Below are 576,716 nucleotides of genomic sequence, written 5' to 3' on the forward strand. Positions count from 1 at the left end.
AACTGATATTAATTGATTGCAGCTGCAGTCATGAAGGATTTTGGTCCTCCAGTGCAAGTGTTACTAATTAAGGTCTAAAATATGCCCACAGCTAATGTTTTGCAGCTGCACTTAGAAAAGAATTTAGCCACTCTGGCAATTTTTAATTAAGCTTTAACCAGTCTGGCTAGTTCACATGTAGGCCAGTCGGCATGGAGGAACACTTCCTTTTCAAGATTCCTATTATTTCTTGGAGTATTCCAGAAGAGTAGTATTATCCTGGGCTATGAACCTGCATAGCATTAAGCACTAGGACCCTGGTTTCAAGGAATTCTCTCAAATTTCTTGCTAAGTCACAGTAACAATGAATCAACGGCCAACTTTCTGATAGGATCAAATATATATATATGTTTTTTAATATATTTTACCTTTTGGAGCTCTCTGCCTATTTCTTGCCTCCAGCTTCACAGCACAGATGGTCACATTTACCATATACACAGTGGTCCTGTGAGAGCATCTGTCAGGCTGAAGGATCGGCAGCACTGGTATCTTGTCTCCAACTATGTCCAGAAGTTGATGCCTGGGAAAGAGTTTAAGCATAAGTTTTTTCCTGTTTTCTGCATACTTCTATTTAGCAGGTATCTTTTCAGTTAAGCTGCTTAGTCTCCCAACCCTGTGGATGATCTTTCCCCCAGTGACTTAAGCCAAATATTCACAAGCAGCTACTCCAAGTGCAATGCCACCCTCTCCTCAAAGGAGGCCTGCCTACAGCTCAGCCACAGTGGCTTTTGTGAAGTACACGACTTCATATTTGGAAGTGAAGTTTACTGGTGGGTTTCACACAATGACTACTTGGGCAATTTTTTTCTTTTGCATAGTCAAAATGGGAAGTTACAAACACCACAACTGTTTTAAGGAGGACAGCCTGTGCTTTGAAACAGATGTACTACACATCCATAAGGCCTTCAAATGCACACTATTTTCTCACAACTTCAAGAAATTCATTCAACATGAGCAATTCATGCCCTCCTTGAAGAAAAAAAGCACAGAGACTGTCCAGCTCATAAAGTGTTTTAACAGTACATCATCACGTGGGTGACACAAATATAGTCAATAAAATCTAGGACATATTCTTAATGCAGCAAGTATTTATGCCAGCCCATAACCAGCCTGGTTGAAAAGAAAAGCATAGTTAAAAATACTAACTGCCCCTTGCGGGCCTCCTTGCAGGAAACACATGCTGGAAAATGAATATACATTCACTGCAGGAAGAGTATGAGTCAGGACCCAGCTCCCAGAGGGAAGCACCACAGAACTCTGCAGTGGCATGTCTCCCTGGCGTGGCATCTGAGCCACAGGGCAATGTGTAACTGGAAACTTGCATGATGTATGACAGCTCATCTGCTGGCATGCAGATTATTCAGGAGGTCTTTGCTAGCCTTGCATTTCACCTTAACAGCCATCCCTGCAGGGGAAGGTCTGCAGCTTGCAATTTGCAGCTATAAAGGCGAAGAAGGATTTGCCAAGTCTCCCAAAACTGAACTAAAGACACTGGCTACTGCTTGGAACCATGAGGAATACATGAGCTAGACTAGTGAGTCCTCAGCACAGCTCCCTGTTACTCTTTTAGTCCCACTAATGCATAGACCAAGGAATAAGTGAAGACTAAGTGAGAATGAGTAAGGCTGGGACAAGACTTTAAGTGCAACACCACCTTCCTTCCACAAGGCCCAAAAGCAGAGCTTAAAAAAAGAAAGCTTATATATGTGTAATACCTTAAATATTCCCTTGGGTGTGGCATTGAGGAAGCTGGAATTGCAGGCTCATTCCCACCGCTACAGCATTTCCTAAGTGGCCCAGTCGGACAGGTACCAGCAAAGTCAGCTGCTCACATTTAGTGCTGCAGGTTTCTTTTTGAGACACCAGCTGGCTGGATCACGGCTGCACATACCTTTACCTTCACACCAGCTAAGAGGAGCAAAAAGATAGCAGAGGTTAGCAAACCAAGAAAGATGAGGAACTAGGGCTGTGCTAAAAGTGATGCAAACAACTTTGGATCTAATATAAGCACTGCAGTTTGCACACATTTTTGGCGGGCATTTCTTCTTGCAAAGGCAACATCTGTGGGGGGTGTTGTTTTTTTTTTACGATAACATTCTCATTTCAATCATCGATTTGCTTACATTAAACATTGGAACATGCCAACAGATGATACCTTCACTTATGAAATTAATTTAAAAGCAAAGGACAGTATTCTGTAATTACAGCTAATTTCCCATCCAGAAGTTTGGACCTTGTTACTCTGAACGCAATTTAGGGTGGCAGCAATCTGCAAGCTTCTTGCTGCCCAACTTGAAGCCTTGCTGAAACATACTGAAATGTGCTGAATTTCGCTGACTGTCAGACTGTGATCCCAGCTGGTGTTACAGCCTCATGCTTGGGAACCACCCATACTTCCTCCCTCAAAGTTTCTTATCTATTCAGAAAGATATGGAAAAAGTCAGCAAGAGCTGCTGGATGTTGAGCAGAATACATCAGCCTTCTCTGAGTGCCCAAGCTAAACATGGAAATGTCACCCATTAAGCAGACAGCATTTGCTTCTGGAAGAAATTGCAGGCTATCCCTCAACGACCATCCCTGGACGCATCAGCACCAGACATCTGAATTGCATATTTTTAAAGCTATGGAGTTAACCGCAATTTTTTGGTAAAACTCCAGAAGACCAGAAATATTTTCCTCTTGTTTAAAATTAAGATTCTACCGAGTGCTCACCCAGTCTTCACTTAACACTGAGACAGCAAAAATATTTTTTTCAGTTGCCATATTATTTTTTAGGAGCACATAATCAGAACTGGCATGTTCTGCTATACCTGCATTTTTCTTGTGCTGTCAGTTTCTGTCCCATCAGAAGAAAATACTCAACCTCAGCTAGCATACATCACTACATTCACACACAGCATAGGAGAAGTACAAGCTAAAAACTGTATAAAAGCTAAGAAACCACATGGAAAGCTATTCAGCCAGAAATGATAAAATACGTGTCTATCTAGAAATACATTTAATACCAAACTCAGAGGTTTGTGTCATGGATGAAAAGAATCTGCAAAAACCCACATTTGTAGGTACACATCTGGGTAAGTCATCACCTCAGAGAAAAAGTACTGCATTAGTTAGTGATGATTCCAGTGGCTAACTGGACTATCAAAAAAAATTAAAAAAAAAAAAAAAAAGGCACATGAAACTATTGCAAGAACATTAAAGCCAACTAATCAGTTAATTACTGGCTGCTCTGGTGCAAATGCAGAGGCACTCCTCAGTGCTTCCAGGTACAGCAAGGAAACAGTGACACACACACAGCTCCCAGCTGGTACAGGTGGATGTGACTCTGATAAAAGCAAAGAGCTCTGCTGGTTCAAGCCAAGTGAGTCTCTCTCGTCCCACCGCAGATAGGGCATTAGGGTAGATTAATACAAAAAAAAATATTCCCTGTGTCCTTTTCCACCTAAAACCTGCAGTTGAAAGCTTCAGGCATTAAGTGCAGAAACAAAGGAAGTAATAAAGCAAAAATTTTGCTCTGTGAAAGGTCAGCTGTTGCATGACTCTGGTCTCACCTTAGTGCCTTTTCCTGAAGTCCGCAACGTTCACACACTATGTATAAGGATGGATGCAGCAAAGGAATAGGGAAGAAAAAAAACAGCGTGTATGGCTGGTTTCAACGATAGGGAGAGAGCAACAAGAATTACCTGTGATACCTGCAAGGCATGCATTTAACTGCACTTACCTCTACAAGTGGACACAGATCCTGGGGAAAAAAAAAAAATAATCCACTAAGCTTCTATAATGGCATGAGGTAGAAAAGGGCACTGGTGTCCTACAGCAAGAAATGCTGACGGTCTTCCCAAACAATGACAGTGGCAGCACTCCTCCATGCCTGCCTATGTTTTTCCTTTTTCTCACTTCTCCCTACAGCAGAAAAAGAACAGGAAAAAAGGAAAAAAAAAAAAAAAAGAGAGACATCAAAGCTTCCTGCATTATTCACTTCCCATTTCTCAACAGTGCATTTACCAAAAAGGGAAAAGAGGAAGGTGGCACCCTGCTGGAGACAGGACTCTGGCACTTGCCAACGGTCACTGTCACATGCGGATCCTTTTTATCAAAATGGCAAGTCTCAGTTCAACAAACAGTATGCTAACTTTAGATACATCCTATTGTTTCTAGCAATGTCATATCATTTCAAATAGATCCCTTGCTGTCTAGATTCCCAACCTATAAAAGCTATACCTGCTATTTCTTTGGCTCCTTGTTCTGTCACACCAGATACCACACTTAATGGTCAAAGTGACAGACTCTCAGCTGTAGTAAGAGCCGCCTTCAGTTGGCGGCAATTTGGTTATTTTATTCTCTATTAATATCTATATATAGATAGATAGATAGAGAGAGAGAGAGAGAGAATTTGTAACCTTTTTAAAAACAAACAAACAACAAAAAAACGCATTTCCTGCTATCAGCTGGTAGCCTCTCATCCACAGCACATTTTCCAAGCTCTGGATCAAAAAACATACTCTAAAAATATAAAAAAACTAGAAAACCTGTTTTAACAATGAGTATGTTTACAGTCAGGTAATATGCAATTGGCCAATTATTTTCCAAAAGCACTGTCAGAATGGGAAAAAAATAACAAGAATGTCTAAATGGAAGAGCTCATGAATGCCTCTGAAACAAAGTGAGAGTCCTTAAAGGATGCACAACTGCATCTTCTTAACTGAATCAAAAAGAAGGAAGCTGGAGGAAAACACAAGTTTCTTTTAAATGTTTCTCGTTTTGTCCTGTAAGACAGCAGAAAATGTGCTAAATCAACTGCTCTGGCAACTGCCAGATAATGCTTTGATAAAGCATGCTAGATTTCATGATGTAACCTTCGGTTTGAATTTTTTTATTTTTCATTAATCATAACATCCTCAGAGCTGAAATCATTTCGGTGATAAGCTGGAAGATAATACGAAGATGCACATACCGCACTGCGGTGAGTAATTTCCATATGCTCTTTCCCAAATGTCTTGTGGCTGTTCGTATCCCAGGTCTAAGGATCTCCTGCAGCTGGAATTCACTTGCAGGCTGAGCAGGCACCATCAGGGAGCATGAAGCAGGAGTACCCAAGACTGCTGTTTTCTTTGAGCCAGCACTTCAGCTGCAGCCTTGCATATGAACACATAGCCTGAAAGAAAAGCAGATTTGTAGACAGGGTGCTGCAGGGTCTCTGCAATGCTTCCATATTGAACATAAGTGAAGAAGAGGTGAGCAGGACTGTAAGTAACATACCAGCTGCTGTCCCTATTAGCAGAGGAAAAGCAAAGCCTCTTAATGCTTCATCCAGCATCTCTGTGGTGCTATCAGTGCACAGTCCTTTGTAGCTGCCCATGGAAGTAGCAAAGGTTTTGTTTCTCCTAGTAGCACCTCCCACCCCCAATATCCCCAAACCCATACACACGAGCTTACTGCTTATACTACATACTATATTCAACATACATATAAAACATATATCCACATGTAGAGGTGTAACTAGGATGAAGGGCTGTAATGTGGAAATACCTTATTTTAGACTGAGATAGGCCACGGTGAGATTCAGTAGCAAAGAGTTACAGAGTATTTTAAATGTATCCCAACATCATTGTTTGGAGGCAGGAGATAACAACTCTTGCACGTACGTAAGTACATTTCCTCACACTTTGTTATCTGGCATTGTACATTTTTCTTACTCCCTCTCCAGCTGAAGTTTACTAAATATCCCATTTTACCAGTGGGGAAATTCTCCCCATCCAAGTTGCAGATATGTGCTCAAGGACAGGCAGCAGAGGAGGCAGGAATGGCACAGAGGCTCTGCCAGGCTACAGCAGACAGCAAGGACCAAACTCCTGCACTGCTTCTGGAGACTGCTTTCAGAGATACCACCATGCAGCCTGCTGCAACGAAACACAGCCTCAAGAGCACAGCAAGAGGCACCCTTCTGTGTGTCCTGGGGTTTGGGTCTCAGATAAAAAAAAGTTGCAGTCAGTTGAGCTAAAAATCAAAGACAGAAGTTGGGAGAGCCAGAGGTGACGTGGCCAGTGGCACAGTTTGAGGAGCAGATGGCCACTGCTCAGCCTCCCACATGGTGCCAAGTGCACTGACTTTGAAGGACATGGGAATGGCACCAGAGGATGTTTTTCCAGTGGAAATATCAAAGTTATTTCAAAACAGATACCCCTGTGGAGCATACTCTATCCTTCCCAGAGCCTCCCTCTGCAGGCGGCAGAGCCAGCCACCCAGTCACCATTGGAAATGGGAGAGCTGCACATCCTGTCTGTCCTCCTTTTCTAACATGGCTGTCTGGAGCCACAGGCTGGCACAAAGCCTTATCAAATCCCCCACGTTGTATAACATCCCCTCTGCCATGTTTCTTGCCTAACAAATTGTGAAGGAAATCAGTAATTAATATCTCAGAGGCAGTGGAAGACACCCTCTTCCCATGCCTGCTGCTGCATGTCTCCGTGAACTCCACTAAACTCCAGTGCAGCAAGTCCAGGTTTAGCCGTGCAACTCTTTTTTTTTTTTTTTTTTTTTAATAGAAGCTTCTGGAAGTCACTAAAAATAAATTTGTTTGGGTTTTCAGACCTAATCCAAACACATTTTTGTTGTCTTTCAAGATGGCACTTCCCCCTTGTCCCTACTTGACAACAGATTTTTCAGTCATTAAGAATGCTCTGCATGCACAGAAATATCTCGGGCTATTTTTCCCATAATCAAAAGAAAACAAATCCCAGAGCAGCCCTGGCAGGCCGCTTCCGGCCAGCTCTGCTGCCCCCCCAGAGACCCATCATACTGCTGCTGACTTCAGAGGGCAAACAAGAAAGTTTGCTTTCAGTATAAAATTAGACACTAAAATGAACCGACTTTTTTTCTTCCCAAAAACCAAACTCTTGCCCAACTACTTTTCCATTAAACATATTCCAAGGCAGTAATTTAGATGTGTATGAGTGGCTTGGATTGTATCAGCCAGTATTTATGTTTTTCCCCACTCCCCTCCTGAGTTTTGATGCATTCCTGGCCAACGCTAGAGGTTCACACCACACGGCAGCCACTCCGAAGTTGTTGTGATAGAGCTCAAACCCCACTGTCAGCTACCAGGATGCCCTCCGCTACTGCCTGCTTGTTTTCACATGCTTTGTCCAACAAGGCCTCTCGATTATAAAGAATAGGCATTTTGAAGAAACAGCAAAGTTACCTCTCTCATTATTTTCCTTTAAGACCCTACCTAACACCCTCACCTGCTGTGATGTCTGCAAGAGCTCTGCCAATCAGGCTTGGTAGTGCTCAGTGGCTACCACCTGTACCCATCCATTATTCCATCTGAAATCACAACAGTCAACTTCTGAGGGCAAAAAGCTTTCTTTGTTTGTTTAAAATAAATGATTTAAATGATTAATGATTAAAAATTATTATATTAATGATTTTTTGAAAAAGATTAAAATCATTTAAATGATTAAAAATGATTACATATTTGCAACTGTACAATTACAAGAGTAAAAACCACCAAAATCTTTGCTACTGCCAAAATCTCCTTGACCTCACATAATGGCACTTTTGCTACAGGAAGAACTTCTCTACCAATGTGTGACACTGACATGTAAACATCTATCAAAGCCACCCCTAGCAGCAGTAGTGTACCTGCTGGAGATTTACACTGTTAGGTATAAATTATAGAAATTCACAAGCAGTTCACAATGACTTACCCAACTAGTCTTTTGCTTTCCCTGCCCAGTAGAGATAACGTTGGTTAGAAAATTGCTGGCCACTACCTGAAGTGTTGCTGAAAACTTCTGAAACAACAAAGGTAAGCACGAAACAAGGCTGCAAAGCAGTACCACTTGAACATTTATGCAGAGTTACAAAAAACATTTGGGAGTCCAAACCAACGCTTTGCTACCCACGTACAGCACCTAGCACAATGGAGACCAGGCACAGCTATGCCTTACAACAACTTCATCCTCTCCAAGCTTGGTCCACCAGCAAGTCCTTCAGCAAAGCCTAGAGCAGCTCTGCTACCAACTTGAGGATCACCAGAAGTCAGGGACCTACCGAAATCGTAGGTGCAGAGACCACTGGGAGCTCCAAAGGGCCTCCAAGCAACAAGATCATTTGGAAAGCTCAGGACCAGATATTTTACTTACATTTTAATCACACACACTCACTCACCCCCTTCAGTGCTCAAATCCAATCCTTTAAGCAAAAAGCAGCAGCCACACCAGCCAACCACAGCAATCCCAGCCCAGTCCCTGGACTGGATCAGCTTCTTTGATAGGCTCCATACTTACCTTGACTCCACAGAGAGGAAGGTGTCTGCAGCCACTGATTGATCAGTTCATAAAAAGAAAATGTTCTCGTTCTTTGATATTCCATCGTTAAAGAAAAGACACCCACACAACCTATTGAAGGTGTGTGAAAAAGCAGAAGTTTATGCTTTTGTCCATTCCCCAGCTTACTAAATATTTCTGTACAGGATGCTGCAGAACTCCATACAGCCACCTAGTGCTGAAAAAAATTTCACGTTCCCACTTCTGCGACCATTCTCTGCAGTCCCATAAATACTTGGGACTAAGCGTCCGGAACAAAAGCCAAGTCTCTGCAAAAGTCAAGACTGCACACTTCCACTTATGGGCAGCAGCAAGTCTGAGAACAAAACAGCTGATGAACTGTGCACACAGGAAATGCATTTTTATCCTAATAAATTAAGATTAAGAAGGACACCCTACAAAAGACATGGCTAGTGACCATGGATTCACCAGTGGTCATTATTTGTGGCATCTCTCCTCTATGATGCTGGCCTATGCTGAGTAGCAAGTAAATCTGGGTATTTTAAAGGCATCTGAGCTGCCCATCCCACTGCAGGTCCTCAAACCTCCTGCTCTGCAGCCATGTTGCTCTCTCCCCTTCCTAACAGGGCGCCTCCAAGATTTGCTTCAGTCAAATCCTTCCTACTTCTCAGCTACTCCTTGCCATCACAGGACCAAGTGCCTGTCCTCATATCTAGTCATGGCTATAAAATACCTGTGGTGTGCTTCCTCCACATCACGTGCTCCTATCCTCACATGGCCTTGGCCTTTTCCCATGTGCTGGCACATTGTGCAGCCATGCAATGGAGCAGATCAGGGAATTTATTTGGGTTAACATTAAACCAACAAAGAAAAAAAAAAAAAAAACAGGTTGCATTCAGCCAGATCAATTACCTGATCCAGCTCACCACCTAGGGGCTCCGATGCCTGTGCAGGAGAGCGGGGACAGCACTGGTGCAAGCTGGTGGCCTGATGCATTCAGTAAATGACAGCCCAAGACATCACCTCTGCTTCATCCCCGGCCAGAAACAGCAAATGGAAGCCTGAAATATGCCCCGTAACACTTCCATTGGGGCATAAACCTAGTTAAAAACAGGTTAGTCACCTAACACTTTTCTTTAAAACCATTATTTTTCTGTAGCTTTCAGACTGGATGCCCAGAAGGTTGCAGTTAACCACTTTCACGAAGTGCCCAGTTTGGATGTCAGTATGGAATATTCATATTTATTGTTATATTTTTTTTCCTCCTTAGAATTAAAAAATATATTGCCATGCAGCTAGCTAACCAGGTCTTGGATTTTATTGCTTGTTCTCTTGCTTATAAAGGAAACTTGAAACAAATTAAAATTATTCTGGCCTCGAACTAAAGGTCAGCGTTGTGGGGAAAGATGACTTGTTTGGAATTCAGTCAGGAAGTTTAATACAAATAATCCAGCTTGAAGTTCTGTGAGAACAAGTCCCAGCCAAAAAAAAAAAAAAAAAAAAGTGCTGATAGAACTAATTTAAGTACTAAATCTCTCCTTTCCAAGCATTTTTTCCACTGATAAACCCAGAGGCTTTTGAAGCTGCCATGGGAACAACTTTTTAGTTGAGGTGTGAAAGAGATACTATTTGTACCTTCTGAGATAAAGCTGGGCCTTTGTCAGAAGACTTGAACGGGAACGAGCAAGGGAAGGGATAAAGGTATTGCTGTAAGTTGCCATGCAGATGGACCACGCTGTACAGAGACTCCATTACCTGTTATAAAACATCAGCCTTTTTTTCAGCATAAAGGTTCATGCCAGAAAAAAGGGAGAGCAGCTGATACAATCCAACTGTTGACTTGCACATAAAACAACTAACTTGTTATTAAAGGAATGTCATGCAGGTGTACTGATGCCTTCTGTATTTATAAAGCAATATTTCCTTCTCTGAGACTCGATCCCAAATTCCATTTGGAAGTGTTCACAACATAGAGAAAGTAGAGAACGTCTTTAAGATATTCTATTCCCACTAGAAACAGATAATAAAAAACAGATATGAGAAAGAGTAAGAAAGAGTAGATGCTCCACCTTTACATCACTGCCAGCTTTGAAAGGATGTCTTCACAAAGAATGGGAGAGAACGCATTTGTTTTTTTAGGGTGTGTGCATGTATGTAAATACATATGAACTTGCATCGTTTAATAAAGCCTACACGGACACAACAGACTGGGAGATACCTCCCTTAACACTGGGAATAAGAGTATAAATTCTTGATTCCTCCCAGGTTTATACCTGCGTGCTTGCTCTGACTGAAGCCAGAGGGACTATAAAAGCTTCTGCATCCAAAGATTTAAACCCAGACTTAACCACTCTGTTTTTTTCTGGCTGACCAAAAAGCTTCACCAAGAAACAAAAAATCTTTCAACCCTACCTTGTTGTTTCAAAGCATTCATTTCCACCAGCAACTGGCTACTTACATCAAACAAGTTGTACTTGGGACTAAAAAAGGGTCAAGACCAAACACCCTGAAATGTTTTCATAACAGTTAAATAATACAGCAAATTCAGAGTGACACAGTCCAGGATGAAATTGTCCTGTAATAAGACAGGACCATGTATTGACCAAAAAGCCTATACAGGTCTTAAGAGAATTTTTGGGCATTTCCAGAGCTGCTGAACTAGAATAATAATTAATCTCTTTGAAAATCTGTAAGTAAGCTTTAAATTCTGTTTCTGTACCTGAATCTAAAAGGACAACTAGCCAAATACTACTACTGGGAAAAAAAAAAAAATAAAATCACTCTTTACATTTGATGGACAAATATTTTAATAATTTTGCAGGGAAATTTGCCATGGTCTATCTTTCACCACCAAACATATACTTTGTGGATGTTGGAGCAGTGTTATTAGCACAATTCAACAGTCTTTCAAAAGAGGTTCCTGCTGTGTTACCTGCACGCTCTATTTCAACCCTTCCTGTACGATTGCAACTCACTGCTGCCCTCTTTACTCCAGTATCAGTTCCAGTGCCTGATAAAAACAGCACCAGGAGACCTCTTCCCACTCAGTGATTCAAATTAAGTATTTGTCCTCTCTTCACAACAAAAGTAACCTGGAGAAAGTTCTATGTTTCATTCAGAAAAAAAGAAAAAAAAGTCCCAGTAATTCTGGGGGGTGGGTAAGAAAAAAAAAAAAAAAAAAAAAAAAAGCGCTACTGACTCCCCAAGTGTTCACTTTCAACAAATAACAAGACGTTTTGCCACCCAAGATGTTATAACCAGACCTTAAAACGTGGCTGTTTCCATTTGCCTTTAATGAAACATCAGCAAAAGTATCTATAGGCTCTCTCCTTCTGTATGTCTCTGGGAGGCAGGTGCAGATTTGAGGAAGGTTCACAAAACAGACTCAGATGTGACCAATTTCTAAATTCCCAGGCAACTATCCGGAGAAAGCTTACTGCTGCCAAAAATGTGCACTTTGGAACGTTGTGGAATGTTTTCTGTGTTTACAGTAATGGTTTCACTTCAATCGGTCCTCATGATAAAGGATCAGACGCATTTCAGAGAAATATTAAGCATTATGGTGCTTAAATGACAGTGTGGTGTCAGTGCTCTCGCTCCAGCTGGCTAACAGAGAGAGGCACCCGCAAGTGTTCTCCCAGAGGAACTGCAGCATTTTCCTGATGCATTTTAGAGGTTATTTCAGGGAGGAAAAACCCAATTTTCCATTTCCCAGATAAAGTTACATAATAAAGCACAGCCACCAACAAGCCAGCTCTGCCTTGAATAGAAGAGACAGTTCATAAACGTCTTTTGGAAGGAAAGCTCTCCTGAACTGCGTTCATGGAAAAATTTACTACAAGCCACATTTCAGGTCATGCTTTCCTGGTGTTCATATATATTTAAAGCATAATCCACCAGGAGGTAAATAAATGTGTCTGGGTGAGGAACCTAACCAACTGCTGGAAGGGTGAGTACCTCCCTCTGAGCGACCAACTCTTAGCAGGAACGGGATACAAGAGGAGTTGCTTATCCCCCCTCTAGTTTCAGTTCAGACAAAATCCAACAGATTTTTTTTTTCCCCCTATAGTATAGAAAGAAGAAGTAACGACCTCATCAATTGCCTCATATCCTCAGATTCCTATCGAAATTTTACAGCTTGGTTCTGAACCAAAAGCTTAAATGAAACTGTAACAAAGGAATTGGTATAACATAGCCGATAATAACGTAGCACGAGAACACACACATTTCTTGAACGACTCCTGCCTCACAGTGTCAGGGGGCAGGAATATTCCTTTCAGTGAATAGAACCAAATTTTTGGTCAAAGAACAAGCCCAAACGTTGATTTCTTTCAGTCAGTACAGATTTAGTCTCTGATGACTGTGTCAAGCATCAGCTTTGTACTAGCAATACAGAAATATTAATTTAATTCATGATCAACTTACTCTTTGCCAGATAACTTTCTTGGTATCTTTTTTTTTCAGTTTGTCTTGTTTCTCAAACCAGCAAAAATGAAAGGATTCACAAGTGTCATTTTTAATGCTGAACATTAAAGACAAATGTTCCTTTTGGCCAAAACCAAAGAAGTTCCTACAACTCTGCTCTTCACTGGTAATAGAGTCAGACAGTCCATTACTTATTCTGTTTCATGATTTAGTCTACATAAAGTACTGAAAAATAAGAAACAGCAATGTTAACCCAAAAAGCAAGTTTCATCCCAAACCTCTGTTTATATATGCAATGCCAGCAAAGCCCTTTGGCATGACTGCAGCATAGCAGCCACCCAAATTTTGTACTCTAAAGGGAGATAAGCTTTTCCAACATACCTGTCAAGCTTCAGCCAAATTTACAAAAAAGAATACCTACATTTCTGCTTGTATTACACATTTGCATGTGTATAATACACACGAGACAGAACAGCATTATCAGAGATGTCTTAAATGTCACCTTATTGCTCAAAGACAACAAAATAGATGTCATGAACAACCAGATCACCATTTCTGAGCACCGAAGCCTGATACTCATCCTATGAGCAGCAGAAGTTGGAAAAGCAATGGTATTTGGAAAAAGCAGATGACCAGCAGATTTTCAGGCTCGTACTGGCCCACCAAGCAATGGTGGCAAACCAGACAGCCCTCTGCCTTGGCGTCTGCTATTTATAAGTTGTTATATCAAAAAGCCAGTCCCATGGTGGAGTACTACTATGAGAAACAAGCATAGGCATGAATTAATGTGTTAGCACTTCGAGATTCCCTTTATGCTTGTCAAACTCTCCTTATTCACTGACTGAGGGTGAAGCTGCCTGTACAAACAGCAGCTCTGCGCAGCACTGTCTCCCTCCCAGTACTGCTGCCTCCTGTTAAAGAGCAACGTGACAGCAGTGACACAGAACAGCTGCCCCCAGAAAGTTTACTCTCGTGGGCCTGTGAGCGCCTACCATCTGCAGCTCCCTGCACAATGTCACATCTACCTTTCATGCTGCTCAGGGCTTTTAAAAGTCTCCAGAGCAGCAGTGGTGGCATGCAAGGGGGAAACAGTAATCCTCCTACCTCCAGATTACTTTAGCAGTTTTGAGGGATTTTTTTTGCCATCTTGGAGGACTAAAATAGGTCAGAAGGCATGTTTTTCCAAATTATTTACAAAGTCTTTTCGTGGTTATGAGTGATTCATATGGCTCCTGAGGAGTAAAAAATAAATAAATAAAAACCCACAGCCCAAGAAACACTCTCCTCTCCATGTTCATTTTTTGCTATACCCTCAAGCTCTGGAACGGTACAATGGAGGGAAAAGGAATTCAAGTGTATACATAAAGGTCTATATAGCTACAGCTTAAATATATGAAAATGTAACCCACAAGAAAACTGGCTGCATGCTCAAGAAGCCAGTAGCATACAAAAAGATTTCATTTGCAGAGCTGGACTCTAGATGGATGAGGTTGTAAGAGCTTTAAGAATTTGTGCTCAGGTGCACGCCTACTTTTTTTCCTAAATATTTTGTTATGCATTTTGCCACACACTCAAGCCAAAGCAAGCAGCCTTGTGCTGGCCAGAAACATATTTCTGCAAAAGCGAGGTGGGCCAACATGACCTTCGTGTCTGCTGTCTGCCACAGGAAGCTTGCTTGCACCTCTCCCAGCACATCTGGCCGCCCTCAGCAGGACCTAAGCCCTACAACTGTGCCCGTGACAGTGACATGCCATACAGGGGCCAGGTGGGAGCCACTGCTGCTTGCGCACCTGACTATTCCTGAAGTTCCCTGCCAGCAACAGTCACTGTCTGCTCATTTACAGGGATCTCCCCACCATAGTCCTTCTCTTCCCTTCAGCCATTTGCATGTTGCCTCCCTGTGGACAACCGCTGGCCTCACTGGCAGTCACTAATGACAAACTGTTTCCACGCTGGAGAGCCCCTCTGTCCATACACAAACCTTTGCTGACCTGAACTGTGAATTTGCCACTTGCTTTCTTTGCTTGTAGGGCAGTGATAAGACAGAACTTACACTGTATTACAAATACACTGCATTCACCCATATTTGTAACTGGAAAAATCTTTTTAGAGCAGAAGCATAGCAGTTAATTTCAACTACATGAATAGCTTCTTGGAGAAGCTACATCTTTACATTTCCCACTGTAAAACCCAAAGATTTACTGGAATCCAGGCAGCATTAATGCTACTGTGTCTGCAGACTAGCCAGGTAACATGAAAGGCACTCCCCTCATGAACAAAGCGAAACAGATGTAACTTAGGCAGAGTGATCTGCTCTCGTTAGGGATGAGAATGGATATGAATCCCTCCGTCCAAGGCACCTCAATGAAAGCTGTGCAAAGCTGTGCTGTTGGACCTTTACACTTTAATTGTGTGCAGATCTTCTGAAGTCCTTGCTAATGTGCATGGAGCTCAGTGTAAAGCCTATAAAGGTCCTTTAAACTGTCTTTATCTGTAGCTTCAGAACAATAAGTAGTTTCTGCACATGAACTTCCAAGGTACCTCCAGACTGACCAGCTCACATGAGGTGGGACAGGCAACATTATGGATCAGAATGGATGCAAGAATGAATCTTAACCTACTAATCTGTGGCCTTGGGCCAGTGGCAGTACCACACACTTCTTTAAGGACTATCCAGATAATTCAGGAAAGTAATGGTGCTATCATCAGCAGAGAACTGAATCTCTCAGGTACAGCATCATTTGTAATTGAACTAGAATTCGTTTTAAGAAGCTGAATAGGCAAATGGTTTATGAACCATCACATGGTTACACTGGGAAAGAGAACATATGGCCCATAGTTACACACACCCCAAAAAGCACTGCAGCTCCGCAAGTAAGCGTATAGAAATCATATAAGTAGTAGCAATTCATAGGAATGAAGCTAAGCGTTATATGAAGAGAAATACAAACTCTTTCTCTTAGAAGACCTCTCCTACTGTCGCAGGACATTTTGCCAAGGCTTGCACACATACCAAAAAGACTTCTCCACAGTTTGATAATGGCTACGTACAAGCTGACACCAAACCTCAGAGCTAGAGAGGGTCAAGAGATTGACAAAAGGACTGAGAGCTGCATTTTGAAACCTGAGCCTTTCTCTAATTGCGCAAAACAAGTTTCCAAAGCTGAGATTTCTAAAATAAGTACGGCTCAAAGCACACAGAGACATTTGTTTCCAAGTCTTTTTGTGGATACCATGGATGTCTAGCCTTCTAACATATTTTAAAGTTTTGAAGGGAGACAGTGCCATACAGCAGAGCGGGTTCCCGACAGCTGAACAGATAGCTCATTTGTGCCTCACTCTGCCTGGAGTGAGGGTGCAAGCACAACACATAACGCTTCTGCTTCTGCCTTCTCTCACTGTCTTTCTTTGAGCAACTTGCTTAATCCTAAGAAACCTATCCACTGAGCTGAAATAGTAGTATCCATCTGCCAGTATCACAAGAAATAATTTGTTTACGTCTGTGTGCTGTTTTGACTCTGTGGTGATGGACACTAGAGAAACGTTTAGAAACAGATGTCTGTGGAGGGGGAAAAAAAACACACCTGCGAATGTGTAAACATGTAATATTTAATACTTTTATAAAACCAACCCTGTATAGCAGAGACCTTCTAGTTAGTAAACATAAAAGATGGTTTCTGAACAAACTGAACTACAACACAAAGTCTGTGTGACTTTTCCTTACAGAATTCAAACACAAGGTCTATACTTTCCACAACAGTATCAAAGCAACGCTTGTGAGACAACCAAGAGGACATTTTGTCCTGGACATCTCTTCCTGAAAACATACCTCTTAAAAGAAGAAAGTCAGTCGAGGTGACATAAGGACTGTACTTTAGCAAGCCTCAAAGTTTCTGTGAAGATTAACCAAAGTCAAGATCTCCTTCCCCATTAGCAGAGACCCTCAAACAGCATATGTGAGAATCACACAGCAGATAGTTAAGGAGGAGGGATTTCCAGTATGTCAACACAATTTTAATGTTATTAGGAAATGTTAGAAGCAAGACTCACAGGAAATTTCTGTACACAGCAAAGCCTTGATCCGTATTTCCACAGGGTGGTGGCTTTAGGCACCACCATACTCCTGCTGCTCCATTCCTAAATACCAGGATTCAGAAAGCAGTGTCTTGCGGAAGTCAAATGACACTACCGTTACCTGCAAGCTGTCCCTTCACTACCAGCAAAGCATAATGTCACCCCACTTACATCCTTAATCAAGGCTTCAAAACTGGCTGGGTAATAAGTGCATTTACTCTAACTTACAAGTAAGGTACAACTTCAGGCTACTAGAAGTGATTCATCTCAGTGAACCAAAAAATAAGCAAATAGTAAGGGAGTGCCTGGGGCGAACACTTCTGGGCTGCTTATCTGGGACAGTTTTTAGCTACAGTTAGTTGTTGGTACATTTTTGTTATAATTCCACAACACTGTTTTCCTCAATTAAGGACAGCTGACAAAGTCTTTCAAGGCACAGTTGAGACAAACCACAAATTTATCTTCTGTACAAAATTTGTTGCTATTATTTAACATCTATTTTCCTTATTGTCTGTCTTGCATTAATTCTTGTCCCTTCCATAGCTTCAGGTTCAGTCTATTGGAAAACCGTTAGCACAATAATCCCTATCTCACTCATTTCCCAGCAAGGAGGAAAAACATTTCTTCCTTGAAGTTTCCAGTGGCAGTTACTGGAAGGATTACATGGCTTGCAGGAAAGAAGTACGCTTGCACACAGGCAGAAGAACAACCAAGACTACTCCAGCCAGTAGTTCCCGAAGAGCAGGTGAGCAGCATTTACTCCTACTGAGATCACTCTCAAAACTCTCAAAGCCATCTCTAGATCTACTGATCAGTTCAACTCAACCCTAACCAGAATAAATCAAGGACAGAAAGCCTCTTCTGTGGCAACTACAAAGGTCTTTATCTCGTTGTTTGTTTGTTTTCTTTTTCTCTGATGCCACAGCACATGGAACACAAGTCCTACAGAGTACAGATATTCTGGCACAGATCCTCTCCACAAACAGGAATGGCCATCACAATGCACAAAACAGCAGATGCTGGGGACTTCACTGAGAGGTGAGATCCCCATGTTCAAATCTGATCTTGCCAAACTTCAGTGACCTGGAGTGAAAAATCTCTGCTTTGACTCAGACATTGCATGTACTTGGTTTCTCATATCCCAAGTGCAAGCAATCTTTTTTCTGCTAGTGCTTCTTCCCCTATCTCACTTGTCCCAGGCATGTTCTGGCACAGTAATACATTTCAATTAGATTTTGTTCAGCCAAGAAATGCCTGACAATCTCTAATCTTAGCATTTATCTGCTCTCCTTATTCCCTGTGGTTGTCCTGTGTGAGAAGTTATTGTCTTGAAAACAAAAGCACAGAGCAGAATATTTATGACACTTACGAGACTAGCAAATTCATGAGTTGCTGAACATGGGGAATCACTAGATAAAATCCACAATGCACAAAGCAAATCCACAAAATGCACAAGCAAAGTTTGTGCAAAAATCTTTGTTTTAATGCTGGGAAGAGCCTTTTACCATGGAACTCATCATGAACTAATGGTAACCTCTGAACCAGTGCAGCAGGTATATTTTCTGCACAAAGGGACACTACCAGACACAGACTCACTGTGCCTTCGACACTGTTGATACTTTTTTATCCATGCAAATAAGTACATTGTGTTAAAAATAATAATAACACATTCTCTCCATATTTTCCTAAAGTGTACCTTCTTATGAGCAAATTACTACCTTGCATAAAAACCAGGTGAAACTTTAAGTCTTTTATCCAACTTTCACGTTTACATGACCATTTTCAGGTACTGATATGCCTCCGCTGAAACACTGAAATCACCAAAATTCAAATAGTAGGAAAAAAAAAAATACTACATCTGGTAAACAGAGAAACATAACAAGTGGTTACATTTACTGCAGAAGAGTTTGGATATAAGTCTCCCAAACAGCAAAACGTGAAAACACCTTGCATTCAAAGTACAGCTGTTTTGCTTTTCAGTAAGAAATAGACTTTTAAAGCTAAAATCCTGTTAAACATGTAGGGAAAGGTTTGGCAAGACAGATTGTTTTCCATCATTAGATGAAATTTTGAAAGCTGTTTCCTAGCACAACATTTCATTGCACATGTTTTGGACACTTTCATCTGACTCTCAAGTCAACTGAGATCACTGCTTGCATCTCTTATGGTTAAAAGAGAAATAGCAGATTTCTGAACATAAAAATAGCTCTCCTTTCCAGAACAAAACCAGGGTTTCAGAGGGAAAAAAAAGTGCTAAAATAGTTCACAAGAGTGGATGCTTTTTTCTTTTTTTTCCCCCAAAGAAATAAATCCTTCATATATTTACACTTGCACAGTGGTTTAATTAAATGTCAAAAATCTCCCTTAAATAAATAAATAAAAATAATAGCTTCTAGAACATTAAAAAACCCACTCTCGATGTTTAAGTGTTCAGTGGGAAGACTCGCAATACCCACTACCTAAGTTAATTTCTACAAACCTACAGGTAGGACTTTATGGTTCACTGCATTCATTCAAGGACAGTATTCTCTTCCCTGAGGACATACTGACTACTGATGCGTCACAAAAAGAAGAGGACACAGCACGTTTACACTGCAACATAATGGACGTTCATACATCAGTGCATTCCTTGCCCAGCATTGAGTTATTTGGGACAATTCTATAGAGAAAGCCACTGTGTCCCTTAGAAGTTCATTGACTCCCACCACAAAACACATCTCATCTTGGAAATGAATCCTGTCTCTGAGAGGAATTGAGTGGCCACAGACTGCTTTGTTGGATTGGAAATCAACAGCAGAGCAGGTAACTCTAATGAAGGGCTCTATCTAATTCCTATTAGAAACAACTACAACAACAACAACCTCGTAAGTACACTGTGTTTGTACTGCTTCAAGGCATGAAGGAAATAAGCTGCTCTTCCAGGGCCAGGAGCCCTCCTGTGTAGAGGTGAAAGCAGCAGTTACTTCCTCACTGACATCCAGGACACTACACGGGATCGCCACCTGTCCTGGGGGTGGCTTTAACCACAAAACCCATCTGAGTAACTCCTAAGTAACAAATTTGCTCAGAGCTTTCAGCAAAGCAATAGAGAGTGCTTGAAATACATTCCCTGCTCAGTGCAAAAAGAATACAGTCATCATCAAAAAAAAAAAAAGTTGAATGAGTTTATCAGAAACTTCCCTAGGATCACGGATAATCATCTCAAGTTCAAAACTGCAATTTTCCTGGATCTACTGTATTTTCTAGAAGTTATGCCCTATTACAAAATTAGAAAGAAAAGGTAACAGAAACTCAGCTGGTCCAGAGAAAGCAACGACGGAGAAACACTTCCCAGTAATTATTTAATTCCTTTCACATCTTAGGGTATTTTTACCAGCTTTTCTAGTACAGGTTTTAAAGGTTTTTGGTTCAGATCACAGGACATGCAAAGTCTGCACTGTCCAAGCAAGAGCTGCATTCGAGTTACCAGGGCACTTCAGACAGTGACATTTCTTGCTGTTTTGCAGAACAGGCTGTTCAAGCTCTCCCCTTTGGAAGAAAATACATAGGGAACAGTATCACTAGTAGTTGGAAGACATGGATACTTCTTAAGACTTCAAGCAACACATCAACAATAGAGAATACTTCACACAGAGGAATAATTCACAGGTTTTCTGCCAGATGCAGCTGTACTGGATATTACCAAACTGCACAGGGAGATTCAGCTGAATTGTGAAGGGCCATGAAGTTAGGGCTAAAACTCTAGAGGAAACGCATGATGCTTCAAGGTGCCTCCAGCCAGTGCATGTTATGTGGTAAGCAAAGTGGGATTCTTTGCCCAGAATTTGGATGAGATGAGGAAAGTAAAGAAGAAAAGAAACTGGAGACAATGATTCTCTGCCTGATACTGGGGAATCATCACTGTGGGTGTAGATGGCACTGTGTCACAGCCTGCCTTTTCTCAAAGGACAGCACTTGGGTCAGTTTTTAAAGAAGACCAAGTAACTGGAGCTTTCTTCAACTAAAGACCCTCTTCGTCCAGAAAATGAAGTACAAAAAGTCTTATAGTTCTCTCTAGAGATCAGTTCTAGGAGAAGTGCAGCCCAAACCATCCATCTCTGGACAAGCACCACAAGCTCATTCCTATTTTTATAGGTCTTTTTCTATGAGATGTTACAAGGGCTACATGCTGCCAAATCAATGGAGGAGGAGGCGCCCTGTTCCTGGGCTACATGACTCAGGCTGCTGAGAACGGCTCACCACACCCCGTGCTCTTCTGGCTGTGAAACACATCTACTCAGATGGGAAGAGTGTTTCAGTGACACCTCATTCTGCTGGCACGCTGCACACAGAATTAACAACAACAACAGGAGTGGGACATTTCTCAGCGGTTTACAAAACAAACAGGGTAACGAAAAAAAAAAAAAACACCAACGCACAAATCTATGACTAATGCGATAAAGTGAAAAAGAAATCACACAAACATCTCTGTTTCCATGACAAGGTTTATATATAGCAAAATGGTAAACAGAAAGATCTGTTGTGTTCAAAGTGGATCACACTGACAGTGGAAAGACAGCTTTAGTTTACAGTATTCTAATATAAATAAAACCTGTTTCTAGCCATATTGATACACTATTGATAATCTGCAGTTAATGTTTATCTGTCTATATCTCCAAGATGCTAGTTCAGAGAGGTGTATGATGTCTGATATTCACCTTTATGATAACTGAAGGTGATGAAGGGGGTTGAATTCTGACAGCTTTCAGTACCAAAGTCACTTGAAGGAGCTAGGAGGGAAATAACAGAGCACTCATAGCCTCCTCGTCCACCACATGTGCTTTTCCAGATATCAAGGCTAATAGCCACCAGAAAGCAGATTTTAAGGCAACTCTTCATACACTGGGGTTCATGACACCAGGTACGGCCGTACAATCACAGAGGGCTTGTTTGAGCCTAACAGAAATCCAGTTAAAGCTAGTATTTTTGCAAGTAGTTGTGTTCATGCTGAACTACAGCTCAAAGAGTAGAATTGCAGTCAGAAGTTTGGGAGCTTCTTGGGAAAACAATGATGGCATCATTCCCATTTGGTACTAGATATGACTTCAGCATTCAGAATTGAAAATGTGTCAAATGAAACAAACACTTACTCAATACCTACCAAAAGCATACAGGTGTTAGTCACTACATCCTAATGCATTGAAAAATACTCCAAACATAAGCCACAACCGTTAAAAAAATGAGAGAAAGAAAGTTGATTAAAGTATTTGCTATCAGTGATCCACCCAACTTTATGAAAAACGAAAGATAACCGTATCTGTAATCTATTTGTAGACATCAAAGATTTATCAGCAAAGCAATATGATTCATAGCTAACTTGGTAGATTTGTTGAGAGGGCATGGAGGGCAAGAAGATTAAGACAAAAGAGATTATGTTATTTTTCAGCTTTAGTCAGACGGTAGCAGACTATTTCAAACAGTAATGAAGAAAATGAGACTTAAATGCACCTTGCAATATTTATGAACAGCTGGGCCCAAATACCTTTCCTTATGCAAACTGGTATGTGAGTATGTAAATCAGCACTCATACAAACAGATCTCCATGTGCACAGCCATTTCCCCATGGAAGTTGCTTATTTCTTCAGCCAAACCTGCTTCAATTCAAATCTATAGTACAATTTCTAATGACTTAAGATGAAGCAGGAATAGAAATCTGACCTCTGCAAAAAACATTCTCAACGTTGCTTGCTTTATTTTACATCAGACCTACGTATGGGACTGTCCATCAGCTTGAAGATTGTTCAGCAATTGAAATAGATTTATGGGAAGCCATTTCTCCGATCTTTCCTCAACACATGTTCAGAAAAGCATTCACAAGTGGTTATTCCCTCTAGATTGTACTCTGACTTACATTTCTGGTGCACCCAAAGGCCCTAGAAGCTTTACCAAGAGATTCAGAAAACAGAGAGTCCTTTGCATTTGGGATGCATTCAGATTTTATTCCAGAGAACAGACTGTTATGTTCTTATCATAAGAAACATCAGATATTATACTTTTATAAGAAGTTTGACAGAATTCTGGTACGTCAAACATACTGAAGCCTAAAAACCTAAAATCTATTTATTAATCACAGCTAGCTTTGCTTAGGCTCTGTACACTGATACCAGCTTGTTTCTTTAGTTCTTTATTTCTTTACGTACATAATATTTTTTCTTTATTTTTTTCCATCTACCAACATGGTTTTATTGGTAGCTAAAAGGCATCCAGGAAAAGTGATCTGTAAAACACAACAATGCAGTATGTTTCCCATGGCTACTCAAGTTATTAAAAGGTTAGTTCAAGTCTGCAGGCAGTGAAATCATACCACCATTATCATCGCCTTGTGGGAGCAATAATTCTGGGTGGTCTGTAACACTACAACTCCTGGCCTCCTAGATAGTATGACGATATTGTCAAGAAGAGCCTATCTAGGAGCGTAACTAGGCTGAGACTTTTTGACCTCATAGATAAATAGGTTTTGTTGAAAGCCGTTCTATTATTTTTCAGATTAGCTTGGACTTGCATTTGCTTCATTCTCTATTGTGGGGGTGGGGAGAGAGAAGGGCCTTGAGATATCCAATAAATGTTTATCCAGCTGCAGTAGCTTGATTCTTAAAGTATAACTGTCAACATCTCCACTCCCTCATGCAAATCTAAATTTGTAAACAATCCTAATAATTCCTCCTCACTGTTGTTCGTTTTAGTTTTACATTCCTGACTGAACAGCTACAGTACTTGAAGCAAGGAAAGCAAAGCTAGTGAAACCAGTACTGTCTGTGGCAGAAAAAAATGTTGTACTAAAACCAGGGGCTCCCAGAACAGACTGTTCAATGCTAATTTTAAATCTTAAAAAAATAGTTCCAGTTTGACATCAGAGTGGGCTATTTTTTCATATTTTTTAAATAATAAAGAGCAACTGTGTTGCTTTTTTTTCAGATGTTTGGTTCAACTCCCATTCCCTTGTGTAAATGGCCTTAGGACATTTAGGATTTTTTTTGAAAGCTATGTAAGAATTCCACTTTGCATGCACTTTCCTACCACCATACTTCACGAAATAAAATGTCTTTATCTCATTTGTCCATAGTTTCTTTTTGCCTAGCTATAGCATCCCTGAACAGAAGGTAAGTCAGCCTAATTAGGAAGGAGATCCACTAAGTTCTCTGTATCACGAACAAGTGGAATGTTACATTTTTCCCCCTTCTTCATTAATAATTAAATAATAAGGCACGGTACTGGGCCATCACTGAAGACATTTTATTCCAGGCACAGTGAAGAGCACTTTCCAGCACTTACGTAGCTTCAGCAAAGGCCTGATCTTGCAAGTATTTATACACTGGCTTAATGGGGAATAGCTGAGATTAAATTAATGAGCCTAATGAACTGCCAAGACTAGTCTTGCACATAAACATTTGTAGCACTAGGGACTAATAGAATTGTCTCTATAATTTTGAGGCTATTTCAATATAGTATTTTAGAGATCTTTTTAAGATGTTAAAACAAATAATTCTCTGAGCAGCAAAATAAAGCATTATTTCTCACAGTTTATATCTCACGATTGAAGTCCTTAGAGGATTCTGTAACGAACACAGCTTTTCCCTCAGAAAAAGTCTAAGTCCCTTTCCACTTTTTCTGCAGGTATTTTCAGATCACTTTAAGACAACAGGACCTTTGATATCTCTGTCTCTCTCAAATTTGGTTAGAAGTTGGCCCAAAAATTCAGAGGTTATAAGGGGACTCATAAAGCAATGGCATAGACCCTGTTTCTAGCATGATTTCTTTAGAAAAAGACTGAAGACAACAAAGAAGTCTAAACAAAAAAAAACAAACAAAAAAAAAAAAAAAAAAAAAAAACAAAAAAAAAAACTGTTACACCTTATTGAACCCACAGTTGTAAAAGACACGTCTAGTTTGTATATATTGATTTGGCAGGTTATATGCTAAAAAGAACGCCTTAGCAGAAGGAGCTGGCCAAAACTTAACTCTGCACTTTCTATTTACAGTTTTGGTTCTCAGCTTTGACACAGCCTTTATATTGCTTTCTAAATGCAAAGGTTTAACTACACATTTCCTCACCCTCAGTCAGCTTGCCAGCAATTGAAAGGAGTGCCACACACAACACCAGAACTTTGGTATTTCTCCATATTTCATGCATTTGCATTAAGAGCTCTAACGTGGGTCAGGCTATCTTCAGTTCCTGCTGGTAGGTGGAAACCTGAAATACAGATTCCCGTCCTTATTTTCTCTATTACTTCCTTCTCTCTTCTAAGGTGTGCTAACAAGGCACTTTTTTTTTTTTTTTTTTTTTTTTTTTTAGAGACACCACCACCACCGCCTTTTTATCATAGCCAAAAGCTTTCCACACTTCTCTGGAGAAAATATTTTGGTCAGTTGGCTTATAAGTAGTTACCTAATGCTATCTCTAGAGCCTTGAAGGTCCTAAGCTTTCAGGTGGTCTTGAGTACCTCTTCCCATCATATATTCAACAAAATCTTAAGGCCTTGGGTTGTTCAACAGGCTGGTATTCCCCAGACCTGTCAGCTAAAGCTGCACAATCTTAATGGTAAATACCATATTAACAAAGATGCCAGAACTAGCTCATGTTGCTCTTGATGGTCAAGTCTCTTTGTTCCTTTGGAAACGACTATGGACATTCCCTGGACACTGAAACTCAGTCTGGATTCTCTAGATTCAGAGAACCAAGGAATTAGAAATAAGTCTCCTGGGAAGCAGAGAAGAGGTATTATATCCTGCTCCCAGACTCAGTAAGTCATCCTTCAGCAATATTAATGGTGGAATGTGATATGAAAAAGATTCACCTCAACCTACCAGGTAACATTACTCATGTCTGCATGACCCTAACAAGGACAGCATGCACGGCTGAGGGTCAGCTTGGTACACAGATGTTGCCCTTGTGATCTGACCCCCTTTCCATTTGCAGTGGGAAGCCCCACAGAGCAGCTGCTGAAGGGCTCCACAAGAGAGGATGATATTACAGCGTCACTACTTCTCCAATTCCAGGCCTTTCAGAAAAGAATCTGAAGCCGATCCATTTCCCCAGTCATAGGTTCCTCAAGTTTGGACCATTCATTCTGCCACATAACATTTGACTTTCCATTTCTTGTCCCTGAATTTCCTTATTTTCAATACAAACAAGGAGAATTGAAATGAGTTCCACTGCATGAAGCTTCCATATGTTTATCCTATCACTTCTTTGTACTTAATTGATCAGCCTTAATTTTCCATCAATATTTGTCACTAACAAGCTGGCAAAACTCACTCATAAAAATGACTTAAATAGTGTGCCATAAGACCAATCAATGATGCTTACAACACAGGCTTTGGTCATACTGTGTAAATGCAGAATAGTGCATACAGCTTTATAAGAAGGCATTAAAAAGGCAGAGTCTTGAAATGCAGATTAAGCACATGATCATTTTGAGACCCTCTTTAGCAAGCTTTGGGTGCCGTCACTACAGCTCGTCCCCCATATCTCCTTGAGCAGCAATATCTTCAAAGAATTCCATCAAGGCAGCGAGCCGTGACCTCCATTTCCTGACTCTGTGTCAGCCCGCTGTAATCAAGCTGAGCTTTTCTGAGTAGTCTTCCATTTGATCTCTGAAAAAAAAAAAAAATGTTTTCTAGGACTTTCCCTCTAACGGATGTCAATCTCAGAGTGCCGGTGCATATGGGTGCTTTCCCAGTTGGAGAAAGGTTGTTGCACCAGCATGGGTGAAGCTGCAGGGAGCTTCTCCGAACTCAACAACCTCGGCAAAAAATTTTCCAAAGCTACTCCATTTTCCTCCTCGTGTACCTTCCTGCTCATGGGCAGGGCTGGATATTGCCCGTACACCGAGAGGAAAGAAGGACTTGGCCCCTGCCTCAAGTTACTTGGAGCAAGTGCCTGGCGCCGAGCAGGGTTAATGAAATGAGAGGGGAACAGCAGCAAGCTAATAAATCTCCATGAGCCTGAATGTGTGTCCTGGTCTGTATCCCATTAGTGACTGCTTATTTAAAAAAATAAATAAAACTAACATATCTAAGTGACACCTGGACTCCAGCCAGTTCTCATTTTCTACCTCTAAAGCCCAATTCCTCAGTCAAACAAATACTCATATATGAGAGAAATCCAAAATAAGAGCTGTAGATCTTTGGAAAAACTAATCCCGGTTTCCAAAAAATAATTCTTACAAAGACAGGTGCTTCTTTTAAAAGCATCTTTATTATGCTTATTGTCAAAGCTGCATGAAATCTAAGTTTTTATATATTTTTCAAAGAAAATCTTGATGTCCGTTTTCAGTATGAAACAAAATAAAGACTTAACATTCTTTATTAAGTTGTTAATGTTCATTGTTAAGTTCTGGGTGAAATTTGGGGATTTCAGTGTTGCATTAGGATTTTGTTGTAGTGCTAAATGTCACTAGTACAGCATAACTCATATTACTTTACAGCATTTAAAATAATTATTTTATTTTTTTAGGTACTGAGGTTAGACATTGTTATTTTGTGAAATACTCCTGTAGTTTGGGAACTTGGATAATTTCTATGAAAAATGTAAACATTAACTCTTGTAGACTTGGTAATAACTTTGATTTGTTTGCTTTTGTACTAGTTTTGATTTAAAATAATTATGAAGTCTGGTGCATTAGGGCAGAATCTGATATGACAACACTAAGCATTTTTCTTAAAAAGCAGTGTAAAAGAAAGTTCAATAACAGATCGAGGTGTTCTGAACAATAATTAGTGTTTCTGAAGTTATATTCCACAGAAGAAAAAGCTTATTTAATTTCCTAGACTATTTTGCTAATATATAAGCTTATTAATGGATGAAAATTTAAGAAGAGATTACAGATTTCAAAGTGTTTTTTTTTTTTTTTTCTAGTTAGGAATAGGTAAGTCAGATATATCCCATATGCAAAGTAAATTTGTAGTGTCAGAGATAGACAAAGGTTTCTGAAGATCAGTGAGAATGCTCAATGTGGGCATAGCTGAGTTCCCCACCTTCAAGTTCTGATTATTTCTGAAAGCTTTTAAAGCAACCGAGTTGCCCTTCCCCACTGCATCATTCAGAGACCACATCAGAGCCATAGATTACTTTCATCTTTCCTAACAGCCACTGAACACAGAACATCACATCATTCTACTTCAGAGACAGATCTAGCCTTAGCTTATGCAGCTGTGTGTGATAATGCAATTAAAAGCCCAACACCTTATGCACTAAATGAAGAACCAGTGGGGCTAGTGTCAGCTCCAGTTGCCTCTGACCCCTTACACAACCAGATGACCCACTGGAGGTGAATTCAAGTTACTCCAGAGCAAGGATCGAACTACTCTGATCCACAGCGAGGGCACCGACCTATCCCTGCATCCCCTTTCTGTCCCAGGAGGGTGTAATGTATGAGTTCCAGCCCACCTGAAAACTTGCCAAGCAGTAGTTGTTCAGCCTGATCAAGGAACACAGCACATCACAGCGCAACAGGCAAACTGGAACATCTATTTATTGAAGTAAGCCATAGAACAGAGGAGATTTTGTTCACTTGCTTAATGTGAAGTGTCACAGTGGCCTCGAGACTGAGCTATTTAAAAACAAACAAACAGTCCACTGGACTTCAACTAATAATTCTAAAGAGGAGATTCAGACAGAGGGATGAAGACCATTTAGGTGCGATTACCTCTTTTCCCCTCTGCTGCTCTGTCTATGGAGAATTAAGCAAGGGGAACAGAGGGATGAAGAAAAAAGAACGAGTCAGGGTACAGTATCACTGCAAATTTTTCATGTAAGTTCTCACCAAACAACTCGACCACAATGCTCGTTATACTAAAAGTATGTACTTGCCACAAACCAAAGAAAAGCTGCATGGCTATGTTTGTCCCTTGGAAAAAAAAAAAAAAAAAAAAAAAAAAAAAAGATTGCTTCTTTTGCCCTACAAAGTTTTGCCCTTATACCTTCCCTTGCCTTTATTTTCATTATAATCTTTGTCTTCCTGCAATGTCTGAGATTTCTTTTTAAGCTTTCAATTACTCCCCAATATCCATTGTCCCAACTCTCTACACTTCTCCTGCTTTACATGCAACCCATGTCCTGCAAGCATGTGAGGAGGCCAAATACCAGGCATCTTGGCACAAGCTAGTACTTTACACCTATTCACAAAGAGAAAACATTCCTCTTTTCTTAAGGAAGAAGAAAAAATAAAAAGGGGGAGCATAGCTCCACTGAGTACTCATAGCAAAGGGATGAAGTAATGTTTACACTCAGCCTTTCTAAAATATGTCTAGTCCTTTAATAATGACCCGCCAAAGCCGAAAATTAAGAGCGATAAGGTGAATCTACTATTATTAATTATTATGCATACTACAGTAATTTCCTGAGGTCCTGCAAGTGTCTCCATCACATTAGCTGCTTTACATCCACAAAACCAGAGGGACTTTGCTCCAGGGCTCTCTGAGCTTGCCAAGACCGCAGCAATTCCAGGGCTTCCTCCGGAGCAAGTTGCAGCCAGAGCTACTCGCAGACCCTGCAGGCCAGTAGCCCCTCAGCTGTGACTCCCAGCAGTTGAGTCCCTTGAGATTTCCACAGCCAAGTCACAGCCTGGCACTGGTGGGAACTTCACCCATGCTGGGCCCAGGACCACAGGCAGAAGTGCTGTACAGCAGCACCTGAGTCTCTGAAAGTCCTCCAAGCTTAGTCCCAGCCCCAAACCCCCAGAGCTGCCAGGGGAAAAGCAGAGGAGACAACAGAGAGAACGGGGGCAGCCTTTGGGAAAGGGTCTCCAGCAGGGAAGGTCAGATGGGCAACAGTGGCTGCGAGCCAACCAGGAGGGGGTGATGGCAAACAGAGCAAGAGCAGTTTTAATTGCAGGTAAGGCTCAAATCTTAAAAGAAGTTAGGAGACTCTACATGTGAATGTAGCTGTTGGGTGCAAATATCCTCCTTCAGCCACTGACTCGAATCCATGCCCTGTAGGTGAGCAGAGCAACACAGGTCCCCCACAGCTGCCACTGCTCCAGACAGCAGGCAGGCACGCAGCACAAGGAGGGTGGGGAGCTCAGCCCGAGCACCAAGCAGGACTGGGGGGCTATTCTGACAGGCCTCGTTCTGGCATACAATGTGGAATCTTTAATTCCTCTTTCCTACTCAGCAAAATAAGCTGGTGTGAGCAACAACCCAGAATCACAGCAGAGGAAGATCTTTGACCCGAAGTGTGAGTTTATTTACTGTCATTGTACCCTTTTATTTCAGAATTGCTTCTTAGAACCAGTTACCTGCCATCAATTGACAAGCTCCATTTAAGGGACAGTAAGCACTATGCCATTCCTCAAGATGTAACTGATTATTTTTGGACTTATACCAAATTCATCTTACTATCTTAACATTTTACTGTGCTTGTTCAAATCAGATGCTTAGCACACACAAGCCTGGTTGAGGCCACAAAATGTAAACCACAGGCAGATCAGTACAGGCCACTATCAGAGAGAGCTCTGTGCCCCCCTGCTCTCTTCCCACAGGCACGGGCACTGTTAGCTCATTGACGTGCACAGCTGTCTGAGGATGATGTGCTCCAGACATGACTGAAAGCAATCTATTTCTTAGTTAGGAAACCTGCAGTAGCAATATTTACCAGAGCCTTTTTTTTTTTTTTTTTTTTTTTCTCAATTCTGAACTTTCAAGCCACTTTCAATCAACAAAAAGAAAGTATCACGTACTCTTCTTGTCTAAGAGAAAGTAGATCCAGACTCTTGTCTGAAGAACTCATAATATAATCATCACTTACGTAACTCATTTTTATTTTTTAATGTCACCAGAATGCACAATGGTTACCTTTTTGAGATAAAGCACCATCCATGATCACAGAACAATACAACTTATATTGATCATTAAAAAAATAAAGGCAATAACCCATCAGGATAATGCATCTTCATATATTTCCACAAGTCCATCCTCCCAGGAAAACTTGTCTATTTTCATGGACACTCTGACTGACAGCAAGGTATTCTCAACAGAGCCAAAAAGCACCCAGGATCCACCAGCTGTTGCTAAAATGTGCCCAGATTGCTATTGCCCTGCTGGGGCAGCAAGAGCTGTGCCCAGGGAGAAATCTGGAGCTAAGGGCAAAGCAAGGCATCCAGGGAACTCCGCAGCAAGCAACACAGTCCTACAGCCCCTGAGCAAGCAGAGCAGGTCCAGTGGCATTAACTGGGGTCAGCCACAGCCCCACACTCACCAGACAAGTTCTCAATGATGGAGCAGGTCCAAGGTAGTCAGGGAGGCAAGGTCAGGGTCATAAGAGCACACAACCAAGGACTGGCACATGTGCAGTGTAGCTCAAACCAGGATCTGAGCTTAAATACAGCTCCTGAACAAAGGGAGAAAGCCCCCAGCAACGCTTCTCACAGGTTTTTCCACAGCACCCTGGTGTGAGGTTACACAGCTGTACCCCATCAGAGCTGGAACTGATCACAGCCAGGGGATGGGGAAGAGGCTGCAGCCCCTGCTGGCTTGCTCAGCACCTGACACCCACCTCCGTGAGCAGAGCAGCAAGCTCATAGCCGTGCAGCCTTCCCATCACCTCTCCATCTGGGCTCCTCAATCAACTTTTTCTGTGTCACATAGACTTTCAATGTGAAAATGTATTATGCAGGATAGTTTCCCCCCCCCCACCTACTGACTGATTTTTTGAAAGCAGAGTGACTGGTGCAACAAATATAAACGTGAGTTTACCAATTACACAGAAGGATTCTTATCCCTATACTTTAAGTTAAGTACATACTTATGTGATGGCAGATTTGTCAAAGCAAGAATTAGGCAATTCACGCATACTGTGGGGAAATACAAATTGGAATAGCTACTCACACTTATAAAAATAAAGACAGCATTAAGATGTAAAGATGGAAGGCATACCTTTAAGATCAGTGGGATTAGAACAATAAAAAAAACAAACAACCCCCCCAAATCTAACACCCATGTTTACAACTCAAATGCATTTTGTTGTATACTAGCCATTCACAAGGGCCTATGCTCCACAAACACATTTGAGAAAGCTTCCAGTTACACACTTGATTTCTGGAAAACAAACAAACAAACCAAAAACCAGCACCACAACCATAATCTCAAACATCTATCGGCAGAAAAACAGCAAGGAGAACAAGCTGGGATTTTACTGTTGGGTCAGGGTAACTCAGCAAAGGAAGGTGTCTCCTCTCCCAGGCAGACACTTGCACAGCTGCAAACGAGCAAGGCAATACTCAGGTGATGCAAAATAGCAAAAACAAAGGCACAGAGGCAGGCCTGGTGCCTCCATTTGCCCTTGGCAGCAAACTGAAATTTGAAACATGCTACTTGGAAGAAATTTCTGCTTACTCTTATTTTCTAGGATTGAAGGAGGTTTTTTGTTCAAAGAACATGGACTTTGTTCAAACCTGACATTTCTGCAAAGCTGTATATTGTTGTAGTCTTGAAAAGAAATAGTTTAAAAGGTTAAAAGAAGAAATTCCTCATCAACTGGGATTTATTATGTTGTTGTTTTGTGTTGTGTTTTTTTTATATTTATTGTGTGAATAAATAGATAGTCTCATGATAGACTCGTGGCTATGAGAACTGAATAATTAATATAAATAATGCAAGTAACTGTATACAAAGCATACTGCTCCATGACAGAGATCAGTACTGAATATTCAGACAGACATCTGTAGACCCATTTCAAATTATGTTCTCCTTAACGTTTTTGTACCACTGCTCCCCCCTCTACCAGCTCTGTATCATCCAACTGGAAGTCAGTTGGGCACACTAACATAGTGATTTAATGTCTGTAGTAGATGTGGTGTCACAGTTACAACAGCTGACAAAAAACTCTCCTCACTAAGCCTTTCCTCAGGATAAAACAGGGATCCTTAAACTCCCATATTACCATGCCTCACAGAACTTCTCTGCAACTAACCAAAGTCTTGATTTCAGTAAGAGTTTTGGCTCTTTTGATTATGCATGTGAACAAGAGAGCCTACCAAGATTTTAGGGACAGAATGTAATGAATTCCCTAGGGCAATTTCAATACACTTCAAGCACTGGTGATGTAAGTTCTCTCTCAAACTAAACTTTTATAATTGCAGCTAGCCAGATAAGGATCAGACAGAAAGCCTTACTGCTGTTTCTGCTCTGTGAGGTATCAGGCTCTATGGAGGTTTGGAACTGCCATTGTTTAAGCACAGCAATCCCAAAATGTCAAAGCAAGCAATCATGAAATACCTCCTCCCAAAACAAGACCCATTCCTAGCAGTTTTCCTGTATAGAAGCAATGATGAACAAAATGTCTTAGAATACATGCAGCTTACCTTGATTAAAAGACATACTGCTTGTTTGTTTTAAAATCAACCTATCTTGTATTGGTTTACAAGCAAAACAATCTGTATCAGCAAGTGTTTTTATTACTAAAACTGTGTCTGCAGTCTGGCTTTTGCTTGCATAGAGACTTCCTCAGAGAGAACAATAAAAGCCTTCAACAATCACCACTGAGGGAGGGAGAACACAAATTGTTGCATATTATAGAAATGTCCATTCTTTAATCATACAATTCAATATACAAAGCAGGCCATATTTTAAAATGCTACAGAATTGTGCAGGCCAAAAATAGAAAGCTAAATTGATCACACCTGAAATTCTTTATGTTGATGTATAGTCACCTTTCAGCTGATGATGGTAAATACCATCAACATCTGCTGTGTCAAGAGCTGGCAGACTGAAAAAAACAGAACAATATAAGCTTCACACTAACCCTAAAAACAAAAATTTACTATCTAATCTTTGCCATTTTACTCCTCAGAAAGATTTCTAATGTGAGCAAGGTGGCATGATGAACATATTACTGCACATTGTACATTAAAGAGCATTTGTCATCTGGGGAAGGAGCATTTTTGTTTGTTTAAATAGAAGCACTTCACTTTAGTAAAACATTTTCGGAAAAATAAGGAATATGTGAATTCTAATAAAAAGCTTTGGTCCAAGGAATATAGTAAAGATGGTCTTATGAAAATAAAGATATATTGAGATCATAAACAACAATTTGCTTCTTCTAAAAGTTGATTCTGTAGGAAGGCTGGATGTCCTTGTGTGTATGGCAAAAAGAAACTCATTGGAAAAAAAAATAACATAACCAAACACATATTTACACTGTAATTACAAAAAAAAAAAAAAAAAAAGATTTTAAGAACTGTTACCCAACATAATGTTTTTTTTTTCCTTCCTTCCAAAAGAGTAAATCAAAATAATTTTTGGAAGAACTTGGCCTTGTGCTTCCAGGTGCTGCATAAACAAATACAGCTTAAAAAAAATCCATAGGTCCCTGCCAGATATTGAGTATATATTGTCGACAGATGGTTTTGATGAAGCCATACCCAGTCTCTACACACTGCACTTACATGCTCAGGACCAGCCTGGCTCCTAATAGTTTTTTTTTATCCTCAAAGTATAAAAGATCTTCTATATTCTTTTTGTACACAAGGAAAAGAACAGGTAAATAAGATGTTCAAAGCCACAGGGGAAGCGAACTAATGTCCCACCTGGCACTGCTGGCCCACTTTCCCACATAGAAACATCTCAGCATCATCATGGCCACCATTTATTATAGCTATCTCATTTGTCACTGCTAACCTCGCAGAGCATGATTTCTAACCACTCAGCATGAATTAACCATTCCATTAAAGTTGCAGGTCCAGCACTCCCTCATATAGGAGCACCCATCTTGATACATATGCTCTGCTGTCAATTTCCTTTAGTAAAGACCACCTAGCTCTCCTGGTACAGCACTAACAGGAGCAGAGCCCCCAGGCATCCTCAGAAGAGAAACACTGTAAAGTGAGTTTTGCAGCGTGACTCTCATCAAGCAAGCCAAAGCTTCTACTGAGCTTCTACTCAGCAATCCATGAAAGCTCATTTGTGGTAGACAGCAAGACAGGCTTGACTTAAACATGAATGTGCGCTTTATACCTATCACAAGGAGTAAGTGTATTGTTGTTACTGTTCCCTCAAGCACTTTTGAAGATGCAGTCTGTTTATGCTTTCTATGGAAAGATAAGTTTCTTTAGAGCTCCCTCTATTGTGAAATAGAAGAAAAATAAATTTTAATTCTGAGAGCAATTAACCCAAGGGATGATTGTTTTTATATACTGGAGAAAGGCAAGATTAAAGAAAAAATAATGCAAAAGAAAGAGTTCAATTAAATCATCTAAGGGGTTATTAATCACAAGTGAATATGTAATTTTTGTGTAGAGAGAGAGAGAGATGAAGCTAAACTCTGGGGGATTTGTTTGTTTTTTTTTTAATTTTAAGCTTGGAAATTTTAGCAGAGAAGTCAGAAAAAAAATACTTCAGCAACTATTCAAACTACCCTCTTTCCATAGTTTAAAAAAAAAAAAAAAAAAAAAAAGTGAGCAAACAAACAAAACACCACCACTTTCCTTCACCTTTTCTCAGTGGTAGACCGATCATACTGGGATAAGCTCATTTCTGGTATTCCATTAATTTCAGTGGGATCACAGTAGGGATAAATATAAGCCAGTGTTTGACCAGGATGGCTAATTCAGCTGCACATTTTGAGTAAAATGTTAACAAAGTCCTGTGAACACTACAAATATGAATAATGAGGATATTGAAGCAGACAACAGCATACAGCCAACCAGAACAGCATGACAAAACCTGAGTGCTGGTAGTAACTGATGAGATATTTTAAAAGAATCACAAGATACCCAATTCCATACTAAAGGCAACAGAACACAGACGTCACCTGGAATGTGAAAGTAGCTAGAGCATACCGAGCAGTAGAGCATACAAAAAACTCTACTAGACTGGAAATGGTTTACTGTGTTATATACACTGGTGTACGTGACATTTTTAAGTCTAGAAGAAAAAAATCATTTTATGTGTATTTATACAGTACATGGAGATCGACCATTTTGCTCATTCAAGCCTACTTTCTGTAGCAGTATGTTTAAGTTTTCCAGTCACGTAAGGAAACCCAGCTCAACAGTACTCAGCTCTTCTCCTTCTGCTTGTTAGGTAGACTCGTGCACCACAGTCACACATTCCTCATCCAAAACACTGTCTTTCACCCATTTTCTCGACAGAAAAAAGACCAGGAGTATCACTACCTTTCCTATAAGTAGGACAAGGGACAGACACACTTCCATTTTACAGTTGCTAAATTAAAAGCTACTAATTCATATCTATTCCCAGAAGGAAAAGGAAATGCTTTCTTTGACCAACAGCTTTCTAGGCTGGCCGAGGTCTGGCAACAGTTCTTACCCCATTCTGGTATCCCCAAAGTAATGCAAGAGTATTTTCAAGAGGGAAATAATTAGCACAGCAGAGTGCACAGTGAAAATAGGCATTCAGGTGCAGTATGGTTTTAATCAGGAATCCAAAGACATCACATAGCAAGAGTAACTCCTCCACAGCCCCCTGCTGAATCAAGTTATAGAGCCATGCATGTTTGCAAGGGTGTAAACAAGCCAGCTAAATCTTTACTCCAAAAGCAGTTCACACATCAGTTTCCACCAGTGCAGTGAAATTTTGATGCTGCTGCATCACTGTGGGTGACGTATTTCAATGCACTTCTGTAAATTCAGGTGAAAGAAAGACACGGGAAACGAGGTGAATGCAAACATTGCAGAGAGAACTGAGATTTTTTTTTTCTTTTGCCTTGGAAGAGACACAAATAGCTGAAGGCTGGAGGTCACTTAAGCCCCCCAGCAAGTCTTTGTAATAATGGACAGCAGTCTCCAGGTCTGCAGGTGATAAGCTATCTTTTTTTTCAGAAATATTCCATATACCTCCTGCTGAGCTTTTCTGGTATTCAAGGCACAGATCAATACTCGGTGTTTTCACTGTGCTTGAGGTGCTATTGTTCTTTGTATTTGAAAACAGAGTAACTGTTCAGATGTTTTTAAAGGTAGCTAGGGCAGCTTCAGAAGGAATGTGAAGCAGAAAAAAATATTAAAACAAGTAAAAAATAAATCTTCCATTTCAAGTGGTCCCAAAAGTTTTATACGAAATCCAAAAAACAATATAATATTTCTTGGGCAACACACAACAATTGTCAAAAGGCCACAACTGGAAGAAACTGTTACTTTTAGTGAACTTTATACTAAAAATTGGAATACTCAAATGAAGCCAGAACAAAAATTATAAACTAGTATGTGTGTCTTCAGACAGCATTATTAGAATAGTACTTTTATAAATTAAAAAAAATAAACAAAAACATAAGTATTAGGCTTACATACTTAACACATTACAGCTAGTGGACTTTGGGAAATCCTATCACTTTTGAATGAATGAAGACTAAGCCATGTGCCTGAGGTGTGTTTGGGTGGAGTAGAGAAGGCAGAAGATCAATCATATTTACCCATGAGATAAGAAACTCAAAATAATTGCCAGTTCCAGAGGACTTTTTCTCAACAAACAAACAACAACAACAAAAACAGTTAATAGCTTGATTGCTTACTTTCTGAAATACCTATGTTGCCTGAAGAGGTTTAAATTTACAAAACTTAATTTTATCTATATTTGTTGTGTTGGCTTTTTTTGCCTTTGTTCAGCCACTCAGCCCTGAGCTGCATCACTCCAGAATAAGAAGCTGACAATGGAGATCAGGCATTTATTTGGTGCAACCCTCGTTATTTAAAGGGAACATAACCAAACCTTGCTCCTCTGAACATACCAGGTATTAATAAAAACAAACACCTGCTTACCTTACAAATCTCAAGTCTACCTTTCTGGTCAGGCCTATGGCTCAAGAAATCCTGCCTCTCTGCTTCTGCTTGTCCCATGTTTCCTACCTTGTCTTCACCTGTGGTGCACTCACTCTGACAGCTGCAGCTTGTCAGTCCCCCACCCCTGTATGCTTACAGCTGTTTCCAGAGAAATTCTCCAACAACCTGTAGGGAGACTTCAGCTTAACTTGTTGCCTTCACATCTCCATGGCTTTCTGCTGTGGCTGTAGGAAAGGCTTTTCATTTATTTTCTGCTTGGTATGAAAAGAAAGTGTTTGCTCTGCCTACCAGCATTAATGAGGCCTATGGTTGCTCATATATTGAAGAGCTGTAGCTGCTATAGTCATAAGGATACAAGGACGGAGAGTTAAACTAGCTGCAAATAAATGGAATCCACAAAGTGCCTGTAGGCTAATTGCACCCATTGCTATTCCCAAGCAGCACTTCAGAAATACAACTACCTGCCAGCCTGCTCAAGGCTCTTTGTTACCATATTCCAAGCTACATTTTATTATTTTGCTAGTGGCAAAAGCAACTGCATTTTCATTAATATAGTCAGAATCCACTCTGTTGACAAATAATACCACAAAACAAGACCAGCAAGGGGTTCTGCCCATCCCAGACCAGTCATCAAACGATGCTATACCATCTGGCTTTCTGCAGACAAAAGTGACACCAAAAATGCTTCTGTTTCAAGTGTCACTAAAGCCACAACCTTGGCAATCAGTAGCCACCACTCAGCCTCACAGCCTGACATGGCATTTATTCTCTTGAGGTCTCTTGTGCACTGAAGGCGATCAGTGAGCAGAAGTACAGCACAGTATTGCTCACTCCGTATTCATCAGTCCTCCGCTCTTCCCGGGGCATTGAGAAGATTTATATTCTCATCAGTATGCTAATTATACACAGAAAAGACAGGCTGAGTGACCTGGCTGGGGAAAAACACTTTGCCTGTCTGTTAAGGACCTCAAATACCACCTATGCCAAAGGTACACAACAGCTCATTACAAGTGCTGGGAGATCAGTAGTGAAACAGTGGATTTGAGCAATCCTAAGCACCTAACAAAAGAGGTTATATCTCGCCAGGCCAAGGCAGGCACAGCGCTTGTGCTAGACTGCTTTTCTTGGCCTTATCCTATTTGTGAGGCCTGGAAATGGGTCAGCCTTGCAGAGAGTAAGTCTTCCTCCTCTTCCTACTGTTTGGATGGTAAATAGAGCCTAAGCCCTTCCTGCAAGAAACAACAGTTTTAGTGATGCAGCTGGTAATGAGCTGGAAGATTTTAAGGGTGAAATGGAACCAGAGGAACTGGCTTTCAGCAACTGTGCAGCTGCAGCAGTGACAGCAACTGCCACTAACTTGACTGGAGTTCAGCTTATGCATTTCCCTCTGATGTATATTTTGACCTTTTAGGAAAAGGAAAAATGGATGCCTTTTTCCTGAAGTAGCAAACATTAGGTATAGCCAAGGCGTTCATGCTCTTTATGGTATTAAACATCTTTGATGCACAGGGTTAGGCAAAATCAGGGAAACTTTTCATTCAAATCAGATTGTTAAGGAATATGACTGTAATTGTTTTATCTTCTTGCATAGTGTAATGCAGAGTTGACTTTCCAGATAATCTAGGAATGTCACTTAACAAGTTCCATATTAATGCTAGTATCTAGGAGCATGATGAAGCTCTTAGTCACTTCAGATCTCTTCCAGTGGGACATGGCAGTTTTCAGCTTTTGATCTTTTCCATAAGATTAGTAGTTTTAACTTCGTTATAGAGTGTGTTTTGCAAGCTGTGGTTTGTAGAAGCATACAGAGTGATGTTGTGAAGATCATTCTGGACTTCCCAGACATAACTACAACATGGTAGCAGTAAGCAAGACTTAATGATTGATTCCTTCTAATCTTACAGTTCTACCTGCATGAGGAGAACAGAATTGTCATGTTCACTGTGATAGCACGTCCTCCAGAGGTTTTGAGCAAGCTGCCTAATTTCTGCCCTATGTTTCTACATCCAGTCAGGTCAGGAGGAAATGGAGCTACTTTACTTCACAACATAGATGGATCAGCCAACACTAGTAAAGCTCCTCAGATGGTACATGTTGGGTAATGAAGATACAGGCAAAGAATTTGAATCTCCTAAAGGGAGTTTCCTTTGCAGCACTGTGAGAAACACAAAGAAATTCTGTTTTGACTAGTTAATTGAGTAAACATTCCATCCAGCCCTAAAATATGCTTGCTATGCTTTTTCTGTTGTTTTTTTTTATTATTTTTTTTTTAGTGGGGAGTGGGAATGTATTACCCCTTAGCATGTTCAAGTCTCCACCAGTCTGAAGAGCAACTGTCAGTTCCAGCACCCTGGGGCTCACCTGCTGCTCCCCCACTCCTGTCGGGTTGGACTTCTTTAAGCAGTTGACAAATAATTTGTATTGGTTGTAGCAAATCATTTCAAGCACTAGGAAAGGGAAGACTTTTTATTCACCACCAGATCGGTTGTGCTGCCCATTCCCCCAGCCAGGCCTCCCCCCTGACTGTTTTCTGTTAGTGTCATTTATCACACGTCGTCAGCCCTGCCTTCACTCGCCTGCCTCTCCCTGAAATTCTGGCTCAGAGCACGTTTCCACCGGGTGCTGCTTCATCTGTGCCAGACTGCCCTTCTGCCCTGCTCTATACAAAATGCAAGTCTCTCCCATCACTGTCATCGCCTCAGAAATCTTCCCTCATCTCCCTGATGCTCTGATTTCTCCCCCTCTCCTTGCTGCGCTTTTGCATTACACACATGGCCCCCCCCATCTGCTCCCTGGCCTGGCCCCCAGCCTGCACCCCCGGCCCCCCTCCCCACTGCACGGCATCCCAATAGAAATGCCAGGCCTGGGCCACATGGCCAGGGTCTCTCTGTTTTCTGTACTGTACACTTGACATGTTTGCAGCCTGATGCAAAGCTCATTCAGCCAGCAGAAAGAGTTCCTTCGACTTTAATGGATTTCAAATGAAGACTTCAGACTATGCCTCCACAGCAGCACAGAAATAACGACAGTGTTGTATAGAGATACCAAGCCAGCTTTAAACTAATTAGGTTGGATCCCAATAACCATCTAATCATAGAAACAGGGAGCTCAATACTGGGTAATTTACCCTAATGAGACTGTAAGCTTGTCAAAGGAGAAAGCCTGTGTTTGCTTTAGTCCAGTTCCAATTCAACATCATAAGGCCGCTGCCTTTTAAGAAACAACTAGTACTTTTTAAAATCAATATAATCTCTCCTTTTGTAGTAATGCAGCTATACAGAGTAGATGTCTAAAAATACTGAATATTTTGCTGTCAATTTTCTCCTCTCTCTTCTGCCCTTTTACACACTAAATGTTGCCTATAACTACAAAAACAACATTGTACAAAAAGACAGGAAATGAAGGGTACAACAGAATGTGATTTATCAATCAACTTATTAGGGGAAAAAAAGCAATAAATCCTTCAGTCCCCAGTACACACAGAAACACCTATATCTTCCTTGTAAAGAATGTAAATGTTGGTAAGCATTATTTTATCCTTTCAAAACGCACAAGTGGTATACAGGACTCTCCAGCCAGAAGAACAAGTTTTCCCTTGGAAGCCAGAGATAATAACACCCACAATCTTCAGTCACAGGAAAACACGCTAAATTCCATACAAAAAGAAAAGCATGTTGAATGGACAAATTCTGTAATGTTTCCCGTATTTCAGTACGTACTCCAAATTCCAGGTATGCAAAACCTGCAGCATAGAAAATAACATTTGGAAGTGAAGCCTAACTTATTGTTGCATATCATTTTCTGAAATTTTTCCCATTTGGAGTTTAAGAAGAGATTGATTCTGCTTTAAGTCCATGCACAAACATCATTGTCATGTTCATTCTGCCACAACTGTCCAAAACAAGTACCCACATTTTTGAAAGGAGACACCTGACTCGTAGTGCTTTACATTCAGCAGCCACCACTTAAGTCAAAGGTATCTCTGTACTCTTGAAAACCAGCCAACATAAGCAGTAACCTAAATATGGATTTGCGGGTCTAACTTCGAGTTTCCCACTTTGAAATGCTTGATTTGCAAAGTACTCTTGAAATCGAATACCATATGTTCATCACACATGCCTTAATTCCTGAAAGCAAAGCAGAAGGTGGCGGTGCAGCATTAGGAAAGCATATGAGCATCTTCTGTAAGATTCTGTCAGGCCTGAGAAGATTAGCACCTATGCCTGCAAAAATCAGATCTTTTCTGAAATAACAGGGTATGGGCAAAGGCATACATACACAGCAGTGTGCTGACAGAAGCTGGAGAGCTTTCGACTGGCATTGTCCTGTTTGAGTTACCCCAAACCCTTTGGTGCATTCCCCAAATTGCTTCCTTTTGTGCAGTCAAGGGAAAGCTCTAAACAGAGTATTTATTTTTTGTAAGTGTTCAGAAGAGAAAGTTCAGCCTCTAGCTAGGCTGTAAATAAGTTCCTTCTCATCCCCAAAACACAGAGGAGCTTGTAAGCAACTGCTGGGAAAAGTGCCATCCTTGCCCCCGTTTCTCAAGGTTGGACCTGCAACAGGTTTCTGTTGGTTTTGGAGCTCCTGCTAGTTAGGCTGCAGCTTCTCCAATGGGTGAGAACAAAAACAGGAAAAGCAGAATAGAGGGTGCGTTTAAGAAATTCCTACTAAAACAGCGGTTGTAGGACACCAAGTCCTGTCATGTCCCATGTCCCCAGCAAACCCTGCACAATTTTTACGTGCTGGCATGGATCAAGGCAGTGAGGCTTGCCCAAACAGCAGAGGCCAAATTCAGAGTTGCTTAGCCTTGTCCCCCTCACATCTTTTCAGAGGGGTTTGTAGTAGACTTTTTGATCAGAATGCATCTAATGCTAATACCAGGCGTGGTGTTCATACAATGAAGAGAAATGTCTGATTCATTTGTAGAATATGCACTGTTTACTCCAGTATTTCTAGTCTCCCTGAGCAAGTATTCTCTACTATAACTTTGTTTCTACTGTGTTTGGGATATTCTTGTATTTTGTGTCTTTTCTGGTGCAAACAACAGATATGACAGATCTAAAGTCTTAAAAGATATAGGTAGGAGTTGTCACAGTTACTTTTTAACTATAAAGAACTCAAATGTTTCATAATTCTGTTTTCCATTTTCAATCAGTAGTTTTATTTACAATTTTCTGGAGAAAACTTAAAATGTTTCAGCAAGCTTAACCTAGAGACTGCAATCCTCTGTTTTGTCAGAGCTCTGTATTTTACAGAATTGAGACTTGCAACTAAATTTCAAATCCCATACAGTGCACTTATGTATTTTTAAAATACAGAAATATCTGCCAAAATGTAAGATAAAATATTTTCTATAAACCTGAATCATCCTTCAAGGCTTTAATAAAGTTAATGATTATATATCTTCATAATTAACATATTAGTCGGTGTGCCTCATTTCACCTAACGTTAATGTTTTACTTTTGAGGGAGAAGTGTAAGAATGCCAAAATATGTAACTGATTTGCTAACTACTGGGATTTTTCCAGTCACAGAAACATGAGGTATTAGAGATCAGTTTCAAATTGCAGATAATTACATCAAATACAGCTAATAAGAGAGGTAAATAAATGCAGATAAGGAAAAAAGTGTATATAATAGTGATTAAAAAAAAAAAGATAAAAGGAAATAGATCACCACTGGAGAGATCAGCTGCATTATTCCTAGAGTTAAAATGTAGTCAGTTGGCTGGTGGACAAGGCAAAGTATTTTACAGATCTGACAAATCATGACCGATGTACTTCCAACTCTGAGTGAATCCCAGCAAATGCAGTCCTTGACCATGCCACTGATTTGCCCAATCAAACCATTACGGACACAAATAAATACATTTAATCTAGTGGGCTCCACACCAACCAAAAGTTCCATCTTTATGGGTGAGATTGCAGGATCAACAACAAGAAAACAAAGTTTTAGTGTTGCTAATGTCAGTGTTCTTTTTGCAATGACAGGCTTAGTAAAAATTAAGTTACGTAGCTTAATAAATACAATTGGGAAGGGCATGAATTCCATGCATTTAACAGTCTGCTTCTACAAAAACACAAAAGGTGCTTCAAAACAAGGAATATGAGTCATCTCTGTTGCCAACACTAAAATGGTAATATCTATTGTCCTTGTAAAACCTGCATTTATACACCAGTGGCATTACAGCACTGTTTGTAGTGTAGAGTTAATACTGGGGCTTAAAGGCACTTTGAAATATATTGACACTTGAAGTGAGATAAACACCTGATTGAGAGAGAAAAGACAAGAGGATGAAAGCAGTGAGTGCACAGCATGCCTCCAGAATGAATTCAAACTGTGGGGAAAAAATAAAATTCAGCCAATCCTCCTGAAAGGTATTCACGTCTCCCCCACCTACAGCTTGGAATTTTGCGCATTACCTCACATTTTGTACTTATAATCTTAAATTTGGTATGACACAGGGCTCTTTGCCTGCTTTATGGCTGAATTATCAGTGTGGTAGAAGTGCAAGAGCACAGCCTCCCTGCTGCCTCTTCTGTGGTGGCCCAGGTGGCACCTGCAGAGAGGAGCAGGCGCAGCTGCAATCCCTTCTCCAGCTATCCTGCCTACATCCAAAGCTCAAATTAACACCTGGGCTCCTACTGGAAAGCAGAGCTGTCCAGTGCCTCCCATGGCCATCCCACACTTTCTTAACATTGGAGAAAAAAAAAAAAAAAAAAAAAAAAAAAAGAATAAAAGAAAGCTACCTCCTTACCTCCCCAGTAAATGTTGCCAGAGTTTGGAAAATAACACGCTTCTTTTCTCTTCTATCTTGAATACTACAGATTAAACTGCTGAAAGATTAATATGGAGTACAATCCTCAATCCATGAGCAAAACATAGAACAGATGGCACAGAATACAACACTGAAATTTAATACTTCTGAATTGAAAGCTAAATTTTATTTCATTTACATTTTTATATATTCATATTCAACTCCAAAATCAGAGTTCTTTCATGTAGATTTTCCCAACCAAATTTTTCAGAGTTTTATGAAATTCTGTAAAATCAGTTCCAGAATTTTTACTTTGTACCCCAAAGCAAGTTGGGGTTGCAACTTCTTCAGGGACAGACTTGCATAGTGTTGCCCTTCTGCATCTGTTATCCTACTGCCTATTAGCTTGCTTCATAGATTCAGCAAAGAAAAATAAGATGAATGAGATCTGTATTTGAGCAGCTAGTGGGCACCCCAATTTTTTTCAGGAAGGAATAATATTACAAAGTCAATCTTGGAGTGCTGAAAGACCCAAAGTTTGACCTTGGTGCTATGAAATATTTTGCCTTTAGAAAAGGCAGGCCTGCTGAAAAGATATAGAAACATAGCTGATTTCTAGAGTCAGGATTCAACGTAATTTTTCTTAAGCTGCTTTCTCCAAACTCTAGCTCAGATAATATTCTTTCCTGCCAGATTCCCTTTTCAGTTTGGATTAGTTTCTAGTCCAGCACTGTTTCAGTCCTAGACACCATGGTATGCTGTTAAACAAATGCTTCGTCTTACAGGTTGCTGTACTTCAGTTAATATTAAATGCCTCTCATTTTTTTTTTCCCACAAATCACTGTGGGTGGCAAATTCACCTGCAAATCGAAGCTGATAACAACACTTTATCATACCCCAGTCGTTTCTTCAGTTTCTTATGTCATTTGGGATGAAGATTATTACTTACAATGATGAAGATTTTTAAAAGAGAGATGGTAACGGGTGCTGAAGTTGGTGATTGTAGAGTGAATGCTTTACAATTTCAGAAGCCACCAAAAAACTTACCTAGAGACATTACAGACATACCACAAGGTGAGGCACATCTACACAAAGCTTTAGGGCACTGCTGCAAACCACATGGTAAAACTTAAACTTTACTAAGTCCTGCTTTCCTTGAAAACCCTATAGATTCTCAGATCTGATGTTTCCCATTAGTGTTCAAAATTTCCCTCCAGCAGAAGGGAACGAGGAAGGCCCCAGCGAGCAGGAGGGAGCCTCCCACTGCTGGAACAGGATTTAAGATTCAGCATTACCACCTAGTGGACAGAGTGCTCCTACTGCATTTCTACTCCAGCCCTCTGATCTCCCTCCACACGCGACATTCTAACGTTTCCCTTTATTGATGTACTAATCAACTTGTAAACTGCTGTATCTGGATCTTGATCATAATTAGTTGTTCTTAATATGCTACCACTGAAGGCCCACACCCAGTGAACCACAAAAACACTCATTAATGCTTCAAGCACGAGTCTGGATAAATTAAACCTCCCAAAATTATTCAGTCTCAGCTTGACATTTTCTGTCATTTTCCAACCGTTCTAATGCTTTCCACTTTATACTAAAAAACTTAGCATTTCACAACTCTGAAAATTCCCGATCTAGACTCTTCATATTATAAACATATTAAGGACACTGTTAACACACTCTGGTTCAAAAAGGAAAAAAAAAAAAAAAAAAAAAAAAAAAAAAGCGCTCTGTTAAATTTAAAACTACATGAAACCTAAAGAGAAGCAAAGAGTCCAAAGTAAAGCATCACAGACTAACAGACTAGACTGCAAAGCTATTTAGGTACCAGACTCCTGCTGATTTAGGAACCAACATACCTTGTAGACTAAAGCTGATTTACGATTTCCTCAGGGAATTCTGTGTTTCATCACTGAAATTTCTGTTACCATAACACTTGGTCAACATCCCCATTCCCCTGCTTTGCACCTCTCTCTGAATGGTTAATCTTCATTCTGCAAAGTCCATTAAAGGACTCTCTTTTATTCTTTTTCCCTTCGTACTGTTTGACTGCCTCAAGTAACTTGAATTTCTGCTACATTCCAGTCTTATCAGGCTCTTGCAATACCTGTAAATTTATGGCTTTACATGTAATAAAAATTACACAAATTTAACTAAATCAATTTACAACTCCAGATTTGCCTGTTTAGGACATGGCTTATTTTTTTCTTGCACTTTTGTAATTCAGGAATATCTGTCCAGCTGGTCCCATTAGTATCCTCACAACTTCAGTAGAATTTAGATGTGTCTGCCCACTGCTCAGATGGCCAAACAACCTATCTTTCTGCTACTCAATCAGTACACCTTTTTCCAGCCACCATCTACCCTTCTCCAGTGATGGTAGCTTTTATTGTAGAACAGTGGCTCCATGAAACATCTAAAGTTTAGGCACAAACTCAGTGTTTTTACTGGGCGGATAAATCTCAGAATGACCTGCCACTTCTAAATCTGAATGCTTAGAGAAGCACGTTAGTGTATATTTGCCATCTAAAGCCACGTCTAGCATGGGACTCAACAGAGGCTAAGTTGTTACAGAGGTAGATGCCTCTAGGAGAGGTGCCATTACAATGACCACACTTTGAGCATTTGAGGAGCATTCACTTTTGTCTTCCCCCTTTCTGAACACTGCATATATCTGATTTAGAAGTCATTTTAATTAGAGCGCACTGGACATGAAAAATAGCAGACTGGCAACCCAGGAGGCTCCACAGAATGTGATCAAATAAAGAAAATGGGACTACGTTCCAAATCAAATCATGTTGTCTTCTTCCCATATGCCATTCTCAGCTGTTGGCTTAATAGCACTGCATGCCCAAGGTCAGCTCTACTGAAAATGAATCCTGACTGCATCATAAAATTGGCTCCAAAACAGCAGCCCTTCATACAATCTGCCATGCTGCTTTTAATCAGGAACCCTAGATAATGCATGTGTACAAGCAGCAAACAACAGTACAGTATGTGAAGTTTTGGCTTACAGCCATGTGCACCAGGAAAGAGAAGCTCTGTTCAGCAGCAGCACAGTGAAAAGGAACATTTTTCCTGACTTGTGCACATTAGTTCCACCCAGTACTAACATGCCTTTGAGGCTCACAAACTTTCCTCACTTTCCTAAATGTGAGCTAACCTCTTCCTTCGTTTTTCTTTGCCTCACTAATTTAGGCACCTTCACTTTACTGAATACTTTCCTTTGGGTTTGTAGAGTGATCACTCAGTTACATTAACTGACTGCACGACAAAAATTACAAAATGCAATAAAAATACATTTCTCTAAATATTTTAATAAAATGTGATTATTACCCGTATTGCAGTAACAAGCTAGGTGCTGAGCAGAGCTTTTTCTGCTAGGGACATACCAAAACTTGCAATTTCAATTTAACATGACTGGATAAAAAAAGACACTTTTTTTAAGCAATTTTTAAGCAATAATTATCTAATCACTGGAGTGCCATAATCTGCATTAGGACAGCAGAAACCCCTGGTGCAAAAAGAGGAACCGTGCATGTCCTTGTGCAGAACAGAAAGCTAATGCTACTAGCCCTTGTGTTTGTAGAACAAAACAAGCATTTTTGTTTGGGCCCAACCCTGCATCTTTACCTTCAAAAGTCCTTTCAGGCAGAGGAGGTTTCGTGTTAACAGAGAAAAAGTCACACAAGCCTCTCAAAAATTTGTTCCTTTCACCTGTGGAGACATATGAGGAGATCAAGCTCTGTACAACTGTAAAATCACCCACCATGTAGGGAAAAAAAAAAAAAGGCTTGTTTTCTCGAACTGTCTTCAAGCACTCAAATTAGTTTCTAGCTATATCATGCAGAAGGGTGATTTCTTATTAGAAGATTACTATGCATCCACCACGATCTACAAACTGAAGATCACAAGGAGGCCAGTGAGCAGAGTGCCCTGGTTAGCAGTGTCACGTTATTCTCTCAGGGTTCTAAACTCTATCCAATTAGCAGCTCTGTATCAATAAAATTGCATCCAAACTAAACAACATCCATTAATTTCATTGTCCTGCTTTAATTATGGTGGTACAACCTGTGAGCACACATGGCCTTAGCATACATAAAGAAAACACATATCCTCAGAGGGACAGTGGGGTAAGATTTAATTCCCTTAAAGTCAGTGAAAAGACACTGGGGATGACTGAGGCGCAGTACTTCTGATAATGAGTACTCCTGTAGCCAAAACCCTTTGCAAGCCAATTAATTACCTCCATACCCTGCTGATGCATTCCAAATTTTATTTTTATTTCAAAATCAAAGCTAAATAACTAGAAAAATCATGTGGCTGAGCCAAACTGTGACTTTATGGGTTTTAATTTTTGAGATTAAAGCAAAGTACAAAGACACACCCAGTCAGCAAAGTCTGGAGACAATAAGATGTAAAGCAATCCTCCTTCTGACCTCACATTAACACAGAAATCACCCTACAGCATGCAAGTGTCAGCCAACAACGGCACCTACTTATTTCCTGTCAGCTTGTCCCTTTGATCTAACCTGATCCTTCTTCACTTTATTAAAAACGTTCTAATCTTTTGTCTTTGATCTCCCTGTAGGATTCTTCAAAGAGCTTCAAATTAGCAAACATGCAAACAACAAAAAAATGTACTCTGTATCTGCTTGAAACAATGATGTGGGGAGCTGTTTCCTTCCTCAACACAGAAGTTTAACAAGGGGCAGCATTTTAAAACCAAAAGATGCCATAGTTATCTGTTGTTTATTGGCGTTAGGGTGGATGACAGAGTCCAAGCTTTTTTTTTTTGCCTTTTTTTTTTTTTTTTTTTTTTACTGAGGGGTGGTTTGCTCTGAAGGTGTAACAAGGCAGCCCAGCAGGGGTAGCAAAAAAGCCATGTGCATACTTCATTCAGCATGCCAGATGAAAGGATTATGTCACATTCAAGAGCAACAAAGAGCTCTGTTTAAGTTTGTACCAGGCTGGAACTGTGGGGCAGCCGTTAAAGACCACCAAGGTTTTAAATAAAATCGGACACTTTTAAGTTTCCTCTAGCTTTCCTTGCGGTAAATCCACCCAATATGAAGGGAATGTCGGTATCTCCCAGGAGGAAGATCTCTGAGGGTTTAAAGAGGAAAGAAAGTTTGATGTACTTATATATATGTGTGTGTGTGTGTGTGTGTATACGCAACTCCAACCAGTATACATGTATATATATATATATACACTGATGTATACTATTTTCAGTAAAGGTATCCCCAAGTTTGAGGACATCACCAACATTATTTTGTTCCAGCAAACATTGCTTCTCTACCACAGTTGATTAGCTAGCGTCATTCCTCTCCTTTAACTTTAATTTTGTTCCAAAGGTACATATTCCAAATAAAATCGGTGCTTTTTATTATTAAATACTGCTTACCTCTGAAGAGATCTATGAAACCAAGTTAGATGTACACACTACGTTTTAGGTTCCCTCACGTGTCTGCCTCAGCATGGAGGCTTGCTCTTAACTTCCACTTATAGAGAAGCATATCTGTAGCCAGGCTGAAATAGTCCAAAATTGTTGCAAAATACATGTCTCGAGAATTGCCTCCTGACTGCAGTTAATAATCCAACAACCAGATCAATGTCTGTTTACGTCAATATGACATTTTCACTTGTATTTGACCACCTAGTTTTGAACGGTGAGATAAGAGGCCTTCTCAGTAAAATCTCAATCCCATGCAAATAGAATTAAAGGGCATTATTAAGCTGGTATACATGCATATTGGCCAGTAGTCCTCTACCATTATACCATGCTCCCCACTTTAACATTAAAATGGATGAAGACTCGATACCTTTTATATTTTTTTTCTTGTCATTCTGAAATTTACTACTATTATGGGCAGCAGCTATATAACCTGTGAATTAAACATGGCTTAGACGATAGATCATCGTAACTCTTCCAACTCCAAATAGTGTTAGAAGGCTAGTGAAGATCAGAACTGATATGGTTATTGATGGAGAGTTATGGAGAACTCCAGTGAGCCTCCATATGAGGCCTTGTACTGTCTCTTCTAATACTGCTTTTCTTAAGTAGTTCATGAACCACTGCTGCTAGATCACAGACTATCCAGCCAGGGAGCCATGCCAACAGCCCTTTAGTTGTCTATTTTAATATATATAATGGATTTAGGAAATAAAGCAAATGTTAAAAAGACCTATCAGATAATTTATTAGAGAAAAAAGCAATGCTGCATAGAGATTTGTCTGTATAATTAAACAATGTTATGGCTACAAATGCATTTCTTGAAAAGCCTGGAGAGACAGTCCTGAAGTGCAAGCCACCTAAGTTAATGTCACAGAATACAATTTAAAAATAAGTTAGACCAATTATAAATGGAAGTCTTTGTGAAAAGTTATGCTCTTGATTTAAATTTCCAACTCCTACTAAAAAACATATTGTGAAACTTTAATGCTCTAGACTTCATAACTCTGTTGTATACTGTACATATCTACTTAACAATGTTCTCTCCAAAATCCATTTCCTTTCAAGAAAAAAATAGCAGCAGAACTTGCTAGACCAGAATACTTCAAGGAGTATACAAATTTAAGCACTTTCATTGTCATGTTCTTCCAGGCAATATGAACAAATGAGGAAAAATAATTTTTTTACTTGACTAATCTATATAGAATCATGGCTCACCTGCTGAAGCCCTGACACTGCAGATCGGCAAGTGCTTTTTCTTCTTGTAGAACAGCAATAGATTTAATTTGGGTTTTCAATGCAGCCTGGGAAATTTTACTCATCTTACCTTTCTTCAAGCAGTTCAAGCTCAAACCATTATGATCATTGAGCCTGCAGAAACTCTGCATTTAGTGCTGGATAGTTTGGAAATTAGAACAACCCAACAGATCAGGTAATTGCAAATTGGACCAAAGGGGATCACTTATCAATTATAATAAAATGTTCTTCAAACAAAAGTGCAGGTATCTTCGTTGTAATCATAGCGTACAGGCTCAGTCTTTTTAAACCAAATAATAATACAAACATTCTTTGTTTACTCTGGTTCTCACGCAGCCTATAACAAGTGCACATCCAGTAGGAATACAAGATGAAATTCACATGATTCTCTTTAAAAATATTAAATTATCTTAAGTAATTTCCTTCTCAAGAACTCTTTAAATACATTCATAGATCAATTTTTACTGTGAACATTATTATTATGTAATTGATGTACCATGTTTAACACTTACAGTACAATTGTACATACATACATGTATATCATTGACTTACCTGCCTACACTGACGCACTCCCATACTGTGTTTTCCTGAACCTTCAAGAGAAACGTATTTTGTGGCTAACACACTGGGCTGAGGATCAGAAGATCTTGTTGCAGCTCAAAGGACTGATGAGTTTCTGCTTACTTTAGGCATAGTACTTCCTTTCTAGATAGCTGTCAAAAATATATACAACAAAATATTCTCTTTTCCTCACATTTTCTGTCGCAGTGTAATTCTACGTTCTCCAGAAGAAAAAATATTTCTGTGTTTCTTGGCCCATCTAGTAACTTTTATTCTCTCCTGCAGCATAAATAATGATAATGCTGTCTCATCAGGACACTCAGCCACATCCCTTAGTTTCCCAGTCAGAAATGACCAGATTAGGCCTTTTCATTATGCAAATGCTATTCATGAAGAACTCTTGGGGTTTTATTCATGCCTAGCTTGGTATTGCACAAAATTTAAACTAATTCACTGGAGCTCTAGTAGCAGAAACAGCATCTGAAACTTCTTGTGTCTTTTTTCCTTCAACATGAGGTTTATCATGGCTGGAGAGGACCAGCAGTGCTGGGTCAGTGCAGGTGCCCAGCATGGCCACAATCCCACCTCCAGCAGTGGTGGTAAGGACATACATGGGGAAAAATGAGGAGGGTGCAAGCCTATGGTACCTTTCTTGGCTCTTACTCTTCAACTCTTGTAACTTAAAGCGAATTCCTGAACCATGTGTGGTTTATATGCATTTAGTAATCCTCAAATTACCTTTTCAAACAGTGATCTGTCCAGTGACTCCTCCTGCTTTTTTTTTTTTTTTTTTTTAAACTTCAACATCTTCCAGATACTTCAGGAATCTCTGCAAGTCTACTAATTAGTAAAAAAAAATTAAAAAAATAAAAAAATAAAAAATTTTTGCTGTGAATCTGCCTCCTGCCTGCCCCACATGAGGTCTCCAAAGTTCTGGGGATTGTGCCCCCTTCTCTAGGTGTTTTTGGGTTGTTGTCCGACCCTGCTCCCACCCAGCTGTCAAGGCGCTCTCCTCATGGCTCCCATCCGGGCTGGTGCCTGCCTCCCTCAGCCAGGGTTACAGCACAGCAACGCTTACAAGTTACCTCAATGGTGTTGGTTTTAGCACCTGCCATTTTTTGTGGAAGAGGGGCTTCAAGCTAAGCATTTGTGCATTTAAAAGGAAAACATTCAGTGAGCAGACTGCCTCACAGACTTGTACACATACAGGGTTTGCCAGGCAGCCAGTCACCCTCACAACCGTTTCATCTCCAAAATGCAGCCAGAGTCTGTTCCCTTGCATTTATTTGTACCTGTGACTGTGCCCTCTGCCCTGCTGAGGGGAGAACTGCCATCAAAGCTGCGTCACTGCCTTTATCCTACGGTTGGCTGTGGACATCAGGGATTATGTCAGGCAGCAGTCGTTTTCACGCTCCACGAACTCTGATTATCAGGTAATAATTCTGGTATCCAGCTTGATTCACCGGCAAGTCACGGCTAAGAACTCCTCCTGAGCGTTTTACTCGGTCGGTAATTTCACCGCCGGTCAGCAAACAGCGCAGAGAGAGGAGAGCCCGCCCAGCCGGGCCCTCGGGGCTCGCCATTTCCTCACAGGAGCGCCCGCCGCCAGGTGGCGCCGCGAGCCCGCCTTGCACGCGCCCGCCTTGCACGCGCCCGCCTTGCACGCGCCCGCCTTGCACGCGCCCGCCTTGCACGCGCCCGCCTTGCACGCGCCCGCCTTGCACGCGCCCGCCTTGCACGCGCCCGCCTTGCACGCGCCCCTTTTTCTGCAAATACATCTGACAGTTACGAGTTGAGTCCTGTCTGCTACCTCAGAGCCTGCGGAGGTGCTGTTTCTGCAGCCATCTTCACGTCCTCCCACAATAAAGAGCTGTTTCACAAGCCTGAAGTCACCACTGCTGGAGTATTGTTTTATTACACACAAACAGTACGACAGTCTTTTTGCTCTTCTGCTTTGTGTTATGAGGTAAAATTTCTGGGGGTAGAAGTCTACAGGAGTAACAGATAACGTAAGCCGCCCCGCAATACCACTAGGATCATGCAGGATGTCACTTCACACATACCTCTTAACAAAGTGTGAGGAGCTGAGATGCAGGAACTGTTACAGAGCTAAAGGAAAGTTTTAAAAGCTTTTGTGAAAATATTTTAACTCCCTCTGGTGGGCTACTTGTGGCAGTGCTTTGTAATGGTGATCCAAGAACATAGCACCACTGTACTGTTCACAGTATGAATGTAAAGTTCCAATCTAAGCAGACATTGTTAACCTTATGAAGGAGTTCTTGGTGTGTCTTATCAGTAATAACAAGGCTGCTGATGCTGCCAATTCATTGACTGGCAGCAAACATGCGCAGTAGGAGTTGCATGCTCAGACTTTCTTGTCACTGTATGAGCACAACAGTTATCTTATTTCTCCCTTCCATGCTTGTGTCTTACCTTTATTAGAGGTGTTTGGAACAACAGCCACAGCATGCTACTCTACTAACAGAGAGGAGTAAGAGGGGTAGAGAATTAGAGGATAAGCAACTCATTCACAAGCAGTCACATTGTTCTCTAGTCAGACTTCTGTTAGAGTGATGGAGATTTAAGACTGAAATAGAGTTAAGACTGAAATAAACCATCACTTGAAGGTACCAAAAATACATTGCTGCAAGTAATGCCAATCTTCAGCTTCACATAGTTTTCCAAACTTTCCAGAGCTCAATACATCACTGTCAGTCCAGGAATATTCCTGCTTTTTGAACAGCTGTCTGTGCAGAGCTTTCATGGCTTCTGGACAAAATCAATACAGACCTACCAAGAGTGGCAAACTTTACATAATAGTATTAAAACATCTGCATCTTGCTCAGACACATTAACATAAAACCTGAAAAAATTTATAGCCATAGATTACTCTATTCTTTGAACATACTTCTAGCTTATAGCAGACCCAGTCCAAGGCAATGACATGCCCAACAAGCTGGTGCACTTGACTTTAGAGAACCTTACACACAATAAGAAAAATGTTACTGGGTCTGTGTTTTAAAGATACAGAAAAGTGAAGAAGGTTTACTCATCCATCATATCTTTTATTTCCTAATATCATGTGATCATCTTTAAGGAAGTTGACGGATAAGAAGTGATGAACATACCAGCTGCACTTTACAGATCAACAACCACAAAAATAGAAAGCAACTATACAATCTCTGGGTTTCACAACTAGTTTTCATTGGTAACACTTGACGCAACAGGATTAACTGCAACAAGTGAAGAAGCTACGTCGGTAAAGTGCTATTTTTGTTAAAAGTGGCTAAAAAAGCACAACTACAACAGACTTAAGTATTCGGTCGTTAGATTGTCGATGTCCTCAGAATCTTTCACTTCAGGCTCTGTGTTTTTTGATGAAATTGATGAGCCCATTTGTTGAGCTATCATGAGATGTCACTGGAGCATCTGACTCCAGTTCAGGCTCAATTTTCTTGGCAAGTTGTTTTCCAAGCTCAACTCTGCATTTAAAGAAGTATGAGAACAAAAAAAGCAGTATTAGTACTAATTTAAGGTATGTTAAGAATAGGTGCCAGTAAAAAGTAACATGACAGTTAACATTATGGCTGACCAAATTAGTCATTGTAGTGTCATTCACAAACTGGGATTCTCACAAGTACAACTGCCTAGCTGAACAAACAGCTCAATTTACACAAGATCTCTAACGAGAAAGCTTTGTTTTATGTACTCTTTCTGCACTGTAACTCCCTTTCAGTACTCATTTATGCTATGCAGCCTGCTGCAGAGCAGAAGGCATTCAGCATGCTCCTGATTCACCATTAAATACAGTATCAATCAAAACACTGACTTGCAGCACCACGACAATGAATAAAAACAGCCAAGCTCTGGGACTGAAAGCTTTCTTCAGCACTACAGAGGGCTACCCAGACACAAACCACCAAGAGATATATTCCAACAGCTGCAAGAAACTAAACTGGTTCTACAGCATATTCTGCTTGCCCTCCCCACATTCCAGATTTAGGTTTGGATTCCATTCTAGATTTTCATGTGCTACAGAAAGAGCTGTATTTGTATCCCACTCGTTTTTCAGATTTTATAGCAGATAGTTACAGCTTTAATCAGACAGTCTTCCATTTCCAGTTTCTGCTTCACTGTTTTAGGTAAAAAAAACAAACTGCTGTGGTAACATAGCTCTAACAATATATTCAGAAGATCTCTCATTCAGTTTTTATGAAGGGAGCTTAGTGTAAATTAGTATTCTAAGCCTTCATAGAAAACATGGTCTTTGAAATAACCCCTGCTGTGACACAGGCAGGTTTCACCTAAAAAAAAGTTACCCTTTTCCCAGCTCTTTCTTGGGAAAGTTTTCCACACAATATGTTCTACAGTTAATCACTACAGATTAAAGATAATTATTATCTCCTGAAAAAGTCTTCTATTTTTAAAGAAACTAAAGTAACAAACTCCTTATTAAGCAGCTGCTTTATACATGGAGCTCTACCACAAGTGTAGGCAGAGGTGCAGCCTGCATTAGGCTAGGGACTCCTATGCAAGATTGGCAGATGCCTTCATGTAGCTCCAGCACAAGAAAAATTCAGGTGGTTAGTCTTAACTAGCAGGTATCACTCAGCTGCCTACCACGTGTTTCTGGAGATGCTTTCACCCCCCCCCCATTACAAGGTAAATTCTCCCCTTATACTTGTCAAAGCACGCATTCAGCCTGATTGACTATGTTCTCATTATTACAGTGCTGAGCCTGCTCAGCTATCTTTTCTGCATTCAGTTTGTTGGTTTTTATACTGAAAAAGCAAAGGTCCACTAGCTGGAGTTGTATGTAGGGTCATTATGCATGGCTGAAGATACATAGTGGATAGGATACATGGTGGTTTATTCTCAGAATATCTGGTTCCTAATTAAAACTATCCCATAATCATTTAAGTATTCCACTATTTTTCATTGTCTTCTCTAAATCATGACACATTAAGGTAAACCACAGTTGGTAAGTATACCAGAAACAGATCAAGGAGACTTACCCCCACTGGTCATAGCTGTTAATATCCCAGACAACACCCTGAACAAATATCTTGTGTTCATACATGGCTAAAACAGGAAAATAAATTATTTATCAATAAGCTTCATCATAAAGTCTTACTAAGCATTCACAGTTGAAAGGTCTTTTACTTACCGATGATTGCTCCCAAAGTGAATGGGTTGAGTTTTGTAAACATGATGGAGTTGGTTGGGCGATTGCCTTCAAAGACCTTTGAAAAACAAGAGGTACATTGTAGTATAGTGCATACTAACAGGTTTCTGATGCAAGTTGCACGTTTTCCTGACAGCCCACATTCGATTATTTGTATTAGCAGCAAAACAGTAATCCTGAAAGCTTTAAAGGCTAACAGTTTCAACCATATAATTTTCTGTAAAAATTCTGTATTATTTTTGTAGCCTATTACAAACAATGGCAAAACATTATCTCCAAGCACTGCTACTCCCACCATGGCCATGTGAAGTTGTGAAACAAAGCTGTGGCAATGAACACACAACTCTACCTGAAATGCCTCAAAAACCTTCAGATCATTATACTTAATGGTAGTGCCATTTACAGACTGCTCCACTGTACCTGGCAAGGTAGAGCCTTTAATAAATATGACTCTCACTGTTGTCAAGACAATAGCACTTAATAGCCACCGGAGGGCACTGCTGCCATTAACAAGAGCCATCAAGCAGCATACCAAGGCAGCGCCCTCACAACAGCAATACTACTAATCAGATGAAAACTGGCAAATTACAGAGCCTGATTACCTTGTGGGGAAGAAGCTTCTCCAGAGCATCCCCACTCAGTCCTGCTGCTTGCAGTTCCTTACGAGCTTCATCAGCAGTCTTTCCTTTCATCAAGGCCTCAGTCTGAGCAAGGAAGTTGGCCAAAAGGATCTAGCAGGTAGAAGACAAACAACTACTTCATTAGCTCAAAAAAAAAAAATACTCAGTGCCTGCAAGCAGACTGAGAAGTCTTATTTTTAGCACTGAATATGGCAATAAATTATGCTATACCTTTGTGTATAATGCCTGCTATTGCTTTTTACCTTGGAGTGGCGAGACACTTGATTACTACTTAATAGTGTGTGCATCCAAAAACATACAGGATTGCTCTGAGAAGTCTTGCCCATTAGAACTGACAAACCTAGTAAGATCAAAGGAGCTGGGATTTCATGTCCCTTTCAACCAGTGTCTATTCCACACCATAGTATTAACATAGAATGCCAGCTGCTTTTCCACCAAGAATAGTCAAAGTTGGACAATATGTACTCTATCAATGAAAGTTCTCACAGTACACCACACAGCAATCCCTACCAATACAGAAGTTTAGTTTTCCTATTCCTTGACTAATATTAACATGCAAGTTGATGGGTATTTTTTATCCTACTAGTTTTACTGAAGATAAACATTTATGCTCCCTACAAACCATAAAATGGTCTCTCCTACACTATCATTGTTTAAAGACCATACTTGTCTGACAGAAGAAAATTGCTGGTACACAATGCAACAAGAAAATATGGGTGTCCTGATAAAGAACTCATTACCTTGTGATGCAAACCGTTTCTGACTGGATGCTGAGTCTGGACTGGGATCAGAAAGTCACAGGGAATCATGCGAGTCCCTGCAAGAAGAGTCACATTAATAGCCTTACAACATTAAAGATAAAAGAAAAAACACCTTATTCTCGTCCCACTTAGAGTTATTGGAAGAGTTAGCCACTTTAACAATTTAAAAAAAATTACATGAACTAGAGGAAGTGACTATACGGTTCAGTTTCAATTCTAGTTGACGCTCCTTATTGTAGATGTGAGACCTGCATCTGTAGCCTTGTAAAGGCACAAATTAAGGGCACTACAGTCATGTCACACTAGCCTAGACTAGAGCCCAGCCTCTAGATCAGTGTCAACTTAGCACCCCTGCAGCTTTATGGTCAGAATTTAACTCCAAAACGGCGGATTGTAAGGTAAAGTCCTAGTTTACCTTGATGAATGAGCTGGTAAAAAGCATGCTGCCCATTGGTGCCTGGCTCTCCCCACACAATAGGGCCAGTACTGTAGTCCACACGAGAACCTTTCTTGGTAATGTACTTGCCATTAGACTCCATGTCACCCTAAAAGGGAAGAGTAGTTATAATTTTTCTTGCAGAACCATCACTATCAGTACAAAGTTCCATATATATTTCAACTCTATTAAGTGCTGCTTTTTTATAGAAATTCCATAAATGCCAGGGTTACAGCTGCTTAATTTATGGGCGCAAACTTAACTGAGATCTGAGGGAATAAGGAACAAATCTCTAAATTAATCAAACAAATAAGACAAGAGCAATCTTGGCACCGTTATTTGTTCTTGATTACATCAATTTACATGATTACAGTTATAACCTAAAAACATATGTCCTGGATCTAGATCCAGGACAAAAGCACACTTACATCGTTGCTTCTTGAAATCTTCTACTCTGGTTGGGTCTTACCTGCTGGAAGTAGGCAGCAAAGCGGTGCATGTATTGGTCATAGGGCAGAAGTGCATGGGTTTCACATCCGAAGCAGTTTATATACCAGACCCCCAGCATTGCCAACAGAACAGGCACATTCTTCTCCAGTGGAGCCGTATGGAAGTGGTTATCCTTTTTAACAAATGAAAAAATTAGTTCTCAAATTAATTGTCACCCCTCCCAAATCCTAAGTGTTTTTGTGTTTTTTTTTTAAGCTGCTGTTTTAACCTAGAGACGTCCCCAAGACAGTCATTTTAGAAGCACTGAGAAAGCATCGGGAGATGAACTTTAGAAACCAGTCTGCCTTCATTTATCTTATCAACTTAAGAGAAGCAAATCTGAAATAGGCATCCCACACTCACCATCCAGTGGGCTCCAGCAAGCAGACTCTCAAAGTTGTCAAAACCTAACAATGAAAAAAAAAGTCAATTTACATTTACTATTGTAACTTAAACTTGATTTTTCTGGTAGAGAATTTTCCTTTACGCAGAAAGGCTCCCAACCACTAATTGAGTTTAAAATTGTACTTTAACTTCTCCCGGAGTTTACATCCCATAGGACAGATATTAGTTATGATTAAAGCTTGGACTTCAGAGCAAGCCCAATTTCATGGAACATACTTCAAAACTTTTGCCTAAACTCCCTATTCAGGCAAAATGAGCAACTGGAAGGAAAACAAAGACATTAAAGCCAGAATTGGTATTATTAAAGGCTACGCAATTTTCTTGCTTATTAACCACACTGGGCAAAGCTTCCCCAAAAATCAGGACAAGGCTACTAAAGCAGGAATTTCTGCATTGGTCTAAGGATAAACTGTAGTAAAGGTTGTTTTGAAAGGTTCTCCTAGAAAATTCACCTGATTTTGTTTGCTCTATTAATAGGGGATTTAATCATCATTTATTTTCACGGAGTTTTTAAACTAATGCCATCCTTTCGCACGAAACCATTAATCCTGATTGTCATACAGAAAAACAGGAGATTGAAGTGAAGTATCTGGCAGTCAAAGCAGAAGCTCTAACTATGGTCAGAAGCCAGCTCTGGCAGATAAAGGATCAAAGGACAAGCAGTGGAGATAGCCAACACAAGATCTAACAGCAGAGTTAGACAGTTTACTGTAGACGAAACAGTGTCTGACTGAAGTTTATTTTGCTGTTCAAATTGGTTTTTCCACACAACTGCTATTCATATCATTCTAAGAACACCATAACCAATGTTTTTCTTCTAACATCAGTCTATGGTAATTCTATCTTTTATTTAGAAAATATGTAACTTTATGGTTCAAGACTAACTATTGGAAATGATTGATGAGGGAACAAATGCAAGACTGCTGAACAGCATGTTCACCAAGAAACAGTTCCTAGAGCTCTTTCACATCCACTGTGTGCTCTCCACATGCATTTGAGACCTGCAGAGATGCCCATGGTGCCCCTGTAGCAGTACAGATAGGTGGGGATCAATTTAGAGGGTCTTTATCTTTGTTCCAAAAAGAATTACAAATAGAAACAGCACTCGTATGCCATCAGGCTTCATAATCTAGGAGAATAAGTACTGGTGCTTATGATGTGATAGAAGGGATTTTTTTTTTATGCTAAACAACTCAAGCAGAATTGGAGATAAGATTTGACACACAGAAGTTACATAACTCAATACTCTACTCTTAAGTAGTTGATGCATGTCAGTTGTAAAAATCTAGTTTTCAAGACTGATGTGACTTTACATAAGCCAAGCACTTTTGGCAATGCAAGCAAATAGATGTAATTTGACTACTTGTACCTACATGAGTAACTTTGCAAACTACATTTATAGTACTGAAGCTTTGACATTTCCATCACATTTGATTTTAGCAGAAGCTCAGAGAAGAAGTTGGGTAAAACAATATTTGTCCCAAAACTGATCCACAATCCAGTATTGTTAAAATATTCCACAGATATACTCCCAAAATAGGTTCTTATTAATGTATCACGGGAATACATACCAATATGCAGGGCAATGGAGAGACCAATGGCTGACCACAGAGAATAGCGACCACCAACCCACTGAAAAAAAGATTAGTTGAGACAATAGAAGTGTAAAGGTTTTAAATTTAAGCTTATCTAAACTATTAGGAAATAGCAGCATGCGTTTAGACTATTTTCAGCAAAAGATTATTTTTGGGGGCAATTCACTACAAATCACATGGCATGGCCAAGGGGACCTGTACCTTACAGTAGCCCCAAAAAATCCTTAAGTATGCATTTCTTTAAGGAGTTGAAGTTTTCCATCTGGTCTAGAGGCTATGATTTATATAACATCTGTTGAAATAGCTCTCTTGATAATGACTGCAGTTCATTCTCAAATACTAGATTCACAGCTTGTGTTAATTGCTTTCCTAGTACTGATCTGTAAGAGAAGCCTGAGTCAGCAAGATCGTAACATTACGTAGGAAAAGGTAACGCTCTAGTTAAGTTCTAAATGGTAGCTTTCAAGTGTAGTTTGTCAGGCAGAGTCAATGCGACAGAAACCAGCCTGTTTCTGATTTTAAGTAGGTAAGTAGAAAGGCCAAGGCTAAATGCACTACTTAAAATATGCATCTGCTATAAAACATCAAGTTAGACTCCAGTTTCTGATGTTTGACCTTTACAGACGTAGGTTATATACAGTAGACCCCAACAGTCAAATGTCACAGCTTATAATAACTACTTACATAGAGGAATAAGCTAAGACTTCTATCTCCTATTACCCAGCAGATGATTAGTCAGCCAAGAATACAGAAGGCTCTTCTTCAGACCTTCATCTACAGCAGGATTTGAATTGAATGGACAAGATACAAGACTGCTTTACTTGCCTGTCACACTCAGTTTACTTTTAGGCATAATTTTTCAAATGTTTCAGTACTGAGAATACAGCTACTATTTTTTTTAGTTTTGTTTTGGTTATTATTTAGTTTGCTGACATCTAATTAACACTTTCTGAAATAAATTCTAATGGTTAGCATCTACTGCACAACATTAGACATTTACTTACATCCCAAAATTCAAACATGTTCTCAGGGTCAATTCCAAAGTCTTTAACTTTAGGCTAGAATTAAAAAAAAAAAAAAAAAAAACATGGAAGAGAAGACAAACATTGTTAAAAACCTTGATGTCTAGCAAATAAAAAGCACAGGTTTTACGCCTATTAAATACACAATTGCCCAATTACACCTATTTTAAGAATACATAGCATCCATCAGAAAATACACTATACTTTTATTTCCAAATATCACTATTGCCATTAAGCAGTCTTGAATTCAATGACATAACTCATTCTATCAGAGTGACAGTATAGTTAGGAGTTGAACTGATACTGTTTACATTCAACATGCCCAGAATATTACAACGGAGCTTCACACCTGTTTACCTGGCAGCCTCGATTGTTGCTGGGTCTTCTATTGCTGGGCCTTTTTTAATTGCTGCAGCTCCCCCCTCCTTCTATTTTGGGTGAAATACCGCATCAAGGTACATTATGCTTATCGTATGCAAGAAATTATTCACAAACTATTTGCATCACTTCAGCACTTATCTTAGTATTTTGATTAACATTTATTTATAGAATTGCATTCACACACACTTAAACAATAACAGGTACCCTTCATTAATAACAGGATAGGTATATTACAAGCACAACATCTTGATTTCAGATTTATAAAGCTCCAGCAGAAAACACATCTATAACGGTGCTTTGGAAGGATTCATTTTATGTTCTGTAGAACATATATGCATCCGTTCAATAGGAAAGCTAATTATTAGTATACAAATAATGGCATCTTAAAGGCTTCCTTACAGGAAGGTACAGTAAGACCATCTTCAAAGTACATAGAAGAAAATTTAAATAAAGTTCTTATACTTACACCATTGGTAGACAAGGCAACAAAGTGCTTGGCCACAGCTGAAGGCTTAATAAAAATGAACAATGTCAGATCTAGAATTCTAATTGTTTTTGTTATAAATGATAGCAAATCAGGTTTATTTTTAAACAAAATATTGTTGACTATCATTAGTTATTTGCATGTTTATCAACTTGAAATCAACTTAATCACATACAGTGTAAGATTTGGCAGAATGCCTATCTGAAGATAATGTTCTGACAATATTTTCATGAAGGCCTCCCTCTGGAGGTAGTCACTACTTTGAGCAGCACTCAGTTTCCTTAAGAGTACGTTACCATTTTGGTATATCACTAATACCATTTTTGGGCAGATGGAGTTTGTTGTGCAAGTGTTGCCCTTCCTGCTACAGTAGCAAGATCAGGACAACTGCAACTACTGATAAATCTAAAGCTACAGATTTAGACTTGGGTCTTTTGTTAAGTGTTCAGGCAAAGATGAATTGTCTTTAACTAATGTAATGGGAGACTTCAATGCCCTGCTCTCGAATTAAGTACAGTTACCCTCACTGGAACATGTTAAAGACTACATTAACCACCTGAGCAGGCAGTATTGCTTTTCTTACAAGAAATTGAACAGAATAAGCCAAAAGCAAGGCTTCTGTTCATAGCACAACCATCTGCTACAGAAATCTTATTTTACTGCTTTTATCTTATTTTACTGCTTCAACCATAACTTCATTGCTAGTTTTGAAAGACTTTCCAAGAACTGAAAGGTAATGACATGTAGAGACTATATTCTTTCTGTGTCAGTGGTTCCACCAAACCATTAGCTAGCTCTAAGGCAGATGCAACTGTGTATTACTTTAGAGGCAGGATTTGAGGGAAAACCAACCATAACCACTGTCTATAATGGAAAACTTGTTTTGTTACTTTGTTCAGACATAGCAGCCTGTATCATGATGCACTTCAGTGTTGTGCACAGCATTTGCTGTGCTACACAGCTTATGCTTGGGCAGCTATTGGCCCCGATCCAAAGCATGCTTAAAATGACTGGGGAGAAACTGCACAATGAAAATCTGTTGCATTCTGTTACGTAATCTAAGCACATTAGACTTACATCATTAGCAGCATGTAGGAACCACTCTTTGGCCGTTTCTGCATTGGTGATCGTTTCTTGGGTGGTGAAAGTCTGTACATCAGAAAACAGAGAAGTATAAGACACTGTACTTCAAATTGAAACAAGTTCAGGCTGCTAAAACATTTTTTCAGATAACCAGATCAGAGTAATTCTAGAGGTTCGTAAGACAGCTGCTACCACATTTCAGAAAAAAACTAGTAAGCTTACCAATCCAAGTCAGCAGTTTGCTGGAATTGGAGTAGTTACTCCCTGTTTCCTTCCCACCTCCAAACTGTTACACAAAACCTTGAGACTGAAGTTATTTTCCCTGTACTTCTACTAAATATGAAGTTATATCACTCAATTAGGAAGTAGCTAATTGAGCTTCAAAACAGGACAACCCAGCTGGACTGTCCTCTTGTGCTTTTATTCCTTCTTTTCCATGCAACACCACTCATTTTTGCTAAGACTCTGCAAAAACTATTTTGCTGATTAGAGAAAATATCTTCCTGCTTCATGAAGTGTGCAAAGAAGTTCAGTCATGCAGTTCTGCAAAGATCTACAACCATTCTGATTTACTCAACCATCAAAATTCTGCTTTAAGGGGGAACACTACATTCAACCTACTCTCATCCATCTCCAGAAGTATTTCATTATGAAACAAGCCTGTTAGGGAAAACAAAAAAATACCATTCATCTTCTTCCAAATAAATCCAATTATCTAACTACAGCTTGGCAAATAGAAACTGAAGTGTTACTCTTTCAATCTTGCAGTCTTCTGAGCCTTTGAACCATGATGCTTGACCTCAATTATTCAAAATGACCATTAGTATTACTTTGCAAAGCTTACTTATTATTCCAGAAGTTGCTCAGCTACAGTATTGCCAAAATAAGATAATGAGCACCACAGTAGAGCATGGTCAGCATTACACACATGTTCATTTATTGCAGATTCTGTCATCAACAGTAAAAAGGTCCTACTGTGCTTTACAAATGAAGGCAATCCACATTATGTAATGATGAATTCTGTCTTCAGTTTCCTCTGATAAGGCAGAAGCCAGTATGTTCTAGTCAGCATACCTCAGAGGAATTTGGCTACTAGCAATTAAGTTTATGAAGTTATAAAATAAGCTTGCTAACAAGGTGAGATTTACAAAGGTAGCTATTAAGTCCATATTCAGAAATAAAGTGCCGTCTTAAAAACAGGTGAAGGTAGGCTGCTGGTAGTTTAAGTAAAGAAGCTTAATATTTATAATGTTCAAGGCACTCAGCCTTCAAGTTAGAGAATGAGCTTTTGCTACTACCCTGAAACAGAATGAAGATTCCCTAACTACACTGATGTGAAACATCAATGCAAAAAAACACTATTGACACTGTCCTTCATAAGCAATATGAAAAGACCAGAAGTAAAAGTAAGGAATGAGATGAGTTCTTGAATTTCCAAGAAATATAAAAATGGGATCACACATTCCACCCACGAAGTACAGTAACAAAACTTGTTAATAATTTAAATTTGTGTTGGCTAAGAAATGCCCAAAACAACATCAAATTGCTCGTGTATTACTTCTCAAGAATAAGTCATTTTCTGTGCTTGACTTCTAGATCCTTAAACATTTCAGTAGCAATATACACTTGTATTGCAAGTTTAGGATTAATCAGAACAGATTTTCTGTTTGTTTTTTGAACTAGTGTACACTAGAAGTCCTTAATCTAGAACTTCCTGTGGACTGAAGTCTTGACTGAATCTTTGACCACTTGAAGTATGTCACACCAGTGACCTTATTAGACATACCTTTGATGCAATGATGAAGAGTGTAGTGTCCGGTTTAAGCTCAGCCAGGGTTTTGGCTATATGAGTACCATCAATGTTAGACACAAACCAAACACGTGGGCCTCCCTTGGAATATGGTTTCAGGGCTTCAGTTACCATCAGAGGCCCCTGAAGAAAACCAACAGTTAGGTTTTATCTTCATTGCAGACATGTACACACAGATGTAAAATGTACAGAAGTCAGCTGCTTACCAAGTCAGAGCCACCAATCCCGATATTGACCACATCAGTAATAGTCTTCCCAGTGTAACCTTTCCATTCACCACCACGGACTCTCTGGCAGGAAAAGAAACCAAGTATTTTATGCTATGTATATGCTGAAGTTAATAACTCTAGCCCTGGAAGTAGGCTGTATTTTCAAGCGCTACTGCAGAGCATCTCCAAAAAAATATAATAATAATAATAAAAGTTTCTAGACCTTAAAGCCAATACTCAAAACTACCTTGCTGGGTAGACACTTCGTTAATGCTTACTTCTTTAAGTGTTAGAAATTTAATGCACATATTTAAAACAAACGGCAAAAATCAGTTTAGTCTTCTTACATGTGGGCTGCTAAAGCATTTGCAACAGGTGAACATAAGGACAATAGAAGTCAAGCTAGACATGAAAGAGTCTTAGGCATTGAATTATTTGCACAAGACATTTAAACAGATGCCTACATTAAAGATGTACAGAACCAATAAACATTAATGATATTTGAAGATTACTGTATTTAACTAGGGAACAAAAAGCTTTGTGTTGTTGAAACAGTAGAATCATAAATGTATCTGACCTAAAGACAGTGGATCTTTAAAAAAAACTACTTAAGCAGACCACAGTCAAATTAAAAGTGAGCTGGGAACTTCTTCCCTCTCTCCTTCTGATTTTACAAGAATTTTAAGAAGCAGTTTCTATGTGAGAGTCAAGTAGTAAGAAAGACGTTAAGAAGAAATAAAGCCATATTTGAATGGGGTACCTCATGTTTTACAAGACTTCAAACTTCTGAAATAAATACTACTGAAGGAGTAAGATCTGGAGAGCCCATTAAAGAAAAGCCCACCTGCAAACTGACATGCAAGAAAGTCACGCTTAAAACAGCTCTAACTCCATGCTTGAGCCAGTACTGTTATAAACCTAACTCAACAAGTGGAGAATAGCTTGTGTGAACCAGTCTATAATCAGTGCTTCACAACATGCCTGTGAGAGAACCTGGTTGACTATAATACAAACATGAAAGGTTATAGTGATATACTATACCTGGCAGAAGTGTTTCATTTTGTCCAACACTTTGTTTACTTCTGGAACAACATCTTTCCCATCCACAAGTATTGGCACATTGGAACGATTTCTCAGAGCGATATGAAGCACAGCTCGGTTCTAAAACAAGAGGAAGAAGGAAAAACATGAGTTATTTGTGACTTGCACTTCACCCAGAAAGTAGTACAATCTTAAGAGCTGTTAATAATCCTTCAGATTAACTGGAACTGCTTTCAACTGCTGTCTGCTGTTAAACAAAAATTTTCTAAATTTTGGTAGACAGTAAAGACTGCCCCCATAACGAGTGGTCAGATATGTGCTACTTTATACACTGTCTTTGCACCATATTAGCCTACAAGTTCTAACTCATCAGGACAAACACCTGGCAGTATCATGCTTGGGTGAACTACAAATAATTTCCACCTAAGAACAAACTGAGCAGTCAATGCCTGCAGCATTAAACACAGACAAGTCTTAAATATTTAGGACATGGCTAAAAAGTTTTCCAAATCTGAACAAGAGTAGTAGACAAGTCAGTTCTTGCTATTAAGCAGCTTCCTTCTGTCTTACTGCTCTACATTTATTCTATTAACACTGTTTGACAGCATTCTGTTTAACTTCTCATGGCCATTTCATACTGTCCACATGCTCCAGAGTCCATTCAACTTCATTTTCTATCTTGCATTAATAGAAAATGGATTAAACCAAATCTCATTCCAGGTCTTATTACTGTAAATGAGAAGCAGGCCAATAATGAAAGATTAGTCATCATGAAGGTAACTGCTAAATAAAGTTGCCATGTTGAGACTATATGGAAGTTGGGAGCTAGCAGCAGAAGCCAAACACACCAGACAGTTTAATATTGTGTTCAAGTGCTATCAAGGAAGAGTATATTCCTTTAAAAGGACTTCAACCATTATATTTGATCTTAGGTTAAAAAAAAAGAAGAATAACTCCATAACATACGATCAGAGATAGGCTAACCTTGTAATAATCTGTGTTACAAGAGGCTATTGAAAAGCAGTATCTGAAAACCAGAACCAGACAGATGTTAAACTTACCCACATTTCCCCCTGCTCCCTTTTTTCCCCCCCTCACTGTCTAAAACTGTGTATTGAAGGCATTAATATAAGAGGAAAAGAAATGATTCTCCAGTGAAGCTTCCTGGTTTAGTCTGTTCATTCCTACAAACATGTAGTATTTACAAGCAACACAACATTCAGCCACTGAGTGATTTTTAAGTGAACTGCTTATGCAAGAACTAAATCAGTTAACCAAATCAGAGCAAATATTGATTTCTGCAAATTTACCTCAAATGTACTTAAATATTTAAGGTAGACCAGTAAACCATGTTACACTGATTTTCCAGTTTTCAACCTACTTTAAATTTAAAAAAATAAGGTGCAACTGGTTCCTTTGTATGTTCTAGAGACGATTTAACTATCATTACAACCCTCAAATCTACACAGAGGAATATACTCAGTCTTACCAAAATACATGGCTAGTTTTTCAAGATGGCTTATACTCTCTACTACAAGAAGTGCCCAAAGATAAGTAGCATCAACAATCCAAAGCAGAAAGTCTTACACAACCCTTGCTAACACATTATATGCAGATTACTAAGCTTTATGAACACTCGTTAGGCAAAAGCTGCTAAGGCATACATGGAATGAAATACTCTGCTCTATGCCCTTTTCAAGACTTAACTCATCTTCCTCTCTACAGAAGAGTGCAGAAGAGAAAGGAAAAAATACACCACCAACTCATCTAAAAACAATTTTTGTGGGAGACGAGACTGAATAGCTTTATTCACATTTTCTTCTTTGCAAGAGAGCTTAGAATTTCTTATGTAAGGAATCAAACGAGTTAAAACCACATTCAGCATTTCAGAGTAGCAATTAGAGTTTTTCAAAACTTCTCTTACAGAGATGCATTAACATCCATAAAATAAGCACAACTGAAAGGTAAGAACTATATACAGAAATAGCCTTACCTCAGTGAAGTTGATCTTCTCTCCACTGAACATTCGCTCTCTGGCACTTTCCACACCCCTTGACTTTGCCTGAGAAATGTAAAAATAGATTTCTCTTAAAAATAGTAAGTCAACATGTACTACAAAGGTCCAGCTACACTAAGGAGAGTACGCAGTTAGCACAAGAGAGCAAACTAAAAATTAGATGAAAAACACACCATAAACTAGTTTTAAAATGTATAGAAGTTCATGCTTATTTTATAGGAAGTATTTTTATTCCCTTAAAAAATGCTACATGGTACCATGTACTAAAAGATCAAGATGTAGTGAGTAGTCTTTATTACTCAGTTTCATCTTGACAGACTGCTAAAGAAATAATTTATATTCCTTTGCAGCTTAGGGGTTTTTTTGTTTGTTTGTTTTTAAACAGAATAGCAGCAAAAGTAGTTTCAATTCAGCTGTTTTTGGAAGCTTTAAAAAAAAAATCTATTCCATCTTAGCCTTTGGCTGAACCAATAGTTAAGAAAGGGTTGTAATTATGGACACCACGCTAAACTGAAGTTAATGACACAAGCTTCTTAAAATACATTCAAGTGCAAATGAATCTCAAAACTAAGACTACGTGACACGAAACAATGTATTTCCATTTGAGGTTTAAAAAATATCAGCTTCTCTTTCAACTTGGTATTCATCTCTTATTTCACTGCAAATCTCAATAATGGTCCCATATGCCAGCTGGTTTGTCACAGACATGTCTTGACAGACAAATCAGAGCTCAAGAGAGATCTGGGAATTAAAAATGGCTCTGCTCCTTGTGGCCAAAGGAAAATGCAAGACTTAAAACAATGCCTTACTAGGCTTGAAACCAAGTGACCTTGAACTTTGATCATCTCTTGAATTGAGAGTTAAATGTGTATAATGATAGAATGAGTTACAGTTTAAAGTTAACTTCTATAACACTGAACTAATAAAACAAAGTTTTCTTTAGTTACCAGTTCCACCAGCATTTTCATTACTTCTTCTGTAACAAGGTTCTTCGAATAATCCAGTAAGATATCCCCATGATCAGTATTCAGAGTCAAGCTGCCAAAACAAATAAGTTGCTTAATTAAACCTTCTTAGAAAGTTTTAAGCAAGACAATGACAACTCTACAAATAGTAAGTAATTAGAAACCTAGTTAGGCTAAGTTAATATAGACAACCTGAGGGACTAATGGGCCTCCACAAATTTTATAAAACTATTTACTAGGTAGTATACCATTTTAACTTGACTACTGTTTTCAAAAAGCTCAATTGTAGTGTTCATTTTCTGCTTGTGAAAGTCCAAATACAAATACAAGTATATTTAATGCACAGCCACATGATCACGTTCCACTTTCAACTGAGCCACTAGCAGTCTCTAGCAACTATTTTTTCCTATTAAATCATAGGTACAAAGCTATGACCATCTTTTGCAGCGAAGAAAATTATACTGTCTTCCTACAGTTCATTTTAGCAAATTTAGCCTTTTTTTTTATATGTCAGCCCAAACAAAACTCATTTACAAGTCTATACAACTTCATGTACAGAAATACTGTCAAGTAAGATGCAGAATTACTTCCTATTTGTGCACTGCATAGTCTCACTTTGCTTACCTGTTGTATTTACTAGCCTTGTATCAAAATGCAAATTTCTACAGTTGCTCTATTGTCTTATACAGCAGTTTTACACCCATTTCTCCTTTGCACTAATTAACAACCTAACATACACATTTACTTTAAATTCAAGAGTCAGTCCTGTAAGTCTTTCAGTAGACTTTATTAAGTCTACTGTACAAGTGCCTTCATTATAAGTTACTGTCATGTTTGCTCCACATGCTCAAGCCACAGGAAATTGCATGCATCTAAATTCAGTGTTTCCGTGTTGCTCATTATCTGCCCTGCCTCTAGTTTCTCAATATTTGGCCACAAATATTATTACTTGTTTTTTACTGCAAAGATATACTATGGACTTGGCAGGGATGAAACATAGCATTGTTGCTATCCTAAACAGATATAACATGACAGATAATGCAAAATTGGAAGAATGGGACTGAACCTGCCACAACAGTAATGACCAGCAAGGTCTAAACACTTTGGTGGTTTCAATTTTTGGGAAAAAAAGACAGTTCAAGACCAGAAAACTGGTTTTAAAACAGAAGCAACTAAATAAGGAAAGATGTGTAACTTCAAGCACAGGCTAAAGAGAACATTTATCAAAAAACAAGGCAAGCAAGGGAAAACAGTATTAATACTGTTAATCATCCTTTTCTTCAGGAGGGTGCAAGAAGCAATCCTGAAACCCCAACCACATAGTGTAAGAATACCTGGAACATAACTAGCTAAGAAAAAGACTTACCTCTCACCTACCAAACTTGCTCTTTATTGATAGAGTACAGAAAAGGAATAAATCCTGCAAGTCTATTTAAAATTACATGGGGTATGTTTACAGATAGGACTAGGTTTTCAACACTTCATTAAGGGCACTGCAAGACCATTATGATGAGATCTCTCTCTCTCTCTCTCTATATATATATATATATACATATCTCATGATAATGATGATTCTTCAGTACTACAGCTTAATCATAGAAAGATAGCCTTAGTGTTCTTCATGAAGATAAAATCCTTAAAATCTTCTCTTTTTGAGATATTTTATTTTTACTTTTTTGATTTTTACTTACGTAAATAAAAATCCAACCTCACTAGACTCAGATATACCCCATGAATTTCTGGCTGGATTCAAATCACCACTGAGTTGAAGAAACTGCAGGAAGATGGCATTGCAAGACACCATAAAAAAAAAAAAAGAGCAATGGCTAACAGTGAATACAAGAGATCTGATTTCTCATTTCCCACACGTGAGGTACAACACAAGCATAGAGCCTAACCCCATCCTGAACCCTTACTCCAAGGGTTCCACCCCTTCTTTAAGCAGAAGCACAGGAACGTGCAGCTCAATTGCATTCTGCTACAGTACCCATTCTGCAATGCGGCATCCAGCAGTAGCACTACCCAGGTGGAACAGAGGACTTGTCACGTAAGCCACATCCACACTTAAGTGATGCAGCCTTTCAAAGTGAAGTGAAAGGCCCACTGTTCCTACCAGACTGTATATTTGGGCAGCAGATAAATTCAAAAACATGCTGTACATACTTGACCCTGCTCCAAACCAGGAGAAGAGGCTATGCAAGTTTTCATCAATGGAGACAAGACAGGAGAAAAGTCTTCTATCCATACTCAGTAAGCCACAGCCGGTGAGCAAAAGGTTCTTACAGTAAGATTTAATAGATACTTAGTCTCTGAGGTATTCAGATTAAAAACTGATTCTAAAATTTCTACAGCACAAGTGTCACGAAGCTCTTTTAGTTAAATGTATTTTTTTCCTTAGAAGAGAATCAATGATTTTATGATAATACCCAAGAGATCTGAAGCATCTTCATGAAGAGGATTTTCACATGAGGGAAGAGGTGCAAGATAAGCAGAGGACCTTGTGGCCAAACCTCTGGGACTGGCTTTCAACATGTTAACTACAAGCCAGAGCCGCCGGATGGTGGCAAAGTGGTAATCACTGAGGAGTACAAAAGCTGATTTATCAAACTAAACCTGGCTGTCAGTTTTGCCTATTTGGGTATGACAGAATTCTTGGGGTAGTCAATAATGTTGGTTTATCAGGAAACAGGACAAAAATCATGAAGAGAAATGTCATTAATACAGATTAATGAATCTTGAACAACTCAATCATTTCCTGTCCTTACAGTTTGCACAAGAGAACGTTAAGACAAGCAGCTACTTGAAGTGGGTACCCTCAGTAAAGAGCATTCCACAAGAAAAATACCAATTAGATAAACACATTCTGGGAGACACACAACTTCCAGCACAGAGAAAACATGCCACACATGAGTATATGTGCTTGAAACATGAGTTGCCAAATACCTTATCCTCATTTAACGGTGCACAGCAATGGTCAGTGTAACTCCCTTAGTCTATTACATATTCACAAGAACTTAAATACAAACTATTTGAAACTGAGCTCACATTTTACAGTTAAAGTAGCTTGCATAATAAAGTGACAGCCACTAAGACTAATATTCAGTGCTATTCTCAATAGTAGCACTTACTCGAGCCATTCAGGAAGAGTCTTGTACAAAGCACCTCAGTTACACTTTTGGATTTACTCAGTCTGCTTCAACTTTCCTTTGTTACAAGGATGTTAACAAATTCAGTCTTTTGAAATGTACTGGAGATAAGGAAGCTCGCAACCAGAACCTTTTTTCTGCTAGAGACAGGAAATTTAGCTTAGAGATAGCAATATGGTTTTTACAGTTAACAAAGGTTCTGTTTGAAGAGCCAGATGAAGTTCATGCTTCAAAAACTGAGCATACCTCTCACGTCAATGCAAAATGAAGCTAGCTGTTGTATGCTGGTATACAGAACTTCGTATGTGATGTTGCACTACCATTCAGGTAGTATCAAATGAGTTCAACAGGAGAAAAGTCACTTTACCAGTGAGAACTTTGACACATGCAACAGGAAAGATAGATCTTTCTTGAAGAAGTTGGCCATGTGTATATTACCCAGGCTCACTGTAAAACTCAAATCAGTGATGTACCTACACACTAATGGACCTTCCAGATTGCTGGTGGCGCCCAGCAGCATAACCACACGTGACTTCTCAGCAGTCTCCTGAGCACAGGAGACAGCAGCCCAGTTTTATGGGATGAGAACATTGCACATTATCACGCTGTTTCCACGTCTTACTTCCTTCTCTAGAAAAAAGCCCTTGCAACGTGTCTGCTGCAGTACGTGTAGCAGGGGAGGGCTGAACGCCCCACACGCGCCACTGCGGGGCAGGGGCCGACAGGTGGGGGCACAGGGGCGGCCGGGGGCGCTGCTCTTATCGCGGGGCCAGGCATCTTATCGCGGGGAGAGTCAGCTCCTCATGACTAAGCAGGCGGCAGGCCCCAGAATGCCGCTGTGCCGCCGCAGCCCGGCGCTGTGCCGCCCGGCACGTCCCAGCCGCAAGGAGGAGTCAAGGACGAGCACACGCGGGGCCGCCGTGCCCAGGGCTGCCGGGGGGGCTCCCCCCTGCCCGGGGGGGCCGCTGCTCGCCCTCCTGCCCGCCCGGCACCGCCGGGAGGCCCCGAGCGTTGAGGCTCGGCCTCGGCCGCCTTCCCCGGGGCGCTCGAGGCGAGGCGAGCAGCGGCAGGCGTGTGGGGGTTTATGGGGGTGCCTCCTGCCGGCGGGCCCTCTGCCAGCCCCGAGGCTCCCCAGCCTCACCTGAACTTCTGGAAACGCTCCTTGTCGCCCTCGAAGAGCTGCCGCAGGACGAGCTTGGAGGCGTTCGCCTTGTGCCACTCGAGCAGCTTCTTGAAATGGGGGTCGGCGGACAGCGCCATGTTAGCGGCCGGGCAGTGCTGAAGCGGCTCACGCTGGGGCGCGGAAGCGAGCAGGGCGAGCGGGGATGGGGCGGCCGCCCCCGGTTTTATAGCAGCGAAGCTCGGCCTCCTGCCCGCGGCTCCGCCCCGCCACCAGCCTCCTTCCCTTCGGCGGGATGAGCTCCCTCACGGCCGGGAGAGGCGCTCGCTGAGGGGTGGCGGCGTGTGGGGGCCGCGGGGATCCCCGTTCCGAGCCCCCCCAAGATGCTGCGCAACGCACTGCCCCCACCCCGGGGCACCTGCGTGAGGCAGCGGGGGCCGGTGGGCTCGGTGCCGGTGTGCTGGGAAGGGACCGGGCTGGAAATGCTCCGGCTTCCAGGCTGCCGCCGCCAAGGGCCGCGTCGAGCCCGGTCCCCCCAGCCCCACTGAGGGGTGTGGGGCGCTGCTCGCACCGGGGGCTCGGCGCCAGCCCCGAAACCGGCCTTAGGCGTGGAAATCCCCGAGGAGCTGAGAGCAGCATCTCCAGCTCGCTGCCTCGGATGGCCCCTGCACGCTGTGCTGGGTGCTGGGGCTTTGGCTCCGGCAGCCTTGGCCTCCCCCAGGCCCTTACATAAGGAGCTCGGCGGCTGGGCCCTGGGTGCCCGCCTGGCTCTGGGGCGCGGCCGCCGCCTTCTCAAGGCAGGCCGGGGCAGGCGGGCGAGCAGCTGCTCGGTTCTTCAAGGAAAAAAACGGGCTGTTCTGGGCACAGAGCAAACCCTGCTGAAACAGGGGCGTGTGTCGGCTTCTGGGGATTATGCGCTTGAGGCTTAGGTGGATAAATCCTCGTGAAGTCATATTTTAAGCACCTAAGCCCCTTTATGGATCTGGGCCTAAATCAGCCACAGAACGTGAATTTGACTCAGATCACTAAAATCACAGCCAAGCCCTAAGCAACAGAATCTACATCATTTTCCTTACTGAAAATCCCCAAACATTCCTAATTGAACCTAGTTATGTTACCAAATGCATACTTCAGTGACAATAAACTGTACAACAAACATCCTGCTTTACCTCACAGCACTCTTTCTAAGGTTTGTTTGTTTTTCAAACAAAAGTGTTTAACAAGCCAAAGAATTTTTTTTCTTCAGCATAATAAATCTTAAACACTTACAAAGTTTTCATTTCTTTGGCAGTTTTGGTGGTCACTTACCCCTGCCTGTCACAGGTTTGTGCAACTTCTCCAAGGCAACGTGGGTTCAGCAGTGCTGCCTAACCATCCATCAGTGACTCCTGCATGCTTTCATGTAAGGAAGGAAAAATAAAACAATTGGACTGTGAAGGTGATTCCACGAAGAAGCACACAAGTGGCCAGTAAGTGTTTAAGAAGCCACTTCGATCATCATGCAGATTGCCATGCTAACTTTATAAATTTTCCTTCCTTTTTGAGGTCTTTAGGATAAAAACCTCAGCAAAACTAGACTCACATTCATAGTCAGGCTATAACCCAGGATATAAAGTTCTTTGGCCTAACAAATACTTTCTATTTGTCATGGGGAGAGAATAAGTACATTTAAATATGTTAGCTTTACTGATGGAGTTTCACAGTCAGTTATTAAATATTCCTGACTCACCTGTATGATTTTTCACAAATCAGGGCTAATGCGATTTCATTAGTCTCACCACATCCCCACCAAATCCAGTGATCCCTTACATACATACGTTTTCATCAGTTTCTCTTCTGCTATCAACAGTAGTTACCCCACTTTCATTGTTCTCAGAGCACGCTTCAGGTCTTTTTTTACTGATTAGTCTCAAAGTGAAGGTCTGCCACTTGTACAAATTTACATTCACTTCTCTTGCAGGTCCTCCCAGCTATCCTGTTGTTTTCTTAAACACAGGTGACGTCTCAATTTTGCTTCTACTTTTCCTCTTTTATCATTTTCCATTTGGCAATTTCCCTATCCTGCCTTTCACTGTAGAACTCTGGCAATATCTAAGTTGCAATCCTCTTCTTGAAATTCAGAATTTCATTGCATCTTGATATTTGACCAGCTAAAATGTCTTCCTGTTTCCTTTATTAATTTTTCACTCATTACTGTAGCTCTCTTTTTTTTCTCACCTCACTGTTCCACCTCCTTTGCAACCTACCCAACCACAGCACAGCTCTGTAGCTTCCTACTGCTCTGATCATGTAACAATCTTGAATTGCATCATTGTTCTTTTCTTTTTCATACGAAATTTGAATCCCACGTCCTTACACAGCACAACTGCCCAACTGTACCTCAGTCCATTATTCAACACAGCTCTATTCAATTTTGTTTCCCCCTCCCCGTCTTTTTTATTATGTTCCTTGCATAATTTGAATTGTCTCCAAATCTTTGAGATATTAAATCTTCAAGATCTGCAAGTTCATCTGACCCAAACCCAAAGTCAGAAGGATTTTGTTTGCTTCACATCCCAAATCTGCAAGCATTCTCCTCAAGCTTAATTTTATCCGTGCAAGAATGTATAGGCTCAGGTAATCAATAAGGACATACTAATTCTGGTTCACAGTATGGACCACAACATCACTGTCTTGCTGCCAATTCCACTCCCTAAAATGCTAATTTTGTTACAATTTTTAATTATCTGCCATTTATACTTTCTTGCACATCCTTCTCTGCTGCCAGTACCTTCTTACTTCCTATCATCTTTTGCTAGGCTACAGGATATACAGTCATAGAATCATAGAATCATAGAATATCCTGAGTTGGAAGGGACCCTTAAGGATCATCAAGTCCAACTCTTGACATCGCACAGGTCTACCCAAAAGTTCAGACCATGTGCCTAAGTTCACAGTCCAATCTCTTCTTAAATTCAGACAGGCTCGGTGCAGTGACCACTTCCCTGGGGAGCCTGTTCCAGTGTGCAGTCCTTAGAAAGTTCTAGAGTTCAAACTACTCCTGCAGAAAACTATGCAAATTTTATGACATACAAAAAAGATATCCAGGTCAAGGTCCTAATTTTAATCTCTCAAGTCTACAGGATAAGGTTTGTAGCTCTTTCAGGAGTTGCTTCTCTCCTGAAGCTGTGCAACAGCTGAACACTACAGGGACAGTGAGGCCTTGTCTACATTGAAAAGATCAATTCATTTCATTGTAGGAAGTAGAAGGAGAATTTGGACCTGGGAGGTTCAGCAGCTGAGACAGCTGTTTCTTTGACAGCTGCTAGCTGTCATACCAATTTCCCTTAAGATTAATTTTAAGGCAGTTCTAATGTAGATGGAAGCCATGATGCAGAACAAAGACAAAGCCTTAGATTAATGGAAGACAGATAGGGTGAACACGGTGATGCTTCTTCTTTTGCAAAGTATCCAGCTGAAACATATTCCCATTCCAGAAAGGCCAAAGGCTATCATAGCGAGGGATGACACCCTTCAGGGTTGAGAAAGGGCATTTTAGTAAAGGATATTCTGTAATTGATGGAGATCAATTTTCTGACCTATGGGGTACAATGGTGGATTTACCATTTTACAAATGCCAGCCTCCATTAAGAACAGCTGCACAATGACCTACTTAGAAAAAAAGACAAGTGAAAATTCCATTTTGCAAGACAGCTGCATAGAAATTAATATTTCCAAATGAATGTGTAGAGCCTAAATACTACTGCCTCAGGCACTTATGCCAGAAAGGTTAAGTGGCACGTTTAATAGATAATCTCTATGATTAATTTATCAGAAAGAACCAAGTGGCTAATTTCCTCTAATTGAAATTTTCCGTCATGATAGAAATTTTTCAGATATAAATCCACTTCCAGTTAAATCCATCGTACTAACTCACTTGATTAAATGAAAGCAAACAAAACTACAATCTTGAATCCAGCTTTTGTTTTCTGCTAAGGAAACAAAATATTTCTGCAGTGGCAGAGAAAGTAGTAGATTCTTCCGATGATGCTGAGATTAGAGCAAGTTTCAGGAAAAAAAAACAACAACATAGCAATCTGAGGTCAATGTGCTAACTCTGAAACATTTGAGCTGATCATCTACATCTACACTTTTAAGTACTTCTACTAACTTTAAGTGCCCTGAGTTTTTAAGAATGGGAAGTTTTGCAGGGAGAGGTAATCTTTTTAGCTCAGACTGTGGTAATCAGATGCAACTCTTTTTCATGTTTGGCACAGCAAGTGCTAACTTCATGCTAAGGACAGACAGGAAGAAATTGCTCTGAGTTTAACATTGCTAGGTTAACCAGTCAAACATTTTGAGGGATAAAAGGCTACCAGCATCTGTGACAATAGAAGAAACTGGCAATGTGAGAAATAATACAGATCGTAGAACAGAGAAGTGCAGTTACACATTTCCTTTGGGCCATAAGGCAGTACATGTGTGGAAAGCTTCCATGTATTGTAAAATCAATGTCTCCATTATAACCATATATATATATTTCTGCTCTGACACTTTTATTTATCTTGTCTTTTCAGAATACTTTTTAAGTCTTTCTTGATGCTCAGGACAACGATCACAGGTGGTGATTACTTTGTTTAAAACTCCTGCCGCTAACTCTTTCTGCTTTATTACTTGACTATGGGAATTAATTCCAGCATAATTCCAGCAGTAAGTGGTTGTAGTAATTGTACCCTTCATATAACCTTCATAAGGACTTTTGGTTCATTGGATAACACACACAGTTTTGGAATGTGCATGTTGAGGAAACATTAATGGCTCTTGTGCAGAGCTGTCAGATCTTGAATCCACTGTGCAGGTGTTTGGCACTTCTGAAACCCAGCTTGACATTGCTAAAAGAGTGAACCACTCCGTGGTTTTCTAAGGATTTCCTAATAAGTCACTGGGACTAACTCACACTCCTAATTCCACATCCTGCACCATATCTTCTGTACTAAAAAGAGTTGCCATTGATCATAGTTATGATATGCAAGCACTTGGCTATAAAATTAAACTGCATTTTTAATATTCTTCAAATCTGATTTAGGTTTAGCAGGTTTTAAAACACATGCAGAGAAATTTTGCAAGTTGCTGTCCCTTCTCTTCCCCCTCAGAGGGGCTGGCGCACGTGTGCAGAATTCTTTGCTATTCCAGCTACAGCCCGGCCTCGTCTTCACCAGCTATGCCCCAGGGAGTAACTTCAGACGTGGAAGAGGGACTGAAAAGCTGGGCCGGCTGCAGCCCCCTGTCACCCCCGGCAATGCAGCAGGACAGGGCAAATGCCCTGCGAGGGAAACACAGCCAGTCGGAAGAAGAAAACAGTAATAAAGCACAGCAGCTCTGCGGGGAACCATTCAAGGTTCTACGGTAGTTCTGCAGCTTTGCTAACCAGTTACCAACAGATGGCAGTACGGCACTGGTTATTCGGCATCTGAATACAGTTCGGTATTAGAATACATCTCATGTGGGCCAAAACCCCAGTAACATAGGCGTCCTAAGAACATCAGTTGTACTATGTTGGGAAAAATCTTCCAGTGCTGTTAGAGACATGGTCTGTAACAGAAGTCTTTTCTAAAAGTTTCTTATTGTTACAGATAGCTTTCATCTACCAGAAAGGGAGCCAGAATATAAATGAGCATTAAGCCACCACATTGGAATTTCTTGGCATTTTAAATGAGGTGACAGCAATAGAGGTGAAAATACAGGTAGGAAGTGGGCTTGTTTTCTCAGAAATACAAAAATTGTTAAAATGAGAGATTCTTTTATACTAGGAATGGTAATATTTTGAAGAAAAATTAGTTTTGTTCACACGGAAGCAGGGCCTACTGAGTGTTAAAATGGATTGCTGATAATAACCAGTTTCTTTGGTTAGTTCCACTGTTTTATCACCCCTATATATTAATGGACTATATTACAGGTAGTAATTTGGTAAAACAGTATTAAGTCAGGAAAGGTTCCATTTTGAAAGAGATTAAGCAGCTGTATAGTAAGAACATACATGTTAGTGTGTACACATACATCCGTATATACATGCATGCATACACACAAATTGTATTAAACATGCTCTCCTATTAAAAGTGGACACTGTACTAGAGACTTGAAGAACAGTGAATGTCATATAAAGAGTATGGTAAGAAGGAAAATTAGAAACCAGTAGGGTTTTCCTTTTATCTAGCAATTTGCTTACATTATTTTATTTTTAGATTATTTATTGTTTATAATAATTGTAATTATAAAATATTTTTAATTATTCGTATTTATTTTTGGTTAAATTATTTCATTATTTACAGAGAACTTCAAAAGGCCTATATAGACACCATCACATGGGCAGTCTGATAGCAAGCAAAACTGTAGTTGGTAACTACAAAGTATTATGCTATGGGAGGGAAGAAGAGCAGTTATGTGCTTCACAGCTTTCTAAAATATTGTATCAGCTTAGAAAACAGACTGAGGTCATGTTTAGCTGTGGCTGACATCCTGCTTTGGCTGCGACTGAAGCTGTTCATAGGCTCTCCCACTACTTTTTGGGCTAACCTGGTGGAAGATCCATGGCGATGAATGCCACCGAAGTAGTAAACATCTCTGTCAACAACTACTAGGGAACACATATGGGAAAGAATCCCAGTCTCATCCTTTCTGAAGAGCTTAACCTTTCCATGCTTCAGTTATCAACTCACAAAATGACTGTAATGCTAACACTGTACATGAATGGTAACTAGTTAATTAACATTTCTTAAAGTCCTGAAACCCTAGATTAATAGTGCTCTGGAGTATAAAGACATAATATTATTTCATTGAGCATTTGTCATTTAAAAAGTCCAATGCCTAAAGCTTTAATCAAACTCTGTTAAGATGAGAGTAATTTTCATTCTTGTCACATTTGCATCTTTTGTCTCTACTACGATGCATGGACAGTTCAACTACATATTTCTTTTGAGAGGAGCACAGGCACTACTATTTATATAATCAGGAATACCAGACCCAATAGTAGAATTCTACACTTGAGAGAGGTTTATAATTGTTTTAAGAGTTATTTTTAGAAGGTATGTTTCCTAAATTTACAAACCGTGATCCGTATTACTTCTATTTGCACAGAAAATGTTCTCCTCTTCAGTTAGCTATAGTTTTGCTCAAGCTACCAAGTCATGGTGTCTCTAGAATGGCTAAGACTATTATTTTTAGTTATATAAAGTAATTATTGGTTACCAAATTTACACCTTTTTGGTAGCAGAGGAATACATTCATCTTTGATACAATTCTTCTATAGGCATTTGGAGATTAAGAAGACAGGAAAATAATTTATAATCTGCCATCATGTTACATCAAATACTACAGAAGGCAAGGGTATTATTTTGAATAATGAGTGAAGGACAAAAACTACTCAGTAATGTCCACTGCTATAGAAATCAGAGCTTTTTATGGTGGTCAGGAATACTTATTCAGATAATACAGCATCACCTCAGATGTGCATGTGTGACTTGAGGCTAAAATTTCATAGTCAGCTCACAACTGTGCCATAAACATTAATATAGGAACACAACTGAAAATGCCAAGATGCCAATGGCAATAAAATCAGGTGCCATGCAGTGGCATTTTCAAGCTGCAGATGACACTATGGAGCATCAGACTGCTTACTGGGACACCAATTTAGCGTCCCTACAGAAATCCTTCTCTTTTCCAAAAGGTAACACATATTTCAACATCAGAAGTTTGTTATTCAGGCCTTTTCATCTGGCTCAGCACACACTCACTGCACGTACAACGCAGGCAACAGCAAGGTCTGAGGCAGTGGGTGTGGAGGGACTGCCCCTTTCAGAAGCAGCCAAAAATTTCTCCTGGATCAGAAAGATTGCATAACGATGGCCTCCAATAACACAGGTTCCAGTGACTACACAAAAGTAGCTCTGAGAGCCTGTATTCTTATGGCTTATTCTGGGAAGCTAACTTTATGCAGAAAGCTTTTCCTGCTTTTTTTTGTGTAATCAATACTGACGGGTAAATTCCTTCTGACATATTTTTAGACATTAAATACAAATTTAACCCAGTGTCTTGCAATTCAGTGTTTCTTTCCCTTTACAAGCAAAGAAGCTGAAATAAGATTTTTACTCTGAAAGTGACTGGAAGAACAGCAATGGTGCCTGCTCTGATTTTTATATTACATTCAGTTTAAAATTTCTGTAAAGATCTATTTATTTACTAGTCGTCAGCCTTGCCCACTTACTATAAAAGGTTATTATGGCTGACTTGAATATGAAAATTAAAAGAAATTCAGGAAGCACAATTAATAATTCTGCTAATGATGCAATGACCAGGAAGCTTACTCTTTCTTAACTGCATTAGTGGTGTAACACTAATGAGACTAGGTAGTAGAAAAAAAAATGAGATTTTTTCTCATGTGGAAGGATGGTAAATTAAATTAAATACATAAAGTAACTGCATGATAAATTATGTATATTTTGTCTATATTTCTGTCTATATTCATGGTAAAAGCACTTGCCTAGTTCAGACAGGAAATCATTGTGAAAGCCTGGACGTGGGGCTGTGATCCAGCCATCTTTGTCTCCTGTTTTCATAATGTGAGCCAATCAGTTAGGTCAAATATCACTCCACTGAAAACAATGGGAAATTCATTTTGATGATAGTGAAATTACGTTGGCTCCCATAACTTTTTCAGGTAATTGTTATATTTGTGCTATGTTATATTTGCATTAATTACATATTATTATAATTATGTGTAATTATATACATTTTACATAGTGTACTTATTTTGCACATATACTATAAAGAGGAAATGTCTTAAGATGAAGTATGTGGAGAAAAAGCTAGTTACTGCCAGGTAAAAAGTACTTTTCACAACGGAAATGGTTTAATACAGTCATTTAAGTTACTTAGGTTTCTAGCAAAATACATTTCCTACAGTCACGGGGTCTGATCTCAGTCCCATTAAGTTTAACACAAAGATCGCTCATCTTAAAAGCAACAGAACCATGCTCTTGGAATATTTCTTTCAAATAGGCTTACTACTCTTAACTGTTCACTGTTGCTGCACTGAATAGCATACACATCGGAGGATTAAGGCTTTTGCAGTATCAAAAAGGAGGTGGCTTTCAGTTACACTATCTCGGTTATGTGCCTATTAATTCAAAGTTCTAGCAAATTCCCTGTGTAGGATTTTTAGATTGCCAAGAGAGTCCCTAATGGGAAGCGCAGACGACTTTAAAGTACCATTCACATGTAGTAATTCTTGGCAGCTGACCCACTAAAGCAGAGTTTTGAGACTTGTGCTTTGCACTATCATTTCTGCTACTAGTTTCCTTCCTCCCCTCTCAGTGGGACTCCTGTCGGGAATGTAACACACAGCACTGGAGTAAGCAGTGATGTGCCAGCCTGCGTCTGCTACAAAGCGGCCTAAAAATAAAACCCAATTGGACAATGCCATTTGGTGTACAGCAGTAAACGTTCCAGTAATGTAAACCAGACTGTCAGCAAAGATAAATGATTGTTCAGCTGCATGCCAAACAAATCTCAGGATCTTAAAAAAAAAAAAAAAGAAAAAAAAAAGAAGAAAAAAAAGAAGAAAACCCCCCAATTCTTTGATATTCATTTATAAGCTTAATCTCTTGAGATTTATTATTATTGCAATTTAATGAATAATCACATCAGTGAAATCATAACAAGCATCTCATAAAAATTTTGTTTAAAATTACTAATATTAATATTTTAATAAATTAGCCCGTTTTGCAGCTTGTTTCAGTTCAAGGAAGTTTTCTGGTAATGTAGATTTTGTTTCATAAAATGCCTACCCATCAAGTGACATTTTCTCCTGTGCATATCAGAAGAGCTCAATTGTTTTGCCAGCATCTCTCTTTAAAATCTCAGTTCTGTAGACTGACTTTTTCAAAACCAGTGTACAGGCTGATGTTGTTCTTTCTACTGATTCCATTTGAAATACATTTTTTTTTTCTTCCCTTTGTGTATATGAGATTCCTTGAAAAAAGCCTATGGTCGCACGGAGTGCACAAGTAACTGATGCAAGTATTTTCAGGTTCTTCAACTACAGATACAACTTTGTACCTCATCTTTCAAGCTACTTTACAATTTTGCAGAGGAAAACTCAAAAAAAAATCACATCCCTATTGAATAAGATTCTAAGGATATTTACCGTTCTTAATTCTTTATTCATAATTCTTTGGCCTTGAAACAAATGCCAACATTCATGTTATTGTAAAACACGAGGAGAATTAAATGCCTAATGGAATCACATTAACTGCAGGTCTCAGGCCTTTAAAGAGATCAATAAATGGATCTCACAGCAAGATCAGCTCCATGATTTTTAAAATCATTAATTAAAAACATGACAAAGGCTAACGTGCTTTAGACATCTTCTGTTATTGCTACTATGTTTATGCCCCGAAACCCCAAAATTACATGTATACCATTGTGCAGCTGGAGAACTGAGCTTTACAAAGATTTCTGTTTATGTATTTTCAGACAAATGATTACACACTCTAAAAAACATAGGGTATAAAACCACTACAGATTGAACTTCATTCTTATTATGTACTATGCTGTTTTGCCAGTCCTGCATGTACAAAAACCATGAGAGAACATCACAAAGTATTACGAGTTTGATTTTCTTAGGAAACCACCATTCCTAAAATTTGGAGACTAAAAACCATCAGCTGCATGCAACTTGCAATCAGAAGTCCAAAATTAGCAACTCTGAAGTCTGTCAATGTATCATTTGCTCCATTTGAGGAGAAAAACAGAACTCCTGTCAAGGAAAAATTTAATCCCCAAATCCTACTCTTCTGAAACCATCACTGGGGTCACCCTGTGTACACAGTAAAGAGTATGCTTGTTGGCACAGAGGTCAGTGAAGTTCACGTGTTTGTGGGCAATTATTCCAGGAAATAGCAAATCATATTACCTCAAAAACTATACAGATTATTTATTCTCTAAAAGCAATACTCAACAGAATGGATGGAAAGGAAGGTAGATGTACATACACACTGTACATTTTAATTTAAGAACACAGTAACATAAATTTTTAATTACTTTTATGATTACTATCTGATACAGTCTCTAAGACAGGACAGAATTGTCTCCAAAGGCCTAGAGAAAAGAAAACATTTAGATCTGCATTGCTTCCCCAACTCATAATGCTGTTTACAAGCCCCGATGCTACTGCAGTTTATTTACCACCTTCTTCTATTTTTAGCATTGGTATGGTGAAAAACAAATTACAAGTCTCTGTATTTTTATCACATCAATCTTTATAAAAGCACGTAATTTATTTATTTCTTGCAGTATCTGTGGTGACAACTGAAGCTAGACAAATCAGTGTGTGTATTTATTCATATATGTATGCATTTCATGCTATGTTTTAATGGTGTCTGAGCTGGACAAAAACTGATTACAGCTAATGTTAGTGAAATATAAAAAATTATAGGCTTATCATTCCGATATCCTTATTTCATATCAAGACAGCATGTATTTACCTTACTTAGAGAAAGCTAAGCATAAGCTACTTTGTTGTGATAAATTCACGACAGGTTCCCCCACTAATTAGTTTTATTTCCTATGTGGCTGTGCAGTACAATATCTTTTCTTCTCCTTTAAATCTAAACTGAGTATCTGTCAACTACATCACCATGCAGTATTCTCTGTATCCTATTATTTCCTACTTGTCTTCCAACTCCTGGAATTAAAAAGGTCCTTGAGACCTTTGCGCTGACAGTCAATACCAGTATCAAAGTCTAGTTTTGAAAGATCTATATAATAGCAGTCCCCCACTCTCACTCCTGGAATTCCAAAAGAAAACTAACATATGCAAAATCCAACAACAGAAAACAACTGATGTATAGTATGTGCGTGGCCTACACATCATTTTACTACTCTGTCTTTCAATAACCATTGTTTTGAAGTTCTGTGCCTGAAAGTATATGAAGTATATGTATTTGGGTTATAGTATCTTGATTTGTCAGTGTGAAATTCACAAAAAGTGCACCTGTAGGTACTGTTTATCTGCTGCTTTGAATTATTCAGCAGTGCTCACACAAGGCTGAAACGTTTCTTCCCCTCAAACCTCAGCAGGCAGTTGCTGCCACAGGGCTGTTGTCTCATGGTGCCTCATGCCGACGCAAATGACTTAAACAAGAGTTGCATACGTGCAGTTCCTGTGAGACTGAGGTTTTGTTTCCTGCCTCTTAGACCAGCAACAACTGTGATCTGATAGTCTAGCCTTTTAGCTGGTATGCTAGCTTTACATGGTAACTTTTTACATCATCTTTTACAGTACTGCAATTGATGAGATGTCATGCAAAGAGCAGAGAACCACAGCTACCAATTTCAAAACAATACACACAATTTATACTAATGACAGATGAATCAGGACCTTTGGAGCCAAATCACAGGAGAGAGGTTTGTACATGCCTCGACCTAGAAGTTGAGATAGGGGATGCAGAGAGCACCTTTAAATAGACCACTCAGACATAAAGGGCATCGACCTGCCTTAGACGATGAAGATCTTTGAAGATGATGAAGGATCTTTGAAGATGATAAAGGATCTAGAAGTACTGAGGGATGCCAGAGAAATAACTTCTGGTAGCCCTTAAACTTCAAGCATATGAATACCCAAAAAAGATGTTTCTTGGCTGTGAAAAAGACAGCAGTAGAGTGAACCATAAACACTGTGAGACCTGCTCCTGGGTGCCTGGCATGTGTCCAGCAGCGCAGGATATTTGCATCTAATAACATACCCAGCTGTGCGCCCTTTTGGCTAAGAAAGTTTAAAAAACAAACATAAGTAAAAAACCACTGGGCGCTGTATTGCTAGCTTCATCTTAGTGATAAGCAGAGTGAACTCCTCAAGCCTGATGTCAAATTTACCAAGGAGAACCAGATCCAGGTGGTGGACCACAATGAAAACAAACCAAATACACTCTTGGCTGCTGTTACAGAGTAAGTGTGAAAGTGCTAGAAGCTGACTAAATAAATCAAGAACCTGAAACCTGCCGCGGAGGTCAGCTACGCTGGCTTTCCTGTTGGAGCCAGAGGAAAGTGGTACTGAGCCAACCAGGCATTGCTAACTCACTGGCCCCGTGGAACACAGACAAGACTGCGTTGCCAAGTTTTAGTAAATAAGTCCTGCTCTCCTCTGTCAACATCTTCTCAAGCACAGGACAGACAGGTGGCCAAAGACTACCTCATAGATATCTCACGTTTCATGATGTCACCAGGAAACCTGGACTGCTCTGGACAGGACACCTAAAAGAGGCTCTGTATTGAGGGGTTTATCAATAATCATTTACAAAGAAAGCTTTGATAGTCTCGTATTTCATTGCTCCTGAGAAATGCCTTCCTTTAAGTGGATTACCTACAGCACAATCCCACGCAGGGCCTTTGGTTATTTCTGCCATTAATGAAGAAACTCTAGAGAAAAGACTAATCAATTCAAGTGTCGTGCCTGCATCAGAACACAGCTTTTATCAACTACAGGTTTCCCTGTGTTAGCAAGTAATTTAGCAAAGTTTCGACCATGAGATACTGGCTTGCAAGTTCCTCTGTTATTTTTCTGTTCAACCTACTTTCATAATTCCATGTTCTACATTACGAAATAACTCCTTATTTGGCAGTTTTCCACAACACAACGTAATCTGTATAGGCAAAAGGTGGCAGCAGTACCACTAAGGCAGTTGAAATTAAGTTGCCTTTGTTACAGTACCCTGACAGACATTAAGGCAATGTACTAACTAAAGCTTTCAGTCCCCTCTGCTGCAGGAACTACCATATGGAAATTCTTCAATACTACCATTTAGGCTTCCTTCCAGACCACTTCAAACATTTATAAATATTTATAAACATATATAAAACATTTTGCGTATTTATATAAAAATAATTTTAAATAAATCATCCAAGATTCACCATTCATCTGGTAATACGTTTCATATAAACCATTAAAATAAGAATTATATCCAATGTAAAACACTTTCTAAAAAAGTCAAGTTCTGTTATCTGAGACATACATAACACCTTACTAAAATCAGTTACACAAGGTCAAGAAAAGAAAACATAATTTGGCAGCTAGTCACTGATTTCAAACATTTAATAGAAGGGATTCTATTTTTCTATACCTGTTTATAAATGTTGCTCCAGAATTCATTCTAAATTTTGTTTTACTCCTTTTAAATCGTGCTTAGACTCAATTACATGAGGAACCCTAAATACCCTATTAATAAATTGGGCCAGTCACACACAATTACATTTTATTCCTGCTCACAATCTTACCATAGAATATACTTGGATGACATATTAATTTCTTGGTAAAAAAGACAGTCTAATTCTCATCACACATTTAGACCATATCTGTTTTCTAACAGTCTTCTAAGATCTAGTATTATAAAATGTTGTCAACAACAGTTCTTTGTACCTCGCAGTCTCTCAGCGTCTCCATACTTGTGGCATACTTTGCAAAGTTCTGAGCCAACTGCTAACGGCTAATTAATTCATAATCATTTGATACTCATCAGAATAAATTTATTTAAAATACAAAACTTCTACAGTATTTAGATGGTCATGCAAACTATTTTACCACAGCTGGTTGAGACGTACATTTTTGTGGTTTTGCAAGCTGACTCCTTTTTGTGAAAGTTTTCAAGAAAACAAGCAAAATGAGATCCCAGACATCTGAATCATCAGACTTCAAAAAAATTATACATGTTTAAGTAGTTGACTTCCTGAAGCAAAAATGTGAAATGCCAATGACTATTTCATGCACGTAGTTGGGAGTGCTCCATTCCTGTACCCATCTAGCTTATTGCAACAGACAAAGAATTTATCTCAGGGTCTAGTCCTCCATTTCAGCACAACTGGAAGACAGTTTTTGAAGCAGAACAGCAACTTAAAAACAAACACATCTTCTCCTTCATCTCAGGATTAGGGACAGTGACCTTAAAAATATCTGAAATTCTTCCAGTGCCTGTAAACAAAAAGGGACTGCTGGCCCTCATGACCATGTGTCACTTACAAAACATTCTTATTTGTTGGCTACTTTTTGGAAAGGTTATTTGCTGTCAATCAAGTGACAAGTTCTGCTTATAATAATGGTGATGACATCAGACCTGCAGAAGAGAAGATTAGTATGGGGTGTCTAAATATATAAACTAGAAGGTCATGGGATATGTCCAACGTCAATTGAAGTCAATGGCTTCCATTCAGTTCAATCAGAACTGGACTGATACATGTAAAATAAGAGATTCTTTTGTATATATATTTATTTTCCCTGTAGCCGGTGTCATTGGCTTGCAGCCTAGGATTTTTTAAGGTGACCTGGATCTTTTATTTGTCTGAGAAGAAAAGGTGATTGTCCCTATTTTTATTTTTAGGTAGCCATATATAGTCAGTCATGTTCACTCTTTCCAAAGTGGGACTTGCCCTGTGGAAGTAACAGGCAAGAATTTTTCCAGACAACAGCCTGGGGGCTCTAACCACGGATTCCTTTTGCCATTTGGTAGTGTTTACAAAGAAGCTGGGCAAGAGGCCAATTCTCATTTTAAGCCTCAGGTTGGACACAATGGTTGGTCAATGTACTGAGGAGTATAAAGCATAGGTCAGCAGCTTTCCTGTTAGGCAGCAAATAACTAAATTTCATTTGTCTGAAATAGGATTTTAGTTGTCCAGGGCTGCAGGACAAAAGGACTGTTCTCACCCTGACAGCTGGAATGGATGATTTGTGAAATGTATTTTTAGAAGTCTTATTTGCCTACGTGTATGCCTGCATTGTCAAACACTCAGACAGCAAGAGCAAGTCAGGCTCTGAGCTGTGAGAACTGTAACATACTGTACAAACTGTATAATATATTTAGGTCTAAAAGTGCATTTTCATTACTTCTCATCCTCCAATTGCAAATATACGGTCCAAATATTGATGCAACACCATTGCTGTTCTTCCTATACTTTGATGTACAATCACAATTTTCACAGTAGTTAGTAACCACAAAGGGAAAATCACTGTTGACACAATAGAACATTAGTGATCAAGCCTGCTTTCCAAAATCACCCTGGTTTTCCCCACATTTCCTTTTCCTATACATATCTCTATCTGATTAACAGAAACAACAATCCCTTGTAAATTAGCTTCTACCCTTAACAAGACAACCTGCTCCTGAGGGATTCTATTACTAACATTCATCCTCCTAATCTTATCCCACACCTTGCTGATACGCATATCCTTATTAACATTTGCACACTGGCTATTGTGCCAGTGTTGCTTTTTTTCTGAGCTAATGATTTCTTCCTCTACAGCCCCTGAGATCAGGTTGCACTCATAATACATTTCAAAGCTGGTTTCCTCTCTCACCAAATAGCATTGTTACTTTTTTTGTTTATGCAGTGCACCGGTTTCCTTCCCTTCCTATTCAATGGAGGTCTTGGAAAGCACATATTTTGTATATACATATGTAACATTGATAGGAAAATCACAAATATAATTGAGTACATCTATTGTGTGCAGATCTACATAGGACTTTACTAAATAGTTAATCATACTATCATCTTTCAAAACAATTAGAATTCACAGAATCAAAAATTAGAATATTCAGTATAAATATAGCATAGCAAGCATTTAGGAAAACAAATTAATCATCATGTCACACTATGTATTTCTTAGTCCTTAGGAGTTTCCTCTTCCTTTTGCATTGGTTATGTACTTCTACTGAATTGAATGTTTTCATACTCTATTCATATGAAGAAGTGTGAACTTTGTATTTATTTCTCAGTCTGTCTTAAATTCCTACCATCTGGTTAAGAAATATTAGCTTTAAGGCTAGGATTCTTATCAGTCTTCTGTGCATTTATGCTCTTAATCTATAAACTTCATCTGTAATAGTTTTCAAATGAAATGTCTGACCTTTAAAGATGGTTAAGTGTTAAAAGTTGCTAAATACCATTGTAAAAAAAAAAGAAAAGATAATAACATGTAAATAAATCCTGTGAATTAAAATAGAAAATATGCTTATTAAAAATTGTTTCAACACCACTGACAAAATCAAATTCTGTGCAGAGCCACTGAATTCTGTGCAGAGCCACAATTAATTCACTAGGGTAACAAAATACAGAGCAGATTTGGACACCTACTGCTGGTATAAAAGAACATTTGAGCATTGTATTGAACTGTAAGGTCTGCAGAATAAATTTCTGCTTGTGAATACAGTATGTTTTCGTCAGCAGAGCTTGTGTAGTTTGGGGAACTGTTTGTCAAACTGTATCTATAGCACTACCAAGTAAAAAGGACTGGTGGATAGCCATCACCGAGTTCAGTATTTTTATTCCAATATTTGGAATATTTTGTATTCCATCGCTTGCCAGCTATTCATCAGGGCAGGACTGTTGTGATCCTGTGAGCACCGTATTACAATCTTCACATGACCAAAAACTGCAAGGTACGTGGCTTCGATATCAGAAGGGAAAGAAAATTCCCAGAACAGTTCATAGGTGGGAAACATCAATAGCTCAACAGGGATTACAGATTTCTTTTTGGACACACCTGGACTGGATGAGCAAGAAAAGTCAAGAATGAGTGGTAATGTTTGCCTCAATAACTCCTGCTGGTTTTCTTTTTCCTACAAGAGTCTCCAAGGCTGCTCTGTGTTGGCTACGTGGCGCAACCTCAGTGCAAGAGCAACACTTGAGCTCCTGGAGAGCTGCTTGCAGCTAAAAGGCTCCAGAATGGCCACTCAGCTTCTCAAGGATAGAAACTACAGGTGTACCTAAAAACATGCGTGCTTGTCTGTCTTTCCCTTCTTTCTTCTAATAAACAAAACAAAACCAAAAAACAGGAGGTATTTTCGGTCTTTCTTTGGATTATTTTAAGATGCAGCCACAGATTCTGGCCTGGAAGGAAGGAAAATACATTGCAGTATTTTTTCTCTTTCCCTTCTTTTTCAGTTATTTATACTTTGTCAAAAACTTGTTCAAACCCCATCTGAGTCTTTATCTCTTTTTTTTTTTTTTTTTAAATCAATGTTCACTTACCATTTAGCTAGTTAAAAGCGGAAAAAGGTACCTTTTCCAGCCCCTTATTGCACTCTCAGAATAAAAAGAATGCTCCAGCACCCGTCTCTGTTGAAGGAGCCAACAATATGACAGCCTTCTGTTGCCTTGCTTGCTTTCCAAGTATTTCCCAGGTATCTCTTAATTTGAGGACTAAATTTACCAGGAAGAGACAAGCTTAGTAGACATGCAAGAATCAGAAAAGTTCGGGGGCAACACATTGATGAGAAGCCCAGTCTGCCAGTAACCATCTGTTACAGAGAAGGAAACAAAGCCACAGATTGCTCCTAGGCAGCTTCCCACAGACACTGTTTGAGGACTATTCCTAGCTTGTGGCTAGAAGGTGTCCAATAAATTGTCAATTTTACTTCTTCCCACAGCGTTTTCTGATTAGCAGCACAAAAAATGGAAGAAGTTAGTTATTTTCACTTTATTAGTATCATATTCTAGTGTTTTGTTGCTTTTTTTTTTTTAATATAGAGCCAGATGATCAGAGGCTCAGTCGTGTAAACAAAGTTTTTGCTTCTTTATATTCCAAGAACTTTTAACTATTTTCTCACTATTACATATGACCTTATTTTCTAACTTCTACCAACTATTTCTATATGTTATTAACTTATTGTTCCATTTCAAATGTAAGGTTCTAAATAAACCTCAGAAATAAACAATAACTACCTTCTTCTAAGAACAACAGGATTAACAGGATTTGGAAATAGGATTTGAAAATACATTGAATTGCACAGCAAACCTTTCTGTATACAGTCTTCATTAAGAATGAGGAATAATAATAAACTGGTTCAAATTCACACAGCAAAGCCATCACGTACCAGGCCTGTTTTGGTTGGGGCAATTTGTAAGGCTGGCAGCACCATGATAATTATGCCCAAGGGGACTGATTTCAGATAACTTTGTGAGCATTTTACCCAATCCCCAAATAAAGGTTTAACAGTGGTGAACCCCATAGTATCCCTGGCTAGTGACTTTAGACAGAAGAGGAATACAGTACTTTGCAGGTGCTGCTGGCGATCTCTGTCACTGATCATTCCCTCATGGAAGGACGCACTGCACCTGACCATGAAACGACAAGACGGGAAACCTCGTTACTTGAGGTAAATATAAAATATGGACTGATTTTTATTATTTCCCCTCGCCCCTCGTCCTCCGCTCTGAAGTAACGGCCTGCCCGTCCCTCACCCTCCCCATTTACCCCCCAGCAGCCGGGGCCGGGTCCCCTCACACGACAGGAGGCAGCCGGGGCCTGCCCCACACCTCGGGGGAGCTCGGGGTGCGTGTGCTCGTGTGGAAGGAGCGGGGCCGAGCTCCTCAGCACCGCCCCGCCGGGACAAGGCCCCGCACCTCCCCGCTCACCCCTCCTCAGCTCCCTGAGGCGCCGCGCCCCCCCCTCAGCCCTCAGCCGCCCGCCCCGCTCCCGCCTTCCCCTTCCCGCTGTCAGTCGCGGCTCCGCCCGCCCCCGGCCGGTCCCTGCCCGCCTCCTTCCCTCCCCCGGCGGCCGGCGGAGGAGCCGCCGTTTCCGGAGTACACAGAGCGGCGCTGGCCGGGCGGCGGCGGCGGCTGTCGCGGGCAGGTGAGTGAGCGAGCGCCGCCGCCATGCCCCCGCTCCCCGCCGCCCTGCCTCAGCCCGCCCGCGGCTCCGCAGCCCGCGGGGCCCTGGCGGTGCGAGGCACCGGGCTGGCGTGGCCGGCGGTACCGCCGCTCTCCTCGGCTCTCCCGGGTGCCGAGGCGGGCAGCGGGCGCTCTGGGGCCGGGAGGAGCCCCCCGGCGGCTCGGCGGGAGGGCGGCGGTGCCCCGAGGCGCGGCCCGGGGGCTGTCGCCGCGCACCCTCGGCAGCGCCGGCCCGGCCCCGCTGTGGCGGCGGGGGCAGGCTCGGCACGGCTCGGCACGGGGCGGTGGCGAGGCTGCGGCCGCGTCCCCTTCTCCCCTTCCCTCCGCCGTGACCCGAGTGCGGGCAGCCCGGCGGGGCCTGCTCCTTGCGGGCGTTGCTGCGCCCCTTGGTGGCGAGCTGTGGCCGCCCGCCGCTCCCTCCGGCCTGCTCCGGCCCCGCGGCGAGCGACGGAGACCCCGCGGCGGGGACCTCGCCTCAGGGCGGCGCGGCTCTGCCCGGCCGCCTCCCGCCTCAGGGCCCGGCCGGGCTCCGGGGGCTGCCCCCGGGAGGTGCCCCCCGCAGGGGCCTGGCGCTGGGCTCCCCAAGCCCCCGGCCCGCAGCGGTGTCTCCGTGCTGCCGCCCGCGCTCGGCTTTCACCTGACGCCTGCTTCCAGCGCTATTCAGTGTTATTTTTAGTCCCTCGTGTCCATACTGCGGGCTGAGGAGGGAAACTCTCGTTTTGGGGTGTAGCTGGAAACTTTGCTGGTATACCTTTGCTTTGCTCTGCTGGAGACAGGGCCTGTAGGGTTTTATCCCTGAGTGACGAGGAGCAGGTATAAATTCGTCAGGTGGAGGGATGTTACCTCAGTAATTTGAAAGATTTTGAGAGACCTCTTCTGATTTTGTTTCAGGTGGAATTGCAAGCCTAGTTACAGGTACGAGTCAGCCATTATTATTAGTTCTCCAGAGGAACAGATGTCTGGGTGTCATGGTGAAGAGGGCGGCGTACATCAGCCCTCTGTAGTGGCAATAAGTGCCCGGCTCCTCGCAGCCGGTCAGCCTGGGGCTTCAGAGGCACGTGTAGCTGGCAGGAGGTGCGGGTTTGGTTCCCAAAATGGCACTGAGCCTTGTAACAGCCAGCGTGGCTGTTGGATAATCTCAAATCCAGAGGCCGGGGAAAAGGTCAGCACTGTTTTTAAGGCTGTTGTTGCTTGTATGCTCAGCCCGACACCATCTTGGGGTGCTGTTGAGGTGCTGTTGCTGCTTTCCGTGGGTGACAGACGGCTGAAGCTCCTGCAATCTGCTCCCCTTCCCTCATCTCTCTGAGGTATGTGGCATGTGTCGTGGAGCTCCCAGCCACATGAAGGTTTCAGTATGCAGCTCATGGGATCAGGAGCCCTGGCCGATCGTGGCGTGCACTCAGGTGCTATTTGTGTATCTTGTACATCAACATGATTTTGCACTTGGCTGGAGCCTTTTCCTAGGCAGTGTTTCTACAGAAGACCCTTATTCTGGAGACAATTGCTATTCTTCTAAATCTAGAACTTGCACAAGGTTTTTGCTTGTTTTTCTTTCTCTCCTAGAAGGAAGGCCTTTCTCTTTTAACTATTACAGTTGTGAAGAAGGTGTGTTTTGGGTCAACATAAGCGTTTCTGCTGCTTCATGTCACCTTTGAGGTGTGAGGAACTGGGCTGGAAGCAACGCGGAGCTGCTCCTTCATGTGCGTCTTGTGGTGTTGCTTCTTAGGTCAGCGTAAGGCATAAATCCTTCTGTTAGCGTTTTTCATTCTGAATCAGGAGTTACTCAGAGGTGTTAGGAAACTAGAAATACTGCATACGGGGAATATTTTTGAGACTAAAGTCTCTTCTGAGACTCTGAAATGTGGTTAACAATTGATCCTTCATACAAAACAATGAAAATAATCTGCTGAAAATCTTTAAGAGAATAGTCTGAGTTTCTTCCACCTCTTAGGTACACTTGTATTTGATCACTTGAATCTTTTTTTCTGTGTTTTTTCCTTCTGCCTCCAAACTGAGAGCGCTTTTCCCCCCACCTCTTCCCAAAATGTATTATTTTTCATGACCTCCTCTTCCCCTGCATACAAATGACTGCCAGGCTTTCTTTGCAGGAAAACAACTGTATTTTTACTGTCCTGTGAGGTATAAGTAAGCTTCCTTTTATATCCTGTATTGAGTGTAGTTTTAAGTGCTGCTGCTTGCCTCTCATTACTCAAAACAGGGTTGTGTGAAGAGAAATTGTGCCGCTGCTTTTGTTTATATAGTAGTGCTGTAATAGGAAAAGACTTGTTCTTGGTACAGTGAATGCTGGTACACCAGAGATCCTGCTAATGATAGTGATTAATAGGTGCTGCTCAAAATAGCTATCACTGTTGATATGACTAATTGTACCGTATGAAAAGAACTCCTTTATTCCCACTAATCTCAAGGTGTTTCTAGAGTTCTAGAGAAATGCCTGATCCATGCAGACGAATAAATGCCCAGTGAAATGCAGAATTTAGAGTGAAGTGTGGCAATTCTTCAACAGCTTGCTGCTGTGCTGACAAAACACTTGGGGCTGAAAATGAAGAATATCTTCTTGTGGTTACTGTAGGTAGATAGAATATTATTACTGGAATTGGATGCTAGCCAGAGCAACACCCTACATGTTACGAACAATGCCAGGGTATTGTTTGTAGCTATAGAAAGGGTTTTATATCATACATGAAAGATGACATTTCCAGCAGCATGGGTAACCTCATCACAAAAACAGTGTGCTGAGGCTGGTTCACAGGGCAGCTGATTCTGCTAGGCTCGACAAAATCAACATTATAATCGCACCAGTCCTCCTAGAGCTTGGTGATATGTCTCAATTAGTGTTTTTTGACCTTCATTGGCCTTTGGGTAACAACAATTTATTAGTAACATGCTGTAGGCAATCTTGTGCTCTCCAGGCAAAATTGTATTCTGGGACATTTAGATTTTGTACATCTTGTGGCTGAAAGCAACTCTGGAAGCTTATTCGGGGACCACAGATCTAAACCACAGAAGGTACTGTCTCTCGGTATCTGCAGAATCTGAAGCTCTGCCTGGTAGGATGAAAAAATGTTTTGAAAGCTAAGTGGAATTTGTTAAAGATGTGTTCCAAACTCACTGAGATGCTAGTATTAATGTTTTGTCGTGCCTTTTTGGCTTTGTGTGGGTTTCTTGTCTTCTGTTGTTGGTATACATAAAGGATAATTTTATAGTAGGAGGAATTTAGTCCCTTCTGCCCCCAAAGAAGCTATTAGGTTTCTTTTTCAAATTAAGTTGTGGGAGAGCGGAGCAAGAGGCATTAATATTACTAATATTACTTTGCACTTTAATTGCTGAATTTGTCTGATATGATTCCAGTGTTCTGGTGTTCTGTGAATGTATCGTTTTGGTCAAATCCTTGAATTTTGCCAAAAACATGACATTGGTGAGATGTTTCACTGATGGTACGAGACAAGAATTATTTTGGGAACTTTGGTGGTCTTGAAATACCAATCTTGCCTTAGTCAGCTGTAATTGGTGAGGATTAGTATATTGTTTTCTTAAAAATAAATGTAGGGAGCTTACTCTGCATGGTTCTATTAAGCTCATCAACTTTGCACGAGGCAAACTGACTTCCAGCGACCTGAGTTAGAGCAGCCTTAGAGTACGAGGGGAAGAGTGGGTGTGAGGGGAAACAGCAGAGCAGAGATTCTAGAAATGCAGGTTTAGCTTGGAAGAATGAAAAAGGGCTGAAAAGGGGAACGCAAAGTATTCCAGGTGGTGCTGAGGGAATGTTGAGGTGGCTGTGAGTAAAGATTAGTAGGGTGTGCATGAGGTGGGAGTAGCTGGGGCTGGTGGAGCATGTTCGGAAGTTTTTAGCAAGTCAGACATTCTGTCTGTGGTATTGCCTGCTGTTGGTGGTCCGTTGGCTTCAGGCTAATGATAACATACAAGAGCTTATTGGCGCAAGCACCTATTACAAATTTTATTAAAACAATGAAAGTTTTAAGCGGGGTATTCCAGGCCTTTTCTTTGAAGAACCATTTTCACAAAGGAAATAAATACTCTCCCTTTGAAGGAAAGCCATTATAAGAGAACATGATAACACCAGTAAATATTTTTTGTACTTCTAAAATATAAAACAGCTTCTTGCTGTAAAGTAGCTGCCCCCCATTTTTTAAATTAAAAGTTATCTTGTGTGTTTTCACTGGTAGGCTTACATCAGAGAAAGTAATTCCTTAGGAAACATCTTTAAAATGCCTCCTTAAATTGTGACTACTTTCCAATTATGGTTTTCAGTAAAATTCTCTCCTTGGGATGACTGAACATATTTTCTGTTTTAGGCTAGCTCTTTTCATTGTCTTGCAAGACGGCTGTATTCCTTCTTTGTGGTCTTGTGTTTCTTGCTTTTCTATTAGTTTTCTGCTTTCTCAAGTGGTTAGGCTTTTTTAGTAAATATGACTTTGTAATGTTCTATCTAGTTGTCTTTCAGTGGGGTACTTGTCAGAAGTTAATGTTTATTGGTAGGCATTTCTGTACAATAGCATTGCAAAAGACAGATTATTTGGAAAATTTCAACAGGAAAATTCCTCTACTACCCCGTCAGCCACCTCATCTCAGGCTTTTGTTCTTTCCTGACTTATGCGTTGGCTAGGAAGTTAGGGGGGAACATGTTAACTGATTGTTTAATAACAGTATTGAAGGTGTGATTCCTGTTTAGTTGTGCACTCAAAGCTGACATTTAAATGGAGTTGTCTGATTACAGAAAATTCCTCATAGGCTTCTGTGCGACATATGCTGGTGCAATCTGGGGATGGAACAAAAGTCCTGAATGTCAACAATTTCTGAATGTTAGGGGAAGTTTGTTTCCCTTGTTAGGAATAATATTTACCTTTGACCCTTTAATGCTTTATTCCGACATGCTTTTGGGGACTTTTGAAAGCACCGTATGGAGTGTGTTGTAGAGGAGAGTGTGGGAGAAGAGCAGAAAGGTGGGAATGTTATGGACCCCTTGTTTCACCAAAGCCATACCTAGTGTGTGATTCATGCTTTTGTTACTATGGGAGAGTAATCTAGCAATGAAATTTATCTTTAATTCTTTCAGAACCAACTGGTTTTAGTTTCTCAAGTAGATTACCTCACTGTGATAACTTGGTGTGTTTGCAAGTTTCTGGATAGTATTAGGAATTCCTCAGGATTTACTGGGGTGAAATTACACCCTTTCAAGCATGTCTGCGTGCTCTGTTTGATACCAAGATGTTTGAAGCAATGTTCTAGGTATTTTCCCTGTTTATGAAAGTTGAATTTCCTGCTCTTCTGTAAAGATTATAGAACTTGGCTGATTATGCCTTAGAAGAACAATTTGAGTTCAAGCACAAGAGCTTCCCTAGAGAAAGATAAAGCACCTGAACGTCTACAGCTTACGTTCCAGAAAAATCTGGAGATCTTTTTAAGTGTTTCTTCCAAAGAGTGTAAGTACAAGGTAATATTTTAAAATGTTCCTTAAAAATACTTGAAGCTTTTAATCTCATCCTGAAGATGCTAGAAATTCTTCTTGTGTAGCCTAGCCATATTACAGAAATGCTGAAAAACAATGAAAGCTGTAGTGACCAGGAGGGACAGACACAAAAACAACTCCTGTTGTTGTCAAAAGACTTTCATTGTCTCTGCACCCTCAAAACTCGTGAAGAAGACTGAAGATCACAGGGGAAATATTACCATGGGTAAATGCAATTCTGTGCTGAAAGAATCAAGGAATGTGATCTTTCTGTTAAGTATTTCAAAATTTTTCTCAGAATGCTATTTGCAAGTCTTGCACCAGATGGTATTTTGTAGAAGGAGGAAGAATACAAGGAGGAAGAGACTGTAGAACTGGAAGAATGAAATTTTTAGGTAGTCTGTATTTTTCTGCATGCATCTTGTCAGGTAACTTCAACGTGGAATGGTTTTATCACCTCCAAACGTTCAGATGAAACTATGTATGTCACATGAACATAAAAACAAATGCAGCTTTTTGTCTTTTGCTGAAAGCACTTGTGATTAATTAAAAAAAAAAAAACAAAACAGTGAGGATTTTGAGACAGGAATATATTGATTTATTTATTTGGAGCAAAGCACAGCTGTATTTATTGCCTATTGTTGAGTGGTCTGCAGTTCTTTGTCCAAGCAGGAGTTAAGGCCAGATAGTATAGAACAGCGTTAACTAAACCTGTGCAAATATGTTGTACAGAATCCAACTTCATCAGTGCACGTTTCGCAGCTCTGGAAAAACTGTATTTAGCCTCTTACTAAGGATATAGTTAGGTATTTATATTCATTTGGCTGAACGACACAGTTTGCAAATATTTGCATAACAAGGTAATAAGTTCTACGCTTTTTCCAACGTGAAATGACCATTTACAAGCAGATGATGTAGCGGAGAGCTTTAACGTGGTGCCAAAAATAGATCTAAAGCTAAATACATGTGTGTCATTTAGAAAAGCTAAAAACTTTAATTTGATCAAGACCAAGCAAATAAGAAAATGTATAGTGATAAGAATTTTGCTTTCCTGAGCCCAGTTCTGAGCAGTGCAAATGAAATGATCAAGCCCGCCAGGTTGCCGCTGTTGTTGGCAGGAAAGTAGAGGTTTGCGTAGATACTCGTACATTCTTCACCTACAGAGAGCAAACTGACGTACTTTGCTAACTCACAGTGGAATACAAATAAACTGTGCTGGGCAGCAACTGGTATAGATACACAAGTTATGATACAAGCCAAGTTAAAATTTTGGTAGTATAATAACCTGTACTTCTGTTTAACTACTTTTGAAGACAAGCTGCTGAAGTTTTTATATAGAAAAGCAGGGCTACATTAGCTAAAAATAAAATTTCCTGAAATAATGCAAGTAAAAGCAGACTTTTATTTCTATGGCTTCTTTTTCTTAAGAGACTTCCATGCTAATAAAAATTGCATGAGGTGCTGGGAGGAAATGCCAGTTATTAGGACAAAATGCTGGAAAAAGAACACATATACCATTATTGGGAATGTGCTTGGTTCTGTATTAAACTGTAGAAAGATTCCTTGCCCAGAGAGCTTCCAATTTTTGTGTATGTCTTGTGTTGCTTTTCGGAAGAGAAAATGAAACCTTTTCTCATTAGCAGTCCCATTAAATCTCATAATAAACCTTTTTTCTCTAAATGTTGCAACAAGCTACAGGACAGATTGTGATGTCAAATTCAGCACTTTGACCTTACTTCAAGACCAAAGAGGAATGAGTGTCGTAAAGTTTGAGACAAGTTATTGCAAAATAAGCTAAGCAGTTATCAGACTTCATATAAAATTGCAATTATTTGACCATGAATTTAATGTGGGTTTGTTGAAGTTCTTCTTAGCAAGTGCTTTCTGCGGTTATCAACTCTAATTTAAAATACATTTATCTTTCATATAATATTTGGTCTTAAGACTTAGGTCATGGGACAGAATGTGAGGTAGTTTGGCAGTCTTCAGTCAAGTGCACTTCTTGGTTTATCCACGTGGAAACGTGGTGCAGCTGACCTGTGCTATTTTGAAATTAATCCGATGCTTGCTTTTGTGGTTAGAAAAGATTCTGCTCTGGTTAAGAGAAATCTATTGCTCTGCAGATGTTGCTGGATGTGAGATCTCTTGAAAACCACTAATGATACATGTTTTGTTTTTATATAGGAATGTTACATTTTTGTGGTGATGGATTGGTATGATAGAATAAATCTGTAGTTGACGCACAAGATTAAGTGAGATGTTTTGGGGAAAAGTGCATTTTCTTCCTTTGAAGACACACCAGGAAGCGTCTTTTCTTTTTCCATTTTAGTTTCTGGAACACTTAAGTTATTGTGACGTTTGATTAGAATTGTCTGATAGTCAGGCAAAAGAAAACAAACTGATTTGCCCCTTAATTGTGTTTCCCCTGAATGTGTGCTGAAAGACTTGAGCATCTCTTCTACTCTTACCTTCTCTTGCCTTTCACCATATTGCAGTGACCCTGGTTTTAGTTGAGGGCTGCAGCGATCTCTTCTGAATCAGGTGCTGTCTTTCAAGCATCAGGAGATGTTCTTATCACTGAATCTCTAATGCTTTTTAGGTTGGTGCTGATCAGATGGCAGAGTTACTACATTAAAACCTTTCATGGTGTCTTTGATTCTGAATGCTTTTCAGAAGAGCATGCTTTAACCAGACATGCCCTTGGACTGAACACTTGGTGTGTGGATGGGCTTGCACGCACCAGAGTTGAGGGTTGAATAGCTACTCTGGTTATAAAGTACAATGTAGTAAGTTTAAATGGTTCTTAAACACCTGTACAGGGATTATTACCTATCCAATGCATTGATTTTTTTTGGACAATTTAGAGTGCTTTTAAACTAAATTTCTCAAGTCAGCTTCTAAGGGAGTGTCTGTAATTAGCTGTTGGTCTATCTAGGATTGCCTGTCCTTACCCTCTTATTTATTTTGTGTTTTAAAGTGTGTTTCCCCATCCTTTGCACTTTGCAGGATTACTGATGGAAAATGTCTGCCTAGGCTGCCTTCCCTTGTGTTTCATATATTTTGCTTCATGTTCCTCCTGAAAGGTCTTAGTGTCCCTCAATTTTTTGTGCATTATGACATTTATATACGCTTACTGATAATATGACTGATAAAATTTAACTTGACATTAAGTTGTGGGTTTTTTTCTGAGATAGTTAACAATTCTTACTGACAATTTCTTAAGCTTGCAGTTCAGCAAGTGGATGCTCTTCTCTGTCTGATGTAGTGTGTTGCTTCCTGAAGCAGAAGAAAATTATGTATTTCATTTAGTCACTTTCTGCTTAAAACTTGAATTTGTCTTTTGTTCCAGAATTTTTAGCACAGATGAAGCAGTTTCTTTTTCAAAACATTTTTGTTGCTTCAGGGAAGGAATACATTCTCTTCTTTGCATATGCTATTTGATATATTCTGTTCAGGAGCACAAGTTGTTTGTCTCTACTGTGTTGGTTGTTTTTCATTGCACATTAATTTTTGTATCAGAAAAAGCAAGGTAAGTGTAGTTTAAGAAATATTCTTCACTACCTAACTGTGGTCCCTTCTCTTTTAACTTAAGATTTTGTAAGTGATATGCTCCTCAGCATGACAAGCAGAGACAGGAAGGTATGCTGTATTTTGATCCACTTATACAGTATGTTGAAGAGGAACATATGTGAATGTGGGGCATCGTGTGTGCTTTACCTTCCTTTGTTAAACGTGTTTCTCTAAAAGGAATCCTAAGTGAGCAAAGTTACACTGGCAGGATTTGCAACAGTGGACTTAGAGTGAATATTGTGCAACTAGATATGTGTGAATACTGGTTATAATGCTTGGTGAAAAAACCTGGTTGTGCCTTAAAGCACTGTTTACTTAGTGAACTTCCTATCCCCTGAGTAGCTGTCTCTAAAGGTTTGTGTTGTTAGGGAGTGGCATTTTTTTCTTTTCCTTTTGCATCACACCGTTGACTTAAGACCTGTAATTCACTGCCTTCGTTTACCTTACACTGTCATAGGCAAATCTCATTCTGCCCCAAAGACAGCGTTCTGAGAATGTCTTGCCCAAAATAGGGACAGAAGTCTACATAAGCAGAGTCTATACGTTTCAATTTCAGAGGCAAAGAAATGCCAACAGAATAATCTGAAAGATGAAAAACAGTCGATGGAAGCATTTTCTGTTCCAGACAGAGAACAATATGTTGGCTGTAAGGGGAGATACAAATGCATTTTGTAAGTGGCTGTGCTGTTTGAAATTATGGTATGCATATAAGAACTCAAGCAGCAGAATGCCTTGCTAATAGCATTTGAGACACCATAAATAGTTGAAGCTAATTTTGATCATCGTATTCATACACTGTAAAGAAGACCATCAGTTTCACTGCCGAGCCTGCAATCATCTCATTTTCTAATGCCACTGAACCCAGTCACTATACTTTTTCTCCTGGTGATTTTTTCATTTTGTAGTTATTTTTCCCGTTTTCTACTTTAATTCCCATTGAAAATGCTCCTGTTTGTATGCATTGCACAGTGAGGATTGGAATGCTAGCTGAAGGAGGCAGAGAGAAGTCTGCCGTGTTGAAAATGTGAAAGATTCCTGTTGTTCTAAACTCGGTTTGGCTTAAACTCCCCTGCTGCACAGAAATACGAGTAGTAGTTGAAGGTAAAAATGCCTTGATGTATAAAATATTACTTTGAAGCTAGTCCCAGTTCTGACTTCAGTGTAGAGTATTCCTAATAAAATAGTTGATAAAGGCAAAAAGTGGTATGGCCTGCCCCAGCCACGTAATGTTACGGGGCACTATGAAGAAAGGTCGTTTTCCTTATTTTTAAAATGGAAATTTTGAGAAAATGATTTTTTGAAATTGTTTTTTAGTGAAAGAGCACATAGCTGGTATGTGCCTATTACATGATGTATTGTTAGGTGTAAGCAGGATGTATTTGTTGTGAATAAGAACTTGTGAATAAAATGAAATATTAATACCTTGATGAGCAGTACGAATACCTTTCTAATACTGTGTTTTTGAAATCTTCATGTAGGAAAAAGAAATTAAAAATAGGACCAATGCTGTTGACTTTTGAGCAAAAATAAGATTTTTAGTGTTTAAAATTGACGGGTAACTACAGTCTTTGTAATACAGTAGACAGGGAAAAGCAGTTTCTTAGGAAAAGATGGAAAAAAATCCGTCTAGTATGCCTGCATTTGTTTATCATAGTGTTCTCTGGGAGATTGTTACAGATACGTGTTGTGAGCTTATGCAGAATACAGAATTGTAATTGCCTGATAGAATAACTCTAGAAATAGAGCAAGATCCTTACAGAGAGCCTTGGAAGGAAGGCATAGCGGTAGCAGTAATAACACAATTTTGTTTTGTTTTTCTCCATATGATGCTTTGGAGACAGGAATGGATAGAAATCCTTCCCACAGAAATGTGTTAGCTGTTCTGTTTGATTGTGAGGAGCAATTTACACTTTCTTCTACCATCAGTAACTCTGGAGCAGGCTATACACAAGTTCGGTTTTCTGTCAGTTTGCAAAAAGGGGAAAAATGTGGAAGATATATTATCTGTAAATGGAGAACATAGTTAAGAAAAATAGAGAAAACATAAGCCTTATTTAGTTGTTAGCTCTACCAGCTTCTTTGCAAACAACTAATTGTTCCATGGGGGACTATTACTGTGCTGTTTATCTTAAAGCAGATATAAGGTGAACTTTTTACCCAAGTAATAATTCCACTCGTCTTCTCCTGGGACATGTGTGGAACGAGTCATTATTTTTATTTTTATCTCTTAACTCTGTTGCAGGTTAGACAGAAGGGAGAGGTCCTTTAGCAATGGAAGAACTTGGGCAGAAGTGACTACTCTAGCAGACCGTGTTTGCCTTTTTTCTTCTGCCAAAAGCCCATCTCCCTGTGTTAGGAAGGTTAAATATTTAAACACGTTAAACAAAAAATGTTTTTAGGGACAGGGGAAAGAAAGCAGGGTATGTACAAGACTAGTTTTAGGAACTGTAAGAATTGCATGGGTTGTAGTTGGAAATAATTTCCCATTTCTCACAGAATGGACACCATCTAAATATTCAAGAATTTATTGGTTTTTAGCTACCAAATTAAATTTGTTGAGGAAAAGTTGGAAGGGAAATACTTTAATGAACTGTTTGGCCCAGTCTCGATTACTGAATAATAGAGGAATGCTTACCTTTTGGAATAGGCAGTTGTTTTTTTTCATGGGCTTACTCAGTCTTTGCTTAGCCTGTTGGCTCTACTTTTTAACAGTTTTTCTGCATTTTGCGGAAATAGAAATACAACACTTTGTAAAAGATCCACAGTGCCTCAAAGCAACCTTCCTCAGGGCTTAGAGCTGATCTAAGAGCATCTTGGTATACGTTTCTGAGAGCAAGATAAAGGACATCTGTGACATCTGTGTCCCATGCTTCCTGAAAGCACCATGATGAGTTTGCATGGTGTGGGGAGATGGGAACTGCCATGGTGCATAATGTTGATCATGGACTAGTAATGGGATGATGAGTGGTGTCCAAAGTCAGCCTGGCTGAGCTGTATGTAGCTACTGTGTCAATGCTCCACTGCGGTTGGAAGAACTTGAAAATAAAGAATATGTCTTAGACGAGATCTGTGTTGAAATACAAAATCCCTGGCTGTGATTCCTGAGTGGTGTTGATTGCAGTGCAGTGTCTAGCTGCTTGCAGGAAGGTGGGTTTCAAGCAGGCTGCAGGCTCACCTGGTGAGGAAGCTCTGTGTGCACTGAATCAGATGTGAATCAAACATTTTCACAACACAGTTTGTGGTAGGTGGCATGCTTTATGACAAAGAATACTCTTACGTGACAAAAACCACCTATGCTATGTTCCTGGAAGTTTAAGAAAGGTGGGGGTAGAAACACTTAAGAAAAAGTAAAGACTTTCTTAATATTAGACTCAATGAGGATTTTGGAATTATTTCTGTAATTCTTATTACTGAAAGCAGAGACTGCAGGGAAACCATTTATAAAATATTTACATCTGACAAGCAAATTATATTAGTTCTTTAATTTCATATTTTATGGAGACCACAGTAATAAAACATTTAATGAATTTAAGATTTTGAAACAGTTATTTGGATTGTTGGGTAGTCATAGTGTGATACTCTTTTTCCATTTGAATAACAGTATGCTTTTTGAAAACATACTGGCAAATAGTTTCCTAGTGGTATGATGAATTTTTGTGGCCATCATTCATTGACATGAGAATTTCAGTGATTTTTTTTTTTTTTGAGAGGTTTTTAACCCTCATTTTAGGATGGGGGAGAGAGGATAAGCTTTCCATCATTGAACCTTAAGACTCAGTGAAATTACTGTCAGAAATATCTTCTTAAAACATTGTTTTTTTGCGAAGGGAAGGGCAGTCTTGACTTGTAACATCGTCAACATAAATGAGAATTTCTTTATTTTTAGTACAGATAGTATTGTTGTTTTTCTCCAGTTGCCACCTAGGAATGAATTTCACTTTGGGCTGCTTTGGATTGTGCTGCTCCTATTGGCATGCTAACTTCATGGTATAAACTGATAAGTTATAAGTTGATGAGATGACTGACTGGAAAACAATAAATATAAAATATTTAAGTCAGTTTCTAAATCTAGCTCTGCTGCCCTAAGAGATTCTTGCACTTGTTTTTCTCTAGTCTAATTTATGTTCACTTATCTGCTTTTATTCTTAATTGCTAGAGGCTGTCCTCCCACTTGCACAGTTCAGTTTCTGTGGAACTACCAATAAATTCAAATGATGCCCTGCTGAGAATAGGATGGAGGCTGAAGGAGGAGTGGGAGAGAGAAAGTAGAACATACTAATGGCATTTATTAGAACTGCCTGTGCAGACTAATGCAAAATAAACTGTATTTATTGTAAAACATGCTGATAGAATATATAAATTTAACAAAGTTTGTTGTAGTGCTTCATGTCTTAGTCCAAAGATTGTTCCTTCTTTCCTAATCTTGCTTACGTAGCCAAGTTGTCTGAACAACTGATTATGTCCGAAATATACTTCAGAAAAAAAAAATTTTGAACTTCTAATGACAATTTGTTTGCTCTTATAATTCTAGTCTAACTAATCTTCTAATTATACAAAGGAAAATGATACCAATATAGTTAGTCTTGTTTTGAAAGGCTATCTGTTAGTTTGCTGTAAGCATTATCAATATTTTGCTATGTGGTTCATTGGAATTTACCATTTCTTTTTTTTCTTCCACTTTGTGCGTAAGCAAAGGCAATCACTCATGCCTAGTGACCAAAGCTGGCCTTCTCTGCGGAGTAAGCGCAGCCAACTGAGCAGTGATAGGCATTCCCGCTGCTTTCTGAGATGTGTTTTCTAGGACTGAAACAGATTATTTTGGGGTAGGTGGAAGAGCGTTAGCACGTGGCCGATGAAAATGCAGACACGTACTTGTAACTGTGCAGCTCTGTTGAGGGCCTGACCTTGTCAGACTGCAACCTCCGGGCTTGGGATGCCTCCTGGCAACTTTTTTTTGGCACTTTGGAGACAGAAAAATATTTTTTGATTCTTCAGGGAGTTGTACTGTATCAAAGTGCTTCTGTAGGAGAATTTGTACATGGCGGGATGTTTCACCCTAGCAACTGTTAAATTAAATATTGATAAAAGTATGGAAGGGAGTTATGAATAGTGCTAACTAATTAGAAGTACAAATTTAGACCCTAATCATTGTGGTCTGGATAGACATTTGATCCAGTAGGCTCTTCTGATTTTAATATATTTTGTGTAGGAAATGTTGAAGAATCAATGGTCAACTCTTACATTTTGTTGTTGTCCAAAAAAAAATAAAAAAAAAAATTGCAGGTTTAAGCAAAATCCATCTAACAAGTAAATGGTGTTAGATGAGAAGTCTTCCTTTCTAATAAAACCCTGCAGTTTTTAAGACTTAGCATCTGCAAATATTCTCTAAGTCACTCTAATTGCTGTAAGTTTATGCTTCACTTTGCAGACTGCCCTGAAATGCATTTCTGTTGTATTTTAAGGTCTTTATCTAAACCTTCCAACAAATAAAGCTGTTTCATTGCACTGCAGTACTGGCAGTGGCATTGAAAACTTCTTTTTCAGAGGAGACTCTTAAACCTATAATACAAAAATACTGTGTGTTTCTAATTCTAATGCCCTTAAAAATGATGTAAAATTGTCCTGACCAGAAGCATATGGTTGTAGGTTCTGACGTAGTCTGTGCGCTATCATGACTATAGGAAACAGTCTGCAACGCAGAGGATATTTAATTTAAAAAATTGGGATAAGGGTCGTGAATTGTATGCTAGAAATAGAAAATAAGATTAGAGGTTATGTTTCAGGCATGGAGCCGTCTCTGGGGGGGGAGCAGAACAAGGTTACTTCAAGGTTTGGAGCCTGCTTGGGGGGTGGGGAGAAGGCAGGAAATCCAGCAGGGCTAAAAAGGGTGCCTGGGGGAGTTGTTGTAATAGATTACGTAAAACTTGCCACGTATCTCCTGGGTGCTTGGTGCTGTGCATGGTGACTTTCTCCTTACCATTGCTTGCTCCTGCTCCATCAGGCACAGGCAGCTCGTGGTGCCACTGGGGTGGCTCTGCCTGGGCCGTCTGCACGCCCTCTGCACAAACAGCCCCAGTGGCGAAGAGGTTGCTTTTTCTAAATGTAATACTTGGGAAATGTGTTTGAAAGGGGTCTGGCTGGAGCGCTAATAGATGCACCAGCTCATATTGAAACACTGCTTGAATGTGTTTGGCATCTTTGCCATGTGTTATGGCTGGCAGAGCGTTGCTGTGTCACAATTTCTGCAGCAGAAAGCCCTTTGCCAACGTAAGCTGCTGGGGAGGAGCGTTAGTTGGCTAAACTCATCTAAATTTGTAAGCCTAGTTTCATGTTTGACCATTATTTTTAAATATAGTTGGTGCAGCAGTAGATAGGTGAATTTTTTCAATGTTTCTTTCCAGTCTTCATTTATGAACAAGAATCAGCTCTGTTAGTGAATATTGAAATCCAGCGGTAGATGTGCTTTGTTAGTGAAGTTAGGATCTCCCACTGCTGTGTGAGGGGGGGTTTGCTGCACCAGTGGTACTAGGAGCTTCAGAGGGAACAGGACATGTCAGTTTTCAGAAGGATCTAATAAAGTTGAAGTGATCAGGTTTGCTTATGGATGTTTCTCTGGTTCCTAGTCAATAGATCACGTTCATTTGTTTTATGGGTTAAAACATTACATGTATTTTTCTTCCAAGATGTATTACACCAGCATAAATCTCCCATTGTACCCTCTGCCGGGAGAGATTTCTTGCACAACTCAGTGCAGAAATTTTGGCACATAGTAACCCGGTGACAAATTATGCAGATGGATGGGAGCTTAGCTGTTTGTGTAAAACTGTCAGTACTTCTACTTTCAGGACATGCTAAGCTGGTCCGACAGTGCTTTATATGTTGTAAATTAGGTCAGATAATTATTTAACAATTGATAACTTAATTTGGAGGGTTGTTTGGGGAGTAACTTTAACCCAAGAACAATGGATTTTTTTTTTTAAAGAGAAAATGGCATTGCATCAAATCACAGCAGAATTTATCTGAACGTCAGTGTGTCTGTTGTATGCCTTTCCCTGCCATAGCCTTGATGTAGTAGCTTAAAGCTGGAAGCAGGCAGAGCTGCGTGTGCTGCTGAGACGTGCCGGTGGAATTCCATGTATGCGTTTGTTAGCAAATTGCTGTTGTGTTAAGTTATTTATATTCTTTAGTAGCATCTACACTAAGTTTAGAAAGTGAGATTTATTTTCCAAATGTGTAAATTTATTTCTGTTGATAGAAATAAATAAACCTCATTGCTGAGTGTAAACTGTTTTAAAGAAGCAGAACAGTAGTTTGCTAAAATATTAACTTTTGTTTTGTTTTTAATACAAAGAAAGTAGATGTAATCAAGGTGGTCTTCCTGGGAACGTAAATGCAAAACCCAAACATCTAAGTGCCTAAGAAACCAGAAATTTCTCACAGCTTTATCAGTATAAGGAGGGGATGGAGACGTAAGACTACACTAACAGTCCTCAGCCTTCAGTCCGCAGCTTTTTGATTTTTAATTTGACCTGTGGCCTGTTTTGACATTTACCTTGTGTGGATAAAAGGCAACAAATTATTCCATGAACTGAAATGGAAAGCAGGATTACTGAAGCAGCTAATAGATGGCACTAGATGCTGCAGTCTGAAAAGATTTAAGCTGTTGCCATTGTAATAAACATGGGGTGGTACCTGCTGGAACCACAGGCTTGCTTAAGAAGGGCAGGAGGAGAATCCTTTTGTCTCTGGTGCTTAACTTCTGTTTGAACCAGTGTTAATAAGACTTGCAGAAGATTGAGCAATTCAGGGAATGTTTTTTTTAAGTTGTCTGCTGTAAAGCAGGCAGAACTAGCTAAGTGCTAAGCCAAGATGTAGCTGTATTTTTCCCCGTTTGGTTTCTATTAGAGATTTAGAAACTGGAGGGTGCTCCTGCAGTTCATCTTGTAACTAATTGTGTTTTGACCCCAACTATGCAGGATGAATTAGTGCTATTTTAAGTCTCATCTATTTTTAATTAAGACTTATAAATTCTGGTCTTAATGAGAAGGAGAAAGCTGTGCTGAAGACATTTAAGCAATTTTTTTTTTGAAGAAAGGTTATGAAGTATGCATGCTGCCGTTTTGAGTTTTCTAATCTTTATGATCTCAAATTACTTGTCACCACTGTTCCTTCATCAGCTGCAGAAATTACTTCTACATAATTTAATGTATAAAAATGTAAATTTCTTAGAAACAAATCATTCTGACAGCTTCCAAAAGTCTCCTGTTACAAAGATCTAGTTCAAGAATGATTTTAGAACTGAAGTTGAAACTATTAAGCTACTACGTGATTTACAGTATTATTATTTGATGCATTTGGAGTATTATGTACACACTGATGTTTGGTTTTGTTTTAGGAGAGAGGCTGCAATGCACACTGGATTGCTCTGGTTTATTCATATCCTGTGACAGTGAATCAGATATTGCTGTCTATATACAGACTGAATTGCCAGCCAACTTCGGGCCCAAATATGGTAAACATAATTATGTTCATTTGCTATAAAAATACATTCTCCTTAGTTTAACATTTTCATGATTACAGTTTTCTGATAATTCCATAATTTTCAACATGAGAGGGATCTGAAAGGCCTAATCATCATGTCCCTCTCTTCAGTATAGACTACAGTTTGTTTTCCTGGGCAAAACTCCAGCTGTTCACTGATGAATCTGCTGCTACTCAAATACAGTAAGCTTATAAAGCATTTGGAAAGTCAGAGCACAGGAGCTGTAGTACAGAGACATGAATCTCTGTTAGCTACATGGTAAAAATGCTCATGGTTGCAACTGTCACGAGACAGTAAGTGTATGCGCTGATGTCAGTGTTTCTGATATGATGTACTCCTGTTTTCTATTTCTGGAGATGCAATTCATATTTCAGAATGCTTAATGACTTTCAAGTAGGAAATTTCAATGAATGAGTTGGGTGAGGAGGAAAGCAAACATTAAAATAGATAAAGCCTCTAATGTGTGCTGAAGAGAACAAATATAAGTAAATGTTGGATTAGTCTTAAGTATCAGTCACAAGGAAATAGTATGGTAATATACTTATTAATATGAAAAAGAGAAGTTTGCATGTGGAAACAGTTGCTCATAGTAGCCATTGCATTAGTTAAGTGGATGAGGATCAGTATATTTAATGAAAACACATTTGCAGGTTTTTTTTTTTTTGATGTAGTCTAGCATCAAGAGAATGTTGTAGCTACATTCTGTAGCAAGCATTGAGAATTTAGAAGCAGCATAATAATTTGGGAAAGGAAAGATGGTTGGTGTTGAGTTACTCCAAACGTTTTGAAAGGTTTCATCATGCTCACTACAAACAGGCACAGAAAAAAAATCAGAAATCTTAAAGGCTTCACAGGATTTTCTGTACATAATCTGTCTCATACTTCCAGTACTCACAAATGTGTTGCTTGTGGAAGAGCTTTAAAATGGAGCTTTATTTTTTTATAGACAATTTATAATTTTCATTGCCTGGAAACATTGCTTTTGTCTAGCACTACTAAAATCATACTGTGTTCTGAGTTTGGGTTTTCTGTTTAAAGGAGCATAGCATCAAAAACTCAGTTAAAACAGCCTTGAATTTTGGTTTAGGAATATTTATTTCAGTGAAAAAAATCAAATGTGTATGCTGCTGAGTGTGAGTGCTGTGGCATTTATGATGTATAGTATCTGTTTTGGCTGGAAGCCTTGTCTAAAAATTAACAGAAGTATTTTCTGATTGCGAAATCAGCTGTTTCAGAGCAGTTTATGTAGGATGTCATTGTGATATGATGCTTTTGATAATCGCTAGGTTGTAGCAAGTAAGAAGTACAAAAACGGCCACATTGATTCAGACTTCAGAATTGATCTAATTCAGCCTTGTTTAACCCCCATGGTGGTTATAAATGGATACTTAGGGAAAGGCAAGAAAAGGGTAAACTTGTGGCCTATACCCATTTAAAACTGTCTTCAGTGATTTGCTGCATCCAGGGTTCCTTGAGCCTGTAGTTGTCTGTTACTAAGCCAGAGGAAAGAAGGAAGGATCCAGAAACAAGAACAGCATTTTAAATTTGAAGTGTGGGTAAAATGTGAATTTGTAGGGTTATAACTGTTTTCCAGCTTTCCCAGCGCACACACACACTCCTTTGCTAATAACTTGTAAGACTTAATCTTTTGACTCTTATATTCTGCATCAGGCTGACATTTTAGCAAAAGCAGTTTTAACACTGAGATCAGGCTAGAGCCTGTCACTTTCTGTGTGAGGCTAGGAATGTTTTTCCCACGTACAAGTTGATAAATTTATCCATAGTCAATCTCATCTCTTATTTTAGTCCCTCGCTCCGGTAAAGTTCTACCATTCTTTGTGTATATATTTAGTAGCGTATGTAGTATGTCATGCTTTAACACTGTAGTATTTGACTTGGGCTCTTACTTCCACTCGTCTTTTCAAGTCTTGTTAAAGATATAACTTGTTGGGGGCAATGAAAACTTCCCGAGAGGAATCTGATTTTGAAAGAAGAGCCGTGGATGGTAGTGTTTATAGAGTGCCTTTCCATTATTTCTGTAAGCGCTTTGCCAAAGGGTGGGAGTCATTGCTATTTTTATGGGTGCATAATCTTTTTATGAAGTATTTGGAACCATGATCAAATCGTTTTAAAACAGCAGAAATAAAGCTCTACACTGAGCCCTCTTCAATTGCTTGATCTTCGCTGACTCAGCAGTAGCTAAACTTTTCAAAGCAATTTGCAAAAAAAAAAAAAAGTAATTGTTAGAGATTTCAGAGATTTAGGCAAGGAAAAAATTTAGTTGAAATTTTTAGCATACATTTAACAACATGTACTAAAAGCTTCTCTTCCCATTTGATGATACTGAAAAATACATCTGGCATTTGTTTATACAGGAAAACTGTAATTCATGATTTAACAAGGTACTTGAGTATGTGAGAGATACCGCTGACTTTACTGCAACTAATCATATGCTGTTGTCCATTGCTGAATTGAGCCCAAAGATTAAACTGCTTCCAGGTTTGAAATGTCTATGATGAGACTGCAGGATTGTGCATGTTTCTGCTGTTCTTCGTCGTGTTCCCTCTTCTAAGTAAAAGCTGGCCTTCTGCAGAAGCATGGGAAACCTTGATTTTGTACTTACCTGAGAACTAAAAACCAATTATATTCCGTTTTCCTAATACTTGTTTGTACTGTCACATTTTGACTAAGAAATACATCAATGGCTTCTGGTGTAGTTCAGAAAGGCTTTAAGTGCGTCTACGGGAGTGCGACATGCTGGGTGGGTTTAGGAGGAAAGACCTTTGCAGAGGGCAGGGGCAAGTTATCTGAAATGGCCATAACTGGGCCAGGACGCAAAGGCCTTGCCAACTCGTAGTGCTGTTCACATGTTGTTTAACTGAATGAAATTTTCTGAAGTTCAGCCCTTTCTTCCTGCCTTCCCTTCAGCGGGAGGGGAAGTCTGTGGCTGAAATACGTCATGTATAGGAATAGACATTAACTTATTCTCAGAGTTGTCTAGAAATTGTCTACTTCCCTTCTCTTCCTTGAAACTACAGCATTCGGTACTTCACTCCGGTTTGAAGAAGAGCGTATTTGTTCAGATGACGGGCTGCAAGTGGCTTGCTTTCAGAGAGAGCAGGCTTCTCTTCGCAAACACTCCTGTAGGTAGTAGCAAGAACTTTGTAGACAACACATTCTGAGAGGCAGAGCTCTGATTTTTTTTTTTTCATGGTCCCATGAATCTTTTTGTTTGTTTTTGTCTTAACGTGTTCTACAGCTCAGCAAGAGCACAAATACTTGTGGCAGATGTGCACCCTTTTGGGAGAAGAGAGAAATGGGTTCTGAGTCTCTGGTGGCAATCACGTTGGATGTGAATTTCTCATGCTTTGTGCAAATGCTTTGTTAATGTCCATTCTTGATATGGTAGCTTATCTTCTTTTCCTTCTCTTCTGTATGAACAGTTGTCTTTAAAAAGAGAACTGGTCCTGTTTTCAAAACAGATAAGGTAAGCGCCTATTGCCAAGGGAGGATTGAAACAGTGATCCTGATCTGACAGAGGCATCTATTTTTGACATTCAGGGAGGCACCAAAGTCTGAAAGAAGGTTTGGTTTAACACATTCCTTTCACCAGATTTTCCTTTTGCTGTCATATCTTACCGCTGAGATTGGAGTTAGTGCCATTCTGTGGTAGGTGTTTTACTTCAAACAAAATGTAAGAAGCTGCCTGACACAGTCTAGGCTCTGCCCTGGAAAAATCCAGTCAGGATACTGATAACTCTGAATTTGGTTTAGAGATATCACCTTGCACATATATTTCAAAGGAAGTGTAGCTATATGCCTCAGGACTATGGATCCTTTTCTGGAGGATTGTTGGAAGTGAGGTGGTGTGGTGCTGAGCAGTCAACACTCAGTCCTTAACTAGCTCTGAAAACTTGTTTTTCTTCAGCTTTCTCTCGTTCTTTTTGTTTCCGAGTGATTTTTATGACAAAGTCTTTGGTGATTTGTTTCTTTGGTGCAGGGGATGGGGCTGTATCTGTCTTTGCTTGTCATTCAGGATGTGTAGCATACTTGTGCTTCTAGAGGATTTTCCAGTACACGGGCAAAACCTACAAGTTGGCACTAATAAGCTAATAGACTTGTTTTAAGGAGGGTCATCTTGAAAAGGAAAGAAGACCTAGACAAGACGTAATAAATCAGTTGAGACCTGCCTATAAATGTTAGGTGGATACTTGATGGATGAAATTTGTCTTTGATGAACTAATAAAGTGAAGTTGATGGAGCCTCCCAGTTAAATCTAACAAATCTCCATGCTTCTGTTTGTAATAGCTTCACAACTAAATTAGGAAATTAGTTACTGTATTAAAAAATTGGTCTGTTTAGATTTATATGAAACTAAGCAGAATGCTCAGTTACAGTCTGGTTAAACTGAGGCAAACTACTTAATCCCTGTGGAGTGTGTGCTGTGAGTTACCATCCCCAACTGGTGTGGGGGGAGAGTGGGTCAGAGCATCTGGTGAGCTGGTTTTAGGAAAGGTAGACCCTACAAGGAGGATGTTTCCGACAGGAGCTTTATGGGTTCACTAAGGATTGGCATGTCTACTTCTTGTTATTTTTTTTTTTTTTTTCCTCCAACTGTTCTGGGCAAGCAGCCAAGAAGGAATCCCAACAAGCAATTTGAGCTAACAGAACTAAGATGATATTGGTTTAATAGTCTATCGATGTCTGTCTTCCCCTTTCTCCTCAAACAGGAGACTTAAAAATTCAAGAGGTGCCACAGCAGTCCACCCCATTAAAAAAAGCTGTCAGCCTTGAAAAGAGAGGTTGGTTTTCCTTTTTGGCTTTGTAGCCTAAATACTGAGCTACCAGTGCGGGCATCCTCTCCCTGCTGGGGGGCCATGGGCTTCTCTGGTGCCTGTGGCCTGGCAGCTGCCTGGAGCAAGGCCCTTAGAAACTGTGAGCCCCATTTGCCCCGATGGTGAAGATGATGCTTGTCAACCCTTGTAAAAGCATTTGCATGCTTTCAGTATTTATGATGGGTTGGTAAGAAATTACAGGTGCAGAATAAGTGAGTTGATGTCAGACAGATTAATGGGTATTTTCCACCAGTCGGCATTATTTGGAGATTGCTATTCTTGTTTAATTTTTGGAACGTAGTTCTAGCTCTTAAATTATCCTGAAAAGTTTAAAAAAACAATCCAGAACAAAAACAACCCACAAAGAACACTCTTATGAATTTCTTCCAGAAGTATAAGCTATGCTATTAATCAAGTGCTGGCTAGTCCTGATAAAGCTGGTATCTTCTGTCTTCCCAAAACGCACTGTGCTGTGTTTCCTCAACATCCTCGAAAGATGATTTTTGAGGGGTATTTCTGTGATTGGTTTGTGCCAATATAAAATCATGCCCCTTTCTTTTGTTGGTTTTTGGAGATCCTGCAATAATGCAGCATATTGAAGCTGCTTGCTGGCCCCACTGAAAATGGTCCTTGTGTCTGAACCTCAGGAACTGGGCTGAGGTGGGGATGGGGATGTGCTTACCTGCAGATGGTCTCCAATTTTCACCCTTGGTGAATAGGAGCAGCTATGGGCTTTGCAGATCAGAAATAAAGGCAGCATGAGAAGATAATATGAAGAGAAGCTTGCCGTTTCTGTTAAACTTCCCTGTGTGTGGACACGGTGGCATGCAGAAGTGTCCAGCAGGTCAGTCTGTCCCACTGCTGCTGGAGGCTGAAGGGATTCAGTAGCTTTGTAGGAATAATCAGCATGTGTTAGCTCTGATCAGAACTGCATCTAAACCAGATTAGCTTCTTTCTTACTAAAAGTGTGAAAGTTGTTATTGCTTGATTTCAAAAAAAAAAAAAAAAAAGCCTCAAAGAAAAAAACAAAAAAACAATAACAACAAAACCACCAAAACCACATTTCCTCAGCTGAGAAAGTGAAATAGTTGTTTGAAATCTTGAGCAACTGTAAATGACCTTATGAAAAATGCTGCATTCCTACCAGGGAGGTTAGATTAAAATGTATATAATATAAAAAGTATTTTTGTCACCCTTCATATATAACTATTAGTATATGAGAAGTAGCTTCTTGTTGTGGTAACTTGTTACTATGTTTATCAGGTTCCGCAAGCTAATTCTATGGTTTTTGTGTCACAGATTTGTTATTGCTATGTTTATGTAAGATTTCTTCAAAAAACATATAATTTAGAATTTTCCGGCAATATGTAGACTTTTGTTTTTAACTTATGTTTTCAATTGCATGACAATCCCTGTAATGTAGCTTAATTCTATGCTGTTTCTTTTTATGGATGGATTGAATGTTATACAGTTGTTGAGAAACTTCTGCATATTCTCGTTGTCATTGATATGGCAACTTTAAATAGATGTAGCATATTAATTGAGAGTGAAGTTGAAGGCAGAATTGAGTTTCTCAGTTTATGAAATTTGTTGATGAATTCTGTTATTACTTGTTTTTCTCTGGCTTGTGGATTTCAATTTCTAGTGCTTTTAGGTGGATCTGTTTTGTAGATGCTAAACATGCTCTGTTGCTGTGAACGTAATCTGTCTTTAGTTTGGGATAGTTTAAAATGAATCAACTCCCAGTTAAAATGGGTAAGCCTTCTATACCAATATATACTTCTAACTGTATATGAACAACATTTTGACCTTGATTACATAAAGGAAGGCATACAACTTTCTGAGTTGTGGTATGCTAACTCTTTGAGACTTCTATGCTTGATTTCTGAGTATCTGTTTTCTGCAAAATGAAACACAAACTTCGCAGTTGCATTTTGGACAGATAACATGCTACTCTTCTATTGCCAGAATGAAATCCTTTGAATTTTTTTTCTGATACAGCATGATCTGGATTGACGCAAAGTTCAAATTGTTAAAATGTGGAGTCTCCACTCTTAGTCCATGAGCCAAGAGCAGCGGTGGAGCCGCAGCACTGGGGAGGGAGGGGGGAGCGTGGGAACGGTCGTCTCTTCACTTTTTCAGGAAAAGATACAAAAGGAAGAGTGTTTACTTTATACATAGCATGTTGGAGTCTCATTATAGAATGTGTAATACTTGTAGTGTTACCCACATGCCTAGTGTCTGGACAAGACCTGTCACTGTTCTCTCTTTAAAGAAACGTGTATCTTCTTAGATGCTAGGGACATAAGCTGTCTGCTGTAAGCTTCTGTGTTGGTTTTATTACAAGTGATTTTTGAAGCCTATGAGATGTTGAAGAGTTGAATATGTTCTTACAGATTTGTCTGTGAAAGTGTCTGTTAGTAAAACAGTGATCAATTGTCTTTGTTCATGGCTGTAGGAAATGTGAAAACACCACCTTTTCTATTCATTTCACTTATGTTTCTAGGGTGTAGCAGGATTTTGTATGAGTTAAATATTGGACTGTTACCAATTCAGTACCTTAGTTTGATCCTGAAAGGCTCAATATGAAGAACCAAAGCATAGTGCATCTCTAATGCCTAATTCAGGGCTGTGTAGCTCAAACTCCTCCTTAATTAGTTTTTCCTACTTTTGGCATTAACACTTCAATGTTTCATGATCATTTCTTAATTTCTTCTGCACTGTGGAATTCATGTCTACTTAGGGAAAATAATCACCAGTTTATTTACACAATGCGTATAGATTAACTCTTTTGTTCTGTCTATGCTTTTATGCAATCAAGAAAAATGATTTTTCTACTGTAAGGCACTGACACTTTTAAAGTAAGAATCCGTTTTAATGGACTTACTGCACTTCAGTGCACTCAATGTGAATATTGAGAGAAGTGTAAAGTTAGTTATTAGGAAATAAAGTAATCAGCTTAAAGTACTTTAATAAGGGATGTCGAAATGTGTATGGGAACGTCTGCCGTGTTTTATCTGTTCCTCATGTTTTAAAAAGTGGGAATGTGGAAGAATATTTGCTCTAGATCTCAGAAGCAGAACCATCTGCAGCAGCAACTTCCTGAAAAACTCGTGTCTGTTGTTTTAGTGGGTGTGAGACTATCCCACTCCCTTCATGTTGTTCTGTCCTGCTGCGTCTTGCCTGCTTTTTTCTGAGGTTTTGTTTCATTCGTCTGTCAAAACACATTATATGAACGAACTGATAGTTTTTTTTTCTACCAGTCTGAAGAAATTTTGTCTGAAGGTACAATCTCTATTCCCCAGCTGTTTTGACAATATTAGAATAGGTTTCATATCTTAAATGTAATAGCAAAAGAAATAAATTGTTGTTGAATTAAAGGGGTCCTTCCTATTAAATCTAGATTATTCTTTAAAGTACTGGGGGGATGTTACTATTTGATACTAACATTGTAGAATGTAATTGATGCAGTAACGAAAAGAATGTCCTCGTCTGATGAAATCAACTTACGTAAATCAACTTACATGCAGGTGTAGGAGAGAGTGGCTTAGTGTGACTGATGCCTAGGAACAGATAGAAAACATTGTATATCTGTACATTATATGTCCCTTCTGATAGTGTCTTGACATGATAAAGCAGAGGGTTGTTGGTTTTGTTTTTTTTTTTTTTGCTTATGAGTAAGTGTGATCATTGTATAGATACAACTTTAACTTGTATACGTGGTCCTTAGATGCCAGACCCTGTCCAGTTAGGAGCTATGTTTGGCTGAGAGCAGGGACTTTAAGATCTTCGTGCCTTTTTTCAGAAGTTCCAGCTCTGGCCTTGAACGTCACCTGCTGCAAACTGACCCCTTCTCGCTGCTCAGGCTCTCTTCACCTCCCTATGAATGCCTTCCAGAAAGTGCTCTTGGCTGTCCAGCTGCAGCTCAGTTTGCCAGTAGGAGTAGGGTGGTACTAGTGGCTCTACTTCCCCCTTACTTTTGTGTCTGGTGGGATTGCTGTTCAGGCCAATCTGTTAGGCAGTTCTGTCTTGTATAAGATCTTGCCAGTATGATAGATGCATGCCGTTGTCCTGAAACAGGGTCTCAGTTAGGATATAGACAGGTTTTTCTGCTGTTTTCTGCCGTTGTACAGAAAAAAAAAAAAAAAAGCTGGATGTTGATTTAGTAAATTACTAGAAAGAATGGAAGTCTCATATTTCTGCAGTGAATTATGATATGTGAAAAAAGGTTTCATTGACTTAATTTTTGAATTATTTGAAAAGGATAAGTTTAGAAAATGTGATTAACTCCCCCTAAGGTCTGCACTAATAGACTCTTCTGTTCTTAACTGTGTAAGGGCTGCAGTGGGGATTAACTGCTACTCAAGTTTGAGTCTAGGTTGGGAGAATTAATAAGAAAACACTCAGCGGTGTTGAGTTCAGTGACATGATGATACCAGTTTGTAGCTGCCTTTTGAACAGCCCGTGCAGCTCTCCCTTCCTTTCAGTCTATGTGTCATTGACAACGTATGCCTGGAGAAGTATACCAGGACGCTGCAGGAGTTAAGATCTTAAAAACTGTTCATTGTTCCATAACATTTTAAACTTTTTTTTTTCTTCCTTCACAGGAAATGACCTAGAGGCCTTACAAATACATTTGTACATTTTTGTTCTGAGTCTACAATTGAGGGCAAATGCAGTCTGGAAGCACCACTTCTTAATGTTACAACGGAAACAACTACCTCAACAAACAAGGAAAGGGGAAGAAGGCTTGCAATAATAAACACTCTAATTTTTAGTAGCTTATACTTGCAAGGTCTTCTGTAAACAGAGTCCAGATCTCTTTTCCCTCCAGTATTAAGAAGAGACACTACAAGTAAACTGATTTGGCAGACTGGATCTGTCAAGACATTTGAAGATACTTGATCTGCTGACATAAGGATTTGCTTTTTTTAAGGAAGAAGCCTCTGCACTGCTTTTATAATCGCTGTTGATCGGTGGTTTGCTCCACTTTTCCTGATATTACTAATTGGAAAAATGTATTAAAGCATTGCTTCTAAAATTATTATTTGCGTTGACAAAAATAACTTTTGTAAACTTTAACAGCAAGTGACAATAATATGCTCATGAAGAAATTCTAGGTGATAACTTCTCTGCTCCAGTGTTGCTTTTCTGTGTGCAGAGTGGAATACTGAAGGAGACAGAGCATTATTAAGATACGTCGGCTTGCTTTCTGAGTACAGTTTGTAACTGCAGCAGGGCTGCATTGAACACTGAAAATACTAAGTCAGCAAGTCTGCTGCCTTTCTCACTGCTGATACAGATTATACAGACACTTGCCTTTTTGAAATGCCTTTTGTGAAACCTATGTACACAGTCCTCCACTGTTACTGTACATAACTATATATTTGGGGAAGGAGTTTGACAAGTGATTGTTAATTCAAGAGATCTTCGGACAAGCACTCACTTATGTATTGCTGTAGTGCACAAGAAAGCAAAATGGACTATAAGCGGCGCTTTTTGCTTGGCGGGTCCAAGCAAAAAGTGCAGCAACACCAGCAGTATCAAATGCCTGAGCTAGGCAGGACCCTGAGCGCACCGCTGGCATCTACAACCCCAGCATCCCCTTTGGTCTCCTCAGCTGCTGCGGGCAGCTGCAACCACCCTGTATCCCATACTACTCCGATTGCAGACATCCAGCAGGGAATCTCCAAATATCTGGATGCACTCAACGTGTTTTGCCGTACGAGCACTTTCCTTACAGACCTTTTCAGCAGTGTATTTAGGAACTCTCACTATTCTAAGGCAGCTATGCAACTGAAAGACGTGCAGGAACATGTCATGGAAGCAGCGAGTCGACTCACAGCAGCAATAAAACCAGAAATAGCAAAAATGCTGATGGAACTGAGTGCAGGCGCTGCGAACTTTAAAGATCAAAAAGAATTCAGCCTACAAGACATTGAGGTAAGTTACCTTGGGGGATTCTGTTTTGCATGTGAATTTATATCATTCCTTCACAATTGGACTTTTACTTAAAATCAGTGCTATGCTGAAAGTTCTTTCTTTTGTATTTGTGGGCAACACTGATAAAAGGAGAAGCATTTTCATTTTTGTTCTCAGAATTAAATGACTTCCAGTGGTCAGTTTCAAACTATGTTGAGTGAGATGTTCAGTGGGTATTTCTGTGTAAGGACTTGCACTAAATTTAAAGTTTTTATGAAATAAGATTAAGTTGTATTATCTACCTAATTCTAAAAGGTATTTTTCTGTATGATTTAAACTTAAAACGAGAAATCCAGTAACCTCTTTCGTACTTGGGAAAACATGCCTAGTGTAAAACAAATAAATAAACCCCCCCTACAATAATTAAAGCAAAGCAAACAAACCCAGCACCCCACTGCCCCAAACTAACAAGCCTAAGTAAGTAAATGAAAGTTGTAAGCCTTTGTTTGATTTTTTTTTATGTAGTCCTGTGTGGAGCCAGGAGTTGGGCTCAAGGATCCTTGCAGGTCCCTTCCAGCACCGGATGCGCTGTGATTTCCTGTTCTGTGTTAGCTAATTTCTAATAATATTAGGCCATCATATTCTAAATTAAACCATATTTTCCTTAGTGTTATCAATTCTGGGTGAAAATCTGAACACTGAAGAGAGGGATATAAGCCATCAGTGCTTGTGTAAAACTGTGTATCAATTGACAAATGATCCAAAAAACAACACTTTATCACTCTTCAGGCTATTTGTTTACTTTGTGAGTTGTCAAACCTAAAAAGAAAATACCACATGAACATGAAATACTTGTGCTGTAAAAAATTGTCACAACTTTGCTTTAATTTCCATACACTGGCAGCATGTGCCCAGCAGTCAAAATTCTGAGATTTTGAAGTTTAGGATAGCATCTACAACTGCAATCCTGTCTGGCTGTATGTTTTCCTGTAGTAAACTTCTTAATCATGTAAGGCATAATGCTAAATGTTTTCATGTATGAATCCCTGCTGTTTTAAGTAGTTCTTCATATTTTGATGTATTTCTTGATTTTTGTAGCAGCCTTTGCAAAGTTCTTCCTACAGAATTCCATCCTGAGAAGAAAACTTGTTCTTCAGTTCCTATTTCTGGTTCAGATTTCATCCTTACAAAGTTACCTGAATGTTATACTCACTTACTTGTCAAGCGTGATCTGCTCTCTGTAGCTGTACAACTTACGGATGAAGTAGTTAAGCAGAATGCTATTTGTACTACATAATTGTAGTGAGAAGTATGATCAACGTTTTCTCATGTTGTATACCTAGTACGCAAAGAATTTGTCTATACATTTTATAGTATGTATATTTGCTATAGGTATCTTCTCTAGATCTTTGTTTTTGAAAACCATCTAATAGCATCACTGTTTCTCTAGGGCTGTAGGAAAAGTGTCTATTAATTAAAAATCAGTGCTCGTTCATGTGATTAAAGACAGTCACAATACCTGTGATGAGCTAACGCTTGCTCCTGAGCTCTGTGTGTACCTTCAGTGCTCTTTTCACCAGGTACCTCTATCTACGGTAGGAATAAATGCAAAGAAAATGCAGGCAAAACAGCTTGGCTTCTTGGTTTCTTTTTAAGTGTACTTTGTGGTAATTAGTCACTTGTCTCTGTACAGTTCTTGCATCTCTTATTAATGAAAGCTGTATCTTGCACATACTTTATAAAAAGTCAGCATGCAGAATTTATGGGAACTTCTGGAAAATGAGAGGAGTATTACATTCTACTTTTGTATAAGAACCAGCAGAAATTGTTTGAAACTGACACGGATCACACAGAGATCGTAGTGTGGGTGATGTAAGTAAATGACAACCTGACTGGATCGGTGTAACCCAGGAAGCAGTTACTAGTTGCTCACTGTCAAAATTGACCTTGCTAGAGGTCAGGATAGAGAATAAATTTAAGTTTGTAAGTGATCAGAAAGTACGTGGGCCAAGTGTGCTGGAAGACCTACAGAACTGAAAATAAACTACTTTTCAGTTTAAGATTTCCAGTTGTGGTGGAACTTAGAGGGGAAAACTGAATGTTATAGAATGTAAATAGAAATTATCCTCACAGTTAGTGTGGGCGATGCCCATGGGCAGTAGTGTTGCAGAACAATCCTAGGGCTTATGGCAGTCCTGTGCTGAACAGAAGTCAGTATTGTGCTGTTGCAAAGCATAAATCGTTATTGGTGCTACTGCAAAGAGACAGTTGTCATGTGTTTAATGTAACTATAACCTGCACGAACCATGGAATCAGTATTAAACTCTTCACTTGGCTATTGTGGCCTTAAATACAACACCGCATCCAGGCACTGCTGCTGTTACACTTAATGTAGTGAGCAACTGGAAGGGACATCGGAGGAGAGTAGCAGGAGTAATCAGGCATCCAGAAAATAGGACTTCAGAGGACAAACTGGAAGGACTGACTGTACAGAAGGAAAGACTGAGAAGGAAAACCAGAAGCCTGCAGGTATGTGAGAAGCAGCCAGAACAACGTGGCAATGTTCTGTCCTTCATGTCCACGTAAGACTGAGCAAGAAGTAATGAAATTAAATTTCAGAAGAGAGCATTCATATGGGATGTTGTGGAAATACTTCGTAATGTCAGAGAAGCACTGAAGTAGATTGCTACGAAGGGTAGGGAGCCTCCTTCATGGAGACCTTACAGAACAGGTTAAACCTGTGTCTAGCAGAACTGACTCAGTGAAATTACCCCGTCCTTGGGACAGTAGGATGAACTTCGGGGATCCTCTCCTAATCTGCTTTTCTGTGGTTTGAATACAGAACTATTTGTGCGAAAACTTTAACAAATTCTTATTTCTCCTGATTTCTGAAACGTTAACATCTTCATAAAGCTGGAGGCAGGATTAAAAACTTGTGAATCTGCATAATGGAAGCAGAGAAAGTGGAATGCTTGCATGTGACTTCATGAGGGTTCACTGACTGGGGAAAAAGGAGTGTGAGATTCAGGATAATTTTTCACTGGACTGAGCAGGGAATATGGTAATATCTGAAGTTCCCTTTCCAGCGTCTCTACTAGGTGACACTCAGTGTCTTGAGTGGCAGCTCAGCAGTATCGTCTGAGGAGGTACTCAGGAACCTTTTATTTGGGCAAGTCTGTTAAGCTGCTCCTCTCTCCTAATACTGCAAATGCAGAGGTACAACTTACACTGGAATCTAGTTTATCTTGCAGGTAACTCTTTGTTAGTGAGCAGGATTGTGTCTTCTCTTAGAGGTGTTTTGGTTGTATGAGATCACTCTTCCGAACTGAAGGGCGTTGCTATGTAGTAAAAAAAAATAAATAAAAAAATGAGTAATATTTTGTTCACTTCCAGTAATATGTGGGAAAGGTGGTTATCTTATAATCTGGTACACCAGTTGGAGTAATGGCTCATTGTTAACTTAATTATGTTGCTATTTTAATCTGGTTCCTTGGTGGGTAGGCAGGTCGTGCATAGGGCTTGTTGTCAGCAAAGCCATAAAGAGCCGTGATAAGGGAAATGAGGGTAGTAGGAAACCATTGGATAATTGTGTTGTGATGTTGTTGTTTGGGAAAAAAATAATAAACAAAAATGTAACCTACCACTGCACCCCCATCTGATGCTTGGGTTTGTATGTAACCAGTTTGATTAAACTCATCACCTGCTTCTGAGATGAAGTCTGATGCAACACCTCCCCAAAAGTCTTATTGCTTTCAACTGCCTATGATGCCAGATTGCTTTTAGGTCAGGTCATTCCTAGATAGATCGTTGTCCTACCTGGTAAAGGGTTAGGAAAGTCAAGGTGCTAAAGGTGTATTTCTTGAGATGGAAAGTTTGCAAGCCAGAAAACGTCATGGTATATGCAATGGAAATGAGTCTAAGAAATAGTTTAAGAAAATACCACCATCAAGAGAAACCTACTGTTTGACAACTGCAACAGTTCCAGTTTGTCCTTGATTATTAAAAGGTCTCTAGTTTTAAATTCTTATCATGGTCTAAGAAGAACTGAAAGCTTCTGCACGACAAAGTAAGGAAAAATAAACTGGAAATAGATGATGGTATTTGTAATAGTGAAAACACCAAATCCATATGCTAATGTTGCTCTGCAGATATTGCAACAGAGATCTAGAGTATTGCTTTACGCACTTCGGTAACCGCTGGCTGACCTCGGCTGTATTTGTTAAACTGGTGGTGGTCGTACTTCTTTCCCACTGTGAAGACAGAGACTGAGCTCTTTGGAAGAAAATCCTCAAGAAGTGAATTTTGAAGCAAAGCGACTTTGTCATCTGGAGTGAGCAAAAATCTTCCACCAATTGGATTTGATTTAAGCAGTTAAAACCACTCTTACTGTTTTCTGAGGAAGACTGAAATAGATCATTTTTCAAACAAAATAGAAGTTCAGTAAAGCAGATGTTCCTATTTGTCTTTACTGTTTAACATTATAAATTACATTAGGAATGTTGTGTGGTGCCACTTAAAAACTAAATCATTTGTTTATTTTGAGCATTATTCCCAGGCAGGGCAAACTTCAACCTCTGTACCTTAAATATTCTTTGAAACTTAATCAGCTTGACATTCCTAATGAGTCCTGGTTTCTTCTTCCTTCCCCTGAGAACTGCATTCTTCATACTCAGAAATATTCAGATTGCCAGTCTTTCCCTGCAGTTTTCTTATAAACCTCTCTAATTTTGTAGTCAGAAAAGTTGGAATTTTATTCATTTGATCATTCACTGAGTGTTTTTTTAATAGTGCAAACTGCACTTTCAGGGGTCAGTCAAAGTACCAAAAATGTTTAATTTCATGCCTTGTACAAAGAAAGGAAGTGATGGAACCAGAATGGAATGTCAAAAGGAGACCGGATGCAATGGAAAAAAGAATTGCCACCACGGAGTCTTTTAAAGTAGATAGCTAATGCATATAACTGTTTGTGTGACTACAGCATCTTGCCAGTAAGATCATTGTCTGAATATTTTTATTCCAGAAGAATGTAGCTGAAAATAAGCCAGATGACTGACTTGCTCCAAGGCACAATGGCTTTGTACATTATCTGTGTATTTTATGAATTATTCCTAAAATGGAATTCAAGTCTAGTCTCTTAATAAATGAAAGCCAAATATACATTTCAAACCACTTCGTGTGACAAACTCCAAAAAAGAAATAAAACGTTTTGAATAGCTCTTAAATGCTTTTATGGCAATTTGGAAAATACTTGCTTCTCTCCTGCAATCTAGTTGTGCTTTGTCATAAGCTTTTGTCCACTAAGGAAGGAGTGGCCTTGCAAGCAGGCAGAGCGCTTGTGTTTGTGCTGCCTTGTCTTCCAGGTTGCCCTTTCACATGGTTGTACTCCACCAGTCTGTTCACACACGGTGGCTGCGGCATAATGCTCGGTTTTGGAGATTTTTGTTTTGCTTGTAGTAACTGAAGCATATGTCTGTCTGTGGTCATAATTCTTAGGAGCAGCATTGGCACAAGAGAGGGAGATAAAATGGACTGGGAATGCATGGGGTGCAGAGGCCATTAGTGCATTACTATGAGTGTCCTATTACTATAAGTGTATGGAGCTGGCTGTGGCACCCACAGGATTTGGGGTGCTGTTGGTGCCACCCCCAGCCCCCTTGGCTGTGGGGATGGACCAGCAGCTTCTCCTGTGCTCGCTCTTCCCTACTCTTCCTCCTGCTTTCCAGATGAGTGGTATTACGTGACCCATTTTGGTGAGATATTCTGATGAGAAGATTTGTGCCAGTGTTAGCAGTTCCTGTCAAACAATGCAAGTGACAGAGCTGCAATTTTGTGCGTGTTTGCTGCAGTGACTGTTATATTCTAAAAATGGTACCATGGTGCCTCTCCGTATTATGTGGCAAAAGGTTTTTCATGCGTATTACTGATTGTCGCTCTGTTTGGAAGATAAACATCTGGGTTAAATTTCTAGTTTTGTGATCATGTCTTAAAATAGTTGACTTTTTTAGCACAAATTCAGCTAGGTCTGTGTGCAAATGGGTTTTGCTGTTAACTCTGCTTGTGATAATATGCTACTTTTTTATTGTTTCATGTGTTTGATATTGTGAAGTAACTTGAAGCTTTTCATTCTTCAAATAATCTTACCTTGATCTCAGAAAGGAAAGACGGCACAAGGCTTGCATCAACCATGTCACTCTGATTTCTCATTAAGTCACAGAAACTGTTCCTCACTGTTTAGCTTTGGTAAATGGTTAAATGTCATGTGTCGCTTTAGGTCTAATTCATTATTATATTTTTAATTAAAGATCTGAGTTTCCTTATCGGCTTACACAAGCATTGAACAAAAAGGAAGAACTATTTCTATAAAATCTATTTACTTGAAATTGTTTGTTTTGTTTTGTTTTGTTTTGTTTTCCTCCTACAGGTGCTTGGGCGATGTTTCTTGACCGTGATGCAGGTCCACTTTCAGTTCCTGTCACAAGCTTTGCAGAAGGTCCAGCCGGTGGCACACTCTTGCTTTGCTGAAGCTGTAGGCCAGGAAAGAAAGAGTGTTAGTGGGGCCGGAGCCTCAAATTTAAGCCCCACAAATGAGCTGGAAGATGCAATAAGATCATGGAGAGGAGCAGCAGAGGTATGGAGGACTGGCTATAGTGACGTTGCTTTATATTTGATGAAACCAAAATCAAAGCCTGGGTGCCCTGATAAGGGAAGAAAAAAATCTTGGATTTTAAAGAAATCCTACATTTGAAGGAGGGAACGCGGTGCAATTAGTTTCAGATGCTAAAATCTGTTTTACCTACATGGTGTTTATACTATCTCTGCTCTGTAAAAAGTTTTTATTCATGATCAATTGTGTATATAAGGAGTGCACAAACAGTGGAAACAGCTGTTTGTTATTAGAAAGGAATTAACAGTGTTCAAATGTGGTTGAGTGGAAAGTCTTTGCAGATGCAGAGTAAAATTTTAGATGAAAAATAACTTAGATAACATCTATACCTCTTAAATTGTGAGCATGAACTCAATTTTATATTTCAAATTTTTTATGGTATCTTTTAACATTTTTCGTCTTCATACTGAAGGAGAGTTATCTGTTAGGCTTGATGTTGTTTGATTGCATTTGGAATGTTAATCATATTACTTAAATACACCACTCTTTTGACTTGGGTTTTAGCTAACACTTGCCATCTGTGGAATCCTTACTTTTCCTGCCAAAAAAAAAAAAAAGTACAAGGAAAAATAGTTTTATGAGCTTTTCTGCTTTCCCTGTACACTATTGAAGTCTACAGACTGACAGATCGAAATGGCTTCAGACACTGAGCACATGGTTTCTTAAAATTTAAGTAACCTAGAGCATTGTGCTTTTGAAGTCTAATTTGGCAACGTGCATGGGCATGTTAATCATCTTGACTGGAAATCTTGTCAGGGTTTCCATTTATCAACTAACATCTGCAAGGTGTATGCAAGCAAACAAATTTCCCTTAAAACTTGGAACGCAGATGAATTATTGGTAATTTCTACGGCAGCATAGATTTCTTTCATTGGACGAAATAAGGATTTGGGAATGCTTTAGGTATATTCTGTAGAATCTTAACAGTACTAATGCTGGTATAATACTACGTCTTTTGCATAAGAACAGTCTACTTCAGCTATTTCTGTTGATATCACCTATATTTCAAAATTGAGTTTAATACAATTAATTCAATCCTGTATTAAACATCCATTCTTGGGAAGAAGCAGGTTTATGTTGGGTTTTAGGATAGTAAAGTAAAAAGCTCTTAAACAAATCTCTCTAAGTAAATAATCTTTCTCTCCTGTCTTGAAGATACACCAATTATATGTCATATCTATTTCATCTTGACAGAAGGGAGACGTGGAATACAGAAATCTTTCTGAATTTTTACATCGGAGAGTGGAGGGCAATCCGTTATTTCCATATAAAACCAGCCTGTTTGGCAGTAGACTATGTACTGTTTCAGAACAATGTTTATGATAGTTTGTAGCTCAAAATTACTTTTCCTTTTTAAGAATTTCAGTTGGAAAATAGTGTAACTTTACACGTGTTGTAGAAGTAATTGATGCGTCTGTTCATTGGCTGCAGTAGCAAAAATCCCCAATTTGGGGGAGTACGACTCCTTAGACTGAAAAATTAAGTGTCTGAGGTCTTAAATGTGGTTGCGAATAGGTTTCTATTTGTTTTGCTTTGCTCAGTAGTGTGCTATTTTTATTGTACTGTTACGAACAGATATTTGTCTTTTCATATTTTTCATTTTTTAAAATCATATTACATAAAGCTGCTGCGCCCTTGCTGTACTCTGTTGATTTTACAGTCTTGTGTGGTTCTTCTCAAATTGTACCGCAGTAACCACCCTTAATTTTATAAAGCATACCTTAATGTACACAAGTTTCTTCTCAGCAAACCGTGTTCATTATGTTGCCTATGTAACCGGGATCCTTAGTTAAGAAAAGGAATTGAAATAGAGCAACCAATACTGACTTGAGTTGCTAGCCAGCACCTGTATGCCATACAAATTGTGAGATCTGTACTTTCAAAGGAACAGTAGAAATTAAATCAGTTCTAATATATAACCAGCTCCAGATCCTTTCCACCAGGTGCTTCTTCTCACCTCCTTTATGATGCTTAAACTTTGTGTGTGGTTTTTTGTTTGTTTGTTTTTGTTTCTTTTTTAATTGTGATCTAGTTTATTGTTGAATCTCTTTACCCAGTATTTTTTTCCATACATTACAGGCAACATCTCGATTGCGAGAAAGAGGCTGTGATGGATGTTTGGCAGGAATTGAAGTTCAACAACTTTTCTGCTCACAGAGTGTGGCAATCCCTGAGCATCAGCTCAAAGAGCTAAACATGAAAATTGATAGTGCTTTGCAGGTGAGCTTTTAAAGTCTGTTGCTTTTATGTGTGTCTAGTACAGTCAGTGGGTCAATGAATGAAATAGGGAAGGAATTTATTATTGCAGAAATATAGACCGTGGGCAGCCATGAGGTATATGAGAATTACCAGAGTCGAGGTCTTACATGATAAACGCATACGTGCTGTACAGGTTTGCTCACTTAATAATTTCTACGTGTGTATCCAGATGCAATGACTGCCAACTTCTTTGCTGATGTGGCTGTTCCATTTCAACTTTTTCTTTAATTTCAGGCTTACAAAGTGGCTTTGGAGAGCCTAGGCCATTGTGAATATGCAATGAAAGCTGGCTTCCACTTGAACCCAAAAGCTATTGAAGCAAGTCTTCAGGTATGATCTGCTAAACCTGTTCTCTTTCATCCCTCCTCACCTTGAAAATAACTACTTGAAAAAAAAAAATTAACAGCAAGTTTTTTTTAATGTCTTCATTTCTTTCTAATTGATCTATTCTCTTATACTTCAGGGCTGTTGCAGTGAAGCTGAAGCCCAGCAAACAGGAAGGAGACAGACTCCACCGCAGCCAATTCAGTGTGAACTGCCCACTGTACCTGTTCAGATAGGATCACATTTTCTGAAAGGGATATCCTTTAATGAGTCTGCAGCAGAAAACCTGAAACTGAAAACGGTAATAGCCCTGCATCCAACCGCAGTAGTTAAAAATCAGTAGAACTCCTACTGCAGTTGTTCTCTGAGTTTTAAGGAGTTCAGTGCCAGACTTGTACTTAAATGTGCATATTTTTAGTCTGACTTCCTGTGGAAACAAGATGTGATAACATTGTAGGTCCATGCCTTTCTCTGACAACATTTTAACTACCTGGGCAAATTCAGTCCAATCTAAGAGAAACACAAAAGTCTAGGAGGTAATGAAGCTTCTATGAATACTGAAAATAGGTGGTTAGGTATCAAAATCTGCAGAACAAAGTGAGCCCTTAGAGCTGCCGCAAGCAAGTGATGTACTTAAGAGCTTTTATCTTCTTAGGTTCCAGAATCAGTCAGGTCCATGCCGTTCTAGTGCTGAGGGGCGTGCTTTAAAAGGATTTTGATTGCAAAATGCTTTTTCCTTTCTTCTTACAAACTTTAAGCAATCTTTCAAAATATATTTAAAATGTATTTTTAGAAGTTGTGGAAAAGTTGATCAAATTTTCAATATAAAGAAAAGGTAACTATTCAGAAGTAATTTGGGCAATTTTAATGAGCATTTTCACTCTTTCAGATAAGGCTAGTTCCCTGCTCCTGAAAGAGTTGAAACAACTCACAGCTTAAAATGCTTTTATGTTGTCTTTGCAGCGTTTTTTTTTTTTGTAGTTTTCATTAACTGTTTTGCAAGAGCAAAAGCTAAATAGTGTTTATCGTGTTTCTGTCTTCCAAATAGAGACTGTCCCATATTTCTATTCTGCAGTTAAGCTCTTACAGTTTCACGAGACTGTTTAGAGGTAACAGACATTGTAGTTGGTTGAAAAAGTTGTGAAGATGTATAGAACCAATGGTAAATACATATGGAGGCATTGGTATTAACATTGTTGAATCGTGCTTTGTGTGACAAAATTTTTGTTTGTTTTTCAGCACACGATGCTGCAGTTAATTAAAGAAGCTGGATGCCATAATGGACTTACACCACGAGATGACTCTCCTGTTACTGAAGTACTAAATCAGGTTTGCCCTTCGACTTGGCGAGGAGCCTGCAAAACTGCTGTACAATTGTTATTTGGCCAAGCTGGACTGGTAAGTAACTATAGACAGGCTTAGCAAAAGAAAAAGATTATTTAAACATCCTGAACAAAAAATAGATATTTTGAGGTGTTTGGAAATTCATTTCCTATGTCTTCCTCTTCGTCAGTTTTTAGCACTGCAGCTAATTTAAGTTATGAACAAGATGTATCCTCATGGAAGACAAGTTCTTCGGAGATATTATTTGTAGTTGATAGGAACAGGGGAACATACTGTGTACTTCATATTCTCTATGGATTAGGGGGAACATAAGAAATTAAGTTCAACAGATAGATTTGAAAATCTTTCTATTTCGCTATAGATAACCATGTTAACGCCGCCCCTTCTCTTAGCTGCACTTTGAAAACTGCCATTTTTCCATTTCCTCTCTGATTTGAATGGAAGCAGGCTTCCTGCTCAACAGAAGCCAGGAAGTCCTCTGCACCTGACACCTCCAACACAAGACATAGCTATTAAATGATTTTGTGTAGACGTGTTAGTTACAAACAAACAAAAACCCAGACATTTTAGAGTAGCTAAGTACTGCTAAAAGTACTTCCATAACTAATTAGTGCAATCTCTTCTTTTAATGAAGTGTTCACTCATAACAAATACATCTTTTTGAACTGTGAGTTCTCACTTACCTGGGCAAATAAAATGGGGGCAAGAGTGCAGTAGGATAGGAAGGATATGCATGCATAGAGATACACGGTAACTGATGATAATTTTCTATCAAGAATTCTGAGTAAACTTAAATTAACTTATTAATTGATTAATTCATACATTTTTGGTATTGTTAATACATTCTCCAATAACAATGAATGTCAGATATTTCTATTTCAATATTCCTTTCGTATTAGGTATTAGATATCCACTTCATGTTAAATATGCCGGAGAAGTAGGTTCAAATCATAGCTGAATTCAAGTGACTTGTATAAACAAGGGACGGACCATCAGTATCATAACAACAACATACCTGCCGTCGGTCCTTACTTCACTCCAGTATGGTGATTTGAGGATAGGAAATGGTAGTGAGTTAAGCACTTTTAGGAAGGCATAAGATGTGGTATTTTTGTAGGGATGGAGAGCAGCAGTGGAATAGTAGGATTGGTCAGATTTCTATACAATTGAAAATGTGTGTTAAATATTAATAAATGCAAATCAACTAGAAAAAGGGTCATGGTTAAGTGAGATTGTCTTCAGCTCTCATAGTTTAGGGTGGGTAGGATGCAGAGAACGGCAGGGTATGGGAAATGAGGCCAAGAAAGAAACTGTTTCTCAGTAGCCCTGTGGGAGTGTGCTGTAATTCCTGACTTGGCTCCTGAACATCTAGATGAGGAATGCTTTGGAGGATGCTGCAACCCCCCACCGCTTCCTTTTCAGTGAAACAAAGGTGTAGGGATTTCATTCTTGCCCTGATGAAATTTTGGGAGTGGCCTGAGGCACATTTTGACTCAGGAGTCTTAAAATCTGGTGACCCCCAGTCTAGACATAACTAGTTAGACCTGCTGGTAATTAAAGTGCTGATATCCTACAGGTTTATCATAACATAGGGAGAGCTGTCAGCATAAGACTTACTTAGACATTCTCCCAAATGGTAATGCTGGTGTAAGGAATATTCCTTGAGTAGAATCAAGAATGTCTCCAAAGATTTTTGCCTGAATCTCTGGTTCTGAAAATAGCAGGTTTCTATCTTCAAGGACACGATAATGAGCTATGCACTTAGTAAAATACTTGCAAGCCTTTTCTCTTGGTTCATTCTCACTTTTGATTTGTTAACAATTTGAAAGGGTGTGAGAGTTGAGTCCTTCTTTGTAATCTGTATACCATAATTTTTTATAAGATTAATTATGCCTGTATGTAGTCTCATGCAATGATGAGAAACTGTAATTTATTTCTTTAAAGCATTCTTTGGGTGGAGATGAGGGAGGAAACACCTGTAAAACAAGAACAATAGATGTCTGATGCACAGGAAGCTATCCTCTAAGCACCCACCAGGCAGGGAGTGACAAATGTGTTTATTTTAAGTTTATTTTGTGTACAACTCAGATAAATGAATTGTGAGACAATATTACGCAGGCTCTTGACCCTGGAAAAAAAAGCCCAAGACCATAACTGCTGTGGTGCATCACTTCCAGGAACTGATCTAGATTTGCACAAATGACAATTTTGCTTTTTGGCTTAAGGATGTCAGATGCAGATAGTAATTTTTCTTTTCCCCCCAGCTCCCGAGAAAATAACTATGTATTAGTAATCGTAGTCTCTCCTTAACCTTATTATATTTAGCAATATAGCTAAATCTATATCAAATTAAATAAAATTAACGTGGTATAAACATGAAGAAAAATGTTATGTGGTTGCACTGTTATTAATTGAGAGGTATTTTCATGAACACATAATAGCATGGTGCCTCGTATAACTGTGCTTAGACACGTTTTTACAAGTTGGAATAAACTTGAGCAAGTGTTCAGAGACAACTGGAGGAAAACTAAGTCCCTATGCTAAAATATTGAAATGATGGGAAAAAGTTGTTGAACTACCATTGAATTATTTTGTTAATGCAGGAGAGACAAAATCTCAGCACTATTTATATTTCACATTTCATAACTAGTAAAAGACAATGAGGTAGAAGTAGAACCAGTGTGGGATGATTGCAAAAAAGCCAGTAATGCCCCTTGAGGCTTTTTATACAGAAGGACTTTTTGCCATTTCAAGGATAAATGGTACAGCTAATCTGCTAGTCACTGGAGCAAGAACTGCTGAGTGCTGCCAAAAAGCTGCTGGTTCAGCATGACCAAAATAGGAAATTATGGAAATGATCAAAAAGGCCAGCCCATGCAGACTGGACAACAGAAAGCAGAAACCAAATATGGAACTTACTATCACTGGTACTGAAGTTTAAATGAAGCTGAAGTGAATCCATTCCTTTTCAGTTTCCATAAAAAGAGTTTCATGACAGCAGATTAATTTTCAAGACTTTCATCTTCCATATAAATTCATGATATCTTACAGAAAGCTGAGAATTCAACAAATTGAACAGTCACTTTTCCTTTCTTCACTACTATTAATTCCCCGTTATAAATAGTTCCATTAAGTAAAGAAATACTGGTATGAAATTTTGTAACCATGAATGTGGGTGGGTGGGGGGTATGTGTGTTAAAAATTACAAGCTATGAGAAGAGTTTGACTAAATACTATTTGTCTGTATCATGTTGTGCACTGCAGTTAGGTTATTTACAGTATTTTAATAGGTGTTTGGCACAATTACTACCTTAATAGTGCTCAGACTTCTCAAATGTAAGGGCTGTTATGCAAAGCCATTGATAACTACCAGCTGCTACATAAAGCAGCTGGTAAGTACATGTTTGATATGTAACTATAGTATGTAATTGGGAGGAATTAAGTCCTTGAAATGTAGGCTAATGTATTAAACTAATAATTTGGTATGATTTCTTTTCCCCCGCTCCCAAGATATTAAAATAGAAATCAACTTATAATGATTTTGTGACTTGATTTGTTTTTATGTGGTTCTTTTTGCACCTGTAGCATGGCAGGGAGGTGAGACAATTGCATCTGTAATACAGGGGTGATAAAATAGAACTAATTCTGAAAATCATTTCCCTTTTTATTTGCTAGGTGGTTGTGGACACAGCACAGATTGAAAATAAAGAAGCCTACGCTCCTCAGATAAGTTTAGAAGGATCCAGAATTGTGGTGCAAGTTCCATCAACTTGGTAAATAAAAATACTGTATTGTAGATCATGCTAGTAGGTATGGCTGTTGAAGTATATGGGAAGAAATACAATGCAGTACAAATGGATTGGGGAATACTATGATCTACCTTAAATTCCTTTGCCTTGTGCTGATTAAATACCACCACTTCACAAAGATTGACCAACAGCTGTACTTTCAAAGACTTTCAACAGTCTTTGTACTGGTGCTCCCTCTGTTGGAGGCAGTGGAAGGGAGGCAAGGCTGGTGCACTGCAACATTCCTCTGAAGAGAAGAATGTAAAAGCTGGATGATGAAAGAGGAAGTTAAATATAAATCGAGAAATATTCCTGTTATGCTCCTCCCTGGCAGGTCCCCACAGCTGTTACCACAAGAAGGTCAGGCATCAGATGAGATGAAGACAAGAGCTTTGGCCCTCTTAACTGAGCTGTTCTTTAAGCGCTGTTGTGAACCGCAGAACTGTGTTTCGAGAGATGCCATCCCTAGTGGCTTAATTAACTGCCCAGGAAAGCATATTAGAACTAATCCTCATTCTCAGGCGAGGACTTCTCTTTTGAAACAGTAATTTGGAATTAGAACGCTTCCTCTCTTTCTTCAGTGTACTCAGTGTTACGGGTTTTGGTGCAACACAAATCATTCATGTGAATCCTTAGTGAGATAGCCTGTCACTAATGGTACCACTGGCATGTCCAGAAATACAAGTCAGCCCATAGTCTGTTTATCCAAATTCATCTTTAATTCCTCTGCTGAGTAGAAACTGGCACTTCTGTTCTCTTTATATAAAGTGCTCTATTGTGAAAGAGCAAAAAAACTGCAGAGTGCTCTGAGCCAGGGTTTGTGTGCTCTGGAAGAGCTCCGCCTACTGACACACAGCAACAGCGCCTGTTTACTCTTCTGTGCTGGAGGGCTCATTAAATACTTGACAAATGTGTCAATACATAGATTTAAGTTACTCTGATTTCACCTTAATTCTGTGCCATCAATTGAAAAAATTCAGTATTTCTGCACCTTCACAGCTCAGTAGCATGTTCTACAGCCTATTGGATATGCTGAATCATTTTTCATTCTGACTGTGTCAGGCTGGGTGTTTCTTAGCATTGAACTCCTAGATTGCACTCAAGATGCAAGTGTCATGCACTAGCATTTTTGTTAAGTTTGCTGAGCACTCTTGCTACTTTCTTAAAAATGGGTTTTTGTGTATTTGTTTTTTCTTACTTCTGTGGTTGAATTATGCCTACTCAGCTAAAGAGATAATCCTGATTTTAAAATGAGCTTAGAATTGGATTAGCTGTATATTCAACAATTAAAAAGAGAAACTGGGACTGCAGGTGCTGTCCTTAGGAGCCCTTGGGTGTTCATGCATTATACTGCCTTACTAGTTGTACCTTTATAGGAGCAGCAGTAGTGTAAAAATTAGCCTTTTATTATCTGACTAGCATGGTAAAATTGTTTAATGTGAAATTCAAACCTTTTATTTTTAAATGTTAATCTTAATGATTACAGGTGTTTGAAGGAAGATCCAGCAACAATGTCTTTGCTACAGAGGAGTCTGGATCCAGAGAAGACTTTGGGTCTAGTAGACGTGCTTTATACTGCTGTGTTTGACATACACAGGTGGAAGGAGGGAAGGTACATCTCTTCTTGAGCCTCATGTTTCGCTTTTTCCAGTTTAAACAAAGCCATCATCATTGAAAAGGCTGTACTGTAGAATTCGGATAGCACTAGTTCATCAGAAAGGGAAATCAGTAGTCAAACTTCCATGCAAGAAACTGGGACTCTGTATAGGTACCTTGTACCTATTTAACATACAGAGGTTTTCTTTTAAACAGCAGCTTATCCATGTGTATGGAGGTATGTTTCTCTTGCGTTAAAATACATATATATAACATATTTTAAAATAAATACCTCCGTTTAGATTTTGAAGCACAATTAACATTTCTTAAGGAAAGGAGAGTAATAAATGCTATTGCAAATGTTAGTAATAGTTCAAATTCTTACCATAGGAAGAAGCTGATGAATTTAGCAATCTGAGACCTTTGCTTTTATTTCTTTCACTTTCTATTACCCAAGTGCACATTTTTCTCCAAAATACAAACTCAGTTAAATTTCTTTAGACAACCAATGGGATGTTAGGATAAATGAAGTTTTTTAAGTGGTTTGATAAATGTTTTTGTTGTTGCAGGGAGCAAGCTTTGCCTTGTATTCAGATCCAGTTACAGCGTGAAATCTCAGACTTTGGGAATCAAGTTGACATGCCATCTGGAAATGGAAGCAAATCTTCAGGTGGTCTACAGAAGACGTTCTCAAAACTGACTTCACGGTTTACAAAAAAAACTTCCTGCACCAGTACAAGTAATAGTGGAAGTTATTCAATTCCCAATACACCTTCCAAAAATATTTTCGTAAGTTCGAACTCAGAGGAGAAGACTAAAATGCCCACTAACATAGATGCACGGTTACAAAGCATTTTAAACATCGGTAACTTTCCTAGGACCACAGATTCATTACAGTCAATTCAGAGCACAAATAATCAAATAGTGAATGGGTTTCTAGTTGAAAGACGGGACAACTTCTTCAAACCAGATGAAGGAAAGGATGACAAAGGTATGAATTTACCAACTGACCAAGAAATGCAGGATGTTATAGATTTTTTGTCTGGTTTTAACATGGGCAAATCCCAGCAAGCTTCTCCGATGGTGAAAAGAAGGAACTCTGTTGCATCCTCTACAGGAACAGAGCAAAAATCAGGAACAGTACAACAGCAGCCGCAGTCTCTCTCACACACACCACTGCATCCTTCTCAGCAAGGCTTGTCACAGCAACAGCAGTCACAAAAGCAGCAGCAGCAAATGCAGTATTACCAACATTTGCTTCAACCTATTGGACCACAGCAACGTGCACCTACCAAATGGCTGACTAGTTCTTCACAGCAGCCAGCCCAAGCTGTTGGAGCTGGATTGTCTCATATGAACCAGTGGAACAATCCTGGTTTTTCAGATTTAAGCTCTGATTTATACAGTTTGGGTCTTGTGAGCAGCTATATGGACAATATGATGTCAGAGATGTTAGGACAGAAACCACAAGGACCTAGAAACAATACTTGGCCAAATCGTGACCAAACTGATGGAGTGTTTGGGATGCTGGGAGAAATTCTACCTTTTGACCCTGCAGGTGTGTGTCTTTTCTTTATTACTTTTTATAAGAATCCTTTTACAAAGAAAAGAGTACTGTTAGGTATTGCTAGCAATAATTATTTCCTGGTGCTATTTACCAGATGATAAGGTGCTTAAGATGACAAGTTCTGACCTTTCCTATATGGATCACATCAAAGTGTTGAAACAGTTACTTAGAGATAGTGTTCTTCCTATTGTTATTTTTGAAGTTGTTTAAAAGCATTGTTAACTTATGAATGTATGTATTTTGCCTCCCCCCCGAATTATATTTCCTGCTCTTTACCAGTCTTGAACTCCGGAGATACACTTGGATTGCATCTTTTCCATACCCCTGCATTTCAACTTCATTACTATGCAGTTTCATAGAAATCATATTGGTTTCTGCTCTCCAGCTGTTACTGCAGTGAAAAGCTCTGATGTTGAAGGATTAGAGACTAAAGAGCAAGTGCCATGTGGTTTGCCATATGTATTTGAACCACCAATAAATTGTAAATTTATGGGGATTATTGTCAAAGAGGAAGTGAGATAACATTTTATATCCATAAGCAAGTAGCCTGAAAGCTATGGAATTGAATTGATTGTAGAGTCTGCATCGAAGAGGAGATCAATGAATTGTTCTCACACTACTAAGATCAACAGGACAATCTATTCTCTCATAAATATAATTTCTGTTGGCATGGAACATAGCTACAGGAACTCTGTAGTATGCATTTATTAAAAGTGCCTGGAGAGAGGCAGCACTAGAACTAACAGGAAAACCTTTCATCAAACCACAAATCCTTCTGCTGTCATCTGTGTATATGTGTGATTAAAAAAAAAAAAAATCCAATCAAATAGATTAGAAAGATAACCTCTCTTCATATAACATGTCAGGTTAAGCTGTGATGTAGGAGGTTTCAATCTAAGCTCTAGCTAGAAAGCTTTAAAAGACACACACACACTTTCACTTTCAAACTTTCTTAGGATTTTTGTCATGTGAAACAAATAAATATACTTGATAAATATTTTTAGAGTCTGAAAAAGATGACTATTCAGATGAAAAGCTGCTAATGAAGAATTGATAAAATTGATGATTTTTCATGGTCAAAGACTTAAGTACCTACTAAAAATGTATTATGCCATACTTGTATAATCTCTAAGAACTTAATGCTTTATTAGTAGAAGGAAAGTTGATACATCTGTGTTTTTTTAAATTATCTTCACAGGTGAATCTATCTCATAAAAAGCTGTTTATCTGATATGTTTTTACAGAGGTAAAAATCAACACAAGTTGCTATTTTTGAATATAAGAGTAATTTAATACCTAATGCTATCCACAGAAAAAAAAAATCTGCATGCCCTTCAGAACCAATCCTTAGATCTGAGGATGTCTAGCTTCAAATCTCAACTTAAATTGACATAAGTATTTATCAAAGAAAACAAGTATTAGTGGGAACATTTTGTTTCTGCACAGATGTCAGGTAGCTCTGTCCCGTGCTTACATGATAAAGGATGTGTAGAAACAGTTATCTTTGTTATAGTTTTAATTCGTATGCAACAAAACATTGCAGAGTTCTTTTCTAAGTGTGCTAAATGAAAATGAAGAAGCTTTTCTTCAAATGCTGAACTGAACATAGGGAAGCAATCACATGAAAGACATCTCGATTTCTGTTTTCCAAGCTGTGCACACTTGGATGTTCTTCGCTCTTTAAAACTGAGACAAGCAAGCCAGCAGCTGTGTGCTTCGTGTTGTGACTATTACGCATGTAGCTGAGAAATTTTCCGTAAATTCAGTCCAACTGTAAAGCCTTGGAAATTCAATTACACTGTCTCCTAAGAGTATTTTTTAACGCATACATAATTTGTTTTGATTTATTGGGCATTTAAAACACTTTTGCATTAAGGCTTTTGCTGTGTCTGCGCAAGATAGTGCATACTGCTGATTAGGTATTTGGGAAATGAAAAGCATTTTAAGACTTGAAGATTTTTTATTACTATTATTTTAAGGATAACTGCTTTTTTTTTGGTAAATATCAGCCATATTCTGAAATACCATGTAGTCCAGGCTGAGGATGTTTTCAAAATGGTTGTGTAGTCTTTGTAGGAAGTAGCTTCTGGCCTCTGTGTTCTAATGAGATCAATCTGAGCTTCTGATTTCTCAAGAAGCAAGCAGAATCACAGCATAGCTGGAAATCATGTTGCAATCCCAAATCAACGGTAGTAAATTCAAATGTTTTTTCTCTGAGACTGGATAGACGTACAGCTTTTAATTCTGTCAGTGTTTGTTGGTTGGATGTTGGACCGTTCAGTGTATGGTCATGATCTTAGTCGTGAATACTTATCCCTGAAGTATTGGCAAGGGGCAGGTGTATTTCCACCCAAGAATTATTATCTACCATGTACAGCGGTACTTCTCTACTTTTATTAAAACCTGTCCTGCTAGTGTTCCTCACTGCTCCATCAAGAGGCATCAATTGTCTGGCACTTACTATCAGTGAGGGCGCTTACTTTCTCTTGGGGGATGGTCAAGTCTAGAGGATTAAATGAAGGGAGTAAGTGCAGTAGAAATAGCTGAATGTCAGCAACTGACTTCTTCATGTGTTTTATTCAGTTGGGTCTGATCCAGAATTTGCCCGCTATGTTGCTGGGGTCAACCAGGCTATGCAACAAAAAAGGCAAGCACAGCATGTTCGTCGTCCAAGCAACACACGTAGCAACTGGCCTCTTCCTGATGATCCTCACAAAACCTGGCCCTTTCCTGAGTATTTCACAGAAAGGTAAGAGATTGGACAGGCTGCTTTTCTTTTTTTTTGGTATTTGGATCTGCATTACAGTGAAGCTTGGGAGAACATGGGAATACAGGGTATTTCTTTCTGATTGCTGCTACATCTGTAAAAGCTGCAGCTTACTGTCACGAGAGAGAAACGGGAGCCCTTACCATGTTGATACTGAAGCACTGACATTTGTTTATGTTCTTCAGAGTAGATTGGGTACTGAGTTTGACTCAAACAGAGGAAATAAGGGCTTTATAACAGATTCAAAACGTTCCTATTTCAGTATTGTGAAAACCTCTAAATTGTATTTTTGATGAGGAGTGATGCAGTGGAAGTTACAGCACCTGACTGAATTCAGCTTTCCAGATTTTATCCATTACATTACAGCAAGTATGTTAGTAGTGCTTAATCTTTTCCAAGTAATAACAATTTATTACGAAGCAAGTGTTTCAAGAACCTCTGTCTGTTTGTCCATATCATGATAGCTGTGAGCCTAAGGCTAACTTAAAACCAGTAGAGCAAGTATGTATTCTAGCTCAGTTTTGCAGTGGAAGAGCCGAGAGCTTAGTGATGGCAAAACTAGTAATCATTTGTTTTCCTTTCCTGACCAGGAGAGACTGTGACAACATTATATTGACTTTAGTAGAATATATGAAGTGACTGTAACAGATAAAGCAGTGATGTGATCATTCAGAAGCAAATATGTAAAAGTATTCATGTTCTGTGTTTTACAAAAAAAAAAAAAAAAAAATTATGTTCTGTCATCTGTCACAGAGATTCAGCATAGCTAACCAAAGCATACAGTCGGATCAGGCACCGTAAATACAAGGACTAATACAACTTTTTGTCTTCCAGTGATGTGACAAACAGCTGGTCTGGTACTCAAGGAGACTCCGCCAGCTCAAGTGATGAGACCTCTTCCGCCAATGGAGACAGCTTGTTCTCCATGTTCTCAGGGCCAGACCTTGTTGCTGCTGTAAAGCAGAGAAGGTTAGCAAAATAACCAGGAATACACATTGCTTCATACGATTCGTGTGTTTTGATAATTCAAGTAGCCATACAAAGGATTTAACTCCTGCCAATTAGATGAAGTCATATGAATGTCAGTGTGCATACTACACTGTTGATATGGATCAGTGTATAATGTGTCTGATCTTAATGCTAGGAATTCACAGACTGAGTTATTAGCAGCTAAATCTTCATATAAGTAAGTATCTGTGCAAATAGCCAGTTGTTGGCTGAAACACTGTATTTAACACTTTCCCTTTCAGTAATGAATTTCTTGCTGCAACAGCTTGTATTTTTACCTGTACTGAGGAAAAACATGCGGTACATATTCTGGGCTGTCAGGTATGACAGACTGAAACTACAGAGTAGTGTATGGTAGTAGCAGATTAATGCAGGTGACTCATTAAGAAAAAAAACAGTAAATGTCACTCTCTTTTTTTGGGGCAGAAAACACAGTAGTGGCGAACAGGAACCTAGTACGCTACCATCGCCACCTCTTCTTTCTGCAGCAGACGACCGTAATCAGGTAAGCAGAAAACGGCTTTGCTTAGTTATTTGCATTTTTCCTGCATGTGTGTTTTGGGCTCATTTTCACTAGGAAAACAATCAGAATAGCATTTGTACCTCCAGATCGCTTACCTCAGCTAAATCTCAATTCATTCCCACTCAAGTAGTACTAATTTTTTTTTTTACCAGTTGCCAGATTTAAATATTAAAATCGAAAGTGATTTAACGTTTCCCTTGTAGCAAAAATTGTAATGATAGAGAAAACAAGGTTTCACATTAAGTGAAGAGGTAACACAGACAACTTAAATTGTCTGTGCAGAGAAAACGGAGTATATCACCAGTATCACTTATCTTACTAGACATTTTGACTTACGGCAGGGCTACTATTAGTAAAGACAAGTGCTTGAAGTAAATAAAGGTTTTTCAAAAGGCAAGTAAAAGAGTGAGTAGTTATATATATGCATCAGTTCTATTTTTAAAGATTAATCTTCTGAAATGTTGTTGAGAGGGAATAAGATATATTGTCTCAAAAGCATTTTGGTCAAACAAAACCAACCACAAAACAACAACTAATTTTTTTAATTTTTTTTTTTTCAGGATAATAAAACCAAAACCTGGCCTCCAAAGGCACCCTGGCAGCATGCGTCCTCTGTCACGAATACACTACCCAGTCAGAGTGCATCTTTGTATCCCATGAGCAGCCCGGTCAGCCAGTGGAGTGACACGATGCAGATCCTCCAGTCACCTGTGTGGGCAGCAGCCAACGACTGCGCTCCAGCAACAGGAATTTCCTCTAGCTTTGCCTATGCGCAGCAACAGCAATCGCAGCAACAGGCTTCCCAGCACAAACAGATGAATAAGGGCTTTAAATCTTTTCCAGTGAAGCACGAACGCAGACCATCTTACCTGCATCAGTACTAAATGCTTTTCATATTGGAAAACGCAGCACAGGGCCAAACAGTCATAAACTACATATCCTTTGTTTCATAACTGTGTATTGGCTAGATCCTGTTTATCTCATTAAATATGGAATTGAGAGGGCTTGGGGGCCGGATGTTGGGGGGAGGATCTACAAACTCTTGAATCTTATTTGCAGTGCTGAGCAATATGGCCAATATGTTTGTTTGATGTACATGGAACAGCCCAAAACTGTGATTTAGAAATGCTTTTAAAAATGTGTATATTGCCTTTACTTTCAAAAGCTTTTTTTTAAAAAACTGCTGAAGGACTACCATACAAGAAACACTGTATTTTATAGCTATTTTCATATAGATTTATAGTTAAACATCTTACTGAAACACATTGAAGCAAATATATAGTGGTCACTTTGCTCAACACTGTGTTTAAATTTATAACGGACAAGCTGTAAAACCTTTGTATTCTCCATAAATGGCCTTTGGGCAACTTTTTTTTTTTTTTTTTTAAATGAAGTACAACAGCAGCTTTTCACGTGCCACACAAGTGAGTTCATTATGAAACTGTTGCAGAAACAGTTGCGAAATTGAGTTTTGTGGTAGTTTCCTTACTCTAAGTATAGATCAACCGAACCACTCAAATTTGTGTCACAACTATAATCTGAGCTGCTGAAAGTAGATGGCATCTGTGTGGATAACGTGACACTGGTTTTCAAATACATAGATAACTTGTTACCGTTTCATTTGGCCAAAGGCTTTATCCACACAGTGCTCCTTAAATGTGTGAAATTATAGCCTAAAAGACTACTTGCATATATTTAAAGTCTTATTTCAGATGCTACAGTTGATTAAAAAAATAGTAATTAAAAAAATAAAAAAAAAATTGTGAGCTGGCTCAGAAGATACTAGAACTGAAATGTGGGGTAGCAGTTAGCTAAAAGAACATTATTTTTTTTAAAAGGATAAAGTAATTATTTGCAGTCAATATGTGCCATTAAGTGAACCTGTGGAATTGGGAATAATCTTCCAACCAAAGTGGATCTGGGAGTGACTGGTGCTTAAAAAGTGAAGAACAATGGTAAATATATGTATAGCTATCCCACTGTATATTAACTGAGATTACAGAAGATTCTTTATATAGTTAGAGCTTATTTAAATTTTCATATTTCATCTTTGAAAGAGTCTAAAAACCACAATATTTTCTGGTATAAGAGTTTTGACAGTATTAATCTTATTTTTGTATTTTTCTTAAGTCATATCATTCTAATATGTTAACTACTAGTAAAATGGGTTATTAGTTCTAACTACATAATTTTTCAATGAAGAGAAAGCACATTTGTTGTTTTTGTTTTTACAAACTAAGTACATCTATATCTAAAGATACCAAAAAATAAATACATATATATATATATAAATAGGTATACACAACACTAAAACTATTAAACATGTGGGTATTTAAGACCCATCCACCTTTTTGTTTGTATGGTGACGGGCTATATTTGCAGGCCCAGATTGTTACCTTTTTGTGCTGTTTGAGGATGCCAATGTTGCCTGTATTTATGATATTGTCACCATGTTTTCTGAAACTTCATACTTACCATGTTTACAAAGATTTGTTTGCTGTACATAGACTTTTTACAGTAATGTGCTTTGCACAATCAGTGTGGCTTGTCTGTAAATTGTTAATGGTCTGTACTACTATAATTTTGAAAACCTTCTGCTGAAAATGTTAGTGGTTATTTAACTTGATGAATGGTTTTGAGTTTACTAAATCTTGTCATTTAGATCTAATATTAAATCCTAAATTTGGTTGTACTTACTGGTTATTCATACTAAGACCAAAATGGAAGTTACTGAAAACACTTAATTTTGAACTTTTCCTAACAAGTGCCAAAAATTACTGCTCTAATTTTTGCAGCTGATTCATATATACAAATGCTGGCAGGTTTCTGGACCTACAGAAGTGAATTGAGGAAACTAAGTTTGTCTGCATTTTGACCACGTAGGTGCTACTATGTCCTTTGCTTCCGATTGTTCTGAACACTGGTAACTTTAAGAATTGTTGCACTTGGCAAATGAGTCTTGCCATTAAATTTCACTTACACTGCCAAGTGCAAGGGTTTGGTGCTTAGTTAACTTACCCTTATTGCAGTGCTTCTTGTGAATAGCTAATGCTTCTGAACTGGAACTGTACATTTTGTATTTTAAAGCTTATGTAAAAGTAAACTATTTGCTTTATTAAAGATATACATTTAATAGGTCATACCTGTTTAAAATATGCACCTTACTGAAAATAAGCAGCACCTTAAACTGTAACTTTGGTTTGTAAACCAAGATCTTACCTTCCTTAATATGGGGTTATTTAGCAGTTTGGAAATTGTCAACTGCCTACTTACTGATGCATAAAAAAAAAAAGGAACTTCATGCACTGTACAACCTGAACCATCTTGGAAGCTATTCTTTTACATAGACTGCACTGAAGTGCATGATTTAGAGAAGGCCTTAGCGTTATCTTTGAACTAGGGCAGAGAAACATTGCTAAAACTTCAAGTTGCTTGTTTCTGGCAAGGTAAATATTTTTGGTGGTAGTGAGTGCAGAGTTGCTTCTTTGTGGTTTGTTTTTTTTAAAATGGGGGGAGGGGTATATTTAATTTATGTTAATGGTGCCACAGAAACGCATACTCAGGTATACAAGTAAGCTGTCCCCTTGCTGAAGGTAAGTGCTGACAAACACCCACAACACACATAAATCCATTTCGCCAAATTTACTTGTTCACAGAGTCTGTAATACAGAACATTTCAAGCAGGAATGAGAAATCCTGATGCAAGTGGAGCAAAAGCCCAGCTCACTCAATTGGAGGTTACAGTTCGCCCTTCTGCTTAACTGCCGTCCGCTATGCAACAGCCCTATCTTTCCTATGAAAGTTCCTATTCAACAAAGTTTTAGTGAATGTGTCACATTAATCCAGACTACACTGTTTTACATAGAAAATCTTTTTGTTTAAGCATAATATTTATGGTAAAATATAACAAACCAGGCTATTGCTTACCAATTTGACAGCACCCACCATGGTCATCTAGGAGCGAGAGAGAAACTCAAGGCTTGCCTTCCTCTTACACAACCTGAGTCATGAAACAGTCGCTGCCTCACTGAAGACACAAGTCTTAGAAGAGCAGCACTGCTGGTGCTGTCCCCACCATCATGCTCCTCTCAGAAATATACTACATTTTTCATAGAGAAAATAATGTGACAATTACCTCCTTGAAGCTCTACTTATAATAACAGGAGAAACACCTATTCTAATACTACATAAAGGAACTCCACTCATATTGTTAACGTAGAAGTATGCCTCTTTACCAGCCTTTCAGGACTATGCCTTCTCAGCTCTCGAGGTGGGGCTCTACACCAGTGTTCCTACAGCTTCTCAAACCCATCACGGCGTGTGTGCAGGTGCAGGCCGTCAGTCTGCAGCCTTCTGTGTGTCGGGGGGCGTAGCGTCAGCGATGGTGGCTAAGTAAATGAGGTTTCTGTGCAGGATGTGCTGGTACCTGCGAGAGGAGGAGACGTTACGCGGAAGGACTGGAGGCCGTGACTGCCTGCTGACGGGTGAGTCACCCGGCCTTTAAGCAGCGCTTTGGTGATTTGGCCGACACGGAGGGAGGGAAGCACACCCCCCACCCCCACCCCAACAACGGGTGCCCGCCCCTCAGCCCCCACGCCCCGTCCCCACTCACTGCACGCAGTCGGTGGCCCGGCCCTTGCTCTGGTACTCCACGATGCAGCGCACCAGCTGGTCGTTCTCCTCCAGCAGCTAGGGCACACACACACACACACAGACACACACACACACACACACACACAGCGCCGTCAGCGCCCGCTCGGCACTGGCCCCCCCCCCCTCCCCGACCCCCCGCGGCCTCCCCCCCTCACCCGCTGCAGCGTCTCCTGGTTCACCTCCGCCTTCCCGCGCAGCCGCTCGGGCACGAAGGCCACCGACATGGCGCCGCCACTGCCCCGCGCAGCGCCTGCCGGGAACGCCGCGGTCCCGCCTCCCCCGGGGCTCCCCTCAGCGCTGCCCCGCCCCGCCCCGCGCCTCCGCCCCAAGGAAAGCCCCGCAGCCGGGTGGGGTTGAACAGTTTATTCTGCTTTCCAATGAAAAAAACAAAAACAAAAAAGAAAACCAACCCCGGCCCCCCTCCCTCTGCCGCTCACGGGACGCGCCCGGCCCGTCACGCTGCCGGGAGCGCTGCCTTCACGCCTCGCCATCCCCGCAGGAGCGCTGTTACCATGCAGAACGCTACTAAACAAGGGTAACTACCGCCTAGCGACCTCAGTAAGGAACCCATTACAAAATACTTCCTTGTAGTGCTATACAAAAGTTATAAAATTAAGATTTTATCACCCACTTTTAAATATTCCAATTTTTCCAACAGTGCAGTTTTCCACATCTTTATCCCCACTGAGTACTTTGAAGATAAAGTAACAAAAAAATTCATCAAATTAGATCAAAATGTTTTAATCTTTGGATCCCTTTATTCCTGTGGCCTTCATATACATATACAGACACAAATGACCAGGTTTCTATTTCAGCATATCAAAAAGTTGTAACTAGTCGTTCAGAATTGGCAAAAAGTCCATACTATGTCATTTGCGGATTCACTGTCTTAGAACCAGGTTTTTATTGTCTCCAAGCTATGGTCTATCAAAATGCAAACAGCTCCAAACACTAAGAATTCTTTAAATTGCTTATGTCTACAGGTATTACATCAAAGTTAACATTTCAAGAACTGACAAATGGAGACATACTTTTTGTCCCAGGCGTGCCAGGAGAATCGCTTTAACTCATGTGCCCAGTCCATTTTTAAGAAAAAAAAAAAGTTAATATTTATCACTAAGTAAAATTAATTGCAAATTGACATATGATTTTTTTTTGTCCTTATTTGAAAATATCTCCTTAATTTGGTCAAATCCTGTGATATGCCAGAAGCTACAAAATCAATTTCTTGCAAGAAAAGTTAAGAGTGTATCCAGTTCTATGCAATGGAAGAACATTTTCAAATCTTCATTATACTCCAAATATAAAATCAAACACTTAAGCCTGAAAAGCTGCTAAAGAAAAAAAAAACAACTAATTCAGTGTTCTTCAGCATATCAACTTCTGCAATAACACAGTATGTTTGCCGACTTAAAAATGTTTATTCTTTAAAAAATTAGTTGCTTTTTATACAGCTATACAAAGTTTGTAATGTTTCTTTGGCAATGGGATATAATGGAATTTTACAACTATATAAAAAGTTTCCTTTGCCTAAGAAACAGTATTTACTGTGTGTACATATCTGACTGACAAAGCAAGTTTTCTACTGTCCAGCACCCTAGTTGATAAAGTACAACTATCTCAAAAGGGATATTACAGGATTTCCAAAAAACAACCTTCAGTGGATCAAAACACTCACAGTATCGACGGCCTTCTGCATACAATTATTGTCCTTACAACTTGAAGCAATTATCAAATACAGTTTAGTAATAAGAAAAATCCTTTCAGTGATGAAAAAATACTTAAACTCCATCGAAGTACTGCTTTATAATTAACTATACATAAGAAATTACTTATCCTTCTGTCTCAAATATATTTAATGCTCACTGTTTTCAAAGATGGCCATTTTTCAAAAAGTAACTGCATTACACCCCTTTGAAATTAAATAGTTAAATCCCAGTGCTGGTGACAAGTATACAGCAAATTAACTTCATTCTTTGCAGAGATTGAAACTAATTCTCTGGATGAAGATCTAGACGTTCACGCAGTTTCAGCTTTCCTGTAGACTATGCAGCAACTTTGTTGTCTTTCTAGAGGAAACAACAGTAGAATGTTACAATTAATTTTGCAATAACAAAAACAACAGATTAATTTGGGTAACAGCACTGGGAGAAGATGCACTGTGATGACTACTTCTCATGCTCCAAAATCACAAAGGAGGCCTCAGTAACATCTGGTCAAAGCACCCCCAGTCTGGCACACCCTGAAGCAGCTACTCACTGACTGGAAGTGTGGCACAAATCTTAAGTCTTTACACCACCTCCTACTTCACTGGAAAGCTGTGAACATTTTTCATTCACTAATTCCAACCTTTGATCTTTAACTCCTCATTTCAAGCCATGCTCAGCTACCAAAAGTATCTTCAAATTGCAGGACTAATTCTTGCAATTTAACAAAGGAATAACTGAGGGACAGTCAGAAACTTTTGTTATGAAAAAAGACTTAGTATTTTTTTTTAAATGAACTGTTCAACCAGAAAGCCATGATTTTGCACTGGAGAAATTCTAGCTACTCACAAGGTAAGATACCAGAAAAAGTTCCTGAGTCAGAATGTAAAAGGCTACACTTAACTGCATCATTTTCATTAATTACGTATGTTACTGATTCGGAACAGTATAATTTCTGTCCTTTCAAGTTTAAGATAATGTCAAAAAAATGGCTTGCACTGAAATAAAATTTCAGTTTTTTTTAAGTTTTGCCAGCAATTCAGTTCTCCTGATTTATATAACCTGTCTGATCAATTAGTGCTGAAAAAAACCACCAGAGTTTTAGTTTGTTTCTAAGAAAAAGGAAGTGTATCTAAGATACCACTAGCACAGAATACATTGCTTTGCTAGCTGAGGGTGGCATCTAATTCTGTCCTTTTCCTCGGAATGGCTGATAGGAACAGGAGTTAAGAATAGGACATCTTGACAGCTTTGCAAAAGCAACAAACTGCCCAAGTGCACTGTAGAAGGAAAGTTATGCTTTTTAGCTGCCATAGCTCTTGCTGAACAAACTACTATTTCTACGTTTGCGTCATGATGAAAGCATGTTTGTATATCAGGTTACTTCAGTTAATAGGCTTACGTGGTGGTTTGTGCATAATGCTTTAAAGAATTTTTATGCCTCATTCAGCTAAAATGAAAGTAGTAGTTTTAATCTTTTAAAAGCCACCTTTTCTACGGGATGGGCAGGGATCTTCTCTTTCTCTTTTTATGCTTTATCTCCCACAGTTCCTTTTTACTATATGAGTAGCTGAAAAAAGTCAACTGTTTTGTAGCTTTCCCAACAGCTATTTAACTATAGCTCAATATAACTCCAGAGTGTATAACAAGCTTATGCAACTCAAGTAGTTTTTGACCTGACTTTTGCAAAAGGTCATCTCTACACTTCAACTACTATATTTTAGTAGCTATATAGGATATTAGAAGTATGTAAGCTTTGTGTCAACTCACAATGAAGTCAAACAAGTTCCTTGCAGACTGTAAGCCAGTTAAATTTTTCCCTTTCAGCCTTCACGTTTTCCATACTGATTAGAAAAATGCTTCCAATTCTTATTTTGAATACTTGTATTGGATCTGTAAAACCTTTTACATTTTTCTTCAAATCCAGCTACAGAACAAGTATTTAGGGCACATGAAGAAAGGCAACTTTTAGTTTTGGTTGCTGTTGATTGTAAAGTAACACTAGGTTATTACATTAAATTAACAGATTTTCAATTAATTACTGCAAAAATACTATTCAAGAACTTGTAGTCCAACATGAAAACTAAAAGCAGATGTTTTACCACCAGTTTCCAGAGAAGCTGAAAAGGTCATAATAAGATTAAATATATTTTACCCTATATTCAAAGTCAGCAAACTCCCTGCCTCCACGACCTCCTCTGAATCCACCACGAAATCCACGGGGGGCAGTGAAGCCACCTCTTCCACCTCCTCGCCCTCTTCCACCACGGAAGCCAATCCCCCCTCTGCCTCGGAACCCTCCACGGCCACGATTCGGGCGCAGCGGTATTCCAAAGGTCTCTGCATTCAATCTTCTTTCTTCAGCCCAGGTCGGTCGCCGCTCCCTGCCACACACAAAGGAACAAGGATGGATTTGTTTAGCTGTTTAAAAACGCTTCCAGAAGGAAGATTGCCTGACTTTGTCAGAATTGCCAGAAAGCCAATGAAATGAAAAAATGATGCATTATCACATTGTAAATTTCCAAATTATGCCTTCTCCAAGTATCTGCATGTCTGCCGCAAATCATTTAACTCAGCAAAAAGGGATATGTTACAGTGTTGGTTATAAACCGATAACACTAAGTTTCCTATAGAGAAGGACAAAGTCTGTATTGTCTGCACACAGCAAAATATAATAAAATAAGTAAGAGCTGTCTGCAATTTAAAACAGCAAACAGAAAGTAAGAGTTTGTAGTTATATGTGCTTATCTTATCTAGCTGCCACTAAAACATAACAAAGCCCCCCCCCCCTTTAATTCAAACTAGGTTAGCAATCCACATCATCTTGCCTAATAAATAAGGCAACAGCAAAGATAAGCTTTTATTTTCCTGTAATGCTATCTTCCCATTTAAACAATCCTACTGGCCAAGATAGTTATGTAATCTGCTTAGAAACCATTAACAAATCACAGTCAACACTGATTTAACCAAGGTGCTAATTCTGTCACAAAAAATAAAAATGTCAACAGATCTGGAAAGGAGATTATATAGTATGTACACTCAAGTTCTAGAAGCATGATTCTTAAACAGTGGTTAAAATTGTCTTGCTATTAATGCATTGCATTTGTGTACAGGAAAAAAAAAGTGCTTTCAAATTCATGTTTTTTTTTTTTTGTCCATTGCATGTGGATGTAACCCTTACTGACTTTTGATTCAGAGTTCATCATAATGAATAGTGCCTTCACTGCCTTGTGACACAGGCATGCATGAAGCAGACTAACAAGCTTCCTCTTACAGGCCATACCTATTGTCATCACAAGAGATGTTATCAAAGAAGGATTTGGTTTTGTCATAGTAGCAGTTGGGTCCAAGTGGATCTTCCTCATCTGCATTCCCTTCGCTATTTTGGGTGTCGACACCTGAGTCACCTTTGTCTTCCCCATTTATGGGCTTCTCTGGTTTCTCCAGTTTGTCTTCTGGAAAACAAAATTAAACAGAAGCCTTCCAGACCAACAGACTAACCAAAATAGCAATGGTGACTTATACCAAGACACACACACTCTTACAATACTGAGTGTTCAGAAATATGAAAAGCCCTCATAAATAGAATGTTTAAGTCAAATAATCTGACACACGAGTTAGGAAGTTTCACTGCTTCTGTCTCTAAGTTTAATATCCTCTATATTCTCTGTGGATTAAAAAACAACACAAAAAACCCACCACAGAACAAAGTTTCAGTAGAATACATTTAATAGTTACTTATTTTATAGCCTCCTACCTACCTCTTTTCCATACTTAAAAACTTAGTCATTCCTCCTACAAAAGCCAGTCCATGTTTTTTTGCTAATATTCACTACCCTTCTCTGTTGTCTTCTGACTCTGGTATCTCTTTTTGAGGCAGAGGGCATTCAAGCTATGCCATGAATTGACTATATGCTATATTCCTTTCCTAATAATACTTGAAGTTCTAACTGCAGTTTTGATTGGTACTGAAAAAAGCTGATAGTTCCACAGAACAACCTGTTATGATCCGTAAGTCTCATTACTAAATGCTTACATCTCAAAGCTCATGATGTCATGTGTGAACTTGAGATATTCCCCTCAGCCCTTTCACAACTCACACACTATCACTCACTCGGTCTCTGAGGTGTTTCTATAGTTCTCTATAATTAGATTTCCCTTTCTTATTATTCTGAAAAAAATAGTTTCAACAACAAACTCATGACTTGTATGCCAACTCATTATCTAAAACTGATCCTGAAAAAGCAAGCACTAGAGAACGAATCCCATGGGATTCCACTGGTGATTTTTCTCTACACTGAAATTTGACCATTAATTTCTTCCTGTTAGCCAAACATTTACCCAAACAGGGAACTCTTTATTTTATCCTGTAACTATTTTGTCCAAAAAATAGTAGCAGCCATGTAACCTACAGGAAGCTGGTCACTAGAGAATGAGTTAATTAAAGCATAAGCCTGTCAGAAAATAAAACAAGGTCCACACTGCTAGCACTTCTAACTACTCCTGTATTTCTTTGGAAAAGGGTAAAAGCAAGGAAATGTCAGAAACTTTTAGAAATTGAAGCCCTCATGCATTCTCCAGCAAAGTTCTGATCCCAAACTCATGTTTTTGTTACTGCTTTTGATGTATTAGTAACTGGAAATATAAATACAGATTTTCCTTTACTGCATCTTCTCCAGAACCCCAGAGTACATTAACACTATCAGGACTGCTGCTCAAGTAATCTGCATTTTTAACTGACTGACTGGTTTAAGCATGCCATATTATTTGCCAGTTAAAATTCTTTCAAAACCCAAACTAAAATGTTAATCCGAATACTTAATGAAGTAAGTAGATGATCATAGTTTACTTGTCAACTGATTTTTTTTCCCCATGACCACAAACAAGACTTAGCAGGTTATACCTCTTAAAAATGGATTCTCCAAAGCAGCATTTAAACTTTGATCAGCAAGAGATGCCTAATTTACCATGCTTAAATCTAATGCAAAAATTGGATTACCTTTTAGCTTAAGTTTACTATGAAATTCTCTATCAATTTCCTCCTTGTTGAATTGTGCATTTGCACTTTCGAAGTCGAAATCCTTCTCAAACTTCATTGGACCATCCCTCCTAATACCAAACCTTCCTCGGCCCCCTCGGTGACCTCCACGGCCTCTCCGTGCTGATGGAGCACCTGGAACTAAAAAAAGGAAGATTCTGGAATTAAAAAAAAGCAAAATGACCACCACCACACACACAAAAAAAAAACAAACTTCCAAGATAAAAGTTTGGGACTTCATGCACCCTGCACTATTGTTGTTAAAAGTCCTGTTGGATCAGCTTAAAAATCGTAAACTCAAAGTGAATACGGCAATGACACATAAAGCAGAACACACTTGGGTAGTAAAAGACTTCTTAGAAGTCATAAAAAGCTTTCTGAAGAGATAATGTCTTTCCTGTCAACTATTTTTGTAGCAAGTTACATGCTATTATGTTTATTCATGAATCTATAAACATAACAGCATGAAATAATACTTTTCAATTTTTATTCAAGTCACTTAATATAGAACAACCACAAGATATTTTTTCTTCAATGTTGACCTTTTGTAGTTGTATTTACTCTGATCCAATGTGAACTTGTTGTTACCTACTACAAACAACTCCGTGAAAACTTTCTAAATACTTAAGTTCTATATTACTATATTCTGGACTGCAAGATTTCTGGACTGAGATTTCTGGATACTAAAAACAGTCGTCGTACTTCTCAAAATATATGTAATATTGTTGTTTCTTGCAGTCTTTTAAAAAAAATTATTCATTGAAGTCTGAAACTAGAACAATAGCTATTTCTCAAAACAAGATTTACCAATTTGTCGTTTGCTTTCATTTCTGAGTTCATTTTCTGATCTTGAAACCTTGTGTGCTTCAGCTAAAGTTGGAAATAAAAAGATGATTTGTTTATCCAATTAGGTATTTTCTACCATACTTATGTATACAGCTATATAGTTCAGATTTTCAAAAAATCTAGACCTATGAATTTAAAATGAGTTTAACGTTTTAGAGAAAAAAGGAAATAACGCATGTTTGACTTTAAAAAAAGGTATATAAAATCCAGGTCTCTGCTGGCCAGTCTACTACTAATGGACAACAGGAAAATTCCTACGTGTTAACCTTAAAAAAAGCATTTCAGCTGTGTACGGTAGAAAAGAACCCACATGACAATTATCAAAAGCTACCTCGTCTGTGCTCTTGATTCTCTAGTGATTTTTGGCTAGCTGACACCATAGGTCTGGCTGGTACAGGACTCCTCCTCCCAACTGGTGCTGGAGTAGGCAAGTGGGCTGAAGCTGTTTGTACTGCTTGTTCCATGGTAGGGCTCCTTCTCAAATGATCCATCTGAGGGCTTGAACGACCTAAAATTAAAAAAAAAAAAAAGTTATTTCTCACACAGGAATTCGAGTTACTGGTCTCAACCAATCTAGACTGACAGGTTTATCTGCCTTACCAGTCAAGACAGCTGTGTCCAAAGAAGAAATAAATATTTCTGCACCCTCAGATCCACTAATCCAGAATGAAGGATATTTAGCAAATTCCCTTCCCCCAGTCTAAAAGAAAAAAATGGGTAGGACAATTAATCCCTACCAACACACATCCATGATGTGCATTTAGCTGTGGAATTAAATTCTTTGATTGACTGGAGGGATAAATACTCTTTCTGCTTCCCTGGAAAGCCAAGTGGAGAGTGACTGCTCCCAAAATCAGAAATATTGTTATGACACTGAAATTTCATTTCATCTAGCATAATGTTGTATGTTCACTACAAGATTATGAACAGTGATGGCTAGTGCCAGGCATAATGCAGATGAAGGAGCTGTAAAAGCTTCCACACAAAGTGCTCTTCATACATTTTAATTTGCAGTGTGAGTGACTGGGGCCAGAAGCATGTTTAGAATGGAGACTTCCAATCTGACCAGGCAAATTTATGACAACACTAATTTCTCAACAGATCTATCTGTGTGGTAAGACTCAAGTCTCAAGATCTAAATGAAAAGAATAAGTAACCCATAAAAAATAAACAAAACAAAACCAAAAGAACAACGCATGTATGATCGAAAAGGCAAACATTTTTAAAAGAAAATACACACAAAGAAACTTGCTGATGCCCCACTGCAAATTTTGTAGCAGAATGTCTGCTCATCTGGAGCGTATGTCACATTAAATCCAAAAATCATAGAGGTTTTAATTTCACCTGCTGAAAACCAAGCTATACTTTTTTTCCCCTCCTGAAACTAAATGCTTAGCATAATTAATTCATCAAACTAATCTATTTTCAGTAATCTACTCAACTATTCCTTGAAAACAGTCCTTATTTGTTCACAAACTTCAACTAGAATTTAAGAAAAGAGGGTTTCCTATAAGCAAAGTGTTTTGCCTTTTAACTTGACTGCAGAAACGTGAAAAGAACCATCAGTACTGTATGTTTGCACACGCTTGTAGTCACAGCAATGAAAACTGGAAGAGTAGGAAATAACGCCTTTTGGATTTTAAGGAGTAACCTTAGCACATTTTCATGACAAGTGAGGGTGAAGTTGCTTTCCATTTAGTTTCTTTCCTCTTTGCCACTCAAAAAAACATCAAGAATTATCCTTATTGCTGCTTCTCTCTTTCTGCAGTATTACAGAAGAAACTGTGCAGTTTCTATTACTGTTAAGCTGATTTAACTCTCAATGTCACTATCTCTACAGGCATTCAGGTGTGCTGTCAATATTATTTATGTAAATACACACTAATAAAAAACACTTTTAGGAATAAATATGTAAAAATTCTAGGTAGAAATTATAGGCTGAAAGACTTCACAATTCAGTAAGCATAAACTGTCTTGAGCTTTGTCATACTATCAGTAAAACTAGGTATCAGATTTCCGTATGTACCTATTTGCTAAAATTATTCAATTGAATTAAATCTTACTCCTCAATACAGATGTTTTGAAAATAACGCATTGCTAACAGTTACCTACACAGCATACCTACATGTCGGAAAATACATTTGAAGAGCAAACACTCTGTGTTGTGTTCTCTTAATATCCCACGTTTTCATGACAGAATTGAGCTGTTTGGTTAACATTTCTGGCAACAACCTAAATTGCAGGGATTGAGAAAATGACTGGTCAAAAGCTAAAACTGGAAAACAAATAATAGTCAAAATGATTTACCTTGAGACATCTGTGTTTTTAGTGACCTTGCATCTGTTGTAAATGCAGAACCAACTGCAGTGCTTTGGGACATGCTAGCACTGGCTGAAGAGTCTGTTCCAAAAGACGTTAAAGAACCTCCTGCTTTGAAAGAAATAACACAGTTGTAAAAGCCGTTCTAGACTTTCCTCTATTTTTTAATTTAAACTAAATGATTAGTGAAGCCATATTATGCAGTCGTTCTCAAATACACAGAACACTTGCTCCCCAATGCCAACTAAGTTTAATGTGCATATTCTTAACAAGTTGGTAGAACCGTATTATCTAGCTGGTTTTTATTAAAAAATAAGATAACACTGATAACTTTAACATCACAAGCGCTAACATAGCATGGCCATGCATGGCCATGATAGCACCTTACAGAATAATGCACAAATGCTATTCAGATGTATTTCAACTTCCTATCTTTCAAACAAAAATATGACTGTCAACTTTTATTTACTGGTACCAAGTTATGGCCAGTTCTTCAGCCATATGACTTTCATATGACTAGCATTTTCCCTAAAAACAGTAACATTGTCAACATAACAGTTACACAAACACAAGTTTGTGATAAAATAAAAGGTGGAATACAAAAAAGACATCTGAAACTTCATAGGAGCACCTCTGTTCTCTCATCTCACTCTCAAAGATGAATGCTTTCACCCTCAGGATTACTGCAAGCTATTAGCTGCATTTCACTAAACAAACACTTCACTAAATAAACATAGCAAAGAGTGCTAAAGATCAACTTATCTTAAATACGAATGAACTTTCTGATTATACTAGGAAAACACACTTTTATTATCATGGAAGATTAAAAAATAAGTAAATTCTGAAGACTTAAGACAAAAATTCAGAGTTTTTAGTATTTTAACTACTTTCAAAATTTTCAGCCATTGCTGTGACACCAGTCAAGTAATACCCATTGCATTACCATACTCTATCACAGCTGCACTTGTACCAGTGCAACACACACTAGTTGCTAAATTGGTATTGCACATAAGGCCTCAACTTTCTTTCCTGGCCCCAAAATTCTCATCTTAAAACAATGATGCATCTACTTCGCCTCCGCGCACTGAATGCGAACAAGATAAGCGTCATGCCTATTTTGTTTCTTTGTACAGTCATATGTGCTGGATTGGTTTTGTTCTTTACTGCTGAGAACATAAACTGAGTTCTCCTTTTACTTCAGAAACTTTAAGGGAGAAATGTAATTTGTTTGGTAAGTCTTAGAGTGCATCTACTATTAAATCTACAATGGAAAGGAGCAACACATGCAACTCACAAATACTTAAAGCAATAGATTTTGTGCCAAGCTAACATCTCATGAATAGTTAGAAAACTGTCCTGGCACATGAACTGCTGAATAATCCAAACCCTTGGTGAAGGAACACACTACCTTGGTCAGTCTAGGAAACCAGATATCCACAGCACAGCTATGAGGCTTTTCTAGAGTTGCTGCCTCTATCACTTACGAAATAGAAAGAATACAAGATGATAATAATGAATATATATATATATATCTAACAACAAATTTGTGAATACATGAACCTTTCCCCACTCATCCCTTTGAGGGCATTTAGTTCTCAATCATATGAATGTTTTGATTTGTGGTGCAAAGGGCATGAAAAACCCACTATTCTTCAGCTGAACTGTGGGACTGATACAGACTGAAGACTTTGGATCTGCCATTAGGATAAAACATCAATGGACTATCACACACTCATCGCTGTCTACATACACACATGGAACTTCACTTGCAGGAAAACACAAAACGTTAAAAATGAACATACCAACTCCAACAGCACCAAACTGCTGTCCCACTAGCGGGCTTGGACTAAACTGACTGTACGCAGGCATTCTGCCAAAAGGACCATAGGACCCCACAGATTGGAATGAAGATGTAGTTGAAGATCCTAGTGAAGACTAAAGACAAAAACACAAGAAGTAGTAAACAGCTCTGCAAGGCAAGAACGGCAGAAGCTATTCATTAAAATTTACCCTAACACCACAACTATGGCTAGTAATACAAAGAAACCGTTAACATTCAAGAGCTTGTTTTAACATCAAGACTATAACCATTTCAGTGAAGAAAAGACAACAAAAATAGTGAATTATGCAGATTATTCTGAATGAAAAAACAATCAATAGCCAAAAACATTTTTACAACTACATATACAGTTTAGAAAATGCCTTCCAATGCTACAAATCTGTGAAAACAGTACCCTAAAACTTGCAATCTTCTCTGGAGCCTCAGAAACTGAACTTTGCTTTTCTCCAATACCTCTATAAAGTTTTGTTGGCAAATATGAAAAATGTCGCATCTTTTCCCTAAAGTTTTAAAAACCACATGACCAATGTAAGGCCCTGACATACTGAAGGAGAGTGGGCTTATTACTACTATTGTGATGAGCAGTAACACAGTTCAACAGATCTCAAAGAACACAGACAGAAACAGTTGCATCAGATTCAAAAAAAGACCTTAGAGGATTACAAGTATACACCTCAAAAAATTCTCAAGATTTTTACCTTATAGAATAGCTAAACACCGGAAATGAATAAACTTTTGTGTCCAGTGTGTTGTACTAGAGTTAGATTTCAACTTTGACTTTCAGTTACAGATAGGATCCAAAAGAGGAAAAAAAAGTCTCTCCTTAGTCCTTTACACTGGATTGTGAATTTAAAAGCAATGAAGTTCTTAATTTTTAAGCACTCTCCGTTAAAGAGCTCTTTAAACTACTACGTTGTATTTTAAATGTTTATTGCTTAAGATATGTTTTGACTTACCTGAACAATAGCAGGGTCCTGTGGCAAAGAACACTGAGGCTTTGGTGGTTCACAGACAGTTAGGTCTTTAATGTCACTACCACGGAATATAATATACTCAAAGACTTCATCGCGAGGCGGTATAGGTCTATCAGTTGGTCTATCTTCTGTACCAAAGGAACGAACTGCACAAGTGGAAAGGCGAAAAAAAAAGAACAAAACAACCCTCATTTAACAAAAAGATTTCCAATATGCTGTAAAGAGTTCTAAATAATAAGAATAACATTTTGTTGAGCAAAACAGTCTAACAAAGTATATTCATTACCATTATCAACTGCTCAGACAGAAACAAATAATTTGATCTTATAAATCTCAGTTAAAATTCAAGTTGAAAGATGCCTTTTCAGTTCTTTACTTAGACATGTCTTCCACTACCAGTCACAGGTTGAATATTCCAATTGTTTTGTGAAGATGAAGGGAAGCAGCATTTTTTTTTAATTATTTTTTTTTTATTATTATTTTTTTTAACATTAACACTCACTGGAGATTAGTTATAGTTTCAGGAATGCCAAGTAGCAACAAAGGTTGCTAAGTCCTACAAATCAAGGACTACATGACTTCGCATATTTCATATTATGTGTTTGCAAGTGAGGAAAAATCTTATGCTAATACTACTAGAAATTAAGATATTACAGATGACCCAAAGCAAAGTATTTCTTAATAGATTCAAGAATGTGAATCAAGATTTAAATTGAAAATTAGTATCTCTGTAATATGTGTAGACAGTTTTCACTAAACAGAACGTATTTTGCTCATTAGTGTAAGTTTCATACGATTTACATCAAATTAAGTAAACTCACTGGGGCAGAATTATCTTCCTAAGCATGCCCACATAGTATGCCACATACATTAAATTTATTTTTATGTACTTAGTTGAATTCCAACAATTTTCAGATTGCATAATGATGGTTATTATGCTCTTCCCTTTCCCCTATGTATAATCACTACTTGCATACATGGATAGTATCACTTTACTTTCAGTACACTCTCCAAGGCCTCTCCTCACCTTAAGATTGCCAACCCTTGCTGAATATAAAATGGAACAATAAAAAAAACAAACATGTCTATAAGAGCTTGAGTTTTGTGAGCAAAAATTGAACAATGAATTGAAAGAAATTGAGAAGAATAAAATGTTAATACCATTCTACTGAACATCAACTTGTATCAGCTTCAACAATCCCTCACAACTGTCTTTGCTTCACCATTTTAAGCCATTTTTGTTTGCACTGTAAGATAGAGGTTATGCTGCAAAAACATCTGTATTTTGCTCGAACGCATCAACAATCTGGAGACATCATTAGGCACTTATTTACAGCCATAAAATCTCCAGTTAAGAAAAGCAGAGCTTCCTGTACAGTTGTACAAAGCAATATCAAGTCATTTCTCAGGCTATACCATCTTCCATCACTGTTTTTCTTCTAGTACGGCATGAACAGAACTTAACAGTCAAGTATTTTTTTTTGAGAAGCATAGCTGAGGGTTACAGAGATCATTCCACACTATAATGAAAAATAAAATTAAGTTGTTACAAATATTTAATTCACACTTGTATCATCTACTGTCATCTATTAAGCTGAATGTAATCAACTTCTCTGTTTCTATGCATCTAAAACTTTGCTCTGAATGCTACTACAGAGAGTGTTTAAGAGCTGTCAAAAGGCAAAATTGTGTTAAGTGTCTTCTCTCTCTACAGAAAAAGACCAAGTTACGTGAAGGTAAAGAATTGGTAGAAATTAATTCAAAAGTAACACAGAACAAATCAACATTATCATTTGGTTGTGTGCTTTACTGCACACAGTTCATTCTGCTGCTTTTTATTCAGACCCTTCAACTTCAGTCTTGACCGAAGATCCAGCTTCAGTTTCTGGCCATCCTATATACCCTATTAATTAGTTAACTAGTTAATTAACTTGGCTCTTCATTACATCATTTGAACTGCAGTCTTGGCAAGTATAACAGAAGTCGATTTTCCATTGGTTCTCTGTTCCACACTGAGATGGTTGGTCTAGTAGCCATTTTGCCTACAAAGGTGCACAAAAACAACCAGGCTGTGATCAGTAAGTTACTAAGTATTTCTACTTCCTAGCAAAAGTGAAGGAACTAAACAGTAGTAACACCACAGAAAGGGGTAGAAAACTAGAGGAACACATTTAACCTTTATATAGAAGAACTCATCTGATCAGCTATGGAAGAAGCCTGTTTTGAAAGCACTTCCCTTGTAAATCAGATCTATGCTATGTGCCTAAGTATATTAGCATTAATACCAACAACACAAGATACCTGGGAATTACCTTTCTCCATTCTAAACTAATGAAGAAAAAGTGAACAACTTAACTTCCGTCCACTAACAAGTTATGAGAGGAAAAGGTATTCTATCATACGTCAACAAGGACTTGTCTTTCTTCACGTCATAACATAAACTTCAAAAGTTATTTCCAACACCAAAAATTAGAATTCATCTGTAACAGATTTAATTGTCTATACAACTAGACCAAGACACAGCTAACATCATCTATGGTTTTGCAACAAAACACATCAAGAGCTGCTATTAAAAGTTTGGGCTTTTTTTTTCCTCCACCTCTTCCCTGCCCCAAATCAAGCCAGTTCTAGGGCAACTTGTTTCAAAATACAAAAACCATGTTGCCCAACAGATTGCATACCCATTCCCAACAGAAATAATTTCCTCCAACTTCGTCTTCAACCTTTCTCTCTCACCCCAAAGCAATGAGAGTAAACACCCTGAGTCTGGTTTCTCTTGGAAGCAAGGAACAATATGGACTACTCAATGTTTTTGATGTATCTATCCCAATTAGGTTCTTCATATACTGGTATAACAGTTTTCTGTTACTTTTAATAACTTCCAAAGAGATATCTGTCTTTATAGTTTCTTCTTTCCTAGACTGGATTAGGATTTAACAGAATCTGAAGTCATCAGAGCAAAGATCTTAATATTAAAGGTGATCAATACAGTAGAATATTCAAAAGAAACAGCTTTTACCATAATTCTGCATTATCAGAAATACTAAGATGCAGAGTATCAAAAAGATAAGGTACTGGAGCAGCAGCAGTCTTAGAGCTCTGTCCAGCTCACTCTCTTGGGGTATTTCCTCAGACTACTTCCTTCCTCCAGAACAAGGTGCAGTAGTTCATATATAGCAAAATACTGAAGAGTGAGAGGAAATGAAAATAAGCACATGAAAAATAACATCATCTTACAACATTTACCAGGACTGTGGTAAACTCATTCAATCTTACCTTGCCAATTAAAAGTTGTGGCTTTTTTTTGTTTTGTTGTTTTTTTTTTTTTTTTTTTTTTTTTTAAATGAGCTAAACTGGTTTATTGACTTGCAAACAAAAACCTATCATCATAATATTAAAAGCAAACTTATTTTGACCAACCTCAATGTTACAACTACATACCCTGTTTTAATACCTATTACTATGTTATACTAGTATGGTATCCAAGGAAACCACCGCAACTCTCCCTATCAGTTAACAAAAACAATCACCTTTTGGATGACAAAAATACTGTTAATCAGAAGCCACACTTTACTAGCAAAAGAGGATTCTGTTCCCCTTTAATGTGAATTATTGCAAATATGCAGTTCAGTCAGTCTCTGCACACAGCTCCAAGACAGTCTCACCAGCCTTACTTTGGATGTATCACATAGATGCAGAAACCAGTGCTTCCCCACTCTTAAGGGTCCCACGAGATGTTTGGTGACAAAACTGAGGCCACCTCTACCAGAGCAGTTCACTATATCTCTCTTCAACACCTCACAACCCTTTCCCTGCACACCACTGAGGTAATTACTAAAGTGAAGGACACGCACCTTCAGAAACAGTAACTCATTCCTTACTTACAGGAGTGTTGTGTTAACAGGGAGATAAGGTATGACGAAAGCAGACAGGAGTGGGCTTTGACAAGAGGAACCATTCTGCTGTGACACACTATGCATAGGGCTGGTTTGGCACACCTGCCTTTAACCTCAAGATGTTGGGGGAGCATACAACTTAACAGACCCTGAAAAACAACATCATACAAATTTAATAGAACTACCCCTTCCTTTTCTGTACCTACCCTTGCATTATAGGGAATACTCAGATCTTCACACAAATTTAACTTGATTCTATCTTCATTTCTGACTCTTTCACACGATTAATATTGTGTAAAAGTCTAAAAAAAAGGCAAGTTTTCTCTTGCATGCATCATTAGACAACGGAAAATACAGGTGGCTGAACATGTCAGAATTTTAACTACTTATCAAGTGCATGAATGCAGCTTCATTAATAGCTATTAATTATAATGGTCCAAATGCAACTCCAACCATGAATCCCCAACACCTGATTAAGTGAAAACTGATATGTTATATCAGAGAGACTCTCTCATTTTCTTATACTCACATTCCCTATGGTTGGCAGGGAACAAAGCTTCTTCTGAACCAATATGATTGTTCTTACAGGGCCTACCTACATTAAAAATCCCTCTCCTTAAGTCAGTGCCTTGGAACAGAAAGCCATTATGTATTATAAGGCTGAAAGATCACAACTACTTTTTAATGCTGCAACATGCAAGACCAACCACGATCAGACACAATTATTTTACAGCTCCTCCTAGGTAGGACAGCAAGCACCACAGTGAGGAAGTCTTTATGCCTTCTATCTGTGGCTTGCAGTCTGTTCTGAAACTGGTTGGACTCAATGATGGTTTAAACAAAAACAAGAAAAAGTGGAACTGGAGGCACATTCCAAACTAATTTAATTTGAAACTTGAGAATACAAGTGGGCGTTTTTTGTTTCCAATCACTAGCTCTAAGAAGGTGGAAATCCAAAGAAAACATATGCACCCAATAATATACAAAAACATCAGAAAAAATAGCTAACTTGCTTAGCATTTGGAATTCAGTGTCATCTAGACAGCAGTTTTTATTTAAATAACGACAAACTTGCACAATTTCTGAAAGGATCCATTGCCTTCCATCATCAGCCGTATGTTATACTCAATACTTCAACAGTTGCTATCTGCCTCTAATTCACAAGGCCACAACTTTCACTACTGAAAGGATCACAGCTTTGTAAATAAAATTCTGGCTAGAGAACTAGAAAACACTGCCCCTCAGTAACTGAAGACTACAGTCTGTATTCTGTTATCAACCCAAAAATCATACTTCTGCCCAAACCACAAAAGATTTAAGACAGATTACATTCCACACGCACACCCTCCATCAGTTTAACCTCAGACTTCAGTTTAGCCTATTTAAGCCCAACTGCCAGACAAATCTGTAGCTATTCAAGAACAGATTCTATCCCTGCTTTTGCACTTCATGTCAAAAACAATTTCTTCTATTTCAGTTAGGAAAAAATAATAGTAACCTGTCATGCACTCAACTCAGGTAACAGTCACACGAAGCCAACTACAGAGTGGAACAAACTGGAAGCAACATTTTTTTTTCCCAGACAGAAAACATTTTATCTGTGGTAAAGACCCCAGTAAATAGTTTTGGTTTGACTTCTGATCTTACCACAGAAATAGATAAATATTACCCAATTGACATTTTTACAGCTACAGACACTTTAGAAGGAAGATGCATTTTTTTCTTTTACAAACAGTCCTAGCCATAGTTAACCACACTTGTCACCTTATATATACATGCTATTATACCACACACATATGACCTAAGCCTTCACTTATTCAAAAGCCTGAATACTCTATACAGCTGAACACTTTGTTCACGAGCACAGTGAGTTGTTTCGCAGTCTAACATGGTTGTTATCAGCTTCCAGATTAATCTCGAGATTTTTAGTTCTCAGTAGCCTAGAAATACTGGTTTATTCTCTTCTGAATCATGGCACTGTCATTACAAAACACACATTCTTCAGCTAACTCAGCCAAGTTTTATTAAAGCAAATTTAATGGTTTAGATTTACATTTGTGATGAGAGCTACAGGAAGAGAGTAGATTAGATTTGTAACTGTAGTTTGATCCATCTTTAATAACTACACTTTGGCAGATGTGCCATGACATGACTTAATCACTCCCGAGAACTCATGCAAGATCGGCTTGGTCAGCACTAAATCTGTCTAATTTACAGTAAGACAAGCTCCTCAAGGATGGGATTCTAAGTGCTTTTGTACAAACCTTAACAATCATAATATTAAACTGGAATTTCTAAACTTTTTTTTTTTTTAATCACAGTGCTCATCACCTTTTCATGTTAAAAAAAGCTATCCGTCCTTTTAAAACACATAATTCAATTCCAGCAACGTAATTCAACCTCAAGGCAACTTTAGAAATAAGTAAGATCACATCATGAAGGCTAAATGGTCTGCAAATGAACTACGCAAGCCAACCAAACCTACTATAAGGCGTTTCAAAGCATACATGCAAGAATTCACAAGACAAAGCAATGCATTTTTTAAATAATAATTGTCCGTATACTTGGTGGTGGGAGCCGCCTTAAAGTGACATGGCACACAAACAAAAATTACTACAGATGCCAATGAGAGATGAAAGGAAACTGCTACGATATAAACTCCACAGACCAACTATATATATACACTAATCATATAAAGAAATCTATAGACTGTCATGAACCTAAAATGTTAAGTATGCCATATGAAACGGGAACAGAGGCTTGGAATATTCTCAGTGCCAGAAATTTAGTTTACACAAAGAGCAGTTTTTGGATGAACTCTCTGCTTTCATATATGCATCTAGATTATTTAACCACACTACAGAGTCAAGAATTGTAAATTAAAATACCACCAGGTTTTGCAGAATAAATAAAAGATTAAAACGGTATTAAAAACTCTTATTTTTTGACCTGAATATTGTACTTTGACTGAGATGGCTAACAGACTTGTGTTGAGCGTACATTATCACACACAAGGAATGGTGACGTCCTTCATGTGGCCATTTTTAAAAACTTTCCCCCACTCCCCAGTGTCCAACATTCTCACATTGTAAGCACATTCTCCTAACATGCACATACGCACTTTGGCTTATATATTCTCAAGCCCGTGCCAGCACAGAATTTTGATCTATACAGTGCCATACATACAGTTCACGATGAGTTTCTGAAGAGCTCTTTGTTGACAATCTAGCACCCATAGTATCTCCTGCAGACCTCAGCTGTCTCCTACTGCAGGACGCTAAAGAGTTGAGCAGTACGCGGCCCCAGACCCTTTAGATCCGGAATCCTTACGATGCAAAGTCGTCCTTCTGCCTACCCCACTTCCTACTTTCGTAACTCAGAAGCGCTCCCACCGCTGAGCTCTGCGTACTTTTCCTCCACCACGACCTCTTTAGCAGCCCTTCCTTCCCTCGTCCTGACCGGGGCACCGCTCCCAGCTCCTTTTGACGAGGCCGCAGCCGGGATGGGGGTTCCCGGGGGCGGCGGCACCAGAGGCCGCGCCGCGCTCTCTGCGCTGCTCCCCGGCCCCTCGCTCGCTTCCACCCCCGCTGCTCCGGGCGGGAGGCCGTGCCTGCGGCCCAAACCGCTCAGCTCCCGGCCCTCCCGGCCCGCCCTCGGCACCCGGAGCCCCCTCGTCGCCACACGGCTCCGCCGCCGCCCGCCCCGCTCCCGAGGCGCGGTTGGGCCTCCAGGCCCCGGTCCTCGGCTCCGCCAGCTCCTCACCCTTGGCCAGCGCCACGGTGGAGTTTTCGGTGTCGATGGTGTAGAGGATCCCCTCATAGCGGATCTCGGCCTTGGAGATGAGGCTGATCTTGCTGCCGATGTAGGGCGTCCCCCCGCTCATGGTGCTGCCTCCTCGGTCAGGGACTCCCCCCTCCTTCCCTGCCGAGCGCAAACAACTAAACGAGCCCGCCTCGGAACCGCGGCAGGCGCTCTCCTCCTCTCGCTTCGAGGCCGACCTCCCGCCGATCCCCCAGCGCCGGCTCCCCCCGCGCAGACTCCCTCAGCACAGCCCGCTCCCGCAGCGCCCTGAAGCTCCCAACATGGCGGCCGCCTTCATCTTCCCTCAGCCGCTCCCCCTCCTTCACCCAGGCCGCGAAATGGATGCCGGGAGCGGCGGCGGTCTCGCGAGAAGTGCGGGGGCGGGGAGAGCAGGGGCGGGGGCGGCCATTTGGGCTGCCCGCGAATTTACCTCAGGGGCTCTGAGGGGCGCTTGGTGCCTTTCACTGGGTTGTGGGGTGCAGGGACGCTCGGTGCTTTTCCACCTGGCTATGGGGTGCACGAATCGTTGGGCTCAGCCTTATTGCTTTTTTTTTCTGGGGCTCTGCGGGTGCTGGGGCTCCCCCTCCCCGTAGCCTGCTCCCTGCCCTAGCCTGGGAGCAGCGGGGGCGGTGTGCCAGTCAGGTGGGTAGGTTTGTTCAGTCATTTAGAGAGCCGCAGAAGTCTAAGGGACAGTAGCTAGCCAGCTCCCGTTTCAAGGGGAATTCCTTTTGCTCAGGTGGTGGTGTTGATAGATCTCACGAAGTGAGGCAGTTGTTGATGAAACTATGACTTTAGTGTGGAATTACACCTGGAAAAAATATCCTTTTAGTACAGGCAAACAACTTGTGATTTTGAGATTGCACTTTGCTTGTATACCTTCTGTGAAAATCATGAATGAAGCTTCATGTTGGAGACGTAGCATGTTAAAACATGATACTGCCGCAGGGCTCCTTTTTCAGATTTGCAAGCTAGGAAATTACATGCAATAAAAACTAACATCTGAAAAGGGTACTTAATAGACTTTGTTACAGCAACTGAACACTAATATGTTGTAAGGGTTCAGCAAGTAGTTTGTTCAAAATACGACTTTGAAACACAACAGCAAGCCAGATTTTTCTGGAAGAGCTTGGGTGTTACCAAGCAGGAACCATGCTAGATTTCTGGAAGTTTCATGCTCATGTAAAACTGTTGGTGAAGTCATGGAGGGCCTTAATGCCCAGGGGCTATTACAGCCATACGTTTCTAGGATGTGGTGGGCTACTGAAAGAGACTGGATGCACATGGCCATATCAAGTCCATGGGAGACAACTGTTGAAAATCAGCATCTGTAACACAGCTCAGAGTAAAGCTACTGTTAAGACAAATAAGGAAAAATACCTTGCCTAAATGATACTTAGGATTCAGGATTGGATTTTTTTCAGAGGAATTAGAGAATTTTGTCAACCAGCAATGTATAAATGTATTGTGGCATATTACCACAATATGGCTGTTTCTATACTTGACTTGAAAGGACATTAAAATTTTTTCAGGCTGATGACTGAATAGCAATTTAACAAATTTTGTGGTAGATTTTCTTCTACAGGCAATTTTAAAATAAGATTAGAAGTTTGTTGTTGTTGTTAGAAATATGACTATTAGAAAAATATCAGGAAAAGATCGTATTTGAAGAGGTCACATGAGATCGTCACAGTTGCTTTGAAAATATTATTCTATACAATTTAGCTCCTAAAAATGAAGAGCAACAAATTTATTCAGAAATGTCTTCTGTACTTTTCTGTGATGAAAAGTGTATGTGACAAAGTGACTTTTCTGTGTGAAAAGCGACTATTTGAGAAAGATTTTTATGACGAAACGAATATGGCAGTTCACAGAGATCCTGAACTTCACAACTCTCATTCACTACAAAAAAGTGCAAGCCAAAAGCCAGTTTGAGCAACAAATTTATATACAATATCATGTCGTCAATTTTTGACTTGAAAGGAGTCTACTGTGTATCAGTATGTTTTATTAAATGAAATATTCTATTATACTTCCTTCTGTGTGTTTATATATATAAAAAGGTTGAATTAAGAAGAGGTGAGTGGGAAGAAAGAGGAATTCATGTTTTACTGATTACCCACCCACAAGTGTACTTTAACATTGTAATTAAAAGCAGGTCATTTTTGAAGTTTTGAAATCTGTAGTATAAATCATGACTTGCCATTTTCCCGTGACAGGATTACTTTTGTCTTCTAAAGTTGCATAGCAATAAAGCTTTCCTTTAGGGTGTTTTTTAATGGAGACAAAAGTTTAATGGCGAAGTGTGTTAGAAAAATGTATGATAAAAACATTTTTCACAGTCAGGACTAGATGCAGAATTGTGTGTGTAACTCCATTCTTTTATAAAAACTGTGGAGATAGCAGTATGCAAATTCCAGGTCAGGGCCTAGTAAGTGAAAGAACCGTGACATCTTTTCTGATTTAAAAAATAAATTTGTAAAGTATGGGATGTCTTTAAATGCAGGACAAAGTAATGTTAGATAGACTTTACAAACCTCAATTAATATTCTTTATTTTTGTGCAATAGCAAATCAAGCGATTATCTACTTTGAATCAAATTCCCAGGTAGAAATGTTTGTTAGAATGTAATTCACTTTTAGCCTTCCATAAAAGCAATGCTCATTTATTAAGCAAATTTTTGATGTGTACATCTCCTAAGAACGGTCCTGTACTGTTTTTCACATATACTACTGTGCATTCACATCTCCCATTTATACATTCCAACTACCCCTTCATGCCTTCATTCTTTTACTGGCCACTTTAAGAAATACACACTAGTTTAATTTGATTTTTAATGTTTAAACTTACCTAATTAAGCTGGCACAACCTTGTTTGTATATGTGTAATGCATTTTAGAAGTGGTTTATTTCATCACAAACCTGTTTTGTAAAGGAAAAAAAAAATGCAATCAGGAAAAACTGCCCTGAATATGTAAACTGCATTGAAAGCCAATGGCTGGTAACAAACAATTTACTAACAGTTTAGTCTTGTGGCTCAAGCCAAGTCATACAATGTATGACTTAACAGACTGAGCCTGGGAATGGAGAACAGTTGTGTGCATGGGTGTGCTGTGAGCTCTTCACTCTTTTCTATTAGTGCATTGTGCACTGAAGGTAGGTCACTCACCAACGCACGTTCTTCTATTTTGTAGAAAATGAAGAAATCACTAAGAAGTCACTATTTTAGGCCACAGAGTAGCAGCTCAAATACATCCAAGTTTGACATCTATGCTTTTGAAGGCTAGCAGAATCTAAGCTGTTTTCTGCTGGCAGCTCCAAGAATATGTATGTTTTTTAAATCAATTGTGTGCAAGAACAGCTTGAATGAACTGTGAACAGTGGTTACTTACACTAGCAAAATCATTTATTCTGAAGGTCCCATCAGAGAAACTGCCCTGTCATTTGCCAAAGAAATCATGGGTTAAGGCCACTTTTCTTTTTACACGGCATTTCTAAATGTACGAGGCAAGCACTGATGGGGAAAAGAGTGTATAGAAGAGCAATGGCAAAGGTGTTATTAACAGAATAAACTACCTCAAATGTTCAGTGGGGATAGTGAGGGAACGCTGTGGCAAGGCAGCTTCTGCAATGATACAAAGAAGTTGCTTTTGGTTCACGAGTCTTCCGTTAAGTGTCCACATTAGGAATGGTATTACCGTCACCATTCCAGTTGTGGTAAAGCAGTAGTTTGGACATAAGTGTCTAAACCTAAAGCAGACACAGCAGTGCAGGGTGCAGGTATCCTGCCCGTATCTTAGCACTTCAAACTGCTCCGGTAGCACTTGAAGCTGTCTTTGAAGAAGTCAGCGTATGAGGCAGCTGAGCCACTCACAGCCTGTGCGCGGGCTCTCAGCTCTCCCTACACCTGTGGAAAATCCTGTGCAGGCTGGAATTACTCTCAGGGTATTACAGTAGCCCTGCTCACAAGGTAACAGGGCAGCGGGACGCTGCAGAGGGCGACCTCAGCACCCCGAGCCCCAGCAGCCCCTCAGCACCTGCCCAGGGACGCTTCCCGCGGCCGCTCCCTCACACAGCCCCGCCAAACGCACAGCCCCGCCCAGACCGGGCGAGCCGCCGGCCCCTTCCCCACACCCTGCCGGCCGGGGGCCGCGGGGGGGCTGCGGATCTCACCGGGAGTCCCCGGGCCCCGAAGGGAAGGGCCGCGGCGGGGCCGTGCCGGGCGGGATCCCCCCCTCAGCCTCCTGTCAGCCCGCGGGGCCCCCGCGCCCCCTCCCCCGGCGGCGGGGGTGGGCGGCCCCTCCCAGCCTGCCCCGCGCGCGGCAGAGGCCGGGCGCGCCTGCGTGCTGCGCCGCCGGCTCCCAGCTCAGCGCAAGATGGCGGCGGGCGCCTCGGACCCCCTGGAAGAGATGCTGCTCTTCTCCGAGGAGGTGGACGAGAAGGCGGTCAGCGACCTGGTGGGCTCCTTGGAATCGCAGCTGGCCGGCGGCCGGGGCTCCGCCGAGGCGCCCCAGCCCAGGACCTCCGCCCCGTCCCAGCAGCAGCAGCCGCAGCAGCAGCAGCAGCAGGGGAGCCTAGCGGGGGGCAGCAGCCCCGTCCGGCAGCAGCAAGGGCACCCCGCTCCTCCCCCGGCCCCGGCGGCAGAGGAGGCGGCGGGGCGCCCCGGAGCCGCGGAGAGCCGAGCCCCTGCCCAGGGGCCGCTCCCGTCCCCGTCCCCCCCGGCGGCAGCGGCGGTGTCGGCGGCGGCGGCGGCGGCAGGGCGGGGAGTGAGTGTAAACAGTAGTAGTGTGCAGCAATCACATGGAGCCGCTCTCCTCAGCGGCAGCGGCAGCAGCAGCAGCAGCAGCCCCGCCGCCCCTGCCCCGCCGCAGCCCGCCGGCCCCCCTGCCCAGCCTGTCACCACCACCACCACCACCCACCCCCACGCGGCTGCCCGGGACGCGGCCAGCCCCGGCCCCGGCGGCAGCCCGCCCGCCGCCGACTGCCCGCCGCCGCTGCGAGCCGGAGCCGAGGCCGCGGGGGGGAGCGGGGCGGGGGGCGGCGGGCGGCGGGGAGCCGAGGAGGAGGAGAGCGAGGAGAGCACCGCCGCCGCTGCCTCCTCGACGCCCTCCTCGGCGCTCCCCGGCGAGGCGGCGCCCAACGGGGAAGGCGGCGGTGCCCGGCCGGCGGCGGTGCCCCCAGTCAGCAACCATCAGAGCCGCGGCAGCGCCGACGCCTCCCCGGCGCAGCCCAAGCCCCCACACGGCCCGCTCCCCGCACTAAACGCACTCGGCAACTCCGCCAGCCCCGCGCCCGCCGCCGGCGCTGCCACCCCGCCGGGACAAGGCTCGGTCGCCAACTGCGCCCCGCCGCCCTCCGCCGCGGTGGCGCCCGGCGGCGGCCCCAAGCCCGCGGGCGTCGCCAAGGCGGGCGCTGCGCTCCCCGCCGCCCCCCAGGCGCTGTCGCCCAGGCCGGCGCTGGGCGCTGCCCCCAGGATCGTGGCCCCCCAGCTGATCGTCAGGCCGCCGCAGCAGACCACCATCCAGCTGCCGCCGGGCTTCACGATACCGCCGGGTAAGTGGCAGGGCGGCGGCGGGCTCGCGGCTCTTGGCTGACCCGTGTTCTTGGCCGAGGTTTTTCCAAGTTGCCGTTTTCCCGCTGCCCGGGGTGCCGGGAACACGAGAAGAGGCAAGTCCGAAGGCAAGTCCTACCCAAGCGGCTGGCCTTCAGGAGGATGTGATGGGTATGGGACGTGCTGCGCCTATCGCGAGTAGTTGTGGCTGGTGTTGGGTGAGTAACTCCTTTCCTTCTATTAGGGAGAGTGACGGACACGGTAAGTTATTGAGTAATGCTGTGGTAACCAGCTGTGCACCACAAAAGTCTGGAATGTGTTAACTAGGAATAATTTTATGTCTGTGTTGTGTGAGAAAACTTTCCTATTTTCAAGAAGTGTCTTCAGATGTGAACCAGGTGACCAAACGCAGGGTAAATTATCTAATCTAAAACTTTTCATTTCAGCATGTGTGATCGCATCATTCCTTGCCGCATACGGGCAGTCTTTACATCACTGGATTTTCTTTCTACCTCTGAAGTAACCCTTACGTTCTGTTTGTCCACCTTTTAGTTTCTTGATTTTCTTTATTGAAAATGTAAGTTCAGCAGGTTGCTAACAAAACACCACAGCATCTCTTCATCATGATGATTCCTTCTTGACTGCGTTTTGCTTATGTGGAATTTTGAAGGGTCGTAGTCTGTGCTCCTCTACTTAGATTTTCACATTGCAAAAAGTTGGCAAGTTTGTTACATCTTCTTTTAGGTGGATTAACGTTTAAAGAATTTTTTTTGGGGCTATTGATATCAGCAGTGTGGTAACACCTGGAGATACCGATATCTGAAATAACATTTTTCTTTCTCCACATTTCTTAAAATAGTTGATATTTGTTAAACAAGGTAAATAGAGCAAAAATGTGATAGCATAGAAACTTGCTTTCAAGTAGACTTTTAGTAGTGGTCTGTTTGACCACAGTGTATGAAACTCCAGCTCCAAATTCAATGCTCCAACTAGATAAAGCTTAGTGGTTCCATGGAGACCTAACTTGAAGCAGATAAGAGCTTATTTTTTTAAAAAAATGAAATTGTTGCTCTTCAGATTGTATTAGGGACTTCAGCCTTTGATTTGCCATTGTTAATCTGGGGTTTCCCATTGTTAATACCGAAGATAATGTGTATCATAACTTTGCACACTGTTTATAAAGTTCATTGCCTGAAAACTTTCTTCTGCTACTTGATTTTTAAATGGAAGAGGAAAACAGAGCCTTTGAAAGCAATATTGTCAAAAATTTAAAAAATGTTCTGGAAATAATAGTGTAGAAAGTTTTTTTGAATTTGATTTTATTATCAGATAGTTTGAAATCTATTAAATGTGTTGCAGTTAATTTGTCTATTCCATTACATTTTTTAATTCAGATTGAGTTTTACAAAGTTGAAAAAGTGATTAACAAAACACCTGTGAAGCAATGTGATGCAAACAATATGTATTTTTTAATGCATGGTAGGCATAATCCAGCGAGGATTTTTATATAATGTTCACAGCATACTCAAAGAAGTGTTATCTGTCTGGCCAGTTTGGGCAATGTATTAATATTTGTTTTAATATTTGTGTAGCCAGATGCTTTAAGTATGGCATATATCAAATACATACTCTGCTTATGGATTTTTTTTTTTACAAAGATAACCCCTGAGGTTTGGTGCTTGAAGGGCTAATGGACCTAGAAAATTACTTTTGTAAGATTTTTTTATTATTATTATTTTAAACTCTTATTTTACAAATTACTCTTTGGGCTTTGAAAGAGAGTTATAATCACGTCTTTTGGATATGATCCTTGCCGTAGATCTGTAGGGCTTTTACCTTAAAGCTTGATTTCCCCAACTCTGGTTCATAGTGGCAGAAATTTGTCTTTTGTTGGTGATTTTAGTAGTGAAGGTTGGCTGGGAGCATCTAAGACCTGGTGAGTGAGGGCTTTTATTGATGCTGCAGTTCATTTGTGTGTTTATTGTAGAATTATGACCTGATTTTGAAGCTAATCCTGAGAAGTGAGAATATGCTTGTACCATCTTTATTTTCCCTTGAAAAGTTTTTTTTTTTTTGTTTTTAAAGTATGTATATGAAGAAATTTGTGTGTAGAGAAAAGTTGCAGAAACAGTCTACTGTCTGTTACCAAGAGTAAAAGTGATTTTCTAGATCCTTATTTTTTATAGACCCATTCCTCTTTGATACTACATTGTATCCCACTTACATCTGGGTTAGATCATTAGAATGTATTCTGGGACTAACTTGGAAATTCTTTTTTAAATGATCTGGCTGCAGAATCACTTCTTAGTTCTCACTGAGCTGGAGGAAGCACATTATATGATTTGCAGTGATCTTGCATAAGTGTAAGTGTCCAGATGATCTAGGGGCCAGGGTAGCCATTATGTCCCCTTTTCTGACCCATGGATTGTGGAAGTTTTGGGACAGTAGCACTAAGGGCAAGACTGGATGGCACTGACTGTGCATTGCGTAGAAGACGTCTATTTCTGAAATGTGTTACCAGAAAATAATCTGAAAGTATTGCATTCCCGTTTACACCTAGAAAGTGTTGGAAAACACTTGTTTGTCAAAGTACTCTGTTAATTTAAAAAACAAAAAAGTGCCTTTGGTGTTTTCCTAAAATACCTGTGCTTTGATTCTTTTCTGCTGAAGACTAATTACGTTGGTCCTCTGGGTATAACAGTGTTTTTTCTTGATATCTAAGCCATATGTAGTGCCTCCCAGTACAGCGATGGTGGATGCCAAGTAAATTCATGTGTTAATGCTCAAATGTTAACTAAATCTCAAATATTGTATACTTAGAAATGTGTCTGGCCTAATGTTTGCATGCACACATTTCCTAAAGCAGTTGTTTTAGTAAAGCTCTCATGTAGTTGTCCCTGATACACATGTATTTAAACTGAATCGAGTTCTCAGCTACGGACTGTTGCTATAGCTTACTTTTAATGAATATTTCTTTCTAATTTTATTCTCCTGACTGTAGCTACACCTCTGAAAGTTACTGCATGCCTATACGCTCAAGTTACCATTTTTATTTTGTCACTGGTACCGTAATTCAAGTTGTTTGAATTTCAAACTAAATTGGGTAGTTTTTGTCTGCTAGCGGGAGCTCCTCTTCTTCTTTGAATTAAATCTCATGTTACACCAGAGTAAAAAGAATAAAAATAACGTATAGTACTGTACATTTTTCTTGATCCTGTATCTTTCTATGTTCCATAGTTAGATGCTTCTTTATAATTCTTCATATTTTTCTTTATTCTGTAGTTACTGTTACTTTATTCTCATTAGGTATGGTCTTGGTGCGCACGGATGCTGGACAACTTGTAATGGTGCCTCAGCAGGCTCTAGCACAGGCTCAAATGCAGGCTCAAGTACAAACGCAGGGACAGGGTCCTACCAGCATTTCACCTAGACTTTCAGTGCCCACAAGTGGCCCAGTTTTTCGCCTGTCAACAGCTCAGGTATGTCTGGCTTGATTTCACTTTGTTTTTGTGCATTGTGTTCTCTTCTGTTTTGTACATTATTAGTTCTTAGATTTTTACAAATGTTCTCCCCCCAACACACACTTCTTTTTGGTATTGAAAATAGAAAATACTTATTCAAATGCAGTTCATTTTCTGGGGTTTGGGATTTTTTTTTTTCCTTGAAGAATCTACTTTATAGGTTTTCTCAAGAGCCTGTTCGGACTGAGTTCACTGGGGGTTAGAAGGCTCAGTCTTAGACAGAGTTTAGTTTGGAATTTATACAGCCAGTTTAGTAAATGACTGTTGTGTCTTCTGAATCAGAATTGTTGTGATATCCCAACATGATGAATGGATGCACACGATAGCCAGATTTCACTAGAAATTAGAAATGAAAAAAAAAAAAAGCATATTCAATACAAGAATTTAAAATAGTTAACTTTTGTAGTATACTTCATTCAAAAGAAAGATTTGATTCACCTCTGGGTGTGATCAGTCTACACTTCAAGTTTTGTCTGAGTTAACAGGGTAAATTACCTCGTAAAATGCTTTGGTTTAAGATTCTGTAGGGATGTTGTTCAACTTCATGCAGTTTAGGGCTAGTGCTGAATTATCCTCCTAAAATGTAGAGGCAAACATCTTTGGATGTATAGCACAGCTATGCCATGATAATAATAATACACAGAATTAAAGGTAGTTTTGCCAGTAGTTTTTTTATTTGTAGAAATGCTAAATAATTCTGAATGAAATGAGATGAAGAATATGCCTTTAGAATTTTTGAATAGCTTTTGTAGCTTGGTTGTATTTCCTCATGGTTAGTATCTGATTGCTGTCCCCTTACATACTTTGTGCATTACACCATATTTATAGTCTCAAAGTTTGTTCAAGTAAAAACTGAAAGAAATGACAACTTTATCAGAAGAGAAGGAAGCCAAAATATAATTGGAGAATTGAAAATGAATTAATAACATGAGGTAATCTAAAGCACAGAGTAGCCAACTAGAATGTAAGTTTTAATCATGAATGTAACTAGGAGGATTTTAGCTCAGTGGAATGTATCTCAGGAAGAGCATAAAGAAAACCCTGGAGGCACTTATAGAACTTAATGCTCTCAGGGAAAAGGTAAGTGCAGTAGTGGATGGAATACACAAAAGAACTCTTAGCAGAAAAAGCAAATGGTTAATATTTAAATTTGGGATATCTGGAAGGGTAGGAAACCTGTAAAAATCCTTCAAATATAAATGTATCTCAGGAAAAACAAATACAAAGATAAGCCTACCCTAATTCCCAGATTTTCTAACTAGCTTGCCAACAACAAAAATCCAGAGAAGTTTCTCTGTTTAGTTTGTATGTCTGTCATTGGTTGCTTTTTTTTTTTTTTTTTTGGAAATATGTCACTTCTATACTATTGACTACAATAAAAAAATAGCACATAGCAGATGTTCTAGAAACAGATCCCAAGATGAGAGTATAGTATAAATGCATAACAGATCACAGGGTGGGGCTGTACCAAGAATATGACTTAAATCTGTTAAAATAAGTTAGCTTTAATTGGTTTTGTTTCATACTGTTAGTTTTCACATAACTTTGGTTGCTGTGTCCAGCATTCAGAATTAAAATTCAGAGTGGAAACATTCATAGCAAACTAAATATTAACAAATTGTCTGTAGTTTGAAAACATTTGAGGAGTACATCTTTATTGAGCCTAGGATCTTAGGACAAAAATGTAGATGGACTGCTCGGCGACGTGTGTTCTGTTTTTAGAAAATTGGAATTTCTATCCCAAAGTCAACCTTGAGATCTGTGCACAACAGGTGTTGGTAATTGATCATGTTGGCCTTAGGCAGGTGTTCTCAATTTATATGAAGCAGTTAAAATTGTGGAAAGAGCATAATATGACTTAGGGGATCTTTATAGAAATTAATCTCTGAGGATACTGCACATTCATGTGGTTATAGAGATGCTCAAAATCTGAAGGAGCTACTTTTAGTAGTAGAGTGATGTTATTGTTTTTCTGCAGGATTCTGACCAGCTGGATACCCTGCTGCACAGCATTATAAATATTTCTTTAAACTTTGTTACTAAACTGCTTAAGAATAGAGGTAACCAGCAAGGCCTTATGAATGGTAAATGTGTTACAGGATGCAATATTTTGAATATTTTAGGGTGGCAGGATTGGAATAATGATATTGCAGCTAATCAGGATTCATCTGCTTTGAGAGAGATTTGTGGTAGCTGCCCAAACTGTACTGCATCATTTCTTTATTTGTTGTTATTAAGATAAGAAATGGTCAGTGATGTCCCTCAAAAACGTACATTGAACTTCATGACTCTGCATGTAGTGTGTAGACTCTTCTTTCACTTTTACAGTGCTCAGATTTTGAATATAATTGAACTTAAAATGTAATTTAAAAGTAATGCTTGAAAACATTTTAAAGACACATTGTAAAAATTTATTTTTAAAGGTTTTATCATATAAAAACTAGATATTAGACTTTCTTTTGGTTAAGCGGAAGTTTTATAAGCAGAGGCTATTCATTAGTTTTCTGGAAGAAAACTCCAGTGATAAATATTATGCTTAGTTTTTGGCAGTGTCAGTTATTTCAGTGGTCATTATGCTACTGAAAAGCCGAGAAAAAGGGACCAAGTTCTAAAATATAGAGATTGTATGTATTGAAAAATAATTCTTCCAGTGAGCTGATAATTAAACTGTTTTCCCCTTCAGAATCAAATTATGATGTGTCAGACAGCTAAATTCTGTCAATTAAAAGTTTCAGTAGAAATTTTAGAAGTGTGAAAAATACTGTTTTATGTCTAAAAGGTATAGTGGTCAGGAATCCTAGTCTGAACCGACTCAAGCAGAGGAAAATTGTGTGTACTATTAGCTCATAACAGGCAATATAAACATTTGCTGCTTCAGTCATGAGATATTATGCAAGATTGACAAAGATTGCAGGCTACGTAGTTTTAACTCGAGAACATCAAATGTGACTTTCCATTATGTTAATGGATAGATTGTTATTTTACACGTAGAGCTCATCAAATTTCTTACTATTCATTTTATCCGTTCTTTTAAAATAACTTGATTTGGTTTAAAGTGCAGGGTGCTTTACATATGTAGAAATTAGTGATGTACTTTCTCACTGAGTTTATGTTTTACTCCAAGATAACTATAAAGCTTTGTCTGTGGTAGCACAGACTTTCTTCATGGACAGGAAATTTGCAGTCTGCTTTGAGCGTTCTAGAAGATCATATCATATACTGCAAAGAATACATGAGAATACCACCTTCATAGGTGGTATGATTGCTTTTCTTCCATGTTGTCCTAATTTCTGGCCAATGTCAATTATCACAAGTAACTCAGCTAAATAATTGTTTTCAGTGTTGTACTGTGATTGCAGTGTCAAACATAAAAGTTCAGAAATATTAAGATGTGTAACTTCAGATGTTATAGTATAAGCATCTACAAAGCTAAACATCTAAGATATAAAGATATAAAAGATGTTTATAGGAAACATTGGTTTCAATTAACAGTGCATAATTTTAATTGAAAATTTCCTTTCTACATATTTATTTTAGCTTTCTTCTACTTTTTGATAAAAATTATTTTCATATGAATATTAAAATGTCATCAACTTTGGCAAAATTTTACCTGCTATAGGATCTTAGTTAAGACAGGATTTTTAGGGAACAAGCTATAATTTGATGGAACTTCAGTTACTCTTAGAAAAATTTTGTTCTGGACTCTTCTTCTAAGAGCAGGTCAAATAAGCATGGGTTTACTTGGATTACTACATTCTTCAGAGATGATCAGATTTAGAGACTTTTGGAATTACTTATTATTTAGACTGTATTAAATTTTTGCCTATTTTTGCCTCCATATCTTGTTTTGGAGTCTATACTTGTGAAATTATGAAAAATGGGTAGGTGCTGCCACCTAGTTTTTCTTTGGTGAGTTTCTTTTGTTTATCTAAATTTTTCATTTGTACAGTTCATCTTTTCATGCTTTTGATCTAGTTTTTTTAAGGGTTTCACTATTGTAATACCCAGTTAGTTTTATATTCATAACCAAAAAGAAAAAAGTAAGTTCCTTATTATAAATTAGTTTCAACTGAAATTATTTGGCAGTGATTACGAAATTAAGGTGCTGCTGGACAGCAGGAAAATATAAGTGAGTAGCATATGGAAAAGACCAATGTTATATTAATCCTGGACTACAGAGTTTTATTCTGGAGTATGTGTTAATGAAACTTGCAAATCAGGTGAAATAATTTTTATTTGCTTCTGAGATTGCTTATTGGATTATTTAACTGAAATAAATTCAGTCGTAGAGCTTGTTAATGTTTTTGTTTCAGGTTTGATTAAAAATGTGTTTTCCAGTAATAAGTTGCTTTATATAATGTTAGCGATCAGAAATGGTATTGTAAAGTTGTGTAATGTTTAATAGTTCAGTACAAATATTTAGGCATATAAATGGACTACTTAACAATTCTTGTGCTACAAATAAGATTACCAGTCATTTGAATTTTCTTTCCATTGCATAAATAGTACAATGAACCAATATTGATTTATTTATTGCTAAGAAAATGAAAGTTCTAGCTTTATTTTTTCTTTAATTAGGCATTATTCTAACTTCCTGCTCTTCACAATTTCAAGTTCAAGATATAAATTTTACTGATTTGTTTTCTGTATTTTGACATTCACTTTAGAGAGTTTTGCCTTAACATATGTTCTGTTAAATGAGATTGTATTTGTGAAAAGTGCTGAATCACCTGCTCTGGATATGGCTGTATTTTTTTTTTTGCTATGGAGCATGTCTGATGCAGGCAACAGCAGCTTAGTCTTCGCCATCAGGTGTGATGTTTAGAGCAGTTCTAAACTTGTCTGATGTTTCAGAAGCTGTTCTTTCTAAAGCTGAGCCTTTCAAATCTGACATACTTTTGACAATATGCTATGCCTGTGTTTGCATTTTTGTCGTCTTCTAATCTTGATCTTTTTTCTTATTGTTTTTTTTTTTTTTTTTTTTTTTTTTTTACTGTTTTTCACATTCTTCCTGCTTTCCTGAGAAATGCTCATTATATGTTTCGTAGAAATTTTAAGCAAATTGAGAACTCTTTGTTTTTGCCTTAGGTGTATTGCCATTATTATCAAACAAGCTATTCCATAGTATTTTTTTTGTATAGACAACTTGTTTCTCTTGTGCAGTATTCTGGAGAAGACATTCGTGTTAGCAGAGCAGGTAGATTGAATGGCCAGAAAAGTTAAAAGGTGTGTGGTCTTGTCTGTGCTTTAACCACAAAACCATTTTCCTTCCTTCCTTTCTCTCGTGGTGGCTGAAACTTTTCTGTGTAAGCGGGTACTAAGTTCTTCTTATAAATTCTACTATTTACATTTTCATTGTGTTAACATATATTTTTAAAACTTCTTAGAATATCATCCATAGAAAACTCCCAAACATTAGTAATGCTGTAAAATTAAGAATGCAAAGATTAGGAAATGCTATAAGGAAGGTTTGTGAGCAAACTAATACTGGCTCTCCTGTAGTGGCTTTACACTACAAGATCTCACACTATTATTATTCTTAAGTTCTACAATATGTAGGTTCAACAGCCTGATGAAGATTTAAGTAATATTTTTTTCTCCTCTATTCAGTGGGTTGCTTCAGGCTTATTTGCTGCATAATATCTAAGCCCCTTTCTGAAGTGGGAATTAATTACCAAGCAGGTTTGTTGTTTTTTTTTTGCAAAGCTTATCCCTATAATAATTCTCTCAACAATGCAGTCAAGGGGATTATTAGCTTCTTTTTATAAGTAGAAAATACGGACATTAGGTGATCAATTAAAAATACTGTTATTTTATTGTGTGTTCAGTGTGATTTCATTGTTTTCACTTGCAACTATGACCAATCCTGGACACAAACCCCGCTTTTCAAGTTGTGCCCTCATAAACACATGGCATAATAGTATTAATTATAGTAGATCATCTGTATTTGCATGCAGTAGAATATTTGTGCAGTAGTATGAGTGCTATGCTATTGAGGCAGGGGTGGAATTTAATTTTAGGGCCCAAATTCACCTACTTTTTAAGGACTGTATTCTTTGGTTTGCTGTCCCTTTCTCCATGCCCCACTGCCAACATTTTTCTTGTGTTTTCTTTTTTTTTTTTTTTTCTCTTTAAATACATTCCAGCAATAGTGTCAAATGAGGTCTGTGTCCTGTGTTTGGCATGGTTTTGCATGTCCTGAATCTTCTTCCTGTTCTCCTACTTTGTGAACCCAAAAGTGACATCTCAGATATGAGGAACACAGCAGCATCTCCCTGCTTTGGATTCTGGTGCTTCACTCTAGCAGTGCTGTGGCATCTAAGAATTTTGGTGGTAATGAGGGTTCTGCCTATGTTGACTGACTTGCTAGTCATTTGCTGCAGTGTTGTGCAAATGTTTTAGAAGCAGGGGGTCCTTTGGCACAGTTTGGCTATATTTTTACAAGGGTAAAAAACAAAAAACAAAAAACAAATCCCTAACATACAAATTGCTCTGCATCCAAAGCTTGAGTGCATTTTTCAGATGAGCCATAACCAAAAGAATTCAATCTGAGGCAGTCAGTAAGCATATAAAGCTTCTTCACAAACACTTTAGAAATTCAACATAATTTTAAGTATAGGAAAACAGAGTTTGGTAATGGGGAATGTTATGATGCTTAATAGGAAATAGGGCTACCAGGCATACCTATAAGAAAAGCTGTATAAATTATTCTGAACTACCACATTTGATCTTTACCCTATGTTTCTGCCAGCATCTGCAATCCTTCCTTCACTTTTTCTTTGTTAAAACACTATCTTTTATTGTTTGAGGCATCATGACCTTGAGTGTCAGCATGGCTTGTTTCCTTTGTAAGGAATCTTTTGGACTGATGATTAAAAAAACCCCAAACAACACCACCAAAAAGACACGTTTATTTCAGGTTTGCAAATCAATCTGATCTTAAGGCCTGAGTTGTACTAACGTTGAGTTTTGCATAGCACCTATTGGTGTGTTTTTTGTCATCCTTTCATGGTTGGTAGTGGACAAGTTTATTGATGAGTTTGATCATGAAGAATATATTTAACATCAAAAGTAAGCTGTCTTGCTTTGTAATGCAGAGATCTTGTTCCTTAATGGAGTGGCACCCTGAGTGTTCATCAGTAGGTGGTACTGTGGTACAAAATACACCTAACTTGTGTCTAAGGATTGACTTACATCAGAGTACAAACCAACGGCCGTTTAAGTTATCTTGATTTTAAAAACCTGAATACACAATGCAATTGTGTAGTCCTGCCTTGGCAGTGGTAAGTAATCCCAGATGATTTGGTGTATTTATTCCATATTCAGGTGGCCTGCTTTTTCAAATGCAGCCTTGTATATATTACTTTGAATATAGTGGCACCTTGTTTGTGCTCAGCAGGTACAAAGCGATTTGCTCCTGTTTATGCCTTGAGCTTTGCCTTTCTACCCATGTGTCCAGAGCTCTGGGGTGAAGGTCCAAATAGGAAAGTTAAGATAGAGCTATTTAAGGAGTGAATTTACAGTACACAGAGTAATTCCACATTGGCTCCTTCTGTGAGTGATTATAGTGTGCACTGACTGCCTTTGTGGAAGGGACTTACTGCACCCTGAAACCAGAGTAACTTGCACTCTGCATGACTTGTGCCAACCGAATGAATTCTTGGGACATCTACCCTCCAAGCTGCTCATAAGCTGGACCATTTTGAAAACTTTATTTCGACATTAACACCATGCTGTGCCCTGCTTAGAATATCTAAGCTCTTTGTGTGGACAGACCCAACTTAAGCTTGTATACAGAAGGCTATCTTAAGTGCTCTCAGATGTCCCTGTGGAGATTTGTAGTGGAGTATGTACTGTATTCAGTACAGTATTCAGGCCTGGTTTCCTGCCTGCTAAGTTCCAAGTAACCTGGAAAAGCCCCTTAAATGTTACTTTCATATCTTTATGAAACATAAAAACATGCAATGCATCTAATCAAAAATGATACAGCTACATTTGGAAAATACATTTCTTTCTAAGCTTTGGTTAGTAATTTTGGAATCTAATCACTAATATACCAAACTGTAGCTGTTGTTCTTCAAATAATATAAAAGCTTTTATACTGTTCCTGAAGGAGCTTGATACATTGGGTTACAATATTTTTTATGACATTGATCACTTCTGTTTTCTTTTTGATAGATTTCTTTTGAGATCTATTTACAGCTTTCTCTTCATAGAAAATACAGCTGTTAGCTTCTAAGTCATGGTTTTCTACTAGTTCTTGTTGATGTGTTTGTGTTGTGAATCTTTATAATGTCTTCTGGTAACTTGCAGTTGTCATTTGAAGATCATTTCCATGATACTTAACAAGAAACTAACCTCAAAAAATTTTTCTGTTTCTCATCCGCTCATTTCATTCTTACCTTTTAAACATTGTTGAGTTTTGGAATGACATAAATAAACCATTGCATTATTTTGTTTGTAGTTATGTGTTAGTAAGGTTTTTTCTTAATGTACAGCATTTTCATAATGTACAGTAATGGCAGCAAAATCTATTAATGAGTTGTATCAACAGCATTTGTCACTAGTGACTTTTAAAACAGGGTCAGTTTAGTCCTCATGTTTCACAGCTTGCTTCTGTGGTCTGTCACAGTGGAATACTTTGTATGGAAGGTGTTGCATACTTAGCTGGGTTCTACACTGTTATGATACTGAAATTTTATATTTTATTTATACGTAGTTCTTTTTTTTTTTTTTCTGCAAGCATATTTCTATGAAGAATTGTGGGCATTTATTAGTTGAGACAAATTCCCTAGCTAGCAGCTTGAGCTATGTATGTATTTACACATCTTTTGTGGAACTGAGTAGCTGCCTGATTGTAGGTTGCTTGGTTGTCTGCTTTCTTTGTACATCCTCAACTCTGGAAGCAGTTACTGACAAGAAGAAGGCTGACAGCACAGGCATGGTGTATTCTTAGGTTGGAAATACTGATTATAAGCAAATGAACAAGATATACAGTATTCATATTTTTAAATGTAGGCATACATCAGGTACATATAGTTTCATTCGACCAGTGTTTAAAGGAAATTGAAGCTATTGGTCTTCTGTATAACTGAGAAATTGTACGGAAGACACAATTGTGGTATTTAAAAACAGAAAAAGCGTTTATAGTAGTTCTTCCCAAAAGAGAAACAATTCTGCCTATTCACAGTGATGCTGTATATTGCCTGTAGGCTACCTCCTCAGCTCAAGATAAAAAATAAATCTTGTAAGCTGTCCAGACCAAAAAAAAAAAAAAAAAAAAAGCTTTGTTCGGATGTCAGGTAGATTTGTTTATTTATTTATTTTCCCCAAATACAAAAGATTATTATCCAGTAGATTATGTTGCTGGCCTGATTGGTAGGGAGTGCTTGGGGCTTTAAATACCTGCCTGGGCCTCTGTTCCTTCTGGAGATCTCATAAGTATACTGGATATTCTTTGAAGAAGTATTTTATGTAGGTTTAATAGTGTAAGAATTTAAAATAAGCTGTTCTTTATAAAAGTACTAACTACAGTGACATATAACTTATAATTTTTCTTTATTCACATTTTGCTATCTAATGAGAAACAAGATTGGTTATGATCTCTTTAAACACGTAGCAAATGTGTCTTTTCAAAATATTTATTTCAATGCAAATCTCAGTTAATGCCAGTTATAAGAGAATATAAGAATTGAGACCAATGGGGTCTGCAGTTTTAATAACAAGCAGATCCCTTTTGTTGGAATTACTTTACTGTGTGATGTATTAGTTAAATTACAACTTTTCTGAAGACATTTTTTCTTCCTAAATCTTGTCAAATTAGTCCTTCTATATAACAGTGGGCAATCTCTATACTAATCTCAACAGTTATGGTAAATTACAAAGACAGTCCGTATGTTTGCTGCTTAAAACAAATGTAGTGTTCTTGACTTGCAGTGTGCTACTGAGTAAAAGGCTGTAATCCAATTATTTTCCTTCAGCTGCCTTTAACATTCCAGTTGCTTTCTGATTACAGCGTGCATTCCATGCCGTCAATTCACAAAGAAATATTGATTCTTCTTGCAGTCACTATTATTAAAAAGCTTTGCAGCTCAAGTTACTAATGAGAGGAAAAAATAAAATTCTTACTTTTCCTTTATTAGCAACCAACTTCTGTAGCCACATCTACTGTCCGCCTAGGACTTCCAGTGCAAGCCAAAGTTGTTCAATCAACTGCGACACCTGTTAGTGCTACGTCTGCTGCAACTCTGCCAGGAGGCTCTATTCTTTCACATACCACAGTAAGTACTAAGAATATAAAAAGCAGAAGATAGGGGGGAGTATGTTTATAGTTGTATGGTTTTCCTAATGTGAATTTTAATGAGAAATGTTACTATGTTTGCTTTTATCACAAACATAGAAGTGAATAATGAATGGATAGTCCATCTGTATTATGCAGGTGTTGAATGATAGCCTAGATTGTATTTTCTGTTTTTTTTTTTTCTAGATAACAGACAAAAATTAGTAGTATAGTTTTAATATTTTTCTTTAAAAACAACAGTCAGCTGGGCTTGTAAGCCTTGCTTTAGTGGTGGACATGCTGGACTGGGTTTGTCCCCTGCCAAGAGCTGTAGTATTTCCTTCTGCATGGTCACTAGTGCCACAGGATCCACAGTGTCACCCATCACAGTACAGGTACCTGGCTCAGCTTGTTCTGTGTCTGTGCCGAAGTCAGAGCAAAGCTCTGCAGGTAGGTGGGTTGGATCAGAAGGTCCTGATAGCTTCTGCTCAGCAAGTTGTGCTGCTTCGCTGAGCTCTCTGCTTTCTGCAGTCTCATTTGGCGTGTCTGTTTGAGACTTCTTGGTACTTGGAAGGGTAGCATATTTAGTCAAGTCAAGTGTCAGAACTCAACTGGATTGTGTATGTGGTGTTCTGTTCAGACTGAGCTTTCTAACCTTTCTAGCCTTTAGGCTGAGAAGTGTGCAGCAGGGTTTTTACATTTGGTCCAGCTACATCCAAGACAGTTCTGTTTGTTAGGGCTTTGCACTGTGCGAAAGCATATATACAGCTGCTGAGCTCAAATTAGGTTGGGAAACTGTGTTGGTGCGTTAGTATAATCTGGATCTGAGCTGTAACTGGGGTATAGATAATTGTAAACCCGATGACATGACAACAGATCCTCAGCAATTGTCTTGTTTATATCAAGGCACGAGTTTGCAGAAAGTTGAGTTACGGATGTCATGTCTGCATGGTCACCTTAAAGAACTGGATAATTGCAACTCATTTTAGTGGTACATTTATTTTTGTAATAAAACGAACTTTAAATGAGGATGACTTCTATTCAGTATGGTTAAAGGGTATAAAGGAGTTCTAATTAGTAAAATTAATGGTTTTATTTTGTTAGTACATGCATATGTGAAAGAAATGATTTTTTTGGTCAAGTTTTTAAGAATTTTATGGTTGAGTTTAATACTTCAGAGAATGATCTGGTTTTTAATATAAAATATTAATAGGTATCAGTAGTTTCAACAAGTACTCAAAATGTATTCAAGACCACGGTAGCAACTGGAACATCAGCATCTCAACAACCTGCAGTAATTACTGGTGGACAAACTCAAGCTTCAGCACAGACGCAGGGTCAGCCTCGGCTGCCACTTCCACCTCATACAACAGCACAAGTACCAGCACAGCCCCAAGTAATACCAAGCTCTCCTGTACCTGGAACTACAGTTGTATCACAGGTGAGTACTAAAAGACTAGATGCTTGATTTTATTAATATTTTATGAACTTCTTAGATCTATTCAGAAATGGAACATTCATGCAAGTGCCCTGCATGTGCACAGGGCGTGCCCTGTGATGGAACAAATACTTTACAAAGAAGAAACCATTTCAACTAAATGGAATACAGATTCTGAAAGGAGAGAACACTTATGGCAGGATGGGGAAAATTGACCACATATGTTTCAATAGTGAAAGACCTATTCCATTTCTGTAAACAGAACAATCAGGCCTTTAGCCTATGGACATCATTATTATAATATTTCTGGGCCTCAAAACTGTGGTTACATTGAAATGTTACATTTCTGGTTCTCAGAGCAAATTACAGCACATAAAAATAATAGCTTGAAAAATAAGAGCATCTGCTGTTATGCTGATGCAAAAACATTAGATATGATAATGTTTGAAAACTATTTATAATTTGATTTTACTGCTGTAGCTGCTTTGTGCAAAAGCATATTGAATCAATAATTAAACAAATTAAGTAGCTTGGGGGACACTACATTGTATCTCAAAGGAGAATACATCTCCAACAAATTGTTACATTATGTTCTCTCGTTTATGGTTGTTTCTATCAAATCAGATTGTAAGATATTAAATATATTTTTTTAATTGACTTTTGTTAGTCATTATGAGGTATGATGTTCAGTTACATACAGAAGTGAAGAAAATGTCAGGTAACTAGCAGTAGCAAAATAGCTGCAGATGTATGTGAAATATCTCCTGCCTGAATTAGAAAAATTTAATAATTTTCTCTATTGATAGTGATTAAAATATATAGCTATCATAATTGGAAAATTGCATGGGTATGATCTGTTTTCTTTTTCTTTTTTTATTTTTTAGGAAATGCAAGAAAATGTGAAAAAATGCAAAAACTTTTTAGCTACTCTTATAAAACTTGCTTCTCATAATTCACCTTCTCCAGAAACGTCCCGTAATGTGAAAGCTCTGGTTCAGGATTTGTTGGTAAATACTTCATACTAATGTCAGTTATCTTTAAACTTGTTATTTATATTTGCTGAAATCTATTGTTTTGATCTTAGCTTTTATTTTCTGTATAATGATAGGGAAAGAAGTTGAGCTGCATCAAAACGCAAATATCCTGTTTGTTACATATTTTCAAAAACACTGTTAATGTAGGTTGTCTCATAGTTTCTGAAAGGGGAAATGCAACGAAGTATTTAGTGTGCCTTCATCAAAAACACTCTTGCTTTGATGGATAATACTGTGGTCATGTTTTGAAAAATACAACAAAATATGGGATTTTTACTTGAGGATACATTGAGTTTCTTTTCCTCCAAACCATGGTCTTTTCTGAAGCAGCCTACACAGACCTATATACAGTATAAATATATACATTTATTTGTGTGTGAATACATGTGTATATATGTACATCCATATTTACGTGTGAGCTTGTTCTCATTATTATCTGGAAAAAAAAACAAACAAACAACTGAACTGAATTACTGATGGTTTGTTCTTTTTCCTCCAAGGATGCGAAGATTGATCCAGAAGAATTTACAGGCCGCCTGCAATCAGAACTGAAATCATCTCCCCAGCCATATCTTGTACCTTTCCTTAAGGTAATGTGAATATTGTTCAAATTAGTTTATTTCAATGCAAATGTCAATACTTCAAGTTTTAAAATACACTTTTTAAGTGGAATTAGCTTCACCCATCTAAAGTGAGACTATTCAATTTTTACTTTGTGGTACCAGTTTCTACTGAAGTCTGCACAACTTCAAAAATTGTACAGTAAAAATTGTACTTCACTGTTACAATGCATTTACTTCTCTGTGATCTGTCTTTTGTAAAGTACAACACTCATTTAGAAAAGTTACGCGTTCTATAGAACGCTTAAGTTAATTAAATAGGCTTTTTTTTCCATATTTATTGTAATTTATATTTGAATCATTGATAACTTCCAGTGCATGTGTAATGGTGATTATGAAAAATGGAACCAGATAATGCTGTTGAAATAATTGGTGAGCTGATCCTGCCTGTAATCTGGAACTCTCGTCATCTAGAAGAGGGATTCCAAATGGATTTATTGATTGTTGGGTCCTAAAGTAGAAAATGTAGGGGTAAAATAACTTCTGTTTTTTCTACTTTACCTAAAACAGTTTCCATATGCAATATTATATGCATATATACAAAGCATGTTTAATTATGCCCCAACAAAACCACAACTATTGTTTTAAAAGCATTTTTCTTCTAGTCCAAGAATTCTCAGTTTAGGGCAAATTCCCTCTTTCTTCTCTCTGTTCAACTCTTCTGAACTTTCTCCCCTTGCTTCTGTTTTTTTTTTTTTTTTTTTTCAAGTTACCATTAACCCTTATTTGTGCTTATTCCTGCTCTTACTCCTCAGTCACTTTTAGCATGAGGATAAGTTTTAACTTGTTTCCTTGCTTTGAAGTCCTTTTCTTGGCAACAGACATTACTTTTTAAATAAATATTAGAAATTTAGAAAGACTGTAGCTTGAGTTAAACATTGTTACATTCTATAGCTGCCTGGGGGGGAGCACTTCAAAAGAACTCTGCTACCACTTAAAAAGTAAAAAGTTTATTCAGAAGGTACGGTATAGTCTTTTAGAACTGTATTTTTTGGTTGAACTGGTCTGAACATGAAGCATACAATAGTACACTTTTCTAATGCAGTCAGAATACATTAGATCAGTAATAATACAGTAAACAACTATCGCTGTAGGGCATCGACAGTTAAATCATCTTGTTCTAGGTACTGGAGGCATGTCAAGAGAAGCAAATTGGTGCAGCTTATTTCTTCTAGCAGGCAGTGGGCTTTTCCTACTGTTCTGTCTTATCTTTCCTTCCCTTTCTTTCCCCCTTCCAAATACCTAAGCTACAAGTTCTAGATAGACTTGAGGATGGAAGTGTTATATATTTTACCATTACCATGGAATTAAGGCATGTCAAAGTCTGCAGGGTTGCTAAATTCAAATTGAAAGCTTACTAAAAATGGAAACTGAACTTGCGCTCTTATAAAATGTGTTCAGTATTGTTTCTTGTTGATGACTAGGCAGATTGTACAATTGGACAGAAAACTGCATTCTTTTAATTATGTTTACAGCAAATTTCAGAAGATTTTTTTTTTGTCAACCCGGTAAACGTGATATTTCATCAACTTTCTTCTGTTTTTAGAAAAGTCTACCTGCATTGAGACAATCTTTACTGAATAGTCAACATTCAGTTTTGCAAGGACAGCCGTCTCAGCAGTCACTTCAACAAACCAAGCTATCACAAGTTATACCTCAATCTGCCTCTGGAAGTATTTCCTCTGTTGTCACAACGCAGACAATAGGAATAAGGCAACCAAACAACATTTGCACAGTCTCTGTATCAAATACAGTGCAGCCTCCTCAGGTTAAGGTGGTACAGTCAAATCAGAGTTCTCAACTGGTAGGTACCATAGTATGAAAGAGAATTTCTTAACAGACTGAATAGCAATTTTTAATGTTTTTTTTGTTTTGTTTTGTTTTTGCTTGTTTGTTTGTTTTTTGTTTTTTTCCCCAGCTTGTTTGGGAAATGCTTTCTTTTTTATCATGTTCTGTACTGTGCAGTAGCACCTCATTTTATGGATCTTTACATACATGGTCAAACTTTGCGACAAACCCTTAATTTAGATAACTTTATAAACATATCTTAAATTTTTAAGTAATGCTTTGTATACTCTTGGCCTTTTTTTCCTGAAATATGGTTGTTGTGTGATCACAGTGGATTGTGAATTAATTAATGATGTAGAACGGAAAACTTTTCAAAACTTACAGGCAAGAGTAAAATTTTTAGTATGTTATTGGATATGTTGCTTTGTTTAGATTAGTCTGCATTAAAATCAGTTACTTAATTTTAACTCTCCTATACATAATAACAAAATTGTGTAGAACAGCTGTACTGTAGCAGTATGTTTTGTTTAGAAACAGTGCCATATTTTATTTACTGGAATGTGTCATTATTGTATATTGGAGTATTACATGGTTAGATTCATTAATTGCAGACGTGTTACCAATACGGCAACAGTACAGCCATTTAGTCATTGAGAGGGTGATGAATATATCCTGCTGGTGTGTGTGTGTGTGTACAGTTGTAATTAAAACTCATTTAGAATTTTTACCAAGGCACTAAGTTTATAGAGGCATTAACATCCTTCTAAGCAAAGATGTAAGAATTCCTTTGTCTGTAGTTCCTGTATATGTATGATTAAAGTACTCGACTTTGGTTTCAAAATCAAACTGTCAGGTTCCAAAAAGTATATCAAATTGGTAAAAATGTATATTATCAAGATTCAGAGATGCATATATAACAATGTAACACCTTGCAGGGATCTATCTATTCTTGAATTTGTATTCTATACCAAAGAAATAGCTTCTAGGGTGTGCAGGGAGAGAATGTTTATTGTACTTTATTTTAAAATTAGCAGTACAGAGTTTGAAAACATTTGAGCCTTAGTCTTTTAAACCTTGCGTTTTTTGGCTGTTAAATAACTAAATTACAAATGAAATAAATAGAATTTTACCAGCCTTTTGTGAACACAATTTTAAGGTGTAAGAACATTTGACTTTTTTTTTTTTAAGACCCACAACTTTGATGGTTGTAATACAAATGAGATGTGGATGTTTTGCACCTTAACTTGACTGCTTTTTGTTCAGCCTTGTGAATTCTTTTCTGAAATGTGTTCTTCCCACCCCTTCTGGAATGTTTTATTATTTAGAAAGGTGTTTCTTAGACTTGTTGTGACTTCTATGATTTGTCTACATCTTTTAAGACTGAAATTGGCAATGGCATTGGTTCTTCACGGTAGGGGAGCAGGAACTGATGGTAATTGCAAGCAGTAGGTGTACAAATTAGTCTCTGTCCTGGGGAAAACAAATTTCTGACAGCAGCTAGCAGGTTTCTTACAGGTATTATCATTCATGGCCAGTATGTCTAGTCTGCTCTCATGTCACAGTCCTAGGGCTAAGGTACTGTCAGGTAGCACTGCTTTTTCCAACATTTTGCAACCCACTCTAAACATTCCAGTGACTGCTAGACAGGTTACACCGCCATTTTGAGAAACACTGATGTTGAGCAATGAAAACATCGGTAAGTCCACGAGGAGTCTTGTTTATGCTTGCAGTTCTTGTGGAATATTTTCTGAATGGGATAGACCCAAACTTATGTGAGACAGGTCTTTACATTCATGTGTGTTTAGTTTCTCTCTCTAACAATCTGATGCATACACAAAGCAAGCAGTTATGATATTAATGTGAGTGGAGACTAGTAATGTGAAGAGTTGCTCTGTCATCTTATTCAACATACCTGTGCAATATGAAGGAACTACAACTCCTAAAAGAACATTGAGGAGATTGGTCTGATTGGCAAAGGAAGTTTTCTGTCTACAAAGGGAGATAGTTCTAGGACTGGATTTTCATCTTATTGGGTACATGAGATTACCTCTTTTTTTTCTAAAGGTAGCAAATGCAGAGCAAAACTATGCTTAATACGTCTAGAACATATTTTATAGAGAAGTGAATACACAAGAAATGAAAATTCATTGGCTTTTCATATTTGTTTTTAATATATCAGTAACATACATTAATTAATAGAACCAAACATTGCACTGACCAAGCACTTCTAAATGGCCCTCAGATTAGTTCTAGACAGACAAAAGTAGCATCAGACAATAGGAGTCATTGCATAAAAAATCCTATGTACCACAACAGCAATTAGCTCACGTGCCAAGCAGACAACCCAGCAGCATTCCATGGCACTCTAGTAATTGTTTTTAAGTACTGGCTTTTTTTTTTTTGTAGTGACAGTGATCACACTCTTCATACTTTTTTGTGCTCCCCAAAATCAAAGCACAGCAAAGAGCTGCTGGCAGTCTTGCCTGGGACTTTTCCGGAAGAGGAAGATTACAGCTGGCTTGCCTAAGGGTGGCCAGCACTGATGGAGGAAACTGGCTGAGCTCCAGACTCTCCAAGCCTGAAGCTCACTGGAGAGAGTTCCAGCTGGCTATGCAAACTGTCCAGCTGCAGAAGGGCAAGCCTATTTTGGAATCTAAATCTTTTCAAACCAGCCAGCTACAGTAGTCCAGTTTCTTTAAAAAAAAAAAAAAAAAAAAAAGTTAAAAATCAGTTAACTGTTCATTTTGTTTGACTTTTCTGTCAAAAGGGATTTTATAAAGGGGCCAGTGCTAGGAGATAGTTCACAACACTTTAGGAAAGACATGATACTAATTTTTGTCATTGCATATATTGAGTCTTTCAGAGCATCTCATCTTATAGTGTTTTGAATTTCAGTAGTCAGAATGGTATTTTTAAAAAACATCGCCTTATGCAAATTCAGTTCTTTTTTAAAGTCTGCCCTTCTACATTCAGTAGTGGTCACAGTACTCCCCTCTCTTAGCACGTTTGGAAAGCTCATTCAGAAGTTATTCTGATTTATAATTGTAAGATTCTGCTGTTTTGAAACATACAAATGAAAAACATTCATTACATTTAAGCAATTTTATTATTTCCAGAAAAACAATATGAAGTGTATATGAGAAGGAGTTTGGCACAATTGAGCTTTCTGAAGGTAAAGCAACATTGGCTTCACTGGTTGTTATTCCTAAAAAACAAAGCATCCTTGATGTTCATTTGAGTAGAAATAGGCACAAGACAGCATATCTGTAGAACTCAGCAATGGGGCTAAGATGTGTGAGCTGTCACTAGCCAGATTTGGCACACATACAGCAAACCCAGAACTCTGTAAGGTACTGAGATGCTAAGTTGTAGTCAAGTTTGTTTCCCATCATACGCAAGTTTTGCCCATAGAACAGAACACAGAGCTTGTTCATGTGGCTTGTGGCTGTTCTAATGTGGTGGTACATCACCCCATTACAGTGAGGTTTCTTGCAACTTGGGAGTTCTCTGTGTGCTGTTCAGCATGCAATGTAGATTACACAAAGGAAATTTCATTAAAATCTAGTGTTAACAGAGATACAAGAGGAGATGATTTATCTGTTTTGTAAAGTATACATCCTGTTCTAAACTATGTCAAAGCTATGTTATATAAGAGCTAGATAGTGCTATTAGTACTGGTTAACTACTATTAGCACTGGAAATGTGGATGAATCTTGGGCTAATATTTCATTGATGAGACACTAATGAGATAAGCCAGCAATTGATTTTCATAATTATTCTAAATGCAATGTTCAGAGTTTCTCTAAATTGTCATTCTTACTGGGCAGGAGCTCTATATACCCTTATATATGCAGTCATTACCCGTCTCATTCTGGGTGTTAGAGCAGACAACATTTCTATGAATAACAGAGTTTTTTATTTGTTAAAAGTTTTGAAGTTGTAAGTAGATTGTTGAGTAAAAGAGATTGATTTGCATTTTTTATATTGTGTTGACACTGCATCATAAAAAGGAAGTGCTCCTGGAGGTTGAAGCCACTTACTAGATTTAAATGATAAAGAAACAGTAAGAAATTTAAAGTGATTCATCTTAATTAAAACAAATTTAATTATCACAAAATCACAGAATCATCTAGGTTGGAAGAGACCTCCAGGATCACCAAGTCCAACCTCTGACCTAATACTAACAAGTCCTCCACTAAACCATATCCCTAAGCTCTACATCTAAATGTCTTTTAAAGACCTCCAGGGATGGTGGCTCAACCGCTTCCCTGGGCAGCCCCTTCCAGTGCCTTAACAACCCTTTCAGTAAAGAAGTTTTTCCTAATATCCAACCTAAACCTCCCCTGGCACATCTTTAGCCCATTCCCCCTCGTCCTGTTGCCAGGCATGTGGGAAAATAGACCAACCCCCACCTCGCTACAGCCTCCTTTAAGGTACCTGTGGAGTGTGATAAGGTCATCCCTGAGCCTTCTCTTCTCCAGGCTGAACAAGCCCAGCTCCCTCAGCTGCTCCTCATAAGCCTTGTTCTCCAGACTCCTCACCAGCTTCGTCACCCTTCTCTGGACTCGCTCGAGCACCTCGATGTCCTTCTTGTAGCGAGGGGCCCAAAACTGAACACAGTACTCGAGGTGCAGCCTCACCAGAGCCGAGTACAGGGGGACAATCACTTCCCTAGCCCTGCTGGCCACACTGCTTCTTATGCAAGCCAGGATGCTGTTGGCCTTCTCGGCCACCTGAGCACACTGCTGGCTCATATTCAGCCAACTATCCACCAATACTTCCAGGTTCTTCTCTGCCGGGCAGCTTTCCAACCACTCATCTCCCAGCCTGTAGTGCTGGTTTATGTAAAGTAGTATAAAAATTGTGCAGATCTAGTTGGAGGCTCCTAGAAAGTGAGATAGAACAATGGCATTTGCAAGTAAAATAAAGGGACAGAACAAGAATCATGTTATATAGCAGTGTTCAATGTTGGTCTTTTAAATCTCTAGTGGAAGAGTAGAAAATGGCTATTTGGATAAAAAATAGCCATTTTTTATTTACTTCATTGCTTCTTTGAAAGCATATACACAATGGAACAATATTGTTGCCATATTAACATTAAAATTTATATACTGCATTAAAAAGTAGAAAAAGTTTTTCTGTTTGGGAGGAAAACAGTAATTGCTTATGCAAATTTTGAGGCATCGGTGAAAAATTCTGTTACTATTGCATCTTGTTTAAATAATGGTAAATATGAACTTAGGTCTGTAAAAGCATGAACATTGGAAGTTAATGCTGCCAGATTACATGATAGCTGAGGTTTGATATGACATTTATCTTCAGGATTGAGTAGACTGATAAATCACAAGTGGCATAGCCACAAGTGAGTTAGCAAGTGTTTACTCATGAGTGAAGATAAATGTCATATCAGACATTCGGCCATTCTGAATTCTGTACGTTTACAAGTGGCATATTTATTTCTTCCCTCCACAGTACTTTTTTTTTTAATTGAGAGAGAAAATACTCAGTATAAGATATATTTTGAAAATGTATTTTTATGTTCCATTCTTTGCAGAAACATCTATTTCCTTTGCTGGTTTTATTGCTATATTTGGTATGCTTAAACTTCTGGATCAGATGCTTCTGTTGCAAATTATGTTTTATGTAAATCAAGTTAGGTTAATTTTCCAGCTCTTGTCAGGTAAGGGGAAACATACCATTGTGACTTTATGCATCTGTAAAAGAGCATCTAGATCAGGGAGACTTGCAAAATTCCTGTCCTTGAAGCCTTTAGCAGTGAACTCTAATCTAGTTGTCGTAAAGGTTCTTTTCTTTTAATGATTTGTAGATAATAGCGTTCATTTTTATTTAATATCTGCCATTTAGGAATGAGAAAGGTAAAAGAAGTTATCAGTCTTTCTGTTTCAATCCATTTTATGCACTGAAACCTTTCTCAATCTGTTAATCATTTGTGTTTTTAATTACTGTGTTCTTGAGTATTGTGTTAATTATCTGTGTTTACATCTGTAATGCATTCCTTGTCCTGCAGTAATACATATGGTAGAAGATTCACACCTGTCATGACCATCACTTTTGGCTTAAATTAGGACCAGAGAGCACTATAATTTTATTGTCATATAGTTATTGAATCTAAGCTTTTTGAGAAGGTCTTTATGAAAAATGGATGTTTCAGCTGTGAGCATTTTAATATTCTAGTTATCAGTAATATGTCCATTAAATATCCTTTTTTCATCCACAAATCTGTTTGTTTCGTACGAGCACCATCACGTAGACAACCCTTTTTCAGATGTGAAAACTGAGAAATGGACAGAGTAGTAGTCTGAGCATTCAGAAAGTGAGAGAAGGAACTTGTTTGGAGGAGCAGACAAGTGATGTATCAAAGCAAGCCTCATTAGTGCAGCAGAGTGGTGATGGTTAGGGGTGGAGTAGGATGGTGAAATAAAAGAATACTTACTGTGAGAAGTGCGCTTGTTATTTTCCAGAGACATATTATTTTATAAAAAAGAATTAAGTTAACTTCTACCATATTGCCATTGGAGAAGAAGCAATGCTATGACTTTCTTGCTTTAATATGTTCCTTGAACAGTTTTGAAGTGCAACAGCCACTGAGATGATTCTTCAACTTTTGACTGATGGATTGAAGAGGAATAGGCTGATCTATGACAGTACTTGTGCTGTCATGGCACTGTCTTAATTGTAGTTTTGTTTGATAATTTTGCTATTTTCCAAGATTATTATCAACTCTAGGCAATGGCTAAACCACAATAAACCTGTGTTTTGTGTGCCTTTGTTGTTACTGTTCTACTGTTACGCTTGCTGTCTTCAGTGGTGGTAATAATGAAACTGAATTCCCTTCTTTTTAGTGGAAATGGAATGATGAGCGGTTTGTGTAAACTGAAGACTCTTTTCATCTTACCACCTTTTCAGATTCAGCACTTTTAAAATATCATGAATATTATAATGTTGGCAGTAGGGGTAGAATACATAGGTTGGAGAGGACTTTGGGAGGTGTCTAGTCTGACCTTCTGCTCACAGGAGGTCCAATTAGAGAATGTTGCCCAGGGCCTTAACCAGTCATGTTGTGAACATCTTCAAGGTGAACTTCCACAGCTTCTCTGGGTAACCAGTTCCAGTGTTTGCCCACCTTTATAGTAAATTGTTTTTTCTTACATTAAGAGGAAATTCCCATATTCCAGCTTGTGCCTGTTGTGTTGCATCCTTCCATTGTGTATCCAGAAAAGCCTGGATCTGTCTTCTCTACACCTTCCCTTTATGTAACTGCAGAAAGCAATAAGAACTCTCCTTCTGTTAAGGCTGAACTATTGTGTCTGATAACCTCAGCATATTAAAAAGCATCCACTTCTGTATCTTCTATATAAGTCAGGTTCAGGAAATCCTTAACGAATTGGTCATTCAAGATTTGGTATATGAATGAGTTACATTAGATGGGGGTATGCTCATCGTGCGTGTTTTTAGGCTGTCAGAAATGTAACATAATTTTGGTTAAATTAATCATCTCCCAGACTGGCTTGCCAGTATCTTGTTCATTGCCTATATTTTCAGGCCAAATTTAGGACAAAATAGAAATGTTTGTTCTAATCCTCCTGCCTATTTTCCCCACAACACAATTTGAACAATTTAATTGATGAAGAGTGCTACTTTGTTTATAAATTGTGACATAGAGTAAGTTACCCCTGATTCATTAGTTTTTACTAGGTACTTTGTTTGGAAGGAAGGTTGCACATTCTGTTTCACAAATAAATTGCTAATATTCACTGCGTTATTGATTCCAGAATTGAAGATCACATTCTGTGTTGAAATGTATCTTAAAACCATATAGAAACTGAAATCTGAGTTACTGTAAAACGTTGCTCTGAGTTTGGGTGCAGTTGTTCCTTGTTGCTGGTCAGTTTCAGTATGGAATTTAAAATGCTGATTCTGATCTACACCCTTTGGAAAAGATTATTTCTCAGTCATTGCCTACATTTTCAGCATTTATGTTGAAGTCCTAGTACGATACTTGTTAAAGAACGTTTTTTGAATGTATTTTGAATGTATTTAATAATAAAGAAAGCATTGCTATCATTTGTGTGATCTTAAAAGGTTAAATATTAGCCTATCTTTAATGGTGTTAATGACAGATTTTTTAGGGTATTCACATGAAAATATTAATCAGGTGAAACAATTTGATTCTGAACTCTAGAAGTTGCTTGCTGCTTAATGACAGAAGATTACTGTAGTACCAGATGGTGATTGTATCTGCAGGTCACATATAATTCCTTTTAGGCCTGACTTTTGGCCAGTTAAGGTATGTCTGCTTTTCTTCAGTATTCTCTGAAGAAAAATCTCAGAGAAATCTCATCCTCTCTTCTTCTTCTGAAATCTCAGAAAAATCTCATCCAATATATTACTGTGGAAGTGACAATGTTCTCCTCTTCTGTATCAATAGCCCTTTTTTACTTTTGGGCTATTATGTCTCCTTACTTACTAAAATACACTTGTACGTGGAAACTGTTTTGTGTGCTTGAAAATGGAGTAAAAGTAAAATTACTTTTGGGCTATTATGTCTCCTTACTTACTAAAATACACTTGTACGTGGAAACTGTTTTGTGTGCTTGAAAATGGAGTAAAATTCAACTTTTTTCCTCTTTGTCACTTATCGTCTATATGTTTTTCCTGTGGTACCTACTTAATTCTTTCCCATCTGAGTGTTACTATTTACTCACTGCCTGTCTTGACTAAATAAATTTATATCCACTTGTTCCATTTCTGTGCTTAGTCCAAATAATCTATTCTCCTTCAGTGTCTGTAGTTGAAGCTGAATCCTTAATCTTTTTTTTTTTTTTCCCTTTTACTTTCTGCGAGGTAGCTATTGCTAATACTTCTCCATCTGCAGGTTTATTATGACCTCACAATTTCTAATATTTTAGGTTGTGCAGAATGCAATTTCCTAACTTCAAAATATTCCTATTTGTTTTTTTCTCCAGACTATATTAAAGGTCTTGTTCCCTCACTACTCTGTTCTCTTATTTGTAGTTTTCACCTTCAGACTGGGGACCCCTGGTTCCTGCTGATGGAACACTTTCCTATTTGTTCCTCAACTTCTTACTTCTCTACTTTTACATCTCATTTGAAAACAAAACAAAGCATATATTTCTCCTTTCCTTTCTCCATAGCACACTTTGAAGTCAGAGATTTTGTGTTCGCTGTTCAGCTAATTAATATGGTTTTAGATACTTTGTAAAAATAACAATGAATAAAGGTGCAGTGTTTCCCGTTTGCTTTGTATGGTGGTGTATGGCGTTGTGTATTGTCTTCTAGGAGGTAGTACTGAATGGTGCAAGACAGAGACTTGTAATTCAGAAATGGGACCATTATGCTATGGCACTAGTTGTGACTGTGAAGAGCACGTGACTTCTGAGGTTTTCTGACTTGAGTTGTGGTTGTAATCTTATTTACAGCTGTTTGCCTGTGTTTTGTTTTCAAAGTTCATTGAAGGATTTTTTTTTTTCCAGCTTTGCAGCATCCTCATGTCTTACTGAATCTTCTGTTCTTTACATCTGTGCCTACTTGTCCCTGATTTCATGAACATACATTTTGCTATTGCTTAGGAATGACCCTTGGAGTTTTTTCTTTTTAATTAAATTTGTGAGTCAAATTCTAAGTTTCTGGCCCAGTTTCAGTTTTGAGTAAGGACCTCAGAATTTGTTTTAGTAGTAAGTGAAAACATGAGAATACCGAATTAACATTTAAAAGACAAATACTGTATGATCACCACAAAACATTGCATTCCTTCTTGTGTATTTCTGACCTTGGAACCCGTAATATTTTGGAATTTACTTCTAGTATATATTTTCTTTAAAAAGCATAGGTTTATAGTGAGAGACCTAATGGTTGTAGGTATATACCACTCAAATTATTGTAGCATTTTCTTCTGCAAAAATGCTTTCTGAAAAAAAAATTTCTGAAGACAAAGGTCTAAGCTTTAATATATACCTCACGTCTTTGAAATATATTTTTGATGACGGTTGTGACATACGACATTTGTGTCAAATATCTGATTTTTTTTGAAGTATAACAGCTAAATATGTATATATACACACACACACAACCACATGCATTACATGAAAATGACTTTTGTCACTAGCTGGTTGTGCTTGTAGAGATCCATATGCTTATATTAGTAATTAGAGGTATTAGTGTATTTACGTTGTGTGTGTTTGTGTATAAAGAGTATAATGTAAGTATACTTTTTTTTAATAATAGCAGATTATCCAGTCAACATCTGCTCAAACTGTGAAACGAAACCCTGCTTGCCAGACTACCCAGATTAGGATGCCAGTGGTAATAACTCAGACCATTAGACCACAAGGTATGGGTTTAAATGTTTTAGTGAGATTGTTACCTTTGTATGAATTTCATTGTAATTACAAACTAGTAGCATGGGAAAAACTTACAGTGCTGACATTAGCAGGCTTGACACTTTTTTATTTCATACTGGCTGAGGAGTGCATGTTTTCACTATGCAGTTTTGACATATTTCAGACTGACATAGTTAACTGTTTGGAAACTACATTACAACTAAACTCACATATGCTTAGTTCCTTATAAAGCTCTGAAAGAAGTCAGGAACTTGACTCTTGTGTGCTCTAACTCTGGGCCAAGAAAGAAATTATTAATTTTTCCTGAAACACAAAAAATACCTCAATGCACATGAAGCAGAACATTATAGTCATTGTCTCTGCAGCTATAGAAGTCGAGGTAGGAGTTTGAGAGAAATTTCTCAACCCACATGTTTTTTTTCAGGCAGTGTGTTTACTCTGTGCTGAGGTCAGAGACTGATTACAGCAACATGACATGCCAGGGGAGCAGGAGGTGTGGTATCATACACAACTTTCTTATGGGTTTGTGCACAGGTGGATTAATGTTTGATACATCACACTTTTTAAGAGGATTTTTGAACCCTTCTTACTTTCTTAGTAAATATGGTTTTTGTTTGTTTCCACCTGTTAGCCTTGGGGTTTGATTCTGCGAGAGATCATCTCTTTGGATGTGGGCACTTAGACGATTGAGGGTTTGTAATGGAATACAGAGTTTATCATCTTCAAGTATTGAATTAAAGTAGTTTAAATGTACATGAAAGCTATTGCTGCCTATTTTACTTTATTGCTTTGTCTTTTTCATTCTTGGGAAAAGAAAGCATCAAAAAAACAAAGATCACATTTAATAGCAGCTGATACTCTACTTGTTCAGTTCTCTTCAGAGAATCCAAAGGCTGAGTGGACATGGAGACCAAGCTGTCACTGTAAGCCTGTCGTAGGCTGTTTTTCCAGGTTAGAAAGAAATGCATTTACTTTCATATAAGGTGTATTTGATAGCACTGACACTTATTTCCTGTTTATTTACAGGGAGAGTGTTCAGTGTTTTCGAGTATGAACTTTCACTTCTGACCAATGTCTGAGAGTGAAGGCAATGATCAGTTTAATTTCTGTGCTTGTTCAGTCTGCAGTTGTGAATGACAACAGTATGACAAGAATTTGCATGGTATTGGCACTTGTCTTTTAAACAGTCGATTCAGAACACTGATTTATTCATGATGGCCATTGATTGGCCAATGAAGTACTGGCAGTACTTAACTGGCAGTTTGGTTTAAGGAAGACAACAATTCATAACGGCCAGTTCATGCAAAGGCCTGCTTTCAGGTGAGCTAATTCCTATTGACAAGCTTGTTTAAGCTCACCACTACATTTATTTAATGATACCCCCAAAACAGTCAGAATGGAAATCTAGAAAATGTCCCATTGTGAAAGCTACGAATCTTGCAGCCCATGTTTGGAGAAAAGTCTGCTGTATGTTTGCAGCTTTAAGAAGTGCCTATCTCAGATACCAGTACGTTTCAATCGTGATGCATTGTTAAAACTTCCTACTGTAAACACCAGTGTAATGATGTTTTATATTGACCTCTCTATTCCTGTAGAAAGAGCTAAGATACTGGAATAGGATGTGATCTATATAGAAAATTATGGTAGTGCAATTTTGTGGAGTGTGTCTTTTCAAAGATTGTTATACCAAAATTGAGCTGACTTCCACAAAATGCTGCATTTTGCTTCTCAAATAGGAGCAAATGTCCTAGTATAATGCTTCTTTACATTAGTATTAATTTATCCATGTGAACAAACTAGAATGCTTTAAAAACAGTAGTGTAGATAGTTGGCAGACTCGAAGAACGTTAATATTAATAAATAGCATCCGTACCAGGGGAAATAGCTTTATAGTTATTTCAGGAAAAATTTACGCTTCTTTATCAAAGCAGTTATCAGTATAATAAATCTGTGAATTGTTCCTACATCTTGTGGATGGAGGAATAGAGCCATAGGGTAAAATAATTAGCCGGATTCATTGCAGCTATTTGACCTGTGCAGAACTAGGAACTTAAAAGCTCCTAAATTTGGGCTTATTTCTCTGGATCATACTACTTGAAATTTGAAACAAGGACACAGTGGTGAAAAACTCTGTATGTCATTACCAATCCCATGAAATACATAGGCCCATAGGTGATTCTAGTTCTCAAAATATGCCCGGTCTTGTAGTATAATTTGGTATTTTAGCAGGTTTTTTTGGTCTAACTCGTTAATAATGCAGAACTTTGTTTTAAACCAGAAAACTCATTTGTCATCCCCAAACTTATATTTACATTCCCAGATCCATTTGAGCAGAATATATATATTCAGAATATATATTGGGTGAAAGAAAGTGAGATTTTTTTTTTTAATATTCTGTGTAGAAATATGGTTTTCCTGAGACAGAGAGGTTAACTATTGTTTTGTTCTACCCTCTCCATATTTTTGGGGTGTCAAAAGTTATCTGTGGAAAAGAAAACATTGATATTGGCTGTTAAGGAATATAATTTTAAATTCTGGAGGAGAGCCACTGCTTCCTTACTTGATACATTGCAATATTTTTTAGGGCTAATACACTTTTAATTTCCTAAATGCTAATTGTTGAAAGCAGAGATCTGCTGACTTTTATTATCGTTTTATTTCTTCCAATTGATTTAGTAAAAAAAACCAGTTTCAATTAGTTGATCTGAAATAGATAAAAGAATTGACTGGGCCATGAACTAATGCTGTGACATCTCAGAGACCTTTAATATTCCAATGACAAAATAGTTCTATTCCCCAGGCCTAGAGCCTAAATCCTGTTTTGCATTTGCTAATGTTGAGGGTCCACGCAACAATGCATTTATGCAGATTGAAGAACTGAACAAACACTGTTCAATTAGTTTTGCTTTGAGAGCATATGCTAAGGGTGATGAAGACTTCAGAATGAAAAAAGTAACGTGCTCATGCAAAGCTCAGACTTTTTTGTTTCAGCAAAGAAGTGTTATTAAAAGGATTTGTTGAGATAGTTGTGGTTTAGGTTTTCAGAATTCATGAAAGAAGAATAACATACCTCTGCTAAGGTTCATACCATGCCATTTTTATGCAATAGATCCACAGATATGAAGGAAAACTTCTCACCTACTTCTCAGTCTCAAATACTTTGTGTTTTAACTCTCAATAAAATTAAACGATATACAAGAAAAAGGTGAGATGAAGTAGACATATGATTTAATTACTTTCACATGCCAACATATGGGTGGGTTTAAAGGAAACTGACAAAATATAACCTAAGGAAGCAAGTCTTAAAATATTAAGCAGTGAAGGTGGACTAACTCCAAATTTGTCATTTGTCAGTGCTTTTTGAGTCAAATATTGATGTAATGTTTTCTAATAATAATAATGCAGGTTTATCGATTTACCAATTAGTAACATAAACCTGTAATTATTTTTGATTATATTTTAAAAATGTCGGAGAGGAATTAATATCCATTTATTAATGTAGTTTCACAAGACGCTAAATATCTACCACACTTTGGCTTGATTAGAAATCCCCCCCCTTTTTTAATGTACATATAGACTTGTAAAATCTAGATACAGACATTAATTACTTTATAAGAGCATTTTCAAAAAAGACAAAATAAAGACAACCTTTATGAGGGGGGTTATGTCAAATTTTAAAATCATATGTTGTCTTCTACATACTTCTACAGTATTAAACATTAAAGAATAGTTAAAATAATATTTTGAACTCTGAAAATAAATATTTTTCACTGCAACAAAGAGCAATGACTATAAGAAAATGTAAAAGCTATAGCAAATACCTCAAGTGACTGACTTAAAACATCTATATTAAGAACATTTGAAATCAGGTTCCTTTATGCTGTGCAGATTATAAAGAAAAGTGGTTTACTGACAATTGTAAATGCACAACCATTTTGTGTATTATAGACAATTATGGTCAATGGTTTTGAGTTCTGGAGTCTTTACTATAATGTAAATATAGAACAAACTGTTATATTAGTATTTTTTTTAATCTAAAGTTGTTCTTCTTCAGCAGTGTAATTTTTTAAAAAATAACTACTTCCTTTGTTTGCAATTTACAGACAGTTAAATTTAGTTCCTGGACAGAAGGTTCTTTGATGTAAATTGTCTAAGACAGCTCATAATAACATCGCTTGGTGTTTTTCAGGCACAGTAGGGAAGGCACCAACAATACAAGCCAGCAAAAGTCCTGGGGGCTTTGGTGTTCAGGTCTCTGCAAATCAGAAAAACAAGCTGAATGACCCTGGAGGTGGTTCTTTCAGGTAAAAAAAAATAATGCAGGGGGGTGGCTGGAGGGTGGGGGGGTGTCTTAAATATAAAATATAAATCAGAATTGGCTTAACACCAGAGGGCAGTGTTTTACAATAATTCCTGGCTTTCTTACTATGATTGAATGACAATTTTCTTATTTAGATCTATTTAAAAAGTAAAAAAAATAAAGGGGAAGGGGGGCGCACATGTCTTTAGGACTTTCCTTTAAATACACTTTGGAATGTTTAATAAAATCTTCACTTCTGTGGATTCCAAAACAAATTCTGGTAAATGGAATTAAATATATGAAGTTAAAACAAAAAACAAACAAACAAAAAAACACAAAACACACTTGCTTTTTTGTACCAGATTTTAACATTCACATGGAATGTATCTTGATGAGAAAATACTAAATGTGATGACAAGGCATCCTGTTGATAGATAGCTGCTAAGCTGCAGCTATCCCCTCATCAGCATACATAAAATACTGTATGTTTCTGGTAGTGTGTGAAGAGAAGGGAAAGTGTTGCTTTACCTGTTCTTCATGTGCTTACTTAAGTAGCAGAGATTGGGACATTCTATGACCTTCTGTAGTGACCTGATGCTGCAAAGTGTAATACAGTAGCATTGATGAATTGAGCTGCTATTATCATTTCGGCTCTTTTGTAGTGCAAATTTCTATTATATTTTTTTCCTGTATTTTGGATATATCTACTGTTTGAAGTGAAAAAAGAATCTTATATGTGTTGCATTTTTTTTCCACTGGTGAAAGCACAATCTGTATAATGTTCAAACATTTTTTTCCTTTCTATTTCTTTGTTAAATGACAAAATAGTCGTAGATTTTTATTTTGTTCTGGAATTTCTACGTTGCTCTGATGTCATCACACCAGTAGTTAATTGGCAGGCTTAGGCTCTTGCAGGTGAAATGAAAGAAATTTTGTAGTCCTTTGTGAAATATCTCTGCTTTGAGGCATGTCAGTATTGCAACTAATAGTGGTAGTACTTAGTATTAATCTAGAAGCAAAATCATTCAATTTTTTACTTTCCAATGCTTTTGCCTCCCACTGAGTATTTAAATGATTTAAAATGTCTGTTGGGTTCAATTGTACTGTCTTAATAAGTATTTTTTATGTTTGTAAGCAACATGAGCATTTATTCTTCGTTAGTATAGCTTTCAATTTTACATACACCAAAAGGGACAGCATTTTTTTTGACTGGATGTTGTAAACTGTGCCAGGATTGATTCTTGCATTCACTTAGTTTATACATAGAATATATTAGGTTAGTTGGAATTGTTAATTTTCCCTTGGGGAGAAGCAAATGCTCAAGGCACTGATTGATAAATCAATAAATCTTTAGTGAGTTTGGTAAATAAGCTGTCAAGGGTGTATGTCATTTTTCCTCTAGAGAACAAATTTTAGTCAGAATGAATGTGTTTGTTTCCTTTCATTGTTTTCTCCTTCAAAATAGTAAGACACAATGCTGCATTTAAATAAGTCCATAAAATTGCAAGGATTTATTAAACAGCAGCAAAGATCAAGCTTTTTCTTGATATCTTAACAAAGAATTCAGTTGTTTGCGTATTTGCATTTCAACCCCTAACCTCTCCTGAGGACAAATAGATGTCTGACTATTAAGCCTAAAGGCACAGAGCTGGAAATCTGTATTAATCCTCTGAATGCTGACTAGTTTTCCTCAACATTCCCAGCGTGTGTGAAGAATGTGTTTTTAGCCAGAAGGCAAACTGGCATCTAAAGCAAAGCAAGAATTTTGAAAAATAGTTGCGTTATGTATAAATTTATTTTGCCCTTAGTGTTTTATTATTGCATATTTGTTTCATTATTTTATATTCTACTTTCTTTAAAATAACTTACTCTAGCTTTTCACTCTTGTGAACAAAGTGTTGGTCACTAGCAATGGAAATGTGAACATGGTCACTAGAAATGCAATTGCTATTTTTTATTTCCTTTAATCATACACATTCTTAAACTTAGGTATCTTTCTAGGGTGTGGGAAACAGAGGAAAGAATTGCATCAGAAACGCAGCAATTCGGAATTTCACAAATTGCAGCTTAGCCTTTATTGTCAGCATTAATTAATGAATTGTAAGACTGTCTACATGAGTTCACTGGATGTTATGGTAGCTGTTCTGTGACGTAGAGTTTTCAACCCTGAGGCTCCTGCCTGTAAAGCTGTTGTATTCCTGAAATTTTGTCAACTTTTTTTTTTTTTTTTGAAATTTATTGTTGCTACATTTTTCAGTGGAAACTATGGAGTGTTCCATTTAGCTGACTTTTCTACTACATTAATGAATAGAAATTTGAATTCCATTCTTTGTAATATTTTTTCTTTTACAGTAGAGATCCACACTTATATTTGCACCATAATATTAATGGTCCAATGTAGAGGTTTCCGTAATCAGGAGAGATAAAGCAGAAGGTCCCTTGAAATCTGCAAGGGGCTGAATATTTAGTTACAACTGCTGTGCACATTGCCTGTCTCATTCAGTAACCTCAGAGCTCCTACTAATGTAATATACCACTGACAACAATGAAAACAGCAGACTCTTAAAGTAATTATTACCTACAGTTCAGATTGTGGACAATATAAAGAAAAAACTTCTGTTCCCCCGATACTAAGTTGAAATCATTTCAGTTGGAAAGGACCTTGGGAGGTCAACTGCTCCAACTTCTGAGTCAGAGCAGGTTTGGTTAGATCAGGGACTTGTCCAGTTCTGCATGTCTCCAAGGTCACAGATAAATGTTTGTACTGCTGTATTATCCTACCATGTTCTAACTGAATTGAATTGAGTAAGGCTCAATAGCATTGTGCGCAAAATGGGGCAAGAAGTGGGTAGAACTAGTCCATTAATGTGTGTGATTCTGATAGGTTTCCATAGTGCACCTGCTAGGCAGGTATTCCTTCCTAGAGAAGTCTACTTCTCTACTAGCAGAGTCTAATTGGTAATAACCAGCTGTATATTCAGTCTTCCTTTGCCTACCCAAATGACATGCATTCTAAATCCATTGCCTGTTACTACATTTTTATTTTTTTTAAATTAAAGTTTAGTAGCATAATTCTGACAGAATGCCTCAAAATGCATGATGATGTATCTAATAAATTGCAAAACATTTTGTCCTCTTGGGAATGATAGAGAGCTAATGCAGGTGTTAAATGGATAGCTTCAAAGATTTCATCTCTGAATGGCACCTTAAGATTTAAGTTTCTTTATTTTTCCAAATAAATGTTTCAAGCTCTAAGATGAGCATGTATTTTTCTACATTTGTCAAAAAAAAAAAAAAAAAGGAAAAAAAAAGTGCTGATTGCAAATGTTGTGTGTCATTCCTTTTTGCTTATCAGTGGTAAGATCCATCACAGACCTTGTGGGCGATTCCTACGACCAAGCAGGATTAGGGAGAAATCTCAAAGTTAAACCTTTGAAAGTCAGAGTAAGCACCATATTAATTGCACTATTGTGACGTGTAATACAGTAGCTGCTGTTGCTGTAATTTCAATCGCCTGCATCCAAAATTTTAGCTGATCTTGTGATTCATGAAATTTGCAGACTTAGTGTCTTGCCATGGGTATGGACACTTGCCTTAAGAACATGGAATTTCACTTTTGAGAGAGAGGGCAATCAATGGTGGTATGCTGTCTCAGTTGTCTTACAGATTCTTGTCGCTTACTTGGGAGCAGCCCAGTATTGCAGATTGGGACATCTTGGGCTCAAATCTTAAAAGTGCATGAAAAGGAAAATAGTATGCAATCATGCAATTAAGATTTGTTTATAAGGAAAATGCTACCAGACTTTTGTAATGGCTTGTCTTAATTTAAACAAAATCTTTGAAGTATGTTACAAACAACTGTGCAAATGCTTCATTTTTTCCTGAACATTATTTTCAAGTAAGCATTTTTTGTAGTTGCATGAGTGTTTTTAATCAAGAGAGAGGAGGAGTTAAAAGAAGTTGAATATAGGAATGAACTCTTAAACTGTTTTAGAACATGGCTTGCATTTGGAAACAGCTTGGAAACCCATGCTGTCTACTTAAAAATAGCATGCATATTGGGATGTTAGATCTATCCAATAAGACTCAGATTTTAATTCAATAAGACAGAAATAACTAATATGAGCACAGTCATTTATGCCAGCAAATGTGAAATAGTTAAATACTGTGCTGGGATGAAAAGGGAAAGACAGTAATCATCAATCTAGCCAACCACTGGATGGCATCTTTGTTCCACAGAATGAGTTCTGAAGACACTCATCTAGAGTTAAAAGTTGACTTTTATAGGAAATTGTATGGCAAAAACGCCAGCCCTCTTGTATGTATAAATGTGTGTGTTTCAGTATCCAAAACCAAGCTCTCTTTTGTGTTCCTCAAAGTCAAAAAGGATACTGATAGAGATTTTGTCATCAGACTGGAAAATCTGTAGTCCCAACTAAGATTAAAACATTTCATATCTATTTTCCTTCTAACGTAAAAGAAAAATAGATGTACTCAGCAGTAGTAAATTGTTGATGTAAGATGGCAGGAAATTATTCTTTCCAGGAGTTACAGTGATGGTCTTATCAATACACGCTGTTGCACTGCTTTTGATAACTTTAGCAAAATTCTATTTTGTATCAAAAGAAAAAAAAGTTTTATTTCAGACAGTATTTTTATGTGCAACAGGGTTGCAGATCTGTGCTCAAAATCAAATGAAAAAATAGAATAGCTAAAATACTGAGCAGAAGGAATGTGAAAGATTGATTTTATTTCCTCCATCTATTAACTAAATGTACAGATAAGAAGTATAAACTTCCATTAAAATTTGTATTCTTTTCATTATACTCTGTACTGATAATTCATTTTAGCAGAGTTTCATAAGAATGAAATATTCTAAGAAGTAGAGTAGCTCACGGTGACTTCAGAAAGACGAGTACGATTATTTTAAAGTTCATGTGGCAAAATGCCATAGTTATTTTTATGAACATGGAATAACAACTCTACTCCTTTAGCTCTGCATAATAGTATCTTTACAGGAGTTTACTAGGGGAAGAAATAAGTTTGATAATCCATAAAAATAAAAAGAATTCGTAATTGAGATAGCAATGAGAAGTACTTCTATTTTTAGCCTATGAAATGTGGTTGCAGAAATCAATTAAATACAAACATAGAATTGATAAAACTGCTCTGGGTAGATGTTTATAAGGCTTATCTTGAAACACGTTGATACCCTAAATAGACTGAAAAACTTTGAAATTTTCACTTTGTTCAAAGAATAATTTCAGAATAATCATGCAGAAGGATACTGGTTTATTTCCAAAGTTATCATATCTTTATATTAAACTTTATTTTGATTTCTTACCAAATTACTGATACTAACTGCTTTGAGTTCATGCCCCTATTATAGTGCCTACCAAAAAGAAAAGGTAAAACTCGGGACTCTCAGGATAATCAAAATTAAGAAAAAAAAAAAAAAGTTCAGTTAAAAATGAGGTATTTCTTGCTATTACATGGCATATCAGAAGTTTCAAGCAATTTTTGAGGTGTAAAAACTCTACAGAATAGCTTGATTTGGGAGCAATACTTGATCCTCTTAACAGCTGACCGTTTTGCTAATGATTACTCAGTGTTGTATACTGAATAAAGACTACTTTCATCCTTATTCATGTCAGGGGAACGTTGATAGTTCTTATCTGCTTATGTGAGTTTATTTAGCAAACCTTACTGTTGTAATCAATGTTTTCAAATTCTTAATGTTTTTCTTCTGCACTGCTCTTTGAGGTGAAACTTGTCTTGGGTTTTCAAATCGCATAAATAATTTTGAGGGCTTATGTAGATTGTCCCAAAAGACTTGTCAGACGGCAAGTTTAGGGAGAAGTCAGGAATGCTATCTTGATTTTGTATGGATGAGTGCTGAAAGGAGATGAAAGCACCTCAATAACCAGCTCCTGGAAACATGATCTGGAAATAGGGGAGAGTTAATATATTACTTATTGCTAGCCAGATTTATGTGCAATGCAGGGAGGATCTGGATTGTAGATTTCTAGATTTCTCTCCATTCTTTCTTTCTCACACCTTACTTGTAGCTTTGTATTTTATGGTAGGCATTAAGCTTTTTGGAAGTTGAGAGTGAGTATTCTAGGGTGCATAGAAGGGCATATATGTCGTATTTTTTTTAATAAATCTTTTAAATTTAGCTTTTACTAGTTTGTTTAATACAGTAGTAGTAGTCTTAAGTAGGATGTACTTGGATCTTTTCCATATATATAGTCTCAAAGGTTATGTAGTTGCTCCTAGAAAACACTGAAATACAGCGTTAGTGTCATACGTATCTCCTAAACAGGTAGTGCTAAAAACAGGTGGTTTGTTTCCACAGTTATAAGTCATACCTTATAAGGGTAGGAGATAACAGATGCTGGGAGATAGAGATATGATCTGTCTTCTGAAACTCAAATTTTTCAGTCAATGCTTCCTCAAACAGTTAGGAAGGGTATTGCAGGGCAAACTGTGGCTTGGGAAATGCTGCCATCAACTTCTCAAATGCGGCTCATTTTTTCTAAAAGTAGATGGCATGTTCAACTGATTTTTGTACGTTACTGGAGAAAATAGTAGTGTATAGTCAGACCATGCTTGGAAACCAAACTTACCTATATACTCATCAGGGTCAAAAAAAATCTTCACCAAACAGTGCTGAAAACGCTTTGGTGCTCATTTTGGTAGGCACTTGTGAAACAGTGCAAGATTCCAAATTCATGTTTTTGTTTTTAGTGTTTTTTTTTGTTTGTTTGTTTTTTGTTTTGTTTTTAATGTGTTTTATCATTTCACTCACAGGTTTCAGCATAAAGAGAATAGTTGAATGTTTTTTGATCGGTCATTGTTGATGATGGTTATTGCTCTTAGTTTCCTGACCATTTTGGTATCATTGCTATCACTGACTTGCAGATGAAGAAAAGACACCTCTGTCACTCCTTCTATTAGAGACAAATTTTCCTGCTTCTGAGGGCTTCGTAATATATTCAGAGAAATAGTTATTTCGGAATTGAGAATATTTTCTATGTGAATTGAGACCCTGATGGTTGTGCCTCAAATTGGCCCAGACACCAGGTGTGTTGTGTTTTGGCGAAGCAGATAACATAAAATGTATGTATCACATGCAGAATTATTTTTTATTTCTATTTTCATTATAGAGATGATGATGACATCAATGATGTTGCATCTATGGCCGGTGTTAATCTAAATGAAGAAAGTGCCCGAATTATGGCTACCAACTCTGACTTGGTTGGAACCCAGATACAGTCCTGTAAAGATGAACCCTTTCTTGCTGCTATACCTCTACACAAACGAATACTTGAAATGGGTGAGAAACATCCTCTCCTTTTGATAGTGTTTCCTTTTGTGTTATGTGGTTCTAAGTAACAGAATATGCTTAGTACTTTAGATAGTTAAAAATTGTTTTTTATGCATTTTATTACATAAATTTATATCCTTAAACTTTCAAGGTTTTTATGATAAAAGTAACTTGGCTACCCCAAACTTGAATTAAAAAAAAAAAAGTATACTGCTACTTTTATACTTCATGCTTTCCCCATGGTTTTTATATCCAAGGATCTCAAAACTCTTTGCAAACATTAATTATTTCTCACAATCCTCCTTCATGTTTTACACATGAGAAGATTGAAACAGAGGGGTAGAGTAAGTAGTTCAGGTCACAGAGGACACCTGTGAATAAGATTTAACATACTGCTGAAGTTATCTGTCAAGATTTTTTCCCCCATACAAACCAATAATTCAGTTGCTAACACCTACATCTATTTAAGTTCATAGTGATATCTTAGAGCATTTTTTTCAAAAAGATGTATTTATTTATCCTGACTAAAAGGTGTTTTTATTCACTCTGCCATTTGAAAACAGAAGTTAAAAATTTCAGTAGAAAAAACATGTAGTCAAAATTAGTAATGTTTTAAGATTAGTAAGTATGCCTAGAATATATTTTATGTGACATACATGGTTAATATCCTATATATGTTCTGGCACCTAAATGTATCTTTTCATCACAATTTTTGGTAATATTTTAAGAATCATCCAAGTCTTAGGATGCAGAGCTCTAAGTGTTTGGGAGTATATATTTATTTTTTTCTTTTATAAACTCTTCTTATGTCAGTAGTTAAATTTATAAAAGTTTTTAGGGAATTAGTTGTCCTTATGATTTTAAAGATATTGTTACAAATCAGCATAGTTATGCTTTTAAGATTTTAGGGTTTTAAGGATACTGCTGAAATGTTATTTGTGTTTATGTTCATGGAATTAATGAAAGCCTTTTTATATTGCAGTTGCAGGCAAGGTTCTTCATTGACTTACTGTCAAGCTTTGTTTTGTATTTTAATTAGACGCCTTTTAAGTTGAAGCCATTCTAAGAAATGAATCATTTTACATGCTTTAGTTATCATGCTGAAATGATATGATGATGGCATTATGTGACACAGTCTAGGCAAGCATGTGCAATGTTTTGTGAGATGGCTTATTGCCATCTGAGATGGGAAGGCAGAAGGGTTTTGATTAAATTTGATTGAACATGTGTTGTGAGGGATGCTCACATGATGGGTCATACAGGTGTAAGAAAACAAAAAGGAAACGGAGATGTAAAACTGTTAAAAAGAATGGGAAATAAGTAATGAATTTGCCATATAAGCCTTAATGAGCTGTCTGGGTGTAACAATTGCTGCACAACATGGAGCTGTAATTACAAGTGTAGGACTTACAGGAATCTGTACATACTTTAAGAGCCACAGAACCCATCACACTATTCATCACTGCCTTTTGGGGTTTGCTCCTCTGAGGAACAAATCCCTATGGCTCTTTTTGAAGCTTTATTGGCTTTGATAATTGAAATGAAACTTTCAAAGCTTTTAAAAGCAGCTGCAGGGATTTACTTCTCAAAAGCAGTGAATCCAAAAGAGCGGCCACTCCTAGTGATCTCCTGCAGCCACTTTTAGAGCTTTATTTTGGCTTTATATGAAGCCTTTTATAGTTTTGAAAGTGGCTGTGGGGTTCACTAGTGGCTGCTATCTGGGATCTATGGCTCTTGAGGAGAGAATTCCTTCAGCTGATTTTTGAAGTTTTAGAAGCTTGGTTTTCACTGTGTGTGGCCAGATTTGTTGATTGCATGGGACCACACACAAATTTGCTAGTTGTGCTACTGGGCACTTAAAATAACGACATTGTAAGATCACGACAAAACTCAGTCTTACCATGTGTTGCTGTGCCTAGACACACCAGGACTAAGCAAAGGAGGCTGTGACCTTCTCAAGCACATTAGGAAAAGAAAGTATGATATGTGAGTCCTCATTCTTCTGGTTTTGTTATGCATGTTGACAAACGAGATAAAATACATTACTTCTTCATTTTACCTGAATATAATTTAAACAGACCCTATTTTCTACCTTTAAATCTATTCATATTTAATGATCACTTTAGTTTTAGGGCATGTTTTTAATGTTTTAGTAAAAGAGAGATTTGTGGTATGTACAGTATTAGGAAACTGCTCTTCTCTCCTTTCTCAAAAGCTAGATCTTTCAAGTTTTCTGTAATATTAATCTCCTCCTCTCTTTTCTGAGTAAGAGCTCTGTCGAGCAACTCAGTAGTGTTCCCCAAAGGCTGTTTCAGAGATTGTGCTTCCATTCACTAGAGTCAGAATATAAACTGCTAAAGTGAGAGCAGATGCTATTCAGTCTTTGGCAGTAACCACCAGCCAAATGCCTCAAAGTTGTAGTGAAAGGTTTCTTAATATATTGTACGTTCTTATCTCTGCTGCTCAACTTGGCAGTGTTATCATCCAAAGTTTATTTTAAATCTAAATGAGTAATATTATTATTGATCCTTTTAAATGGAAGAAGTAACTGAAAGGTAATTCATGCAAAGATATTCATCCGCTTCCCACATGCTTCCTTATCCGATTTTGTATCTAGTCATCTTTGGCTGGTAATCATTGCCATTTGTTCATGTAGGAAGACAGTGTTGCGACTGTTTCAAATTCTTCTTTGATGCAAAACCAAGAGTGGATATTTCTTAGTAGATAATGTATTTCTTTTGCTATTCTATACAGGATCATAAACTTGAAACCTTAATCTTTCTGTATGACAGCACAGTGAAACATATGCAAAGAGCTCTATGACTGTTGTTTCTCTTATTGGGAAGTCAAGAGGTTGAGATTGATGTTCTTCATGCATGCGCTGATGTACATATAAATTTTTAAAACTTTTAGGCCTTTCAGTCCATAAGTAAAAGGGTAATATTTCTTTAAAGGGTAAGATAAGCTGAAAAGTGCTGAAAAATCTGAGCTTTTTAATATGTTTTTCACGGGAAAGAAACAAGAAAAAAAACTTTGTACTTGTTTCACTTCTATTCATTCATAAGTTTTTTATTTTTTGGGGTGGGTAAAAATGCTGTATTGGTTTCTTTAGGTTCTAGAAGCTAGAACACATTCTGAGTTTCCACTGTTTACCAAAGGGGGCAACACCTTCGTCGATAAAACCGTATGGCATAGCAAATTGTTGCTATATGCACTGAGTGCAGATTCAGTATGGTTTGTAACATTGTTGTGAAGATAGAAACACCTTGACTCAGGAATTACTTCAATTGGGGCATTGTTTTTGAGGCTCAGCAGATGAGAATTAGGCTCAACCATATTTTATATTTAATATTAGTTAACATTAAACATTAACAGCCCATAAGGATGTGATAAAAAGGCAATCCTATTCATATTGCCTTATAATTAAGACCTTGGAAGGGAACAGATATGAAAAAGAAAGGGGAAAAATATTATAAAATATGATTAACAAATAATAACTAGAATTGTGTATAAAGAAGAGTTGTACACAGTGAGATGAACAAGAAATATATTAAATTATTAGCTTAATGTCTAAATAACAGTCATTAACCTTATTCTTTATCCAACTCTGGTGAAACTATCCTGGAGATTTTATAGCACTGCATGTTTGACTGGTACTTTTTTTTTTCATGTATTATTGTTTTTAATGGGAAGATGAGTTTTTCATAGCATAATACATTTTTTTTTTTTTTGCGTATAGAAGCCCTGACGATTATCTTCAATTTTGTCTGTTGTTGATGTCATTCAGCTGGTACAGTGGGATGAAATCTGCTTTTCTTGTGGAGGTTACTTTTTAAACTTCCACTCAGGACAATGTTACGTCCTTTACTGAGAAGCTTCCTTGCTGAGAATTGGTGGTCTCTTAAGACTCTGATAGCTGTTCAAGAAACTTTGCTGTTGATTTTGTGGTCACCAGAGCATGTATCCTCACAAGCTGAGTCTGCAGTAGAATATTAATACCCACAGCTTTGTATCAATTCTGACTTCCTCTCCAATGAAATGATGATGTCTTGCTTTTCCATGCCTATCCCGAAAATGTCACAATAGGTGGAGTACCTTAATCATAAATAACTGTCTTAAAGCAATAATAACATAACACGAGTTTGGCATATTGTATTCCTTGAGTAAGATTGTTTCTTTCTCTTTTTCACTTCACTTTCAGTGTTCTTCACCCAGTTTTTTAACCTCAATTTGTATTGTTATGGAGTTCTGGCTAAATAGAATAATTACAAATGTGACATTCTAAGAAATGTGGGACTGGTTTGGCCATATTGAATCCATTTTAACTGTCCATCTTTTATTTTCAAATTATTTTTACCTAAGTGTGTGCCATAAAAATGCATTGGAGCATAAATTAAGGTATTTTTATTTCATAGTGATTCATAATTATTTTTACATCTGTGCTAGAAAATCGATTTTTCTATAGGATGTTTTTGAGAAATACTGCTTTTATGTCTGTTATCTGGCATTGATATAAATTTCCTTTGAAAAAAAGTCTATTATGTTGACAAAATAGCATACACCTCTGACATTACTTACCAAAAAATTAGTACTGGATTCTCCTTGCTTTGTCCAGATAGATTTTTAGGCAAGACTACACGTAGTCATGCAGAGGATTTATTACGAAATTTGAAACACAGTTTTAACAGTTGTAGGGTTAAGCTGAACACAATTTATAGATTTACATTTTTGTTACTTTGCATACAGTATATTTTTAATCGTCTAATGAAATGTTGACCATTGATCTGCTTGATTCTTTCTTCGTTCAGTCACATTTGAATTGCATGTCTGCTGTAGAAATGCATGTTAAAACATAATGAAATAGCTTATCTGTGTTTCTGTATTCTGTAGTACAGTGAATCTACTATGTGGCATCACAGTGGCAGTGGAATTGTCTGCATATGTATATATTTTAAATAATTTGAATACTCTGGAGGGCATTTTATATTGCTAAACCGCCTAAAAAGTGATTGGAATATCCTTCATGGAACCAGGCCAGTGGATTTCAGAGCCTCTGTTAAAAGCATTTGCTACTAGTTTAATAATAGAGGTGTTCTGTCATCTCTGTTTCATCTGTTTGTTTGTCAACAGTTGTATTCATGTTTGAATGAGATCACACTGTACTATTGATGATTGCTCTTTCACATACAGAGCAGTTCTAACATAAAAGTATACTTATTTCTGTGGTTGGTTTACTTTAGAGGGGTTTATAGCTGCTTAGAGTACAGTTGTGGGTTCTGAATTTCTGAGCCATCAGATGGCCTGCAAACATATTTTTGTTTTCACTGAACTTTTTGTTGATCTTAGTTGTTTTCATTATTGACTTTTAACTTGTTATCCTTGAGTTGATTTGTCTTCAAACTGAAATATTCCTTTTAATATCAATTTTTTCCAACAGCATCTGTCTGTCATGATGGCCTCCTTAAATGTCTGTGGACATAACTCTCATGTTTGGAGATAGTTCTAATGTGCAAATTAGCCTATAAAGCACTTGTTGTCCTTTAGCACAGCATTTTCAAGTTATACGTTATCCTAACAATATACTTAGTCCAATTGAACTGTACCTAGGCTGGTGTTTTCTGTGATTCTAGATGCTGCTTCTCAGGGAAAAAAAAAATTACGTATTTTATAACTACAAATCACAAGTTATTTGGTATGCCATTTATATTAGCCATCTATAGCTCCTATGAACTTAAGTATGTCACCTGCAGAGGCACAAGTGTGAAGATGTATCTAAATTCTGACATCTGAAATAGTAACTTTTTTAGTGAGTGTAGAGGTTGTTTGTTGGTTGTTTTTATTTTCCACTAGTATAATGCAAGGAATTTGCTACAAATTTTAGATTAGGTGTGCACTGTTCTCATCTTCTTATCAATCCTCCCATTTATGATCATTTAGTTTAATATGTTGACATTGAAAAAACAGTTTATTGTATTTAATAGCAAATGTGTTTTGTATTGCAATTCATTGATTACTAATGTTATAAAATAAGGCAATTAAACGTTGTTTACATTTATTATTTCCTTTTCAAAAAAGGTGGGAATATGTTCCCATCTTAGTATCAGCAGCAGAGTTGCCAAATAAACATAATCAGTAAGTATTTCAGAAGATTGTTAAACTGTATTGTTGTTCTTTCTTTAATAGGTCCATGATTAGACTTCCTGTTTTACAAGATGTCCCAACATGTGTTGGAACGGTAACTTGAGTACCACCTGAGAGCTTGGAGTCTGCCTTTCTGTGAAAGGTAAGGCAGCTTCTGTTCAATATTTTTTTTTATGTATTTCTAAGGTTTTCTTTTTATTACTCTTATTGGTTCTGCAATGCTACAGAATTTGAATTACGTTTTTAGCATTATCACCTCTAAGTGCCAGAAATGATGTTATTTCATCAAACAGTACTTTGTCAAAATAAATGAGTATATGTTCAAACTATGATTAATTACGAAGAAAATGAAGCTATTTCTTCAATCATTATTTTTAAAGGTCTTACTCTAACTGAAGAGCATTATTATACTACTTGCTTCTGCAAATACTGGAGAATTTAAATTTTATTTTCACCGTCGTATCTTTTTTTTTTTTCTTAATGGATGTAGTGGAAAAACCTTCTTGAAAGGTCTTGCTCTTTCTGGAAGACAGTTCTGGCCATCAGGGCCTCCCAAAATAAGTTGCTCAGCCTCAGAATAAGTTTGTATCTGGGAACTGAATTACCTAAATTTCTTGGTCTCTGCAAAGGAGGGTTAAATTAGGATCGCTGTTTCATGGAGATTCATTCTCTACCAGATTCATTCATAAAGTCTATCTTCTATCTAGAAACGGACTTCTAGAAATAAATATAGGATGTAGAATAAGAACAATAAAAAGAAAACCTTAGAGAACCATTCAATATTGCAATAAAGCTGACTTACATTATCCCTGTAGGCAAACTCCATGCTCTAGAGGTGGTACTAATGTCCCCAAAACTCAACACATGTTGGAACATCTTTGTGGAGGAGGAAGTCATTGATCAGTGAGCTGTCTCTTCAAGGATCATTTAAGGGGGAAAAAGTAAAAGGTAATAGTTTCTAAAATGTATTGAAATATTATTCACTTCGTTTATTTGGCAATCCTGCTGCTCATACTAAGGTTGCAATGTTTTTGTTTCTTAAATTATTGAGCTACCTCATAAACTTCACTTTAGTCTTTCTTCTCCTTTGAATTATCACTTCAAAATGTTAATGATCTGTAGGTAAAAATGTAACTTTCTGTTTTAATACATTGCACTTGTTAGTCTCCAGGCTGGTGAGTCTACTGCATACAAAGTCCAGATTATAGTATATCTCACCGATTTGACATGTTTATCAGTGGTTATAATATCAAGACTGTTTGACTGTGGTTCAACTAGTTTCATAATGTCTACAGCAAGTCACAACCAAACGTTCCAAAGTTTTGAAATGGCACAAAGATATTTTACTGGTAACAAAGAGGTATTTGCTGCAAGGAGGTAACTGCATCACTGGATGTTGTGCTGGATGAGGTACCATCTGTTTTTGCAGTAACATAAACATGGGAATCTGATATAAACTATTGTAAAGCACAATTATTTTGACAACATTGAGTTACCATGTCTGATATGGATTCACTCTGTAGTGGTGTATGATGTGGTAATACACAGATTTGGTATTAATAAATGTGTCACAATGTCCCGATGTTGTCAATTTTTCCTCTAATCCTGGACATAGACAGGCAAAGGTGCTGACATTTTCAAGTTCAGGTTATGGTCTTTGGTCTACCTTTCTGGTATCCTTTATAATTTCCTGTATTCTTTGTGCATATCCTTTCCAGGTGACATGCCCATCCTGTCTCCTTCAGGTGAGGCCTCATGTTGAACTAGTCTGCCTAATATCAGCGGACATCGCTAATACCTCTTCAGATATGTCATCTACAAGACTTTTATAGTGCCCGAGATACAGTTTGTTCAGGAAAAAAAAAAAAAAGCCAAAAAGTCTTCATTGTTTACATAAGTTGCTTTAAAAGAACAGGAGCATATAGGAAAATTCTTCACGGTATCTATTTTAATCCTTACATGGACGTGATTTAGAGTTTTTTCTGTTACTGTGAGGACCATATTACAGTATGTTAGCGTCTGTGTTTGTCCTTTCTGACATTCTTGCAATGGATTTTCCCTATCTCAGTCTCACCTAACATAGACCTATAATGACATGCTTCTCTTTCTTAAGCCTAAGGTTCTGTAAAATGATTTAGTATCTTTTGATCTTGGGCTTAGACATGGGTAAGAAACACACTCTTCTAGCCTGTGTAAAACCAGGTAGGCAATAAGTCCCCAGCTAGCAACTTCTCTATTGTTTTTTCAGGGACTCTTATTGGTGTCAGTGCCATATTAGTTCTTTCTCATCTGGTCCCCATAACAATCTCTTTTGATCTGATTCTGTTGTAAGTAACCAAACAAAAGTGCATTGAGGCATGCACTATTATTTATAAAAATAGTGAGCGTATTTTCCAGTTCTCTACAGTCACTTCGTGTTTATTCTTGAATGTTCCTGAATGTCTTTGAGCATACTTACTATTTTGTGTTGTGTTTACATTTTGAGAAAACTAAGACTGAAAAAAATACGTAACTGTAATCTGTGTAGTTGGACTTGACTTGTTAAGACCTGCACTTATTTCAGTTGCCATCCCCTCTTCTTTTTCACTTGCCTAGCACTGTTCAGTCACAGCAGTACAGGTTAATGGGATCATAGGGTAGGATCTGGATATAGATACCAAGAAATCTTTGACCTTCAGCATAGGTCAAAGCTTTGGTAACTTCAGCATCTTCTCTTCTTTTGGGATGAAAATGATGTCCATATGAAATTGCACAAAGGTAGTCTTAAAGAGGAATTATTAAAAGAGAAGGAATTAAACATTAAAATCAAGGACAATGTGTTTGCTTAGGACATCGAGATTTTGATTTGTTCTGAAAAAAACAGGTATGATACAGTTTGGTTATAGAACAAGTAAGGAAAAAAAATGAATAGCGGTTGCTTATGTTCCTTCAGAGTTTACATTCTCTTTCTGTCCTGTATGATCAAGCTGTCAGGCTTCTTGCCTGTCTGAATACCAAGTAATCTATTCTACTTCTAGATGTGCTGCTTATATGTTCATGCTTCCCTGATTTGTGGCAACTGCTTCCATTTTCCAAGCCTCTGCTTACCTGTGCATAATATTGTTTGGTGACTAGCTTGATTCTGTTAAAGACAAACCACGAAGGATAATAAAAAGACTCTTTAGGGATGATTAATAGCTGCCTTTCAGCTGTTTAATTATCTAGCTCAGAGACAGAATTTTGGAAACTGGATTGTCTGGTTATATATATTTTAGGTCAGACCTCTTCTCAAATTAGTTCTTTCTTTTTGCCAAAAAGTTTGAATTATGTGTGGGTTCCCAGACTTACAGTCTTACTGAGAACTCTTAAAGAAGTGAAAGCTTTTTTTTTTTTAAATTACGTTCCTCAAACAACACTAATCATATAGCAGGGCTAAACAGCTTCTTGAGGAATTCTTTTTCCACTTTATGAATTTTTTGCCCTGCTCCAAATCCCAGTGACTTGCTTAAGAGCTTTGAATTCACACAGAAAATAGGATCAAAATTTTGGCCTTGATTACACGTGGATTTTGCATCAGTATAGCTATTTCTCTGACTCCTTTGTGTTAAAATAATTGTGACCCCCTAGAAAGGAGCTATTTTTCAGTTTGGTCTCATTTACAAAAATTAGGGATATCAGATGAAAGTAAGAGATGAAGTTCAAAACAAGCAAAGCAGTGCATGTTTTTGCCAGATGATTACTTAAGTTGTCAACTCTTTGTCTTAGGATGTTGCAGGTTCAAAAGATGACTTGCAAAATTAATCAGAAAAAAATCTGTCTTGAGGACATAGTAAGATAGGATCTCTAGCTTAGAATGGTTCTGGACTGTATATTTTTACAGTTATAATTGGACACTTCTATATACTTCTAGCAGCATGTCCCACTGCTGCTGTTGGAGAATGGATGCTGGACTATATTACCCAGTATAGCTATTGTTAACTTTTTATACAATTACATAAATTCAAAATATTCATTTTAGTATAATTTTACTGAATAAGTTAAATCCATTGTAGTACCTAAAAAAAGCTTTATGAGCAACTTCGTACTACGCATTCTTCTGTGGAAACTGAGCCTTAGATGAATCTTACTTGGCTAAAATAATTTGGTTGGCATTTACTTTGGAGGAAGCAGGAGGAGAAAGGAGTTAAAATTTTTGTAATATTTATTTAGATTTTTTTTATCCATTAAGTTACATTAGAATTGTATAGCTGGTTGTGCTTTATTCTGCTGTGTCTAGCACTAAAAATGGCTGTGTATTTTGAGGATTTTCATCTATAACTTTTCATCTATAACTTATAAAAATTCATGTATTTTTAAAAGTAACTGGTATTTCACCAATTTCTAAATTTCACAAATTGCTTCCTGGGGAATCATCTCAAGGTGAGTAGTCCTGAAGTATTAAACCTCAGCAGGTCTTGAGTTCTGAAGACTGTACGCTTTTATCCAGAAGTGAGCTCATGAGATAACATTCCTCCTCTCATAGGATAAAAATTCTATTGTAAACAAGCTTACTGAAGTAATTAATGTGGAGTTATCCATTGTTTTGTAAATAACAATTGTGATAAAGTGTAGTTCTTTTTACCAAAGTCAACTTACATGAAGGTGAACCAGAAGTATAGCGTTGAACAATATTGGGTACTGGTTTACAAAATTTTTCACATGCCAGTTGAGATAGTTCAGTGTTGCTTTGGAGCTGTGGTATATATCTTGGCCACCTGCCCTTCACAGAAGGGATGCTGGTTTGTACCTGCTAGAGGGAATCGTTTACCAAAACTCAAAGCACTTGGCACTGATTCTCTCTAGTTTGGCAGGAAACACTCCCTAGCCTGTGGCTTCCCTAAACATACTCCAGGCTATAGGTTCATCAGAGGCGCCTGCTCAAACTGCTTTGGATTTGCTGTTTTTGTGAAGGAGGTTTCTCTTTTCCTCATCCTGTCTCCCAGCACCAGACAGGCTTAACAGTGCAGCAAATAAACATTTATTAAATTATTTATTCATTTAGTTAGTAAGATTTACAGTGGAACTTTTAATCTAAAGGACTGAAAACAAAAAATCACAGCTAAATTCATGACACTGTTTCTTTTGCCTGGGATCACTAGATCATTTTGTACCTTTAGGAATCTAATCCCAGTCATCAGAGCTAGTGATTTGTTGTTTGCAACATCACTCCATTTAACAAGCTTATCCTTCAATCCTTCAGTTTTTAATACTTCAAGGATGTCTGTGGCTCTGGCAGCCCCTCCAGCCTGCCCCAGGGTGTTTTGTACCCAAGCAGCCTCCTCAGTTTCTTCCTTTGTTGTGTTCCAACCCCAACTGTCTGGTTTAATGTTTAAGATCGAGTTTTCCCTTTGATAGCATTTGAAATTCAGGATAGATGGCTGAAGACACTGCTATGTGGGACATTGGTGTGGTGCCTAGGGACGTGGTTTAGTGGGTAGACTTGGGCAGTGCTAGGTTAATGGACTCAGTCTTAGAGGTCTTTTCCAGCCTAAGTGATTCTACATGTATGTCCCCTGTTCTCAAGCCCTACCTGACTAGGTTGGTACAAGTAAGTTCAGTAATTGCCATTTTATGGCTCCTCAGGATGCTGAGGGCTCTTCGTGCATTATGGTTGTGTCTCCTTTGTGTTTAGTCAGCCTGGTAGTTAAATGTTGTTGCTCAGTGTAGAAAGATTGATGTCATAGTATTAAACAAAGCACCTATTGCTTTCTGTCGATTTCATGACTTGCTTTTTGTAAAGACCACACATGGTGTGTCTTAGGGCATACAAATATTGCTTGTGTTGTTTTAGATGGGGAACTGCTCACCCTTTCTTCCCCACTTTTTTTCAGCTGTTAGCCTTCAGAAGTTTCTGTATAGTGTAAGCCTTGAACGGTGACTTCTTAACTGATCTCATTGTACTTAATGATGTGTAATTTTACAGTGATGGAGGTGTTTTAAAATGTTTCACTGTTGACTCCTACAGCAGAACTATAAAATCACCCCTTCCCGTTATGCTATTAAAATGGAGGAATGGAATTTATTAAAGAAGTTTATCATTTTAATGCTTTGGAAGTTTGCTGCAGATATTTAGGGGGTAGTTTTTCCAGTACCTGTTTTTTCCTGATGGGAAAGATCACAGAGGGACAGAAGCCTGTAAAACTGTGGTGGTTTTGTTGGGATGAACGAGGAAGGGTTCTTGAGCCTATAATCCCAGGTGCAATCCAAGGTATAGTCAAGTACTTACATGTATGCTCAGGGGTTGGGGTAGGTGGGTATGACCAGATGGATTTCGCATTCTTTGAGAGCTGATGCTGTTGAAGGAGGTTAAATAGAAGTTTAAACAAATAAAGAGTATCCGTGATGCAAGGGGAAGTACTTCTGTGGTTTGTTTCCATCTTGCACAGTGCAGGCCAGCTGTCACAGCAGATGAGGCCCGGACCTAAGAAATCTGGTTGCAATTTCAGCTTGGGCCAACATTTAACACAAAGAATTTAAACTTTAAGAAGTTGCTCCTGGATTTAAATGATAGCAGTGAGTGTTTTCTGCAGTTCTGGCTGACCTGTGGTTAAGGGCAAATAGAGACTAATTATGCTCTCTCCCAGTGTTTGTGTTGAAGGACAAGACAAATTCAAGACCTAAATACATGCTATTTAACTGTTTAAAACCAGTTCTTCAAGGTTTTTCTGTTTTAAGTGTAAACATAAAGAGGTTTTTTTACAGGCATTCAATAATTTATCACATCAATAATCAGTCAGACCTAATGTTTTACAAATAATTTTTTTTATCTTTGATCTCAATCCTGTCAGGACTCTTTAAGTATAAATTATTAAAGTAACTTTTTGATTCTTTGAAAGTCTATCTGCAAAGATAGTATTTTTTTCCTGCTTCTCAAATAGGGCAGTACTCTCCTTATGATTTATTTCAGTTTGTTTGATCAATAAAATATAATTAAACTTTTAAAACACAGCAAAGCCAGTACCTCCCAGATAGGTAAGCAGATATCACTCTTCAGAATTCTCACTTCTTGGGACCTGCAAGTTTTCGATGACAGGATTTAGGTGCTTTTATGTTTGTAAAAAACAACCTTGTACTAGTGACACATATGCCAATACCAGAATAATATTGCTGAATGCTTATTCCCTCAAGGTTTTTGGAACTTATATACAAGTTCTAACTTTATAGAAACTACTGCAATATCTCAAACTTTTAAGTAGAATATAGTTTATTTGTAACAAAAATATTCCAATACTTACACTTGCTTCATATGCTGTCTCATATACTGTAGAGCTTTATTAAATGCTGACTGAAGCATGATTTAGTACTAATTATCCCAAACGTGTAATTATGAAATAATATGTAGGCAGACTTTATTGTGCTGTTCTATAAATGCTTGTCAGATGAGAAATTTGTTCAATTTGGGGGTATTAATTTGTAATTCCTTGTATTTTTCAATGTAACTCAGCTGACTGCTTTAATAGTAATTGATACCTCAGAGGAGGAGTTTAGACTGAGTCCTGACACAAAGAATAGAAGTGCTCATGCTATCAGTCATCAATTCTTGATGATCTTGTACATTTCTGATATAGCAGAGTTCTGTCAAGAATGCTTGAATGAAGAACATGACCTTAGTTATGCCAAATCCAAGTGAAGAGATTGGTTAAAATTATAGCTTGGAGCATTGCTTTGCTTCAGTTCCGTTTTTGTTATCATCCTTGATGATGTTTTTTATCATAGCTCTAGGAAAAGTTCAGAATTACATCGCTAAAGTCATTTTAAAGATTTGAGGATTATGCTTGTTGTTAAAAATGTTTAACAAATGTATTATTTAAAAGCATGCAACTATTTTCAAACTATGCATTTCCTGATGTTTTAAGTGTGCAGCACTGTACTGCTTGAGAATGTAGAGTTTGGGTTACAAAGCTCCAAGTTAAGATGGCCACATTATTAACCTTAAATCATGTTAAGGAGAACAGACACAAAAGCAGGGAACAATTATGTTATTTTAATTTATTCTTATTTCTTTATTTAAAAATGATGACAGCAGTCTGTTGATAGAAATTATTTTAGTTAATTCTTAGTTTAATCTTAATAGTTAATTCTTTTTTAAAAAAATCTTAATTTTCTCTTTGGATTTTGTGCGTCTGTATGAATGTAAGTATATGTATTATGACTGCTTTTGCGATGACCAGATAGTGCATATAAGACCAGGATCTAGGATGCTGGGACCTAAAAAATATCTGTAGTCAAAGCCACTGTCCAGTGATGTGGTTAGAAAGATAAACTATTTATGAGGTTATTTGTGTTTTATGATATAATTAAATATCTATATATAAAGAATAGTGTATACACATTTCTTAAAACTGTAAATTATATTTCTTTTCCCTTGTCATCATCAATTTAGTTATTTCTTATTGTGATATTTTAATGGGCTGCGCAAATATTAATCTTGTGAAGGGAAAAGAAAACTTTCTGAATTAAAATTGGGAAAAATAATTACACACACTAGGAAACTGTCTTGGGAATTTCCTGTTTGAGATCGGCATTATTGTCCTTTAAAGGCAGACAGATTTCCAGTATGCTTGGTATAAATGGGAGTGAATGAAGCTCAGGAGGAGATATGTGTTGAAGGAAAAGATGCTAAACCTTCAATATAGAAACGTATAAACATTAACAGTTTCCAGCCCTTTGCTTGGAATAATTTTCTGCTTCTTGCCATTTTATGTTTTATGAGATGGTGTCTTATTGCTGCTTTTGCTGCTTTAATTATAGTTGGCTTTAAGAATCTAGTGAAATAGCAGAAAGAAAGAAGAAAAAAATGTAAAAAAGAAGTCTCTAAACAATGTTATCAGAACTTCTCTTTGGTCAGAAAATCACTAAGGTGGTATGCATGACTGTTTATGAGAGTGTTTCCAGGCCAACCTTTCCAAGTATAGATGAAATTGTTGTTTTAGGAGCATATTGCTAATTTTCTCATCTTTGCTCCGAGTACAATCCAGGTATTTAAGTAGCGTGCCAAATCTTCATGTAGTATGCAGCTTTGGAATGTACCCTGCTTCTGATGTCCTATGCTAACAGGACTTTGACTAATATAATTTAGAGCAGGGAAGACGTGATACTTCCACACATGATGAATGTTTTGGATGACAAGTTGACTTTTAAATTTATCATTTTGTAGTCTGGTTTCTTGACACTAATTCATTTTTGGGGAAATTTGTGTTGTATTCTTTCTTCCTTAGCCTGCTTTCCAAAGAAAGCTACCCTTAAATGATGGAGCCGTCTATTTGCCTTCCTTCTCTTTCCCTGAAGATAGTTTTTGAATCCATTGATAAATCAACAGCTAGATAGCCTTGTGTGTGTTCCAATTGAGGGGAAAATCAATTTATTTTTTTTTTCTTTTTGCTCTGCTGACTGGTTGGCTGCCAGTCAGCACTCTTGTACAGACTTGCCTCAGGGTGGGCTGGCTGTGCCCAGCTGGCAAGCTGGACAAAACTAGGCTGGGAGACATGCCAGGGGGTGATCTTAGATGTATGAGGGAACTAAGGATATTGTTGATAATAAGGGGTAACAGGAATATGGAAGGAAATTGGATCTATTTCGTGGGGGGAACAGGTATCATAGAATTATACAGGTTGGAAGAGAATTTGAGTGGTTATCTAGTGCAAGGTTTTGTTTATATCTAGGTCAATATGAAATTCAGACTAGGTTGTATAGGGCTTTGTCCAGCTGAGTCTTAAAGATGTGCAGGGTGGAATATTCTACAGCTTCTGTGTACAAGGTGTTCCAGTACTTAATGAGCAATTCTTTCCTATGTCTAGTCAGAACCTCTGCTGTTTCAGTTTATGAATTTATTTCTCATACTTACTGCAGGCATCTCAGTAAAGAGTTGGACTCCATCTTGTCCATTACTTTTCCCTTAAACTGAGATCCCTCAGGTTCTGCTCATACAAATCATATAGTCCAACCCTGTAACAATCTTGGTGACTTTTCCCTGCACACAGGTTTTCCAAATCTTTCTTGTACAGGGAGACCCAAAACTGACTTCAGTGTTCGAGATGTGGGCTGAATGAAAAGTAATAGTCAGTTCCTATGATGTACTGGCTGCTATTGTTTTGCTCTTGGTGCAACCCACTAAACTGTCTTTGTTGGTGCCAGGATGCATTGTTGAATCATGGTTAGCTAATTGCCCACCAGTTTTTCACATACTTCCATCAACCCTGCTACTATCTGGCAGGCAGTCCCTAACCTGAATCATTGCAGAGAGTTAGTCCATCCCTGGTGCAGTGCTTTGCATTTGTCCCCTGTGAATTTCATGAAGTTCCTGTTGGCCCACTCATCAGGTCCTTCTGACTGGCAGCCCTTCCCTTGAATACACTGATGGCACCAGTCAATGTGGTGTCACCTGCAAACTTTATGGAGATGCTCTGCCTCCCTTTCCGTGGCACTGAAAAAGATATTAAAAAGGATAAGTCCCAGCACAGAATCCTGAGAGACTCCATTCACGGCTGGCCTTCAGGTAGCTTTCTAGGTTTTAGAATATTGTGTTGAGGGATTTCAGGAGCAGAAAGTCTCACTGGTTTATTGCCAAGGCTCATGAAGAGGGTGTAGGACAAGAATCTTTGGGAAGCAGGCATTTCAGGGAATGTGCCTTTGATTATAGATGAAGTTCTACAGGCAAAACAAACCACATAATGGCTGAGTTGACTTAGAGCAGAAATGCTTAAAATTATGAAAACTTATCATGAAAAAAATGCAAGATGGTGATAGGTCTTTATTATGAAAGCATTATTAATTAAATTCAAAGCATTACAAGTGTGTTTATGCGTTCAGAAAAGTTGGGTAGCTGTAGTTAAACTGCTGAAATTCAAAGAATTATTATTTTAACAATTATTCATTCATACTCTTAACCAGAATACCTGGCAGAATTTTCCATCGCTAACTTCTTTTCTAGATACTATGTAATTAAATTTCCCTTTTTACTTGCACTTTATCTTTCAGGCTAGTTTTTTCTCTTTTTTTGATTGATAGCTTTGCTTATGCGTTTGCATAATAAAATGGTGCATGCTCAAATAGTTCTGGATATCGCAAGCCTGACTTGCACAAATAGCTCCTACCAATATGAATAGTCCTACTGACTTCAAGGACTTAATTTGCATGAGTAACGGTTCCAGCATTGGGTTCTTAATGCGTATGTCTGCTTTCCATTATATGTTCAGCTTTCAGCAACTTCAGTGGAGTTCCATCTCTATTACAGGGGACAAATTGGGCACCAAGAAAGATGTAATTTTCTTTAGCGATAAAGCAAAAATCTGTTAAAAAGCATATATACATATTGCTAAAATCCTTAAGGTATCATGTACAATATGAAGTCAGTGATGGCTTAAGTTAGTTTAAGAGATAACAACTTCAAAGAATCATTAAAAAAAATTAATATCAGAAATACATGACACAGAGAATTCAGCTATGGGAAGCGGGGGAGTGATGTACTGTAGTGATGTAATAAAATATACATTTAAATATACACTGCAGATCAAAAAAAAAAAAAAAAAAGAAAAAGAAAAAAAGGGGCAAGGGAGAGCTGCAGGAAACATAATCTCTCAGGAGGCTTGGTGCAGGCCCGGCTGCAGTCGCCCTGAATCCAGCAGGCTCCTGATGGGTGCCCCAGGGCCACGGAGGCCTCAGCTCCCCCTGGCGGAGGGGCAAGGCCCGGCCTGGCGCTGACAGGAGCCCAGGGCGATGCCAACTCCTCTCAGCTCACCTCGCTGACTAAAAAGTCTCTGTGCGCATAAGGCGAGACTTACTTGTCTTCATTTTTTAGATGTGAGAGGGTTTCTCACTCTTGAATTTGGCTGAAGAAAGATAGGAATGTGTCCCAAAGCAAACACGCCTTTTGAGGCCTCTCACGTTTGCGTTTGTTTGGGGATCCCGTCCCACAAATGAAGATGACTTTTCTAATTTGCTGGTCAGGGAACACTTCCCAAAATATCCTCAGACAAATTTCCTGGAGTGTTGTGTGTATACATGTCACAAATGAGTGACACAAACATTTTTAAGATATACGTTCATTTCGAGAACTAATTCTCTGTGAGTAGAATATTTACTCCTTCATGGTGAGTCAAATCCAACAATCAGTACAGAATGCATCTGCTGAATTTTTTGAATATAAAATACATGTGTGTTAACACATGATTCTCTATGCAGTCCCACTGGGACTACTCGTGTCTATATCTTCACAGGGCTATGGCTTGTTATGGTGCAGCTATTCATGTAGCTACAAATTTATATCTAATATGTAGTAATTATTTTAAAGAGTTTTGGAATTCTTAAGTACAACCCATACTCATGCTTCTGTAGCTTAGGTGGTTTTGTTTTGTTTTTATATATTTCAATGCATTAGATTGTAGAATGTTGCTTTTCATATAAACTCAGCACAAAGTTTCAACTGTTGAAATAACTACAAACATGTCCGTTAGCAGTGTTTGGGGCACAACGAGTGCTTTAAAGAACTGTGGTTAATGTGACTATTTCCTCATATGCAATTAAAGAATAGTTTCTTTTTAATGAATTTTTATTATCAGTAGTATGTCAATAATGTAGGTTGAAGTATGCAACAGTATGCTTTGGGCCAGCAGCCTGATCTCCTTGACACTGAAATTAATCTGCACTAGTGTTTCTGAAAATAAAGGAATTGCTTTTTCTTGTGAACTGAGAACTCAAATTGCCTCATACTCTGTTAAACTTTGTTTTAATAGACGAGGATAAACTGCAGTGAAGTTCTTAAATACTTTCTGAGGGGTAAAAAAGCAACTCTGATTTCTCTTTCAAACTTTGAAGTGCAATCACACCTGTTTTTAAGGGGTAATGAATGTATCACCAAAGCTGCATACACTGTCAAAAATCTGTTGTTGTTCAGGAAAATAAAGTCTTAGTTTTTCTTTAGAGTTCCTTTTGTGAGGGATAAGCTAATTTTCTTTTGTTTTGTTTTGCTTTGCTTTAGCTAAAAAATTAGGAATTACTGATGTGCCAGCTGAGGTGGTTACTTTTATTTCCCACGCAACACAAAACAGATTAAGAACAGTGATAGAAAAAGTAACGGTGATAACTCAGCACCGCATGGAATCGTACAAAGTAAGTGTGCAAATAAAGCCATTGGATATTATATAATGATGCAATGTAGCAAGATTTTTTTTCTTTGCACACAGTAGGTGTTTTGTGTTTGTTTTCTTTGAGTTTTAATCTACCTCAACAAATAGAAAGTGATGATGACACTACTTGCCAAACACGTCTTTCTTCTGTATAATAGATTTTGTGTGTAAAATTATGTTTTCCGCCTTCTGTGCAGAAGTGTCTAGCATGGAACATCTGTTAAGCTGTTTCTGCTTGTGGATAGTGACCGAGACTATTGATTCTTGATGTCTTCCCTTTTGACCAAGATAACCATTGATTTTATCAAAATTGCTTTAATATATAGGAATCTATAGTAACTGTACATGTTTTTTGCTCTGAGAAATCCTAATACTTTGACATCAGAGTACACTTTAAAAGTTTTGGCCCAAAACATAGAAAGCTAAAGAATACAATGATAAGCCAGAAATAAAGCTGTTTTCAAATTGGAGGAAAAAGCAAATTTGTCTTAAACCAGTAAGTAAACAATTCAGCTACAACTTCTTCACTGAAATTAAACAATGGTAGTCTCTTTAAAAAGAACATTTCAATATAAAATGATAATCTGATCCCTTACTAGTGATTTTATTCTTGAAAAAAATTGAAATAATTTAGTTGTCTTAAACCAGAGGGAAAATGTTACTAAGAATATGAAAACAAGTTTGAAATTAAAATAAATCAAACACCTTTATTTATTAAAAAGAAACTTTTTTAAAAAGTTTCTAGTAGTTGTTAAACTGATATAAAAGTAAGATGGTAATTATCATAATTGTGTGTTGTGTCTAAGCTGTGCTTAGATTTCTTTATATATTTATTTATATATTCTTTATGTAGAAACACTAGACTTTTTTGGTCAAACAGTTTTGGACTGAATCTTTGTCCACCTATTTCCCAAAGCTGGGTCACAGTTGGACTAATTATATAGGGCATTCAGAAGAAAACTTTTCTTTGGGGTCTGTGACAAGAATCAACCTTTCTGGGACAGAAAAATGGATTTAAAAGGTAAAGGCCACTGTGTCTATTACCTAAATCTCCAGCTTCTCTTTCGATTGATGGATACATTCTACCGTCTTCTACTAAAAGAAACAACTCTTTTGTTTCTTTCCCATATTTTTCACCAGCTTCAGTGGTCTGAAATCCCTCCTTCCTTTTCCCTAGGATGGTGTCTTGAGACAAAAATGCTTCAAGTGGTCTGTGTTAAGCATTTAACACATTTAAGCATAAAAAAAATAAAGTTATATTAATTAAATAATTGGATTTTAGCTGAAAAATTAACTTTAGGCTGGCTTCATTCCCCTGAGCTTAAATTTTTTGTTGTTGTTGTTAATACAATGTAAAGATTTTTATGTGTAACACTTAAAGTCTTCTTTAGATGCATAGTCTTGATGAAAATGCATGTTTTCCTAAAATATTATTCTTACTTTACAGGATGATGAGTGGTATGAACAAGCTACAGATGTCCGATCACAGCTAAAGTTTTTTGAACAGTTGGAGCGTTTAGAAAAGCAAAGGAAAGATGAACAAGAGAGGGAAATCTTGCTAAAGGCTGCCAAGGTATCTTTTTTCTTATATTTTTTAAACTATTTAACAATTCATAGTCTTCAAACAATTATTTACTTTCTTGAAATGTGTTTCAGGAATGGATTTAAGTTCTTATAACAGAAAGATACTATTGTTGCGACACCACACCTTTAATTTACTAAGTCACGCTGTTTATCTGTGACGACACCAAACCTAGCTGACTGGAATGCTTCTGTATTCTCAGGAAGATTACACTTCTGAATATGATGAATTCTTGTTAGTACAGGAGACAATGGCTAGCATTTTCAAAACAAAACTTGGTGAAAACATTTTCAGAATTGCCTTTGAAATTTAATAGATGCCAGTGTTTCTGTGCCATTTGAAAATCATAGGTTACTATCTTGATATTTAATCACAATTGAGTAGATGATTATGGATTTTGGAGGCTTTTTAATTCCTCAGTTTCTAGAAATTTGTTTGAAATTTGTTGATTTGTTTATTTTAAATAGTAAGTGTCCCAGTATACATATATTTGGTGTTCTACTCATCCATATAAAGCTGCATTATTTAATTGAACCATGCCTGTCTTCAATTAACTATCAATTCTTCTAGAGCTATTGATTTGTAACATGAACTCCAGAGACTGAATTTTCATATGCACACAATACAACAAATAGAGGTGATACTGTTTCAAGACGTATGTATAGATAAATCTCCTGTCCAAAACTGCAAATTTAATTACATTATACGTATAGTACATCAAACGGCAGAAACAGCAAATAAGCTATCCCCTTATTTGAATTATTCATCTGTTGATTTACATTTTCATTGATTTTTTTTTTTTTACATTCTAAAGAGATTGTATGGTACAAGTCAATGCTCAGTGGTAACACTTAGTCTTGTAGTCCTTAGTTTAAAAACATTTCCCTGACTGGACAAAGCCATACACGGGCTGATCTGAGACTGGGTTAGATGACTTCCTCTTCTCACATCCAAACTGAATCATGATGTCATGTTCTTTGGATTCTTGTTTTTCTCCTGAGTAATGTAAACTCCTATGAAGTCAAGATTTAGGAAATAAATAACAAGTTTGATTCTTAGAGATTATAGAAAGAGCAAATTAAAGCATTATGGCGAAAACATAAAGAGTCTTCTACTTAGCTTAAAGAAATCATCTTCTTGAAAATAATGAATATGTAAATCAGCATCATAACCAGAAAGTGAGAGGAGACAGCTTGGCATAAAGACATGGCATACTAGAAAAAAATATGTGAAGGTCTTAAAAGACAATAAAACCACAAAATAGCCATGGAAGAAAAATGCTGATCTATCAGCATTAAGGGTTAGATAGAGAAGTTGAATATATTGTGAAACTTCTGGAAGGTACTTATGCAAATATTGTGATTTAAGTTTTAAATGCCAGGTTGTAATTGAACTTAGATTGATAGTGTCTTTCCCTTATGGAACATTCAGCTGGCTCTCAGCCATTCTTTTTGGGTAGCTTGACAACCTATTACAAAACTTAAGTAGCACATAGTTTGGCAAAACATGGTCAGGTTACAACTTTTTATTTTAAATATTATGTTGTTCGTGATTTCCTTAGAATCTAAGTTGCTGCACAAATGCAAGACCACCTGTACTGTTTGAGATGTTGTTCTGAATTCCTATGTATTAAATCCTTGACTGGGATTTTGGACTTTCTGGTCTTTTGTGATCTCAGTTGTCTAAGGAGATGGAAGACTCTGGAAAAGATGCATTAATTGTAAGGAAACAGTTATTTAACAGTTAAAAATATATATATAAATCTGCCCTAGCTGCTCTGATAGCTAGTGATAAAGAAGGTAACCATTTCATGTCTGTTCGTGGCTAATTGATTGATATTTGTGTCTGTGAAGTAGGTAATGGCGGTGAACTGGCTGTGAAGACTGAAATACACCTTAAAGCAATAATGTTTCACAGATCATGGCATTGTTGTCACCTTGATAATGTTGCACCCTTAAAGGTTGGGATTTCAAGGTGAAATCTGTGTTTCTGTTTTTTCTATAAATGCTTAAATCTAAAAATCATATATATATCTATATATAAACTACAGCTTCTTAATGTGCCATTTAGACGGTGATCTTTTATCCTGCACGTTTTGACATGTTATTTTACAACAAGTTTATAAAGAAACTCAGCAGAATAATTTTAGAAGTTCCAAAATTACCTACTAGTGGTACCTAACCTTATTGTCTAGTATGGAACAGCATGCACAGGTTTAACTTGCTTAATGAAAGTTCTTTTTTAATTAAGTATTTACACTTTGAAGCCTTAATAGCAACCAAAGTCCAAGTATTCACAAAGAATAAGATAATGATGAAGGGAATATTTGGGGCACTGGAGTGCATAATCTAAAATAATCGTCGTCATTAGGAACAAATGATGGAAAATGAAGGAACAGATTGAACTGAAGGGAGGAGTCTGCATGAATCTTTGGAAAGCCTTGATACCAATTTGGTAATTTTGCAGTAGAATTCAGTAGGGTGTAAGCATTCAGGAAGATATGTAAAGGATGGTTACAGAAAGTTTTGGTTTTGAATGTTTTTGTTGGTGTTTTGGATTGTGTTTCTTTTTGGAGAGGAGATAAATATTTGATACTAGTGTTCCGATGGATCTGCAACCAGTTGTTACAGTAGGATATGAGTGTAGAATGTGTAAATAACACAATGGGGTAGATTTTGCTTCAGGAAATGTCTTGGGAAGAATGAAAGAGAAAATCAGATGGGAGACCAGATAAAAATGATCCTAGGCTTCAAAAACATTTGAAAAAATTTTGTCCTTCTGAGAAAAAATACTATCCAAATTAAAAATAATTGTGGAGCTGCAGGAGTATTTTTAAAGCAAAATAGCAGTATTATTTGTCTTGGTAAGTGAGCAAATAGGACATCTTATGTACTATGCCTGGAAAGTAGTTGAGAAATAGAAACTTAATACCACAAGCTTAGAAAAATAATGACTGATGTTCACTTTCCAGTGAGGTATTTTGGAGGAAGACGAACTTGACAGGAAGATTCATAAGGTATACTGTGTAGTAGCAATGCACTGTATAGTTTATTTTTAACTTTAATTTATTTTTAGTTAACTAAAAAACAAGACTATATGGTTTCAGGAGTTAGCACGATCTCATATTCCTCAGGGGTAGGGGTCTTTGCATCATGACCCACAATATATGTATACCAACATAGAACATATGGCCCAAAGAGTTTTTGATTTACTTTCTAGCAATACTTTTCTAATAAAAGTGTTTCAAGATATATTGATCACCGAAACTGTGAGATCCAAAGTTGTCATCTGCTAGGACTGCTCCTGTTTAAAACCTTCAGGTATGATGAGTTAAATACAGAAGCTGTACAAGGAGATACTACAACTACTTTGATTATCATTACTTTGGGATTATCTTCCCGATAAATTAATAACGGTAAAGGAATAATGGCAAAAGGAGAGGCATCTGGGCATCATGTGTGTGTGTGTGTCTGTATATATGCATATACATATGCAAGGTGGACTTTCTTTAAAGAAAATATGTGGGAGAGTCACGCCTTTCCTTTTTTTTTCTTTTTTTTTTTTTTTTCTTCCTAGTAAGAACCCACTAGCTGTTGTTTCCACATGTGTGCATAAGCAGGGGCCTTTTGACTTTGTCTTTGGTGGCTGGTATGGGAAATCAGAAAAAGAGCTAAGGAAAGTCTTAAGATAGCAGAAAGGTCAAAAGCCAGACTGAAATAACTTGAGGAGTTTACCTTTACGTTTGACATGGTGTGTGTTGTGTAGACATTCTAAAAACACAGAGTGCAGGTCTTGCTGCAGTAAAAAATGCTTTCATAGCTATTCACCCTTGCTGCTTTCATAGCTGTTTCCAAAATCTGGAAAATGTAGGTTGTGTGTCAAATAGAATGAGGTTCTGGTTCTGAGGTAGTCGTGGAAATATTTCTGGCAGCAGGAAGAATAGGAGTTCATACTGGATTATTCTATTTTGATTTTATTTCTGAATTTGTGTTTGGAGAGAGATTCTTTGTGTAAGACACGCAGCTTGGGGTTATCCTTGTTTTCAGAAAATCAAGAAATAATACTTCTATGGTATAATTTATAATAAAGCTGATAACATGAAAATTATTGTGTTATTTCATCTGTTCTAGCTGGCTAAATGCCTGTTTTTTATCAAATTTAATGTGATGATTTTCCAGTATATACATTCTATTGGTGTATTATTTTGAGTGTTTTGTCTTAGTAACACAAGCCTGTCTGGTTTGGAGTTCTTAAAATTTAAGTACAGTTATTACAGGAGTAAGATCTGCTTTGTGGTCTCTATTCTGTAAAAAGTATAATTAAGTAAATGGATTTTTTTTTATGTTGTTTCAAAGTTTAGTAGTATTTATGGATGATACAGATTTTGATAGCACTGTAGATGGAAGTGCTTTTTATTGGAGAGAGATCACTGAAACTTGGCAATGCAGATTTCCTTGCACTGCGCTGTCACGTGCACCTCCTTGTCATTACTTGAAGGGGCTATCTCTCTGAGCGCAAGATGAGTTCAGTCGTCATGCCAATTTAATCATTTCCTTCTCTTCTGAGAGTACAGTTGATGTAATGCAGCTTTTTGTGAGATGAAGCGCTCTCTGAACTGAAACTTGTAACTCACTTCTGATGAGAGGAGAGCAAAGAGTGAATTATTGTGTTGAGATAATTTTCAAAAATTTGTTACTTCAATTTTAATGATTTTAAAATGAATCTTCTTTTAGACCTCTACTCTTGCATTCCACCTTGCTGTGGTCGTAGCTCTGAATAGGGTTTTACCCTCAGCTATGCTGCTTTTAACTCTCACTTTTTATTAACAAAGCTAATGTGAAAGCAAAGTGTTTCATGTTGCCAATTTAATTTCTTTAATTAAAAGTGAAAGTTATAAGCTGGTACAGCCGTGGGTGAAGTTCTAATGTCATCAATGGGGAAAAATAGGTTTAAAATTGAAACTGTTGGCACAGCAGTGCCTCTCCATAGTACAGCACCTGCAGTTGTGACTCTTAACTTTATTTAATGAAAAAAGATGAATTTGAAGCATTAAAGACTTCCAGTATATGTATTGGGAAGGGTGAGTAGAGCTGTGGGTGCCTTAACTAGGAGCAGGTGTTGCTAAATGCAGGCAACAAGCGTGTGTCTAGGAAGAGAAGCCCCGAGAGCTTTTCAAACGTGGGTTTAACAAGCTGAAGACTTCAAAATTATTCTAAATCTAACAGAAAACTTGTTGTTGTTATTACTGGGGAAGAAATGTAGCAATAGTGCAGCTTTGATTTTACAAATTACAACAAAATACTGAATAATGGTCCTAGTTCAACACATCAGAAGGACTGTTAGTCTGCTCATCTGCATAGATGCAGAGAGTATCCCCCAGTTTAAAAAATATATTTTTTGCATGTATTACGGTGAAGTTGTAAAGATATTCTTTTAAAAATACTTTTGATTTCTAGTTTAAGACCATTGTATGTAATACAAAATGCACTTCTTAAAACTACTCTGTTACATGTGTAATTAGATGTCTGTTTTTGTGGCATTTTTTCTTAACACAAGCAATGAGAAAAACTGAGGTTTGGAACATTAGGGAATTTGGTATCATGTAAATGAAGCCCAATATTTCTAATGTGTTTTGAATACACACATTTAACATATGCTGCTTTTCATACTTTCAAAGTCTGATATTTCCATAGAGCTAATGTGATCTATGCAGTTTTCAGATAAATAAGATAGCAAGTTCTCTAACACAAAGCACTTTCATTCTTAACAATTAAAATATCAGGCTGTCTGGTCTAATAAAAGTAGCTTATGTTTAGGAGAAATGTTAACAAACCTGGTTTGGTGAATATGTTCTCAGCAGGAGACAGCATTTAATGTATTTAAAAGTATGTTATCTGGTTATGATCAGTCCTAGGTTTCTCTAAAATTACTATGGGAAGCTGGCTTGCTTCTAAGGATGTTTATTCACCAACATGAAAATGTATTACATAAACCTAGCTTTCTTTATTTACAGATATAGACGAGAAAAATAGAGAGGGGTGGGGAAGAGTCATGATGAACTCCTTGAAATTATGTGACTAGGGAGTTCTGTGAGTGGTGGGTGCTTCTGAAGCTTTAGAGGAAACAAGCATTGGTGCATTAAAGGATTTTGGAAAAACATGTTTGACAAAGCAAGTGAGATGCAGCATATTAACATTTGGAAGTTACAGGCGAAGGAGAAAGCAAGACAAACTCAAGAGAATGAGATGTCTTTGAAGAAAAAATTGAAACTTGAATGAAAGTAAAAGAACAATTAGCCAGTAGCTCAATGAAACTCAAATATTAAAATATTTGGTGAATAAAAATGGTGAGATATAGGCAAGAGCTACAAGAACTGAGTAAGAGCAAATTTGTTCAAACTCTTGAGGAAGGAAAAGATGCTTATGTGTGGAATGGAGTGTAAAGAGAAGCCAGTGACATTTTTAAAGCTTATCTAGGCACCTCTATTAAGTTTGACATTTTTGTTTGCTGTATTTGTTTTAATCTGTGTTACATCAGCATTGAAGAAGCCTTTTGTAAGTTATATTAGATGATAAAATGAGGAATTGATAAAATGAGGAATTAATAAAATTGTTATTGTATATCTTTTTTATTTTCCTAACACACTTTAGTCTTCATATACTGATGATTTTATTTCTCTAGTTTACTGATTTCCAAACTGACATGACAGTCATCAAGAAAGCATTTTATTCTCAGCAATCTTCAGTTGGAAAACTATTAAAATTTATCTGAACACAAAAAGAAACTGATAGCTAAAATTCTGTTATTTTATTAGTGTGATCATTACACCAGTAATCACACTTAACACTTTATAATCTGGGTTTATATATCTAGCATCACCTAGTATTTTAAAATACCTAGTATTTTGATTCATCATTAGTGATTAAATCCCTGTATTTAATGTCACTCAGTAGCTGATAGCCATTTTCATCCAAGTAACAATTTCTATTAATTTGTTATGAATAAGCTAGAGGTTTACACAGAATACATCGGCTTTACTTTTTTGCCTACTTTCAAGGTCTGCTTTCTCCGATTATCCTGAACTCCAGATCTACTTTTATTTGGTCAATTCCTGAAAAACAACCAACCAAAGAAAAAAATTATTAAATGTAAAAAATGCTTTTTAAAAAAAAAAAAAAAATTAAACCTGTAGTACTTTGTAGAGTTTTTCCCTTCACTTATTGAGCCCAGGAAATGTAGATGTTATTTTGTATCTCTTGCTTTGATTTTTCTCACAATGTCCCTAAATGCAACATAGATCTGGTATGTTTTCCAGGATTCTTTCTTGTAGAAACTTGGTAACAATATTAGAAGTCTCAGCTTGATTCTCCAAGGACTTCATGCTTTCTCCTTACGCTGAAGTGCTTTTAACTTGTGCTTTACATTTGGCAAATGATTCAGTTTCATACAGTAGTATGAATACACTTTGTATCTCTGTACTTCTTTCACTGCAAGACTTGGAAGGCAATAGAAGTTCGTTGTACTTTTAATAAATTTATCATCAAAAAACATGAAAGAGCTAAATATGATTTCCCATGCAGCATATTGGAGAAACTGAGGCACACAATGATTGTACTGTCACCACAAAGTGACAGAGCAAGGACGTAATTCAGCTTAGTTCTTAAATACTTACCCAAATCCATCTCCTAGAGAAGCAACTCATAGCACGTACACACCTTGATAGGTAAAAATATAATCAAGTTCTTAGTAATTACTCTACAGAATAGAGTCCCAGCTCTCTGGCATATCCACATAATTTCCTGAATATGTGTATTTTTGTTCTTTAAACAGCAACGAAGTCAGATTAGCTGCATTTTCTTTTTGTCTGACCACAGCAGTTAGAAGCAATCTCAGTCTACATAAAGTTGGAGTTTCTTTCTTGGTTGGCACAACTTACATGAGAGCCTAATTCAGTCATTAGCTATCTACAGATTTTAATTTCTCATTACTGTACTCCAAATGCTTTCCTGTCAAACCACCTTTTATGCTAACAGGCACAAAGTCACTAGTAGGTGGTGGTGTAAAGTGAAGCTAAGGTGCACATTGGAAGAGTTAAGTACATCTTCTAAAGATCCCTTTATTGTTTAATTTGGACGTGCTCTATTAGTGTGTTGTATGTGTGTGCTATATTAGGTGAAAAAATAATCTCAGTTCAGTAAATAAATAAAAAAAGGGTAAATAAAGGATAGAGAAATCTGAGTTATTGTTGCTGTGTCTGCCAAGACATAGCCAAGGTTCTCTCCAGGTAAGTCAACAATATCATATGTCCCTCTACCCTTAAAACATACCTTGCTTTGGTTTTCTTCACGAGTTTTTAACTTCTGAAAATAATATGTTATGAAAAATTCAAACAATGGGAAAAAAATAAGCCTATGTAAGTGTACAAATTAACATGCTTCCAAGTTTCAGGTCTGTCTTTAACCTAGAAAGAGGCAGAGAAAGGAGAGGACATAGGAATTTTATTCATATATTCATTTTATTCATTTATTCATGTGTAAATAATATCACTTTAAATCTCCAAGAAATACTGAAATAAAACAATTACATCTGTCAGGTGTCTGGGACTACAGTTTTCCGTGGATGTCACAAGTTTTATTGTAGCTTCTTAGAACTTTCTTTGGAACTTTTTCCAAAAAACGAGAAATTGTACAATTAAAGTAGTATAATAATGCATATATTATCGACCTCTGGAGTTTTGAATTTCCTCAATTTGGGTATACTTAGTGAGCATAAATAAAAACTCAGTAGTTTTAACATATGGTTGTAAAACAATGTATATCTGCAGATATGTACTATTATGGGTTCTTACTGCACTTAAATGGTTATTCTTAATGCATTTTTTGAGCTATTCCCATTCCTGAAAGAAAATATAAAAGGTGCTATATAGTATTATGTGTTCTGTTTAAAAAATGCCAACATTAATCAACTTTAATATTAGTAGTAGTACATGAATGAGTTGAATTTTGCATGCATTTCTATTCTGTACTCAAAGCAAGCTCATACAGAATGTAACATCTTTATTTGTGAAGGCTTACTATCTGAGAGGGTGACTTTACAACTGTTTTCTGCATGTTCTGTGCCAACAGATTAAAAAAAAAACAACTGAGTTGTGAACTGTAAATTATTTTAAAATGATTGATTATGAGGGGTTTAAATTAAAAAGATCAGATAGGGGAAAGGGTGTCAATTCCACTCTTGGAATTATGGAAATTGGGAAAAACATAGTATTAGTGCTTTTTAAAAAAAAAAAATAAAAATCTGGAGTAGGTCTTATTTACAACTGAATATTTAACAGTCTTTTTGGTGAGGCCTACAGGTTTGAAATTGCACTTCTATGAATTTAAGCAACCCATCTTTCACACCTTGTGTCTTGTTCCCCTTTCTTTGCTATTTTTTAACTTACTGCAACAGATGAGGGGTTCTTAAACCATCTGTTAACCTTTTTTCCCCATTTTTTTTTAAACATGTAGAGTCGCTCAAGGCAAGAAGACCCAGAGCAAGCTAGACTGAAACAAAAAGCAAAGGAGGTAAGCAGAGCTAGAGATCATTACACTTGACATTTCAAGGCTTGAACATATTAATTTTTTATGCCTTGCTACTTGTATATCGTTAATAAAAATCTGACTAAAAACTTTTTAGGATGTATTTGTTGCTTTGCCTTTGATCTTAATGTTTGCAAACTAATACATTAATACATGTGAAGCCTAAGGAGATTTTATAAGAGAATATTTCCATACATTACATTTTCATTTCCATTTTAGGTAGCTGTAGCTTTTGTTGGGTTGTTGATGACAGCAGCATTAGATTTTGGTGGAAAATATATGCCTTTGTCTTTTTGTAAAATGTTACTTTCTCAGAAATGTGTTACTTAACAATTTTGTTCTGGCAACAGTCTTTCAAGTAAGGTAATTGCCAGTCATTTTCTCTGTGGTGGGATTAGGCTGTTTACTCATCAGTCTACATTAGAATAATCTAAAAAATATCAAATAATTTCAGTTGAAGTTTTGATACATTATTGTTAGAGTAACATTTAGTGAAGTACTGAGTACTTTAATTTGCTGTAAATGAGAGTGGCTGTCCTTTGCTTAAGGCATTTTATAGCTTAGGATCAAGTTGTGACTTAAGCCAATTAAAAAGACTAAAATATCTATCAGCTGAAAGTCATTTCTGTTTTAAAAAAATTAGCAGCAACATATACAGCAAACTCATGCTGTTTTTTTCTTTAGCTAACTTATTTGGGTATATGCATTAGAAGGTAATAATGATACATTAGAAGGTAATATATACAGAAAAATGCATATAACGAGTTCTTTCTATTGACCTGTTCTTCCTGTTTTGTTTCTCTTCTGGCAGTATTCTGTAGTTCCGTTAGCTACACAGAGTTTATATATGTAGCAGGCAAAAAATCCAAGTACATAGTTGAATTTTGTCTTTTTTCTATGTGATTACTTACTATGTGATTACATAGTAAGATTTGCTGAAATGAGTTCTTGTAAACTTTAGGCCATGCCTTAGTGTTTCCAGTGTTGGCTTTGTCAAGTATTCAAATGAAATAGAGTAACAATGTAATTTGGCAGGAAAAGACACAGCATTTTAATACTACTTTAGTGCGTGGCCAGTATATGCAAAGGAAGACTCAGATTTGAAAATATGTGGAAATAACTGATGGCAGGCAAAACTTGCATTTGAGCTGAGTACTAGAAGTACCATGCTGCTGGAAGTGAAAGAAATAACTGCATTTCTTGCTGCCGCAGTATTTCTGTTCGCTGTAATTCTTTTTTGGTCACCGGAAACTTGGAGAAGCAAAAGCAAATTCCAGGACTAGAAAAACACATTTCCTAATAGTCAGAATGAAATAGTGGCTCTCTTTATAGCTGTGATGGAAGATTTGCACTCTAGCCAGGGCTATTGCTTTTGGTGTGACTGTGGGATTACCTCTCCCTGGTATGAAAATTTGGAATTTCCATACAAGCTGCATTTCTTACCCACTAGAGGGAGTGACATGGTGCTGACATATGAATAAAAGCATGTGTATGAAATTGTATTGTAAGTAATAATGGTATTAATAAAGAGGTAGTGAATATTTTGGTGGTAACCTAAGTAAAAATGCTCAGATCAAACTGATACGTGATTTTCAAGTAGTGGTGTTCCTGGATACGATAACGTGTTTGAGTAAGTGCACAGTACTAGGTTTTCTGTTTTGAGTGCTGCACCCTATTCTTTTGTACCTTAGCCCTGCCTTTTTTCCCACCCTTGTAATGAAAGTGTATAATTTTCTGGCACCTTGCCTCTCTCTGAAGTTGAATTTCATTCCACATATTTGAAACCATAAGAAATATAAGCATGTCTCTGTTTTTAGTAATTAGGGTTCTAAGTCTCTTTCTTCAGCTAATTTAGAGACTTTCACTTAAAATATTTAAATATATTTAATAAAAACATATTCTTCTGTGTTAACTTCTGCAAAGGGGAAGTGGGATTGACAAGACTGTAGTTTAATATTTTTTATATTTTTTCTGCATTGGATAATGATTATATGCCTATCCCTTAGTTGCATTGATGAAATTAAAAGAAACAACAAACACACGCAAAAATGGATTTTATAGTACAAATGGTTCATTAGAGGGTCTTTTGCATAGCTTTGTTATTTGAAATTAAAAGTTTTGAATCTACTTGTACGAAATTGTATAAATTTCAAAACTTCACTGCCAACTGGACTACTCTTAAATATGCATATGACCAGTACCTGAGAGAGAAAACAGGTTTCTTCTAGGTTTTGAATGACCAGATGAATATAATACTTTCAGCTTTGATAATAAGTTGAATTTGAAACTGCATTTCTGTGATGTCTCAAATATTGCCTGAAGACCCTTGCTGCTCAGGTATTCTTCTGGCCAGTGGTAAAGTGGCTCCTAGGTTGTGCTTTAGGAAGTATAAGGAGGACATCCAAAAAATCTACAACATTTTTAGCTTGTGTTACATATTCAGCGATACAATTGTCAGATAATTTTCTTATCAGCAAAGCAGCTGATAATTTCATTATTATGAAACATATAATGTTATAGGCTTCATACTGTGCCTGCATTTGAACAGTGACACTGCATTCCTTCTACTAACAAAGCAGTCTGGAATGGTCCTCTCCAAAACTGTGTGTGATTAGTACTATATCCTGGATCCCTGCCACATAGAAATGGGTGAATATCTAAAACAAATGTAACCAACGTATGAAGTCTAAGAAAAATAATGTAGACCATAATGGGAAGAAAACTAGTCCTAAGTGAGCTTCAAGATATTTACTGAAGACAAAAGTCATAGGGAGGAAGTTAGTTTAGAAATGAGTTTGGTAGAATGATGATGATTTTATTTTTGTTCAGTAACTCTATCATATTCCATTTATTAGCCAGACCTCAGACCACTCTGCATATTGTTTGAAACAAACTGCATAAACCAAGTTTAAATTGCGTTTAAATACTTACCAAAACAAACAGAAGGTCCATCTACGTATGGTCTTACTGCAGAAACTAGACATAACAGGCAGGTTTCATTCACACACAGACTTGCACTGTTTTAGTTAAATCAGTACAAACCCACTCTTATTTCAGTTTGATTGACTTATTTTGCTTTAGTATTAGCCTGTTTCAAATGGACTTGAGTGAAAGCAGTAGGAGAATGTGCCTGTGGGGGTTTATGTTGCTTAAAACTCTCCATTTACTTTCACACTTTTAAATTGCTACAGCTTTCTATGATTTTGTAGTGGACATTACATGATTTTAATAGTAAACCTATTTAACTAGTGAAATTATTTTCCACTGAGACTATTTCAGGGAACTACTTACATTGTTTTTAAACAAATTCTGAAACATATAACTCTCAGTACAACTTGATATAAGAAATAACATAATTTGTGAGCAATGTCTATTTCATACTGCATGACTAAAACTTTTAAAATTAGGTTTTAGAAAATACACTTTGATTTATGTTGTCTGTTGGAAGAATACTGTCACAAGTCACAAATGCAAGTTAAAGAAAATGAGTTCCCTAATTTCTATTAAAAGGGTTCATTAAATAGGACATAAAACAAGCCATATAACTGATAGCAGGAATAGATTAAGATTAGGAATAATTGAGTAAACACCTAGTAATTAATAATATAAATCTCTTGAAAGAGAGTTGGAGGAGGTAAGATCCTAAACGTCCTTTCTATCATGGCTATTTTTCTACATATTCAGTATCTGTTGGCTAAAAATCTTTTAATTTAAAAGTGAAGTAGCTGAGTTTGTTGATCCTGAAAGATTAACTTGGTTAAAATCTTTGTGTCATCACCAACCAAGAATATTGCATAATAATAAAAATTTAAACCAGACACCATAAATGTCTGGGCATGTATCCAGGACCTAGATCAGTTCGGATAACTCTCAGATGAATCTATTCTCAGATGTACTCGTTAAGCATGCAAGTGAAATCTCAAACCTGTTGATATTCATAATAGAAGCCTTACTAATTTCATGGGAAGCCAGAAGACAGTCCATTTACATACCTTTATCAGTGCTGATAGCCCATCTTTCTACAGTTAGATGTAGTCCTTTAACAGTAGCATGTATTTAAGCAGGTTGCTGCTGTGACTGTTACACTGGCGAGGAGCTTTGGAAGCACCCAGTTCTTGTATAAGCTGACCAGGGGCAGGTTTTTTCCATAGTCCTGCATCATTGTGGAACCCATTCCACCTGGGTGCTGTCATCCCCCATGTCTGCAGTGTCTTCTGTAACTAGAAACTTGTTTATTTAAGTTTTAAATTTAGAAAAGTGTTCTTTGCTGAGGTGTACGTGCAAAAACATCTGGGCTGTTCAGAGAGAGAGTTCTGTAAGAAGCCATAGGATCCTTCTCTCACTTAAAAATGCTAATGAAATGTGTACATAATATGTAGATTTCATGATGTATATCTTACATAGTTCTAAAACTGCCTTTGAAATTTTAAACCCCACATAAGAACATAAATTCTCTTCGCAGAAGTACTGAAACTCGAGTGTTATATATTTAATTATATTATGAAAACAATTTTATTCAGAATAACTTCTTGTCACAATATTAATATTTATCAACTCAATAGGAGTGGCTTCTTGTAAAATATTTAAATAATAGTCTACTGCAGTTATCCCTGTTTTCAAAAGGCATTATTGAAATGAGAAGCAAATGAAAAGGATTTTGTTTGTTTTGGTAAGTTCATTTATTCACCTTTTTAGTAAAACTAAAGTACTTACAGATTGTACCAGTAATTCAGTATATTTGGTGATGTGATATCTGACACCTTCTATTATATCATATCTGACATACAAGTATTGATTCAAAAGCAACCATCTTCTCTTAAAAGGTTTCTTATAAAAATTCCACTGAGACATGGAGCATTTGGACAGAAATAAGTTTGAATTAAACTTCCATTTAGCTCTGTAACCCATCTGAGGGTCGGTAGATGGAAGGAAGGAAAAACTATGAGTATGATAGCTGAAGTAATAAAATACTGCAACTGAAATACAGCAATATATAGGCAGCAAAGAGTCCTCAGAACTTGATTGTTTCATGAATGTTTTACTGCATCAGGTTACCAATGCTGTGGCCATGATACAGGAGGAATGCCAGTGGTTCTGTCAATACATGCAGGAGGTTATCTAAGTCACTTTGTTTACACGTTCCCTTTTCCACAGTTTTATTGTTTGTACCCAGATAAGTGCTAACACTATTTCAGTACTAAGTCTGTGCAACACTGCTGTGGATTTGTCTTCAGAGTACAAGATTCTCCTGAAGTTATAAAGTTGTTGCTGTGCCTTTAAATGTTAATATTAAACTTGCATCTTAGAAAGAAGTGGTCTTGTCGTTATCAGTCAAAATACTTTCATGAAAATCCTGCTGCGTTATCAAGCTTACCGCTTTTATGTTAAATGTATTTTTTCCTTTTGAGTAGAGATTACTTCAGATGTACAGATATATTGTGATAACAGTCACAAACTTTGATAACTGGAGTTGATTGTGAACTCCTGGGAAGGACAGGAGAGGAACAGTGTTACATTTGCATATGCAAATACTGCTCATGAAGAAACAAGGTTTAACTATAACTAGTAACAAATTTATTGCATGTGACGCTCAGTGTGTAGATCTTCAAAATTGGGTATTAGTTTAAAGATAGTAGGTATTGCCAAAAAAGTTTCCTGTGTTTCCAAGGATAATGTATTACCCCTACATGAATTCTGGAAGTATTTAAGAGCTTCATGCAACAGTAGTCTTACTGTTCAGCAGAACTATTTGCATATACTTTTGTAAAATTGAAGTCCATGACACTTCCAGCCTGTTTTCCTGTGGTTGGAGCAGAAGTGATGGCAGGTGTTTGGCTGAAGATGAGGTGTGGTGTTACCTTTGCTCCCCAGAGTTAGAAAACTGGGTAATGGACAAAAAAGATACCATGGGATCAAAGGAATGGACGTAATGCTTTCCAGTTGAGTCAAATTGTTTTTATTCCTGCTTAAGTAAAATGTATATTAATTAGAATTGAGTCAAGGGCTAGATTGGTCTTTTTCCTAACCCAAGCTTGACCCAAGATTACCTCATTAGTCTAGCAGAAATCTAAATTAAAACTGATCCTGTCCAGCACAGTAATTTCCTTCTACAAAATCATACTGTTGGAGTTTCATAGTGGTACATGATTTTAGTCTACCTACAGGGCTTAACTCTTGCTTAGTTAACAAAAAAACTCATTTTGTGTGACTGCTGCAACTGTTGCTTTTAACATTATAAAAGGCAAGTGTTCTTTTACTGATGTATGAGCTAAACATGTAGCCCTTCTTAACAAACTCTATTTTTGTATCTGATACCTTTTCATAATATAAGCCAACAACTCTATTTTTGTTTATCATGGTTATCTAGAAAACTCTTAGAACTTAATTTGACTCCATTGCTAGATTTGCATACAAATTTGAATGCTTTGTGTGAAAAGGATCAGTTGTATCTATTGATTTGTTGTGCTACCACACAGACCTGTGTCAGACTTGTGAGTCTTTGTATCCTGTGTGTTTATAAGCAAAGCAAAAGGAAATAGAGAATGGGGACTGATGCAAAACAAAATGCGACGGGTAAGAATGACAGCAGAAAGGAATGAGAAGTAAAGAGATGTAGTCAAGTATTATTAATTGTTTAACTGGTGTCTAGTGTCACGATAAAAGTGATTTTGGAAGAGATATTTAAAAGACAGCAGCCCTCAGTTTAACACAGCAGCATTGTAATTTCCTTAGGTTTTGTATAACAAGTGTATCTGTACTGATGCAATCTGCTACTTAAGCCAACAGCAGCTATGCAAGCAAATGAAATACAGTAATAGTCTTAGCTTTCTTACCAAAAGGTTCCAATGTGGCTCTCCAAGAATTTGAGGACATAGAACAAGTAACAGTCATATACATTTATAAAAGATAGCTTTTCTTTTCTAGATTTTTACTTGATTTTACAAAATTTCAAGTGTGTAGTCTAATTTCCGATAAAACTAGTGAGGAACATTTGAGACTCATTCCCAAATTAGAGTTTAACTTTGCTCTGAGACATACTTGGTTTATGTTTGAATATTTCCCAAAGCACAATAGCTGTTCTAAATTCTGCTCAACCTAATGTATTTAACTTTTTAAAAAGCTGAAAAGGAGGCAGGGGAGGGGAAATCCATCTCTGTTGTTTACATTGTCTTCCAGATCGCATACAGGCGGATGGAGTCCTGCCTGCTAAGATTGTTGTAACAAGTAGTCTGTTATTATAAAGTAACAGGACTACTTAAATACAGATTTCCAGAACTTGGGTGTATAATGGAGCAAGCTTTCTGCAAGCAATCTCTGGAGCTGAAAGAGGCGTTTTTGTATCTCATCAAAATACTCCAGTAGGAACTTTCTCTTGTCAAATGAATACTGTGAAGGTAGTGTCTGACTTTTCCACTACAGGAAGGTAACAGTAGAATTTTCAACACTTCAGATCTGCAATTTTTTTTCTATGTCTGTAGGAAAAAAAAAATAGTGGTTTTGGATTTTTGAAGCACTGCTGAAAAAGTGGGTGGCAACTAAGGAGGTAGCAGTGCCCTTTTTCTAACCACTTTTGTGTGCCCAGACAGAGAGCTCGGAGAAGAGATAAGGGAACAGTTTTCTTCTACCTTTCTGGAGCAAGGTTTGTGATAAGGATGGTTTGGCTTTGCCTCTCCTTAGTATCAGCAATTGCATCCAGAGGTTCCATGAGAGGCAGTGAAGAACATATTCAATGGTACTTCCTTTTCCAAAACATTTTTTTACATCCTTTTTATGCATTTGAATATATATATATTTAGATGCACATCAGATCAGTTTCTTAAAGATAGACATGAAGACTGAATTTCCAGTTCTCTTTCTGCCTCCAACCTACTATAGGTCTTCCTCAGGTATAAACAACAGCGTGCTTTATTTGTCACTCTGGCACAACTTTAAATAAATAAATCATTTGGAGCAAGATGTGAATGTGGAAAAATCATATAACTGTTTTATGTAAACACTGCAGCAGATTTAATTCCCTGCTGATCTGGCAAAATAATAGCGCTTTAGACTTTAGAATATGATTGCCTATTTAATAAGCAGAGGGCAGCAAATGTCAGCTGTGTCTGGTTGTCAGAACCTGAAGAGGTTGCTGGGACAACAATATAAATTATGAGCTGTCTTGGTCCCTTAGTCAAGCCTGCCCTGTGATACTGAGGCTTGCAGGGAGAGGTCAAGGTGTACTTAGGCTTCAGCCTGCAGGGCAAGTTTTCCCCCATCCTCTGTATGCGCATTGGTTTCTTACTCCAAAATAAACCTGAATGAGGGCTTTAATTCTGCTGCTGAGCTAACATGTTTGTAAGCCCTGTTTGGCAGCCTCTGAGCGCCTGAGGCGGCACACAGCTGCCAGCTTTCATCTGCCCCCAGTTCCTCCGGGCACTGCGAGTCACATGGTGTGACCTAAGGGGATGGAGACGCACCTACTAAATCTTCTGTTCCTCTGCCCACTCAGTCTGGGTACTGCACATTGCACCGGCAGCAGGCAGCTGGCCATCAGCAATCAGCTGCATACCTCCTGCTGACAAATCTTCAGTCGCTTTTCTGTGCAAGACCCACATACGGACATCTACCCGTGATCCCCACGTCTACTCCCTGTTGTAGGCTGGAAGGGCATTTGCATGTTCTGTCCTTTTACAATGGAATGCATACACTTGGTAGCTTGTACTGCATTTCATGAAATCTGTGATCTGTTTCTAGCCTGTTAGTGCGAGATGAAAGAGTTTATAGAAGCAAAGTTAAAGTTGGAACTGTAGTGGTAAAATTTTAAAAAGGGTAATTTAAAACTTCCTTGCCAGCACATTTCTGAGAGACTTGAAATATGTGTGAGTGATACTTTTGTGTATTTCCAAGTAATTTATAAGATACACAAGACATTAATTTTCACAGACTTCTTGAAGAATATTTTGTTTAGCAGATTATGAAATTAGACACAAAGAAGTAATCTGATTCTTTAAGTCTGCTTGGTAAAGCCATGCTATAATGTTCTTATAAGGTTTGTCAGCATCTGTCAGTGTGTGCTAGGATGTGACAATGTATGTTTATGTATTTATACATGTATGTATGTACTGTTTAGTAATGTTAACATTAGCTTTGTTGTCACTGTCAGGTAGTTTGTTGTGGTAGTTTTGGCTATGGAACCTTCATACAGTTAACAGTAGGGTGAAAAGCAGCAGTTTTGACTAAACGTTTCCGTACATAGCTGGATTATATAAGGACATTTCTCTTCAATTGCAAGTCAAGTGGCTGGTCAGTAACATAAGTTGAGGTCATAAAAGGTGGGTTAGCATCTATTTCCTGATTTTAGTTTAGTCTTTTCATTAAAAAGATCTTTGTGTCAGCCTGTGAAAGTCTACCGATAGTTGCACCATCTCAGTTGAATAATGAGATACTGCTCAACATACCCTTACAGCATATTACCCTTCTTGTAATAGTATATTTTAAATGAAAAAATATATTGCCGCCACTCACAATGTAGACAGTATAGTTGTTTTTCTCTCACAGGTGTGTTTACTAAAGATAGATATGATTATCTCTAAAATGTAGACATTTGAAAGGCATTATTGCATTTTTTACTTTATTAGGCCGTTGAGTAAGGATTGGTAAGACCTTTGTTTTCATTTAATGTCAAATTGTTGCTCGGTTGTGGCTAACTTCTAGTTTTTCTTGGAAATGGTTAGGAGGTTGTGAATGGGATTTTCTAGAATGGGAAAGTACGTTATGTATTTGTACCTATGAGTTTCTGTACACTGAGGTGTTATAGTTACGTTGAGGCTGGTATCTCAGTATTCTGTAGGACTGAAGTGAAGCAAATTGAAAAACAGTATGATGCAATTACAGTTCTAGGTTTACTGACTGCACAGCCATGCAAAAATCTGCATTGGCAATTTGAAGTAGAGTATGTTCCCTTACACTTCTGTATCCTTTCCCTTTACAACTGGTAGATCTATTTTTATTCACAACAGAAACTTGAATTCTTGAAACAGAAGCAACAACGTGTAGATTTCTGAAAATCTTTGTTAATCTTCTTTTTTGACATATCAGTCTTGTGATGTTTTAAAAGGTTTTTCACCCTATATGGCCAAAGGTTGTATTCAAATGTCAAGCTGCATTAAAATCTAATAATTTCCCAAAAAGTAAGAATAAATCCTGGAAGAAGTGCTCATATCTGGCAAACATATCAGACAAGGCAAGTAGGCCTTAAGAAGGTATACAAATATGCAAAACGGGGAATTAGACAACATAAAAACTGAAATCAGGTGTTAATTGTACAGAAAGACAGTACAGAGGTAGAATGTATGTATCTGGGGCTATAACTAGAATGTGAAATTGTAATGGATGGCAGAACAAAATGCAATTGAAAAGTGACTGCAGTACTGGAAAGAACAGCATTAGAGCTGAATTTGAGTAGCCTCCTAATGCAAAGGAAAGGAAAACAGCTTTGTGATGAAATTTGAAGATCCTTACATAGTTGAAGTTGAGAATATTAATAGATCCAGAGGAAAATTCACAACATTTGTAAACAGTACACGAAATAATCTAGTACATGTAAGCACCAAGAGGGATGGCAGCTAACGGGAGGAAGATGTGTTGTGGGCAGAGGGAAAGCACCTCCGGCACAAAAGACACCAGTGCCCAGGGGACATCTGGTGCCCAGCCCACAGACACCTATGAGAGATACCATTGGCACCGCAGCGATGCGGGGAACAGGCCGGCCTGTCAGACGTACAGCAGCAGGGGGCATGGGCCTAACCAGTGGTACAGTGGTGGTGTGGAGCAAAGGTGGGAGTGCTTCTTTCCTATCCACCAGCCCTTGTGCGAGAGGTGGCAGCCCTTCTGCGCAGAGCCTCGAGGAAGAGCACAAGAGAGGACCCAGCTTCCTTCGGGCTGCTGCATTGGGATGACAGGAGGAGTCCTCAAGGGCCACCAAGCGCCTTTAATATTTGTTAAAATAGACCGAGGGGTAAAAATAGTGGTGTGTAAGCCATTATAGGTGGCTAATTTCTTATATTAAGAGTGAGTTCCTATATCTGAGTAATTAGTAATGACAGCCATGGAGAAGGCTGAGGTACTCTGCAACTTCTTTGCCTCCATCTACACTGGTAGACGGGCTTCCCAAGTCTTTCATTTCCTTGAACCCGTAGATGGAGGCTGGGGGATCAAAGTCCCACTCACTGTAAGTGAAGAGCACATTCGAGACCACGTGATGAATCTAAACAGGTACAAGTCTGTGGGACCTGATGACGTGAATCCCAGGGGCCTGAGAGGCTGATGGAGTTGCCAAGCCTCTCTCCATCATAGCTGAAAAGTCCTGGAAGTCAGGCGATGTCCGTGGTGAGTGGAAAAACGGAAGCGTCATGCCCCTACTCTTCAACAATTAAAACAAAGAACTGAACAAAGAGCACTTCTCTTCAACAGTTAAAACAATTAGGACACATTCTTTCTTAGAAAGAGCAGTCAGGCATTGGGACAAGTTGCCCAGGGATTTGGTGGAGTCACCGTCCCTGGGGGTGTTCAAGGAGAGGTTGGACGTGCTGCTTAGGGACATGGTTTAGTGGGTGACAGTGGTGGTAGGGGAATGGTTGGACCAGATGGTCTTAAAGGTCTTTTCCAACCTTAATTTTTCTATGATTCTGTGAATGTTTACTTTATAAGAAATGTAATAAAAGTTCAATTGATGAGAGAATTTTTATGAGAAATAGGATAATTTTGTCTATTTCTTTTCAAATCTTATTTTCAGTAGTAATTGGTTTTTTGCTCCTCTTTAAAAGGAAACACTTGGAGAAAAATCTAGAATTCTTTTTTCCCTCAGAAACTCATTTGGCCTTTCCAAATAGTGGTTTGCTGTTTTATTAATGATCTTGTTATTTTAACATTTCTGTGTCTTCAGAATTTAGCAAGAAAGTTGTGTCCTTTATTGTGTTATCTCTTCCCTAGCAGTAGGGAAGTAAATGATGAGATGGAAAAAGCGTCCGGTTAGTCCTGTTGATTTATAATTTTAGAAGAGAGCATTTTTAGGGCTATGTTTAAATTCTGGACAAGTTTTCATAAGAAGGCCTTGGTCTTAAGGCAGCCCACGGCTTTGTGGCTCTAGCTGATGTCTGCCAGCTCTGGGTAAGAGTGAGTGGCTCCCCAGTACAGGGTTCCTGTAGAATATATAGGATATCTGCTGTGTCCAACTGGGACAGGTAGTAATTGAAAAGGTTATTGAATATGCAGTACTATTTCTCTGTCTACGCTGCTGTTTAGTTCTTTTAATTAAAAACATTTTCAGCTTCCTGTTTTGAGGAAGACTAAGCTCAGTATTCAGCAAAAGAATTTTGTATTAATAATGGGCTGTTATAAGCAGTTGCTAGCTTTTCTTCCTTAAGCAGTATGTTCAGGGAAACTATTGTTTACTAGTGTGTATCAGAAAACATAAATATGGGATGATTTTTTCCCTCTAAGAATATAAATTGTCACTAGAGCATCACTTTAAAATGTTTACATCTGTTTTTACCTTTTTAATTATCTGAGGTGACAGCAAGATAAAGTGATAAAGACTTCCAGCTTGCATTGAAGACATCTATCTAAAGAACATGAAGCTGTGCTGGCTAACACTATAAAATACTCTGATTCAGTCTTAGGTTAAAAACTTATTTTAGGATACAGAAGTCAAACTGTGCTCTGGATTGTACTAGAGATATTATCTTTAAGGAGAAAGGTAATTTGAGGTCATGAGAAACTCTCTGGCAGGGTTCTCAGAGAACAGTTATTAATTTCAGTTTTGTCAAAGTTTAATCTCATTATTTATATAGACATAAAACATTTCACTGGTGAGTTAAAGTTTTGTGTGTGTTGTGTGCAGTCACGATGCTTAGCAGGAGGTGTGGGATTTCAGTAATATGATAGTGCTCTGCTCAATGTGTTTTGATGTGTTGGATAGAGAGCAATTGTAATACATTTTTAAATATCTTGTAAATTGTTGCATTATCAAAATGCGTGTTTCTTTAATTTGTCATATTAATTGATGATTCCATGGCGATTAATATATGTGATGGTGTCTGTGATCTGCTCAGCTATACCAAAAGTAAATGAAAGTGTATTTCACAGATATTCTCAGGTAATTTTATCTGAGGCATTAAAAATAATTTCTCAGTTAAAAATGCTCATCTATCCATCTGTCTCTATGGAGAGATTGTCTCTGGTTAGTACTGAAATTTGAAAAACAACCCCCTTAAATCTGATGTTCTAGTGGAGGAGGAGATGTCTGGCTTTGCCATCATTTGGAAATGCGGAGATCATGTGATAGACTGTGCTACACGGTAGAGTAACCTGACTTTTGTCTGAGATTACTATTTTTGCCTCTTTTTGCCCATCACTTTTAAAATGCCTGTTCTTAACATTTAAAATATTAGAAAATGAATTCTTCTCTATCACATTGCAGCAACACTGGAATAAGTCTACTGATAGCAGTGCCAGTATTCAAAACAGAATTTTTCCCTCTCATATTAGATGTGATCTCATATCAAAACATCTCCTGTGGACAATTATGATTCGTTGTTGTTAGCTACAGTTAACATTTTTGTTTAAATGCAAAATATTTTTAATTATATATATATAAAATAATCTGTCTTTATACATTTTGTTGAAAAATCAACTCAAAACATTGTGATTTTGGATTAGTTTGTAGTGTTGCATATTTAGCATACATTTCCAATCCCCTTACTTTGATTTTATTTAAGATTCAAAGAATGTAAAGTTTTTTAATGCACCAAATCTTTGTCTTTTTGCAGTATATTTCACATATAATTACAGCTGGTTTTGATAATAAATTGTGAGCCTAAGTCCATAATATATTTTATAAAATGGAGTCCTTTGGTGAGTTGGTTATTGAAACAATAAGCGTTTGTGACAGGTTGTTTGCTGAATACTTCCTCTGTGCATATGGCAGATCATAGTTCAGTTGTTAGCAGATTATCCATTGTGCCTTGATGTTAAAAGAGGATACTTCCCAGCCTGCGTTTAAAGCTGTTCTGCACTGTCCTAACAATGCCTATGTTGAGTAGCATCTAAGAGAAGTTAGGGGAAGTTCACACATACTAAGGGGAAAAAATTGAACACAACGGATAGATTGTAGTGATTTTAGCTTTCTTTTTGTGATCTCTGATAATATTTACGGTGAATTTTTTTTCCACTGACTTTAAAATTGCTTTGAAGCAGAAGTGAGTAAATCAATTTTATACTAGAACATCATTAAATATTCTTCAAATTTATAGCCCAAAGAGAACTTTTAAAGGCATTTAGAACCATTATTACTTCTGGGCAAGTATTTTAATCCCATGCTTATAAAACTGCTCATCAGAACAGTGAGGTTTTTTAGACATCAGTATTTTAAACAACAATTTTAGAATGTAATGAAATTTTACTCAGAAGAGGAAAGTCTGAAATACTTATTTGCAAGATTGTGGGGAAGAGTAAGATCTTATACGGGCATAGTCCGTAGTTTTCCTTACTTATTTTACTGTGCCAGGGAATAAAGAGCAAAGAATATAGTGGAATTCTTCTGTCATGAATTATATTCTGCTGGTGGTGACACAGATCTCAGTTCTAATGTGCTGCAAGATCATTAAGATCATATAATTCAAAGGTTCGATTGAAATAAATTGAAAATGAATTAAAACCCCAATGTGTTATTTTGGAGATTGGGAGACTATTTTTCAGAAAACCAGAAGGGAGAGAAAAAGATTGAAAAATATTTTACTAAAAAAGGTGAATGTAAGGAGCTATATTTTAGATAATCTCATTTTCTTTTTAATGCAAATTTGATTCTTTGATTATTATTTATTTATTTATCATTCTATAAATGTTAAGGATTCTTACATATTGGGAATGTAGACATTCTTATAATGTAAATAATAGTGCAACTATTGCATTAACTTCATCTGTTAGTGATAAAGGTTTTCAAGAAAAATTGACTTTGAATAAAATGAATTAATTAAGGTATTCTTAAAGTGCTAAGCTTAATGTAACTACGATTCTTTAAAGCAGAAAAACAAGAGAGAAAACAAATAATGCCCCTTAAGCAGATGCTTATTCATGTAGGATAGCTACTCTTTGATTTTGGAGAGGTGGTGTGACTTGCAGTTGGAAACCTTGATTTATTGTGTCGTTATTTATGTCTGCAATAAACAAGGTATAAGCATAAAACATGAAAAGGAAAATTAGGTATTACATTAGTTCTCTTACTTTTTGTATTTTATTTACATGAAATATACATTTTTTAATGGCATGTTGCTGTGTCTTTTGTTGACCATATCTGTAAGCCAGGTCTGTCTGCTTGTTTCCATTGGCTTGTCATGTTCACTAATTAGGGAACTGCTGCATGATTCACCTTGTTAATTAGAGGGACTTGCACACAAAGGCCCTTCGGGCAGTGCGAAAGAAGAGCCTAGCACTAGTGCCCTGAGAAAGCTGCAGCCTGTGAAGTAATTCTTCTCATCTACCTTCTATTTTTTATTTGAAATGAATAAATCATTGAGATTTTCCTTGTGGAGTGAGAATGCAAGAATTCACATCTTTGTAAGATGTAAATTATATGTGATCAATAGAAGGGGATGACTACTGTATTGTACTTACAAGATTCCCTAATTTACTACTTGTCAATGTATGAAAAATTGCTTGAAATATTTTGTCCCCACACTGCTATTTTGTTCCCTTGATCTGCAGGAGAAATGAGAAGTATCGGTTTTGCTGTAGTTAAATCTAAAATAGAAAAGATGTAGATTATTTAAATTTCAAGCTTGTTTTGCATCCCCAGTGGAACTTCCATTTTGCAAGTGAACCCCCAGTACTACCCCCACAACTTTTCAGGGGAAAAAGAAGGTGGGTGTCTGGCTATTTTTGTTCCTCACACTGCTCTGCCTCAAATCTCACTTTTGAACAGAGCAGCATACTTGCTATACTGTGTATTCTTTAGTTGAATGTAGTTTCAGAATAAATTAAAATCGTTTTTGTCATGTCACTTAGACTTGATCAAACCACGATCCAGGCTGCAAAAAAAGGATATTGTGTTAAAAGTGCACAACTAGTCTCCATTCTGCCCATTTCCCATCTGTTTATGACACTTTGGAAATTAACTTCAATCACATTCTTTCCAACTATTTGATCAAAATTACTTATTACAGCCAAATGCTTTTTAGTAGATTGCTGCATTTGCCTCATTTCCTCAAATGAATCTGGCAGTTCAGAGACAGCTTTCCCATAAGAATGGTGTAGAGTACTAGTATCAAAATCTGGACATTTTCTTTTGGAATAATCTAGTTGCTAGAGCCTCTTATCAGAATTTCTGGTTAGCTACTCTTTCTGCTCTTCTGAAGTTTTGTAGTAATGGGATACAGGCCAAGAAATTTTCAAAAAAAAAAACAGAAATAGTTTATTTTGAAGAATGGGGTAACCTTTGGCTGACTCACGTTTTTACGGTGTGACGTACTGAAGTTGAGGTCTTCCTGTGTACCTCAGCCTCCAGTTTGCTCCATGGACAAACTAACCAAGAGCATACTTTCCCCAAGTTTTCGGTGTTTTATGGAGAGTTTTCACTGTCCAAGTAGTTGTTGTATTAGTCAGATATAATGAAAGATTCTTTAAAGGATATTTTCCAAAATATTATTTCAGAAATAGTTAATCATCTAAAAAATAGAGCAATTGATAAATTACCTCATACAACCATTGACTCTACAGTAAAACTCTACTAGATGGCCCAGCCTCTGGGAGTTAAGGCATGCCCTCCAGCTGCAAGTGTGGGGAGTTGAGAGAAAGCCTGGTTGAGAGGTTCATCTGAGCCTCATATTTTCCAGTGCAAGATTTAAAGAAGGCAAATCATGTTTCATTGCTTCTCTTAATTGAGTTATCCCATTATCCAAGTATACCCTACCCCATGCTTCTCTCACATCTCCCTAACAGAAACCAGAGCTCAACAGGTTTTTGCTGGTCTCTTCAACTCTAGTCTGTAACTATGAACATGACCATAATTTATATAGATTTTCACTTTATTTTATATTCTGTGATCTTCATTAAAGCATGAGTTTCGGAATCCTCCCATCGTGTCTCGCTTCAAGGGCAAAGGACAACATTCTAGAAATCTCAGGGGGTAGTAACCCCCATTTACATTAACACTAGGAGAAGATCAAAATTATTGTTGGTGTCCCAGGAGCGAAGATCTCTTGCTTGCACGTGGATTCAGGAACCTGCAAGTGAGTTGTTAAAGTTTTCAAATGTGGTATTCTTACCATTCCTTCTGTCTGCCCAGACTGCACAAACATGTTTAGTTTCCTTTGAAAAACGGTTTGAGAACATTTGTAATTGTCTTGTTGAGTTGATCCAAAATAAAATGAAGACGTATAACAAAAAAATAGAATAACAAATCTTAGGGAGATTCTTTCAGAACTTCTTCTGATCTTACTTACAGACCTCTCAAAAAGTTGCCAGCTCTAATAATGCTGTCATCTGTCCCTCAGAAGCCCTTTCCTCAAATGATCTGTGTTTGCAACCGCAAATCTACAAAACAGACTGTGGGACCTAGCAAATCTAAGGGCTTAAAATAGGGGTGTCTCCAGCTTAATACGTAAGAGCCCAGAACTGGTGCTAATGGAGATAAGTTGTTCAAGGAATAGTTTAACCAAAACCAGACAAAACGTGCTGAAGCTTCAACAACAGATTTTCAGGAATGAAAAATATTAATGAATCAGGTTACTGAAAGGGCACAAAGCACACTGCTGTGGAACTCTTTTACAGGAATCTGAAAGACTGTTATTCTAAATTTATTCTAAGTTTATTTAGAATTTTTAAGGTTATTCAAAAAAAAAACCCAACACATTATTATGCATTCTGTTACTACGAATATAGCTTAAGAACTGCTTGGAGAGTTACAGAAATAAATGGTTTAAAGTTAAATTAGAATAGTATTTGTATTTGGAAGACCAAAAAGTCAAACAACTAAGGATATATAAATTTAACAAGAAGTATTTCATAAACATCTGTGAAGAGTGTTAGTTGATGAAATGGACTAGTGGGATAAGGATCATTTCTTCAAAGTATTTAGGGAACAAAATAACATTGGAGACAAAAGAATTTCTTCATGCTTTTGATTTTTTATAAGCTATGAGTAAGCTGTAAAAAGATTTTAGTATGAATATATATAAAAATCAGTTCTGATACTACTTATTATTGAGGAGATAAAATTGTTTAACTGATTATTATTTTAAAAATCATATTTAACTAGATAATATACATGACTTCAGAAAATTACGATTAAGGCTTGTCTTCGGGGAAAAATAAAAAAGGCAGGATGCACCTGGCATTTTCTATATCAGAAGTTTAACACATTCTCTCAAAAGTAATGGGGCAAATGTTAATGGAAATTTTGAGCAAACTTCTAGAACATAACAAGATTAAAAGTAATAAACAGGATAGGTCTATTGCAGGGAATATACCTGGTCAAAAGTACCCCAGTTAAGGTTCCAGAACTGTATTTGTATGCTCATTATTTTTAAGAAACATTCATCTTGGGGGCTGAAATGTTCCCAGCTTAGTCTTTGCCCAGGGTGATTTTTTGAACACAGTGCAGTAATTTTCAACTGTTGTTAAGTGTGTGGGAAAGAGAAAAAGCACACACGCACCCCCTTTTCAGTACAGAAAATCCTTCATCTCCTTCAAAGAGATGTGCAGCCATCACAGGTGTCGATCGGAGGTTTTACTGTCTGACGAGAGTACACTTGTGGAGAAGTAGCATCTAGCTTTACGTTGAAGAAAGTTAGGTATGGTTTAGCAAAGCTGTGAGTGTTTGAAAGTCTCACAGGACGTGTTCAGTGTATGCTTTGCTATTACACGTGTAAACCTTCTCTGTGTTGCCTTACTGCAGAGCCACGTTGTAACTTTAGCTACTTTGGGCCAGTTTCTCACCAGCCAGGTGTTGTTGCTGTAGGAGTTCTGTTGACCTTTAGAGACTTGGGTAATGCAGAGGAGAGGAGGGAACCTAGCGTGGGCATTCTGCAGGCATTAGCTGTTTTTCAAGACTCTCTCTCTGAGGTTAACTGGGTTACTGATCCTTCTTGATCATTGTCCTGGACTTGTTGAGGTTACTGCCAGCATTTTTAATGAGTTTCATTTTTTTAATTGCACCCTCTGTCATGGATGTCTTAGGACATGTATAATGGTTCCACATTTCAGGCTCTCCTCAGCAAAAAAGATGTTTTTCCAGGGGGTGCAATCACTGTCTGAGACTGATAGATACATGCTGCAGAATCATCAATTAAGACAGGCTTTTCCCAGCATATGACCCTGTTATCAAGAATTAAACCATCCATCGCAAACGGAATTAGGAAGGATCTCCATTGATGCCTATTGGCTAGAAATCAATGCTTAAATCATTGTTTATATGATCCTGCTTTCATCAAACATTTCTGCCATTTAGTGCTCTCTGTTGCCAATTTCCTGCTCAGTGTTCAGTCCTGGCTGTCTTCATTCTTGATTGCGGTTTACAGTCTGTCAATATTTATAGTTTCTGTTGGGCTATTAGCCCCTTCTCTGTCCTCTTTTCTTCTTCTCAGGCTGTATTTCTGAACTATGCTGGGGATTGTAAGTAGCCATAGTGTAGTTCTTTGTGAGATGAGTTGGCTCTGTGACTGTAGAAACTTACTTTTACAACTCTGCTTCTATTCCCTTATCAAATCCTATATTGACGGTATTTAAACATACTTGACTACCTCCTCAAGCTCTTCCTTCCTCTTTATCTCCACAATCATCTGTCTCTCTCTGTCACCGGGTTATTTTCCTTCCAGGCCAAAAAACACCCCTGATTTCTACCTGAAATTAGAGAAACACCTCCTTGACCTTTTTGTCTCTCATGTGATGCCATTCTATTCTTCCTTTTGGTTTTGAAGGTATTTGTGTGTAGATTTGAGTCATTAGTGGTCCGGTCATCCTGTTTCTGATCACACTGAAGGAAATCTCTCCTACTGCAGTCCTTACGGACCACAGCTCAGGCCCATATCCATCTACACCTCTGCTTTAAGGCAAGGGTAATTTCAGTTTGCTCACTTTTTGCCCTCCATTTGGAGCACGTTTTGCCTTCATTTCCAGATGCCTTTTGGTACTGGGTTTGAACAGCTCCTGTCTTTCTGATGTAGCCTGGTGTCTCATTTGAGGTTTGACATTCCTTATCCTGTGGATTCAAGTGAGCAAGTGAGATTCACTGGAATGGTTGCATAGCTGTTGTGAATGGATTTATTTCTCTTGGAATACTCACTTCTATGTTCACTGAAGTAAATGACTCCTCTGATTCTGGTACAGATCACAGCCACAGCTAGGCCATGTAATTTTCTGGGCTGGAGAGGTTGTTTGACCTCTATAGATGCTCATACCAAGTATGAATTTCCTTCATGATTGTCTTTCCAGACCAAATTGTTTCCTTGAACAAATTCACATTATTTGTTTCTCTAGTCTTACCTTCCTTGAATTTCTTACTGTTTTAGTTGATCTTGTAGAAAAGTGGATTATTATAATACTAATTACAGCAATGAATGGAGGATTTAGATCTTTAAGAAATCTTGAAAATGAATCCCTACTAATCTTTGAAACAGGTGGTTTATTCTGGTTGCATGGACTGCTACAACTGCTGGTAGAAGGAAGAATTCGAGAAGAAAAAAATTGCTGAGCTTATACCAACACCATATATTTACTTACTAATATCTCAGTGACTGTTCTCACAATGACTTGTAGTGCAGAAACAGCTTAAAATGCTTGGCTTCTATTCCAAAATGATTTACAAAGCATGCTAAATGTGCTCTTGTTGTGCGTTTGAAGTTATTAAATCTAGATTTTTAAGCTTGAATGTTGATACTTGAGATAGACATATGGTTGTCTTCCTTGTAGCATATGGCTTGTGGCGTTTCTTTTCTGAAATACCTAAATGTATCATAACAAATAATGGGCTAAGGAAAACAAACCAAAGTTTTTAGAACCTCTGTTAGCTTCACTTTATTAAAGTAGTAAAATGATGTTCTTTGTGTGGTTTTAATGTTATACTGCCATACGCAAGGAAGAAAATTTAATTGTGTGAAATACTATTGGTATTTAATTCTTATACTGTGCTTCTCGTCAAAGGGATCTCTGTAAGTTCAAGTAATTAAGTAATGAAATACTTCTTAGTAAGTAAGTGGTATGCTAAAAATAATTTTGGAGCAGATAAGGAGCAAAGAACAACATGTCATTTGTAAGCATCTTTCTTGTATAATATATTGGAATATTTGTCTGTGTTTTAGATAAATATTTTGACTTTCAAAAAAGTTAATTGTTGTTGATTAGTTCCAAGTGAAACATTACTTCCTTTCCAGAGGGCAGAAATTTTAATATGCTATCGATATATCCATATTAATTGTGGATGAAGGGAAGTTAAAGAGTGATATTGCATCAGCAGTCCAATATGAAAATTGTGTGTGTGAATGCAGCTATCAAGCAGTTGCATCTTGTTCATTGATGTAGTGAGTTAGATTAATTTCTGCTAAATCATGTTAATTAACAGGAAATTTCTTTTATCAAGATGTATAGTTATTAACAGGTGCTTCATTTGTTTAAATATCTGGAAATTATTTACTGGCTTAGTTAAGAGAGAAACTATTGTAATAACATGCTGCTTTTTTACTTTTAAAATATCACTGGCCATGTAAAGTAAGAAGCTTAGGTAACTTTAGTATCATAGGTACTTTTAGGAGTAGTTTAAAATCACAAAAGCACTGAAGATGGCTGCACTTAATTCAGTACTGAAAATTCAGTAATGACTTTGGAACTGGGCAGAACTGGTTGTGAAGTTATTCCCACTTGATACAGAGAGCCCAGTTTCAGAACATACTGGGGAAAAGAGCTTCCACTGGTCAGGGCTGTGCATTCGACATATGTGGTACACAAGGCACATCTTAAATGTACATCTCTGTTGACAACAAAGCAGAATGTTTAGTTCTATGTTAACTTCCCAGCTCCCACAAAAATCCTTGGTTATTCCTAAACTTGTTTTGCAAGATAACTTCGATAACCGTATCAGGTTTTCTCACTGTTAAAAACAGCCTCTATTTTTCCTTGAATTCACTGAGAGACTCCTGTTGAGTCAGGTGCCAGCAGCCACATTGTATGAACATCTCTGTGACACGTATAGTGTCCCCTTCTTTTGAACTAAAGCCAAGACACTGTTGTTGGTTATTTCTCCAAATAGAAAGACTATAATAACTGATATTTTTTGATGCAGAGTCAGATGATGAGAAGGAAAGAGATTGGTAGAGGTAATCTGATGTAGGGTATGAAAACATGGCTGTATGTGTGTGACTTGGAGATGGAAGCAAGAGAAAGTTGGGATGGGGGAATCAAGAAGCAGTGGTGGTTAGTGTGCTTCAAGACTTTAAGTATAATCCAGAAATTGTGTCAAATGTCATGCTCGTAACTGTCTGTAAACTGCAAAGATGTTTTATTGTAAGCAAGTTGATAGTTAATAGTGAGTGTGTAAAGATGTTCCCTTAAGCCAGCTGGAGTACACTAATTGCTGCAAGATTAATGCATTTTTTGGTAATCAGGATCATAATTCTTTCAATTATTTTCAAATGTAATTTTATGATTCTCTGCCTTCAGATGAGCTTTTCAAAAAATCAGCAATAACAACTAATTTTTAAGAGTTATGAAAATTTTTATAATACAGTATCAATCAAGTATTCCATCATTTCAGCCATAATTTTAATAAAACTTCAGGATACTATGATCTTAGTGATAATGCATATGTGCTTTTGACATATTTGATATGTTTTGAGCAATTAAGGTTTATATAAGAAGGTTTATATTTTCTATCGTGGTACATCAAAGTGTGTATTGTAAAGCCAATATCAGAAATTGTATCGTGTTTTTATCTGGAGTTTTTGTACCTGGCAGCATATTCCTTATTTGTGTTCAAGTAGTGCGTGTTAGTCCCAACAGGGCTAGGTGACAAGTAAGGCACATAGTACAGGAGATCCGTGTCTGGAGAGCTTATCGACTTAACTGCTGGGTGAGGAGAGGTGAGAGGCACAGGGAAGTGAAGGGAAGGTCTTGCCAGTACTCACACCGGGTGTCAGTAAAACAGCCCAGCTCCTTCGGCTCTGTCTGCTGAGCCAGGCTTCCTGTCATCTGGTAAATTAGTTAGTTGAAAATCTTGCGTGTTTGTTTGGGCAAGTGCTGGGCCAACACATTTGTCAGAGATCAGTATTTGATATCAAAACTATCTTTACCCCTTCTCACTGAATAAAAAATAAAGGACAAAGAACCTGAGAAATAAATGAGTGCAAGCCCTTTTGCACACTCTTAAAATCTATTTCATGTTTTGCTAAAACAGCACCAGAAACTTTGCAGTTTTCTAAGTGAGGGCAGAATATGTCCCATTTTATGCAATTTAGAGAAATGGCATGTTTTGCTTTTAATGTTTTAATGGCATGTTTTGCTTCACAATTTGCATGTGCAAAAATAAAAATCATTCTTAGAAGAGCCTTTCAGAGGCATTACGTGCATACATCACATCTTGAAACAATCACTGTATATTGCAGTACAAGTAGCACAATAGGCAAAGTATTAGCTTACTGTTGGTTTGGATGTGTTGACTTTGGATAAGATACTCATATAATAACCTTTTTATTGTACCAGTTCTCCATCAGACTATATTTCTGACCCATACCTCCCAGGAAACTAAAACTTCTCTGCTACAAAATTTCTTATTCTGTGAAGCCATCCACTTTACAACTTCGTCTGAGATCACTCTAAGCCAGTTGGCCCTAGCTTAAATATTCATCAGACTTCTGATAATTGTGATAACCCTTATAGGCTGGCAAGCATGGCAAATTAGCAGAAAGATGATTGATCTTTTTTTATATGCAGTTTTATCTTCAACCTTTCCTGGATATATGTTATACTATAGTAATAATTTCTTCTCTAAGGTATTTGCCAGTATCTGGATTTGCACATCTATTTACAGTTGCCTTGAAGCCTCATAATTACAATACAGCTGAAATGTCCATTTTCTTTCCCTGACTACAAATAGGGATCAATCGAATTTTAAATGACTGCTTACGGGCTAGCTTCCGATCATGACCTTTGTAAATGATTAGAGCTCACCACTGTTGCTATCTACCTTGAAAGGGTAAGCGGGCAGGTCTGTCTAACTGGCATTTAATCTGGAAGAGAGCCAAAGATATTTGAGCTAAAAACCTAATATGAGTTGGCAAAGAGAAGTATGTATAGACCTTTGCACTATTATTTAGATATTTTTCCATGTTTCTTTTTTGTATTTAGGGAATTCTTTTATCCTGTAGATAAGTGAGATGCTTATTTGTATATAATTTCACATTTCAGTTCTAATAATAATTGAAGCTGTAAAAATATGTGGCATAAAAATGTGAAAATGTACCGGATTTGCTTTTTCTGAAGAACATGAAAATAATCTACTGGTAAATGAATAAAGCTGAAAACTGCATTAAATAATAGCCATGAAGCAAACCTGCTTTTTCTACACAGAAGTAAATGGAGAAAAAATGCCACACAGTGTGCTTTTTTGCTTAAACCACCTTTCCTTTTGACATTGGCTAGGTAGTTCAGGCCTCACTTGTATATGCAGCTCACATTTAAGTAATGGCTGAGATATTTCTATCTACACCTGTCAGATAAGTTTTATTTTAATGAAGAATTGTGCCTGTATCATGCAATGTCTTTATTATCAGCATTGAATTTCTTGAGGTAGTGTTCCATGCATTTCTCTTGAGGTTGGATGTCCATGGGATTAGCTAACAAACACCTCCTCTGAATTTTCTGAAGGATTTTGCAAGTCCAGTGTTGAACATAGTAAGAATTATTACTAAGAACTAGAAAGGTTTTTTTTTTTTTTTCTGATGAAAAACATACACTGTTTACCTAATCAAGTATTTTTGTGCAATATTAATTATCAGAATTTTTATTAAAGTAATATTGCTCATGGAACTATGTCTCTTATCATTTACTCTATAAAAAAACTACACAATTAAAATGGGTATGCAATTTTACCTTTTCATCATGTGGTAGCTGGAGTATTTTATCTTATTTTTTGTAGCATGCTGCTCTGTTACATGATGCAACTGGCAGGTTGTTTCCTTAGCGTCACACAAATTCAATGTGTTGTTACCTAAATTCTAATCCCGTAAAGCAGTTATAAATTCAGTGTGAAGGGTTTTTGTTTCAGTATTACTTTCTGCTAATATTCTGATAGAGGTCATTTACGTAAGCTTTTTTTTTTTTTTTTTCTGAAAGTAAATATCAAGTCTAGTTAAAACATTCAACATAAATCTGAGATGAAAGGACGTGTGAGGTATTTTTTTTTAGGGTTTGAATTGGTATTTACATTCTTCCTATCAGTCTTAAACTGGGGACATATGGCTAGTGTATAGTACTTACAGGCTAAGACAGTTTTCAAGGATAAGAATGGAGATACATGGAAGTAGAAATTCTGTGAGAAGTCAAGAGAACTTCTGTAACTTTATTACTCTACTACAAAGCTGCATGTTTGAGCTACTAAAGTAGTATTTCTAGGACTATGACAGCACTGTTGGTGATTGCTCATGTCGTGACTTTCAACTTGGGCTTCCAAGTGTGGGAGTAGCTCTGGTATGATGACAGAATACAGTCTAAACATATTTTTCTCCCTCTAATAGATGCAGCAACAAGAACTTGCACAAATGAGGCAGAGGGATGCCAATTTAACTGCGTTGGCGGCTATCGGTCCCCGGAAGAAACGGAAGCTTGATTCACCTGGACTGCTCACCATAGGAGGAGAGGTATGTGTTTATCCACAGAATAAGAGAATTAGTTATTTCAAAAGCCAGTAGGAATAACTGTTTTTCAAAAGTTAGTAGGACTAACTAGAGATGCAGCATACTGATATTTTCAGTGAACTGTGTAACTTGGAAAAGGAGATATAAATTACTGAATTAGAATAACCATGAGCACATTTTGTCTTATTAGCCAGTTAAAATGACGTCTTTTCTTAGTTGTATTTTCAAATGTTATCTGTCAACAGGTATATAAAGAATATTTTAGAAGAAAAGCTAAACCTGAAGTATGTAGGTCTCTCTCTAAAAATGCTCAGTGTCTTTTTACTAGTTTTCTTCTCTCTATAGTCTAACAGAAAATAGGAAAAAGAGTAAGGCATGAAAAATATCTGGGGAAACATAACTGTAGTCTTGCTTACAATTTGAACTGAGATCTTATATTAATACTAGTAACTGTGGTTTTGTGGCAAATGTGTCAAAACGTTTTACAGAATGGCCCTGCAACTGTAAAGACAAGTTTGTAGTCATGCTTAATTGTATGTAATTTTAACAAGAATACTGTGCTCTAGAAATAGGATCAGATTTATTAGCAGGTCTCCCCTGTCATTTTAGAGGGAGAAATAGTTACACTGCACAATGCAATGCAAAGTCCTCAAAAGCAGGATATACGTTAGCCAAGGTGGAGAACTGTAATAATGTGGTTGTGTTACATTGGATAACTCTTAGAGAATACTGCGTTGTATGGTACATACATAGTTGGGCTTCTTTTGTTTCTCCTAAATATGCCTACACAATAGGAGCCAAAGTAATTCTCCCTATTAGATGTCTGTTCTGAGGAAAATGCAAACATTTTGTTTTGAATAACTGACTAACGGTTTTGGCTCAGACATTTGACTGTCTAAATGCCAGGCATTTCCAAAGGCCTTTTTGTTTCCCATTTTGGATAGCTTTTATCAGAGTTCTCTCCCTCTTTTCATGTGCTAAAATTAGTGCTAAGGAATTAGCTGAGCTAGGAATAGAAGTGAATCTTGTTTATGTTCTGAAGTTGACCTATGACTTCAGATATGTAGGAGATATTCCTGTTTTCTGGTTAAGTTTGTATTTCAGACTAAGAGAGCTTCTTGTGTTTTGTGTTGTCCTGTTACATTCTCTTCCTTTTGATCTCCTACCAGGTTTTCCATTCAGTAAAGAATTATGTTCTCTTTGTAATGCACCTGTAAGAAATCCTGCAACAATAGGGCAAGAGAAACTTTTATTAGAAGCTCAGTTGGTTAGAGATAGCATTAGCTTTCACAAAAGATTTATTAAAAAAAAAAAAAAAAAAAAAAAAAGCCTACTGATAATACATGGATTTGTTCAGTATTTAACAAATATGAATTTCCCACTTGTCTATACTTGACAGGAAAAATATTTTCCTAAGTATCAGAACTTAATTTTTATTGTCTATTGCCCCGGTTTTAAAAAACAATCATTTTAAAGCTTTTATTCTATGATGAACCAAACTGTGGTCATCTTTGGTGAAATATTTTATTCATTTATATATATATATATATATATTTATAAACGAATGGTTTTATGGTGAACAGCTTCTGTTTCTCTCTACTTACTCTTCTGGTGCACAGCTTCAAGGCAAGATAAAGGTCTGTGGCAAATTCCAAAGGCCATCAGAGATTCTTTTGCTTCCTTCTGTTGGTCCCCTAGCCCAAATTTAATTGAACTCGTTTGTTATTCAATTGGCAAATTATCCTTGAAGCTTCTTCTAATACATGGATTTCCTGGAGTCATGAATTCTGTGGATCTTCTGCCAGTTCAGACTGAATTGCTCCCTTCCCTCTTCTCCTAGTTTCTAACCATGCTGGCCAACTCACACTGGTGTCTGGCTGCAAGCTGATTTCACAGACTTGGAGACTATATCTAGATTATTCCGTGTCTTTTCTGGGGTTAGAATTTAAAGCATTGTAGAAGCTGTGTCATGCAAGTTGGCTGCTAGAACACATAGACACACATGCATGCACGTGCTCCCTTTCTGTTAATCTGAACTACTCATTAGGGCTGTGATGCAGAAATGAACAACAAAAACTCCTCAAAAAATTTCAGTCCAAAAGGTACTGGAAAATTGTGCCTGATTTCTCTTCTTTGGACTTCTGAAGCTTTACACATGGCATAGAAAGCTATTGTAAGACTGTGTTGTGTCTTACGTGTTCTTTTATCCCAATTTCCACCTTGAGATGTCTGACTTCCATAGTAGTCTGTGACCCTCTGATTACCTTCTCAAAGCAATTTCTAAGCTTCTGAAGTCCTGCTGGTTATAATCTCTGTTAGCAAGGTCCAACTTGGCAAGAGGTTTCTTGGCCTCCCCCTCTCCCTTTTTTTTTTTTTTTTTTTGTCTAAAGCTCTCCAGTTCATGTCAATCAAGTTGCTGGTCTCCTCATTAATGTCTTTTGACATATGCACCTGTTTTTGTTGCAGCTAGAACACTGCACATGTGCTGATCCAAAGAGATGCCATTTACAAATCACCCCACCCCTCCATATTTCAGACGTTGCATTTTTTCCTTTACTGAACTAACTCCTGTTTAATATTTTGCTTAGTCACATTGGACATTTTTTCAATGAGAAGTACTGGATTTCAATCCAGCTTCTTGGTTCAACAGAAATACTAGCTTACAATTTCTCTTTGGAAATTTGATCTTTTTAATAATACCCTTTTGATCTGAGCAGGAGGTCAAATTAGGGAGTAGTAATGATTATTTTGCTTAAGAGAAAAAGATGATGGAAAAGCTTGGTGTTTCTGAGATCAAGAACTCTTTGTTGTAAACACAGAAATGATTTTTATACAGCTTTTATAAATGTGAAAAAAATGTGCTCATAATTGCAAGTATTTTTCTACCAGCACTTTGTTAAAGAGTTTTCTTGGAACTTGTTCTCTATCATACACTTGGACAATTTTGGAGCTCATTTGGACTATTTTCCATCTTTTTCAGGCCATAGCTATTTTTTATGTGTATTTTTTTATTTTTTCTAATGGCAGGATTAGTTTAAATTATCCAGACCAGGCCCACGAGTTACCTCTTCTGTGCTAGTACAGCTGTTGTTTTTTTTTTTTTTGGACTAGCTTTACTTGGGGAGATGGAACACTATCAGTATTGGGGTGAGGTTATTTTTTCATTATATGCGTTCTTTGATGAAGCCATATGAAAGATTGCTTTCCAAAACATGGGAAAAAATATTTTATAGAAAAGTGGATGAGGAAGGGTGAAGTGTTCTCAAATAGCACTGCCACCAGATATGTAACTAGTTTCAGACTGTGATTACACAGTAGCCTGAGCTAATCTGACTGTGATCTCTCTCCCAGTCCCTAGTAGTGCGTTCCTACCAGTTCCCATTCATTGGTTCTGGCTCTTGGTCTGTGCTAAACCATTTCCATTTGATAAATTGGCAGAAAGCTAACCTAACAACAACAAAAATGGAATAGTTTCTGCTTAGCTTGCAGAAGTAGTTTGGCCTAGAGCCCAGTGAGCACTGGAAAAGGAAAGTATAACAAGGCAGAGGCAGCTAACTTGAGATCGCTTGCTCCTCCTTTGCTTACTTTTTGCTACCTTTCTTTCTAAAGTCTTGTACTTTAGGTAGTCTGCTAGAATCAGCTTCCTCCGTAGCAAGCAGCAGTTCCATCAGTAGTTCAGCCTGCTTATTATTATAATGCAGTTTAAATCAAGAGTGAAAGAGAAGGAGAAATGAGATACCTTTGGAAGACTTCAGCTCCTCTGTATTGCAGAGTATAAAATATTGCATTTGCAGAATCTTATACTTTTATTTAATGATACCAGGCAAAATTATCGGAAAATATCTTTAGATGTTACTGCTTTTTGCAATTTAATGCAGGGTTGTCAGATTAAGTGTCTAACATTCCTAAAACATGTTAGGCATTTAGGAGTGGTCCTGCCCAATTTTTGTTTGCTGTGTGGGTCCTTTTAGTGTTTGTGATGGTATGGAGCAGTGGAAGGCAAAGGTAGGGCAGGGGATGACATATGCAGGAGAGGGAGGATAGCAACTGTTGAAGTTCTTCAGTTAGTATCCTTTAAGCACCTCCATTGTCAGAGTAAAAACAATACATTTTGAGACATGTTTATTTACCTTTTGGATTTTGAATCTGTTCAGCTTAATTTTGGAAGCTTTTTTCTTGAATTGTAAGGCTTTTAATAATTAGCATTAAAATTTGTTTTAATTTCTGAAATAGATAGTTTGATGTAATTGTAAGAGTTAAAGCTTTAAGAACAGAATTAACCATCACAAGGCTTGTAGCTTTACAAGTTAAATATTTGAGTAGTGCTAAGGTGGCATTAATGCAAAATTTCCATATTTCAGAGTCCCTCATATTTGTCTATAGAATGAAAATGTGGAGGTTAAATGCAAGTATTTTTATTTATTGATTTGTTTAAAAATAATACTAATAACGTAATTTGGCTTTTCATTAAGATCTATGGCTAGGATCCCAAAATACATAAATATAAAGTATATGTTTGAAATATCTGAGGGTATAATTTGTTTAAATATCAAGTGAAAGCCCTCTCCTGGTACTTGCTGGCACAGATGGTTTTTGAATACTGAGCTTCCAAAGGCAGCTTCAGGGCTAGTTCAGTGAATCACCGCTTACTGAAGACAGTCATTTTAGGGAAAGAAAAAACCCTCTCTCTCACAGAGTGGAAGAGCAGAGCAGTCATCTTAAGAATATTCAGCAAAGTTTCCCAGAACTCCATCTTCCAAAAATTTGCAGGACCATTTGTTGGACTCTCAAGGGAGAGTTGGCAATTTGTTTCTTTTCACAACCAGTGTATATTTGATCCATTATAACAGGGAAGAGAATGTTCTTGCAGACCTGGAATATCCCCAAACAACTACAGTTAAAACAGTGATATTTTGTGTATAGAAAAGCTAAGTTGTAAAGGACATTAGTGGTTGAAAATATACTTCAGATTCATTCGGTAGCCAACGTGGCTTCTAAACTGATCATGAAATCTATTTCTGGCACAAGGCACCACATTTTTTCTTATTAAATTCATCTTTACAATGGTATAATTTAAGCATTTTAAAGCCATTTTCATGTTAAGGTTTTGTATAAAATGTGTTTAAGATTCTGGTTTAAGACTTGGAAATCTCTGTCATACCGAGACTTCAAAATGCAGATAGAGATATTACTTAATATTCCCCTCTCTCCGATCTTTACGCTACTAGTAGTTGAAAAGAAGGATGAATTCATGTCTATTTGGAAGGCACTCGGGTACTATCACAAACTTTGAAAAAATACTTTTGACTCCAGTCTCTTTTTAGTCATCCAGGACTGAATGTGATTAATTTGTTTGCACGTTACAACTGGCATTCTCACTTCATGCATGAGTTATCCATAGTCATTTCAGCAGCCCCCGCAATTATTCTTCAAAACCACTTCTAATTTCTTTTTTTGTCCAAAAGAATTCTGTTTATTAGGTATTTTTCTTTTTGAAATGGTTCGTGCATGATAAACAAGTAGGACAGAGCTGTCTCTTGGAAAACACGACATTGTTTCCTTCCTTTCTTACCCTTTTGAACAAAAAGAGGTATGTGGTCTGTCCTACACAAGTCTTTGTTGCAGAACGGTTGTACAGTGGGTTCTCTCCGAAGTGTCTACTCAATATTGTGTAGGTACAGAAGTTCATAAATCAGCCAATATAACTTTGAGGCATAGCTGCTTGTGACAGATCTGAAAGAGAACCATTTTATAGTCTTTTATTTGGGGGAAAAACACCAATCGTTGGGATTGCTGTGCTCTGAGCAAATCTTTGGGCTATTCCCTCACCTTTTTGGAACTAAGGTAATTTTATGGCATCCACTTTCAAAGGTCTTTGGAATGACTTGTTCTACAACTCAAGTCTCAGCTTGGTCTTCATAGCTATATAGTTGGTTCTTGAAAAATTGCCTTTTAAGTGGTCAAGATATGTTTAGAAAGCAATTGAATCTAAAGATTCTTTACACTGGTTAAATTTGAGCTATATGAAAGCAGATGCAAAAGGTGTTACGGTCTGTTGTGAGTGTTTATGGTCCAAGAAGTTAAAGCTCCCTTCTCATGCTTTTAAGCCTGTGGACTAAAAGCATAAGAGGAGAAATTTTTATGATTTATTATCTCATTGTCCTTTTAAGCACTCTTTACTCCATGCATCACTGACATGATAGAATGCAGTGGTTATCTAAGTCCTGTTTTGGTGCAGGATGTCACTCCTGCAGACAGTTGTGATTTCCCTTTTAGGTATCCCAAAACTATCAGTTAAATATATGGGTTTGAATTTTCAGGTAGACAGAAATAAATTAAGGAGTCTGTCCTTATCACTTATGTTATGAAATTACATGCATACTATGGAATTATATGCATACCTCCTTAAGAATCTTTGAAAATCCTAAGGTCAGTTCAGCTATTGTAGCTTGTTCTGCTTATAATTTTCAAAAATCAAAATGTATAAATATTAAAGTCATTCATAATAAATGTATTAATATGTATTTGAAAACCAAAGTCTTTTGAAAGACTTTACAGATGTTTTCCTAACTAATAATTGTACCTATTTTTCTCATTCTTAAATAAGTAAGTTTTCAATTTAAATATAAGTTGCCCCAATGATGAATTACTGTATTTCAGATGTAATTTGAAATTGTGTTTTAGTCTATTGGGAATATTAATGTGAAAAATAATTGTAAACATTAATTTAACACATTTCAGATTCAGCAATAAAAAGTAGAAAGACCTTAAATAGGATGGGCTATGCCAAGTTTACATTGTTGATGAATAATTCTAATTTGGAGTCAATGTATAGAACTACATTTCTGTGCCTGTTGCAAACAGGCAGAAATACAGACAGTGAGTCAGGAGGCAGTAGAACAATTTTGCATGGATCTCAGTTGACAGGAGGAAAAAAAGTCACTCGGCGATGCAAGAAAATAGAAAGTGGCTCTGTGCCAGCAAAAACATTCTTTTTTACTAGTAGAACAGGTTTGCATACTGTAAGTATTCCTTTGATCTGTGGAACACAAAATATTCTGACAGAGGTTCAGTGATATTAATCATTATTCCTTATTGGCCAAGACAAATTTGATTTTTACTTTATTTGGAGATGGAAAGGGTAGTTGATCCCATCTGCGTGATGTTGATCTAACACACAGAAGGAGACCATTAGAGCATTTCTTTCTGGGCTTTTCAAAGGTTTCTTACTGCAGCCTTACATAGGGTTTTGTCTTTTAATTACAATCCTCCTCCTTGGCTTAAAAAAAGGAGGGGGGAGGACAACATTGCATGTTAAAAAGGAAAATAATTTTATCAGTGTAGTAATATTAAATACAATCTTTATATTAATGGATACTTTAGAAATACTGTCAGCGTGTGCAGCTTATTATGGGAAATGAGACCTTGGCAAAATGACTTTTGAGTAGTTAATAGTTCATCCATTGTTTGTCAGTGCCTATAGAGGTCTGTTGCTGTTACCTGTGGAAGAGAATTCTTTTTCTTCCTGCAAAAGGCAGCTACCTTGAGTATTTGTGGGGACAGAGTACGTGAGTGTTGTTGCTTTTTTAGGATGTTAGTTTGGTTTAGGAGTTGTGTTATTTATGTTTATTGTATTTTCAATCGTCTTCTCCATTCAGTATCTGAATACCAAGGAGAGAAATGCTAAAGTACATTTTGTGGCCTCTGCTTTTCTGACACTTGCAAGTCTAGAATTTTGCTTTCTTCTGGCTAAGTAAAATTGTTAAGTCTAAGAGAAAGACAGTCTGAAAGGGCCTGGCTGAGGGTTTGTCAAAATTGACTGGAGTCTCTCTGTTGACTTGAGAAGGTAAGGCCCAAGGTGCAACGGCCTTTTTAGATGTCACTGAAACCAGTTCTTATAACCTGAGCAGAAAGCTTCCATGCTATAAATTTTCAATATCTGCATGGTAAGATTTGGTATCTTACAGTAACAGAGTTTCCTTTCTAACTCACCCTCCTTCAAAAGAGTCAGGTGAATCATCAGTTTTATTTCCTTCTCCCTTCCATCCCATTTAATGCCAGATAAATTCTGTGTGTTTTTTTTTTTTTTTTTCTTTTTAGCTAAAAAAAAAATTCCATTTACTGCAGCTGAGGTTCTGAAAAAGCCAAAAGAAGTTTATTAGGATGCCCATTCGTGGACTTTTCCAGTCTGATTCTTTACAGGAAGTCAAGTCATACACTGGTCCTACAAAGAGCGACAGTTTAGGGTATCAGTATTTAACATTTTAGTTTCCTCTGAACCTTTAGGCAAACAGGCTTGAACTTCCAGGGAATCCTGTTACTAGCTTCTGAGATAAACAGGTTATGCAGAAGTACTGAGCATAATTTTTGTTATGTCACCCAATATAAATTGTAGAACGAACCCATTGTCTGAGCCCTGCTTCCAAACACGAATATCTAAAGTCTGCTTCAGTTCCTTCTGGAGTATTTCAGAGATCATCTCCTCACAGGGATAATGTGGTCTATCTGAGAGTCTCTTTTACGTTTCATAATAGAAGACATAGTAAAAACAGTTTGGAATAATCAGAGAAGCTTCTCTTTGAAAAAGTAGTTACCTGTACAAGCTTTGTAAACTCTTGAAGGAACTCCTGAAGTGGATGTGGCCACCATTGCACACTATGCGTCACGTGCAACAGGATTCTGTTGATAAGGAGTCTTCCTGATTTTTTTTTTTAAAGGGGGGTGTAGGGGGAATCTGATAGATAAACCTTTCATTCACAACTTGTTGTCTTATCATGTGTAGTAAAAATGATCCTTTCATCTTAAGTAACTCTATGAAAAAAAAAAAAAAAAAAAAAAAAAGCTGCATGTATGAAAGGGAAGGAAGACAGGCCTTTCATGGTTTCCTTTTACCACATACAAGTCTTCCAAGATTGCACGGTAAGATTTAATGTTTTCTTTATCAGTTTGGGAATATTTCATGTATGCATAGTATTTCTGTGCATTTGTGCCCAAATTTTACAGTCAGGTCCCTACTACAGGTTTTGTAAGCGATGTCATTGTGAAATGACATAATGTAAGCTGTTTGTGGTACAAGCAAATTTATTATGATGAATTTGCTGTTTAATGAATGTGATGTGTTGTTAGACCCTATAACCTGATGTGTACTGTAGGAATATTTTGATCAAACATTTATTTAATTTGCAAATTAGTGTGCACACCACTTCTACCTGTTGACTAGTCTGTTACCATCCACTTCTTCTTTTAGAATTTGGCTTTCTAAAATTAGTCAGTGATAACATTGAAAAATTGAAATATCTCTGGCTCAAATATTTAAACTTCAAGATGAAAGTGACCTTTGCTAAAAACTCCTCAAGTTTACATGGCTTGCACATCCTTTCTTTGTAAGAGAGAGAGCCAAATGGGTCCTGTCTGGCTACATTCACAAGAAGTTAAGCATCTGAGCTCCAAACCTGCAAGGACATGTGCACATGCTTAACTTTAAGCACAGTGGTTGGTTTGTTTGAAGTTAGTAACATGCCTCATGTAGAACATTAATTACTTGCAATAAGCTTTTGTTGGATCGCTGTGTATGTCAGTGTTCCTGTCAATCCTTTTGTGCTTCCTACTGCATGAACTGAGGTTCTGCTCATCTAGGAAGGATTCTGATTTAAAAAATGCTTTACTGCTGTTTTCTTTCCATGGTAAAAACAGGGTTTTGTTTTGGGAAACAGGCATACTGCTTGCTTTTGGAAAGCATGCATTATTTGACCACCGAAATCTTTGGGACTCAGGGTGTGTTACGTGCAGGTTTAGGAGGTTTCCCAATGTGTCTTTAGTATTACAGGCTGTATGTTGCTTTCAAAGAATTAATATCGTAAAAATATCTGACAGTGGGATCTTCGTCTTGGTGTTCCTTTTGTTACATAGTCTGTTCTAGTGAGTGACTAGGAAAAAAGGGGTTTTTGTTTTTGTTTTGCCTGGAGTCAAACAGGAGCATGCTGGTTAAAGGGATTCTGTGGGGGAGTTGGACTGGAGAGGGCCTGAGGGAACTCGGAGAGACATCTACCACCAGCAGCTTGTCTGTGCTAGCTAATTATAGCTAGGGTACTGTTTACTTTAGTGGTATACTCCTTATTTATTAGTTACTTAGTTACTGCTTGCCTTCAAGTTACAGGCTTGCAGCCAGTTGCTGCAGGGGAGGTGCAATAGGAAGGGAAGGGCATCGTGCAGCACTGCAAATCACAGCTCTCTGACCTTGGCATATTTTTAAACTGTTTCTTCTTTTTCTCTCTCTCTTTTTTTTTTTTTTTATTTTTTTTTTTTATTTTAGTAGAGACAATGGGAGAGAGAGTCAAAGAGAAAAGTAGGCAAGTTTAAAAATGGGAACAACTTAAAGATTTTTTTACAGTCTGGAGGGACTGTGATGATAAAATTATTGCATTTCCATGACTTATCAAGCTGTTTTGGTTTTGTTTTTTTCCTTTACCTTCTGCTTTCAGAGCAAAACCCCACTTTTTGGTTGATGTGAAGTTCCACTGATTTGAATAAAAACATTATTTTTTTATACCTTTTTTTAACTGGTACCACTCTGTGGGAATCTGACGTTAGTTTCACTTGGGACTCTTACTAACACAGTTAAGGTAGTTTCATTTGCCTTACTAACTAGTTAAGGTAGTTTCTTATCAGTGATTTTCCAAGCAGGAGCGAATCAACACATACACATTTAACATTTTTGCACACACATTTTTAGCTAACTAAAACTAAGTTAAGCTATAATAAAGACTGTGTATGGAAACCGTAGGTCATTTAAGGATCCAAGTCCTCTTGGTTGTTGAAACACTTGGAAGATATTACCCTAATTCACCACCCTTTTTGTCTTGAGCTTTGAGCAGAACCTGTGGATTAGCTATGTGAAGGAGATAGTGCAGTAAACTCATTTATAGTGCTGGTTTTATTGTTGCTTTTGTTGTCCTGTTTGTAGTAATTTGGGTATGATAACTATGTCAGCAATCAAAAGGACAGAGAACGGTAGCATTGTTTGGGGAGACATGGGATTTTCTGCAATTCTGAGAAGCAGAAGGTATCATAAATAGTGATTTCTGTGCTTTAGCAGCATGGAGATAGCATTGGCCCATGCTGCAATTATCAATAGAAGAGATTTCTCCAGTCTTTTTGAGCATGACAGTCTCTTGCAAAGCTGGGAGAAGAACAAAAGCTGAACCTCTGTATGATGGGCCAATTCCTGAACAATTCAGAGGAAGCTCTGTTAGGAGAATAAGCATACTGTAAGATCCATGAAAAAGGTAAAGTTTCTATCTCCAAAGGAGAAGGTAGGGAATAAAAGGAGCACAACAAGTTAAACAGCCTTGGCCAAAGAAGTGAGTACCCCTAGGCAGACCAGCATCTCTAATCAGTGGTAGTGGTATTAGCTCTGAGGGGAGGGAAATTCAGGCTGGTGCTCTCATGTAACATTAAAAAGGACAAGCAGTCTGTCAGGGGAAACAGTCATTGGCGTGGGATTTCTTCTCTTGATCAAAAAGACAGCAGCACTGCAGCCTGCTTTATCTATAAGGGAGGTGTCAGCAGAGGGCATTTTTTTCCCAGGCCATATCACTGGCCTATGATGTGGTTTTCCCAAGCCATAAAAGAAGTCACCTCCATTTCGCTCTTCAGCAAGGTTTTGTTCATCCCTCTTTTTTTTCTGTTTTCATTTGTTTTCAATTTCATGCTAGTAAAATCAATGTTTTTAAGAAACATCTTACAAAGTGGAAGGGGAGCTAAATCTGATGGACCTGAAAAATATTCCTGATACTTATCTCCAAAGCTAAAATTCATTCTGTCATCTCTATTAGTTACTCTTTATGAATAACAACAACAACAAAATTACTTCAAGAAGTACTTTGAATCTGAATCTACAATTATTTAATTCTTAGTGTTGTGAAATGTTAATTCAGTTGATGAGCTTGCTTGTAATGGGACCTGATCTGTGGGTTTTCTTGGATAAAGGAAAGAAGAATTACAGAGGGTGATCTGATTCCATGCCAGATTGTTTTCACATTTGAGCATTTGTCTGTGTCCAAATCACTTAACAAATAATACCTTATCTTAGCAAACTCTTCTGGTAATGTAACGTGTGGAAAATTCTTAATGAAGCTCCAAGTAAAACATCCAGAGTAAAGTAATAGGCTAGAGTCAACTCTGTTTATATTGACTCTGTCTCTATGTGGTCAAATGTATGTTCTGTGTATGTTCTGCATTTCAGTTTGGCGTCTGGTCAGTTTGCAGTAATTAATGAAAATTAGGAAGTGGTAATGAGCATTTTAATGCTGTTTTGGTTGACATTCTCTATATGTGTTAGGAAGATGACAACATTTGAAGTGTCTTTAGAAATCTAATCCTAGATCTGGATCTAGTTTGTGGCTCGTTAGTTGGTCTTACAGTATTTGTTTTAACTATAGTAACTAGTAATCGGTTTGGCATATTGGGGTTCCCTTTCTACAGTATCATATATAAATAATATTAAAAAAAAAAATGTGATTGATAATCCAACTTGTTTTACCTATTTTGAGTACTAGGTCCTGGTTGGTCTGAAGTCAGATACAATTTTTACCAGCTCTAAAGAGACACTAGGTTCTCTGGACTTCAGAATAATTTCAAGAGGTTACATATTGTATTTTAAATCATTTATCGTAATGGTGATCAAAAGCAATTACTTTTTAATATCATTATCTATATTTCTGCCCTTATTATATAAGTACTACATACTTGTGCAATAAGTTTATTAAATTGTACTAAATGAGCGGGTGGGAGAAAGCAAAATCTTAAAAATGCTTCTCCAACTACATATTCTACAAAATTATATTTTTGCTTTTCTTATTTAAGTGATGAATTTAATTACAGTCTTCTAATTTCAACATAATTCTTTAACAAGGTGTTATCTGAGTTATTTCATTTGACTGTATATTTGGAGTCCTTGATCTTGAATTTAAACATGTGGTCATTTAAACCTTAACAAAAATTACAGACTTTTAAAGGTTTTTGGTGACACATTTCTATCTAATCAGTTGGTATAATGAATAGCTCTTTTTTGAAGTATTAAGATTTGTATTGCAATTTCTGATACAGTTTTCTTTCAGGAAAAAAAAAAAAAGAAAAAGAAAAAAAAAGAAAAGCAACTCCCTGATAGCTTTTTCTATCCTCTGTGTTCTCTCTCTCTCAAGACAAAGCTACCTGACTTATGTCTGGTTAGAATGAGCATCACGTAAAACAGACAAATCAAGCTGTGTCAGATTAATCCTCCTTAAGCGGCTTACACTCCAGTCGCATAGAAAGACACCATAACATGGAGAACTTGTTCAGAATTGACACCAAACTAGAGATTGCATATCAAAGAAAATGCTTTACCTACCTATTCTGAAGTCTACCCTTTAGTGTGAATTGTTCTTCTAGATCTGATAATAGAACACTTCTGGCTGACTGTACCGTATCATCTTGACATTTGGAATACAGATATATGAGAAGCATGTCATGTTAACAGAACACTACAACAGTCATACTTTGTCTCAATTGATGGGGGAATTGCAGCGTACAGAGTAATTCATGTTGACAGTAAGAACTTGCAGATAGGCAGCCTAAAATGGTGAAGTCATTATAGAAATTTATTTAACTGGTTGAATGGCTATAGCAGATTGGTTGAGCCAGCCAAATCAAAGAGAATCTGAAGGAGGTATCTCCTCTACTGCAATTTTTAAGATTAATTTATGGCTAGCTTATGTATCTTCAGAATAGATATATTCTTATCTGCAAATACTTGTGCTAATATCAATGTTAATAGTTATCAATTAAATATCACGCACATCTTTTCATATCTGTTGTTTGGACATTTAGGTATTTTTTCATGGTTAAATTTTGATAAATAATGTTGAAAAGAAGGCAACTATATAAATGAAAATAAGCCCATTGAATTTTTATTTGTATTTCATTCTCCTATAAAAGAATGTTTTAGCAATTTGATTAATAATAGTTTTAAGTCTTGTTTTAATTAGTTCACAAACTGTTTTCCAATTGCTTGTTACTTTATGTTATTAAAACTCTTCTTGGTGATAAAATCAGATCCTTTTCCACAGAAATTGAATAAAGATGAGATTTTAGATGGGGAGTTGGCTTAAGTGTTTAAACAATAGTATTTAGGAAAGACTATATATTTTTTTTATTTTGCAAGCTGCTACTGTACTTTTCCCATTTGTGCCCTAAGATTCTTTTGATGTGTATTAGCTGCAGCAATATTTTACCTAGTTAAAAGATGGATGTGGCAACCTGTGTCCATAACTAATGCAATGACATTCCTAGGTGGAGAACAGGGGATGGTATTTTGTCACTGCATTGTGTTTACAGCTAGAGCCAGCAGCTCTTGTTCCCAAAATGTGATGGTCTAAACTGTCTTCCTGCAGTTTTTGGTCATACAGGACAATGGTGGCTTACAGTAAGAGAGGAAAGCCTGTTCACCTGGCAGTATTTTTAATGCTTAATTATTTTTCTCTGAAGCAATTGATACCACAGTCAGCATTGTGCCTTTCTTATCAAAGGCAATTGGCAATGAGAGACCTGGGAATACCTCCAGTTCTTGATTTTAACCAAAACTTAACCAGTCACCTACATTTATGTATTTTCTTAGAACTTAATTTCGACAAGTTTTAGTCATACCCTCTAGGATCTCCATAATACAATTCTGTAGGTACAGCAAATTCCTTAAATCGCCGTTAGCAGCAGAGCACACAGGCATGTTACAGACTTTAAGCACGAGAGACCTAAGTCTATAGAGAAAAGTATTCTTTGAGTATCATCTGTATAAAGAAAGAAAAAAAAAAAAAAAAAAGAGATCCCAAACTTTGCATTTAAAAATATTTCTCCAAAGTGTCTCTTTCAGTATAAATGCTGATGTGCGTTGATATTAAATAAATCTATAGAGAACTCTCTGTATCCCAGTATGATGGGAATTCTTCCATTCTCAGTCTGGCTCTACTTCTGTCTGTGGCTTACTGTAGTTGACTTTATCTTAGCGCTCTTATCTTGTTCATTGCTATTCATAACCCATACTTGTGTGAAGATGGGCCTTTATTCATAAGAAATATTTGCCAAGTTCCTTGTTCCTTTATGTAAAGGAACAATAAATAGTATTTGAACATATATACCTTTGATTTGTTTTCATTCTCAGTTTAATTATACAGCATGTATTTTAGACACATAAGTCTGATTCTTGTCTTGTATTAATTTGCCTTTTCATGTTAATAAGCATGAGTAGAAAATAAGCAAAAACAGCACTGCTTTCCAGTTATGGGGATGTTTCAGGCCATCTGTATGTTCTGCTGATAGGTCTTCTTTAGAAGGTAATAGCCAGGTGATTCTCTATTTCTGGATAATTTAAAGAAATTATTTCCAAAGGTATAGAAGATTAAAGTTTGGCAGACCTCAGCTAGATGAGAGAAGAGGACTCTGCTATCTGACTTCATTCCTGTCTTTCCCATTTATTCTCCAAACTCCTGCACCATTTAGTTGGGGAAAAAAAGGTTGATTGCGTAGTGCAGCTTGTGGTGAACAAGTGGAGAACATAAGGTAGTTTTCAGTATCTTCTACTAGCTTGGATAATTTCTGTCCACTAGGACTGAAATGTTCCAAACCTCTTCCTTTATTTATTTAACCAACTGCAGTTTAGCTGATTTATGGGATAGGTAATGGAGAAGTAATTGCTAAGAATTTGCAAAGCAAAGGGAAAGGTGCATGAATCTGGGATTGATATTCTGATACACTGCTGCACAGGTACTGTTTAAGGTTACTGCTTCTGATTGAAGTCTCTTTCCCCTTTGTATGAAAGCAGCATAATTAATCAGGCTGTAATGAATTCAGGTACTGCCAGTTTGTCACCTCAAGAGAAAAGTTACTAGAGCAGGGTGAAATCCAATTGAAAATATGGTCATGATTAGTATTTAGTATTTAAAGAATTGTTTAACTGTGTAACGGTAGACACCTTTCAATAATGTTGGGAAATGTGTTGTATGGCTTCAAATGTACGTCCAGAAATAAGTACAACACAATTCAAAATTCTAATGCAAATATAAATATTATTTTACAATCAATTATACAGATTGGAAAGGGAATATATCATATCTAGATACAGAGGCTGCAGCTGAAGTGTTATCTAATTTGTATATTTTATTTTATCTTTAATAACAGAAATCCCAGCTTGTTTCAGTGTAAATGTTGTCAGGTATAATATATGTACTCAAAGTCAAGAATTGCCAAACAAAACAGTATTGTAGATCGTAGATTAAGTTTTCACTCATAGCGATCTCTTATAAGCATATCTGAACAAAGGCAATGCTTTTGGTGCCATACACCTTCTAAATTAAGGGAAGTTTACGTCATTATTGGTGGTGCTGTTTTCAAATGTCAATGCTATTGTCAGAGATCTGTAATACAATAGGAAAATTCTGTGGGTGTTTTATGTCGTAAAAAAATAAATCAGGTTTTAGGCATTGCTTATTTGCATAAGTGATTTTTAAAATGCTTTCTACTTAAATTATTGGGGGAGATGATATTCTAGCAGTGAGTTTTCCAAGGCTTCAGAAAGACAATGAGAGTGCAAAGTACTACATTGGTAGTGATTGCGTGTGGCTCTTCTTACGGAGCTCACCACATCGAAGTTCAGATGGTAGAACGGTACGTACAAGTGCACTCAGTTTAGACAAAATCAACTGGATTATTTTAAATAATGTAAATAGGTGGTATGGGTTAGACTGGCTGATATTGCCTGGAGTGAGTTAGGGAGCACTCATACGAACTGTTCTGCTGGCAGATCTTCAGGATAATAACTTCAGCAGGGGGCAGTGAGGAGCAGCTGGGGGGCATAAAGCCTTTGATCAGCACAGCTGGATCCAAAGCTAACATCTGTCTATAGTCTTAGACTCAACACTTTTGTTAATACTGTGAGCTGTATTTGCATTTGTTAGATTATTTTGGTAACAGTACTTTTCTGTCTCTAGTGTTCCATTTCTTTCCATAATCCCCCCTCACAGCAAAATCAGTATTGGCAATTCAGAAGAAATAGAACAATTATCTTCTTCATGTAACCCTTTAACAATTATTAACTTTCCTATACTTTTCTAGCAATGGTTATATGTGTAAGTCTCAGTAAAGAGCAGCTGGGAAATTAAAATACAGGAATTACAGAAAGAAGCTGTTTAGTTTTGCTGCAGTTGCCATCAAAGAGTGCGTATACGTACCCTCTCTTTCTCTCAGAACTAATGAGGAGCAGCACATGTGCCCATATACCCTGGATATTTCAGGTTCCTACAATCTTGAAGCTCCTCTTTGCTTCTGAGGAAGTGAGTGGCTGATGGGAGGAGAGGAGGCTTGAATTTACAGGCCAGTGCACGCTTGACCATAACTGAGTTGATTGCAAACATCCTTGTAGTAATTTAGTGACAATTTAAAGAACACGGAGGAGAAACTAGAATAAAAAAGCAGTACTGTGGAGTAACAGTCTCAATATCTGTTAAGCTTCCCTGCATACACTTACATCTTTCTCTTTTCTTCTACATTCTCTATGTGCTTCAGAGAAAGAAATCTTGTAAGCATTCGCTTATGTTTGGCATGGAATAATAAAGCAGACACGTGTCACATGAATGATTTTGACACTTGTACAAATATCTGTGAGCTCAAACAGGACAGGCAAATTATGTTTTGACCCATTAACTGTAGCTGTCTTAGGAAAAAAAAAAAAGCCTATTTATCGAAACACTCTAATTCAAGTATACAATTTGGACTTAAAAATTTGGCAGGATCATACTTTCTAATATTAATATTTTATCTACATATTAAAAGCATGCTAAGATGCATCCTTCATCTTCAGTTTACTGGAAAAAAAATACAGCTTTGAATAGATGACGGGGAGAAAATTCAAATTGAGTGTTTTGATTCCCTTTCATACAGATGCAGACCATCATTTTGTCATTCCTACTGCTTATCCATTACACTGAAAAGAGAATGGTGAAGGCTTTGGGTACATCATTCTTTGCCATTATCAATTCTTTAAATTTCACTTTATACTCCTCATTGTATTGAGTTAAGATTATAGGATAGTGGCAAGAAATTTTCCACACTTGAGATGTGACATTGCAAATAATTTTTCTTATTTTATATCTATGATGCTGAAAATAATTTTATTAGAGTATTTATTTTTTAAAAAATGAAACTGGACTCTCTACAAATTCTGCCATGTCTCAAAATAATTCAAATTTATCATTACTTCCTTTTTAGCCCCGGTATGTAGTTGCATTACTTTGTTGAAGTCGGATGCCATGTGAACTTTTCTTGCCAGCTCCCAGTAGTCTTACTCTAGAAAGATTATTCAGTACCGGTATGATGCTGTAGCTGAAGCTCCCCATCTTTTGCCTTTGTTTCCTGTCTTCTTCTTTACTTGTTACTTATCTTAGCTTTCCCTACCTGTTCTCCTCTTTCCTCAAACAAGGAAAAAAATGTAAATCAATGCTAATATTTTTTTAATGCAGGAGTACATTTCCATGAATTCAGACTTCACTTGTGAAGCATTTTTTCTGAAAATTGTATTAATGTTAATGAATTCTCTGTTACTTGGTTATGGTTATGTGGCTGATGATATGATAATACGGTCTCAGGAATTTAGGGCAAAGAATAAAAGTTTGGAGTATTCGTGTACTCTTAATTTTAGCATTCAAATGGGTACTGCAAGTGTAGCCTTTTATTAATAAGAGTAGTTTGGAACAATATTAGCATTCTGTAGTAAGTAGTAAACAGTTTGAATGTACATTTGTGTAGATCTGTTTAATATGAAAGAGGAAATTAGGTTGGATCTGCCTAGGTGTGAGATAAAAAGCCCATCTAAGTTAAAAGGCATAATAGGAGTAAAAAAGTGTGGCACAGTTTTAGAATGAAATGAGAGTGAAGACTTAGCAGATTAGGTTTGCCTTAAGTCTATGATAGTTAAAATAACCCCGTTTAAAATTTTGAAACTGTAATTTACATACTCCTTTATTATTATTCAGATTAATACTAAAAGGGCAGAAGTCATCCAAGGAACTTACACATTAATTTTCTTCCCCTTCACTACTCTGAGGATTTCTTTCAAAATATTTTTCTAGTATCTTGAATATTGTTGTTGTTTTTTGTTTTGACAAGAAGTAACTTTTCATTCTGGCTGTCTATTAATGCTGCTGAGAAATAAAGATGCTTTTACAAAATGCTTTCAAGCACAAAAGGAGATGGTTTTCAAGAGATTATTTTACATATTTACATATTTTACCTTAAGCATTTTGTAGTCACTGCCTACTGGTGAATGTATCAGATTTTTACACACACTTTCAAAATGAACCAGTTTTGCTTCTAAGCCATTGCAAAGGGAGGAAATGAATTCTAACTTTTTTCACTTCATTTTCACATCCTCACATTTCCTTATTTCACATGGTTTAAAACAAAATGCCTCCAGCATTATTTTTCCTTTCTCAAGAGCAAAGTGAATGTGACTTTTCTAAGGGGGTCACAGGATGCCTCTGAGGCCTGTGGGTGTTACTGGACTGCTGCCTGCTTTCAGCTTAACTGAAGGGCTTGTCATAGTTTTCATCTCCTAAGAAATTAGCCCTAGGTGCTGGCCAGAAGCAGGAGAAGGCAGCATTATGAGTCCCACGCTGGTTATTTCCCACTGACATCAAATCCTGAGGTTTTTAAATTAATCCCACACAAAGACAGCCCTTCATTTTGGTGCCAGTTTGAAATTAGACTGCAATAATGACCTTTTAAAGATGTCTAGTTGTTAAGATAACCCCCTGTTGAAACTTGAAGGTAGCTGTTGCACCCTGTGTTGATAAGACGTTACTGACGCTTTAGCAGATTTTGTAAAGGTGGCTGGAAGTCATGGCCAGTGACTTGACCTATGCTGCCAAAAGGAATGAAACCGATAGCCAACCAAGCCTGCCTCGCCTTCTATCTCCCTGCATCCTGGTTCCAGAAGCAAACAAAGGGGCTTTATAAAGTTCCAGCGGGCAGATTAGTTACAAACTAGTAATAGAAGACTTGCACAAAAGGGGACTGACTTTACCACTAGAAAAAGTTAATAGTCAGCTCCAAGTGTGAGTTGAAAGCATGCCTTTTAATGCTTTAATGCTGGCTGGCAACTGGAAAAACTTGGAAAATGGTGCATTAACAGTAACTGCTAATATAAACAAGTAAAAGAGTAATTTACTATATGTTACCCTCAAGTGGTACATGCGAAGCAAAAACTGGCCCAGCAGAAAATGGGAAACACAGCACACATCTATGTAATATACTGGAGATTTTTGTCTATTGGTATAAATAGAAATCTGGTTTTGTCCAAAATTAAAATAACCCACCTAATTGTTCTGCCTTTTCACCCTAGGGTTTTGCATCATAAACCCATATGAATTTACCCTGTGCAAAATTGTCTTTCATTACCAGTAATAAATAGGTATGAAGCTGGAGATGATATCTCTTTGTAGTCAAAATAGGTGTATGTAAACAAAGATGAGGCACTGCGTACCTATGAGAAATGATTTTGGGAACTCTTAAGTCTTAGCAATTGTTTTTATACATTTCAATTATGGAAAAAATATCATATTGTATTTCTGTAAAAATTATGTGTGTCATTTTTATGTGTAGAATTGACTATGCTCAAATTTTCAGTGTTTTTAAATTTTGTACTGCTTAAAGGCAGTTACAGTTGTATAGAATATAACTTTGCTGAGGCAAATTTGATTATGAATTTAACTATACATAATATATGAAAATTTCAGCTGTTTAACCAGCATCAGTGGCATGTTTTCCTTAAAAACTGTAGTAAGTCTTTACAGACTGAGCACTTCTCAGCTGTTTGAATACTCTACCTTTGACTGTTTTCAGTTATTTTATTTTTATTCATCAAAAATAGAAAATATGCATTAAACATTTTATTATTTGATGGTGTAGCACACCATCTGCTGCCATAATACACAATATTACTTGTTTTGAGAAATGTAATGTGAAATCTTAGTTTGCATTTATAGATTGTGAAAACATACAGTATACAGACATTTAAGCATTCCTTTTTTTAACCCTTAGCATTGTTAGAGGTTTCAAGAGCCTTCTTTTCAGTGTTTCCTAAATTAAATCATTATCAAAATGCAGACATTGGAAGAAGACTGTTGATATCCTGCATTTCTCTTCTGGGTATTAAAATAGTGGGATTATTTGCTTTATCAGTTTAGGGGGGTAGGAGAAAATTGAATCTTTCATTTTGTGATCATTTCTCTTCTTTAATATATTTCACCTAGTTTAGAAGTATGGATCAGAAACTCACAAGGAAAACTGATGCCCTTTCCTGCAGCTAAATTAACAGGAATCACGTGGAAAACAATCTGAGCCTTGTATGAAAAGGGGAGCCATTAAAATTAGCCCTAAGCTATGGACTGCACCCAATATCACTAGAACTGCACTCACTGCAGATGTGGAGGCTGGCTCTCAGGCAAACTGAGCTGTGTTGTATAGCTACAATTAAAATCAACTCCTCTGCCAAAAAATAAAAGGGAGGAGGGTAGAAGGAGAACATCAAAGACAGATTGAAATGTGTAGTTAGTAATAAGAGTGGTCTCCTCTTGAACCAAGCCCTGCAGCGATTCATGGCCCCCTTGTTAATGAGAAATTTTGACCTCTGGTTTGTAAGTTAAACTTGTAATCCCAGCTAATGAAGTAAATCAATCCCAACTTCAGTCTGTTGTTCCCATTTTTCTTTGCACAGTGTGTCTGGGAGTTAGTATCCAGGTCTACAAATACGATTTGGGGGAAAAAAAATTGTTTGGCAGCTTTGTAACTTCTGTTTTGCAGATTCACTTAAATATATCTAAAGCAGACAGATTATTTTAACTTGTCCGTGTGGTTGTCAAATGTCCTATTAGCCTGGTTGTTTTAGACATGTTAAAATAATAGGCCCGAGTTACCGTTTTAAAAGGAAAGATGGGCTTGTAACTATCCCAAAACATTTGTTTCTTAAACAGATTTGCACTTTAGATATGTAGATGTTTGAAATTTGAGGAACCTTATTTTAATTCTTGTTATGTATTTGAAAGGATACTGATGATACTTTTGTGTCAGAAAAAAAAAAGGTTTCCTACTGCAATCTCAGCTCTGAAAAAAAACGCTAGCAATGAAAATGAATGCAAAGCTAAGATGCTAATTTTCATAATGGTGGATCATCCTTTGAAATACATACTTCTGTGTCTTGTAAGCCATTGAGTGACAAAAAACCTAGCCACAAATCCAGCCCAAAAGCCCTGGTAAAGCCTCTGAGTTGATGTCATGTCACACCACATTATTAAAGAATCTGTAAGAGATCAGCAAATGGTATAAAAGGAGGTGAAGCCTTTGTGACAAAAATAAGGATATGCCAGATTCATAATGTGATCCCTGAAAAGAAAGCATCACCAGCTAGAGGAAGAAAAACAATTGCTTCTAGCTGCTTGCCTTTCCTTTTGTATTAGTAGTTGGTATCACTTCTAAATGATACAGGCCTTTTTTTGTTCTCATCTGTTTGTCTATAAAAAGAGTTTTTACATTAGTTTATGTCTCTTTTGTGCTATGAACACTGTTTTACAGGGACAGGAGCTTTCTAACAAATATGTATTTTTCAAAATCAAGGGGTATGTGAGCTCCCCTCTAATGGTAGGTGACTTTCTGCATCTTTGCATGCGTCCCAGTTCTCGCTGGCAGAGAGTGGGCACGGAGTGGTGCAGAGCTGTGGCTTTTCAGTTTTTGGCTCTCATGTTAGTTTTTCACAGCCATGTTCCTCCAATTTGATCGACAAACCATAGAGCATATCACTGTCTTTTGTAGATGTCATGCATTTAGATTTCTGTTGTGAAGAGTGAACAAATGGCCAAGTGTTGCTGTGCTTTATGCAGTTTTATTAAAGAAAAGTGAAAATATGTTTTATATAGGTGAAGTAGGAGGCTCCAGGGATTGATGCAGCTCAGTTGTTTTTTTTTGTGTTTTTTTTTTTTTTTTTTTTGTGTGTTTTTTTTTTGTTTTGTTTTGTTTTTTTTTTTTGTTTGTTTGTTTTGTTTTGTTTACCTCAGTGACTGAGCCTGTTCTATTCTTTCTGCAAGTAGAAGCCTTATTATTTTATGCCTCAAAAAAAAAAAAAAAAAAAGGTGACTTCTGATGGGATTTGAATACTTGCTGCCAGAAAGCTGTCGGTGATTTCCCCAGGGCAGACAGTTGTCGCAGGGCTCTGGGTGCATGCCGGAGGGGATGCATTCCCGCTGGGCCGGGACACAAAGGCTCCTGCAGAGCTCCAGCGTCCCAGTGAATGACCTGGCACCGGCAGGTGACACCTGGCCCTTGGCTGTGCTTGTAACTGGGGGAGAGCGGGGAGCACTGGGAGAGGTGAGACTCGACCAAGATTGGAGAAAAGGCTTCTTTGTACCTTACTGAAGGCTGTCTTCGAGCCGAGCCTTTCAGTGATGGCTCCTGAATAATCTTCTTTTAGCCTTTCTCAGAAAATAAAAGCGACTGAAATGGCGGGTCTGGAAAGAGAGGCTGGTGAATAGACTTGCAGAGGGACAGCAAGTTGTGGAGCTGAGATGCAAGAGGCTGTTTCCCAAGGAAATGGAGGAAGAGCTTTTCTGTAGAGGAACCAAATACTAATGCAATCCAAATATAGAGATTATACCCCCTAATAAGTTCTAGCCCGGAATGTACATTATTCCTAAGGATGAAATGTCATGAAAATTTTTATTACTCAGTGTTTTTCTGTATCTAGCAGGACTCCATTTGGTTTAAAAGTAACATATTAAGGATTATATATGATCTTCAAAGTATACGTGAAGGGCTAGATTAAAATTGTATACAATTTTTGCAGGTGATAATACTGCGTATCATCAACTCTATCTGGGTTATTCTTTGAAGATTCTCACGACCCTTATAATGATTTGAAGCAGGGTGGTTTATACGGCTACACATCATTAGTGCATCATAGGCAAGAGTTTATAGTAACCTATTTTTTGTCTCACTAAATTTAAAAGAAGCTTTGGTAATTTTGACAACAAGTGGAAAAACACAGCAGTGAATCTGTTCTCAAGTGATATACCTTAGTATATGGAGGATCCTGTTGCGAAGAACTTCGAAAATAATCATGGTTTATTAGCTACACAGTCTTTTCCCCTTTGTTTCTATTCATTTAATTTAAAGTGAAACAACTCAGCATGCAAAACTAAAATTAGCTGCAAAAAAAGGTGTAAGTGAATAAACAGGCAAATCCATTAGAGTCGATGGGTTATTGGATCCCTTGCCATTCCTCAGATGGCGGCCTATTAAAAGTGGTAATGTCTGCCTCCAGCATGGCCTTAAGGCAAGAAAGAAGGCCAAGACAGGCATATTTCACATGCATCAGACACAAGAATTAAATAGACCAATGTTCCCTAAAAGACTGAAGTACATCTCTTTCTGACGTTCATCTCGGGCAAAAATTCATTGATCTCAGTATGTCCCTTGGCAATTATAAAATATTAAATCCAAGTCACACTTTTCTAGTTGGCTTAATTTTTTCTCTATTCACAGCTTTCTATTTGATCAATTTTAACAAGTTAGGAATAGCATCTAATAAAATAAAAACTGCAGAGTTAAAAAGTTTGTTCATTTGACATTCTTATATTTTCTGCGTTTAGTCTTTAGACCTGCCTGTCATTTTATTGTATTTTAAATAAATTTGCACACTAAATAGATTAAAAGAATATATATTTATACATACACAAAAAAACCCTCAACTGTATCCTTTGAATTAGCAGTTTCTTTTTAGAGCCAGGTATTTATGTATGGCCATGGTATTACAGTGAAATCTGTATTTTAAAGTTAAATCTGTGTAGTTAATCACCAGAGTTTTTACTACTGTCAGACAGCAATTATTTCTGCTGCTTTTTCCCTTTATTATGTCGGACTGGAATACATAATGTTGTTGGAGTTTTACTTCCAAATTACTACTTACAGGAGCTTTTTTTTTTTCTTTCAATTTTAACCAAAATTTGGTTTTGTTTCTTTTGTGTAAATACCAGTCAGGTAGGAAAGTGAAAAATAACCTGTCAAAACCTGGATCTATTTTAATGTAGATTTGGTGATTGTAACATAAAATACAGCAGAAGGGATGTCTTTGCTGGTGGTCTTTGCTGATGAGAGAGGCCATAATTTGGGGGAAAATTCTTCCATCCAGGCAGTCTACCTGTTGTGTTAGCTTGTTCTGTTCCTGCTTAGCATTCACATAGGGTTGGCACACTTACAACCTTCCATTCCTTAAATAAGCTCATTTAGTGGCCAACAGCTATAAGCAATCTTGGCTGCAAAGATGTCAAGAAGAATGCTCAGAATCTTGGTTGGCTTTCAAAAAATGACAATTTTGATTATTTACTATCAGCAGAATTACCCCATGGAAAGGTGGGGAAGGCTAACCTGGAGGTCTTAAATTTTCAGAAAAGTTAAGTTTAGGATTTCGCTTTATATTTTGGAAACAAGACCCTGTTGTCATGTTGCTACACGTTTATAAACCGGTTGCATGTATTTTAGTAAGAAAAGCTATTCTAAGTATTAATTAGAAAAAAAAAAAAAAAGAAAAAAGAGCATAACTGCTGGTGTAGTTCCATTAACACCAATAGAGAAATCAACTTGTCCTCTGTGTGCTTGGTTAAAAATAAACACATGGACCAAAGAGATGTATATTTTCATGATTTCTCAGTGGAATTTTAAACCTGGAAAATATTTACGTTAACATTCAGGCTAGCACGTGTAAGATCAGGCTTCCTATCTGTGTTCATAGTACTTGGCACAGGTTTGGATTCATTTGCCAAGTGAGTTGTGGCTTTCTGGGTGGCTGCAGGAGCTGGACTAGCTCTCTCCGGCAGTTGCATTGGTTGCACTCAGATCCCTCTTTGTAAAATGAGGGTATTAGTACAGCCTATCTTCCATTCTTTTCTTTTTCCTCTTTTTTTTTTTTTTAATTATTCCTTTTGTTAGATTGCTAATTGTGCCTGTCCCCCTTGCTGTGTCTTTGTGCAGCATCTATTGTAAGAGAGCTCATTTTCAGATGGGACTTAAAGGTGGATATAGTTACTAATTGAGTGGTGTCCATCTATCCTGCCAGTGACCAACAAAGAGGTGCGGATACAATGTGGTGGTGTTCAAGTACGTGGGAAAACTGTACTGGTGACTCAGAATTCTACTAGATGTAGAGATTTTTCCCCCCTTTGTCATAGAAATTGCGAACTAGACATTTAAAAGTCACTTCAAGAGCAATGTTACTCAGAAGCATATTGAATCATGAAAAAATGCAGATATAATTTCTCCTTTTTAGAATATTTTTTTTTTATTCTGGAACAGCCACCGTTTGAAAAAGGTCTACAATATAACCTAGATCAAAAGGTATCTATGTATGTCTCTTTGCCTCTCTCGATATGTATGTATGCATATACATAAATATAGCATTTTCTATGTGTGTATCTGGTTTGCTCTCAGTCCTTTGATATAGTGTTGTAAACCATCTCAAACATACCTAGTAATAATCTTAATGAAATTAGAAGTCATGTTCCATGTTTGCTGACTGTAAACTGATGGGGATAAATTGGATGGGGGTAATGGTGGTTTTGTTGAACAGCCAGCACACCTTTATGACCAGGCAAAATTTAATTTCCATTTCTTACCTAATGGATCACACATAATATATAATTTATTGAAAATCTGATTCTAATTGAAGTTGTGTCTCAGTAAACATTAGTACATTGGATTCAAATGGTACTTTTGTTCAAAATTTCATTGAGTCCCTACTGCCATCAACCATATACTCTTAATCTGCTGCTATTTATCTCATCTGCCCTGAACATAACTCTTGGTTGTATGTCTTTGAATTTATAAATTGCATAACTAGGTTTGCTTTTGAAATCCACTTAAAATTCTGTATCTCAACAAAATGAGACAAAATAAGTTCATTTTTAGCTAACCCTATTCGTATGTTTCCACAACTTCTCATTATAGGAAAAACTGTCCTTTTCCAGTTAGCAATTTTATTTATTCTGCAAAAAGAAATATAGCTGTTCTTAATTAAAAAAAAAAAAAAAAAAAAAAAAAGCCCAATAATTTAGTCAGTTTTCTGGATGTTTACATCTTTTTCTCCTAGTTCTACATCATGATGTGCTCATACATTGTGCTATGATGTTACGATACAAAAGCGAAATTAATAGCTGTAAAAAGTGACAACATTATGCTGTAAGGATGTGCAGCATTGTTTATTAAAGTGATTTTGTTTAAAGAACATTTTACAGAACTTCATTTTTCTTGAACTGCATACTAATTTTAAAGGTCAGTGTGGTTAGTTACCATAGTAGTGACCTAAAAATAACCTTTCTAGTGTACCTGTATATTTCTGATCTGTAGTGTTAGCATTCAGAAATGTTCTTTCCCTTAGAGTTTCAGCAGCTAAATAAGTTGCAACCCCTTCAGCTATACTCATAAAAATTTGCTTCCAGACAACATGGTCTGTTTATTGTGTAATAATCGAAATGGCACTAAATTGCAATGATTGCTGAACACTTAGGAATTGCATTAACCACTTAACTGCTAAACTATTTTCCATTTTCTTCCTCACTGTGAAGTATTATATTGATTTTCCTCTTAGTTAGAGCTGCTTACTCAACCTCTGAGATGAACAGAATATTTTAGTAGCCTCATACACTGTCATATTTTGAGTCAATCAGCAGTGACCTTGGCTAAGAATTTTCTAGAGGTTTTTTAAAAAGCTATTAAGCAAAATAGCTTGCAGTGCATAGCCTTGAATCTTCACAGAAAATAGAGAGAAACACAAAACATCTCTAAGTGAGATAAAAAAATTATAAGGAGGAGTTAATCTTTCTCTTTCCCTCTGAGGTGGGTTGTTTCCTATTGCCTTTAAAACACTGCTGCTAAGACAAATTAGTTAATAGTTGTAAGGCCTTATCCAGAGTCTTAATCGTAGCCTGTAATGTTGTGCTTGGCATGTAATTAAAAATCTAAATACAGTGATAGGTGAAGACGTTTGGTAGTACCATTGCTCTCTATGGGGATGATTATGATTTTTTTTGTTGTTGTTTTCTAACAAGTCTTTGTTAACTGGAGTAAAACACAAACATTTGGGAAATATCAAACTTAAAAGCTCATCGATGATATATAGCTAAACTATTTTGTTATCAAATATTTTAATTTAAAATCGATTTCCTTTTTCCTTTCCAAGATTTCTAGAGATAAATTCTCTCCCTATTTATTTCTGAGAAAACTTGTTGGAAAAAGCAGAGGGGTTTGGGGTGGTTTTGTGTTGTATTTTTGTTTGTTTTGTTTTGTTTTTCTTTTCTTTTTATTTAAGCAAAACCTTTTTCATATCTTGCTGCAAAAAAAAAAAAGGGGGGGGGGGGGAAAGGCTGATACAGGTAAGGAAGAGTTAAACAGAAATTGAGCGGGGATGCTGGGGGGCAGCAGTGCTGCAGAACATAGCAGTGTTCGTGCGAAGGCAAGTCATTTCCCGAAACACTGCAGACACATGGCCTGAGGCAGTCTAAAACCTTTGGAGACCAAAATGGCTCGCAGGAGTTAGAAGTAATAAGGTGTTTTTCCCTTCTTTCTCCTTCACTGAAATTCTGTAAGGTTGCTATGCATTACCAAGGAACAATGCCACTATTTTTGTGTTTTATATGGGTATTAAGATCCATTACAATTTGACATTTTTAAGATTGGTTATCCTGTAGTTTGGTGTTAAATTGAAGTTGTTTGTTTTGAATTTAATTCTTTCATTTTTCAAAGGAAAAAAAGGCAGCACTGCTGTGCTGATAGCTTACTGAAGTATGCCAGGGTTTGATGTTTGAATTGAATGTTTGCTATCCCAAAATACAGGCAAAATTATCTTTAAAAGAACTCTAGATTTTTTATTTTTTATTTATAATCATTTTAATCTCTGAAAGATGCTTTCTGGTTAGCTTTTCACAATCAGATTGTAGAAGATATTGTGCATATATCTTTAAGGCATAGCATTTCTGGGATTATTTTTAACACTATGTTACACATCCGAGATGTATTGTGCTTAATGCAACCTGCTTATGATTATTACAACCCTATATGTTTGCAGCAGCTAAATAAACTCCACATCAAATAAATTACTGCAGCAATGTTATTAGGCCAGCAGCAATGTTAAGGACATCTGTTAACTCTTTTTCAAATGCCCTGTCCTTACTCGTTTATTCTAAACATTTCTGTTGTTAATTACTACTTAAGTATGTGAAATCATCATTCAAAAGTAGCTGTGAAGACCTGCTTAGGAGGACTGAGGCAGGCTTGGGTCCCGTTCTCAGCCTTACTCCAGATGCAACGGACCCATAGCTTGTTGTTTTAGGTTGAACACTTAAAAGTCAGGTAAATCAGGACAGTTGACACGTATTTTTGTTACTGTAGTTCCAGCAACAGACATGGTGTACGGCATGGTCTGAGCAACTTCCCCCACTTAGGCCCTGAAAGTCTAACTTCTTGCTCTTAGTGAAGAAATTTGCAGCAAAACTTTCTCTGTCAAAATGCATTTTTCTCAAAGATAAGATGTTTAGCAAAAGTACATCTGTCTCCAAACTATATTTATGAAGAAGGTTTCTCTGCTCCCGAGATTACATTTCTAGTGAAGCTGTGAGCCTGTTGCCCAGTGGCTGTGGCACCTGGGACATGAAGGCTGGACGGGGCCTTTGCCCCTGGGTTGGCGACTCCCTCTGCCACTTGCCATTGTTATAATGCAGACTGAAATCTTCCAAAATGGAAATGGTCCCTGATTTGGTTACCATTACGTGGTAAAATGGTGCCTATTAAAACCCAACTCAGAGTTCTTTTACAAATCTTTTCATTTGAAATTCATGTGAGACCGCAAGGTGTTTTGCTAGCTCGCAGCAGGAGTGGCTTAGGTCACCATCTTTATTTGTAATTTAGTGAATTGTAGATATTTTGATCATGAAAACAAACAAATAGGGTGATGTTTTTCAGATGTTAGATGATGATACTTAAGTAGAACTCTTATAAATTAAAAAACAAAACCAGAAGCAATTATAAAAGGATCCACAAAGAGCCTGTATAGACGGTGTCTAAAAGACTTATGTTGGGAACTTTGCCAGAATAGTGTGAATTTACATAGCTTTTCATCAACATTGTATGAAAAATAGATGCAAAGTAAAGGAGTACTCAATAAGTATGTTTCGCTTTTGTCATCTGAATATTGTCTGATTTTCAAATTACAGTCTTACATCTCAATGTGATTGAAGAAAACCTCTAGCATATACTTACAGTGCTGCCAATTCAAGCATTTTCTTTTCTTTATTACTGGAATTCAGTTAATCACAAAGTGCGTGGCTCATTGCAGTGTGTGAGGCTGTGGGGGATCCCAGCTCTGATAGGAACCTCTAGTTAAATGATTCATCTGAGAACAGACTGAGCGACCAAGGACAGGAAGAACTGCTTGCAAGCATTAAAGGTCCCGGCTGCAAAAGGGCATCCCTTCCTCTGCCTCTCTTCCTTTTCTGGTGAGACCAAGGCGCTTAAGCAGAGTTTGAGCGCTTCACCTCTGGTTGCAAAGCCCAGCTCTCGCCTGTGCTGCCGCCAGCCCTGGTGAATGCCTCTCCCCGAGTGAGATTCTCACACATGCTCTGTAGAGGCTGTCAGATAAGATCATGGCTTGGCCAACTTTTATTTATGGGCCAATGAATTATGCAGCTGGGGTAATTAGATGTTTTTGTTTTGTGAATCAGGATTATGCTCCTGGGGTGCCAACCTAGGAAAGCCTGCGAAACTGCATAATAAAAGTCATTTTTATGCAGAGGTAGAAATATTTGAATGCAAAAGAGAGTGTGTGTGTGTGTGTGTAGGGAAGCTAATGTCCTCCTGCATTTGGAGAGGAAGAGTGAAGTGTAAACTCTAGCTGTTATCCATTAAAGCTTTTATTTCTCTTGCATTGTATAGCGAAGGAAGAGCCTGTTTTAGCATAAACTCCAAAAGAAAACATGTATTTCTCTCCTCCCCCAAGTACAGCTACAAAATACAGATGCTTTTGTGTAGTTGGAAAACACTTAGGGAGTTACATTTGTGTATTTGGGGAGTCTGTGTATATGTATAGTTGCTGCATTCTATTTTGTTTAACAGAACCCTGATTACAACTAAAGTTTAATATACTTTAATCACATCATAGTTTCTATGGTGTCCTTCAATTGCATATTTTAGAAGACATTTGAGGTAGCAGACTAGTATATATTTTTGACTTTTCTAACCTACATGCCTTATGTTTGTGCCTCAAGATAACATTGAATAACATATTTAAACTACTCATGTGTGAAAAAGCAAAATTATATCTCATGAACTGATTTCTTCACACATTCAAAAAAATCAAATTCCCATTTTGTTCAGATACTAAACAAAAATCAGAAGGGAAACAATGTTTTTTAGAAATGATACTGTATTTCAAAATAGTGAAGATGTGAATACCTTTAATGAAAATGTATGGTGCTCGTTTTAAAAGTTAAATCATTTTACAAAGGTAGTCTTTTCTAAATGTAGTTTTCATTATGAAGGCATTACAGTCTGGTTCAGTTGATAATGAGTCAGAGTTTACTGAGCTGTTATAATTTAATATTTCAAGTTGAAAATAGATATTGTAAAATAGTAATTGGTGATTACCATATTTGCTTCTTTCTTCAATTTCATCACCCATAAGAACTAGTGCTGTCAAGTGCTGCTGCTGTATTTACATATAATAAAACCAGAGGTGCATATGTTCTTGTGGATATCATTAGTTTTTATTATATATATTTATGTTTTATATATGTCTGTGTGTATGTAGTAGTTCTGTAGAGGTATGTATAAATCATTATACCAAGGCCATGGTCGTTCACGGATTTTAATTACTGTGTGGCTATTCTTTGAGTTTTTGTAAACAAGGCAGACTTTAAATTTAAAAGCAGTATGCCAGATGAGCTGTTCTGGCAGCCCTTAGAATTAAAGCTCAGGCTTTCAAATTCCTACATCTGAAAATAGAACTTGGTGACATGGGATGCTAGTCTTTAAAAACAAAACAAACAAAAAAGAACCCAATAACAGTAAAAGTTTCAAGCATCCCTGCTCAATTCACAGAATCTGGCCCATTTTCCTAACTTTGGAGAGAATTTAGGTTGATTTACCATAAAATTAACTTTCTATTTTTCAGTATGTTGCTGTTCTTGTCTCTTTAATTTCTAAGGTGACTCAGTAGTGAGGTGGTAAGGTGTTACAGTAGTCTAGCTGTATGTGCAAAAACCAGATTAGAACTGCTCTACTGTATAGCATGACTTGGTTAGACAGAGGCTGAGTCAAGCAGTGTGGGCAACATTGCTAAAATATTAAAGTTTGTTCTTGGAAATTGTTGAGTCCACTGTAGTTCCACTGAAGGTGATGCAGTGTTCAAAATAGGAGCATAACAGAAGCAAAGCACTTCGTAAATGAATATGTAATGAACGTGGCAGGATCTTGAGCAATGCTTTTCAGAATAAAGGATATTCTGGCTACCGATCTGTTTTATTAATTGGGGGAGGAGGGATATCATATAATCTGGTCATCATTTTGCTGCAGTTTAATTTTAAAAGAATAAATATAAGCTAATATCTAAGAGTGGTAGTTAGCAAGAAAAGCTGATAAGGGATTATCAAGGTTAGGGTTCAGACAGAACAGATGGTAAAATAGTTATAACCTACTGTACCATATGTTACTGCTGCACACATTCAGGTAGCATATTATATGTATTGTGAGGGAAGATCGATGATCTTAACACAGGTTTTCAGAAAGACCAAAAAATAAGCTCCTGAAAAACTAACTTGATGATTTCAGGCCAGATTAATGAACCGTTATTGAATTCAGTATTCCAGAAAGGGATACAAGAAATTATGCATAGCATGCAATTGTTTGTTTTAATTCCCAAAAAGCTAAAATGAAGGTTGTGTTTCAGGAAGTCTATTTCAGGCTCGTTATACTTGAATTTCTGGGATAAGTATTTAAAGAAAAAGCAAATTTACAGCACTTGAATTTTGATTATTAAAACTGTTTTTTTTTCTTTTTTCGTAACTTGTCATCAGGGGTCAGATCACCAAAAGAGCATGCAACCTCATTAAGGTGCCAATGAAGTGATAAATTACTTATCAGAAACAATTGCAGCCTCACTGTGTTAGAGCACTTCTGAAAATCTGACTCCTGATCTATAATTTCTGCTGTTATTAAGACGTTTTTTAAAGAACCCATTAAATTAATGAAAAGAATACCATGAAAATGTGAAGGTGAAAGACAAGAAAGAGAAAAAAGGGTTAATCAAGTCAGAAGTACTGGGAGAAGAAGTGGAATGGTAGCAAAGAAGAAAAATGAAGGCAGAGAGTTGTGATTTGGAGTGGTGCTAAAGAGCCTCTGGGCTTGAGATTCATCTCGCATTTTATAATGCTCATGTTGTGTTGTATCATAATGCACTTGCTTCTACTAGAGCTAGCTTTTTCTCGTCTCTTATTGCCAATGGTAAAAATAGGCCAGTAGCATCATTCCATACTATTGAGCGCATTCTAAATTCCACACTGTTTTTTTTACTTGCCTCTCTAATTAATTTAGTAATCCTCTTCACTGTGTGCATGTGCACATTTGGGTATGTCTGCTCTGTTGCCCTCTTCCGTCATCTGTTCGAGTTCTCACATTGCTGATGATTGGTTGTGCCAGCTCCCTTCCAAAGACAGTGAATATATTACACTCCACTGCCTTTTGTTTAACTTTGCCAAAAAAATCCCATCATGAATCTCTGTTTTTGGCTGGTACTTTTGGGAAAGATTCTTCTATAGTTGCAGCCCTCTTTTTTATATATTACTCATTTTTATTTTATTTTGGGAGTAATTAGCTATGTGAGACATCAGTGTAAATATTGATCATTGTCATTTTTGGGGACCTATGAGTAATATATAATATTATATAATTTTTCCAATTGAAGACTAGGTTATGGTAGCTATGATATTTACTTGCTAATTCAGCTTTTCCTGTAGGTAGTCTGTCTGGTTTACCAGAATAGAAAAGATGAGAAGTTATCTCTAACTAAGATTAGAGCTTTAACATCTGGAAACAATGTTTTTGTACATCACTGTCTCCTCTGTGATTATCTGTAAGACTGAAGATATTTTTCTTTAGATATTGATATTGGTATGGATTACTCAATCATTTTTTTTTTGTTACCGCAAGATGCAGTTGGTTAGAGGATCTTCTTGAAAGCTTTCATGTTGCATTTGTTCCCACTTTATAAAAATAGGTGGATCTGGGATAATTATGGGAGTGCAGGAGGGTTAACTAAAAAAGCAAGATTTTTTTTAATGGCTTGGTTTGAAATTCAAGGCTTACTCTGTGTTGGTTGTGTTGAATAGAATTTTAAAATGTTGTTTCTTTGCTTTGTGGTGAAATGGGTTGGAGGAGGATGAGGATTTTGGTATTCTTGAGGAAAAGGGGGAGATTACATATTTTTTTTCAAATGTTAGGAAAGTGTAAACTGTCATCATTGTGTTTATAAGTTAAACTGATCTGCCTTTTAGTCAAGGAAAAAGGAAAAACCTGGATGGAAACTAAGAGGTTAGAGGAGAGTACCAAGGAGAAGTTATTAAAAATTATGATGGAAGTATGTATGTTGAGGCAATTTGAAGATGGGCAGCAAGTCGGATCGAAGTCTGGAGGGCAGACAGCAATGAAGAGTGGTGGAGGCATGCGGTCATGAAACGTTCCTGTCCTAAGTCCTGGAGAACTGATCCTGGCGTGAAGGAAAGAGAGAAGCAGGAGGCTTGGAAAAGGACTTGGGAAAGAGTATATCTTGATGAACAGCAAATTGTGACCATTACATGCAAGGGACTGCCTTCATATTGTAGCAGGAAAAACTATAGATCATATTAAATGGGGGCCACTGCTATGAGCTTCCTGCTGTCTTGTAGGATGGAAAACACAGTTTCCTTCTGGAAGGCATTTTTTCAAAAACTATTTGTGCTGGTGTGATATAAGGTTTTTTGGACTTATTCTGAACAGAAAACCCCACTAACTTAAGAAGAGTCAAGAGAATTAATTGTAAGAAACAGAAACATTAAGAAATAAAGGAATGGGTAGCTAAATGATTCAGAGACTTCTCCCTGCTGAACTCCGTCATTTCTCCCTAATGTCTGAAATACATCAGGCCTTAATTATATTTCATGATATTTGCAGTAATAGAAAGTGTGTTAACCATCTTCCACATTTTATTTATAAACATTGATGTCTTTTTCCCTGTACACTGGACTGTTTTCTGACAATGTGTTTATCCTGCAAGCTGAAGGTATTAGCATTTAAGGCTTAATTTTATTGCCACTCAATTCTGAGATAACCGCACTGCCTGCTTGCTTTTGCTTTATTTAACGGATTGGGTATATGAATTAGGGCCATATACTACCCTCAATCCACAGAGGAGCCTCTGGTAATTATAGCAAAAGGTTTATACCACTGTTCTTAGATTGTAACTAATCTGCTAGCAAATTTTGCACTGAAAAAAAAATATATTGTGCCAAGAGCTGGTAGATCTGTGGCTATTTTTGCCCTTTGTTTGGCAGGTAGTGCAAAAAGTCACTTGATTGGCACTTGCACAATTGCTGGGAGTGCACAAGATGGCCCACAGTTGCAAACATAATTATTTTAAAGTCTGGGTTATACATCATAATTAGGCTTAAGAACTGAAAGTCAGTGGAGATGAATGAGGGCAATTTATGCTCTCAAGGGTTGAGAAAGTGATTTTGAGTTTAGATTTCACATTTGTAATTTTTTTTTTCCCCACAAGTATTAAGATGTAGATACTTTTCTCTCTGTCTCCCTCTCTTCCTCCCTTGGGAGGACTGGCAATATACGAAACAGTTATATGATGGCTGTGTCTCACCTTAAATAGGTGAGATGTAGCTAGCACATGAGGTGGCCAAGGTGCACTTCTTAACGCTAATTTTCTTCTTAATCAGAAACAGCTACGAATGAATCTAGACCCCCACAGTTAGCCGGTCCCCTACAGTTGTTCTGCTCAGCATGTCTTCCAGAACAGGCCAAAAAAGCAATCTTTACTGGCTAGCAATTATGTATATTTTAATTAGATATTTAAACAATTAAATTTTACAGCTATATGTGTCTAGAGATTGATGAATGTCAAGAATATTTTAATTATTTTAAGTTTCTGATTAAATGAAAGTCACAATCATACAGGTTAGGAAAGAAGGGGCCACCCACTATGTAAAACTGCGATAATTTTAAACTAATATCAAGGATTACCACAAGAGAAAAATCAGATGGGAATCAAATATGATTCAAGGGAAATGTGAATCCTGCAAGTTCAGCTGTAGGGCTTCTCCTAAAGTTAGTTTGACATTTCTCCTTTCCCAGTGAGAGGGAATACAGGCATGTACAGCAAGGTTGGAGTACAGTAATATGGGCAAATCCCTTAAAAGAGGAAAAGAAAAACAACAACAACAACAAAAAATGCTAATATTGAAAGATGAGAAGGGAAAAGCACCACAATGCTTGAAAAATAACAATAAAAAAATTGGCAGGATTAGTATTTCAAAGGGAGCAGCACTTGATTAAACGTTTGGAAAGCATGGGAGGAGAAACATTCCAAGCAAAATGAAAATATATGTGTATGATGGAAACAGGATAAATAGAATATTCAACTTATAATTACCACTGCAAGAATGCAGTCCAAACTGAGAGTTCTTAATCAGGTAAAATTGTCATTGCTTTTAAGTCCAAGTAAGGCAGTGAATTGTGGTAGGTATGAGATGTTTGTGGATAAAGATGTTGGCAAGATCTGTGGTTGCAACGAGGAGCAGGTCCATGAACAAAGTAAATGAAAAGACCTGGAGACTGCACCACCTGAGTAAATTGTGAATGTGTTACAAGAAAATAGAGGATACAAGACATGTTTTTATCACATACCAAGTGAGGAGTGAGGGATACAAAAAGATCTTTGAAGGGTGAAAAGTCCTAGCAGAATGCAGACCTGTATCTCTGTGCAGGAAAAACTTGAGCTTCTCTTTCCCTCATTAATGCAGTGATTATGCAGAGATCTGCTTGGATAAGGTGTTTAAGAATTTGAAATTACTTGCAGTCTGGTTTCTTCTTGAGAATGACCTGTTGAGGACTGGGCAGTTGAGCAGTTACCTCCCTTGAGCAGGTAAATGAAATAGCCCATATCTGCTTTACTCTTACTTGTGTTACTGGTTTCCAGTGGGGCAGAATTCTCTTCCTCCCAGATTGTTTCTCTCTGAAATGTTGCATAACTTGCTTTTTGGCCCTGTTCTCATTCATTATTTCTTTTTTTTTTTTTGGGGGGGGGACGTTCTCTTAAAAGAAGGAGTAGGTGGTCAGGTTGGTAGTAGATGCTGAGTTCTTTCAGCTGGAACTTTTTGGTGTGATGCTGTTTTACAAAGCAGGTTTTCAATTATAATGGTACTTGCATATGTGACTTAGCTTAGCATAATAAAGGCAAAGAGCAGATACGTATAAAGCATTCTTTTTGTAATGGCAGTCCATTTAGTTGGGTTGAAAAAACATCGTGTAATTATAAACTAAAATGATCACATCTAAAGAAAAATTCTTCACTGTATCCATGTCTTAGTATGATTTACCTTCCTCTTACTATTTCTTAATATAAAAATTACTGCATGCTGTCTTTGAAATGTTGCAATTGTGTTGGTATTTGAAGTACTTGTAAATACTTGTGCAAATCAGTTTTTCTGATGTTTGTCTGCAGGGTGAGGTGTGTGTTTATGTGCCCAGGGGAAATGAGACGCATTTGCATCCAAGAGGGTGTAGCAAGCAAACGCGTGCCAAAACGGAGTCTGTAGGAACAGTTGTACTAAAATAGTATAGGATAGAAATGCTTGCAAAGAAAATAACTAGCTGCCTAAGAAATCATGGTATCTAATCCTCACTGTAAATGTTGCTGATCTAAAGGCCTAAATGATAGCTTTTGGTGATGAATCTTTCTAAAGACATCTGTAATGCCACCATATTGTGCATATGAAGATGCACGGTCTTTCCGTGGATATAATTATGTTTCATACAGTATTGTTAATCTTTGGGATGCTGATGAACAGTTACTATTTACTTTTCTGTACTTCAGGGGAGTACTGATTTAAGGATGTTTCAGCTTTCATTTAAATCAGTGAAATCATTACTATTAGCCTCGGTAAGTGCTGAATTAAACCCTAAATTATGTGGGACAGCTAATCATACATAATATTATACCTGTTTTTCGTGTATAAAGTGCCTGTCAGCCAGAGATCTAATAGCACTTTATGCAAGCAATTCTTATTGCTGCAAAAATATCTCCAGAATATTTCTTACAATCCAAGACCTGTTAGCATAAGGCCAGACTAATGTATACCTTATTTTACCACTCCTCTTCAGTTCATGGAGGTTGGAGAGACAAAATTCCTTGTATTTTTTTACTCCATAGATTGCTTGGCTTTGAATTGTTCCTGTATGATTCCCACTTTCAGACTTTGGCTTGAAGTGCAAGTCTGCCACAAGGATGTGCCACGTAGCCTGGGAAGAAAACCAGCAGATCTTTTATCATTATTGCCTTGTCTCTCTGGGTCACAGAGAAGCAATAGCCGCAGTTCAAGACTATGTTCAAAGGAGAGATGTCAGGACTGAATTGTTTTCTGGTGAAGGAACGATGGATAAAATATTAAATGCAATCTTCTATTTGCCCTTATCTTTGTGTTTCCTGACAAGAATATCACAGTGTATTTCCATGGTTCTGTAATTCAGTGCCTTTAAAAGCTGAAGGTATACAGATTAGTGGAAAAAAAAAAAAGAAAAAAAGAAAAAAAAAAAAGATTTAATTGTTCAACAGTAGAAATCACTGCTATAAAAATCAGTAGCTTTTATTACATATGTTTGTGTTATGTGAAAGCAATTCTGTTTCAAACAAGGAACAGCACACTTATGAGAGTTACTCAGTTTAACTTTCATTCTCCTGCTGCTCTAACCATTGTAATTTAATGCACAAAGACGTTTTTACTTTCCAAGCAGTAGGGGAGTTTGTCCATGAAAATTTTGGATGAGGTGTACCTGTTTTTCTCAGTCCACTTTCTCAGTACCCTTTAAACCTTCTGGGAAATACTGACCAAACCTGGTGCGTGTGGAGGGGGTGAAGTAGAAGAGGGAAAGAGGCAGGAAGGAGCTTGAGACCAAGCCCATGAAAACCACCATGAGGACTGTTAGCTCGGGCACAGGGAAGACGAGATATGCTGGTATTGGCAGCGAGGAGAAGGCTGCAATATAAGCTCGACAAGTTTTGGGGTAGGTTTGTCTTAGGGGCCCTGTGTGCCGGGTGGGTGATGAGCATAGGCTCGGTGGGTCTGCCACCCCAGGGGGGAATGCTCACCCGGCTGGCTTGGGAGGATGGGAGAAGAGCTGGGTGTGGGGTGGTCCTGAGGCCATTCCGAAGGGAGGTAAAACCCCAGGGGGCATCTGTGATATGTGGAGGGTGCTACAGTGGACTGAGGATATTTCTGGGGGAGATGAGAGGTGATGAACGCAATGTAGAGGAGCGGTTTTTATTGTGGTAAGAGGTATTACCAGAGAAATGCAATACATCTGGAAGAAATGAGGCTTCATTAGTTTCTCTGTTCACAGGAGTATTTGTTTTAATTTCTAGAGTGTATGTTTCTGTGGTAGACAGTTATGTATGTTTACCTAGGAATCTACCAACTCTTTGGTTGTTGCTTTGTTTTGAACCACAGCAGAATAAAAATTATTCTGCTTTTCCAGCAGCATGAGTTTTCTCACAGAAGACGATCATAAAAATAGCAAACAAGCTGAGATGAGTGGCCCAAATCTCGTGTCACATCTAACATAAAATTGGAATTGCTTCAAAATGTGCACGCTGAACCAGTTATTACTTCAATTCTTCTTCTTAAGCCATAGTTTCAACCTAGGTAGCTTCCAACAATTGAATTAAGCTTGACAGACCAACAATGTTATTTAAAATACTGTAAGTTGTATATACACACGTCAGCTAAGCGTATCTGAAGTGTATTAAAGCTCATTAAAGTTGATGGAGTCTGACTGTTTCAGTGGGTCTTGGATTACAGGTTAACAGAGAGCATGGCACCATGGCCTTTTTTTTTTTTTTTTTCCTTCAAATTCCTGCATTTAATTTGATTTTCGGTGAATTTCTCTTTCTGGCTGTACCACGGCATGGTCCTTGCTGGCAGCGGGAGTTGTGTGGGTCTTCCCAGAAAGCCTCTTTGCGTGGGTGCTGCACAGTGCAGAATAATTCAGTTGCTCTCTGCTGTCTTCCTTACTGTCCTGTGAGATCTGCAGCTACCAAGTTCAAGGCAGTCACCAGCCGCCTTAGTAGTACAAGAAAGAAAAATTGAAGCAGCAAGGGAAAAGAGACAGTGGGAAAAAGGAGAGGACAAGATGGAATGGGAAAAGAAGTTGCTGTAACTCATTTATGTAAGTCATTTCAAAATGAAGAGGCAGAAAGAGTCCATACATAAATTGTATAAATTGTATTATTTTTTTCCCTGGTCTCAAACATCTTAAATTTCCCCGAAGTTATAAATAGAAGTTCACTGATACAAAAACTGGTACTGATGTGTATTTGAGTGGGTGTGATTTGGTAATAGCTTGGGTGTGGCAGGCAGGAAACAAAGGATGTAAACAATCTATAACCATTTTTTTTTTTTTATTAGAGCTTTTATCTTTGTAACTCTTACTAGTTTCCACAGATACAAACAAGATCAGACTTGTTTGTGTTGATGAAAAGCCTGACATGCTGATTTAAAAAAAAAAAAATAATTAAAAAATCTTGAGTAAAACTTGTATTTCTTCAATTCCACCATTACTGGCAATTAGCTAGGCTTGTATTCATGTATATAATTAAAAAAAAAAAAATGTGGCATTTAGTACTGTACTTAATGTACATACCAAAGAATAATGTTGAGTACAGTACAGTACCAAACAAATTGGTCTTTAATTTAAATTAGAGATCATATTGACAGATACACGTTACTGTCCTGTCAATTTACAACTGTGCTTTTCTACTTTCTAAAAACATTCTTACAATTTTTTTCACCTTATGAGAGAGAATTACAGGGTGTTATCAGGTAACTGAGTAGCTCACAAGCACAGTTATGAATGTGCACAGCTTAATTTCGTGTTATGGTGTTGCATTAAGTATATGCTCTTACCACTCAAAAGTTCGGTACCTCAAGTGATAAATGCAATAAATATGACTTACCTCATCTTAATTCCAGCTACTCTGTCCAATAAATATAAAGCAATTATTTGCTGTATAGGTACCTCAAGTATTAAATAAATGGTTTTATATGAAGAAATATATATATATAAACTATATAATATTATATAGTTTATATGTAATATATTATATATATAACATATATTTTATATATATATGTATAAATTGCTTTTCTATTAATATTTGGTTAAGTGTGTGTAGGATGGTTCTGGTCCAGTAAGCTACAAATAGTATTTTTGAAGAGTTTCTTGTCATGAGTTTAAGGTGGCCACATTGCTAAGTGTTTTTGTTATGTTCAGGAACTGCAGTCAGCATGGATCTGAAAGAACTATTACTTGGAGCAGGGGGAAAGATTCACCATATCAGAGACAGAGAAGAGACATATTTTTGAGTCAGCTTGTTCAAAATAAATATAGACATGGTAGTTCCTTGGAGAGTTGGAAATAGTGGCAACAGCCCTGGCAAAACAAATGCATGGTAAGAGCGCAGACAAGAAGCAGCTTAAGGTAGGGTATTGTTTCAGACCTGTGAAAGATAAAGAGTATGAGTTTAAATGATGCTATTTCTTTTAGGAATGCAAAGTGTTTTTGCATAAGGGCTGAATAAATTCAGAGCACCACTAATGGATTGTGCACTGGGGATGTGTCTGTCTTCAGCATGGATGAGCAACCCTTGGAGCTGCAGCACATGCTTTTCCTATGAGCTGTGAGGCTAGGTGGTAAATCAATTAATCTATTAACAAAAGCTACTTTATACTGGAGAACAGAAACCCTAAGACCAAATGCCTGTGGCACTTGAAGGTTGTGGGCTTCTCCTTCTCTTGCCTCTAAGCTTAGCCACATTCATTTAACTACATTAAGCATTTTTTGTGGTTATAAGAGAATAGGATTTGCCCCACTACTGTAATTTAATAGCCAGATATAGTAGAAATAACTTGAGCAGTATAGTTCTGCAGGTGAGTCTGATTTTGCCAGTACACAGAGAGAAAAGTGAAAATAGTGTTATGTCTTACTTGCAATATACCACGTTTGTATCCTCTACAACCTTTCAGTACTAAAATTAGGCTTAACTGTATTTTTAATGGCTAGAATCAAGATCCTACAATAAGTATTCCCTGGACAAAGAAAGGTAAGTTAAGAGCAGCAGTAAGTAAATTTGAAGTAGGTATATTTGAAGTAGGTATTTAAAAAGTTTTGAAAACTGTGCCAGATGCTTTAGAGGTTTGAAAAATAATTTAAACCTTTTTATGGATTAAAGTCTACTTCTTTAAGTCAGAACATTTTATTTCACCAGAAATCAATTGGAAGTACTAAAAATAATGGCTTTTTTTTTTTTTTTTTTTTTTTTCAAAAAAGGGTTGAATGTATCCATCTAGCACATTTCTCTTCTAAACTCAACAAGACTGCGGAGTTTATAAATTATGTCCTTTTATGTCCTAAATATTCAGATCATAGTGTGCTCTGGCCCCTAGTTTTTGAATGCTATTTCTATACAGAAGGCCAGAATGAAGTATTCATTAATTCAGTAGCTTTGGACCAATTATAACAAAACAAAACTAACAAGAGATTTAATATAGCACTAGAAAACATTACATCAATTTTTGTCTTTATCATCTTAAATGTCTGAGTTTTCCTTGCAATTTTTGTACTTAATTTTCCAACCTTTCAGCTGAGCACTGTGTTCTCTGGCAAGATTGTTTAGTATCTCCTCACAGCAAGCCTTTTTTCTTCAGTATGCCCAGAGGAATGGAGGTCCCCATGGGACTGCTGAGGTTATTATGGCAGTAGCAACATACCGGTACACCACTCACCTCTGTCCAGTCCTAGACAGGATTTGGAATAGCATTGTGCACACATTTGATACACCAAAGATGCCTTTATCTACTGCAATTAATTTTGTCCTAAAAAAGTCTCTTCAAATTGTAGTGGTCAATTACATCTATGGCTAACATGACTGTAGCAGGAGAATTAGCCAGATATGTTTGTTCCGTGTTGTAAATAAACAAGGTCTAGTCTCGTGTGCATGTTTTCACTTGTTTCTTTACTCTGGTTACTTGCTGAGGCTCAGAAGAACAGAAAAGGAAAAAAAAAAAAAAAAGAAGAGAGTCATGTAATACTTTCAGAATGAGGCTCATAATACATTTAGGCATTTAAAATAATCCAGCAGTTAGTAGTTGTAAACCTGAGAGTTGGAGGACTCTCCACTGTTGCAGGACTTTGAACTCTGCTGTGTTTTCTTTGTAGGGCCTCAGTATGTCTGGTGGAAGTCAGGCTGGCTTGGGGACTCCTTCATCCAGGCAGTATGCCCGACAGAAAATAACTCGCGTAAACCTCAGGGACTTCATCTTCTACATGGAACAGGAAAGAGAAACGAGCCATTCTCTCCTGCTCTATCGAGCTCTGCTTAAGTAAAGCCAAGAATTGTACTGATTTCTCCATACAGAAGCTCAACTTACATTGAAAAGCTGTCATTTTAATGTGCCTTCTATTTTTTTCAGAAGTCAATGTTCCAGTAATTTTGTTTTGTAAAATTGTCAGACACATGCAATAAATTCCCTTTATGTAAAAATTAAAACAAGGAAAGAAAAAAGAAAGAAAAAAATGTGCAAAAGGTTTTAAAATGTTAAATTCACAGATGTAACCAACTTCAAAGTCTCACTACGTTTGGCCATTTTAGATAAGGCTAAAATAGATGGCATTGAAGTTACACAAATGGAAAGACTGCTGCAATGGCTTACATAAACCATCTCATAGCAAGGAGGATTGGGACAGGTTCACAGAATTGGGACCTAACCAGGGGATTGACCTTTTTGTTCATTTATGGTGCTGGTTTTCTTTTCCTTTTAGGTTTACTAGCACTGTTTCCAATGACTAACCATGGTGATACCTGATGTTATTTTAGATTAGTTCTAATTGCATTTTTTTGCACAGCTAAAAGAATAGCCAATGCACATTCTCACAAATTTTATATATTTAGGATTTTTGCTTTTACTGCACAGCTCTTTTCCTGAGCCATTTGCTGAACCAAATCCTAAGTGTATGAAATCTGTGCATTTGGGTCCCAGTGGAGTTACCTTGACTAGCTTCCAGTTGTTTTCTGAATCTATTCAACCTTTTGCACATTTGTAGCAGCTGGTTAGTAACATGAATCATTTTATTTTCTAAAATCTTAATTTATTTATTGCAGAGTATGGTTTAATGGTGGTTTTAAAGGAGAGTATTGTTCAGTAAAGGTTTTAGAGTATTCTATATGGATTTTTCAAGTCACAGTAAAGGAAGATTCTGGGATCCAGTTCCACTTTTAGTAGCTGTCACGAGAGCAGGGGTGACTCCTGCAAGCTCAGTGCCACTGGGCGGTCGGGGCAGCACTGCAGGGACTGGCGATGCTTTGCCTTAGACGATTGGACCTGAGGACTCCAGTCCAGAGAGGCTCATGAACAAGTGCATGACTTCAAGCATATGGGTAGTTTTAAGTACTTAAAGGTGGGAGGAATGCTTTTTAAATGCTTTGCTGAATTGGAATTTAAGGGGCCCACACCAAAGCCGAGCAAAGTTAGTGTGAGTCTTTTAAATGGGTACAGATAGGAATGTTAAGCAAGAAGCTGGGCACAAGTTGTACTTCAAACCTAACAGTATTATCAGTAACCATGGAAGGGAGACATTTGCTTATTTATCTTTTCAATTTTTACTATGTTTTGCTTGCCACTTTTTTGAGGCAATATTTTTTTTTTGATGGGAAACCATAGCGAAAGCACAAATAGAACTATTTGTCCAATAGTTTTAAAAACAAAAGTTTTAATTATTTTTTAAGGTTTATGAAAAGCAGAAGAAAATTTATACTGCTGCTATTTAGCCAAAAGATTATTCATAAGGTATTTAAGGCCAGGAAGTGTAAAATTATGTTTTAAATGTATTGATAATTTGTACATATTGTTTATAAAGGCCTTGTGTTTATTAGAATTACGTTATTTTGATGATTTCTGTACATACTCGTAAATACCCCCAATTTGTGTGAAAACATATTCCCTTATTTGTACTTATTTTGTAAAGAAATAAAACAATTTACTAAAGTAACACATCGAGTGACATACAGTATTAATTTATCAAACATGAATTTCACATTGTCTTGTAGTTCTTAAGCACTGTTCAGAAACATTTTGCATTAAAATATTAACAGAATACCCACAAAGAAATATTAAAACCAAATACTCTAATGTTTTGTTGTGCTGATTCTTATCCTTTGTCAAACATCTAATAAAATTGTCAACAAACCTTGATGCTATTAATACAGTGAATGAATGCACTCAACAGTTGCTTTTTCAAAAGCAATTAGTCCAATAAGCACAACATAACATTCTTTCACTTTTTTTTTCTGAGACTTGGGAGCCGAGTGGTGTAACAGGGTTGTACAAATAGTGCTAGCAAAGACTAATGTTCTTCAAGCCACAGTTTCAGTGCTCAGGAAAAAAAAAAAAAAAAGAAAAAAAAAAAGGATCAGAACAATTTTGTTCCATCAAATTAGGTTAAAACCAGGCTATGTTTACTTTTTGGCCTTCATAATAAAAACATTTGCTGGCTGCACAACACAGTTTTATTGGAGTTTCTATGATATTTTAAAACCTGTTTTAGTGACACTGAGCAATGTTCTTAATTAAGTTATGTTGCTATGGTTTAAGGCCAGAAGTAGAAATTCAAATCAGTTTATGCTGATATTGCTGCATAAGAATACAGGGAAATAAGTAAAAAAGATATAAATGAAACTGTAATAAACTTTAAATAAGTGACCTGAAGTTACTAACTAAAAGAACATGTCCTAGCTTAACTTTTTTTTAAAAAAAGGCATATTTCTTCTAACAAAGTGATTGTTTCCACATGTCTTCCTTGCCTTAGTGCTATTTTGCAGTTAATGTTGTGATGTCATGGCTCAAACTTTCCATCTCAAGTTCACATTTAACTCGGTTGGTGCAGCCTGGAACTTTTCATGATGCCACCTTTGCAAACTGCTGTAAGTACTCGAGTTGCTTTATTGACCTATAAAAAAAAATACGGTAAACACCAAACTGAAGAAAAACAAAGCAACCAATCACAAATACTTCAAATGGCTTTCTACATATATCTGAAAGCATCCTGCTTCCAACCTTGTGAGAGAGCTGTCTGCCTGCAATTTCAGTGGGAGCAGGATGTGCTCAGCACCCCGCAGGTACTCAGTGTCCGGTCTGGCTTGCAGACAACTTATGCTGACCTCAGGGAAGGCTTTGCCTGAGTAAGAATGGCAGAACTGAGCATTTTTAAACATAAATGTGACGTGTTCACCTTTATCCCCTAGCTGAGAGGTAATTAATGGAAGAGGATACACAGACAAGTGTTCAGCCTCTGCTAGTACTAAGTATCCCTGTCAGGAGTGTGGGACAAAAGTGTATATAGGCTAAAAACAAGAAGCTGAACAGACTACTTAAGTTTTGAACTTAAAATGAACTCAATGTATGAAAGTAATAAATAAAACATCCTTTTTTTTCTTTTTGTAGGACAAGGCTACATCAAGCTGAATGAAGCAAAAGGCCAGAGGAGACGCAATCAAAACTTCTCACCTTTCAAACAACAGGGGAAATACAGTGAGTGTTCCACCCTACTTGCTTATTTTTGATCATTTACTTTACAGAAATGTTTATGGCATGAAGTACTGTATAAGAAATGTGCATACACAAATACATGACAATTATACGTTAAGTTCTTTACAATATTAAATGTATAATATACAATTCTACAGATATCTTACATACAAAGGTGAACGCTGTGCCATATATTCAAATATGGCAATGCCTAGGAACTTTAGAATGTCATACAAGTATAAAACCACAAAATAAAATAACTTTACAACTCTTCTGAAGTAGACAGATTTGCTCAACTGTTCTGCTAAGTTAGCAGGCCAATATGTATAGGCTAAGATTTTCATAAGAGAAAAATCTGGTTTGGGTAACCAAGATGAAAAAAACCTGCAGAGGTCTGATTTTCTATGGTCAGGTATCCAGCACTTTTCCAAAAATTAGACCTCTGCCTAGATCGTAACTTGGATATTTAGTACAGCTCATCACTTTTGAAAATATTAGTCTTAAGCTTCAATCTTTATTTTGTCTGATTGCAATCATTTGGTATTAAAGAACTGTTGACCATTTAATACTGTTATATATGGCTGTATTTACGCATCTAAAATGTTTAATTAAAATTCAGCATCTACAACAGTATTCTATAAATTAATGTGGGAGAAACTAAATTGTGATTAACACATGAATTACTTACTGAGGACCCAATCATGCTAAACAGCAATAAACAGGATTTAGCAGAATGCTATTTATAACCTTGCACCTGCAAACATGGTGCTGTCTCCTGAGTTAGGAAGCCCTGTAAGTCAGAGTCGATACTGATTCATGAAAGGAAGAGTAACCTCCTACAGACCGTGGGCTTCTTTAAAAATACAATTAAACAGGTAGAGGGCAGCTACAGAATCAGTATTTTAATAATAGTTTAAAATAATAGAGGAAAAGCACTCTAAACAAAACGTGGCCTGCTTTCATCAGACAGTGGAAGTAGAGGTTTTTAACATCTTTTTGCAAAAATTCCAGACCTATAAAGAATAGCTTGTCCAAAATTATTAATGTTTCCTTGTAAATGTGGGCTTATAACATGGTTAGTAAATGAACAACAAGAGGTGGCAGAGCTTGCTTGGGAGAACCACGGTTCTTTGAGGATGCAAAACTTACAGTTTCTGAGTCAAAACACGACTGGCTTTAAGAGAACTACAGCTCCACAATAGGTATGTGGCCCTTGTTTGATGGTAGATGGAGTTTTATTTTGTGCTTCCAGATCCCTACTTTTGCAAGTATTGCCATAATTGGCCTTGTCAATTTTTTGTTGCTTTTTTTGTTTGGTCTGTTTGTTTGTTTTTTAATACTGAGCACCAGTAGACTATAAATTGGTCCTTTTCTGGTTCTGGATTCTGTCCACAGAGATATTTCAGTTGGAAATGTTGTATAAAAATAAGCCATTTGCTAGCATGAAGGAGTACAATCACAGAAGTGTAGTGTAATGTAACGTGTGGAGGTGTAAAGCACATCTGATATGAAGGAGGTGTGGCAGTCAGGGAGGATACTCAGTGCAGTTTTTAATGTACCATCTTCCTCTTGGAGGCCCCCACTTCCACGCATCACATGTCAGGGTATCGTTGGAAAGGCTGTCGGAATCATTTCTCCTGCTGATAGATTCAAATCACTTTAATTGGTCTTTCCAGAGAAGTCCAATCTAGGGTCAGAGGTTTATGAAGCTTTGCCTTTTTCACCACCACAGCTGTTCAGCTCAAAGTACATTCCCACCAAACCCGGTATGCTGAGCATGCTCAGTATTTCATCGTGAAAAACGGACAACTGGTTTTTCAAATGTATTTCATGGCTGGCTATGTGACAGGTAGTTTCAGAATACCACTAATTGGCAACATAAAGTCAAAATCTGTTTGCTAATACTGTTTTGCAAATCCTTTGTGTTTCACATAAGGGACTATTAAACACTTCTATGGTTACAAAGGAGTACGGGTAAGGTCTAGTCCAGGGGCTCCTGTTTTATTCTGATCGTTGGAGTGGGTTGTGGTCGTCTGTCTTCGCGACACAGCACGTATTCGCTGAACTGAGAGGAATCCACCCCACCACCACATGAAGCTGCCACGTTAAATCCCTTCTGAAATAATCTTTCGAGCACCTGTAATGTGGAAAAAAAATCAGATTAATATTTAGCAAGTGCTAGTGATAAAAGCTTTCAGGAACACTGGATCTAAATGACGAATTTAGTCTTTCGACTCCTCATAGAATGAATATTATTCAGCTATAATTCTGTAACTTATTCTTAAATGACTACTCTGTGATTAAAGTCTCGCTCTCAGCAAACCTCTGTAGAAAACAAAAATTAATCAAACAAATAAGCACTCTACAGAGCAGCTTACTACATTATATAGTAAAATACTGGACTGCAGTGATATTGATGCTCTCTCTTACAGCTGATACAAATCAACATACGGTTTAAGTCCTAATAAAAAGTGCCCATTGTTCATTAGTAATATGAACAGTCTCACAGAAAGGGGCAGAAAACATTTCTGTGTTCTTCCTTGGCAGATGAAAAGGCATTAGGAATCTGAGTGACACTTCCACCAGATCTTCATGAAGATCACAGCTGTGATTTTCCCTTGCTGGAAGGGAGTGCTGCTTTTAGAAAAGCATGGCAAGGATAGGATGTGGAGCCAAGACATGGACAATAAGGAAACATTCTGGCCCAAGAAAGAGGTTAATTTGTATTGCCCAAATATATATTTTCTTTTTCTCCTTCTAAAGAAAAGTTGGTGCGATTTAGATTCATGAATTTAAGGAACCCAGAGGCAACTTTAATTTCTGAGACTGTCACACAGCACATTACCCCAGGATATACTGATCTTGGCAATATGACGGGGGCCTTGTTTTCACACGGGTGAGCATGTTGATAAACAGTTTCCCCAGCAGAGCAGGAGGCGCACAGACTCTTCTCAGCACTCGGTGAGACTGGATGCCAGATCCATCTTTGGTGGATCTGCAACGTAAGATCCACTGGAGGAGATGCCATGCTCCCTCCCTCCCTCCCTCCCACTGGCAGCTCTCCTGAGCCCAGGGCAGTAGCTCCGTGTCTCCAAAAATGACAGTCTCAGCACGACAGAAGACACATATACACCCTTTGGAGCTCGGGCAATTCCTGTTTATTACAGGGGGTAGGAGGATGGGCAAGGCTCTGCTGCGTTACATCTGGCAGAGCTGAACCAGACGTATGTTGTAAGATTGGCTGAATAAGGCTGAATAATGGGAATCGTCTCACCCACATGTGAAATCTCCATCTAGTACTCCTCCAGCCAAATCTTTCCCAGAGTCCATGGTGCCATAGCACTGAGCCAAAATACCACGTAGGCTAGTAACACTAATAATACTGCAGCATGTAACTGAAAAATCAGAACTATGTCTAAAATTTGATTGATTACATGAACTGATCCAATATTTACTTTAGAGGCAGGAAAAGCGGTTCCTGTGTTTGTCTCTACTGAAAAATGTCATCAAGCGCGCAACAGTCCCACCGCAGTACCTCTTCCATTGCTCCATGCCATAGGGCCTCTACAGTGGGACGTGAACCTGGTGATTTACTAAACCTGATGAACCTAGTAATGACCTTCACAGGAGAGTTTTCTGCCACCAACAACTGCAGGGACTAAATTAAAAACTTGTTCACTCAACTTAGTTAAGTGTCTAAGCAGTATCCCCTAATTAAAGAGGAGAAAACTTGTATGCTTTCACAGCACAGGTTTCTATTACAGAAACAATTTGATTTCTTTTTTTGTTTTACCATGAGTGACACCGTGAAACACTTTGCTCATACCTACTGCAGTAGTGCTTGAGTCTAAATGTTTCAAGGCACGAGATGACTGCTACAGGGGGACTAAAAATAGTGCCACGTGTTAAAGATTATCCTACCAGATGTCTGTCCACCCCTGCACAAAGACCCATGTGAGGCCAAGGTGCGTGATTTCTTTTGACTGCTTGCTTTGCTTGCTCCAGAAGCACCAGTTTGGAGCCTTTATTAAAGGTAACTGATTTCAAAAGGACAACTGTATCCAAGGCACTATGGTAGTGCAATGCAAACCATGGCAGCATTTGGAGAGCACTCCTTTGAGGTCATCTGTTAGCCATCCACATCTTAATCAGTTTCGGGTTTCTAGTGATAACATGTATCTAACTAAAAACTTTTATTTGCTGCCCTGGCTCTTAAGGACTGGTAAAGGACAGGAAATATATTCAGCCATGCAGAATCTGCTTAAATCAGCTTGCCCAAGGAGCACTGCCTGGCTTTGGGAGAAAGTGACTTACAGTCTCAGAAACTTGTGCCAGCCAAATCTTACTGACTTTTGCCCTGAAAGTTGTAGAACTGAAAAGGCTTAAAAATATATATATAAAAAATAAATTAAAAAAATTGAGTGATTAAAGGGGGAGAGGAGGCTAGGAGGCTAAAATAATTAAAACCCAAAAAGCTTACACTTCTGTAATTTGTTTGGGCTGCACAAAGCCATTAGGACTGAACTGGAGTGATACAGAGAGGCCACAATATTGTTTTACTTGTTCCTGCTAAAAAAGGCAGTAGTTTGACAGGGAAAAAGGAGTAAAACATCATCAAGCTGTTTCACAGGCTAGCATGTGTTTTGACTTTGTGTATCCCTGTTCTTAGATCAGGCAAGATGAGGACAGGAGGCTGCCCAGCTACAGGAAAGGAGACTTCTTCCACTAGCTGGATAGAGAAACAGAGGATTGACAGGTAAAATTTCAGAGAGACATGACTTTAAAACCTTGCTAAAAACTTTTAAAAATCAATTTGGTTGTAAGACAAAACCAGCACTGGGGTGCCCTAGGCTCGCCTCAGTCCAAAGCTATGGAAGGCTGCATGTTTATAGGACTTTTCTTTCCTGGACCAGCTCTCTGAAAACACACAGTCCAGGTAAACATTACACCCTTAGAGCACCACACACAGAACAAAGCAATTCATTTTTGTTACCTCTGTGCTCGAAGGACTTGACTGCAGGCTATAATCTAGTGTTAAGAACCTCGGTATCATCAGTCCTCTGAGTGAGAAACAAAACTGGTCAAATCCTGTAAATAGTGCTGTGAATGTTTAAATATTGTAGAATTGCAATTATAACTTGAATGAGGTTGTGTTCAGCTCTGTGGAGAAAGCCTCCTAAAGGCTGCTTTCCATGTGCCCTAAGCATTTGTTTGTATCCACTAATGCATGCATGAGACAAAAAGGCATGTTGAACATGAACAGATTTAGATTCCATTTAGTGAATTTGGCCTTACGTGCATTACTTTTTCTGAAGGTAAGTGACAGACGGAGGTAAAACAGTAAGTGCCTGTAAATAAAATCAGAGCTACTTTCCTATAAATTTCCAAAGAGAATATGCCAAAAAGTAAATGAGTATCAGCTGTGATTCTCTTACATATAGGGAGACATGCACACTATATTAAATAGAGGATTTGTGCTAAGATTTAATATACTTTGTCTCCCAGTATTCTGAGCACATCAAGATACAGGCTCTGATTTTGTTGGAAGGTTTTCCAAATAGAAATATGATACTTGCACTTACTGTATTTTATTTACATTTTACAGAATCCTGAAGAATACAGTCTTATTTATGGAGACGTTGTTTGGCATATACAGACATCACAGAATTTTCTCTAAGGTAAGCTCATGTATCTCACCAGAACCTATTGTGAGGAGCTGAAAAAAGCCATTCTCAGTCTTAAGAAAACTCTATATCAGTATGTGATTGCAAATGAGCATTAAATATAGAGCTGCTATGGTTTTTGGCTGCCACAACCTACTCACTGTTGATATTCTGTGTTTTGTATGTACAGTTCCTGACGCAAAGCATTTAGCAAAAATCTTTTTCAAAGATCTGAAAAATTTATACATATTGTAGTTGTGCTACCAAATACATTTAAGCAGGGTGTAGGGGCACAAAAGTGATGCAGCTCAGTAAGCAGCCTGCAGACTTACCAGGCCAGGGTTTCAGATTCTTTGGAAATGACTCTGCTCTTCCAACCTCTGCACCTTCAAACCTTTCTTCCGTAACTCTACATATTTACTTCATTGTACTTCTAACTTTTGATTTAATATTAATAATTAATATTGCCAAAAAATAGTGGGAAGGTAATGGAGAGTGCCTATGTGCTGACCAGAGTCCATCACAGTCAATGATAATTAGCTGTTAATCTTGTTGGACTTTTGTCTCAGAAATGCATCATTTTTCAGAAAGTGATTGAAAACACTTTCTATTAATTATATAGTAAAATGATGTAATTGAATAAATTATTTAGACTGTAGATTCTTTAACACAGAAATTTTCTTTCACATGAACCTACTAAGAGACTCTTTGATTCTGACAAAATTTTGACTGAATTTGAAACACATTCAAGTAGTAATGATTAGCATTCAGCTTTTACTACAAACACACGCTTCCTACCAGTATGCCACTTAACGGAGCCAAGCGCTAAGCCATTTGGGCATCCAGCTCTGTGAATAGCTGCTTGCAGTGCCGAGCCTGTCAGTGGCCAGCAAGGACTCTTATTGTTTCAGTTATTCTAATTTCTAAAATGCATCTAACCATATCACATGGACAGCGTGTGGCTGAAACACAAACATGTTTCTCTACCCACTCACCTTAGCTGAACTGCAGCTGCTCCCTTCTCCAGCACAGTGATGAATTCATCACTGTTCCCACTGCCAGTGAATGGATCTGCCTCCGACCCACCTCCAGCCTTCTATTTTTGGGGCAGCCCACTCTAAACCTTGCCAAACGTGAAATTGCTAAGGATTTGCAAAATTAACCACAGGCATTGGACTGTTAAATTCAACCAAATGAAACACTTGGGAGTCTTGAACCAAAAATCACCTAACATTGCTAGGTTTTACAATGGTTTCAGATAAAAGCTTCTATTAACATAGTGTTATCAGTGAATGCTGTCCCATGGCAGAAGGTGTCAGCGTCAATGCAGGTTGTTAGAACTGCCCCACCCACCTTTACATATAGCTGCAACTGCAGGTCTCCCAAAAACGTTGTCAGCTGGCAGTTTGGGAGATGGAGGGGACCTCAGCTTGCTGTATAATAACAATACTGGGAAAAAATTACTCTAAGTTCTTCCACTCCCTGGCTATGCTTCCCTCCGGAACCTGCCCAGCCAGCCTGTCTCATAGGCCAGCTCTTTTGTGGGTATTTGCCCACAAGGAAGTTTATCAGGACCACTACAGCATTTCCCACGGCCCAGCTAGGACCTCTGTAGGTGACTGGGACTTGGAAAACACCCCCTTTTAGGCTGATTTCACTTTCTGTAATTAAATTATTCTTTGTAGCATATTTTAAAGGCATACATGCAAAAAACAAGAGCTCTATGTTTTCCCCATTAAGGCATACGTTAACAGCATCATCAACACCATTCCTTCTCCTCAGCCCAAGGACAACTACCACACCAAGGCTCTGGCCACAGTGGTGGTGTTCCCTGGTAAAATGGCATTTCTTGCTCACAAGGCTGCTGCCTAAACACCAGCCACATATTTATTTCCGCCACTATCCACCTATCTGTCCAGTTATCTTCTTTTGTTTCATATGTTTAATTTTAAACCTAATGTCAAAACTCTGACTATAAAATGAAATACATTTTGTTTAAAATACTGTGGGCAATTTTTATAGAACATCCTTTTGAAAAAAAAAAAGTGCAGAGATCAATTTTTTTAAGTCCATCCCGCAGGCACCATCATTTAATTATGAGTGAGACATAAATTATGCATTTACACATTGTTGCATTTTCTATAAAATGGTGTGGAGATTTTTTTTTGTAGTTTTTGGAACTCTCTCTTTCTTCCTGGGGGCACTTTGGAGGGAAAAAAAACTGCTGCAGGCTATACATTGATGAAAAAATTAGCATTTATCAGTATAACACCATTATGAGACCAGCATGGCACTAACATACACAAAATCTAAATCTATTTTTCTGCTTAGACTTAGGAAAACCTGAAAGACTGTGATCTCACCAGGCAGAAAATGTCTCCTTGCAGTATAAGCACTAAAGGTAATTGGGCAGAAGCAAATAATTTGCATATAATTGAACAAGAAATAACATTAAGGAAAAAAAAAAAACACACCAGCATCTAGATGAGCCAGCACTGAAAGGCCATTACCTGCACTGAATTCAACCGGCAGTATCCGTTCAAAGGAAACCTAATAACGTGGGTAGGGTCCTGGTTCCAGCCTGCGTTTACGGAGTTGCACATGACGTCCCCGGTCTCAGGGAAGATCTCTTCTATTAAAGCTTTCTCCCCACTCAATGCAATTCTTTCCCCCAGATCTGGAGTCACTCTTACAACCAAGCAGTCACAAGGCTGGAAATGTTTCCTTTGTTCTTTCTCTTGTTTCCATCGTTCAAGTTCCTTAATCATTGGCTGCAGCTGGTAATACTTTGCTTCTTCATATAAAAGATTAAAGTCCTGGGAAAAAAAAAAAAAAGAAAAGAAACTAGAAATGCTTATAGTTCTCTTTTAAAAATGAGTATTGTTCCTGTTTGACCTACTTAGGCTTATGTATTGTCAGCAAGAGTGCAAAGGCAACAGGTATCCGTATACTTTGTCTTCGTCTAACACCTACACAGAAAACCACACAGTGTGTTACTGTTGAATTTATTCAAGCTGACCGTGAAGTTCCCATTGCACTGAATTATTCTTTCATTTATTATCCCACAAGCTCAATGCCAGAAGGCTTTACTTTTGGATTAAGAAATCAAAATAACTGGTTGCAGTAAGCAAAGCCTGCTGATGTAAGAGAAGATGTCCTGAGCCCTAATCTTCACTTGGCCTCAGATATTCACTTCTGATTTTACAACAGAATTTCTTGGGCTGTGCTGTCATCCCTCACATACGTGTTACAAGATGGAGATGTCAGTTCAGCTTCTCACTTCTCACCTGTCTTTGTCACATTTGAAATTCAGCTGCAGAAGCTCAGCTGCTCCCTATGTGATTATTCACGTATTTAAAGCACACTTTGGAGCTCAGCAAATTATACTGATGTAGTGACCATCCCAGTGGCTGGGAGCTCAGCTGTGTACTCCAACAACTTGAAAGAAAGTGTTCTTTCCAGCCAGTTTGCCATAACCTAACCTGGGCCCTTGGGCAATTCGAATTCCCAATCTGATCCAATTCCCAGTTAATTGACTGAGATGTCTCCTGCACGTGCTCATTAATAACTTTTCACCAGATTTCCAACAGATCTTCTCACCTCAGCTTAAATGCAAGAGTGCACACTGAGGAGCAGGGTGGCAGCAGCCCCCCAGGCCCGAAGCAGTCACAGCAGTGCCATCAGACTGAGCCAGAGAAGAACGAGGGGGGGAAGCATGTGGGGCTGGTTTGCTTACGCCAGCCCTGCTGCCTCCTTCAGCTTCCTGAAGGGAAGAGGAGCAGCAGAGGCACAGCACCAGCTCCTCTGTGAAGACCTTCTGTTTGCTTCCTCTGGCTCTTCTGCCCACTCACAGATGGAAATATTGCGTGGTTTGTACATGGTGCGACTTCTGGGAGCGTGCTGTGGGTTAACACCTGGACATAAAGGCCAGTTCTCTACCACAGCATGAGAAGGAAATGAAAATTCATGAGTGAAATTATTGGAATTGCTTAGGCTGGGAAGAAGGGAATGACAATAAGTTATCAGGAAATGGGCATCAAAATTACGTAAAAACTAACACGTAGCACTTCTCCAGAACTCAAGGAAGAAAGAGAATCAAAAGCCCTTGAATATAGAGCACGAGGTGCAACTTTTCATAGCGGCATGGAATTAACCTGTAAAATCTTCTGCTGCGGGATATTATTATTGAACCAAAGCAGTTAGTTGTGTTCAAATTTGGCACCACAGACCCAGTGCCAGTAGTGGAGCGGTGCTCGTTCACCCCAGGGCTGCCTAGAGCCTGGAGATACATGAATATTAACAATGACACTAGCAAGGTTATCACGTTACAAAAGGGACATCCGATCCTTTACATCTCTTTGATGTCTGTTAGGGCTGGGACAATATGTACATCAGTAGTGGAGAAAAAAGGACTGCAGAAGGCACTGGGGTGATAAGAGCAAGTGTGAAAAAATGAGGGCAACAAACACACCCAAGAGAAGGAGCCAGAAGATGAAAAACAACAGGAAGATTAAAGAAGAAATCATACAGGAAGCATGCTGCACATAAACTGGAGTTAGCACCTAGTCAGCCAGAGAGGTGTGGATACTACCTGCATCACCTGGTGTCAGGTAAGAGAGTGCCAGCCCCAAAATCCCATCCCTTGTAATACCAGCCCAGGATCCAGAGGAAGGTAATTTTGCCCCCCCAAATCAGCATGCTCTGCTGAACCATTACTGCTTGCTTCTCTCCACCTGTGCAGCTCCCTGCTCACTGGACATGGGATCGGTGGCTGAAATTCAAATCACAAAAATGACCTCTGCCCCAAACTTTTTGAATTCTTCATGCAGGACATGGAAACAACTGAGTCCCCCACATAGCTCTTTGTTGCAGAGGTGTTTGCAAGGGACCTGTCAGATGTTTATTGTGGATCTGCTGGTCCCACATACCTCTTTCCTGAGCAAAGGAAAGCACGCAGTGCTAAAGAAAAATGAAACGTAGAGGTGAGCAAGACCATGCAGTGCTCACAAGTCAATGGAACTGTTTCAATAGATCCTGAGAATCTAGTTCTGGAATATTTTTGTTCATGGTCACTATAAAATAACATTATTTGTAGGAGCAATGAATGTGTGTTAACAAGACTCAACAGTTAAACTTAGAAGAGGTGGTACAGCCATATGAAAAAACAGTCCTTCATTTCTGAAAGCAAACGGAGGCATGGCATTCCTCGCGCAGGAGGATGCAAAGCCCACTACATTCATGAGTTTTTTTGACTGACTTCACTGGGCTTTGGGCTAGGTTGTGGGATCCCAAATCACGGGAGTTCAGCAGTCCCGCAGCCCCAGCCATAACAGTAATGCCATAAAGCAAACACAATCAGGATTACACCATCCCCTCTTCCCCCACAGCTATCTACTAGCCCACCACATGAAACACAACTCTTTAGTAACTCCTGCTAATCATCATTTGTTCTACAATAAACCAGACAAATTCTGGTATCATTTTGTGGTAAGACAGTGACCAGTTTTCAAACGAAAAAGCTCTTCCCCATCTGTCCCCAGAGTGATGCAGGTACCCTTCTGCTTCCTGTAACTGGAAATCTGGCATTTCTGCACTGAGCAGCTCAAGCACCACTAAGGAAATTGACATTGTATTCGCAAAACGAGGAAAGAAAGTATGAGTGGCTCAAAGTGCGGGGTCTAATTCTCTAAAAGCTCATGCTTGGGCAGAATAATGGACTCAACATGCTTATTAATACACTGTCTTCTCATGCAGGTTTTATAAGCCATTCAGAGAACTGTGCAGCTGGACCAGAAGTGGTGCTCAGCTCTGGACTGTCTACACAACATGCTCAGGATGCTCAGGTAACACTGACACATATTTCCTTGCACCACAGATTTAAAAAAAAAAAAAAAAATCATACCCAGATGACTTGCAAATGTTTAACACAAAATATCAAGTACAAGAATTTAACCACGAGGCACCCCTGCCAAGAAGGTGCCACAGGAGCTGCAAGAAAAAAAATTTCCATGCTGCTCATTTGGATAAGTTACCAAGGGCAGATGCAGACACGAATCTTCTTAGACCTATCCAAAAAAGGCACATTTCACTGAAACAGGAACAGGAGTAGCTACAGGCTGTTAACTGCTTAGCACAGTGGCAAAGTGCACACTGTTTCGTTGAAACTCAGCCTCAGAGCAGCCTGGTACAGCTTCTGTCCCAGGCGTATGATGATGGATGCATACATCCTCTCTCTTTTTCTCATAGAGGCTCCGGCACCCCTGGACAGTACCCGTTAATAGCACAGTTTTGCCAAGCAGCCCGCAGCATCCCAGAACAGATTTTGCATGGTATTCAGGAGCTCCTCGTCCTGCAGGACAAGGTTTCCCATCCCCAAGTCCCTGGTAGCTGTGGTGTGGCTATTGTGAACCCTCAGCAGCACCATGACCCTTCAGCTTCTCACGGCTGTGGTAGGAGTTAGTGGGGAAATTCTGTCCAGTGACCTGGAAGAGGGAGCTTATAGCCAGACACGATCCCCACAGCCTTTCTCCATCCTCAAACTCTGGACTGCATTTAAATCTCAGGAGAAAGATCAACAGATTGTTCAAACATGCAGCCTTTTGGCTTACACAAAATTGTTTTCTAAGCATGATTTGGTAGAAAAGCTTTTTTTTTTTTTTTTTTTTTTCTGGGGGATTTCGTGTTGGCTAAATTCAGCAGTCACCTCTGATAAGTGTCACATCTTCCTGTGGAGGAGACAGGAAGTGTGATTTCAAGGCAAGTTGTGCTATTTTGACATCAATGCCAGCGTGTCAGTAAAGATCTACTAATTACAAGCAGAGACAGCCAACAGAAACTGCAAAACCATGTCTTGCATGAACCTGATGCTAGAGATTCTTTACTTCTGTACCTCATATTGACTCCTGAGCGGGCTGAAATAGCTCCTTCTACTCATTTTTCACTTGTTATTCTTTGTTTACATGAAACTGTCATCCTGACTCAACATTTCTTTTATATTTTAGTGCTGGGAAGATCTGCCTTCTGAATATGAGAGCAAGTTGCTCACTTCTACTATGACAACCGTGCTGTTTGCTAAGGTCAGTCTGAGAGCACTTAAAACTAGACAGGCATGCTAATTGAAGAGCTGTATTAATAAAACAGAGTGCCAGCTTTGTGCTCCTGGCCCTATAGATGACCTCTATAACCCATGTGAAACTCAAATGTCCTCTGCATTTGTGCTCTTCCCCTTCTTAAGATCAAATAATGATATACACATTGCCTACACCTATTTTTGTTGGAAGATCTCTAAGAAGGGAGTGAGTCTCAAATAAGTAGGTACAGCGTGGTCCTGGTTTTGTGTGAAGGTATTTTGCCATTAAAGGGGACAGATGGCGGTCATAAATGTTTTGGATAAACGCCTCTGATGGGGGGAGTCAAGGCAGATATTTGGGCTGCACAGGAGGGTCAGCTCCTCTGCCAGAGATGCCCTAAGCCTGCAGCACGGCAGACCCGCGATGCTGGCTCAACGCTTTGCTTGAGGACATTTGTCACCCACAGTGGAGTGACCCGTGCATGGGGCTGAGCCTGAGCTGTAGGCAGCTCCTGACCACTTGCCATCACCTCATTCGGCACAGGCTGGTTGCAAAGGAGAACCAAGCCAACAGCTCATGGTAATTTCTCAGCATACTTAATGGGGCTTAAAATCCCCCAAGCCCACAAAAATTATATGAACTATTAGAATGTTGCTTTCAGCAGGGAGACCTGTCAGATACTGAACAGTTTCAAGTTCTGGCTTATTAGTAGTTGGAAGTGTAATTAATATTCACTGTAAACACACCAGTCAAACTTGATAATAGAGAATCACTAGCCTAGGAACACATACTCCACTTTCTCTGCATTTCAGTGTTAACTTAGTCTGAAAACAACACTTAAATAGCAAATGCAGTAAGGCTGGTGTGGTACTAACATTCCAAACTTTCCAAAATAACCATCTGAGCAGCAATTCAAGTTGAAAAGCAACTTGGCTAAACCTTGAGGCTAATAAATTGCTTGATTAAATTAAGGGGTAAAAACTAATAAATATTCAAAACACTTGATAATGCTTTGTTTGACATAAAGAACATTTAATGCAAGTCTCACTGGAAAACCTGTCAGGTTTTATACCTTAAATAGAGTTTTGCATTTAGAAACACCAAGTGATTCCATTTGCTGCCTTTGATTATTGTCTTCTGTCACTTTAATCATGCTGGTAAAATTACACGATTTCTGTGAAGTCAAATCCGTTTACAATGCAGTTTTAATACAGCTTTGCAGCGCATTCTTCTATGCATTTTTATTTAGTTACTCCCTACCTAGCAATACTTTGCTTTGTTCTTGAGCCCTCCTTAGCCTGAGGTTTGCTCTAAAGCTCTCAGGGAGGAACCAAATAAAATACAGTTAACCCTATGCAAAGATATGGTCTGGAACAACGGACCGAGTATGGGCACAGCGCCGGCTCTCCCAAGTCTCTCCCAGCCCTGCCAGCGGCTCGCTGTGCAGACAAGTCCTTGGCATCCACTGCCGCTCTCACCTTGAGGCTCTTACCGAATCCTGTTGGTTTCGTTTTACAGCACTTCTGAAATGTCCTCCTGGGTGCCAGTCAAGGCCATGATCAGCACAAACTACATCTCTTCTACACTCTCTTCTCAGTCCTTGTGCCACCACACTGTCCCAAACACTGCTGCAAAAGCACCTCTCTGGCATTTCATCTGTACCATTTCCCCATACACCCTCTTTACTTGTTCCATCTTGCAACCCACAGGTCTTTAGCTTCACTCCTACCTGTGTGTTTGCTCTTATTTCTCTGTTCTTGCATCCACCCCTGTGTGCTCTGCCTCTCAGCCTGCGTCACAGCACCCCGTGCGCTCCCGAGACCAGTGCCCGAGACAGCCCTTTTGGGCTGGGTCTTCAAAACCACCTGTGAATGCCAAAACTTCTCCCCTGTTTCGTCACGAGATGTATGCTCCCACTGCACAGCGCCTCTGCTCTGCATTAACTTCTAAATGCTCATTTGCTGGTGTCAAATCCAGCTGTACTCCTGATTCAGGCAAAAATGGCTGAGGGCCGTCTGCAGCAAAAGGATCAGCTGTACTCCAAAGCTGAAACCCCACAGCAACCATAAATTTGGAATGACTCAGTAAGGCCTGGCCAAATTACCTTGTCTACTTAGTCCAACGTGAGAAATAAAACCTTACTACCCAGCGCGAGAACGTTCCTTTCCAGTAACGCTCTGCATTCTCTAGCTCTGAGCGGATCCCCATTAGCACTCGAATTTATTCATCATTTCATCCTGGAGTTAGCTCTTTTGTTGAATCTTGTCATCTAGTTTGGATAGTTTTGTCTTCTAATTTTCATACATAAGGATGACAATGTTGCAAGTTTTGTAAGTGCAAAGCCAAATAAACAAGGCTAGGAGGAGAGGATTTAAACAATCAGGATTTGCAAAGCAACCCAGCATCATGACTTTATAGAAAGCACATATTGCTCCTTAAAAAACCCTCAATCAATTCCATTTCCCACAAATATTTTGACATTCATAAATTCTGTAAAGGTTACTTGTTGAAATCAAAGTATCTGCATTGGTTGTATCTAACAGAAACCCTCCTGGGTTTGTTTAAGGGTGTTTCTTTTTCATACCACCAAGAAACCGACTGACACAATTTAATTCCTCTAAGTATCAAATTTAAAACATTTTTTTCATGTTCTGAACATTAAATCCTGGTAAGTGCCAGTTGCTGGTGTTGCTTCTTAATTGTTGTTACACCCTGATAAATAAGCTAAAAATGTGAGAAAATACAATTAGTTCAGAAAAACTGATTTAGCCGTAAGCTTCATCGTTTAACTTTTTATGGTATCCATGACAACCATTGGTCCATTTATTAAATAACAGCATCCCTAGTGTAATACACAAGTCCTAAAAATCCTAACAATAAACAGCAACATTTAGTTAAGTGTGTTTAGGTCAAGCACACAACCCACCCTGCTCCAAAATAAATGACAAAATGGGGGGGGGGTGGAAATAGATGGCAGACTGTAGCTTTCCTTACCTTAAAGTCATCTGGGAGCAGTAGCTTAGATGTCCTTAGGAAGCTTAATATATATCTGAAAATTTCACCATCTCGATCAATGAAATAATGTTGCTTTAAACTGTCCAAGACAATAGGCTCAGTGCCATTAAACAGACGACTTATTCTGAAAAAAGAAAAGAAAAAAGAAATGGGCAAAAGAGACAAAATCTCATTACACCCTCAGGGCTTAAAAACATCCAGCCAATCTAGCTGCATCAATTCAATGTGCATAAGGTAATGCAGTATCTTAATTTGGTGACAAATGCAAACAAGGGCACCAAGACAGACGCCTTAGATGTGTGCACACATGCTCACACAGTGCCTGCCCACAACTGCTCCTAGCACTCAGCTCAGGAATCAGGGCTGCAAATGAGCCTCAGCCCCAGCAAGGGAAGTGCCTACAAAGTTCTCACCCTGTGGCTGGCTGGCTAATTTTGGAGAGAACACATCTCACCGGGTACGTTATGCACCCATTCAGCAGGTACTGTGAATGAGAACTGGACGGAGACTCAGAGATGGGCTCCTGGATATGAGCTTCTGCACCAGCTGCACTGCTGTTTTGACCAAAGGCCATCAGAGCATTTCCATGTCAGAAGGAGGGATTCCAGTGCGCTGCCGTGAGCTGGATGGCCCCCTCAGAGCTGCATGTTTGGGCACACCAGCAGCCAGCAAACCATACAGCATCTGCAGCGCTGCCTGCGGGACCGCAGCCGGCACCAGTGGCTGCGCATCAGTGCCTGGCAGAAACAGCGACGTGGCAACCCCTTCCTGAGCAAAGAAAAGGAGGTGAGACATGTGAGAGCAGAGATCCAGCTGGGTAGGTGTAAGCAGGACCAAAACACCCTATCAGCTGCACCATGCCAGCTTTCTCCACGTCCTGACAGTACGCTGCAGAAAGCAAGCTGGGCATTTGCTGGGCTGCACTTCCTCCCGCCTCTCCCTCCAAATGTCTGGCTTCTTTCAGAAGGCTTTGTCTTCCCATGAGAAATAACCCAGCTGAATATATGTTCTTGAAAGGAAAATCACAGGAGACAGACAGCAACGACCTATTAAGTAATTGAGTCCATCTCTCTGACAGTGCAGCATTGTTCCCAACTGCAGAGTGTCTCGTGTTTCAAAGTCGAGTCTTAAATAACCCTGCCAGTGAGGACTCCACCATTTCCCAGTGAGACTATTCCACAGCCTGCCAGATTTCACTGTCGAGCATCGTCCCTTAGACTCAGCTATGCAATCCCCCAGTATTCCTCGCTGCGACCAGGGCAGGGCTTTTCCCCACCGTGGAAAACGAGCCCACCAACCCCCTGTCCAAGGCAACAGCCGGCACCGCTGGCGAGTTGAGTGGCACGGCCCTGCCTGTGCTCCTGCTTTCCAGCCCCACAGTGAGGGGCATGGGTGAGAGGTGCGAGAGGGCCCCAGCGGGGCTGGGGATGGTGAGTCCCATGCTGTGTGCTGGAGGGGCTGATGCTCGCAGCTGCCCCGTGCTCACACTCGGCTTGCTTTGGGCTGGGGGGCCTTGCAACACAGGTGAGATTTGCTCTCCGGAGCTGCACTTTGGTCTGATCTTCCAGCTTTTTTATGTAGTTGCAAATTTAATTCATGTGGCACTAAATGAATTTCAAAATGAAATGAGATATCGAGTAAAACTGAACTTAGCAATTCCCCGCTGAACTCAGCTAAAAACCCTTTTCCCCTCTTCTGCAAGTAGCAGGTTTCACTGCCTGCTCTCCTTCCCTCGTGTCTGTGCTAGCGTTTGGCTACTCTGAGTTACTTAAGAGAATAACCAAACAACCTAAACCTTAATTATAATGCATTTATTGTTTTTCTTCAACCTGTAGCTCTTCAACTGTATCAGAACAATCCAGCTCACACTGCAACGCTTAATTTATATAATCGCAAGGTTCGGCGAGCCTCCAGTAATTCATTATTTTCCTTTTTATTGTTATTTGAGGTCTCTTTGCCTGAGACAGCTAAATATATTGCTTGGTACAGCGTTACATTTTAATCCAGGAGCCAGACAGTTAATTTGTTTCCTTAGACATGCACACGAGCCTGTGTGCTGTTCTGGGTTAGCCTGAAAGCAGCTAGAGCTACTTAACGTTCAGTATGGTAGGTGCAGTTATTAAGTATTTGTGTGGCTACCAAAAGTTTTGAGAACTCATCTTTCCTACTTACTCCGTAAACAAGCTGGGCTGTGGCTCAAACCTCCTCCCTTTCACAGCCCTTTTTCTGTGAAGTCTGCAAACCAAAAATTCAATGGCTGCTGTTCAGCTCCTTGGTGCATATGAGGGAGGGAAGGTTTGCCAACAAAGAAAGGACGCAGGGAAGACAGGATACAAAATTTTAATAGGCTGCTCTTTAATGTAGTGAAGCATTTTTTTTTTTTGGTAATGAAAACAAAACATGAATTTTGAAGCCTTTGTGGAGTGCCCTGAGCTGTATTTCTTCACCAGCAAAATTACTGCTGGGGAAAGAAACTTGCAGAGTGTTGAAAGACTTAACTGCCACCCCAAAAACAGAGTGATGAATAGTTTAAGGATTTATTTGACATTTTAGGGGGCTGCTATGTTCCAAGAACAAGCTTCATTGCAGCAATGTTGTAATGCTGCATGCAGAAAGTGCTCCTGCTTCTCCCTCCTCACCAGTACAAACTGTACCTGCAGTAAGTCTATCAGGAAATGCAACGCTGTGAGAGCACAAAGTGAACCCAACTGACATCTTTGAGGAAATTTTTGCGTGTTGGCTGTACCTGGGCTTTGTAAAGCCATGGACACACAGTGACCGACAGCTCTGCACCCTGATGCGCTCAGTGGATGGGTCCAAGGCTGCATAGCAGACAAGGCCACATGCAAAGAAGTCTGGGAGGGAAATGTGTGCAGGCTGTTGGGACATCAGCAAGTGTAAGGGGACAGGAATGGCTTTGCACTGTGCAAACTTGATGTTCCAGCAGACATTAGGTGCCAGGCTGGCGGGAGGGCTCAGGCTCCCTCCAGCTCATGGTGCAAGCTCCTGAGTTGTGGGGAGCGGCTGCAGCTCTCGGACTGGGCAATGGTCGCCCCAAATGGTTGCTTTTGTGAGCAGTCTTGGTGCCCTGTACTGGCAGACAAAGTGGGTAATGGCATTTTTTAGGAATTGCTGCTTGCTTATGGCATGTGGGAGTGGTGCTTCCAGGGCTGTCTGTAAAGCAGTGGAAGGCAGAGGAAAACACAGACCAGGCATAAAGAGCTGCACTTAGATCCTACAGAGATGGGTGAGTCTCAGCAGTGACTGCTTCTGCAGTATTCCCACCTTTTGGAAGAGACAATTCACTTCTGCATTTAAAAATGCTTTTATTTTTTTTTTTTTCCCCAGATTTAATTTCCAGAGAGCAGACCAAGCCAGGCTCAATCAAAGCAGTCACAAAGCTTGCTTTCCCACTGCCTCCGCCTTCCTGGCCATATCTCACTGTGCTTCCCGCTGTCCTCGCCGTGCGAGGCTCTTCCCAGCCCTGCCTTTCTCCTCCTGAACTGCTCCTGGCCACTGCCCCACGCATACTGCCCACCCAGACCCTCACAGGGCTCCAGCTCCAGGCCTCCACGACTGCACGCCCCTGTGGGGCCGGGCCAGGAGGGGGCTGGTGCCCGGCCTCACGCTTGGTGGGTCTCCTGGTTCCTCCAGCCCAGCCGGCTGCTCTTCAGCCCTCTTCCCAACATCTAGAACACAACCTGTTGATCCTATTTCTACAATTTCTTTGTGCTTCTGTTGTTTCTGCTGAAGGCTTTTTTTGCCTTTTTCAATAATGTTTAGCCAAAATGCCAGGGGGCAAGTTTCTAGCTTTATACCGATTTCACTATGATATTAAGATCTCCTTTTATTAGATTAAAAACAAACAGCACAGCCAGCCAACCCACAAGGACAAGAGCGCCAGTAAATTCTTTTCTGAGCTCCTTGGACAGGGAAGGAAGCTGTGCGCTGCATTTAAGCATCTACAGACAACCGCTGCTACCCACACACCCCGATAGCTCTCGCTACCATTTTCCATCTGGGGACTCCAGGCTCCCTACAGCGCTTGTCGAAAGGTGAGCACGGGACAGGAGGCTGCACACAGGGCAGCGGATCCAGCCCTGCTGCAGGCCTCACCACACATGATCTCATTGAGAGACTTATCCAGCTCCATCCTGGAGCAGTCAGGGCTTTTTGCTCTCCGCAGCACTCTGTCTTCCCAAGATGCTTGCCGAGCAGCGGCAGTGGAGCCACACAAAGCACATCATGGGTCGGGAGGTTCAGGAGCACTCTGGGAGAGGTGAGGGTTTTTTAGGGGGTACTGCTTACTCTTCTTGGTCCAGTTTAGCTGTTTTCTTGATAGCTCCCTTTTTGAACAGAAAACTGAAGTTCTTTCTTACTAAATCTGGTTCCAGGGGCCAGGAGCACCAAGTACAGTTGGGCTTGGAGGAAAATCAGCAGCATCACTGCGCCAAGCACCCGCAGAGCCTCTGCTCCCGCACCGTGCTGCGGCCCCCGCCACCCGGCCCGTGCTCCTGCCACCAGCGCAGCAACGCTGCGTGAGTGAAACCCTTTATCACAACATTGCACTAAAAGTATTAATTTAAGTAATTACATGATTAATATTTAACCATTCAGTGATATTTTTGTCATTCATAATTCAGTTGTTTGCATTTATTAAAAATTGATTCTGTAGACACTTTTTCTGCCCAATGTCAATTCAGCGGGGAGCGTGCATTTTAGAGAACTGTCATTAAATGTGGCTCTCTTCTAATTTCTTGGGAAGAAAATTATGGGAGAAAAAAGAAAGGCCTGTCAGTGAGCCCCTCCAGCACATGGCTATGTGCTCTGCTTGGTACCCTCCTCTGTCCCTGCTGCTCCACGCCGACACAGAGCAGGCTGACAGGGGCTCAGTTCCTCTGCTCTGTGCATGGAGGCTGCCGGCTGTGCGTGTCTGCCGGCCACTGTGGAGCTGGAGGAGGAGGCGGTAGCTGTGGGAAATGCGGCAGAGAGGAGGAAGAGGGTTGTTTAGGGCTGGGACAGACCAAGGGGCCGAACCTTTGAGCACAACCTGAAACCGCTCCACAGGACGTGCTACCAGTGTCCCAGGTGTGCGAGACGAGTCCCGCCACAGCTGCGGAGCAGAAAGGGCTGCTTCTCTTAAATATTTGTTCAAGGTGGGTACAATAGATACTGTTAGCTGCTTTGAGGAGAAAAAACATGCTGTGAACTGGAGCAGAAGTGCTCAAGAGATGGGGGCGTATCACGCTGCATCTGATAGGGCTACCTGGGCAGCTACACAGTTGTCACTGGTCCTGCCACAGGACAGCAGCTTCTGGGAAAGGCAAGCCAGAAGCAGGCAGGGCGGCAGGGCTGTGCGATGCGGGGCTGGTGCCAGGAGGCAGGGCTCCAGCCTAGGACTGCTCAGTGCCACCCACACCAGCACCGCCTGGGGCTGGCAGGGATCTTTATAGCTGCATTTTTCACGTTTCCCATTATTTTTACTGTAAAACCGAGTTGTGTCAGGCTCAGTCAAGGGTTTGTGCACAAGCTCCCAGCAGAGCAAAGCATAATGGAGAGAGCGCCCGCGGCTGCTTTGCCAAAGGACGCAGCCTGTCCGGGCAGTGGGCAGGGGTGGCTGCAAGAGGGACAGGGACAGCCTGGCTGAGAGCCCAAGGGATGTTTTGGGCCTTCTGCCCCGACAGTCACTAGGAGGGAGGACACTGAAACTGTGCCAGGACACATGCCGCCCCGTGCCCGGCACAGCCAGGTTGCATCTACCTGCAGAAGTTTTTCTGACCTGCCTCAGTTTAAAACTTCAGCTCCATACCACACTTTCACAACCTGCTGCCCAACCAGTGATTTTAAGCCCTTTCTGAGTATGGGAAAATAACGCTAAGGAGAGGCACCGTCTGAAGCAGGGTCTCTGCACACAACCTGGCCGTGTTACACTGCAGAAACACTGCGTGGGCTTTGCCGTTACGGCTCTGCAACAGTTTCTATTATAATCAGAGATAACATCTTGACCACCTCAGATTGCTCCAGGTGCACTCTTGGCTCAGAACATCACACAGCCACGCGGGCCAGGCACAGGTTTCATGTCCCAGGCTTCAAGCCCGGGGAGAGCACCCACGTTTCTCCAGGGCAGCATCAGCCACCAGCACCGTGACGGCACTGCCCAGCCCCGTACACGCACCGATCAGCTCTGGACCCCTCAATGCTGATGGCACAAGCCAGCAACCACAGATACGCAAGTACAAAACTGATCTGTGGGAAACAAATGGAAACACTAAAAGCCTGTAACCCCCCAAATTTTTAACACCACCAGTGTATCTAGTAGTACAGTCCTGTCTTGGCACAGGGATGAATGAGGTAACTCCCAAGGTAACAGGCTTATCCATCTCTAATTGCTGTAACCTTGCATGTCTGCTTTCTAACGTTGGCCCTGGAATGCCATAGGAGTTTTCTGAGCCATGTGCTCACTTCGCAGTGCTTCTGAAGGATATTACACTCATTAACTATTAAGCACCTGAAGGAACTGCAGGATCTGTTACCTAGATTTAATACTTCATATTTTGCTTGAATAGATATTCAGGCTTGGACATCTATTTTTACAACAGATCAGAGCTAGTATCAACATGTATCTTTAAAAGTCAATAATACAGAAAGAACATCATCATCTACCACCCTGAATCATTCGTACAAAGTTCTGGAAGACTTTTTTTTTTTTTTTTTACGCTATCGTTAAAAATTAGCATGTAACAGATCTTGTAGTTAAAACAAAAGTAAGGACAATTATATTTTCAGTTCTCTGTTACCATCAATTCAAGTCCACAGAAACAACAGGTAATAGCCACTAAAATACAAATTGCCTGTTATTTTTGAAATACTGCAAAGTATCCATGGTAATAAGGTTGAGATATTGTGGGTCCTTCACTTCTGTTTGTTGCTAACTGTCTATCTCCACACTTGAGACACTTTTGCAGGTGATTATTTGATATGTAACCTTATGGAAATATATATATAGAGATAGATTTTGATAAATTCAATTTTTGTTAAATTTGTAGACGCTATTGCCTAATATATAAATTAGCAGTTAATACAGAAATCAGAAACACTAATCCTGGTTCAGAGGCCAGCCTCTTTTCCTGTGTTAAGGAACTCTTTTGTCAGCCGGGTCGTGCATCAGCGGGGCTGAGCATCCCATCAGGTCCTCAGGGAGGAGGAGGGAGCAGTCACGCAATTATAGGGAACAGACCATCAGCTGAGGAAATTTGGGCTCCAGTGTGCTTTCATTTCCATGCTTTTGATTTCCACCAGGTTTACAATGGTATTAACCCTAAGCCCTTCACCTCGTTGGGAGGCTGGAATTAGGCTCACCAGCACTGGCCACTCATCCCAAATTTATCAGCAGCGTATTTGTTCCCTGAGGGCCTGGTTCTGCCACTCGTCTCCCGTAGAGTAAACAGTTCATGAGTAAAGCACTGCTTAGCCATGAGTAATGGTGGCAGAATCCAGCCCTAAGTCAGGCTAATGATTTTATTTTGCCTTATTAAACTAGCGTTTGTATATTTTAGTGTGTTATTTTAACAGCTATAAAAAGACTTCACTAAACAAACAGTTTCTAGTATGTTAATTGCTGTGTTACGAATTCTTTCATTCCGTTCAGCGTATAACCACATTTATAAGCTGGATAAGTAGAGACACATACAGACTGAACGGCACTCATCCTACCTACACATCATAATTCTGCCACATTCATTTCAGTCATCAGTCATGAAATGCATTTGCTGTGCTTAACAAGAAAAAATGTAACTTTCAAATACAGGTACAATTTGCATTTTTCCATCAAACTTCCCTTGCATGCCACTGACATGGTTCCTCTGGTCCTGTTTATCTTTTGTAACAGAGAAGGTGAAAACCAGCCTCCCATTAAACGTAGCGTTTGCATTTGTTCCCTAAAGCCTCCGCCAGGCATTAGTCTGTTGGCCATACCTGGGCCAGCAGGCAATGTGCTGGCTTCCCAGCACCTGAGGGCTGCCCGGCTGGGGTCAGCTATGCCAGGGCTCGGGCTGGACGAGGTCCCTGCGGCGACTGGAGCTCAGCCTGTCCTCATCGCCCCCTGAATCCTTGGCATAAAGCTCCATGGGACATGGGCAGACGCCGCTAATTCAGGTATGTGCATTGTGTTGGTACCACCAAACCAAAGCAGCAACAGCGCTGCCATCACTGGGTGAGAGGCCGGGGCTGTGGCAGGTGGTAACTGCCGAGCAGCCCAACGCAGGCAGCGCGGCTGCAATTACTGCACTTCAAGCCAGGCCAGTTCTGCCACCCCTAGTCCTAACAATGACTTGGGAGAGTGTGAAGGGCAGAGTCTGGCTGACTTGCACAATTTTAACAGAAGCAACCAAATCATATTACACTATAATACGAACCTTCAAACACAAAACTTGTTACAGGTAAGAGCGAAATATTTTTCTTTCAATGAAATATGCCAAAGTTCAGATAACTGCATAGGAGCTCATACATTGTAGGTAATGCTTCTATATCTGGGAATTCATTTCATTTTAAATTGTGGACTTGCATCTGAAATTAAACAAGCACGTTAGCTAAGTTAAGCATGTTAGCTTGATTTCTAGTACTCTTACTTTCTCCAGTATGAAATTCTGGTTACTTTTCCTCTTCTGTCTTCCAATTCATTCTAACTGAACTTTTAACTAAATTGTTAGTGAAGATTAGAAATATTAATAGAAGTTTTTATTACTACATAAAACCTATGTGTATCGTACAACTGTTGCTGTTTTTCTTATTTGAACCCTGTGAGAGTTCTTGGCCTTTCACGGTTTCTTAGTAGAAAACTTACATTTATTTTAGCCATGAAAACCAATGCAGGAACAAAAGTTCTTTAATTTCAAACAAACTCCCAAACAACCATCGCAATGCTCTCTAGTTTCCCAAAGGTCCCAATCCTGCAAGAACTGCATTTCAGTTCAAACTCTGTGGGAGTTGTGGGCACTCAACAGAATTAAGTTAATACCTGAGAAGATGCACAATTCAAATAAAACATTCCTGCCTATACAAGCCTTTTCTTGCTATTCCTTTAAACATCCCTTTCCCGAAATCATGGCACTATAAAGGACAGGATGAAAAAAGGGGTGCAGCAAATGTCAGACCTCTTCCTTCTTGCCTCACTTACTGTAACTTCAAGTGGGAGCTAACCCAGTATTTTTACTAAGATTTTCAAATCTGACTAGATCTGGGCATTGCTGCCACTAACATCAACCCTGTACAACCGGGCATGCTGGGAGGTTGGCAAACACGCAGATACTGGTTTTATTTTAATATAAATGGGCTAACTCCTTGCTCATTGAAGTCAACAGAGAAACTCCCACTGGATCTCAGTGAAGGCTGAAAAATTTTCAAATGTAACTCATTTACCTTCCAGGGTACAAGCCAGGCCCTCTGCGTCCTTTGCATGTGTGGATGCCATGAAAACAGCACATTTAAGTCCATAGCAGGAGCAAGGAGGGTGGACACTTAAGGTCTGCAGCACCTTTATAAAATGTAAATGGTGACAGCTAACGCACTCGCTTTGGTACCCGCTGCTCATGCAAACTGCTAGAACATGTCATCTGCTCAAACAATATCCCCGCACTTCTGAGCCCAGGGATATGAAAGCTGAGAAACTTTTTTCTGTGATTCTTTTATTTATTTCCAGACCAGCAGGAACAAGTCACCAGACATGGGCTGCCAGGGACCCTACAGCACGGCACTGCCTGAGCTAAGCACAAACTCAAATCTGCCCATGGTGCACATGCCTGCCTCCGCTGTATCAGGATGCTCTCCACTGAAACGAATGGGAACAATACCAGTGTCTGTGGGTATGGATAAATTAACTTTCTGCTTACAAGAAACTAAGGCAGTATGGCAACACTGGCAACAGTTGGTGGGCATGCCAATTTGCTAAAATGGTAATGCTCTTCTCTTGCTGAGAATTATAATATGGAAAAAAACAGCTTATCTTACATTCATCCTCTTTGGTTTTCCTGCAGCCCATCCTTTTGTCCACTAGTGAAGCTATGCTGATTTTGCACAGTCCCAGCATGTAGCACCACTGCAATTACGCTGCTGAACACCTTGTACAACTCACACCACTGCTTGCTTTGGCACAGAGACACTGCAGGCAGTTACAGGCAGACCAAAGGACACAGCTGGCTGCAATTCTCTACAAGTGAGAGATGGAGTTGCACCCAGTTCTCTCTATCCGCATTTTTGTTGTTACGCTTAAAATGATGACTGCATCATGCTCCTGTTTATTTTTACATTTGATTAAGCTGTACTCAACATATTTTTCCTGGCTCACTTAAAGAAACTGAGCATGTCAAGACCGATCTATTAAAAAGTATTTTTGAAGGGAAAACAACCAACAAAGCCTTATAACCACATCAAGTTAGAAGACTTGGGTAACAGTTTTTGCTGGAGAGCCTGAGCAGTTGGCAGGTGATAGGCAGAACCAGAGTGCAACTTCCAGTAGGTTTTTTTGTTACTGCAGCAAGAAAAGAGTAGGGAAAGAGAAGCAGCTGCACGCCGAGATGTCAGCTGCAAGAGCCCGGTTCTGCAGCCACGTTCCAGAAGAAAAGGGAAGCTCCTGACTTGGGGCTCCGGAGAGAGAACAGGCATGCCACAGGGAGACAGCAATTGATACACCTGCTGCACAGAGGATACTATGGGCTTAAGCTTGGGAAAAACTTGAAAGTAATAAGGAAAGCGTTAACTGTAGGATTCTGATGAGATACTGAAAGCTGAACCTGGCTTTTTTATGTGACTGAGAGAGATTCATTCTTAAATACAATGCTATGGTCATGGGTTTGATTCTGGTCCCAGTGAAGTAAAGGCCAAAACGTCCTTTGACTTAATTGAAAGCAGAAGCCAGCCCCCGCTTTAACCCTCGCATCTGCAAGTAGAATATAACTGGATGTGAACAGAAGAGGAAATGTTTGGAGCTGGTTACAAATCCATGCCTTTTTTTTTTTAACGATTAAAAATCCGTCATTGAATTTTTCTCTCATTCAACAGCACTGTTAAGTACTTCTGGCCTGAGTTCAGTTCTCGTTCCCTCCCAGACAACCCCAGCACAAGCAGAGGGCCCAGTTTCTCTCTATTGTCATCTACTGATTCCCAGGGAGTTCCGCTAGCCGAGTTTGTCCATGAAATCATATGTAAGTTCTGCAATGGCAGAATTTAGGCAGTGGTCTCCAGGAAGGCATACCACGTTCCCCAAATGCCAAAGCTACAGCCTCTGATGCAAATCATACCGGTACAAGTTGCTGGCATAACATCGTCAACGCAATATGACACCAATGTTAAAAGGAGTCTCTGGTTTTCATTGTCTGCTTTCTTAAGAGAGAGATTTGCTGCTGCAAAAGCTTCTACCAGATCTAAACGGATTACCTGCAGCACTGGTAGCATCTGCTCTCCATTAGGACAGAGGCGTAACGGGAGCCTGCCCTTTGGACTGGGATTCCTTCAGCGTTTCAGCTTTACGGTGCAAATCTCAGTTTCCAATGCTTGCCAACTGATCCTTTCTGAGTCTGACCGAGAGTAACGCTGCAAATGCTGCATAATAGCTTCCCAGCATCCACGTGCAGGATTCCTTTCAGGTATTGCTTTACGTGGTCCTCAGCAGATAAAAAAGCAGGAATTTTAGCCTTTGAACTCATACCGTACTACAGTAGAGTGAAATCAACACAGTACACATGACCACTGGAATACCTCTGCTTAGCCTATTTGTCCTGGTGCCCAGCTCTGACAGGCAGGCAGTCGTCACAGTGATTGCATCAATAAGGAATGCAAGAAGTGCACACATGCTAAGCTAAAAGCCATCCTGGCTGGCAAAGCTTCAAGTGAGAGCAAATTAGGTAAAAGCAAAAAACAAATGTAAAATCTCCTAAAATGTTTACACATCGTTTCATTTTTAAGCACCAAAAGATTAAAATACATGCTAATCACAGCAAATGAGGGGAAAGAGTAAGTAATTTGGTGGTTAGAGCACGGAGATGAGAATTTATAACTCTGGAGCTTAACTCCAGCTCTGCAGCTTCTCCCAGCTACAAAGATCATGTCAGGAGAGCCACCATCCTGGTGTAACCCTGTTTGTATCAATGGAGCTATCCCAGGGATGAGAGTTGCAATACTTACCTGTTTCAGTCACCAGATTACGCATTTACTGTCAGTATGGCACAACTGAACAAGCTGACGTGCTGCAGGGACTAGGCAAATTCATTAATTTGTTATTTTCACCTAACATAGAAACTTGGCAAAATCAGTGTGGCCAGCAGCAGTTTGGGGCACAACCCGTGTTAGCTGCAGCCTGGTATGCTCCTCACCGTGTTACTATGGCGTGCTCAAGAGATCTCCCTTATGCTTTCCTATAGGAATGCTGTGTTTGCATGCCTACATGTTTCTTCTATTTAAATATGCACTTTGTTCTTAAAGAATTTATTAACCCATGCATAGATTAATTCTGATTTCAGTTATACAGGTACAAATTTGGAGTAACTCCTTCAAAGCTAGGGGAGACATCTCTTTGGGAAGGCTATCTGACCACAAAAGGTACGTGCACCTACCCATAAGGGCAGGAATCTTTGTGTCCTCACTTGCCTGTTGATTTTATGTATTCAGATGTCTGTAAAAACAAGTACTGGGGATAGCCAACAGTATATAGCACCTCGCTATAGTGCTCAGGGTCTTGTAATCCCTTTCCTCACATCCTATCAGCATACATCCCTGGTGTAATTCCGCAGAGGTCAACAGGGTCACACCAGGGATTATTTTGGCCAGGCTTCTTATAAGGGCAGTTTTCTAAATGAATAGGACTGCCTTTGTTTTCCTTTAAGCTTACAGTAAAACTCTCATCAGCTTTACTGGAAGAGATGTTTGACCCAACGTGCCAATATCCAAACCACCGCCATTTACTTCAGTGAAAGTAGGAAAGGAATTAATAAGGTCCAATGTATTTTTAAATCTTAGATTTCATAAATGATCACACGCATGTAGGTCACAATATATACACAGTACGACACCTACAACAACCACCAGTGGGATCATTAAAATAATTAAGTTAGGCCTAGAGACAAATTCATTTCATAACACGTTCCTTACAAAACAGACACCCCTTGCTTCATAATCTAGGGAGTCTGTTTTATAAACTTCCTAAGTAGTTCATGAAATATTCCCCTAAGCAGACCAGGTCTACTTGCCATTGCAATGTCTTTGTAAGTCAAAAGACAAACACCAGCAATGTGTATTCAAAGACCAAATATGAAGAGGCAACACCTCTTCTGCTCCACTGGTACGGCGGTTAGCTGTGACCTCAGGACACGATTTCCAGCTCAAAGCTACTGAATGTGCACCTTTACATAACTGTCCATGCAATGTGTGTGCTCAGCGCACAGCGTACAAAGAAGAAATCAATAAAGGGGATTCCCCTTTCTTTTAACTGGAAAGCTGCTACAGCTGTGAACCTGGGCACAGGTGCAATACTTCGCACCATGTTCATCAGCAGGAAAACAGCCTCCACTAGCAGCACATAAAAGGAGGAGGCAGGTTGCTTCCATAGCATCCTATGGGAGCATTTTCTCAAAACATGCTGCTAATGCTGATGCTTTTCATGTTAGCGCCCTGAAAATGACTGCTGAAAAATACTTAAATTGTGCTGCTGGCACAAAAGTGCCCTGGCAGGTGAGAGGTGAGTGGTAAGCAAAAGAAGCAATGAAAAAAAATGACAAAGGACTTGACCAACTAACCTCAGAAACCGCTATAAATATAGAGCGTTAAACCAAAAAAATGTTGAATTTTTGGTCTCCCTGTCTGCTGGGTTTTCTTTGGGAGTTTCAATAAACATGACTAATTTTCAAACCATTGTAAATGGGAAGGGTAGGCATTACTAACGGGCTAAACTCAACTCAGTGACAGTCACATTAATGATGCAAAAGAACAAAGGGAAGAGCAGAAAAGGAGACGTCAGCTGAGTTTTGCACTGAAGGTACTGGAGACACTGTCCAGCAGTCCTGAACCTCTCTCAGAGGCTGTAAAGGACATCCCTCTGGCTGCAGCCAGGCTGCACGGACTGCACAGAGAACACCTCCTCTCTCTTCTTCCCTTTTGACCAGCTGAGCCAAACAAGCTAATATCTAGACAGGAGTGTGCAATTTCCTCAACTTCAGGTTTTTTGAGCTGCCTGTGCCAGACTTAGCAACACAGCCATAATTTTATTTTTGTTAAGTCAGATGAGTGTGATTTGATATCTTCTCCTCTCTGTTATTAGCTTGGTCTGTCCCTTCCTAGGTGCTGTAATATCCATTGATGCCTCTACCTCCACACAACCAGGGCTGTAATACACATGTATGTATACAGAGAAATAATAATTTCAGAAAAAGTGTTCATCAGAGACTGGCTATGTAATATCTCCTTGCACATTTCATTAAATATTCCAAGTAAACATACAAATAATTCATTCATTGACAGGCCCCAGTCTCAGCACCCAATTACAGTAAGATTTGTGCTCCCGAAGGGTAAACTCTGCTTTCCTCTCCAGAGCCTGCGGGCAGTCCCCGGGCAGCAGCTGTGCTGGGCAAGGCAGCGTTTATGAAGTCCAGTAAGGAGTAAACACCTTTATCACAGCAGACAGCTCAGTTCTGTTGTGGCTCCCTACATGCCAGTTAGTTAGAGATCCTGGAGAGATGGACACAGACAGGTCTGAAGAATCAGCTTCCATTCAAATTCCTTCCCTTCCATCTCTTGCAGTCGCTGGAGTGAAGGGTTACATTACAGGGCTTGTTCTCCTTTGCCAGCAAAGCCACCTCAACCCTGGGGAACGCAGGGAAACCTGGCTTGGGTGTACTTCCACAGGCTCTGCCCGATTTCTCAAGGCAGACCCTGAATCCAAGTTTTTTTCCCTCCAGTGAAAGGTAGAGACAGAGCATCTAAAATCATATAAAACCATTGTTCCCAGCTGTAATTACATCTCTGTTTTCTTTCCACACAGACCACATCACTCTTCCCTCTTTTGGGACAGGCGATGGATGCCCCGGTGCTCCCAGACCTGGCACTGGTGTGACTGCTCCTGTAGAGGCTCCGGCCAGCCCAGCTTCGAGGAGGGAACGGCTTCACAACTCCACCCACCGTGCTCTGCCCTGCGTGCTGCCCAGGAGCTGCCCTGGGTGGGTCCTGGCAGCAACTCCTGCCTGTCCATAACTCCCCCCCTTACCCCAGAGCTTGTTGAGCACTGCATGGACTTGGGTGACCGCAGCCCTGCAGCACCCTTACAAAACAGCAACGCTTTGCTGTGCAAATGGTTCATTTTACAGTATTCAATTCAGAGTCTGGGAATGGGAGCTCTTTTCTTGATACAGCTCCCACTCAGGTAAGCACAGCACCCACAGGCTTAGATGCAGATGGGGGGAGAGGGAGGATGGGAAGTGGAAAGGCCCTTTTAAAGAAATTTCTTCATTAAGTGATCTGCTGGTCAAAATTCCCTTGGAAATCAAAGATTTGCCCCATCAACAGCCAAGTAAGAAAAACTCCCAAGATTTATCTCTAAATTGCAGGTGGATGAAATTAAACAGAAAACGATGTTAATCTCCATGAAAATTTCTACAGTAACTCAAAAAAGGCTCTACGCATAACCCAAACCTCTGCATTTCTGCTCCTTCCCTTGCTCCCTTCTGCAGCACACCCCTGAGCACCTCGCAGAGCAGCGGAGCCGGGGGAGCCCCTGCCAGGCTCGCCCCTCCACAACACCGGCGTGCCCGCGCCCAGGCTCCGGAGCCCTGAGCATCTGTAGCACGCAGGAAGAACACTTGCTCCTACCTCTTCAGGTGTTTTCCTTTAAAGTCTGTGTACGCTTTAAGTTCACAATATCCATTAAAATTAATGAGCTTTGCGCTGCAGCTCACATGCAGCTGCGTTTTGTAGAGCTTTGCCTGAATGTAGGCTGCGGGCACCGACTCAGAGACTCTTTGCCTTTTGGGTAATTCACAGCGCTTCTTAACGTGGTTCTGCCGGAGCCTGGTGTCACCCCACAAGGGACCGACCTCCATGGGAAGAGCGGTGCTTAGCAAGGGTACAGTATGCCCATGTCCTTTGTGGCACTGAGCAGGTCTACAGGGAGTGAGTTACTGAAGAAGGGCCGCGTGCCACGCACGTGTATGTACCAGGGGTGTGAGCTGTGGTCAGCATGGTATGGAATTGGCACTGAGGGCTTTTGGAAACACCTAAGTTAGCATCGATGCTAACAATGATACAGGGTGAAGGAGAGTGTGCTGGCCCAGGAGGGCTGGCGTCAGTTCTGCTCCACCTGCGACCCCACTCTCACGTGTGCTGTAGTTTAGAGGCCACAGTCAAGCTCTAGCTATGAACAAGTCTGGTCTTACCTTCCTGTCCAAGGTACAGGGCTCATTTAAGAACTGATTTACACCCACCTGCCAGTATGTGGTGACAGAATTTGCTAATTGGCATTGTTTTCTTGTAATAACATCAAGAATCCACACGTGATGGAAAATTAGAAAATTAGTTGTGGTAACGGGGGCACTGGACTGATCCTATATGAGCAAAAAATGTGAGATGCTCTTATGTATGCTAAGTCTGGAGAAGTACATACCCTGAACACATTTGAATTAAGAATTTCCCTGCTCCCTCTGGAGAGGAGCAGAACCTAGTAGGGAGTCCTTAGCATAAAGGACAAAGTGGAAAATCTGTCTTACAGATCTCAGTAACAGAGGTGTTTGAGCTTATAAAGCCACTGTCTCTGGCTGTAGGGCGTCAGCAGTCCTGGTCTGGCAGGGAGGAACGCATTTCCCTGGAAGTCAGGCCAGCCTGGTGTGGCTGCAGAGAACGAGGGAGAAGGAAAAGATCTAAGGTGTTAGTGCTGAGTTCCCCCAGCCAAAAAGATGGAGGTGTTGGAGAAAAAAGTAGGGGGATTAAAAAAAGCAGACATTTACAGTCTACACTCGGAAGGAAGAGCTAGGTAGGAAAGGTTGCCCAAGTGTGGGTTTATACAAAAATGAGTTTGCTTTGACAAGAAAAAGTCAGAGAAGACACATGCTTTCGGGGATTCCCTGGTAAATCCCCCAAAATGTTCACGGGTTCAAAATGAGGTAGGGATATGCCTGAAAAACTCTACCATGCCTCTTAATAGCTATGGTCATGTCGCTGGTTTCTGAAACAGTTAATAAATAAATAAATAAATAAAGCCTCTGCTGGTTTTCTTTGGAGGACTCCAGAGAAGTGGGTGATGAAGCCAGGGTGCCCCAAGAGCTGTGGTCAGGGCGTGTACTGTTAGCACTGCCTGCCTGCTTTGGGCCACTGAGACAAGAAGTTCTCTCCTACAGAGGCAGGAAAACGGCCAGAAGTACCAAGGAAAGATGGGTGCTGTAGGTTAGCCAGGCAAAGAAGGGCCAAGAGCAGGCAGGTCCCGACCACATTGTGCTGCCCACCACTAGTGGGGAGGCTCCCACCAGGAAGCCCCTGCTTCAATTCCAGTTATCCCTGCTTGCCTCTGTCACGTGGCTAACGCTGCTGGAAGTGTGACCTTTTACAACTATGTTTTGAAGAAAAGAACATGCTTATCTTTAATAGAGGCTTATACAACAAATACTAATTAGCCAAGAATGTAAAGTAAATATATTTACCTTTTATAGCTGAACAACTTACAAAGAGCTCACAGCAATTCTCTGAGATAAACGTTATGCAGGGTGGTAAAAAGGACAAGCTTCTAATGAAAAAGATCTTGTTCTGCTTTCTCACAGAAATTCAAAATTGTATCAAAATTGTCAGTGAAATGGCAAAGCGTAGGCTTGCTGTGGTATAAGGGGATTTGGAACTTTTAATTCTTTTCCACTTAAAGTCAATGAGAAGTGTGTCACTGAACTCAGTGGGAGTAAGGCTGGATCATCTGGCAGCATCTTTGGGTACTCCTCTCTGCACATTAAGAGCTTGGACTTTTTTTTGTGTGTGTGTGTTTTTTTTTTTTTAAGGAACTGAGTCTCACTCCCTTGGATAAACACAATTTGCAACTCACTTTATAAATGTGCTAGAGCCTTTGCAGCCTTTACGGTCTGTCACATAAATCCATATTCAAGTGTCAATGTGTGAAGGGGCTGCTTTAGAGGTCCTGTGGGTGAAAACATGAATGGAATTTCTAGAGGAAATGCTCTCAAAGATGAGTAATTTGTCTGCTTAGCTAGTTACTTTAGAAATAAGATACTGATGGTATGAGTATTCAACGGTGTTTTTTCTTTGCACACCTGTAGCTCACAACTACCAGAGTTGGCAGTTTTGATGGGAGAACTTCCTGAAAACAAACTATGGAAGTAAACCTCAAGTCCAGGTAAGAAAATGTCAGCTTCCCTGTATCCCCCAAAAGCTTGTTAACTTTAATGGCATTTTCAGGTGTACAAGGATAGCAGCCACGACTAGCTGTAGGAAGAAGGATTAATGGTATGCTTCTGAGATCATTTTCGTGACTACCATCATTATGCTGTCACTGATCACAATTTCTTTTGTGTTTCTTGTTTTCCTTGCCTTTCACCCTCTCAAAGGCCAACTTGCTTATTTATATGGTGTTTCATTCAAAAAGCTGGCTGTAATGAGTAAGGTGAGCATGACCAGTTTAGAAACCATCTTTGACAGCGGCTGTTTAACCCTCTTTCTTTGTCACACCAGTTGTGTGCTGCTCGAGTGTTCTCTTCTTTAGAGATTTTATGTAGCCCCATAAAAATTTACGGGAAAGAGGGCGTCTACCACCTTTAATGCCTAATCTGGCACCCTTTACTTATGCAAATTTAATCAGTGGACAAATTCTCTTCTCCCAGCAGCTGCACTAGCACAAACAACATCAAAAACTTTGTCAAAGTTGCTCCAAAACAACTCTGGGATCACTGAAATGCAAAATTTGGCCTCCGACTTCACATCACCAGCTAATTCCTCACGTGAGTAAGACTCCCAGAATCAGGTCCTTTGTTTCCATGAATTAGAGCCAACCACATAACTTGGGAACAGTCAAGCAAAGCAAGCGAGTGGGCTGAGCACAGTCAATCCTAACAAATTACAATAAGAAATGTATCACGCTGCCTGCTGTCAGGTGTAATTTATGTCATACCAGAGGGGTGACTGGAGAGCAGGTATAGGCAGGAACTGGTCATACCTATACTTGCTCCTGCTGGGCCTGATCTGGCAAGCTGCTGAGAGCTCTTCCCTCCCTCTAAAGTCAACGTGAACTGAGCTTATTCAGGACCTAACAGGATTGGGCCTCCTTTAAATACTACTGAAGGATAAACATGATTTAATGATTATTTTTCTATTTCCCTTTAGCATGTGACATCCGTGTATACATACCCTGATTTTATTTATACGTGTGCTCATGATCTGTATGTGTCCTTAAACATACATGCATTTTATATATTGCAAGCTAAAAACCTGTTTGGGATTTCAGAGCACAGAGAAAGAAATAGAGATTGTAACACAAATAAGCAGGAAGATTATTCCCACAGCTTTCACTTTTAGTGAGTGCAAATTGTATTTTATGTGACATGAACTAAGATTTAGCAAAGCATTTCAGCATATGCTTACATCTTTTGCTGAAACAGAAGCTACAGATTTGTTTAATTTCTTAGATCTGAAGTTTACAAGCTCGTGCTCAAACCAAGAGTTTAATACGCTGTCCAAAATAATCCAGGAAGCTCTGCATGTGGATGAGTATGGCCATGCCTCTGTATGTGGCCATGCATGTCGTCTGTGAGCATAAGCTAACAGTGCTCTGGCATTACTTCCAGATGTCTCACCCAGAACAGCTATCTCCTTCCTCCTGCATCTGCTAGAGACCCGGTTGCCTCTCTCATCCCGACCACTGCAAAGACAGCCTGCACCTCACGGAAGCAGCACACCAGGGCAGTGGGGCGCCATCAGGAGCTCCCAACATCCCCACTGAGACAGCTGCAACTTTTGCTCTGCTCCAACTGGGAATGAGAGCAGCCAGGCTCACAGGGGGGTAACCAACCAAGTCTATCGTGCACTGCTGCAGAAAGCCAAATGAAGCAGGAAAAAACAAAAGTAAGGTTTGCTTCTAAACTTCAATTGTACCCTCTGCCCATAACATATGTAGCAATACATCCTGTTGGTGCTGTCGAGGGTTTATCTTTTGCTATAGAAATCTATCTGGTTAGTAGTTAATCCTTCTGATTCACAGGTCTAGTACTGTAAACTCTTGCTCCAGTAAGAACTGAAGTTTGAGCAGGTAAAAAAGCATTCAAGCCTTATGAGATAACACTGCAATACAGACATCATACAGTACACAACAAAACATCTGGCAGCACATGATCTGGTCACAGTTTTGTACTTTTAGCTTAAATAAAAGCACAAAACCTGAGGGAATACACTTACGGAATTTAGCAAAAAGGGAAGAAAAAAAGGTTTGAAACCAGTACCCTGTTCTCTCTGAATAAAATCTATGAATTTATGTATATTTTCCTAAAACTTACATAAATGAAGTTTTTATTAAGCAAGTCTGATATGGGCATATTTTAAAAATAGTGTCAGCAGTGATATTTTAAACTGAAGAAACAGATGTGCTGTTCCATCACAACTGCTGAATCTTCTCTGTATTTTTTATACTATGAAGCCTTTGTCTGCTTCTCTGTTATAAATCTCTCCCCACTGAACAGATTTCTTCTCTGTGATCAAAGAACTACCACACAAACATCATTAAACGGAATCTGTCCTGAAAAATTATATTGTTTTGGCCTAACCATAAAATATAGGTATTTTAATAATTGTTTCTTTTCCATAGACAATGTTAGCAGCTATGTCTCCTTGGCATGAGATCACAGCTGTGTGCTTTATGACATCAGAGATTTTCAAGGTGTCTCCATAAATGTCATTTATTGCTTGGGAACCTGCCAAATCTGTGCCAAAAAGAAACCTTAGTTCTTTTAAAGGAGAAATCTTCAAATACATTTATACCTTTATATGGGTTGTCTATAGCAAAAAATAAAATAATCTGTCCCTTTGTGAAAACACTGGCCATGAAGGTAGCAAAACCTCCAACATCTAAATCTGCTGTCCTGAGCTCTGGTTTTCTTTTAAGTCCATAGTGCCTGCTTTAAGCAGTCTGACAGGCACCCTGATACTGCACAGCTACCTACAGCTTCTGATGGTCGCATACAAGGCTCTTAGCCTTCCGAAGAATGAACAGCCTGAATGACAAAAAGCTGAATCTCTTTATTGATCGTAACTGTAAATCAAAATCAAGTGTGTCTTAATACACTATTCCAATTAAAATGTTTCAACCCTGCAGTGATCCCTTCCATATTACCACTGCAGGCCTGATGCTGCCCAGCATGCTCCATCTGCCATAGTGCCCAGTACCCCACAGGACTGGGACCTGGGCAAGTATTAATGAGACTGTCTCGTAAATACCAATATTTTCATGCCACCTCTGTTCATAATTTCACATATCTGGAGTCCCCCCTGCAATATTGGCCAGAACCGAATCCCTCTTGCCAGGCACACCATTAACACGTTCAGTACTAATCAGCTGCCCTTAACCACACAAACTCCATCTAATCTGTGGCTACAAGCACACAGAGCAGGTACACTGGCCACTGCCCACGGGACGTACCTGCTGCCACAGAGGCACCAAGCTATGCCTGAGTTTAGGATTTCTGCTGGCCGACAGAAGCATCCATCTGTCCCTGTGTAACCGAGCTGTTCTGTTCTCCCAAAAGAAGGAAAATAAAAAGGATTTTTTTCTACATCTGAAAGAACGAAGTCACTGGGTATAATTGGAAATAATCCAGGACAGGCACACCAACAGGTGCTTCACACGTAGCGCTACAGTGCTGAAGACGTTGAAAGAGAAAATGAATAGGCTCTCTAAATAATACATAAATTGTACAGGCGTTTTTTTCTATACAACCCCAGTGAAGTTAATGTATAAATCGGAAACTGAATTATTCATAAGTGGTGAATATATAATAAATCGTATTTTACACTGCAATGTTCCACACAGGTACATGCGTATTTCCATGCGATGAACAGAAAGAGGCAGAGAGCCTGAAAGCACAGAGGTCTTACCTGGAGTCCGGGTACTTCGTCAGGGTAGCCAGGCTGCTGGTGTACATGTGTCCTCCTACATCGATGTGCACAGGAGCGTTCGACTTGGTGAGTTGAGCGGGGAGAGGAATTCCTTGAGCAGCCAGAGGAGAAACTGGGGACCGTGTTAGAGACAGACGGGACATGCTTCTTCCCTCCTGGAAACGGAGGACAAAAAAGAACAGTTTCTCTTAAATGTAGCAGTGTTTTGCCTTTATTTCCAGTGTGATCACAGATCTAATCAGATCATTTTTGCATCTGCCTGATCACATATTCAGCTAACAAATTATTGCCACCACTGTAATTAAGTGTATTTGCATCATTTTCTTCAAAGTACCAGAGGGGAAGAGAAAGATGCTTATTAGCAATAAGAAATCAAGAAAAAAATTTTTCAAGGTGTCAGCCTCAAGGGGCATAAAACAAACTGCAAAATTCTAATTAAAGGTCGCAGGCTTATGTGTTAGATGTGAAATATCCCCTGACAAACGAATAACCAATTTGTGAATTGGGATTCAGGGGTTTTTGCAAGTTTGTCTCAGTAACGAGACACCTCTAAATTAGTGACTTCCTCAGTACCTAAGGCATTTAGTTTATACATGTAGTAAATTTCACATCAAACTAAGATCAATTTTGTGTTTTATTTTCAATAATTGCAAAATAAATGGATAATTTTTAGTTAAGCCTTAATATTAGATATAAAGAACTAATAAGCTTTCAAACTGAATGCAATTAATACCCAGAAGCAGTGAAAACAGAAAGATACATAAACTGACCTGTGTTTTCATGACAAGAACCGTTAGAAATTGCTACACAGCCTGGCACATGAAATTACAAATTCAACAACCCACCTAATGCTTACTGCACTAAAAACATTTGAAAACGAGTGAAATTACTGAATCGAGTCCAAAATCTTCAGCTGATGTACTAAGCAAAAAATACTTAAATGTTTTACACATGAAAAGGACTACCAAAGCAAAAGAAAATTCCTCAGTTCTCTTCAGGAGGAAAAGCACAGCTTATTCTGCATTAAACGTGTGTCTTAAAGCTAATTTCAGTTAAATCAGTATAGATAGCATACATGCCAAAGAGCAAAAAACCTTCCGTAAAAGTTCATGAAAATGTCCATCCATTCTCCCCCTTATGGGTAAAGCAACATATGCAAAGCATTATAGCTGAAGACATTTCTGAATATAATCTAATTTTCTTGGTATTTTGTTTTGCAAGCATGCTACCAAACATCCAGACTCTTCCTTACATCTGACAAGCACTTTACATACAGCATTACAAAGTGAATTCCCGTTTCTCCCACGTTACTTTGACAATGTTTCTTAAAAATCTGAAGGTGGTCTCGCCTTTCTCTTAGCAGTAAGTATTTTGCACAAGGTGCCTGGCTACGCCACTCAACGAGCATACAATTAGCAACATTCTTCATAAAGCAAAAATAAAAATCTGAGCTATACAGAAAGGAACTGAAAAATCCTAACACATCTGGACAGCTTCATAAAGTCATCACAACATCTCCATTTACTGCATTTCATCTAGTTTAGCTCCTAAGGATTTCCTGCATCTACAGCGCAGCAATACATCACCCCATTGTGAATCCACATCCTTTTCTCTTCGGAGGCAGAATGGACATCTGCACTGAACGCGAAGCAAATACCAACTCTGTCCTAGGACTTGTGTGTCAGTCGATGTGAAATTGGGCATTAACATTTTTACTACAGCACCACCTTCAAGGAAAGTGATTGAATCCTTTCATGACTGAAGATGTTGCTTGCTCGTTTCCCACAAGAGCCTGTTGTGGGCAAGCTGTACTAAATGCATCGTACAGCATACATAGGAGAACTAACTTTTAAAAACAACTTAGTATGCAAGTACCTGCAGTATTTTAGCGATGTGTTTACTAATCTGTGGGTGCCTCAGCTGTCTGCCAACACACAGACTTTTTTTTCCTCTTACCAAAGAGCACTGCAAACTCATGTTCATTCTCTGCTCCTTCACTTAAATGAAAGGGTCAGGAGACACAGGCTGAATGTCAACCCTGTCTTTGTTCAGACCCTAACTATTATCACTAATGATAAAGGTACAGACCTCGCGCGGTACAGAGCTGCCTTAGAAAGACATCTCACGCAGTTTCACAAAAGAAGTGCCTAATTAGGACTCATCTGCACCCCTTGTTACAATTTCCAAATGAAATCAAAGGGCTTCCAGTCCTCTGTAAATGAGTCTTGTATTTAACCGTTTGTCTTGAAATACAGACTTCAGTTTTAAAATATGCAGAGATAGCTAAAGATCAAGTGATCTGAATCTATTTGTGCATATTTAAACACTGCTGCTATCTTAGGATTTTGTTTAATGTTAGTATACCAGTAAATTCCTTGATCTGTAAAGAGTCTGAGATTCTCAGTGAGGCCATACTCACACAGTAGATATTTAATTTATACTATTCACTGGAGGGACCTTTTGAACAATCCTCTGCTTTTGGCATCTCTCAGCTAGAGCATGTGTTGAAAAAACACTTAATTATAGAAAATCACTGGAAAGCTAAAATAGTTCTCAAACTTTTATGGCTTTTCATACTTACTGAGGATGCTACTGGCTTTTGGGGGGAGGGGAGGAGAAGGGGAATTAAAAGATGGGCTTTTCCCCTGCTTGGAGAGCATTGGCATTAAAAAAGGAGCCCGCCGTGTTTATTAAAGTTGCGGAGTTCAGTCATTTTGTAGGAGCAAATTATCAAGGGCCATAATTGTTGAATACTGCGTTAAGGACATTGAAAAGACTCATAGTGCTCCAACAAAATAAACATCCCGTATTTCTTAAGGTACCATAACCCTACTAATGACTCCTTCCTCTTCTTAATGTAAAACGCAGATAAAATTCATCACACCGAGTAATGCACTTATTTTATGCACAAAGCGAAATCCTAAATGTATTTATCCAGTGAAAGTCTTTATGCACATATTTTCTAATACTGATGTGAAAATTAAAACCTTAAGGGTAAATATTGCAGAAACACTAACAAACTTCATTTATTAAACCATGTAAAATAATCCCTGCTCTTTAGTTGCCTACAACAGGATACAGCATCCCAACTAGTGGCACAGGCAATAACCCTGCTCTAATAAGTAACACAGGAACCTGCTGAAGGCAAAATCAATAGAGCCTGATTCCCAAATTATCTGAATATTTAGTTTTTCAAACATTACACACCAAGATCTTTCAGAGCCAGCTTATCTTTTTCTGCCTTTCTAAGCTAACTGCATAAGTACTGCTTGTAAAAACTATTTGCCCATGCAAAGTGAAATAATCACAATGCCATGCTCATTTACACACAAAATGATTTTGTGTCCCATTGTGCTCACAGTTGTTCAGCTCTCTAGGGGTGATTAAACTAGCTATGCTGCTACAGCTTGAGATGATTTCACTGAATCGTTTCTCCATGAAGTTGCTTCTTTGCTAAGCTGTTATTTTAACCATAAAAGGTAAACAGAAGGCAGTTGTAAGAGCTCCATTCAGCTCCGTGCCCAGGGCTATAACCCTAGGGCAGAGAATGCTGAAAGACTGCAGAATTTTCCAGGGTGTTGCCTTTCTTGCTCTAAAGCCTTCAGGAATACTGTTCATTTAATACACACTCTAGATGATACATTTCAGATCCTACTAAAAGAAAGACTTCAAAAGTGTAAGAACTTTTGGGCGGATGAAGCTTTCCCACCTCTGCACATAGCTCGGGGCCATGGTAACCAATACTGCTGTTGATGTTGGGAAAATACAGTAGAAATAAACTGCAGAGAGCAGAGCAGACAGATAGGGACAAGGGAGGTGAAAGGTTGCAGGAGAGAAGCAAGCAGCAGTCTGGAAGGGATAACAAGAAAAAAGGGGAAGGAATGAAAAAGGAGGCAGCTCCGAAGGAGGGACAAAGTTAAATCAAGGAGCAGGCACTTAAAAGACTACAGATGGGAAGCGAGGCTAATTAAGGATGTAAAGCCGCTTTGTTGCTAAAGTTTATTGTTGCCAGGATAAAAATTAATTGAAACTAATGCTGTTATTCACTCGGGCAGTTTAATTCCTTCGTGCGCGTTCGCGACGCCAGCCGAGGGCTGCAGGTTGAAGGCGCTGCCGCAGCCGGCTGGCTCCCCCCGGCCGCCGGAGCTGGGGGGGCCCCGGGACCGAGACGGGGAGCAGGGGGCCGGGGGGGCTCTCCCCGCCCTCCCCGCAGCCCCGACCTCGCCGGGGCAGAGCCCGAGGCCGCCCCGGGGCTGCGGGAGCGGGCGCGGAGGCCCCGGGAGCGGGCGCGGAGCCGGAGCCCGGCTCCGGCGGAGGGGCCGGGGCGCAGAGCGGGCGATTACCTTTGTCTCCATAAACACGCACGGCGACCGCTCGGGTCTGCCTCCAGAGCCCCTCGGAGACAATTGTTTACGGCGAGGAGCGAGCCTAAAGACAAAGAAGGGATGGGGTTACTGGCCGCCTCCGCCCGCCGGGGCTCGGCGATTCAAAGTCCGCAAACATTCGCGCACACACCTCCGCGCCGGCACCGTGACACAGCGGGTCGTGTCCAAAACTTTTCCGGGGGGGGCAGAGGAGAGGGGGGGCTCCCTCTGGAGGTCTCCTCACCGAAAGGAAATAAAAAAGGGGGAGAAGAAGACGAGGCTTTCCGCTGTCCCCCCTGCCTCCTCACCCCCCGGCCCCGCGGAGACCTGCGGCCAGCACCGCGCCCGCCCGCGGGACTTGCGCCTGTGCCTGCCGCGGGCACCCCGTGCCCGAAGGGGAAATTCCCCCCCCCCCGAAAAAAAAAAATAAAAAAAGCACAACATGGCGTCCTTTACTTATTCCCACATAACAAGAAAGGAGATGTCTTAGATGAACGCGAGGAAAAAAAAAAAAAAAAAAAAAAAAAAAACACGAATCCCCGCTCCTGTGCAAGCCCTGCGCAGCCAATGGTGGCGAGCATTAGCCCGGCTAACGCATTCATTTCGCAGAAGTGTGCCACATCGCATGCAGCAGCCCCGATGCAAACTATAGCCTAGAGTGGTTTGAAGTCTACCCCAGCCCGAGCCTTCCACTCTCACTGGCGCCAGAGTTTCATTCACAGCCCGCCCGCGGCTCCCAGGCGCAGCGCTCCCCATTGTCGCCCGCCTTCCCTTTGTGCCCGGCCGCCGCCCCCGCGCAAGCCCCGCGCAAACCCCGCGCAGCGCTGCTCCCCCCCCCCCCCCCCCTCCTCCCCTCGTACCGTGCGAGGGCGCGGAGCGAACCGCGCCGCCTCCACCGCCGCGCCGGGGCCGGGCCGGCTTCAGAGCCGCGGCCGGGGGGGCGGCAGCGCGGGCAGCCCGGGCCGCGGGGCTCCGCCGGCGGTGCCCATGTCGGAGCGGAGCAAAACAAAACATACACGCACGGACACACGGCCACGCAGCGCTAGCGAAGCGGGGAGGCTCGCGAACGGCTCCTGTAGCTTTAAAAAAAAAAAAAAAAAAAAAGGAAAAAAAAAAAAACGCCCCTCCGCTCGCTGCTCCTCGGGAGCCGAGTTAGTTGGGAGAAGAGGCAGTTTCCAAAAAAAAAAAAAAAAAAAAAAAAGAGGGGGGGGAGAGAGAGGAGGAGAGGCGCGGTGCAGCGCGATGCGCAGCGCAGGAACGCACGGCGCGCCCCGGCCCGGCCCGGGCACCGCGGGAGCGGCCGCCGCGTTGCTTACCTTGAGCGGAGATCTGCGAGCCCCCCCTCGGCTTTTTGGGCTCGCTGGGGTTTGTGTGTGGCTGGGTTTAGGTTGGCTTTTTCTTTTTTTTTTTCTCTCTTTTTTTTTTTTTTTTTCTTTTATTACTGTCTTTGCCGCTCGGATCCTGCTGTGATTATTGTGATTTTTAAAGCTGCTCTCTCCTCGCTCGCTCTCCCCCTCTCTGTTTTTTTTTTTTTTTTTTTTTTTTCCCTTGCTTCTTTCTATTTATTTTGTCTGTGCGCGGATGTGTGTGTGTGTGCGAGGGGGGGAAAAAGCCTTTAAATGAAACTGCCGAGGCTGTTATGAGAAGAAAGGCAATAATCCCGTCTCTAAATAACAGAGGGAAGGGAGAAGAGGAGGAAAAAAAGCGAATTCTTGCTCAGGGCTTTGCAAACGCCTGCAGGGCAGAGGATTAGGCTACAATTAGCTCAGCCCTTTGCTCTCGCCCTAGCTAATTTTGCGATGAAAATTGGATATTTTCCCCTCCTTTTGGTGAAGGTCCCCACATTTATTCCCCCCCGACCCCCCCAATAAAATCAAACACAACCCCTTGACAACGGAATGGGGCCGGGAAGGCGGCGGGCGCCCCAACCCGAGCCCCCCGGCGCCGCCGCCGCCCGCGGAGCCCCTCGGGGCTTGGAGGGGGGAAGGGGGGGGCGCGGAGCTCCGCGCAAATCCCGCGCAGCCGGCCCGGCGCTGCCCGGGGATAACGGTCCGGGGCCGGGGAGGCTCGGGCTCGGGCCGCCGTCACGTCCTTCAGCAGACTTACTGGAGAGAAGAAGGAGGAAAAAAAAAGGGGGGGCGAAAGGGGGGGAAAAAGCTGATTTTAATCATTGTCATTTGGTCTGATGTAATATTTCCCCAGGCGTTTTCGACTAGGCATAAATTTTCGGCTCCCAAATAAGTAACGCAGGGCACGTTTCTCACATCTCTCGGCTCCTCGGTTACAATTAGGGTAGCACCCACTCTGCACTTGTTGATAAACTAGATCAAGTTCAAAAATAAATAATAAAAAATAAAATATATCAAAAAAAATACGGCGGGCCCCCAGCCCCCAGCGCCGCCGGGGCGCAGACGGGGGGTCCGGGCGGCGGGGGGGCCGCAATTATTGCCAGCCCTCGCTCCCCCCCGCCTGCCTCCCCCTCCCTTTCACCCTTTGCTAATGTCTCGCATTGTAAACGCCAAATTTCCTGTAGGCCATTAAAACCAAATGACGTCTATCGACATGCATTGTGCTATTGCGGAGCGCCCTGGCAGCCCGCCCCCGGCCAAAAGCGCCATTTCAATTAGAGCGCACGGCGCGATGGCGCGGGGCTCCGCGGGCGGCTCCGCGGGCGCGCAGCGCGCCCGGAGGGGACGGGAGCGGGCAAGCGACACCCCCCCCTTCCTAAAAAAAATATATATATATATTATATACGTTATGTTTTTCAAAGCAGAGCCCACCCGCCTTCAACTTTCAGCTCCGGCCGTGTCCGCGCCTTTCCGCGAGTCCCCGCGGGGCTGCGCTCTGCTAAGGCGGAGAAACGGGGGGTGCGGGGGGCTCCGCCGGGCTGCACCGCGGCCGCGGAAGGGGCGTCCCGTTGGCGGCGGGGCTGCAGCGCCTTCTAGCCGCCGAGCGCGGCCGCGCAGGGAGTTACGCAACGCTGCGCGGGGCCGCCCGGCTCGGGGCGGGGGCTGCGCGCCCCTCCGCGCCCCTCCGCGAACCCCCCGCGGGGCCCGGGGCCGCCCCGCCGCGGGGAAGGCAGGCGGGACCCCGCCGCAGGGAGCGGGGGTAAAGTTACCTTCCGTGGCAGGAATAAACAGAAAGTTTGCTCCTAAGGGTAGCTTGCCTTTTTTTTTTTTTTTTTTCTCGAGTACAAACTACAGGAGAAGAGGGAAATTTTCTCATTAAAGTTACATCCCTGCAGTTAGTTCAATTACTTGATATATGCAGAAGATGTTGTAAATTTAAAGATTTAAATAGCTTACAAAGATGCCGGAGGCTCCATCAGTTAATTTCCTTAATTTATGGATTTTTAGCTGAGCTTCTGAAATGAAAAGGAGAATGAGAACTAGGTCAGCAGAGAGATTTGCATCCAGAACAGACTAAAATTTGTTTTCCTTGACCATCCCACCGGCCCAGGTGTGATCCTTCGCCGGGGTCACCGTCCCACCTCTGACCTGTGGGCTGTGACTCTCTGCAAGCGAGCAGCACAGGAGGCTGGATTTTATCCCGCAGTGACCTCCGAGCAGAAGTGTGCCCCCAGACAGCTGCCTCACCTCCTCACCCGACCAGGCTGCAGCCTGAGTGGCCTCATCTCCCAAATTTCCACTCAACAAGTGGAGGACGGGAAGGACGAGATCCACTGAGGCTCGGTGACCTGGCACACAGCCCCAGCTGTGCTCAGTGTTTCTGTAGGGGCGCAGGCAACTCTTTGGGAGGACTTGGCTACTACGTTCTGCTGTGAACTACTGACTGCTAAATAAATAAATAGGAGAATCTTGAGCAGCAAGCAGAGCATCGTAGAAATAGGATGCTTCTGCACTGAGGCAAAGCAAAGAGGAAAGAGAAGACCTAAAAATATTGCACTGAGAAAAAGTAGAAAGTGTTTCCTGACTCATCCCAGCACATCTGCGACAGGTACCATTTAATTGTGCCGCACGGTAATGGGATGCGTGGCTAATAAAGATTTGTTGTGTTTGCTTGCAGACCAAAGTGAAGACTTAGGAGCACTTGGGATGAAAGAGGCACGCGCGTGGTACGTAGCTTGTGCAGGATTGTTTTTACAGTATCTAGAAAAGAACAATGTACTTGGGAGCTTTGATTTTTTTCTTGCCTAGCTTAATGCCAAGGATAATAAAAGTGCGCATTATAGCTCTATATGCACTCACTCTTTTCTTTCTTCTCACTCAAGTGTGCGAATGCCTTTCTGTTGTTGTATTTCAATATGTATGAATATATACATATGAATTAATACTTAAAAGATTGATACAAACTAAACAGTTTTAGGAAGCAACATTGCAATACGATTAGTATTGGCGTTCGTGATTTAACATTTCTTTTCCCACTAGATGAAGTTTCTAAGATTTGCAAGGTACATGTCAAGGACGGGTATATAAATGGATTTTTATTTATTCACAACTCCAAGACTAATTGCTTCTCTTTGCCTGAAGGCCAAGAGATTGGTTTTAATATGACACTTCAAAAGTATTCATAGAACTACAGAGATACTAAGTGTCATTGTTTAAGAGAGAAATCTTGCTATGCTACTTGTGACCCTGAAAATAAAATCTTCCACTTCATTTTGAATCCTAATGTTGTTTTCCAGAGTTTCACTTGGAGCTCAACTATTAAGAAGTGTACAAAGGAAAATATTAACTAGTGTGTAGCAAAAAAAGAAGAAATACTGTTAGAAGTGAACATACATAACTTATTTTCTCAACAACTCTATTATCCTCCTTATAAAGCAGTACAAAATTTATAACAGAAGATTCCTGAGCATGATTGTATGATATTATAACGAACAGTGCTAAGTTATAACTCATCATGGTGTTTTAAAACTTCTTGGCTAAATGCCCAGCATGTATTTATTAAGATACTAAATACTTCAAAATAAATACTTTGGATTTTTTTCTTATCAGCAGTTGTTTGTATTCTGTGTAAATGCTTAAAAACTGAATTGGGCAGAACCACTCCATAATGTGTGGTTGTTGTTCTTTTTTTATCTAATTATTACGGAGCTCATTTCAACTTTTTTAATGAACAGATCAAAAATTTCCTGACAGTCTTAAGACACTGTGAAATAGAAGTCCAAAAAGAACCCCATGTCATTTTTCTCCGTTTTTTGGTGTTTTCCAAAACTATTGCCTTGTGTATTTTTTATTGAACAGAAGATGACAGGATCACAAAAAGATACAAATTTCAAGGAATAGAAATTTCCTAGATTTCAAAAAAATGTTACAAATGCATTTCTAATTACATACAAAGTAAAGATCAGGTTTAATTCTATTGTCTGTGTGAAAGAAGGTATTGTGAACTGAAAAATAACATCAATCTCTTCTACACCATGATGTACGAATTAGCGTAACGACTTCCAGTCTGTACTGCTCTTCAAGGGCCTGTATGAATTTATTTTGGTAGACCTCATTTTTTCTTAGTGCTTTTTCTTTTCCGTGTGTGTCATAACTTGAGGTTTGAGCCTGACTTCAGGACTTCTCTTGTTACATATCTGAACCGGAGGTTGATCCTGGCTTCCCGGTGGTGAGGGTGATGTTCCCACTAACTGCAAAAACTGAAGGAAGAAATCCCCAGACTGCCTGGTCCTCTCTGAAACACCTCACGCCCCAGTGGGCATTTCATATAAGAAAGTCTATCGTCTAATGGAATGTTTAAAGCAGGTTTAATTAGTTTTTTGTTCCGTTAAAAAAAAGGAATCTACATCTATATGTAGACTAATATTCTTCCCAATCACAGTTAAGGCACAGCTGTATTCTAGATGGAGTTTTACTTGGGGGGCAAAGATTTGAGTAAGACATAGGTGCCTCAGAAGTAGTTGCTGGACACTCCAGTGTGCCTTCAGTCAGCAAAGCCTATGTGATTTTTTTGCCTTCAGTGAGGATTCATGGATGTGACTGCCTTTAGTCTGGTTTCCTGGAGGGAGAAGACTGACCGCAGAAACATGGGGAGAAACACATCTGAGCGCAGAGCAGGCACACCACAGGTCCTGTGACTAGCACCATCACCTCCCCCAGCGAAAATAAGATAGAAGCAGAGGTGTGGAAGGCTGATGTTACAAATGCGTTGAGCTGGTGGGAAACGTTTGTTCTTGTGAGAAACCTGAAAATATTAAGCACCTTGAAGTAGCAACACTTGCCACAGTCGGTTGACATATAGCAAAGAAAAAAAAAAAGGGAAGAATTAAGGACATCTCCCAGTTGAAGCCAGCTGCAGTGCCAGTCATTCTGCAGTGGAAATTTGACCCAGGATTTGCTAATTTAGACAAGAAATTGTTTTGTAGGCAGATAAGGAATTTCCTGGGAGCAGTAAGCATGACCATGCAGAGAACAAAATCTGATCATTAGGCACTCACCAAGTCTTGTCACTCTTTTCCCTTGAATGCTCCTCTATTCTTTTCAAGAAACGGATTGCTGCTGTGTGAATTTACAAACCATTACTTTATTGACTAAATACATACGGTCTGTTTTTGAGGCTATCCATTATCCAGTGCCTAACTCATGACAACAGTGTGATATAAGGAAATAATCTACACTGGACTGCCAAGATGAAATACCCTGTCAGGAAATACAGGATAGAAGAGGTCTGCCTGTCTCCTCTGTTTCTGACCGTTATAAGCCAAAAACAGTTCCACAAATTAAATTAACTTAATTAAGATGTCCCATGTTAGCTCTCAGCATGGTATTTCTCAGTTTGTTGTGTTCTCTCACTCATGGTCTTAAACAGTTACAGTATCAAGGAATATTTTTAACCTGCTTAAGTAACTTCCATGGCATTCATTTTTAGCTACTTATTAAATAAAGCTTATCCATATTAAATACATCACGGAGAGGAAAAAACTTTTTTATTGTTGAGTGTAATCCATTCATTGGTTTTTGGAGACACACAGTACTCTGTAGCATGTCACAAATCCACATGGTGTCCCTGAGAGCTTGATTTTTGCATATGGATCGCTGACTTAGCTGAACGATGTATAAAATTCTGTGTAGCCAGGCAGCTCCCAACAGAATACACTTCTAAGGGAGGTTATATGCATAGCTTCTTCCAGCAAAGGTCTGGAATAAGTTACACTGCAAAAATACCACTTAACTGAATGCAGAGAGTAAAGAAAAGAGCCATAATGCCCCTTTTGGATCATATCATGTTCTGTTCTTAGGATATCTTAGGATATACATGCACATCTAGAATCACAGGTAATTTGCTCTTATTTACAGAGCAGAATTCCAGCCCTCCTTTTCTTTGGCAAATAATAGACTGAGGGGTCTGGATCTTGCACGGCTGGGACAGAATCTGAGAGAGCAGTAGCTCAACAGAGCACAATGCCGACATGAGAATGGAAGAAAGCTGAGCAAATTCTTTCAGATACGGAGACTCCCTGTGATTCCAGAAAGGGACAGAGTAATCAAGGGAAGATCAGGGAAAGTCTGATGTCAGTAACAGGGAAGAAAATGTTCTTAAACACTGCAGTTTCAGACCAGCTCTAAGTGAAAGGATGTACAAGCTGTTGTGACCCACAGACAGCAGTCTGAGTAGACGGATAAATTCTCTTGGGAGGCAAGGGAATGACTTCTTGGCCACTAAAACAGAACACGAACTTAACAGCACATGGAGAATGAATGAAGCACACTTTTGTGTCACAAAATATCTAACAGAAAAAGCACAGCTGGGTGGAGGAAACTAAAAAAAAAAAAAATTCAGGGTCGTGAAATTCGTCTGTTAAATGAAATGAGTAGTGGAGTTTGTGGGGCTAAGACTAACTTGCAAATTAGGACACACCTCAGAAAAACAAACAAACAAACAAACAATCAAACAAAACTAATTCCTGATAATAGTCAATACAAAAAGGCAGCAGTAGCAGTGTTCTGGTTTAGGATTCCTACTGCTGCAACACAGAAAAACTTGGGGCTGACAGCGGTTTTGAACAATGTTTTTTTCAGGTCTATCTATGTTGTGGTGCTGCTGCAGCACAGCTCCAGTTTTCATCCCAGCGTCCTAACCCCGTGATGGTCATCCCTGCCCACCTGCAATGTGGGTGGGCTCAGCTGGAGCATTTCCACCACACACCGTGGTGGGAATGTGCTCCTACCGAGAGGGTGATGCACGGCAGTGTTGTTCTTCCTGGCCCGCTTAGGCGCTGCTGGGGATGAGATTTTAGCTGCAGCCCGGATGCCTTTGTTTTAGCACAAAGAAGATGAGGACTCTGAACCTGGACAGCTGAGCAGAGCCTATCCAAATCCCGTTATGCCAGAGACCCTTGGAAGGGAAGCAGTATGTCAGACATATGGTTGCAACATGCTGTGCTCCAGCCATCCTCAGCTAGCGTATGGTCTCCTGAGTACCATTGCCAGCTGGGCTCTAATTTACACTGGGCCTGAGAATCAGGGACCTTAACAGTCTCCCTGATGGTCTCTTCTCCTTTGCTTCACTGATTTTAGATATGCAGATATTCAGAGCCTTTCATTCCTCCTGCCTGGCATCCTTTGAGGCAGACACAGGGGCATACACTTCTTTACTTGAAACCATGCATTTGGTTGAAAAAACAGAGACAAATATTCTGTGAGAGGAAAATTTCAGAATCCGGACTGTAAATTCTTTAATACCAATGGTATCACTTCATATGTGGTGCAGGTATGTGAAGTTAATAAAACAGATGTCTCAAAAAAGTCTGATATAGAAACAGCATTGCCAAGTAGTGGAAATCATACTTATCTGTTCTAACCAACATGTGCTGCAGCATCATTTTTCATGGATCTGTGCTCTTAACTCTTTAAACATTGGATTAGTTCACATTTCTGTCATGGATTTCTTCTCAGAGAGAGAAGAAGAGATTACCTTTCTTCGTGCTGGAGTAAACTCTTTAAATAAGAGGCACATTTCTCATCATGAAATACGCATTGAAGGAAATGGTGCATAGAGGAGAGAATAACCAAATTCTTTGCTAAACCCTTGTTTAACCTTTAGTTTAAGTGTTCTATTATAATCACACAGTTTTTGCCACCTTGTAGTCAAAGTTTTCAGTTGGAAAGGTTATTAAAGGAAGTTAATTTTGGATTGTAATATCCAGCTTTTATTTGCAATTAGCCTTTGTGGGAATTTCAGAAGGAACCTGTAAACAGATTAGCCTCAATACAGTTTGAAATAAAAATGATTTAATGATACTGGACCCCGCATATTGCCCTTCTCAAAGTAATTTATAGCAACGATTAATACAGTTATGTTTTTGGCCAGTTTTGGAATATTATACTCATTCTGCTTTATGCAAAGGTCTGTTACCTGTGTTTAATATGTTTGTGAAGTATTATTTAGTCAAGTATTTTGGTGTCAAGACATCCTCTTGAAAAGAAGTGCAGGTAAATTTTCAGACATATGATTTTCCTTGCTGAATGGAGGTAATCGAGAAGCCCTAGCATCAAGCAGTGTCTCACATTAATCCCTTGTTTCTGAATACACTGCATTATCCATAACACAGGAGACCCACCTTGTTCAGAAATGAACCTCTTCCTGGAGTTTATTTTCAGCCCACCTACTTTTCCTCATAAGATTATCCCAAGTTGTGACTGACCAAGGAACTGCTGGTGACTGACTACCTGTCAGCGGAGCCACCAGAAACTGGTGGTTCAGCAGCAGAAGGATAAATTAACTGAACTGGTGGAAATAGTCAACAGGACCATCACGCTGTCCAAGGCCATGAAATCCCAGCTGTGTAACTATGACCGTACAATCCCTTCTTTTTGCTGCTTTTCTACCCAATTCTTGCACCTTATTTCAGATGACTTTGGGAATTTGGAGCAGCGAAGTGTTTTCCTATGTTTCTATGTGCGCCCAGCATACTGGGAACCTGTTTCTTACCTGGACTCCAGCACTCAACACGCGACCGCTGACAAGAGCCATGTCATCAGCTCCGGTGGGGTTGTTAAACGATGGGGGATAGTGTAAGGATTACACTTGGGTCTGCGCGAGGATCCCATACTGCTTCTGCATTCTCTGCCTTTAGGAGTTTCACTGTTCAGTCACAGGCCTGAAATTCAAATGCAGACTTTTTCCCCTGTGGGCCAGATATTTACTTGCTTTTCAAAAGCATCTACATTCATATTCCCAGAATGGCAGGGTGTTTCGACTGTGAAAAGGGCACTTCTTCCAAGAGGATTAAAGGTTCTTCTTTCATGCGTCCGAGGAGGGAAAAAGCCTGGCGGAGGGAAAAAGCCTGGCGGTAGCTGCTGTGGCGCTGAGGGGAGAGACAGGAATGGGGCTCTCCTTTCTCCTCACCCTGCATTTGTTGGGGCCATTAGGAAATCTGTTTGGCTTTGGGGAAAAAGGACTGGAGGCCACTCTTACAGGGAACTTCAGTGGCAGTGTCCTTTCCTTGTCTCCCCTTTGGCTTGCCAGATGTGTTTTGCCCTTCATATCCTCAACTGAAGGCTGCCACCTGCGTGGTCCTGCTCCTCAGCGCTGCCACGTTAGGATAGCAAGTCCCCGTTTCTCTTGTTGTGCCACATGAAACTAAAAATACCAGCCCCACTGGAGTTACTGCTACATTAAAGATGTAAGTGAAATAAAAATCACTTTTGGAGCTTTATATTTTTTATTTAAATTTTAATTAATCTTAATTAATTTGAATTTCGAAGCGATCTGAAAAATAGCTTTAAATGAATATATATATATATATATATATATATATTTCGTTTTTCATTTCCAGTGCTGAGAGCATGAATAATGCAGGACAAACGTTGGTGCTCTCGGTAGGGCAGCAGTCAGGACTTTGTGTGGATGAGGCGGGGGCAACCGAAGGGCCGAGAGGGCTGGGCGCTCGGCAGAGCTGTGCAGGAGAGAGAACCGGCCCTGGGACAGCCATGGCCTCCTTGTCCCCGTGCGGATGCCGGGCACGACGGGGCCGGGAGGCCGCGATCAGGGCTGTGGTGGCGGCGCCCTCGGCCTCCCTCCCGCTGCCCGCCTCAGCCCGGCGCCGCCGCCTCAGCCCGGCGCTGCGGCCTTCCCGCCACCCGCCGTTGCCGTGGCAACCGGCGGCTGCTCCCGAGGGGGGCGACAGCAAAATGGCGCCCCCGGGCTTGAGGGGCCAGGGCCTGAGGGCCGGGGCCTGGCACGCCGAGGGGGTCCCCGCGGGGCCCGCCCGCTGTGGGGCCGGGCGGTGCCTCCCTCGGGGCTGGCTGACAGAGCGGGGCCCGGCCGCTGGGCGGAGGCAGGTGGGCGGGAGGGGGCTCCGGGCGTGCCGCTCGGCGGAGGGAAGGGCTGCCGGTGTGGGCAGGGGCTGGGAGCCGTGAGGGGCGTCTGGGGAGCCGCCAGGAGAGCGCGCTCCTCGGGGAGGCAGGAGGTGGTGATGCTTCTAATTAACGCCCCTGTGGTAGGCTAATCCGCGTGAGGTGCTCTCAGGAGGACTGCGGCAACCAAGGTGTATTTTAGGGCTCAGTTAATTAAAAGTTACTTGTCAATCTGTCTAGGTCCTGGGTTGCACTGAGAGAAACTGCTGTTACGGCTCCCTTTACCTCAGGAGGAAGCACACTGTAGTTACGCGGTTACAGCACTGTTTTGGCTACCCTCCTGTAGAGGTAGGTAGCTTCTCAGCTTCTTCTCAGCTTCTCACAGGGATGTGAGCTTCTTGATTTCACCTCACAGGGCACCAAGTGCTGGTTCTCCTCCTGGTGCCAGCCGGGCTGCTGCCTGCTTGTAGCCCTCAGGTGGAAGAGCCCCTTCTGAGACCCTTGGGGTCTCTTTCTTCCTGACTCTTACACATAAATACATATAGAAGTATACACATGTATATGTACGTATGGGATGTTATTTTTGGAGTGAACTTGTTTTTTGAGGTTGATAACAAGGGAGCAGGTCTCTCCTGACAAACTAAATTTAAAGGCAATAATCGATGTTGAATTCGGTAGGTATGGTGACTGAATAAATCAAACCATCTCAATATCTGTAAGCTCCAGAGTTTCACGCTGCATTGCAAAGCATGGCAAGCTTTTCTCAACTGTTGATTTTTTATTTTTTTTTTTAAACCAAGGAGTAGTGTACCAACAGTGCTGACACTTGTCTTCCCAGAAATAGATGTCTAATCAAAGTGTTTGAAACTCTAAATCAGATTGCTGTTTCTTAAATGCTTTGTGGCCTATACAAAGTAACAGAGGAGCAAATTAAATGTTGTTTGATGAAGAGAAATACTCCATTCCTAGGATAGAAAGTACACAGTATAGGGAATTACTACGCAGTTCTAAGAAAATGTTGGAGTAAACTCCTTAAATAGGAAAATAAACACTTAATATTTTGCTTTAATCAAAAAATGTTCCAACCACTGCTCTATGTGGAGGTTTTTGTGCCTCTCTTTTATAAATGCAAAAAAAAAAAAAAAAAAAAAAAGTAGTTGGAGGCCATGGCATCGTTTTCCTAATGATACCCAAGAAAGCTTGCCAATCTGCAGGTGACGTTCAGAATTAAAACAAGATCTTTGAGCATTTTGGAGGAAAAGGATTATTGAATCATTCAAGATTACTTTCTGTTTTTCTGAGAACAGTAACTGTTTTAAAGAAAACAAAAAACACTAGAGTACTTCTATTTTATTTCACAAATGTTTATTATGAAGGTTCTCTCTGACTATGCAAGGTAATTGTTTTTAGGTACTTAGTAGATGGTCAAAAAAATCAATATAAGGGGCTTATTTATCAAAACTCTTCTGTCTGAAGATAGTTTTGGTGCTTTTGTCATACTTTTAGTCTGTATGCTGCATAGAACAATTTTGTGAAAAAGGCTGATAGCACCAGACTACAGGATAGAGAAGTTTTGTGAAAATGCTACTGTTATCAGGGACAACCACTTGCCTTTGCATGGCTTGCAAATTCTGATCCTCTTACAGATCTGATGATTGTTTTAACATGGCCAAAAGCAAGTAAGAAAACAAAAACCTGATGGTATTTCACAGTGGAGTTAGCAGAGAACAGCACTTGTGGTGTTCTAGGACTCCTATTTTTCATCTGCTCCCAGCTTGAAAAACATAATATTAGTTCAAGAGCATATACAGGACTGTGGTTAACTGTTTACTAGCCAAATTGAAATGTCACAGGCTGCATAAAAGAGTATTTGATCCGTTGTGGAGCAATTAGGAAAGCAATAATTTCAGGACCAAAACTCCCAGTTCGTTCACAGCAGAGTTGCTCCAGCTAGGACATAGGCAGCTTTTAATAGGAAGTAATGGGGTGGGGGAAGAAAACCCGTACTTGTCTCTTTACAGGGGAGAATTACAGCATGCTTGCTGTACAAATAACAGCACTTAAGTATTTGGTTAGCATTGTTGTCGTGAACCCATGTCTTTATTGCAACTTAAAACGCTTAATTGTAATTCCTCCCATGAATACTTAATGGAGCTATACTTCAGATTGGCTTTGGTCTTCCCTGCTTACGTGGATATCTGGTGATCTAGTGGATATTTTTTTCCTCAAATTTAGAACCAACTACCGGTCTCTGTTCACCTGCAGTGAACTTGGCCATGCAATTTAATGCTTTTTCTTTGTGCCTCATAGTTAGTTATGCTAATGGAGTAATAACTTTGTGATATTTAATGTTTACAGTGTTAATAGAAAAACATAGTAGCTGTGGTTTATTGTACTGGAGGTTCTTAGTATGTTATTTATAGATCTAAAACCTACAAGATATGATATAAAAGCCTTCAATATGAAAAATGTAACATTTCTGAGCAGACAGTGAGAAAATTGCCTTTTAGAGGTCAAAACTCCCAATGCCTCTGGCAACATGGCCTTGATGTCATTTGACAGGGTGGAAACACAGCCCTTCATGGGAATAAACAGCCAATACCTGCATGATTCATTTTGTTAGGAGGGTTCTTCCATTGTTGCTAGGCAATATTTGCTAGGTGGAGTTTAAAAAAAAAAAAAAAAAAAAAAAAGCCAACAACCAAAAAAAGAAACCCTAAGCCAACTGCTGTTTCCTCAGATATAATACTTCTGTAAGTTGCCTTACTGTTGGGGTTCATTTTGTTTGTTTGTTTTGATAAGGTGGTAATTTCTCCTTTCTGCAGAATTAACAAGAAGCAGTGACTGAATCCCTGTAGATGCCTTCCCCTGTGAGAGGCAGGGAAAGAAAGAGGTGGGAAAGTGTTGTCACCTGGTGAGCGGAAGGATTCCTTTTTATCTTCCTCCTTCTGTACTTAGAGCTGTCTGTATGGAAATGCTCAGCGGTTTTGTGATGTGCAATTCTTACAGAAGAAGCATGGCAGAGACCAGCAGACATTCATTTGAAATGATTTTCATTCTCTGTATTCTGGAATGGACTTGAAAGCAGGTCTCAGAGGCAACTTGTATGTACCAGTTTGTCTTACATATTTATTTATGACAGACTTGAATCTTCAGGATGGTATTCTATCAAGTGACATACTCACTCAGTGTGATGTGTGTCTAAAAATAGGTCATTGTCAAAGGACAGGGAAGAAATTGTATAAATTCATCAAACTAAACCATTGCAGTCTAGTATGATAGCACAGTGAAGCTGAGGTAATTCTGTGTTTGAAATAAACTTTCTAAGGATTATTTTTCTAGAATAATATATTAGCATTATATTTATCAAAACAGGAGAAGGCTGATTGCAGACTGTAAGATATCTAATGTTAGTGGGTTACTCCTGGCACTGCAGTTTGAAAATTGTTCTCAAAACAAACAAGAGGTCATACCAGAACATAACAGTATTGGACCAAACTTTACTCTCATAGTTAAAATACCATTGAGTTCAGATAATTCATTTCTGATAGGTTAAATCATACCATAAAGCATTTATTTAATGTGGGATTTAGGTGTTTTGGCTGGAAAATAATGTTCCTTTTGTGTGCATTTGGCCAATGTGAATGGATTTTTCTCCCTTCTAGAGTAAGTAATGACATACTTGAAAAGTAAAACCACGAAGAAAGGCACTGTTTAAAAACATGACATATGGAAAGGAATTCTTGTCCCCTTAAATAACCTGTTGATGTGTAACAATGTGTATTTTTGGACTCTAAGAGTTATTCAGATTTTTCTGGTTATGACAATGTAAGCACTACTATTTAAATGAGGCCTGTAAACATAGTTGCACAAAGCAGCACGCATTCTGTTGCTTAACTGCCGTGTTTTTACTGCCAATCAACTGGAGGGACTGATATTTAGTGAAGGATCCTCTGTGGAAGTGGTCAGTAAGGGCACTAATATATCTATGTTATGTGATAGGGTTTGAAGTTACCAGGTACAGGAGTAGGCAAGAAATAAAGGAGAAGTGTGACATCTGGTGGAAAGATAGCATCAGGAAGGAAAGATCTGTGAATGATAAACAGGCTTTTGAGGGAGAGAGGGAGAGGGGCTTAAAAGTGGGTTGTGTGATGTGTGGAGCAGTATTTATACCACTGCTGGAGACTGATGAGATCATCTCCAGTGCATAACCTCACCCACTCATATCCCAATCATATGGCATTTTCCACTTAAGCACAGGTCCTATTGCCTTTGGATAGTACTGGTTTTCCTGTATTTTTCTTCTATTTTAATGTTAGCATCTTATTTGCTAGGACAATACATTCTAAGAGTTGTGTATCACTGTTGGCTGTGACATTTCCATTATTTGGGGACAAACTCCCATCTGCAAGTTTTTGCCTGCTTCCTCACAAATAACGCTTCTTGGGAACTGGCCAACTCTTGCAGGGAAACCATATAGTGATTATCTGACAAATCTGGCATTTCAGCCTTCCAGTTCCAGCTGGGTCAGTCCTGACAATGAGATGCGAGAGACCCAGCTGAGGTGGTTGGCTTCTTCTTGGTCAGCCACACTGGGCATGTAACACCACCGTGAGCGAATAACGTGCTCCTTCAGGTAACCAGATTGCTGGAGTCACAAGCTGGGGTATACACATCAACTGTGACGTTTTAGTACCATGATGAGTAAAATGCATTGTTTACTCTGAAGAGTGAACTGTTCTGCTGCGCTAGCAGAACTGTAGTGCATTAGTCACAGTTCTTATTGATATTCTAAATGAGTCCAAGTGGAAGGACTCGGGGAAAGAGGTTGCTGGTACATTCTGTGCCGTTTAGTTCAGTGTTGAGCTGTGCCTCCCCGGTCTACCTCTTCCTTGTGAGAGTGGCAATAATTACACTTTTCTGTGTGTTTGAAGTAGGTTGTGTAGGCACACTCATAGTTGTGAAACCACATCAATTAAAAGCAGTTAAACTCTGTTACTGTGCTGTCATATGAAGACTGGATGTAGGCCAAGCTTCAGTCTCTTCCTGAGATGCTTGGTTTATGTTTGTTTTATCTTGGGGGGAGGGAACAAGGCTGTGTTTTCCCTCAGGGAACATAGTTACATCAGTTAGTAGCTTTCAGATTACTGTAGGGGTATGTAGATATAGGAGTAGTCCTATTAAAGAGGAGCAGTTACTCTAGTTTAATTGTTTTGACATCCCGAATGAGCAACACAAGGTTTAGTGAAGTTGAAGCCTGATTATTTTAAGAACTCTCTAGATCTAGCCTAAAAATCAAACCAGAAGTCTTGAGGGGAGAGGAGGAGTAAGGGAAGGGTTTCTTGAGAATCTGTTGCAAAAATTTTCTGATAGAACTGAAGTTAGTGAAAGTTGGATATGAAACTTGCTTATGGAACTATACCACTGGATGCCACTGTTGCTTCATGGAATGTCATACTAAAATAACATTGGCTCTGCTTATTTGAAAATAGCTGCTTTTCCTTTACTCTTCCTAGTTCTTTCTTTATTACTTGAATTTCTTTTCATATCAAAGGAAAGGAGAAATCATGCCCCACATATTCTCTCCAGCAACATGGTGATACGGTTCCCGTATCTAGAAGTGACAGCTTGTCATAAGGAAGAAAAAGGAATGACAAAGTTTTCTTTTTTCCCCCCTTCCTTCTAAGGTAAAATCTTCTTGAAAAGAAGAAAGGTTCAGATGAAAGAGCAGCCAATTTTCCTTGCAACTAAATTCCTTCTCTCTGGCTCTGAATCTTGTATTAATCACACCTAGATTTGGACATTGAGACTTTATTCCCATTTTTATGTCATCCCAGAGAGCAGGGCAGAGGGTCATTCTTGCAAATACATGTTTATTTCCTTTCCAAAGTGTAGGGCATTTTGTACTTGAAAGTGTTTTTTGCTTGTTAGAATTTCTTTCTCCTTGGGGGGGAAGCAGGGAGGGTGAAAGTCATCAGGTAAATCTTTAATGGCTGTGTGTTTTCACAGGCTCACTGCTAATCAACTGATTAACAACTCTTGGTCTTTTCTCTATGTCATACAGTGTTTCTTATTTTTTTTTTGTTCTTTTGTTCTTTTTACTGAAACACACCCATATATTTTTTAAATTAAAAGCAATCAAAATCCAAAAATCTGAACCCCAGTTCTCAGGTTTCTGTTTTTTTTTTTTTTTTTTTTTTTTTGTGCACCTAATTCCAATGGGAGAAGAAAAATATATAAGAAAACTGAGAGACTTGAGCTTTTTCTATCATCATGGTGGTATGTGCAGTGTACTAGCATGGCTTCTTCAGAGAAGGGGACCACTTTCTGCTGTGTGCCTCCTCTGTTGGGTAAGCCCTAAATGTTAGTGGTGCCATAAAGTGCTAGCCTAATTAATGACAGTAGAAATAGGGAGGAAAAGCAAGCACAATGGGAATGATGTGTTGAGATGGCTCTGAAGGAAAAAGACAATAACCATGTAGCCCTGAGAAAGCACGTTTATTCTGTCTCTGCAAGCTGGGTGGGAGAAGGCAGACAGCAGGGCTTCAGCCCCGAGGCCTTGGCAGTGCCATGGAAACGGCACAGGAGCACCACATCCCTCCGGCGCTCCGGGCCTCGTGGCTCTGCTGCGGATTTAGAGGCAGCAGCACCCACGCAACCTGTGTGGGGATGCAGGAAGGGGAAGGTTAAAACGTGTGTTTGCTCTGCTGCTTCACGTCTGGCTTGTAAGGAAAATTGAGGGAGAGGGAAAGGAACAAGTAACTGTACTAAGTTTATTGTCAGAGATGGAATAGCAGCTGCAGCACAATCTACTCCACTGGATGTCTGACAGCCAGAATGGTTTAATTACGCCACTGTTCAGTGATAATTCTTTTCTCTCTGGAACCTGGGCTGAAGTTTTGCCTTGATTAGACTTTGTAATTGAAGTTTTCCAGTGGTCAGGACTGAATGCTGCTTTTTACGTTGTTGGAGGTACCGAAGGGAAGCCTGCCAGCAGAGCTGCTACTGCTGTTGATGCCACAAACTTGTAGCAGTGACCCAGATAACATTGAGACTGACACAGTAAGTTACAGTGTCAGGAGAAATAAATGTCTCCCACAGCCCCTCACAGAGCTCCAGCTGTGCTGCGGTACCTGCCCTTAAGCCCAATCTACCCAAGAAACTGACCCACTGCTGACAGTCTGGGGCTGCCTGGGCTTTGCTCAATTAGGAGCTAGTTGTATATGTGCATTCAGAAAATGCACAGTGCTTACAGGTATTTGGAAGGTAGGGTTATTTAGGGTGCTTTTTAAAGGACCTCTACAAAATGGTTGACTGGGCTTTGCCATATGTATTAGGAATTCCTGGTGGTCATCTAAATATGACAGCTCTCTGGAGAGCAATTTTGTGCTCTATCCCCTCATCCACCACCTTCTGCCCAGTTTTTCTCTGTCCTATACCTGTGAGGGGGCTATTGTTCAAATCATGCTGGGTTTCTTCTCCGTCCTGGCATCCTCCTTAATGAGGGTCTCTTCTCTGTCCTGAAACCACAAGTTCTCCTTCATATTATGCCATACAAAAAGAAGGTTCTCCCTATTCTCATTGGCTTGCATCAGGAGTGATTTCATTGCTGCAGGGTACCACGTGGTGATGCTGTGGCTTGATGTTGTGGGCTTGCTCAAACTTGAGATCTGTGAGGCACTGCAAGATAGAAGAGGTGGACGTTTTCTGCTTCTGACTTGGGTATCTTTGGACAACATTCTAAAAAGAATATTGCTGTGAGAAAAATAACTAAATGAAGTTTGACTTTTATTCGTAAAGGCCTGGGCTCTTACATTTAATGTGTAAACTGGTAAAAAAGCAAGTAAGGTAGAATAGTAAGTTACTCAAACTTGGGTATTGAGACATTGCTGTGGGGTTAGCAAGCTACCTAGCATACATGTGCAGGGAAGCCAGAGAAGGGTTAAAAACAAGCGTTTCAGTTGTGTGCCATGTAACCTGTCTGCTGCCTCTTCATTCCCAGAGTTTTTCAGCCGATGTCACTTCTAGAGTGACTGGATGCAGAAGGCTGCAGCTGAGCGCTGCTCCCTGGCTTCCCTGACTTGTGTGTGTATGGAGAGATCAGAAATTCATGCTTACATGCTTCTGCAGTCTTGAGTTCCTTTTGAGTATTCATTAAGTGTTGAAAATTCAGTCCCTAATGCATCAAGAACTTCTTGAAGATTAAAAAATCATTGATTTGTAGCTGTGCCTATTTTTGTGTACTGGGAAGCTTAACATCTATCTGTCTATAAACCCCGGTGCCAGAAATGGCAAATAAATGTTCTATATCTCTTACAGGAAGCAATAGACAAAGAGCAAATGTGTTTTGGAGCAGAGGTTGCGAGTGTTTCTCCATGCCACAGGCATTGTCAGAGTTGTGCATATGGCTCTGTATGTGTGTTCATAGCCATAAATCCGTACAAAGCAGAAGCCAATTGGTTTTACCCCATGTAAGCCTCCACTTGCTTATTTATTTGAAAGCAGCAACTCATTCTTTTTCCTTTATTTGTAACCTTCACAACTTAATGTTTTTATAAATCTTAAAGGTGACATCTTCACAAGGTAGTTCTTCTCTCTGCAGTCCTTCCATGTCTTTCATCCTGCTGCAGCATGTTAAGAAAGTGTCAATGTGTTTGCAGCCCCTCTTTTATTGGGGGTGGTTTTTGTAAACTTATGTGGCCTCTTAGGAGATGTTGCATCCTTTGGCTGCTGGTATATGGAAAGTAATTTTGTTCCAAATGCATTTAACTCTCTTTCAAGTGGTGCTGGATGTCTGCAGCTCTTTGCTACAAGTTTCTCCAAACTCTCAGAGGAGATGTTTTTTTCCAACAGCTCCTACCTGATAAGCAGTCACTCTCCTGTGATAATCCTGCAGCCACTCATTTTGTTCCTTCAAGCTTCTGTTCCCATGTAGCTAACCTAGTCATTAGTCCGATTATTATTTAAGCTGATTGCAAATTCTGATTTGGACTCCTTTTGCTTCTCTAGTGAGTGATTAGAGAAGGCATTTTTCCAATCAATCCGTACTGTTAACGGAAATGTTATCACTTGCAGAAGATACATTTGGACACTTGCAGATTCTTTTTTCTAAAGTGATTGAGTAGTTTAAGCTGAAGCTTGTAGCACACTCCTAGAAACTGTTAGCTTTGCAGTGCACTAGATGTGTAGGGATTTCATGCTTGTGCTTGACAACATGAAAATATTCCCCAAAGATGTTTTTTATATCTCTCCTGTCCTCCACTGTAATGAATTCAAGTTCTTGCTATTTCTGCTAGGGCAATATTTCAAGTGCATGAAGTCATTGTTATTATAAGATATTTTGGGACTTAAGTTCTTAGGTGAACATAAGAGACCAAGGTAGCAGATAGTGGTGAGATTGCCATTGTTAGGAAAAAGTATTTTGAAAGATAAAATAATCATAAGTGTCACTTCTAAAGCTGTCCAACCATGTGTTCTTAGATGAAAAGAAGCAGATTAAATCCTTGATTCAGTTAGTATGTGGACTTCCCTGAACATTCTGGGAGCTGGAGCAGAGTTAATAACAGAGGGTCAAAGAGAAGACTGGCTGGTTATTAATCTTAGTTTGCCTGTGGAATATAACTGAAGAGTGTTTTCTTTTTTCATCCCCTGAACAACAATGCTATGAAACTGTAGGTTTTGCTCAAATCTAACTTAAAAGCAATTGAGGAGAAATAACGAAAGCTGCAATATTACATTTTTTTTTTTTTTTTTTCTCCGCAAGGAAACTTGCAGGGGAGAAGACTTGCTGTGATTCAGATCAGCTGAATACTAAAACAATAAAGATTTAGTGGGACTGCCAGTCTTTGTCCAGGTCTGAAAGCATGCGTACAGGGGGAGTCTAGCTATATTATATTTAGAAAGTAGAAAGCATTTGAAAACAAATGAAAGCTGCATTGTTATAACTTCATCCAAAGTATTTAATCATCTGAGATAAGAGAATGCAAATGGACTAAATGTTGCAATCAATATCTTCAGAACTGCAGTTCCGCATAGAGAAGCACACATTCTGAATTGGTAAAAGAGTTGTATTAATTATATGGCATGCTACACTACACATGAACACCATTAAAAAGTCAGCCTTTATCTTAAAACACTTCCAGTTCCTACTGTCCTCATTATTAACATCCATATTCTATATTAACGCTTCTGGCAAGAGGTAAAAGACATCCAGGGTGAAAAGAAATTAGTTTCATTTTTCAGTAATTATGGGGAAAACTGTGTTCGCTGGCTTTAGTCACCCTCTCAAGTTATTCTAATGCTGCTGGTTAAAAAGATCCTGATCTATAGTGTTTTGCTAATGATCAACAGTTTTAGAAATGACATATTCCAGCAGCACAGCCTCTATTACTGGGACACTTTTTCCCTCTTGGGCAGCCGCCAGATCTTTCAAATAGACCGAGACAGCTTAAGGAGGGTAAGGTTTTTAAACTTGTTACCACTATTGCTTGAGATGCAGACTAATGTTTCTAGTTTTCAAATGAAAGGCTACATCCTCCGAGACAGGTATTTAAACTTAATCTGTCTGAGGGGAAAATACTGTTAGTATCACAACTTGGTAAAAGAAGAGCCACTATAGAGTACGACAAGAATTAAATGGAAATGACAGGACAGCAGGCTAAGGTGGTAGCATATTACAATGTGGTGAGCTCTATACAGATAAGAAAAATCTTAATTTGTCAGGTGTGTTTTCCTGTTTTAATTTCGGAAAGGTCTTTTGTTTCGTGAGGTGGAATGGCAGCTGAGTAAAAGGTTGCAGTAGGAGGATGGTAATGCATTTTGAGAGATGCATCCTGGAGAACTGAGTAGGTACCTGCTAATGAGAAACTGGAATGTGTAGTTTATTTTTCTTTTCCACTATTGAAAATTGGGCTTATGCTGCACTTGAAAAGATCAGTGGTCAAAACAGAGCTGAGTACTAGATTGCTTTCTTCTAGAGTGTAGCATGTTGCTGTTGTAGTAAACTGCTGGTACTTTGTCTCATATGAATGCTGATTTTTTTTTTTTTTTTTCAAGTTTTGAGAAGCTCTGACTTCCCATGCATCCACTTACAGTGTCATGCAAAGAATAAATGGCACTTCAAGTGACATGTTGAAATGCAAGTGAGCAGTAGCTCGGGTACTTGAATTGAATGACCATTTTCTTTTGTATTAAGTCCTTGCATATCTGAGTGACTTGTGTAAATAAGTGCATTGGTCAAGTGATTGTGTGCCATCTGTAGCCATTTGTAGAATTTCTGAGGTTTTGTTGAGGGTTAAGCCCGGTAAGCAGCTGAGCACCACGTAGCCACTCATTTGCTCCCCATCACTGCAGTGGGGGAAAGAATCAGGAAGGGTAAACCTGAGAAAACTTGTGGATTGAGATAAAGACAGTTTAATAAATAAAGCAAAGCTGCTTGTGCAAGCAAAACACTGAATTTGCTTGCTACATCTCATCAGGCAGACAATTAGCTATTTCCTTGAAAAGGATGGCTTCATCATGTGTAATGGGTACTTGGAAAGACAAACACCATGACACTCAACATATGCCCCTCCTGCCCCTTTCTCCTCTTTCCCCCAGCTCTTATTACTGAGCATGCCATATGGAATGGAGTATCTCTGTGGTCAGTCTGGGTCAGCTTTCTGGTTGTCTTCTTAACGTCTTGTGTGCCCCAGCCTACTTACTGCCAGGGCAGCGTGAGAAAAAGGTGGCTTTGAGGCTGTGCAAGCACTGTTCAGCAACAGCTAAAACATCCCATGTAATCATCGCTACTTTGGGCCCAGTCCAAAGCACAGCACCTTACAGGTTACTAGGAAGAAAATTAGTTCTAACCTGACCAAGACCAATGCATGCTTTCATTGACATTTATGCTTGGAATACAATGTGGTGTAGAAGAACCATTGTAAATGGTGGTGGAGTGAATGGATGGTGATACTTCTTAAGAACTGAATTTAGTTCGCAGAGAAACAAATAGTTTCTTGCTGGGGTGGCTCTTGCTTTGATGCCCCTAAGGTGAGTTTGCGGCTGTTGATCTCAGACAAACTTTGTTGTGATTTTTATGTTGTGAGAACTAATCTAAGTGCTTAATTTTTATTACACTTTAAATTGTACTGCAGATGATCTTGTCTGTAACTTAATTTTTGAAGTAGTTCTGTAGTCTGTAATGGGGAGTTACTTAAGCTTCTTGTGGTTAGTGTTGTACTTTCAAATGAAGGCAGCATCTTTTGTCACTTTCTTCTTTCTGAAAGAACAGGCTATTTTCTTAAAGGTATTTCATGTTTGTTTGCTGGATAATACCTTTATGAAGTGCCAAACTTTAAATAATTCCGGTCAAGGAATTTAAATAGATCTTACAATCATTTTTTCCCCACCAAGGTATTTTATCTTTCCAAAATAGGAATATAGAGGTCTGCAGATATTAAAACTGCAGCAAAATGTTTTACATGGCTAGTTTGTACCCTTCTGTCACCAGATCACCTATATAATTAAACGTCCTTATCCTTTGATGTTACAGGCAGGCATTGGGATGCAACAGAAATATATTGGGACAAGCTACGTAAGACTGCCTATAGAGCATCAGAATTGTTCTTCTACTGAGTATGAAATCTTGCCTTTGGCAGTAAGCTATACTGAATTCTTCAGAAGGGAATGAAAGGGAGAACCTTTCTCTAAGCAGGAAGTTAACTTTGCATGCAGAGCTGGTATGGGTGGATTTCTACCTCTTTTCCATTTGATGCTTTGATTTTCTTTCCCTTTGTCTGGACCGTCTCTTACGACAGTATTAGTTATTCAGTCCTTTGGAGAAAATCAACAAAACCAGTGATGGTAAACTCCATAGCTGACCAAATGCTGTACACACTGATGTTCCTGTTTCATGGCAAATACTGCAAGATTTCATGCTGTTATGGTACTGAATAGGGTAAAAGGTGCAGTATCCTTTTTAATCTAGTGCTTGCTGAAGAGCTTTCTTTGATTAAAGGTGGTGCTTGTTTCAAGATGTTTGATAAAAGCTTCTTTATATATTTTTAAAAGCTATGTACCAAGCTATTACATATTTTTAAGGTAGTAGCATCACTTTCTGTCATTGCCTGTATCCAGGTATCCATCTGTCTTACCAGGAAAAAAAACCTCTGTAGCTGAGAGGAACACAAAGCAGTGCTGCTGCAGGACCAGTCCTGGTGGAGCTGCCCAAAGGCGTGGTAGTGTGTTCTCCCTTTGGGTGGACCCTGTAACACTTCTCTGAAGCAATTTCTTCCTTTGTCCAGGGGCTCTGCAGTGCCCTTCTCCTCCTTTTGGCCTGTAACTGGCTTCCTGCTTGGCAAGGGTTCTGCACCATATTAAGGGACCACTGAATGAGGGCATCTGTAGTGGGCCTGGTTCCTTTCTTGGCTACCTGACTTGAATGCAGGGGCTACAGGTGCAAGTTTCTACTTCTCCCTGCAAAGTAATCTTGTAAAGTGGTGTTTTGTGAGGGCATGTGATCTTGATGGATTGGGGGGAAATGATGTAGAAAATTTATTATGTGTCAATGAGGAGCAAAATTCCTTAGGTTTTTAATCATTGAGTTCTCATTTGATTTAGTCAAAATCTTCCCCTATGTTAGTTACCAGTGAGACTTAACTCTGAAAATGTGAAGACTTGAGGGTCTATCTGATTCACAGGAGGAGCAGTATCAGCCTAATGGGACCCTGGTTGAAACTTTAATTACAAGAAGGCAGTAAAAAAGAAAGGCAGTTAAAAAAAAAAAATTCCTCCTTATCAAATTGTGTTGCTAGTTTAGTCAGGCTAAAAATTCTACTTAATCTTAATGATTAGTAAGAGTTCTTCATTTCTGTGAGATTTATAGTGGTGTTAAATAAATTACAAATTATTGAGGCAGTATATTAAAGGAGATCTAATCAAGATATCCAGAATATTGTGACATATTTAAAATCCCATAATATTTAAAGAAAAAAAAATTGGAGGGGGTAAAAATACTTTATATACAATTAGTGGCAGTGTGATTAATAACCTTGGGCTTAGATTTGATGTCTTCCTTTGGGAATTGATTTTTTTCTCCTATATCTCTGGAACCAAATATGCCTTAATTACCAATCAAACAGTCAGTGAAGGCAGAACTGAAGTGCAGATGTATATACTTGAATTCACATTAGCATTTCTTCCACAAACTTGGGTTTGCGAGGCTGAGTATCTTCACAGGTGTTAATTGCGCTCAAATGATGTGTGTCCATGTTATGAACACTGACTTTCAAGGCAGGCAGACCTGTTTCAGGTCATATATTTATAACTCATGTTAAACTGTGTGCCCCCGGCATAAGGAGGACACACGTGTTGGAGCAAGTTCAATAGGGCCATGAAGGCGATGAGATGGCTGGAGCACCTTTCCTATGAAGATAGGCTGAAAGACCTAGGGTTGTTCAGCCTGGAGAAGAGAAGGCTCTAGGGAGACCTTATAATTGCCTTCCAGTACCTACAGGGGGCCCACAAGAAAGCCAGAGAGGGACTTTTTACAAGGGTGCGTAGTGATAGGATGGGGGGTTAACACTTTTAGTTGAAAGAGGGTAGATCTAGATTAGACGTACAGAAATTCTTCGCTATGAGGGTGGTGAGGCACTGGAAAAGGTTGCTCAGAGCAGCTGTGGGTGCCCCATCCCTGGTAGTGTTCAAGGCCAGGTTTGATGGGGCTTTGAGCAACCTGGTGGGAGGTGTTCCTACCCCTACCCATAGCAGGAGGTAGGGATTATGTGATATTTGGAAGTCCTTTCCAACCCAAACCATTCTATGAAAGTCAGTTGGATTGGGGAGCCCAGAGTTTTGGAAGGTGTTACTCCAGTTTGTTTTGCCAAACCAGATGTATTTGCAAGGAAACTTATTTCTGAGGTTGAAGCTTCTCCCATGCTTGGGAATGGGAGATGGTGTTCAGAACAAGTCCTTATAGTAATTTTGGATATCAGTTTCTCTTAGTTTATGTGAGCAGTGAGGGAGAAATAGCTTCTTGTGGAAAAGGTAGAAAATGGAAATTTGGCATATGCTATTTGGGACCTTTCTGGGTAATGCAGCTTTCTGGAAAATAACTAAAAATGCATCTTCCATGGGAAGGGGCAAGGGTTCAACTGCACTGCACCAGTGTAACTGAACTCATTTGTCACTGAATTAAACTGTCACTACAAAGCCGTTTAAGTTAATTGGAGTGTCCAGATACCAATGAAAACCCATTCATTTAGAAATAAGTTTCATCAGAGATGCAACACTTCTGAGTATGTACCACCTCCAGTGTGAGATGAATTTTGTCTTCGGTGTCTTGCTAGTCCAAAATGGCAATGTTTTGTTACTGACTCTGTTGGGCTCTCCTGTGCAGTCAGAGGTATTGCAGCCTGTTTAGCCTGACTGTAACAAGTTGACTCAACTTGCTGTCACTTTGGCATTGATTGAATTATTTTTTTCTTACCATCTTCACAATTGCCTTTACCTAGGTACAGCTTTAGCAAGTTGTTTTTCTGTTCAACTCAGTTACTCCAGAGCAACTGGGTAATGGTGGTCCAGTTAGCATTGGGCAAAATGTTTAGGTCAGTGTCATGATGCTATTTTAGAGCTAGTAGGGCAGAAATAAAAATGTGGAGTGTTCCTTTTTTAACAGGGTTTAATAGAATTTTGCTGGCCTTGTATTTTGTTTCTTTGCCCTTCCTGTAATCAAATCACTGGAGTTTCAGGTTGTATATACTATCCCTTTCTCTTGTGTTTTACTAAAATTGATTTTACAACTCATTCATTACAATTCATTCTTGAATGCTTTTGAGCAGTGAGTTTTGGTCAAGTATGGCTAGGCTCTGCTTTTCATTCCAAATAGCTATTTTTGAATCTCCTCATGAAAGAGCTCCGAGGTAAATACTTCTGTTAATGACTGGGCTCCACAGACTGTAATATGCACCTGATGTTCAATTTTGGTGGAATGATCTAATGAAGTTCTCAGACTAATCTTATGTGATAAAAATAAAATCCTTTTGTGCAGAGATAAACATGGATAAATTGTCAGATTGATAACCTGTCTCATGTCTGCTGCACTTTCTGCACTGCTTGAAATGGTCACTGTATGCATGATTTATAAAGACAGCATCACCTTGATGAGTATATGCAGTGTCACTTGGGCAAGATTCATGTCTGTATGGATTTCAGTGGAGGACTCTCATGTTAGACTGTATAAATATTGTAGCCTCTTGCTCTATCTACTTTCTGTTGTTCAGATTTCCTGTGCTGTGGTGACTGACTTGTGATATTAAGTTTCCTTTTATGATATAAATGGAGACATTACTGGAAAACAAACAAACAAAAAACCCACATCCGGCTAAGACCCTTTCTGTTGCTGTAGATTAATTAAAAATAAGGCTTTGATTTCAGTGAATGAAATGCCATGGAAAAGCTCTAATGATCGCACTGTTGTGAGGAATAGTTGAATACTTCTCAGCAGCAGATATGGGGAGATATGTGCAGAGCAGCTGTAGGAAATAAGATCCAGTATCAGTCAGATGACTTGAGTTAGACCTGATGAATTTTAGGCCAACTCTCCCACTTACCTGCCCTAAGCATTAGTATACTCGATGACTACTACTGGGTGTGCAAGTGTTGTGAATGAAGACTGTAAAAACAGTTCAGCTGTTTGACCTTTTATAGAAACAGACAGCTAAAACCGTGCTCTATGGTCTTCAGTGTGTGCATCTGTACACGGGCTGGCATCACCTTTGTGCGACTTCTGTGGCTACGTTGTGCTACCCAGAAATGGTTATGCTGACTGAATGTACACTTAAAACAATGATAAAATAACTTGTTCTTGTGATCATAATGTACATTAGTCTATATCTTTGTATCTGAAGGTGAACTGTAGCCTGGAGCTTTCATTTGTTAGCAAAGGAGCCACCTCCACTAGTGTTTAATGGGTTGGGACAAGCTCTTATAATGCAGTCGCCTTAGGCCATTGCTTCCCATGCTGCTGCTCCCTCTGCTTGAACATAATCTTAACACCTTTTGCAGCTGGTGACATTACTTATATTTGGATATGTTGAGAGGAAATTTCCTGTATTAAGTGAAAATAAATCTGGACAGGAATCCTAGATAGGGAGAGTAACTGTGGAAAAGTTGGATTGTGAAAGCTTCTTTCATTTTTCTTAACTTGACAGCATAATTTTAAGCTCCAAGAAAAAATGATGACACTGCTAGAAAACATCACGGATAGTCTTATAAAGCAGAATGGGAAACATAAGGCCAGCAGTATTGTAATAGAAGAATTCAAGTCTCACACAAGGTAGGTATGTAATGTAAAAATTGATTTCCGCTGCAGTTCTGTTCAATTGTCTTCAGCTTATTTAAAAAACAACAACAAAAAAAAAAAGCTGGTGGCAAAAATGGTGCTGATTGCAGAACATGAAAGAACTTTCACAGCTGGGTAAAACTCACTGTGATACAACCTGCCTGGAAAATGACATTTAAAGACTTGCCCACGTGGAAGGTGTTGCATATCTATGCTTCTTTCTACATGTAAGTTAATTGTCCATTGAGTTAGGTGTAGGCATGGGACTTCCAAAAGTGTTATTTTTAAACTAATTATTTGGAGTCCTTTATTAAACCAGACCAGAAAACACAATTGTAAAGGCTGAATGTTTCTATTAGACTAGTCATAAAGCAAACTTTTATTCTCTGGCATGAGTCACAATTAACTGTATTAGTTGCTCCCTAATACATTATCCAAATAGCGTGGTTGCAATAAGCAAGGCTTAATCACGTCTGTTTTCCCGTTTGGTGTCAGTATGTTCTATGCTGTTTTGTCCTTACCGCTCCAGCATATAACACTTCTGCATACTTGAGGATTTAATTGAAAAGTGGAACTTGTGCCTGCCGTTCTTAAAACTTTAAACATGCAGCTAGACACATGGCAGTTTCATTTTCGTCACCTTTATTTGAATGGATAGGTCTGAGAAATTTGGGCAAAAGCGACTTACCTGTGGCAGGTATCAATTGTCACGAGTATAGCTGTTGTAAAATCTGTCTCATACTAGATTCCAGCATATCGTGCCATTAGAGGTGACTGTTTATAGGCTTGTCTGGTAGGCACCATTGCTGAAAGCTAAGAAAACTGCTCACCCTTCTTAACCAGTAGCTGCCTTCTTGGGATGAAAAGTAATTACATGCATCTTGCCATATGAAGCCTGGGACACTTCCCAAGTCATTGTTTAAGTGTGTGCAGGTGCCTGCTGAGGCTTTGAAGTCACCACAAATAACGCCAACCTGAAAATAATCCCTTGAAGCAATATCAGCTCAGGCAGGCTGTGCTGTGACTTGTCTCTCATGTTGTGCTTTGAGGAAGAAAAACCTACTGCTTCATGCAGATGCTGCTGTTCTGGTATCACTGGAATTAAAGTGAATAGATTAGGCTGCGATTTGCATGGTTATGTTGCTTTTCCAAGTGTTTGGTTGGACTGTGCCCAGCTACCTGTGTGATTTCTTGCTGGGAGGAAGAAAATGTCTGTCAATGCAGTGATTTCCAGTAACCAGTGCCTATAATAGCAATAATTAAACTTTTTATCCAGAATTCCAGATAATGTTGCACTACTTGAGCTGGCCTGACTTGTAATTATTGCACAAAGAAACAAAGATCAGCTGTTTAATAGACAATGAATGTTTTATATTCCCTGTATTCATTTTATAGTTTATATATGGAGGAGATATTTCTACTAATATGTGTATTCTTACACCAAAGTTTTTGTTTTGTTAGATACCTTTAGTATAATTTATTTGCACAGATTTTCCATGTACTTTGTATGCGTGGATGTAAGTAGATAATTATACAAGGATCTATGTGATGTGTGCTCATGGTTCTGTTGTCGGTAATAGCGTTGCCCAAATGGGAGATACAGTGCAAAGAAACGAAGCATTAATGTACTGTGCAGTACAAGCAGCATGTGCGTTTGGACTTTTCTTATGCTGTGTGTCTGTCAAAAATGAGAGCATTTGAACTATGAAAACGGACTTTCTCTGTAAGTTATTCACCTCTCCCTACACACAGCTTGCTGTAACCACACACATCGTTTAAGTCTATTTTTATTTGGACTAACAAATGATTGTTTAAAATAAAATTTTGCCGAAACCTACATCTTCATTTGTCATTAAAAACTTTACTCCCCCCAGTGCCATTAGCTTCTGTTGCACTAGTACAGGTTTTTAAGTAAAATAGACTTTGGGGAGTGAAAAAGCACTTGGGGGTAGAAAAAGCATCAGATCTTGATATAAGAAAGGCAATTTTGTGGGTATTTTTTTCTCCACTCATACAGTGAGCACTTAGTGTGAATTTACCACCAAAGTGTTTCAGGTGTAAACATGACCTTGTGGCTCTACCCATTCGTTTGCATATGTAGACTCAGGTGAAAACATGGGGTGAGGGAGGAGGAAGTAGGAGGAGAAAGTCAGGTCTCTATGAATCTAGCTGCAGTTTTAAATTCTTTAATATTTCCCTTAGAGGTCTCTAAAACTAGCAGAGGGCTGAATATAAATGTTTTCTAGCTTTGCTTTGGCCACATCGTGGAGCTAAACTATGAGCCTACGTGTTCTCTTCTGCTGCAGCAATACTGGAGTAAGCGCCACTGTGGCTCTTCCCTCAGTGGGAGTTCACTTGCTGGCTTGAGTGAGTTCAGTGCTACCATGCAGGAGCAGTGCTACCGTGTTGTGCCCTGGTAGACCATCCTGCTTTGGTACCTGATAAAATCAGACTCTGAAAAATAAACTGAGGGCTGACATATGTATTATACCCGTTCCTTGTTTAGGTGCCTTTGTGGCTTCCTTACCTACAGGTAAATAAATTACACCACTTGAGTACTACCACTTCTTAGAACACCTAATATCATTAAATAAGGATGGCATAACTCAAATTCCCAGTGGTGTTCTTGACTATGCACAAAAAACCCTTCCGCCACTATCAAAATAGATGCTCTCCTCTGCACTAGAAGAGATCAAGGTGCCTAATTTTCCCCCCAATATCCCTCAGTGTGATCTGTTAAGGGAGGTTATCAACAGTACTTGTCTGACAGAACAGCCCAGTTGAGTAGCCTCCAGCCTACTTTGGGTTAACAAAAAATTACTTTGAAAAGGCTGTTCCCTGGTCATGTGAACATATTGAGCATCTGAGTGGGTGGAAAGGAGGACAGGAGGCTAGGCTAGCTGCAACAGCAAGGCGGTGATGAGGAGCAGGAGGTAGACAGGGAATGGAACGGTAACTGGCTTCATGGAACAGTGCAAGTTGTTACCTTCCTAACATGCACAGCTCTTCTCTGAGCAGAACAGGTTTGTAGGAATGAAATCCTGATGTCAGTTATGTGAAGCATTTGTCAGTAAATTCTCAATACAGTTTTTTCCCCTACTAAAGTTTTACAAAGCAAAAATGACATGGGGTGTAAATACTTGTGATGTATGAAACAAACTGTATAAATAAATTTTTATTGATTTGGTCCTGTAATTACAGAACTATCTGGAAACAGCTGTTTCTTAGGTGTTTGTACGCTTGCACAGTGTAGGTTTTAGTGGATTTCTGATCTTGGTCGCAAAATGCAAACTATAGAAATAACTGAGGCATTCAAGTTTAGCATTCCTGTAGAGTTTAAGACTTGTTCTAATATGGCCTTCCAACTTTTATGATGAAATCATTTATTCCAAGTGATTAAAGAACATATAGACAAGGATACCATATACAGAGTTGGTGTGAAGACTTACAAGAGCAGTAGAAGGTCTGGTATTTGATTCTCAGGAGAATTCTTCTAGATAAAAATGTCTCCTATGAAGTATAGAAAACAAATAGCTGAACTACACCACCTGGAATATTTTCGTCTCGTGACATCAAATGTAATTGTTTGCAGCAAAGAAAAGAATTATCCTGTTGGACAGGAAGTTGCATTTACTCCTGCTTGTTACTATAAAGGAAAGATGTGATACTCTTGGTAACTATAAAGATTAAACCAGAGATTTATGTTAATGCAAAGGATTAAAAGAATCTTAATAACATGCATAAAGATGCAAATGTTTGCCTGCATTTTATCTGCTTGCAGATGAATTTGCCGTAAGGGAAATAGTGAAGGGGGAGAACACATCCTCTCTCCCTGAATTGCAACATCTGGTTTAATACTGCACTCGCATGGTGACTGAGTGTTAGGTGTCTTCACCAATGTTTTCGAATAGTTTGATACTCATATTCATTCCCTCACATTCATAATTTAGGAGAAAATAACTATATGACCAACCTCAAATATTCCTGTTCATTGTATGGCTTCATACTTTGCAGAATTTGATGAAACATACATATTTCTTAGTGTATTTTTTTCCTTGCTACCTTGTAACTTTCAAAGACTTGTTTTTATGAACAGTAAAGAACTTAAAATATTGGCCTCACGGTAGAGTTGTCATCTGCATTGAATTCAATTTCAAACTGTCCTCCCAGTGCAAACACAAGCCACACCAGCATGGAAAATTATGTGCTTTATTTGGGAGCCCTGACGTATAGTATTACACATGTATATACATACACTTCACATGGAGAAATTATAGAAAAATGGTTTGAAAAAGGAGGCATTTAAGGTGAAGGTGTAAACATCACTAACCATTTATGTTCTGTTTCGAGTTTGTTTTCCTGCTCTTCAATCAATTCTTTACTAACAGAGGAGTGTATATAAACAGAAGCCACCTGGATTTGTTATGCAATTCAGCTGATGTGATAGTGGAAGTGTCCCAGCTCTCAAATCAATACAAATCTTCAAAAGGTTTTGAGTAGTTGAACATCAAATAATCCATATAGTAAAAGTCATAGCTCCGTTGTCTTTGAGAAGGAGAAAGCTGTGCAAAGTATTGTTGTGTAATTTTAGTGGTAGTTCTTTCTTCATTGGAGTGCCTATCTTTGAATTTAGGGAAAGTCAGATTTTGTGGAGCACCAATTAAGTGCAAGAAGAAGTTTGCATCTTCTTCCATACTTTCAAATTTCCCAACGAAGTCATAGTCTATTAAGCATGGGCTGCAAAGCCTATTGACATGATCCCAGTGGATATCCATACCCACTGGCCTGTGTACGTCCAGGAGATATTGAATGAACTCCTTAAATTTGACACCAGAGCCTGTCCTTAGTGCTTCTTTGGTGGCGTTGACACGATACCTGGAAATGATCGCTTTGCCAAAAACTGGGTGATAGTAATTGTTTGGATGTTCAAACTTGTCCCGAAATGCTGACACCAGCTTTTCAAAAGGTTCACGAATGAAAAGCATCTTGGTGTAAGTGTTGAGCCTGTGATAGATTCCTTTGCGATCAAACCCATCCAGCCTTTTTAAGTAGTTCCCGTAGTGCACTGTGTTGTGCTGGATGTCCTTTGTGGAAGCAGCCAGCCCGTTGAGAACCATGAGCACCCGTTTCCAGTTAGAGCAGCCGGCTTTTGGTACTTCGCAGTACAGAACTCTGTATTTATCTTCTACAAATATTCTAGAAACATGGTAAGGAGTGATTATTCTCCTATTATTACTCTTGTACTTTGAACAAGTTTCCCTCATTATTTGCTTTCTTTCGCTTTGGATTTGATAGAGAGTTTTCCACTTGCTGTTACTTCTGTCCTCGGATTTCAGTGTGGGCAAGTTGAGAGTGGAGCTGTTCATGGAAATCAGGATCGGGCTCTTTTTAATTACGAATCTCCTTCTCCGTTTATGGAGCCTGATAGAATTAATTTCCTCACCTTGCTGTTCGTAGTCTTTCCCCAGCGTTATGCTGCTTTGCCGTCTGTCTGTGCTCTGAAGCTTAGTGGGCACGTTTTCAGCTGGGTGTAATGAACCGCTCAGCTTTACCGTCGCTATTCCATCTGCAGTATTTTTTCTTAATCTTCTATCCCGGTTATTGCTGGAAACGCAGTCCTGATGGAAAAATAGATGAAAGATGTTACTAAATGAGAAACTGTTTGTCACTATTAACAGCTTGTGCAACTTAATGTAGATCTATTCGTACAGCTCCGAGTGCGTTGCCGAGAGTCCTCGGTGCTGTGCTCACACACTGGTAGCGACTTCTCTTATCTTGCCCTGTGCTTATGTTCAATCCAAAGGCTGAGATGAGCCTGAGGTGGTAAAGTGCTGTCCAGATTTGGGTTTTACTATATTTTGTGTGGTGCCTGCACCTAGGTTTTGATAGATTTTTGTCTTAGATATGCTGTCTTAAATACTTCTTGTGGAAATGTTGGTATATTTTGAGGACTTATTTAATTATTCCAGACTGCTTGTTGTTTGTTTTAAAACAGACAGTAAATAAATAAACAGCCAATAAAGCACACATCTGTTTTATTTGCTTTGTTCCCCCTCATCCCTCGCTCTTTCTGTAGGCTCTCTTTGCACTGAGGGCAATTGTGCGCAGAGTAAAGCCTTCCGGGGCTGATGGGAGGGAGGGAAGGTAATGGTGCTTCTGGAGTGAGGACGGGCAGGGAGCAAGAGTGGGAAGAAAGAAGCAAAAAGGGCTGCAGTGAGAAGATGGAGGCGTTGTAGAGAGGCAGAGGACTTGATGAAAGCAGCATGGATAGGGAACCCAAAGGGAGATAAATGAGATGAGTCTGGGACCAGAGCAATTAAGAGTTGATGAGCAGCAAGGAGGAGTCAGAATGAAGCTGTGAGTGGGAGTAGGGGAGTGAAAGCAGTAAGCCATGTGGGTCTATGGTACGGGCTTTCAGGAACCTGGTCTCTTTCATCAGGTGGATCTCACTGGCTGATACTATGTTCTGCACACAGTCCGCGTATGTTCCATTGCTTCCTGCTTCTCAACGCAGCTGAACTAAATCCCTGTCTACAAGTCTGTGCCTCTGCAACTGAAGTTGGGTCCTGGACATTGTAACTCCTTGTCATTCCTGTTTTGAGGAGTCACCTGGGAGCTGAATGGCACATGAAACCCCAGGGAATATTTCAACAGAGGATGCAGATATAGCTGTGCAATGTATATTGCTTATCTAAAACACTTAATGTTTATTTATATGTCTTATAAATTGTAAACTTCAGATTTTTGCAGTTCTATTTGCTCCGTAATAGTGTTTAAGTGGCTTCAAAAATAAGATATTGGAAGAATAGTGAAGTCTACACATCAGTATTAAACAAAACTCGTGAGTACTGTGCAAGTTTTTTGTAGCAGAACTTTGGTTTCTAAACTGTTTTGCTGGCTGTTCAGGTAGAGGTGGTGTGTGATGTGCTGGCTGGGAAACCAACTGACAATTTGTTACACGAGGCCCTATTCAGCTGTCAAGAATGATTGTTCTACTCTGCTCTTATCTTCAGAGGTTGCTTTCAGTATTCAAAGGTGTATTAAAGTTTTTGTCTAGGTAAAACAGAAGATGTGACATGGTAGTTCTATCTGTTACCCTTTTCATAGTGGCAGAAACTTGATCATTTACTCATTTACTCGTGGTGTGGCATGTATTTCAAGGTTATCAAATTCAGACGTCCGAGATATTCACAGCACTGGTGATGATAACCTACACGTTCTGTGAAACTCAAATGCCATGATTTGAATGTCTTCTGTCAATACAGCTCTTCATCCAGAAGGTCAGGCAGGAACTGTAGAGATGGAGCGATGTCAGCCACTGACACTGATTTCACTGGCTGCCAGCTGTGCAGTTGTTCCTTAGCACACTTTGCACTTGAGCTTGAAATCTTGAGTAGCTGCGGTGGGCTCTCACTGCTGCTGTCAGTGTGCTAGCAGCCACTAGATGGAGGAATTTCACCAGGAGTTTTCTTTAGCCTATTTTGAAGTGTCTCTCAAGACACTCATTTGCTCAGTGTGATTTCACACAATATTAATATGCAAAGTTTACAGTATCTGTTAGCAATATCCAGTCTAGGGGAGAAAAACTAATAAAACTAAGGTTGTGTAGCTTATAAAATTCATGTTTTAAAAGGCAAATTTGTACTTCATGGCAAAGCTTTGAAGCATCATTCCATTTCAGTGCTTCATCTCTAGTCTAGTGTTATCTGAGCCATCTCTATCCTTACTCTGTACTCGAATATGGATTCAATTTTCCTTATATACTTGTGGAAACTTACTTTTTTTGGTTGCTGGAATCCCATGTTATATTTTATCCCTAAACAAAGAAAGAAATTACAGTCATTACTTAAAAATATAAACAATTTAATTTTTCTTGACTAATATCAGTGTGTATCATCTCAGTTACTAAAAGGAAAACAGAAATAGAAGTTATTGTTAGTACAATGATACAGACCAATGATGAATTTAAATTGATGTGCAGCTCATAGCAACAACACTCCTTTGAAGGACTCTTTATAGATGTCAAAGCAATTGTGGAAGGGATTAAATGTCATTATTTTTTATTTTTCCCTTTTACAGATGGGGAAACTGAGATGGAAGAAAACTCATTGCTTAACCTCAGCTAACAGGAGAACGAGAAACTCTGGATCACAGGTTAGAGCTCTGAATAAATGCTGTTCTTTGTGTACATTTTAAATTTTCCCAAACTTTGGATAGTATTACTTAATCATAATAGTAGCTCGCATTGAGTACTATCCTTTGCTGTAAAACCAAATGCACCATGGAGTTATGTGTAAGTAAGTAAATGCTTGTAGAGTTTAGAGGAAAAACACATTATATTTTGCCACATTTTCTGGCTTCTACAGTGGAGCCTACTTGGAAAATATAATGATAAAGATGCAAAAATGCTAGAAGGCAGCTCTAGGAGATGTGTATGATCTTTGCCGTTCCTAATCTCTATTAAGTATAATAATAGGAAACACTTCTTAATTATTTTAGGGCTTTTCAACTTAGAACACTGCTAGCCTTGTTGTCAGTTGCTTCAGTTTAATAAATCTGCATTACAAATCCACAGCATTTTGACAAGGACAATTACAGTGCTTTGTAACACCTTCCACTGTAAGTGGAAACATCACTGGAATAGTTCAGTCCAGATTAATGTTCATGGTACTATGAAAGTTTTTGTGAAGAACTAGGCATGCACAGTGGTTCAATTTTAGTTTATTGCAGTGAAAGTAGTTAGTCCAACTTACATGATTAATCATGTTTTTTATCAGAACTACAAACCGTTATTAATAGTAGAGTCTGTCAGATTGCTAAGGGTATTTCTATGCTCTTAGAGCTCATCTAGCAGTGCTCATCACTCTTTTGGCTCATGCTTGAGCTTTAATTCCACTACAGCAATTTGTTAGCAATAAAATCAAGGTGGATGGGGAATGTTGCAATTACGTGACTATTAAAAGCAAAGGGCATATTATTATTTTTACTTCACCAGAAGTAGGTTCTGGACATTTTACAGGAGTCTTAAGCCGCCTTCTAGCTCCTTTGCACAAGCATTTAGCTGGAAAATAAAGTAAGGAGGTATATTCTAAGGAGAAACAGAGCTGGTCTATCGTGTCCTTGTCAGGGTTATAGAAGTTTAAAACTGGTTGCCTTGCACTAGGCATTACAGATGTTAACGAGCAGGTACGAGAGCTGTTTTTTCCTATCATTGAGTGTTTTTGTAGGACTGTTTCATAAAGGTAGCTTGCTTTAGAGACAAATAGTTTGCACTCATACTGTATGCTTTGAAAAATTAAAAATAAATGCTGTTGGGATATGAGTAACTGTTTAGAAATGATTCTTTGCTTATTGGTGTTAACACATAATCAGAACAACAATTCATGTTCAATGTAAATGTTTGGTGAAGCACTTGCCAATCTCTTCAATGTTTTCTGAATTTGACTTCTAAGAGTTGGCTTCTTTTAGCTGTCTTTCTCATGATACAGTCTGTCACTTCAGATTTAAAGCTACACGGGGAAAAAACCCTCAAGTATGGAGAATTCAGGGAAATTACATTGCACAGATCTACTCTGCTAATCAAATCTAAACTTAACGTTACACTGCATCATTGCATTTTGGCAATAATATCTGAGAGCTGGTAAGAAACATGGATAGTAATTTCTCCTTGCCTTAAATAACCTACGGGTGTCTGTGTCCAGGTGAAGTTAGTGATCATTAAGTGTTTGGTGCTGGACATGACAGTGACCAACATCTCACTATGCTCAGACAGAATAGCCAAGAGATGCCATCATTCTATCAATTGTATGTCATTTATGTCAGTTTTCATGCTGTTTTTTTTCTCTTCCCCTTGTGCAACCATGAATTTCCAGACCTGAGTTTGGCCTATGTTATACGACTGCTTTTGTTGTCTTCATGAAATATGAGCCTTATGCTTCATCCAGTCCTACCATATAGTCAGTCCCATTGTGAGTTTTTCTTTTTTTTGAATGCTACTAGCAACACAATAAAAGGGCCTTCATCTTCCCTGTGTAATATTATATAGCTTTGCCTCTCTGCCTTCTCCTCTGTCTTTGTTTCAAGACCTGATTTTGGTTTGCCTCTGGTGTTTTCCGCTGTTCTGAGACTGCACTACAGCTGAAATATTTTTTAATAAAAATGATAGCTTCAAGTCTGCATCTGACTCTTTCCCTTTAGTGGACTTCTGTGAGCAGTGTATACTTGTTTGCTTCATCCTAGCTGATTTGTGAAATACATATACTCTGGAAGGGCTGTTAATATCATTGCATGAACATCTGTGTCAAGTGTCCTATTCTCATGCACTTCAGTTTTATGTGCTTATTCAGAGAAGACAATACATACTTAACCACAGAATCAGTAGTGGATTAGTACTGAGAATTCTGATTAGCATGAAAAATCTTTAGTTTCAAAAGGATTTTCTCAAAAATATTGGTCAGACCACTTTAAATTTCCAAAAAGGAAAAAAAGGTGAACTGTTAGCTTGTGCTGGTATACATGAACTTAACGTTTCTTATCCTAACTTATTCCAATGTCTAATTGTTTACATATTTTAATTAAATTACTCATTAAAGTGGAAAAATACAGTTGCTGCTTCTGTGAACTGTTTGTTTTCACATATGTTAAAACTACAGTGTGCATGCTTAGAATGCTTTTTTAACTAGAACTGTTAGAAAATGCTTTTATATTGAAATGGAGGCCTAATCAATAGGAAAAATTATATATGGTGTGTATCTGTTTTGTTTACTATGCATGTTTCCTTTTTATATGTAAAAAACATTTTTTGAAGAAAAAAAACAAAGCACCTTTAAAGTCCCAATCTAAGCTACATACTCAGTACCTCATTTTAATAGGGGGAAATTGATGAGGCAAGGTACCGAAGGCTTAGCAAAATGGTAGGACATCTTTGGTTGTGTATCAAGAAAGAAGTGAATCCATAAAGTAAGTCTATATAATCTAACATCTCTAAGTCCTCAGTGAAGCTGAAAGTATGCAGTGTCATTTTCCACAGGTAAGTAAACTTTTACAGTGATGTTTTGGTTAACTGATGCAGTACTGAGCCATTGTCATAGCTAGATGCTCAGTGACAGGACAAGCACTTCTGTTTTACAGAGAATTGTGGAGTCATGTGTTTCCGAGACACTGTAGTGTCTAACTTCAGCTCATGTCTGATGTTACACTGATTGTTGCAATGTTCAAGATGATGCAAACAAACCTTACTGTATTCTCTGTCAATGGCAAGGTGCATGCAGGGAGACAGAGCCTCCTGATAGTTGACCAAAGAATGTATTTGTCACTCTTCAGGTGAAGGCAATCAAACCAGGTCTCCATAGCATCTTTACTCCTGTAGCACCTTTTTGTATCTGGTGGCGGAATGATTATATGTGACAAGAACGATTCTATTTCCGTATGAATTGTAAGAGTGAATTACTGAGGAGCTTGCTTGGAACGCACCTTTTTCTTTGGGGGTGTGGGAGGCTTAAGCGTTAACTGTCACATAATTTTATTCTGACAGCCACTGCTAAGGTATGTACCATTTAGTAATTTTTATTTCTACTACATTTTTTGATGTAGAGTTGTTACCATTCCAGCTTTTCACACAGAAGATGCAATTAGTGACTCCTCTCCAGTGCTCAATGACATCTTTTTGTTAATGTTTACAGCACTTCCTTTTGTACTTTTCCTGCTCTGACTGTTCATGCTTCTGTTCCTCCCAATAACTTTTGTCCCTGTACCTTTCTTTCCCTATATAAAGAGTTGTCAGTGTCTGCTCTGCCTGTGATCCAGCCTTTTGGAGGGCATAACAAAAGGTGAAGCTTGTAATCATTACAAAACAAAGAATGTCTGCATTTGACTAACTCCATTTTAATTGATACTGCTAACTCATGTTCTATTGCTTTACTATTGTCCTTGGCAGCAAAGTCGAGGATGAAAAATCTTTTCTTATAGGGAAAAATAAGGTGGGGTATTCCACGCTCTACAGACGTACACAAATGAACAGCAACATCTGACAAGATTGGATTTTGTCTAATAAAAGATAAATTGCATAAAGGTGTTACGGAAAATAAATCTGTTTCTTTTCTTAATGCATTAAATAAAAACTGTTCATTTGCCATGCATCCTGTTAAACCTTTTTCTGTTCTTATGCCTCTGATTCTGGTATGCAAAGTCAACCTCTGATTATTCTTAGTGGCAGAGAACCTGATTCTTAAGTCCATCTTACTGACTTAAAGAAGCTGCAAACTTCTTAAAAGGTTTGGTGGTGATTTCCTTTGCTCAGGAAGGGATGGATAGAATGTTTCTCTGGCCATTTCCCAGTCTCCAAAGGAGCCAAACCTTGAGAGCCCTAAGCAGTTAAGCAAAACTGGTGGAATAAAGGGCTGCTTTCTCATTTGGGAAGGGATAAGAAGTTTGCCAAGCTACTAAGTTATTATTATTATTTTTTTTTTACCTTTTTGTTTAATAAGCCTTCCTTCATATGCAGGCTCCTTTGTAAATCAGAAAACTTGTTGTTCCCAAGTTCTTTGCTTTTTGATTCAAAACAAATCCCATCATTGTCACACATGCTATTTTAAATAGCTGAAATGCAATGTATTTTAGAAACTTTGACAAGTGACTTATTCTTAAGTGGTTGTGGCGTAGTGGGATACTTCAAAAAGAAAAAAAGCCATCTTCTCCCTCGTTTTCTACTTTTCTAAGTGCACAAACTGAATTGTTTCATATTGATCTTGTGCTTCTTATTGATCAGAGTCAGATTCAGAGAGGTAGGCATTGAATCTAAGTAAAACAGATACTTCATATTTCGAAACCAGGTAAACTTGCAGTTTTTCTGTCCCATAGGCAGCAGGCAACACGGTACCATGCTGCACTTGCATCATGGGTTACGTATGGCAGTAGAAACCTGTGTGCACTTCAGTTGATTAAAGCACAATTACTCTGGCTTTTTGTGGCTGAAATGCCTTTCCATCTTAATGATGTTAGGGAGTCTCAGCACAGAAGTACTGTATGTGGGGAAAGCAATGCAATTCTGAAGAGCATACCCTGCAAATAATTGTTAGGTTCATCCATCAGTTTGAACAAGAAAAAATTGCAAATGGGCAAACCAAAGAAGAGATCAGTACACACATTAAATGACTTCTAATGTTTGTCACTTGAGGACTTTAATACTGTCAAGAAACCTGGTATTCCCAGTTTGTTTGTGGTAGCAGTAACCAGTCCTGTACATCAGAATCGAGCGAAACAGTGCAGTCATCGTTCTGAAGTGCAGTGCTCACTGACTTGTGGCTTCTACCTCCCAGTCGTTGCTTCCCTCTTGATTTCCTGATTAGCTTGCTTCTGGCCAGTACTCCTGCCTCTTGACTTTTTCTGACATGGGCCATCCTTTGTACACAGCATTCTATGCTTTTTTTTTTTTTTTTTTTTTCTAGTAAAGCGTTCTTGGAGTCAATGATCATTGCATGGGGCTGATACCCATTGCTTCTAAATGTGGCCACCATCTTTGTAATATTTTTATCTATACAGTGCTTTCCAGAGACCTGGATGAGATACCCAGCCTATCTGCCTGCTACTGTGCTTTCCTTTCATAAAGCTTTTTTATCGCTGGCCTAAGTTGCCCTTTGTCTGTTTTGCAGAATGTATTTTAGAATTAAGTACGCTAGTAAGAAGTCCTATGTCAATAAGTTTTTTTCTTTGCTATCTGAGTGGTTTTTGCTTGGTGTCTTTTTTTCCTTTTTTTTTTTTTTTTTAAGCTATGCTGTTAGTCTTGTCCATAAGGTTATTCATTTGCATTCAGACTTTTAATGAGACTTTCACCCACCTACTACTCCATTGCTGAGTTCATAAGTTGTTTGAGGAGAAGGCTGTTATGTTGCTCAAAGAGTTATCAGGATTTTCCAGTTCCATCTTCCAGCAGAACAGTAGAACATATATGTAGGCCCTTACACAGACACATACTGTTTTTTCATAATATTCTTATGTTCTAAAATACCCTGTTTCCATCTCCTTGGCTACCAGCTATGTAACTTGCACTTGGTCTGTTTCTTGGATAGCTAATAAAGCAAAGGAAAGTGCATAGTAACTTTACCATGCAAGCTTAATTTGAATGAATACAAGAAGCAGTTCCTTATAAACTTATTATGAGGAAGGTAACACTACTTGTTTATTTTTTTGCTATTTACATACAATTATTAGCAAGTGAAATTTTCTGACTTAATTTGCATTTGATAAGAATTTTCAAAGAAAGAAGGAAAGCCAAACCTGTGCTATTGCATTCCTTATTCTTTCTATGGATCCATTCCTGGGAATATTGTTAATTACAATCAGTAGCTTTCAGGCACTGTCAGCAGTTATATCTACTTAATATCTTTCAGTTATTCTCCAGTCTCATTTTTAATACTTGTGTAGCAATAGCCTTCATAGTATGACTTTGACAAAGACATTACGCTTTTTTCAGGTTTATGAAAAAGTAAAAAACTAAGTTTAAAATGCAGCAGTGTACGTATGTGTTGCATCCTGTACAGACTGTTCAGGTAACTGCAGGAGTTTCAGTGAACCCCAGGCAAGCACTGTGTGTAACTTGTGACTGTAGTGGAGAAAGGAGTGAGTTGATCAGAACAGCTCACATAGAACCCCACAAATGTTCCAAGAAATTGTGCAAAAGTTTCAGTGGCCTTCCTAGTGGAGGGAAGAAAGGAAGATGAGTACAATTTTGGATTGCTTTCATGTCACTATGGAGAGATGTCTCTGGGGGAGGGAGAGTGCAAATGGGGAAAAAAGGGTTGCAGGCAAAACTTGAAAGGCAGATCTATGCAGACATGCCTCTGAGTGACTAAGCTCATTGATCTGATAGATTGACCATGGATCAAATACCACAGATGTGCATCCAAATGCTGTACAGTGTTGTGTTGCGATCAATTAGCTGGAACTGATACTGTATCTTTCTGCTTTTCTAATGCTTAATTACTGACAAGTCTTCCTGGTATGTGACCAATATGTACTATCAAAAAAGAAAGTTAACATCTGTGACTTAATTACCAAGTATGATGCAAGATGGGTGTTATTTGGGCAGACTTTCATTTGTGACGTGAGGAACAAGCAGATAATGTTCCTTGGGAGCTGAGTATGAGGGGTTGAGGTCTTTGCCAGGACTTTTATTCTTGACGAATGTGCATCTGGAAAGTAGTAGCGTTAGGCACTTCTCATTGGCATTGAGTGGAGGAGTCCTACCACTTCTCATTGTGGAGGATTTCCTTTCCCTTGTGAAGGAGCTCACTTGCACTTAATCTCTGTACAGCCTTTAATAACTCATTGGTAGAAGAATGTTTGCATAAGAATTTGCTTGGATTAATTTTTGTATCAGTAAGAAAGAGGAAGAAATGGTGTTGTTCAAAAACAAAGCTCTGACTACTTCCAGTATTCATGTAACACATGGGAGTTCATCTGTATTCATGACATACTTCATGTGTCCAGTGTGCAGTTCATCTTCCGAAATGGTACGCTTTCTGCCTGCACAAGGAGTTGTAATCACCCTCCACCTCCCCTGACTGTTCTCCTACTCTGGGCACTGTGCTGAGGGGTTTGTCTTTAGCAGCATGTTTCACCAGAAGTGTGTTATGTGGCAGTAGCTCACCTTTTACATGCTTGAAAATAATAATGGTGCTTTTCCAAGAAATCGGAGATGCATTCTCTAAGGTAGCTGTAAGAAGCGTACTTAAAACAGAGGAGTGAGAACAGATTAGAGGCATCTGGGTGGAATAGTTTTAATACGGTGAAGCCTCCAGATGCTGTAATGTTGTTTCAAGGAATTTAAGAAATTAAAGATGACCGAGTTGAAGCACAAATTAAGTGAACTGTTCTCAAGTCCAATTAATAAAGAAACAAGCAACAATGCTGATGTGTCAAAGACCTTGGAGGATTTCAAGGTTATAGTGCCAGATAGCATAAAACTCCATCAAAACTCAGATGCAAAGAGTGGTGCCTATGCCTGACAAAACAATCCCAGCAGGTCTAAGAGGCAGTCAGATATTGTTATTGTCTCTGGGGGCCACTAGGCATATCAGCAGGCACTTCTCCATCAGTAAAGTGGCAGTTTGGTTTTCATGTTTTCTACTTGGCTATGTAAATGTCAATGAAAACTGGTAGTTAGACACCTGGGAAGCAGAACCTCATGTCTGGACAATTTGTCAAATGTCTCCTTACCTTAGTGTAAGGGACAGCGCTTGAAGACAGAAGGGATTTTTAAAGGACAGGAGTTCTCTAGTTGTGGTGAATGGGATGGGATTCTGAGTACTAATTCTGCTGCCTGAGAAATCTCCAACTTATTAACCCTAGGCAACCCTAGAAGAAGCAATTTATAGTTACTTGAGGAAAGGGTACCAAACGGGGAGAGAGACTGAAAAGCTCCAGACTTTTCCCAGTAAGACTTGAAACAAACTTACTCAGGGTAGAAATGGGAAAAACACCCCACAAATGCTTGCTATCAGATAAGGAATGGTGCCTCTCAGTAGGTCTAAACTCTTTTTTGCTAGGCTATGGTAAATATGGGCATGTGCTGCTAAGGTTTTCTTAATGTTTCATGTGGCCTGCTTGAGTTGGACAGGTTCATGTGCCTACAGAACACATGGCGTGAGCTTAATGGAGCATTGTATCCTGTGGCTCATATAAGCCAATTCAGCAAGAGTAGGGCTTAGAGGACAATTGCTCTGCTAACTGCTGCTTACAGCTCTTACCAATAGGAGCTGGTTATCTCACGGTCCATCCATAGCTTGGCCTCCCTCCTGTGCGGATAGCTTCAGTGCCTCTTTCCCCACACACTTCCCAGCAAACCTCCACATCTCCATTTTGGCATCTCCCGTGTGACTACAAATGCTTTGGATGGGATGCACAAGGAGCTGCTGCTAAAGGAGAAAAACTTTCCCTATCCACATGTTTTTTCCTGTTAGCTTCACTAGTCATTGCCTCTGCCAGGTCACTGCGCTTGCCTTCCTTTCTCCAGCTGACAGAAGTAAAAGGGAAGATGCAGCAGTGGTGTGGCAGTATACCCTCAGGTACATGGGTGAGAGAGAGCCTTCTGCGAGGACTGGCAATTGTTCTTTTTATCTCCACACCTGAATGAGCAACATTTGTCTTTAAAAGGGGTCACAGATACTATAACAGGGAGAAAAAAAGGAAGGCATTCTCCGTTTGGTCAATCTTCCCCATTTCCTGTAGGTGCCATTTCTGCCTGTTCAGCCCGCTGCCTGGACTGCAGGAACCAGCAGGGTTTTAATATATTTGCCTTTCTTTGGCAGTCTCTTAACTACCTGTAGTGCCTAATTTTTCTAGCATCTAGAATGGTACACTAGTCCAGGAAGGGGCCATATGAACTGAGAGGTGGATGGGGGCGATAAAGTATTTTTACTTCAGTGGCTGAGTTCCTGCAGCTTTATTAATTATTGTTCAGAAATGGAATATTAAAAACGAAAAACAAAACTCAGAACTCCACTATCACAAGATATGCTGCTCTCATCAGAATTGGAAGTGTAAGTTTAAAAACTAGTTGTTAGTGTTAGAGTAGTAATTGTTATTAATTTTGTGGGAGATGGTAAACTGGTCTCCTAATCTGTTTACTCATTTTGTGTCCTCTCACAGTACTTTCCCTTCCAAAACTGTTGGGAAATTTGTGCTGCTACACTGAATCCAAATCTTTTGGAAAACTGCAGTTTTCAAAAATCAAGTTTTTTTCATGTTAAGTTAGTAAATATTTGTTTGCTTTAACAAAATGGTCACTTTCTTTTTAGTTTTAATGGGAATCTTACTTTAGGAATACAAATATGCCTTAAAAATATTCAGAATCATGTGTTGGTCATCTTTTTTATTTTTTTATATCTCTGCCTTAAGAATAACTAAACCAGCAAGATGATTTACAGAAAAGAGCATTGCTGTTTCACACATTCACTGTTTTCCAACCTTTTCTCCTCCCTTACAAAGGGACAGCATTTTTATAACTGTTGTGATGCCCTGTAGGGGAAGCTTTAATTATCTAAAAAGCGAAGATGTCAAAAACTATATAACATAGACTAAATCAGAATGAGATAATATTTTGAATCGCCATTTAGAATGAATTTAAACGTCTCTTTCTTGATGCAAATCTAGCTTTGCCTTAAACTAAGCCCTTTTAGCAGTAATTGTCTTTATGCTTTTCATGCAGCCTTAGATTTGCTCCTATCTTTACCATTGTTCTAAACCTTCTCAGCTGAAATGAGCTCAAAGTGGTACATCTCTTTTGATTTCAGGTAACTTGAAATTCTTCTCTGCAGGACAAAGATTCCATTAACTTGGAGAAAATGGATTGCTTTGAATCCCTTCCCATAACTGCTTGCACATTTGGTTTGTTTGCACAAAATTCTTCAGAGTATATTCTTGAGACCTCTCATGCTGATTTCAGAAGAACTTGTGAAAAAAATCATACCTTCACTGCAGTATTGATCTTCTAGACAAATATATGAAGAAATCATTAAAATCATCTCCCTTTACCTCTGGAATTTGAACCCATAGCTTGGTTTTGCTCATAAACAAATGGGGCTTCAGCCTGTCTACAGCACTTGCCTTTTCCCCCATTCGGGACGGTGGTAATTGCCCGACTGACAGCAAGTGCTGGAGGAAGCAATAGGAGTGATTTCCTTGGTGACTGTCAGACTCTTCAGACAGGGCTTTCAAACTACATTTGTAATAACAGAAATACACGGTGGGAAAGATAAGCAATGTGGTCTTTAGCAAGCTTGTTTCTTGCCAATATACTGAAATATTTTTCCACCTACCAGCCATTCCAGCTTCATGCTGGTGTGTTAGCTTGGGGAACCAACAAACTTTTTTTTAAGTGTTACTAGCCAGCATTTTGGCTTCCCAGCCTCTCTGGCCTAAAGTCACTGTGTACTAACCAATGTAGAAAATGAAAACAAAAACTCCTTACAAAAGTTATTTTGTGTATATGTGAGCCACTTGCATGATTTTTAGGGTGGGTGTTTGTAACTTTATTTGGTTCTGTAGAATGCTTCAGACTAATGCAGATGGAGATATGTTCTGAGGTTATTAAATCATGAGGCTTTAACAGTTTTAAAAACACTAGGTTCTGGTTGTATTCTGAAAATCTGCATAGCCAAGGTTGTTTAAGCCTGCTTTGGTTACCTTTAGTAATATTTTCACCTTTGTAAGAGAACACTGGAGAACTTTGTCTTATATTAAGGCTACAGTGATCTAAAACTAGCTGCTTTAGCTTCCTTCCTTAAAACATACTTCAAGTCTTCGAAAAAGAAATAGTTGGATTTATCGCCGTGCATCAGTTTTCCCTGCTATCTCCTGCTTATTCTCAGGTTCTGCTCTATCTACACCCTAAAGGCATCACAATAACTAAAATGAATATATGCAAATGTCTCAAAGAAGTTCCTATTAGGATTTGTAATGTTTTGAATGTTTCCCACTTTCCCTTATTTGCATGTAGCTTTGTATAGAGAATAAATGTTAACCCAACTAGAAATCCAGGTAGGGATTTCTCTCGTCTTAAGACTATACAGGGGTTGAGAAACCCTAATTCTTTTGTTATTGAATTAGATTATTATTTAATACTAAACTAAAGTAATGCAGAAACCCTGAGGCAAGCAAAAATTCTTTTTTTTTTTTTTTTTTTTTTTTCTTTCCAGCTAGTTTTAATAATACTTACCTGTATTTAATGTTTCCTTTAATCCAAACAAACATTTAGGTATTTGACATGTAAAAAGCTGCTACTAGTTCAAAACTACTGAATAAAAATTGCCTTTTTCTAAGGATAAATATTTTGTTGAAATAGAGGTAATAACAAACCTACTGTAGCCATTATTTTTATAAGAATAATGCTGATTTAATTCCAATTGAATTTTTTAAATTAAATAAAAATCTGTGCAGTGTCTAAGACTGTAAGTTACAGCACTAAGAACCTAAATCTTGCTAAACATGATCTAATAAGAGCAGAAAATGTTCTAGCTGACTTTCATTGTCCAAATTGAGGGATGGGAAAAGTACGCTTCCTGCAAAGAGCATAATGTGGAAATATGCAATTTTTCTTCTCTTTTTATAGCTGACGCCACTATTTTTAGTGTACATGAAAGCATTTGTTTTTCTGGTGTAATATTAAAAAGAATGTATTCTTGCACAACTACGTGTGACTCCTAACTGGGTTACGTGGTGAGGCTCAAAACTTGCCTGGTTCACGTGGCTCGCTTCCTGCACAGCAGCCTGCCCAGTCCCGCCGTGCCCCTGTCTCCCATCCGATCGCGGTGAAGCTGCGTAGCAGCAGGGACGTGGGGATGGCAGGCTTGTAATGCCTCTGCTCACGGGCCGTTATTTTTTCATTGATCTTTACAAGCCTATAACTCTTTTTAAAAGCATGTCATTAGATAGATATTGAAAGGAAAATGCTGATGATGGCTCTACAAAACCAATAAAGCTAGCTTTATTAGCTTTTATAAAAGCCTTTATTGCTCCTAGGGTCTTGGTCTCGGTAGTCAGTGAACCACATTCAGACACTTAAAGCCTGTCTCTCGCAGGCATCTCCAAAGCCTTTGCCCATGCACGTAATGTTTCACCCAGGTGAATGTACTGGGGTAGGTGTAACTTTCTTTTCTAATTTTCTGCCCAGTAAAGTCAAAATGCAAAACCTTCAACATATCTACCTGTTCTTAAGTATTGGTAACCAGTGGAAGAGGTAACTGGTGGCTCCTGGCAGAGGAATGAATTCCTTTGTTTCCAGTGTAACGATAGCTTAGACAGTAAACATTAATTTTCATCAAGCACTTTGCTATAAATCTCAGTTTAGTATCTGTTTCAGATGTTCTAGATAAATCCTTAACCTTTAAGTTGTTCCCTCTTGTAATCCCATATCGCTGATGAATCTTGGCAGTGACAAATGGCGCTGCTAGACCCTGCAGCTACTTGTGTTCGTGTGCTTCCCTATGTATTTTCTTTAGAGGGAGGAGGAGGCTTGGAGAAAGCCAGTTTGAATACTAATGCCTATAAATGGCTTCCTTCTTTTCATTCTTTTCCTCTCCATCCCTAAACTCCAGGTATGTCTGTGAAGTTACCCTCGTAAACAAGAACAAAAAGCCCAATGCCTTGTCTCCTCAAGAAGGAACTTCCTGATGTTGTTGAAATCCCTTGCAATGAATTTGCTGCTTTTTTGAAGTCTAGTAGCATAGCCCACTATGCTACTAGAGGTAGTGGTGACGCCTTTGTGTAAGAAAACAGTATAGAAGTACTGATTACTGACAACGATTTTTAGAAATGAAAACAGAATGTCAGCTCCTATGCAACAGCACAATTCTGTAGCTAATGCTGCTATTAAACTGTCATGAAACAGCAGAGAACTGTTGAAACAAAAATAATGTTCAGAATGAATATTAGAACTCCTAAAATTTTCCAGATTTTGTCTGATATAAAAAACTTTGTTTGGGGTAAGTTAAGATAAATTCAAAATCTGAATTTCGTATGGAAAGCATCCTTTTTGACCAGGCCTGCCGTAGTGAGGATCTGCATGGATGAGAACTTCTGGCTTGAACAAGCGGAACCCAGCTGTTGCTTTGTGCTCTTGTTATGCAGCGCTGCTCAGGTAGAGCTAAAGATGCTGTATGAAGCTGCCCAGCGTCAGACTGCAGGGGCTTCCAGCTGTAATGCCTTCGCTGACCCATAGCAGATCAGCACAGTGACCTTTTTGGTTACGGTGTAGCACCAGTAAGCTTTGAAACGAATGGGGGAGTCATTCAGGAAAAAGGCTGCAGTATTGCAGAACAGAAGATGGAGCCTGCTCTTTGATCTGATGTGATACATGTCTACAGCTCCAGGCACATTTAAAAGAGCTGAGTGCATTCAGTTCCTTCCAACACCTGGCGTAGACCCTAAATTTTTGCGATACTACCAGCTCGATCTCGTTTCCGGTTATTGGTTCAGAGGGAATAATCTTTCTTAACAGCCTCTCAAGGGTACCACAAAACTTTATTAATATTAAGCAAGGAACTTGGAGATCCTCCACAATGATGTGGATAGGATAATTCTTTAATAGCATGGCTTTGTCACAGAAAAATAATTAATTCTGTCCTATTTCTTTGAATGACTGCAAAGATTTTGTACTATTTGTTAATATATTTAGATTAGATGCTGAAGTGAAAGCCTAAACACCCTGTCATCTTCAGACACACTCAGGCAATTAGAGTGCAGCTTGTATTATTGTTTTATAATTCAAGCTTAGTGAAGTCATAAATTAAGAAGCTCATTAAATTTTCAATTGCATTAATAGGAAAATTCAACTTATTAAATTCTTTGGTAGGGCATAATAACAAAATACTGGGAATGCATCTTTTTCCTCTATTCTCATTAATCCTTGCTGGCCAGATAGCCTTGTCTACCCTTAACATAGGAAAAATGAAGTAATGGGAATATAAATTGAAGAAAACAGTATCTGTTACACAGGGTTTAACGTTAATCTTCCTTGTCACATTTTAAAGAGTTTTTTAACAAATTCTCATGACTGACAGCCTGCCCCACAAATAGCTGCAGGCATCCCAGCAGCAAGGTGCCAGCATCTTTGCATTCTGTGACTGGCACTGCTTTGTTTACAGCAGGCTATCAGATAGACTGGTAACACTATTCTTATTTGGCAATACATGACACAATTTGATGTAAGAGGTTGAGCAATTTAAAAGAGAAAATATTAAAAATCTTTTTCCAGCAATTGGATTTTGTAAGTGTATGTATTTAATGGAGCGTGCAACTATGAACCTGCTGTGAGCCAAGTCCGTACTGGTAGAAATGGCTTCGTATCCATTAGAATCGTAATGACTAGATTCACAGTTGTGGTGGGTTTCATTACATCAGTGAAACTTTTTTTTTTTTTATACTAGATAATGGTTCAAGTACAAATTATTTGAAAATTAATGTAGCTCCAGCCATTTATGCTGCAGCTGCCTTTGTCGTGCTGTGTTAGTATGCTCACGTTATAACAGTACAAGTACTACAGAAATTCTTCATTCATTTTGATAAGTGGTAGTGGTGTTCATGGTGTTTAATTTATTCACTGCTTATCTAGGTTATTAACAAATTCTAGTGGGACAGAGGGAGAAATGAGCATGAGGGAGCTTGAAATCCTTTGCATGTAGTGCTAAGTCACTCTAGACAAGTATGCACACAGAAAAATATTTGGCTAGATAATTTGAAGGCTTCATTCTAAATGTAGACTAATAACCTTCCTCTTGCCTGCTACCATTAGAAAGTTAATTTTTGACTGAGAAAGCTGTTTTCTATCTCTAGTTTATACTTCTGAAAAACATATCAATTAGCTGTTTCCTCGATTTTTTTTTTTTTCTCAGTCTGGCCAAATGCCAGAATGCAAAAGACGTGTCTTCATTTCTTCAGGCAATTCTGTGGCACCTGTCTCCAAACTCTGTTCCCCCAGGTGCAGAGGTGTGTAATCCAGTGCTCAGTGAAGTCCCGTAAGCTCCTGTGGGTTTCTGGAATTGTAATTGGTGACCCATTTAAATTCCCCCATTGTTTCTCACAGCAGGACATTTGGTAAATGGATCTTTTGCCACACAAGTATGGGATATTTGCAATATTATCTCTCCCTTTTCCTCTTGGAAGACTCTGGGAAGAGGAGTATTTTTATTCATGCTTTTATGAGGTGATTTTTCTCTCTTTTAGCTGCTGTCAATGTGTGTGCCGAAGTTGGTTGCCAGGAGAACAGGACCTAAAGACATGGCGAAGTAACTACTTTGCAATTAACTACTTGCTATTTTAAGGTTTAAACTTATTAAGCTAAAATGATGGTACTTTTGAGGCTGATTCATGCTTTTTCATTGTTCAAGATAGGTAACATGAGATGCATTACCCTTTTCTTTTTCACTGTCTTCCCCTCTAGACGTTGATTACAGCAGGCTGGAGTCTGTGCCAGTGCAAGTCATGCTGCCTTTACTCAGGGCTCCTGGTAAAACCGAAGTAGTGGTTCTAGGGAGGCTTCCATGTCTTCATCTCTTCCAAATTGTCGATACAAAGCTTAAAAACAATGCCAAACAAAAAGGCAACCAATGGCCCCCACAGCCTGCCGTGTGGTGGAGCATTTGGTTAGTTTTCCTTCCCTCGTGTGCCTGCCCAGGCACAGCAATATGACTCCGGAACAACACACGCCTTTCGTTGTGGACCAGTGCAAGTCTTTATTTGCGCTGCCATTATTGTTGGTTACTTTTGACTTCTCGACTGAATTCAGCCTGAAAACTGCTTACAGCTGTTCCCTTTTTCCTATTACCAAATGTTAATTGGTGGGGTTTCTTCTCCCCTTGAAAGAGAGCCCCCTCAAGCCTTCAGAGTTAAGAACTTCAGAGTTTTCCTGGCCAGGCTTTGACAATAAGGCATTTATTTCCAGAGCTAAAGCTTGCCCTGGTTTCAAGACTCAAAAAGAAGCATAGCCAAATAATTAATATAATCATGGTAATAAAGATATTCATGGTAAGGAAATATTTGTCCATGAATCCTCAGTCGGTATTTCCCCTCTTTCTGAAATGTGGGTGATTACAAACAAGTTTCTACATGCTGTCTGCTCAGTGAAGCACTACCTTATCAGCCATGAAATAACTTGGTTTTGTTTTCTTTTGAAAAAGTATAGCTCAGTCTCAGGCCAGTTGTTCTTCCCGTTGGCAGTGTGCAGTTCCAAGTTTGCAAGTATCACTAATGCACGTTGTGCTTGGAGGTGGAGTGAAGAACTGAAGTGTACCAAAGGCTGCATGGCTTGTGCATGCAGGAGTAGGATTTCTTATAGAAATGTGGAAATTCTTTTAGAAATTTGCTCTACCTTTAAGATGTTTTTAATTTTCATAAATCAGGAATGTATTGAAAATGGTTTTGTTTGGTTTAAGCATTTATCTTTAAAGTAGTTAGTTAAAATTGAACAATTTCATTACAACATTTGTGGTTCTGTGCAGTGGTTTTGTAAAAATGTTTTTCTTAGAGTAAGAGCCTCTGGCTTTTCAGTTTTTACCACTGTTAATCAAAATAAGTTTTAATCTACTTTTCCATGTATTTTTAACAGCACTACTACAATAAAACATGAAATAATTTCATTAACCTTGGCCTAGACTTGCACTAAGGATCTCCCTAATTGGGCAAGCATAGCACAGATGTGAGGTCTGCGATTACCACAGCTATGCCAATCTCCTGGCAATGTGTCATTTTTAATGTGACAGCTGTATTCCAGCAATCAAGGGTTACAGCTTCTGGCAGCGTGAAGTTCTTATTATGCCGTTTCTGCTCTGCAGTAAAATAATTATTTCAAAGCAAGCTGCTTCCTTCTTATCCCTAACCTGAGATCAGAACTCTTCCTATTTATTGTTTTGTGCCTGTTCATCTAATCATTATCTGCAGCAGCTGGGTTCATGTTCAAAAGTTAGTGTTCTAAGACTGACCTAAGATATATCACTTGTTCTATTACATTTATATAAAAACATTTGTTACTTTTTAATATATAATGCAAAATTGCTTTCAAAGTACATTTGTCCTTCAAGTAAATGAACTGGAAATAGCTAAAATATATATATATATATATATATATATATATATATGAAAAAAAAAAAGATATAAAAAGGCAATGGGATAAAAATATAAATTATATATAATTATATAAAAATATAAAAAGGATATAAAATATAGTAAAATTGCTTAATTATGTCATATACATTTGATTTCTATAAACTTGTCGTTCTGCTAATCTGCAAACTGTTAAAATGTTCTATTAAAAAAAAAAAATCGCTTAAGGAATTTCAAAATAAAAAGCCACACAGGATCTGTTTTGAGAAATTGCTACAGCAGAAGCCTGAATCTATTTGACTTATTTCACTTGAGATACTTTAAAGCAGAATGTTTTTGTTGTTTTTTTTTATCCCGAAACTGTGAATTTTCTTTTAAAGTATCGGGCAAACAATGCATTAGTGAGCTGTTAAGAAATACTGTTTTATACAACAAAATATGTTCACATTTGCAGAGGTCAAAGTCTTTGGTCAAGCTACCTCTCTGCACTTCTTTCCCCTTCTCAATTCTGAAGTTGTCCTGGGCATCAGAGCAACTAAGGGAGCAAAGGTTTTTTTCCTAATGTCATGGACCAAAAAATGAGCTCAATTAAATGAGAAAGTAACAATAAAAAGCCTGAAGCAATCCTGAATTATAACTATGTGACCAAAAATAGATTCCCAAAAACTTGATTCTAATGACTGCAATGGCGATAGCAATTCCAATGGAAATTAGCAAAGCATCTTGTAAAGAGAATCACTTTTCATCAGTACCTTATTTTTAATAAAATCAGTGCTGAATTTTAATTTGTAATTCAGTTCCTTTAATGCTTTCACCTCTTGTAACTGGGAAATCAATATCATTGGATGTATTGTGTTTTGCCTCTTTACTTTAAAGGTCATGTTCTAATTTGACCAACTACACAATTACTATTTTTCAGTAATGTTAGAATAGATAAGACTTCTCTGTAGCCTTAAGAAAAGTATACTAACGTGCTTTTGGGAACAAAATAGTTTTATACATTAGCAATATGTGACAAAGCCAACACAGAATCTTTATTAATAATCCTATTAATGTTTCATCTAATGTGAAGGAAATGGTAAATAAATCGTGGCTTTAACCCACTGCTGAGCTTCCAATTACTATTTTTTTTCTCCCTTTCTGCTTGCAATACATCATCTTTTTTTAATATGACTGAAATGTTCTAACAATCAAGGGTTAGGATCCTAACAGCACGAAGTCCTCATTACGTGATTTCAGCACTACAGCAAAATAATGATTGTGAAGCAAGCTGTTCTCCGTGTAACACTTACAGAATAACTCATAAGACTACCCATTTACCAGCTTCTGGTTATGGATTCAATTACTTCATGCCTCAGGTTTGTGGATGTTGGAATCATGTCATGCATCTGTCTCGAGCTGTACCATAAAAAGCATTCAAAGTGAATAAATTACAGGTGATGTTCCCCAGAAGCACTCTGAGGTTTTTTGCTTTCTCCCAAGCCACTCAAGGTCTTGTCTTCTAAAAGTTTAATGAAGGTTTCATAAACCATGAAAAAGCCCACTAGAATGTCATGACCTTCTTTCATTTTCTGATAACACACAAAAATCTACATTTTTTTATAATTAATAGGGAGAAGAATGTTACACTTGAAAGATAGCATTTAAATATCTCCCAGTCCCAAGTACATGCTAAGCAGGACTGAAGAGGTAAATAAATGGTGTTTCTAAAGGCTGTGCAGATGCCATGGAGATTGTATTTTTTCAAAACAATGGGACTTTCTATCAGATTAATAGTTTGCCTCCTTCAGTATGCAGTATAAAACTGGCAAGGAGATGAAACTATAAATACTTAATTGTTAGAAAGGGACTCTAGGTACAGCCAGGCTACTATTTCTTATATTAGGTATCTAGCAGGGGAAAATCCAAGGCACCTGCCTGTACTTCATCTGACCTACAGCCTCTTTTTCCTTCATGTTACTATAGGATAAAATTAAGGCATGCATTACTGTAAAGCTGACAATGTTTTTTGAGAAAAGCCTGATCTTTTGAGAGGAAGGCATCATGCCGTGCTGTCCATGTAAGAAATCCTGCAAATAGTGAACGGTTGTTGATTGGTGATCTAAAGTAATTACCAAGCTTGAAACTGAAACCCATAACTCTACCACAGTTATACTTCAATTATTGATTGTGTTTTTATGAGAAACTTAGCATCAGCTACTGTTTGCTGTCTGGAGCCCTGGAGAATGCAGGAAGGTGCTTGCCTGAAAATGGAAATAATGAATCCACTTGCAGCAGGGTCTTGTTCTTTTCCTCGTTTCCCCCCCTCCTTCTTTCTGAGCTTTACTCTGTAGAATTTCATGGAGGAGAAGGTAGTAAGGCTACCGATACAATCGTAACTCTCCTTAACACCCGGTAAATTCCTACAAGTTGTAGGCATACTTGGTGCTCCCAGCTGACGCTTGCCTTGGAGTTCTGCAGAACCGATCAGCTGTGCTGAGGCAACTACAGAGGCAAATATTGCTGTGATAGCTTGAGTGCTGTGAAGTAACCTGAGGAAAAATTAAGATTTTTCTGATGTGATGAGAGAGATTACGCACAGTAAATTCTTAACTATTTCTGGAATTTGGCAGACTGCAGCAGACTGCCAAATGTTCCCTCTTGTGTCAGGCAGGGAAGGCCTGATTCAGGACCACGCCTGTTGCATTGAGTCAGTGGAGTGCCAGGATTGGATCACATACATGGACTGCACTATAAAGCCTTTTGCTCTGTATAATTAGGCTTCTGTACCTCAGAAAATGATGGCTGTTTTCCCAGAGTGTAAAATGTATGGAGGATTTTTGATATAAGTACATTGTTTTGATGCTTTTGCTGCACATGGAATGTGTGGCCAGTGAGTATAAAGTGGGAAATACTAAACCAGCTGGGAGACTTGCAATCAATGTGCACGGCTCTCTTGCTTTTGGGGTATTTTACCTATTGACAAGAAAAGAACTTGAAGTTATGGCTTGCTTAGGTCCAGAGAGCAAACTATAGATCAAAGGAGACTGGTGCTCAGGTGTTACATTTCTGGTTAGATGCTTACGTATGCGGTTTTAATCAAGTCACAATAGTGACATTTTTAGTGATGTTTTGGATTTTCTGACTGCTATGTTTTTGTTGCTTTCCAAACCTCACTTTCCTGACCTTTGCTGGATACCCCCTGATTTGCAGGGGGACTCGGAGAGCAAAAAGATGCTGTTTCACGCATCATTAGTTTCTTATAACCTCGGTATTTCTCATCTCTTGATATCATTCCTTTGGTGCTTAGTTTGCATAAAAGGATCATAACTCCCTTCTACTCCTCCAGAACTTAGGGATTGTTACAAACACTTCTGTATCCACATAGCTAACATCCATGCATGAGCTGCGTGCCTTGTGGCAGCATTAGTGAGGAATATAGTGATCATGTTATTTGACTGTGCTAACATAATTAATGGCAGAACATGTGTGTGAGCTAATGGACAATCTACTCTTGGGTCAATGCCTGCAAAATCATTACCTTGCAGCGTAACGGATGTGTGCCAGCTCTCTTCCACAGAGGGAGTTTTTGGTATAAGATGAATACCCAGTGTGTTTAATACTAAGTACTTAATTCTGTAAGCACCACTGGTGTCCAGAAAAGATATTTAGTGGAGAATGCACATAGAGAAACAAGAATAAAAGGGTTCTTAGTGTAAATGCTACAGAGTGGAAAGAATGACATAGAAATAGAGAAGATCCCCCTTGTGTATGAGGTAACTGGATTTATTCTTGCAATTAAGGAAATCAGGAGGTACCAGAGCTTGGCAGGACAAGAGTCGGAGGAAGTTTTTATCATCATCTTTAACATTTCCCACAAGAAAAAGGTTTTAACATTTTTTATTTTTTTTTTAGAGGCTTGCAGTGTACCACTGTTTTAGGCAAATGCAAGATAGGTGTTAAAGACTGGATGTCAGCACTCTTTCTTCCTGCCAAGTCTTTCAGTTGAATTCCAAGTGATTGCAGCCTTAGTGCAGGTTTGGGAAGCCCTGCAATGGCAGGAGGTAAGGCAACCCTTGAACCAGTTGTTTCCCTAGCAAGAAGCTCAGCTAGTTTCCCTGATGGATGATGAAGCTGCAATGAGTGTCAGCTGCCTGTGGATGCCTGGGGGACCTTGCAATAGGAGAGGCTAAGATGTGCCTAAAGCAGTTACTCCCTTTCAACCATATTTTGCCTTACTAAAGATTTCCTTTGTCCCCTAGGTTATTTAAATTCCATTTTGAAAGAATTTTGTTGCTTTCTTATCATCCCTGCCTACATCCTGTCTGTTTCTGGGAGCTGCACACTCCAGGCTCAGCTGGAGCACCAAAGATTTGGATCCTACCCTGAGGTGGCACTGGCAACAGTGGGAGTTGAGTTATTGCTCTTCAGCTTCTTCCCAATGTGGCTGTTGTGCTGCACAGTGTGGCAGGTTTCTGTAGGAGACGGGTTAGCAGAGGGAGTCTGCATCCTTGAGACTGGCTGGTGAGTTACCAGCTAACCCTGTTATCGAGCTGAGTTGCTTTTCAGCTTGACTGTTAGGCCTCATGGGAAGTATGATGTGATGGACTGCCATGGCTTTTTTCAGTTCTGAGTGCTAAGGCCATTCTTTCCCTTGCTTTCTTTGCGGTAGCCCCTCACATCTGGAAAGTAAAAGGACAACCAATGGATCTACTGGATAGTTGTATAAATCAGCACAGATTTTTAAATTAAAGAAAAGGCTCCACTTCAGTCATGGTCTTTAGTCTCTCTTCTGTATCCAAGTCAGCAATTTCCTGTATATTTTTAGTCATCCTTCAAAACAGTAGAGAACAAGAATCGCTGTTATAGAGACCTACAAGAGGATTTGGGAAAGGATAACATTCCCTTAAAACACAGGAAAGGAATTTAATTGCTCTTATACTTCATTGAGATCCTTTTCATTTCTTCCTCACTTACATGAATATAATCACATAATATATGGTACAATGCTTGTTTTGCTGAAGTCTCTTCACTTGCTGCATTGGGACTGGATTTTTATCTACAGTGCTTAAAACTGGCTCACACAGCTACACTTCTACAGATTTACCTAAATGTGAAGAATACTGAATATAAGAGAGATGCTTGGCCTTTGAGCTGAGAATTATAGGTCGAACTACATTGTGCACCTAACTAACATGTCGAAAAGAAACCAAATGTTCAAATAAATGGACCATTTATTGAAACATGATCAAAAGGCAGAATTGTGAAGCCTAACTTTTACAAAAGCCCAGCTTGCTTTAATAGTTTTGTATTTTCTAGAAAGAAACCTCAGGACTTCCATTCATAGACTTCACTAGAGGTTAGCTCTTTTATAATCTATCTTATTCTTAAATAAGAATGGAATTTATTTGCTTTTGTGGATACACCTAAATGGATGCATCCTGGAGTGACTTTGCTACGGATTCAGGTATCTGCCATATCCCTGAATTATATTCTCACCGTCTGTGTTAACATATTACCATTGTTGTAGTGGGAAGCATGTTAAATTTCACAGTGAATATTGCATTTTTATTGTCGTATATTGCCAGCTTTTAAACAGTCTCTTTGCATCTTGTAAATATTTTCAGCAATTCTTCTTTAAAAAGATCTTGCATTTGGATACTCATAAGGCTTGAAATCGCATAATGCTCTGAGTACTTTTCAGAGCTGTTCTAAATATGTAGAAACTGCTGTGCATCAATAAGGAACTCCAGTGAGTGTGTGGATACACATCTTCTAACTGCAGTCTGTACACATACCTGCAGAGCAGAAAGACTGATCGAGGCTCTTGAACTTTTGCCCTTGCATGTTTTGTTCTACAGCTGAACATGCTATTAAACTGGCCCAGGCATACCAGCAAACAAGATGTGATGAGGCCTATTGAACACCAAATTGTCACAAGGGAACAGCGCAAATTTGTTTAACAAACACATCTTTTTAATAGTTAAACTCTGAATAACTCCATGGCCTCTGTGGTAACACTTGCACCTATATAATGTGATTGATAAAATCAGGAATATTAGCTGGAATAAAATGCAACAGGAATGGCTCTACATGAATTCAGTCTTGACATTGGCTTTCCCAAATGCCCTGATAACAGAACGTGGTTAGCTGCATTTTAATGCCGTATGTGGATTCAGAGGAAGGCTGCTCTATTGCGTATAAGCCACAGTAGAGTCGCTTTTCTGGGCTTAGTGTTAGCCACAGAAAGTGGTATAATTAAATAGAAAGGGTGCCTACGTTTTTACAAAATAGCTATAGCCAAGTAATTCTTCCTGTGATGATTTGTTCAAAATGGTAAACAAAAAATGGATATTTTTGATTCTTCTTGTTATAATATAATGTTTTTAATTTTCTGTGTGATGCTCTGAATGGGAGCAGAAGGGCAGCCACTGTTGTGCTGCTTCGGTGAAGCATTACAGGATTTTTCATTGTCACCATTCCGTTTCTGGCAATGTAGAAAAAAGTCCAAATGACTTTTTTGTCACCGACTATGCAGTTTCGCTAATTTTAACAGTACTTTCTCTGCTATGTGTACCTGTAGGAAGCTGAAGCCATTTAAATGATTTGTCTTACGCAACTGAGCCTCCATTTGATGGTAATAACTTCTTGGTTACTACAGCCCTGTGCTGGAATCCAAGCAGTGACCTCAAGCTGAAAGGCTCCGTATCCCATTGCCAGTCCCCAGAGTTAGCTGCTCTTGGTCCATTTTTCTTTTCCTCTGCAAGCAGCCGCTTCTGCCTCTGGAATTACCGACTGAAACAGCTGCCCAAAAATCATTCTGTGGCTCATATTTCCACTTGGGTTCAGCGATCAGGATCACAACAGAAGCGTGTGTCAAACTGAAAGGCTCTTTCTCCTTTTCTTAAATGTTCCCTAAGATATAAATGTTACAAAAGCGCTATGTATTCCAATTAAACTTAAACAGCAGCTCTAGCAGGGAGCAACTGCTGCGCACTCACAGGATAAATCAGCTTTCCTACTGAGCTCTGCAGCATGCTTGGAGAGTGGGGGGAATATCTATTCCAGTAGCCTCCATAAAAGCGTATGTATCTTCTTTCTGACTAGCTTGCTTAGTCCTCCTTATATAGTTCTTATTCCCCAAGGATAATGAATTCCTTTCCATCCGCATGGGGTCACATGGAGTGTGACATATCCTTGTAATTTTTAAGAGCCTGAGACAGCAGTATCTCTTCTCCATCATCTTTTGCAGGCAGGCAGTGGAACAAGCTCAACTTATCAGTGTTGAGCTCTACTTTTGTAGATCCTCTGTGTGATGTTGGGCAAGTCATTCCTTCCTGTAAGTGGGAATACTGAGGATTTTGGCTGTTTGCTTCAGACGGACAAAGAAAAAAATCTTTGGGACAGAGTTGTGGTGGGGTTTTTTGACCTGTTTAACCCATACCAATTACACCGAGTCTTGAACTGAATTCCCCCTGGGGAGGATTGTCAATGAGCAGAACCAAATCTGTCCTGTCACAATTGTTGTTGTTGCTGTCTGATCCGTAACTGAATGCGAACCATGGAATTGGTCCCATTAATGAGCAGAGAAGGATCCATTTTGAGTAGCTGATTTGAGTACATGGTATACATACTCCCTCACTACAAGATATAGATGCCCCATCTACAAGAAGGATAGAGTTGTTCAAATGTGTGAAGAGCAATGAAACTGGTGAAGGGACTTAAAAGGAGCAGCTGAGGGAACTGGGGTTGTTTAATCTGGAGCAGAGGAGGCTGAGGGGAGACCTTACTGCTCTCTACAACTGCCTGAAAGATGTTTGTGTTGCGAGGAGTGAGGTGGGTGTCTTTTTCTTGGGTGACAAGCGATAAAACATGAGGAAATGGTTTCAGGCTATGCCAGGAGAGGTTTAAGTTGGCTGTTATGAAGAATCCCCTTACAGAGAGGGTGATCAAACACCGGAACGGGCTGCCCAGGGAAATGGTGGAATGCCCATCCCTGGAGGTATTTAACAGATGTGTGGACATGGTACTAGGGGCCAGAGTCTAGGTATGGGACTTGGTGCTCCTGAAGGTCTTTTCTGATCTTGATGACTCTATGATTCTATCTATACTCGGTATGTATTGTATAATATAACCTGTGTGTAGTAAATCTTGTCTACAAAGATAAGCTGACTCTCCATATAAAGAGGACACTCCATGTAAAAGGTCACGATTGGTGGTAGCTCTGTGAACCACATTTTAAGAGAGAAGATGTTATTTATGCTTAGCAGAAAAATCCAGTGCTGCTGTTTCTCCTGTGGTGCATCAACAAAATGCACTTTTCACTTGGCCAGCTAGAAATACATACCTTACCCTTGGTTATGTTTCTTTTTGCCTCTTGCTACTGTGCTGTGGGTAGAAATGACCTTAGCAAGGCATATTAAAAACTGATATTTGCTTGTGCAATGCTCTGACCGATAATATGGTCATAGCCAAAAGGCTCAGACAGCCAACTGTGCCCTTCTGTGGTCTCCAACCTGAACAAAAAGAGAACAGATTTAATTAAGGCTATTATGGAAGTAGCACTGCATAATGATTTACCCTGAGTGAGCGCCAAAGTACCATTTGTTGGAGATTAATATAACTTCGCATGTTTGAAAGACCAGAGCTCTGTCTGTTAAATGTAATAACTGAAATTTTGTATCTGCAAGCCTAGTTGTTCCAGGCATAAAATGAAAACCAACTCTGTATTTACTCAGACTATTTCTGTTGTTTGAATCACTTTATGGATACATGAAAGAAAGTCTGATGAAATGAACTGTAGATATAAAAAAGAGCAAGAGTAACATGCATTTCAGATTTTTATATTGTATAAAGGGAGTCTTGGGAGTTGAGCATAACAAAAAATCTTTTTTCTTTTCTCCATTTTTTGCCTGCTTTTTTGCTATTAGATATGAAATTGAGATGAGGACAAAGAATGATATTAAAAACTAATTTTTCTGACTCAGAATAGGAAGGATTGTGAGGCAGCAGGGTGCACTGTGCATTGTAGAAATCTGGGTAGCAATCAGTAATAGTGAAATTTTAAAGGTACATCATTCTATTAAATACATCAGTGGGACAGTAATCTGGAGGACATGTATACAGCGTTCCAACAGGAGGGAAAGTTCTGAAGTATCCATTAGCTACCATTAATTGCCAGATTATTTCTTCGGAAGCAGGTGAATATCATTAGAAAGGCAGTATTGTAATGAACTACAGGAGGAATCTTCTAAAGTGCTACCAACTAATAGAGGAGCAATAATTCACTTTGGAAAATGGACATCTTCCAGTATATATTTTTTTTCAGAAACATTTATTAGCTTTAAAGATGATCACAATGACTGTACCTGAAATAGTAATGACTCAAAAGAAAATTTACCTTCCCAAGAAACACAGGAAAATAAATGGTCATAAAGGCTTTCTAAAGTCTATTTAGAGGAAGAGTCGATATTATGCAATTAAAAAGATTTTCATTTGCTGTCATGTGATGCAGTAAGAAGCAGCATTATCTTTGAATTGTTAAGATGGTGTTTTGTTCATCCCAAGGTGATTTCTGCTAACTACATTTTTCTACAGGTTTCACATTCTGTTGATAAAATGGGACTTTTTTTTTTTTTTTTTTTTTTTTTTTAAAGATAGATTACATCTGCTTTAAGCCAGGAGGAAAAGGTACCTGAAGATTTTGTAATTATCCAGTTATCCTTAATGTAGAATTAATTTATTGCTATGTAGCTGTGAGTCTCTGTTGTATCTTTTGGAGGTAACAGGGAAAAGGGAACAAAGCCAATGTGAAATGAAAATCTGAAAGCAAACAAGTACTATATTATGATTAATGTTTAAAGGAGAACTGTTGGATAATGGTGTTCAGCTGATTATAAGCATGTCTAAGGAAGTCATTTTTCTCTTTAGAGTATGCATCACCTTGGATTTATAATACAGTTTTTTATTTTTCACTGATGTCTTATTAAACAGTGTTCTTTTCAAAGGAAGAAATGCTTGAAAAAAAAATCTTTAAGAGCTGTTTTATTGAAATACATCTGAATCCCTCTGAAAGATTTCTTTTTGAAACATCCGAAATCCCAAGCTGCATTTTAGATTGGTATTTCCAAAATAAACTCTTCCTGGTTTGACTGAGAAACACATAGTCCCTGAAACCAGCTGGTTCTGCCTTTGAGACATGCTGATGTTCTACCTTGAACTGATGTAAGGGTTTCCTGGCAGTCCTTCTGGGATTTGACAGAGTCCTTCTGTTCCCAAAGTTGTCTGTAGTTATTCTTCAGGTTGGTCATTTTAGGAGTCTCTGGGATGGAGTTGCAGATGCTCGTTTTGAAAGGTGTGGAGGCAGTTCTTTTGCTCTTCAGTGCACAGGCTGAGTATCTGGGGTTGTAGATTCCCTTATGTGGTCTTTTGTAGTAAGAGTTGCTGAGGAAGAAACTTCCTCATGACTTAGGAAGCCAAGTGGAGGGGAAGAGCAAAGCCTCTGCATTGCAGGCTCCTGACCAGCTGCTGATCTCAGCGCCACATGTGTTGAGCACCATGATCTTAGTCTGGTTTTGCTTCGGGTGTCTAGTCATAAATAACTAGAAGAGGTGCAAAAGGAAAAGCAAATATAAAAGGAATAGAAAAGACAGGTTGGAGGCCTGAAGTTGGCCCTGCTTTGAGCAGGCAGTGGAGCTGGAGGCCTCTGGAGGGTACTTCTGACCTAAATTCAGAGTGATTTTAAGAATAATTCAGGCGGCTGTGTTGAGAAGGAAGAAGAAGGAAGGCTTTTAATCTGGAGGTGAGGAGGTGTCAGATGAAATAAATAAAAGCTGTATTGGGTAGGATGAAGGGAAGGCAGGAGGAGCAAGGGGGAAATGAGGGAAGGGAAAGAGCATGTTGTCAAAGGGGAGGCAGGAAGCCAGTGATGCCATGTGCCTAAATGAGAAGAAGGCAGGCCTGTTACAGCAAGGAGTTTGTCTCATCTTCTCTGAGCATAAAAAGCAGGGTGGGGATTTCAGACGTGCACTATTAGTACATGGTGAAAAGGCACCACAGCAAATCCCCTGCAGATGCCACTGGCGGTCTGGGTAGAAGCCCTCATGCTGAGTAAATCACCTCCAAGCATCATCCAAACAGACCGCTTGGTTACCTTTGCCATGTGACAGTGCTCTTGCTAATAAGGGACAATTCCTGGTAAAGTTAAATACTGTAAATGTCATTATGTGATTTTCTTGCTGGTTTTCATGGAACATTATCATGGCTTTCATTGGAACATTATTCCAGTCGGCCTGCCTATATTTTCTTAGCCACCATTTGAATGTCCTGATTGTTTTCCTTCAGACATAAGCGTTTCTACCTTTTGGAGAGGTAAGTTTTTGCAGAGAGCTTTGTCTTACTTGTTTTAAAGCAAGTGACCTCTTTAAACACTGTTAGCTATTGATGTTATAACAGGACTACTAGGATTTTCAGACCCAAGTAAAAGATGGGGGACAGACCACAAAGACCTCAATGTCTATGAGGAAAGTTGGAGGCAATGGAAACAATGAAGGACTGGAAACATTCATTATACTGCTTTTACTTCCCAAACTGAAAGAGAAATTTATCATAAAACTTGAGTGTTTCTAAAGCTTGAGTATTCTGTTGAAGGTTTATATTTTTCGTTGTCTTCTACCATAAAATCTCCAGAAATATCCTGTGAAATAGGAACAGTCAGCTTGCAAATACGGTGTCAGTCCAGTTTCATGGATAGCTATCTGTATAGCGGGAGGTCACAATGGAGTGCAATCAAAAAAGACATCCCAAGCTGTTATCCTGTTTCCTTTGAAGTATAACACATACTGCAGCTGTCAAAATTGCACAATGCGTTCTCAGAGAGCAGATAAGATGGAATTAAAATGCTTCTGTTTTTGAGAATTAGAATAACTAACTGTAGATGTTTGATCACAGACTGTGTTTCTGGCTATCCACACTCTTACTGGATCCATTTATTAATAGGAGAAAGTAAACATTTTACACGTCTAAGTATTATAAATTCTTCTCATTTGATATGATCTTTGAATCTGTTGCCATTAGAAAGTGAACTGTGCTGGGTGTAAGAATGGGATAACATGTCTTTTGTAGAAGTAATGACAGTCATTTTAATTCATCTAATTGGCACTTGATTTTCTCAGGTATTAGCATTCTTTTTAATAATTTGAGTAATAAGTTGGTTTTACTAAATAAGAGGTGATAACTATTATAGTTCACCCTTCATTTAAACAAAAACTATATTCCCCCATGTTAGTAACAATTATATGGACAAGGCTTGCATTGCTGCAAAATTCAGTTGCCAAACCTGGATGCTTTTCTTGTTTGAATAACAAAAGCTGAAGAGAGGGTTTCTTTCTTAGAGAATTTGGCATTTTTACAAAATTATTTACAGAATTATTTTTGTTGGGGAAAAAAATCATACCTTGTTTAAGACTAAGGAGGATATCTTGTCTACTAACTTTTCTCTGAACTGTTTCTGGTAAAACAGGCACAATTTTGCAAATCATTTCATTTTCAGTTGGCATTATTTTTCCAGTGCTTTAGTGAATAATCTGTACTGAAGTGTAGGTGGGATGATTTGTGCTAGAAGTTTGTATGGGCAGACTGTGTAGCTGTGGTGGTAATTCACAGAATTCACAGAATTCACAGAATTTCTAGGTTGGAAGAGACCTCAAGGTCATCGAGTCCAACCTCCAACCTAACGCTAACAGCCCTCCACTAAACCATATCCCTAAGCTCTACATCTAAACGTCTTTTGAAGACTTCCAGGGATGGTGACTCCACCACTTCCCTGGGCAGCCTATTCCAATGTCTAACAACCCTTTCAGTGAAGAAGTTCTTCCTAACATCTAACCTAAAACTCCCCTGGCTCAACTTAAGCCCATTCCCCCTCGTCCTGTCACCAGGCACGTGGGAGAACAGGCCAACCCCCACCTCGCTACAGCCTCCCTTGAGGTACCTATAGAGAGCGATAAGGTCACCCCTGAGCCTCCTCTTCTCCAGGCTGAACAAGCCCAGCTCCCTCAGCCGCTCCTCATAGGACTTGTTCTCCAGGCCCCTCACCAGCTTCGTCGCCCTTCTCTGCACCCGCTCAAGCACCTCGATGTCCTTCTTGTAGCGAGGGGCCCAAAACTGAACACAGTACTCGAGGTGCGGCCTCACCAGAGCTGAGTACAGGGGGACGATCACCTCCCTAGCCCTGCTGGTCACGCTGTTCCTGATACAAGCCAGGATGCCGTTGGCCTTCTTGGCCACCTGAGCACACTGCTGGCTCATATTCAGCCGACTATCCACCATCACTCCCAGGTCCTTCTCTGCCTGGCAGCTCTCCAACCATTCCTCTCCCAGTCTGTAGCTCTGCTTGGGGTTATTGCGCCCCAGGTGCAGGACCCGGCACTTGGCCTTGTTGAACTTCATGCAGTTGACCTCAGCCCATCGGTGCAGCCTATCCAGATCCTCCTGCAGAGCTTTCCTACCCTCGAGCAGATCGACACACGCACCTAACTTGGTGTCATCTGCGAACTTACTGAGGGTGCACTCGATGCCCTCGTCCAGATCATCAATGAAGATATTAAAGAGGACCGGCCCCAGCACCGAGCCCTGGGGGACGCCACTAGTGACTGGCCTCCAACTGGACTTGGCTCCATTCACCACGACTCTTTGGGCCCGGCTATCCAGCCAGTTTCTAACCCAGCGAAGCGTGCGCCAGTCCAAGCCAAGAGCAGCCAGTTTCTTGAGGAGAATGCTGTGGGAGACGGTGTCAAAAGCCTTGCTGAAGTCAAGGTAGACCACATCCACAGCCTTTCCCTCATCCACCCAGCGCGTCACTCTGTCATAGAAGGAGATCAGGTTCGTCAGGCATGACCTGCCTTTCATAAAGCCATGCTGACTGGGCCTGATCGCCTGCTTCCCCTGCAATTGCTGCATGATGACTCTCAGGAGGATCTGCTCCATGAGCTTTCCTGGCACTGAGGTCAAACTGACAGGCCTGTAGTTTCCCGGGTCTGTCCTCCGGCCCTTCTTGTAGATGGGCGTCACGTTTGCTAGCCGCCAGTCGATTGGAACCTCCCCTGATAGCCAGGACTGTTGATAAATGATGGAAAGTGGCTTGGCCAGCTCCTCTGCCAGTTCCCTCAGTACCCTTGGGTGGATCCCATCCGGCCCCATCGACTTGTGCACATCTAAGTGCCGTAGCAGGTCACCAACCAGTTCTTCATGGATAATGAGGGCCACATCCTGCTCCCCATCCCCTTCCACCAGCTCAGGGTACTGAGTATCCAGAGAACATCCGGTATTGCCGCTAAAGACTGAGGCAAAGAAGGCATTGAGCACCTCCGCCTTTTCCTCATCTCTTGTAACTAAGTTTCCCCCCGCATCCAGTAAAGGATGGAGATTCTCCTTAGTCCTCCTTTTTGTGTTGATGTATTTATAGAAACGTTTTTTGTTATCTTTAACGGCAGTAGCCAGATTGAGCTCCAGATGAGCTTTGGCCTTCCTAATTTTGTCCCTGCACAGCCTCGCTACTTCTTTAAAGTCCTCCTTAGTGGCCTGCCCACTTTTCCAAAGCTTATAAACCCTCTTTTTCCTCCTAAGATCAAGCCACAATTCTCTGTTGAGCCAGGCTGGTCTTCTTCCCCGCCAGCTCGTCTTTGGGCACGTGGGGACAGACCGTTCCTGCGCCATTAAGACTTCCCTCTTGAAGAGCGCCCAGCCTTCCTGGACCCCTCTGCCCTTCAGAACCACCTCCCAAGGGACTCCACCAACCAGTGTCCTGAGCAGCTCAAAGTCAGCCCTCCGAAAGTCCAATACAGCGGTTTTACTGGTCCCCTTCCTGGCCTCGCCAAGAATAGTGAACTCCACCATTGCGTGGTCACTCTGCCCAAGACAGCTCCCGACGATCACGTCCTCCACCAGTCCTTCTCTGTTTGTGAAGAGAAGGTCTAGCGGGGCACCACCCCTGGTAGGTTCACTAACCAGCTGCGTCAGGAAGCTATCTTCCACGCTCTCCAGAAACCTCCTAGACTGCTTTCTCAGGGCTGTGTTGTGCTTCCAGGATATGTCAGGGAAGTTGAAGTCCCCCACGAGTACAAGAGCTGATGATTTAGCAACCTCTGTCAGCTGCCTGTAGAGTTCCTCATCCGTCTCCTCATCCTGGTTCGGCGGTCTATAGCAGACCCCGACCAGGACACTAGCCTTGTTGTCCCTGCCGATCCTAACCCAAAGGGACTCGACCTTGTCATTCCCAACCTCGAGTTCTACAACCTCGAAAGACTCTCTAATATAGAGAGCCACACCACCACCCCTTCTGTGCTGCCTGTCCCTTCTATAGAGCTTATAGCCAGGCATTGCAGCACTCCAGTCATGAGACTGGTCCCACCACGTCTCCGTGATGGCAACCAAGTCGTAGCCTGCCTGCCGCACGATGGCTTCCAGCTCCTCCTGTTTGTTACCCATGCTGCGTGCATTGGTGTAGATGCACTTCAGCTGGGCCATAGCCTTATCCTCCAGCCTTGCCATTGTTCCCCCTGGCACAGCCCCAACAATCCTAGCCTCAGCCCCATCCCCCTTCCTACCTAGTTTAAAGCCCTCTCAATGAGCCCTGCCAGTTCCTGGCCCAGGATCCTTTTTCCCCTAAAAGATAGGGACCCGTCTGCGGCCATCAGGCCAGGTGCTGAGTAAAGTGCCCCATGATCAAAAAACCCAAGATTTCTGCGTTGGCACCAGTCCCGGAGCCACGTGTTTAACAGGTGAGCTTTCCGTGTCCTCTCTGAACCCCTCCCTGCCACCATAGGGATGGACGAAAACACCACCTGCACTCCCGCTCCATCCACTAACCGACCCAGTCCCCTAAAGTCCCTTTTGATAGCCTTGAGGCTTCTCTCTTCGATGTTATCACTGCCCGCCTGGACTATCAAAAGGGGGTAATAGTCAGAGGGGCGTACCAGGTTAGGAAGCTTCCTGGCAACGTCCCTGACCCTGGCCCCAGGGAGACAGCAGACTTCCCTACGGGTAGGGTCAGGCCGACAAATAGGGCCCTCTGTTCCCCTAAGAATCGAGTCACCAACAACAATCACCCTCCTGTCTTTCTTGGTGGAGGCAGTCCTGAGGCGCGGAGTCGACCTCCTCGCCCCAGGCATCCTCCTGGGAACATTTGCTACCTCTTCCTCACACACCGGCCTCTCAATCTCTAGGGCCTCAAACCTGTTGTGTAAGGGCACCTGGGAGGGTGGGGCCGGAAGGGGTGGGGATCGCCTGCGATGTCGAACAGGGACTTGTTTCCATTCCTCCTCAGCTCCCAGATCCCCTCCCTCTGCCCGACGGGGACAGGGCAGGGGGTCCGCCCCCATTTGAGGAGTCTCACCTCGGCACCTCCCCTTGAGGCCCTGCAGGGAGTTACTCCAGAAGTCTATCTCCCGCTCACACTCCCTGATGGCCCTCAACCTCTCCACCTCCTCCTTGAGCTCCGCCACCATGCGGACCAGGTCATCCACCTGCTCGCACCTCACGCACGCAGTTTCTCTGCCTCCCGCCGATGGCAGCAACAGGCTCAGACACTCCTTGCATCCGGTGACCTGAACTGCGGCATTTTTTAACGGGTAGTCGGTCTGCGTGTGTACCGACTTCCTGGAGAGCGCGCCGTGCCTGGTGGCGACCATTATCACCTAGCTACGGCTGTTGTTAACGAGGTGTTGTTTGTGTGTAGGGGGAGCGCTCCGCCCTTCCTGCGCGCCCTGCCTGCGCTAACTGCCGCGCTAACTGCCGCGCTAACTGCCGCGCTAACTGCCGCGCTAATTATTGTGATGGAATAATTGATATTAAAAAAAAATAATAAAAAATAATTGCTTCCTATAGCTCTGCTGGCTGCAAATAGTGTGTTAAAGGCACCACATTCACACCTTGTTAAACCAAGAGGCCAGGTGATTTTGTTCTTCATCTTTTTCAGAATTAAAATACAATGTGTACGTCAGTGTTTAACATTGCAATAAATTACAGTGTCAACAACACAGCCTTATGATCTCAACTCAGTTATGGGTCTACAAGCCATTGGTATTTAGCATTCAGTCCATTACTGGCTTGCAGTGTTCAAATCTTTGCATTTTGTTGAATGGCTGAAGTCAGAATGCCATCAAAGTTATGGTAATGTTTGTGATTACTATATGCTAACCTGAATTACTTTCCCTAGCTATAACACTGTATGTTTTACCTATAAATTTAGTCTACTCTTGAGATTTCAGAGCAAATAAAAGGTTTTCTTAACCTTGCAGCAGATTGTGTGCTTCTAATTACTATTCACAGTGCGAAATAGCTTTGTAAAAGATTCCTTTCCTAATGCCTTTCCTTGCTGATAGCCTTTGCCAGGACAACATAACTGCACAGCGTCACATTTATAGGCTGGCTGCAGCTTACCTGCTCTGATTCTTGTTAGATTTATAGGTGCACCAACTTAGATATGAAGTTCAATTTGATGTCTTTCATTGAAATCAGTAAGAATATTAGTTCACAAATTGTATTTAAGCCCCTACTGGATAGGACTGCACACAGGCAAATTTACTGTATAAAAACAAAGCACAGAATCAGCAAGCCATTTAAGTTGTTAACTTCTATTGACCCTAGTTTTTTATTTTCTTGTCATTTGAAAGCTGTGCAATTATGTATGGCTTTGGCTATACTATCTACAAACAAGCACATTTATGGTCAAAAGTCAAAAATGCTTAGGACTGTGTAATCTCAGACAAAGAGGCAACTGCAGAAATACAAGTAGTGAGTAGCAGGGTGTGTGAAAACTCCTTCTGTTTTCTTCTTTTTTTAAAAGCTCTTCAGGTTTAACTATAGAACAGTATTTCTTCCCTCTCTTACTAAGTTACTGCTCCCAAGGAATTTTTCATAGTGCTTTGCTTAAGACTTGTCTAATTACCCTATTTACCAGGGCTCTGGAATCTTTAATGTCTATTAACACATAGTCACTGCAAGACAACCTTAGCATATTAGGTGTCAAAAAAATTGCCTGCTATTAAATACCTATTACAAGGGTAAATGTCCTTTAATTAAAGCAAAAAGGAAAAAGATGGTTGGCTGGTATTTAGAAGAATATTCATAACAGGTTGGCACACTCCGGTTTTGGAGTCAAATAGAAAATGAAAAGAATCCTGTTTAACTTCAGGTCACAGCAGAGAGCCGCGTTTCTGAAGTGCAGCGTCAAACTACTTATGCTTCCTATATGTGCAAAATTTGAAAGGTGGAATGGCCTACTGTATTTGTAGTTCCTCATTAACATACGTTATCAGTGAAAACTATTTTAGCTTAATTCACAGCTTTACTAATGAAAAAGAGAATAACTGGGTGAGCCTCAGAAGGCTCCAAATAAGACTTCTGAAATAAGTGTCAAAATCTTACCAGTTTAAACTTTTGAATATCTTTTCAGGTTTTTGCCAGTTTTTCCTTTTCTGACACTCAGGCCCTTGTCCCTGTAGTTAGTCTTGCAGAAATGTAGGGAATTTTAACGTGCTATGAGCTATATAAGCTTCAGAGACCATTAAAAATGTTAGAATAGCAACTAGCAGTTGGATTTGAGATTTTCTATTTTATATTTATAGCTCTTCATATGACTTTGTGACTGAATCTTCAGACTTCTTGGATCCTAAAATAACATAGGAAAGAACATTACCCGTGGGTTGGCCTTTCAGGGGCTGTGTCTGGAGATGGTTAAGCCTGGGAGAGGACAATGCATCATCTTGGAGAGATTGAAGGGAGAGGGTGAAGAAAATAGAATGATGTATTTTTGAAATTAAACCTGCTGGACAAGAGCATAATTGTCACCTAGTCAGCTATTGCCCAGTAGTTCTGACTGTCGCAATGCTATTGGATTTGGTAGTCACACTGGGTATCACCGGGGGTACTAACTGCTAATCAGGGTACTAATCACGGGCTGCAGACCCTATAGGAGCCAGCAGCACCAATTGGCAGCAATCCTCCCCTGAGACTTTGGTGTTATCAGTGCTTCTTGGGGCTGCAGGAGTGAGCCTGGCTGGGGTTGGGGCTTTTTTGCAGTAGCTGGAGCATCTTCTGTTTACATAAACGGAGGATGACAAATTCAGGAGCTGATAAGGTGGCTCATGTAGATTTCTTTACCAAGTGCATGTGTATTGTGTTTACTGCGTATGTTTATTCTTTATCCTTCACGCTATTACTTTGTCATCTTGAGTTATATGTTGGGTATGGATTTTGTGCTTTTGCTTTGTCCCAAGTTGAATTCTGATCAAAACTGCTTTATAAATAACTCCTCCTACTTATCTGCGTAGGAGTGAATACAGCAGCATCCTAACATCACTAGATTAACACCATTTAGATTTTAGGTGGAAAATAGAAATTTGAATGTTAGTGATGGAAATATTAGTCTGGTTATCTAAGAATGGATGATACTGTGCAAATCTGCTCAGAGGTCTGAAATGATGTAATTTCAGCAGGATGAATTAGTTTTCAAAACTTTGAAAGTACATGAAAATGTAATTCATCATATGATTTTGCAGCTGTGTATGTTGCCAGTGGATTTTTTTTTATGTTTATGTAGGAATAATTTACAAGTGTCTAAATGTGTAGGAGGTAAAGAGAATTAAGATTTTGTTACAATACTTCTGTTGGCATTGTGATATGACCTACTTGTGCACTTTCAGTGCATGTTAGTCTTGTTCTGGCTTCAAAAAACAAAAAACCAACCCACAAATAACAACAGTGATGCTAACAGAAAAACCCACATTGTTTTTCTTTACCCTAGTTTGTCTGAGCCTTCCTCTTAAAATATATCCCTCACAACCGTCCCTATTTCTCAAGCTTTGAAAAGGTGGTTATGGTTTCCCAACCACACTCTGTGCAGTTTGAAAATAAAAAGATACTGCTGTCAAATGTTGAAAGAAATCCTCCTTTTTGAAAAGTAAAAGAAATTGTCTAGCTGGGATTAAACAAGGGCAGGAAGTGAAGCATTTGTGTTTTTTTATGAAGTCTGGTGAGTTTTGATAATGAGTCCTCTAAAACATATGATTTTGAAGCTTTTCGAATTCCAGACAGATAAGAAATAATAGTTACATATTTCAGCTTCAAAGACAAAAGTAACCTTTTATCACCTAATTTAACAATCTTCTTAGTAAAATGTGTTAGAAGAATGTGGAATGTTATTTAAATAATAAAATAGCACCATCTTTGAATAGCAGAGGTTTTTTTAATTGCCATAATCAAAGTCCAAACACATTTCTCTTCTTGCTTTAAATAGATGCTCTTAATGACAGTTTCTTCCTTAATGAGGAGGAGAACAAAGGGAACCTGTACATGTTGGTGTGACTTCAGTGTGACAAAAGTTCTGATTTTTGACAGCCCTCTGCAAGGAAAATATGAAAATTGGAAGTGGTGTAATTAATGTGTAGATATGAATTGCTAGTTTGCATTTTAAAATATAAACATTTTTACATTAGCATTTGAATATATATATTTTAAATAAGGAAAAAACACAACTCTTGAGCTGTAGGTCACATTAATTCACACTTTTTGATAAATAATACAAAATATCTTTTAAAATTGGGCATTCTTGCTGAGTGTACTAATGCTTTGTGAGTGATAAATAGTTTAGATTAATTACACAACTCATAGAGAATTTTTGGAGATTCATTCCTGTTCCAGTATTAAAATCCATGCTTTGAGGATGGGGAGACATCTAACAACTTGGTTCATAAAGAGCAGTTAGTGTTATTTAGATTCATGTGTTTGAGTTAACTGTTGTGTGCTTGTACTCAATAGGAAAGGAGAAGATAACCCCATATTAAATGGTGATTGAATTTTCTGCAGTGACTAAATCTCAAAAATGTGTTCATGGTCCTTTGTAGAGAGCACTGTAGGATTTAATAAAAGCAATGACTGATATTAATAACAAAGAAACAATTCAGATAAAATCTAAATTTTTTAGGAAGGGTGGAAATTGGTGTTCAGTATTGGATCTTGGAGCAGCTTCATTGAGTTCCACTTGCCTGCTTGGAATCGTTTATGTTTTCAGATCTGATCATCTCCACGGCCCTCCTGGACTTGCTCCAACAGGTCCGTCTCCTCCTTGTTCTGGGGGTCCCAGAGCTGGGTGCAGGGCTCCAGGTGGGGACTCATGAGAGCAGAGTAGTGGGGGAAGTGGGGGACAATCCCCTCCCTCACCCTGCTGGCTGCGCTGCTTTTGCTGCAGCCCAGGCCTTGGTTGGCTTTCTGGGCTGCAAGCTCATCTTGCCAGCTTGTGCTGAGATTCTCGTCAGCCAATATCCCCAAGCCCTTCTCCTCAGGGTTGCTCTCAATCCATTCTCTGCCCAGCCTAGGTTTACATTTGGAATTGCCCCGACTCATCAGGACCTTGAACTTGGAGGTTTGCAGAGGCCCAACTCTCAAGCAAGGGAAGGTCCCTCTGGAAGCCCTCCCTCCAGCGTGCCAGTCTGGGACTTGAGCAGATGTGAGGAAAAGGAGAGCTCTCCCCCAGATTCCCTGTAGCCTAAAAGTACAGGTGCTGGGTGAGACAAGGAAGGGCAGCGAGGCTGAGCTGGGAGTGAGGGGGCAGCCTCGGTTGCTCTGGAGCAATGAATTCAGAAATGTCATGCCCAGGAGGAGCAGGCATGGGGCCCTGGTGCTTTGGGATAAGAAGGAATGCTTACACTCTTATGAGCTTCTTATTATTCTGTCGAGTTATACTTATTTTTACATCCACAGACTGCTCCAAGTATAATTATAGCTTTTAAGCAATAATTATTGTGATCTTCTATTAAGGCTGATTGATACCAGTTTACTTGGAGAGAACATGGCCATTGATTATTGAACGGCAGCAATGTATAGGTTTTATTTACTTTTACCATACATAAAGCTCTGAAATGCAAAAACATATGGATAGAATCATGGCTGTTATTTGAAATGTAAATGAGGCAAGGGGCTAGGGAATGTCTCCCTCCAGCCCTCCCCTCCAGTGGCATATGCTGGAAAGGTTACTGTGCAGCAGCAGTTTTGTAAGAATTTCCACCCTTCTGCTCTCTTTTCTCTCAGCAGCATCTGGTGCAAGAAAACGAATTGCAATATGAAACTGGATTCATTATTAAAATGAGATTATAATTTCCACGTCATTCTCTCTCTTCTCCATGCCACCCCCCTTCCCGCTATTTGATAATAATCTAGTCTTGTAATGAAATTCATGAGGCCGCAACAACAAAGGAGCTCATGGAAGAGAGCAGGAGCTTGTCAGATGGTATAGATTTGCATACTAATGAAGATTATGATGTTATTAATATTACAAAAACTTGGTAGTATCCAAGTGCCACTGAAATGAGGAATGATCATGATTAAAATCCAAAACCAAATTAAAGAATATAGTATACAATATAGCTACATCTTGCAACTCCTGAAAATAGCAGTAAACCTAGTTCTTGCAAACTGAAGTGTTTTGATTTGTATGTCATTTCAAGAAGGTTAATAAATGTAGACTCGCAATATGTTTTATTGTCTGTACCGTATTGGGGAAAAAAAGTACTTGAAACTTCAATTTTCTTGTGAGCTGCAGTGGCAGATCACCAAAACGACAATGGGTAGCAATCCCTAGGACTGTGGTTCAGAAGAAGGCCATGCCTTTGACTTCCAGCTGTGAGGTTAAGACAAGATGCTCATCCTTTGCTGGGGTTTTATTCTTGTCTTTGCCATTGCCTTAACTTTGGACAGGCTTGTTACTTTTACTTGTTTGTTCTGTAAAATACGTTCATATACTGTACTGAGCTCAGGAAAAGAGAAACAAAGCAGAGTTAAAGCTTGAGCAGCTCAGGTTGTAGGCTTTCTGCCTTCCACTCCTTCTGAACAGGTTGAGGTCTTGGTTTGTTCCAAAAGAGCACTTGGCATTTGCCAAGTCTCATGTCAAATGGCAATTTGAGCAGCAATTTTCTGGGCTTGATTCCTTTGTCTTTCTGCTTTGCATGACAATGATGCCTGTGCAGACACAGACACGCTCTCAGCAGCATAATACGCGCTCAGAGGAAGGGGGCTGTGCTCTTATATCTATTCTGCATAAACAAAATGGCTCGTAGAGTGCCAGGCAGTAGAGAATCTCACTATGTATGACTTTCAGTTAAAATGTGGAGCAGGAAGGGAATGTACCTTCTTGGCTGCCCTCGTTACCTGCAGCACTATGATTTTTCAAGACATTATTCACTGAAGTTTAGCACGTGGAAAGTGTGCGTTTGTAGGAAACATGAGGAAGATGAGGTTTGCACAGCATTTGGCTGCTATGAGAGACATACTCTGTAGCTCCAACAACACAAGGAATTAACTCAGTGTAAGAGAAGACTCTGTCAATCAACAGGAACGATGTGAACAAGCTGGAGTGTCTCCTTCCGTGGGTGAGACCAAAGGCAGCGATGTGTTTGGGAAGATCTCAGTGACTTAAGGACGATGACAGACTTGAGCAAAATTTAGTGTTTGTCAGGATATGTGAGCCTAAGAAAGCAATTTGTGCTTTTCTGTTGCTCTGTGTAATTTATCAGGGTCATTTTGTCCAAGTTAAAGTAGTCCAGGCCTTAAATCTAAGCCGGGAGTGATGCTTTGACACTGAACCTTGGTGAGGACAGCCTGCACCCTGCCGTTTTGCTGCAGCAACATGGACCCAGGAGTTGTGCAAAGCATGGGTGCTAAAAAGCTCAGTGCCACACCTTTGCTGTGCTAAAGGTTTGTGTGTATTTGTGAAGTTTTAAGGAAAAGGTGGGATATGGGCAGCCGTTTTGTGCTTCTCTTTGCCGCTTAGCCTTTTGCAGAGCTGTGAAGTGAACCTGCAGGAAGCAGAGGGGAGGTGGCAGGTGCTGACCATCGGGGAGCTTCCTTGGGCTCTGTGCGGGGAGCTCGGAGGGGGCCGTTGTGCAAATACTTCAGGAAAGACAGACATAAATTCATGTTCAAATATTTTTAAGAGCCTGTATTTATAAAACTTGCCATAGGCAGATACTTATGTCACAATGAATTTTAAATAATGAAAAAGTTTCATGTGGTTCATGTTGGAAACAGCTTCCTTCTTTTAAGGATTGCGAAATAAGTGTTTTAATAATATTGTCCTGTGTTTAGCAGCCTTGGTAAGAACTGAAAGGTTTCCAGTATCCCTTTCCTTTCTCCCATTATAACAAAAGGTTTTTATTTCACTGTTAATGTGGATTAATAAATCTACATTAAATAAAACATGTAGAAAAGTGACAGTTCTGACAGCCTAAATTGTACTCATTTGTGCTGCCTTCTCTCAGAGGGATTAATGAGTGAGCAACCGTTCCATGTAGCTCTGCTTTATCTGATCAAAACCAGTTTAAATTTGAAAGAACTGATAGAGCATGGTAGCCCGGGAGGAAAAGACGGCTTGTTTAGCCTCCCCCTCCAGCACAGGAGTCTTCCCCAGTGGCTGTTGACGGGTGTCTGGTCCATCACAGCCCACGAGACGGGTGATGGTACCTGTAGGATGCTACCCAGCAGACGCTGGGATATGTCCTTCCTGATCAACACATGCAATTAGGAGTTACACAGCTCTCCTAGCAGGGCTGCTGACAGACCAGCTCTGCTCTCCTTGGCTGCAAGGGACACATCACTAAACCTTCTTTGTTGTTACTTCTCCCTCAGGCCCCGTTTTCATGCATCTTCCACCATAGCTTTCCGTACGGGTCATTTGGTGATGAGAACCCCCCGTGAGGTTGTCACAACCTGCATGTTCAGCTCCTGTGTCTCTGAGCACTGCTGCCAGCTCTTTCCCTAACCCCGAATTTACTGGGAAGCCAGATCGACTCGGTCCCAGCTGGTAGAGGTGGGGATTTATCTCTTATAACCTAAGGCAGTCAGGCTACGCGGTTGTGCAGCCCTTGGGCTGGAGGTGCAGAAAGGCCGAGTTCACTTCTTGGGTTAAGGGGCAAAGACAGCTTAGAGCACCGAGACTAGAAAGGTGGACTCTGGTGGTGAAAGGACCAATCTGTGTAAAAATGTCACTGCAAGTTTGAGACTGGTTCATAATTTGAATCTCTGTATTAAACAGTGCTAATCACCTGATGTGAAGCAGAGGCAGAGAAATGTTCAGACTTTCTTAGCAGCCCTTGTTCTTCAAATAAGATGATGCTTTTGGTTGCTAGATCTTCTGACTACCAGGTAGAAGCCACTGTACTTCCATTTCTGTATTGTATTGCTGAGCAAAACAAAGGTAAATAGATGTTTAATCTAAGAGTGTAGTTCCTCTGTTGTCTTCCTCAGCGTTAATGCTGATCCAATGCCAACTTGCGAGTGTGTGCGTATGTGGCCTTTAAACAAAGCCCAGCAGCAGCCTGGTATTTAACAGCACAGGAAGTGCGTGACAGCATCATGTAGTGGAAGTCTTGATAAAGCTGGATGCAGAAGAGCTCTCATCTTTTATCGTGTTCAATAAGGGCAATTTTTAACATTTTTTCCTCAAGGAACCAGTGACTGCTTTGCAAAAGTTATAACTTCATATTTTTCTTGTTTTCAGTGCAGTGCAGGGACTCCATTTAGTATGGGGGCTTGGAGTGCCTACCAAAGCAACACCAGTGTGTGCTATTTCTGTGTTTCCGAGAGTCTGGTGCTGAGCTGTAACTTCTGGGCTGCAATGTTCATTGTGTGTCTGTACAGTGCACTGATGCCTTCAGATACTGAGGTTAATCTTAGACGTGGTGCAAGGAGCCCATTCATTTCACTAGGACTCTGATGGCGCAGGGGGTGAAGCTTCCTTTTCTTCCTCTCTGTCCTTACCCCCTAGATCGCGTCAGCTATGAGAACATTGCTTTACGCAACAGAAATGAATTCATTAGCTGTGCGAGGACCAGTTTCTACAAGGTGTAACTATTGGGGTCAGTAGCACTTCACTTTCTTTTTCCAAATAGAAATGTCAGTACAGTGCAATCTGGAGTTCTCTTGAATTCGTGCATAGCTTGAAATGAGTTCATAGCAGGAAGCACTGGGATAGCCTCCTTTCACTGTTGTGCCAACCCACGCTGCCTTCGTTTCAGGGGGCAGAAGTCAGGGAGCACATTGGGACTGTTGCTCCATCCCTGTCAAGCACCGTCTCCTCTGAATGCATTACACCACTAACAATGAGGTCAGGCTTCCCTTTGTGTCGCATTTTACGCAATTCAGAGACCATCAGTTCTTATTTGACAGAGACAATGGGAAGAAAATTGGCTCCTGGAAATACCTGCTCATCCTTAATCTTAGTGGTAGTCTCCGATGGAGATACAAGAGGCCGGGGCAACCTGACTGGACTTTGAAGCCTGCCCTGCTTTGAGCAGGAGGTTGGACAGGAGACCTGCAGAGGCTGCTCCCAGCCTCAATTGCTCTGCGCCTCGGTGATACCCTTGCTGTTTAGCAGGTCATCACGTTCATATTTTCTGCTGCTTAATGCCACATGTCACAGCTCCACAGTAAAACACTTTACCTTCTTTAGGAAACATTAAGGTCTCTGAGGCACTTTCAATGGCTCCCAAAAGAATTAAAACCAAATTTTATGAATTACATTTAATGGTATTTTTGAGCAGAGCTACAATACGTGGCTGTGCTTAGTGATTTTGGGGGTGTTGGTGGGAACAGATGGCTACAGGATAGTATTCCAAAGAAAAATGTGAGTTGAATCCTAGTACTTAGGAGGTGATTGCTATGAGTCTTTGCTTCCTTATTCATGATTTAAATTACCTGTCTGCTGTTCCCTTTCTGCAAGAAGTTTGCCTATAAGTGATGCCTAAAGCCATGTTCTGCAGAGCCTAAATTTTGCTATTTGAGGTTCAATTGATTTCCCCTTCAGTTTAAAGGGAAAGCTGCAGGACACCAAACATCAATACTGTGACATTGCAGCTGCTGGGCAGCTGCTGTTAAATGCATTGCACGTTTGGATCTTTCCCTGTGGCTTTCCCTTTGCTCAGATGCCTTTACAATTTCTGATTATTTTTTTTCCCATCACAACCGTTTCCCACACTTTTTTTTTTTTTTTTTTACTGTTTTAATGCCTTCTTTAAATATATGTACACACATATATATATATTTATTTTCCAAAGTGTTTTAAACGCTTGGTATCATTACTGTGTGAAGTCTCTCTTCCTGAAACAATTACATTATTTCAGATCTACTTGTATATTAACAGCTTATCAGCTTTTTACCCGATGGCCTTCATGCCATCTTCTTCACATAGTTCCTGACCCCTTTATCAGCACTCCTCCCCTGTTTTGTTCACAATTTAATCTTAGTATCTTTGTGGCCTTTCATCTCTCTATGCTATGCATATTTCAGTCCAGATTCTTTTCTATCCAATTAACTTTGTTCTATTTCCTCTGTCACTTGGCGAAAGCTTCACTGATGAAATAGTTCCCATAACATAATTCCCTTTTCTAGTGTTCAACCTATTGCAGTCTACAGGCCAGATCACCCACAGAAGTCAGGGGTGTAACTTTTAACGGGCAGCAGCACTACAGCCTTTAGCCCCAGCTGGGGTACAGCAGTCCTCTTTTGTACCAGGCTCTAAACAAGCTCCTCGGGGTAGCAGTGAGCCACGTCAGGTATTTCCAGTGTGGTTAGAGATAAGAAATGAAGGGCATACCTGCTAACGTTTCCTTAAACCCACTAGACAGCCTCACGAGGAAGATCATCAAAGATGTAACAGCATTAAGAAATGGGACCATGCAATTAACAATATTTTGGTAAGTTTTCCCCCAAAAAAGCCTTTGCTTTACTTATGGTAGACTTAACCTGTGAGGGGTTTGGATCCAGGAAAGAAAAAAAGAAGTGACTTCATGTTTACGTGCAAGTCAGCAGCATTTTAACACAGGAAAGGAGCCTTGTTAGCTTTCTCTGCATTGCTGATGAGCAGTTGAACAGCATAGTGCGATGTGCAGACAAGAACAATGTCTCTAGGCACAGTCCATGCCTGAATGCTGTAACCAGCTGTATCTAGACTGGAATCCCCACGTGAGCATCTGCTCTCTGTAATGGGTCACCTGGAATTTCCTCTAGTCTTTTGCTTTTTCACAGCTTTTGGGAGGTTCAGAACATGGGCCCAAGCTTTGCCAGATGAGCCTCTCTCTAATGCAGTGAAACATCTTTCATAACGGATTCTTCAGTCTCTTCAATTCAGAGAATGACTTTAGGGGTAGAATAAGAAACTGCAGAATTCAATATTTAAAAATACTTACTCAGGAGCTATTGCATGAGGATTTCTGTGAGAGAATCGTGTACATTTCCTCTAAGTTCAAGGGAAAAGAGAAGTCAAGTTGTAACTATAGTCTTATCCCTAACCAGAGTCCCATTCCCACAGAAAATCCTGCAAGTTCACTGCTAGTGCTCTTATCATAAATTCCCTGCAACTGAATGTACTACAACTTGGTTAATTGCTGTTGTGGCCAGTAATCCATCATTATTTGGATTGGGGTTAGTGCCTACTAGTTCGTGCTTTAGTGCTGACAGTCTTCCAGCACCTTCTGTAATTTTTCATGTTAGCCTGGAGAGGACAGACAAGTTCTCCCATAATTTAACTACAAAGACATCATAAAAGAGATCCTGAAGAAAGATCTCCTGTGGTCTTCTAACATCCTATACAGCTAAATCCTCCTTTTCAATCTTAAGTAAAATTGTCCCTTAATTAAAATAAAGCAAGTTAAAACTGAGATTAGTGTTGTGTTCTAACTTGGTTAAAAAAAAAAAAAAAGGGCAAGTGTGAAAGCCCCGTTTCTGACTGTGGTTTGTAAAAAGGTGCATTAAAAATCAAGATAAGTCACAAAGTCACAGGACCTGATTTTTCTCTTGGGCCTGATCCTGATCTTTAGCCCTTCTCCACCTGAGAAATAACTTTTATCCATCTCCTGGTTAAGGCTGTGCAGCCTGGTGTGAGTGTAGGCAGAATAATTAGCAAAGTGGTATGTTTCCCTCTTTTAATATGGTAGACCTCTAAATGGACTCAGAGGAAATTAGGGAGTTACAGAAAAGAAATGACCATGTAGCATACTGTGGTCTGTACAGATCTATGTATTTTTAATTAACATTGAACCCATTAATTAAGGTTGTGTTTTCTCTAAAAGGAAAAAAAAATAGCCCATGATTTTGATCCTGTATAGTAAGACATATTTGTGCCATCTGGATTATCAGATTTTATATCTGTATATTAGCAGTCAAAATGATGAATTAAATTTTAAGTGCTGAAACAATGCTGTGAAACATATGCCTTCATCTCCAAAAATCTGACAAGTGTTTCCAGCCTTATTTCTTCAGTCTGCAAAGTTGAAGGCACTCAGTGGATACCTCCCAGCTGTGTTGGGAGAAGAAAGTACGCTGATAGTGATGTGGCAAACTAAACACAATGACAAAATCCCCCTTGGTTTCCAAAGGAGCAGGATTTTGTTTGCACATCTAGATCATTAGGGGTAGACCTGGGTTGTGTTCTTGCATTTCTTACACCTTCGTGTGGATTGCTTCTCAGCAAATACAAGCCAAGCTGAAAAATTAGTTCCATGGTACCTGTATATAGCTGACAAGGTGATGTGCCATCTGAACTATGAGCTAACCTCGCGGGGATTTAAAGCTGGGGCCCCAGACGGGCCTATGGAGCAGGTATGGCCTTGGGTGGCATAACCTGTGACAGTGGAAAGGTGGAGGTGGCTTAGACTTCTTAATATTGGGAATTAGTAGTGGGTCCGTGCACTACTTGGCAGTTCAGATTAGACCTAAATCCTGCACAGTCCAAGTCGAGTTTTTGGTACATTTATGGTAGCACAGAGAAGACCAGTTAATGCCCACACCAACATGAATTTGGACCAGCATGGTAAGTAATTGCGGAATTGGAGAAACCTAATTCAGAGTACCTTAATCTGAATAAATTCTGCTGGAATAAAGTTCTCTCTTCAAATTTTGGTGAGCAAAGTCGAACTGTCAGACTGACTTTTGTGCCAGTTTAGCAGTTTCCATGCGTCATTTCTGTCTGTTACCTTTGACAAGTTCCCTTGAAATGAAACCCACCACTTGGTGGAACTACAGCTCGTTTCCTCCCTGGCAGCCCCTGCTGGGGTTACGGTCTTCCTGTGTCTCTGCATCTTCTCGATTTTCTGCCTGGGACTTCTGAGAAATCTTGTCCCCAGTGTTCAAACAGAGTTTTTCATCCTGCTGATTGTTTTTAGAAGATGTAGTATTGTGTCCCTCTCTATGTGTGCCCTGTCGTGAAATTATTTTATTTTTATTGATATGAGGAAACAGGGAAGGCTGTATAGCAGGTGACTCTGGAAGACATTTGTTTATTGCAGGCCTAATAAAATCACACCACTGTGTGCCCTTTATTTCCTTATAACTTTTCCTTTTGTGACACCCCTAGGATTGAGTGCAGATGATTTGTGGCTGTGGCTCTAAGCGTGCATCAAGCTATAGGTGCTCTTAAGCCAATAACAGACCGAGACTGAAAACCTGTGCTTTAGTGACCGCTTGGGGATGGCAATTGTTCAGCCGATGTCCTGTTCTCATTAAAACTTCCAGTTCTAAATACTGCAAGAACTTTTCCTAAAAGAAGTATTAAAGCCCAGCATTGTCAGTAGCAGAATTTCAGATCTTTTAAGTGTGAGTCTGAAACACAATCTTAAGATAAATTTCATCCTTATTTACTTCTTGTTTCCACGTCGGTTCTTGATCGCATACAAATGTGTTTAGATGTTGCCTTCTGGCAGTTCTTGGAATAACTTTTTTCATAGCAATTAGGAATGCACCATTTTCATTTATTTTTTTCCTAAGAATAACTAGAAAGCAATTCAATCAAGGAGTCTTTTGTGTGCATGTAAATGGCTTGCATGCATTCTGATTCTTGAAGTTCTGAGAAAATAAATGTTTGTGCATCAGACTAGGCAAAGCAGGATTTTATTGTGATCACAATTTAATATAGTATTCAGCAACAGGACCATGACTGAAGATTTAGTTCAATATTTGGACTGGTGTACAACTGGAAACATAGCAAGAAATTTTATAGGATATGCAGGAGCACAGGTAAAAAGACTAATTAAAATTTTCCTTATTTATTGGTAGAAGAGCAGACCAGTTAATGTAGGGTGTCTAGACTGTGTGTTTTCCACCTGCTTGTGGCAGTAGGAGGCTTCCTTTGAATGAAACAACATAAAATGTTTGGGAATATTTAAAAACAAAACAAAACCAACATGATCTGTACGAGCATGATACAGGCTTTCTTAGTTTACAGAACAATATACTTCTATACAGCACTGGGCAGACTTTCTTTGTACTGGGAATGTTTTTCATAGTGCCTGTGACCCTATAGATATCCAAACTGTGGTTAGATGCCTTTGCCTTTACATTTCCTGAAAGCAGGTCTCTTCTGAAGCTAGCAGTGCACACTGAGCCAGAAACTTATTTGAAATCCTGACTTGACCAGTTCAGGTATGTGCTAAGGAATAATGAAATGATTTTTGTAAAGATGGATTGGTCTTACTGAGCACTTGGGAATGATCTCTTCAGTTCCTGGTAGGCTCCTGGCATTCAATTTTTAAAAGGCACATATAAAATTGTTCTTTGAAGTCTGTATCTAAATGAATCATTGTCCAAGTAATTTGTTCAGCTTGCATCTTTCTTCAAAGCAAAAGGAGAAAGGATGGTTTCTTTTCAGCTTGGACAAAACACAGTTTGTAATATTGCTGTGTTTTTAAAGTGTCCTGGTTTCAGTTAGCACAGAATTAATTTTCTTCCTAGTAGCTGGTGGAATGCTGTGTTTTGGCTTAGAATGAGAAGAGTGCTGATAACACCCCGATGCTTTAATTGTTGCAGAGCAGTGCTTATACTAAGCCAAGGACATCTCAGCCTTTGCTCTGTCCTGCCAACGGGCAGGCTGGGGGGTGCAGTAAGAGCTGGGAGGGGACAGACCCAGGACAGGTGACCCAAACTAGCCAAAGGGGTATTCCATACCATCTGACGTCATGCTAAACAATATATAGGGGTGGCTAGCCGGGGGGAGGGGGCCGGACTGCTCGGGGTTAGGCTGGGCATCGGTCAGCGGGTGGTGAGCAATTGCATTGTGCATCACTTGTTTGTACATACTATTATTACTTTCGTATTATCCCCATTGTATCATCATTATTATTATTGTTATTATTATTTTTGTTTTTTTTTTTTTTTCCTGTCTTATTAAACTGTCTTTATCTCAACTCACGGGCTTCACTTTCCATTTCTCTCCCCCGTCCCAGAGAGGGAGGGGGGAGGGTGAGCGAACGGCTGCGTGGTGTTTAGCTGCCGGTCGGGTTAAACCACGACATAAAGCTAGTACGGAAAGGGTCTAATATTAAATGAGAAGGGTGTGATAGGCTATTTTGGAGCCAAAGGTGAAAGAGTGTCAGTCAATTGTGGCACAGTAAAAGGGACCAGAGGAAAAAATTGAAACCTAAATACAAAAAGAGCCCCTCCATCCCCCCACGCTATGCACACACAAAACAATTAGATCAAAGCTCACTATAAGCACGAGCTTGATGAAATTTAAAGCTGGCATTACTGCCTATTTGGGTAATGAGGTGTCACTAGAGTGAAGATCACAAAATGTAACTACAAAAGAAAGAAGCCTGCCAGGCATTGTTAAACCTTTGCTTTGACTGCAGTCTGAAGATTCTCCTGAATCCTTTATGCAATGAAAATTTTAAACAATGTGATTAACCTTAACTATGTCGTTAACATAATACTGGATTTGAAACGTGCTGTGCAATCTCAGCTGCACCCTCTCTGTTAATCTGATATTTGTAATTGATTAGCGTGTGTAATAGCAGGCAGAAAGATGCCCTTTAATCAACTGCATGCCACCTGCACACACGTATGGGCACGAGAGACTCCTGCTAGAGGAGCATTCACAACACACAAAGAAATAGATGTGAATACAGATTCCAGTTGCTGCCTGTCACTAAAATGTAAGATCATGAAAATTTAGAAGTTTTGAATCATTCACAATTCAAACATAATATATAATTTAAACATCAATACTAGTACAATGTTAGACATAATCAAGATTGTAATTACCCATAGTGCTTAATCAAAAGGGCAATATATTAATCATACTGAAGTTAATATGAACTTTTCTAGTGATTTGGTTTGAATCCGTACTGGATGCAAATAGTGCTTTAATTTTACACCAACTTATTTAAATAATCAAAACACTCTTATTCCTACTTCCATTGAAGAAATGCCAGAGCCTTTCTGGGTCAGCAAGAACCTCTCCTGCTTTATTTCATTCTGGATCCTTGCCTAAAGTTATGATGCATGGAATGCCTCAAAGCATTTCCTCGATTGCAGTTTTCCACAGCTGTTATCTGTTGCTTCAAATTAAATCTACTTATTTGCATTTCTTCTTCCACATGTTTACTCTGGCACTAGCAATATAATAAGCTCTGGGAAGATGCTAAAATACTCATATAGTACACACCACGACTTGAGGAATCTCAAAGAAGGGGAAATTTTCCCATCTGCATGGTTGGAAAATGCACATAAAGATGTGTGTTTTACCTGAAATCGCTAATTCACAGCTATGCTCAGTCAGGAGTGAGCCTGCCAGTCCTGTCCCCTCCTTCTGCAATATAACTCCTAGGCAATCATATTCGCATCTTATTTTACCCTTTTATTGCCCTAGATCCATTCAGTATCCGACATTCCTCAGATTTTTGAGAAACTCGGGTCTTACGTCATATGTACATGTACTCTATGCAGTATGGCAGTTCCTACTGCATTCAATTATTTCACTAGTAATGTGTGTCAGGATTTGGTTGAAGGTTAAACTTTTTATTTTGCATGGTTTCTGCAGGAGGGTGTTGTGACTTCACATAGCAGCATGATATTGCTAACGAAAGTGTTAGAAAAAGAGGTGAGGCTGTGAAAGGTGAGCAAAACTCGCAGTTTGGAGCTTTCCCCTCTGCAAAACAGATGGTTGTTCTGAGGCTAGCTGATGGAAAAGTTCGCCCCATGTTTGCTACCATTCTATCTGCCAGTAAATACTATTCAAGCAAAATATTTATTATCTTTCTTTTTATTTTATAAGCCAAATTTTGGCATCTAGGAGTTGAACTACTTTTGAAAATACCCTTAATCAAACGCTCAGTGAAAGACGATGAAGTGATGACTGGTTTATCTGAAGTGTTGCCCTTCACATTAAGTTTTGTATGTCAGCATGATGAGTGCAACTTTAGTTAGCTAATGTTATTTTTCAGTTTGTCTTCAGCATATTTTCCTCTGAGATTGCAATGCATTTGCTTTTTTATTTTCTTCTTGTTGTTCATAAAAAAAAAAAGTGCATAATTCCCAACAGTGCCGCAGATTCATATAAAATTTGTAATCCTATGTACAAGGCAGAAATTAATCTGATCCTCTGGTATCATAAGATTTGTTCTGTCAAGTAGATACTTATCCTTTCCCAAATAATAAGAGTTTTATAATCTTAAACGACCCTCTGAAAGGTTTACTTAAGGTATTGAACTTTCCATGGACTGCAGATGATTAGTCCTTAATGATATGGCTTCTTTTGTCTTACAGAACATTTATGAATAGCCTAATCACTTGTTCTTTGTCATCTCTTTTCATTTTTACTTTTGTTTATTTCTATATTTTGGGGGAATTAAGTAATGGGAATGAGGATATTTTATTTGTCTCCTGCCAGGTTTCTAACTTGCCACATGACCTCTACATGTGAGTGCCTGTTCGAAAATAAATAAATAAGGTGGTGACAAGTCAGGCAGGGAAAGTAGTGGCAAAACCCAATTTACAGACACATTTGTTTTTAATTTAAAGAATCACTTTGCTTCAGTGGCCACATTGATCCACTACCTTAATGTACGACAAAATAGAAGCAAACTTAATTATCTTATTGCAGAATGTTTTAATATCTAGAAAATACAGTACTTCAAAACAAACCTGCAAGGAGAAAATAAGAAACCCCCTGATCTTAATGGTCTTTAAAGTATAGCTGGAAATAACTTAATTAACCACTTCAGTATGCTAATTGTGTTCATATATTTATTCTCAATAATGTCTTGACTGTTCTGAGCTATTTATAAACATTGCATTTGTGTTTACATTTCCGTGAAGAATGTTCTTGTTGCCGCAGTTTATTTAATATTGATTGTACAAGATCCTTATTTTCTTGCATAGTCTTCATCTGCTAGTTTACCAGCTGAATTCACAGGTTTAAATGTTTTTCTGTTTCTACCCTTAGGTGTCCTTATGATTATTCAAAGCCACCTTGCACTTATCCCCATATTCCTATTACACACAACCTACTAGAAAACCCGTCAGTACCAAGTATTAAAACCCTGTCTGTTTTATCATGATGTACTTTCAAAGACATGTGAAATTCAGTGTTAGTCCAACTGCTGAAGAGTTTTATTCAATTAATGGGAAAGAAAGAAAAGGGGATATCTTAAAAGAACAGATGCGTTCTTAGAGAAATTAAATCCTGTCTGGAATGCTTGGTGTTCCTTGGTGGTTTTGGTGTGTGGTGCACTTGGGGAAGAAACATTTATTTAAAATTTTATGAAATAAATAGTGCATCTTAGCCTGTAGATGCTAGAAAAGAATGGTAGCAAATAAATATTAATGAACAAAGTCAGTCTGAACTGTCACTTCATGCTAATAACCTGGGAAGTGCAGAACTTGTGCTGACAATTCAGTCGCAACAGCCAGGCCCTAGGTCTTGGTGTACAAAATGCTGGATTTCAGTCTCTGCTTGAGAGGCCACATTACCAGCACTGCTTTCAAAGTCTCTCTTTTATGATCATCTATTGAGAGGCTGACAATCAGAACTACAGAGAAGTAGTAAAATAGGGAAAAAATAAAAGTAAAAGGAGAAAAGGAAGCAAACTGCAAAAAGGAAATAGATACAGAGGCTTTGACTTTTTTTTTTCTTTTTTTTCAAGACTGCATTAAAAAATAATCTTTAGCTCCCCTAGATTTGCTGAAAACTCTTAAAATGAAAATGCACTTAAAAGCTAAAATTTGGGCTGCTAATTTTGACTGTGTGGCCTGATCTCTGGAAAGGTGTTAGGAGATGCTGTTTAGAAAGTGACTTCAGTGATCCCAATTTTCCCACAATTCTCGATGCTTGAAACCTTTTGTTTTCTCTGAAGACACTGCAGATTCTTGTTGGAGCTAGCCTGATTGTCCAATTAAAAGGCAATTTCTTGCTGTTAAATGTCTGTTGGTATCATTTTTTTCATTATAATTAGTCATTCACAGTAGCAATCAGTTGATTTGAATTTATAGCAGTGGCAGCATTATGACTGTCTCCAAGACAAAGTTCCTACTAATTTCTCTTCCGGAATGATAACTCATTACCTTTGAATTCTTCCCAAAGTAGCGGGATGTATTGCAGCGGCTTTACTGCAGTATGCATAATACAATGAATGAGGAGCAGCAGTTAATGAAAATTTTTGTGAGGTACATAACTATATGAGAATAAATGGTAGGGGTATTTTTAGGTATATAAACTAATTATTGTAATTTCACTTTCCCTATGCTATCTCTTCTTCCTAGCCAGGGTAATGATCTGTCTTATCACTAAAGTGCCTCTACTAAATCTTTTGAAATGTCAAAAGAGAACTAATATTTACATCAGAATAATAACTACAATTACTAACCCACTTTCCAATTCATTTGGAGTCAATTATTCTTTAGGACTAAGAGAAATGGAGCCTTACTGTAATACTGGAATGAGTTTAATTAATCCTTTTTCACATACAGCAGGCTGATAAATGAAATTCAGCCTGTAATTTAAGACCTTGGGGAAATAGTATGATATTATGGATGCTTTGAGTGATTGACAGTTTAATTTATTACAAAGAGCAGTGCTCTGTCTTACCTTGGAGTTCATTCCAGCTTTGCAATTAATGATTTCAGCTGGGGAGAAGATCAGTGTTGTAGGAAGACTTTCCAAACAGAATTTTTATGGATTTCTTGGTTCCGCTTATCAATTGCTGCACACTTGTAACCCTTTATTTTGTAAAAATGACTGCTAAAGAATGCAGTCTGTAATACCAGAAGTGGTGTTGAAAATTTCATGGGAGCTCAAGAATATGATATATTTGTCTAGTAGAATTCCCCACAAGTTGGTATCATATTTTCATCAGGTAGGAGAAAGGGTAATTGGATTTAAATGTCAAGATGTTCTTTATGTAGGTTTGAAGTCACACATCTATTTTCTCAGCCACAGTTTTTACTTGTGATTATGAAAACAGCACCCACTTCTCACTGCAGATGACGGTATAGAATTCTCCAGGAGTGAGTTAAGTGCTGACCTATGACCTGCACGTTTAATGCAAGAAGCAACACAACACCACTGACACAGATGAAGAATAAATTATTCCATTGGGTTTTGTAGATAGTAGGTGAAATAGTGATTTTTACTGATAAACCACTCTGATAAAGGTAAGATAGATTAGCAACAGATTTCTAATTTGGGAAAATGCAGATTGAAATGTCCAGGAGGTGAAGACAGGACAGAGGAAAAAACTAGCAGATTTGTTTCCCGTCTCCCCCCCACACTTTTCTAGATATTGAGAGGCAAATGAAATGAAATATTCTTAGGACTTACTCAGTTAGTTCCCTAGTTTGGCACTTGTAGGTATGTTTGAAATAGTAACAAAAAGGGGTGTGTTTGTGTGTTAATAAATGACACAGAAACGTGCAGATGATTCACAATACGATTCCCTCGGCAGCAATTCTGTTCTGAGTTGGAGCCTTTCTGTTCCTTGGTAGTTACCGACTTCTGAGTCCTGCCTCAAAAATAGTTTAAGCAGCACAGCTAACACTAATTCTCATTTAGTAAAATCTGGCACATAAGAACTACCGTCTTCTTTCAGTCTTTATATTGGACATGGGTGTCTGGCTAAGTTTTTGGTTTTGTTCTTTCCTAAAATCCCTTTAAATTAGGGGAGAATTTTCTTCTTCATTTTGCAGAGGTACAAGAACCCTGGTGAAGGCTGCGTTCTGGGGGCATTGCATTAACGCTCCTCTGTGTCCTGTTCAGCTGTAACTGATCCCACGTGTAAAACACTTCTTGTATTTTAAGTAAAGATGGTGTGATTTTGCTCATGCACCTGTGTGGTATTTGTGTTAGCAGCGCTAAATATACTTAGAATGGGCTTGGCTTACAAGAATTTTGTTCGCAAGAACTGTTCTCTGTATGTTTGGTCTTCCCTTTCAGAGCTCAGATTTTATGAGGATGTTTATAATGCTTTAGCATATACACTCCTCATGGACACTGTTTGATACTGAGGTCACTTTTGTCCACCTCTGTCAGTCCACGCACTCTATTTTGGATATGCAGTATCTTTGCTTTCTCAGTTTTCTGCCTTTTTTTTTCACCCCTACTTTGGACTGCTATCTCAAAGACCAGCAGCGCTGAAGGCTGCTCTACTAAGAGTACTTCAGCATGTCAGGCTGTTCCTTGGTCTGATGAGGAAAGTGCTGAGCAGTGGGGGAAGAATTAGAGGTCGGTGATTACCTGTTGGGTGACACCAGGAGAATCTGTAATGCAGAGGCAGGAGGCTGGAAGCAAGTGCCCTGGCAAAGGGCACACTGACTGTCTGATGTGAGGCAGAAGCCTGATCAAGTGAGGGAAGAAGAAGCCTCGACCACCAGAACTCATTATGGCCCCAGTTTGGTTTTCTAAGTGATTTCTAGTTGCTTTCTACTTCCACTTTATCTTCTAAGTGGTGAACAGTGAGAAACCTGGTGGTGGTGGAGTTTCGAAACCTTGTTCCGAAGTGACTGGTGTGCAACCTGTTGTATTTGTGACAGCTCCCTGGTGGTCAGTTAAACCACCAGAAGTCTTGTATGGTCCCTACTTGTCTGCTGGCAGAGGACCCAGGCCTAAAGCCCACGTGTGGACTAGAGACTTCTGCCTTTGTTCAGATGCCAATGGCCAAACTCCATGGCACAGTGAGAACAGACAGAAAACAGAGGTTACTGATGCAAAGCAAATCTGTTCTGTAGGGCTTGCTCACATTTATGGAAACATAATTCCTTATTGCTGTAGCTAAATAGTTCCTTCAGCTAAGTACAGGCAAAACATTTTGCTCTTTCCCAGGTTAGAAATGGCTCTTTCCTTAGCAGTTGCAGCGCTGGGTGATTTGTGCCAAATTTCCTTGCTGCCTCCACACTTGACAGTAAAGAAGGCAGGAAAACGTGAAGACTGTCTGGGGTCTGAGCTGATCTGCCAGGCTCCTCATGGAGAGAAGTAGCGTGCGAGTTTTGACGTTTGACTGATCTTCAGTGCGGTGGGTGAGTGACAGTCTTCTGGAGAGCACTTCTCCCCAGCTTCCTTGTGCTCACTCTCTAGGTGCTGTAATGTTGATGCTCCAGAGCTGCTCTGTCAAAGTCAAGTTTGACAGTCACAAATTTCGAAATGAATTCCAGTTTTTGAGTTACTTAATGAAAGCAATTCAGAAGAGATACTGGGTTGGGAGCAAGCGATAGCGAATAGCCTCCTGTTGTTGAGCTGTTTATGATAGTGCTGGTTTATGCCTTTACAGTACCTGCGAGCATCCTTGATAATGATATGCGTTTGGCATCACTAAAATTCAGCGGGTGGAAGGCAGTAATCAAATGATTACTACGTGGCAGGGTAAGTGCGTGGCAGTAATTTTTAGTAAAGACACAAGTGCAAATCCCAATTCCTGCAAACAGCTCTAAATGAGCTTTCTTTGCATCATAAGCGTGGCCTCCTTCAGACAATGCGTAATCAGTGAAGTAGATTTTAGTCATTTTTATCTGAGGATGAAAGACTACAATTTATTTTTATGTGGTTTCACCAGTATATGTGGATTATAGCAACTGACTTAAGGATGTGAATACATTGACTTCATTTTTTATTTTCCCATCACTGCATATCATCACTTTACAGTCCCATGTATATCATTACTCACGGGGCTGTTATTTAAAGGGTTTTTATACCTTCCCTTGCTGAATATCAAGATAAATTGTTGCCTGTGCATCTGATTTTGAATTCCTAGTTGAATGGGAGCTTCAGGATGCGTGCTTGTTATTTGTTTTCTTGTTGTAGGCTTTCTTCTTTTTAATCTATGAATGCCAAGAAAATTAAACCTCTCCTTTTCTACCAGTTTGCACTGACTGACATACCTGGCAAGGCTCCTCTACATCACTGGATCGCTCTACCATATATCACATGTACTTAATCCAGTCCCTGAAGCTAGCTTTAAAATTCTACCAGTTATGTGCAGCAATGCAGATTCCTGTCATGCTGTGACACATCACTGGCCCTCTGTAGTTTGATGTTGGGCCACACAGTAAAAGCAATAGTTACAAAACCATCCTTTCTGTGGTAATCGGTTCAGAAGGAATATTAGGAGTATCCTCGAGTTTGAAGAACAACCAGCCATTGAAAATTGACTACAAACCATTAAATACTCATCCACTCATTAAAGGCATAAGGAAATCCTGTGGATTTTTTTCAGGGCATTTCTTCCAGACAGAGCCAGGTACTTTATCTTAATGCTGCTGAGCAGGACAGGAAGCGAGAGATTGTGCGAGTGCTGGCTGGCAGTGAAGGGAATGCTCCCACCTGCTGCAGGGGGAATTCAGTGGAACAGGTCAGGAAAGTGGAGGTACGTTTTAAAGTAGTTAGTGGCATATTAGTTGTGTGATTAAACTACCTTGCCAAGACCTCAGGAAAACAGAGTTTCCTATCTTACGTGTTACTTTTCCTGTGCTGAAAATGCAGAGTCAGACTCGAGGGTCAATCTGCAGCCATCGCTCTAGAGAGCTGGGCACCACTGCAGGAGGCCTGCAGATGCAGGCACACCAGCACAGACTGTGCATGGAGGAGAAGGAAGCTGCATGGATTGGTAGAATTAATCAGTAACTATTTTACAGCTGGGGGATGATTAAGTTTTTTTTTTTCTTTTTTTTTCTTTTTTTTTTTTTTTTCCCTTTTCCTTTTTATTCACAATACCTGAAAATTGCAAAAAGGGGCTTACAAGGCCCAGGGAGGTGGTCTGGCAGGTCACCCCTCTTTGATACTGCCTTCATTTCAAAATGTTTTATAAAAGGTCACATGGCAAGGCTGAGTCAAGCTGAAATCTAGTACATATAAAAAACCTTCTGTACATTTACAAAGTTGAGGAACTGCAGCTCTGTAAGAGGATGAGGTATACCTCTACAGTGCCTGACAGATGTCTGCCTAACCTGTGCCTATAAAGGATGACAGGGTTTCCATAACCTCACTTAGCCGTCTGTTCCATTATAATTACCTTTTCATGTATAAAGTTTTTTTCCCAATCTAAATCCTTTTCACCTAAAATTAAGCCAATTATTTCTTGTCCTCTCTCCAGCAGACACAGAGAATAATTGATCAAACTCCCTCTTTGTAAGAGCATTTTACATTAAGATGATTCATCTCATGTCCTTTTCCAATCCTTTCTTTTCTAGATGGGGAGGGGGAGCCAAATCTTTTTCCTCCTTTTATTTATTTTTTTTTCCCAAAGCGTTAGCATTCTTACTAACTTCCTTGAAACTTCCTGTTCTGATCTGCGTGCTCTGCTGGAATGTGCCTAGAAGCCAGGAAAGTAAAGATCTGGAGCCTGAAGAGAAGTTTAGGATGCCTGGTCACAGGAATCAGTGACTAAAATAAGAATCCCTTAAGCATCTTGTAGCCACTGTTAAACATTTCTGTAGCTAAACATAAAAATTCCTGAATTAGGATGCTCTTCACTTTTATTAGTGCTTTTCACAAAGATATCTTAGTGCGAGATTCTGGAGCTGATCCCTGTGGTTGAGAAGATATAAAAGATACATATGTATCTATAAAAAATAACATCACTTTTGGGCCTGATATATCTTGTGTTTGGTGTATGCTTACAAAACAATGTTTTGCAAAAAAATGTTGTTGGTAAGAATTTGAATTTGCACCTAGGTAAAAAAAAAAAAAGAAAGAGCAGAATGAGCACTGAGATGGGAGCAGGAGCTAAGTCAATAGAGCTCAGTATACCAATAGCAAAATGCTGTATTTGTATTTCAGGTACCTGGTTTTACTTTTGAGTTTCAGGGTCATTGTCTGAATAATTTTATTGAATGTTGTGACTCCATGTTCTTGACCATTGCACCCCTAACACTTTTGCTTTATTTAGAACAGCATCAGATGATTTTCTCTAATTCACGTTATTATACAGGCACTGTCCTTAACTAGACACAGGCAAGGCAGCACATTTCTGTTACTGTTTTTTTCCATGGATTACAAGATTGATTACTTCTCCTTTAATGTATCAGGATATGATGGACAATATCCCTGGCAATACCTGAACCAGAGGAGAAATCTAGCTTGCAGTGTCTAGCATACCAGAGCCTATTTATTCATTGAGTTCATTTAAACTCTGGATCTGTGATCATAAAGTGCAATGCAGTTTTTTCTTTACCTCTAAATTAATGTAATTGAGGGGGTGGATTTATGGAGAGGTGTAGTTTTATCAGACAGAATTTTTGTTTGTTTTGGTGGATGATTCTGGAAGCTGTGACACTCAGAATAAAGAAATTAAAACAGTTTCTTGCTACATGTGAGGATCATTAGGATGCCTAATCTCTTATTTGGAAGCAGGATTCACAGGGTTGGATGAAATTGCTCATTTCAGAGATTTAAGATGATAAAGGTTGAGACTGAATTTGTTTCTGAACTCTTTATGAAAATATTGTGGTTGACATCCTGCTGCCTTTAGCAACAGCAGAGTTACCATTGTGAACTACAGGAACACTGAGATAACATAATACTAAGATTTTCTTATCAGGGATCTGTATATACCAGTTACGTAATATATTTTCAGTCAAGTCTGTCATCACCAACTGAATGTAAAGTTGAAGATGCGTTTGAAAAAGGGAAGATATTTTCCTTTATAAAATCCTGTCTATTATCAGGAGGTTTTGAAATATTTTCCTTCTTGCTTCCGAGCAAATCCCCTTCAGAGAGTGGACTTGCAGTTGCACGTGGCCAGGTTAGGGTGTTTTCCCATATTCCCATTTTCATGTGAGCTGCTTTTGGACACATTCTGTGTCCTGGCAATTGTGAATTGAATTTTACTTGCTGAAAGGTTACTTATTGAGGTTTACAGTGCAACTGGAGCAGGCTAAAAGCCTGCACAGTCAGCTGTAGTGACTGAGATGAAGAGCAGTAACTTATATAGCTTTTGTAATTCAATTGGACTTTAGTTGTGTATTTGTACACTTCTCTTCACAGGCAATATATTTAAGAGCCTCTGGAATTTACGATGTATTCCAGTGGTGTATCACAAACTTTTGAAAAAGACTTATGTTAAAGCTATAACTTTTTGCAAAGTTGGTGTTATTTCTTTCCTACAAGCGAATCTGTGCCATTTTGATTGCTGCTATATCATCTAGGCCAGGGATGACTTGTACCCTAAGGCTCGTAAGAACTTGTGGTTGCTCTTGGAATGCACTGTAGTTCAGGATTCCTTTCATATTTATATGCTAATGTTTTAATCAGATGAATTCTCCCTCACTCACTTTACCTAATGAACAATAACCTTGTGTATCTGCTCCACATCTAGTGATATATTTAGAAGTTAGGTATAAATCTTCTTGGCAAATCAATTGCTTCTGTATGTGTGCCACATGATGTATCTCTCTTTTGGTATAACAAAATGTTTTGTTTAAACGGGAAAACAAATTCCCTAGCATCTTTTTTTCTATTTTAATGCATAGAGTTAGGCACTTCAGCATGCTTATAACAATAATATATAGCTAGAATGCTGTATTATGAAGACTCTAAGTATGTAATGTAGTAGATCTATTGCATGAAAGTATACATAACAAAACTTCATTTGATGCTTGAAATCAAGGAAGTCAGTTCCCATTCTGTTCAAGCACGTATTCTTCTTGCATCCTTTTCCTTCTCTATATTGTCAGTAAAAGGTGTGGTTCTGGGCACTGAACACAGGTTTTTCTACTCCAGAACTTTCTGCAATCAACAGAAGTCATTCACATAGGTGTAGAAGCACATGCATTGCAAATGGACTAAAATTAAGTTCCCTGTTTTTCATTCTGATCATTTTATATTTTTTTTTTCTGTTAAATATTTCAGCTGAACAAAATGGCATACGAAAAACATTGATTCTAACTCTTCAGGAAGAAAATTATTGCATCACATTATAAGTATCAGTGCGTAGTACCAAGAGTAAATGTGTAGTTCTTAATAAAGAGGCTTTTTGTAACAAGGATAGACTTTATCATGCTATCCATGTGTTTGTTAAAGAACAGGATATTCCCACAATTTTGCTTTAAGGTGTTTGTTAAATATGGCACAGGCTGAAGGAGAATATTCAGTGCATGTTCAACAGGTTCCTGCTGGGCTGAATGCCGTGTCAGAAGGAAATCTTCATCACACCGTTAGGTGGGAATAGAGTCTGTAGTTGATTATTAAGTCATTGGAGAAGAGCGCATGTTAGAGATGGACGTAACATCATTTGCAGTAAACCCTTCAAATGTCATCTGCATGCATGAATATTTTATATTTCAGATGTCTGATGGTGAGGGTATTTATGTTAAGATTAAAAGACTTGACCCTACAGCTGCCCCCGGCAGAACCCCTACAGATGCCAGAAGTGGTTCTGACATGAAATTCTGCAGTGAAATGCTTTGAAAATTATGCCAAAGATGGAAAGAGAAACAGGACAAAGAAACAACATAAAGGATTTTAAGAGTAAAGTGAAGCAGCTGTGAGCAAAACAAAGACTGACACAAACCTGTAAAATGACCTTTACCCAGAGTAGTGTGGATGTGATCAGTAAATTCAAGAAAAGCTGAGGTGCTGTCTGGTAGTTTAATGAGCTTCATGGAAAGGGCAAGCATGAAATTAGAGATAAATTCATTTGTTGTAATTTAGATATTTGTCATCTTGTTCAGGAAGGATGTTTTCAATTATTTCCAGAATAAGAGTTGAGATTAATCTGCAGGTTTAAAAATCAAATGCGTGGAGCATCTTGGAGCAGATGTAATATCTTTCGTATTCAGCTGCAACTGTGATACTGGGGAGAGGGATGTAATGAATGAATGAACAGCCTCAGTGGAAGCTCAGGGTGTGTGAAGAAAGGAAAAAAAGTGAGATATATAGAGAAGATATTTTTAGAATTGGCAAAATGATGTCAAATGCTGTTATATAGTGGTGTTTCTGCTTGAATGGATGAAGTTAAAACTAATTAATTCATATGGCATATTATAGACCTCTTATTTATTTTAGCTTTTGCTCATCAAAAAGAGTCCGTAAAGAGATTCTGTTCAGGTGAAAATGACTAAAGAACAAGAAAACAATGGTTTAACATTTTTGATTTTCCTATTAATGTCTTAACTCCCAAGAAATCCCAACTTTGTAACATTGGTGCAAAAAAGCTGCTGGTTCAACAAACACTAACTCGTTATTGTACGCCTGCGGGCAGTGCACAAGGTAGTTCCCAACTTGAAGACAGTTTCTTTTGATTGAGTGGAAGGTGTGTGTGACTGGGTTGGCACTAATGGAGAGAAGCTGCGTAAACATCTTTCTTGCCAAGCCAATGTGATTAGCGCCCCGAGTAACAGGAATTTCAAATACGGGATTAGAGATTCCAGAGAAACTTTAAATTAGAAATGAAGGTAGCCACGTTGGTGAGAGCACTGTTAGCAGCAGCCACCTTGGAAATTACGGGCATCAGAAGATTTTGCAGATTTTATATATGAATAAGAATTGTTTTAATGTGCCTCCTGTAATTTTATGGGCAGTTACCAAGCCTGCCAGGTAGTTTATAAATAAAGCTAGAGTAAGAGATAAGCAGCTATTTGCTGATAGCGGGATGCCTACACAGAGAGTTTCTCCTTTTAGAAGACAACAACCAATCAATGCAAGGATTGTAATGTGTGTGTGGAACTAACTAAAGAAAAGATAGCAGCAGATCCTGTTGAAAGGGATGATATCAGATGGCAGTTACTAATGATGTTCTTCAGAGATCAGTCCTGGCTTAAGCCTGCTCACGCTATCGATTAATGATGTGAACTACAAGGGGTGGACGGCTTGAGTGAAGTGCTGCAAGCACAGGGGACTGCAAAACCACTATGCAAAATTAATAGCACAAATTTGCTCTTTTGGGCACCTTTAGTAGCCTAACAGAAGTTTACGATATGAGCGTGAAGCTTTTGGGAGTGATGGAGGAGGAAAAGGCCTGGTGGGCTGGAGAAGGGTTCCAGCGTGTGCAGCGCTGGGTGCCCCATAACAGCAACAAAGAGATGGCCTGGCTGCCAATGGGGCGATTGTGGGGTGGGGGGAAAAACTGTTTCATGACAGAGCTTATGGAAAATACTATTTTACACAGCAGAAGATTTCTCTCAGATCAGAAACCAGAGGCATGGATTGTGTGGTCAGATATATGAAAGGGGCTCGAGAAGAGACCAGATCGCACTTAGTAGTAGTGTAAGTTATATTAATACAGGACTTCAGAACTCCTGCTGATCGTATACAGAGATGGAAGACGCTGTTTTTCCTTTGACTAGTAATTATTTTTTTCCCTGCTAAGTTGATTAAGTGTAGGAACATTTTAAGCCTCTCAGCTCACTGCGTTCTCTCAACCAGGGCATCCATAAACTCTTCCCCTGAGACTGGAAACGTCACCAGGTGGCTGTCCCAGGGCTGTGCTCCTTCTGCTTTATGGCTCTGCATTGCTAAGCTACCAGTACATTTCCTATTTGTTCAAATGGTGCTCCACATTTCTAAACTCTGTGTCAATCCTGTCCTTTTTATCTTCCAAAGCTCACCCACTGCAAAAGTATTTGTTTCTTTCATGCTTGTGTGTGCTGTGGCTAAGCTGTGATACTACTTGGGGTGTATGTAAGGATTTTTTGTTTCTCAACAGGGTATCAGAGCTGGAAAACCTCACATATTACAGCAAGATATTTCTTTTGTCTGTGTGATGGAAGGGCTATAATACTCATTTTCAAAGTCTGTTATGAGTCTACTTTATGCTAATCTGCCATTGAATTACTGTGCCTTGAGCTAGGAGCTTTAGGAAGCACAGACTTCAGTATTGGATAAAAACCTATTCAGTCTACTTTGACATCAGCTCCCCATGCTGCACAATGTTCATTTATTTTTAAGCTACAATTTCCTCTGTATTTGTATTGGAGAACAATACTGCGAATGCACAAAGGAATGTCACAAGTGGGTAGTGATCAAAGTGGCCAACTACCACACCTTAAGGAAAAAATAAAAGCTTAATTTGAAAGGTGCTGAAGTTAAAATGACGGAATTGGGCACTGTAGTCTGAAATGCACCTGCATCTGTCATTCATTCTTTTCCTTTTCATGGGAACCTCAAGTAGCTGACAATTCTAATCAAAGATGAAAAGTTAATTTTATATTGTTACCTTAGATGCCTGCGGTACCCAGCAAGTCTCCTTAAATTGTGGCATTCTTGTTTGCTTTGCATAGGATTGAAAAAAAATCATCTCAGAAAGTAGGTAGTACAACGTCACATGGTTATTTATTACCATGTTATAAGAGTTTTCTGAAGTTAATATCTCATTATAGGAATATTTTTCTCTCCTCACCTTGTTTTTCACTGATGAGCTATTAAAAACCCTAATGGAATGGCAATTAGTACAGCATGTCTGGATTTTCCTTGGCTAAAATTCCACTGATGCAGTGAAAAATATTCATCAGGTTCCCGCGGTGGCAGCTTGTGCTGTCCTCTGCCATTTTACTGCAGGGGCGTCTCGCGAGTGAGCGCTGCTGACGGGGCTCGCTCTGCTCGTGGGATCTGAGCAGTGTGAAGGACCTTGGCTGTTTCTGTGCCCTTTGCCAGTGACAATATGTGGTCCTGTCTCTGCTGCAAGGGAAGAGCTGGAAAGAATCATCGCTTTGCTCTTTGAAAGCTTGCCTTTCAAAAAATGCTGCCAAGAATAGTCCGGTGTTTTGATGATCGTAGCTTAGGTAACCTCACGGGTCTGTTCTTTCTTTAATTTCAAGACATCTTTGATATTGAGAAATTTCATTAATTGGTGTGATAGACCATTCCTTTTTCTTTTTGGTCACCAGCTTCTGGCTGGCAAAACAAAGGCCATGCTTAAAACTGGCAGTCCAGGCTTTGTCTGCTCACATGCAGTCTGCTAACAAGCCTGAAAGTCTCCAGGCTTGTTCTATGGCCATCAAACCTCTCAAAAACCCAACATATAACAGGAAGGTCTCTGGATTGTGAATATGAAACTTCAGAGGAAAAAAAAAAAAAGTTGAGTGAAAACAAATCGTTCTTTTTGCTTCACATGCACCGTGACACCTCCAATATTTCAGTAGCTGTAGATGCACATAAATTTCTACAAGCAGAGGTCAGAGTATTAAAACACTGCAGTGCAACCTGCGTCTTTGGTACCAGCTGAACTACTTCCAGAGCGTGTAGACCCCTGCAGCTGTTGAAAGGTTGATGAATACACAAGGTGAAAGGTGTGTGAAATAGTCAAAGTGAAATGAAATACAACTGTGAATTTTATTTTCCTGAATGCTGATGATTTTGGCAGTGGGTCCATTGCACATATTTTATTAATGTGTTCAAATATATAGAGTGAAAAATTGATCTGATGAAATGAGATATGTTTTAGATTCCTTTCTCAAATAAGGCGTTTATACCCACATAAGGTATACGCTTTCCAACACAACTAATCGGCCATTTGATGAAATTGTCAAAAAAAAAAAAAAAAAAAAAAAAAAGCTTTGGATTCTGATGTTTCAAATCTTTGGAAGAAAATAAACAAATGTGGTTCTGGATTCAGTCTGGCTTATTCACAAATAATGAGGATCCACTGCCCTCGTTTCAGAATAATATCCTGCTTGCTGAATAGTCCAACTGCATTTAATGAGATGCCCACATCAGGTGCACTATGGACATTGTCATCTATTTCAAGGCTAGAAAGATGCACAGGAAGAAAAGAGAAATGAGGAATTCTGTTGTTTAATAATAACTATCTCCTGGGAAACTTCTGTTTGCACCTAGAATTGCTCGCTTGTCTCATCAGAAAATGAAATCCTTGAAGGCTAGTGAAGAGGGAAGCCTCACAGTGTAGAGAGATGTTTCTCAAGATGTTTTTTCTGGTAAAGTCCCAAGAGAAATGGACTATTTCTAAAAACATGTAAAAAGAGGTGTTTCATTACATTTCAGATTTTGGGATTTCAGGTTGCTATCCAAACTACAAACTGCATTTCTTGGGATTGCACAGCAACCACTACTGTCAACTTTAGGGCAATTTTTTTCTCAGCTGTTTTGGATTTGTGAGTGTTTTAACAAGATATCATGGCCACCATAAGCCACTAGCAAACATCCAATTATCATTAGCACCCTATTAGCCACTGGAGACTCCAGATCTTACATTAGCTTTGCTGCTTGTGGAACTACTTTTAAATCAAAACCAAAAAAATTTAAAGGGCAGAATATAATTTGTACATGCTGAATGCATTCTGTCTAAAACATAGGATAAGAATTCACAGAAATATAAAGGGCTAAAAAACCTTTACAACCTTAGCTGGTTATCATATTTTCTGACTCTGTATTATGTAGCCTGATGCTTAAAAATCATGGATGCAATACTGTTACCTCCAGAAATGCCGCTTTCTCTTGAGGAATCCAGGTGATTGCACCTCTCTGCAGCAGACTTGGAATGTGGTATTTTCTTATGTCTTAAGGTTAAATGTGATTGATAAGATACTTTCATGTTTGTGCAGGGAAAGGGAGCTTGTCAGATATACAAGGGTTCTGCAAGGGCTCCTGTCACACGAAGCTATGGTTAGAACTAGTTTGTATGCAGTTGTAGAAGTTGTCAGTGCTCAGTTCCTGACTGGCTTATCCCTGTTCATCTGCCTGTCTGCAAGCAGTTAGTGGCCAACACAGGATGCTTCTCATTTAGCAGCCACATGCTTGTTGTGGTTATTTTTATTCGTAGCCATAGGTGTGAACATATTTACTGGCTGCTGTCAGGAGGATTGTACACAGTATCTGTCCGTGTATAACTTCACTGAAAACATTTTCCTAACATGATACTAATAAGTTAGTGTTAGAGGGTTTATCATGAACATAACTTTTGTGTCAGTGTTCAATCAGAGCATGAATCTTTCCGTGTAGGGCAGCCAGTGTAGGAGGGGATGCTATCATGTGAGCCGTGATATTTTGATGGCATCCGCAGGCACGTATATATGACGTTCTGTCCCTCTAGTGAAACAGTACACAATTACACTGATTTATTTCAGATATAAATTGTAATATGTCTTTGAAAGCAACTGTCTCAGAGCAAAGAGGAAAAAAGTTCTGTATCAGTGACAGGTGCCAAAAATTGTGATGTCAGCCTTAGGACTGCTTGGCTTCAGGATCTCGCCTGGCTTATCTCTTTGGCTGGAAGTGAGCTTGGTACAGTAACAGACACTGCAAATTGGGGTTGTATGTGAAAGCTGTCATGCCAGGATCCAGATCTTCAACAAGAACACCTCATGTCCTTCTTGGTATTTGGAGAACTGCCACCAGTGTGACTCAGTTTTTTCCATGTTATTTGATAGAGTGGGAGCTGAATGCAGATAGCGTTCAGTGAGTTTCCTACCTTGTCCAGATTTTCCAAGTGCTTTGAATTCCATAAACTCCTTCAACGCACAAATGCAAGAAACTAGTAGTAACGGTGCTAATAGCTGTTCTAACACTAGGGGCTTGATTTTAACGTTCACATCATAACGGAAGAAAACAAAAGTTTATGCCTCCCTAAAGCTCATACGCAGTAGATAGATCTTGTTCAGATGATGTTTCAAATACCAGTGCGATGATAAGGTCTGTCAGACTTCATTAGGAAAATGCACACAGTTTTTGATTAGACTCAGGAAATATGTGTGGAGTTATTAGAAGGGAGTTACTTTCTGTGTCAGCTCTTGAGTGTAAAGCCAAGTGACAGTCTAAAAGCATTCAAAGCAGCTTGTCCTTAATTCCATCTGCCACTAACAGCTTCTTCATTACAAGGAAAAGGAGGGAAAGAAATACAAAGAAAGCCTCAGATAATATACCTATATATTTGCAAGCTTGTTTTCTGCCATATATAATTGCAGTTATCAGTTTCAATTTATAATCCAGTAATTCACTTGGTAAATGTTATTCCTGTTTTTGTTTGATAGGAGCAGTAGGAATTCTGATTGACGACTTAGTCCAGTGTGTTTGGGCCTAATTTTAAAAGGACATTTTGAAGCTGAGTTCTTGTATTTTTCTTACATTTTCAGGTAGCTGCATGCAATTTAACCAGGCCTATTTCGGTAAGAATTGTGTGAGAGAGGGATGGCACATGAAAAAACTCTAAAGACCGGATTACCCAGCTGTTTGATCACATCACCACTTTGGAAATGCACAAAACTAAGCATTTTAGCCCACACTAAGAAAAATGTATGTGTAAATGCAGGTGTATTGGATGAAACAAGTGTAATCGAAAATCAAAACACCCAGTTATTCGTCTACAGGGCAATGTTCAACCAGAGGCTTTGGAATAACGCCTCTGTGCCAGCTGCACACGCACTGCTTTTATGTAAGAACTCTTCTGAAGTAAAAAGGGTGATACCAGGTAAAGCTGCAAGAACATCGCTTGGAGCATGTCTTGTATTGCTAAAACCTTGCTGGGTGCTGCAGGAGTACAGCACGCTGGTGGCTGGGCTGCTGTGCCACCTGCAAGGGACAGGCAGGGAGCATCGCCGTGCCCCCACGGCGTTTCTGTGCAGCTCTTGTCGTACATCTCCTCTGCTCTGGCAGCTCGGGTGCTGTAGTCACGTACAAACAGAGCGGTTTGTCTGTGTGGCTCGACTGCTGCTGGGCTTTGGCCCGAGCAGCTCATTGGAATAGCTGAAAGGCCAGCTCTGATTTTACAAATTGCACAGGAATATTTGGTAAAGTTTAAAACAAACCACAGCCCCTTAGCTGAATTGAAGTTCCTTCATTTAAATTCCTCTCTGCGTTCAAGTATGGAGATTTCATCACATCCTGAGCGTGCAGCTCAAAGCACAACACTCTGCTTATGCTGCTCAAATGATGTTGTAGCCATCAGTACCCAAACCTACGCAACTGATTGCTTCAGTACCGCTCATATTTAATATACACCAGAAAGAGAGACCACAAAACAACGTCCCGTCTTGGTCATAGGCTTACTATAATTCCCAGATGCCTCCCATCAAACAACAAGATCTTTTCTGAACTGTTTGTTTGCTCTAGAAAACAGGTGTCCTGTGCAACAGCAGCAAGGTTTAGTAGTGCAATTCCCATCTGTAGCGAGGAAGGGAATGTTGTTCTCTCCAGCTAGTGATGGTTTTCCTACTTAGTAAGGGAAGGATGATTTCAAATGAAACCTATCGATTTAATTGTTTCTCTATTTCATAATTTTTATTTTTTTTCTAATAATGTTTGTAGCAGTCATATGTCATACCTGAAACATAAGCTTCAGAAGTTTCAAGTAAAACTTTTTTTGTTCAGACAGTTTTCTTTTTCTGTAAGTGACCCGTGAGTATTTAAGAATCAAGAAACTAGTTGCAGAGCATACTGATGCTAGGACTTAGAAGAAAACTTTAAAGTGCTGCCTCTTGGGCAAACTGGACAGAACAAATCTGATTTACAGACTTGTGTTGGATTTACAAAAGCACTTAAGCAGTTTAGGAGCATAAGTACTATTGACTTGAAAGTCAATGAGATGTTTTTGAGAATCCAGTCCACAGCCAGTTAGTTTGTAACGTGTAAATTCTTTTGCAGCAAAGGCCAGCAAAAAACGAGGTCACTGACTGAACACACCAAGTTATGTCCAAACCTTCAATTGGATCTTCTTGCCGTGAATCACTGGAAATCATGCCTTTAGCAATCCCATGGGGGACCAAGGTCTGTTTCAGCAGGATTAAAGTCTTAGGAAAAAAATAAATTAATCTAGACCACAGAAGTTTCAGTGCAGGAATGGAGAGTTAGGGAAGATTCTGTATTTTGTATTTATAGACAAGAGTCACATCACTGCTCTGCCTTTGAATATTTATGTGCTTGCTGTACTACTCCCGAAGACGTAAGTTACTCATAAATCTTTGAGGGTTTTTTTGGTGACTGCTCATTTTGTCTATCTTCAGGTATTTTGATTAGGAAAGTAGGCTTTCTGCCTCTTTGGGGAAGAGAGGGGGGAAGATTGGAAAGTGTAAATACCTTCCTTTGGATTCAGAAAAAGAAAGCGCAATGAAAAGATGAAAAGCAGTGGAGTAGTGGGCTGTCTTTTACTAGCAGAATTAGGGAGCTGTTTTTTTTTTTTTTTTTCCAAGTAGATGTTTAGAGTCAGGACTAACAGAAACATAGGCCTGGGATAGGCCTGGGCAACAAGAGTGTTAAAAGCAGGCCTCCCTGTGAATCTATTCCACCAGAGACAAGGTTTATAGCTAGATGATGGCATTAGTTTTTACTCATTTTAATGTTATACCAATGTGGAGAAAAAAAGAGATTTACTGTTCCTGAATGCTTAGATTTTTCTTGTCTTTAACTTTTATTGGAAACATAGTTGTAATTATCAGTGTGTTTTCTCTTCCTGTGCTGCTTTTCCTTCCCTGCTATCATGCTCAAAAAATGAAGAAAGGTGTCACAGCAAGAGAACTGCATCTGTGTTGGCATGCTTTGACAGCTTCTCTATTTCTGCCCACTAATTCTTATACATACACTGTAAACATAGATGTTTCAGTTTGTATTTTTCTTTCATAATATTATTTATTTATAACATAAAATAAAAATTAATGTGTCAAGTCTGTCTTAGCATGCTTCCAGACTACCTGGTGGCATTTCATCTGAAGCAGGAGTAAACTCTGAGGAAGGCATTTTTCTTCTAGCCTGTTACAGCATGTCCAGAAGGGGCTAAAATTAAGGTTGGAATTGTACATCTTAGTTCTCTCTGACCTAAGAGGAAATGGAATTTTGTTCCCAGTCTAACAAAACCATCCGATCTTTGTAATCCTACCAACTCCCATTGTTCTTTTTCTAGTCCTGGAGTACTTTCTGTTCTTTGCTGCAGTGATTGTCTGGAGGAGGTAATGAGTGCTGTGGTATAGGAGGTTGTTCCCACATACAGTAATGATGACTCTTGTGGCAGTTGCAGAGGCACATGGAGAGCTGGATGTGCAGAGAGGTGGGGAAGTGTTGCCCTCATCTCTAGGGCTCTCTAGCATCATGTAGCTGAGCAAATGCATCTGCTGGCTCCGTAAAGGTTAGCAGACCTGTGAACGTGGGTGCTCTGTTCTGTGGGTCAGTAACTCCAGATGTGACAAATGGATTGTGTGTGTGTGTACAATTATATACACTTTATGTGTGCATATTCGTGCTCTAGTAATAATATTCAGTGGTGCTGGAAGAACAAAGCGGAACTCAAACCTAGGCAGTCAGTGACATTCTATATTGGCCCCTGTAAATCTGTCGGCTCGGGTAAGGGTTTGGGGATGAAGACATACGTGTCTGGTTTTGAATCAGTGCCCATTTGTACCTTAATGCATTGGAGACTTTGTTCAGGAACAGTTAGTTCATCCTTGTGAAAACATTAGCCTTCTGTTGCTGCCAAGGTCATTGTCTGTATAGGTTATTTGGTGCTCTGGGACACGTTTCCAAACCAGTGAAGTCCTTGGAAGGTTTGCTTCAGTGTCTGTCCTTTTCTCCGATATCGACATACAATAAATACCCGTTACTATTCTTACCACAAAGCAGATGCATTCTTTTGGGCAGCCCTTGAGCAGAGTACAAAAGTGTTAAGGCTGTTAGACTGAAATGACAGCAAACAGATTGCTTCAATTTTCTCTTTCCTAAATATGTTGCATCTGTTTGTGGTCTCGTACCACAAAATGGTTAGCTGCTAGAATCAAGGTCACCGAGAAGGTGTGAACTTTGGTTTCCCTCAAGTGCTTGGTCTAAAGAAGAGATTATTACACCTCCCTTATACCCCATCTCAAAGACTGAGAGTCCTGCTGTTACTACAGGTAGCCAGCGTTCACCTGTCGGAAAGGACTGGTTGTCGCAGTGCTGCTGGAGTTGGGTTCAGTCTTCATGGTGCATGAAGACTACGTGAGTAAGTTTGGCAGGCGGCTTAGGACTGTCTCAGGAGAGTGTGCTGTACATCTGTACTACATCTGCCCTAACTGCTGCTGGCAAGTACGCATTGGGGAGATGTTCAGGCTGCTTATGACCTGGAAGCTGAATGTCTTCAGCCTTTGCAGTTCAAATACTTTTCCATTCAACCCGAGCCCAGGCCAGTCTCCTAGAGCCGTAATTGAGCCTTAATTAGAAAGCATAAAATTAGTACGTGAGAATTCTCTTAATTGGGACACCACAGTGGACCTATTATCTCCCTTAGAGGAGTAATTTATTCTGCAGAGCTTTGAACATGGCACATTCGCATGTGGTAGATAGAATACATGGGCAGTTGGTAAGTCCAAAAAGGTAAAATACAATATCAATTAAAACAAAATCATAAAATATTAATTGCATTTCATTTTTAGGAGGGTTATTTTTTAGTCTTTTTAGGATAGCTGATTTGCTAGAAGACAAGAACTAGACATTTCATGCCTAATCAACACCTGGTAAAATGCCACTTTACTTCTCAAAACTGACCAAATGTCACCATTAGGCAGAATATTTGATAATGCTGTCACACTCAAGCAGCAGCTATTGTCAGTAAGTATCATGAAACGGAATTGCTTTCCTTGAGGAAAACCCAATTAAGAGAATTCTGAGTAACAGCAAGCAGCCTGCTACGTTCCTAATGCTATTGATTATGCAACAGTGCGACCAAATCCTGTTATGAAGATAGCTTCATTTTTCATGTATAAATTTTCATGCATAAATGAAAAACAAAATCATGACTATTTATTTTGAATTCACTGAAACATCATAACTGGTTATTCAGACTGTGGATTTTTATTCTACAAATGAAATCCTATATAATGCAAGCTGAAATCTGAGGAATTTAACATTCTAGTATCTATCAGTAATGAAAGGAATGAAATAGATGTGTACAGATGAGTGCCATGATTTGGTAACTGAACATGGAAATGAGATTTATGTTTACATGTGAATTTTGACACGTTGGTATGTCTAAAGGTTTGAAATGGTGATCTGTGCTGTAACTCTGAGTAACAGAAAGAATCAGTTACACACCACCTTTTAACAACTTATTTCTTGACCTTCACTGAGGAAAACCCCAAGTTTTTCTCCAGTGGCTTGATATGGGAAAAAAAAGTTTATTGTGGATGGAAAATTGACCTTTTGTTCTGAATTTAAAACACATTTCCATCTCCTGCAAAATTCTCAGTCTTATTACTAAAATCAACGTTATCTGTCAACAATGCAAAGGGTGAATGTGATTAACCACCCACTCACTTGGAACAAGCGGTATCTTGATTCATTTAATTTAGAACATCTAAAGCTGTCAATGACTTGCCATCTGCTAAGGGTACCTGCTGTAGTCTGAAATGCCCTTTTAACGATATGCTGGTTCAGTTATATAAGAGATACCAGGTTTTTTCATCTGTATTTTGAGAACATTTGTGTAGTTTTTACTTAGGTAAAAACTGAGCAACGGAAATTGCTTCAGAAGGTGTAAATTAATTGCTCCCCAAATCAAATCTGTAAGGCCTCTCCTGTAATTTGTGTCAATACTGTAGTAAAAAGAGATCACACAGCTTCAATAATTAACTGTATATGTCCAAATGAAGATGTTTCATTATGCAAATATTTATGAAACACTTGTATCCCAGCTGCTTTGTCGTTATTTCATAAAATATGTCAGAATGGGCCCAGTGGCACATGGTGGCCCATGGAACCCAGGCAGAGCTGCAGGTTTGTGGGATTGCCTCCCAAAGTAGCATTGTCTTCTCTACTTTCCATCCCTAATGAATCTGATTAAAAGATGGAATTCTGAATTAAATATATTGATTTCTACTTCAACTTCTGTTCGATACTGTTTTGCTAACAAAGCATCGTCATTCCAACTGTGACACAGTTTTGATAGAGCAGAAGAGAGATGAGCTGGTCACCTCCCTCACCTCTGGAGTGGCTGGTTTGAATAAACGGGTGAGGCATGTTTGATGGCATAGGAAGACGTTGTAGTATTTTTCAGCTGCATCTTTTATGCAGATAAATACAGAGTATCAGTTCCCAGTTTTATCAGCCTGGTGCCTCTCATGACCATTGTAATGAAAGCCTTTGTGCTTGCCTTAGCCTACTATCTGCCCTAATTTGCATTCTGCTTGAAAATAAAAGCAAGCCTTTTATAAAAGCAGTCAGAATTGGTGAAATCGGTGCCAGTAATGCAACAAAATAAAAACAAAACTGATCCCAGAGTTGAATGCTCTTTGTAATGAACTGTGGAAGAAAGGGAAAAATACAATTCTCTTAAATGGGAAATATAATGCCATTAACAATAAAATGAGGTAGCAGTGGCTAATGATTTCTATCATGTCTATAGCTTGGCACCACATGCTGCAGATCTACAAAGGCTGGCATCAAAACTCCCCCAAAATCTATCAGAAGTCTTTCCTGTAGCTTCAGTATGCTTTGTAGGTGGTGTTTTTTGCTTTTTTGTTTTTTTTTTTTTTGTTGTAGGTATACAGCCACTCTTTTTTTCTTTTAATACCCAGGAATCTCTCATCTTGTGGTGTTACACATCTTGGCAGGTTTAAAACTCTGCTTTGTAAACATAGCTAGTGCAGATTTAAGCATTTTTAAGAGTCATTTTCAAAACCTGGCCTGTGCGTGACCATGTAGTATCTTGGGAAAGAAGCAAAAAGGTTTTGGAAATACAACAGAAAATACACATGGAGCACTTTCAAAATCAGCTCAGCCTTTTAGGAGGGCAGTGGAAAAGACTCACATCTATGGGCCTTTGACACACACACGGGCACAAACCCTTTCATAGAAGCATGTTGTGTGCCTTTAGAGTAAATACCAATAAATTGTCATTGTCAGTATGGAAAATGCAGTTTTGGTTGTTTCATATCTACCTTGAATTCTGTGTCAAGGTTCGGGAGCTGTGCTTGTCCTCTGCTTCCTGTGCTGTTTGAGTTATGTAACCTTAAGGAAAACAGACATTGGTGTTTGCACGTGGCTAAATAGAGACAGGCGTTTGGGCTTGGTTCAGAGAGACGGCATGCTTAGAAGAGTGGTTGGTTTTGTACTGGTCTTGTAGCTTCTGGTATTTTTCTCAAAGATTTCTCTCTTTCCAGCTTTCTCGTGGCTCCTCAGAGTTTTCTTGTATATGAAGCACATGTGGCCAGCTCTGAGCACACTTCTTGGCTGCAGAACAAGAATTCATTTAATTTTCCCGTGGCCCAGTTCCCCAGTATAAAATGAGAGCAAATTTGGCTCCTTGGTTCCACCTGGGAGAGCAGGGGTATTACAGGAACTTCTCCTGGGGAGCACTATGGGGTGCACCCAGCTGAATTCTTTCTTTCTCTCCTTCTTTTTTTTTTTTTTTTTTTTTTTTTTACTCCTCTGTTTGTAGGAGAAAAACAAACAAACAAACAAAACCGAAAATTCATCATTTTGATATCAGGTTCTAAAATTATTCCATAAATAGAAACATTTATCCTTATCCTATCAGTAAAAATGCCTGCCTAGGAGGTTTGGAATCAGTCAAATGATTTGTATTACAGGTGCATTTTATCGCTTCCAGTGTAGGGAAGAAAAGTAATTTCCATTTCTTTTTAGAGCATAGTGAGCCAATTTGCTGGGAGGTTGATCTGTAGGCTAAATTGTGGGGAGTCACACTGCAGACTTTGTTTTGATGGGAAGTGCACAGGGGGGAGTTAATGCTGAGCTGAGAGCTCAGGTTCCTTCTTCTCTCGTGCTGTCAGTGCTGCATCTGGCACCTTTTTATTTAATCGGTTCATAGTGTCTCCCTGCACCATTTTCCTTGCTTATCAACTCATTAGGAATGACTTAATTGCTGTCTCCTCTCCAAGGCCCTCACAAGACCAGTACCTTGGCCACATGATGTGCCTGGTGGTGTGGTTGGGTACTGGGCAGCTGAGTTTGGACACTTGGCAGTAGGGCATAAGATCTTTAACATCACATCAAGCTTTTCAATGTTAAAAGCTAGCTTTGCTTTTTAAAATAATTTTCTTTGAAAAACACTGTTTTCATTTCTCAAAGGAGCCTGCATACCGGGTCTCTGCTGTAGTGCCTGCATTTTTCACCCCGGGAGCAGTGGGGTACGAGGCGTTGCCAAATGAGCGCGCTGTAGATCCCCCCCTTTCCACAGGTACCTTCACAGCACTTTCTTCTGGCTCCCGCTGTCTGAAATTGCTCTCTTTCTGTAACTAGTGCCTTTCAGAGACTGTTTTCATTTTGGTTGGGTATGTTTGCTGACCATGTCAATTTTTGTTTAAAATGGGCCATATGTGCTGTGTGCAAGGCAACCGGTTTGCTTATAGGTCTTAAGTGAAAGCAACAACGTCAAGGTTAGTAAGGCTTATTATCTGGCCCTCTTGAAAAAATAACAATAAAAAAATGAAAACCTCAGAGAATTCCATTCAGTTAACTTTTTTTTTTTTTTTCTCCTCCCTTCAAATAAATTAAGCTACACACTTATTTGTGGGAGAGAGAAAAAGGAGAGGCTAGAGGGAAAAAGAAAATACTCGTCAAGGGCATGGAATTCATTAACAAAAAAAAAAAAGTCACCAAAATATATGTGAGGTGGGAGCAGGGTAACATGATAATACACAACGGAGGAAAAATAACTTTGTTTTCAAGCATCCAAGAAATCCCTAAACTACATGGAGAAAAATAATGCTGTTTTAATAAGACAGTAGCAGGGGCACCCAAGATGACCAAGTGATAGAAGAAATAACCCTTTTTTCTGAATGTTATGAACATAGACTTGTAAGTGTTCCACAATCAGCAGAGGCTAATCTGTATTTCCTTCTTACGAACATACAAAGTAGGCTGCTGCAATTCTTGTCTTTCTGCTCCCATTCAATTTATTATGTGGGAATCAATATACTTTCACATATAACTTGGAAATATAAATATGAATAACACAAGGTACATATTTTGCATAGTAAATAATAACAGGAGCCAGAAATGTTCTCTGTGCATCTGTTCCAAAATGTTATAATTCAGTACATGAACCTTTTAATTCAGTTTCAATAAATTGCTTACGAGCCCCTTGAAAGCTGGGCCAATTTAATAATATTGGATGACAAGAACTTTCATAAAAATTAACTCCATTATCTTTCCTCATTAGCAAAAGCACATCAGACGTGAAGAATCCTACAGTTGCTCTGTACCAATACTATGTATTTGTTTTTTAATTAAGACATTTAAAAATGAGTTCCTTTTGAAAGTTCACTGGTGATGGTTATTGACAAGCTATTTAGGCCAGTTTTGTCATATTCCCCCACTTTTGGGGAATACATGTATACTTACTAACCTTATGAGGGCCCTTAACTTTGTTCAGGGATTTGAGATTTAACTAATCACTGGTTTATTTGGGACATTTCAGACTCATAGCAAGCTCTTTGACAATCTGCATTTTCTAAACGATAGTTTTACCATAGACACAGAGTCTATCTTCTAAGTCGTTTTTTTTTTTCCCTTCCTTCCACCAAGGTGCACCAGTGTTACCAGTGTAGGAAAAAAACAATGTAATCTTATTTTAAAATGTATTGAATAATTAATTTACCAGAACAGCTACACTTAGAGAATTCTCTCTGTCAGGAAATAAGGGGTGTATTTTCACAGGAGAGTGAAACAATGAGGTGCCTAAACTTGTAAATTCACATTCCTTTGGAATTTTGACCCTTAGTCTTGGGAGATGAATTTTCCTTGGAGGTTATTTGTCTGAACTCCCTTTTAGCAGCTCTTCACCATCCTTTTCTTTAGACCCACTTTTATTAATTTTCATGTCGTATCACTAGGATATCATATAACTGAGCATTATTTTGTCCAATATCACTTTTTTTTTTCTCGTATAATATATGTCAAATTTCTCTTTTTTCTAAACTTTTTTTTTTTTTTTTTTATTTTTATTTTTTTTATTTCCCTTTCCCTTCTCCTCTTGCTGCTGTTGGGGTCCTGCTTTGCCAGAGGCTCCATGTAAAGGTGCCAAAAGGAAAGAATGAAACCCGTCAGGAGTTTCCTGTGGGGAGCAATCAGTCTGAGAGAATGGAGACTATCACATCCACATCCACCTCATAATAATACTGCTTTTGGTACCATCAAGCTTCACTCTCCAGGGAGGTGAAATCCTTTGTTATTTTAGTTAAAAACTCAGTTCTATTTATGAAATCTGCTTCCCCAACCCCAAAGAAAATAGCACTATTCCCATCAGGCAAAACTGCAGCCCAGCAGATCTTTGTCTCTGCTGTATGTGGTCTCCCAACCTATTCACTACTATTGACTTATTTATAAATACATCTCTTCAAATACAAATTTGTATAAATATATATATATATATATATAATTTTCATCTATAAGATTATAAATAGATCTTGCACTTTCAGGACTCTCCCCATTTCATCTCCTTTTATTTCTAACCACTATTAGTCCAGCCTTTACCGATTGTTTATAGCATCCTTTTACATTTGTATTGAGTACTTTTGCAGTTGACCCAACAGAGATAAATAGCACCCTATAGGGATCTGAGCAGCTATGAATTTTCATGACCCTTTCATATGTATACGATTGAGAAGGAGTTGCCTTTCCAAAGAGAAACTGTGATTCAATTCCTGAAACCAAGTCAGAAGAACCCACTTTTTAAACTGATTTTAAGCCAAAGAATGTGTCAATAAAAAAAAAGGAATAAAATTAGTGGACCTTGCTCTGCTGTACTGGAATTAACTCTTTCCTTTCTGATAGAGTAAAAGGTGGGAAATAAGGATGTAGAAGCATAATGCTGATTACATTTTACTGACAGACAAGGTGCTTGTAAGGATTTAATGGAATATCTTAAGGCATCATGTTCTGTCAGATTGAGTTACATATCATACTCTTGAATGGATTTTTAAATCTGAGACCTTAAAAGGGAATTCAAGTTGCTGATAAATAGAAATGACATGCTGTGCTTAAAACTTTAAAATAATAATAAAAAAAGTGATGTATAGAAAGCTGAATACACACATCTAAGTGAATTTCGGGACTTTTTTTTTTTTTTTCCTTCCTCCAGGAAAAAGAGACTCCAATTTTTACCATAGTTTTAAAAGATAGGTGCAGACAGGACTCAACCTTTGTCTTTTTGCAGGAATAGGCTATCATTAATACCATCCATGACAAGATTCATCACCATCAGCTGTCCAGCCAGGTAGAAGCAGCAGCAGTCATTCTTTCTGAGAACAGCTCCTACAGTTAGGGGGACACATAAGACATCCTCTGTTTCCTTTTGTACTGGTTGCAAATAATTTATTTATTTGGAATTAAGACAGACCTTGAGCTGGCTTTATTACTTATTTATAGCTACTGTTATGAGGAAAATGAAAGGCCTATTACTTGTGCTTGATGTGGTCTTCACACTTTCATTGTGTTTCAAGGTGAGCTTGAGCATGCTCTTGAACTGTTACAAATTCTGTTGTAAAGGTTGTGTTTCAAAGTCATCTGGACAACATTTGGTATACTCAAACATTGTGACGTATCATCTTGTAAGATGTTGGGAGAATGTAGGGAATAGAAATCCTAGGAATACACTCGGGTCTCATTGCCTAATAGGCATTACTAAAGGAAGTATTTCCAATGGGATAAATCAAACACCTCTTCTACCTAAAAATAAAGCTTTCTTCTTTCTCTTGAACTGGGTTCTGAAAAGTGAGAATCAGATAATCTGTGTAGTTCGGCAGACTTGCCTATCTGGTTTCTGTAGATGTTGCTCAGCTGCAATGACGATGGCAATCGAAGAGTATAGGGATATGAGAAAATAGAGAATGATACCGAACACTCCTTGTATTTGTATATTTTTGTACCACTTTAAGAGCCAATTACCACTGAAGCGCACTTGAAACAAATGGAGTCAAAATAGGATTAATTCAGTTCTAATTAATGTGTTACTTTAACATATATCTGCTTAAGATACTGTGTGTTTCTTGTTTATTGGGAAAAAGGCAAGTAGTGCAGAAAGGGGTTTCAGGAGGAAGAGTTTCAGTGGGACATGCATGCACAATTCATTTGCTGCTCTGGCATTTGCTTCATGCTCAGCTGTCCCACAGAGTTCAGTGGAATTTGGGGAACTTTAGGGTGAATCTGAAATCAGGAAATGAAAAGATTGATCAAAGTATATGTTGAAGCCTAGGAGGTGAAGCCTGAATCACTGTAGGAAAATTCGGGCTAGTTGAAGCCTGAATCACTGTAGGAAAATTCGGGCTAGTTACTTGAGTTCAAATATAATGGATTACACTGTGATTTCACATACAGAAACTAATACTCAAAAGCAGAATCTGAAACCAGGGCCCTTCAACAGAAGAGCTTGCCCAAAATACTGAACCTTTAGCAAGCTCTGTGGACTTAACTGGAACATTCAGTAGTGAACAGCTTCGGAAATCAGTTCAATTTGAAAACATGAATAGGATTAAGGTACATAACTTTCCTGTCTCTAAGATGGGAGGTTATGACACTCATAAGAGTGTTATGACACTAAGCAGTATTCCTGTTTATGTATATGAATCCTGTTTTATGATAAATGTATTTCCCTTACAGCAAGTTTCCTGTGTGATTTCTGGAAACAGTTCTATTTTTAGGTATGTTACTTAAAATGTTATACTGACGGCACATCTGAGCATTGCTAAAAACCCCTCAAAATGCTTTAATAAGAATGTTTTTGAAGCATCTTTTCCAGCTTAGTGGCAGCTAGAAATATCTAAAAAAAAGCTATTAAGATGCTAGTCACACTTCTTAAAAATTGATACTAAGCTGTTCATAACACATTCTGAACAAAATAGCATTTTTTATTTGTTCATTATAGAATGTGCCTTAAGGAGAATGGATTTTATTGCAGTAAACTGCAATAGTTATGCATAGAATAAATACATGACAAAACAAGGAAACGGAAGAACCTTAAAGACCTGTATACTATAGAGTGTGAACCACTGTTCGTATAATGTGACTAGTTGTCCACATGAAAATCTGAGTAGGAATCTGTACTTCCAAATGTTTTGACTGTGTAGTACTCTTAAGAAAGAAGTGGAAGTACTGGAGTACAAGGAAATGAGTATTTTGACATGCATTTCATAGTTATCTTTTACAGTTGTCTTCCAATTCCTTCCTCACTGATGCTTGTTATCAGTAGTAACGCAGACCTGACTGCTCAGTCCTGACATGCTACTGAACACAAGGTGCATGTCTATGAAGGGTGGATATACAAAGCAAGATGAAGCAGCTTTTTCTGCACGTATCAGTGTCATTGTGGTGATGATATGACACTGTTGTGTGCTGCAAGTACTGTGAAGTTTTTCAAACTGAAATTCAGTATATCAAGGTGCTTTACTGAATTGAAACAGCAGATGCTGCTGCCCCAATAGTTTTTCCAGCGGACGATAACCTGTGTATGTTCATGTGCTCTTCTGTCTCTCTGGGCTGGCTGGCCTCTTGCACTGCCTCTTTCTCCAGCCTCAAGCCCAGAATTTCTCCCAGTCATGCCGTTGTGAAAGCAGATGATTGCTCAGCCTACCCGTACTCATCACATACATCTCCTCATCTCCTGACCTTGTGGACATTTAGTAATAGTGACTTACTGTTTGCTTATGCATGGGCATAGGATTATAACACACAGGCTTTACAAATGCCCCCCCTAAATTTTATATCTTAGCCAGCACAGGAGCATTAAGATTAAGTTGGCCACATTAATTCTGTGAACTGTAGAAACCTACGAACAGTAGGGAAGGACTTAGTGCAGCAGTGCTCCCTGTGGCACATTTAACAAGACGTTAGTGAATGTGATCCCAAAGGTGTTCTCAGAAAGTGGACAGTGCTGTGCAGACTGCCCAAAGAACAAAGTTATTAGCTCATCCTTACAAGATATGGAACAGCACATGAGGCACTGCTTGCTCTGTATGAGAATCCTAATTATTACCCTATTTGTTACCCTATTCCTTGCCATGCAGTGGAGTGACCAAATGTAAAGCCCCAGGCAGTGTTGCTTTGCTCATTGCCCCAGGCTCTGAAGGTCTAGAGACCCTAGAAGGTCTAGGCTCCTAACCGCTGAAGGTTTAGATCTCATTACAGGCAGGCGCCAAAGTCTAGTAAGTCTTTCAAAAGCCTATAATGTGGAAAGTTGTCTTTTAATTGAGGCCATCAGCAAGTGGTAGGACTTCCCTTCATTTGTCTTCCCAGGCTTGGAGGTTATGTTTTGCTTTGACAAAGCATTTACTGCGATATTTGGTTCCTTTCAATTGCAGCATCAGTTTAAACCCCGAGCAGGTAGTGACAGCCACTCGCACCGTGCTGCATCTTGCGGGACACGATGCAGCAACCATCCTGCTGTTTCTCTGCTCTAATAAATGAGGAACCTGTGGGTAGATTACAGCTTGTGGTGCATGATCACGGACATTGGAAGTGGCTGCACCACAGTTGTCTTAGCAACAGCCACATCCCACAAGCTCTACAGAACAGCTTCTTAACTCACAAGCGTATAGAGACATTGATGCTTTGTATCCACGTGGAGAAATACATGCACATTGTATTAAGTGTTGTCCTCCACATTAGAAATAATTTACAGGAAAAGCCTGTGATAAATATGCATTTTCTGTTTTACATGACTGGTTTGCATTCTTTTGTGTACTGTGGGACACTGTCATTGAGAGGACATGTGCACAGTAAATGGGCAAAAAGCAAAACGCCTTCATATTGTTCTGTCTGAACAAGGATATTCTTTGTACATATGAAAAAAAACCTTGTCAGAAACCTGATGAAGTGCAATGGGGGTTTCAGAAGATTTTCAGTTATGATTGGCTTCATCTGTAGACAGTTTTTATGAAGGAAAGACTCCCCTAACTGATGCTGGCTTGAATCAGAGCTGCGTGTTTAAAATAAGCTTCTGTTTCCTGTGATTGAGACCCATTGAAATTAAATAATTGATTTAAGCACCAAAACTTGTATTATTCAACTCTTTTTCTAATGAATGTTTTTAAATACATGATTGTATGAGGCAGGCAGTATGAATTGGGCTTGGGGGCTGTGTAACTCTCTCTGATACAGCATTATGATAGAGCAATGTCTGTTTGCTGTGCTTTTATTCTGTGCTGAAAGGAAAGTGATTACCATGATTGGATAATTTTCAAAGATTTTACTGGGGATTATTAGTTTTAGTGCTCTAATAAACATATAATTAAACAATGCCTCTATCATTGGATCCTAGTCTGCTTTGTACACAGTGGATTTACAGCATGTCAGTAAATATTGAAACTGTGATGTGACAATTAAGATTTACATAAACCTTCTTGGGGAAGTGGACAAGATTTTACAGTGTGAATCAGCTGAAGAGTTGCAGTGGTGGGAAAATATCTCGATGTGAGAAGGGAACATGGGCTAGTTCAGGCCTTTGTCCAGACTATCTAGCTGGGGGTAAGATTTCAGCCTTAAATATAGCACAGTCTGCGCTTCGAGGTAGTGGAAGTCCTTCCTGAAGTCTAGGACAGTGTTCATGGACATAAGCCAAGGCAAATGAAAATCTAATCTGCAATCTAGGAGATGACCTTGAAGCAGGAGAACCTACCTGGGAGCTCTCTTCCTGTACTGCAGTTACAGCTCTGTGCAGTTCAACATGCCCTGAATTCCCAAATGCATCCCACCAAAAGACTTGAGGTGAGATGTCCAAACCTGACATTTGATTAAAAGCACAGTATTCTTCATTAGAACCAGTGAGCCATTTTCAAGAAAAAAAAAAAAAAGACACTAAAAGGTATTAAATGGTCAAGCTGTAATTTAGATACCATATTTTGTGGATGTTTTGTGAAACTTGGTCACAAAAAATGCAGCTCTTGACAGACTTAATATGCCCAGGTCAGTTCATGTAAATACTGCTCAATCTTGTGCAGTGAATTTTCTTAGCTGGGGAACATAGCCAAGCAGTACACTGAACACACGTGCAGTGCCGTGCCAGTTGGAATAGGCATGGCGTAAGTTGCTTCTGAAAACATTGGAAAAGTGGTCTCAGCAATACAAAATCCTAGACAAAGAGAATCTTTATCACCTTATCATTTATGGTAGGTTGTAGTGGTGAGTACATGTTGAGCCCACACCAGGAACTGATGAACTCTAACATGCTCTGAGGTGAGTAGGATTCAAAGGTGCCACATTCGTTCCCACAGTGGAGAACCTTAACAAGGTTGAAGGACACTGACTAAAGATGGAATTAGGATAGAAAGAAGCTTTTAGTTACATGTTTCCAGCCATAACACTGACTGCAAGCAGCAGCACTACACATATGCTCAGCAAACCAGATATAGCAATCACTGCAATCTTTCTCTGCTTGCATCACTATGCACATTCCGTACTTTTTTTTTAAACTTAGTTTTTGTGGAGAAAAGACTTATAAAAGTGCACTCTGTGTCTGTTTGTATTTTCCCATCTCTAGTAACTTTTGAACCCAGTGGCCAGTTCCAAGTCAATGGAACAAAAGAAGTCTCGGCTATAATTACACTGTTACCAGCTTCATGGAAATGAGTGACTGAGTAAAAAAAACCCTATAAATGCCCACTTTAAGGGAATGTGGTAGGGTGATCTCCCAGGCTGGAGACTGTGCAAGAATTTGCAAGACAAAGACAGAATAAATGCTCCAGCTGTTGGCAGAGCTTCAGCCTGGGCTCACTTCTTCAGTCAACTGTGACACACAAATCTGGAGGAAACCAGGGTTTCATTAATCCTGGTGCTTGCACTTGTACAACCTTATGCAACCTGCTCCTTATACAACCACAGTTATCTCAGGCCAGACTAGATGGCCCCCTACTAAGAGCATGTGATAGAATCACCTGTTCTGTATTCTAGGGAGAGTTACTGCTTTAATTATCATATATATATATATTTAATTTTGTTTATTTTTATAAGAGAGAATCACTAAGGTTCTTTGAATTCACTTATAACCAAACAATATCCAGAAGGATATCATTCCCAGTATACAAATTATTGGCTATGTTGACTCATTGGTTCCTTGGTGGTGTTCAGGTGAGTGAGCTGATAAGTATGTCAGGTTTTCCAGAAACAAAGATCTAAAATTAGATTTTGAATGGATGCCTGCTAATTACTGCGTACATTTTAGTAATTTTCCTTTGGTTAGTAGATAGGTAAGCTCTTGTTTCTGAAGTCTGCCTCTTGCTGATGGCCTGTTCATTATCGAACATGTGAAAGAGAAATGAGACTGGTGGGAGGAAAATGAGAGTTAGAGTAAATATTAAGGAAAATTAGACACCACTTACATTCATGTAATTGTCATTTCTGAATTGTGCCACAGTAACGTCTACCCAACTAACTAGGCTTTTTCCTAAGGTAATTTGCATTCCCCCTCAGACATTAATATCAGCATTATAAGATAATTTAACTCTTATTTTTGTCAAATTAAGATGCTTTAAAAAATATTTTATAGGTTGTTCTTTGCAAAGCCTGTAGAACAGATTATGTAATTATTATGTTGTGCTAAAATTGTGAGTTTTATACTAATTATATGACAGATTCAGTCCCTGGAATTTTGCCATAGCTCATTTTATAATACTGCTCTCCTGAGAACTGAATGATTTGGCACCTGATTGCACTAATTACTGTTGAACTTTAGAACCTTTAATGCAGAGAAAATTCAAATATTTAACATGCACTGGTATTTGCAGGGTGAGAAGATGGAATTTACACAAAAATATGATATCCAATTTCTTTCTGCAATAGTGCCAATAACTTGGAGTTAACTCTTAGTAACATTTAGTAGAGTAGCAAATGTAAAAGGTTGTCTGTATAATGTTATGATTATCAACAATAATACCTTGGCCCTAGGTGAGATTTTCTGCTCATGTTCATCTTTTGTGCAGCTTTATACGGGAGGGAAGGAAGAAGCAATCAACTAATGAACAAGTTTATAAATATCCAATACATGTGCTGACCTATTTAAAGGATTGCAAAAAGCAATATAATTGTAACATCTAAATATAGGCAAAAGATTCTCTCCTAATCAATAGTATATTTATTTTCTACTCTGTAGTTTCTAACAAGAATGAAGGAAAAGCCTCTGCCATTTAACAGCATGCAAAACTATGTACATCTTTGAACTTACTAATCAGTGTGGTATTTTCAAGCATGCACCATTTATGTAGAAAACATTTTAGATGTCTTTGTACTAAGTCATTTTGTATTCAGCTGCCATCTGCTATTACACATTTACCTTTTGATGTGTGGCTGGGAAGTGTTATTTTGCTTTATGAGCTTCATCTGTGAGAGTATCCTGTTAAGTGACTGAAGCGGACACTTGCTATCAGAAAAAGAACCAAAGAGGAATTCAAGTTCTTCGATCAGAAGCATAGAGAATGATGTCTCCATGCATCTGATTTGTAACTGGTGTTTAAGTGAAGTTTCTCAGCCCCATTTTAGTTATTCTTCCCAACGCGTCACTGAAATTGCTTTTTTACTCTCCCTTCCGAGTGTTACTTAGTGGTCCAGATCCCTTAATTCTCACTGAAAACAGTCTAAATACTTTTGTCTATTGTGAGTACATCTTTGAATATTAATTGTCTCCCTAGCACACATAAATGCCACTTTCCATGTATTTTGAGTTCTTTGTGAAGGCTTCAAGTATGTTACCAGGGATGATTTGTATCTTAATGGATTCTGGTTTAATCATCTGGATTAGCTATCTGCAGGAGGCGTAAATACTGTGCTTTTTTCCAAACTTTACTTCTGTTTGTACTTGGCATTGCCCTTGTCTCATTAAATCACTGGAATGGTCCTAGATCATATCTGTGCATTGCATGAATAATTTCAGTATGTCATCATTTTCTGACAAAGCAGACTGTGTAATTTGTGAAGACGTGCCTGCCACATAAACCCCAAACTTGTCTTTTCCCAGAATTGCTAGCATCAGCTCTACCTCTAGGTAAAACCATGAAAACTTGATTTTTTTTTCCTCATAAAAACTCATTTGGTATTTATACTAGCATCATTGCTTCAAAAATATCTACCAGCATGAAACAAAGTCAGGTATTCAGCTAATTTAGCATGTGTAAAAGCTGATCCCTTCTAGTGATCCAGGTCTTTCAGATGACCGCTTCACTGAAAAGTTTGCTGATTGCTAGATATGCCGAGAGGGGGCTCCTAAATCTGCTCACTGCTACTATTCTGCAGTGTCTTTGCAATGGTTACATGACCGTTGCTTGACCAGCCCGATGTTGTCTGCTGGCGCTGTGGGGTTGCTGGGGGTGGCTAACCTTGCAGAACCTCAGTTCCCTGCTACCAAGTGGGGGTGATGGCTCATGGAGGTGGAGGTTGTGAGGAACTCTCTCCATGTGCTGCAGTAATGAGGACCAGATGAGAACTTCTTTCAGCCAAGATTCCAGAAAATTATTGTCTATATGTGAAGATGTGTATCCCAGTTACCGATGCCTTCTGCCTCCCTGAACAAGCAACGGTGGCAAGCACAATTAAAACTGGGTGCTGGGTGTCATCAGCTTAGCACTCATATACCTGAGAGAAAACCTCCCACAGGCCTTGTGCAGGTGACACACAGGGCTGGACAGCATTTAGGTTCTGAGTACAGCAAAATAAGATCTAATATTGAATAAAAGTCTTTTACCCAGACATGTGCTGAATAAGTCTTTATTGCAACATTCCAAAGGCATTTAAGTAATTGCTAATGCAGCGTAGATGCTGCTGACATAAAGTGTAGATTCTGGAATAAATATCCAAAAGTCAACAAAAGTTGAAGAGATTTAATGAATGAGCTGTGCCAGGCACATACTGTAACACTGTTTACCTACTGTGCACATATAGATCTATCCTAATCACTTCTTCACCAAAAATATTCATAACTATGCTCTTCCCACATTACAAATAAGAGTATGCATTCATATAAAAACTAAGGAAATCAGGCATGAAAAGTCCTTCAGCTGCCAAGGACAAATTTATTTTTAAAGAAACTCTGTAAGAATATTTGTGCTGCTTCAAAACAGACAAAGAATTAGCTGAGCAGCTAATCAAACAGTGCCCTGTGTGCTGGGGCACCCAGTGCAAATGCAGCCAGTCCCGCGCTGCTGAATGTTTTGGGTGAGCCAGGTGCTGGGGTCCGACGGGAGCCATGAGACACTCACGCTCTCACCTCTGTTACTGCCACTGCTCTTTTTACCGTCGCTTAATCTTGAATTTCTGCAGGACTTCTTTTCCTAGCACTAATGATCTGGAGAAAAAGTACATCTTAGGTAATTTTTTATCAATCTAGGGTTCAAATTTGGCATTTAAGCATGTTAACTTCATATTATGGCCTTCCTGCTGTCTCCTTCCTGACAAACCCGAGGGTCTGCCCATGGTTGCACATGCACTTGATTTTCTGTCACATTGCTCTTCTTTGACTTCCCCAAGCTAGGCTAATTGGATGGCTCTGAAAAATGTGGGGAGTATTTTGGCTTTTGAAAATGTTCTCCTTTTCAGGCTGCTTTCCAACCTTTTCTCCCCTGCTTAATGACCCATTCAAAAAACTTCCAATGAAATTCTTAGTCTAGATTTACATAAGATCATTAGAGTATTTCAACTCCTTTACTTTAAAATATTCATGGCAGTCTCACATTGCTGGCTTCACAGAACCAATTTCAGGCAAAACTCCCGTCAGCTTCACTGAATAAGGGCGGCAGGGTAGAGCTCTAATTGTCAAAAGCTCAAAGCTTCAGCTTTGGTAGCTGTATTCCGTGTCAAGTACCAATTCAGCTCTTCATTGCGCGTCCTGCGCTCTGTGGAGTTGGGGAGAGGCAGGTGAGATGCTTTTTATTGTCCCCGATCTTTGAAAGCAAATTGCAAGAACTTGCTGACTAAAATCTCAATCCATGAAGGCTTTTCTATATATCATGTGTGCATAAAACTTCACTGGATTTGCAGCTTTAAAAGTAAAGCAGCCTGTGCATCATTATATTAAAAAATCTGTGCAGATTTGTAGCTTACTGGTCTATTATAATATTTGATCTGGACAGTTTTAAAATAGCAAGAGATGCTGTCTTATGAAAGGGTGGCTTTATTTGTCTATATAAATTGTAGGAAATTTCTATATTTGAGGTGCTCTTAGCTTAAGCAGGGGAGTTCTTTGCAGCCTCCCTAAACAGTTTCTAGTAGAAGCAGCAGTGGGGACATCATCTCAGTCCACAGACAGGCAGGGAAGGGGCCAAGCTCAAGGCCCAGGGTTGGAAAGCTCACTGGAGGGTCACAGAATCACAGCAGGAGAAGAAGAATGTGAATTCTTGCTTTTGCCAAAAAAAACTTTGTGATGACCTACTATGCTGTATGTTAACAATGACTGCAGCAGCAGCTTGTAGAGGTAAGAATGCTGTGGGCATCCCTGTGGTATAGTGCTGACAACGCTGGCCCTCATTCTTGAGGCATATGCCAACTGAGCAGAGTACAGTGCTTCCAATTCCCTCCTTACACTTTAACCACTTCCAGTGTTTGTGCCCAGTGAGTCCAGATCCAGAAATATTTTGCTCAGTGTTGTACAATAATCCCTACTCCACTATCCCTGGCTTAATGAACAGCCCAAGATGCAAAGCAAAGTCTCTAGAGGACACTATGATGCAAAATGTTCTCCCATCTTAAAAATTTATTACCAAAGCAACTGTGCTTGGATATTTTTTAAAATGGAAATAAATAATTTAAGAATGTTTAAAATATATGAATGTAACTTTAAATTAATTGTTTTTGTGTGTGTACGTGTGCACATTGCTTGGCAAATAAAAAAACGCCTCTGGGGTTTTGCTTTGTTTGTTTTGCTGTCGTTCCCCTTTCCCTTGCCTTTTTTTTTTTTTTTTTTCTCTTCACAGAAGCAAATTTTAAAAAGACTTTCAATAACGTTTCCATAAAACTGAAGCATGCCCTTTGTCCTCCCCCCAAACCCATGTGTTTATGCATTTCAAAGCAGACATTCATTGTTAGCTCTGCCAAGGGTGGACCAAGGGCAGATAGGAGAGAGATCTCAGTGACCACCTGAGACAGAGGGAAGAATGTTAAATGAGGGTAAACACATCCACCCCTTGCTGTCTCCTGGGGTGACAGTGGAGCCCCTGTACAGGCCGTGCTCGTGCAGGTGGCAGCTGGAAGTAGGAGAGGACAGGTAGCTGCTGCATTGGGCAGGGATGGGCTGTGGCCAAAATTATTTCCGAGAGCTGCATTTATGAATGAGCAACTGACTGCAGAATAGGCAGATTTGGAATTAGGTACCATTTTATTTCTTTACAGTGTTTGTAAATTTTTCTAGGGAAATGAACTGCGTATGTTGCACTATTTGATGAAAGATGTTTTAATGTCAGTGTTAAAGGGTGATACATTAAGAGGAGATCAGTCAGTCAGAAACTCAGCTGCTTAAGTCTCTTCCTGTCTATTTTTCTAATAATGTGTATATTCAGACCTAACTCGCATACCAAGACCCATTAAAAGTGACTGCATGTTGCATTTCTGGTTGCTAATGACAGTCTAAGTTGGAGTATCATTTAGTGACTCCTTTCCAAGCTCACTCATAAAGAACCACCTGAAAAAGCAAGTGATACTGTCTACTGCTGGAGAAATTACCTGCTGAATTGTTAGTCCTGTAAGAAGTAAATGGTTTTCCTCATTGCAGTGTGTCATATCCAATGCTGGTCAGTTCCATAAGCTTTGTTGCCTGTTTTTTGTTTGTTTGTTTTGGTCAGAATATTTAGTCTCTGAGGGAACATCTGGTGGCTATGTAGTGGGTTGAGGAAAGACCTTACGTCTGATATGGATCTGTGGCTTAGATGTGGCTCTTCAAGCTTCCATGCCTAAGTCGTCACTTCATTGACTTTTAAATATGATTCTTTCTAATTCATCCACTACAGATGTTTCCTATTTGGGGAAATAACTAAATATCTGTTGAGTCACAAAGCACATGGCTGAATGGTACAGGCAAAATTGAGACTGAAACTCTTGTTGCGTTTAACTTGGTACAAGGACAGGATCTTAGGTCTGCCAAAGTGAATGTCACACCTGGCAAGCCACAGAGTCTTCTGGTCCCTCTCTCCTCTTAAAATTGTCATGTGGGGTGGAACAAAAGGCTTTTTCTCAGTGTTTCTCTGTCAGAAGTGAAATTAACAGTTTACCTGCTCCCGTTCTAGCTCCTGCATTCAGAGAAATTTAAAAAACTTGGATTTAAACTTTTATCTTCTGTGAAAGTGTGAGGAAGGCTAGCTTTACATCTTAATTTGCTTCACAGATCATTAAGGATTTAGGTGTTTTAATGTTCGGTGTACTTCTGTTTCTGTGCTTGGTGACGGTGAGCCCCGGCAGGAGCGGGCTGGTGCTGAGGCCTGTCAGGGCGGGGTCCGGGCCTGGTGGGCCAGAGGCCACAGAGGGGCCAACTGGCAGCACGGGGCGGCATGGATGTGGAGCACACAGCTCGATTTTGGTGTGGTCCTTGGAAATCTTGAGTATAATGCTATCTGTGGTTCCTCTAAACAACTTGTTTTTCTGTGTGAATGAAGAGCAGCAGGATAGAGCTACGGATTTTTACTTCTGATAAATTGCTCTAACTGTTCTTCCTCTTTTTGGATTAAACGGTGAGATTGCAACGAATTGAGCTGCCCTGCAAGAGAGCCCCGTACTGAGAGGTATCTGTTCCGTTTTATCCCTGCTATGTACAGACATGGGTATTTTAATATGACCTTAAACTTATTTTTCTATCTGCCTGGTATTTGGACTCATTCCTCGTAATGGTTTTGAGGACATCATTCAGGAACCTCCGTATTTTACAACTCACAACAATTTTTGGAAACAAAGTAGAAGATGTAGGTTATGAAACTGCTCAAATTGTGGCCACCACCAAGGATTTGATTGATTTGCCTATATTTGACAGTGATCATGGCTTTGCTCCTACAGTTAATTAAAGGTAACGATTAGGGCCTTAGAAATTAGTTCTAGTCAGTTATGAAGTGCTCTTATTTAACTGCATATTCTTGATGGTATCTGATGAAAAAGGTTATTGGATCAGTTGAACACAAGGGTCACAAGAAATGAAAATGTAGAAGAGGTATTTCTGATGCTATCTGAATATATTCTGGAATTTCTATGAAAGCCAAAATGAGTTTATCTATAGATCACTAGGTAGGAAATGACAAACTGTCAATCACATGACTTGATTAATGCTGGGACAGTGTTCTTCTGTTGCTTTTCATGCAAGGTCTGACATGTTATTGATTTATTTAGCATCTTGATATTAGCAAATACTTAAGTTGTCTAAAATGCAAACACAGAATACAAAGGTTTGTGTAGAGGACTGGCAAACATTCTTGGCCAGCACAGCATGCCTCAATGACATTTCACATCTGAAATGAAACCATATGGTAGGATTTTTGTGTGTGTATGTGTTTTTGTTGTTGTTGTTGTTTTTTAATAGATAAATCTTTTAGAACAAATATTTTCTAGTACCCAATCAGAAGGAAGATTAGCTTGTAAAGCTAGTGACCTTGTACAATGTTCTCTTCACTCTTCACAACCAATTCTGTTATCAAACTGCTTACAAAGATTGTGATACAAAGATTGATGTATTGATGACACGTATTTGGCATTATTCGGTAACTTATGCATTTTAACTTTAGAAGTTACAACTATTTACAGTACTTAAACAGTGAGCTGTTAGAAGAGAAACATCCGTCTGGGAGCATAGTAGGGAAAAAAAAAAGATGTATTTAAAATATTATTTAATATGAATTAATTCTAAGCCAAGTGTGACAAACGACAATTGCCAACATTTCATCCTCTCGTAGCACTGACTTGTAGGCTATAACCACATCTGTTGTATTAGTATTTGTAATAACTATGCTTGTGATAAATGATCACATCAAATTTTAATAGTTTTCCTAATGTTCACAAAAAATGATTGCATAACGAGGTTACCTTCTCAATTTACTATGTAAAAAATGTTGCATGTAGTATACTGACAGACGTCAGCTTTCTATCAGAAGAACAACTTCCACAACAACTACTTTGCAACGGAGTAGTGAAATAGCAAGCAGGGGAAACAAAGCTTCCCAGAAAAATCTCCTTTCTGAAAGAGATAGGGACTCTAAGCATGACATATTCTAGTGCGAGTCAGAGGTGGTAGCCCATTTATAAGTTTTTACTACAAGTCATTTTACATAGTATATGTCAAAAGCAAAGTAAAAACTGTAACACAACCAAATCTGTAGAGTAAGAATAAAAATCAAGATTCCTGATGTGTATACTCAAATTACTGCCCCTTACCCTGTCAGAAGCATTTTTGTATTACATGCAGTGTTTCTACAATTAACATTTCCAGTTTCATTTAATGAAATCATACCTAAAATATACTACAAGGCCATAGTATCTGCAAGAATTTATTTGAGCCTATTAAGTCATTTCACATATCTTTAACATTAGCAAAAGTAGCAAGAGATTCTTTCCGTACAAAGACAGGCTTTACCTGCACTGAGTGCAGAGGTAGGGATTGCATAAAATACATCAAAGCATACTGGTGGCTTAAGAGATGTCACTGTCACCAAATGCTGTCCAGTCTCACTTTCATGTTCATTTTACTTCTGAATAATATAGGATTCATCTTTTTCTGTATGTAGCTTGATATTTCTGTAATGTACAAAATTTACAACCATATTCCCCAAGTCTTTCAAATTTATTTTTTAGGGGGCATTTTAAGCCCTTGTCAGAGAGGCTCTGATAATCTAAAAAAAGGCCCATTTTGAGTCTTATAACCAGGCTGATGGCTAGGGTGAGTACTTACTTATCTAGCACATTTCCCTATCTGCCAGGGCATGCCACTTCAGGGGATTTTGTATTACCCTCAGTGCAGAGAAAATGAACAGGGATAACCGTGTGTACTCTTTGGACCAGATTCTGATCTCTGTTAAAACAGTTGGTATCTGCTTACGTACAAAAACCAAAAGCTGAGGTAGAAAGAAAAAGAGATCATTCCGCGTTTCCTGGGCCTCTGGAGCATGCTGTAAAATGCTGGGAAAGAGTCAATGTTACGTCTTTCTGTTGTAGCTCAAATACAGAAATACCTCATAAAAGATCGGATTGTACTTATGACATCGAGTCTACAAACACATATCTAGTTCAAGATGTTAAAATGGTATGAAACCTGTATTAAAGAAAGACTAATTTAGCGGCTACATTAATGCAAGGAGGCATCCTGCAATGAACAAAGGACCACACAGCAGGATATTTGTGGTAGCAAATACCAGTTTGTGCCTATTAGCTGCTGTGTAGAGGCTCGTGGATAGTAACAGGCATGCCATTTCCATGGGCTGTGGGTTTTCCATTCATCCTTTGTTCAGAGACACTGAAATGCATTGCATTAAATCTGTGCCCTGGCAATTGAGCAAATTAAGCAGGCATGTCATTTATCAAGCTGCTGATTAAATCCATTCTGCTCTAATACATTAAGGGACAAAAGACCCCTCAGTCTTACTTCAAATTTTGATTTGCGAGTGTGTGCATGCACATACAAATTGCAGAGCATGGCTTTCACATATGTGTATATAGCGTTGTAGAAAATTGCATAGCCCAGTGGTAAGTTTGTTTATTTCTCTGAGGCCCCACTCAACTCTTAAGGACCTATTTTGGCTTTCCAAACCACTGAACTGTTCTAACTAACCAACCATATTTAAACTGACATGGCAGATGTGAAATTTTCCTCCTTTTTACAGCCCCAAACCCAGCTCAGATCTGAATAAGCAACTTCTTGTTGTGTTTTAGAAACTATGAAAAACCACCAATGCTTAGCATACGGCAGGTTAGCAAGTGGAATGTTTTCTGGTGATCCCTTTGGCTTGCCCACATAGAGCCTGGTAGAAGACAGGCTCCGGCCAGTCTTGCTCTTTCAGCTCAGCTCCAAACTGGTACATGGAGGGCTAAGACAGCAGGCCTCTCAGCAGCCCAGCACACCAGCAAGCAGCCTGCTTGCAGTCTTCAGTGGCTTACTGGTGTGTGCATCCCTGTGGCAGGGCTTGCTGTGGAGCATTATCCTGTTGCTTCCATCTGAAGAAGCACAGTGCCGCCAGAAGTCCTAGAATCAAACATTACCTGTCAGCCAGCTTCATATTTAAAATTTCATGTCTTGCCTGTCAAGCAACTTGCTGAAGTCCCAGGGAGAGTGACCATTCATGTGGTGAGCCCCCACCCCGAGTTCCCACTGCAGGAAGGAGCAGGGAGCTGCCTTGTGCTGCCAGGTTCCCTGCAGCGTCTGGGCTGGGAGATCTACAGGTGAGCTAATTATTTTGGTGACAGTTGGGAGTGCCGGCACTCTGCCAGGTGGCACCGGCTCTGTTTTCTTTGGGAAGAGGTGTGAAATGATTGATCAGCACTGAAAGCATTTGCATATGCTGTAGAATTGCTCGTTACTTAGTTCCATATCTCGCATTTTAGGGAGTGCAGTCCTCTTAATTGATCTACCTCATGCTTGTTTATACATGAAGCCAGAGTACGCAAACAAAATACTTAATACTTCTGCTATGGCATCCTCCACAGATGGCTGAGGGAGGTTTGTGGTACGCAAGCATTAGGACTAAAATCAAGAAAACATGCGATCAGCAGCACAGTCAGTCATTCAGGAAGGATTTTATATAATTGACTATCTTGTTAGTTTTCTGATCTTCCAAGTTTTTCTCAGTGCCCTAAGCTTGAGCTGACCTCAGGTCTTCAATTTGGAAATGCAAGGAAATTGGCCGTGGTGGGAGCAAAGGGTCATATGTGCTTATGTGAGTAACTTCCAACTAAGACAGCAAAAGGCAAATCTCTCTAACATCAGCTCTATCCCTTTACCAGCAACAGTGCCATTTGTTCAACAAAATATAGAATGATTACTGGTTAAAAAATCAAAAACAAACAAAACAAACACACAAACAAAAAAAAACAACACTTTCCAAAATTGCCCTATCCCCTTCCTTAGCTCATTTTTGAAAACTGTTGGATCATTTATTTTGAAATATTAATCAATAAATAAATAATTAATCCAAACAGATATTCCTGGCATGGAAAATTTTAAAGAATGGGCTCCAAGTTTAGCAACTGAATTATAGGATCTTACAGGTCACTGCTGGTAACTGCACACGCTCACATTGCATGGTTCACATCTTCAGTTATGTCTCAGTTTCAGGCAAGACCAGATGCCAAAAACTCTCTTCATGCAAAGTCATCTGGTTATCAGAAATAATCTGGTTCAAGATGGAGAATATGTGGACCTGGTTGCATTATCTACCCATGTGATTCAAGAAATTTTGTCTGTTTGTAATCAGAAAGTAATTTAAAAAGAAAAGAGAACAGGAAGAAAATATAGCTTTGTGCTAGTAGTGTAATACTTGGATTACAGGGTTCTTCATACTGTTTTTGCTTTTCCCACAGATTTTCTGTATAAAATGACCAAATGACTGAGTATTGCTTCCTTCATTGGTAACACGGGGACACTCACAATGTTTGGATGCTCTGCTCGTATTTGCAAAGCACTTTGAGACTCTCAGATTGAAAGTGCTGTTAGCACATAGTACTGGTATTAATAATTAAATCATAATTGGGCTCTGTGGATGTCTCACAGCTGGCACCTGCAAACCCAGAGATTTTGGATGAACAGTCTCTCAAATGAAGCTTGTTGGACCCAACAGGAAGTTTGAAAGTTGATTATTTGGCAAGGGTGAGCTTTGGAGATACATTCATGGAATGAGAACAGATTTGGGCTCAGTGGATTTAGAGCAAAACTTTCAAACATTTCTGGAGGTATGGGAGATCACTATGTAACTGGGGTAAATGCACGTGAATTCCCTCGGTGTACCCCTAAACCATAGTGATGGGACAGTTTTCTTTGTGTTAGTATAGTTCTGCTCCAAGCTAAGCTGTTCTAACAGGTATGTTTGTAACCATCCATGAGGATGAATCTTTACAATCTGTGTTCCTTTGAAACTAAATGATCTTAGATTCATAAAGCATTTTTGAAAAGCTGCCTTTTAAAAAAAATAAATAAAAAAATCTGGTGGATAAGTATTAATGTTTTTCCACTCTCAAGAATGGGAACATGCTTATCAATTTGTGGGGAAATCTGTGTTTGAACATTGGGTTGTGCTTCTTGTATTAGGTAATGGTGTCTAGGAAGTTGGATAAGGAATGAAATTATGCCACATAAATATATTTTAATAGGCAGGTTTAATTTTGCATGTATAAGAATATATTTCAGTGTTTCATATGGCTTATGAGTTCTAATGCAATTGTTCAAAAAAACACCCACTGTCTTTTACAACTTTAATTTTTGTTTCTAGCTACATATTGCAGTAAACGAGAGTAATTGATGAGTTCCACTGGGTACCCCGTGCCTTAGGTTCTTCCTGTGCAAGCTGGAGAGAAATATTTACTTCACACATATTGCAGAAGCTTAATTCATTTATATTTGGAGGGTGCTTTCAGCTTTTCAGATAGAAAGGCAAATATTCATATTTCAAACTCATATTGAGGAACGTGCACTTTTAAAAATCTTTTTTCTCTGTAATGTGTGATCTGTTGAAAACGCTTTTTTCCTAAGCAGGCTGACAGAAGCTAATGCATCTGTGCTATGGCAGCTCATCAGTGGGAGCTAAAGCTGATCTGTAACTCTTACGGTGAGAACCAACATTGTGCATCTGTAGCACAGTGAGGATATTGAATAAATACTTTGTAGAGAGATATGAAATGGTAACTGTTGCCTCTTAAAGTCAGCAGTAGTTTGTATTGCTAGCAATATTTTGCAGTTCAGTTTGTTGAAGGTACTAATGGACAGAAAGTTGAACATAATTGTGAAAGGAACTGTCATGCAGATTTCTCCCCTCTTTTTTTTTTTATTCTTTTTGAAACTGCCCCCTGAGCAACTTTCCGACACCAGAGCTTTCTAACATCTTTAAATGTTGCTGACTGAGAAAACAAACAACACTGTCACATTTGGAAAGTCAAAGCAGAAAAGTGTCTCATTTGTAGAGCGATTCATTTCGATTTTCATCTTGCTGCTGTCACTGAGGATACATGAACAACAGCAGTTGGTATTATCAGGAGACCTAAGCAGACCTGTTTCGTTGGCTGACTTGACAGCTGTTCCGTGAAAGAGATTCATGCTCGCAAAATCAAAAAAGTATGAAGACCAGATTTTCTTTTTAACCCTTTTTTAGCTCACTGTGCCTTTTAAACAAAAAATAAAAAAATATTTAAAAGAGAAGGGTCAGGTTGCTGTGGAAAACAGTGGAAGAATTTACACACATGCACATGCCATGTATCCTGTGTAGCTCTCCCCTTTTTGTAGTCTCTGGTCTGGTGTAGATCAGCACAGCAGTCACTTGGGAAAGTGGAAGCAGGGGTCTCTTTTCCCTGTTACCACAAACAGCACATGGTGAGGAAAAGGTTTACGGTGTTCTCCTTACTGCATCAGTCTACATGATGACCCCTTGATGCCAATGTTATTTATGCAGAAGAGTTCATCTCACTGTTCTTTAGGCAATGGGAACTTTAATATCTGCCTGTCTGATAGGAGCTGTAGCGAACACACTGCACTACAATGCATTGGTGGCACCATTTCATTTAGCTCCTGCTGCAAACCTCTGCAAGTTTATCATACGTTACTGTGAGGCGTTGTTGCTGTGAATTGTTATACTCAATGGGAAATAAAAGCCTGTGGAAATGAATCTCCATAAGAAAGTCAAAACTGATACGAAACTGTGCTCCATCACACACACATACGCCTCACCAATTACCCCAGAAGGATGACAGATTTCAGTGAGTATTTAGTTAAGGCTCTGGAGTTTGATTCAGACTACATTGAAGATAAAATGTAAAAAACTGCAGTTTGTGAATGAAACTAGGGCAAGCCCTTCCAATTAGCCTAGCCAGTGTTCCTCTGTATCTCTCAAAGGGCTTTGAAAGATGCTCTCCCTGTACTTGGAGGCCATGGGGCCCTCAGTGCTGCCTGGCACCAATGGGTAAGCTGCCTGCTTTTGGTCTACAGTCTCTTCGTGGCGGTTCAGATGAGTCCGTTTTATGTGAACCACCAGTTATCTGGGACTGGTGTCTTCAATTGTCTCTATGTAAATCCAGTTTAAACAATATTAAATTAAAGATACTGTGTTAAGGCTGTGACGTTTAAGTTTAGGAAAACTTTGGGGATCACACGCAGAGGCTTTGTTGGCTCTCTGATTTTCATGCACTGTGATACGTGTTAACTGTGGCATTTGACTTCGCAGTCAAAGATGAAAACTAATGTGAGTGTGCTTTTTCTACCACCACGAATGGGAGCACAGGCCGTGCAGTGCAGGGATGAGCTCCATCTGTCTAGCACAGGAAAGCACAGAATAACTTTGTGTTCAGTACTCCCACTAATAGCCATGGACAGGGCCACCTTTCCTAGCAAATGCTGCTTCCATTAGTACATGTTTACAGAACAAGTACATTAAATATGTATTAAACACTTTTCCGGACAATACATGGCATATGCATATGCTTGTAGGGAGGCACAGATGATGCTTGTTTGAAATGATGCTCATCAGTCATGAATTCGTTGCTCCTGAGCCATCGAGGCTATGTTAAATACAGCCTCTTTTGCACAGGACATTTTCTGTGTATTGTATAGCTATCCCCAGACTGCATTCAAACAGAAGAGCTGGAGCTGGTTATGTATGTCCAATGCAGGACATGGCTATGTCATATGTCCACTGCAATGGGAAGAAAAGAGAGGAAAGAAATGACCAAGGGCTCTTCTTTCAAATGGGGCTCTGATATTTTCTCGCCAGTTCAGATATTGCATCTGAAGAGGATTTTATTTGCAACAGTGAAACCTATTTTTGCAACCAGCTGAAAGCCCCAACCAGTATTTTTTCTGTAGATGAGTACAAGCACAAGCCCTTGTCTTTTAGTCTTGATTACCAACATAGCAAGCACGCCATGCAAGTAGCTGCCTCTCATTACAAGCCTTGTCCTGAAAAGTGTTGCTGAGCACCTGAAACCTTTTGTTTATTAGGTTGTTTAGGACATGCAGTGGCTTTAAGCAGTGAATGGATGTGTTTGGGTGTAGAGTGTCATCTTATTATCTGCAATGTGAGACCTAGCAATGAAACGTGACATGCAGAAAGGGAGAGAGGCCGACTTGCTGCTTGCTTTCAGAAACCAGCCTTCTTAGAGGAAGCCTCAGTTTAGCTTGCCAGAGCTGCTGCTACCTACAGAAGTCATTCTCCTAACTTTTTTGAGCATGTAAGCAGTCCGGTTGCTTTCAATGAAAACAATTGCCCACTTTAAGCTTAGCATGCGAGGAAGTACTTCATTAGATTCAGGCCGGCAGTCAGCCATTATCAACCTCAGTTTCCAAGCACTGTTCTTTTTATACAAGTTTAAGCACTCATCCCAGAATATTCGGCCCAAAGGCTCTTAGGACAGCCTACTTGTTGATACCTTAACTGACCAATTCCCCTAACAAGTTTTTCACAACCTGGGTATTTCAGCAGAGGGAAAGGGACGTCTGGCTTTACTTGCACCACAGAACATCTTAGTTTGTGAGAAGTGTGATCTTTTTTATATTTTAAACATGATTGTTTTGCCTTTAAACATAAATTTGTTGGCAGGACCATTAGTTATAAGCTCTCTGTAAAGAGGATGTGCATCCCTACACCCCACCCAGATCCAAGCCCAAGAAGTGGTGCAGCCCTTGGCTTACACGTTTGGTACAGTGAGTTGACTGCCTTACTGAGATTTTAATGTTTGGTAGCACTGGAGTCTCAACATTTCAAATAAGGCTGTCTCTTCTAATTCCTTTTTCATGAATGAATTATGATTTAATTAATTATGTGAATTTTATCCCATTTCCTCTTAAAAGGCATCCTGCTGAGATTTTAACATGTGGTTACTGTGAAGTCTAGGTGTTTTAAATAAAGCTATCCTTTCCAACTCCTTACTTTTTTCATGAATAAATTATGAACCAATTATGTTTTTAATATCCTTCCTGAAAACTAGTGTGCTGTCAATTGTGTAAATACCTTGTCATTTGCTTATTCTATTCTGAATAGATAGTTTGGTGCTGAGCCTCTGAATTTGTGTAACCAATTATAAAATTATAGAATGGTTATAGAATTATTATTCAGAAATCATACGGGTGGGGGTCTCTCTTTCCTTGAGAATATGACCTGAACAGTTAGGGCAGTCATAGTATTTGATTTGCATCATAGGAATTAAGATTGTAAATATTTTCTTTACCTCTTTTTTTTTTAGTATTTGTTATATCACATATTGGCTACAAACATAAGACATTTATCTTTTTTTTCCCATAAAATGAATACATGCCTAAAATTTTAGACATCATATACCGTGTGAGTTGGCGAACATGAATATGTATCTATAAGCATGGAGTGAAGAAAAAAAAAAGGCTGCAAAATAAACTGCAGGAATGGAATAAACATTACTTCATTAGCATTTCTGTAAAATGCTCACCTTTAACCTCTAGCTAACTTCTCCTGTGTATAACAACCTCTGTAACACACAACAGCTGTAGGATCCACCACTTTCCTACAGCAAAAGAAAGCTGTTCTGTGAAACGTTTCATTTTTAGAATTAGAAAATGTTTTTTCATCCCTTGGCCTTTGGTGCTGTTTAAACTCAATCAATGTAAATATGTGCAATAGTCTCTGATTTAGTGGTGATGCAGATCTGCTCTGTATGAAGCAGAGAGTAACTGGTGTAAATATTTCTTGTTTTGCTCCTCTAGCACTTGGTTGTCATCAGGGACAGCAATCAACTGGCAGTGACCTGCTGCCTAAGGAATGACATTCCTACCGTATTTCTTTTGATTGGTTTTTCAGAATGAAATGTTTTGACAGCAGAGTCTGTAGGAGCAGGGATGCAACAGTAGGAGTGAAGGTAAAGTGTGGATGTAGTAGCAATAGCAGTGTCCCCACAGCCTTCATGTGGTGTTGGGCAGGGATGCTCTGCCTGGATGTTTTGGAGGAGAGGATGAGCAAGGAAAGGGAGTTGTGCACAAGTGCTGTTGTTAAGTGGGAAGTGTTTGCTCTTGGTATTTGCAATTTCTAGAAAGTTCTGTCTTCTCAGGGATGGCAACTGCCGAACAGTAGTACTGGGCAGAAATTATATGTAGGCAAAATAATAACACAGTTATCCAACAACAATCTTTTATTTTAGTCTTTGAAGGTGAACATGAGAATTTGTGTTCTGTGTTCTCAGAAAGTTGGAATCATCTTTTTTTTTGCAGAGCATGGCATGAGTATAATGCAGTTAGATGGGGAGGGCAAGCCAGCTAAACAAATCAAGCCATGATTTCAGAAGGGTTGGTTCCTGAAGGTGAAGCCTGGGAGGCTGAGAGCCTGCAATGCACCTCCAGTGACATTGTTATTTCCCTTGTTTTCTGAGAGACTGCCTAGTAAATTTAAAAGCTGTAACTTTAATTCTTGCTGATGGTTTCAACTACTTATATTCTCACTTTTTGTATTGAGTAGAAGGGGGGAGATAATAAAATGAATTTATCCCTTAATACCTACATGCAGAAGTTCTGCTCTCAAGTGGTAGAAAAATTAGGTAGTTAACCTGATGGCAGGGGAGTGTATGCAGCTAACACATTATAGGGCTTGTTGAGCCCATTACTATGTCAAGGAAAAGGAGTAAAGTCTTCAGTTGGGGACCACTGATCTTTTGAGCATATAGAATTTGACATAAACCCATTTGGAGACTGATATTCTAATACTTCGGGTCCTATAGAAAGCCTGTGTATTTTCAAAAAGTAGAAACAAAGCAATGAACTCTGCTAGCCACTTGTTTTCTAAATGTGAGTCTTCCCTGCATGTCCAGAAGATTGATATTTAATTCTTAATTGCTATCAATGTGTCCTTCAACTAATGCTAATAATTGAAGCACATAGTGAAGAGATGAGAATATCCTCTATTAGCTCAAACTGAAGTTAAATAAATGAAGTCACAACATACTCTGTGCTTTGGTATAACGAGTCTCCGTTCTAGGTGTTTATCTGCTGAAATGCAAGTTACCGTTAAAACTTGTAGGATAACAGGGCAATAAAGCGAGAGCAGGTGGGAAAAGACATCCTGCGTCTGATGATTACATGTGTTACAGTAGCAGTTCAGAGATTACTTTAATAATAGACAAGGCTGCAGCCTGCTGAGCAGATGTATGACGATAAGTCCTTGACCATGCACAGAACATGCCTAAGCATCTCGCTGCGGTGCTGAGCTTCACACAAGGACAGTTGGCTGCTAAAAATAACCTAAGGGATAACAAACTAAAATATTAATATGTTATGGGATGCGATGATGCCATGCACACTGAACAGCACCTCCATGCAAATGATGAATTTCCAGAAGGAGAAGAGAGTATTAATTCTCATATTGCCACCTTGAAATAGCTTAAATATGCACAGAAGCTATTTTCGGTGACCAGACAATTGCATCCTGTATGGCTTTCTGAATGCGAACTGACAGGCTGCTAGAGGAAAGTGCAATGCAATCATTTTTGGGCTTGAGCCAGGCATATCAATCGAATTGTGGCTCCTCCATAGCAGCTCAGCGAAAGAAATGCAGAATGGACATGTCATTTTATATTGAACAGAAGGCTAAGAGTTTAATGACTGTTCTGGGACCTCAGGCAAGACTTCCATCAACATAGTTAGCCACTGTTGTTTTCAAAGGAGCCATGAAGTAAACACTAAACCAGTGAGAATTGACCGTGTCCTTTGGCCAGCAGGATGTCCACACATGCTGGTTGTTAAATACAGCAAATTTATTTCTTTTATGTCACTTGTGACATTTGTGAAAATTAGAGTTCCTAGTTAAATTAATTACAGGTGTTTAGAAGGTCTCCTGCTGTTGCCAGTAGATCTACATTATTGGTACTTGCATCTTCTGTCCAAGCTTTGAAGTCAGAGGGACATTGCTGTGATGCGATATGAAATGTGAGGGCGTTCTTCCTTTGGCCTTGAGTACATGTACCAGAGAGCGTTTAAGCTTGGCTAGTACTTTGGATTGCGTTTGTGCAATAAATTGGTCAATATTATAATCGGTGTTGCATTTGGAACTGCTCATTGACCAAGAGCTCTGGCTAACAAGGACTGCACTTTTGAGATGAAGCTACCATCTGAAGATGGCTCCTGAGCTGTGCCAGGCACATTGCTTTTAGGTGTTAACTTTGAACAAGAACAAATAAAACCTACAAATAGGATTATTTTCATTGTTTTATATCTGTATGTATATATAGGGCAGTACAGACGTATATTTAGTTGACAAATTAGCTATCCTTAAGCTAATTTCCTGTATGATGGCAATGATTCCTCTTCTAAGTAGATTTTACACTTTCTTTAACCAAATAACAAGCAGTACAAATGCTGAACATGAACAGCTGTACTGTTTTATTACTCTTTCACCATGAATGCGATGCTGTCTGCAAAAGAATACCTTGTGTAGAAGACTTAATTAACCAAAGAAATCAAGCAGGTAACTAGCTCCTTTGCTTCTGGCAAGGACTGCTTTGATGGATTTTCAGTAACTGAAGATCTGATCCTATTTTCTATAATATGTCAGCTACATTGGAAGATTTGGTTAAAAATTATGTTCAAATGGGAATTCCACTAAACAGTTGCCCAAAATTTGTTTGATTGAAGGAGAGAGTGGGGACGGACATGTATGAGGGAGGAGGTTGTTGCAGTGCTGTGTGCCTCACCAGGTGGGCAGGAATCTCACATTTCTTAATGGAAGTTGAATCTATTTGTTGCTTTCCATGACGTTCCCTCCCAGTTAAAGGCAATTAATTGCTGTTAGGGATGAGCTTCAGCAGTTCCAGACCTGAGTGTCTGTGCTGCTGGGGGTTTTCAGACTCTCCTTTTTGTGTATGTTGCTGATTTCTGAGGATTAACCAGATGTATACCATATGCAGCCTGTACTTAAAGCTCTGAGCTCTAAGTGGATGCAATCTTCCATCGGATCTACCCAGCTGGTTAGCTGGATGTGGTGGCGTTCAGCTGCAGCATATGCATCTGAATTAGTCTGCTCCAGATAAAGGTGTGGGTTTTTTTCCTTTTTTTTTTTTTTTTTTTTTTTTGCTATTTAATAGCAGAACAAATATGATTATTTGCTGTCTTTTTCACTGATAGCTTTTTTTGCAAAACTGGAAGATAGGAAAATCCTGAAACGTATTTCCCTTGGATCATTTAACAACTCAGGGCTTGATCCTCTAAGCTGCAGGTAGTGAAAAAGCACAGCTAAGCCACTGGTAGGATTAAGGCGCACACTGTGTTTATCTCAAAGACCGGTAGGAGGAAGGTGACTTAAAAGTCTGGCTTGTTGCTGAAGTCTGGAGGGGACTGCTGCTGCCTCAGAGCCTGTGAGCTGCAAGGCTGGCACTGGAGGGATGCGGTTTCACCACATTCCTGCTGGTGTCCGTGTAGGTGGCTCTTGTAACAGGCTCAGCTCCCCCCTTCCCCTGAAGCCTGGTCCTTCCTTGCTCCTTGACAAACCAAGTTTGTGGGCAGCAGCAGAGGGATCTTCAGTCTCGAAGAGCCAGTCCCGTCTGTGCATCCTTCCTGTGGCTCTGCTGGGCCACTGGCAAGGAGCTCTTGCTCAGGTCCTGAGCAAACTGCTCCACATACTAGCCTTGGAGGGAAGAGGTTGTAATTAATACATATATATGTGCGTTACTAGTTGCCATATTTAAACATTATTTTTAAAAATTGTTTAAAAAATTTGGGGGGGGGTTATTTTTTCCCCCAAATCCCTTGCTCGTGCAGTCAGATGATTTTGTCTTTTTTTTTTTTGTTGTTGTTCTTTTGTTCTTATGGAAAAAGTGTTCAGCCCTCACATTAGCAGAAAAATATTAGAGATGACTACAGGAAAAAACTCTATTATGTTAAGATTAACCAAATAAATACAAAAGAATTAAAAATCATGTAAATTGATCCTGTGAGTTCCAATAGCCTTCAACATGTTGATGCTGTAGGTTCTTTATATCTTCAGCTGGCATTTTTAAATGAAAACACTGAATTAAAAAGATCTTTAGACGAGGGGAGGCTGAAATATATGCCAATACCACAAGAGAAAGTAATTTTGTAATGAGGGAGGAAGGGAAAGTGCAGGCATTGTTTCTTTGCTTCAGTTTCTTTTTCTCGCAGTCCTTAGTGTTTACACAGAGACGCTTTTCTGTCCTTGTTGTATTGCTCCATAGTATATTAAGTATGAAGCAAATATTCACATTGTGTTATTGATGTCCATGGGAGCAGGCACATGATTAAGGCTTAGCATGTATGAATGCGTTTGCAAATCAATGCTTCAGGCAAAGTCTTTCCAAAAAGATCCCTGCAATCTGGTACTCGACAGTCGTAGATGTGCTCTGGATGAAACACTTTAGAAGGTATGAAAATGGATTTGAAACCATATGAAATACTCTTCATGGATTCCCCAAAGTAAAATCTTTGTTAGATGAGAAAATGCACGAGGCTGACAGGCAAATAATTTCGCAGGCAGCTCCTTGTGGGCTGATGCTTTAGGGGAGATGCTGAAGTCTTTCTTTCATCTAGAGCATGCACAGGGGATCTGCCCCTGGCAGGTACTGGCAGCTCCCAGCCCTGGCTGCTTTGGGCAAAGGGTTAAGAAAAATGTCGTGACAGCAACAGAGCATGTGTCAGAAACTTCCCTGCTCTTTCATGAATAAAATTGAGTGCTGCTCAAAATAGATGGTACTCTTGGGTATCAGTGCACCGTAGTTTTCATGCACATTTAGTCTGGCCATCTTTCATTAAAACCTAGCGCTTAACTGAGTTTGCTGACTGCATCTGGTCAGGCTATGGTCTGCTTGGAAATGGGTAAACTCTTGACAGGATGGGAAATCACGTGCGGAGGGGCCAGGTTAGATCATCTGAGAGAGGCAGTAGACTAAATGAAGTGCTAATGTGCAGCATTGTGGTTCCACTACACTGTAAGTCACAGTTAGACTTCATGTATTTGCTGTGATTTCCTTTTTATTTCTTTTCAACTTCAACCATACAGATACTGCAAACTTAAAGGGATTTGGGACAAAGGCTGAATGATATTGTAGAATAGCTGTTTTCAACCCAGAAATGCCTTCATGGAATTTTAGAGGAGTGAGAATCCCAGGTGGGAAGAACCCAAGCTTCATAAAGGCAATGGCTTTTGGGCCCTTTCCAGCCAGGCATACCTTCCATTGACTTTGTTAAATGCTGGGAAGCAGCAAAAATGTCTGTTCCTTAAATAAAACCTGTAAAGTAACGTCTGAAAATTCAAGGCCATTTTGTGAAAATAAAAAAATTCATTATGTGAGCCTTATTTTTGATGACATTAACACCCCTCTATGCTTTCTAGCAATTTGCAAGGAATTTGCCAGGGTATAAATTATAGTGGGAAAGCGTGAACAAGAATCAGGCTCCATGATATCATGCAAACTAAACTTGATAGCTGTGTTAACTGATATGGTTTTGTTCCACTTGAACACCTCCTTGCTCTCCCTCATTTTAGTCTGAAGACCAAACTCAAGAGGGCACAGGTAGAGAGCAAATTATGCATCCTGAGTGAGATTTTCTTGCTTGCCTCTCCTCCAAAGGCATTTCTCGTTCTTGAGGAAATAAATATTATTTCCCATACATTTTAATTTCATGGATATTCAGAAGAAGCACTTACATTACCAACTGTAACATAAGGAATGAATGAGACATGATGTGCTGCCCTATCACTTATGCAGTTTCATAAAATCAAGGGAAGTGGCAATAATAATAAAAAATCAATTTTGATTAAAACAAAATAGCTCTACCCTGGCTGATCTAATCGCAAGCTTTGGAAACTGGAGAGTTGATAAAGCCCAAGATTTCTAAGATTAGTCAGTTTCTTAAAACTGATATCAGGTGTTTGCAATGAATAAAGTAATGTATTTGCAAGCAAATATTCTGTTATAATAATGTACCAAAAATATAAATATATAGGGTAACTAGCATTAAAATAACTGGAAGCATATTTTCAGTGCCATATTAATGCTTTTAAAAGCACGCATACAGTGTGATATGTGCTGTCTTGGCTGCCATTTTCATTTTTTGATGCTTCTTGTATCAGAATGATACCACGGTGTGATTTGGGAGGCACAGAAGAACATACAGCTTCATTTCCGAACAGAGTAATCCTTGTACTCACTGCAGTGTTTTATCTTGAAAGCCTCTGGGAAGTAAGCGTGTTGCCAGATAATACATAGTAGAAACTGTGGCATTTTAAGATGTTGCCGTCCTCTACCCATTTGTTTTTGTTTGATTGCATCAGGCAAAATCAGTAATCTGAGCTCGAAGCACCTTTAGTGAAGGTGAGTTTGAACTAGCCCCCGGGCATGGCTGGGCTGAGTCCAGCCTGGCATTGTCTGAGCTTGGTCGTGTGATTGTTTTACAGCCAGCAACTGGGCTGGTTCCAGCAGTTAGCCCTGGTGAGCAAGGATAGATGGATAAGTACAGGAAGGTGAGGTACCTGCAAAACTGATTTGGTCTTGTTATAACCCAGGGGAATAAATAAATTAATAAATATGTATTTATTCATAATGGTTCTGTAAACTACTGAAAATGAAAATTCATGTGATTTTTTTTTTTTTTTTTTGATTGGCCACATTGTGGAACAGTGATCTTTGGTAGAGAGATAAAAAACATTTAGGTCATTGGGATTAGCTTCCTAAACTGAACTTCAGCCTTGGCCTCTGATATGTTCTTGCACAATACATTATTTTCCCAAAAGCGCATTCAGAATACTTGGGCACTAACAAGTGATTGCAGTGTTTGAAGGTAGAAACAAAGATTTATTTATTTGTTTATTTAACTGTAGTAGGCTACGTGTATGCTTCTGCTCCAATTTCCCAAGCACATGGGGATGTAAACTTGCCTCTGTGGTCATTTCTTTGGTCAGAGGTCTTTAGAGTTTTTAAACAAAGCAGGTTGTGAATGTCCGTGTCTATGAGCAACCTTCCTTTATCAGCATACAGTTTTACTGGAGTCCTTAGTAGCATAGTGCATATGATTTCACAGTACTGTATGCCATTTTCAGAAATTGAGTTTGCTAAATAAGAATTAGTATAATTAAAATGGAATTTTCCTAGAATTATTGCTGTGTACCATTTACTGGTATTCAGAGAAATCTGAGGCTAACCGTACCACGCATGCTGCTACCCCGTCTGGTGCCTCATGGAACAATCCCACAGGGTTCTGTCCAAGATACTCCTGGTAAAGTCATCCAGAAACATGAATCTGTAATCATGAGAAGCAGTTTAATCCAAGTTCATAAATGTCAGATCTTCCAAATTAATGTGCATACTGTGGCTTGCACACATTCCCATATGCTTAACTCGTGTGTGCCAGTACCAGAAGGGAATACATCCTGCGTACTCCTGTACCTAATGGGTGCCCTTTCATGCAGACTTGCAAATACTGACATGTGGCACAGAGGTACAGGATGACATTTTGCGTGTTTAAATTAGCTTCATGCATTTTCAAAAATGTGCTCAGAGAAGGGATAGTATTTTAAAAAATGAAATAAAGAGAGAGTTCCTGTCCATGAATTGTGATTTTGAATTTAAAAAAAAGGGACATATTGTAAAATCTTTTCTGTATGCAAAGTCTTACTGATGCTTGGCTGTGTCATGCGGCCAGACTCCAGCATACCTCCTCATGTTAATCAGAGGGGAGTTCTGCTTACAAACTGGCACGGGGAAGCTCATAATTATAAATACATGACTAGAGGCTATGAATTTACAACCAGCCTTACTAAAGTTGGACTCCTAAATCCATAATCATTCATCTAAATAAGTGTTCTGGTTTTAAAAAGTGCAGTTGAGTTCAGTGGGGATTGTTCAGGAGTGGAATTGTTCCAAAAAGAAATGTATTTATATGTGAAACTCTTGTGTTTGCATGCAGAAAAATACTTTTTTTTTTTCTTCTTTTTTTTTCTTTTTGGGGTTTTGTTGGAGGTTTCAATGAAAAAAAAAAAGAAAACGCAAGGGACAAAATCTGCTGTTCTTTTGTGGAAATGCAGTTACTGTAGGAATAAAATGTTTTTGTTTGTCTAAAAATATCTTTAACCCATTTTGTTCAACAGTTTAGACATTAGAATTATTTAAGGATTTAAAAATAAGTTTAGGGAACAAAATTGATACTTCAGTGTGCCTGAGGATCCCATATAGTTTAGCAGACAGTAAACATTGCTTACTGAATATTTACCCTCTGGTCTTCTGCTAATAACAGCCAAAGTGATTCAAACGAGTGTATTTATACAAAATAATTAAATTGCAGATCTTCACAGAGAACTTTTGCATAGTTTTAGTATTAATTTGACAAATGTAATCCCTAAGAATGAGGCTTATCACTGCAGTAGCAATAGAATTTTTGGGGTGTTGCTAAGCTGCATTGTAATTACAGGTTTTGGATATAAATTGCTCTCGTGTGTGAGAGGAGGGAGGTAATGGCTCATGAAAATGCATTAACCTTTCACACCAGGGCACTATGCGATGCATAGTTGGCTCAGTCCAAAGATTCACCTCAATTTCCATAGAGGAGGAGAAAATTGTGAAATCAATAAAATCATTATAGGTTTAGCTAATCTTTTTTAAAGACATGCTTGCAAGCCATGTGCATTATTAACACAATGAGATGGGTCCGTGCTTACGGGCTTCGCTGCCAGTCAGATTCCCGGACACGAATATAACCGCACAAACCCTGTGGTCTGCAAAGCGTCTGACAAGTGTTTACATGTTAACATTCATTAGAAGGCTCGGTCAAGCAATTCATGCTTGATTAATTGATTATCCCAGGGTGACAGTTCATTTTTTGAAATAGCTGCCAACCTGAGCAGGAGCAGGACAGTCAGTCAGACCAACGACAAAAGACATTGATGGACAAACACTGGACTTATCGAATAGCTGCTAGAGTGACAGACTGGCATCTACACAGTTTAATCAATGCCTAAAAGACATGGCAACGCTATAAAGACTGTTTATTTCTTTTCTGTGTATTTATGAATTGTTAATGCAGTCGATACATATTAGCTTTATTTGTTGTTTGGTTAAAATGCAATCTGAATTTTCCGAGTTAAGAGTTGCCTTGATATGAGTTTTTGTACAGTGAAATTTATGAGTCCTTACAAATTTATAAGGTTTTATTGATGGGTAGAAAGCCAAGCATAATTCCTAACTTTGTTTATTCCAGCATTACAGAATTATTAAGAGTTGACATTGCAGTGCTTATTGAATAAATTCATTTCCTTGGCAGTGGGTGCATTTTGAATTTTCGTGAGTTAAGCCTGAAAAAGTGGATGCATCAGCACAAGCTAGTAAATAGCAACTGCAAGAGGATTTCAAGCTAGACCAATGCAAGGAAGAAGCTCTAGCAGAGCAAATTATCCACAGACAGTAAATGTGTTGGAACAGATCATCCCTTACCTAATGGTACTGAAGTCCATTGAATTACCCAAGAGACGAGTTTGGCCCAATATTAATTTGCAGCAGATGTTTGACTAACTAATTATTTGAAAGAGCTTGAGTGTATTGCGATATAATTGCCTGATATTGCAGCTTACTGCTTTCAGAGCTTGTTTTTGTCTTATTCTTGCAACAGAAACAACAATGCAAAAGTCATGGTGTAAGTTTTCTGAATGATTGGTTTTATTCCTGAGTATAAAGAAACAAGGATCGCAAATCATTAAATGATGGCATCTTACAAGTGAAGTCAGGAATTGACCGATCTGCAAACTACACCGTGAGCAGATGCTGTTTTAAGCCCTGATCAGACAAGTGTTCAGATAGCCTCTCTTCTCACAACACCCACCTCCATCCTTCTCCCTCCTCAGTACCCCCTTTCCTTGCACGTTTTATGAATAGGGTGATGGGGCGGGACCATGCTGGCCCAGCAGAAGTGCTTCTTTGCTCTTTCTGGATCCCTTGCTATGGTATGCTCAGGGAAGCTGCTGTAGCTCACTTCCTTCCTGACAGCCCTGCCTAAAGATTTGAGATTGTTCTCCTAAAGTCGGTAGGAGTTACCACTAAATTCAGTTGCAGTTTCCCCTGCCATTGCTGTTGTTATGTGAATTCCAAGGTTTCTTGCACTGCTTGCAGAGTTTAGAAGCCAACAGGCTTTAGGAAAGTCTCCCCTACGCATCCCACTTTTTGCACCACCATGTTGCGTGTTTCCATTCTGTCTGAATCCACCAATTTCTGGTCCTTGTTCTCCCTGAAATTCAAACCATGCAGCAACCATCTAGGCATGACCATGATGCTGCAAATATTCAAATGAATAGAGAAAGGCATCACGGCTATGCCCTGAGCAGCTCAGGCACAGTGTGCCTGCTGAGTTACAAGATTGTTCAGGAGTCACAGAAGAAGAATTTCATGAAGAGAAATGAAAAAGATTGGGCTGCTTTGCCAAAATGAAAAGAACTTTTAAAGAAATGTGAACGCTCCTGTGTTAGGGCATAGGCTGTCTTTTACTAATGAGAATGTTGGAGAAACCTTACTTTGATAGTACTTTATTCTGTAGCAGACTACCTTGCAGTTTCCTCTGAATCTTATCATACCTCCCATTGCTAAAGACAGGATACTTCACCGGAAAGACAGGCTGCTGACCTAAGCCACCATGGCAATTCCTGGACTCCTATTAACAGAGGCTGCTGTCATTTCAGTGACAATTAGCAGTCAAATCCTATTACAGGATCACCTAATCCTCAACTCCTGTACATGCTATTCACTGTGATAGGTGTTTAATTATAAGGCTTCTGCAAGCTATGGTACTCTGTGCAAAAATTTCAGAAAATACAGAAATGTGTTGGGAGACTTCACTTAAAAATGATAAGTTAGACATATGCTACTTCAAAATTATTACTCCAACCCTTTTAATTTGAATAACTACTTTTCTGTGCTGTTCAGAGAGGCTTTTTACAACTTGTGGTATTGTAGGAAAGCCAGCGAGGTCTGAGGTGTCACTAGCAATTTTCCTCTCTGCTGCATTTTTAACTTATTTACAAAGGTACAAAGCAAGAAAAAGATACTTTGAGAGAGCCCACCAGGTACATTATCCACTCAGTGGTTTGATCCTTTTAAACTTGTTCATTAGGTGTACCAAAGAGAGAGAAACAGGGAACGAGTGAATGCCAGAGAGCCTGGCTTGCAGGCTGTAATGCACTCAGCCATTAAGCAGCCCGTCAGCGTGCTAAAACAACCCTTCTCTGGGTATTGCAGCTTGGCGCATGCTAAAGAGTGTGGCAATTACTCAGCAATGAGGAAATCCATTTTTTATATAACAGAACTGTCGATACTGTCTTGGGGTTTCTTGTTTGGTTGGTTTTTATCTTTTTTTCTTTTTTTCCCTGATAGAAAAAGGGCTAACTCCAAGAAATACGAAATCTAACCAAAGTCAGGTGAGTTAAGGGCAACCTGCACTCTTTATTTATTTATTTTAGTTAGAGCATAGGACATGAAGGATGGTGCTGTGTATTAGGAGAATCTCTCTCATTATGTCATAAGCTATCTTTGGGCACATGCAGTTTTCTTAATAAATCTTGGACTTTGTTCCCTGTACAGCTTAAGTAGCTCTTCTTTATGTGACTTGCTTTCTACTCTTCAGTATCAGAAATTTCACTAGGTATTTAGCACCTCACAGTCCACATACAAACCTTGACTATGCAAACAGAATTTGGTGTGAGACACACTGCACCATGGTGTTAGCTAGTGTAATGCTGCTTCGGACACTCACCATCAGTGCATTTCAAAATAATTTCTCTTTGTCTTTTACAGAGCTAGGACGACCGCTCTGAATCTCTGTTACTAAGATATACATGCTGTTTCCAATTTTTTATTGTACTTCATTGTTCTCTGGGTTCATTTGTGAGTTGGGGGCTGAGAACCTTGAAGGTGTGCTGTCCTGGGCTGATGCTCCTTCCAGTTATCACAGTTAAATCTAAATTACAGCAATTAAAACAAACAACAATCCTTCAAATTATTTTTTCCTTTTTTTTTTTTTTTTTTAGCAGCTCACATTACTCTCGTTTTCCCCCATTCTTCTCCAAAACAGTGGATACATTTTCTCTGTAGCTCTTTCAATTACAAGTATCAATAGTATGATTCTTTGTCATTCTTTGTATTTTGTTATCCCAAGACTCAAAATCAGTTCCTTTTTTCTTCTGTGTTATCTCTAACATCTTCATAACAAAAGTGCTGCAAAAGCTATTGGAGAAAGATCAGTCTGTGTGACAACATCATTCTTTGCAGCTTCGTAGGTTTTGAATAGAGGCTACCAGCTCTGTTATGTGAGGTAGCGTTCTCTTTAACAAAGGAGGATAAGCATCAGAAGCATCTAGGGAAAACCTCCTTCGAAGTGCTGCATTGTGAATATGAATTTAAACCAGTAATAAGAAAAAAACAGAGTATCTTCTTTAGTAAGCCGTTCGACTCTATTGAAAAAGAGGGGCTGAAGGAACTGATAAATACCTGGGACAGAGTGCAAAGCAAATCAATGAAAATGTTCCTGGTGACTTCAATGGTCTTTGAATTAGGTTTTCTAAGGCTATTTTTCTAAGCACTTACATATGTGAATCCTCACATGCATTAAGAGCTAGCATAATTGTTGGGGAAATTAGCCATTCATACACATAAATACCTAAAGCGGTCCTAGAAAGATCTGTGCGCCCAATGCACCAAAAGGCCGGAGATGGTGAGAATGATGGACCGCTGCTGCTTTTGGGTGTTGAAGTGGGAAGGCTGTCACCTGCCTGCAGGAGTGCTAGGTACTGTCCCTGTTCAGTCACAGTAACTCCCAAAAGGGCTTGTGCTTTCACCTGGGCAGAAGGATAGCGGCTGGACCTGACTGCAGCTTAAAGCGTGAGTTTGCCCTCAAGGATAGCAGAGGCTGCAGATGTTATTCCTGGGTCTTTTTTTTTTCCAGGGAAGTTGAGCTTAAACCAAACCAGGCATTCTGAAACCTGAGATATTTCCCCAGGCATATCCTTACCTTGTTGTTGTTCCAGAAATCTGAATAAATTATAATAAAAGAGATCCAGAAGATTTAAAATTGCAAGAAGGGTTAAATGTGGTTGCCATGAACAGCTGGACTGTATCTAACAGAGTATATCTCTGTATCTGGCTCTGCTCGCTCCCAGTCTGATGGACAAGCAGTAAGGACAACTATAGGGAGGGGAAGAGATGAGCTATATGAAAAGTTGTCCTCAAAAGTTCCACAGGTATAAATAAAACAAATATGGTGTGGCTTCTGAAGAAATTGAGTGGTTTTGGGTTTGTTTTTCTTTTTTCTTGAAGCTGTGTGAGGCTGCAAAAAGGTCCATTAAGTGCACATTCATTTACCACTGATGTGGGTCCTGCACTGGCCCAGTGAGATAATACAAGTTTTTAGCTGTGTCTGGTGTGGGCACCCCTAATAGTACACACCCAGGAAAAACTGTTTTTTACTTCACTCGTCTTTTGGAGAGATCATCTCTGTTTTGTAAATCAAACAGAATACATAGCTTTAGGTGCATTTCTGGCAATCATACCCTTAAAGCAGTGGTTTCTATCTTCATTCAGTCTGTGAGCCTCTAAAACTGTTCTGTGGAGATACAGGCCTCTTTATACTGAGGTCTATTAAGAGTAAGCTTATTTTTCTTACCAATTTTTGGACCTTTTCATTACCTTAAAAGCAATCCATGAACTTCAGGGTCCACAGGTCATACTGACTTATTGACAGCTGCTGCACTGAAGTGCGTTGTGGAGGGGCACAAACATCGGGATTGCAGAGCTGTACTCACAGGCTGGCTCCATGGTGCCTCTGAGCATCCAGCATCTGGGCTGGTTTGGTGGAAGTAAAGTTGACAAATATACCTGTGAGTGAGCTGTACCAGACTGTTTATGGATTGCCTCTAGAATAACATTTCGTTGGGGAAAAATCCCTAGATTGCATCATCAAACTAGGTATGCAATATTATTAGCTACAATCATTGAATTTTAAATGGAAAGTTAAATTCCCTGAGATCTGTACCAACTGCATGGTAAGGTTTTGTTGTGGGTAACAGTATCTGTCATGCCTCTGAATAACATATATGGTGCATCATTTTGTTTGCCATGTCCAGCAAAAAAACATCTGTTGTAATTTTCAATTTTACTGCCATCAAATAACCTTTCCAAGTGCTAATTTCCTTGTAATGCATTCTCCTTTAATTTTGAATAGGCCAATGCAAACAGCATGTAATTTGTAGTTTTGCTTTCTTTTTTGAAGCACCTGAGGTAGGCTTTCTTCATAATTACCGTGTTTTAAAATTGATATCTAATTTACTACCCATATTATTCTAATCACAGAAACAACTCTCAGTTTGCATACTGTATAATCACACTTTCACATTATTCAAAACCAGTTTTTATCTGGTGAACTTCTGATAATTTTTTCTTCAGTTTCAGACAGTTACTTAATTGTCTTGTTAACATGGATCATTTGATTTTATATCAGATTAAACTGCGGCCTCAATGGTTCATTTTTGCAATATGCTCTGCTGACAGAAAGGTACAGAGAATTTGAATGGATATATATCTTATTAAATGCAGATTTCATTAGCATATTATGTCAATATTCTTTACAGTTCAATAAATTTGTGTGGTACTTAAAAAACTATTAACTTCTCTATAAAGCTTTGGATAAACACTGTGAAGTTGTATTTTGGAATTCATTACTTCTTGTATATGTGTTTTTGTATGTATTAGTTTTTATTTATATATTTGCATATGCTTGTATATGAGTGTTTATTGCTTCTGGCTTTTGAAACTAGCCTCCTGTGGGCAGGTGCTTGCTCAGGCATGGTGCAGTGGGTGGTCGGTGCTCCTACATAACAGCTGATGGTCGCTGGACTTGGAGGCGGTCTTTTTGCTGTACATGTTTTATGAAAAGCAGGCTTTCTTTCTTTGGCAGTAATTATTTTCTTTAGAACTAGAATGCTTGAGGAAGGGATTATATCTTTACCTTCATACTATTCTCTAACTAAAAATAAACCCTATTTTTATATCCCTCACTTTGTATCAGGTAGGTCTTCAAAATACCCAGTTGTTTCACTTGGTTCATGGGAAGCAGAGAAGAGGGCTCTATGCAGCAAGAGAGCAAGTTATATTCAATGCCATGTTAAAAGAGAGTGATGGTGTGCTTTGTAAATATGAGGTTTCCTTTGACATGCCACCTGAGTAGGCTATGTCAACGTTTTGAATTGGTAGCTAAACTAAAAAATAAATACAACTTTTCCTTCCAGCAGCAATATTACTTATCTTTTGGTGTGGATCATTTTGTTGAATCCATAACATTTCATTTTGTTTTGGGATGTGCACTGTGGATACTGCTCACTTAAAAGAATGGAAAGGTAAATAACAGAAAAGCAAATTTTAAAAAAAGAGATTTATGAACCTGTGAGACAGAGATTACTGTAAACTTTTGTACATATTTTATTTATGGTTTTCTTTGCTGTAGTACATATTCAATAGAGCTGATGGAATATCCATTGACTAATTTACTTTTAATCATGAATTTTCCAGTGAAGAGATTATGCGACTATTCAAATTTCTTTAGAATATTTAATTATTTTTCAATTATTTTTTTCATTTACAGTTTTATTTAAGGACAGTAAACATACTCCAGGAAACATTCTCTAATAGTCACTTAAAACTTTTTTTTTTTTCTTTTCTATTTGCATAATCTTACCAGCAAACTGTCTATAACATATGAAGAAGGGAATCCACAGCAGGGCAAGCAAATCCCCTAACTGAGCTCACTCACGAAACTTTCCAGAACGCGGGTGGGCCTTGCCATGTTTGGGCTGCACGCAGCTCCTGGGCTATCATGAAAGGGGAGTTGTGGAGCTACCTGACATCTTTCCAGGGCTTTCCTTAACCTAGATCTCCACAGGCTCATTTTCACTATGTCAGAAGTATCCCTTGAGCCTGAAGGCACTGTGCTCACAGTGGCAAGACCAAGCACGCAGGACCTGAGGCCTGCGAGAAACCCTTGCCAGGGTGGGCCCAGCATGAGTGGGGGACACTGCCCTGGGACATGGGTTGGAAAGCAACCCTAAGGTCAATGAGCTTGAGTAGTATTTGTTTTAAACTATGATCTGTTGGGATGAACCAGTGACAAGAGCTATTTGGCATTGACGTGCTGCAGTCATAACACGGCCTATCTGGGTAACGGGGTGCTTTCGTAGGCTTTGAGCATCCATTTGAAAACAAACAAAAAAATGAAATGTATTAAGTTCAGGAAATGTATAGAATTAAAACTAGAAAACTTTTTTCCCCCTTAGTATAAATAACTTACAAGATAGATTTGATTTAAAGAAACATCGTGCATTGCCTTCCCCACCTCTGGGAGCCCTGCTGGTATCAGCCGCCTTGTCAGCTTGCATTTGACACTGACACCACAGTGCCCACTGTGAGGACAGAGAGACTTCCAGTCTGCTTTTATTACTGCTTCTACACTGAGGGGAAAATAACCCTATCGTCTTTAGGATCCAATTTTGCGCAGAGAATTGTGCAATTATTAAACCTGTGGCAGAGAAAACGAACCAGCTAAATCAATCCAGTATCTTCAGTGAGCTCATTAGGCACTACCTAGGCCTGCTGGTAAGGGAAAGGGGATATTTTAGCTCTGTAAGTTTAAATAGCATGGAGAGAGAACAAAACTTGAAAACGTAGCGTACAACTCTTCCCATGTACTTTGCAGGGGCGTTGTCTGCCTGCCCTGGCCACCCCCAGCAGCTCCCAGCCGTGAGGTGCAGCCTCTGAGCCTGTGTCTGCCCTCACCTCACCACATAGAGCGTGCTGGCTGCTGTAAAACACTGTGGTGATAGAGTGGTAATTAGCTGTGCTAAATGTTGTTTCCACAACTGGAGCTCAACTGCTTTCTGCCCCTGCTATTCATCTGTCTGCAGGACTCTGATTTTTGTCTGTGGCAACAGCCCTAGCAGGAGCCAGTGGGCCTTCCTATCTTCTGCCTGTTTAGCAGTGAGTTTGCTTTGGCTGCGAAACCTGTATTTATTAGTCAATAACAATTTTCTCCTCCTTATGATAGAGGAATGCTGTCAGAGAAATGACTTGTGGACTGTGGCCTTCTGTGTCTGAACAAGCCCTCTAGGCCCCCCGCTGCTGCATTCCCATTTCCTCTGCATATTCTGTAGCTGAGCAGTGACTGTGAAGAAGATGGGCACAGCAAACCAAATACAGATATTCATTCACGAGATCCTTGTGAATTTACTTCCAAAGAACATTTCAGCTTGTTAGATAAAAGAAATAAAGAGACATGTTCATGCTACTAGGCTAAGAAAATGGGATCGTTACATGCAACTGATGTAATGTGTGCTTCAGATTTCATTTTCCCAAGGTAAGCCTCTAACTCTGGGCACCTTCTCCACTGAGGCAGATGTTAAATATTTTGCTACTATCAAGACCAGCATCACCATGCTTGCTTCCAATTGCTCTAAATAACTGTGAGAAGATGGTTTGTCGTAGTAATTAGAGAGGTCCTCATAGTAAATAAGGTTTCTCTTGGAATATTAACTACATGTATCTGCCCTTCACTTGGATGTTTTTACGACGTCAGTGGGAAAAGGACAGAAGCTCTGGATACCAAGAAGATTAACATATTCAGAATTCTTGAAATGCTGCATCAGCAGTTCTTTGTGAAACATCTTTCATTATAATCGTTACTATCTGTTTGTGGTGGCATGGAGGGCTGCGATCAAAGCGGTCTGAATGCTAAAAATGCATATAAAGACACGTACCCCACTGAACTCAGCAGGAGCCAGAGTTTGACTCACACTCCCTAATTTGAGGAATTAGAAATCTAATTAACATTAAATTGCAACAAAAATATACAAAGACCAAGAGATAGTGGGATGCCTCCACTGTGTAAGGCAGCTGCAGGGCTGGAGGCGGCCATTTTGGATGAGGAGAGGTGAAGGACGGCAGCGTGCAGTCTGCCATGTCCCCGAGAGGGAGACTGCAGCCTGCTCGGTCTTGTTTGAGGCTGTATTGTGTGAGACATTTAAAAGTCAGAGTTGTATCCCAACCCCCAAAGTTTAAGTAAATAAGCAAAAATATACAGTGAGGCCAGTGCTGCAGCGGTTTCTCCTCAAATCCCTGAAGTAAACAGGCCAGGCTTTGGCTCGGAGGTGCTGAGATGGCAGCTTTGTGTGGTGAGAGCACCTCTGCTGATCTGCTTGGTATCATTCAGAGTGAAATGGAGAATCTTCTGCACACTTGGAGCAGACGGTGGTGATGGCACAGCCAAGACTAATGTGAAGGGTAAATCAAGTTCAATTCAGCCTTTGAAGTTGAAGGGGAAAAAGAGTAAAATTCACTCTTCAGTGCTGTAGGTCTCTGATTTCTAATCTATGATTTCATGGAGGAAGGCAAATGTGCCACTGAGCTCCTTTCAGGAACTGCCCTTGGCTTATTAGCTTGCTTTATGTGTTGTCCAGTTTCTGGGGGGGGGGAAAGGCTGCGCGTATGTGGGTGGTATTATTTTAGAAGAAGTCTTAGTTAATTATTGTCTACTGAAACATCACCTAGGAGATATTCTTTCTCTGTCATGCAGCTTGATATTTCATGCAGTTAAAGGTAACTCTTCCATAGTTCATTAAATTATGTTGTGGTGAACTTATCTCCACTGGGTCTCAATTAAGAAATGAAGCCAGTGCCTTTAGAGGAAAAGGCAGAGAACAATCAGAATATACTGACTATATAATTTGATCTCTGGAAACAATCAAGGGGAAAAATATGGTTGGCAAATGCATAGACAGTAGGAAGGTGTTGGTTCTTACAGATTTGTATATGGAGCTATAATAAAATCATTATTGTACATGAGGAATATTTAGTGCTTTTAAAACTTTAAGAAATAAGTTTGTTATCTACTGTAAATTTACTGTAGCAAATATTCTTTTTCCTTACCACTTTCTCTGTCTCCATTTTAGTACCCCTGGGAACTTCAGACACACTGATTCTGAACCCATTGTATATTAACATTAATTATAAAACTGCAGTAATTTTTTGCTATGTTCTAATTTAATTAAGCATGTATTTTTATTTTTTTCCCTTTTTTGAGGTGTTAATCAAGCAGAACTCCTTTTTCTGGATGTTTTTCTCAAAAAACAAACAAACCAAACAAACTCAAAGTACTCTTCATTAAATAATTGCAAATATAAAGAACAGTATAGGCAGTTATCTCAGCTTTTCTTTCTCAGACCCCCTTCCCTACCAGTGTGTTCTGTGCACATTTTATTTTTTGGTTCCCTCCCTTTTATGTGCTCTTCTTTGCTAAGAGTAGAAGGCTGTTATAATGGCTTGCTAAGGTCTGTTCATTTTATTTTCCTCCTACAAAATGTAAATCATCCCAAGAAACATTCTGAGGTATTTACTAAAGTGCAGATATTGGTGAAATAGGCCAATGAAGCAGGTAGTGCCATGGCTGGTTTAACATGCAGCACTGATCACATCATCAATATATATGTGTTAAACAATTCCTGACTTTGTACATTCTCAAGGAACTTAATTCCCTTCAATAGCTTGAGAATGAGCAGCTCATAGATGCAGAATAATTGGAATTTTAATTAGGTGGTGACTTAAGGATGCCTCCTGTTTCGAAGGTAATAACATCTCTTGAGCTAAATGAATGGAGGGGCAGATTTCAATTTAGCAGCTTATAAGAAAATCTGTTGATTGGTTTTCAATATTAATCTTAGCTGTTCATAGTATTTGTCTATGCCCATGTTAAATGAACTTAGTGGCTGAGGTACCCAAGTTTGTTCAGGGCATGTGAATTCCATCCCTGCTCAGGTTCCCACTGACCAGAGTATTCAGGGCAAGTTTAAAACAATAACAGAAGAAAAAAAAAAAAAAAAGTCAAAATAAGCACAGAACTGCTTTGCTCTGATAAGCGCTGTACAAAAGTCACGGTATCTACGTGCAAGTATATACATTTACTTTTGTGACTATTTGAATATACACCTTTTCATTTGTTTACAGCTGAGCAGTGAGATGAATTTGTTTTCTTGTATGAGATAAGCATCATCATGTTTTTCCTAGCAGCTGCATGCACAATTAGTAGGACCCAATTAAAGTTGCATTCAGTTCACACAGAGTGTCGGTGATTGCTGTCTATAATTTCTCCTGTGGTTTGACTTATGGGCATTAAGCTCTGCAGAACTTTATTAACAAATAAAGTCAAGTCAAACAAGTCAAGACAGAAAAGATGGAAAACAGTATGTATGATCTTGTTCCTTGTGCACTACCTGCAGCATGAATAAAGGAGCCCCTTCTACCCCCTCACCAGCCACTTTGCAAGCTGCTAGTTTCCTCTGCTTGGGATTGTAGGGTCTCTTCTTCTGGCCACAAGAATAAGTATGTGTGTCTGATCTGCTTCCATGTAAGTGGGACTGCAAGTCAGCTACTGACTACAGCAGGTACAAGGCATCCAAAGATTCCTGTGAATTTAATCCTAAAATAATTCTAAAGCTAAATATACCTTTGTCCCCAGCAATATTTGTGCCATCATTATATAAAGCCTAGCACTGGGCTTTATATTGGCATATCATGATGCTAAGTGGAAAGAGAAAAGTAAAGAATTAGAATATAAAAGGAGCAGGGCATTAGAGTGATCTCATTCACAACTTCTGTTGTTTTTTTTTTCTCCTCATGAGGCTGTTCAGTTCCCACTGCTCCCTTAGGGAACCTGATGTCTGTTCATGTTCCTCCAGCCTGTGCACTGCTCCTTGTGTACACGCAGGCACGCCCAATAGGACAGAATCTTTTGCTTTCATAGTATATGAATACCCAAAGTCTGTAAACACTGATCTCTTGGCTATTGTGCCACAAAGAGCAAAATATCAGATATCCAGTCCCTACAAAGAGTTTTATGATAAAATGTGTGGTTTTCAACTAAAAAGCAGGAACAGAAGCCCGAAAGGTCTCGATTTCTGTAGGTATGAAAAGCCAGTGGATAGTGAATCTGAAAAAAAGAGGAAAAGAGCACGTCTGAATTGCCTTAATGTGCAGAAGTGGCAACAGAGTAAGGGCCTGGCTGGAGCATTTTTCCACTTAATCACCACACAGTTCTTCTGAAGTGGCTAAGAGTGAAAAGGGGCAAAGATGGGACTTAATTCTACAAGATGCAGAATATCCGACTCTCGGACAGCAAGGCACTTCAGACATCTGAGGAGACTGAACAGGCGAGCCACTTGGTTGATACTGAAGTGCTTTTCTGCATTGATGCTATGAGCTAGCATCACGTATGATAGGGCCTATACAGAATTAGATACAATCATTTAATCACCTTTGATATGTGAAGTGCTGACAGATCCAAAACCAATCACTTCCTTTCAGAAGTAAGTAGATTATTAATTCAGAGAACATGATAATGATGTCTACAAGAAGTTGTTCTTGTGTAGGACCTATACAAGATCAATTATTTGGCTTTTTATGCTCACTTGACTGGTGCTAAAGTAATAGGTAACTGACAGTTTTGATGCTGATAGGCAAAGAAAGCCATAATAGAGAAAAAAGCCACTTTTAATTTCAAGCTCCACTAGAATTGTGAAAGGAAAATTAATGTTTACTAAATGAAAAAGGATGATATTGCTGGAGAGAGGAGGTTTTGTTTAAGCTTTTAGAGGAACATTAATGACTTTGAGAAATGGAAACATCCATTATAAAACATTTTAAAATGGCATAAAATTTAGAAAATCCAGAAAGTATTTTAAACTTACCTAATCTCCTCAAAGTGGTATCAGGCTTTGAAAGTCAAGCAAACTGACTGATAGCTGACATATGGAAGGAAGCTTTCTAGTATTGACACATTTTCCATGAAAAATCTCATATAGTCTCATACCCAAATAAACATTTTGAGGTGACATGAAAGTCTGTTGATCAACTTGTGCACATTTCTGTAATGCCCCTGCAAATTTCTAGGGGAATCGCAGAAGCGTACAGCCTTGCTCCCTAGGAATGTACTTTCATAAAGCTGCCATTCTTAGAGTCCTCTGACATATCCCAGTGCTGCAGAGTTTTGCCTGTGATATGTTGCCAAGCACCATAAACGATTGCAGCTCTGAGATGGCAGGTCACTTTTTATTTTGCCAGACACAACAAAGAAGTGTCAACCTCTGACAGTTTTTAAAAGTAGGCTTTAAAAGAAATATCAAACCTTTTTTTTTAACCAGTCAGTATCTGAGAATAAATGCTTACAGAAAAAGAGAGGATAGGGAAATTTGTGAAAGTGGAAACTGCACTATGTTATGAGTCTGATTTAGCACCACATCACTCTGGTTTTATGCTGATAAATACATTTGGGATTAGGTGACAGGGACTTTATGCCATCAAATAAATGGGCAGTGGATCTGAGTTCAGGCATCTGATGTGTGTGCACTAGTGCAGTGGGATTATAACTGCTGCCAGTTTTGCACTGGTTTGGGGGATAATCTCACAGTCGATAAGCTTTGGTCTTGCATTTTTGTTGTAGGATCCTGCAGCCCTTAGGGTACACTGAGTCCCCTGCAGAGATCCCCTTTATAACAGGGAATGGAGGCATTTAGCAGGTGACTTGCCTGATTTAACAAAATAAAGCCCAGTGTCTGAGCAGTGGGGCAGGACAGGAATGAGCAGCAGAAGCTTTGCACAGGAACACAAGTGCTCAGCCTGGTGAAGCACTGGCTGATGGCTGACAGGAAATCCTGGTCCTGCAAATGCCGACCTGTGATATTACAACTGAAGAGCTGTATTTGCTTTAGTGGACTTCTGGATAGAAATGTTCAGCTGTTAAACTATGTTAACATAAACTGAAAAAAAAAAAAAAAAAGGCAATGTGTTCAATACCAAGTCACAAAAAAATGCTCTGTTTTTCATAAGACATCCAAGGAGATGGCATAGATAGGAAAGCAAGGAAAAGTGGTGTAGGAGATGATCTCTGTACATTATGTGTGGTAAAGCAGGCAATACGTGATTGTTTTCAGCAATAAACTCCATTTCTCTTGAACAGTTCTCCACTGGCAGCATGGTACAAGGTATCCCTTGTAACCATCTGGACAGCATTTGATTCCTCTGTAGTAGTAGATTGATGAAGCCATTGCCAGCATTTCTTCCCAATTTTCTAAATAACAAGGTTCACAGTCAGTCTAAAACACAACCATTTCAAGCAACAGAAAAGGCAATATCAGTTTCATAAGGCCACATTTCCCTCTTAAGTGCCTTGCCTCTGCAGACATGGAGATGAATCTTTTTCTTTTACTCCTGATGACTGCAGACCATTGGGAACTGGTCTGCTCACAGGCAAATTCTTTGTTGAGGGGAGTTGAGCTAAGGAAGGCTCAGAGGATGGGACTGCAGAGGTTCATCTGCCCCTGAGTCAGTGAAAACTAGCCTTACACAAGTAGCAGAGTGGTGCTTCTGCTTGAAAAGTGCATTGCAGAGCTCACTTGCCTCCTGTACCCGATTCTTTTCTTCATGATTTCTACTGGTGCTATTAGTTGAGAAGCAGAGGAAATGGCTTCCAGTTTATAAAGAGAAGTAAGTTGTAAATTGAAGGAAAATTACTTCTGAAATTATGTATTGACACCAGTTCATTTTCAATTGTATTTGTAGAAAAGTTTCCAGTACAACAAACAAGCATTACGTTGTGCACTAGAAAAGTATTATGGAAATGTACCGCTAACATGGAGATGTGCATAGGCCTGTAATTTGTGAGTAGCAAGGCATGTGTGCTCTGAATAAGTAAATAAGAAAGAGAAAATTTCATTACACCTATGATATTGATATTTGCTCTAAGGCGAGATACAGTAAGACTTGTGCACTGTGGCTCCCCTGTGCCATCAGGTTTGCTACAGCATTTGTGTGCCAGCCCTTCTGGCTGTCGTCTCTCCTTCCTCCCCCTCCATCCCAACACATCCTTAGTAAAGCAGAAAATAAAGAAGTCGACAGCATTATGTTAGGAATTGGTACATGAGGGAGGGAAAGAGCAATTGCTGCAGAATCTCAGTCAGATGAGTTTCAGGCTTGGTTATATTCCTACTTGACTTTCAAATGCTGATACTGTCAGAGTGTAAAGGCATTTCCATTCTACTCTCAGTTTTCACCCTGTTGGAGCTCTTACAACATGCATCCTTTAAGATGTATTTTTCACCTTTTACCAGCTCCCACAGGACTGTACGTCCACATTTATTCACCTTAAAAGTTTTAATGGAAAACTTAGAGGTTTTTGAATTCAGTAACCATATGGCTAAAACGACAACAACAACAAAAACCACAGTAATTGTTCCCCATAGACATATTCATTATATAGACAGTAATTTGCTACATAAATATAGGTGTACAGAAATATTAATGCTCCTCCCGTATTTTATTTGGCTACATCTTCTATTAGAAATATATATATATGTTTAGAATATCCCTTCTTTAAAATATTTCTCTTTAGAATATCCCTTAAGACTACATGGTCTTAAGTACAGAGGGAGGTACTATATACCTGGTGCAGATGGGAAGCAGTGGTTCTGGTATTCATGATTATATGTGGCCACTTGGTATTCCTGCAAACAGTCCTGTCTCCAGCCCAAGGACTAGTGCTTCTGCAGCTCAGAAGTTTCTGTAGGTGTTTATTGAAACCCACCATGGAGGTGTTTGGGTGGGCTGAGCATCCTCTGGGCTCTTCTCTTGCTTACAGACACTGTCCAAAGTACTATCTCTCGTACCACCCAAATGCAGCTCTCACAAACCCAAGTTTTCCATGGTGTTGGTGATCTCATACACTGCACTGACCTTGACCAAGGCTATGAAGGTGCTCGTTAGTCCTGTCAACTCTTCCACTGTAAGTCCCAAGAGAGAAAAAGCAGGCCACTATGCCAAAGAAGGCTCTTGTTAACCACAGGGCCTGTACAAGCCCCAGGCTGGAAACGGTTCCAGGACAAACACAGCAGTGGAGTGGCTGCACCTTTAGTTACTTTAAAGTGACTTTAGTTACTGTAAAGTTTTGGTATCTTTAATATCCTACCACAAATAGGAGATACGTCTATGCAGGGATTACTAGCATTAGAACAGGGATGTATGTATTAAAGTTTGCTTGTGCACCAAACTTTTTTGCATCCCAGACAAGACATTTTTACCATCTCTGTTAAGAACTAAGTTTTATATAAATACACAGGGAAAATTGTTAGGAGAACATTGCATTTCTGTATGATGTTTGACTGTCTCTCATTCGTACTGCTTCTCAACCCACTCCCCTGCTTTATCCTGCATTCTCCATGGTAATAGCACCCTCCATAGAAGCCCAGAAAATGTCTGTTGTAAGTGAAGTTATTGTCTCTTTAATGACCCCAGGAATATCCGCTGCATTTAATGTATTGGCTTGGGAAATCTGTTTTGCCCACCCTAAATGGTTGTCTGTCATAAATATATCTGCTCAGAGTGATGTGCATTATATAAATAAAACTGTACAGACAGAATGCTTGTCAATCAGCAAGAAAGGCTCTACACCCACTATCCAGGGCATATATACTTTGTAAGCAGTGGTTTCCAACAGATAAATGTAATCAAGGTTTATATGCTCACAGAAGCCAACAGGATGGGATTGTTTCACTCGAAAGATCAGAAGAAAATTGTAACTAATGTTGTGGAAAATTACTTTGATATTGCTTTCTCAGTACAGCATCACAATTAGGTAGCAATGTGAAGCACAGGGAAAGAATAAATGAATAGTAACAAATCAACACAAACAGCTACTGTCAGGAGTACTTTGCTCAGTGAAAGTAATGTAAGCATTACTTAAAGTTTTATGACTGTGGATTTTATACTGGTTTAAGTAGTACATCAAGGTCTCACCATCATGCTTGCTTGGACTAAAACAATCAAGGGCAATTTCCGGAACAGACAGATAAAACTAAAGTACCAAAGTATTTTTATTAATCTTGTTTCATAAGTTGTACCATCTTAAATTAAAGATGACTGAATGTACTAAAGGTGAAAAATGCCCTTTTGGACAATGCAAAACTCACCTATGGTGCTTTTCAGTGGAAAATAAGCATTATCGACTTTTCTACAGCTTTCCTGATGAGATTCCAGTGCCTGCAAATGCACTTTGCTACATAGAAACTACATGGGAAATGCAAAACCAAAGGCTAATCCAATAAAACTCTGCCATGCAGAATCTGTTGTCCTAAGTAGCTTAATGACACATGCATTTGTTCAATTCTATTGAGGGAGCAATCAGACAAGCAAATTATAGCAATATCCAATCTCCATTAGAAACAGACCCCTCTGAGGAGAAGCACTGCAGAGCGGAAGGGAAGCATCGTTTTCGGTACACCAAAAATGCCTCTTGTGACTGACAGATTTTCACAGGAGGCTGTCTGGCAATGAAATATGTCTACTCTCTTTTTAATGAAATGAATGGCTATTTTTTCCTGTGCCCTTTAAGCTGCCTAATATCTTTTAGCAATAACTGGCATCATTTTCAGAAGCAGTGGAGGTGAGGAGTTTCTGAGTCCACTGGGAGCTGAAAGCACTTAACACACATGAAAATCAGCCAAACAGAAATAAGAGTAATTGTATTGAGCACCTTTTACTCCAGGGTACAGTCTGCTTCCTATTAACATAAATTGTAATTGAATGTGAGAATCAAGCAATTGATTACACACCTTTGGCAGTAACAGCATTGTTGGGATGTTCATTTTTTAGCTGTGCAGAACCCTGCCCCCAGCAGCAGAACACATCATGGGGTGAGTTTCCTTCATGGGAGTGCAGCAGGGAGGGACAAGGGGAGGGCCTCGCTTCGAAGTTGCTTTTATTTAAATGTGCTTGGCTGTCCCATTCACCAGTTAGATCCTTCTCAAATATCACCTCACTGTAAAGCAGTCTTTTCAAGAGGTTTCTGAGTGAGAGGACAGAGGTAATACAGGTCAAGATGAGGGGACCAATAATAAAAAGATAGAGATTGCACTGTTTTTGAGGTACCACTAGAAATTCCTTCTCCTTCAGGAGCAAATATTTATTTTTTTCAATATAAAGATACACATTTAATGATGCACCAAAGTCCTGCCTGTATTTGCTGCCCACTTGTCTTTCCCCTCACTCCCAATCCACTGGCAATTGCAGGTGACTCTAAGATGGACAGGAGTCCCAAAGATAAAAACTTTTCCCACCTTTAATGCAAGCTGGTGGCTGGGCAGAGGGAAGAAACCCAAGCTAGTGACCCTGCTGAGGAAGAGGATGTACCCCGAGCTCAGAAATTACCATTCTGCTTGGCTCTTGTGCTTTCTGTCTTGCTGTATGCTCAGACACAAGGATGTTGGAAGTGTTGGGGGAGGAGAATTAGGTGACCAAGGGAAGGGAAACTTCAGAGATTGCAAGAAGTTAAAAGCAACCGAAAAGGAGATGATGGGAGAGAAAGGGAACAGGATAAAAGTCTTTAGGAAAAGCAGTGAAGCCTGTTCTCGGAACAGAATAGCTTTTGTGCAGAAACATGATTTAAGCCCTAGGGACTGTCTGATCAGGAGTGCTACTGCGTCTTAAAAAAGGGATTTGACCCACCATCACACACAAATCCAGCTGGGGCAATTGAAGCATCACCTGCCTCTACCAGGGCTTTCCAGCCCAGCAGGCTAACATGGGCTTTAAGGTAATAACCTTTTAAATGAGAAAAGGGGAAACAATCCTTTGGAGTTTGGGCCCCTGCAGTTACTGAAGGTGATCTGCTGATGGTTTGATTCCTTCGGATCTAAATCCTGCTTGTTAGAGCACAACCACAGCATATCGAGTATGTGGCTAACAACAATTTAAAGGTGGGTTTGTTCTCAGCATAAAACCAAACCACACTTACTAGATGGGAGTACAGTAGAGGTCCAGGGCCATGGCTCAACAGTAGAGGTGCCTCAGTGATTTCTCTCTCACATGCATTTTGTGCTATTACAGATGCACCAGTGAACTTGTATGGTAAATTTAGGAGGTATAATTTCTGATTTTTTCTTTATTTTTGTGTTACTGTACAGACTTCATAGCAGTATTGATTCCAAATGAATATGCACAGGCTTGAATGTGGCCAGTACTGTCAGTTTTAATCTGTAAGCTCTTTTGCTTCTAAATATACAAAAACAAATTAAAAAAGCACCGAAGTAACTGTTTAGTTCTCTGTTTTCCATGGCACGCTGATGATTCATTACATCTACAGTTTCAGCTGAGTGCCTGCTTTCCAGATCGGTGTGCAGTTGGACTAAATAATGAAAATATTAAAGTATAGATTGTTCAGTGACATGGAAATAAGGAATTAACAAACCAGGACACAAAAATTAGCACTTAATTAGCACTTAATGTAACCATTTAAGAGTTCTCTGTTAGGGTTCAGCTCCTTTAAAGATGTTACTAATATTTTATCTTTAAAATATACACAGTCACATTGACTGTGCAATGAAGACATCAATTAAATAGACTTTTTATAAAGTACGCATTTAGTCAAAGGAGAATTTCAGTGCATATATGAGCAAACACAATGACCAAACCTCTGAGCATAAGGGTATTATTATGAGCTGAAGTAACTGCACTGACATTTGTCTAGGCTCTAAACCAGCCTTCATTACAGCCTTAGTCAAAGAGAAAGCGACTGTAAGTAAATCAAGAGATGTCTTGTGCATTTTCACACTTCTTGCATGCCCCTTGTTAAAAGGAAACCACTGTTTCAGTCCAGCTTTCCAGCTCTCACAGTAATGTGCTCTTTTTGCTGTTTAAAGTTAGTAACCTGAGAAGATGGCGTGCTTATGAATAAAACTATGAGATGTTTAATGAAAGTTATGCACATTAAAGAAATACATCCTCAAGTATTTTAAGTTTCTTGTGTTACTTATTTTATGCATCTTTTATTTTGCATCTCTATGACACTGAATATTATATACAAGGGAAGGTGGATTCAGAGGCATGTATTTGTAGGAGTTGAACTTCGGGCAGAATTTCTCATTTCCAGATTTACAGTGGTATAACTGGCAGCAGAAGTGGGTCTCAACTTTAGCAGACAATTAACTCCATCCAGCTGGACCCAATACACCTTGGCAACAATTCCCGCATAATCAGTCAGTTGTTTCTTGGAACCGTTTTATTTACAAACTTTTTTTTTTTTTTAATACCACCACAACAAAACCAAAGTGTTAATTAATCTCAAAATAGCTTTTGTTTAAAAAAAAAGAATACATACCTGTGTTCAGGCAACCTCTGTGAAATATGTAAAATGTGTTAAGGACATAAGTATAAAATGTTGAACGTGAAAGAGCTAGTGAATCAGACAGAAATAGGAATGCTAACCTGGTGTCTGCTGATGAACTATTTCTTCTGGATCCTGCAGGTGAATGAAGACAATGAGCCCAGCTGCTCCAAACAGCAAGATGAAGGAGAACATACATGTCAGCCTCATAATTATTGTTCTCAGATCAATCCAGTTTTGACCCAGGAAAAGAACTGCACGCAATCTCCAGGGCGCTCTTCAGTCATAGTTTCATCCTCTCATCTGAAGTCTGGCATAATATTGCCTACAAAAGGTAAAACACAAACCCCTAAAACTTAACACATGCAACATTTATTTGTTTGAGGTATATTAGTTGATTAAGTCCTTGTTTAGACCAAGTAACTGATTTCTCTAGTATTTCCTTGGTAAAGTTAATTGCAGTCATCCAGTCAGTTTCTGCCCCATTGGTTTGTCTTTAACTATATGTCACCATTTTAACATGTTGAAAATGTGATGTAGAATATCATTAAAAAAGTGTAACTTGGGAAAAATGGTCATGCCATGGCTGTAATTTAAAGAGAAAATCCTCGTAATTGTTCTCTTGCTTCGAGTGAATCACGTGTCACTTTTTATTTTCCACTGATGATATGAAAACTATAAAGTGAGATAATATGGGGAAAAAGACCACACGAGCAGCTCCTTGCATGTCAAACATGGGGAGAGTGATGAACCTGCTTCAGCCTTAAGGAAAATAGCCGAACTAGAGTGGTGCACCTCACATACATCACTACGCAGCCTGTTGAAAAAGCTCTGTGGGAGTGTTGTTTTCTAAGGGAAATGCTGGTCACAGTGCTTGGGCCACCTTTCACTGGCTTGCACAAAGCGTTAGCAAGCAGAGCGCAGGGAGCAAGCTGGCTGTCTGCAGTAGCACTGGACACTGGAGCTGCTGCCTCTCCTCCCTAGGGAGCTCTGAGCAGGTTTCTGGGCTCAGTGCTGCAATTCTCACTGCTGGCTTTTACACTTGCAGTTATGTGCCATCCCAGAGAAACAGCAGCAGCGCTAGTCCCAGATGGGCACCGTGTATGTGATTCTAAACCCCTGACTGAGCACAGTCCTAAGGCAAATATTTCACTTTAAGCACACAAATAGTCCCACTGGAACCAATGTCCATTCTGGTAAGACAGTAAGAAGTGAATAAATGAAGGAACGGGAACCATAGAGAAAAACCATTAGCAGTGCCACATGGCTTTAATAATTAAAAGAAATGCTTTTCCACATAAGTTTGCTGCGCCTGCATTTTTTGGTAACATATAGGAAGGTCCATTAGAGCACAGGCATTGGAACTTGTTCCTGATAAACATAGTCAGATTTCTTATCAGCAAATTACTCAACACAAGGACCCAGGCTGGAAACCACCAACAGATCACAGCAGTGGCCATCACTTCACTTTTCTTGTATTTCTAATTGAAAATGTGAGCTGGTGAGAAGGTTTATGAAAGTGGTCTTTATTTACAAAAGAGGTCTTGGATACAGAGACAGTGTTATATTAGTTTGCAGAGAGGATGAAAGATGATGATTCAAAGTAATTATTCCAGGAAAAGTCTTTAAAGATTTCTTTATATTCCTGGAATATTTAGTGTTAGAGGCAACTTGTTTGCTTTTCATGGTTTCCATGGCTGGTTTTCAATTCTCTGCAGGGTATTGATTTTCTAAATTTTTAAAATGCACCAAAGAAGGACACCATTTGTGCAGTCCCAATGAAGTAATTTCTGTGACTCTGACTGATAAGGTTATTTAGTGGCAACTATATTTATTCTGTGTGTAAAGCAGCCAGAGGTAAGCTCCAGGCCAGGAACATTGGTGGATGCATGTATCTTAAATGAAGGCTAAGCACTAAGTTATTTTTATACATAGGCAAGTGCAGATTTACAGTCTGTTAAAAATTATGGCAGACATTAACTGAGTATTTTTATTATTTTTTCCCTTAAACCTTTCTCATCCTTTTAAAAGTAAAACCAAAACGAAATTATGTTAAGCAAAGCTGAATCTGTATGGGTCCTTGTGCAATTCCATCTATGTGTTGTGTGCATGTCTATGGATGGATGTTTGTTTTTTTTTTTTTTTGCACATACATTTTATATATATGTATGTTTTCAGGATCGAGTACTAACTCTAAAGCCCCAGTGGAGCCAAATTAGGGAAGGAGGATTAGGCTTCAGAGCAGTCGTGTTACAGTTCCAACCACTGTTGCTGTAAGCAAGCAATTAGGGAACATGAACAACTTTGCACTGAGTTTACTACAGAATGTGTTCACACTAAAGAGCCAGTAGTTGGAATAAATGAGTATTTAGGACCACATCCATCTGTGGCAAGGCTGGTACGACACCAAAATCAGACCATCATTTTGTAATACTGTACAGTCAGACCATTCTAAGAATGATATTTAGTTCCCTAACATAAATATTTCCCGTTTTCTAACCTACTTATGCTCTCTGCATACCCATGGGGAGGAGAATGCTACTACCCCAGTTTCACAGGAAAGAAATGAGGTAAATTTCTTGCCTGAGATTATACAGGAAGGCTGTGATGGAGTAAGAATTGAAGGGTCTCCCAGCCCTGAGCTGGAGTCGGCAGTGCTGCCCTTCCCTGCTGGGAATGCCCAGGCAGCTGGTGAGGGAGAGCTGGCAAGAAATGCATGACCATAATTTGAGAGAGAGCAGCTTAAAAAATCCATTCCCAAATAACAAGGTTTTTGTATTTGCTTAATGCTGAGTTTTAAGGTCGTTTTTTGAATGAATTATACCCTTGAGCAAATATGGGTTTCTCAAACAATTATTATTAGCTTAAAATGCTAAACCATTTTCCCTTTTTGATTTGTTGAAATGTTTTTGTTTGAAGTAAGGCAGCATCAAGAAAGAAGGTCCCTAGCCAGTTTTTAATTAGTGCGAGAAATGCTAGAGTAGCCGTTTTTAACAGTTATAATGTTTACATTATTCCGTATCCTATAGGACATCTGTGCTGAGCATCACATAGTCTTTTAGGTTAGACACTGCAGTGTCTCAGGGACACCTCACAATGCAGCAGTAATGAAGGCTAGATGAAAGCATATATTGACAGAAGAAAAGGCCACATGTGATTACATAACTCCAAAGCAAGACTACTGTTATTCCCTGGTCACAAATCTTTGCAAGGACTGAATGTAGAGGGAGTCCAGGAAGGAAGATGAAAGAGAGCCTCCTTCCCCTCAACAAAATTAATACCTCTCAACAAAACACAAACTTCAGAGATCTTTAAATTATGGGACTAGGCTTTTCCCATCTCTATTCTCCTGTAATTATTTTTTCCATCAGTTGACTTTAATTAATGTGTCCTAGGAGAGCAAACCTGCTGAATGGGAACTACTGTTTTATAGATGCTGAGTGTGTGCTTCCCAAGCCCTGCCAGGCTGGGCCGTGAGCTGCAGGAGCAGAGAAACTCTGAGAACAGTTGGCACCGACTAATACATGTGAATGAAGTATCCTCATTAAGAAACATTTGAAAATATAGTTTGTAGTTAAACTGCATCATTTAAAAGATGGATTAGATTAAAAGAAAAAAAGTGACGAGAAATCTTAGTGGAGCATCAGCTAACAGTTTCCTCAGGCAATGGTTCCTCAGGCATATGAGGCAGAGGCATGCGGCACGTGGCAGCTCAGGACTGGCGCACACAGAGCCCCATCGTCCGGGAGGCACAATTTTTGCAAATCCATAGCCTTCAATTTCTACTTTGGATTTGTAGTCACATACTTTAACTATGCTCCTTGCAGTGGGCAATAAGATGTTTTTATAATTCTGATTAGTATTACTGGGAGTGCAAGAAGATAAGGTTGCAAGCAGCTTCCAATCAAAACTCCATTTTCAGCTGCCCTGAACTCACAAAACAGATGGAGAGCGGCTCACCAAGATGTGCCATAATGAATTGAAACATCTAACTTTTAATTTATTCTTCCTTTATACATTTCTGCAGTGGATAAAACTCCTAGGTATCAATATGTGTTTTTCTAAGGCTTCCCATTACAATGGTATGTGAATGCTCTGCCCTTGAAAGCAGCAGAGCTATGTGTATGTGCAGATAATAATTAGCACTCAGGTAGCACTTTCCAGTTCAAAGACATTCATTAATCACCACAGCACTCCTAAGAATTGTGAGGTGAGGAAGTATTAGCATTGGGTAGGAGAAGAGGTGCTGCATCATTAAAGCAGACTTTCTCAGGAAAAAAGCTGTATAGTTTTAGGTAAAAAATTTGTTTGTGGAAAACAGTTGAATATTTTAGCAAAATTTTCAGACATCATAGCTTTTATTTGCAAACATAGAAGCAGGACTAATTCCCCCCTGCTCCCAGGCAGGCAGAGCTGAAAGCCTGTTGGAAAGACACTGCAAACCAATGTGATGGGAGAGATGGTTTGCATTAGCTGTTTAGTTGGAGCTGTGCTTCTGCAGTGTCTACTGCGGAGCCCGTCTGAACAGGAGTTACCTGCAGCTCCTTGGGGAAAGGTCTGGCTCAGAGAAGGAGGGCCTCAGCCTTCTGACAAAGCAACTTTTGTATAGACAAAAGTTAAACTGAACTTGTTAATTTAAATTTTCTGAGAAGAGTGACACAGAAAGCAGTGCTTTGGAAGTCTGCTGTTTTTGCAGTTGCCCTCTGGAAACCTAGTGGGTGAACGTTTTTACCACAAGCAATTTGACATTATGGTAGTGGTCAGTCCAAGAAAGGCACAGAGAGACAGTTTTCTGCCAATGTCCCTGTTGTTTAATACCTCATACGAGATGTGATAGCCAGCCTGCACTTGGGATTGTGTCTGATAGCACACAGCTGTTTGTGCATTCATGAGTTCTGTGGACATTACACTTTCTTTCTTGTCTGCCAACAGGTCTGTGTGAAGAATGACATTGGCAATGTAATAATCTAGGGGCATGATTTACTTCTTTAGGTAGAAATGCAGGGGATTGCCTTTGGTCCATCTAGAAGAGGATCTTTCCCTAATAGGGGCCACAAGTTGATGCTTTGAAGTACAAAAACCTTGCAGGGCAAAGCAGTAGGGTAACTTGCTCCCAAGAAGAGGTCTGTTGATCCTTACTTGAGGTCACCTTTTTATGTGCGTAGTGTATCTTAGACTGGCTGTTCTAGGAAAACATGATAGGGCATGAACCATTCACAGCACTACAAATGTTTCAACTTTTAACATTTGAAAAATGTTTAAAAAGTGTTTCAAGAGCTCAGTCACTGAGTGAGAACAGGCAGAATTAGCCCGCAGATGGAAGAAATTGAGCAAAGACGGGAAGAGAAGAGGCTGTTTTCTGGTGTGGCACCAGGGGAAGGACCAAGGTGGGGCAGAGACCCTGTAAGGTTCCTACCCACAGCAGGACCCAGAGCTCCCTTCTGGGGCTCTGCTCTGAGCTGCTGACGCAGCTCCAAGTCAATCAAGGAAAGCAAACTAATGCCAATCACAAGTTTACATTGCCATAGACATCAGCAAGTCAACAAACTACCCAAGTTGTTTGCAAACATCTACTGATTGCTAAATTGGACAATTACAAGTCACCTATGAATCAATGTAAATGTCTAGTTTGCACGTACACAATAAGCATCATTTCTTGTGCTGTGCGGGCTGCAACAACCAGTTCCTTTAGCTGATAGCAGGCTGCTGGTTTAGAGCAGCGTCAAAGCCTGCCGTGTATTCAAAGTAGAGAGAGAGATGTTTATAAAGGCAGAAATATTTTTATAAAACAATCTTTACGAAATAGAAATAAACACTAGATGTTAAATTTCAGCATTCCTCCAGCTGATCTGAGAGGGTTTAACTGAGAGCTGTTGGCAGCTGTGATGGGTTTTTGTCTTCTGCTGTACTCTGTTTTGTGTGTTCTGAAAGGGGGCCATAATGGAGCACTCACTTCATGTGTTATTAAGCTAATTTTAGTTAGATTGTGTAATATAGTTAGAGGCTGGGATAGTGACAGGGAGCAATTAGCTGAATGGGAAATATCAAAATACTAGTACTACAAGAATATTAGAAAAAGATTTGCTATTACTAGAGAAATCATCATTTCTAGATGCATTTGCTGTGTTCCTATGAGCTGTGTGAACAACTGCTGCTTCTGGGATCTGAAGCTGAGCCAAGGACGCATTTCCTTATGCAGAGCACTTACAGAGACAAAAGGCCTTCAAGCACCAGGCACTAAGTTTCCCTGTCACTCAAGCATCCACTCTCTGCTTTACTCCTGACTCCAACATCGGGCTTGTCATAACATTTGCAGAACAAAAATAATAATAATAAAAATAATAAAAGTATATATAAACATTACTCATATTCATATAGGTAAAACTAACTTTTTATAGCAGTTTTACAAATGCAGGCATGGTACTTGAGGTGTAGATATTACAAGTCATATTATTCTGTAGCTGTCAGCACTTCTTCTTGGAAATAGGAAATGCAAATGAATCCCAAGTATTATGCCCCAAATCCTCTAACTTTTTCAGCACAGAAAGAAATAAGAAACTATTAATTCTGTGGCTGCTTTCATTCACCAAACATTCATCTTTTGGTGCTGGATTTTCTGTCACTGTTGTTGCTGATGTACCAATAGGACAAATGCTTTGATTTGCCCCGAGACTGGGAAAAGACAAAATTGTTTCTGGCTGATATTTTTAATCAACACACTTTAGTTTTGCTTGGCATGCTTCAACTTTGTATGTTATTACATTTGTCTTTGAGTAACAAAAAGCAAATATTTTGAAGACGGATGAAATAAGAAATTTTAAGTTTAATTTCTTTAAAACGGCTCTGGCAAGTTCTTGGAAATCAGAACTGAGGTACTTGGGCAGAGAGAAGTGCCTCAGCCTTCCCACCTCTGTGCCATAGCAGCCTCTCTCCAAAGCCTGATGGTGAGCCCTCATCCATGTACATGTAGCTCTGCAGGGCACGGTCTGAGCAGCTGGCCAGGGGTGCCAGATGCACAGAGCAATTTAGCAGTTTGAATTTAAAGAAGAGAAAGCATAACTCGCCTCGTGTGATTTCATGCAGCATTACTTTAAGCTCTCAGTTTTCCTAAGAACCACTTGCAGAGGCAGGAATTGGCGCTCGGGTGAATCAGACCTACTGACCTGCCTGATGAGCTGGCACCTCTTCTTCTCCACAGCTTCATTAGTGTCTCCCGTGTCCCAGCCCTCCTGAACGTACACACTGAGCCGACCACCTAAGTTACATCCCACCCTGCACACACCATCAGTGTTGTGGGAAATCAGGCAGAACTTACTGCCTTTTAACAGCTCTATTCCCCAGTCTCTGATGTCATTACGTGTCTCAGCTTTCAGCATCTCCTCCAATTATGCAAAATGGGGATTTCAAGATATGAAGAGAATCCTGAAAATTGCAGGGCCCCTTTTTGCTCATGTATACATGAACCCATATTCTGCGAAAAGAGGGAAAAATTGGGTTCAGAAGGATTTCTCTTCTTCGGGTAGAAACTTACTTTGTCATCTACCAGTAGGTCCAGTTCTATTCTGTTATGTGTGCCAGTTTTGTCCTTTCAACGTGTGCACCACTAGAAGGTATGCTAGCCCACGTAACATGCTAAAATCTGAATTTGTCATAACTGCAAAAAGCTACAAAATTGTTTTATGTGGCTGAAGTCAGAGCAGTAGTGCATGACCCCTTTTTCCCATTCTGAACCCCCTGGCAAAGCTGCTCCTCTCATCTCCATCACACGTACAATTTAAGACCAAAGACGAAAAGGGACAGCACTCAGTAAACAACCAAAATAATCCTTTCAAAGTCGAAAAGATTTCATTCCTATCTTTCTGGGTGCAAATCATAGCAGGAGTCATGTGTTACTAATCCCCTCAGTACTGCAGTAGGTCTGTAGCAAGCTAATACACACACCTCTCCGAGGTCCTTGAGGGGTTATAATGCTATTCCTAAGCTAAAATATAATCTCCAAAGCAGTTTGAATTGGAAATGAAAAAAGTCTTCTTTACTTTGTTTCAAATTAACATCTCACAGGAATTGTACAGTGGCAGTGCAAATAGTGAGTGTAAATAACGAATTTGTCTGGCTTTCTTCTGCGCTGGTATGGAAAGGACACGGCGCTGCAGATCCCCACAGCCGGGCCCCCAGCCCTGCCAGCAAGGTTTGTAGGGCTGTTGTCCCTCCTAAAGCGTTTCATTACAGAAAACTCCACTGAATGCAATGAACTCTGGTCTGAAATACAGAGGAAAGGTGCCCAGGCTTTCAGATACCCACTTGGTTCTAGGCAGAGCTCAGTCAGAATGCTTCCCTCTCCCAATACTTGCCACTTCTATTTAAAGCAACTATCACACTTTTCTATTTTTTTTTTTAGGTGATTGCATCATTATATGACAGTGATGGTTGCACCCCTTGAAATACCCTTCTTCAGTTGTCCTGAAGTTGTTTCATTTGTCTCCTGTATAGGTTTCCTGGCTACTCTGAATAAAAACAACTTCTCCCAGAAGATCTGGAGCAACTGTAGTGAGCTGTACTTCCAGAGGTAGGTCGCCAAACAAGTGACTGCCTAGCCAGATTCTCTCCTTTATGTCTGTATGAAGCAAATGTACATTGGAGTTTGCTTTTATAAATTATTTTTTCTGTTCAGTTTTAAATGTGTTAAGGTTGGAAAGAGGACAGAGTTTAAAGATTTTTTGAGCTTTTTTATATCTGTATATATGGACACATAAAGATTATGTTCCTAACCATTGGGTAAAAATTCTATTCACGTGCCAAACTGCTTGACATCATGAGATTTTAAATAGTTTTTACAACAAGGATTATAAGTGGTTTCATGTATGTGTGTGGGGCCCTGTCCTCCAGCATTATAGCTTACCTCTGTGCCATGTGCAACGTGGTTCACGTAATGTAGTGTGGAGGTTTGTGATTCCCAAATGTTATTTCCTTTTCCTAAAGCTATATGGAGAGTCTTTGTCTAGGAGTCATAAGCAAGCAAAAAAACCCTGAGGAAAACTGTAAAATGGTCCCTGTAAACTGGGAATTAAAAACCTTTGTCACATGTGAGGGTGGTTTTAATTCTGCACTTGAGGAAACAACAGGCAACAAAAATTCTGCAAAAGCAGAAAGAAAACTACCTCTTAGCTCACACTGTGTCTGTTTCATTGTGATGCTACTATGGTTACTTCAGGAAGACGAAAATAGCCCTCATAACCTTGAAACGGAACATTTTGCTGTGGCAGTTGAGTGGGTTCCTTTATTGACTCAAGCAATTTTCGTAACTGTGTACATCTGATTGTTTTCACCTAATACTGGCTCTCTTAATCCTTCTAGCCACGATGACTAATTTGTTTCTTATTGAAATTTTACAAATGCTTTCTCCCTAATGAGAGATCACCATCTGTTGAGTCAAGGTACTTTTTCACTTGGACGATGTCAGTATATCAGAGATAAGTTATTTCCTGTTGTTCTTGATTTGGGCAGTTGAAATGCAGCAGCTAATTGAAAGGAGATACTCTGTAAGTAGGTCTAGTTGGAAAACAATGTCTTTTCCTTCTCTAAAATGCCTCTGTTACATTTTATTTCCAGCTGAAAATTTTCTCCCAGGATACATAGTAAAGCAAACTGAAATAAATATTTGCATTTTATTTTGAAGTGCAAATTTCTAAATGAAATAGATTTTTTGTTTGGAATTCAGTTGTCATGTTATGGCAGTGTATAAAGGGAAGCTGCTCTGACTGCTGGAGGATAATTTGGCGTGGGTGTACACAGACGTAACTGTTACATGAGACAGTCTGCATAGGCTGAGAGGTCTGAAACAGGGATTGAACCCCCCCAGCTTTGATGCCATGTGTGCCTAAAGGGGAAAAAAAAAAGAAAAAAAAAAAAAAGCCCTGCTGCCAGCTGAGAGATCTCTTAGGCATATATTAGGGAATTAAAATATCTGGGGGCTTTGTCGTCGCTTAAAGAGGAGTGAATTGTTGTGGTGTAATGACAAGTGAGGGAAAATACAAGTGGAAGCTGGTGTGTAATAAGGATTTGCAAAGAGTCAAGAGCTCGGATGTGTTTAGGAGGTTCCTGGGGGATGCAAGCCAAGTGTCTGGGGTAGATAGTGCCTGCTCAAAGGCAGCACGAAGGTATGTTTATCAGTATTGCATGGGAGCATTTGCGTAGGATGGTGAGTATTTGCCCTAGCCTTGCACTGCTTGGCTTCTGCAAGTTTCACATTTCACCAAGGTCAGCTCTGGGGAAGGTGTTCAATACCACCTGCAGCGTTAGCACGGCCATGCTCTGAGAGATGGAGTGTGTGTAGCTGCTAACAGAGACAGACATGGTCTGAGCTCAGAAATGTGACTGTTTCATTATGTAACATATAGTAACTGGAGGTCTGTGTGAGAAAAGAGGTGCATCCTCCTTTTTTCTTTTAATTTCCTTTCTCCCCCTTCTGGCAATGCATAGATCCCATCAGCTCTTCCCAGATCGTCATTCACATGGAAACTGGGAAGACACTTGGACCACAGAAGAGGTATTTTGATAAGTATTTTCAAAACCAGGAAGGTCTCTCTGAACCTGATGCCCTTTTTAGTCTTTCCAACCAAAGGAGACATGCACACAGGTGTCTGGGGAGGTGCGAGCTGCTGGTTCCTCATGGGGTGTGATTGCATCCCCCTCCTCCCAACCACCTGGTGCAGAGCCTGAGAGACGCACATGACACATCCATCCCCAGCTCCGTGGCCCCGTAGACCCTCCTCCCAGCAGTACCAAAAAAACAAAACAAAACAAAACAAAAAAAAAAAAAAAAAAAACACAAAAAAAAGTAAGAGCAAGAGATTTATAAGTTGGACTCTTCCAGTGTTGTGGTTCATCAAACAGCCCCAGGAGCCCCCAGCCCCTCCTGGCTGAGTGGCAGTGTGGGGGTGTAGAGGGCAGCAAGGCACAGCCGGGGCATGGCACAGAAATGCAACTGCACTTGGTGGGGCTGCAGCTGGGTTCCCACCACCCCATCTCCTGCCACGCCGGGAAGGGCTCCTGGAAGCACAAGCTGCTGGGCAGAAAGAGAGAGGTGTCCAGACCATCCTGGGCCACAATGTGTGATCAGGAGCTACTGAGCACCTTGGCACAGGTACAGCTCTCACCTCCTGTCGGTTCAGCACAAGGCTGTCTGGCAAAGGACCTCAGGTCCCCATTTACACAGGGGAGCAGAGACCAGCATGGTGGTCGCTGTACGAGCAGCTGGGACACCAACATGGGATCCACAGTGCTTCCCTATCTGAATGCTACTGCGCTCCACAATTTCAGGCACTCCAAATTTCAGAGTCAGAGAAAACTTGTGGGTTTTAGAGCAACTACTCAGCCTTTTAAACAGAAGAGGATTTTCAATAGTGAGCTGTAATGAGAATCCTGAGTAGGCATGAACTCTCTTTAAAATCGGTTCTGTGATGGTAGTAGAGTGAGAGAATATTACTGTTTGGTTTGCTGTTATTCAATTATTTTTAAGCACCTTTTGTCAGATTTGTAATAAGAACAGATAAGGCAACTAGCTGCTAGGCATACTTTGGTGCTGTAAATATCGGAGATCATTAAATGTCACTGGGAAAGTTCCCGTTGTTACATTGATACTCCATAGGAATGGATATCCTCTATCGACTGGGTGCATTTCACATCAGACGCGGTTTGTAACTCCATCTGCATTCAGCGAGGGGAAGGTAAACAGAGCCTCAAAACTCCTGTCCCTTCCTCCCCCTTCTTGCTATAATACAGAGAGGCATAATGATGCCTGCTCTAGACAATGGAACTATTTGTCAAAAGTAGTTGTCACACCAAGGAAAAAAATGTCTTCTGGTATTCCCCTCCACAGTGCCAATGCTCTGGCTGTGCGATTGAGATCCTAACCAGTGTGTTAGGGCTGGTGAATGAGGCTCAGCTAACTAAACAGCAAAAATAATATAAAATGGGGTTCTTTGCCCGTCTGGTGTGTTTGCCCTGTACAGGCAGGGTTACTGTAGTGTCAGGGCCAGCATTGGCATCTCTTGTTCCTGTGCATGCTGCGTCTCCTCTGGGTTGACACCAACCAAGAGTTCTGGCTGGGGGCTGGGGCTGTTACTGCAGGCAGCAATATCTGCTTTCATTACTGAAATGGAGGGATTTGCATCCAAAGAACCTGACTGATGTTCAAAGAAATGGATGTTAGTTTTCTGATGCCATTAACATTTAATGGTTCTGTTAGAGGTACTAGAAGAATTAGGTTTTAACTGTAGATCTTGTGGTAATGTCAAAAAGTAAAGGAAGGCTGAGACTACATCAGTGCAGGGATCGCTGGCCTGACTAAGACTCGGTAAGACTAATTTCAGAGAGATTCTGCTCACACCACAGCATCAGTCTTTGTCCTGACACCCGTAATACACAACTAAGTAATTCTTGTTTTCTTGCTGGTTTGTTTTTACAGTTCCCATTAATGTAATGTTTCTGTGCCTCAGTCTTCATTCAATGTTTCCTCTTCAGCACTTGTCTGAAGGAAAGAAGTAATTGCATTGATTTTTATTTTATTGTTTTACATAAGGATGCATTTTTGCACAGGGAGGAGTTACATGATTTGCATGAGATCATTTAGGCTGTTTCTTACAAAAGCGATAGCTGATGCTGGTTTTCTTATGCCACGGATAAAGGCTGTAATCATGAATTCGTTAGCGATAGATAAAATTAAACTAATATTTTATACAGTTTTTCCTGAAGACTTGTTCAAGTTTTTGTCTTTTAAATACAAAACCCATATGGAATAAAATGTGTATCTGAGGGGTATTTCCTGCTAGTAATATTACTAGGGTAGCGTCATATGTAATCTTAATTCCATGAAGCTTGAAGAAACTTGTATAAAAAAAAAAAAGAAGAAGAAGAAGAAGAATTAAAAAGAAATGCTATTGTAATGCAAAAGGTGACCTGTGAAAAGTCAAGGCTTTAGTCAAGGGACCGGGGGTGCTGCCATATGCTGTAGATCTTGTTCCACACCTGCAGCCTGCTGAGCACTGCAGCTTTCGTCGCAATTAAGGGAAGTCTGATTCTTCTCTGTTCTGCACAGTGTTTGGCAGACTGCTTAGCTTTGGATTTCATTGGTTACATCATTGTAATATCCCTTTCAGACTTCAGTTTTCTGATGATAGCACATCACTAAATGGTTTTCTTGCTCAGTCATATCTCACTTTACTGGGGTTGCTTGGGGAAACTGCACAGTGTGCAGCCCTACAGCTCTGCGGCTGGAGCTCCTGGGGCTGTGCGAATATGTTGTCCTACGTGCTCAGTTTGATTAAAAAATTAAAAACCTGCATTTTCAGATCAAGGGTTTCATTAAGCTTTCATTAAACTTGGATGGCAGCAGCTAGTGGTTACAAACAGAAGTTCCCAGCAGATAGTTCCAGAGAGGCTGAGCTTCTCTGGTTTGCCCACAGTGGGAGTTATCCCCAGGATAAACTAGATCAACTATGCTTAACCTGTGAGAAAAGATGCTTAGCAAATCCGTCCACAGAAATAGCCAACAACTGAGGTTCAATGGTCTCCTAGGACTTTTAAAGAAATGACTATTTTAATTATAATTTCTGCTTTTATCACCCTGCAATTATTTCATGATGAAGAAGCCTGGTGTGGCCCAACCAGGAGCACTGAGGCACACGCGGAGCCAAGCAGTCTTCAGGCTGCCCGCAGTGGGCTGACAAGTCTGCCATTCAGATCAGGATGATAAAGAGACAAGGTTTAACTCCTGGTTCCATCAGGCTGTTTTGATATTGATGTCCACACATCCAGAAAGCAACCTCCAACCTAGCACCTGATGGCTTCTTAAATCTTTCACAAAAATTCCCTTCCAAGCCACAAGGCTGTACATTTACAAACTGATTATGCTCCCTGACCCTCAACTCCGGTGCTGGCAAAATCCTCCAAAGCTTAATTCTGACTATTTGCATTTCCTGAGCCATCCATGAGTGCTCCATGGTTTCGCTTCACACACTTTCAAGAAGCCTGTCACAGACACGGTGTTCTCCAGTGCAGCAGATGGGAACATTTACATTTGGTGCTCAGAGGCTCTGCTTTACTCCCGTTCTCGGGAATTAACCTTGCCTAATCTTTGTGAGCACTTTTCACCGTGAGCTATCCCACCACTGGAAGAAACTGCTAAGCTCGCAGTGTGTAAATATTTGTATTAAGCTATCCACGTTTAAAATCAAGACCTTAAAAATAAAATAGTTACTGACCTTTCAGCTCATTTATAATTAAAACCAGTTCTAATGTTGTGCATATAAATAATAGATAGCTGTTTTCACAGATCAATGCCTTCTCCTGCTTTATAAGAAACATTTTTAAGTAAAATTATTGTGCTTTTAAGTTTAATAGGAAAATTTGATGTGTTAGCAACTATGGGTTGATCTCTGTACATTTTTCAATTGTAAATTGCACTTTAAAAATGCAAACAATTATTAATATTGATTTGGACTAAAACAATATTGAATTTCAATATATTTCTGGCTCTTTTATGAATTACCCTGCGCAGCCAGTGTGATTATGATGAAAGAGTATTTGCACGCTCAATTTCTTTTCAGCAAGAAACCTTGAAGAGTGCTAGTTGTGTTCAGGCTGATAATGATAAACCCATACATTCAAGGAAAATAAGACTACCTCAAAATCTCAACTGAAGCATAGTGAATGAATATTTCATCCTATCCGTGGACTTCTTCTATCATGCTAGCTAACTTTGGTTATGAGCAAATATTGAGAATTTGTTAGAATACAGCTCCCTGCCTGAGCCCTCTGTTTTGGCTGTGCATCACACGCAGTTATAAAATGATGTAAATCCATCATTGCAATTTCCTGCAACTAAGTAAAGAGAGGAATATATTCATGGCCTCCACTGCTCTAACACGCCAATTTATTTAAGTGCCATTAAAACCATGTTTCTATTCTGCGGCTGGAACAAACATTTCCTGGCTCTGCTGGCCGAGGTTTTGAGCTTTTCCTCAGACCTCAGCTGTAATCTGAAGGCTGTTTGCTAATTGCTTTCGGCGGCATCCCAGCATCTCCCTGGAGGCCTGATCCCAGGGACAGCCCTTCCCCACGCGCTGCCGCGGCCGGCGAGGTCGCTCCAGCCGAGTGCCCTCATTACAGGCCCGGAGGAGTGGGTGGCACGGTGTCCTGCCGAGAGCAGAGGTACGTGGGCAGAGCTGTCTGGAAAACAGAAAGCCTCGCCTCCAGGGAAACGAGATGTGTATTGAATCAGGACAAAATGTCAAAGTGAGATTTTTTTGTAGAAATGGATTTTCAGAAAAAAATTTAATTTATTGGGACCTCAAGTGGAGTTCTCATTGTGCTTGGCTGCTCCCTGTGTGGACGCTATGCAGAAAACTGCTGAGGGTTCCCAGGCCCATGGAAGGCTCTGATTCTCCCTCTTCACCCTCTTCCCCTTCCCTCACGTGTTGGAAGGGCGCAGACTGGGGCTCAACTTCCAGCAGCTCCCTAGGAAGCAGCTGCAAAATTCACTTTTTGCCAGAAGTGCAATTGCGAAGCATTTCTCAGTGCAGGCAGCAGCTGGATGAGCCATCATTTTTATCCTTCCAGTGAAAAATATGTTTTTCCAAACTTTCTATTTCCACACAGAAAACTTCAGATCTGTGAAAAGGGCATTTTCTCACTGAAAATCCTTCTGCTGGAGAATTCCCCAACCAGCTCTTTTTCTGGAATTTACTCCCACATACACTGAAAATAACCCAAACTTGGTGGCTTTCCAGTCATGTTACAAAAGCTAATGTTTTGCTAGAGTCTCTGGTGACAGCTGAGGTGTGCTGCTTCTGCTAAGAAAGAGGTAGGTAGTGAGCCAGCAAGTGGCTGCAGGGCTGGTCTGAGTGCTGCTGGGCCTTAATTCAATTGCGTGTAATGAATGATTAATAACATTAAAGCACTTAACCTTGAATAGGGTTGTAATTATCTTGATTATAAAATAAAATCCAGAAAGCATTTATGGCATTTGCTATTTTTAAACCTTGTTGTTTAGGAGAGCATGATTCAAGAATTTAGCACACTTGAAATCAGTACAGTAGGGAAATGAAATGAAGCGTGCTAGTCCTTGCTGGTACCTGGCAGAGGTGTTCTCTAGTATGATTTCACCCTTCTGTGAGTAGAGTAGTGGGTCTGTAACAGCAAATGCCTTGTGTTCCTTCATTTCATGGGTAATCTTGTTTCACAGTTTTATGCTCATATTCCCATAAAATTATGGTCACCTCTCTGTTTTTTCACACTGAAATAGCATTGTGGCTTTGATTAGAGCCAGTCAATTTTCTTTGCCAAAATGGCTTCTTAACAAAGCAGTCACTTTCAGAAAACCTCATCTTTGCTCATAATTTTGTGATGTAAAAGGTGTGTTCCTTGGAACGGCTTTCTGTGTCCTGTACTGCCAATCCTAACACTCTGGATATTACTATAATTTTACAATATAAACATGTTGTATGATACATAGTACATCAATAAAAAATCCTCTTGTGGACTCCTGTCTCCAGGGGAAAAAAAAAATGGAGCTATATCTGTTTCATGTGGTACACACAAGTCATGGTGCCTCTCAACAGACAGAAGTTCAGTTTTTAAGAAAGAAGGAAACTTTTCCTGTTAATTTTTCCTTAGGTTAATCCAAGGCCTCCCTAGTGACTGTATACTCTCTGGCTAGATAACTTCGGATACACCACAGATGTTTTACCTTCCAATCCCAGCAACTGCAACTCAAAGCTAATTCTGCATGGCCTGAGAACAGGCATAATTTTGTGGCTTTTGAGGATCCCCCACGGGGTGTTTTAATTGAGCAAGAGAAAGCGTGCTAGCTGTCAGGTGATGGGGTCTATTACACTGTAAGGATCTACTCCGAATACCTGTCCATCCTGGCTTTACTGTGTTATATTTCTCAAGAAATTCCTTTCATCGTCCTGGTTTTAGATAAGGAATTTTAGCATTCTCCATCCTTACTCTGGTTTGTGTCACCCAGGGGATGTTTCCTGACACCCTAAGCTTGTGCCAAAATTCTCGCTCAAGTTCACTGCAAACAACTTGTGGCTCCTTAGCACCTTTCTCTCCAGACCAATACCTGCTCGTCCTAGCAAGAGGGAAATATCCAGAGGCCGTATCTATCTGTTAGTAATTATTGTATGTTCTGCTGCTTCATCAGATGACAACTCATGGTTTACAGTGTGACTCCAGTGGAGAAAAAACACTGTTGGATTTGAGGAAAATATACTTCTTTGAGTCAAATCAGGCTGCACATTATTTCTATCCCACTTGCTATTAGCAGTGCGTGGGCTGATCACTAGTAGTAAGCTGTGGTTAGAACAGAACTGAAGCTTTGCTGCTCTGGGTGTTACATGTTGCTGTAAAAGTTTAATCTAACGAACTAGAGAAGCCATTAGAGGAACTCCTGTGGTTCCCGATAGCAATGTTTCAGCTCTGCAGCCCTCTTCAGGGCTAGCAATGACTGGAGTTTATGTACATTCACCATGGTGAAAATTACAGCTTAGCCCATACACTAACTTGCTGTGTGGACCACAGTGTTAGAGCCCCAAAATACCCTGGTATAACTGTGGGTTAAGAGCACCATTTATTCTGGACTTTCCCACCTTTCAACCAGCCCACTCCATTATTTTTTTTATTTATAATTTTCTATTTGTCTTTACAGATGAATCTCCCATCCCTTTTCAGTAGCACCATGACTATTATTAAATGTTGCATTGCAACACAGGGAGGGGCTGAGACCCTTTCAAGCCCTGAGCTCTGGTTTAAACACACTTCCAGCACACAATATGTGAAGAATGCACTACCAATTCATTCCCACATATATATACAGTAACTGCTCTAATATCATAATTTTGTGCAAAATATTACTAGAGCTCAGTAAAACATAATGAATTGGGAGCATCAGGAGTAACATATGCAAACTGTGCATCTGATGGTTAATGGTTATGATGTATTTGTGTTTTAGAGACCTACTGAAACATAAAAAATGCTATTTTGGTTTGCACTATTAATGGTAGCTTCCTTGTTGCCTCCATTTATCTTTTTCTCCTTCTTGCTTCACCCTTTTTTTTTTTTCTAGTCTGCCGATGTATAATGAGCAACTTCCTGTTGGAGTGTTTTAATGTCAAAGACATTCAAGTGATAACCCAGGGGAGCTGGGGGAAACACAGACAAACAGTAACTGTAGGCAGAGAACAGGGACTGTGTGGTGGAGGAATTTTCAAGCTGAGTGTATGTGGGCAATTTCTAAACAGTTATGAAAAGTATCTAAGAAAACCAGCCTTGTTGTCATACACTTATTTATCTGTTCAGGGACTCAAAAAGCCCAAACTGAAGACCTGTCAGAGGTGGTGAAATGTCTGAGCCATGTCAGCACTATCACCTGGCCTCACTCCTGCAGCTCTTCTCAGTTCAGTTACAGGAAAGGTGAAGTTGGGCAAACAGATCCCTTCCTGTTACATGGCTCTTGTACTATTTCCTTGGCCTTCTGTTTACCCCTGTAAAAAAGTGCTAATTCTGTTTACCCCTGACCAAAGTGCTAATTCCTAATGATCATCAGTATCTCTTCACACTAAAAAAACACTACAAAACTGAAATCATCTTATCAGGGAAGAAATACACAATACTACAAATGAGGTTCTGAAGCACAGGGTGTATGTAAAGCATGATCCTTTCTGAGCAGGCGGGCTGTTACTTGGGTGAGATGCCTTAGAGTAACTGGTGACTGCACCTTGAACAATTAGCAACTGTTTTTCTCCTGCCTTGTGCTGCTGACTGTGGATTTGCTGCCCTTCAAAATGTTATGACTAATACATAAAGGGCTGCTCCTCTCCAGACACTCAACTTTTCACTAGCTAGAGACTTTAAAAAAAAAAAAGAAAAAAAAAAAAAAAAAAGAAAGGAAAAAAAGCCATAAATCTGTCTTTGGCTGTCGGTCTCTAGGCATGTAACCTTTACTGTATATGCCATGCTGGCATTCATTGTCTCGTCTGCACTGTGTATATCAGCCTCACTTCCTTGCTGTGTGCTTTGCAGTCTCTTAAATCCTTCTGCATTTACTCTTCATCCTCCTCCCCAGTAACTACAAAACTAAAAGGGAAGAGGATCTCTTGGAAAAAGAACCCAAAAGGGTCTAGGCAATATTTTGTGCGGAATTTCTCTCCTTGGACCTTTATATATCATTGGTGTACCCTTCAAGACACCTTTGGGGTTTTGAAACCAATTTTCCATCATCATTAGTGAGAAACTTCATGCTTCCTTTCATTAATGTCTGGTAGAGGAATGAGAAGAAGTGCTGTATACGCACACTCTTTTTAACTTGATGCCATATGCAAATAATTAAACAAGGCACAGAAGCAATGGTTAAAAATTCTGCAAAACTTCCTCATTAAACTAAGCAATTATCTGCAAGAAGAGAGAGATCTGAACCCTCTCCCTCCATATCCATGAAAAAATCTTCACATCTTGCAGATGTTTCATTTTTGCCCAGGAGGAGAAGAATCACATTTAATTACTGTCAGGGGTGAGGACAACATGGTGGGTGCATAGATGGTGACATTCAGCTTGTGTCCGTCAGTGAGGTGGCTGTGACTTTGCATGTGATCTGCTGGCATATTGTATGCAAGATCACACCTCTATGCAAAATTGGTGGAAATGTTAATCGAGTTCCCATGATGTCATGTGCTGCTGTGCAAAAAAATGATTCATGGAACTCTAGGGCCGCGATTTGCTCATTAGTGACTGTACAACTCAAGCAGTTCATACTTCCAGCCCTCTCCTCCTGCCTGCTGCATTACATTGGCATAATGTCCGTGAGCTGGGTTGTGAAGTGAACTGAGCAAACTGATTCAGCTCAGAAACAGTCCATCCAAAAAGAATGGCACTGAAGGAAAGTCATATTTGTGGAGACAAGTGTATTTTCAAAGCACAAAATCAGAGTAAAACCCTGCGTGTTCTAGTCCTGAAGTACAGTTTATCTATTTAGTCACCTGCATGGTCCCTGTCACTTTAATAGCCAAGATTTTCACAATCTGCAGTTGTGAAAACAATGTTGTTGTTCCCATTTTATAAATGAGAAGCCAAGGTAGAGAAAACTGAAGAACTCCCTTAGAAAAGTGGGAAATCTGCGGACAAGGAGAGGCTGAGTTTGGATTTTCTACAGCTCAGGTTAATATTCCAGGTACTGAATCATCCTCCTTTTCTTTAGTTACTGGAGAATAATGAAAAAGGTAAAATGTTTATTTTTTATATAAGAGGAAATTGAATATGCAAATCTGAATACGAGAATAGAATTTTTTAAGCTTACAGCAGAAGTTGTGTAAATCTGCCAAGAATTTCAGTTAAGCAACTGTTTCACACTAGATAGGATGTAGGTTAGTGGTTTCAGCAAATACACAGATAATTAACAGAAACTTCCTTTGTTCTAGCTGACAACATAAAAGCGATGCAAGAAAGAGGAAAAAATCACTTGGGAGTGGTGTGGCATCTTTCAAGGTTTCCAGTGTGAGACACACAGGATTACATCTGTGAGGTTTTCTAGTGCTAATGAAGGGGTGTCAGGGTGGCAGCACAAACCCCAATGTATTTGCTGAACAGGCACGACATGAGGAGTAGCCCAAATCTCCTTTTTTCAGAGACTGGCGAACAATTGTTAAGGGAAGACCACACACATTGTCTTCTCTTTCATCACTGGTACAGCCTGCTGCAGCGAGCAGGTCCTGGGCTGCTACCCGCGCTGCGGCACAGGGAGCAGGTTGTGTGCAATACATAGCCAGGATGTCACTGCTGTCCCCGTGGAGTGCCCTTGCAGGTCTACATGTGTGCAGAGAGGACCCGTTCAACAAGGACTGTAAGACAAAGGGAGTTAACTGGCTGGCAAGCTCCTCTTTTCCTCACTCCCTCCAAGAGCTGATAACAGCTGAGCAAGGCACCCTATTAATTTATTGCAATAGCGAAGCCCATGGTTAGTGGGATGTGAACTAGGGCAGCATCTACCAGAAAGTAGGAAGCACCCTCACCAGCTTCTCCTTCTGTCTCCTTGCATCATATTGCTTTATTAGTAAAGTTAATTTTATTTAGCTTTTGTAATAGCAGAGTTTTGTTTCTATAACAAAAAAAGTTTTGTTTCTATAACAAAAGTTTTACAACCAAGCAAGTAGTGAGCGAGTTCACCGGTCAGGGCTGTGAGGTGCTCAGCAACTTTTTTAGATTAGTTCCTGATAGGTGTTTTATGAAGAGCAAGGTTAGCACTTCAGGATAAAAGCAATTCTGAAGTTTCTGGGAGGAGCTGGGAGGTGGTTGTAAAGTGTGTCTAACAGGCAGCAACAACAATCAGACACCAGCACTGGCAAAAGAACTTGCTGAGGTGTTTGTTGCTGCAGCCTTGTTTGCCAAATAAGTTGTCTGTAAACTCTGTCATCATTAAAATTCTCCGCAGTGATAACAGTACTTTCCCTGGAACATTTTGTTGAAGCTTGCAAATGGAATTATCTACTATGACTGCTCTTTTGAGCAGTGTAAATCTTCAACAACAGTCCTAAATAAACCTGTGATATACAGTACATGGAACACCTAGTTTTATAAATATCTCTGCAGAGGAACGCTAGAGGTAGGAAGAATAAATTACAAAGAAGAAAACAGCATTTTAAAATGTACTCTAACCCTGTTTACTCCCTGCCTCTTTGCATTGTTTCACATTAACTTAGCTCTAGCCTATGGAAAGGCAAAGGTCACAACTTTTATTTGCATAACACAAGGTTTCTAAATAACAAGCATTAAAGGAGTAAACTTTTGCAGGGAAAAAAAAATAAATAAAATGAACAAGAAATAATAATTTAGCCTCTGTGGCCAGAAAGATATCAGCACTGAGGAATAATGTGCCGCTTTAGCAGAAATACATAAACACTATCACCCGCATGCACAAGAAACCCCAGAAACACCGATCTCCCTGCTGGGGAAGAAGTATCTCATTTCAGTGGAGGGACATCAAATTACTCTTTGTTGCCTTCTAAGTGCTCAGCCTGCGGCACCTCACGCCATGCAGGACAACTGTGTTTCTGCTTCAGGCTGTGACTGCTCCTCAGAAATTTGAAACAATTTCCACAAAGTTGGGTGTCATCCCAGGCACGAAGTACTTCTTAATCCAATCCTAAACTACTATGGTACGTAAATGTCCAAAGCTGACTTTAGTGCCCGGAAAGGGAAAGAGATGTTCAGCACTGGCCTCTTGAGCACCCTCTGTGATCTCATGTTTTACAGCCCTGCCACGACAGTGAAGCGTGGGCTGTTTGGAGACAACCAAAATGTTCTGCCGCACCCCACCGCAGTGATTCAAAAGAGTCTGCTCCACCATACAGCATGTATAGGAACAAGGAACTGCTCCTCTTCTCCCATTCCACCCCAGCCCATCTCATTCTTGCACTGCTCATTTTGGTCAGTTTTGGAATGAAAGAATCTGGTCAGGCAAAAGACCCTATAAAGTTCATATGGGATAGTGATGCTCCAGGTGTCTTATTGCAGAGCAGCTAACAAATCTAACGGATCTTATCCAGCAGAAACAGTCGTGTTACACTGTCCAAAGGAGATTAATAACTGTAACCCAGTACAGAGGTTGCAGTGCTGCTGTGTCCAGTTAGCTATGCTATGCTATGCTATTGTACCTTTAAATAATGTAGAGCAGGAATGATAAATCCAGTCATGTGTTAGGGAGCTTGTATCATTTTCTACCTATCTGGAAGATGACTTTTGTCACCCTTGCAATATAACTCTGATGCAGCTGCTACGACTGCCACATGCACTCCTGGCAGGGGAAAGCTCAGTTTTTTAAGTATTGGCCATGGTGAAGGATGATTGGGAAGAAAGACAGAATTCATTTTCAGGATCACCTTCTACTCACAGCAAATGAGAAGTACATATGGATGTTTTCATTTTTCACGCTATACTGCTGTCCCGCGGGGCTCAGGTTTCATAACTAGTGTCAACGCAACAGTCAGTTGGTATTCATTACACCAGAACTAGAGCAAGGAGTTTCTGAAGACCGTAAGGAAAACATATTTGGTTTCTCATGCTCAAGAGAAACTTTGGAAAAATCCCAAGCATGGAAAGAAGATGGGATATGAATTTTTTGACTTTCAATGAGCAATATCTGCACATACATATTTCCTGTGTTACCATATTTTAGAAGGAGTTTTGAGACTGATGAGATGTGACCAACCCCCATGGTTTTCCAGAGATGCAGTGAAGCTCTGCTTCTCTTTCATAATTCACGACTATGGCAATAATACTTGCATTATACACTCAGTTAAATTACCCTTCATAGAGGCAATGCTCCAGCCTGCTCCTGGGGGTACAAGGATGCTAAAAATGCTGTCTGTGAGAGAACAAGTGAAACAGATTCTGGGTCCACTCAGTCCTTACAAGCCCCAGCTGGTAGCTATCACTCTCATCAAGAGTATTCAAAGTCTTTGCAAGGAGGGTGATGTTGCTTTCTTGTCTTTGGTTTGGCCCTTCTGTGGCTAGTACCTCTTATTTACTTCTGAGGTGCTCAGGGAGAGACAGTAGCCCAGGGGCCAGGAAGGGGACGTACCCTGGTACTTGTGAGGCGCACTGCAAAAAGGCCAGCTCAGCCCGGGGAGATGGGAAGGGCAAGTGTGGGGCTGCTGGCTGGAGGATGTGTGATGCAGGAGTATTATCATGGAGAAGGGGTAGCTGGGGACAAGGTAGAAGTGTGGAGGAAGAAGGCTAGGATTGCAAAAAGGAAACTGAGTCCCAGTCTGAGGCATAGTTTTGGGATCGTAAAGCCAGTGAGGGAAGAACCAGAGATACATGTAAGTGGGACTTCTGAAATGGAAGAGTGGTGTGAAGACAAAGAGAGAGAAAGCTGTGGAATTTGTATCCTCACCATGTCCTCCAGGTAAATCATGCTCTATCTCTTTTTTTCCTCTCCACTGTGCATAGTGAGTGATATGGCAATTTCTGCACCCTGCCTGCATAGCTCCTGAATTCTCAGTGTTGCCAGAATATTGCTGTACAGTGCCTCAAAGGTGCCTCCCTTCCTGTGAGGGATGATGTGATCTCTGCTAGCACGCACAGTGCCCTCTTTGGTTCAGAAAATGTTTTGGAATCTTTGGGGTTGAAAGGTGCAACACTGATGTATTATTATCTGCTGAAAGGATATACCCAAGAAAGAATCAATAGCATCGCCTCAGCACATCGCTCCTCACGCAGGAGGCTCTTGGATCCTGCCCAGTGTTTGTAAAGCATGTGTAAATTAATGAACATATTCATTATTAATAATGACACAAACATGTGAAAGCCTTTTAGATGAATACTTCAAAGAGTACTAAGCCTACTACTAGAATGAAGTCTAAGCTTCAGCTGCAAAATGCAGTAGAAAATTGTGGCTGAAAGGAACACGTGTTTAAAATTAATGCTTTCAGAGTGGTGAACTAAAATATAATTCCCACGCATACAGAAGACATATAGACTGGCTTTCTGTAGCACAACGCCCTGAAATACCAACACAAGTAACCTTGTTTGGGATCAGCAGGGCTTATTCTATTTATTAAATCAATAACTGTAAAGCCCGTGAACCATTTTAGTTATCAGCTGTTTCCAAATGAATATCCCAAGCATTTCTAATCACAACCATCTGATTTCCATTATTTTGACGTCCTTCTTCTTTGGCTGGATCAATAATGTCTGATGTAATAATTTATCAACATATACTGGGAAAATTATTGATTCTACTTGTGCACGTTAGATGGGAGAAAAATATGTCAGGCTCTCCCTTTAGTCTAAATGCCTTTCTGGATTTAAATTAAGCTGCATTCAGTGTTTGTATGAAGGATATTAGCACTGTATGTAAAACAAATCACTGTAGCTGCAATGGATGTTTTACTTGTCCCAGTTCCCCTGATGCCTTTATGGCACCCATCGCTGCAGTATCTGTTTTTCATACTCTAATTGCCTTGTGAAATCTCTCGTTCCCCCTCTGCCTCCCACCCCTGTGCGTTCACACAGCAAACTGCAGCGCTGCCTGACACTTTTCATCTTGCCTCTTGGGGAGGCTGAACTTAAGGCCAACTGGAGATTTTATTTAGTGGAGATGTGCTATATACATAGAAAGCTTGTACATAAATCCTGGATGTTCCCAGAATGATCAAAAGCGTATGTGTCTAATGTGGTACGATTACTATTTGGTCATGATGTTTTTTTTTAAGGTGTGGGGTTTATTGGTGAAAGTAGTATTTGAAAGAAGACGATGAAGAAAAGCTGCACGTTGTGTAGGTTACAATATGCTAGGCTAACAGTACTGTGCCTGAGAACTCTGAATTGCAATTAATCTACAAAAATCAAAGGCATGGAAATCTGGCTAGGTTTATTTCTTAACAGCTCCATACTAATAGTACCTTGGAGGGAGGAAAATCAGAGTACTAAAAAAATAAAAAAGTCAAAGTGCTGAGTCATTAAGTGGAACGATCCCATCCTCCTCCAGCTATAAGTTGTCATCAAATTACTTACCTATGTATATGTTGTAATAGCTAACTGTAGTTCCTTTTCCATATCCTATTGTTTCAGGAGGAGATGAAGCGACTTAAAAATTGCAAATGTTTTTCCCCTTAGATGCAAGAGCATAAATCACTAGTAATACTGAGCGCTCTGCCTCATATTGATTCTTTCGTGAACTAAGCCAGATGGGTTCAGATATGAGCATGATCTAATATTCCCCTTAGCTTGATTTATAGATTTCTTTGTGCATTACCTGACCATAAATGAGTCTTGCATTATTTCTTGTGTGCCTGTCAAATTAAAGAAAAATATTCTTGTTGACCTTTAAACCTGGGATGAAAAAAAAAGTCGGAGACATTTTACTGCATGTATTACAGTGATCTTAGTGCTTACGTGCCAATTAAGGGTGTGTGATTATGAAAGAGGGCTAGTGATTTGTGTTGTGTGTAATGATTTCATTTTCTTGTAAAGCACGCAATAGATATACAGACAGTAGCATAAGCTACATTGCAGATAATCCTGGAAGAGAGTAAAAGAGAACAATTTGGCACAAGTCATTCCTTAATTTACAAAAACGAGCACTGATTGCAAGAACAGAAATGTTTTTCTGGTAGAAAATAATGTTCTTTAAAATGCAGGCACAGCAAGCAGAAATGCAGAATGACTGCCACATAAGGTGTTAATACCATTAAGGGCAATGAACATCACGAGTTTCCTGACCCTAGAGACCTCTTCTGTGAACAAAATGAGTTTAATATGTATGGAAAATAACAAGCAATGTATCATGAACCTATCATTAGGGCCGAACTCCATGCTTGGGACTTGCAGCCAAAGTCTGGTGGGATGCATTTAAGTTTTGTCTGCAGTTCATGCATAAGCTCAGGGACTGATTTCAAAACAACCCAGGACCTCCTCCCACAGCTCTCAAGAGTGTTTCTACAGCCTAATGAGCCTCTGCATTTATCTGTAATTAATGCTCAGAGCTATCAAATCTATCCATTAAAAAAAATAAATATCAATTTCTGCTATTCTTCAATTTCAAACCAGGTGAAGTATAGCAAACTGCTCTGAAACTGTTCAGCAGACCAGATCCCTGTCAAATATCTATTCGGGTTGTATCTCTATTCCGTCTCTCTATCAGGAGATGACATTTTCAGCAAGAGCACAATTTTACCTTCTGTCTTCCAAGAAAACAATTTATTTTTAAATTTTCTTGGTCTTTCCATGCTCTGTGGGCATGCAGCAAAACCTGGCTGGTAGCCTTGGTCTAGGCTCTTCTAGGAACAGGCAAACCTCTTTGTGTTCTCAGCTCTGTCTTCTGGAAGCTTTTCCATGTGTCCGTATAAATATTAAAAAAAAAAAAAAAAAAAAACTTTTTAGATTTTTCTCCAGCTCAGGTATGTTCAGACCAGCTAACCCCTTCCTAAAGCTGAAAGCAGGGGTTGGAGAATGCTCATGCTCCCTTCCAGTCCCTTGTTCAGGTCATTGAACTGTTGAGTACCCTCTGCCCAACCTGCAGTCTTTGTTATTTTATTCATAAATACTCTGCTGTGGCAAGAAAGCTTCTTTAAGGCTTCCAGTTGGCCAAAGGCTAAAGTGTATCCAGTGTTTTACATCTGTCCAGGGATGCACCTAAACAGGATATCTGTTTTGGGGACCAGAGTATTCATGAGAGAAGGTCCTAAGTATAGATTTTCTTTGATTTGAACGTGTTATTTGAATTTGAGTGGTTGGCCACATTTGTTTTTTTATTACAGTGAGCTTCTAGTCCCTGAGACCGGGGTTCTGTGGTGCTAAAGACACTTTTATTATATATGAGACTTCAAGTGATAGTCTTTGCCCTGAGGAGCTCACAATAAAAATAAGCAGACAGATAGAGAGATAAAAGACATGATTCAGCATCAGATGTAATTTGCTGTATGAAGCTGATCCAATTGTATTCGAAGGATTTATTTTACAGTTGAAGAAACTTAGGCGCAATGAAATTAAATGACTTGCAGAAAATACCACAGAAGTGTATGGAAAAGTAGGAACTAAAACTCTGATTGCCCCTAGCTCCCAGGACAGCCCTTCCCTTCAAAGCAGAGGGAACTATTTATACCTTATGTGAACACAACTACACATGCTGTACATCCTAATCTGGAGAAATTATACAGCCCTATGTAGTTATGCCATGCAGCAGATTTTTTATTCCTCTACTGAGCATCAATCTGGCACTATCTCTTGTTTCTTCTGCGAGCAGTTTTACTCAGAGATACTCTTTTGACTTCTAGCATAAATGCTGCTTTAAGGAGAGCTCTTTGTTGCATAAAGACATAGAAAATACATCTCAATTCCCTATTCTGGTCAGTATATTTATAGGAAAAGTATTGTGGCAGTAAATCAAAATGCAGTGATTGCCATTCCCCTTCCCATGGTGATTTATAATTGTGGATTTACATCTGGCTAAAAGACACTGTTCAGACTGTCTGGCTTGCATGGTAATAACAGCAAGCTCTCCTCTATTTCCTTTCAGTATGGCGATGGAGACTGAGAGCCCCTTCACTTTAAACAATTCAACAAACACATAAAACGAGGGTTAAAACCTTTTGGAAAATACAAAAATAATAAAGCACGATCAGTGAAACTCTAAATCATAATGACAATGTGATCCAGTGTCAGCTAGAGACACTCCCTGACTACCGTGGAGTTTAAGCGAAGCATTTCTCTATATGGTGAGTAAAAAGAGGGAAGAGGCAGGGAAATAATATTCAAGAATTTCTTAATAGAGTTGAAGGGCTAACTGCAGAAGAAAACTATTCACCCTCCGGTATTACAGAGTTTCGCTTCAGAGAAAAAAAAAAAAAAAGGATACCATAAGATCATGACATCTTGTTCCCTTTAACAACATTTCTGTCTGAGTAGTATAAACATCCACAAGTCACCTTCACATTTATGAACCATAAATGTAATTATCTTTGGTTGCCTTTGTTAAACCCGCTCAGAAGTTGTTGGTTTTTTTCTTCAGTTGCCTAGGAAAAGCAACTACACAAGGCTGAGGGCTGGTAGCTTGCTGTTGGTAAGGGTTGGACTTGTATTCTCGTTTGAGAAGTAAAACAACAGATTGCCTGTAAGATATTTACCATATAATGAAGAGGATCATAAAAACAGACTGTTTGAAGGGGTTTTGTGCTGGCATCAGGAGTTCAGCTTTTGTCCTTTCCTAAGCTCTGCAGTGAACAGCCCGTGAACCTGCTCGAGGCAGTCCTTGGGTTTGCACTGAAAGGAAATGCTGTAACCCATGCGTTTCCCCTGAGCTCTCCTTGCTTTAACACTCACAGAGCTGTATGGGCAGGATGTGGGTGTTAGGAATTCATTCTACACCTGAAATGTCTGACAAAGACTGAAGATGAGGAACAAAAGACATAATCAGCCTCTAAGTTTGCCCAGATACTCAACCCCCTAGCCATCCAAGCCACGTATCTTTGCAGTTCCTGACATCCTCCAAGGAGAACACGCTGTGCTCTGCAGATCAGCCGTGCACAGAAGAGAAATGCTGCTAAACTGCTGGGTACACCATACTGCCCCTTGTAGGGCAGCGTAGAGGTGGATTAAGCTGGGCTTTTTGGTAGTATCCATCACGACAGTCAAAGCATTAAATCCTTCTCCTTGTCCAGCACTCTATTCCATAATAGAAACAAAGGCAGTGGTGACAGAGAAAATCACTTGTGCCATCTAGTTTATCCTTTGCTTGGAAGAAAGATTGTTTCTTGTGTTTGTTGTCTTTACAGATGATACCTCACCCAAATTGCCACCTGACCTAAAGTCTGACAGAGAAATGGAATATTACCCAGACAAAGCATGCCGGGATTCCTGGCTTATTGTTTGTGTCGCAGTGGAGAGTGAGATCAGGGTACGCTTTGCCAGATGAAAAGAGGGCAGGATTGTAAACCTTTCTCCTGCTCAGGGGAGATTGTGAGGGAAGGAATGGGAGGAAGTGGAGCATCGTGTGTCTGCGAGCTGCGCTTTCCTGCGGGGGTGGTAATCTGCAGAGGTTGTTGGGAGTCGCTGGAAAAGGAATAAACACTGCAGTGGTCTTGGCTGGATCCTGAAGGGATCTCCTCCCCTGATCCAGGGGATTCTCTGGGAAAGGACTTTCTTCCCTAACTTTTTTTTTTTTCCCTATGGGACTCAAGGAAAAAGTCACAATGCAATATTGATCTCTGTTTCTCGCTGTCATAAAGAAGGGCAGAGAGGAGGAGAGAAAGGGGCAGAGGGTTATGTCCCGCAGGGCTCTGCGCAGCAGCTGGAAGATGCAGTTGCTCCTTCGCACCAGACCCTCCAGGACATCACTTTGTGATGTTAGCAATGGCTTTTCATGGCTTCATGTGTGCTTTTACGCCACAGGTTACAATTTAATTTCAAGCAGGTGTTTGCTTTTGCAGCATTCAAGATGACTAGAACAACACCTAGGGCAGTAACAAACAAACAAAACAAGGCTTTGTCATGCTTTCGCTGATGCAAGGCCCAGGCTATGGGAGGCTCAGTGAGACATGCTGCCACCAGGAAGTGCTGCAAGTCACCTAAATGATGTTCCATCCCCAAGTTTGTGCCTGTATTCATCATCTGCATGTGCCTTCCCTGCTCTCCCGGACTCCTAGGTCTCTTTGAAAGCAGCTTTTCATGGTTGGGCAGCCTCCAGTGCTCCACCTGCACCAGTCTCTTGGGCAGGGGTGGCAGCTCTCTGTTCAGCTCACTGATTCCTCAATCCTCAGCTTTCGCTCTCAAGCTTGCACCTTTCCCTTGCACACCTTTTTTTTTTTTTTTTTTTTTTTTTCCCTTTGCCTCTGTGGACAGTCCTACCCCTCTTTTCTTGCCACACCTTGTGCTGTCTTTGCCAGACTTCAGTTCATGTGTTTTGAAGTCAGTGGTGTCTGGAAGGGGATACGGGGCTGACTCTGCCAGCACCATCCATGAGCAGGGGATCAGGAAGAGCAGAACTGATCGATCGGTGCCTCATCACAGAGGGCTCCTCACACTCCCTGCCCACTCTCCCACCCAGCTGTTGGTGGGGCAGAGCCCAGCTCGGTGAGCACAAAGCCCGGCCGGCTGCTGGGAGCAGGGTGTGCTGTGCTGCCTGCCCCCTGGGCCTGCTCCTGCCCCCAGGGGTAGCCAGCCCCATCCCCTGCTGCAGGGTTGCCAAGACCTTCCTGTTCCTTGTGCATGGAGAACTGGGCTGGCTAATCAGTTAAGTGATTACTAGAGAAAACAGTGATACTTAGGGTGAAGACAGAGATAAGAGGTTCTTGTTCTTAGGGACAGACAGGAAATGGTGCTTTCCAAAAAGAGCTTTTGCTGATGGTTTATCACAGGATTTATATTCCCTCTCTGAACACTGTCAGTATACAGGGACAAAAAGCAGAGGCATGTTGGTACGCTGTTGTATTTAGAACAGCCACAGAAAATTAGGATCCAAATCAAATCCGAGGTACCACGTGATTACATGGCAGGCTTTCGTAGCTGGAGATCTTCTGTGCCACTCTCAGCCCCTGACAGAGCTCTCACAAGCAATGTGAGTGATGAGCTCCTATTTAGGACCTGACAAATTTGTGTGGATCAATGATTATTAAAAAGAAAATGTCATTAAAGAGGACAGTTCAGTGCAGTATCATCCAGGAGTTGTCAATGTGTCTGCTGGGAAAATTAAAATAAAGTCATCTTACAATGCATATTTCAAACATTTAGAATTTAATAATTAACTAACAGACAGAAGCAGCAGTCAATTTCCAGAGTGCGTTTTGGCCTCCATTAAAAACATGGATTCTCTGAGAGGCAGGAGATTATAGCTTCTTGAGATTCTTAAACTTTACTGAAATCTTTCATGTACAATATTTTCGTAAACTATTTTGTTAAATGAGGGTGACAGTTAACTAAATATCTTACAAACTACTCTGAGCTTAAATTCATTTTGATCATTAAAAAAAAAAAGTTTATCTGGAGTTATTTTAAATTCTGAAGACTTCTGTTTCAGTGAGTAAAGTGAAAAACTTCTTTGGTTTTGGGACGCACCTGAAGCAATTCTCCCCCCCACTAGTTTTGGATCAACCATGGAGCAGAACAATGAATTATTCAGGCAGTTCGATTCTCACATGGACGAGCCCTGCAGATGTTCATCCGTTTCATATTGTTGTATGAAGTCAGCCGTGGCTCTGATAGGGCAGGTAAAGTGGTAGTAAAATTGGTTGCATTGCTAAGAGTAAATATTTGTACAATTTGATGATGGAAGATCTTTTGGAAAGCTTGATGCATCCTAAATGATGGTAGTCATTGCTGCCACTGCTACTCATTGCTATGAGTAGTTATTGGAGGGTGTTTTTCTTCCCCAGTAAACTTAGAACTAAGAATTAGTTATTTTAAACACGGTATTATAAATAAAAGCATTTATTTCCTCATAATTTTTCAGAACTAAGACCCTAGATGCAATCTAGCAGAAGCCCGGGATGGAAAGCCAACTCTGTTTCAAACAACACAGAGTTAAGTAAAATGAGAGGGCTGATAGAGTGATGGAGAAGTACAGGGGAGAGCTGGAGAGCACTGGTTAGCATGATAGATTGTTCTGTCCTACAGGGGACATCATTACTGTCAGGTTCCACGCAGCCATCAGAGTGAAAGGGAGATGTGCAGAAATCTAATCTGGGCACATGCACAAAGGGACCCGTGCTACAGTTTAGAGGGTTTTTTCTATCTTCCTGTACTTTGGTTTTCTTAGAAATCTTACTGTGGCCTAACTTCACAAACTTCCATTCAGACTTCTCCCTTCCTCACCCTTCCTGTTTTTGTGGGGGAGCTGTAACTCTTTCCCCATACAAAGCTCTCATTCCCAGCTGTGGTCTCCTTTCCCGCAATGTGATACAACCTTTTCCTGAGGCTTTTTGCTTTGTATGTTTCTCCTTGCTAGATTTGTTGTGAACTTTTGGAGGAGGAAAAAAAAGGCAGTAAGGTGAAGAGAGACAGTCCTGCTTTGTGAACCACAGAGGCTGCTGAGTGGTGGCGTTTGCTGGGCACTGCATGGGGCAGGTGGACCCAGCCCCAAGCTGGGTGGGCTCAGCTCGAGGGGTCACAGGCAGATCTGGCAATGCCACCAGGCCAGAGGGCGGATCTAGGGCAGATCAAAAACCTCAAGATGAAGCATTTCTCCTTTCCCAAAACTACATTTCTTTCCCAAGAATTTTGTATTTCATGACAAGTTTTAAAAGCGAGGATTTTAATCTTAACTAAAATTAGAATTTTCCATATTTACAGGTCAGAAACTCTTATTTCAGCAATAAAACTGAGGGAGCCATGCTAAATGGAGAAACTGAATGGTTTGGGCTGGGTACCTAACTTTACTTTCCAGTGCGGCAGAGAGGGAGGCCCTTACAGTGGGCCCAGGCCCGGTCCTGAGGAGAGCTTTTCCTCCCAGGTGAGCAGCTCACATACGCAGAAGGTTGCTCCCAACTCGTGCAAGGTTTTTGCTTCAAACAGAAATTGACCCTAGGAGTTTTTGCTGTCAGATACATTCTTTAGCCTTGCTTCCTTCTGTTTATACCTTGGCAGCAGAATCGAGAGTTATTCAGTATATTATCATTTGCCAAATTAAATTTGGAGAGAAGAGAGAGATTTCATAAAATAAACCAATATAAACAAAAACAGTGCCTCTGGGTAAGATGATATAGATAACTGGGGGAACTGCATGTAAATCCATATAAGTAATGGCTGTGCAAAGCCATGATGCTGTGTATTTCTAGTTACCAACCTTCAGAAGAAGAAGATGAAAACAAAGGAGGGCAATGATACATGGATTAGAGAGTATAGCATGTGAAGAGGCTGAGAAAGCTAAATTCAGAGTCTAGTGAAAGAGAAGGCTCAAGGGGAACATGATCACGGTCTATAAATACCTTCAAGGTAACAATAGGAACGAAGGGAGGGAATTATTCACAGTCTGAGAAAATTGTAGGCCAGGGAGCAATGGCCTGAAGCTAAGAAAGAAAAAGTTTAGGTGAGATATTAGGGGGAAAAAGAAGCCCTGACAAAAGAAAGCGACAGGGCAGTTTAATAGCTGGACAGGGAGAGTGTCCAGCATAGCATAGCTGCCAGCTTTGTGCAACAGCTAGATGGCATATCACCGGGAGCAAAAACAATAAGAGGTGGAGGCTGTAATCACACGCACAAGAGCCAGATCAGGTGGCAGGAGTGCCTCGTGGTTGTGCGGTCTCTGCTCCACTAATGCCACGTAGCACTAGGTGGAATTACAAGGCAGAGCCGCCTCTGAGCTAGAGCAGCTTCTTCCTCTGCTGTGCTCACCTACGTGTGTTGTTATCTGTCCTGGGCACGTGGATGTCCCCACATCCAGGTGTGGATGAACCCCAGGTCGTGCCCCCTTCCCGAAGTCTGCTTTCCGTCCCTCCAGCAGCGATGTCGGGAGAACAGCAGGCAGACGGAGCAGCTGTTAGTAAGGCAGGGCCAGCCACAAGGCTGCCGACATGAAGGGCTATCAGAGGCCTCCAAGTCATGTAGGAATGAGTAGCTGGGGGGTTGCTTTCTGAAGAGAAGCTAGATGCTTGCTTCCTGGAGGGAAGCAGCAGACAGGGCCCTGTGGACTGTGGCTGTGGGTCCCCACCATGCCAGTGCTCCTCGCTACTTGTCTTTGCCCTAGAAATGGGAGGGGACGGGGTCAGCCAGGTCTGAGACAGGCTGATGTTACTTCTGTAGCACACAGAGAAAGGTGTTTCTCATGCGTGCTGCACCTTTAATGCTGGTACAAAAGCAGCAGTGTAGCAGCAACACTGGATTCGAAACAATTTTGTACAGTTTTAAGAGTTTAATTTTAGACTTGTTCCTAGTGAAACCAAAAAGCCTGGCGAGTCTATACTGATCTCCAGCAGAGGATCACCACTTTTAAGACCAATCCAGGCAGCTGATGAATGTTTTGCCAGTGGTATCTTGGTGACAAGCATCTTGCAGAGGGAGCTTCGTGGTCTCATTGGTTTCTTATTTACAAAGAACTACTTATGTAATGATATACTTATGTAATGAATGTAATGATTCTCTGACATCTTCACAACAGATCTTTTTGGAAAGGTCTCTTCTACTATGTAAAGTCAGGGGTAGGACTGGATTACAGAGGAGATCCCTTCATGGTAATGCCAATCGCTAAAAATATCAGATACAGTATTTTGAAGACCAGGAACAATGACAAGTTTTGCTTTTCTTTTGGTTTTAAAGCTAATTCTGTATTGCTTGTTGCGCTGAAACTTCACTGATAATTACTGGTGAAGTAACAAATCTAAAAGACTTGTAAAATAATCTTAGAAGTCCCCCTTTTTCTTTTTCAAAGTGTTCTCTGTCCTAAGGAATCCAGATAGGAAAGTACAAGCATTTCCAGAAGGTATGCCCTTGAAAAATCTGGAATGAATAAAGGCACAAAAAAGCAGTCTGTGTCTGTTAGACTTTCCCCAAAGTTGCTTTCATTCAATAACTTGGCTATAACAATCTGCAGTTCCGTACGTAAGCTCAAACAATCGTATTTCTAAATAGCTGTGTAACTGAAGGGAAGTGCAGTCATTTTAAAGACATATCTCTCTTACAGTCTATAATGAATGTAATCTTCAAGGGGCAATAACTTCTCTCAATTACACCATTTTTCTGTTAAAAATGTCATGTTACAATCTTAGGTTATCAGCTCCTCTGGCCATGTACACGCGTTTGTCAGTAAAGCATCCTAGACACCCACGGTATACTATAAATAAGAGTACTAATGTTAAAACTTAAAAAAATAAATAAAATAAAAATCTCATGTTAATCTGTCAAGTTATTTTCCCCATGTAAATACAAAGGGCACAACAGCTGTTTGGAGATCTCCAATTATAGCCATTTTCTGGCTATCTCCACAGTAAACGCCTTTGGCTAATATAATTTAAAGCTCTTCTGCAAATGTGTTTTCATGCTTTGAAGTTAGCTAATAACTTCTGCCACTTAACAGCACCGCTCGGCGATGTGCTCGCAGCGGCAGAAGGGGGACGCGAGCCCTGGCGCTGCTACCTGCTGCCCGCCCGCCTGCGCGCTGCAGCGCGGCTCCCAGCTGGGCACAGCTGCCAGCAGCTGCGTGGTGCCATGGGCAGGACGAGGCAGCGGGGCTCGGAGCTGTGTTTTCACAGCAAGCGCAGGAGGCCGGGTGAACTTCAGTGATCTGCCCGGAGTTAGGTGCCAAGGTCACAGCCCGCATCAGGAAGGAGAAGCAGAAATTACAGAGCGCTGGGCTGCGGCCAAGCCCCTGGGAAGCTTGCATTTAGCATAGCATTCTCTGAGCAGCAGGGTGAAGCCTTAGCTCCCTTTCAGACAGAATTTGAATGGGGTTTGTTATAGGATTGCCAGCCGACTTTCCGTGATGACTCTGAGGTGGATTGTGATTGCGTGGGGGAGGGGGAGCCCAAAATGATGATGAGGAGGATGATACAGCCCTATCAGATATTTATGAAAACCAGATGGATTTCTGTGCTAGCAATGTGCTGATGTTATAAAAGACTTCAGATAAACTCTTGACATTAACCAAACTTCTCCCCGTGTAATCCAGAGGCTGAATGAGCTGCTTCTGGTATCCTGAATTAAAAAGGCTGCGCTGAAGGTTACTGGTGACGTAGTTAGAGCAACACAATGCCATTAAGTGCAGTGATGTCTTGGCTGTAGATGGAACTTCCAGACTGCCGTCAGTGCTGGAGACCCACGTATAAGGTGCAGGGTTAGAGGAACTTCACCAGCTGCAAGCCCTTAGGGCAGTGGCTCCTGTTACGCTATGGGGACACATGGTAGCTAACGCTGTGGGGCCGGGCCGGGTCCTCCATGGGTCGCAGCTTAAACAGAATAACACAGCCTGTGTACGCCAAAACACTAAGAAATAAATTTTAAGAGGAAAAGTGAATTAATTATTTTAAAAATGGGAAAATTACTTTAGATTTAAGATGTTGGAAAAAAAAAATTAAATCCCTGTAAATGTTCTGTGTGATAAATATAAAGCCTCTATGTCTAGGTGTCATGCCACTTAACTCCAAGACCTGTGTTTCAAGATGTGAAATGATGTTATTGTCAGTCTCTGCAGGCAAAGGGGCAGCAGGAAAGCATTTTCCCCCTCATCTGTGAGGGAAAAGCACCAGCATTAAGTGCTAGAGGAGGTGCCCTGGCTGCGATGGCACCGTGCTGGGTGATGGCAAGCAGTGGAGATGTGAGAGCTTGGGCAGGGCTGAGTAAAGGCAGGAGAGAGCAATCCCTGAGCGGGCAGCAGCTTCCTCAGTTTGATCTTCCCTCTGTAGCTCACAAGTTAGTGAGAACCATCCTGCTAGGGAGCAACAACTGGTTCTTTCAAGGGCTGTTCCAGGACTTCGTGAACAGGGGACGCAGCAAGAAAGGCTGGCCGTGTGCTGTGGCTGATCTAAGTAGCTGTTGTGAAGAAAAGCCAAAGAAGTAACAAACTGGCTGTTGTAGAAAGAAAGTGGTGTTGTGTGTTTTTTTTTTTTTTTTTTTTTTTTTTTTTAAAAAAAAAAAAAGCAAGTGTGATGAAGTATACCCTTGGGGAAAGCTGGAATAAAGAATAGAAGCCTTTGTAAAACACTGTAGAGATGGCAGGGAACAAACTCTCCCTACAACTGGCAGATGTTGTATGGAGTAAGCCCTGCAGTGGGAGACACATGAATGAAATAGCACTTGGTCATGCTCTGTCACCCCCATCCCAACACCGTGATAACCTCCAAACGAGCAGGTTTCAGTCACTGCAGATTAGGACAGGACTATCACTTCTCTTACAGGAGAAACCAAGCAAATACATTTCTGCCATGAGAAACAAGGGCTGCCTTCTGTGAGCACTCGTTTCTCTGAGCCTTTGGCATCTGCTAAAATGAAGAAAATAACTACTATTCTGAGCTACACCACAAAGAGGAGATTCATGGCATCCTCCCCGGTATGTGCCTGCAGATTCATATCTTTTATTGACCATGATGATACTTTTACACTTTCTTCCTTTATCTCACAGCTCTTTTCACAAATGAATTTTGTAATTCCTGAAAAAATGAGATGTCCAAAAGTTTGGAAACTGAAGATCTGTAGGATTTTTTTTTGGCTTTGTTTTTTGTCAAATGAAAGAGCAATGTTTTTATTCGTTATTATGTACTAGTCCAACTTCCGATGCAGCTTTCAAATTTCTGAAATTATTTTACTGATTCAGCTCATACTGATTTATATGCTTTAAGCAGATCAAGCAGGTCATGCAAAAAAACTTAATGTCTATTAAATAATTATCTATGTAACATCTTCCATTAAAGAACTTTAAAAGCAAAAAATATTAATTGATCTTCGAGTTAAGTAGTGTACCCATTTCAGGATATAAAATCGAAGGCATATTAAATCAAATATTCAAATCTGGCTCCCCTAAAGTTAGTCATCCATATATGTGCATTACTAGCTGACTGCTGCTTTGGTTCTCTAAACTCAGAAGGGACAAGTTTTGCGTTTGGGAGTCTCACTGAGCAGAAAGATACTTCTCGAACTATTTCTGTGAGGGTTTTAATAGAATTAAAAGGGATCCTAATTTAAATACCAGCTTCTCTTGCACCTTTGGCTCAAATTAGCAATTATTTATAAACAAAGCAATTCTTACTTATCTCCCAGATATACCTGGATGTCAGATCGCAAGGCATCCGAGTTCAAATGCCACTCTGACAGTTTATGTAACTGATCCTGCAGCATTTCCCAATGCAAATAGTTACAGCTAGCTCAATGAGTGTCATTTACTTAAATTAACTGACTTTCAGGAGGTCGCTTCTTGCACAGATGGGGGATGTAAGATCAGCCCCTAGGAGATTTCATCATGGCCTTGCTGCCCATCGGCAGCACTGACCGCAGCAGCCGGCCCCGCTGGCCGCCCCGTGTCTTAAGCCCGGGCACAGCCTCCGGCCCCTTCTCCAGGGCAAGGATGTGCAGCTGCCGGGGAGCGAGGCTCCGTTGTGATTAAGAGTGAAAGACCATTTATGCATGCTGTGATATACATTTCAAATTAAGTATTTTAAGGGAGGTGCGATAATTGTCAGGTCTGCATATTTAATGGACCTTGAGCTATAAACATGCTCAGAAAAGTGCCTAGTTAATATCACTTTGACAGTGAATTGGCACAGTGCTGAGCTCCGATGCATCAAATTAGCATCGATCCGCAAAATGTTACTGAAAGGCTTCTTAAATCTGCCAAGTTTTAAAAATCAATCCCAAAGAAGAGGGCTTCTCCCCAACCCCTGCCTTTTTTAAAGTCCTTTCTAATTCCCTACCAGCAGTCCAAGGGCATTCCTTTAGAAATGCCTTAGAAATGTTAATTCTTTTCAAACTTTGTCTTCCCATCCTCGTTCAATAGTGATTGATTCCTCTTAGGTTGTTTCTTCTGTTTTAAATCCTCTCCCTGGGTCAGGAGGAGCGAGGCTGTGACCGAGCAGTGCCCATCCGAGGTGCAGGCGGGCTCCGTGCAGCCAGCGCGCGTTCACTACTCTGGGATGCAGGTGCTCCACTGCCTCCAGTGGATGGATAACAACTTCCACATGGGATCTGAAGGAACTGGCACTGCCCCATTACATTCCTCCATGGCTTTGGTCCTGGCAACTTCAACAGCTTCCCCTCTCCCTGTGTGATATTAATACAGCTGGGCTCAGCAGACCTGGCTACGCTGGAACGCCCTCAACAAACACAGGAAAGCTGGCACACTCTTCTCTCTCAAGCATCGGTGACTCCACTGCAGTTCCAGCTTTGCCTGCCAGGGACGGGGTTTGTTAACCTCCTGGCAGCCTGCAAAGCCACCCTGCTCTGGGCTGTCCGGCTGGACAGGCAGAGGAGGGATGGCTGGGAAGGGGAAGAGTTTGACGGAGGCTTATGCAGCTGGAGGAAGCATCCTCCTGGGCAGCCTCATCCTGGTTGGTATTAGCTCACTTTGCTTACATTTTGCTCTATGGATTTTCAATAACTATGATAGAAGAGCCTACATTGAAAGAAAAGAATTAAGATACAATGGTGACATTTTTCTCAATAATTTTTTATCTTCATTTAAGCAGGGATACAAATGGTAGGGTAAGGTTTCAGTACTTAATAACAAAGCTTTCCTTGAAAATGCCCTGTAAGAGCTATTGAAATGTTTTGCCAGCAAAAGTCACATCGCAGCACCTGCGAGGCTTGTGACATTCATCTTTATTCCCTGAAATAAGCGTAACTGGGTGGATTTCAGAAGAAAACCCCAGAACAGGCTGTTGCCTGCGATGAGGGATGCGTGCTGTGGCATGGTCACCACGGGATGGCACAGGCCAGCACCAAATGGCTCCAAAAGTGGCACTGCCAGACCTGGAAGGTTGTCTCCAGATGGCAGCCAGTGTGCTGCAGCAGTGTCCCTGCTCATTCCAACCTCTCAGCCACCCTCCTGCCATGTTGCTCACCCTTGGGGTCATGCCATGAAGACCAGGCCCTGCCATCCCATGGCTTGCTCTCGTCATGGCACATGCCCTGCGGCTGGAGCCACGGTGGTGGCACTGGAAATTCAGACTGTGCCTGCAAAGCCTCTCCCAGCACAGTGACTGCTGCGGTTGTGCCCTAGTCCAGAAACTCCCGGAGATGTCTGGGGAACTCGTTTGGGGTTGTCCTCATCGCATCTGACTCACAACCAGGAGCAGACAGGCTGAAGGTGTCGCTCCCGTGGCTCAGCTGAGGTCGGGGAGGAGTGTTGGCTGCTGTGAGATGACTAAGGCTCACATGTTCCTTACTTCTATCTGTTAGAGCTCTTAATCACTTTGTGCTGTTTCATCCTATAACGTGAATTCACTTCAAGCTGTGAAATTCACCATTTTTGCCATGACTAATTCATGAAATCTGCCACCTTCCTTCATGGTTTGCTTTGTACCCTAGTTAGGCATCATCTGCCTGATTAGGGAAATCTGTGGTTTGTTTCTTGCAATCGTGCCAATATGGTTTTATTCCCCTCCTTTCGCCTCCTTGCTCTCAGCTGTGATTTCACTGTCATTTTTGTCCTTCCGTGCCCCAGGAAGCAGCAGCGTGGAAGCCATCTTTGCTGGGATCTGCACACAGCAAGTCCTGGCTTTCCTCTTCTACGTAAAGCGTGGGCTGGGCTCAATCTTGCATCAGTTGGAACAAACTTGAAGCTCTACCCCTGGCTTTGGTTAAAGCCACTTACGTCTATTATGTTTACAATCTTAGGACATCTCTCCCTGCCTGGTTACTGCAATATTTTGGAAATCATCTCCCACCTGCCTTGCTAGTGCCTTGTTTCATGATACAGTCATCTGTTACTCTTTATATTGAACATTGCTGGCATTACTAAATGCTATAAATACACCCAGCATACTATAAAAATACACAAGCACCTGACTGATCTTGCCTACAAGAAATACTATTAATCTTTCATTTTTCACATGCTCTGGGCAAGATCCAGGGGGTGCTCGAGGAACATCTTATAACAGAATTGGGTCCTAAATTCTCATTTTCTCATTGATTGGTTAATGTCTAAAAATATTTTCCCATACTCTTAATGTCTTAATTGTTCTTTGACAAAGTGGACAGTCCATCCATCCTTTAACCTGTAATTTACACCCTCTTACATACCCAGTGAAATATTATTTTAGTATTTCTGTCACTGAAATACAGTGATAAATTGTCTTGGTTTAAGATCAGCAGGAACAGTATAATGGATGTGCAGGAGAGCTTATTGACTTGCTTTTGCCAAAATGGAGTCCTGCCATGAAGTTCAGAGGGATCACAAGCTGCCCGGGGTACTACTCATGCTTTGAATAGTTCTTTTTAATGGTAAAGCATATGGGTTGTGGTATGTTGAGTTTGAGGAGGTAATGATAGGAGAGCAGAACACCTTCCCTCCTAGCTCAGCTCATTTTCACCATCGCTTTCCTTTCCATCTCTCCTTTCCCATAGCCTGCTTTTTTTCCCACCAGTTTCACACACTGAGTTAATCATCTCCCTATCTGAAATGCAATCATGTAAATAAGATCAGCAGCACCATTTCTATTAACAGATAGATAAATGGAAAAATCTCTGGAAGTCTCTGGTTGTAATTAACCCTTCATCAGGAACCCAGAGGAGGAGGTTCAGGAACATCCCATGTGTGTGTTCAATACTTTCATCCAGCTATCTGAAAACCTGGGGGCCTGATCCTGCTCCTGCGGTTTGTAACATCTCTTTGACTGACTCTGACAGCAGGATTGATGCCTGGTGCTCAGCACCCCGTGCTCTTTTCTGCATCCGTTGCATTCAGCATGGGACTTTCGCAACCCCACTAGCCCAAGCTATTCACTTACCCCGTTGTGGACTAATCAGATGGCAATAAAAGCTTTTACTGTGCCATCCTGTTTGTGATCAGCAGAAACATAAAAAGCATGTTAGCAAATTGATTTTTGGCATTAATTGTGAGCAAAGAGCATTATACTGAGTACAGATACTTTTTTTTTTTTCCAACAGAAAAATTCTATTTTAGTGTTTTGAAGTGATTCTGGAAGATGCTGAGATAAGCCCAACGGACACACTTCGCAAATACCACAAGGCAAAGAGTAGTTACTGAATCTCTTCAGTCTTATTAGCTTACATAAACATGAAAATTTGAATAATGTTTAAAAAGCTAAATTCTCCAGATAATCCGTAATCAGTAAATGTTCATTACCGAGATGCAGCCAATGTGCATGAGATTTCCCAGGTGACGTTTTGGGAAGTTACCAGATGTAAAAGGCTCAGCAAAGCCCTGCTCTGCTGGGCCAGGCAGAAACTTCTGCGGGTTCCCACGGTGGCCGGGCAACAGCCGGGACCTCCCCAGCCCCACTCAACCACCTATAGAGAAAATCGGAATTCACTGTCTCATTATACAGCTCTGCTGATTGATAAATAAATCATCCCCATGCGATGATTGATGTCTCCATATAAATAATTAAGTCCTGACCTCACGTGATGACACTTGGAACTAATGCTCAGAAAATATCCTTGGCACCAGATAAATAAAGGTAGGGTGAGATTCAGGGGGGAGGGGGAAGCCAGATCTTTGTTTACATTCGTTTTGTTCTGTTTGATTCCATCAGCTAATTGATGATGATGATTGTTAATCTCCGTTGCTGTCTGCACTATGGATTTCATTCCTATCGGTGATTGCTGTTGAAACTTTGCTCCACTGGAACCAGCCTGTGATTAGATTTCCAGCAGCCACAGTTTCACAGAGCTCCTCCAAATTGTTAGGTAGCCTGGCCCGGGCACTTTGCACCTATTTTTGTTTGTGATTTACTTTGCTCGGTAGCAGAGCTCTGGCAGCCCGGGTGTTGCTGCCACTCTGCTGAACCAGGCTAGGTAGCAGGTGTCAGTGAAAGTTTAATTTGGAAGCTCATGAATTCAAAAGAAGAGCTTAGCGGTTATCCCACACAGAGAGCTTCTGTGGCCTGCTCCTGGAAAAGAGAAAATCCCGGGGACATGAAAGGAATTGATGAGACGCCAGACGTCTGACAAAATGAAATCTCAGGATAAACTAGGGATAGCTCTCTCATCAGATGGTGAGCATCATTAATAAACAAAACGGATTAGCGACTGTATTTCTGATTTTCACTTACGAGACTGTGCAGGTTTACCGTTCAGCCCCTCTGGTTCCGTACATACAGCCTATTCTCCGAAGAGCTGCAACTTTTAAATCTCGCAGTAAACCACAAGCATCTCGGGGTAAGCGTCTAACATAAAAAAAGCATCTCCGTGTTTGGGAGGCACGGTAATCTGCACACGAGACAAGTCAGCTCCAGACAGAAAGCGACACTGGCACACGACCGAACGGGGCTTTCCTAACCCTCCAAAACCTTACAAGAAAACCCGGCCGACCCGGTACTGCTTTGTCCCCGCCGTGCCCGCCCTGCCCGGCCCCGCCGCTCGCCGCCCGCTCCCTCCCCGCGGCTCCGAGCTCCACCGGCGGCTCCGAGCCCAGGGCGGGCAGGGGAGCGCCCGCAGCCCCCCTCCCCGAGCCCACCTGCAGACCTGGCGAGGCGCAGCGGTCCCCCCCGCTGCTGGCACACGAGCCGAAGTCCGGGCGAGCAGCGCTCCCGACCCGGCGAGACGCCGGCGCCTACGAACTCTACTTTGCCTCGCAGCCCCTCGGTGCCGGCGCGCAGCCCGGGGGCGGGCGGCTCCGTGCAGCGCCCCCCCCCCCGCCACCTGCCCGGCGCCGCCCCGCAGCCACCAGGGGCTGAGGGGATCCGGGGGTGTGTGTGGGATCCCGGCGCGGCCCCACGGCAAGTTTGGGCACTTTCCCCGAGTGCCCCGGGGGGGCCGCCCCGCGCACCACTGACCTGCTCCGCGGAGCCTCGGCGCTGCTCTGCGCGGCTCGGCGGGGCGGGAGGAGGGCGCGGTGCGGTGCGGGACGGCCCCCCCGGGGCTCCGGCAGCCGCCGCCCCCGCCCCGCCTCCGCCGCCCCCGGCCCCGGCCCCGGCCCCGGCTCCGCTGCGCACCTGCGGCCGCCCCTCGGCTCCTCGGCCCCGGCTGCGGGCGGAGCCGTGCCGCCGCCGCCGCCGCTCCGCAAGTTTGCGGCGTTCCGGGGCTGCCCTGCCTCCCCCGGCACCGCGCGGCCGCCGCAGGGAGGAGGAGGAGACGGCGGCGAGCAGGGGCGCGGGCGGCTCCCGGTGGAAAGTTGCCGGCCGGGGGTTGGTCCCGAGCTGGGAGCCGGGGACCCCCCTCCCCGGGCTGCGTTGGGGTCGGGAGGCTCCGCTCTGCCGCGCTGGAGGCGCGGGCTGCCTGCCAGCCATCTCCTCCGCCGGGCTGCGGGTGGCAGCGCGGCTGCAAATGCGCCTGGTTGTGGGAGCCGCCGGGAAGGTGGGCAGCCCCCCGGCACAGCCCCCGGGGAGCGGCGGGGGCCGGGGCAGAGCTGCCGGCCGGTGCCCGCCAACAAAGGAGCCGAGAGGATGCGCGGTGGCGGGGGCCAAGGTGCCTTGGCCGGGAGCGGGGATGTGAACTGGGTAGGGACTGCGCCGAAGGTGCCTCTTGCACTCTCTGCTGGCTATTTTCCATCTTAAAACGCCGAGAGGCTTTCTCCTGCACGAGTGTGCAGCGGCGTAAACCTTCTAACAACGGCAGGACCGGGGTAAGGAAGTAATCCCCAAGGAGAGCCCCTGTGACATGCCTTGCTCTGGCTAGGTGTCACCGGGTGGCCCCGGGTGACCTCAGGCAAGGCCAGAGCAGCGGGCGCCCTGCCAGGCTCCCAGGGACCTGGCCATGGCATTGGGACTGGCCGGCCCGCAGAGCCACCCCCGTTGCTCCATCCAGCACGCCCACCAGCCGTCTCCGATGAAACGCTGCATGTGGATGTGCACATCCCGACGGACCTGGCCCCAACCCTCTGAAGGGTTCCAGGTGTGCCTTATAAATCAGCTATGGCATTTGTCCTTTGTCTAGATTAGCAGGAATACATTATGCTTAGTCTGCTCCCGGCAATCAATTATTCCAACTAAGTAGGTGGTATTTATTAAAGTATTGATTAGGGACCCCATCCTGTAGGCTTTGCTGAGGAATGGGACATTTGGCTGTGAGTTTTGGGATCAGACATTATGTAATTCTAGTGTAACAGACAAATAAAGCGCACATAGTACAGCTTTCTGGGGGAGAGGCATTCATGCCACTTGGAGTTCAGAGGCGGAATAACACACGTTCCTTACACGAAAACCTTTCCTTTTGCTCCCGCTGTCACGTTCCTTGTGATACAGGGTGCATAGGTTGTAACAGCAAAAATAAGTCTAACTGGGGCGAGCACATTGAGTTGCACACTAAATTTAAAGCATCCCCCGATGTCCGTTGCCATGGCAGGTGACCTGGGAGAAGGCGGCACGCTGAGGACCAGCTCCGTGTCACATCACGCCGGGAAGCTCTCCTCCTGCATCAGTGGAGGCCGCTCTCGTGAGCAGGATGGGACGCTGCGTGCCTGGTTCAGGTTGTGCTGTGAGAAGGGTGACACCAGAGTGACCTTGAAACAGAGCCTGAGCGACAGGCCTGGCACTTGCCACGGTGGCAGGGCGTACTCTGCCCCTCGCCCTGAAGGATTCATGAACACTTAGATTTCCTTCCCTTTTGTCTCCCTTACTTGCAAAACATTCTTGGAAATTTGCTAATAAGGTATCTTAAAGCAGTGATATCTGGGGTTTATTTTTGCATTTGAGAGGATTGATTTTTTCCCTCTTTGTCTCTAATGGAACAGAAGGCAACATGAATCCCTTTTGTTTACTTCTTTGTTTCTGCCCTGACTGCCTGACGAGCAGATACGTGCATGGCTCTGGATGTAGTCTGGTTTTAGTCAGTGGCTATTACAAAGTTAGGAGGAAGAGCACAAATCAAAAAGCCTTGGTTTGAGAGGAGAGAATGAAATAAGCAGGGAAAAAAAAAAAAGATTTAAAATGTTTAGGTGTTTTGTTTAAGAAAATGGTATACTTGTTAAATGCATAGGCTACTACAATAAGAGCTTTTCATTCAGGTTTTTACTGAAAATGAGATTTCTTATTTAGTTTTGAGATTAAAACATGTTAAAGCTAACACGGTATTTACTGAAGGAAGTCATTTCTGATATTAATTGTCCAGACTCACACAGTTGGTGTGTAAAGAAACATCCCGGCATACGATGTTGGTGTTGTGGTTGTGCTCTAGTGATACTGGTAGCATGCTTGTAGTCAGGATTGTTGGCTACCTTGTATTATGAATTGTCACATAGAATCCTATATACAATCCCATTTATTTTAAAATTGGAAGGAGTTGTTAACCTTTGTTTAGTCATAAGCAAATGCAACCTCTATTTTCAGAATTCTTGCTGTGGAAGGATGTAGGGGAGAGTGAAATTAATTGTAAAGCTTATTTTGGTGGTGTTTAGATGCATGTAAAATATTTCTGGTGGAAAAAATATTTATCTCAATGATTTGGAGCCTGATATTTATAGCAATACTGTCTGAATGCTTTAGAAAAAAGAGTATTTCCCCTATCCTGCCAATTATTTGCAAAAAGTCATAGGCTTTTTAAATATTATATATCATAGGAAAGTTCATCTTATATTGAGTCTTTATTCCTCTCTCAGAAAATAGCACGGAGAAAAATGAAGAGAACATATGGTGTCTTCTATCAGTCAGTCATCATTACTGCTTCTTCACACTATGTCATCACCCCACAAATAGCAAATGAGTGTGAATTTCTCCCTGCTGAAAGAGAAAGGAGAAAACTGGTTAGTGCAGCCAAGTTAAAAAAAATAAATAAAT

At 39.4% G+C, this 576,716-nt stretch overlaps 7 protein-coding genes across 11 annotated transcripts; 2 read left to right on the forward strand and 5 right to left on the reverse strand.

Annotated features, from left to right (window-relative positions):
• Positions 1–54,679: 54,679 nt before the first annotated feature.
• GPI (glucose-6-phosphate isomerase) lies at positions 54,680–74,656 on the reverse strand. Its single transcript, XM_084294938.1, has 18 exons — positions 74,447–74,656; positions 70,142–70,232; positions 69,171–69,239; positions 67,178–67,297; positions 66,134–66,217; positions 65,904–66,050; positions 64,112–64,183; positions 63,017–63,061; positions 62,152–62,205; positions 61,124–61,184; positions 59,511–59,554; positions 59,128–59,280; positions 58,638–58,767; positions 58,202–58,278; positions 57,423–57,551; positions 56,803–56,878; positions 56,651–56,717; positions 54,680–55,117 (listed from the first exon to the last, which is right to left on the reverse strand). The coding sequence occupies exons 1-18, from the start codon at positions 74,563–74,565 to the stop codon at positions 54,994–54,996; spliced, it is 1,662 nt and encodes a 553-aa protein (XP_084151064.1). The 5' UTR covers positions 74,566–74,656; the 3' UTR covers positions 54,680–54,993.
• A 19,335-nt stretch (positions 74,657–93,991) lies between these two features.
• Positions 93,992–147,454, forward strand: GARRE1 (granule associated Rac and RHOG effector 1). Of its 2 annotated transcripts, XM_084294703.1 has the most exons (15): positions 94,034–94,079; positions 111,571–111,687; positions 121,160–122,495; positions 128,896–129,102; positions 131,218–131,358; positions 131,632–131,727; positions 131,861–132,022; positions 132,961–133,119; positions 136,741–136,838; positions 138,340–138,465; positions 139,019–140,007; positions 142,600–142,765; positions 143,618–143,752; positions 144,218–144,296; positions 144,875–147,454. In XM_084294703.1, the coding sequence occupies exons 3-15, from the start codon at positions 122,001–122,003 to the stop codon at positions 145,196–145,198; spliced, it is 3,177 nt and encodes a 1,058-aa protein (XP_084150829.1). In that variant the 5' UTR covers positions 94,034–94,079; positions 111,571–111,687; positions 121,160–122,000; the 3' UTR covers positions 145,199–147,454. The 2 variants fall into 2 exon arrangements, with proteins under 2 accessions (XP_084150830.1, XP_084150829.1); XM_084294704.1 differs by lacking the exon at positions 111,571–111,687 and having other exon boundaries at positions 93,992–94,079.
• A 493-nt stretch (positions 147,455–147,947) lies between these two features.
• On the reverse strand, positions 147,948–149,228 carry SS18L2 (SS18 like 2). Its single transcript, XM_084294584.1, has 3 exons — positions 149,123–149,228; positions 148,927–149,003; positions 147,948–148,740 (listed from the first exon to the last, which is right to left on the reverse strand). Exons 1-3 carry the CDS (start codon positions 149,189–149,191, stop codon positions 148,653–148,655), a joined length of 234 nt encoding a protein of 77 aa, XP_084150710.1. The 5' UTR covers positions 149,192–149,228; the 3' UTR covers positions 147,948–148,652.
• Positions 149,229–149,703: 475 nt separating this feature from the next.
• LSM14A (LSM14A mRNA processing body assembly factor) lies at positions 149,704–169,709 on the reverse strand. Of its 3 annotated transcripts, none has more exons than XM_084294873.1 (10): positions 169,349–169,709; positions 161,673–161,836; positions 160,679–160,811; positions 158,865–158,984; positions 156,889–157,065; positions 156,519–156,581; positions 155,673–155,852; positions 153,957–154,128; positions 152,829–153,057; positions 149,704–151,036 (listed from the first exon to the last, which is right to left on the reverse strand). In XM_084294873.1, the coding sequence occupies exons 1-10, from the start codon at positions 169,467–169,469 to the stop codon at positions 151,013–151,015; spliced, it is 1,383 nt and encodes a 460-aa protein (XP_084150999.1). In that variant the 5' UTR covers positions 169,470–169,709; the 3' UTR covers positions 149,704–151,012. The 3 variants fall into 3 exon arrangements, with proteins under 3 accessions (XP_084150999.1, XP_084150998.1, XP_084151000.1); XM_084294872.1 differs by having other exon boundaries at positions 158,865–158,987; XM_084294874.1 differs by lacking the exon at positions 156,519–156,581 and having other exon boundaries at positions 158,865–158,987.
• Positions 169,710–173,759: 4,050 nt separating this feature from the next.
• LOC311214055 (transcription initiation factor TFIID subunit 4-like) lies at positions 173,760–317,237 on the forward strand (the record flags this gene model as incomplete). The annotated part of the gene is made up of 15 exons (XM_084294451.1): positions 173,760–174,936; positions 178,241–178,413; positions 188,598–188,735; positions 189,948–190,175; positions 191,057–191,179; positions 191,707–191,796; positions 193,373–193,630; positions 203,881–203,986; positions 208,186–208,300; positions 215,466–215,635; positions 234,762–234,892; positions 236,357–236,482; positions 246,001–246,057; positions 271,830–271,952; positions 315,600–317,237. 15 exons carry the CDS (start codon positions 173,760–173,762, stop codon positions 315,765–315,767), a joined length of 3,183 nt encoding a protein of 1,060 aa, XP_084150577.1. The 3' UTR covers positions 315,768–317,237.
• Positions 317,238–320,945: 3,708 nt separating this feature from the next.
• KCTD15 (potassium channel tetramerization domain containing 15) lies at positions 320,946–371,149 on the reverse strand (the record flags this gene model as incomplete). 2 transcript variants are annotated; one of them, XM_084294720.1, is made up of 5 exons in its annotated part: positions 320,946–321,101; positions 327,138–327,443; positions 334,692–334,836; positions 356,823–356,998; positions 371,108–371,149. In XM_084294720.1, the coding sequence occupies 5 exons, from the start codon at positions 371,147–371,149 to the stop codon at positions 320,946–320,948; spliced, it is 825 nt and encodes a 274-aa protein (XP_084150846.1). The 2 variants fall into 2 exon arrangements, with proteins under 2 accessions (XP_084150846.1, XP_084150847.1); XM_084294721.1 differs by lacking the exon at positions 371,108–371,149 and adding an exon at positions 358,430–358,447.
• A 23,114-nt stretch (positions 371,150–394,263) lies between these two features.
• On the reverse strand, positions 394,264–530,061 carry CHST8 (carbohydrate sulfotransferase 8; the record flags this gene model as incomplete). Its single annotated transcript, XM_084294731.1, has 3 exons — positions 394,264–395,412; positions 397,573–397,610; positions 529,953–530,061. 3 exons carry the CDS (start codon positions 530,059–530,061, stop codon positions 394,264–394,266), a joined length of 1,296 nt encoding a protein of 431 aa, XP_084150857.1.
• Between the last annotated feature and the right edge of the window lie 46,655 nt (positions 530,062–576,716).

The sequence above is a fragment of the Netta rufina genome, assembly GCF_964035555.1.
Source record: "Netta rufina genome assembly, chromosome: 13".
NCBI classification, from domain to species: domain Eukaryota; kingdom Metazoa; phylum Chordata; class Aves; order Anseriformes; family Anatidae; genus Netta; species Netta rufina.

Coding starts and splice junctions, on each gene's coding strand:
- GPI (XM_084294938.1), bottom strand. CDS start 74,565: ATGGCGCTGTCCGCCGACCCCCATTTCAAGAAGCTGCTCGAGTGGCAC. Junction 61,185..62,151: donor ACATGTTTGAATTTTGGGAT/GTAAGTAAATGT, acceptor TCTTTTTTTCAG/TGGGTTGGTGGTCGCTATTC. Junction 59,281..59,510: donor TTGCTGGAGCCCACTGGATG/GTGAGTGTGGGA, acceptor TTTGTTAAAAAG/GATAACCACTTCCATACGGC.
- GARRE1 (XM_084294704.1), top strand. CDS start 122,001: ATGTATTGCTGTAGTGCACAAGAAAGCAAAATGGACTATAAGCGGCGC. Junction 138,466..139,018: donor CACAGGTGGAAGGAGGGAAG/GTACATCTCTTC, acceptor TTGTTGTTGCAG/GGAGCAAGCTTTGCCTTGTA. Junction 140,008..142,599: donor TCTACCTTTTGACCCTGCAG/GTGTGTGTCTTT, acceptor TGTTTTATTCAG/TTGGGTCTGATCCAGAATTT.
- SS18L2 (XM_084294584.1), bottom strand. CDS start 149,191: ATGTCGGTGGCCTTCGTGCCCGAGCGGCTGCGCGGGAAGGCGGAGGTG. Junction 149,004..149,122: donor ACCAGGAGACGCTGCAGCGG/GTGAGGGGGGGA, acceptor TGTGTGCCCTAG/CTGCTGGAGGAGAACGACCA. Junction 148,741..148,926: donor CGGGCCACCGACTGCGTGCA/GTGAGTGGGGAC, acceptor CTCCTCTCGCAG/GTACCAGCACATCCTGCACA.
- LSM14A (XM_084294872.1), bottom strand. CDS start 169,469: ATGAGCGGGGGGACGCCCTACATCGGCAGCAAGATCAGCCTCATCTCC. Junction 158,988..160,678: donor GTTTGGTGCTGTTGGAGTTG/GTATGTTCATTT, acceptor TTTCTTTCAAAG/CAGGAGGTTCTTTAACGTCT. Junction 154,129..155,672: donor TAGTAAACTTAAGCTAAAAG/GTAATCCAATTT, acceptor TTTGTTTTCCAG/AAGACAAACTGGAGAAACCA.